At 42.5% G+C, this 534,080-nt stretch overlaps 48 protein-coding genes, 1 long non-coding RNA gene and 1 pseudogene across 75 annotated transcripts in view; 22 read left to right on the top strand and 28 right to left on the bottom strand.

The window, feature by feature from the left end:
- Window positions 1–26,976, bottom strand: part of LOC133123785 (rho guanine nucleotide exchange factor 6-like) — a 34,438-nt gene extending 7,462 nt beyond the window's left edge. For 3 of the 9 annotated variants that reach the window (XM_061234324.1, XM_061234321.1, XM_061234322.1), the window contains exons 1-17: window positions 26,465–26,958; window positions 21,934–22,008; window positions 17,920–18,040; window positions 16,848–17,052; window positions 16,212–16,282; window positions 15,058–15,152; window positions 13,893–13,988; window positions 12,880–13,002; window positions 10,389–10,527; window positions 10,010–10,069; window positions 7,213–7,359; window positions 5,588–5,674; window positions 4,918–4,999; window positions 4,089–4,204; window positions 3,312–3,485; window positions 1,918–1,938; window positions 352–445 (exon numbers count right to left, since the gene is read on the bottom strand). In XM_061234324.1, coding sequence (XP_061090308.1) covers window positions 352–445; window positions 1,918–1,938; window positions 3,312–3,485; window positions 4,089–4,204; window positions 4,918–4,999; window positions 5,588–5,674; window positions 7,213–7,359; window positions 10,010–10,069; window positions 10,389–10,527; window positions 12,880–13,002; window positions 13,893–13,988; window positions 15,058–15,152; window positions 16,212–16,282; window positions 16,848–17,049 — 1,507 coding nt within the window. In that variant the 5' untranslated portion in view covers window positions 17,050–17,052; window positions 17,920–18,040; window positions 21,934–22,008; window positions 26,465–26,958. Of the gene's footprint in view, window positions 1–351; window positions 446–1,917; window positions 1,939–3,311; window positions 3,486–4,088; window positions 4,205–4,917; window positions 5,000–5,587; window positions 5,675–7,212; window positions 7,360–10,009; window positions 10,070–10,388; window positions 10,528–12,879; window positions 13,003–13,892; window positions 13,989–15,057; window positions 15,153–16,211; window positions 16,283–16,847; window positions 17,053–17,919; window positions 18,041–21,933; window positions 22,009–26,464 lie in introns of all 9 variants that reach the window. The other 6 variants (XM_061234323.1, XM_061234325.1, XM_061234320.1 and 3 more) reach the window with 6 other exon arrangements.
- Window positions 26,977–29,062: 2,086 nt separating this feature from the next.
- On the top strand, window positions 29,063–46,324 carry nxf1a (nuclear RNA export factor 1a). 2 transcript variants are annotated; one of them, XM_061234409.1, is made up of 22 exons: window positions 29,063–29,140; window positions 30,430–30,486; window positions 31,235–31,454; window positions 31,566–31,722; window positions 32,578–32,661; window positions 32,769–32,873; window positions 33,220–33,300; window positions 34,419–34,488; window positions 34,869–34,957; window positions 35,827–35,934; window positions 36,336–36,445; window positions 40,853–40,889; window positions 41,976–42,044; window positions 42,150–42,205; window positions 42,588–42,695; window positions 43,056–43,114; window positions 43,552–43,667; window positions 43,826–43,868; window positions 44,066–44,138; window positions 44,478–44,660; window positions 44,849–44,909; window positions 45,960–46,324. In XM_061234409.1, the coding sequence occupies exons 1-22, from the start codon at window positions 29,077–29,079 to the stop codon at window positions 45,996–45,998; spliced, it is 1,989 nt and encodes a 662-aa protein (XP_061090393.1). In that variant the 5' UTR covers window positions 29,063–29,076; the 3' UTR covers window positions 45,999–46,324. The 2 variants fall into 2 exon arrangements, with proteins under 2 accessions (XP_061090393.1, XP_061090394.1); XM_061234410.1 differs by lacking the exons at window positions 29,063–29,140; window positions 30,430–30,486 and adding an exon at window positions 30,110–30,356.
- Window positions 46,325–46,807: 483 nt separating this feature from the next.
- Window positions 46,808–76,216, top strand: atg2a (autophagy related 2A). The gene is made up of 42 exons (XM_061234810.1): window positions 46,808–47,326; window positions 47,672–47,834; window positions 48,286–48,441; window positions 48,795–48,897; window positions 49,967–50,102; window positions 51,168–51,320; window positions 52,415–52,514; window positions 52,933–53,103; window positions 53,355–53,473; window positions 54,181–54,256; window positions 54,618–54,885; window positions 55,247–55,388; window positions 55,810–55,908; window positions 56,326–56,487; window positions 56,638–56,896; window positions 57,422–57,500; window positions 58,598–58,766; window positions 59,244–59,386; window positions 60,659–60,795; window positions 61,090–61,241; window positions 61,528–61,678; window positions 61,822–62,006; window positions 62,135–62,215; window positions 62,483–62,589; window positions 62,712–62,804; window positions 63,908–63,978; window positions 64,817–64,893; window positions 66,875–67,045; window positions 67,214–67,340; window positions 67,465–67,688; window positions 68,219–68,448; window positions 68,555–68,690; window positions 68,940–69,155; window positions 71,117–71,218; window positions 71,887–71,971; window positions 72,088–72,241; window positions 72,376–72,445; window positions 72,566–72,648; window positions 73,158–73,279; window positions 73,445–73,599; window positions 73,870–74,022; window positions 74,614–76,216. Exons 1-42 carry the CDS (start codon window positions 47,156–47,158, stop codon window positions 74,848–74,850), a joined length of 5,988 nt encoding a protein of 1,995 aa, XP_061090794.1. The 5' UTR covers window positions 46,808–47,155; the 3' UTR covers window positions 74,851–76,216.
- Window positions 76,217–77,516: 1,300 nt separating this feature from the next.
- prdx5 (peroxiredoxin 5) lies at window positions 77,517–81,582 on the bottom strand. Its single transcript, XM_061233666.1, has 6 exons — window positions 81,419–81,582; window positions 79,897–80,031; window positions 79,432–79,563; window positions 78,935–78,973; window positions 78,630–78,694; window positions 77,517–78,102 (listed from the first exon to the last, which is right to left on the bottom strand). The coding sequence occupies exons 1-6, from the start codon at window positions 81,428–81,430 to the stop codon at window positions 77,994–77,996; spliced, it is 492 nt and encodes a 163-aa protein (XP_061089650.1). The 5' UTR covers window positions 81,431–81,582; the 3' UTR covers window positions 77,517–77,993.
- Window positions 81,583–81,999: 417 nt separating this feature from the next.
- trmt112 (tRNA methyltransferase activator subunit 11-2) lies at window positions 82,000–84,935 on the top strand. Its single transcript, XM_061233667.1, has 4 exons — window positions 82,000–82,335; window positions 82,545–82,646; window positions 83,162–83,254; window positions 84,396–84,935. Exons 1-4 carry the CDS (start codon window positions 82,261–82,263, stop codon window positions 84,495–84,497), a joined length of 372 nt encoding a protein of 123 aa, XP_061089651.1. The 5' UTR covers window positions 82,000–82,260; the 3' UTR covers window positions 84,498–84,935.
- Window positions 84,936–85,590: 655 nt separating this feature from the next.
- On the bottom strand, window positions 85,591–106,234 carry LOC133123307 (estrogen-related receptor gamma-like). 6 transcript variants are annotated; one of them, XM_061233661.1, is made up of 9 exons: window positions 104,732–105,295; window positions 103,261–103,330; window positions 101,884–101,977; window positions 95,443–95,826; window positions 94,610–94,726; window positions 93,978–94,085; window positions 92,590–92,757; window positions 91,833–92,102; window positions 85,591–90,833 (listed from the first exon to the last, which is right to left on the bottom strand). In XM_061233661.1, the coding sequence occupies exons 4-9, from the start codon at window positions 95,819–95,821 to the stop codon at window positions 90,580–90,582; spliced, it is 1,296 nt and encodes a 431-aa protein (XP_061089645.1). In that variant the 5' UTR covers window positions 95,822–95,826; window positions 101,884–101,977; window positions 103,261–103,330; window positions 104,732–105,295; the 3' UTR covers window positions 85,591–90,579. The 6 variants fall into 6 exon arrangements, with proteins under 6 accessions (XP_061089645.1, XP_061089646.1, XP_061089648.1 ...); XM_061233662.1 differs by lacking the exon at window positions 104,732–105,295 and adding an exon at window positions 104,218–104,378; XM_061233664.1 differs by lacking the exon at window positions 104,732–105,295 and adding an exon at window positions 102,506–102,607 and having other exon boundaries at window positions 103,261–103,270.
- Window positions 106,235–108,732: 2,498 nt separating this feature from the next.
- On the top strand, window positions 108,733–116,848 carry tgfb5 (transforming growth factor, beta 5). The gene is made up of 7 exons (XM_061235500.1): window positions 108,733–110,394; window positions 110,967–111,130; window positions 111,254–111,386; window positions 112,853–112,963; window positions 113,506–113,683; window positions 113,997–114,150; window positions 115,698–116,848. The coding sequence occupies exons 1-7, from the start codon at window positions 110,022–110,024 to the stop codon at window positions 115,854–115,856; spliced, it is 1,272 nt and encodes a 423-aa protein (XP_061091484.1). The 5' UTR covers window positions 108,733–110,021; the 3' UTR covers window positions 115,857–116,848.
- A 5,064-nt stretch (window positions 116,849–121,912) lies between these two features.
- Window positions 121,913–124,651, bottom strand: LOC133123527 (hatching enzyme 1.2-like). The gene is made up of 8 exons (XM_061233996.1): window positions 124,583–124,651; window positions 124,460–124,478; window positions 124,243–124,305; window positions 123,867–124,007; window positions 122,710–122,827; window positions 122,436–122,614; window positions 122,160–122,241; window positions 121,913–122,051 (listed from the first exon to the last, which is right to left on the bottom strand). Exons 1-8 carry the CDS (start codon window positions 124,649–124,651, stop codon window positions 121,913–121,915), a joined length of 810 nt encoding a protein of 269 aa, XP_061089980.1.
- A 1,561-nt stretch (window positions 124,652–126,212) lies between these two features.
- Window positions 126,213–128,556, top strand: LOC133123723 (hatching enzyme 1.2-like). Its single transcript, XM_061234214.1, has 9 exons — window positions 126,213–126,281; window positions 126,386–126,422; window positions 126,559–126,621; window positions 126,796–126,936; window positions 127,270–127,387; window positions 127,494–127,672; window positions 127,828–127,909; window positions 127,998–128,122; window positions 128,437–128,556. Exons 1-9 carry the CDS (start codon window positions 126,213–126,215, stop codon window positions 128,457–128,459), a joined length of 837 nt encoding a protein of 278 aa, XP_061090198.1. The 3' UTR covers window positions 128,460–128,556.
- Window positions 128,557–136,324: 7,768 nt separating this feature from the next.
- LOC133123360 (hatching enzyme 1.2-like) lies at window positions 136,325–138,211 on the bottom strand. Of its 4 annotated transcripts, XM_061233766.1 has the most exons (8): window positions 138,143–138,211; window positions 138,032–138,050; window positions 137,827–137,889; window positions 137,445–137,585; window positions 137,093–137,210; window positions 136,809–136,987; window positions 136,565–136,646; window positions 136,325–136,463 (listed from the first exon to the last, which is right to left on the bottom strand). In XM_061233766.1, exons 1-8 carry the CDS (start codon window positions 138,209–138,211, stop codon window positions 136,325–136,327), a joined length of 810 nt encoding a protein of 269 aa, XP_061089750.1. The 4 variants fall into 4 exon arrangements, with proteins under 4 accessions (XP_061089750.1, XP_061089752.1, XP_061089751.1 ...); XM_061233768.1 differs by lacking the exon at window positions 138,032–138,050 and having other exon boundaries at window positions 137,827–137,875; XM_061233767.1 differs by lacking the exon at window positions 138,032–138,050 and having other exon boundaries at window positions 137,827–137,877; window positions 138,112–138,211.
- A 1,208-nt stretch (window positions 138,212–139,419) lies between these two features.
- Window positions 139,420–142,462, top strand: LOC133123528 (hatching enzyme 1.2-like; annotated as a pseudogene).
- A 3,301-nt stretch (window positions 142,463–145,763) lies between these two features.
- LOC133123529 (hatching enzyme 1.2-like) lies at window positions 145,764–148,042 on the bottom strand. Its single transcript, XM_061233998.1, has 8 exons — window positions 147,974–148,042; window positions 147,851–147,869; window positions 147,634–147,696; window positions 147,336–147,476; window positions 146,531–146,648; window positions 146,246–146,424; window positions 146,006–146,087; window positions 145,764–145,917 (listed from the first exon to the last, which is right to left on the bottom strand). Exons 1-8 carry the CDS (start codon window positions 148,040–148,042, stop codon window positions 145,764–145,766), a joined length of 825 nt encoding a protein of 274 aa, XP_061089982.1.
- A 1,510-nt stretch (window positions 148,043–149,552) lies between these two features.
- On the top strand, window positions 149,553–152,594 carry LOC133123530 (hatching enzyme 1.2-like). Its single transcript, XM_061233999.1, has 9 exons — window positions 149,553–149,621; window positions 149,714–149,732; window positions 149,875–149,937; window positions 150,143–150,283; window positions 150,508–150,624; window positions 150,731–150,910; window positions 151,060–151,141; window positions 151,236–151,375; window positions 152,512–152,594. Exons 1-9 carry the CDS (start codon window positions 149,553–149,555, stop codon window positions 152,592–152,594), a joined length of 894 nt encoding a protein of 297 aa, XP_061089983.1.
- Window positions 152,595–155,952: 3,358 nt separating this feature from the next.
- LOC133123728 (hatching enzyme 1.2-like) lies at window positions 155,953–157,643 on the bottom strand. The gene is made up of 8 exons (XM_061234222.1): window positions 157,575–157,643; window positions 157,434–157,470; window positions 157,235–157,297; window positions 156,937–157,077; window positions 156,678–156,795; window positions 156,393–156,571; window positions 156,153–156,234; window positions 155,953–156,064 (listed from the first exon to the last, which is right to left on the bottom strand). Exons 1-8 carry the CDS (start codon window positions 157,641–157,643, stop codon window positions 155,953–155,955), a joined length of 801 nt encoding a protein of 266 aa, XP_061090206.1.
- Window positions 157,644–159,132: 1,489 nt separating this feature from the next.
- On the top strand, window positions 159,133–162,182 carry LOC133123531 (hatching enzyme 1.2-like). Its single transcript, XM_061234000.1, has 9 exons — window positions 159,133–159,201; window positions 159,294–159,312; window positions 159,455–159,517; window positions 159,723–159,863; window positions 160,088–160,205; window positions 160,312–160,490; window positions 160,640–160,721; window positions 160,823–160,962; window positions 162,100–162,182. Exons 1-9 carry the CDS (start codon window positions 159,133–159,135, stop codon window positions 162,180–162,182), a joined length of 894 nt encoding a protein of 297 aa, XP_061089984.1.
- A 3,136-nt stretch (window positions 162,183–165,318) lies between these two features.
- On the bottom strand, window positions 165,319–167,213 carry LOC133123532 (hatching enzyme 1.2-like). Its single transcript, XM_061234001.1, has 8 exons — window positions 167,145–167,213; window positions 167,004–167,040; window positions 166,805–166,867; window positions 166,507–166,647; window positions 166,085–166,202; window positions 165,800–165,978; window positions 165,561–165,642; window positions 165,319–165,472 (listed from the first exon to the last, which is right to left on the bottom strand). The coding sequence occupies exons 1-8, from the start codon at window positions 167,211–167,213 to the stop codon at window positions 165,319–165,321; spliced, it is 843 nt and encodes a 280-aa protein (XP_061089985.1).
- A 1,507-nt stretch (window positions 167,214–168,720) lies between these two features.
- Window positions 168,721–171,770, top strand: LOC133123533 (hatching enzyme 1.2-like). The gene is made up of 9 exons (XM_061234002.1): window positions 168,721–168,789; window positions 168,882–168,900; window positions 169,043–169,105; window positions 169,303–169,443; window positions 169,668–169,785; window positions 169,892–170,070; window positions 170,220–170,301; window positions 170,403–170,542; window positions 171,688–171,770. The coding sequence occupies exons 1-9, from the start codon at window positions 168,721–168,723 to the stop codon at window positions 171,768–171,770; spliced, it is 894 nt and encodes a 297-aa protein (XP_061089986.1).
- Window positions 171,771–175,187: 3,417 nt separating this feature from the next.
- On the bottom strand, window positions 175,188–177,083 carry LOC133123534 (hatching enzyme 1.2-like). Its single transcript, XM_061234003.1, has 8 exons — window positions 177,015–177,083; window positions 176,874–176,910; window positions 176,675–176,737; window positions 176,377–176,517; window positions 175,955–176,072; window positions 175,670–175,848; window positions 175,430–175,511; window positions 175,188–175,341 (listed from the first exon to the last, which is right to left on the bottom strand). The coding sequence occupies exons 1-8, from the start codon at window positions 177,081–177,083 to the stop codon at window positions 175,188–175,190; spliced, it is 843 nt and encodes a 280-aa protein (XP_061089987.1).
- Window positions 177,084–178,590: 1,507 nt separating this feature from the next.
- On the top strand, window positions 178,591–181,640 carry LOC133123535 (hatching enzyme 1.2-like). The gene is made up of 9 exons (XM_061234004.1): window positions 178,591–178,659; window positions 178,752–178,770; window positions 178,913–178,975; window positions 179,173–179,313; window positions 179,538–179,655; window positions 179,762–179,940; window positions 180,090–180,171; window positions 180,273–180,412; window positions 181,558–181,640. The coding sequence occupies exons 1-9, from the start codon at window positions 178,591–178,593 to the stop codon at window positions 181,638–181,640; spliced, it is 894 nt and encodes a 297-aa protein (XP_061089988.1).
- A 3,417-nt stretch (window positions 181,641–185,057) lies between these two features.
- Window positions 185,058–186,953, bottom strand: LOC133123536 (hatching enzyme 1.2-like). The gene is made up of 8 exons (XM_061234006.1): window positions 186,885–186,953; window positions 186,744–186,780; window positions 186,545–186,607; window positions 186,247–186,387; window positions 185,825–185,942; window positions 185,540–185,718; window positions 185,300–185,381; window positions 185,058–185,211 (listed from the first exon to the last, which is right to left on the bottom strand). Exons 1-8 carry the CDS (start codon window positions 186,951–186,953, stop codon window positions 185,058–185,060), a joined length of 843 nt encoding a protein of 280 aa, XP_061089990.1.
- A 1,446-nt stretch (window positions 186,954–188,399) lies between these two features.
- Window positions 188,400–190,295, top strand: LOC133123537 (hatching enzyme 1.2-like). The gene is made up of 8 exons (XM_061234007.1): window positions 188,400–188,468; window positions 188,573–188,609; window positions 188,746–188,808; window positions 188,966–189,106; window positions 189,411–189,528; window positions 189,635–189,813; window positions 189,972–190,053; window positions 190,142–190,295. The coding sequence occupies exons 1-8, from the start codon at window positions 188,400–188,402 to the stop codon at window positions 190,293–190,295; spliced, it is 843 nt and encodes a 280-aa protein (XP_061089991.1).
- Window positions 190,296–193,700: 3,405 nt separating this feature from the next.
- LOC133123538 (hatching enzyme 1.2-like) lies at window positions 193,701–196,636 on the bottom strand. The gene is made up of 9 exons (XM_061234008.1): window positions 196,568–196,636; window positions 196,457–196,475; window positions 196,252–196,314; window positions 195,906–196,046; window positions 195,680–195,797; window positions 195,395–195,573; window positions 195,164–195,245; window positions 194,923–195,062; window positions 193,701–193,783 (listed from the first exon to the last, which is right to left on the bottom strand). Exons 1-9 carry the CDS (start codon window positions 196,634–196,636, stop codon window positions 193,701–193,703), a joined length of 894 nt encoding a protein of 297 aa, XP_061089992.1.
- A 1,745-nt stretch (window positions 196,637–198,381) lies between these two features.
- On the top strand, window positions 198,382–207,007 carry LOC133123703 (hatching enzyme 1.2-like). Its single transcript, XM_061234181.1, has 9 exons — window positions 198,382–198,450; window positions 198,555–198,573; window positions 198,706–198,768; window positions 205,231–205,371; window positions 205,732–205,849; window positions 205,956–206,134; window positions 206,329–206,410; window positions 206,515–206,639; window positions 206,920–207,007. Coding segments are annotated over exons 1-9 (798 nt in total). The 3' UTR covers window positions 206,922–207,007.
- A 1,340-nt stretch (window positions 207,008–208,347) lies between these two features.
- Window positions 208,348–217,395, bottom strand: LOC133124837 (potassium channel subfamily K member 4-like). Its single transcript, XM_061236366.1, has 8 exons — window positions 217,325–217,395; window positions 213,871–214,017; window positions 213,370–213,593; window positions 213,017–213,134; window positions 212,518–212,678; window positions 212,220–212,406; window positions 211,760–211,896; window positions 208,348–211,398 (listed from the first exon to the last, which is right to left on the bottom strand). The coding sequence occupies exons 3-8, from the start codon at window positions 213,556–213,558 to the stop codon at window positions 210,751–210,753; spliced, it is 1,440 nt and encodes a 479-aa protein (XP_061092350.1). The 5' UTR covers window positions 213,559–213,593; window positions 213,871–214,017; window positions 217,325–217,395; the 3' UTR covers window positions 208,348–210,750.
- Window positions 217,396–223,049: 5,654 nt separating this feature from the next.
- si:dkeyp-115e12.6 (centromere protein F) lies at window positions 223,050–250,917 on the bottom strand. The gene is made up of 16 exons (XM_061235226.1): window positions 250,724–250,917; window positions 247,776–248,021; window positions 246,288–246,484; window positions 245,037–245,137; window positions 244,258–244,322; window positions 243,890–244,160; window positions 239,740–239,942; window positions 239,442–239,567; window positions 238,553–238,681; window positions 235,688–235,810; window positions 234,611–234,746; window positions 229,995–232,912; window positions 229,324–229,689; window positions 227,975–229,190; window positions 227,189–227,330; window positions 223,050–225,570 (listed from the first exon to the last, which is right to left on the bottom strand). Exons 2-15 carry the CDS (start codon window positions 247,935–247,937, stop codon window positions 227,203–227,205), a joined length of 6,141 nt encoding a protein of 2,046 aa, XP_061091210.1. The 5' UTR covers window positions 247,938–248,021; window positions 250,724–250,917; the 3' UTR covers window positions 223,050–225,570; window positions 227,189–227,202.
- A 2,188-nt stretch (window positions 250,918–253,105) lies between these two features.
- Window positions 253,106–262,574, bottom strand: stx5a (syntaxin 5A). Its single transcript, XM_061236379.1, has 11 exons — window positions 262,469–262,574; window positions 260,389–260,626; window positions 260,025–260,095; window positions 259,378–259,433; window positions 259,159–259,229; window positions 258,755–258,871; window positions 258,459–258,515; window positions 257,376–257,457; window positions 257,053–257,153; window positions 256,445–256,566; window positions 253,106–256,307 (listed from the first exon to the last, which is right to left on the bottom strand). The coding sequence occupies exons 2-11, from the start codon at window positions 260,605–260,607 to the stop codon at window positions 256,148–256,150; spliced, it is 1,056 nt and encodes a 351-aa protein (XP_061092363.1). The 5' UTR covers window positions 260,608–260,626; window positions 262,469–262,574; the 3' UTR covers window positions 253,106–256,147.
- Window positions 262,575–264,556: 1,982 nt separating this feature from the next.
- On the bottom strand, window positions 264,557–290,192 carry vegfba (vascular endothelial growth factor Ba). 4 transcript variants are annotated; one of them, XR_009708337.1, is made up of 9 exons: window positions 288,923–290,192; window positions 278,329–278,371; window positions 277,501–277,697; window positions 274,506–274,579; window positions 274,077–274,109; window positions 273,169–273,252; window positions 271,597–271,743; window positions 267,775–269,564; window positions 264,557–267,267 (listed from the first exon to the last, which is right to left on the bottom strand). XR_009708337.1 is itself a non-coding variant. In XM_061236048.1 (8 exons), exons 1-8 carry the CDS (start codon window positions 288,998–289,000, stop codon window positions 269,543–269,545), a joined length of 678 nt encoding a protein of 225 aa, XP_061092032.1. In that variant the 5' UTR covers window positions 289,001–290,192; the 3' UTR covers window positions 264,557–269,542. The 4 variants fall into 4 exon arrangements, 3 of the variants coding, with proteins under 3 accessions (XP_061092032.1, XP_061092033.1, XP_061092034.1); XM_061236048.1 differs by having other exon boundaries at window positions 264,557–269,564; XM_061236049.1 differs by lacking the exon at window positions 273,169–273,252 and having other exon boundaries at window positions 264,557–269,564.
- A 129-nt stretch (window positions 290,193–290,321) lies between these two features.
- Window positions 290,322–301,104, bottom strand: dnajc4 (DnaJ (Hsp40) homolog, subfamily C, member 4). The gene is made up of 7 exons (XM_061236198.1): window positions 300,949–301,104; window positions 299,173–299,309; window positions 298,694–298,784; window positions 295,728–295,879; window positions 294,801–294,968; window positions 292,357–292,443; window positions 290,322–291,812 (listed from the first exon to the last, which is right to left on the bottom strand). Exons 2-7 carry the CDS (start codon window positions 299,262–299,264, stop codon window positions 291,713–291,715), a joined length of 690 nt encoding a protein of 229 aa, XP_061092182.1. The 5' UTR covers window positions 299,265–299,309; window positions 300,949–301,104; the 3' UTR covers window positions 290,322–291,712.
- A 525-nt stretch (window positions 301,105–301,629) lies between these two features.
- On the top strand, window positions 301,630–305,337 carry nudt22 (nudix (nucleoside diphosphate linked moiety X)-type motif 22). The gene is made up of 7 exons (XM_061235813.1): window positions 301,630–301,776; window positions 302,484–302,624; window positions 302,860–303,661; window positions 304,189–304,296; window positions 304,389–304,486; window positions 304,590–304,683; window positions 304,912–305,337. Exons 2-7 carry the CDS (start codon window positions 302,539–302,541, stop codon window positions 305,032–305,034), a joined length of 1,311 nt encoding a protein of 436 aa, XP_061091797.1. The 5' UTR covers window positions 301,630–301,776; window positions 302,484–302,538; the 3' UTR covers window positions 305,035–305,337.
- A 1,484-nt stretch (window positions 305,338–306,821) lies between these two features.
- Window positions 306,822–315,461, bottom strand: adssl (adenylosuccinate synthase, like). Its single transcript, XM_061234677.1, has 13 exons — window positions 315,194–315,461; window positions 313,967–314,069; window positions 313,429–313,497; window positions 313,257–313,307; window positions 312,490–312,556; window positions 311,952–312,059; window positions 311,501–311,582; window positions 310,722–310,848; window positions 310,266–310,420; window positions 309,792–309,916; window positions 309,567–309,664; window positions 309,319–309,468; window positions 306,822–307,650 (listed from the first exon to the last, which is right to left on the bottom strand). Exons 1-13 carry the CDS (start codon window positions 315,422–315,424, stop codon window positions 307,598–307,600), a joined length of 1,419 nt encoding a protein of 472 aa, XP_061090661.1. The 5' UTR covers window positions 315,425–315,461; the 3' UTR covers window positions 306,822–307,597.
- Window positions 315,462–316,749: 1,288 nt separating this feature from the next.
- On the bottom strand, window positions 316,750–327,756 carry si:ch211-107m4.1 (heterogeneous nuclear ribonucleoprotein U-like protein 2). Its single transcript, XM_061235445.1, has 14 exons — window positions 326,592–327,756; window positions 326,076–326,193; window positions 325,634–325,710; window positions 325,016–325,155; window positions 324,559–324,658; window positions 323,915–324,027; window positions 323,063–323,326; window positions 322,437–322,559; window positions 321,601–321,711; window positions 320,848–321,016; window positions 320,315–320,536; window positions 320,099–320,169; window positions 319,636–319,743; window positions 316,750–319,491 (listed from the first exon to the last, which is right to left on the bottom strand). The coding sequence occupies exons 1-14, from the start codon at window positions 327,619–327,621 to the stop codon at window positions 319,414–319,416; spliced, it is 2,724 nt and encodes a 907-aa protein (XP_061091429.1). The 5' UTR covers window positions 327,622–327,756; the 3' UTR covers window positions 316,750–319,413.
- Window positions 327,757–328,138: 382 nt separating this feature from the next.
- zgc:153018 (Transmembrane protein 179-like) lies at window positions 328,139–330,745 on the bottom strand. Its single transcript, XM_061235447.1, has 4 exons — window positions 330,222–330,745; window positions 330,002–330,139; window positions 329,809–329,887; window positions 328,139–329,532 (listed from the first exon to the last, which is right to left on the bottom strand). Exons 1-4 carry the CDS (start codon window positions 330,530–330,532, stop codon window positions 329,284–329,286), a joined length of 777 nt encoding a protein of 258 aa, XP_061091431.1. The 5' UTR covers window positions 330,533–330,745; the 3' UTR covers window positions 328,139–329,283.
- A 2,631-nt stretch (window positions 330,746–333,376) lies between these two features.
- On the top strand, window positions 333,377–337,104 carry ttc9c (tetratricopeptide repeat domain 9C). 2 transcript variants are annotated; one of them, XM_061236571.1, is made up of 4 exons: window positions 333,377–333,483; window positions 335,062–335,419; window positions 336,409–336,591; window positions 336,707–337,104. In XM_061236571.1, exons 2-4 carry the CDS (start codon window positions 335,119–335,121, stop codon window positions 336,853–336,855), a joined length of 633 nt encoding a protein of 210 aa, XP_061092555.1. In that variant the 5' UTR covers window positions 333,377–333,483; window positions 335,062–335,118; the 3' UTR covers window positions 336,856–337,104. The 2 variants fall into 2 exon arrangements, with proteins under 2 accessions (XP_061092555.1, XP_061092553.1); XM_061236569.1 differs by having other exon boundaries at window positions 333,383–333,521.
- A 555-nt stretch (window positions 337,105–337,659) lies between these two features.
- Window positions 337,660–351,928, bottom strand: si:ch211-168f7.5 (uncharacterized). Its single transcript, XM_061234010.1, has 4 exons — window positions 351,267–351,928; window positions 343,073–343,235; window positions 342,539–342,766; window positions 337,660–340,543 (listed from the first exon to the last, which is right to left on the bottom strand). Exons 1-4 carry the CDS (start codon window positions 351,495–351,497, stop codon window positions 338,088–338,090), a joined length of 3,078 nt encoding a protein of 1,025 aa, XP_061089994.1. The 5' UTR covers window positions 351,498–351,928; the 3' UTR covers window positions 337,660–338,087.
- A 2,292-nt stretch (window positions 351,929–354,220) lies between these two features.
- map1lc3cl (microtubule-associated protein 1 light chain 3 gamma, like) lies at window positions 354,221–356,507 on the top strand. The gene is made up of 4 exons (XM_061236230.1): window positions 354,221–354,381; window positions 354,823–354,878; window positions 355,203–355,309; window positions 356,077–356,507. Exons 1-4 carry the CDS (start codon window positions 354,324–354,326, stop codon window positions 356,261–356,263), a joined length of 408 nt encoding a protein of 135 aa, XP_061092214.1. The 5' UTR covers window positions 354,221–354,323; the 3' UTR covers window positions 356,264–356,507.
- Window positions 356,508–367,795: 11,288 nt separating this feature from the next.
- LOC133124456 (EH domain-containing protein 1-like) lies at window positions 367,796–389,616 on the bottom strand. Its single transcript, XM_061235679.1, has 5 exons — window positions 388,827–389,616; window positions 382,601–382,698; window positions 369,344–369,756; window positions 368,835–368,999; window positions 367,796–368,711 (listed from the first exon to the last, which is right to left on the bottom strand). Exons 1-5 carry the CDS (start codon window positions 389,225–389,227, stop codon window positions 368,187–368,189), a joined length of 1,602 nt encoding a protein of 533 aa, XP_061091663.1. The 5' UTR covers window positions 389,228–389,616; the 3' UTR covers window positions 367,796–368,186.
- A 9,874-nt stretch (window positions 389,617–399,490) lies between these two features.
- On the top strand, window positions 399,491–412,281 carry LOC133123250 (protein cornichon homolog 2-like). The gene is made up of 6 exons (XM_061233589.1): window positions 399,491–401,400; window positions 404,984–405,052; window positions 405,440–405,487; window positions 406,695–406,807; window positions 407,662–407,805; window positions 408,843–412,281. Exons 1-6 carry the CDS (start codon window positions 401,320–401,322, stop codon window positions 408,868–408,870), a joined length of 483 nt encoding a protein of 160 aa, XP_061089573.1. The 5' UTR covers window positions 399,491–401,319; the 3' UTR covers window positions 408,871–412,281.
- A 7,607-nt stretch (window positions 412,282–419,888) lies between these two features.
- Window positions 419,889–422,431, top strand: LOC133125108 (ubiquinol-cytochrome-c reductase complex assembly factor 3). The gene is made up of 2 exons (XM_061236836.1): window positions 419,889–420,055; window positions 421,432–422,431. Exons 1-2 carry the CDS (start codon window positions 419,939–419,941, stop codon window positions 421,555–421,557), a joined length of 243 nt encoding a protein of 80 aa, XP_061092820.1. The 5' UTR covers window positions 419,889–419,938; the 3' UTR covers window positions 421,558–422,431.
- A 154-nt stretch (window positions 422,432–422,585) lies between these two features.
- Window positions 422,586–427,894, bottom strand: ubxn1 (UBX domain protein 1). 3 transcript variants are annotated; one of them, XM_061236835.1, is made up of 10 exons: window positions 427,807–427,894; window positions 427,167–427,229; window positions 426,998–427,051; window positions 426,706–426,869; window positions 426,541–426,610; window positions 425,891–426,082; window positions 425,032–425,083; window positions 423,961–424,083; window positions 423,677–423,854; window positions 422,586–423,187 (listed from the first exon to the last, which is right to left on the bottom strand). In XM_061236835.1, the coding sequence occupies exons 2-10, from the start codon at window positions 427,223–427,225 to the stop codon at window positions 423,147–423,149; spliced, it is 933 nt and encodes a 310-aa protein (XP_061092819.1). In that variant the 5' UTR covers window positions 427,226–427,229; window positions 427,807–427,894; the 3' UTR covers window positions 422,586–423,146. The 3 variants fall into 3 exon arrangements, with proteins under 3 accessions (XP_061092819.1, XP_061092817.1, XP_061092818.1); XM_061236833.1 differs by having other exon boundaries at window positions 426,541–426,613; XM_061236834.1 differs by lacking the exon at window positions 427,807–427,894 and adding an exon at window positions 427,528–427,795 and having other exon boundaries at window positions 426,541–426,613.
- A 2,016-nt stretch (window positions 427,895–429,910) lies between these two features.
- On the bottom strand, window positions 429,911–434,395 carry LOC133124605 (uncharacterized). The gene is made up of 2 exons (XM_061235946.1): window positions 434,386–434,395; window positions 429,911–433,251 (listed from the first exon to the last, which is right to left on the bottom strand). Exon 2 carries the CDS (start codon window positions 433,248–433,250, stop codon window positions 431,265–431,267), a length of 1,986 nt encoding a protein of 661 aa, XP_061091930.1. The 5' UTR covers window position 433,251; window positions 434,386–434,395; the 3' UTR covers window positions 429,911–431,264.
- Window positions 434,396–435,738: 1,343 nt separating this feature from the next.
- mrpl49 (mitochondrial ribosomal protein L49) lies at window positions 435,739–437,783 on the top strand. Its single transcript, XM_061235803.1, has 4 exons — window positions 435,739–435,869; window positions 436,359–436,509; window positions 436,893–437,017; window positions 437,352–437,783. Exons 1-4 carry the CDS (start codon window positions 435,783–435,785, stop codon window positions 437,496–437,498), a joined length of 510 nt encoding a protein of 169 aa, XP_061091787.1. The 5' UTR covers window positions 435,739–435,782; the 3' UTR covers window positions 437,499–437,783.
- Window positions 437,784–438,375: 592 nt separating this feature from the next.
- On the bottom strand, window positions 438,376–447,982 carry si:ch211-114c17.1 (pre-mRNA-processing factor 39). The gene is made up of 14 exons (XM_061235802.1): window positions 447,892–447,982; window positions 445,996–446,330; window positions 445,693–445,818; window positions 445,351–445,469; window positions 444,775–444,942; window positions 443,782–443,962; window positions 443,535–443,639; window positions 443,099–443,323; window positions 442,362–442,488; window positions 441,563–441,834; window positions 440,894–441,078; window positions 440,658–440,732; window positions 440,370–440,547; window positions 438,376–439,912 (listed from the first exon to the last, which is right to left on the bottom strand). The coding sequence occupies exons 1-14, from the start codon at window positions 447,944–447,946 to the stop codon at window positions 439,844–439,846; spliced, it is 2,220 nt and encodes a 739-aa protein (XP_061091786.1). The 5' UTR covers window positions 447,947–447,982; the 3' UTR covers window positions 438,376–439,843.
- A 1,033-nt stretch (window positions 447,983–449,015) lies between these two features.
- Window positions 449,016–469,822, bottom strand: ganabb (glucosidase II alpha subunit b). Of its 2 annotated transcripts, XM_061233779.1 has the most exons (25): window positions 469,767–469,822; window positions 468,418–468,519; window positions 467,622–467,730; window positions 467,360–467,487; window positions 466,827–467,006; window positions 463,456–463,521; window positions 460,980–461,055; window positions 460,472–460,562; window positions 459,908–460,004; window positions 458,938–459,118; window positions 458,529–458,682; window positions 458,012–458,247; window positions 457,682–457,808; window positions 457,501–457,580; window positions 457,197–457,337; window positions 456,644–456,740; window positions 456,065–456,166; window positions 455,300–455,543; window positions 454,994–455,058; window positions 453,064–453,137; window positions 452,794–452,868; window positions 452,383–452,496; window positions 451,847–451,959; window positions 451,627–451,727; window positions 449,016–451,173 (listed from the first exon to the last, which is right to left on the bottom strand). In XM_061233779.1, the coding sequence occupies exons 1-25, from the start codon at window positions 469,784–469,786 to the stop codon at window positions 451,067–451,069; spliced, it is 2,880 nt and encodes a 959-aa protein (XP_061089763.1). In that variant the 5' UTR covers window positions 469,787–469,822; the 3' UTR covers window positions 449,016–451,066. The 2 variants fall into 2 exon arrangements, with proteins under 2 accessions (XP_061089763.1, XP_061089764.1); XM_061233780.1 differs by lacking the exon at window positions 463,456–463,521.
- Window positions 469,823–470,932: 1,110 nt separating this feature from the next.
- ints5 (integrator complex subunit 5) lies at window positions 470,933–475,269 on the bottom strand. Its single transcript, XM_061236175.1, has 2 exons — window positions 475,052–475,269; window positions 470,933–474,593 (listed from the first exon to the last, which is right to left on the bottom strand). Exons 1-2 carry the CDS (start codon window positions 475,120–475,122, stop codon window positions 471,590–471,592), a joined length of 3,075 nt encoding a protein of 1,024 aa, XP_061092159.1. The 5' UTR covers window positions 475,123–475,269; the 3' UTR covers window positions 470,933–471,589.
- Window positions 475,270–476,994: 1,725 nt separating this feature from the next.
- Window positions 476,995–482,370, top strand: LOC133124735 (phospholipase A and acyltransferase 3-like). Of its 2 annotated transcripts, none has more exons than XM_061236176.1 (5): window positions 476,995–477,201; window positions 478,044–478,133; window positions 478,933–479,041; window positions 479,945–480,213; window positions 481,349–482,370. In XM_061236176.1, exons 2-5 carry the CDS (start codon window positions 478,119–478,121, stop codon window positions 481,469–481,471), a joined length of 516 nt encoding a protein of 171 aa, XP_061092160.1. In that variant the 5' UTR covers window positions 476,995–477,201; window positions 478,044–478,118; the 3' UTR covers window positions 481,472–482,370. The 2 variants fall into 2 exon arrangements, with proteins under 2 accessions (XP_061092160.1, XP_061092161.1); XM_061236177.1 differs by lacking the exon at window positions 476,995–477,201 and adding an exon at window positions 477,601–477,758.
- Window positions 482,371–484,914: 2,544 nt separating this feature from the next.
- On the top strand, window positions 484,915–487,173 carry LOC133124630 (phospholipase A and acyltransferase 3-like). Its single transcript, XM_061235992.1, has 4 exons — window positions 484,915–485,050; window positions 485,787–485,895; window positions 486,067–486,335; window positions 486,774–487,173. Exons 1-4 carry the CDS (start codon window positions 485,036–485,038, stop codon window positions 486,891–486,893), a joined length of 513 nt encoding a protein of 170 aa, XP_061091976.1. The 5' UTR covers window positions 484,915–485,035; the 3' UTR covers window positions 486,894–487,173.
- A 1,285-nt stretch (window positions 487,174–488,458) lies between these two features.
- On the bottom strand, window positions 488,459–501,341 carry scyl1 (SCY1-like, kinase-like 1). Its single transcript, XM_061235427.1, has 18 exons — window positions 501,186–501,341; window positions 498,256–498,396; window positions 496,992–497,114; window positions 496,467–496,696; window positions 495,957–496,047; window positions 495,500–495,655; window positions 495,077–495,235; window positions 494,679–494,786; window positions 494,377–494,490; window positions 493,919–494,074; window positions 493,323–493,511; window positions 493,112–493,187; window positions 492,520–492,714; window positions 491,812–491,990; window positions 491,423–491,518; window positions 490,987–491,343; window positions 490,242–490,329; window positions 488,459–489,786 (listed from the first exon to the last, which is right to left on the bottom strand). Exons 1-18 carry the CDS (start codon window positions 501,291–501,293, stop codon window positions 489,662–489,664), a joined length of 2,691 nt encoding a protein of 896 aa, XP_061091411.1. The 5' UTR covers window positions 501,294–501,341; the 3' UTR covers window positions 488,459–489,661.
- An 11,689-nt stretch (window positions 501,342–513,030) lies between these two features.
- Window positions 513,031–517,641, top strand: LOC133125052 (uncharacterized). The gene is made up of 3 exons (XR_009708379.1): window positions 513,031–513,284; window positions 513,478–513,554; window positions 516,043–517,641. It is a non-coding gene; the product is annotated as an uncharacterized LOC133125052 (long non-coding RNA).
- On the bottom strand, window positions 514,775–523,905 carry zfpl1 (zinc finger protein-like 1). The gene is made up of 8 exons (XM_061236750.1): window positions 523,774–523,905; window positions 522,920–523,029; window positions 521,302–521,413; window positions 520,712–520,905; window positions 519,766–519,841; window positions 519,106–519,312; window positions 516,684–516,807; window positions 514,775–516,273 (listed from the first exon to the last, which is right to left on the bottom strand). Exons 2-8 carry the CDS (start codon window positions 523,019–523,021, stop codon window positions 516,090–516,092), a joined length of 999 nt encoding a protein of 332 aa, XP_061092734.1. The 5' UTR covers window positions 523,022–523,029; window positions 523,774–523,905; the 3' UTR covers window positions 514,775–516,089.
- A 223-nt stretch (window positions 523,906–524,128) lies between these two features.
- On the top strand, window positions 524,129–527,888 carry cdca5 (cell division cycle associated 5). Of its 2 annotated transcripts, none has more exons than XM_061236496.1 (6): window positions 524,129–524,448; window positions 524,696–524,787; window positions 525,323–525,388; window positions 525,498–525,542; window positions 526,109–526,618; window positions 527,640–527,888. In XM_061236496.1, the coding sequence occupies exons 1-6, from the start codon at window positions 524,388–524,390 to the stop codon at window positions 527,718–527,720; spliced, it is 855 nt and encodes a 284-aa protein (XP_061092480.1). In that variant the 5' UTR covers window positions 524,129–524,387; the 3' UTR covers window positions 527,721–527,888. The 2 variants fall into 2 exon arrangements, with proteins under 2 accessions (XP_061092480.1, XP_061092481.1); XM_061236497.1 differs by having other exon boundaries at window positions 525,326–525,388.
- Window positions 527,889–534,080: the final 6,192 nt, after the last annotated feature.

Here is a 534,080-nt window from a genome sequence, read left to right on the forward strand (position 1 = left end):
AACACTGCTGGCTTCAGATAATGCTTACAAGAAATAGTCTTAATTGAGGTATGCTCAATGATTAGCAAAAAAAAAATGAGGCTGAAAGAATCAATAGACTGAAAATGATTAATATAATCTTAAACAGTAGCATATCTTCGTTGACTACAGTACAGTACATTACAAGTTATTTGGCTGACGCTTTTATCCGAAGCGACTTCGAGTTGATTTAGACTAAGCAGGAGACAATCCTCCCATCCAGCTGTATGGATCTTATTGCGGCTACACCAGGGTTTGAACCGCCAACCTTATGGGTCCCAGTCATGTAGCTTAACCACCACGCTACAGGCCGTACTGCGGATTCTGGCTTACCTTTCCTCGGGAGGACCTCGTCATCTGATGGCTTTCTTTCCGTTTTTCGTTTTGGAAGGAATTTCTTCATTGGCCTGGGGCTTTTACTGGAGTCCTGGAGAAGTGAATCAATCAAATGTAGGGGAGAGAGGGAGAGAAGAAATGGAGAGTAAGAATGGTATCTGAAACCATCTTTCTGACATGAAAAGAAAAGCGTTTATCTGACCATATAGTACATTGAGAAAGCAAATGTAGGACATATGACCCAAAACCATCATCATTGCTTCACTGTCCTTTTCCTAATCATGGCGCACAATAAAATATGCAGACAAATATTAATCAAAACAATATATGCCCTACTCTAGCAACACTACAGAGAGCAATGGTGTCATAATACCTGATAGAGATTTCTCACCAACCAGCATTTACAGATGCACAATGAGATCTTTTTTTCTGTCTCTCTAAGAGCTAAAATGCAAAGTTAAATTTTACCTGACTGGAGACCTCAATTTGTCAGCGATGTTTAATAATTAGATTTTTATCTCCGCAGGAGAATGGGGCTTCCCCACTGGTGGAAGATATTATTCAAGACTTCTAAGGATGCCTTACATCAGTGCCAAACATAGTACATAATGGAAAGCAAGCCCTAAGATGAAAATGTATGACTATGATTATTATTATTATTATTACTAGTAGTAGTAGTAGTAGTAGTAGTAGTAGTAGTAGTAGTATGTATCCCCCAATTAGCACACTGAAATCCAGATCTCAGAGTGGCTGGCAGGCAGTACACAAACACATACAGATGCACACAGTACCAGCACAGCGATATATTAAGCTGCATAACTGCACACACAGACGCACAAGGACAGTTTGCCTCTTAAAACTGCACAATTACGCAACGGCCTTAGAAAAGGGCTTTCTTTCTCAATGACTCGATCAAACACTGCCAGCAGCCAACAGCCGTGTGTAGGGATTCAGACACCAGGATTAAGGCCCTCATTTTGTCCCATTTTAATAACAGCAATCTAAGGGGTGTGTGGGGATTTCACAGGGGGGTGGATGCATGTCAAATATGTCACATAGTTGAAAAATCAATCCTGCAATAAAAAATTTAGAGGCTTGCTCTAAAAGAACATGACCGCTATGTTATGAAAGGTTAGAAATGGCAAACCCAGGGGGTGATGAGGTCACTGGGATGAATATGCAGCAGACTGGCCAAAGTGAAAGCGCTGTCAATCTGAAATGATTGCGCTCAGTTATCAGTCATTGGGTTCAGGATTACGCATTAAATGAAAGGTTTAAAACAGAAAGTATTGTCAGATAGCCTCCTGTCATCTGAGTGAAGGAATGACTGGGACAGGAAGTCTGAGCTTACCGCACTGCAACTAGTGTCTTTATTTAGTGTGTGTAAGATGCAAGAGAAAGCACAAATAAGCACATTTGACAGGAAGTCAGCTTTCATCAGACAGTGTGTGTATGCGTGTGTGTGTGTGCGAGAGAGATGGAGAGAAAAAGAAGCGCAGGCCAGAGTCAAAGGAAGCCATTTATGCACAGGCAGGCCAGCACACAAGCAGGTCTAAACCTTACCTTCAGGATATAAGACATCCTCTACAAAGGCCAGTGTGGAGAGAAAGAGAAGACATGCATGAGAAAATAGGTAAACAGGTGATCAGGTGAAAAAGACTTAGTGGCAGAATGTAACAGTCATGACATCACCCTCAGTGCGTCCGTCTTTGTCCCTGTCTGGCGCACCGATACCACTGATACTCACACATAAGCAGTATTTCTTCCAGAAACAAAGTTTGGTATTTGCACCAAACTAAGTTTGTGAAGAAAAATAAATAAAATCCTTACCCACTTGCTGGGGTTGGTGTTGGGGGAACCAGCTTTTTAAAATTTGAAAAGAAAATTTTTTCACAGAATTATGAGATCAGATCTACAGCCGTTGCCACGGCAACATTTCCGTCGTAAAACTGAAGGCCAGCGGTGTGGGCTTACTTCACAGCGCAAGGTTTCCACGCGGTGGGAGAAGTGTGCAAGCCTGCATCTCAACCACTTCTGCAAGCTCGGAGACGAGCTGGGGCTGATTGCACATTCAGCCCCCGTATCGGGACTCCTTTGTGGATCGTAAGATCCGCTCCAGCGTGGAGAGGTTTTGAGTGCCGCTTATACTCGTTTAATGCGTAGACAGGTGCCTGTGAAAAGCATGCACACTAGCCTCATGGAACCAGTGATGGAGGGCACTTTGTTTGGCCAGCACAGATTTGTACGACGTTGCATGTTTTTTCTTGTTCCCCCGTCACTTGAAATCATCTTATTTGTCTTTCGAGTGGCAACCTAACATTAGAGGCAGTAATACAGGCTCTTTTGTGTTTGATGTTATTTTTGTAGTGTAGAGTAGATCCAAAAACACACAGAGCATGTTGCTTGCTTGCACATTACAGAATGCATGGCCCTTTCTCGAGATGGCAACGGCATCTTGGAACTAGTCAGACACAGGTTTCACACTCTATGGTGAATTCACATAAATGTACATTGTGAACCACATATAAGAGTACTTTGTCACTGTTAAGCACTTCAGAGCAGGGGTGTCCAATCCAGTTGATGCAGGGATTTGTTTTAGCCCAGCTCTTTGGACCCTCTGCTCCTGCAGCCAGCTGTGTAAGTAAAATGCTACATGTGAAGAGCTACGCCAGCCACATCCTTCACAGGAACCAGGGTAGCCACACCTTTACAGGAACCAGGGCGGCTACACCATCACAGTCAGCTCGCAAGCCCCCAGAGCTCCAAGCGTGGGCCGGCAGACAGACTCCAGGACCCTCGCAATGAGTCACAGCGAAAGGCCACTCTTCCTACACTGGCTGCCAAACAGGGCTGCCGGGACACGCTATGCCGCTGGGTTTTTCCACATTCCTCTTACCTATGGAACATGCCAACACCGACAAACACACCAAACAGAAACCTGGGGGAGGGTGTCCTACCTCCTTGTAGCCCAGCGCGGCAGAGGGCTTGAGGGGTGGGGCGGGGCGCAGGCAGCTCAGGGACCAGGGCTTGCTGGTTTTCGGGGGCTCAAGGGGTCCCCGGGTCGTGGCGGGGGTGCCGTACCCCTGATGGCTGGAGGTGCCCGCAGCACTCCCATGTTTGCCTTCAGCATTCTGAATTTAGATAAGCAGAGCAAACGTTCACAGAAGATGAGGTGAGACTATTCTGTGGATCAGATCTTTAGTGCTCTGAAGCAAGAATTAATATAAGTTATCAGATGGCAACCAAAAACCCATCACACGCTTTCGTCATTGGGTGACTGCAAAATACAAGTCTTCCACAGAACGAGAAGTATATATACTATATATACTGAATATTAGATTGCAACAGAAATAAAATGTGAAAAAGATAACACCTGAACCAAGATAAGGAGTGTGAGTGGTAATGTCGCACATTGAACTTCCGCCTGCACCAACCTCAGCTACACAACCCAGTCCAGACTGACTCTCGGGGACAGGCCCTGTGTTCAGAGAGCCTCTTTGTGCCAAAACTCATTTGGCATACCTGGGTCAGGGCTCTGTCGGTTTGCCTGACTCTCTAAACTCTAAACTCTCTGACCCTCTGTGTTCTGACCAAATCTGTGCTCGGACCAGACCTCTATGTTCAAACTGAATCCCTCTGCTTGGTCTTTCTCTATTGATTTGCGTAAATGCACACTGGCCCTCTTGGTTCCCCTGTAGTCAGACTGGCGGTGGGAACCTCCTCCAGGGCGTTACCTTGCTGATGCTGCCCCCTGGGCTGCCTCCTTTTGTTAGAGGGTGCAGATGATCCAGCCACTCCTGGAGCTCCTGCTGGGTGCTGCAGAACACCGTGGTGCGATCGACCATGCTACCTGCACACACAAAGCCCACACACTGACCAGATTAGACTCGTCACTGGCAGTGGCCATCCTCGGAAATGGCGAAGGTTAGGTGCAATGAACTTTCATGGATTAACATTGAAGGCACCACTTGTAGGCCTGGATTGAATCTAAATTCATGCGGACCTTCTGGCTCACAATTCAGTGCCAGGGTTGGCGTTTTTCTTTACAAACATTACATTACATTACATTATTGGCATTTGGCAGACGCTCTTATCCAGAGCGACGTACAACAAAGTGCATACCCATAACCAGGGCTAAATGCGCAGAAAGACCCTAGAGGGAAGTACAATTTCAATTGCTACCCGTACAACAAAGATAAGGGCCAGGGCCTATTTTATTTTATTTTATTATTATTATTTTTTTATGGCACTGCATGTTTAACTATCAATGCATGCATGCATTGACAAAATGACCTACTGACTGAATCCAAGCTTTAGTGCATACTTAGAACAGGCCAGATCAGGGGCGAGTACCACAAAGCAGGATTACTAAATCAGCTGGATAACTGCACTAACTTTACTCAGTGTAGTTATCCAGCTACCTCTGTAATCCTGCTTTTGGATTAGTGATACAGGCCCCAGCTAACCACTACCCCTGGTTTATACTTCCAGACCTGGAGGTCCAGGAAAGGTCAAGAGCAACATCTGAAAGCTGAGGTGCCCAGAGCCTAGGGCAGCACACACCTGAAATCTCGAAGGAGAAGAGCGCGTTGTCCGCATCCTCCACCTGCTTGCTCACAGTCATCCCTGCCAGAGGTAACCTTCCCTGCGTCGGGGAAAAATAACCACACTCAAACACACAATCAATCAAGCCAATGCAGTAATGCAGCACAGAGAGAAAACACACAAAAATAATTATGTGTCAGGATAGTTTCCGACATTTATAGTCTTATACGATCACACCCATAACTCGAAACTTAATGTAAAACGTACCATCTCATGGGTATGGGTAAGACTTCAGTCTAGTTTAATGATACCTCCTAGCAGCAAAGAATATTCTCCCAGCATATCCATATATAGAAATAATACATGATTCCCAACACAAATTCATTACAGGATGCAAGTTGAAACACCTGTCAGCACACCTGCAGCAGAAACAAAGAAACTCTAGGCGCTTACGCACCTGTAATGCATTAAAAGAGGGAGACCTGATGATCTCAAAGCGGATGGCACAGGACTGACTCAATTATACAAAGAGCAGGATGCTGACGGGTACTGTGCGTGTGGAAGAAGTGAATGCAAAACCACATGAAAAGATCTATCCATCCATCCATCCATCCATCCATCCATCCATCCATCCACCCATCCATCCATCCACCCATCAGTAGTTACCTCTGCCCTTCATGATTCTCACCTGGTAGATGAATCCACTCATGCGAGGACTGGCTGAGAGCATGAGCAGGACGCTGGGAAACAGCAGGAAGTAGCGCTCCTCTTTATCCTACACCACACACACACACACACACACATACACACACACACACACACATATACAGACACACACACACACACATATACATACATACACACACATACACACATATACACATACATACACACACACACACACACACACACATATACACATACACACACACATACACACACACATATACACATACATACACACACACACACACACACATACACACACATACACAGACACACACACATACATACACACATACCCACATATACACATACACACACACACACATATACACATACAGACACACACAGACATGCACATACACACACAACCACACACGCACATACATGCATACATACACACACACATACACACACACACATACATACACACACCCACACACACACATACATACACACACCCACACATACACACACATATACACACACATACACATACACACAAACACACACATACACATACATGCATACAAACACACACAGACACAAACACACACATGCATGCATACACACACATACATACACACACACACACACAACCACGCACGCACACAAATAAATGTAATACACATGTTCATTTAATATGATGACCCATAGACACAAGTTCAGATACACACATATATAGCCAGGGATACATTGGCAGCAACAGACAGACAGAGACACATACACACAAACACATAAACAGAAAGAGAGCACTGATAATGGTAACAAAATATTGTTGCTAATTTATATGATGATTTCTTATGTGAAATGGCACACCTTATTTCAACCAATCTGAAATTTTCCCCCTTGTGGTAGTGTTAGCTGCCAACAGTGGTTTGTCCTCATTGCCCTTCACAGAAAAGGCATATACAATCTAAAAGTGGGACATCGGTTGCATGCTACAGTTGGACCACCTTTCATTTCTTTCGACAGTGACTTCCCCTCAGTTGAAAAGATTTCAAATTCAATGAACACGTTGTCATAACACTGTGGAGGAAGGCTAAAAGTCTCCAGAGCACAGACTTTTTCCTGAAAGAAACTGGCACTGAAGGATACATAGAAGTGATGCTGAAATATTTACTCACTTACTCACTGGCCTGCTACCATTTCCAGACTGTTAAACAGAAAGAAAAAGGGGCTGGGGCTAACAAGCTGAGGGCAGCAGAATGACCGCATTGCACTTCTTATTTGACTGTAGGCCCAAACAGCCCCACCAATCCGCAAACGGCAAGCCGATTGCTCCTGAGCACTCTACACTCATAACCTTCCCTTGCTTTCTTACAGAACAGAAAATAAATCAAGCATCTTTGAATCCAGTTCATACCACGCTTGCAGCAAACTGCAATTTATCATTCTTCAATTTTCAGTCTTGTCAATACAAAGACAACTACAGTATAAAAAAACTCCAACAGCTATTTTAGAAGAGAGGTTACACTTGCAGTGATTGACATTGTTGTTGTCTCAGATGGCGATGTGCTTTCTCTGGATAAGAGTGTTAGCCGAATGTCTACTTTGTAAACAGGAAATCGCCTCGTGAACCCCTCTCACCTCACTGGCTGCACTCTGCGTGTGCACCTGGGACATGTAGGTCACGTGACCCAGAGACTTGATGCTCTCTCCTTCCCAGCCCCGCACTGGCTCCGACACGATCTGCAGCTCCAGGTTCTTACGCCTACGTACTTCCTGGCACTGAATCTGCGAGGGGGGAAAGAGAAGAAAGGGATGAGAGCATACAGCAGAGAGAGAGAGAGGGGGGGGGGAGAGAGTGTAGAGGGAGAGAAAAGGGAAGAAGGAGATTAAGAGATGAGAGAGAAGGAAAGAGAGGGGCAGAGCTTGTTGGCTGTACTGGTACCTCTGGTATCTCTACACTGGTTCTGCATGAAAGTGAACACACATTTGTTGGCTAAATGCTTTTAAGTCATCAAGGGTCCAATATATAAATGAGCCTCAATCCACTGAGTTGCTGTCAGATATGCAGTACATACTACAAGAATTGTTTCTGCAGAATATTTTCAACAGGAAAATGCATCAGGAGAAACATTTCTTGTAGTTTCTACTGAATATCTGGCAGCAGTATGATGGCTTGAGGCTGATTTGATACCTCGGACCCTTGATGACTTAAAGCCATTTAGCTAACAAATGTGTCCCATACTGTATCAGCATGATTGACAGCTGAATCTAGTCCCACCCCCAAATTCCATGTCAGGGCATGCAAAGGATATGCAACACAATACAAAGCATGACATTATGTTCATTTGTCTCAAACATTTAAATGGGGGACTACATATAAAAAGTGCTGTAATTACAACATTAAAGAATGCAACGTGTATAAAAATGTATAAAAATACCCTTTAATAAAAGCTCTGAGTCTGCGCCACATATGAATTGTTTGATTAATAAACAGAGAAAATAAAATATGAAAGCAGAAAAAGACAAGGTGACCCCAAACTTTTGAATGGTAGTGTATACATATGCACACTCACTGAGCACTATATTAGGTAGACCTGTACACTGGGTGTGTATTAGTACTACACCATACACCTCAGAAATTTTCATTATTACTAGAACCGCATCAGATAAAAAAATAAATAAAACAACGACAACAAATGTTCTAATAGTAAAACAAATGTTCAGCACAACACAGGATGCTGGGGAGGAAGTGACACATTGTACTGAAAACATACAAACAAACACCCGTGACTCAATGGGAAACAAGTAAAAAAAAGTTTTAATCCACAATATGAACACGCTGTGTAAAAAGTTTTTCACAAAAGGTGAGACACTAGTCAGGCTGGTCTACATAAACTATGGCTATGGCTCATCAGAATATAAGCAGTCATTTTCCTCCCTTTTAGAAGTCAAGCATCAAGTCCTCTAACCTACAGAGGCCACAAGAAAAAAGGCACAGAGAGTTCCCATGTCGCTAACACAAAAATGAAAAGACAAAAGCTAACCGAAGAACAGATAAACTTAGCGCATGTTCCATCTCGGTCAGAGGAGGAGGATATGTGGATGGCAGCAGCGTGACCTTTGGGGAAACCTGCAGGAATACTGAGTCACCACTCCCCTGCCTCCTCTGAGCAAACATGCCCAAACTGCTATGCTGCTTCTTCTTCTCTCTGCACGCCTACCCACCATATCTCAGTCTGTTACTATAAATATATACATGTAGGAACATATGGACCAACATTTAAAACCAGAATAAAAAGTTGTGAAAATGACAAGAATTCAATTCATTTAAAAGATATACGTACTGCAGATGCAACTGACGTTCTAAGGTAATTACTGGCACAAATATGTATATGGAAGTTAATTAAAATGTAATTACAATTTAGACAATGTCCACAAGCTCTGAAACCTTCAACATATTTCAGGAGATAATGATGGTTAAAAAGAGCAACAAATTCACAAGGATCGATGCAACTTCTATTACAAACACAGAAGGCAGCTACTCTGCTCATTCTGTTACGTTACATTACATTACATAATGTTATTTAGCTGATGCTTTTATCCAAAGTGACTTAAAGTTGATTAGACTAACCAGGGGAAACCCCCCCCGGACTGAGTTGGGGTTAAAGGCCTTGCTCAAGGGCCCAACAGCTGTGTGGATTTTATCATGGCTACACCAGGGATTTAACCGGCAACCTTGCAGGTCCCAGTCATAGCTGCCTGTTAATTTGCTATGCTATGGGAATTCATTTCATGACCACTGATGAAGCCAATGCAACAAGTAGGGCTCATCTCTTAAAGAAGTAGGACTCATCTCTCCAAACCAACGACAGGAAGTGGCCTTTAGTTCTACACAGAAATAAGACCACCAACTCTGTAACAAGTGCAATGAAATGGTGATCATAACAGTTTTTGATCTACCAACCACGTCAGATGGTTTACCTAGCGCACTAATTTAGTAATTGGGGCTTGCTATTGACATTTTTTGGCCAATAGTAAAAAAAGCATTTGGCTTGCTAGCTAACTGCTAAAATACAATGTATGTGTCAGTTTCCCACACAAATCTCTCCTTTTGATTGATTTCTTGAACATTACAGTTTTTTTGCTGGCTAATGCTACTGCATAAGTAATGCACACTATACCACTTCCTTGAATTTAGCTATATTTTTTGGGGATGCATAAATATGACAATATGTACATACCGTACATGATGATAATTTATAGTGGGCAGGTATTATCCATTGTGCAAATGTTACTGTGGCATAATCTACAGTGATGCACTCTTATGTCATGGCATCGCTGCGGTAGAGTATCTCTGTAGCATGTTCTGGCCATATGAATGAGACACGGAATAGCGCACAGGCCCTGAGGTCCAGGAGAAGGCAGCAAGACTCACCCCCAGGGTCTTAAATGACGTTGTGGCTTTCAGAATGTCGCTATAGTCTGGGTGGGCTTCCTGGAACAGGAAACATTTACAGTCATTCAGATCTTAATGAAATTTTACATCCGTTTATCATTCAACTCTCTTACAACCTACAGGGGTGTATTAGTTAACACAAAGGCAGAGGTCACCCATTCATCTATCTGTCACAGGTGCACAGGTGTCAAACCGCAGTCCCCCTTGGAATTCGGTTTGGCACCCCTGGGTCAAAGCATTACAAAATGGCAGCGGAGTGTGCGCAGAGAGGAATACGGCAGCGATGTGGTACAGGAGGAGTTGTAGGTTGTAAGGAGCAGTCGAGGGTAAACGTGATGGCACTGTCAGGGAGGCCCACCTCCACGTGTCTCTCCAGCTCCTGGAGCAGTGTGGGGTACTTGTCCAGCCGCAGGAAGGGCTTGCTGAGGCTGCTGGTCAGGGTCAGGACCCCCGGGGTGCCGGAGCCTTGGCTGTCCAAGAACTTGTCCAGCTCCTCCCTGGAACACAACAGTGCGCACATGCACACACAAACACACACACGCACACACACACACACACGCATACGCACACACACACGCACACACACATATACGCACATAAGCACACACACACATTGTCGGTGGCAATGAGAAGGTTTTTGGGCTGAATTCAAATACTCTCATTATATAAATGAATAAATAAATAAGTGAGTAAATAAATAAATAAATCCTCTGCCAGACATTCATCACTTCATAATCACCTTTTTAATTGACTTTTAAATGTCAATGACTGACTCCAAAAATGCTTTATGCAGTCATATGAATATCTATGATATTTAAACAGATATTTCACATTTTGATGATAAATTATTTTTATATCACATATTATTTATTCCTTGCACAACCTGTTAAATTCAAATGAGCCTTTTTGAGAAAGGAAAGGATGTCTTTGAACAGTTGCTCTTTGCTTATGTGTTGAACCACAGCTATAGATATCCTGTGAGATTGGGAGCGATTTCCTGTTTCACTCTCCACTGCTTGCCTTGTGCCTCTTTCGTTACCTGAACAAACAGCCAGCAGAGAAAATAGCTCAAACTTGCACTGAAGTAAGTTACACAGAGCACATTCCACAGACAAAGAGCTTTGAAAATAGCACCTTTCATTAAAAATGCAATCGTCCTGAAAATAGTGAGATCCGAAATCTACGTCCGTGTCAGTTTTTTTTTAGCAAATTATGTTTTTGTAAATCATGCCATTTACACTATCATTTCTTGGTACAAATCAGTAGGGGAATCCTTCATAAGGTCAGCATGAAATAGTGAAAAATGCAGGCCATAAACAGTTTTGGCTACATTGCTTATTGGGTCCAGCACATACAGAAACGGTAAGGCTGCCACCTAGTGGAACTATGATGGAAGCAGTAGTCTGGGTACACTACTACTCAATATCTGCTGTTGACTCAATATCAGTGGCACTCAACCCTGGTCCTGGAGAATAACAGCACCTGGCAGGTTTTGTCTTCAACTTAAAATTAGCACCATATCAATTGTTACCTTACCATTCGCCAGGATTCTGCCCACTTCATTCATTCATTCATTATCCTAACCCGCTTATCCTGAACACGGTCGCAGGGGGGCTGGAGCCTATCCCAGCATACATTGGGCAAAAGGTAGGAATACACCCTGGGCAGGTCGCTAGTCCATCGCAGGGACCACCAACCATGTGTGTCCCAATATTTTAGTAGGGCACACACACCATTCACTCACACAGTCATACCTATGGGCAATTTAGACTCTCCAATCAGCCTAACCTGCATGTCTTTGGAGGAAACTGGAGTACCAGGAGGAAACCCACGCAAACATGGGGAGAACATGCAAACTCTACACAGAGGGGCCCCGGCCGACCGGAATTTGAACCCAGGACCTCCTTGCTGTGAGGCGGATTCCGCCCACTTCTGGATTCTATTTAAGTGACATGATAAAATGATAAATAGCTAGGGTATATGCAATCAGGTGCTGCTGCTTTATCTACGTGCACCTGGCGGTCGAGCTGCACGTTCACGCCTGTTTTCCATTCTGGTTTCTCAGTGGTGGAATGACTTGCCTACCACTGTCAGGACAGCAGAATCTTTCCCCCTATTTCGACGCAGACTCAAAACCCACCTTTTCAAACTCTACCTTAGTCCTCCCTCCTGATTTCCCCCGCCCCTCCTTTGTTATCCCTATCCTTGTCTAACCCCCCCCCCCCCCCAACATTTAAAAAAAAAAAATTGCACTTATGATGACGACTATGTTTAGAACAGCATTCCATGCGTTTTTTCCTAGTTCTGGATGTGATGCTTTGACTTATGGTAGAACCTATGCACTTGTAAGTCGCTTTGGATTAAAAGCGTCTGCCAAATGACAAAAATGTCAAAAAAGTAAATTTGTCTTTAGCTGATGTAATTTATGTCATATTTCTGTCTACTGTGAATCATCCTTCATCCCTGTGCCACGACTCACCCACCATCGAGACCAAACTGTGCCAGAGCCCAGCCTGTGGGCATCAGCCACAGTTCACAAGAAGGTGTGCAGGAAGGATTGTGGCTGACCCCTCTAATACCGGACACAGACTGTTAGAAACACTTCTCTCTGGCAGGCGGCTGCGGTCCATCAGGACCAAAACCTCTCGCCACAAAAACAGTTTCTTCCCATCTGCAGCAGGCCACAAATCCTGCAGTCCCACCACATACTCCTAGACCTACATTATTAATGTTGGACTATGGGATTAAGTAAGACTGGATGAAATAAGGGAAGTATCTGGTGAATCTGTGTTGAATCTGTGTTGATTGTGATGAGACCTTGGTTCAGGGTTGATCTCCAGGAGACTCACCCGTGGTCAGTAAGCACACACACTGCAGAGGGATGGCTGGAGCAGTAGGACAGGTATAGCACCCGGATCTGACACAGCAGGTTTAGGTAACAGCCGCCCAGACGCTGCTGGCCCTCCGACATTCTGGGGGAGAGAGAGGGAGGGAGCGGGACAGGGAGAGGGAGAGGGAGAGGGAGAGGGAGAGAGCTTACATGAAATCATAGCATTTCCAGGCTTCATAGAAACAGTTTCCCTGTTTTCCAAAAGGGGGCGCTGCATGACCACAAAAGACTCAGAACTCTTGCCGCTTTTCTGATATGCCCACAGATCTAGACCTGAGGCGACCCAGTGATATTTTAATCTCCTACAGGCATACAACATGTTCACCAGTGCCTGGTATGATATGAGGTTCAGGCCCACACATGTAAAACTGCAGCAGGCATGTTTATCCTGTAATGCATGCCCAGGATTACTCCTCAACTTGTACACTGCATCTGCATACAAGCATACAACATCTTCCCCCATCTTTTTGCCATTCTCTCTCTAAATATGTTACAAAAAAGACATAAGCATAGCTTCATCTTCCACAGGCATTTCATGAATTTACAAAAAAAACCTAAGAGGCAGAAGCAGTTGGCCCCAACTCACTCGACCAAAAATATTCAGACATTGGCAGCACTTGAGCATAGAGACCAGCTGAAATGCATAACACCAAATCAGATAAAAATCTAATCGCACAAAACATGGCATTAATACCACATGATTGCCAAATCAAGAATGAACAAAACAAAAAAAACTGCTTGTTATTGAAGCAACAGTTTGCATCAACTAAACACCATATAAAAAACTTCCCTCAATGGATAACATTTCCAAAGAGGAACACTGTCTGAAATCAGAGAACACCCTCCTCTTCCAGACAATAACCCAAATGCCCCAAACATTGCAATTGGTATTGCAACTGTATTATAAAACCAGCATATTCATAAAAGAATGAAATGAAACAAAATACATGTTTTTTTTTTAAAGACACATACTTGGCACACTCTTCTAAAGCCACGCAGAGGCCCTGCTGAAACGTCAGGATGTCCTCCAGGTTCCCCATCAGGCTAGTGCTGTCTGCACTGGATAACCTGCTCAGTTACAATAAACACACATTTTAACAGGAAGGATTATCCAGTCATTTCAATGCACTGTCAATTTTCTACATTGCCTCCATTACAAACATGACAAGCGGGGATATATGGAAAATAGCTCATGGTAAATTCTACACAGATATCTGAATTTATTTATAAATAGTGCTGCTATGGAATAGCTTGTTAGGACATGCAATAAAGGCAATGACATGGGGAATTCAGGGTGTGCACAATGTTGAATACTTCTTAGTCTGAAGGTGTTAGGATTATTCTTTCCCTGTTCCATGGAATCAAATGTAGGACAATGAAAACACACTTATAACTGTTCTCGAGAGAATTTTAGGTTTATTTACAATGAGCAAGGGAGAGACAAACTCAGAATATTCAGGCCGTCTGTGCTGAGAATATCTCTGAGGAACACCCAGAGTTGAGGGTGTAGTATTTAACTACAGTCCGTGATCATACGTAAAACAAGGTGTTAAGGGTGTTGAAGTCCATGATCATACATTTCAAAGAGCTGAGAAGTGGCCACTCCATGAAGACACAGGCTGAGCCAGTTAGTAACGACGTGTGACATCCCTACTGCAGACACTACAGAGGCGCTTTGCAGACACATAATACACACGTATACATATTCACGGTCCCGATAAGAACTGGTGATAATAAAACCTGGGAACCTATCACAGGTAACTTGTTAGCTGACACGGGCCGAACATTCACGTGTTCTTATGACCATTTATGCAAATTAAGAAAGCAAGCAAATATTTAAACATGAAGAGACTTTAAAAACCTAAAAAGGTAAAGCTGATCTAACTCCTACCTGTGATTTCTCCTGCATTTCAGAGGAAGTGTGGGACCACAGCAGGCATGGACTCACAGACGGTCTTTCATCCAGTCACCCGATAGCTCATTTGGGCCATTCATTAGGGGTGGTAAATGACTGTGCTCTCGGTGTTTAGTAATTCATGAGCATCTGTGACAGCCTGCAGTGCTGTGGCTCTCCTGGGAGCAGGGTTTACTAGGTCAGCTCAGGTAGTGGTTGTGTTTATTCACCAGCCCGTCTCACCTGTCGCTGGCCTGCAGGGGGCGCAGGTAGCAGCTCAGCAGGGTCTGCAGCTCCTTCACAAACTCTCGCTCAAACTCCAGAATGTCCTGGACCACCTGAGACACGGGAGATGCCGGTTAGCATGTTAAAACACACCCCTCTATCACAGCACGAGGAGGCAGGGAGAACGCTGGAAAACTATCAAAGCAACGCATCATGAGCCTACCATGCACCTAGCAACAGGAGCCCACACGTAATCCAACCTGGATTCTATACTTTTTGAGTTTTGAGTAGAATGAATATTGAGCAATATAACTAACCAAGGGAAAATAAGATACGTGTTCATTTACAATTTTTTTCTTCTGTACTTTTCCAGGTGAAAAAGAAAATGAGAGTACCTGAATTGGGCACCAGCATACTCTCTTATAAATACTAAACTTTAAAGTGTTTATAACCATTGAAGATCGCTAAGCGCAGACTCCACCAAAACTAGAGCAGCAGGAAAGGAATGAATGACCCAACAGCCTGCATGCATCCCAGTGTGGCTGTGGGAAACGCAGACACAGACCCCAGTAGGGTTTTAATGACAGTGCACTGGAGCAGGCAGCCAATGGGCACTCAGGACAAAGAGGCGGCTTTCAGCACGGAGGCCTGAGAACAGCATCTGATCTTAGAAAAGGCTTCCGGAGAAAACCTTTCTCAATGAGAAACAACGGGAGCACAGCTTTCCTCTGACCGAAAAGGGAACACAATCAAAGACCTGCTTGTTGAATATTAAAAATAATGTAAATTACACACCTGGTAATCATTACACTCTCAAATGACAGCTAAAGCATAGATGTGGCATCTTGGTTTGCTAAAAATATAGATTTGCAGTTCTTTCATACACGCACGCACACACACATACATTTCTAGTACAACACTGCCAAATATCTTACAACATACACAATTGGCATAATCAACGAAAATCTAAATATTACAAATGTAATTTAAACCAAGTAAAGTGATTCCACCTTTGTTGTTCTATATGAATAAGGGGAGGTGAACGTGGATAAGGAGAATGATTCTGGGTTCAGAGGAGCAGTAAGAGAGGGTCTTTTCAGACACTGACATAAGAAGCCAAGAGCTCACACCCAGGGGGTCCTGGTTGTTAAAGGGGGCGAGGGGGCACTCACCACGCCGTAGTAGTTCTTTGTCAGCTGGGGCAGCTCAAACCCTTTCAGACCTCTGGGAGACATGGGTTTCTCTGGGGGACACAAACACAGACACACGGTTGGTGAGTGACAGGTGAATCGCAAAACTTCAGCCTGCATGCACAGAACCAGATGCCTTCAAAGCCTCCAGCCACCTGTTCTTCATTAATCACCACTTCAGAAACCCCCCACACCAAACTGCAGGTTCACATGCAGTCTGGAGAAAAGCGTTTGCACACCTGCCAGTCGCCCACAGGTGTTAGAAGAGGATATACACCCACGCGCAGTGTATCTTTTTCTCACTTCATCATTGTCATCTTTTGACTTGCCACACTGAAAATGTTTTGCTCACATTTTAGTTGGTAGAGCAGAGCTCTGACGGATGTGGCAATAAAAAAGTGAACTTTTCAAGGTTGACATGCAGTGCAGAGAGCCCCCATGACAACAGAAATGGAATTCGAAATAAAGCGACAGTAATAAATAAAGTTGCAATAATCAAACTGAAAACGGCAGTTAAACAGTTGGAATTCCCAAAAAGTATGTTCATGCTCATAACTAAGACTCTAGCACGGCAAGCAAAATAATGAAAGGAAGGGAGTGAGCGTTTTCCCCACTGACCAGAGGGCTTGACCTCTCGGACATAGTTGCTAGGGAACCAGCCGGTGCGGCCGCCAACGGTGCCTTCCCACCAGCCCCCATCCTCCTGCCGGGAGACGCAGATCAGGTCGCCCTTGCTGAAGGAAAGCTCATCCTCGTTGTTCTGCTTGAAGTTGAAGCGGGCCTTCACGATCAGCTGCCCACTGCCACCGTTCTCAGACATCTCCTGGGCAACGAGAAACAAGACGAGGGGGCGCAATTAAACAAACTAACCAGCTGACACCCCAGCATACTGCCCATGGACGATGGGGCATTCGGTAAATTTGTTCATCAGGCATCGCTCGAAAAATCCAACCCAAATGTCATGAGGCTTGTTATCAGGCTACAGTCATTCTGCATTTTAAAAGGAAAATGTATGATGCAACTTGCTTTTCTGCTATTTAAGACGCCACATTTAAGCAAACCAACTGACACCCTTGAGGCCTTGCTAGAAACTCAAAAGTGTGGACTGTTATGAGAGTATAGTAATGCAACTGTGTCTTGGAAAAAAAATAGTTTCAGATGCACTCAAACGTGGCCTATTTATCAGCTAATTAAGGCATAAGGGAGGCCTAAGGACCATGGCTGAATTGAAATGAAATGGTAACTAAACCAACCCTCTACACCTGGATCCCTGCTTTCCAAACGCAGTTGCTCTTTTCTTTGGACCTCAAACATTTCAAGCACTCACAGCAGCTAATATGCTTCTCTACCACATTTGGATCGCTTATATCATATGAATATGTTGTTAGAAAAGTATGTGTGTGTGTGTGTGTGTGTGTGTGTGTATGTGTGTGTGCACGTGTGCGTATGTGTATGCACATGTGTATATGTACACACTTAATGACCACTTTATTAACACCAGCTTGATACTGCAAATATGAAGTCAGTCAATCATGTGGCAGCAACTCAATGCATAAGAGCATGCAAACATAATCAAGTGGTTCAGTTATTGTTCATAGCAAGCATCAGAATGGGGAAGAAATTAGATCTAAGAGACTGTGTGTGTGTGTGTGTGTGCGCGCATATGTGCACGTGTGTGTTGCAGTCTTACCGCAATGTTGACTGCCTGTGCAGGGACCTGTTAGACTTGGACGAGGGCAAAGCGTGCACGGAGGAAGCCAGGCTGGGTGCAGAAGTGGTGGGCTGGTGGCATGACCCCCCAGAGACACAGTCTGCAGGGAGGAGCACAGCATGAACACCCATGCTTCACTCTTTAGACAAACACAGATAGAAGGGCTTCAGGCTGCTATGCTGCTAGCGCGGCTGTGGGAACATGCGTAGTGGTGTTTGGATAGCACACCATTCTGCACAGCCACTGGCCCATTGGGGGAAAGTGCACAGGTGTACTACAGCATGTCTGTGTCGCCTCATTCGGGGCAAAGCTCACACACCAGCAAAACTGTTATGCTAGATGTCTTACTCACTCTCAGGGGAGAGCATGATATTGATTCCATGATCAGTTCATGGACAAAAAAACCAGACTGACTCGTCTCGTATCCAGACTGACAAACAAAAATGCTTTTTTGCAAATGTTTGCCAAAAAAACTAAGATGGAAAACCCTCAGTAGATCCCATTAAATAGTTAGACGTGTTGACTGAAGGGATGTATCTTAAGAGAGTATGTCACATGATTTCTTGCACAACAATCAAATTCTCAGAACCCATTGTTTGGATGAGATATTGCAGCTGAGGTCCTGACTCCTTGTGGTCATTAAAGAGCTTGTTGAAATTATTGCAAGGACTGAGGGAGTTACTTGGTATCCTGGCAATATTGAAACCCGACATTCAAAAACTGGCTGCCTAATTATCTTCCATTTTACTTGTCGTATCACTTCCTCTCTTTCCACCACAGCTGAAGTGTGGTGAGATTTCTGGTGCAAGTGTGCAGCACTTCAACAACCCATTTGAGTGCTGCACACTGACAGTGGCTTAAGTGAGTTTCCTCCTTCATAAATAGCTGAACATTTTACAACAGCAAATTATTATTATTACTGAATTTAGAAATAGCTCGATTGGGTTCAGTGCATGGGCGGCACGGATGGTGCAGTGGGTAGCACTGCCGCCTCACAGCAAGGAGGTCCTGGGTTCGAATCCCCGTCGGCCGGGGCCTCTCTGTGTGGAGTTTGCATGTTCTCCCCGTGTCTGCGTGGGTTTCCTCCGGGTACTCCGGTTTCCTCCCACAGTCCAAAGACATGCAGGTTAGGCTGATTGGAGAGTCTAAATTGCCAATAGGTATGAGTGTGTGAGTGAATGGTGTGTGTGCCCTGCGATGGACTGGCGACCTGTCCAGGGTGTATTCCTGCCTTTCGCCCAATGTATGCTGGGATAGGCTCCAGCCCCCCTGCGACCCTGTTCAGGATAAGCGGGTTCAGATAATGGATGGGATGGATGGATGGGGTTCAGTGCATAACAGGGAGCTTCATGCCATTTCCACAGGGAAGGCTAATTTTCCAAAAAGGTTTTTCATGTGAGGTGGTTCAGGGAGAGACTGCTGCTATCACAGCAAGGTCTACAGCAAGGTCTGGAGCCAAAGCCAAAGCATAGAGCCACAACAAACGCAGCCAGGAGGAGGGAAGCACCTGGAGGCTCAGTGAACGCTGTGAATAAAACGCGTGTTTCATCCCACCATCCCAACTATGGCTGCCGCTTTTAGAGCTGTAGCCCATCTGAACAAAGTGGAGATACTGTGTCCTTCTGAATGCTACACTGCTTCCCAGAGTTTAATCCGTGCTCGGAGGCACAGCACATCTGTCAACTCAAATTTGACATGCCGCTTCTTCAGAACGGCACGCGATCCCAACAGCCGGCCCCCTCCTTTCACCCTACTGGAAAATGGTAAATGGTAAATGGCAGGCATTTATATAGCGCCTTTATCTAAAGCGCTGTACAATTGATGCTTCTCCATTCACCCGTTCATACACACACTCACACACCGACGGCGATTGGCTGCCATGCAAGGCCCCAACCAGCTCGTCAGGAGCATTTGGGGGTTAGGTGTCTTGCTCAGGGACACTTCGACACAGCCCGGGCGGGGGATCGAACCGGCAAACCCTCCGACTGCCAGACGACTGCTCTTAGGGCCTGAGCCATGTCGCCCCCTAGGGTGGAGAGTCTTGACTGTAGGCAAAGTGAAACCAAAATTCCCACCACAAATCCTATTTCATTTTAATTAATGCTCTACTGAGTCTGACAGGCAAATTACTAAACAAAACAAAAAATTCTAAGGTGTAACATTCAATTTATAGTCAAGTTAATACACCCTGTTCACCCAGAATAAAAAGGAGCCAGCCCTTGCTGTAAATGTAATCTTCAACTGTGACAGTCTTTCCACTCAGCTGGGATCATTGGTCACACCTTTCCATTATCTTCCCAGATTCAACCACTGAGGATGTAAGAGAACAGTGGCCCTGCTAAATATGTACATTTTTAGGACTATCTGGGCTACAGGATATCCTATGTACTGTATAGACATGAGAATTTAGGTACTGGGAGACAGTGGCGAGCGGATTGCAGCCGGTGCCTAATGCACCGGCGTCTCAGGCATTATGGTTCCCCCATCTTATTTTCCCATCACAGATGAGGCCTGCTGGCACCCAGGGTCAGGCAAGGCAACCAATCACCCAGCTACAGGTGGTAAGAGCCTGACAGCCAAGCAGCCCAGGGGACTGCTGTGAGCCACTCGTCATAATGGCAGCCTTTGCCTCCTGGAGCCTGCATGCTACCCAGATGGCAGGAAACCACTCTAGATCAATGGTCACCTTAGAAGCCCCAGAGTGCAGGACTCTGATGGAGAGATAAAATTGTTAGGTGATATGGCCTAGCCATATCTATACCAACAAACGCCAGACTACTCAAAAACTAAATGTCAGAGTTTTATATGGCTGAACATTTTACTAAAGCCTTGCTCAAAAATACACCAACAGCAGACCAGTAATCAGAGGCTATTTACATTTATTTTAGGCGCTAAAAAAGATGCAGTACCAAATGTATTGAACAAAGTCAACTAACCAAACATCTCCATTGTTTATGTTATGTCTACAGGGAAAACCCATGTTGGCAACAGCAAATAGTTCAACCAACTGAAATATGCACTTTAATGTTTACATTCTCATGTCTTTAAAGTCTTTGACAGCTTCATGATCAATTTTTTTTATTATTTCATCTTCATAATTTCCTAAATGACTACACATGACTACACACAAACTCATGTTTCATTACAGAGATTTAAAGGTATCCTTGGCACCATAGCGGATCACTGGGAAATCAACATCACAGCACATGCAAATTCAAAGCAAATGTGTAAAATCTCTGGATCTATTTTTGCGATAAATAAGGCTAAGCAAATAACTGCAAACTAAATAAGATAATCTATTAACAACACATAACAACACACACTGCCCTGTTCCTAGGGAACAATGCTCTACAGAAGGGGAACTGACCTGTAGCAAAGGCTCACACTTCCCCACAGCAGGAGACTAGAGGACCAGACCGTATTTTCAATGCTGCGATGGCTAAAATAATCTGCGTGGGTCGGTTGAGCACCATATAATTTCAATAGAAGCAGAAATTGTCAACAAGACGCAAAAACATTAAACAGACTGCATTCGGAAACTGGACTTCAGCAGCGGTGGATCAAGTGGTCAGACCCATGTGTCACCACGATCTCAAACAGTGGGTTGCTGTAACGTGACCCTCCTTACATTAAAGATGTATGCCTTGCTGAATGGCACAGTTGACAGTTTGCGATTTTCTTCATTGTTAATGTGTATCACAGAATATATTGACATACTGTATAAGTAAAGGAACCAAATTATTGGCCTCATTAGCCAGAGCAATTGCCACAACTTATATTCTTTTATAAAGTATCCAGGCATTCTTACTGAAACAATTCCGGTTATGTAACTTGCGTGACGGTAGTACAGCACTGATCCACCTGATAGTTGAACTTGCCATCTCTGAACTTGCCATCTCCAAGCCCAGCTTCTGACCCGGTTATGGGCTATGTTGCCACCTGAACAAACCTGAATGAAATTCTGAAAAAGCCAGATGGTGGGAGGGGTCTTACCTTCAGCAGCAACGTTTACAGTCCACAGGGTGCTCAGAAGTTCTCACCCGAATACAGCCTCTCAGGTTCGAAACCCTGTCAAAAACACAGACACTTCAAACACCAAACACCAATAAGACAGAAACAAAACAAGTAGGTCAAACAAATAAATAAATAAAAATCACATGAAAGCTCCTTTTCCACTGATCAGAAGCGACCAGAGGATGGATGGTGTCGGCATAAGCGTACGTGCTGTTAGTGTGTGACTGAATGAAACCTGACGCGGAGAGGAAAAAAGAGAAATAAGCCATCACGAAAGCAACCCACATTTTACTCATCCAGAAGCAAACCGTTCTTTCCCCACTTGTGCTAGCCCTGTGCATTTTGTTTGACTCAGACCATTATGCTCTTCCCTTCAGTGGGTAAGGTTACACACGTTTAAATAAAACATCTTAAATATAGAGTTTGGGGAGCTGTGCTTGTGGGTTTTCCTTCCTAAACCTCCTCGTACTGTTGGACAGCAGCAGCTGTTCCACTCAGGCCACAGCATATGCCTTCACCTCAGTGAAAGCTTGTCAAAACACATTTGTCCAGTTGGATTACCCCAGCACCACCTCAGCATCCATTTTAATACATGTATTATAATACATATTATGACAAGGGGACAACGCTTGATAGTTTTACTGTGCCACAGAATGCATCAATCTATTTATAGGCCCATGACATTTGCTTCCGTTGGCTTTGAACTATGAAACTTTATGCAGCTACACACAAGCAGAATGAGTAGCCTATGGGGTCTGAGAAGACAGCCATCCTGTTGTGCTCCTCTTCCTTGTCTGTTCTCTCCTTCTACAACGAAGAGAAAGCTCATGGGCCCCCTTGCCCAATTGCCGGTCTAACCAGGCCAGTGTGTGCATTTTGATGGCGGATAAAAATAGGCTCACATTAAACAGAGCTGACCAGCGCAAGGGCGAGGCCCTGCTCAAACTGAGGAGAAAATACTAATGACATGCTAGGAGGCAGCAGTGGTTCTTTTTCTCTCCCCCTCACTGATGTCATCTGCAGCCTGGCCACAAAGGGTCTAATTATGGACACCAAATATGGCATCAGAGTTAAAAGGGGAAGATGTCTCATCTGTACTGCAAGACCAAGAAACCCTTTCATTTGAAACTGCATTCCAGGCCAGCTGATGAATCCGCTTCCTTCAGTAATTGCTCATTCTTTAGCAGAGGAGATAATTAAGAGGACTGCTCCAAAGCCGGGGAGAAAGGGAAGGGGATATGGCTCATTGAAAATCCAAAGCCCCGGCAGTCTCAAGCTTGCCCTCTAAACAGGTGCCTTCTATATTGCCTGGGGCAGTAAAAGGAACCAATACACCACCCGTATAATTGTATGTTTGATGGAAAAAAACAACCTCTCCTTACCCATAACAAACCACAATTGAAAAACACACAGCACTGTGCATTGTGTGTTCACCTATCATGAATGTTAACTGTTGATTTTCAGAAATCAACTGTAATGCCTAAAGTCAATTGGACCTATATAATTTCCCTCAAGAGGAAAACAACCTTCTCTGTCATTATGCACCCTCCATATGAAATAATAATGAAGTGTATGCACCCTGGACAGGAATACTGGGGAGAAATAAGAGTGACTGACAGCACACAGTGCGAGGGGCAGCATGTGGTTGACTGACTGAGGTGTGTGTGTGTGCGTATGTGTGTCTGTGTGAGCGCGCTTGTGAGCCCTCACATCACAGTGACTACCACTTCAGGAATTGCAGTCTGCAAAAAAAACTAAAAACAAACAAACTGTAGCTTGGGGACCTTGTTCATGCAACTCATTAAAACAAGAAGGGGCAGTTAACAGGAAAAGGGGCGACTCATGTTCTTCATCAGAGGGAGGTCCTGTGTCAGTGAACAGCTCCTCAGCGGTGACCGGGGAGCAACTCCCTCCGCCCCAGGTGACCAAGCCTAATGCCTGCTTCTCAGGGCCATAAACAGGGCCACTTTGAAACAGGTGGGAACAGTGTCTGCTCTGCCACTGATTTTCCTCTACGTCTCCCAAGACAGCATAGGCGTGAGGATATCAGAAATCAACCGAGTGACGTCGGCAAGATCTTCTTTAACTCATCCTTTGTACGTGCTCTTTGAGCAAAAATCTGAATTTCTACCCATCATGAATAAAACAAAAGAAAGAAACCCTTGTCTCAGGTAGGATTTGAAATGACACTGTGCTATGAGTGACCCCAAGATGCGACCAATCTCTGCACTTCTCAAACTCTTTTTGGCCTCCCTCACCATTTTCCTCACTATCAGCAGAGACAATGTGCACTTGTGTCCTCTCGCTGGCATGTTTGTAACCATTTCATATGTTTTACGTTACCCTTACAATGCTCAGTGGTATATTTAACCATTTATGTATTTTTCTGTGCCGATTACCAGACTTGGGACAGTCAGTTACCATCCGTCTCTTCTGAATCGACAGTTCTTTGGCTTTTCCAATGGTGACAAATGACACAAGGATTTTGCATGCTTGTTACTGCATTTTATTAATGAAATTAACTAAATTAAGTAAAGTTTTATTGACTTTTACTTAGTTTGGTTGTCATTTACAATAATTGTTAGGGGTGCCATTACTTTTGACACCAACGGTTTTTAGAAAAAAATAAAAACATTGAAACTTATATTGAATGTATTGAAATAAATTATATAGTTTCCCATATGTATGAAGATAACATAGAGATTATTAGCTGTGTTGTCTATTACATATATGCAGCCTTTTCCTTCATGTCTAGGTGCCAATAATTCTTGAGCCAAATGTTTATACACATATACAGTGCCCTCCAAAATATGGTAATGGCAGAGTGAAATTAGGCAATTTGGCTAAATACTTAAGGCAAGGAATTTGAGGTCAAGAGATGAATATGAGACAAAAATTACAATCTGTTTTTATTTCATGAAATTTACAGGTTTATGTTTCCATGTTTTACCATTTTATAGAAACAGACATTTTTGTGTTGAGTCTCCCCATTTTCAGCTGTGTAAAATGAACTTAACAGATGACTGACAGGTGTTAACTGTTGCTCCAGTGTTTTCCTTTGCATGGATTGCACACACATAAAAGAACAGTGTGTTGGTTTTTGCCTTTGTTTTCATCTGTGGAGATTGCATTTGAAGTCAGAGGCACATACCAGCATGAAGATCAGATAACTATGGCTGAAAAGTAACTTAAATCTGTAAACTGAGATAACAGAAGGTGTCATTAACAAGGATAGAAGGACAGAAACTGGGTCTATCAAGTGCAGCAGTTTGGGAAGTCTTGAAAATTAAAGAAACTACTGGTGGAAATAAACACCATGCAAGAAGAAAACTACAACAAATGACAGGTGATCCATCCTAAGGGCTGTGAAGAAAACCCCTAAAACAATGGCCAGTGACATCACCAGCAGTCTCCAGAGTGCAGCGGTGAAAATAATATTCATAATATTATTACAAGCCACAAGTACACAGAAGGCTTTCATAGAAGAATTACGGAGGTGACGCTGCAAGATGCAAACCTCTCATGAGCAGCAATAATAAACCCTTACTAATGTGATGGAAAGCCGAAAGTTCAGCGAAAGGAAGAAACAGCACTGATCAAAAACATACCACCTCGACCATGAGGGGACAATATCATGGCTTGGGCATGTTTGAAACTGATTCACTTGTCTTTATTGATGATGTCACAGAGAATGACAGTGGGATGAATTAAGAAGTGTACAAACAGATTGTGTCTGGCTATGTTCAAAGAACGAATCTCCAACCTCATTGACTGGTGCTTCATCCTGCAGCAAGACAATGACCCCAAACACACTGCCTATGCAACCAAAGAAAATGAGAAATGAGAAAAAGTGTCCAGTCACCTGATTTATTCCAATCGAGCATGCATTTCCCTTGCCGAAGCGGATACTAAGAAAACCCTGAACCAACTGAAACCAGCTGCAGGAAAGGCCTGATTGTCTGCACTTTTGTCACTTTTTATCTCAAATGAGAGAAAGTATATAGCAAAAATAAAACATTTCACTCTACTGTCAGTACTGTACTTTTGGAGGGTATTGTGTGTGTGTGTGGTGTGTGTGTTCACTGAATGTATACATACATATACACACAGCCTATTTGTTCCTCTGAAAAGTTCATTTGCAAAGTGCAATGAGCATTTACGTCAAAAATTCCCAATACATTTCACCCAAATGATCGAGTCAAACATTCTACCAATTTGCACGTAACTAGCTGTATTGCCCATCGGGAATTCAAGGTTATATGATGTTAAACACACAGGGCATTTTTACAGCTGACAGCAGGTGCAGTCCATCCAACTTCATAAAGTTCTGCAGAATAGTAATTCTCGGAGAAACCTAGTTATGCAGGAGTGTATTACCTCTTCAGTCTTTGTTCGATGACATTTCTGTTCAAGTCAATAGTGGCAACTCGCACATTGGGTAACGAACACAGGAAACGACAAGAAGCGGTGCATACAAGTAGCGTAATGAAGTGACATAAAACGCACTCACCTCAATTCTCAGATTTATACACCCATTCAAGAACTCTTGTATGTTTGAAATACATTCGGCTTAGTTTCTCGTGTCCTGACAATACTAAAACATAGCCTAAAATAATTATACATTGAGATCACTATCTTTTAAATCTTGGAAACTAAAACGCAATCCCCAACGTTTGTGCCAGCAATGCAACATTGTAATCCATGGTCGCTGATTACCAAAATGTACTGTCTCATTCGTTTGGTTCAGTTTACAAACTAACTGTGTAGGCGACTTACTCCAGCTTCATACATACAATCGTATCCACTTACACAGGCGCTGACTGTCAGCCTGTCACACTGGGGTGGGAGGTAAAACGGAAGTCCCGTTGAACGCCTTGTCCTCTATATTGCTAAATGCTATGCTAGCGTATTTCACACTAAACGGAAACAGCGACAGTTTCATATAAGCAACCGAAGCATAAAATCGTTCAGTAACCACTAGATTTAAATGCTTAAAAGAATGAACAAATGACCGATGCAATACTGCCTTCAACCTCGGTTTTACGGGACGGCTGTGGTTGTTTTCGTTATAATAGCTTGACCATCATGTGCAGGGAAATGGTACGTATCAAATTAATTTAAATAAACGCACACATTTCTTGTGAAAATGATTGCCCAGGATGCCTTACAATTCAAAACATAGATGGTTTTGGGAAATCCCCCATTGACTCCCATTCATTTTTGTACATCTAGACATATCTGTGCTTCGAGTGCCCCCTCTTGGTGATTCTTGTAGCGGTAGCCACCTAATTCCATGGCGTCCCGTCTCCTTCATTATACAATTCTAAGTAGCATATCTTCCCTAAAGGGAAGTATCTTTGCTCCAAACCGCAGAACTGTACTATCACCAGACTATTCTCCACGCTTGACTAAGTGTGCTTGGGTACTTCGTTTTTAAGCAGTAATTGCTTTACAAAGCTGGATGTGGGCTTGCTAACTGCAGACAAATTAACCAAGCTTACTGACATTATATTATTCGCAATGACAATACCATCATGATGCCACAATATGAATAAAAGATAAAGTTACAACAGTACGATGATAATTATTTGGTGACACATTCACCTCCAGTAAACACAAATACCCACATGTAATCATATTCTGACATAACTGTGTTCTGAACAGCAAGTGTGGATAATGGAACATAGCTGATTATTTGTGGGCTCTGGAAATTATGACGATTATGATGGGGCTATTTCATCAATAGTCAACCTCAACTTTGATGATGAAGAAGCAGAAAAGCTGCCCCAATTTTATTCATGCCCCCTTGTTCTCTCCATTCCTCTACTTGTCTCCTCCCTTCCTTTCTTCAACATGCTTCCGGGTAGGAGGCTAGCGGTAGTGGGGTGGAGGAATCCGGGTAGGAGACTAGCGGTAGTGGGGTGGAGGAACGGAGATGAGGAATGGGCTGCCAGAAAATCTACCTATGACCAAGACCTAGCTTCCTAGCGCAGGCAACCAGCTTTTTCTGCCATGATTTCTAAAACATCAATGATCCACTGCCATATTTGACATTAGGTATGAGGTGCTTCTCCTTGTATGCATTCCATTTTGCCACCAAACATATTGATGGTGTGTATGGCCACAACGTAAAATTTTTTACCATAGCACTCTCTTCCAGTCATAATTACAATGACGTGGCTTCATGCCACCCTTCCAAGAAACAACCGATCTCTGCAGTTCTTAAACTGTGATCCTTGAGTTACTTATGGCCTCCCTCACCATCTTCCTTGCCATCCGTGGGGATAATATAATATGCACAGGCATCCTCTTCCTGGCAAGTTTGCAACCATTCCATATGTTTTACACCTTTTTGCCTTTACAATGCTGAGTGGTATGTTTAACTGTTTCTGTATTTGTTGTACCCATTACCTGACATGTGATGGTCAATTACCATCTGCGTCTTCTGAATTGACAGTTCTTTGGCTTTTCCCATGCTGATGGTTTGCATGCTTGTTACCTCGGTTTTTTTTTATAGTGAAACAGGAAGTGATGGAATGACACAAGACTGATATTAACTACATTAAAGTAAAATTGTTTTGCCAATTTCACTTTGTCTGATTTTATTTACAGTAATTGCTAGGGGTGGCAATAATTTCGCGTGTGATTACTAGCCTAAATAAAGAACATTTAAACACATAGTTATGTTTGAACATAAAATATTTATCATTATCCAGGTTGTTTATTATATGCAGCCTTTTTTCTCCATTTCTATTAAGGGAGCCCACTGTATACTATACATTTAAAAAATAGTTTATATCACACTGGATGTGCTATTGGATTCATGAGATTCAGGATTTGGGCATTTTATTTCATACGTCATCACACTGATCAAATATGTCATCTATACTTTTGGGTTATTGCTCTATTATAATATCACCAAAATGCCTCAATATAGGAAATAATTTGCAGGGCAGGATTTGCACAAACCTGGGTTGTAATCGGGAAAGGCGAGTTGATCACGTGCACATCCAACCGTTAGTTAGGCTTTTACTGGCCCCAGCCCCTAATTGTTATTAAGTACTCCTTTGTAGCGTCAATCTAATTATTTTTTTGAAGAAGAATCAATTATTGGTGACGAAGATGAAACCCTTCAGCAAGTGGTACCATAACTTTGCAGTGGTTGCACATATGCACCACGAACAAGGTAAAGATAAATCGTGTTGCTGGCTAATTACATCCTGAAATTGCCCCTGAAGTTGAATTCTGAAATCCTGAAGTTGAATTTTGGCTTCTTTTAGTTAGCTTGCCTTCGAATTATAATTTTACAAATGTCTTCAGATGTGTTAGCTAGTTAGCAATGGTTAAAACTACAGATAAATATATAATTTATATTTATAATATAAAATATGTTTGCGGCGTAGCTCTGAACATTTTTGCAACACAATCAGATTTGGCGGGGGGGGGGATCTTATTCGTTCGCTAGCCAATGCTAACTTAAAAGTTTTCATTAATTTAGCTATATTGGAAGTCGTATTTTTTCAAGCCAAACACTAACTCGGTAACACTAGTGGTACCTAATTAACCATGACCATATCGTGAACATTAGTTGGCTAGCAGTGCTGAAGCCATTAAATGAAAGCAAACTCCATTGTATCCATGTTAGGTATTGATAAGAATGTTCATTAGCTAACAAAGTTCATCTAATAATTTCGGTCAAATTGACCAACTTTAATAATTGCAACTAAGAGGTAGTTACTGCAAGTTTGACAACTTGGCATACTGTTTAGGTGGCATTCATTGGAAATGACGTTGCTGTTGACAACGTGAATACCACTGAGCTAAAATACTTGCTCATAGTAAAACATGTATTAACTAATGTTTATTATATTGTTTTACATGCAAATTTAAACTGTATAGTTTTGAGTAACGACATGAATAGTTTTTGGAACGTTGTTTGACGAGTGACCACGTTGCCAGCGTTAGATGTTGTTTTTCTGATCGCGGATGGAATACACCATTCTATTGGTCCAGACATCTCACACGTAAATCTGCACCAATCGGAGTAGAATGTTGTCTGTGGTCGTTGAGCGCGCAGCACTGCAACGGAAGTTGTAGCGCAGAAGCATGGCGATTGTCCTTTTCGTCCAATCGAATGGCGAGCTCATGGGCGAGATACGTCATTCTTGCACAGGCGCAGTACGACCTACACTAGTAACGCAGAGGCCGAGGTATACTTAGCATTAGCTACTTGGAGAATAAACAAGGTTGTTTTAATCGAATCAGATCAGTTAGCCCTTACTCTGTATATTTGATATATAAAGACGACGCCCCATCTGCTGGCGTCCGATTTCTGTTTTTTTAGGCTGGTGGTGTTTTTGTACATAATATGGCAACGGCAGACGATGCCCGCTACTACAACGGTGAGTGGCCCATGGGTTTTCCTTCCTTCTTGTTCCATCTAGCAGTGAAATGGAGTTTCCCCCCATCCCCCAGATCATGATGGCGTCGTCTTCAAAAGAGAGGTCAGGAGCGATGGCTGGTCGATTAGAGGTAACGGTTAAAACAAGTAAAACTAAACGCAGGAGAACCTCCACATGAGCGTCAGTGAAATCTCTTGTCGCAAAGTCGCCTTTATGCACCATATGCTTTTTCTGGACCACGCGTTTGGGACGGCTGCCAACGAAGTCCACACTGAAGTTAATTTAAAAAATTGTTTTTCAAGACACTGTATTGGGGATGTAAGCTATCTGTAATTTACACTCCCGACTGTAAATCCATGCAACTTTCTTTCGCTGATTATAGTGTCTACGTGTGCATAAATAGAAGTAATGAGGTAAAATATACTGATATAATGCTGATTTATAATCTATCAATATCTGTCTTTGATTTTGAACGGCTAATTTTCTTGTCATTCTATCCATTCTCTTGAGTCAATTTACAGGTTAATTTCAGATAGTCTTCAGGGACATGTACCTGAACTAGTACAGGAAATAATTTATAAAAGGATTTTAGTTACTTGGTTCATGTTTTATTATATGTGTGTGCAATTTCAACTTGAATTCATTACTATGCGCTGTTTTGTCACCTGAAAAATCCCATCACCTGTCGTTTGTGTCTGTTAGGCATTAGTAGTGTGGCCTAGTTTGATTTGGGGAATAATTCAGGAATGTAATGTCCGGTGCATGCTAATGTGATGCTTGTACCTCCTGAGTTAACCAGTTCTTAGTTGTTTTGAAGTGTTTGCCGTGTTCCCGGTTTTATTTATGTTGGGATAAAGGTGTTTCTCTCTGTCCTTCAGAGCATGATGATAGGGTTGGGGGGCCCCAATTTCGCAGCCGAAGAGGGCGGGGACCTTTCAGGGGCCGAATGTACAGCGACCAGTCGGCGCGGTCGCGGCATCGTGGGGGTCCAGGAGGCGGAGCTCCAGGTCCCAGGGCCCGTTTTGAAAATGACGATGAAGATGGAGATGTAGCGATGAATGACGGCAACTCACAAGATGGAAGTTCACAGCGCCGATTGTAAGTGGAGTAGTGCGTTGGCCGTTGATTTAGCTGTGCTTAGAATGTCATTTATGTTGGAACGATTGCTCCAATGCCATTCCGACAATTTGGTTCTGTGGTGTTCCATAGCAACCCGTATGGGCGGCAAAACCGCAGAGGTGACGGGCGGTTTGACCGGGACAGAAGAGGTGGAGGAGGGGGCCACAGAGGAGGAGGAGGAGGAGGAGGAGGAGGTGGAGGTGGTGGTGGTGGAGGAGCGGGCCGCAGAACCTGGTTCAAGATGACCGTAAGTGAACCCCACCCTGCACAGTTGTTTTACTTCAGTCAAAGAGCACATTGTCCATGCTGTGCTTTAACGTGTGTGGTTCAGTGGTCTCTTTGAAGGTCACCATTGGCCATGGGACAAAATTGGTCAGCTAACTAATATGTTTGGAAAAGGAAATGTTTGATCATCCAGTAGAAAAATCAAGACCTGTTTTCGCTCACATGGCATTTTTTTGTCAGGATTATGATGCAACTTTCTTTTCAGTGTGTAGAATGTAAATAGTCAAAAAAGGATCTCTAATGTGATTTTGATAGTTTACCTGCAAGATCTGTTGTCCAAAAAATGTGTCCAGTTTGACAGTTTGAGTCCCGTGTTATACATAATGTAACAATTTGATTTATTTTTCTGCTCATTATAGAAATTAGTTTGTATGTGGTTCAGTAACCCATGACTATGTATTCTCAGAAATGCCAAAAATACAGTGTACAATTAAACGCATCCCAATTTTACTAGCTGTGCAGCTATTTCGTTTCAGAAAATGCTAAACTAAAATGCTGGATAGCTTTTTATACACACCTAAACAGAGTTTTGTTTCATTACATTTTTCTGCGTTCATTCCTTTATTGATGGCTAGCATTTTGGCATGTTGATCACTGATTGAATTCAGCATTCACTCTTCCAAAGGCGTCATTTTGAAAACTTCAGTCTAAAAAACTTAATGAAGTACTCACTGAGTATATTTTAATGGAGGTAGGATCATAGCCAAATGGACATACCTCATGGGCTTATAATACACAAACATGCTGGCCTGCATCTCTCTTGTGAATAAGTGAACCCCGCATTCATTCTGCTTACCACCCACTCTCCTTCCTGCAGATTCCCCACGGGAAGAAATATGACAAGAAATGGCTGCTCACTGCTCTGCAAAACCTTTGCTCTGTGCCTTTCAATCCTATACAGGTGAGTTGGTACCAACGATTGCTGGAAGGCCAGTGCGCAACAGTTACACACAATGCACTATAATTTTACTGACTCCTCTGCCCGTCTCTCTCTCCTCTTTAACACAGTATCACATTGAGGGAAACAGGGCGCAGTTTTTCATTAATGACGCCTCCACAGCCAACGCTCTGACCAAGGTGTCGCGCAAGATCACAGACACTGAAGGCTACAAGGTACGGTTGGCTGTTGAAAGCCTCTAACATGGAAAGTGCTAATTGACTATTTGAGTACAATTTGAGAAAATGAGATGGGACCAGAGTACATTCATGTGAATATGAGTTATGATGCAATGGAATCTGAAGCAGTTTGTGTGGGTGGAGTTGGTGTAGGTCCGTGTGCACTATAGAGAAGTTTGCGCACTACTAGAAGGTGCATCTTTGGGAATCCGAAGAAATGTGTAATTGTCTTGAATGACTGCCTGTATTTTGGAGTGTGTGTATATGTGTATGGCTTTCCAGCTGGAAGTATTTCTCTCTGCTACTCTTGTGTTAAAATGCATCCACCTCCCTGACCATTCAGGTGACTGTCCTGATGAACCCCTGCGTCCCTCCCTCCTCCGTCCAGACAGACCTGAAGCCAGAGGACCTGGAACATCTTAAGGTGTGGCCAGATAGAGTTAACTGTGTAACAGAGTCAATGAACAAGAAAGACCAGCTCTGAGGCTGCTGAGTAGAGCAACCTGTTAAGGCACTCCGTTAGTGAACAGACAAGGGCATTTGTAGATATGCATTTCTCTCTCTCACACACACACACACACTTTATTATGCATTCCAAATTAGGCAGACGCATGAAAAAGGATTACAAATGGCAAGACTTATGGGTGCCATTACTAACACATATTTTTGGATCGTTCTTTATCATGTGATAATTTCCTTGGTGACCAGCTTCTCGGCTGTGTTGGAAGACAAGCGGCCGTAGCAACCCGTTAATTTAAGTGGTCAAACACAGGGGTCAAACTATGCCTAAATGAGGTGGCATCCATTAAAATTCTTATGGTGGCACCCTGTCGATAACGGTTTTCATATAAAGGTTGGGTGTTTGACATGTAACAGAAGAAAACAGATCTATGGCGGGAACTTCACTGCTGCAGCAACCCTCTGCATGCTCTCCATAAGACTGGATTGCACCTGCTGTTAAATTCCTACCTCTTACTAGTACTCAAGTACGCTCAAACCTGTTGGGATATAACCAGTTAGGATGTATAAGGTGCCACAACATTTATTAGCTGATTTTGTTAGAAAGTACCTCCTAGCTAGTTACTAAGCTAAGCTAGGAGGTAGCTTGGACTTTAAGCTTTCTCTGCACATTTTCTAGCTTGAATATGAGGAAGTTATATAATGGAATGCATTCAAATTAAATCAGTATCATCAGTAATCTGAACAAACTTGTATATATTAAGTTTTTAACCATATATGGATCTGTATCATTGCTGTATTTATATGCATGAGATAAAAAAATATATATTTCTGGCAAAAAAAAACATGCAGTTGTCCTCCAAGGTAGCAGATGAGTCAACGTCACATGACTTGTGGCGTGTATTAAGATGGATCCATCGCAGGGAAAGATGTAATGTGTATGGAGTGATAAAGAGCGGTTCATGGAGAAAATGCAGCTATTGGCCTGGAGGTCATGGTGACTGATAGTGTTTTCTTGGGTAACGTGTAGACATTGGATTGTTTCATATCTGAAATGGTTCTGAACGTCTCTCTCTCATCCAGCAATGCATGTCCAAACGATTTGATGGCTCACAGCAAGCGCTCGACCTGAACTGCATTCGAACAGACCCAGGTAATGCAGCCGCCATTTTTTTAAACGATAGCATGTTAAAATATTCATGCTTTTATTCTCTATATTCTATATATATACTCTATATTCTATATAATTGATAAAATGACACGCGTATCAGTGCTCTACATGTGCTTTCCAAAGAGCATGTGCTCCTAATTAGAAAGATTCAGGAGCGCACTAATGTACCCCATATAGGTATACGTCCTTATAAATTATTCTTCCAGTTGGCACGCTTCAATTTCCAGGAGCAAATTCTCAGAAAATGGGAGCACTCTAGTGCTCGGCTCACAGCAGTGTGCCGTAACATTGGTTTAATCCATTATCGAATTCAAATGCACATGACATCATGAGCTTAGCCCTCTGTCTCTGTCTGCTCCCAGACCTGGTCTCCCAGAACATCGAGGTGATTCTGAACAGGAAGAGCTGTATGCAGGCTGTCCTCAAAATCATTGAGGAGAATATCCCGGGGGTAAGCCATCGCACGACTCTCTTAACATGCTGCCAGTTAGGAAACGTGGCTCCTGCTTGCTTATCGGGAGAACATTTGTGAATTATGTGAAAAGTGAATTATTTTGAAGTGAATTTTTCTGAAGAATGAAACATTTATTTGACTAATAAATAATTTGGGCACTCGAAGTGTGGCTTGAATTAGGTAGTTTACCTCACATTTTCCCCGATTTTTATTTCTTGTATGCTTGGATTTTATTTTCATAAATCTGGTGAGGGAGAAGATATTACTGTAGAACTTGCCAACTCTGCTGGTTCCATTTGGCATGCGTTCAGTCGTCTTGTCTTGTGATGTCCCGACCAGATGCACGCATGGAGAACTTAATGTTCGGTAGGCCCTTAACCCCTGACGGGTGACCTGCGCGTCTTGTGATCTCCCATAACAGACTGATGCGACGCCAGCATTGTATTTGATCACATGACCGTTTTTCAAGACCCATGACAGTCGCCATGCATTGTGATTCCAAGGCATTTCTATGGATTTTCTATAGGGCAACTTAATCCATAATGGGTCAAATCATTAAGTCAGTTGTCCTTCTATTAAAGATGCTGGTCAACTATTCCTGTGCCGTGTCTCTGTTAATGGTCAAGTAAATGGCATTGCAGTGCAGCTTGAGTCTGCTGACATTGTGCAGATGCTGTCACTGAAATGGACTCTCGCATGTGCAACAGGAGATGTGCTGACGGGAAGGAAGGAAGGGGGAGGGATCAGCTTGTTTACTTACAGGAATTGACTCACCCGTCTTTAATGTGGTTTGGATAATATGCTAGTTTGCATTTTTTCCTACTTCATTCACACTTCCTTTCTGTCCCCCTTCCCCCATCTTTCAGCTGACTTGTCTAAACCTGAGCAACAACCGCCTTTATAAGCTAGAGGATTTGGCAGAGCTGGCCACTAAGGTGCCAAACCTGAAGACACTCAATCTCTCCAACAACGAGGTAAGAAGCGATCCCCTGACCCGAGTGTGTAATTTGAATGTGCCTTTCTGTGCCAGCAAAGCCCCTTCTAAATGGTAAGTGGTTGGCATTTATATGGCGCCTTTATCCAAAGCGCTTTACCCAAGCTGTACAGTTGCTGCTTCTCATTCATCCAACAGCGATTGGCTGCCATGCAAGGCACCGACAAGCTCGTCAGGAGCATTTGAGGGTGAGGTGTCTTGCTCGGGGGCACTTTGACACACCCAGGGCAGGATCGAACAGGCAACCCTCCCACTGCCAGATGACTGCTCTTACCTCCTGAGCCAATATCGCCCCCAAATATAACAAATTGTCACCTTTACGCAACACCTTGATTTTTCTCACATCAAATGAAAAACAACTGTTGCCCCCCTCTGTTGCAGCTGAAGGCTGAGCGGGAGCTGGACAAAGTGAAGGGCCTGAAGCTAGTGGAGCTGTGGCTGGACAGGAACCCACTGTGCGATCACTTCAAGGACCAGGCCACCTACATCAGGTTTGTCCATCGCTGACCTCACGGGGGAGGAGCAGAAGAAGAGAAGGGCTGCTTGGAGTATGCATGGGGGGAGGCAGGGAGGGGTTGGGGGGTGAGTCTCCCCTTACAGCGGCATTTCTTCGAAAGCCCACCTCTCGGAAGCCCCCCTTTTTAAGGCCCCCCGCGCCATCTTGGATACCCAGCAGTGGGGAACAGGAGTTCACAGGAGGCTGGACAACACGTAATGTCACGGGGCCTGCGGGGATGGGTTTTGGTCTCCGTCGGCTCAAAAGCCAACGTAGCACCCATGAAACATCATTTTATTTGTTGTTGCATTGTGTATCCATACTGAATTGGCATAGCGCCGCCCAATATTTCGGACAAGCTTGGTTTATGATTACCGACGGGTACACTTTTACAGGTGAAGTAAAGTAAAGGAGTCAACCCAGGGTTTGAGCTCAGGTAACTGGGAGGAAGTCCCATGATGACAAGAGGGATACTGTGGACGACACACTTCTGAATATATTTGAATACTAGGAAAAATAAAACCTTAGTGTGGAAGTGTTACTCTTAGGTTATTAATCTCACACCACCTGCGTGGGTGATTCCTACTGAAAACCAATTCTGTTGTGGGACAATTCTGGGTTTTAACTTAACCCTTTAAAGGCCAGATGCAAGTTTTTTAAAAATTTTTATACAATTTATAAAAAAAAAATATATATATATATTTTTTTTACCCTGCCAATTCTGAAGTGTGCAACCTTGACTTTAAGTAATGGGGGGGGGAAAAGGTTGCTGTAAAATTCTAAAACAGAGCAGTCTAAGCAAGACTATTTCGAGGGCAAAGTTTGTGCAGAATTATTTTAGTCACTTGGTACATCTGTCTGACGTGCATCAACTCCTTGGGCACAAACATTGTCACCTGATACATGTGTGTCTGTGTGTGCTTGTGTGTGTGCAAGTGAGAGAGAGGGGTGGGTGGGTAGAAAAGGGGGAAATTCAGCTTCGAGCCTCACCCATCTTCTCCGTTGCTCTTTCTTGAAAAGAGCATTTCTGTAAGTCCTGGGGCAAAGGAAATATAGGCTAGCTTTCACAGTGGCAGCATAGCCCTTTACATACATGCTGAGGAGTTATGATACATGGGAGAGACGCAGTGAAATTAAAGAAGGACTGTGAAATGAATACAGTTGTATTCCAAATTTCTTTTTATTTTTTAATAAAAATGTCCAGTTTAAGATGAAGGAATAGGGGGGGGATGCCATAGGGTGTTGCTGAATAAACTGCCTTCATGCCTTGTAAACAGGGCCAACAGAAATGACCATTAATAGACCCAATTATGGAAACATATCAAACACCATGGAGTATCCTCCATGCTACAGTGGTGCAAAAAGCAAAATTGTGTCATGACACTCTTGTTAGTGGTACCATTTGTTTTTGTATGGAAACCATTGTGACTGCTTAAATATATATATTTTTTCTTTCCTAGAGTATTTTCCTAGAGTATATTTTACCTACAAGTGTTTTGGTGTCTGTGTGTTGGTGTTTGGTTTGCGTTTTTTCTTTTTTCTTTTTTCCTTCTGCTGTGTTTTTGTAATTCTTCATTCTTTCCATTCTGTGCAGTGCAGAGGCCCTCAGTACCTCCTGTAGATACCCCAGTGTCCTACATTTTATGGGACAAAAAGCATTGATGTCTAGTCATTTTTCAGTATAATGTCTAACTTTTATATGAAGCTGTGAGGCCTATAATGGGGCAAGAGCCCCTCACCTTCTGGAAAAGTCTTTCAACAATTTAAAAGGCTGGCATTGGGAAAGTGACCTTCTGATATCAGATATCTTGAAAAGAAGAAAATTGGAAAGCGCACCCACACCCATACCCTGCTGCCTGTGTAGCAACGCTGATTGGTTCATGGCATCTTCTCCCTCCCCCCAATGTCCTCTTAAATTTTGGGCTCTGAAATTGGCCAGTGAGGAAGGCTGGTTAGCCAATGACGGGTAAGATCCCAACTTCATTTTCTGGGGCAACCTAAGGCAGGCACAGTCGCGCATCTGGCCACAACGTACCCGACGCACCAGGAAGACATTTGGAAGATGAGAATGACTGCTGCTTCTGAGAGCCCTGGGGTGGAGGGGGAGAGGGGAGGCCATTATCAAGAAGCTGCACCCACCCGCAAAGCGCAGAATCAACACGACACCAGTCAAACTGCACTGATACTGCACCTTAAAACTCTCCGTCACGGAGACCCAGTTCCTCTCTGAACTTGAGTGTTGAATGTCTTGGGATGAAGAGGTATCGGATTTGTTTAAAACGGGTGACGTCTAAAGTGATCCGCACACTCCTAACTTGTATAATACACTGGAATATGCGGAGAATCCATGCTTTCCATAGCCTTAGACAGGCAGTGAGCAGTTAAAGAAGGAACACCGTTCTTTTTAAAACTGTATAAAACTGACTTCCTGTTTTGTCCATCTAAAATTTCATGTTTAAAGTACATGCTGAGCTGCATTTAGTCAAAGATTCAAATGGGCGATAAAATATGCAATTAAAATTCCCTTGCTAGTTCAGTTAATATTGTCCAAAATCTTTGTACATTGCAGCTAACCCACCATTTTAAAGAGATGTGTGGGTCTAAAATGAGTACATCACTGGAGATGTAATCACACAGTGAAAGATGCTAAAAGAGTGTTGATCATAGTCAGGAGACCTGTTCACTCAGTAATTGATTTTGCTGATGATGACTGGCATCAATTAAGGCATTTTCTGTGATCTGGTTTTGGGGTTAAGTGCTTTGGTGGTACTGAGGTCGACTTCATTGCGCACACGCACCGCTCTTGTGTCTTCTGTGTAGACTTTTCCCTCGTTTGACGTCTTGCATTGATCTCAACCGGGACCTCTTTCCTTTCTAAAGACAAATGGTGAACTCTGCTGTAGACGGGCAGGACCTCATCTGTCAGTGCTGAGTTCTTTATGTACCTCCGCCAGGACCTTCTATTGTGTGCATGCTTTACCAATCAAAACCTCCCATTTTATTTGCATGGCTGTCATCTGTATCCGTGATAGTAGTGGCACCTTAATCCAAGAGGAGTGTTTTTGAAAGTGGTGTGTGTAAACATGTGCATGTGCTGGTTGAGTATTTAAATGGATGTCTAATTGGCATGTTGCTTAGTGACAGGGTCAGAGCCTGCCCCTCAGAGCAGTGGCTGCATGCAGTAGAGAAAAGGGCACTGTGGCTGTGGCCTGTAGAGAAAAGGGCACTGTGGCTGTGGCCTGTAGAGAAAAGGGCACTGTGGCTGTGGCCTGTAGAGAAAAGGGCACTGTGGCTGTGGCCTATAGAGAAAAGGCCACTGTGGTTGTGGCCAGTTCAACTGGACTGGCCTGTTTGCTTAATTTCCTCCTTTCTTCCTGTCATTTTATCTCCTCTCTTCTTCACGCTCCCTCCTGTCCTCTATCTGGTGTCACGCTGACAAACACCAACATAGAGATCCGTTCACCCTGCGTCAGTTAGCCTTCATCTGCAGGTTTTTGTCACTGTATTCTGAAAACATCCCATCTAAACTCATAATTATGTGAGCACCCCACTGTGTGTTACGCCTCCCAGGCCGTGTACAATGCGTCTCGTAAAATCACAGACTCCGAGCCGCCCCCATACATTTGTCATCCTGTTTAAAGTGGTGATTACCGTTTCTGTGTGCCTGTGTGCATGTGGACGTGTGTGGGATTGTGTGTATGTGCGCACGCACGCATCTCCCCCCCCCTCTGTCAGAAGCTGCGTGTTGCACTGTCAGTGTGTTTCTGCGTGTTGGGTGGGCAGGTGAGTAACACGATTGGGTAAGTAGAATTTTGGGGTGGGGGCGTGGGTGGGGGAGGGGTCTTTGGCACGTGGGGGGGTTGTGTGACGGAGAGTCTTTTGAGGACGATTTTTGATGGCATACAAATGATGACGCTTATTTAAATAAGTGTTTAGAAATTCCATGTCCTTGAATTCTGGTTCCTGTGTTGGAATCCCTTTTGAATTGCTTGTCACCTTGTAAAATGGTACTATTTCCACATCGTAATACTTTTTTGGTACAATCTGATGTTCATTTAAATCACTTTCTTGGGAAGAAATCTAAGCAATCCAAAATATGTGGTAGATGCCTCCAAGGTAAGTGAATCTACACAAAGCAGCCTTGTTAAGGGGGGAGTTTTTGGATATTTTAATCGATCGCTTTAATTATTATTATTATTATTATTATTTTTAAACATTAATTTGGCCTGGCCTTTTCAATTGAGGCCAGTGTTAAGTTAGACTCATTTTCATTTTGTTACGGCTGATCATGAGTGTGCATGAGTCAGAATGCGTTGGAGGGCCTCTCTCTGTCTGTGGCTTGGACCTGGTGGTGAAAGCCAGTAGTAACGCTGTCCTTTTGTCTTCTCTCCTTACTGGGCAGCGCTGTCAGAGAACGGTTCCCACGGTTACTCAAACTGGTGAGATAAGCCATCCTTCCTTGGTTGTGTTTTTTTTTTTACTTCCTCTGACTCCCATGATCCTCTCCTCTCCTCTCTTTATTTTATCTGTTTATCTATTTTTCCTTTTCTCCCATCATGTTTCAATCTCTTGTACTGAGATGGTTCAATTTGGCTGAACAGGTTTTGACAGTTTGCAGGTTAATTTCCATTCCAGTCAGTTCCCTTTAGGAGTAATTGATTTGCTGCAGCATCAGAAATTAACATGATGCAAACATTATTCTGTGGTTATTGGGGTAGTGAGAAGGCGATTATTGCTTTTCAAACAATACAAGCTGTGACTTAAATCCTAGCATGAATCTGTTTTGAATTGTAGTTATAATCTGGCTAATAGGGATTGTTCATATGAGAATGTATTATTTGAAGTTATCACTCAAGAATAACTTGGTCACTATACAAACACATCGGAGGTTAATTAGCGTTGTTTAAAATGCGTGAGAGGATTTTGCCCTGAGCTGGAATGAAACCGGAAAACCCTGGCAACTTTCCAGAACTGGATGTGGCTGCCTCTGCTATATACAGTTTGGCTGGATTTCCAAGCTGATCCTGGATCAGTGATTCACACGGGAGAACCTTGCATGACATGCAGTCAGTCTGGAACAGCTGAACTATACGGAGAGAGGCAGTTTAGAATGAAGATGCAATATTTGTCACCCCTCCCCTTTACCAGAGTGCTGTCCATGCTGGGCTTGGACATGTTGTTGTTGTTGGTGGAGACTGTTTTGCCCTCATTTAACACCTGTCAAAGGATATGAGTGTGAAGTTGATTTGTCAATCATTAAGCCGTCACAGGTTTTTATTGTCCCAGTGCAGACTGATGGCAGTTGGCATTACTGTTTTATCTGAAATTTGCATAGATGCAAAGAGTTGCTATTGAAATCCTACTGTCATTCCAAATATGTTAGGACGGGTTTACGTGATAAATAATAATGTTGCAACAACCAAGATGTTGGATTTATCCTCCTCCGTTTATATCGCCTTCTGTTCTTTCTTTTTGTTAAAGGCTCGTTTTCTCCTTTTTAAATGTTTGTTTCTCTCTGTTCCTAGGATGGCCATGACCTCCCTCCCCCCATAGGATTCGATGTGGAAGCGCCCACAACCCTGCCCCCCTGCAAGGTACCCGAGTCACACTCTGCCCCCTTTGAAACCTCCAGCCACTCTGGGTCCTAATGTGTGTAAACGGAGTCAGTGAAATGTGTATCGTTTCCTCTGCCGTTTCAGGGAAGTTACTTCGTTTCAGATGAAATCAAGAGCCTCATACTGCGGTTCCTACAACAGTGAGTTTTCTTTCTGTGTGTCTGTCTGTTCATCTGTCTGCACGACATTTTGTACACACCGCTGAAACATCTCCTGTAGTTAAAAGGCCCAAGATGGGGCTAAAACATTTTTTTGTGCTAGCCTTTAAAAATTATTGTGTCCAAGCCTTTGATTTGTTTTTTATTTCTTTTGGAAGTCAGAGTTGCTTCTTGGTTTAGGTGTCAGGTATTTGGGTTTCTGACAAGACCTGCTGTAATATATGCTGTAATAATATGACAGCCAGGCATTTCAGTCTGGGCAATATATTCTCTGACCTCCCTCCATCCTCCTGGGTGTTTATGTACGTATATACAGCGTAAGACTGAGTATTAATCTGACCCCCCCCCCCCCCCCCCCCTTTAGATACTACAGCGTTTATGACTCGGGCGACAGGCAGCCTCTGCTAGACGCCTACCATGACGGAGCTTCCTTCTCCCTCAGCATACCGTTCTCTGGGCAGAACCCCTCCAGGTACAGTCCTCTACCGGTTTTTGTACATTCTGTAACATGATCTGTTTTTACTGGTGTCTCTCTCCCTGTTACTGAACCTATAATGCCATTTCCCCCTGGTGTATATATCGTCTCTCGTATGTATCTCTCTGTCTGTTTACACTCTGTAACAGTGTTTACATTGACCTGACTCTTCCCGCGTGATGTGCGCTAACATTGATTCTTTGACCTGTTGCTAATTATTTCCTCCCCTCACTCTGTGGTACATGCTCTAATAGTCCAGCATGTTTATCCTTCACTGGTTTCTCCACAGCCTTTCCCTGTCTATCAATCGCCCGGCTCAAAGTCTCTTCTCGCGTCTCTCCCTCTCTGTTGTGACAGGTGCAGTCTAGGGGATTATCACAAGGACAGCCGTAACATCAAGAAGCTCAAAGATCCCAGTGAGTTGCAACACCATAGCGCCGTTGCTACAAATAGTGGCTGTTCAAAAAGCGGTTTTACTACATATCATATAAATGGCTCACTGCCGTACTCATATTTTCTGCTCTGAACAGTATGTCCTGTGCTGCTTTGTCTTCATTGTACGTAGGCCTGTAATAATTCAGAGTTTTAAGGTTGTTTGAAATGTGGGCTCCTGACTTGAGTCTGACTGGCTATCTGACTTGACTGGCCATTGTTAGCACATCCTAGGCTTACTGGACAACGGCAAGATTCTAATTTTGAAGGGGGAAAAATTAGCTAAACAAATGGTGAATGGATTGTTTGTCTCTCAAGTCTGTGCTAAAGCTAAAGGCTTTAGTAAATCAAGCCCTAAGTTTGCTGACACTTATGTAGGATTCTACTGTGGGCGTATGTAACGAGTGTCCTTCCTCTGCAGCCACGCGATTCCGCCTGTTGAAGCACACACGGTTGAACGTGGTGGCCTTCTTAAATGAGCTGCCCAAGACCCAGCACGACATTGCTTCCTTCAACATCGATGTCAACACATTCACTGTGAGTGCACATCTGTGCTTTCTGTCGACTTGCAATGAATATAGCTGTGTCTTGTTAAAATATTGACTTGCAATCATTGATCAAAGTTTGTTCAGTTGGGTCGTGACAAAGATTTTTTTTTTTTACCTTGGTTACCATCGCTGTCTTGTCTTTTCCAGAATACGTTACTGTCATTCACCGTCAGTGGAGTGTTCAAAGAAGGTGAGGAATTTTAGTTTGTTACAATTAGTCGGACTTGCGCTGAAAAAAATCTCGCAGCAGTTGGTTCAATTAGGCTATTGAACTGCTTAATGCAACAACAATGGACAGACACCACTTAGTTTATGCTTATATGGATAACACTGGTCAACTGTCTGTTGAACTGTATGCTGACCTGGCCTGGTTTTCTCTCCTTGCAGTGGACGGTAAATCCAGAGACTCGGTCCGAGCGTTTTCTCGGGTCTTTGTGTCAGTGCCAGCAGGGAATACTGGGTAAGTTTTATTATATTATTATATTATTTTTAAATGAACAACAGTACCTGTCCCAGGTGACAAATCATTGTCCCTGCCCGCCCATCCATTATGATGCACGTGGTTTCTCCCAGACAACCTCAATGCCCATAATCCCACAATGCAGGACATTCTTCCACTATAAAACTGGGTTTTATAGTTTTGGCTCCTAATCTTTTTATTAGTCTGTTGAGGCAGTTTTAGTCTTTTTCGTGTTCCGTGCATCTTGACTCAATATAGCTATCATGCCAGAGAGCCACACTCACCTACATGTGGACAGGATCTTGATAGAAATCTGAGGCGTTTCTTCCGTCTTGCCAGTCTGTGCATAGTGAACGACGAGCTGTTCGTGCGGAACGCCACCACGGAGGAGATTCGGCGAGCCTTCGCGGCCCCCGCCCCGACGCCCTCCAGCAGCCCCGTGCCCACGCTGTCTGCATCCCAGCAGGAAATGCTGTCCGCCTTCTCCCAGAAGTCCGGAATGAACCTGGAGTGGTCGCAAAAGTGAGTGGAAAGAAATGGGGTTCATGCTGATGGGTGCACAGCACGAATGTTTGTGCTAAGTTATAAATATTTCAATTTACACTGTATTACAGCTTGGTAGTTTTTAGTGGAAAGTGGACCATTTTTATGGCCTGATGTTTTTGTTTTTTTTAAATGCCATGGTTTTAAAAATCGATGTCTTGTTTCAGGTGTCTTCAGGACAATGAGTGGGATTTCAACAGAGCTGGTCAAATCTTCACACAGCTAAAGGTGACTCTTTAACCCTCCTGCAGGACTACAAACCACAGAATCCACCACGTTCCTTTGTTGTACGTCGCTCTGGATAAGAGCGTCTGCCAAATGCCAATAATGTAATGTAATGTAATGTAATCTCACACCTGACTTTTACGTCTTCTGTAAATGCAAGACGCACATTAAAACATGAGACCCACATAGTCAGTAGCTAGTTTTCCATAGTTGGTACAGGCCAGGGCATGCCAAGGCTTAAATGCAGGGTAGGAACAGGGATAAATATTTTATGCTGTAACCAAATGGACCTCAGGATCAGTAGATATTTAGATGTCTATATAGCTGAATGGCTTTCTAAGTAATAACATAACTAACTAGCTAGTGTTAGCTGTAGACTAAACTATGTACTAATCTCTAAAAATGACTTGATGCCAAAACACCTTTTTGCCACTTGTATGTGTTAATAAAATTAAACAGTGTTGAGCCCTTCTGCCCTTCTTTGATTGTGGACCCAATGTCACTTCTTTCCACAATGAGGAACTACTGTAGGTGTTCTTGCTATTGAGCTCAGTTCCTACAGGTCCCACAGACCAGAGACATTGGATAAAGGACTGCTGAATTATGGCATAGTTGTTTCAAAGCCATTCAAAAGGATTTAATTTATTTAATTACTGTACCCCTTTAAATGGTAGCCAGCTAGTTTAATGTCTATTATTACATTTTACCCATTATCTCCATTCTCTATTAATGTCTCCAGTCTGGCTTTTTTTGTTTGTTTTCCATTTGTGTCCAACCACAGCACCTACAACACATAGCATAGTTTTCCACATAGTCTGAGTCTGGTATGTCCTAATGGACAGCATGAAAAGAAAGCCAGACAGGCTGGATTTCTGTGACTTCGGCTTGACATTGACAATGTAAAAAGGATATTTGTGGCCCAGCGGTTGAAAACCATTGAGGTCTTATGAAGCCCTTGGCCTGCTTTGCCTGTAGAAAGACTCCTCCAGGCTGACTGTAATGGCATCCACCTCATGATATCTTTTCTCTCCCCTTCCTTCTCTCTCCTTCCAGGCCGTCGGAAAGATCCCTGATGTCGCCTTCTTGAAGTGAAGATCAAAGTTGAGAATGTTGTAAATTAGTGACCATACATTTGCTGTGAATAAATAAAATCAAAACAATTTGTTTTTATATGGATTTTTCCCCCCTTGTTTTTATTGTTTTTTTGTTTTTTTTGTCAAGATCATAAGCAACGGAAGATTCACTACAAGAATAGAACTTTCTTTGTCCTTAAAGTACTTAAAGTATTGCAATTTTGAATTTAAGACTTCTTGTCTTGTTGAATCTTGCTCTTTTGATTGTAGCTTTAATTTTGTACTGTGTTGTTTTTCGCACTAATAAATTGTGACAAGCTGTTGTAATTCAGCATCTATATTTCACATCGTCTCCGCAATCTATTTTGTTTGGAATTCAAAACTGTTTGTACTTACTATATAAATAACTTCAACGTGTGTGTTTTAGCTTATGTTGTGTTCGTTCATATTAAAATGAAAGGGCAAAATAGCTGGCAGTTTGCCATTTTGCTTCGGAAAGTTAAGAACTTCCTAGCTGGACTTTGAACCTGCAGCTATTAGTCACAGCGTGACTAACCTAACCTGACCTTGCTTCAGTAGGATTTCTCCTGTATAAATATGTAATGAGGAGATGCTGTGGTGGTGTAAGGTCCGCTGTGATAAAAAAAAAAAAAAAAAAAGTTTTTATCATCACTTCAATAAGACAACAAAGGATCAATCTGTTATTCCTTCTGCAAAGCGAAACTATTTTGACCTTCCTAAAATGGCTTCCTTTTACCCTCCCTTCCTTGTGCGACAATGATTGCGTCATGACGCAGCGCCGCCGTCCTGTTCCCTGAGTTCGCGTATGAAAACAATAAACAACTCGAGAACGAGAGCAGAACGGTTGAAGACCTGTCGCTTGGTTTCGACAAAAAATATATTTAAAAAAACAACCGAAGCGGTCAAAGAATAGAAGATATCGTTCTGTTGAGCGGAATTGGACTTGGTCTATCCCTGACACGAAACCTTTTCGAATTTATGTCAAGCTGGGAGAGTTGACGGTTTTTACCCCCTTCCGTAGCCCCCTCTATCCCCTTCCCTTTGGTCGTTCCTCACTTACACACGGTTGTTTGTTATGCGGTTACCGGAGAATCGCTTCATTTTTCGTCTTCCTCCGCCACCTCTTCACTCCCTTACCCCCATCTCTCTGGCCCCATGTCCCGCTGGCTCTTTCCTTGGTCTGGCTCAATCAAGAAGCGGGCCTGTCGGTACCTTCTGCAACACTACCTCGGCCACTTCCTCCAGGAACGACTGAGTTTGGAACAACTGAGTTTAGACTTGTACAACGGCAGCGGGGTCATCCGAGACATTAAACTCGATGTCTGGGTAAGGAAATCTGAAAATCTGGCTCATAACCGTAGGCTACATTATTTGTTTTCGGACAGTATGTAACGGTACAGTAGAGTACGTGTTTCGCAACTCTTTGGGTTGAATAACAACCCCCTGCTAACGTTAGCTACGTTAATGGAGATCATGGTAAACCAATGGAATGTGCATATGTTGACTAAGACATTGCCATGCTACAGAAGTGGCATCATTTGGTATTTTTATCAGAAGACTAGCATTTGATTAGATAGCATTTTCAGCTTTTTGTGATACTCCCAAATGCCCATTTAATCACCCTTATAACCAACGTCTACCTCCTGTCCTGTTTTGTATTGCTTCTTGCAGTCAGTGAATGAGCTGCTGGAGTCAGTTGGGGCTCCTCTAGAGATAGTGGATGGCTTTGTGCACAGCATCGAAGTGACCATCCCTTGGGCTGCACTCGTCAACGACCACTGTACCCTCGTCATCACTGGCCTACAGCTGACATGCAGGCCCAAGTACAGGACCAGTAAGTAATACAGTCCCAGCCATAGCCAGTAGTGGGGGTGTACCAGAGAAATGTGTTGGTGGGCCGAGAGGGGTGCACCAATCATGTCCTTAGTACCGAGGACACTCAGGACAGTGTGCTGTTGCCAGTGGTCTTAGGCTTTCAATAATCACAGTTGAGGGACAAGACACAAAGGTCCATAGGTCCAGTTACACATTCTAAACCAGGGAGTTCTAGTGCCAGTTGTCTTATGCTTTACCTGCATTAGAGGCACCTTCATAGAATTCCACTGCAGGTGAATTATAGACCAACATCAAACAAAGTATGGCATTCTTGTGAACATGAATTCTGACTACATCCCAAGGAGAAAGTAACTTCCTTAATTTCACTTGAATCTTCAATCCAAGTGCGGCTTAATTTCAGCGGCAGTTAATGACTGTGGTGGGTTAAAGGGGAACATGCGTGTGTGCAGGTGCAGGTGGGAGCTGGGACTCCCAGGGCCTGGCCTCATGCATGACCTCCAGCATGCAGCTGGCCCAGGAATGCCTGAAGGACCCCCCTGAGGCGTCCGAGGAGCCGCCCGCTCCTCTGGAGGGCTTGGAAATGTTTGCACAAACCATAGAGACTGGTGAGTAGCTTGTCACAAAAAATGGCATAAGGAGAATTGACACATTTATATAAAGTGGGGGGTAGTATGCCATGTATCCCTGTTCTTACATGTTATTAAAATGGCTTCCAGTGCTCTAGTGTATGAGTGTCTATGGATATCCACAGTAGACCAGTGATGAATGGCAAGTCTAGCTTAGATTTGTTCATGCCTCTCTTAAAAATTAAGCATTTTTTATGTCAGTGTTTATTCATCTTGAATGAGCCTTATTTGCACTTTGGATAAATGGCTCTCCTCTAAATCTCATTGTGTGGAATAGTCTACAGGTATACTCAGCATTTTTATTAAGGTCCCCTGTTCTTTGACTTGTGCAGTGCTCCGTCGAATCAAAGTTACCTTCCGGGACATCATTGTCCGAATTGAACACCAGCCCCTGGATGCTGATACTGGCATTGCCTTGGAGGTGCACATTAAACGGTAAGATGCTGTTTGATCTAATGGAGACCTGCTTGACCTCGCCCGGCCAAGATCCACACCCTGATGCACCTACTGTCAATGCCATCACATTCTGCCACTTTCCAATGATGGGTTAAAAGAGAGGTGTAGGGAAGTTCTGGATTGAGTTTTGACAGTGGCTTCATGATTTTGTTCAGGTATGGTTTCAGAGGCAAACTGGGCTTTTTTTTTTACTTGATTGTAAAAGTTCTTGTATAATATATTTTGTTTGAAATTTATGAACACTTCATATAATATTTGTTTTGTGTAATGTTGGTACATTAGTAGCAGTGTTCCTGGGTCTTATTATCTGTTTATTCACTTATTCTGGGCAACTGAAATACATTTCACTTGCTATGATGGTGGGCTGGGTCCTATAGTCCAGGCTTGAGGTCTCAAACTTTAGTCAAGGAGGGCAGCTCTTGTTGTGGGTCTGCTGGGTTTTGTGATCTCCTTACAATCAGCAGGTTGTGGACAGGAAGTTGGGAGTAGACTACCATGGACTCAACAGGACATGGCTTGATATTAACACCTGCTAAATGTGGGTCAAATTCGGCAGTGGTGTGTAACTGCTTCACTCCTACTAGCCACTTTAGTGGGTGAGATTTTTGTGGCATTTTCTTAAAAAAAAAAAAGAAATAGTCCCAGGAGCGCTGGGTGCACACTGTGCTCATCCCATTTGCCTGTCTACTTTGTCCTCTAGCTTCCTCAGCGGGAGAAGGCCAACTCATACGGCTATGCCACCGCATATAAAAGGCTTCAAAGTGTTTATTTGGTGATGCTTCCACACCAGTGGAGAGCACAGGTTCTGATTCTTAAGTTCTGATCTGAAAAAAGTGGTGAAAAGGCCCTGTGGCTGGTGTCTTTGGAAAACCGCTAGCCAAATGGTTAATGTCAATTCCTGATTCAAGAATTAGGCTGTTCTGGGTGTGGTACATGAGGCATGCACACCATAGACACATGGAGGGTGTACATATTCCAGACCTGATTGGGGAAAATCAGCCGAACGGAAATGACTCTGGGGACCCCGGCTCTGGTGTCTGTCTTCCAGGCTGGATTACTGTGACGAGGCGGTCCGAGACCCAAGCCAGACGGTGCCTGTGGACATTCACCAGCCCCCCGCCTTTCTGCACAAGATCCTCCAGCTCACCGCCGTCCAGCTGCTGTACGAGAGCACAGGTCCTCAGGTAACGTCCCCACACGCAGCCATGGGAACCACGCCCGCACGACTTAGTGGCAGGGTGGCATCGTGGTGGGGTGTTCTACTGACAGCTATGGGGTTGCTGGTTCGATTTGAGCCCCCGTTCGGCATATAGGGCTGCTGACCTGTATCTGGAGAGATGAAGTTGGGTCCCTAAATTAAAAAATGAACCCTGCCGGCCCTTAACCCGAAAACTGCTCCAGGGGCTTTATCCCTGTTCTGTCTCTCTCTCACCCAACACAACTGTTCTGATTGCCATTCCTCCCAGGGCACCCTTGCAAAAGAGAACATGTTCTCAATGGATCTTGCGTGGTTAAATAAAGGATGTAAAATAAAATAAAAACCCTTCGCGAGGTTGTGCCCACAGAGACCTCCTGCAGACCTGCTGCCCTTCCAACTGTCTGTTTTTACTCTTGGAATACCAGAGTAGTAGATATCCGCAGCCATATTTAAATCAGCTAAATCAGTCGCTCCATTGTGGAGCCTATTTAAAGAGCTTGCCTCCCTCACTTAAAGTGTCTGTAAACACAGAGATGTAGACCATGGGTTATCTCTTCCCTGGCAGCCTGCTGCTCTCAGGAACACGGTCACAAAGTTTTAACCAGTCACCTGGAAGCCATCTTGCTTTGCGATTTAAAGCAGCGAATGACGAGCAGCTGTTTTCACACTTTGGTCCATATCTATGAACTAATTGTTTTTATTGATGTTTCTTCATTGATTTTTCTCTTAATGTAAGGGCAAAATTAAATGTTTCACATTTAGATCTTTATAAAGCACTTTGCCAAGTGCTTTACAGAAACAAGCATAAAATCAATGATCTGTGATTGGCCACATTCTCCCTAAAAGTTGCAACTCACTATCATGTGCTTTAGATGCTCACCGTTAGCCATGATCAGTCAGTCCAGATCGGAAGTGGACCTCTCTCTCACTCTTGTGAGCACTGTACAGAGACGAGTCCCTCTGCAGGGAACAGGATACACCTTCCTTTCTTAAAGAAGTGTGACCTCCCTCGCAGTGCTCTCCTCTCTGACCAGTGAGCTGTTTTCTCCAGGATGGCCCCGGCAGCGACAGCGAAGGGACCCCCCCCGCGGACCCCTCTGCGGCCCCCGTGCCTCCCCAGCACCCCCCCCTGATTGGGAGCTGCTCTGGCTTCATGGAGACCACTGTGAAGATCAAGCAGAACGACGCCCTGCCCGGACCCAAGGTACACTACGCTCAGAAAGGGCCAGCAGCCACGGGCAGCAGGCCTGCTCTTGCCTGCTCTTGCCTGCTCCTCCACTGGAGTCCTGTTCATCTTCTTCTCCTTTTCTGGATTAACGTAGACTCACGGTGTTCTGAACAAAACATGGGGAGGAGGCCGCTTCATGCAGATGTTAACCGCTAACTGTTTAATCGGCAGTTTTTCTCTCCGAGACACTAAAACACGTTGAAAGGTGTGAATTCGACCATTGGACCTTATGGAGATAAGGACAAAAACTCCTACTTCCCTTTGTTCAGAATACCATAGTACCTCAGGGTGTTACAAACAACTATTCACAATGTTCTAAACAGTGCATCTGAAGTAAGGACACAACTGGTTATTTTCACTATATAACCCTGCCCACTTGCATTCTATCACTAGCCTCCCCACCCACAATGACACAGGGGAGCTCCACCACCTTGTCATCGTGTGCTGAGACAGATCATGTAGATATCTCGTACCAAGTTTTTATGGAAAGGGAATTAATTGTGACACCAGACTCCTTTCTCTCTCTCTCTCCCTCTTTCCCCTTCTCTCTCTTCCTCTCTCCCTCGCTCTTTCTCCCTCCCTCCCTCTCTCTCTCTCCCTCTCCCTCTCTTTCTCTCTCTCTCTCTCTCTCTCTCTCTCTCTCTCTCCCTCTCCCTCGCTCTTCCTCTCTCTCTCTCTCCCTCTCCCTCTCCCTCTCCCTCTCCCTCTCCCTCTCTTTCTCTTTCTCTTTCTCTTTCTCTTTCTCTTTCTCTCCCTCTCTCTCTCTCTCTCTCTCTCCCTCTCCCTCTCCCTCTCCCTCTCCCTCTCCCTCTCTCTCTCTCTTTCTCTTTCTCTTTCTCTTTCTCTTTCTCTCCCTCTCCCTCTCCCTCTCCCTCTCCCTCTCCCTCCCTCTCTCTCTCTCTCTCTCTCTCTCTCTCTCTCTTTCTCTTTCTCTTTCTCTTTCTCTTTCTCTCCCTCTCCCTCTCCCTCTCCCTCTCCCTCTCCCTCTCCCTCTCCCTCTCCCTCTCTCTCTCTCTCTCTCTCTCTCTCTCTCTCTCTCTCTCTCTCCCTCCCTCCCCTCTCTCTCTCAGTTGGAGCTGGATGGGAAGGTTGGCTGCCTTCACCTGCTGCTCTCTCCAGACCAGATCACTCGCCTTATGGACCTGCTATCAGCACTCAGCATCGACACGGGTACTGCGCTTCCCACCGCTCTGCTCCACAGCGCCCCCTGGGCTCTGTTCCCCGCTACTGACCACCCCCTGCTCTCGCATTTCCACAAGCTTGAACCTCGCTGTGTAGTGGGTGAAATCTGTGCGTGTGAACTCAGACTAATCATATGCCATGTCTCTCCCCCGCTCCTGATACCCCAATTCCTCCCTGCCCTGCCCCAAAATGACATCCTCCCTCTCTCTTTCCTCTGCTCTATTGGATCATTCCTCCTCTTCTGCCTGTCTGTCTCTCCCTAACTCCTCTGCCTCCCACTCCCCCTTTTCCTCTCTCTCCCTTCTCCTTCCCTCTGTCTCTCTTTTTCTCTCTCCCCCTCCTTCCCTCCCTCCTCTCTCTCACTCTCACTCTCTCTCCCCGCCTGTGCTCCTTGTCTGTGGCGCAGAGCCGGCCAGGGGGGAGAGGGGCCACAGTCGGCCCCTGGGTTCGGACGACCTGCGGCTGATCGAGGAGGACCTGAGCAAACAACTAGGCTCAGACCTGGCGGACAGGGAGGAGGAGGAGGAGGAGGAGGAGACGGAGGGGGAGCTCTTCCTCAGCGGCCTGGAGAACGGAGGTGAGCACTGATAGAGGAGAGAGGTTGAGGTAAAGAGGAGTGAGGGATGGAGGCCAGGAGAGGTGAGCTAAGTGCAGTAGTGTGTCACTCCCTGAGAAAAGCAAAGCAACCGTGGGAACTTTGTTAGTGTGTGGACTTCTCTTGAATTCAATCCGTCAGGCTTATTGACTTAGTTTTGTTGTTGAAGTACATCAGTGATTACTGTGTCCCTCAGCAGACTCTGATCCACTCTGTGCCCCTCTCTCTCTCAGAGATGTTCTACTCCATGGGCGCAGGGATGAGCAGCAGTATGATGTCAGGGCGCTCGGGCAGTGAGCTCTCAGACAGCATGGACTCCTCTCTGCACAGCCTGCACAGCCTGGGCCCTGGGGTGAGGGCGTGTGTGTGTGTGTGTGTGTGTGTGTCTGCATAGCCTGGGCCCTGGGGTGAGGGTGTGTGTGTGTGTCTGTGCCTGTGCCTGTGTGTGTGTCTGCATAGCCTGGGCCCTGGGGTGAGGGTGTGTGTGTGTCTGCATAGCCTGGGCCCTGGGGTGAGGGTGTGTGCGTGTGTCTCTGTCTGTGTGTGTCTGTGTCTGTCTGTCTGTCTGTCTGTCTGTGTGTGTGTGTGTGTGTGCGCGCGCACGCACACGTGTGTGTGTGTGTCTGTGTGTGTGTGTGTGCATGTATGTGCGTGTGCATGTGTGTGCGTGTGTGCGTGTGCATGTGTGTGCGTGTGCGCGTGTGCGTGTGCGCGTGTGTGTGTGTGCGCGTGTGTGCATGTGCGCGTGTGTGTTCTTCATTGTGTGTTCAGGTTTGTGTGTGTATGTGGGTGCGTGGTGTGTAAGCATGCTTGCTTCAGTGTACGTGTACAGTACATAGGGGTGTGTATGTGTGCGCAGTGCTGATCATGATGACTTTGCACTTGTCTGCCATCTTGTCTGTGTTTATGTGGGTGTGCATGGTCTGTCTGTGTGTGAGAATATGAATCTGTTTGCAGTCGTTCAGGACTAGTTTTGTGTGCTGCTCTCAGTACTGTGTGGGCTCATGTTGAGCTGTTACTGATGGGCTGTGTGTGTCCCGTCTCTCTCACTCTGTACAGTTGATGATGAACTGTCCCAGACGCTACCCTGTTCCAGGATCACTTTCCAGTCTTCCCCAGAGCACCAGGACCCCGGGTATCTGCTGTACACACACCGACCCACACACACACACACACACACAACACACATGCTCACACACACATACACACAGAAACACACACGCGCGCACACAGACACACATACACACACATGCTCTCACGCACTGAAATGGTCATGCACTCACGCATGCATACATGTGCACACACACTAACATACACACATACATACACACACATTAAACAAAATTTGTAACGCTCGCCTTAAATACAAATGTGTGATGCGAAATGATTTCGATCAGTTCTGTTTTCCCAGGAGATAATCTTTAAGCTGGTACTGTGGAGTCTCTTAAAGATGCAGAGCACTCAAAATGAAAGTGTTTTAAAATGGTCTTTTGAAGGTCGCTCTTCGCGCGGCCAGTCGGACCCCCTGAAGCCGGACGTGTTCCTTCGCCTCTCCCTGGGCGGGGTCACCCTCACGCTGCTGGAGCAGGATCCCGGCGGCGATGCCCCTGGGTCGCAGGGTCCCCCGGGGCAAGCCCCCCTGGCCGAGGTGTCGCGTGTCTTCTTCCACGAGCTGGCCTACTTCAAGGACGCCATGTTCAGTGGCAGAGACTTCACCCAGCTCAGAGGGAGCTTCGCCAAGGCCTGCCCCCACTCCCATCTCAGGTGCTCAACACTGCAGCCGCACTGAGGGGCAGTCTTTACTGCTGCTACGCTCCTCTACAGCAGCGGTCCTCACTCCTGGTCCTGGAGAGCCGCAGGGTGTGCAATCCACCTTAAACACTTAAATTAGCCTTAATATCAGCAATCAATTCAGACCCAAGAAGGCGAGGTGAGTTGTGTAATTAACTGCTTTTAATTGATCGAATAAGTGCTGAGCGACAGAAAAAGCCAGCACGCCCTGCGGCTCTCCAGGACCAGGAGTGAGGTCCACTGCTCTATAGTCACCGTAGTTAAACTCCAGTCTGGTCCCGTGTGTTACTCTCCTGTATCAGCAGCTCTTCCTCTCGCTCTGTTTCTCTGGCAGAATGACGGGAGCTGCGGTCCAGCTGTCCTATCAGATAAAGAGCGGGGGGCGCCGGGCGCGGGAGGTGACCTCTGACCTCTCCTTCAGCCAACTGGAGCTGCTCGAGTGTTTGTGGGGGTCAGGGACACCCCAGTACACTGAGGTAGGCGTCATTCGAAACACTGCGCTGATCAGCACAACACACTACATCAGAAACACTGCGCTGATCAGCACAACACACTACATCAGAAACACTGCGCTGATCAGCACAACACACCACATCTAAAACAGTGCTGTGATGTAGTGTAGTATCACAGAACAATATGTGCAAAACACATGAATCACATTACAACACAGTAATCTAAAACTGTAAAAGAGTGGACTGATCTGACGATGGGTAGTAGTCCTGAATATCACAGCATAATGCTGTATTCAGGAGAGGAGCAGGCTGGTATTCAGTGTTGTATCAGTGAGCCTGTATGTTTTGTTTTATCATACCACATTAAATAATTTACTTTCTCTCGTTCTCCCTTCTGCCCTCTCTCCCGCCTTTGTTTCATCTTTCTGTCTATCTTTGTCTGCAGTTGCTGCAGTTTCAGAACGCTGGCTCATTCACAATGGGAGCTGCAGTCAAGCCCTGCGCCCAGCTGCATTACAGCCTGACTGAGAGACAGCATCGAAAGGTGGGCTGTGTGTGGTAACTCTGAGCCTACCTGAGCTGTGTGTGTGTGTGTGTGTGTGTGAGAGAACCCTGAGCCTACCTGAGCTGTGTGTGTGTGTGTGTGTGTGTGTGTGTGTGTGTGTGTGTGTGTGTGTGTGTGTGTGTGTGTGTGTGTGTGTGTGTGTGTGTGTGTGTGTGAGAGAACCCTGAGCCTACCTGAGCTGTGTGTGTGAGAGGGAGAACCCTGAACCTACCTGAGCTGTGTGTGTGTGTGTGTGTGTGTGTGTGTGTGTGTGTGTGTGTGTGCGTGCATAGCCTGGGCCCTGGGGTGTGTGAGAGAGAGAGAGAGAGCACCCTAAGCCTACCTGAGCTGGGCGTGTGCGTGTGTGTGCGCGTGTGTGTGAGGGTGGTTTGTGACAGTGCCCCTGTGTGTTTACAGAGCAGTGTTAAGCAGCGCGTGATGCACAGGGACAGCACAGTGCGTGTGGAGCTGGGGGAGTTGAGCACAGAGGTGGACCTGGACGTTCTGAACCGCCTGGACCTGCTGACACAAGCCCTGAGCCACGGCCCGCCCCCCAGCGAGGGCCACGTCCAATCACAGGTCTCTATACCTCACACATCCACCCGCATGTCTCTATGCCTCATAGTTACACTTTACCTACAACCAGTAGAGCAGCTGAAACACCAGCTTTTTAACCATTACACCACATAAACAGTGCTCCTATTTCACTCTCATCTCTCTCTGCTCCAGGCGCAGCACTGTGAGCTCCGCTCCTCCCTCACGGTGCTCTCCCCACACGCGGTCCTGAAGCTCCGCTTCCCCATCCCGGACCTCCGCCCGCCGCCCCAGCGCCGCCCCCCTGACCAGCGGGCCGTCCGGAGCGAGACGCTCAGCCTGGAGCTCTCCCACCTGGAGCTGCACTCCCAGCAGGGCCCTGACCTCCAGCCCGAGGGGGCCGGGGACACCCACATGACCCAGCTGTTTGAAGCCTGCTTCAGTGACCTCCACGGTCCGAGCACCACTGCCCTGCGCCCTGCTCCCTACCTCCTGTTCTCTGCTCCCTACGTCCTGTTCTCTGCTCCCTACGTCCTGTTCTCTGTACCCTGCTCCATACTTCCTGTTCTCTGCAACCCTGCTCCATACTTCCTGTTCTCTGTGCCCAGCTCCATATTGTCTGTTCTCTGTGCCCTGCTCCATACTTTCTGTTCTCTGTGCCCTGCTCCATACTTCCTGTTCTCTGTGCCCTGCTCCATACTTCCTGTTCTCTGTGCCCTGCTCCATACTTCCTGTTTTCTACCCTCCACTTCTCCAGTGTAGTGCTGCAGTGCCGTAGTGTTCACTTGTTTGGCACCTGTCTGAGATTATTTTTCATTGCATTTTTACACATTAGTGCTGCTTCTTAGCCTTAGCACCTCTCAGACTGTCAGAGTCCAGGCTTTTTCCCCCTCAGTTTTACTGTCATTAGGTGGCCTGAGATATTGACATCAGGTGCCGTCTCCCTCTTCCTCACTGACTCTCTCTGTCTCTCTTTCAGGAGTTTATGAGGGCTGGGAGGGGGCATCTTTCCCCTGTATACGAGTCCTGAAGAACCCAGACTCCGACAGCATGCCCAGGTGTGTGCTGTGTGTGTGGCTATGTGTGTGCGTGTGTCTATGTGTGTCTATGTGTGTCTGTGTGTGTCTGTGTGTGTGTCTGTGTCTGTATCTGTGTGTGTTTCTGTGAGTACACTATTTTGAAGTGCATTTTATATGAGAATTACATTTCAAAGTTTAATTTAGGTCATCCCAACAGCTGAATGATGTACAGTAATATTCATTAGGTAGTTTGGCCATTTCAGTTGCTATGTGCTGTCACCAGTCCACCGGTATCTGGAGTTCTTTAGAAGATACACAACACTACTCTTCCAGCAGAAAGTCATTCAGCTCATGCCTTATTGATGGAAGGGGATATTTCCGTCTCAGGTGTTGTTCCAGAATATCACATAAATGCTTGATCGAGTTCAGATCTGGTGACGAGAAGGACACAACATATGGACACTGTCAGTGCCATATCCCTGCGTCTAATGGGTCTGTTCATCATGAAAGACAAGAAAGAAATACTTTAGAAGTCCACAACTGACTATAATCTTGTCTTCTGAGGGTGTGTGTACCCACTCCTTTATATAGCTTGATATTTACTGAAGCAGTTCAGATTCAGTACATTGCTCAAGCCTCAGTTCCCATTGTGCAACACTGCCTCAGAGATATGTCACCACATGCATATTTGAGGTGATATGGACGCTACTACCACAGTTATGGAATTATATTAGGTAGGGTGCCTCGTTCTTCTTATGAGGCATTACTCTGCCTGTGACATTCAGAAGGGAATTGTGTATGGCAGTTAGCTCCTCATGTTAAAGAATCACAGCTCTATATATAGTGGATAGATAACGTGGGCTACATTGACATAAAACTACCATTCATCTCTTTAAGGTGTAAGGGCACAAATATGAGATTAGAATGTTCTTAACTTAACATTCTGACGCTGATGTAACAATCACTGATGGTGATTGAAAGCAATGGAATCCTAGAACATTAACTTACAAACATTCCAAAAAGCGTGCTCTAGAAAGGGTTAAGTGTGCCCATGTTGGTATGGTGCTATGTAAATCTTCAGAGGTGTTTGGGCAGTTTTAGGGTGTAAAGGGCTGGTGCTCCGTGTCTCCCTGCAGGATCTCAGTGCGGGTGAGCGACGGCGGTGGGGGCGGGGACCGCCGGGCGGGGCCCAGGCTGGGATTGGACAGGGACCTGGGTTCCATGTCGTTGGAGAGCCCCTGTGAGCTGAGGGAACGGGAGAGTTCTCCCTTTTCCTCCAACCGCACCATGTTCGAGACCGAGGAGGTAGCCTGCGTTTCTGCATTCATTCACCTACCAGATCCATACAGAACACCGCACACCATAAGGCCAGGTGAACGAAAGAGCAGGAGATGAGCTCATCTAGGAAAGCAGAGATATGGGCCAGATTAAAAGATGGTCATGGTTTACATACTGCAAATTGAAATCATTAGAGTTCTTGGACATTGGCTTAGAATTTTGAAAAAAATAATAAAATCTTCAAATGGCTAATGAATGGAACAGTGGCATGAGAACAATGAACACAGACGTGTCATAAAGCCATGAAGCAGAGGAGACCAATGATTAAGCAGAACCTCTTTTCAAAAACCACGGCGTTAGATCCTGGCCCTAGAGCACGCCCATGGATTGTTACTGCCTTGGTAATAAACAAGTCATTTATGGTTGCATTCCTCCTCATATTTTCCTCTCTCTCCCTCTCTCTCACCCTCTCTCTCCTCCCTCTCGCTCCTCCCCTCCTCTCAGATGGTGATTCCAGCAGATCCTCTGGAGATGAGGGAGTTCCAGGCTCAGTGTGTGTCTCAGTGCCAGTGTGTGGTGGACATCACTCTGCCCCTGGCTGTCATACTGCTGCCCAGCAAGGAGGCCTACCAGAGTGTGTACAACAGGTACTGCGAGTGTTCATTTAGTGCTTTTTACGTTTTACTTATTTTAATTAATTAAACACAGTGCTGCATATTTCCAATTCCCTCTTCAATTATCTGTGAGCATAACCACATTCATGTGTGGACCCCACAGCCAACTCATTAGAATGTAGACAGCCTGTAGCGTAGTGGTTAAGGTAAATGACTGGGAGATGCAAGGTCGGTGGTTCTAATCCCGGTCTAGCCACAATAAAATCTGCACAGCTGTTGGGCCCTTGAGCAAGGCCCTTAATCCTGCATCGCTCCAGGGGAGGATTGTCTCCTGCTTAGTCTAATCAACTGTATGTCGCTCTGGATAAGAGCGTCTGCCAAATGCCATGTAATGTAATGTAGACATGCACGGTTCTGCTGTGAAACACCTGGTGTCATGACTGCGTGTTTTACCGTAGACTCTCATAGAGTGGAGTAGGAGGAAGACCTCTCATATGCAGCTTTGAAATGCAGTCTATAGGTGCCCTGATTGACTAATGGGAGGTCACTAGAGAGTGATGAAATATCGACCCCCTAACCAAATAAACCCCCCCCCCCATACCCTGGGTGACAGAATCGCAAATTGTTCATCGCCCTGTGGAGCTAGCGGCCCCAGTCAGCACTGGCTCAGGTCAAATTCCATCCTAAGCTGTCAGGCTCTTCAGTTAAGGCCCCATAGCATGGTGCCTTAACCGAATGTTTTAAGTGCTTTTTAGTGCGTATTGATCAGTGAGCACTTTACCGTGTTTTATGTTGTCTGCTGTTTTGCTGTGTGTGTCGCCATGGGACATGTTAAATGTATTGTACGGTGTAATTGATTGAAATGCTATCTATTTGTTAAGAGATGGGTGGCACTGGCATAGTTCCATACTGAATAGTTATTTTGTAGTCACAACCTACGAATATGCTACTCAGAAACATGTTCTGTAACCCTGCTTAATGTAGCCATGCCTATTGCTTATGGTGAAATTCAGAGCAACAGCCCACAGGAACTGTTAGAATGACATATTATACATGTGTGCAGCCCGCGCTAAGTGTTAGGAACTACATGATAGCTTAGAAGAGCGTGGTTACAAATGTCCTTTGTAAAATGTAAAAATAACAAAAAGCGTATTAGCAAATATATAACCTAAAAATGAACGCACTTGCTACAGTGAGGAGTAAGTGTTTTGGTTCATAAGAGTTTATGAGATGGCTGGGGATTGAGTCTGTGATTCACTTGGGTTGTGCGTTTGCACCTCAGTGTTTATGTGGCCCTCCTTCCAGAATCAATAATGACCTGTTGATGTGGGAGCCCCAGCCTGTGGCCCCTGCCCGCCCCCAGGGGCCCCACAGCCCCTCTCGTCGTCCGCCCTGGGTCCAGGACGACGACTTCCGGCTCTGCAAGTCGGCCTTCAGATTGGGTGCGTCGCTGCGACTGTGCTGCCCTGTGAGGCTTGTGCCTGTGTGATAGGGGTTAGAGGGTGTGATGGATGCGCATTGCTCAAATGATCACTGTGCTTCTCATTAGCGTAGCTTCTTGCTTTTATTATGATAAGGATGTTGATATTGGGGTCAAAGGGAAGTTGTGTAACCGTAACTCCCAAGGTGGGGGCTATGTGTCATTCATGGGAGTTATGCGTCACTCACACTTTTTAGAAAAAAATAAGAAAAAAAGTGATTTCTAGACCTGTTCTTGTTTTAATTTCTGTCCTCAGACTCTGACTCGGAGGAGGAGGAGCCCTATCACACAGCCAACGAATCAGGAAAGCAGCGTGGAGGAGAGCCACGCCCAGGCCTCACCCACAGTCTCCTGTCTTTGACCGTCCACCTGGGCAAGGGCCGTCTTCAGGCCATGGCCGACAGCAAGGTGAGGGGTGGAAACCAGCAGTGTGTGCGTGGGTGTGAGCGTGAGTGTGTGCATGAGCCTGAGTGTGTGCGGGTGTGAGCGTGAGTGTGTGCGGGTGTGAGTGTGTGCGCGAGCGTGAGTGTGTGCATGAGCGTGAGTGTGTGCGCGTGTGAGTGTGAGAGAGTGAGAGCGAGAGCGCGATTGAAGCATGAAACCCCTTTGACTGGCATGTCTGCATCTCTGTTAACTGCTCCATCTGTCCTCCTGTCCTCTCTCTGCCTCACCCCTGACACGGTGCCTTTTGCAGGGGGAGACGGGACAGAGGGTGGAACACTGTCATGGAGAAATAGTGCTGGATGTGGAAGGAGGGAAGATATTCAGTGTGACACAGTATCAGGGTAACCCCAACCTCAACTTCTTGTGTCTGGAGAGCAAGAAAGTGGAGCTTTATCACAGAGGTGAGACAAAAAGAATGAATTCAGCCGATTTCACTGTATTTCTCCAACATGGTAAATTTCCTTGTAGGAAAGAGTCAAATTGCATTTCTTATGATTATAATTGTTTGATTCCGTCTTCTTTTTTCACTCCGTCTTGTGTACAGCGGTGGTTCCTGATTCGGCCATTCCCACACGATTGGAGGTGCCCAGATTTGCTCCTCCCGAACACCTGGACCCTACCATTTATCCCACGGAGGTGGGGGTGAGCAGTGTTGGTGGTCGCGAGGATGGAGCCCAAATGCTTTCAACTGCCATCAAGATAACCCTGGACCTCCAGAAGAATGTGAAGGTTTGGCTAAATGTAGAATTGATAAAGGAAAAATGGTGTGGGAGTGGATGGGACGTATGTGTGCTGTACTTGTGTCTGTGCATATGTCTGTGACGGTCCTTAAAACGGCTCCCCCTCTCTGGTTTTAGGAGTTCCTGGTCGCTCTTCGTCTCCAGGGTGCTACCTTGCGACATCACATGGCATTGACCAATCACAGCTGGCATGAACAGGTACTGTGCCGTCCCCTGTCTGTGGATTTCACTGAACAGGGTTTTGGGCCACCATGTGTCGCCAATATATGTTGTATGTAGTTAAAACACCATAATCATCCTCTCAGATCTCTCACTATAGTTTCTAGGCATAGTTCTGAGTACATAGGGCTGGCATGCCAACATGCACTACAGGAATATGGTGGGAGGGGGTGAGGCTGTTTGTTGAATGTTTGCCAGCCAGTCGGTGATGGTAGTAATGTTAAACATGTTCTATATGGTTGACAGCTGGTGGATTTCCTGGATGTGATCGATGACCCTATCCTGGGCTACACACCTCCTGTGGTTATCACGGTCCTGCACACCCATCTGTCCACCTGTGCGGTCGACTACAGGTACCGCCACCCAGTGACACGCAGCCTAGTTAATGCAATTTCACTGGTGTTAAGGGAAGAAACCTTCTAAATGACTAGAATAACATCTGCTCCCTGTCTCCTCCTCTCCCTCTTCCTCTCAGGCCCCTTTATCTGCCTTTGCGAGTGCTGTTCACGGCAGAGTCCTTCTCTCTCTCCAGCAACATCATCGTGGACACCGCCACCTTCCACCTCAGGTACAGAAAAATGGCTGCCTCCTCACTCAGAGCTGTCTTTTTGCATTTCACGTTTCTGTGTGTTTGAGGGTCTCTGACCACCTTCAAGCACAGACTAAAGACACACCTCTTCAAGCCGCACCTCTCCCCACCCCTCCCCACCTCCCTGTAATCCTTAACTGTTTGGTAGTCTCATCTGACCAGAGAACCTTGTTCCAGTCATAATGTAAATGACGTTTGGCAAACTCCAAGCGCTTTCTTCTGTGTCTTGTGGTCAGAAAAGGCTTTCTTCTGGCAACCCTTCCAATGAGGCTGTGGTTATGGAGGTGGCGTCTGATGGTGCTTTTTGAAACCTGGAAAGATGCCACCAAGATGCCACCAAGATGCCACCAAGGCCTGCAATTGTTTCACTGTGATCCTTGGGGATTTTGCTGCTTCTCTCACCATTCTCCTCAGTATCCTGGGGGGCAAGATGCAGTTGCGTCCTCTACCCATGAGATTTTCGACAGTTCCATATCTTTTGAACTTTTTTATAATTGCTCTGACAGTGCTCAGTGGTATATTCAATCGTTTGTGAATTTTCTTGTAGCCATTACCACGTTTATGAAGGTCTACGACCATCTGCCTCTTTTGAACTGCCAATTCTTTTGTTTTCTTCATGGTGTTGGATGACAAAGGGATATTGCATGTGTGTTACCTCATTTTTATACCCTAGTGAAACAGGAAGTGATGTAATCACTCAATACAGTTCCTTAACACATAGATAAACTTAAATAAGTGGAATTTAATACCTGGTTTAATTTTGGTAGGTGTTATTTACAATAATCTTTAAGGGTGCCAATAATTGTGAAACGTTGATTTGGAGGAAATTGATTTTTAATGAAATCAGTAAATGATTTTTGTTGGTTCCACTGAAACATTAATATAGCACAGTATTTATCACATGTTGGTATTTCGAGTTTGTCTATAAATATATTGTTTAGAATTGTTTTGAGTATTGTTTGTTCATTTTCTGTCAGGGGTGCCAATAATTTTTGAGCCCATTCTGAAGGAAGCTTGTTGTGGTGCTGAATAGAAACAGAGCTGTGCGGAGGGGATTGAACCCGTCTGCGCTCCCGTTTCAGGTTCATCCTGGACGACTCTGCGCTGTATCTGTCGGACAAGTGCGAGAGCGACGTGGTGGACCTGAGACGAGGTAGGAACCTTCTTCTTTTAGGGCCCCCGGGGCCGCTGAACAACTCGGTGTGAATGTGAGAGTGTGTCTGTTTCACAGCACTCCGGTGAACACCATCCTTACTGGGAAGCTCTGGTAAAAACGAGAACTGAAAATGGCAAAAGAGAATGGCAAATTAGGAATATCTCTCGGTTGGTTCCAGTTTCCAAATCGCTTACTTTTTCCGTTTACAAATCGTTTATAAATCTGAGGCCAAACACAATGAATCAATGCACGGTGGGTACCTTGGTTCAAAAGTTTCTCCACAGCATTAAGTTGAATGTCAATACATCAATCAACAACCATGAGTCACTTCACTGTATGCTATGAAAAGCCAATGGCCTTTTGAAAAGGTAGCCAGACAGCCAGCAGTCCCATAGTGCATTGCTCTGTTGTGTTTATCAGTAAAGGGCAAAGCCTAACATACATGAAAACAATTATGACACAGAAACCAAATGGAAAAATATTATAAATATTTAGATGGAACCGGAAATATGTTTATGGTTTTTTCAGTGGGAAGATTATGTGTGTGTGGCTGAATTCTGACACTGTTTTCTCTCCGCATTATAGATTGTGTGTGTGTGGCTGAATTCTGACACTGTATTCTCTCCGCATTATAGATTGTGTGTGTGTGGCTGAATTCTGACACTGTATTCTCTCCGCATTATAGATTGTGTGTGTGTGGCTGAATTCTGACTCTGTATTCTCTCCGCATTATAGATTATATGTGTGTGGCTGAATTCTGACACTGTATTCTCTCCGCATTATAGATTGTGTGTGTGTGGCTGAATTCTGACTCTGTATTCTCTCCGCATTATAGATTATGTGTGTGTGGTGGACATTGATCTGTTGGAACTGGCCATCACCACCTGGAAAGGCAGTGACTCAGGAAAACTGGTGAGTCTCACTCACTGTCTCTGGATACTTGGCCACCATGAGCTGCTTTCTGTCACTCCTCTTTGACTTCTCTAGGGCTAACTCTCTTTACCTAACTCTCTCCATATATATAACACAGACCAGATCTAGCTCTGTTCAGATCACACTCTCTCCATATCTAACTCTCCTTATATAAGTCTCCTTGTATAACTCTGTCCTTGTATGACTATTTCCATATATGTAACTCTCCATATCTAACTCTCCTTGTATAACTCTGTCCTTGTATAACTCTTTCCATATCTAACTCTGTCGGTATCTAACTCTCGCCATATCTAACTCTCCTTATATAGCTCTCTCTGAATCTATTTCTCTGCATATCTAACTACAGTTGTGTTCAAAATAATAGCAGTGTTTTTAAAAACGTGAGTAAAGCTCAAAATCCTTATAATAGTTTTTATTTCGATGCATTGGAAACACTGCATATTATATCCTAAATCAAAACATGAAGAAAAATGTGTCAATATTTTAATTACTTTACAGAAAATGAAGAAAAATGAATATTGGGCTGTTCAAAAAAATAGCAGTGTCTGCATTTTTCTTTAAAAACTCAAATATTTACTGTATAAACTGAAAAATCTTCAGGATTTAGCATTCCTGTGAATCACTAAACTAATATCTAGTTGTATAACCACGGTTTCTGAGAACTGCTTCACATCTGTGTTGCATGGAATCGACCGACTTCTGGCACCTATGAACAGGTATTTCAGCCCAGGATGATTTGACAACATTCCACAATTCCTCTGCATTTCTTGGTTTTGCCTCATTTTGAACACAACTGTATCATTATATAACTCTCCATCTATCTAACACTTTCCATGTACAACACTCTCCATAACTAACTCTCCATCTAACTCTCTCCATATATGCCAGTGGCGGCCTGTAGCGTAATGGTTAAGATGCATGACCTCTGACACACAAGGTCGGTGGTTCGATCCCCGGTGGAGCCACAATAAGCTCCGCACAGCCGTTGGGCTCTTGAGCAAGGCCCTCAACCCTGCATCGCTCCAGGGGAGGATTGTCTCCTGCTTAGTCTAATCAACTGTACGTCGCTCTGGACTACTGCAATTCCCTCTTGGCTGGCCTCCCAGCGTCTGCCATCAGACCCCTCCAACTCATCCAGAATGCAGCAGCTCGTCTGGTCTTCAACCTTCCCAAATACTCACACGTCACCCCCCTGCTTACTTCCCTCCACTGGCTGCCTGTCATGGCTCGCATCAAATTCAAAACATTGGTGCTAGCCTTCCAAGTAGTTAAAGGGTCTTCCCCAGCTTATCTGCAAAAAATCATCAGACCCTACACCCCTGCCAGACCTCTTCGTTCAGCCTCCACAGGCCGCTTGGCACCTCCCCCTCTCAGAACCTCCACCTCACGCTCACGACTACTGTCTGTTCTGGCTCCACGGTGGTGGAACGAACTCCCCGTTGAGGTCAGAACTATAGAATCCCTCCCCACCTTCAAGCGCAAGCTGAAGACACACCTCTTCAAACAGCACCTCTCCCCATCCCTCCCTACCTCCCTGTGAACCTTAATTGTTGTCTCTGTGACTTGTGTATCAGTATTTTAGTTGGCTAGGTAAGCAGTGTTTGGATAGTTAACTTTGGTGACTTTTGCTCTGTTTGTTTGTTTGTTCAAAAAAAAAAAAAAAAAAAAAAAAAAAAAAAAAAAAAAAAAATGGCCCTTGTCCTTATCTTTGTTGTACAGGTAGCAGTTGAAATTGTACTTACCTCTAGGGTCTTTCAGCGAACTTATCCCTGGTTATGGGTATGCACTTTGTTGTACGTCGCTCTGGATAAGAGCGTCTGCCAAATGCCAATAATGTAAAAAATGTAAAAATAAGAGCATGTGCCAAATGCCAATAATGTAATGTAATGTAATATCTAAATCTCTCCATATCTAATTCTCGTTGAATCTATCTCTGTATCTCTCTGTCCCCACTGTGCAGACCCAGCCCCTGTTTGAGCTGCGCTGCTCCAACAACGTGGTGCACCTGCACACCTGTGCGGACTCTTGCGCTGCTCTGCTCAACCTGCTGCAGTACCTGGTCGCCCGCGGCGACCTGCACCCGCCCCCCAGGCAGAGCTCTCCCACCGAGATCGCCGGGCAGAAGCTTCCGGTGAGAAAACGTTTTAAACCGCTGTCACTTACGTACTTAGTATTCATGCTAATTCAGTGCTGCTGCGCTTTGCCATAAGGAAGAGCAGACTGTCAGTAACTGTCACGTTAATTTGAGTGAGCGGAGGAATAGCTGGTTCGGTTCTGATTGGCCCCCTTCCCCACCCAGCTGTCCGAAAGTCCCGCCTCCGTCCCGCCTAGCCTTCCTGCCGAGACGGCTGAGATCAACCAATACGATCTCACAGATGCCCTGATTGACACAGAGCGGATCCAACGGGATGAAGACACGGAGTCAGGTGAGGAGAGGCTGCAGCGAGAGAGAAAAAAATCTTAAGTCTCATAAGACTGAAAACAGTGGTTAAGACAGACATGTTTAGCAGTGTGTGTGGCTGATTGGCTGATCTGTGCCTGGATGTGCAGGCTGTGCCGGCTCAGTCCAGCGAGCCTCGCCCGTCTCAGTCTACCTGTTCCCCGGGGAGGCCCCCAAGCCCCGGCCTCCGGAGGAAGGGGAGGAGCTGGAGGAGGACACGCTGGTGTCAGCCGCACACGAGGCGCAGCCCGACCCGGGCTCCGAAGAGGAGTCAGAGGAGTCCACCGACAACGACGACTTCTGCATCCTCGAAGCTCCGGGCATAGGCATTCCTGTGAGCCTCAGTCTCCCTCTGCTTCCCTGGTTTTTACCTGTTTAAGAGCTGCTCTGTGCTACAGGAAGTTTCTATTCTAAAGGATTCTCCTTTAAACATGTTTGCTGGAGCCATTTTTGAGTTAAGGCAGAATGTTTGCTTTTACAGTAATATTATTGTTTAATGCCTTATTATTATTTGTTCCCATTTAAATATCGATTCCCCCCCTAATTTATGACCTAAAGCTTGTCATCTAGGATTCATTTAAGACGGCAGCACATACATGCAATGGGGGAGTGAAACCGTATATCAACCACATGCCCCGGAGACCACATTAGAGATATAAGGAAAGCCTTTTGTTTTCGAGTTTTAAAGGATGATTGAAGTCTCTCTAATTCCTTTTCTACGATCCTTCTTTATTCATGGGTGGTGCGTGTGCTGAAATGGATCTCCCACACAGATAGTGGCATGGGGAGGATGTAGGGAGCGGTGCTGTAGTGTGGTGTGGAGGTATTTTGGGCTGACGCTGCGCTCTCTGCCCCTCCCTCCAGCCCAGGGACGGTGAGCCGGTGGTGAAGGTGCTGTGCCCCGGGCCCATCGCGGTGAGGGACGGGCACTTCTCCCGCCCCCGGGGCAGTTCGGACCTGCTGCGCGCCCCCTCCCGCTTCCCCGTGCCCCAGAGCCGCGTGGTCCTCAGGGAGGTGTCCGTGGTCTGGCACCTCTACGGGGGCAAGGACTTCGGGGGCAGGCCCGTCTCCAGCCACGGACCGCACAGCCACAGGTAGGCAGGCTGGGGACATGCTGTCCCTCTGACACAGTGACGCACTAACAGCGCAGTTTGTTAATGATATTAATGGTCACGTTCTCTCCTCCCCTCCCTCTCTCAGGGGCCGCTCCGCTCCCCCAGGGGCCCGTGGCTCCCCCTCTCGCTCAGCGGCCCCGCCCCGGCCCCAGAACTCCTGGCGCTGGGCGGGAGGGAGCGGCCGGCAGCACAGCCTGCTCATGGAGATCCAGCTGACCAAGGTACAGTAGGACCACACCACAGCCATACCGTAGAGTATCTTAATCTTAAAAGTACACGCCTCACTGGAGGACCAGCTGACCAAGGTACTGTAGGACCACACCACACCACAGCCATACCGTAGAGTGTCCTACCCTTAAACTACACTATACTGCACTTCTGTGGGTGGATGGCTATTACTTTCAGTAGATGTGGATATGTGCACGTTCGTGTGACCGCCCTTAACGCGGCTGTTCCCGCTGCGTGTCCAGGTGAGTTTCCAGCACGAGTCGTACCCCCTGGCGGTGTCGGCGGCCGCGGCCGGCCAGGACGGCGAGGCGGGCGGGGTGGGGGAGCAGCCGCTCTTCCGCCAGGTGTTCATTGTGCAGGAGCTGGAGGTCCGGGACCGGCTGGCCTCCTCCCAGATCAACAAGTTCCTGTACCTGTACACCAGCGAGAGCATGCCGCGCAGAGCCCACTCCAACATGGTGAGAGAGCGGAGCGCTTACTGACCCTGCTGCCACACACAGCACCTCATAACCCTGCTGCCGCACACAGCACCTCATAACCCTGCTGCCACACACAGCACCTCATAACCCTGCTGCCACACACAGCACCTCATAACCCTGCTACCACACACAGCACCTCACAACCCTGCTGCCACACACAGCACCTCATAACCCTGCTGCCACACACAGCACCTCATAACCCTGCTGCCACACACAGCACCTCACAACCCCGCTGCCACACACAGCACCTCATAACCCTGCTGCCACACACAGCACCTCATAACCCTGCTGCCACACACAGCACCTCACAACCCTGCTGCCACACACAGCACCTCACAACCCTGCTGCCACACACAGCACCTCATAACCCTGCTGCCACACACAGCACCTCACAACCCTGCTGCCACACACAGCACCTCACAACCCTGCTGCCACACACAGCACCTCATAACCCTGCTGCCACACACAGCACCTCATAACCCCGCTGCCACACACAGCACCTCACAACCCTGCTGCCACACACAGCACCTCATAACCCTGCTGCCACACACGGCACCTCATAACCCTGCTGCCACACACGGCACCTCATAACCCTGCTGCCACACACGGCACCTCATAACCCTGCTGCCACACACAGCACCTCACAACCCTGCTGCCACACACAGCACCTCACAACCCTGCTGCCACACACGGCACCTCATAACCCTGCTGCCACACACAGCACCTCATAACCCTGCTGCCACACACAGCACCTCATAACCCTGCTGCCACACACAGCACCTCATAACCCCGCTGCCACACACAGCACCTCATAACCCCGCTGCCACACACAGCACCTCATAACCCCGCTGCCACACACAGCACCTCATAACCCCGCTGCCACACACAGCACCTCATAACCCCGCTGCCACACACAGCACCTCATAACCCTGCTGCCACAAACAGCACCTCATAACCCCGCTGCCACACACAGCACCTCATAACCCCGCTGCCACACACAGCACCTCATAACCCTGCTGCCACACAGCACCTCACAACCCTGCTGCCACACACAGCACCTCATAACCCTGCTGCCACACACAGCACCTCATAACCCTGCTGCCACACACAGCACCTCATAACCCTGCTGCCACACAGCACCTCACAACCCTGCTGCCACACACACCACCTCATAACCCCGCTGCCACACACAGCACCTCATAACCCTGCTGCCACACACAGCACCTCATAACCCTGCTGCTACACACAGCACCTCATAACCCTGCTGCCACACACAGCACCTCATAACCCTGCTGCCACACACAGCACCTCATAACCCTGCTGCCACACACAGCATCTCATAACCCTGCTGCCACACACAGCACCTCATAACCCTGCTGCCACAGACAGCACCTCATAACCCTGCTGCCACAGACAGCAGCTCATAACCCTGCTGCCACACACAGCACCTCATAACCCTGCTGCCACACACAGCACCTCATAACTCTGCTGCGACAACACATTTTCTGCTAACCAAACAGCAATGGAGAACAGACACACACACTGTGTTTCTCAATGTCTGTGTTCACATGGATCACGGATGACTGCAGAACAGCAATTTTAGGACAGTACAGATAAAATAAGGATGGCGTGATGGCTATTAAAATATACGTTGCTATGGTGATGTTCCTAGGTGATTGTCCTATAATAGAGGCAGTTTCCAACATGAATGTAGGGGCTTGTATCACGAAGCAGGATTACTGAGTTAGCTGGATAACTGTACTGAGTTAGTCCAGGAACAGCTCTCTGTCCTTCAGTCCATGTTCCAGAGTTGGGAGGCTTCTGGGTTTTACTCAGTGCAGTTATCTAGCTGCAGTTATCCATTAATGGTGCTTGATGATACAGGCCCAGGTCTGTATCTGTTTGTCTTGGTTATTTACGTGCTGGTGTGTGTCTCTCAGTTGACAGTGAAGGCTCTGCAGGTGTGTCCTGAGTCAGGCCTGGGGGGTCCAGAGTGCTGCCTGAGAGTCAGTCTTCTGCCCCTGAGACTGAACATCGACCAGGTACAACTGCACTACTACACAACTACAACACACACAACTACACACCACTGCCCCCCTGAGACTGAACATCGACCAGGTACAACTGCACTACTATACAACTACAACACACACAACTACACACCACCGCTCCCCTGAGACTGAACATCGACCAGGTACAACTGCACTACTATACAACTACAACACACACAACTACACACCACCGCTCCCCTGAGACTGAACATCGACCAGGTACAACTGCACTACTATACAACTACAACACACAACACACACCACTGCTCCCCTGAGACTCAACATCGATCAGGTACAACTGCACTTTAAATGTGCTGACTTTAGCTCTCATAATGAATTGCAGAGTCTTTGTCTTTGATGTCTGAGAGATTGATTGATACACTGGATGGGTTTTGTATCACAATGCCAAATTGGAAGACCAGTTTTGTTGAGCACTAAAGAGCTGTAAAATATATGTGTCAACATTTGCATATAATGAAATGGAGTTCCTATAACAATAAAATGCCGGTTGAAGGTCTGAGCCAATCTATACAACACCAGTACATCTGTAATGGAGCAGAATACTGGCACAATATGGCTGAACACTGGCACTCCATCTCGTCCCATGGTACAGTGAGTGATGGTCTCACCCTCTCTCTCCTCTCTCTGCTTTGTCCTAGGATGCCCTTTTCTTCCTCAAAGACTTTTTCAGCAGCCTGGCCAGTGGTGTCACCCCGTACCTGCCCGTGGACCCGGCAACTGAGGGTGAGCTTCACTGTAAAACTGCATTATAAAACAGCCTGTCATTTTCCCTTGGAGCTGTTCTCTGAGTGTCTCCTTCCACAGATACCCATATCCAACGGTCCCTCTCTGTCTTTTAGCGAAAGCCGATGTTTCCCAGAAGGCCTCTGGGGAGGTGGAATCTGGCTCCAGCTTAGGACCTGACCTCAGCGCTTCCATGGAAACCACTGTCAGTGAGCAGAGCTCCTCCTCTGCTGGCTCCGCCTCCTCCACCGAGCAGCCAATCTACTTCAGGTACCGCCAGCGTTAGGGCTCTGTGACTGTGTTTGAAGCAGCAGGCAGGCTGTCAGGCCTAACCAATAGAAAAGTATTTTCACATTCCCTGCCTATTTCCTCTCGGCACTACTCTTAAAGTTTTTTCTTTATAGGGAGTTTCGTTTCACCTCCGAAGTGCCCATCTGGCTGGATTATCATGGAAAGCACGTCGTCATTGAACAGGTCATTATAATGTCTGTTTATATGCCTAAATGAAAATTTGATTGTGTGTCTCGGTCTGTTCTGTAATGGCGTGTGTCTACATGTCTGATCATTAATCTGATTGGGTGTGTCTGTTCTTAGGGCACGTTTGCGGGGATCCTGATTGGTCTGGCCCAGCTCAACTGTTCTGAGCTGAAGCTGAAGAGACTGTGCTGCCGACACGGGTATCTCCTTCCCCATTCACCCCTCCATCAGGCTGCCTCAAGCTTTCTCCCACTCCCTCTCTCTCTCCCTCTCCCTCCCCCTCCCCCTCCCCCTCCCTCTCCCTCTCTCTCTCTCTCTCTCTCCCTCTCTCTCTCTCTCTCTCTCTCTCTCTCTCTCTCTCTCTCTTTCTCTCAATCACACTGCTCATGTGGTACACTTTCCATTATTCATTTAGCATAATTCATTAAAATTTGATAACTAGAACCCTGTGGACGACACACACAAACACTTATGCTGTTACAATCAAATTCCCTTGTCCTCAGAATATCGATAATAGTCAGCTAAATCTAGCCATGAAGTGACTGCTAACGCTACTGAAGGGGTTCGCATGCACGCACTAAAAAAGTGTGACATCATACACAACTGCTGTAAAACCTCATGAGCCACAAACCTGTTAACACACACTGAGAACTCACCCTGATATGAAAAGAAGACGGAAGTCTAAGTAATCTTTCTCTCTCCCGCTCAGATTATTGGGTGTGGACAAGGTCATCCAGTATGCCATCAACGAGTGGCTGACTGACATCAGGAAGAACCAGCTGCCGGGCATTCTGGGAGGAGTGGGCCCCATGCACTCTGTGGTGCAGCTCTGTGAGTCCAGGAAACTGCGTCTGTGATTTCAGATCTGTTTGGCCTTTTTCTAGTGGCTTCTCTTTCATAACCCCCCCCGTTCAGTGGGTCCCAAACGTTTCATCCACTGGGTTCCTTGGGATTCCCCCTCAACCATGCTCCCCCTCTTTCTCCCCTTTCCTCCAGTCCACGGCGTGAGGGACCTGTTCTGGATGCCCATCGAGCAGTACAGGCGAGACGGCCGCATTATCCGGGGCCTCCAGCGGGGGGCAGCGTCCTTCGGCACGTCCACGGCCTCCGCTGCCCTGGAGCTCAGCAACAGGCTGGTTCAGGCCATACAGGTGCTGACCCACACACCACATTCGCATGCAGTGTGCACTGAGGTGCACTGTACATCCTGCGGGAGCTCTAAGCAGACCATAATGCAGCCATGGACACCATGTGCGCATCTGAGTTGTAGTTATGTCTGTAATATCGCACTTAGCCCTGGTTATGGGTACGCACTTTGTTGTACGTCGCTCTGGATAAGAGCGTCTGCGAAATGCCAATAATGTAATGTAATGTAATATTTGAGAGACGCTTGCTGAATTACGTGTTCTCCGTGTCCGTAGGCCACGGCGGAGACGGTGTACGACATCCTGTCCCCGACGCCCCCCCTGACACGCTGCATCACCGAGGGCCGGGCCCCCTCCCGCCCCCGCCGGGCCCCCCAGCCCGCCGACCTCAGGGAGGGCGTGGCCAAGGCCTATGACACCGTGAGAGAGGTGTGTGTGTGCAGACAGACCGTGCCGGACATAACACTGAGGCCCTGCTCTACGCCTGTACACAGTACATGCTGTGTTTACTGTGGGTTCATATGCACAGGGGATATATACGGAGCCATTCCAGGTTAGGCACCTTAGTCAGGGCTGCCTGGGAATTGAACCTGCATCCTCTGCATTGTAAGGCAAGTTTGCTAAATATTATTATGCTGTCTCGCTGTGGAGGTTACAGCGAGTGGACATTTAATTAGTAGAAGGATATGCACACTAGTAGAAGGACGTTTCAATCCTGTCTGGATCTTCCTCAGGTTTATTTTATTTCCACATTATCTCAGCCTAGCAGCTTGGCTTAGGATGTGCGTGTGTTTTTTTTATACGCTACAGTGAGTGGGGCAGCCGTTCAAATATGACTCGATACTGAAATAGAATGTAAAAGATATCCTGGTAAGACCTGGTAAAACCGGTCAAATGCGTCCTGTTCTAAAAGGGACCTCCGTTACTCTGGTAAGCTGGAAGAGCTGGAATGGCGTTAGCGGGATGTGTTAGCTGCACCATGTTTACGGAGCGTTTCGGTTCTTCTGCCCCTCCTCGCAGGGTGTGATCGACACGGCCCAGACCCTGTGTGACGTGGCGTCTCGGGGGCACGAGCAGAAGGGCCTGCCGGGGGCGGTGGGCGGGGTGCTGCGGCAGATCCCCCCCACCGTGGTGCGCCCCCTCATCGTGGCCTCCGAGGCCACCTCCAACCTGCTGGGAGGCATGCGGAACCAGATAAAGCCAGACGCCCGCAAGGAGGACTTCTTAAAGTGGCGCACCGAGGACAGCCAGGAGTGAAAGTTTTGTGTTGGAGATGGATGGGGAGGAGGAGGTTGGCTGTGGGGGGATAAGGTGGAGCACACTAGGGGGGGAGTGTGGGTGGGTGCACAAATTCAAATGCAAAAAAAAAAGAGAAAAAGTCTAATCTAACTGCCACCGCCCATAGAAAACGCAGTGTTTTAAGTGGCTTTCAAAATGTGCCCTTGTTCTCTTCCGCATTCCGACCGTGAGAGAAGCCTCCCTTCGTATATATGAAATCATATCACTCTCATAACACACCCCAAGCCATTTCAGTGATTCTGTTGTTAAAGGACAAAGTGCAGGGCTTCTTCTCAGGCCTCCATTAGTGATGAGAAGGATGGGTAAACTCCCTGCCGTTCGTTCTCTCTGGGCAGCAAGCGAACAGTGCCCGAGACGAAGAACTGACTTTTTGTAGGATGGGGGGGGAAGGAATTCAGCGTGACACAGTAACGGTGGAAGGACTAGAGCGAAGTGACCTTGCTTTTCAATGTTAGCCGAGAGTAGGAACGATGTTTGTCAGTTTTACACTCACCCCAATATGCACCTGTGTACGTGTTGTGTCCTGTGCTGTGTAACCCTGCCTCCGACTTACCGCCGTTCGTGCCATAAGCTCCTTCAGTTTAACACCTCAGTGCTTATTCACTGCTTCCATTTTTCTCTTTCCACTCCTGTCCCTTCTTCCCTTTAAAAGACTTTCCATTTTTCAGCGTTTAACCCCCGTTCTGTCCATGTATCCCCTGCGCTCTGTCTGTAGGAGTCTCCTCAGCGCTGCTGTGGTATTAACATAACGCTGCTGCATCAGACGGGCTGCGGCCATGTTACGTGTCCTCCCTATACAAAATGGCCGCTCAGTACTTTCACTCCTGCTGTCCAGTTGATTTCTGTCCTTTGTACACTTCTCTCCAGTACCTGCTTTGCTTTACTTATTAGTTGCCTTCATGCATTTTTTTATTTGTTCTTTTTTTTATCTTGTAATTCTTATTACCGAGTATTACTATGACCGTTTTTGTTTTCTGCATTCTTCTGTATGGGGGGTATGTGTTCTTGGTGGAGGGTGAGGGAGGCATTGGGTTTACAGTTACAGCATTTTTATCCTTTGTTAAAAGAGCGTAAAGTGGAAGGGAAAGTGTGTGCCGGTGTGTGTGCGTGGGTGAGCATGCATGTTTTTAAGGTCGGTGTGTGCGCATGTTGTTTGAGTGCGACTGGTTGGTTGATTGTGTTTTTTGGCGCTTCAGAGTGTGTTTCTGTAATTACCATTATTACTATATCATATGCTGTAAGAACGAACTGTATAATACATAGACAATGAGTCAAAAAAATTAATACAAAAAAATAAAACTTGAAAAAATGTAAAAACCCTTAATATTGTGCTGCCATTTCGTGTTTTATGTCAGAACGTTTTGGGGCCAGTTTCGCAGACCGATTAAGCTTCATACTGGACTAAATTGAGTTTTCTATGGAGAATCTCCTTTACAAATTGAATTTAGTCTAGGACTAGGCACAACCTGTGTCTGTGTAGCTGGCCCATAGAGCAGAGGAACATGACATTTTTATTGGGGGGGATGGTGCTTCTGGAGTTTGCTGCTTTGGCCTGGACTAGGGAGACGCTTGTTACAAGGGGAAGAGTCGTGATTAGTTCATACATGAATCTGCAGTTTAATATGGGGCTGTATGAACCCCTTCATTCAGTGACTGCCCGATGCAAAGGGGCTGTGCCTCACATTACTTCTCTGTGTTACAACAATATCTCTTTTTGTGATTATTACAGACTGACAACAAATGTGTGTGCAGAAGGAAAGTAAAAATAAAATAAATAAATAACAAGACTAGATGCCTCTGTGATCAGGACCTTATTACTTGAAAATTCTATATATCTCTGGGGCTAATGGGGAATCCTTAGGTTGAATCCACAGCCTTTTTATAAGCAGCCCAGCTGGCCCTGGTAGGGATGAAGCATTCCCTGCCCTCACTGGCCCTCTGTGGGCTTAAACATACATTTTACATGGAGCAAAACCCCCTCACGTACCACTCGGACACTGGTCTGAGATCAGCTTGCCCATTACTCCTCACACAAAACCTCTGAGTGTAACTGCTCTAGGATCCTCTCGGTATAGATATGTGGTTGAAGTGAAACTGGCTCATTTCCCGATGTTGTTATTCTGATTACGGTTTGCTATATCCATATTTCCCATGATAAATATTTTTAGGATGGTGTTGTCCATGCTACTCCATTGATTATACACTACTGTTTTCACAATGTCTCTTTGAAACTTAAAACTATGAAAAACCATTTTCAAAAAAGTATTAGAAACTTAATAGAAAAGTCCCCACTGCAGAACAAGAAAATAACCTTTTAATAACACTACCTCAAAACCTAGTCTATATCCTCCCATCCTGTTATTAATTTTAATCCATATTTATCCTTTCTATATTTTAAGGACAGCCTTTAGTTCCCTTTTTTGTATTCATCAAGTCAACGTCAATGTCATTTTCATCCATTTTCACATTTTAAATGTTCTTTGATAGCTTTTTATGGGAGCTGGAAGGTACTAGATAAGGAAATGCTATAAAAGCTCATTTCATTTTTCTATGGAAGCTCATAACATCCACCCACCTGATAGCATAAACATTTAAAATCTGCAAGACAGAGATACAGTAAACAGTTTACTGCAGTAATTTTATTGACCTTTAAGTATAACAGCATAATTCCATTCCAGCCCAGTTTATTCATATTTCTCAAAAAACAATTTCAGTTCTGCAATCACATTCTGCGTTCTGCTATGAGACTGTGTACCCTAATTATACTAGAACAATAATACTCTGATCTAAAACTGTGAATGCTTAGTTTAGGACGTAGCCAAACCTGGTCCAGAAGAGTACAAAAGGATGATTTAACCGTGATTTAATTACTTAAATTCCCTGCAGTGCGTAATCATCTCACCATTACAAAACTGCAGACATGTCCTTATGCAATCTTGTGGCCAAAATTCCTTCCTGTGATGAAGGGTGATATTTCACACAGTAATAAAAATTGGTGACCACATTAATGTCTCGTGCTGGGACCAGGATTGGTCAAGTGTAACAGGCGGGTGGGGCTCTGATATGAACAGGTTCTGGAGTGTAAAGCAGACTGAACTGGTTTAGACCAGCTCAGACATAATGCTGGAGGCCAGGCTGCAGGTCAGGCCAGTTCCGTCCGGTTCTACATTGATCTTTTTCACCACACCATCCTCCACCACCATTGCATACCTGAAAGCAAAAGGACAGAAACGCCTGATTCTCTATGTAACAGTTGGATATTTACATAGAATAAAAGGATACAAACAGGGATATTCCATCCGCATTGGTCCTGTTAAACTGCCAATCAAGTTACATGACAAGTTAGTCCATCCAGCTCGACGGTTGCAAGGCAAAGTGGCCTGTTAACTTGAGTAAACACATGGCTATTGATATCTAATTCAAAAAGGTACTGTTCAGTGAAAATAAATAACACTCTGCCCCATATCTTAGATATTTAGGTTTGGTGTGTTACTGTTGACTCGTATGGCGGCTACAGATTACCAGTTATATCGGATCTCAGATAAGTATACTTGGCATAAGGAGTGCAAAGACTTCAGTGCTGCTCCCTCGTCAGGTGGCAATGCAACAGCACAGCATAAATGCACAGCATATATGGTGATTCCAAATGTGAGAACATTTGACAGGAATACCATATTCAACATATACTGGCCTCCTGTTTCATAGCAGGGGACTAAACGATGCAGTAATGTCCTTACCTCTTGGACCTTTGGTTGCCCAGCACTTGCACGATCTTATCATTGTCTAGTAACAGATCAACTGCCTGAGAGACAAATAGTCATGGTTATGTACTACCTCAGAATAGCATACAAAAGACAATTATGGAAAAAATAGGACAGCTAACAATTCAAATTTGTAAATGTAATATTTATATAAGGGTTAGAATACCAAGGAAACAATATTACCTCATTATACAATACTACATTAGTACAAATAATCTGGTTTAATACTTTAGAAATCCATAACAGCATTCATATTTTAGTATTAATAACAGGTTTCTGACCTTAGTGAAAGCTCCAGTAGGATCAGCCAGCATCCGCACCTATGATTAAACACACAGAAAGGTATTAAAAATTCAACTTGTAAATTTAGTCTCCAAATCTTCCACCGAATATGTATTATCAATAGAGCTATTTAATTCTTTTAATTTACAAATGGTTACTTAGCCATGCGTGCAAAACTAATCTTAGCCATATGGAGTTTACAAAAGTGCTAAAAAGGTTTTCTAACATGAGGATGCATTGCTGTAAATGTGTACATTGTGCTGCACCTCTGACTGAGGGGTGATCATTCTGCCCCCCCCCCCCCCTTTCCTTCAGTCATGAGTACGTTTTTAGACCAGCAGTCAGAGATGCAGAAATACCAACATTCCTCTGCCATTCCCCAGTGCTGTTGCAGCCACATTGTCTGTTGAAAGGCTGAATTGGCCCTGATCACAGGCACCTCCCCACAGTGACCCACCTCCTTGCCACAGTGACCCACCTCCCCACGGTTACCCACCTTGCCCCCTGCGCCGTGCTCCTTGCCCCAGGCAGCCATCACGAAGGCATCGTTGACGGCGATGCAGGCCACCTCCTCCACCCCCTTGCTCCTCAGCTCCACCGCCTGCTCCACAAACCCGGGCAGGTGTGTCTGAGGGGGAGGGTGTGGGGGGGGGAACAGGGGGGCACAGCAGGACATGTCCAAGGGAGGGAGAGAGAGAGGGAGTGGAAGGGAGAAGGGATGAACAAGGGAGAAAGTGTTCTACGGGTCTGTGCCGTTAATTGTATTACTCTCAGGTACAGGTAGCTATGGGCTGTGCTAAAGACAGGCCTGATGTAGGCAGAATATGATCAGTGCTTTATAGCTGGTACAACAGCACTACTAATTACAGAATGTCACTGGTACCAGAGTGTTCTGTATGCTGATGGTGAATTATCAGTGAATCAGCTTTTTATTACGTTTTAATTAATTGCCCCATAGTACCTTGGAGCACCCAGGGGTGAAGGCTCCGGGCACAGCAAAAAGAACCCCCTTCTTCCCCTTGAACAGCTGGTCCATGGACACCTTGTTCCCTGGGTCGCCCTCCTGCACCTCCACAGCGGGCAAAGATTCTCCAATCTGAGGGAAAGCCAGGAGAGCACTGATCACACAATATGTCACGATGAGAAAATACATGTACTGTTGTAAATATAAATGGGTAGTAAGAGACTGGGTAGGGAGGTATCTTCACTAAAGAAAGGGGTCTAGAAAGCAAGGCCTTTGATATACTGAAGGGCTAACATGGCAGCATCATCTGAAGACTATTTTACAATGAAAACCTGAACTGTATGCATTGATATGTTAAAACAATCCATTGTGTCAATATAGTAAATGTGAAAATACCCTCAATTGTCAGCTGTGTTATAAAATAAATTTTGAAACCCATATACACTCCATATGGACAAACAGGCAAATAATTCACAAAAACACATAAAAGGTACATACATTGGCACACACCACAATGCCCACACTTCCACCAACAGAAATTCACACAATGGCACTGGGCAATCCATGAATAGGCACATCCCTCATCTATAACAAAGGCACTGACAGCAGTTAGGTAAGTCAGCACTCTGTCATCCAACGCAGCATCAAGGACAACCAGTATGCCCAGACGCGCACAATGACACAGCACATAGTTACGATTATGTGATAATCTACAGCACCACTAATGTGAACGCTTGCGCGATAATGGCGCCTGTGATTGTCGCGGTTCCATTCTTAGCGCGACATCAATGTGTGACCATATTGAGCAGGGGTCTCCAATCTTATCCTAAAAGGGCCGGCGTGGGTGCAGGTTTTTGTTTTAACCCAGCAGTAACACACCTGATTATACTAATGAACTAATCGTGGTCTTTAATCAAGACCTAGATGAGTAGAATCAGCTGTCTTAGTCCTGTGCTAAAACAACAACCTGCACACACACCGGCCCTTTCTGGATAAGATTGGAGACCCCTGATATTGAGTGACAAAACACATTGCATTTAGAATCAACCCCGCAATCGTATTAATTGTAACCATTTTTAAAGTGTGTGTTGACTGAATCGATATTAAAACTAATAGCATAAATATTTATTCAGTATCACAAACTTCCACAAGTAGAATGAAACATTGAAATTATTTATTTGTGTAGGCTATGCCTCTACGGCTTCATATAGGTGCGCGACATTACAATGCAGCGACATAAAAAAATATTTTGCGAGACAGCAAAAGGTATAAGCATTGCCAGTTCCAGATACTCCCAATAAATATATGACGTCTGAAGAATTACGTTTGCACCTAAAGTAACAAAAACGCATGGTAGCGCATATTAGAGGCCTAACTGTCGCCTGAGTTTATTGATAAAGCAATGCCCGTATGGGGGAAAAATCCGAAGTGGTCATAAAGTGCCTATGACCGGTGCAAAATACACGCTGTGAAGTGTTCAGATTTTTCATTAAATGTCTCGCATAGAGCAAAGTCTTACCTTGATGGGCATATTGACGAGAAGTGTAGCGAGTACGTAGGATAGCACGCGCAGGTCTGAGACTGGGAATAATAATGGATATTAGGGAACCAGACTTGTCTTTTCTGTCGTCATGCGTTACCAAACGGGGGTGTGTCCATTTGCACTAAAATGATTACCAGTCACTCGCTTTGTGCAGAAAGTTCGTTCGCTCTACATTTCAAGAAAATTTGTTTGCTATCTTTTACACAAAGTTAGATTTTAAACTGCATTCAGTAATTAATATTTACTATTTGTTATTTACCGTCTTTCATTATAAGCTACGGAGAAACGTTTTATTTTAAAAGGAGTCTTTACAAACATGTCCACATTTCTGTACGGGGACACGAGACCAGTGTGATATAACTATTGCGATATAACCATATTACGGTGACTATTTTCAGAAATGTTTTTGAGCGTGCCTGCCGTAACTAATTGTAAGGGGAGCAGGGCGCATGACTCCATGCGTGTGATATGTTAGACAATTAAAATCTATATAGCTTACACGATTTAAAACCGTTTCTAAAATAAAAATAATTTATTAATAAAATATTGAAAACAGAGTAAACCGTTAACTCCCACGTAAAAAACAATAGGGTCAGTGTAATATGCCCGGAACGTTGTGTAGATGAATCGTACTACTCTGCGGAGACACTTCCAGTTGCACTCGAGTATCCCACGTGAGTGAGTGAGCGAGCGAGCGAGCATCTTTGATCATTGGGCCAGGACGAATACAGTTAAAACGTTTGTTTTGACATATTAGAGCAATTGGATAACTTTAAAGCGGTTATACCCTTTTCTACTTATTTATACTAGCAGCAAGTATGAAATTACTTACTCATAACATGTTGACATCGCACGTAAAGGGGGTTATTAAAGGCTACCCTCTCCTCATCAAGGTAAGACTTGCAGGAACTATAGCATCATGTCAGGTCTTCTGCATCTTTCAGTGTTCAATCTAGCGGAGTAGTTTGCTGTTACGTACTAAGCCACGCTTCCTTGGATTGTTGTTCGTTTTATTACTAAGTACCTCATAACGGTCTTACTGGTTTACTTTATTGCTTCTTACTAAGTTTCTTTATTTCTCCCTGTTGACGACTGTGCAAAGGCGACGGAGGTGAAAGTGAACGAAGTCGAGTTCAAGCCAGAGTTTGTCAGCCGAATGATTCCAAAACTGGAGTGGAAAGCGTTAGTACAAGCGGCCGAGGGGGTTAGTCACGCTTCCAAACCTTGGATTAGTAGTCATTTTAAAATAGAAACGGCCTAATGATGTACAAGTACCAAACACCAAAACACCATCAGCTAGCTATCTGGTACAAATCATCATGGAACACATTGACACACATATACGTTCGGAAATACTCGTAAATTGTGTGTGGCTACAAGTAAGACCTACTGTTAAAAGAACGTGTATGTACGTGATTGCCATAATTCATTGCCTTCATTTTATAACGAGGGTAGTCTGCATCAAAGAGTACTATCACTATGTGATTGAGGGACTTTAATGATGACTTGTATTCATGAACCAAATATGTGCTTAAAAAAGGTTCAAACATATCTGTGGTTAAGTAGATATTAAAACAGTAATCCACAGTAATCATTAACTATTGAAAAGTACCTGAACAATTAAGGCTGGTTCTCATTCACTGGAAATACTGAGCTTTCTAGTTCATTTTTGTATATATATAATTTTCTTCTTTAAATTCTGCTTATACCTATCCCCAGCTGGGTCAACTGAATGATCTGCCCAACGAACTTGTTCCTGATTATGAGAAGAATGAGGAGTTTTTGCGCAAAGTCCATCATGTGCTAATGGAGGTACAAGTCCCTTGTGTTGCTACAGTGGTTCCTCGCTGTTTCCATTCTGCCGTATTGTGTTAATTATGACACACACAGAAATTGGAATACACCTGTCATTTTTAATTTCCTTTTTCTAAAACACGGAGTGTAGCATGCCCCCCCCAGCCATAAGGTACATTTCAGTCTGTATGCATTTGTACTGTGAAATGTTGTTGTTGTTGTTGTTGTTGTTGTTGTTGTTGTTGTTTTGGCTCTGTACTCCAGAACACTGGATTTAAATGAAACCATCAATACAAGGTTAAAATGCAGATTGTCAACTAATCTTGTGTTAACTGTGTTGGAATTGCAGCCCTTTTTATACGCAGTCATGCACATAGTTCATGCACAATAAAGCTAACAATAGGCCTAGAGTTGAGTTTTGTGTGGCATTTTGCTATGGTTCAGTATTACAACAGTAAAAAACACTGTTGCAAACGACAGCCCTGTTTAAAAAAAACACAAAGCTTGTCTTGGGGATGGAACAGAACCTCAGTGTGCAAGATTCACATTTCCTATTTGGCTTAAAGATGTGAAATGGCGCCCCCATTGCCTATGTCCAAATAATGTATTGCATCACAATATGGACCATAATCAGGATTAAGAATACCTTGATTTTGTCCATGAAGGAATTCCATAAGATGACCTGGTCCACATATTAACATTATATCACTATGCTTTATTTGTGAATGTGTCATCATGAGTGTAGAATTATGCCCACGTGACTTTTCATTGTAAATTTTCTTTTTCAGAATTGTAAATTCATATACCCCATTCATATTTGGGAAAATAATTGACTAATTTTGCAGAAAATTAGATTTAACTGATGCTATGTCCCTGGGATGTGAATACATGACATTTATTCTTCAGTGAGCATTGAAATTACTGGCACAAATTGACCAGATACATTATCCTCCAGTAGATGTAACATGTATAAATACAAACTTTTTACTCAGAGGGTAATTATGGGAGAGAAAAAAACAGCATACAGGATAGAGTCTGACGATCAATCCACGTTTTTGCCTCGAACACAATGGGTTATTATGTGGGTTTTCTTGTGGATAGCCTTGTAATCATTATTTACTTGCGGAAGTGTCACCTGTTTCTCCTTCTTTTCCCACAGGTGGAGGTGTTGGAGGGCTGCCTGCAGTGCCCAGAGTCGGGGAGAGAGTTTCCCATCTCCCGGGGGGTACCCAACATGCTACTGAATGAGGATGAATCCTAGAAATTGAATCCGCTTTCATTTTTCTAATGCACAAACCTGTATATACCCAAATATTGGATTCAGATAGTTTCTTAGATGGTTACCCCTTTGTTGATTACAGCAGTTGTACTTCCACACATGTATACAACACACTGACAAAATACTTCATACTATGTCTACAAGAATTACTGTCGCATACATATTTGGTCTTTTAATATTTATACTTGATCTCATATTTTCTTTCCCAAAACACGCAACTAATTCCTGAAAATCCTAGCTGTTTACCTTTTCCTATGTGATGCTTATAGCTTTCTAACTTCGGGCTCCTGTCCGAAGTTTAGAAAATGAAACCATTGTTTCATATAGTGAGTAAAAGGTGCACGTTCAAGTTGAAATGTAACTCCAGCTGCTAAATGCTTTCTGAAAATGGGATAAATAAAATACAGTTCCAGATAGAAAGCCACTTGCTTGTGTCTCTGAACTTGACACCCATTGGAAGGACCAGCCTGAACTAACGTTGGAGAGCATACGTGATTAATGCATTTAGTCCTTCGGAGAAGAGGGGGAAAAAAGCCATACTTCATTTTGCAAAGGCCTTTGCTAATCTTTTGTGGCTAAATCTCTAGCTTGAGGGGTATCAACACAAGATTGCATAGCAATGTTTGTCATTTATTCTTAAATTGATGAATATTCTAACCATATTTAATTTATCTGTTGAGAATTGGGCTGGTGAGTCCTTATGTATGAAACCCTCAGTCTGTTCCCAGCCGTGTGCACACCGTCACCACTGCAAGGCAAAGTCCAGTCGTTAAGTCTGAACTGTCTTCGTTGGCAAGAACTGAACCCGATACAAGTGTAACCCAAGCTTTAGCTTCAGGCCTTGTCTGACCGTACGTGCGTGTTTCAGCAGTGACATGGGACAATACCGTTTCAGGTTTAAATTTGGTTAAAATGGAAGGAGAAGTGCAACTGAAACAAGTGGGCTTTTGGTGCAGTTTTGATTTTGGTCGAACATTTGAAATTAGAACTAAAAGATTTGCAGTTGGGTCCAAGCCCCACTGATGCCATCTATTATCCATCTGTAGTTCTATAAACAAGTACTTTTACAGTTGGGTAAAGGCAAGTATGACATTTATTTGTATAGTTTTTGAATGTGGCAAGGGAAAACAAGAGACACACAATGTGATATTTTATTATAAAACACAGAACAGTAATGGGTCAAAAGAAATTCTATTTTTTAAAGTCCTACAGTTATTCTGAATTGAGCAGCAATTGGTTCTAACAGTACTGTAAGAACCAATTGAGCCAACTGACAGTGCACAGACAGACACACAAAAACACACAAAATAGGTGTCAATAACAATACACACTGAAATAATCATCCTCAGTATGTTAAATTATAATGAAAATAGAATTTTAAATATCTTTTAAATACATTTGCTGAAATATAATTCTCTCATCAATCACCATTCTATATTATTAGTTATTCAAATATTAATGTTGAATTTACATTACATGGCTATACGGTATGTTTTTTTTTTTTTTAAATATAAACATGGTTTTGGTTATTGCTCATATTGCTCATTAACACCCACACAGTGTAAAAACAATGACAAATAAACTCTTGCCACCTTATATCCCTTATAAATTATGTGCTGGTTATCATATCCTCAAATTCAGGCAAAATGCCAGTCTTGACAGGTAACGTTTAGAACACCAAATAAAACCACCAAAAATGTTAGCAATTGATATAAAATGTTAAACTGCATTTAACGATAGACAGGACCCATTATGTAAATTCCTTTCTCACTGTGTCACCGTACAAGTTGTTCACTGCACCAATATTGAATTGCATTTGTATTGCCAATGAAAAACCACATTGTATCAGACTTTCTTTCTAAAACTAACTGATTACATTCTCTCAAGCCATTACAGAAATATACAAAGGCCAGTGTCCAGTGTATTCCAGCATAGCCCGATGCACTACAGTACTGCAGTCTTATTAAGCAGACCACTTACAACCCTTACTACTAACTAATACAGCAAAGCACTGTCCTGTCCTGTACTGGTCATTCCTACATTCAGTACCTGATAACTGCTACACTTCATGAAAAGCACAACCTCTACATGTGCTCACTGATGCAGAATAGATGCAGAATAGAAATGGGTAAAAAATAACTAAGAATAAGTATTGTAGATCCCTGGCTCAGCTCATTTTAAAAAACAGTAGTACGACAATATCATTTATACCTTTGAGTATTAGTTTTAAAACCATGAAAAATACAAGATGAACAATGAAGAAACAGTATTTTGACTTTACATTCACACCATTATCACAGATTACAGGATTTCACTTACTGAACCTGAGGACTGGCCTAACAGGAAACAAGCAACATGAATAAACGACATAGAACGAACAACCTGACTTCTCAGGTATGAATCGAAAGAGTTCAGGCATCTACATCAGAATGTGATCTTATGTTTGACACTTTGAACATTTTCCCCATCAACCAGACAAAACCTATGAGATAAATATTGTTGGATTGTGGTTGTTTTTTTTTGTTTCTTTTAATGTTCTTAAATACATTTGGAAATTGACACGCAATACATCATGGGAAGGGGGGCAAGTTTTCTGGTTACTGTACACCTAGTCATTGTAATCATCACAGTTCCTTGTTTTCTGTGTTAAACTTCATGGCCCGATTGAAAGTTAAGACCTCAGTGGACTATTGAATGACGATCCTAACAGGCACTTGCTTTATTGGTCTAAAACCTCAAGGTATAGACATGTGCCCTCGTTTGTTCCAATTCCCCAATTATGGTGGCAAACCAAGGAGTGCTTCATGAAGCAAAATCTATAAAGAAGGCTTTTGTATTTGCACAAGTAGAAACTGTCCAATTTCTCTAAAAATTGGGTCTCTTCAGCTCTGGTCCTTATGGGCAGGTTTCATTGCACTTGAGCCATAATTAAATCCGTAAGTCATTTTAATGAAGCCAGTTGAGCCCTCTTCTCTGCTCTTGCTTGAAAGAGATGCATGAAAACATTGACTTAAGCCCTTGAGCAATGGAGGTGAATGGCCCCCTTCATAGATCAAGTCTATGTGTGTTCAGTTTCTGAAGCCTCCAATTTAGGATTTCAACAGAGTGATGCATATTACTGCAAAAAAGGTAACACTTAAAACAAGACATAACAAATACAAAATGAAGAGGTTCAGTCCAATGAGACCTACCAGCAAATGGGTTGGTACAGGAACTTCCTGTCCTTTTGCCAAGTTTGCAACAAGAACCCACTAAACCCGGGGAAGGCAGCCCTGGTCCTGGAGCTCCAGTGATATTTCTGGTTTTTGTTCCATCTGAGCTCGCCCTCAAGAGGATTGATGGATAATTAAAAGTCTGAGCCTGAATATTCTGAAAGGTGAAATGGGAGTGACTCCGTCACTTGGTCTCCTGAATTAATCAAACGTGATTAATTACAACTAATTGAAATCAATTAATTGATCTAGTTATAGGTTTGGATGGAGCAAAAACCAGGACAGTCTCTGGCACTCGAGGACCAGGGATGCCTGCCCCTGCACTAAACCAAGGAAAAAATTCCCCAGTTACCCGAAATGTACCTGGTGCTTGACCAAGACTTTCAGATCACTGCTCCAACTGCCGCAATCTCTCCATGTCTGTCATCAGACACAGACTTCAAAGCTAATACTCCTCTTAGATTTAAGAAAGTGGTTTGAATTGTATACATTAGTCTGAATTACCTATTCTATCTTCATTTTCAAGTGCAACCAAAACTCTTCAGAGTATGTTTAAACTTATTTCCGCATTTCCTTCATGGTGAGTCTAAAGCGAATGCCCACGCCTTACGACACCACAATATTCTTGAATCATCTCAAGAATCATTTTCGGGCACCAAATTAAACGCCCATTTTCCTTCTTCAGTTACCCAATGTTTTACCAGTGAGTATAATTTATATACTTCTGAGAAATGTACACTGGGAAACTCAAAAATGAGATTTGTAATGTGCCAGATAATATTACAATACATGGCCCACAATGAACATTATATATAGATTATATATAAATTATATCCCAGTGTCTTTCTAATTGAAAATGAAGTTTTGCATATATGGACCAAAGATTTGGTTTAACATGAAATCCAGACACACCACTCATTCTGATGGTAACGTAAAACATAACAAGCTGACATCTTGTTATTAGCTCTCCTTTAATCTGGGCCTTGCATGTGCTCACTGGCCTGGGAATTGCGGTCTTCTGGTCATTTCCATCATTTCCCACTGCAATCACCCACTAATGCAGACCACAGAATAAATTGAAGAAAACCCACTGTCACAACTTGTCCAACATAAACTTGTACAAAAGATTTAATTTCCAGAATTCCCTTTGGTCTCTCTGCAATGCAACAAAATCCAAAAGTATTACACATTTGCAAGAGAATCATCCAATTAATATTAATTAGATGAGCTCATTGTGTTGCTTAAGGGAAAAATATATATTCTTCATTGCAATACACTGCTCCTCCAGCCCAGAGTGTGAGTATGCATGGTTGTTCATTGTCATTGCTATTTCAGCAGCGTTCACTATTCTGCATAAATATTGCTTTTTATCTTGAAGGCAAAGAAACTTCAAAGTGTCCTCAATGCAAACTTGCATTGCTTGCGAAGAGTACGTCCAAGTGCATGTCTGTCATGTCAGTCTGTGTTCATATCTTATACATACGCCTTTTGTATTATTTCATTATTTAAACTGGCCAGGAAATAAAACTGATACCTACAGAAAAAAAAGAAAAAAAAACAACTTCATGACTTCCCCTCAGGAGTAGCAGAATTACAAGTGAACTCTTCAAACTGGACCATCCATTCCGTGTCCATGTGTCGTACAGTAGTTTCCTAGAGCTCTGGTTGCTTTTAAACTCCGCAATAGAAGACACGTTCCACATCGGTCATCTTCTCATTTTCATTTTCTTTCTTCCATATGGCTTCTGAGCAGGCTTGGGTTCGGGGAGGGGGGGGGGGGGTACGCTTAGCTGGCCTCTCTATTGTTCACAGGTCGGTTAAGGTTCATTGTTCTCCTCTCGGCCATGGCCACTTGGGCCTCTTTCCCTACACCCACTCTTTGGCATACTGCAGCGTGCACACGTGCTTTAACAGCTTCCGTTTGAGGCGACGTCCCGTCTCCCATAGCCAGAGTTCATTTGAATTCTCTTGGATAAAGAGGAGAATAGAGGTGTCGGCCTTATAGGTTTTACGGCTCCAAAATGATTCAGTGGAGGTGCCAGGGAAGCGTAGTCAAGGAGCAGGGAAGCTCATCAATCTCTTCCACCGAGCCTTCCTTGCAAACACTGCAACTACTGCACAAAAAAATCCCCACTTCCAATGTCGGTTATCCATTTGCGGAAATAACTTAAAAATGGATTGACGATTCCTAAAGAATATATATATATATATTTTTTTTTTTTATCTTTCGACAAATCCAACCGCATTTCCATATTTGGTATTAGATTATTCCTAAATACCCTCCACATACTACTCTATTAATTAGGTTATACAACAGATTTGTTAGCAGAAACACCAAAGTTATTAAATAGTACAATTATGTTGTATGGCACACTCACACTTTGGATATTTTTGGTTTGAACCCAACAAGTAAAAAATACCTTGAGAACCTAACACAGACTAAAGTACATAAAAACTCATTCCTAGCCCAACTGCATTCATCACACAGAAAACCTGGCCTTAATTTCATAATACCAACGGGCCTCTTTTTTTAATGTGGGAAAGTTAAATATTTCCACCCATGTGATGCATGATGAAGCACCCGTGTCTCCCATCTTGTCCTGTAGCCCTCTGGTCTGTTTAGTGAATGCACAGACGTCCTCTCTCTGTTCTCATTTCCTGAGCCGAGGGCCATCATCAAGTTTCTCACCACACATCTCCAGCTTCTCTCAAATCCTCTCAAAAGTTATTTGGTTCGGTCCTAATCGCCATCGTGGGGAAATAAACCCAGACCATCTCTCTCATACTCTCCCCACCTGAATGGACACACCCGCCCTCCCCTTCCCCCCCTCTCTCTGCTTCTCCTCCCCTTCCTAGGGCGAGTCCATCATGGCCTCCAGCATCTCCAGGAAGAGCTTGTGCATGGGCACGCCCCCGCGGGTCTTGATGCCGTAGAAGGTGGAGAGGGCGCGGCTGGCCGTCTGCCTGAGGAGGGGCAGGGTGAGGAGGAGCTGCCCCGTGCGCTGGGGGTCCTCCGGCCTCCTCTGGCCCTCCAGCTCCAGCAGGGCCTGGTGGAGGATGTCCCGCAGCCTCTGGATGGCCTCCACGTCCTCAATGTAGACCGAATCTGGGAGAGGAGGAGGGCAAGAGGTCAGACTGAAGGAGAGGAGAGGTCTGATGGGACGCCATCTCAAGCTGGGTGTTTACTCATTATTTCCAAGTTTAAGTTTAAGTTAATCTTCTATTGAGCCTGTGGTGTAATTTGAGATAATATGCTTTAAATAATTGTCACTTTATGCCTCATGGGCATGATGGCCAATGCGGAGAGACAAGATGAAGCTAGAGTAAAAATATACTTCATTGAACCCTGTGGGGTCTGTCCTCTGCATTTGATCCATCCTAGTTACTTAGGAGCAGTGGGCAGCCACAGTGCAGCACCCAGGGACCAACTCCATTTGCGAGGCCAGCGCCTCGGTGAAGGACAACAGCAGTAGGAGGCTTGACCCAATCTAACATGCATGTCTTTCAGTGAGGGAGGAAACAAGAGTACCCAAAGGGAACCCACGCGAACTCGGGAAAGAACATGCAAACTGGATCCAGCTGGCCAGGACTCAAACCCAGAACCTCCCACTGTGCCACCGTACTGTTCACCTTCCTGTCCTGTACAGCTGAAGTGGAGTAAAACAGCTGGGAGGGGTGTCTGCCTGCGCAGTGCCTGGAACGAACCTGCACTGCGCATGAAGACGGCGTTGGTGTTGGCGTTCGTCCTGGGCCCTGTGGCACGATGTGTGCCAGTCCCCATAGCCGAAATGCCGTTCCACCTCATAAAGCCAAATTTGTCCCCATAAAGTTGAGCGCCAGACACAGCACGATGCCATTTATATTTCTTTACGTGGCTTAAGTGGTGCGTGAACCCACAGCCTTTAAGAGAACTCATACCGATGTGAATGCCAAAATCCTCTCTGAACGGAAAAAAATCTCCCAGTCACCTGAAATGTACCTGGTGCTTGTCCAAAAACTCTTGCCTGAGACAACCATTTATGGACCACAAGCAATTGATTAGGGACAGCAGCTTAGTTGCAGGTAAGTTATCGTGAGGTGTAGACGCTAGGTGCCGATCAGTCACCTGAGTTGGTGAGAGCGATGGCCTTCAGCATGACGAACTCCTCGCGGTCCAGCTGCAAGGCCCGGTACCGACGGGCCAGCTGGCTGATGGCCGCGTTGAGCTCGGTCAGCCCAGCCAGACGGGACAGCTCCTCGTCCAGGACAAAGTCCTCGGCAAAGACGATCTCATCCTCGCAGCCCAGGGAACGGAAAGCCACACCGAGCACCAGGACCTCCAGCCACACCGACTGCAGCACGGACATCTGGTCTGCCAGCGACAGGGACAGGAAGCCTGCGGGGGGAGATGGGGGGGGTTACACACAAGTTTCCATCGAAATTTCTGAAGAGGGCGCAAGAACATTTCATAATCAAAAGACAGGCAGATCTGGGGGAGGGTCTCTGGACCAGCAGCCCATTTTTGGGCTTTCTGGAGTGGAAGTACCTTTGCTTCCATCAACCTTTTTTGCATCTCTCTATCGATACGCCAACTTTTCCCCCTCAGCTAAGCGTGAAAACCTTGTTTGTGAAATTTTGGTGGTGCCTTTTTTTTCTCGAATTTCAAGCATTTGCACTGCGGATTTCTTATGCGCGGATTCAAATTTACAATAAAAATGGTTGGCAGGAAACCCCACCAGTGTTGACTGACTGGTGTGCTTCATAAAGGATGATAAGCACAAAGCCCCTCATTTCCTTCCCCTCCTATGCCCAGTGTCCCCTCTGCACATCATGGCTCCTTCCCTTTCTGCACAGCGCTTCTCGTCTCCTTTTGTCCGGCTCACCGGGGATGTGCTTGGCCCAGCCGATGATGACGACGAGCTCGCGGTCGGCCAGGTCGCAGAGCGTGGTGAGGGTGCGCAGGGCGGTGTCGGGCTGCAGGGGGTCCGGCATGGCGAACAGCTTCTCCGGCTCTGCCATCAGCAGGCGGGACATGATGACGTTGGAGGAGCCTGAGCAGCAGACGGGCAGGGATGGGAACATTTTTCAGTCACCGGTAATTTAGTAAGCGGGGCTGGTAATTACGGCACTGGACTTTCAGATCCATGGATTACTGGTTGAATCAATCCCAGAAAAGATTTCTGTGCTGAAAAGTCGATGAAATGCCGTTGAGGCATTCAGATGAAAACCCGGCTACATATGGTTGAAAAGTGAAAGCTTACTAGCCGACTAGGACGTAGACAGGCTATATCTGGGTAAAACCTCAGCCATATTGGGGTTAACCTAGTTTATGTCAGAACAACAGCATCTGTCCCATACCTTTCAACAAATGTTTTGCAAGTAGTTTGCACTGGAAAATGCAACAATATAGCATTAAATAAATAAGATAAATATGGATGATATGAGTTTCTTGACACCACTTCCAATAACTTTCCGTGTAGCAGTGTGTGTGAATACAAAAGGTGCATCATACTTAATAAATAAAGTCAACTGAAATTAATGCTTTAAAGGCACTTTTAGCTTAACATTAATCTTTATATGATATGACTAGACAGAATATCAAACAGCCATGGTGTCACTGCCAGCCTAACCTTAGACTTGCCCTTGAAGATAAATGACACCGGTGTATCTATTTCAGCCAGTATTTTGTTGCTTTAGGCCACATCCTGTGTCCAGTTAACCAGTTTGTGGACTTGCTGGATGCCTACTCCAGAGTCAAACTGCACTGCTTCAGTCAAACTGCACTGCTTCAGTCAATCTGCACTGCTTCAGTCAAACTGCACTGCTTCAGTCAAACTGCACTGCTTCAGTCAAACTGCACTGCTTTAGTCAAACTGCACTGCTTCAGTCAATCTGCACTGCTTCAAACTGCACTGCTTCAGTCAATATGAATTTCTTCAAACTGTACTGCTTCAGTCAATCTGCACTGCTTCAGTCAAACTGCAGAGCTTCAGTCAAACTGCACTGCTTTAGTCAAACTGCACTGCTTTAGTCAAACTGCACTGCTTCAGTCAATCTGCACTGCTTCAGTCAATATGCACTGCTTCAAACTGCTATGCTTCAGTCAATCTGCACTGCTTCAGCCAAACTGCACTGCTTCAGTCAAACTGCACTGCTTCAGCCAAACTGCACTGCTTCAGTCAATCTGCACTGCTTTAGTCAAACTGCACTGCTTCAGTCAAACTGCACTGCTTCAGTCAAACTGCACTGCTTCACTCCACACCTCTCTCACCTTCCTTCTTCTGTGGCCCAGAAGGCGAGCTCTGGTATGTAGCATTCTCCACCTCCGGTCGCCGTTTATACTTCTGCCTCCCACCTCTCACGCGGTCCAGACGTACCCCTGCGGAGGATGAATATGACAAATGGGAAAAGGGCCCATATGACAGGCTTCCAGAGACAGTGGATTGTACTGTATATTCAGGATATCATGGGTGTTTTTGGTATATGGGCACACAGTGAAGAAAATGCCTTTGAAAAACTGAAGCTGCAGCACAGGGCGACATTGGCTCAGGAGGGAAGAGCAGTCGTTTGGTAGTTGGAGGGTTGCCGGTCCCTGAGCAACACACCTAACCCCCACTTGCTCCTGATGAGCTGGTTGGTGCCTTGCATGTGCGAGTGTGTGTGTGTGTGTGTGTGTGTGTGTGTGTGAATGGGTGAATGTGAAGCATCAACTGTACAGCACTTTGGATAAAGGCGCTATATAAATGCCAACAATTTACCATTTAACTAACAGCAATTGCAAGGCTAAGGATATGAGCATGCTAATAGAATCTTTGGCTGTGAAGTCTAAGGATGCAGACTGCAGTCACGCTGAAGATCTGTCTTCTTTAAATCAGCACCGGGGACCGGTGAGCAGACCCTCACCCTCTTTCAGCATGCCTACTTTCAGGCACTTGGTGAAGCGGCAGGCCTGGCATGCCTTCCTGCGCCTCTTGGTGATCTCACACTCGTTGGAAGCCGGGCAGCTGTACTCAATGTTACCTGAGAGAGGCAGAGAAGGAGGGAGAAAGGACAGTGTCAATTACTGAGTGAAAAGGCAGGTCATTGTTCAGCTTTCCTCTGCCACACCGTTTCCAGATCCTATTATAGGACATTATATAGTGTCTCTTGTCATTCTACCACTACATAAAAACCATTAGGGGACTGTCACCATTAATGAGACTAATCATATCATCCAACAACAGTTGCCTACCTCTATTATTATAAGACAGACAGGTGCACACATACCCACACACAGACAGGCACAACTTCCAAACTTACACACTGCCACACTCAATCACTCGCAGTTACACTTGCTCTCACACACACTCACGCATTCACACGCACTCACACGCACTCACACGCTCTCACTCACACGCTCTCACTCACACGCTCTCACTCACACGCTCTCACACTCACACGCTCTCACACTCACACGCTCTCACACTCACACGCTCTCACACTCACACGCTCTCACACTCACACGCTCTCACACTCACACGCTCTCACACTCACACTCACACTCTCACACACTCACACACACTCACACACACTCACACACACTCTCTCACTCACACACTCACACACACACTCACTCACTCACACACACTCTCACACTCACACACGCTCTCACTCTCACACTCACACACACTCACACACACTCACACACTCACACACACACACACACACACACACACACACACACACACGCTGCTCACCCTGGATGGTCCTCTTGAAGAAGGCTTTGCAGGCCTCGCAGGAGGCCACCCCGTAGTGGTACCCCGAGGCCACGTCCCCACAGACCAGGCACAGGCGTTTGGGGAGGGTGCTCAGGGCGTACTTGCAGCGCCCGCCTCCGCTCCCCGCGGAGCCCTCCTCCACGCCGTCCACGGCCTCGTCTTTGAAGTGGCAGCGCAGCGGCGGCGGGTACAGGGGCGGGGAGTAGCGCCCGGCGCCCCCGCTCCTGACTCCCCCTCCTCCGCTTTGGGAGGAGTCCGAGGAGGCCCCCCCGGGGCTGGCCAGGCCCCCGTCTCCCCCAGCCGGGCTGCTGGGCTCCGCCTTGATGTGCAGTTCTGAGCGCCGCTCCCTGGAGGACATGGTCACTGCAGAGGGGAGGCACAAGATGGCGGCAGGGGAGGGAGTAGAGGGCGGAGGTGTGCAAAATGCAGAAAAGAAAAGATGGTATTGTGATTATGGCTTTAGGCTGTCAACATTCACACAGCACAAATGCCCAATGGGCGACTACAGATGCGAGATGTGGGAATTCCGGGGTCGATGTCCTAAAGCAATATTTGACTGCCCCTGTTGACTGATAACGATACTTTCCCACTTCTAAATGTGACCTCACTCATGGATGAAGTCAATCAGCACAGATGCCAACTAATGAAAAGTCACACAATTCAGTTGTAAGATTGATTAAATTCATAAAAATCCAACTTGCTTTCTTCATTATTAGACAAGAGTGCAAGAGTCTAGAGGGCCACTGAATTCCAGCTTTCCTTGGTAGTTTGGCTGGTAGTTTGGCCTCAGTGTGAGGAAATAAGGCCAGCTCAGTATGCAGCCACCTGCCCTAGACTGTGCGTCAGGGGGTGAACGGGCTGTAGGCACAGTACTTCCCTCAGAGCGGTCACCTGCAACTGGGGGAACGATAATCAGTGTGCAATCCTGCTTTTCACTCTCACTAATACTCCAACCTTTCTTTACCCCCGTCCTCCTGCACAGCAGGTGGAGAAACTGTACTGCAGCATACTGTACTGTACTGTACACTGCACTGTTTCTCCCTGCTTAGAAGCCAAAGCAGTCTGTGTGACCTGGTCTGGAGAGTACTGGTAACAATAATGACTGTTCACTTTCAACAGGAAACAGTGACCTTTCAAAATGCTTACTCAATCAATGTAAGCAGGAAATATGCAGGAAATAGTAGGTATTACATGAATCTGAATGCGGGTACGGTATATATACTGAAGACACTGACCAGTCTGTTTGATCATAAAACAATCAAAGCACTGGATTAGGCAACAACTGCCTGACCTGAACATGCATTTTGAAAACATTATTATTGCACTGTAGCCTTTATAAAAACAACTGGTATAGCCCTCAAAGGAGGCCATTAGAAAACAAACTGCTCTCTACTGAATTGTTCATTGGAAATTAAATTCTCTGTATAGGAAAACATCCGTTTAGTTTACCTGTACATGACAGCTTAACACCCAAGTGAAATGCAAACGCTTTGTGAACTTAAAGCTGGACATCTTTAGATGATTACTGTTTTCTGAAAATGGGGTTTTCAGGAAATGGTGTGGCTTTTACTCCTGGCGATTCCATAAAGATTAGTATCTGGCATTAGCAAAGATGAAAAACTGTTACGTATCAAAATCTGTATGGTTTTGTACTAAAAAAACTCAGCAAATACAATTATTCCATTAAAGTACAAAAAACATAAATCAACTATCATAAAACTCAATAAACTATAAGAGGATAATTGCAAGAGCTACTGCTCACCATAATGCCAAATTAAGAATAATGAGCAACATAAAAAATGCTTTCATGTGAAGTTTACTATCACGAAACTATCACTCAATAATGTTGGGGGGAAAAAAAGTACATTTAAAAAATAGGAATCAAAACACAGCCTATGAACACTGACCAAGTATACAACCATTCATCCACATATAGAAAATGCAGTATGGTCTGATAGCAAGGCGACTTTAAAGCTGAAAGCTCAATCTCATTAAGTAAGGAACCAAAAGCCCCAGTCTGACTTCCTACCTTTTGCCTGTTCATGTCTGCCATTAGCCAACCGCAATACACCAGTCCCCTCTTCATGCACTATGTGATTTGCTAAGCCCTAATCTGCTCACCAAAACCATGATTAACAGAACTCCTGCAACGATCCCAAAATGTCAAGTGGTAAGTACATATTTCACATTAAACTGCAATTAAGCGGAAAGTTAAGAATACAAAATGAGCGCGCAGATCAGCTTAAATACTATAATCAGGCACTCTGCACACCTGGTCAATATGAACTTCACAAAAATAGGAAAACCAGTATCTTCTGAATGGAATAACCTCACTGCCAGAACGGACGAGATACAGTTTAATAGAGGAAAAAGCTGAACGCAGTTTTCACACGAGAGCGGATTGCAAAGGCAGGTGGAGAGGAAGTGGGGAGGGAGTTAAGCACTGCACTCTAACCTCAGCGACAGAGTGGATAATCCCCAAGCACCCACCACCCACACTGGATTAGGATCATTAATCCGGGAGCAAATGGGCTAGCTGACAATCCTTTAATTAAACAATCGTCCGGCATCTGGACCCTGTCTGGCATCATGGCATGGCATGCTTACCGTGGTCTGCCAGCGGCTCGTGAAAACGCTTTGACTGAATTTGTGTGTAATGTTTGCAATTATCACAAATTGAGTGGACATGCAAAACAAAATTGCTTTCTGGGCCCACAAGCACACACACACACAGACACACACAGACGCACACACACAGAGTATCCTTAAGTGTCTTTCGTGTTAAGGTACAGTCTGAAAGCCAGATGTTGGTAACGTGTTAGCTGATCCTACCACAAAATTTGTGGCATCATTCTTTCCCCACTTCCCTGCCTTCCTCCTTGAGCCCAAAAACATGAGATCTCAAAAAGATCCTTTCCCTTCATCAACCACGTCACTCAAGCATCTGCTGCTCTCACACATTCTCTCAAATTAATGCATACAGTATATCCACCATGAAATGCAGATACAACAAATAGCCTATAAAACCACAAACCACTATCATCAGGACCATCACAGCATTTTCAAGGATAAAATATCCAAACTAACTAAATGCTTGTTGTCCATTATTCAAACATTCTCTTTAAAGACCAAGCCATTATGAATGGAAGATCATCTGGGGTCGTGCTACCTTTCAAATACTTGACAGCTGAGACCAAGTCTCACAACTGAAGTTCAAAGGCGATCCCCTGTATCTTTCAAAGTAGCGTATTAGCAGACAGAGTACTTTCTCAGCTCAGTAAATTCAAAACTGTGTCTTTTGTTTGACTGTAGTGTCACAGAACCACTATTAACCTACTGACCCGATATACCCCACTTAGGCCTATTATTGTTTCTTTACTAATAACAATACATCATAGGTTTCCCCTTGCTTTGTAAAATACAGCTAGTCCTCCATTCTGGTGTAGCATTTCAGAGCTCTCCCATTGTGTCAGAATGCGCCAGGAAAGTATTGTTGCTAGCAACCTATTATACGCCTGTACTGTACTACTGTCAGATCAAAAAGTGCACATTTGGACAAAATTCACTTCAATGGCCATTCAACTAGTAAACACAGTAATGGAACCAGCTCAGTATTGTTTCACTCTTTTCCCTTTTTTTTTGTTTAGTATATATTCATCATTCTTTATGCCACAGTATTTCCTAGTCACTTTCGAACAAATGTAATCCTGACAGGACAATAATATGAAACCGCACACCTGAATCTTAAATCTGATCAGGCTCAACACCCATGCATGCACTCTTACAATTCCCTCACAAGCAATAATTCAGTGGAAATTTATCATCTGACAACCATTATTAAATATAATGAAAAAAAAAACACACAATGAAAACGATGCAATATTTTGTGAAGACCCATTGACAAGGGTTTGAAAGCCCTGAAGAACTAATGTGACGATATCATTTTGTGAAAAGCTTTGCGCAATCAGCCAAGTTGGGCATCGGGAAAAAACGAGGATCTTTTCTGACCTTGACTTGACCTTGGATAAGCTTTCTTTGAGGGAGGGATGAAGAGGGATGTCATGTATCCGATTTCATCACAATCCACGTGTAACTGGCCAAATTACAGACTGTAAATCCAACAACCCATAAGGAGCTTTTGTCTACTTGACCTTCAGGGTTGACCTTAAAGGTTTTTAGGGAAACAACATTTGTGTTCGATTTAATGAAAATTCCAGCATAACTTGCCATGTCTGGGATCAGGAACAACTTTTTCAGTAGAACCAGAAAACCGCATAATGAAAACCTTTTCTACCACTAAAAGATATTTAGTCCCTCAGTCCAGTGCTGGGTCAATGACCCCTGGCCTTGTCACAAGCTCAGCCTTCGTTCATTGAATTTTCATTTTTGAACAGAACAGAGGATTTCCAAATGGTCAGACATAAAATGGATCCAGTTCTAGGAAGTTTCAAAAAAAAGATACTACATTTTCCCAATCCCAATATGCAGTTACAATAATACCATCCCCAAGAAGAATAAAACAAACCCTACTTGGAAGGGAGGAAACAGGCAGTAAAGCTGTATACCTATATTATGTATACAGACTTAACCATCCAATTCAAAATGTAATAAAATAATCAATACATGAAAAGCGCATTCTGGTAAGCTAACATTAAATAGACAATGCTAAACTGTTTTAAGATATAAGCAGGAAACACAAATTCATTGATTAGCAAAGTTTGTGAGGGCATGATACACAAATCCTCTTCGACATTGAATACATTTTTACACATATTGACGACAAGGTTATGATTTACCCTTGCTCCACTCTCACCCCCCACAACCCCCACACCCCCCCTTGCTTCCTGCCTTGCTGTTCACCACTAATGTTGCAATGTGTGTCAGAGTGCTGTGTGTCTTAGTGCTCTCCAGCCACATACTGTTCTTATCCCCTTACATAACCAATCAACTTTTGCAGTTCTACCAGCCTGAATACAACCCCCCCCCCCCCCCCCCAACTGTCATTATTTGAATGTGGCAGTTGAGACCCTTTTTCAGAAAGCGGGACCATTAATGTTCATAGCTGCTGCTTAGGCAATTTGTTAGCTTCCTTAATAAGCCATTATGGATGGCTTTTTACAACTGTCCCATTTGCCTCTGCACACTTAGTGTAGTGTCTGCACACTTTTAGTTTTCATGAACGAAGGCTAGCTTGCAAATTTTGGAAATATGAAATATTGATAAGCATTATGGACATTGTTTTACAGTAATAATTCACTTAGACTGTATTCTCTAAACTGAACAGAACAGACTGTATTATGTAAATATAGTAGTGGTTACGACCGAGAGGCGTGCCGACAGCCGAGATTTATTTTATTCCTTCATGCCGGCTCTTTGTGCCCGGGCAACAGCTTGCCGCACACTGCTAAAATAAAGGCACACGGAGCCGCCAGAACGCTGTGTACCAAAAGAGGACTCCACATTGCTTCTGGACAGGTGTTTATTATTCCATTATTCAATTGATAGGACTTTATGTGAAAGTAGTAAACAATTATTAATAACAATAACTACTTCTGGACATCACTCCACATGCCTTTGTAAAAAGGACACAACACCTTGTCAATCAAATACTCATCCAGCCATAATCCATTAATAATTTGGCCTTCAGGCCATAGTATTTATATCAACATGATGAAGTTATAACTTTCAAAAAAGCATTTCCTCCTAATCATAAAGCATCTACTGTACCACATGTTAGTGGTAGTGAGTAGTGATGTTTGTGCATAGTACTGTAAAACTATTAGAATTAGGATTCCAAGTTGAAGAAACTCCATAGAAAAAGTTTTAATGTCAAAATGTATTTTGTTACCAGAACTTTTAATTCATATGTGTGTTCATCTCAGTATTGCAGGCACCGTTTTATAGACTGTTATCACATTTCATGCACAGAATACAAGAATTTATATATGCTGATGATTTGTCTCTGAATGTCAACTTTTGGAGGAAAACAAAAACATTTAGCAACATAAAAAGGCACAGGACAAAGTTACCTGAATGAAAGCAGGACGGTGGCTAAACAAGCCATATTTCCAGCATTGCACATTCACATATGGTTCATTTAGTTTACCACCCTGATGTAAAATTAGTTGCATCTTTTTATTTGCCTCATTCCAAGTAATTTAGCACACAGTTTTTAGGAACTGTGTTTTGGCAGATGTAAAGCGTATATGCTTTGTGTTTATGATTTTATGAACTTGCCAGTTTTTAGGTTGACAACTTTTTTGTTGTGATAAGCAACACAGGCCATAAAAGGTGAGCTGTCATAAAACACCTCGGAGAATAAATGTGTTGTAACAGAGTGACAAACTAAGAAAAACCCATCTTCAGCTACATGCATTAAAACTCCAAGACGATTCCAAATATACAAAGTCTGTACGCTACCTGTGTGTTCTGGTGTCTCTCGCTAGTCTTCTTGTTCCTCTCTTTCTTTAAACGTGTTCTCACAGTCTTTCAGCAGTTTGCTCCATCAGGAAACCTAGCACACACAACTGATGGTTTCAGATTTACAGTGAAGGGGGAAACGCAAACACACACACACACACACACACACACACACACACACACACACACACACACACACAAGATCACCTCAAATGAGACAATGTTAGAGAGGTCAGAGAGAAAGGCTGTAAGGTCTAGCGCCAGCCCTATCTATACATATGATAAATCCCTAATCTACAACCCTGTCAATGCAATCTCATTCAATGCAATCTCAACGCAAACAACCCAACAAACACACCCACAAAAGTAAAAGAAGAGGCTTTAGCCATTGACTAGAAAAATAAATAAAATTGCACTTCTGCTTAAGAATTTGTACAAATACCTACATACAATAGATAAACAAATAGACACACACAAATAGGCAGACACAAACACAAGGCCAGATATTTTAAGCAGGGCTCACAGGCAATCACTATGGAGTCACAGCTGCTGAATGTTCATGCGGGCATTTTAGTCCAGATCTCCAAACCTTCACACAGTTAAATCCCCATGGCTTTCCTACCTTTCCTCACTGGTATTCAATGTCTCTATGGAGTACGGTCATGTCTCTCCCTATCTGTCGGTTCCTTCCTTTATCTCAAATGACACCATTTGCTAAAAAGTGCTGACAGGAGGGAAACAAATTATTCCTCTATTTCTTTGTCTTTCCCACATACAAAGTATCAAGCTTATCTGTCCCTCTCTCTCACACACACAAGCAGTTTTAACACAAGCACATGCCCACAACGTATGCTCTCTCTGCATGAGTGACGCCCTCCAAAGGTCAAAGTCAAAAGAGAGCTTGAAGGGCAAACGCACAGCAGCTACAATACCCCTCCCCTTTGTGTGGGTATATCGCGCTTCGTCCCATTTCCCCACTGCAGTGACTCGCAGCTGAATGACTGCACAAACTGAGTGACTGACCACACTGACTGACTGACTGACCACACTAACTGACTGACTGACCACACTAACTAGGCTTCAGTTAGCCAATGATTAGACAGCGGTGATGAGAGCAGGCAAAAAGAGGATAATGATAGAATGAGATAATAAAATAAAACAACAAGATTTAATTAGATATGTGGATATGAATTTGGGCAGAATATGTACAGTATGTAAAATATGTAGGGTACTAATGTATTACTACATTTAATGAAGCATGCCTGCATATATTACATTAAAACAAATACGAATGAGTAAAATGAAGAGGAAAAACTTAATGTTTTGCTTTTAAGGTTAAGTAAGTATACATCTACTATATACAATCTTGTTTCCTACTTGTTTCAAGATTTGGATTCAGTAGGCTGAATTCAAAGGTGGCCATTGTTTTCTTGCCTTCCACCAGGGTCTGAAAGAGGTAATGTTTGAGGTCAAAATAATGCCCAAATCTCTTGTTTATTTACGTTTATATTTATCTGTTATCTGCCCAACGGTTTTTTCCACCAAATCTACATCCTGGAGGGTGGGAAAAAGTTAAGCAAACACAACAACCATGATCATACAATACGAAATATGTAATTAAGTCACTGAACAACAATTTGTTGCACCTATATTTTTGCTTTTCTCAATTAAAACAATTTAGGCTTGTTTTAATAAACCTAACTAAAATATTGGTGTAACAAATTTAAGTAAAATTTGTGGTTTACTTAATCAAGTACTTTTTCAGTGAAAAAAAAAGCCCTTTTTCTAAGGACAGCCCAAAACCTAGATTTCAGCGCCTTTGAAGGGAAACTGTATCCAAACACTAGACCCAACATGTATGCTGGATACAAAGTGGCCAAACGGATGAACTCTAACCTGTTCTAAAGGCTAATAGCAAAACTGGATTACGAGTTCTTAGGGAAAGGTTTCCCAACCGTAGTCCTATAAGGCAGTAGTCCAGCATGGTGCAATAACATTTGAATACAGCCCCACTCTAAATAAGGATCTCTTTATATATACAGTAAATATGTTTATTACAGCTAACACTAAGAAACTATACCCGGCACTATAAGCTATACACGTAACACAAGTGTATTAAAGTACGCTCATGCATAAACATTCGGGAAAAACAGTCCGCGATAAACTGATGTCAGATGAAAAAGAACATGAGCAGACAGAAGGAAAGCTACGTAATTGCTGCCAGCTCCGCACCACTCGATAAGTGGCAACTATAACACTCAGTAACGAGGTGCACTGATTTCGACAGGTTTGAAACAGGTGACAGCTAGTCATGCACGTAGCCTACAGTCTTACCTATTATGTCAATCTAAGATAGCATCTAGTGAGGAAACTAGTATGTCGCTAGTGAGCACTGATCATCTAGCTACTCAAAACATTAGCAAGCTAGTATTGTTGAGCTTGCTCATTGGTAACCTACATTTTAGTTAACATTTAGCTATCTCTAGTATACCAACAATGCATATGCTAGCTTGACTTAACACTAATGTCACGTTCTACGTTCGCAGTAGAGCTGACAAGTGGCAATGTAAGCTTTTTTCGACTGTCCTAGCTATAACAACAGCAGCGCGCACGTTAGCTCGCTAGCCAGTTGCTCAATTATTCCTAAACATCAACCTTGAGCTTTCCCCCCTCCCCCTTTCTTTTTTTCTCTCTCACTCTCACTCTCTCTCTCTCCCTCTCTCACACACACACACGTACGTACGTAACGTTACAGCTAAGTTAACTAAATGTAGTTAGCTAACATAACGTTAACAACAACAAAGCACATGCCAGCGTCTAACATTACTCTTCGTTTTTCAACACTTACCAGTCTTTGCAGAATCATCATCGTCCGAGACGAAGCGCCCGAGAGTCTTAGCTTCTGAGATTTCAAACGCACGTCGTCACCAAAGCAAGACTAGCCATCCACCAATATTATGTCCACTAGCTAGCTACCAACGATACTCTTCATGTTCGTTAAGCGAGTCAATGCACGTTAAGGCGTGAGAAGGTTACCGGTACTTGGTATGCTAATTTACCATAGCTATGTTGCTTGAAAACTACTACTGAATTACTATCACTAATAGTAACTAGGCACATGCAAATCTACAACATAATAATCAATTCGAGCGAATGCAACGTTTAAAATTCAAAATTATTTTTTCTGTCTGGCTAGCAGGCTCGTTTCTCGTCTTCCGTTATAACCACTACAGTTCAGCAAGATAGCTACATCCCTGGCCGCACTTTCCCCTCCCTCTTGTTTTGCGTCTACAGGTTTTGTTACGTCCTAACGCCTCCTCCCAACCAACTTTCTCGACCTTAAAGCCGCCATGGTGGGGGGAAAAAAACTTGCCAGTCGGTTCAGTGCAGGCTCTGGACAGATCTATTAACTGTTACAGTTTGTGGATGTGTCAATCGTGTTTGGTATTCGCGAATAGTATTTAATTCAGTGTCCTGCGCAGGCACGCATGCTGAAATTAAGACGCTGTTGTGGTCACATTGCATTTTGTTTCTCAGTGTTAACTTATTTTGTTACTGCTCACTAATAACCAATTCTGCAGTTCGGGTATAGGCTGAAACAAAGTAAGTGCATGGGCTTCAATTGCAATATTGCCAACTGTATGTAATTTGAAATCAATCAATGAATTTGCCCTCCGGAAATTAAATGTTACAATACACTAACAGTAGCTACACTGTACCGAAACTTTAAAAAAAGTATATATAATTAAGAAATTAAATTGTTCCAGTAACGAACAGTGGAATCTTCGTATAAATATAAAAAAAAGAAGTTGGATCTTCAAATTACCTTGAGAAATGGCCTGATGTATTTTTGCTCATTTCTATCTCCAACCAATCAGCTAGCCTATGGTAGGGTAGTTGTAGGATACACCGCTGTAAATTACACTTGGCTGTAGATGGCTTGGGGAATACAGCGTCTTGCGTAACTCTCAATCCATTAAATCTCATGTCACTTACCGATGTCACCGAGGGGGAGAAGTGAATTAGCACGAGGAAAGGAATCTCGACCTATGGTGTAAACACTTAGACAATAGGTTCAGAGCCGCCTAGAACATTGGGACAGTTTCATATTTGTTCATTTGTTGATAAGACGGAACTAGCCACCACTCGGATATAGTAGGGAAACAACCTACCAGAAAAACACCTAGGCTATAGTCTGTTCTTTTGGACCATAAGTCAAGGTTGTTTTCGTTTGGAACAAATTACAGAGGAAACCCATATTCCGCTTTAGTTAAACTGCACTGTCAATAATTCCACACTGAACAATAATGAACGAGGATGGTGTTTTGGATGTGAAAGCACAAGCCATTCAGTATAGCGGGAAGGGAAGAAGATGCGATCTGCCGTCAATCGATGTAGTAGCCTATAGCAAGCTTCCGCGGAGCAGTCGGCTAAACGCGTGCGATGTCATTGAGAGCCCTTGACTCAAGGTCACACCGAAAGCCGCAGTGCATGCAACTAGTCCGTGTTGCATTGCGCGTTCTTCTGCCCACAATAGCCAAGAGAGACATGTTTAGTCATTTGTTCTTTGAGACTGTGGGACTGGGAGTGAGGGTATATGATTAGGTACAATATGCATCTAGAACCTTAAGGTAGTATATTCCCAGAGAGCACAACACATTTTTGCAACTTAGTTTTGCAGTGATTCTGTTTAAGCTTGTGATTTGCTCGGGGTCAAAAACAATGCTGCACATTTCTTTTTTACCACCCCAAACCACAGCTTGCAGCTACACTGAAGGTCCATATCCCACATAACCATTTAAAAAGAGATGATGAGAGAGTAAGTACAGGATTGCAGCAGTGTCACATTGCTGGTGCATTTGTGTTTTGTTCACACACACACACACACACACACACACACACACACACACACACACGTACGCACACAAATATAAATCTAGAACAGAATTTCATTTGTCAGCTTGTTTCATCATCCATTAAGTTAATTAATTAAGTCTTTTAACAAAACAATAACATATAGAAATAATCGAAAGCAGAAAATGAGAATGTTGTATAACATGGAAAATGTGCATTTTCCCTTACAAATAGCATTCTTGATAGGCTTCTGGTCAGCAATTCACATTAATTCAGTACTTAATTAGATTAATAATTTATTGATACAATCGTACATTCGGGGACTAACTCCGACATTTTCCATGGTAGTACTTCTACTCCCTCTCGTGGTCATTAGGTTATACGGCTTGGGGAAGATATGCGCAAATCTGGCGTCAGTGACGTCAGTTATAATCTGTCCTCGAGCACAAGGTCACAGTCTCGCCCAAGGGACATTCAGATACACAGCTCAATAGAACTAATTAGGGAACACGTTGAAAATAAATAAATACATAACAATATATTAATAATTTGCAAAAATAAATATGAAACATCAGCAGGACTTGTCTTTTGAATGTTCATTTTGTACATGCGTACATGAGTAGCTATGTGTGTATAAATATAACTAAGTGCACAAATACAGTAGGCTCAAAAAATACAGTAGGCTAAAAAAAAAACCAAAAAACCAACAAAACAGTTTCAAACGTTTGCAGAAATGAGCAATAATGATTATAAACTCAGAAATACAAAGTAGTTCTTATTTTCAAACCTATTTTATGTCTGTGCGCTTGCGGGCGGTCTCGTGCTTGTGTTAAAAACTGAACGCAGTGAGATGACGTGGCGGCCCTGTCTATATTTAGATTAAATTAACTCCAAAGGAAAAATGGGTTAGAAAAAAACTTGGTTATTTATAACCAAGAAAGAAAAGTTTGCAATACCACAACCAACCACCAGAGCGGAGTAATGCATTCTACATTTATGCGCCACCCAATGGCACAAATTGTCAATTATCTGCAAAATCGAGTTGAAACAAGAAAAATTATTCACGATTAAATAAATACTTTCATAATTATTTGTACAAAGAAATTCATCCCTTTAAGTGTTTCTGTGGGGGAAACCGCATCTCTTTTGCACGTCCAGACTCTTTCGCCCTCTCCCTAGTACTTAAAGCAACACTTTAATTTTTGTGCAATTACAGCATTGCAACCGAAACCATAATAATGTCATAATGGGAAAGGGAGAGAGCTGCAATAAACTCTCTTTGAAAGATTAACGACCCAGTAGTAGTGAGCTGTAATTAGCAATGACACTATAAAGAGAGTGAACAGGAGAATAGGGTGGAAAAAACTGGCAAGAGAAAATGATAAAAGAGTTGTAAAAAAGTACGGGATTTAAAAGGCTAGAATGAACATGTCACAGTGAAAGAGAGGGTATGAACAAAATTAACTCCACAGAATACAACTAAAACAGACATGTAAACAATTGCTCCAGGAAGATCAACTTCAATAGAACTAAAAGTGTTTTTATTTATGTATTTATTCTGTACAATACATGTTATGTCAGTAGACTGACTGCTCAACAATTATTTAGTGTGCTGACCTTGTGTTTTTACACACTCGGGCGCGCGCACACATGCACACAGTACCTTTCATCTTATGGAATGTGTGCTGGATGTTTAAATACATTTTAAGGTAGATGGGGTGCGAGACATGCTGAAAAGTCTTCAACAGCGTCTGTAGGGTTATGATTCATAAATCATAAATATTTTGCCATGTGATAAGATATATAGATAGATATTTTGTCATATAACCATGTGCGACGAGAGAGAGAGAGAGAGAGAGAGAGATAGAAAGAGAGAGAGAGATCATTATTTGTGTTATTTAAATATTTGAATGATGGATACACCCACACACTCGGCACAGTATCTCTCTCCCACTCTCTCTCCCTCCCTCTCTCTCTACCACTTTTCAAGCTACTGCAAACTGTGCTCACGCGGATCTGGAACTCTTTCTCCAAATTTGAACTATGCCAAAATTAAAATATTACTGACTTCAGATTGGACGCAGCTTTCATGCGGCGAAAAAGTCTGATGAGAAAAAGAGGATTTTTTCACATTTTGTTTAATCTACCTATGGGGATTATATTCAACCTCGACTGAATACAATTCGTCCGCTTTTTGTTCCTTTCTTTCTGCAAATCTCAGAAGCGTTTCCCCCCGCGGTAAAGTACTTTCTCAGCACAGTTGAGTATTTCTTTCGTTCTACATATCTGTGTGTAGCCTATGCTGTCACATATCGCTACAACCATCTTATTTAACTATTATTAATAATATCTTAGAGCCTACCGCCTGAAGTTACTTTTTAAATAGCCAACTTCACGGTCATATAGCCTATTATGTAACTTCATTGTACAGTTCTGCGTCTAATTTAACCAAAACGGACCGTAACTTCCGTCATTGAAATGTTTCTCGCTAAACACTAGATCAAAGAAACAATATGGAAAAAATAATAATTCATTCTGTTGCGATGATGAGGGCCTTTGTCATAAATCTCCTTCATATGCAACAGTAAAATAATTAGATAGAAACAGATCCAGCCAATGCAATAATTTGCTTTTGTTTTAATGTGAGCGCTGAATGGTATTGGCAAGCTGGTACCACAAACCCGTTGTTCTTATTGTAACGCTATGTATGTAACAGGGTAGATTTATGCACACACGAGTTTTATTATCCGAGGTTTACTTACTTATGACCATTCTGACTGTTATACAAACCAACGGTAAGCTAAATAATGATACAACATATACAGTTGGCGAGCTTTATTTAAAACGCGTAAACCTTTTTGGAAGTGCATCATAACTAAGAAACCAGAACACAACGTACGTCTTAAACACATGTTTGAAATAAGTGCTTAAAGTAGGTTTTCAATGCAGTAGCCTAATTCCCCTATCTTGTGTAGCCTATTGGACGTAACGTGACTCAAGACAAAGAGCTGCAGCTCAGTGGCCCTTGATAGTGCTCCTAAATTAAAACAAAACTATTCGGATTATAAGTAGTCCAAATATCGCATATTAATTCCTCCAGGGAAACCGAGTGAGAAGACTGGGCAGGACATCAGGCCAGGTCAGTCAAGATAGTGTTTTTATTGTATATTTTCTTCAAATTTTGACAGAAAACCGCAAACAATAGAAGAGCGTCGTTTTACTTCTTAATCACACAGTCAACTGCCACAGCCAATCATTTGAAAATCTTAATAAGTAAAAGGAAAATGGTCGCGACGAAACCTCAGACAGTGTGGTTCACGCACCTGGCCGTGCTCCTGCTCGAGCTGGCTGGCACCGTGCAAGGTTTTTCCACGTGCCAGTCTTTCGACTTGGACGATTACAAGTCTAAGCGAATAGAGGCGGTGAGGGGACAGATTCTCAGCAAGCTCCGCATTAGGGGGATACCCGAACCGGACACCAGCCCGCCACCCGAAGACGTGCCCCTTGAGGTAATGCTGCTCTACAACAGTACCCGGGAGCTGCTGAAGGAGCGTGCGCAACAGGCCGAATCAGCCTGCGAACGTGAAAGCAGCGAGGAGGATTACTATGCTAAGGAAGTACAACGTGTGGACATGCAACCACCTATTATTGACACGAGTGAGTCAAAGTCGTAAGACGGATTTATTTTGTTCCTCCAATGTACATTACTTGTCAGAAAAACTGTTCAGGGAGCATTCAATAGCACGGTGGAAATGGAATATTCTGCTCCCCACCCCACTTGATAAAAGAAATCAACCATCCACGCAATAATAATCCAGTGGTTGTTCATGGCGTACTTTTGTCATACTTTTTGTCTTAGGTCATCCCGCAAACTGTTTACAATTTTTAGGTGCTGCTTTAAGTACATTTATGCAACTGATTTTGAAGGCAGAATGTAGCATCATTGAACAAACTAACTGCAGTTCAAATGTTATCGCTCGCGAATGGCTGCATGGCAACACACCTCCACATATTGTACAGTAATTGTCCTGGCCTTCTAAATGATATGTGTCAGCATGCAGGAAGAATAATATCAACCACTTTCCAATGTACGATTGCGATTGAATGCTCCCAGCACCATCACCATTGCTTGTTGCCAATGTTGAGCATATTTGTAATTAAAAGATTAGAGAAAGACTTCATTTGATGCCCTCTTTCTCACTTTTGTACCACCTCTCTCTCATATACAGATGTGATTAACAGTGGCCCCCCTAGCCCATATTTTCGGATATTGGGGTTTGATGTCACTCAGGTGGAAAGGAACTCTAGTACTCTTGTCAAGGCAGAGTTCAGGATCCACCGTGTACCAAACCCCGGTGCCCAAGCTTTAGAACAGAGGATAGAGATATACCAGGTACAAAACTTGCATTCATGCACAAAACAACTTTGACTGTGTTTCTTTATTTTAGCATGCACAAAGCTCGATATGTCAGGTGTGAATAACATTTGTGTCATTGTCTCTGTCTCTCTATGCAAGCTTTTGAAGTCCCGTGATGCCGCTGCCCCTTCTCAGCGCTACATTGACTCCCGAACTGTACGTCCACGTGCCAAGGGGGCATGGCTGTCAGTCGATATCACTGACACAGTCAAGGAATGGCTGACACACAGAGGTGAGGAACTGAGATTTTTGGTTACGGGGACAATGGGCTTTATGCAAGAACATTTTCGTATTCTTATCAGAAATGTATCTTGTTTTTTCCATACGAAGGGCTCGCACGAGTATGCCAAGTCAGATTCAACAAACGCGTCTAACTTCAGAAAACTGTCCTGAATGAAGATGTCCATTATGATACAGTATATTCTGTTCTAACGACTGCAGTTCATTGTTTTTTGGCAAAACATAATAATATGGCGGACTGTTGATAAACCTTCTCCTATTCCTCCTAAACAGTCCAGCAAAATATGTTTCTGAAAACATTTCAGGCAAGAAATAAGCAGTGCAGTTGCTGAATCTTCATTCATTTGATCTGCAAAGCCTAGTTTGAAAGTTTGATCTGAGGTTCTGCGCTGCAAGCCTCTGCATAGGAAATGAATGGAATGAGGTGTTCCATGTTCGTACGACAGGTTCCGGCACACACGTAAATGTTGTTCCTACCTAGAAAAAAGTTATCTTAAATCGTTCATACAAGCAACTTACGAACAAATCTGTATGTATGCAAAGACAGACATACATACAGATTTGTTCGTAAGTTGTTTGTATGAACGATTTAAGATAACTTTTTTCTAGGTAGGTGCAGAACCTCAGATCAAACTTTCAAACTAGGCTTTGGTTCTTGCATGAGGCCCATTGATCAGACACTTCTGCTTGTGTGCAAAATGACATTGCATTTTTAAAAAGTGTCAATCTGTAATTTTTTTCATTAAAAAAAACAAAAAAACATATTTGATAGCTTCTAACAATGGTATTTCTGTAGCAATATCGATTCAATGTGTTTGCATTTTTAATTGCTCCACTATATGCTGCTTTCCACTGGTTGTGTCAGGTGAGACATGCCCTCCACATATTCTAATTTGATGATGCACGCACAGGAACTTGCAATGCTGAATGCGAAAGAGCAAGTGCCTAAAACCCCAAAAGCATCTTAAAAATGAGATGAAACTCCTTACCCAGACAGCTTCACAGGAACTAGCCTGAAATAAGAGACGGTGGAGCGCACTGGGCTCTGGAGACGTCGTTTGATGTCGAAACGTCAGTCTCACATTAAACTGTGAAGTTTTCTGTGTAAAGAGTCTCATCTAATCTATCTCTCGTGGTTGTAGATCCACCCTATTGGATCCTCCTTCTTTAGCTAGCTTGTAGCGCATTGGGTATTTCCCTTTCTGCATCTTAAAAATTAGCATAATAATTTTTTGGATAATTAGAATAATGTTGCTCAATATTAGTGTCTTACTGTGTTACACAACTTTGAAGTTGTCTTCTATTGTCTCTAGGCAGTCTTCTTTCCCCAAAATATGCTATAGTTGGATTATCTAAGGACAATACGAACAGGACAGCGCACATGCTCAAGCACACGTCACTGAAACTCGCTCCCTTTATTTTCAGCCCTTGCTCATTCATGCACTCTCTACTCCTCAGATAGAAACCTGGGGCTGAAGCTAAGTGTCCACTGTCCGTGCTGCACCTTTGTCCCGTCCACCAACAACATAGTGCCCAACAAGACAGAGGAGCTGGAGGCCCGCTTTGCAGGTCGGTATGCAGTCAGTGTGGAGGTTATTGTCACCCTCACACTGAAGTTAAGGAGTGTCACAGGCCACTTGACCATTTTAAAAGGAAGACTCATGCCTTATGTCACATGAAGATTCTGCATGCCTTGTGTATACCATAGACTATAATAGCACTTATATATAGTTATTGTTGTACTCAGGGGTATTCTAGCTGCCAACAGTGGTATGCTAGTTGGTAAGTTGATGTATTCTTAAAGGGTTCAAATTGTATCTATGTGGTCACGCTTGGGCTCAGCGCCGTCCTTTCCTCTAGGGTCCTCATCGCACTTGTCCCTGTGTTCGATTTGCACTTCATTGTACATCGGTCTGGATAAGAGCATCTGCTAAATGCCTGTAATGTAATGTAATGCATTCTGGGTGGGTGGGTGACACAGTGCAAATGCACTTGCTGTCATGGGGGAAATTTTTTTTTGGGGGTATATCCCAGTCTGAAACAGTTGTAATGGTAGTGTGCCGGAGTGTGACCGCTGTGTAACTGGTTTATTCCGGTTCCCTCTCTGACAGGTATTGACGATGATTTAGTCAAGCAGATAAAGAGGCCAGGGGCTGTCAAAGGTCAGATAGAGTTTAGCACCAAGACCCCCCACCTTATTCTCACTCTGCTGCCGAGCGACAGGCTGGAGAACCCGGGCAAGAAGAACCGCAAGAAGAGAGCGGCAGCTGACAACCCCACCTGCTCCCGGTACAGTAATGTTACTGTGTGTACATGGAACATATTCTGTCAGGATATGTGTCCTTTTAGTAATCATTGCTGGAATGACTTTTCACCAAAATGCCTTTAAGCTTTTAAAGCAAGTGAGTTCTCAAACACTGACTTAGAATTTAGAAAAATAAAATCCAAAAGGCCTACTCTTCAAAGGGTTCATTGTGTATGTATTTTAGGGCAGGCTTCTGAGTCATAGAGTCACTCAAGGGATATCTCTAAGGGATATCTCAGTATGCTTTTATATGGGCTGGCAAGTATGTCTCTGTGACTGTTTGTCTCTTCCATTTAGTAATGCTGATCAGGGTTGCTGTCTCCGATCCTTGTACATTGATTTCCGTCGTGACCTGAACTGGAAGTGGATTCATGAGCCCAAAGGCTACAAGGCTAATTTCTGTGCTGGAACCTGCCCCTACTTGTGGAGTGCAGACAGCCATTACAACATGGTTAGTATTTCTCCACTCATGCCAGACCTGGATTGGGTTAGGTACTTACTTAGATAGCATTTGGCATTGAAATATGTACTGTATGATCTATAATTATATTTCATAATGTTTTTCTTGGCAAAGACAAAAAGTTGGTGCAAGATACATTAGTATACTTTTTTGTAGGCCATCAAGATGGCCTGATATTCTTTCACATGTGCATTTAAGTTGATGCACATTTAAAGGCTTCTTCTCTTACGTCAACATGGGGTACATGTCTTGAATTTGTTTTATTATTCAGTTTCTCCATGCCACAGGATATAAATTCAGCTGAATTTTAAACATGTGGCTGGATCGTTTTTTCAATGATCAAACTTGTTCTTTCTTTACTCCACCGTATTTATACTGTCTAAATCTTTTTTTAATTTTTTATAAATGTACCATGTGAACTATACAGAATAGAGGTGAAACAGGAATTCTGTTTATTATTGAACAGGACAAGACATAGCATTACATCTACCAGTAGCAGTAGTAAAAGACAGAAAAAACTGAACAACCAAATAAACATTGGCTATTATCATTCCTATTAGCTATGTGCTCTCCTCTCAGTATAGAATTGGTAAAGCAGCAATGAATTTAACTGATATGGTATTCCTCTGGCAGCTAAATCCTCATCCATTGTGCTTCTGGCTGTATAATTTAACTAAACTAGTCATTTGGCCTTTTTAACTAGTAGCTTGGCCTGTTTATCTGCAAGCTGGTGCTTTGGTAGCCTTTACGTCTTCCGGATCTGTTTTAATTCTGTTTTTATTTCTCCTTGATTTAGGTTTTGTAACACTTTGAGCTAGACAGCTCACTTTTTTATCACTCTTGTGTTATTATCTCATGCTTTTCACGGGGCCTTGCTTAGACTGCCCTGTCTCTTTCTGCAGGTCAGTGAATCACTAGACCAAGGGTGTTATTCTACACTCTGCTTTTTCTGCTTTAATTTGCTCGAAAACATTTAAAAGACCCCTTGAAAGATGACCCTTATGAAACTACACAGTTACGCTTAATTGTGTATGAAACAATTCATTGTGAATTAACTAACAACTAACAATAACATTATTATTAGCTTCTATTGACCATGCCTCAGTTGTAACACAGTTTTTACTGCATTAAGTAGTATTTAAGTGCTCCTCAACTTCTGGTACTTTTTTGTAAAGAACCATATAAATAGATTTCAGTTCAAATGACCAACCATTCTCAGGCATTCTCTTCATGACTGGTCCTAGTAATATTTTGTAAAATGATACAGATTTATTTATTATTCTTCCATTTTCCACTGGGTTAGATGCATTTTGTTATAGGTCAGGGAGTCCATCATATTTGAACTCTCACAGCCTGAGACCGATCAATCACATGAATGCCGGCCAGTATCCATCACTCTGAGATGAAACGACAGTCTGTGAAAAATGTATCCCGCATGTGGATGTGAGCGCTACGACCGTGCACGTTATAACTTAGTTTTTCTAGACGGCGTCTTTAACAGCCTGCCTCTCCCTCTGCCCCCCACGTCCTCCCTGCAGATTCTGCCCCTCTACAACAAGCTGAACCCCGAGGCCTCCGCTTCCCCGTGCTGCGTGCCCCAGGACCTGGAGCCCCTCACCATCGTGTACTTCATGGGTCGCACCCCCCGCGTCGAGCAGCTCTCCAACATGGTGGTGAAGTCCTGCAAGTGCCGCTGACGCAGGGGCGGGCCGCGTGGAGGACTTGGGTGGGGGCGTGTGTGTGTGCGGTGACGGCGGTGAGGCTGAGGGAGGCACTGAGTGAGGTAAGCGCAGGGAGAGGGTGAGGCGGTGGCGTACCAACACGCTGCAGCACTGGCTGGCTGGCATTGTGGCAGAGACGGCCACTCCATGAATCAAAGCTGCTGCTGCTGCTGCTGGCAGATGGAACGGGGAATGAGAGAGAGAGATAGAGAGAGAGAGAGAGAGAGATATGGAGCTTCAGCTGGGAGGGTTTCTCTGTCTCGCACCTTACTTTTTTTTTTTTCTGTTCCTCACGTACGTTGACAACATAAGATATTTACAAGTTTAACTGGCTACAATGCTCAAGAAAGTGCTCTACAGTCCTCTTTTTTTCAAAACGTTTAACTTTAACTGTACTGTAGTACCTGGTCAATTTGAGATCAGTATTCTTGCAATAATCCTGTAGTACTGTAGCATAAACCAGATTTGGTTCCTGTATGATGTGGTCATGGTTATAATAAGCAACAATTTCAGTATTGTTATCGAAATCACAAATAATTGTTTTCTTCTGCAATGAGTATTTCCTGGTTAATCAGTCATACCAAGGCATGGAGCATTGCTGAAAATTGTTTTTTGGCTAAAAGTTAAGAACGGAAGCACAAAAAAAAGTAAATCCATTCCCAGAACTATTCACCTTGCTTCTCCAAACAAATTCAACCAAATTACGTTGTTTAGTCCCTGCTCTGAAAAAGAATTCAGGAACGGTGCAGACTACACCACAGTAATAACTTGCCATGTAAATAAACTGCTCACCGCTGCATTGTAGACAGTACCTTCTTAAAATGGATTTACAACTCTATGAAACGGTGAAGGGGGAATTTTCCTGCCAGACAGAAGGGGACAGCGTGTTCATCTTCCTGAATATTGTATACACTCTCTGAAACTGTAAATAGTGTAGCCAGTCAAAATAAAGTGGTATTTATGTTCAACACGTGTCATTTTCTATATTATACATCAGTGTGTGAGTAGTGGTAGCGGTGGCTGGTGGGGGGGGGGGGTGTGTGGAGGGGGTAGCTTTACCCAGGCCCAGAAATATGAACTACATGTTTTTATAAATAAAGTTTTGAGAATTTGGAAATTCTGCCGGTTTCTATCCTGAAGTATTTGGAGTTACATAATGTTGCTATGGACTGAACTGAGAATAAGCGGACTGTAGACCCGGCCAGTGAGCGGGCTCAGCTCTTAATGGTTTGAGGTTAGATGGCCAAAGAGGCAGAGAAGAAACGACAGTAAAGTAAAAATAAATACAGAAAGAATGGCCCAGCCAATGTGGTGATTCAGACTGAACCAGCACAAAAGAAAGGAAAAAAGTGCCAAAGTAAGTTTGCCTGTGAAGCAAAATTATATTAACATTATTATTTTAATAAGGTTTATTTATATAAAAGAAGGGACAGTGCACATTAGTAAACATAATGTCAAATGTTCCAGATTTAGCTATAGGGATCATTTCTATCTGTAGGTTGGGAAGGTTGATGGAAAAACACAAAAGGAACATTAGTTATATTATATAATTTAATTTAAATATATTATATAAATACTGACTATACTAAATCATACAAATTCTAAGACATTTGAGTTGGAGAAATGAATGCATGTCACTGATGAGAATTTTATGTCAACGGATCAAAAGGTCCTATAAATAAGACAACTGAGGTAGATAATTACTCTGAATTAGGGATAAATACAAGTTTTTTAAACAAGAATGTATCTGGACATTATCTCTTATGTCTGCGGCGAGAAAACTCTTACCACTTGATAAAGTATAATTTTAAAAAGTTGTTACCCACATTGAAATTCAGGTTCCACCATTGCAAAGATCTTAGGCCTCTTTTACCCCAACTGGAAGCCCGGGGCAGTAGAGACGGGTGGATGCAAGAGCGTGGCCTAAAGGCAGGGCTCTGCCAGCTCGCTGTGGTCGGGGTTCGAAGATTTTCGGCGTAAACAGGATGTGAGCGATTCCCAGACACCGACCGCTCACGGAAAGCCAGATTTATACGTTTGGGTAGTAGGGTTTGTGGTGTGGAGAGAGAGAAAGAAAGAAAGAGAAAGAGTTAGTGAGTCAGACAACATTGTGGGTTAGTTGCCATTTATGGATGTCAGAATGTTTACGTATGTATCCGTACAGTATCAACGACAGTGTGCTGTAGTCTAGGAGGTGTATGTGTGACTCTGCATGCCTGCTAACCATAAGGTTTCAGTTATTTTAGTCCAATCACGTTATTTAATGCACCCAATGCCCTCAGCATATCCATCGCTTGTAAATGTATATTTTGCACGCTCATACGGCCCTGTTTGTGACAGGACCAACTTCTATCGCAGCCATATTTCTTATTTTGGAATGGAACGAATGCATAGCTCGGATTCATCCTCCATAATCACTACATCATGCCACTTGCGTTTTGAGTGCCTGCGTTTTACCCGTCTTTCAGTGCGCACTCAGGCGCAGCTACCGTGTGTGAGCGTATTTGTGTCTACTTTGTGAATGCACCTCTCTACCAAAATGTTTATTTTCCTGTGATGTTGTGTCTGGCTTCGCCTTGGGTCAGGTGAAAGAGAAACAGAGAGTGGGTTCTTGTGCGTGACTAACAGAGGAGAATTCATGCTGGCCAATGCCCCCCTTCACTCTGTCGCCCTGTGAAAACAACCTGACTGTTTACAAGACAGGAAGGTGGGAAGGTGAGATGGGAGAGATTTGGGAGGGGCGAAGGCAGGGGGAACGTGCCATGCTGATGAGCTGTCCATGCTGGAGCCTGTATAGACTCAGGCCAGGCTTTGTGCTCTGTTTGAACGGAGTGGTGTGTATTTGGGCGGTGGGGTTTGATTGGTGTACTCTACTGTACCTTGCACCTGTACCTGTATTAACTACATTGTCCCAGTTAATATCTAGACATGGTGTCTAATGCTGAAGGAGCAAAAGGCCTTGTCATCGGCAGAAGAAACCAGAAACACGGGTATGTGTTAGTATTTGGTAAGGGTGTGGAGGGTGGGGCAATACTTCACCTGAGAACATTGTTTTTGCACTGAGTATAGGGAATGAGAGTAGCAAGGAATATGCCGTGTAATTAGTGTTTCTGCTGTATTATAGGTGCCTTTACCATTTTAGGTGCCTATACCTGGCAACAAATACCCACAGACCTGTGTGGAAGAGAACAAAGAGTCAGTTAGAAATAGGTTTGGAGATATTTGAGGATAGACAACAAATTCTGGCAGGCTGAGCTAGATAGAAGATGCCAGAAAAGTGAGTAGATGAGGATGAATCGATTGCAACCTGACTACGGAACACCGTCACTCTACCCCCAAACAGAGGCAGGACAAAGTGCTGCTACAATGTACTTAATGTATATTTGTGTATATTCAAAATTTTCTGCAAAATCTGTGCTGAAATTGTCTGCTCCATTGACTGATGGTCTAGTAGTGTTATTTTCATTCTATTGTAGCTGTTTTGCTTCTTTTTGTTTTTTATTGTTAATGTGATAATTTGCATTTGGCCGTGCACTGGTTCTGCCTCGTTTTTGGACGTTACCCGGGAGCTCCTCTGGGCTTGCACGAAGGTTTCCCCCTGTCTTCTGTGAAGGAAATGTATTGCATCCAGGTCTCTGATGGCATTCAGTTTAAGCGAATACAAGTTAAGTGAAAGAATGTATGTTACTGTTTAAAAAGAAAAATAGTTAATGTATGGGGAAAACAAAAACCTAGTCATTATGCAAAGGTATAAATATCTACCAGGACCTTCAGTGCCACATGGCATAATAAATTTACTCTCGCTATCTTCAAAATTACTATTATCTCGAGTAATGAGTAGCCATCTAGAATAAATACATGTTATCTTGATTATTAAGGGATGCCAAATCCCTGGGTTGACTAACCCTGTTTTATTGTTTCATGTCTTTGCATCTTTAAAGATAATGAAGAAGCCCTGAGTCAGAGGTTGGGTTTAGAGTAGCATAGCACTATAAAAATATAGTAATGCTCTCTCTTACACAGAACTTGATATAACTGAAAATACAAGTACATTTTAAAGGAATCTATGGTAGTTGTGGGTTTATAAAAAGCCAATATGTATTTTCAAGTCAGCAACATGAATAATATTATATAATTGCTAATATACAGTATTTCTCTGTTGCCACTAGTAAACATTACATGAATCAGATGAAATCACACTCAATGGCCTCTTTATTATGTACAGCTCAATGCCAGCTTGTTGAAGGCACACTATGCAGAATTTATTTCCTTGCTTCCCACCTCTGTTTACACAAACAAAAAGACATCTATCTTTGATAAAATGTTGTGTTTAGTAATAATGCAGACATTTTTTAAATGATTCAGTTCAAATGGCATGTCCATTGTTCTTCCCTCTTTTTGCAGGGTCTCCTCCACATATTTTACACAAAGGGGAAATTGTATCTGACATTTGTGTGTAATTAAAGTCAAAAATATATATATACTTTCTTGTGGTTCCTGACAAGAAAAGAATGTGTCTTGTGCTTACTTCAAAAGCAAATGACCATGACAATGTATCAAATTGTATTTTTAATCTTCTTCAGGAAAAGTTATTCTCTGTGTAGGGGTTTGCATGCCATCCCTGTGTTCACGTCAGTCTCCCACGGGTACTCTGATTTCCTCCCACATCAATAGGCATGCTTGTGTGGTTAGGTACAGCCTACTCTTATCATCCTTGACCAAGGCACTGGCCTCACAACTTGAGTTAGTCCCTGGGCACTGCCCAGTGGCTGCCCACTGCTCCTATATATCTAGGACACACTACCCACGGAGTTCACTAAAATATCTGTATCTTATTTTATGATGTCATCTCTCCCACAATGGACATCATGCCCTTGTGGCCTAGAGTGGCAATACCTTTTGTATTTAAAGCATATTATTATCAGAAGTTTATAAAGATTCATAATAAGCAGATTAAATGTTGAAAAAAGGAAATTAATGTTAGGCCTGGACTTTTTCTATTTCATACACAGCAGCATTAAGTATCTCATTTGAACTCGCATATGTGTTGTACTTCAATTCTATTTGCTTCACTAATTACACCATTGCTAACTCTATATGAGCCATAAAGCAACAAATCACAAATCCCCAAAATGAATAACATTGTCAGGCTCGTGTTACAAGAGCTATGGAGAAAATTCGTATTTTGTACATTTTACATATTTCAATTAGTTTTAAATATTTTAAATTAGTGCTGTAGTGTTTGAGTCTAATGTATTTGAGTTTTTCTGCTAGCTGAGCTTCTGTAGCTCAAAAATGTAGCATTTTACCAAACTATTAACATTCATAACTTCTCTATCATCCATCAATGTTTTTGAATGTAGATATGAGTTGTAGAAATGTTCTGACACACAGTGCCTGTTCTCTTTGATAGAGTATTCTGTACATACAGTACCTTTAAGCAAACCAGTATTGTTATTGACTTTTTACTGGTTTCTTTTCTTTCTTTTGAATTCATATTCATCTGTAATTGATATTCTGTTGTTCTTTTGCCTTGTTTTTTAAAATCTTGTTTTCTTTTGCTGAAGCTTATTGTGTGCAGTATAAAAAAGTATTTTAGTTCTGAAAGGTTGTGTAAATCCATGAATTACTCATTTGATTTATTTTGAATAAGGTTTAAACATTTAGTAACATTCAGTTGGTACATTCAGACATTAGCATGCAAATTCATATTGTAACAATACCTTTGATAAACAGAACAAACAAGATTTGTAGGCAAGAATGTTCTGCATTTCTTCTGGCAAGAATATTGTGTTTGATGATTTCATATTCTGCTCCAGTAGTATTTCTCTTCTGCAACACAAGAGATATTTTCCTATGTAAATACAGAATTATCATAACTCCTGTCAAACATAAGCAAAGACAAAATTGTTAATTTTGTACTTTACAAAAATCTCATGATGGAGGATAAGTCACATTTGCTAAATGAACAGATCTGTGAAAAAGGTAAACAAATGATCAGTAAATATAATTATTAAGAGCTGAGTGAAACTCTATCTGTACTCACAGCAGCTGTACAGCTTCTTAATCTTCTGAATGTCTCCCTCGGACAGATTTGACCTCTGTCCAATAGACTGGTTTGGGTTTGGCACTGGAGTTATAGTGTCCAGTCCGTTGGTTGAGAAAGCAGTTCTAGAGGAGTGGAAGAAAATAAATGGTCCATGTTAAATTAAATTAAACTAAAATTAAACAAATTCATAGCTTAGTAGATACAGTCATAATGAGAATATATCTCCTTACCTTCCATAATGCATGATAGAAGTGTATTCATATGGAGTATTCAGATTTTCAGTATCTTGTTTCTGAAAGTTGAAGATGGTGCCTGTTAAAAAAAAAAGAAGGTGTTAGCTGTTCATTAGAAAGATGAAGTATCTTGTCCTTTCTCTTTTAAAGTGAGTGTAGAAATAATCTTTACAGCACCTTTCCAATCTAATTTCCTGTATTATCAAATTGCAAGACACTGCTTGAGTGGATAAGAGCGATATTAAGTCTTGAATTAGACAGGCAGTTCCTTACGTGGTGGAACATTCTCCCAGTTGATCTTGACGTATTGGTCCCGGTCGCTCCTTGTGTGCTCATGATAGAAGCCCAGTGCATGGTTCAGCTCATGCTGAATGATACCGTGGTAAACACAACCATACTTGGCCAGAGACAGTACCTGCTTGCCACCAGTTCTCCCAAGATAGGAATAACAGCTGAAAGGAAATAGAAGTTCAGTTTTAGCCAAGCCCACCAAAATCTGAGAGGTTTATCTTGCCATTGATCCTGTCATTAGAGAAACTGATCTCACCCATCTCTGCTCTCAATACTGATGAAATCTCTCTGAAATGACCGGGGAACAAAGCGAATGCAGGTTTCTGTGTTGAAGGTCTTTATGGCATTTTCAATCCTCTTCTTGTGATAATATGCTGTAAACAACCAGAAAACAAGCAAAAGGTATATAGGGGAGAGTGGGGCATATTGTTACACTTTTCACTTTCTTACATTTCTTGAGTGCAGTACATCACAATGGAAAAAATGTCATACCAAATGAAAGAATGAAGACTCCGACACATATTTTGTATTAATTCCATCATGAATTTCAGTAAAGGGTGTGCACTTGTGACAAGTTGTCACACTACAGTATATGGGGTAAGTTGCATTTTTCATTGTCACATTGTATTTTTCAACAAATAAGAACACAACCAAGACATTGTGAATTTTGTTGTTTAAAATTGAAAATCAAATATGCCATCAAGGGCGGCACGGATGGTGCAGTGGGTAGCACTGCCGCCTCACAGCAAGGAGGTCCTGGGTTCGAATCACTGTCGGCCAGGGCCTCTCTGTGCGGAGTTTGCATGTTCTCCCCGTGTCTGCGTGGGTTTCCTCCGGGTACTCCGGTTTTCTCCCACAGTCCAAAAACATGCAGGTTAGGCTGATTGGAGAGTCTAAATTGCCCATAGGTATGAGTGTGTGAGTGAATGTTGTGTGTGCCCTGCGATGGACTGGCGACCTGTCCAGGGTGTATTCCTGCCTTTCGCCCAATGTATGCTGGGATAGGCTCCAGCCCCCCTGCGACCCTGTTCAGGATAAGCGGGTTAAGATAATGGATGGATGGATGGATATGCCATCAAATCAAAGTACCAGCTGGGCCGAATCAGGGAGGTGCTTTGCCCCCTCCAAGCACAATTACTGGTTCTCCCGTTATTGTCAGCAGTGAACCTCTGCGAATATCAACAATCCCCAAGACAAACAACTGCAGAACATCCCCCTGTACCCCCCATCCTCGCCAATCATTTCTATGAGGAACAACAATGGAACGCAAACATCTATTATTACTGGCTCACTGACTATGTTGGATTTCCATTTCCCCCAAATAATTCAGTAATGTAAATGATCACAACCCTTTCAGTATTAGCACCATGGGTTACTTATAGTATGGACAAATATAAATGTTCCTTCACTTACTGAATTGATTGCTCATAGTGTAAGGCACTTCAACAAGTCCGTTTGAGGATTTCCTCCATAAACATCGGTTATTCCGACACTTTATGGCATTTCTGGTGTTTGATACAACCAGGTCTCCCTCCATCAGCATCTCACTGGATCCTTTAAAGTCAAAACATAGTCATTCAGAGGGTCATGGAATTTATGCAAAGAATGAAATGTTGCTTCTTGAGAATCCTTGAACATTGAACAAATTTGACATTTCATATTGTGACTTCTCATTCATGGCTGTGGAACCTTTAGCAGCCCTCTTAAATTGTACAGTAATGGCTTAATATTTTACTTGTGATTCTTGCACTTTGTCAGAGAATAATAAAATACAAACTATATCACTAACCATTGTTGGACTGTAGAATTGTTTTAGTGATATCCACATCTTCAGGATCCTCTATTTGGATAGCTTTGAAAATGAAGAATTGAAAACATTCTTTTAAATCCTGACCTCATTGTGGCAGATTAATTCTTGCAGAAAACAAAACATCAAAACATCAAAAACATCAGGTACAGAATTATGTACTTAGCTATTAATTACTCACAAGTTAGTGAAGAGTCACTCCCTTCCCTGTCAAGATCCTAAAGGAGAAAGGGAGGCAGACACTGGGTTAATAAAAATGAAGACATATTTGAGGTAAGGGTTGAGTGAAACTTTCCACTGTGTTGAGTGGAGCGTCTCTTACCACGAGGTGATGTGCCTGTGAGAGGCTCAGCAGCAGAGCTAGGATGGTGGAGATGAGTCTGTGGTCCATCTTCTGTCAGCGTTTGGAGATCCTCAGGATGGTTCCCTCACGATGAGTTGGTGTCTGAGGTCTGTCAGACCCTGTCTTTTATACTACAGTATGTAGGTGTGCCTGTAAGGGGATCAGGGATTACTGTCAATTCACTACACCCAAAATGAGCTTTTAAAATGGAGTGAACTAATTTAATTCCAACAAAAATCTTAAACCAAAACTAAACAGGTTATTTACTTTTCATTGTTAATCTGGGCAGATTAACGTTGCCCATCCCTCTCCTCTAAAGCACAGATACTTTCTGTGCATTCTTCTTTTTTCTGCCCTGTAATTTAATTATACAACAGTGGAGCATCGTCTATCTACCTTTAGTCTGTTGATGAAATACATTCAATGTCAAACATTTACAGTTTTAATCAAATAAAAAGATAAAAGAGTAAAAAGATGCAGTGAAAAGAAAAATATCTCTCTTTTTTCAAAACTGTGAAAATCGTTCCCAGATCTATACAGTCTAAAGAAGTACACTACCTATAAAGAAAATGGGCAAGTATAAGTCAGAATAATATTGAAATATGTTATACATTAGAATAAATAAATAAAAAATAAAAAAAGACTGTATGATGACTGTTCTGTTATTTTGGCAAATCTTTTCACAATTTTTCAATCTGAGACAAATTTGAGGTAATTAAAGGTAATTAAATAAATGTATACATTTTTATACATTTATTATAAATGCAAGACCAGCATCAAGAACTCCACTTTGTTGGGGCGAACACTGCGCCTCAGCTGTGATAGCAACACACTATTCCACTGCCTGTCATGAGTTATTGCTTAAATATACTGTAAAATAGATTTTTTGCATGTCTGTACAAGAGACATGTTCATCATTTTGGTGCTTTGGTGAACAGAGAAAGTATGAATAATGAAGAACAGAGGCTTTGCTCAATGTTTCAAAAACATACATCCATTTTATTTATCACTACCTGACAACATTCGGGACATTTTCAAACTGCACTTCTCTAGACGCGACTATCTGATGCACATGGTACTTTACAACCACAGTTCAATGAGTGAAATATTAGATTGAAGTCTGTGAATTGAAGAATGTTCAACTGTGTACAGACTATGTCATGTATTGCTAAAGATGAACACAATGTGACAACTGAATTCCAGACTAAACTACTGTATGACGGTACTCATATGTAGAATTGGTTAGACATTTAAAAGCTAAAATGGCATACAGGAGCATAATACGCACATGTAACCTACAGTACACAAGTCCTGTGTGTTTTGAGGGAGAGAATTGGTTTTCATTGATCTTCCCATCTTACTACAGTAAACACATTGATCCATAAAAATGACAAGTTTCTTGGTGGAAGTTAGTTTTTCTTGGTGGAAGTTAGTTAAAATGGAAGCTCCATTTTAAAAGCTCATTTTGGGTGTAGTGAATTGACAGTAATCCCTGATCCCCTTACAGGCACACCTACATACTGTAGTATAAAAGACAGGGTCTGACAGACCTCAGACACCAACTCATCGTGAGGGAACCATCCTGAGGATCTCCAAACGCTGACAGAAGATGGACCACAGACTCATCTCCACCATCCTAGCTCTGCTGCTGAGCCTCTCACAGGCACATCACCTCGTGGTAAGAGATGCTCCACTCAACACAGTGGAAAGTTTCACTCAACTCTTACCTCAAATATGTCTTCATTTTTATTAACCCAGTGTCTGCCTCCCTTTCTTCTTTAGGATCTTGACAGGGAAGGGAGTGACTCTCCACTAACTTGTGAGTAATTAATAGCTAAGTACATAATTCTGTACCTGATGTTTTTGATGTTTTGATGTTTTGTTTTCTGCAAGAATTAATCTGCCACAATGAGGTCAGGATTTAAAAGAATGTTTTCAATTCTGCATTTTCAAAGCTATCCAAACAGAGGATCCTGAAGATGTGGATATCACTACAAACATTCTACAGTCCAACAATGGTTAGTGTTATATGTTTTATTTCACTATTTTGTGGCAAAGCATGTGAATCACAACTAAATTGTTATGCCATTTATGCCAGTCTGCCACAATTTGAAAATGCTGCCATAACTATGAATGAAAAGTCAGAATATGAAATTTCCATTTTGCTAATGTTTCATGTTTTGACTTCAAAGGATCCAGTGAGATGCTGATGGAGGGAGACCTGGTTGTATCAAACACCAGAAATGCCATAAAGTGTCGGAATAACCGATGTTTATGGAAGAAATCCTCAAATGGACTTGTTGAAGTGCCTTACACTATGAGCAATCGATTCTGTAAGTAAAGGAACATTTTTATTTTTACATTTTGTAAGTGCAGCCTGGTGCTACTACTGAAAGAATAATATTTTTCATTACTGAATTACGATCTTGTTTATAAATAAACAATAAATTATTCTTATAATTATGTTTTTACTTTGATGCATAAGTATTTATATATGATATGATTATATATGTGATAATTTATTTCAAAGCATTTAAATCAAACCGTTGCCATTTAGTGAAGTCAGAGCTCAGCTCCAGTTATCATTATTCATATTAATGGTTTCTTTGAGTATATGACTCAATATATAATGTATATGCTTGTTTTTGGATGCTTCTGCATTACAGCATGTTATCAGAAGAAGAGGATTGAAAATGCCATGAAGACCTTCAACACAGAAACCTGCATTCGCTTTGTTCCCCAGTCATATCAGACAGACTTCATCAGTATTGAGAGCAGAGATGGGTGAGATCAGTAACACTAATGACAGGATCAATGGCAAGATACACTTCTCAGATTTAATTATGGTGGGCTTGGCTAAGACTGAGAGCGACATTCTTTTTCCTTTCAGCTGTTATTCCTATCTTGGAAGATCTGGTGGCAAGCAGGTAGTGTCTCTGGCCAGGTATGGTTGTGTTTACCACGGTATCATTCAGCATGAGCTGAACCATGCACTGGGCTTCTATCATGAGCACACAAGGAGCGACCGGGACCAATACGTCAAGATCAACTGGGAGAATGTAGCACCACGTAAGGAACCGCCTGTCATTTTTTAACCAATTAGATATTGCCAGGAATTACATTGTTATGCTGCAAATCATATTCATTTTCACTTTTAAATTGACAAAATACTGTATATTAAAGTCTCTAAAAAACAGTTCACAATTTATTTTTTCATTTAACAGGGACCATCTTCAACTTTCAGAAACAAAATACTAATAATCTGAATACGCCATATGAATACACTTCTATCATGCATTATGGAAGGTAAGGAAAGGAGATATATTCTCATTATGACTGCATCTGGTCTGCAATGAATTTGAAATTTAACAGTGCTTTTCTTCCATTTCTCTAGAACTGCATTCTCAACCAACAAACTGGACACTATAACTCCTATACCTGACCCAAACAAATCTATTGGACAGAGGTCAAATCTGTCCAAGGGGGACATTCTCAGGATCAATAAGTTGTACAGCTGCAGTGAGTACAGATATTTCAATAAGCTCTGAAGAATATTTACTGACAATTCTTTCTGAACCATCATTTTCTCAGATTTCAATGATTCTCAAATGTTCATAAAAATAGAAAAAACTAAATTACTCTGACACCACTGATAGATCCCTGTCCATGAGGTGATTCATTTATCTGAACAATGATATGTTATTCTATATTAAATACATCTATCAGAGATTAGATATGATTAATATCACATTACAGTATTTCATAGTTTAATCTGACAGATTGCATGATGCCTTGAAAAAGAGAAAATAATTCTTCTCATACTGTATTTCCAGATTTTACAGAAAAGGAATGCTAGAAGATAAAACATCCCAGATCCTAGGAGCAGAATCAATCAATCAAGATATCAATCAAGATATTCCAGTCAGATGAAATGCAGAACAATCCCTTTTGTGATGATCCCTCCACAAGTTTGAGTGTTACTACAAGCTACTTTAAACTAATTTGCCGCAGAAAGATCAGTAACTCTGCCCAAGAGCAGGTGCATTCAACCCAAATTTCACATTTGTATTAATTTGAATATTATAAAATGTATTTTATTGATATGTATCAGAGTTCTGTTCATCCAAGCTATTGTGATGAAGTGAAGTTACCTGTAACTGTTTGAATGTACCGGCTGAATGTATCTAAATGATTAAACTTTACACAGATTAAATTACCTTTGTCATTCATTTTTCTATCATGATTTATAATCTTTACCCCGTTCAAAAAATAGAAGACATTTGTTGCTTTTAAAGTGTCTGTAAACTTCCAGTTCACATCCAAGCAAGACAACAGCAACAGAAAATCAGCGATGCATGTGCATTTCTTAAAAGAAAAGAATTAAAGACGGGTGATGATTAACAAGACTGCATATCGTAAGAGCAAAAGTAATTTCATTTATTGATAATGGCTGCACATGATAAAAGTTTGAACCTAAAATGATGACCTACTCTATGAGGCAAGATAAACTTTCATGTGTTCCACATACTTTATAGTGATGTCATAATTGTCATGTTATCTGTAACCAATGATATCATGTCCTCAGTAAGGATTCTTATTTAGGCCAAATAATATTGTATGCTTAATTTCTGATCCCACACAAGCTTAAAATTGAGGTAAAGTCTCTAATTCAGTTTAGGGTTAGGATTCAGGTTGATTAATCAAATGTGGAGCCACCAATTTGCGCAAATCATATTAACATGAATCCTGCTAAAAATATGCTTAGATTGGATCCAGCCCCAACCATCAGTTCATAGCACAGCACATAGCACAGTAAGGAAACTCCTATTTGATCATAGTGCATATAAGTTCAGTGGATCAGACAGGCTTTTCAGATACAGCACAGAAATAAAACAAGCCCATGTCCAGAAGCGGCCAGAGAGTTTTAAGAATGACAAATACAATAGATAAGCAGAAGTGAATGCAGGCACAGGTTGCCATGATATCATAGTAATGTCTATTCTACAGTATTTACCCATTGAAAATCCTGCATAGTATGTCTAATAAAAGAAAACATTGGAGAGTAAATGTACTGAAATCAAGTACGCATGTCATTTTCCCATATGTTACAACATAATACATTCTGTAGATTATTTTATTCATTATCTGTACGCATTTTCATTAAGGGTGCCAATAATTCTGGAGCTGACTATTTAAAATCCCATATCAAGGGCAATGTCTCCAGTTCCATGTTTTCCTTAATATTTTCATAAAGAGAAAAGCTTTGCAAAAATCACCCTTGGCGCATGAGAAAGGGCCAACCTTGAGGACCAAGTTGAGACGGGTGCGTGGGGGTTGGACCCAAAATGCACGACTTAGATAAGATAAAGTCCCGTCAGGGCTTTATTCGGGACGAATCCCAGGAGCGTAGTCAAAACAAGCAATGTCCATACACGTAGATCCAGCCAAACAAATATTAAACAAAAAACAGCACGGTGCCGAGGGAAGAGGCAAACTCGTAGTCGGTAAACGTGCAGGGAGGTCCGGTAGCAGGAGAGCTGTCAGCGGGGCAGATGTACAGGCGGACGGCAGGCAGAGTAGTAGTCGAGGGCGATGCGGAAGTCGAAACCATAAAACAATAAGCGACGCAAAAGTACAAAGACGGTAGGCGAGGACGTGGTCAAAAACAAACAATGGTCAACGAAACAGAAATCAATAACGATGGTCGGCAAAACAGGCTTGGCTCTTAACGTGACTCAATCAGAAAATAATGCTCAAGCGCTGCGTAGTAAAACTAGAGGCAGACAATTTCGCGAAGAACAGTTGCGCGACTGGGCTATAAATGCGGGTGTAGACAGGTGTAGACAATTAGTTAGAGCGTAGCAAGGAAATGGAAAACAGGTGCGATGGATGACAAGTTTAACAAGGAGATTAGTAATCGTTAGTAATAAACCTATCCTGCCCTAGCATTAGTAAATTAGTAAATGACATGCACGAGAAACGTAAGGTAACATGAACACATGATTAGTTTTGTTAGTTTCTACCCAATCCTGATCTAGCGTTAGTCGTTTTAGTAAATAGACAAATGGAAACAATTAGGGAGTGAATGACAGAAGGAGCGAGAGAAAAGGCGGAACGCAAGGTTTGCGGAAAGACATGTAAAAGTGTATGCATAAACAACGACCAGTTAACGTAACAATAAACATAAATCAAAACATAATACAAAACGAAACTAAGACGATAACCATTCAACATAACAAGGTAATATAATCGTAACGAAACATAACTAGACATGACGAGAAAATAAATCGTAACAAGAAATAAACTAAACAACATGACGAACCTAGACTAACATAATACATGATAAGACACTACGTGACTAAGACAACATGAATAAACATAAAACATGGCGAGACAGACCTGAAACTTGACACAAGTGTGGCAGCTGGTTGTGAAAAAAATGACAACGATAAGGATGAAGCTGACCAAGAATAGATTAATCAATAAAAAGATACATATTAAGTTTTCTGCGCTAGAATCAAAGATTGGACTAATTCCATTAAACTTGCATTTAAGAAGAAAAAAAACCCTTATTTCTTAAAACAAAAATAAAACACAATTGCACTTTTGGATTTGTATTTCTTTTCCTTTAATAAGGATTTCCACATGTATGTTAAAGGTCAACTTCTCATCCAGCCATATACCAAGATATTCATAGGAAGAGATTTTTTTTCCCCGACAGAGAAAACGTCAAAACTTTACTACAGTAGTTTTTTGTGCATTCAAAACTAACTTCAACTGAAGGAATGTTAAAAAAAAAAACTCTGAGGTCACTAACAGCTTGATTGAAGGAGGTAGCAAAGGTGTAGATGACTATGTCATCTGTATATGACCAGATCTGGATTGATTCCCCTCCGAAATTATTTACTAGAAAAACTGAAAATGAAAGGGGTCCTAAAATTAAGCCCTGCGGAACACCTGCAGTTATCTCTAAAAACTCAGTCTTGTGGTTCTCATCATAAACACTTTGGGTCTCATTCATGAAACGTTAGTAAATCTATGTTCAGATTTGCACATAAATGTCCACGCTACTAAAAACCTACTCCGGATTCATGAACGCCGCGGGAAACTCAGATCTCATCGTAAACTCGTGTGTATGATCATGAATGCCAATCCATCGTAAAGTGAAAGCGCGCTCCCGGTAATCAGCAATTAGCATAAATCCCCTCCCATGAATAGACAATGATTACCATATAAGGAGGTGTAGACGCACCCAGTCGACCTGTCAGTCATCATGGGGTGACATGGCTCAGGCAGTAAGAGCAGTCGTCTGGCAGTCGGAGGGTTGCCGGTTCGATCCCCCGCCCGGGCTGTGTTGAAGTGTCCCTGAGCAAGACACCTAACCCCCAAATGCTCCTGAGGAGCTGGTCGGCGCCTTGCATGGCAGCCAATCGCCGTCGGTGTGTGAGTGTGTGTATGAATGGGTGAATGAGAAGCATCAATTGTACAGCGCTTTGGATAAAGGCGCTATATAAATGCCAGCCATTTACCATGGCGCAAACAAAGAAAGAGAAAGAAAAAAAACTTTTCCGAAGCGGAGATCGAAATCATTTTGGGTGGTGGAGTCAAGAAAAAATCGTTTCTTTTCTTCTATCAGTAGTGGTGTTGTGACAGGGACAGGCAAAGCGAAGGCCTGGAAGGAGGTGACAGATGCTGTTAATGTTGCCTCTGTAGACAATAGAGCCATATCCGAGGTGAAACGTAAATGGTTTGACATGAAACTGGAGGCAAATAAACGTATAAGCGCACACAAAAAACATGCATCAGCCACAGGAGGAGGAGGCTCACAGGCACAAATACCACCTGCTGGCGAGCGCATCACTGGCATTATTGGGGAGACCTCTCTGTCAGGAATTATACCTGACGGAGACACCGACATGCCTCCACTGGAGACAACATCAAACCCAGATGGTAAGGTGATAATTGTTGTATCATAATACATTCTGAAAACCATCACTGATAGCTTAGTGGTTAGTATAGTTTAACCTAGGTCGTACAGTCCCACCAAACAAACAGAACATTTGTGGGGGTTTCTCTTCGGATTGAATGAAGTGGAAACGGGAAACCAGTAATGTTATATTGTGCGTAATGGTGCGTAATGGATATCAGTGTCGGAATGTAGAGCTATTTAACATTCATTTCAAGAAAGGATATGGATAACATATAGCCCACTGCAGTTTTGTATGCATCGTCTTCAAATTATTTGAATCTTAATAGCCTAAAGCTCTGTTTTATACTGTACAGCTCCAAATAAGTCAGTCTGCAGCCAACGTAAATCAAACATTTTTCAAATAAGATTTATTAAAGGTTTCTTTCAAATGAAAAAAGAGCCACACATAAAACGAAAAAAAACAAACGTTGTTTCATATTTCTAGCTGGCGAGTGCAATTGTATAGGCAGGCTATATTCTTACCAATGAGCCAGCCGTTCCTCACAGCTCCATCCTCCAAACCTCAACTGCACTATTACGCAGGATAAATGCATCATGCGTCCCACCAGGCCACCGTGCCACAACGTTTAACAGCACACACTTTGCATCACAGATCAGTTGCACATTAACGGAATGAAAGTTTTTCCGGTTTATGTAAGCAAATGCATCACCAGATGGAGCCTTGATGCGCACGTGTGTGCAGTCTATGGCACCGATGACACCTGGCAATTGCACTGAATCCCTGCATCACTTCTACCTGCCGTTGTGCGTCATAGGGAAATTTGATGTACTCTGGCACTAGTTTTAAAATACCATTGAGCACAGCAGGGAGGATGCGGCTCATAGTTGGTTGCGAAATGCCGGACCTGTCACCTATCTCGCGCTGGAAGGTCCCTGTGGCTAGAAAACCAAGCACAGATACAAGCACAGATTTCTACATGTTGAATGATAATTTAAAAAAATAAAAATAAAATAAAAAGAATAAAAAAAAATATATATATATATATATATTTTTTTATTATTATTTTTTTTTATCATTCAACATGTAGAAAGATTGTGTAATCTACTGAGTCGATTTACACAGATAATTCACAATCATGAACCTAATCTGGATCTTAAACCTGCTAATTGCCAACTAATTTAACTAAATGTGTTATATTTTTAATTGTTTGTCATGTTCATATCACATGTTTCAAAGGCATCTGCGTATTGTTTACATAACAGAGCGCAATATGAAGTAAAATGTAAATTTCCATTTCCATTAGTGACAAGCATTATTTATGTGCATTCTTCAATTTGCACAAGCACTACGCGTGGTCAACAGCAGGTGTAGATTTTGTTAGTAGCTACGAAAAGATCGGAGCTACTAAAATATTGATGAATGCCAAAAACCCGTAAATTTCCCTCTACTCACATTTTACACACAAATTCGTTCTGCTCCCGTTTCATGAATGAGACCCTTTGTGTTCTGTCAGATATATGTATAGTTTTTGAACCAGCCTAATGCACCCTCACTAAGACCATAGCAGGGTTGTCTTTGTCAAAGTAATCCATAATCCAAGAAACAAAAGCCTTGGAAAGGTTAACTAATAATGCTGCACTGTGTAGCTTCTTATCAAGGGAGTTTAGGATTCCATTAATTACAAACATGGCTGCTATATTAGTATTGTTCCCTGACCTCAAGATTGACTGTGTGTAATGTTCCTGATTTTTGTCTGTTTGTTTATTGTTATTCTTGTCATTTATGATTATTGCATATATGGTTTATTGTTGTCCATTTCAGTTCATTGCATCCGTCATCCCCTGTTATATGTGTTTCTGTATGTTTATGAGCCATAGTCACTCCCCTGTCTGCGTGCTGCACTATTCGGGTGGTTTCGAACATTTCCGGGTTTCAATGATTCCTTCTCAGCCTCGCATTTTCTTACTTCCTGCTTTCTCACTAATTCGTGTTGGATAGCACTAATCTTACTAATAACAACTCACATAGATATTGTACAGTACTAATTATATTAACACACTAACTCCCTGTCTAACTAATTAACTAACAGTCACTTATTTTGGGTAATTTAGATTTAAGCACGTAACTAACTTACTAGCGTTATCTCCCATTTCAATTCTGCTCTATTACTCCGCCTTTCTATTCTATTACTGATTACTTGCTTTGATTTGGCGAAATGTTCGCACCTGCCTCTCGCTATCACTATGTCGCCTAACTCTATGCAAATGTACACTCCCTAATCCGGAGCCGTATGTCTTTCATGTGTGTCGATGTGCATCCAGTCCGCGTTTTCGTTTTCCCCCTTGTTATTGTATCACCTGTTGTCAATTTGTTAGCCCATCTCACTCCCGTGCCCCGCCTAGTTTGTCACCTCCCCTCATGTATTTAAACCCCAGTCTCTGCCTTGTTCCTTGTCTGAACGTTGATCAGAATTCAGAGCTGAGTTCCCAATATGCCTGTTGATTTGCAATTCCTGAAAGACACCCTTTGCCTGATTTTCATGTTTGCCGAGTGCCTTTGATTTGTTTGCTGTATATTACCTAATGATTAAAAGAATTTGGCCAGGACAGACAACTTAGAAATGGTGAGATAATTGTTAAAACAACCTCCCTTATGTAACGGATGGACATAATCAGACTCCATACTTGGAGTTGGAGGGAAGGCTCAGACTAGTAATAGAGGCAATTGGTGCAGCTATAAAATCTGCAGCTGCCATTTAAAGGTAAGGATCTAAATTGTCAGGGTCCAGCAGGCCTTTTACAATAAATGTTTTTTGGGCCTAACTGCTGAGGCTGGATCCAATCTAAACAAATTCACTGGGGCATTTGTAGCAGGATTTATGTTTATACGAGTTGATGAATCAACCATGCCCTGAAACATCACTCTAATCCTATCTCTAATTATAACCCTTACCTCTCTTTTTAGCAAGATAGTCTTGTGTGGGATTAGAAATTAAGCAAATAGTATTTTGGCCAAGATAAAAATCCTCCCTGAGCACATGATATCATTGGTTACTGATAAATTAAAATGATGGCATCACTATAAAGCATGTGGAACACATGAAACTGTGTTATGAGCTGACATTATCAATAAATTCAATGATTTTTGCAGTCTTGTTAAGTATCTTCTGTCTTTAATTATATCCTTTTATGAAATTCAAATGCATCACTGATTTTCTGTTGATATCTTCCCTTGTGGTTTCTTACAAGTGAACTGGAACATTAAAGATACATTAAAAGCAAAACATCACCAAATGATAAATCATCTTGACAGAAAAATGAATGACGAAGGAATTTTAATCTGTGTAAAGTTTAATCATGCAGTACAGGAATATTCAGCCAGTACATTGACACAGTTACCAAAAACTTAACTTTATTACAATAGCTCTGATGAGAAGAAAATAAATTATACATATGATTGATATGCATTTCATCCAACTAATATTTTCATTGATGATGATATTCTGCTTCAACCTTCCAGCTCATTTTCTCATCAAGTAAGTCACTTCTGCAAAGTAAAAGTTATTTTGTTGAGAGAGAGTAGCTGATCTGTCTGTGGTGAATGAGTTTATTGTAGTTTACAGTAACACTCAGACTTATGGAGGGTACATCATAAAAGAGGAGAGGGAAAATAACATTTGAATAAATGTGTGGAAAGGATGGGTAAAAAAAAAGGTAATGGAAAATGTGAAAAATGTAGTTTTTCAGAGATTATTGAAACTTATTATATATGATTAATGATTAATTTTCAATTATTGGTACTCACAACAGCTGTACAGCTTATTGATCCTCTGAATGTCCCCCATGGACAGCCGTGGCCTCTGTCCAATAGATTGGTTTGGGTTCGGTATGGGAGTTATAGTGTCCTTTCCATTGGATGAGAAAGCAGTTCTGGAGAAATGGAAGAAAAATAAAATGGTCTCTGTTAATAAAAGTTTGCATTGATCTCTATTTGGTTGCAGTCAAAATGTGACTATACCCCTTTTCCTTACCTTCCATAATGCATGATAGAAGTGTAGTCATATGGAGTGTTCAGATTATTAGTGTCTTGTGTCTGAAAGTTGTAGATGGTGTCTGAAAGAAAAAGACAGTTAAAGAAACAAATACTTTGTTAGCCTCTATTGAAAAGTGTAGAAATAATGTTTCCCATAGCAATCTCATTTCATGCTATATTAAATTGAAAGCAACTGCTTGGGTGGATAAACACTGTCTAAAATATGACAGGCTCTTCCTTACGTGGTGCTATATTCTCCCAGTTGATCTTGACGTATTGGTCCCGGTCGCTCCTTGTGTGCTCGTGATAGAAGCCCAGTGCATGGTTCAGTTCATGCTGAATGATACCGTGGTAAACACAACCATACTTGTCCAGGGACAGTACCTGCTTGCTACCAGTTCTTCCAAGATGGGAATAACAACTGAAAGGAAAAATAAGGTCACCATTTCATTGTTAATCGAGCCTACCAACATCAAATCGAGTAGATTTGCAATTGATCCTGCATTAGTATAAAATCTGAGCTCACCCGTCTTTGCTCTCGATGCTGATGAAGTCTCTTTGAAATGTTCGGGGAACAAAGCGAATGCAGGTTTCTGTGTTGAAGGTCTCCATGGCATTTTCAATCTTCCTCTTTTGATAATATGCTGCAATGCAGAATCATCCAAAATCAAGAATGAGCAACATTTTCAACTGAAGTACAATATTTAAAGTACATTTTTTGTGAAAGCATTCCAACAATATTGCATTTATAAAGTATGTTTTATTAAGCAAATTTCATCTCTTTTTCCTCAAATAATAATGGACAATGTCATTGCCATTCAGTCTTAACACCAGGGTGAACAAGCAGTATGTATGAATACAGATTCTCCTTCACTTACAGAATTCATTGCCCACAATGTAAGGCACTTCAACAAGTCCATTTGAGGATTTCCTCCATAAACATTGGTTATTCCAGCAGTTTAGAGCATTCCTGGTGTTTGATACGACCAGGTCTCCCTCCATCAGCATCTCACTGGACCCTTTTAAAGACAGCACACAGTCATTCAGAGGATCAAGCCATTTACACAAACAACTCAACATTTATTGTGAATTTATTGTGAAAATTTCATGACATGGACATTCCACTTTCTGACTTTTCTTTCCTTGGTTTTTGCGGAACCCCATGCGACATACTGTATTGACATTTCAGAAATACAATCATGACAAGAAAAGTTGTATTTATGCATGGTCACGTGTTAATAAAGAAAATATTACACCAACCATTGTTGGACTGTAGAATCCTTTCAGTGATGTCCAAATCATCAGGATCCTCTATTTGGATTTCTTCAAAGGAGAAGATTTCAAAATATTATTTTTAAATAGACCTCACACTTGAATATTGTTACAGAAATAAATGAAATCCAAAGCAGCAGGTACTGAAGTGTTTTACAGCAAAGGAATTAACCACAAAGCAATGGAGACTCGCCTTCATCACTTCCGAGATCCTAAAGAAGACAGAGGGGCAGACAGACACTGGGTTAATACAACTGAACACACATTTGAAACTTTCCACTGTGTTGAGTGGAGCATCTCTTACCACGAGGTGATGTGCCTGTGAGAGGCTCAGCAGCAGAGCTAGGATGGTGGAGATGAGTCTGTGGTCCATCTTCTGTCAGCGTTTGGAGATCCTCAGGATGGTTCCCTCACGATGAGTTGGTGTCTGAGGTCTGTCAGGCCCTGTGTTTTATACAACTACAGTTTGTAGGTGTGCCTGTAAGGTGATCTGGGATTACTGTCAATTCTCAACACCCAAAACAAGCTTTTAAATGCAGTGTGCAAACTTCTGGCAAGAAATTTGTCATTTTTATGGATCAATTTGTTTACTGTAGTAAGTTGGGAAGATCAATGGAAACCAATTCTCTCCCAAAAAACACACAGGACATTTCTAACCTATATTACATATAGGTTAGAAATGCTTATTATTCTCCTTTTTAGCTTTTAAATGTCTAATCCATTCCACATATGAGTACCGTCATACAGCAGTTTAGCACTTGTCACATGGAGTTCATCTTTAGCAATACATGTTATAGTCTGTACCCAGCTGAACATTCTTCATTTTACAGACAATAAGAAGTCTTCAATCTAATATTTTACTAAATTAATTGTGGTTGTAAAGTAAATTAATCTGTCAAAAAGCATGCACATCGGATAGTCGAGTCTAGAGAAGTGCAGTTTGAACGTGTCCCCAATATTTTCAGGTAGTGATAAATAAAAAATGGATGTACGTATTTATTGTAATGTTAATACAGCTGAGGGATGTCGTTCTCCCGACAAAGCGGAGTTCTTGATGCACATCTTGCTTTTATAATAAATATATAAAAATATATACATTTACTTAATTACATTTACTATATTTGTGCCCGGTTGAAAAATAGTAAAAAAAAAAAAAATTGTTTTACTCTTTTATCTTTTTATTTTATTAAAACTGTTAATGTTTGACATTGAATGTATTTCAATCAACATACTAAAGATAGATAGACGATCTGCACTGTTTTATCATGAAATTAAAGGGCAGAAAAAAAGAGGGATGCACAGTCATCTGTGCTTTAGAGGAGAGGGATGGGCAACGTTAATCTGCCCAGATTAACAATGAAAAGTAAATAACCTGTTTAGTTTTGGCTTAAATTTATTGTTGGAATTCAATTAGTTCACTCCCTTCTAAAAGCTCATTTCGGGTGTATGAATTTACGATAATCCCTAATCCCCTTACAGACACACCTACAAACTGTAGTATAAAAGACAGGGCCTGACAGACCTCAGACACCAACTCATCGTGAGGGAACCATCCTGAGGATCTCCAAACGCTGACAGAAGATGGACCACAGACTCATCTCCACCATCCTAGCTCTGCTGCTGAGCCTCTCACAGGCACATCACCTCGTGGTAAGAGATGCTCCACTCAACACAGTGGAAAGTTTCAAATGTGTGTTCAGTTGTATTAACCCAGTGTCTGTCTGCCCCTCTGTCTTCTTTAGGATCTTGAAAGTGATGAAGATGAGTTTCCATTGCTTTGTGGTTAGTTCCTTTGCTGTAAAACACTTCAGTACCTGATGCTTTGGATTTCATTTATTTCTGAAGCAATTTTCAAGCGTGAGATCAATATTAAAATAATATTTTGAAATCTTCTCCTTTGAAGAAATCCAAATAGAGGATCCTGATGATTTGGACATCACTGAAAGGATTCTACAGTCCAACAATGGTTGGTATAATCATTTCTTTATTAACTTGTGACAATGCACAAAAACTGACACCGTCAATATAACTTCCCTTTCATTATTTCATTTCTAAAATATCAATATGTTGTGAATGGTTCCGCAAATATAAATTTTTCAGCATTCACTTGTTGTGCCAGTTGTTTGTGTAAATGGCATGATCCTCTGAATGACTGTGTGCTGTCTTTAAAGGGTCCAGTGAGATGCTGATGGAGGGAGACCTGGTCTTATCAAACACCAGGAATGCTGTAAACTGCTGGAATAACCAATGTTTATGGAGGAAATCCTCAAACGGACTTGTTGAAGTGCCTTACACTGTGGGCGATGAATTCTGTAAGTGAAGGAGAATCTGTATTCATACATACTGTTGGTTCATCCTGGTGCTAATATTGAAGGGCAATGACATTGTCCATTATTATTTGAGGAAAAGGAGATGAAATTTGTTTAATAAAACATACTTTATGAATGCATAAAATGTTTAAGTACTTTAAATATTGTACTTCAGTTGAAAATTTACATTCTGCTCATTCATGATTTTGGATGATTCTGCATTGCAGCATATTATCAAAAGAGGAAGATTGAAAATGCCATGGAGACCTTCAACACAAAAACCTGCATTCGCTTTGTTCCCCGGTCATTTCAAAGAGACTTCATCAGTGTCGAGAGCAAAGACGGATGAGCTCAGATTTTATACGAATGCAGGATCAATTGCAAATCTACTCAGATTTGATTTTGGTAGGCTCGATTAACTATGAAATGGTGACCTTATCTTTCCTTTCAGTTGTTATTCCCATCTTGGAAGAACTGGTAGCAAGCAGGTACTGTCTCTGGACAAGTATGGTTGTGTTTACCACGGTATCATTCAGCATGAACTGAACCATGCACTGGGCTTCTATCATGAGCACACAAGGAGCGACCGGGACCAATACGTCAAGATCAACTGGGAGAATGTTCCACCACGTAAGGAACTGCCTGTCATATGTTGGACAGTTTTTATCCACCAAGCATGCTTTCAATTTAATATAGCATGAAATGAGATTGCTATGGGAAACATTATTTCTACACTTTTCAATAGAGGCTAACACAGTGTTTGTTTCTTTTTCTTTCAGACACCATCTACAACTTTCAGACACAAGACACTAATAATCTGAACACTCCATATGACTACACTTCTATCATGCATTATGGAAGGTGAGGAAAAGGGGTATAGTCACATTTTGACTGCAACCAGATAGAGATCAATGTGAACTTTTATTAACAGAGACCATTCCTTCCATTTCTCCAGAACTGCTTTCTCATCCAATGGAAAGGACACTATAACTCCCATACCAAACCCAAACCAATCTATTGGACAGGGGCCACGGCTGTCCATGGGGGACATTCAGAGGATCAATAAGCTGTACAGCTGTTGTGAGTACCGATCAAGTTTCAATAATCTTCAAATTTTGCATGATCTTTATTTCACCCATCCTTTCCACGCATTTATTCAAATGTTCTTTTCCCCCTCCCCTTTAGTGATGTTCCCTCCACAAGTTTCAGTGTTACTGTAAACTACAATAAACTCATTCACCACAGACAGATCAGTAACTCTGCCCAAGAGCAGGAGCATTCATCCCAACAACCATATTTTATTCAATATAGAATTAGGTGGGACATATAGTACTATTTAATATAGAAATGTAATATTTTAAAAAGTCATTTATTGATATATCAGAAATTACATATGATATTTTAACAATACATTTAATGTTTGACAATCATTTCTTGAAATAAGAAAATATCTCTTTTACTTTGCAGAAGTGACTTACTTGATGAGAAAATGAGTTGGAAGGGTGAAGCAGAATATGAAGCCATCAATGAAAATATTACAGTCAGATGAAATGCATATCATTCATATGCATAATTTGCCTTTCTTTTGGCAGAGGTATCGTAAAAAAAGGGAAGTTCTTTGTAACTGTCTGCATGTACTGGCTGAATGTTCCTGTACTACGTGATTAAACTTTACACAGATTAAATTACCTTTGTCATTCATTTTTCTATCAATATGGTTTTTCATTTTTCAGAAGAAGAGATGTTTTGCTTTTCAAGTATCATTAAGGTTCCAGTTCACTTCCAAGAAAACACATCAAGAGATGTGAAAGAAAGACATCAAGAGAAAATCAGTGATGCATCAGAATTTCATAAAAGGAAAGAATTAAAAACAGAAGATGCTTCACAAGATTGTAAAAATCATTTAATTTATTGATGTCTACTCACTACACAGTTTAAGATAACAAGATTTCATATGTTCCACATGCTTTATAGTGATGTCATCATTGTCATTTTATCAGTAACCAATGATATCATGTCCTCAGTAATAATACTATTAGTTTAATGTCTAATCTCACACACGACTGTCTTGCTCAGAAATAATAGCCTTAAAATTGAGGTAAGGGTTATAATTAGGGTTATGGTTAGAGTTAGGCTTAGGGGTAAGGTTGATTCATCAAATGTGAAGCCATTGATTTGCTGAAGTCATATTGACATAAATCCTGCTAAAAATGTGCCTGTGAATCTGTTTAGATTTGATCCTCAACAGTCAGGCCCTGAAATACATTGATGAGAAACAGTCTGCTGGCCTTGAAAATGTAGACCCTTACCATTAAATGGCAGCTGCAGATTTTATAGCTACATTGCCTCTAATTGCCTCTAATTTTAATCTGAGCCTTGCCTCCAACTCCATTCCCAAAGCATTGAAGTCTGATTATGTTTGTCCGTTACATTCATTAGTTAATATACAGCTCGAAGCAACAGAAAATAATATTCTGAGTGAATGACTGTCAGGGGACAATATTATTATAGCAGCCATGTTTGTAATGACATCATAATCCCTTGATAAGAACCTATACTGTGCGCCATCATTTGTTCATTGTTTCAAGGCTTTTGTTACTTGGATCATGGATCACATTGACAAAGACAACACTGTGTTGGCCTTAGTGAGGGTGCATTAGGCTGGTATACATATATCAGACACACATATATATGAGGTGGCCTGTAGCCAAGTGGTTAAGGTCCATGACTGGGACCCGCAAGGTCAGTGGTTTGATCTTCAGTGTAGCCAAGATAAGATCTGCACCGTCGTTGGACCTTTGAGCAAGGCCCTTAACTCTGCATTGCACCAGGGAAGGATTGTCTCCTGCTTAGCGTAAATCAGCTGTAAGTTGCTATGGATAAAAGCATCAGCCAAAGGACATGAAGTCAGTTTACTACAGTAAGTGTTACTATAAGGCTAAAATACACGGTGAGATTGACTGGATTTTTGGTTTTTGCTTTCTGTGGTGTCTCTGGCAATTTGGGGTCACACACCACAAACATTTCTTAGTCAGTCTGTACCCACACTTCAGGATGTGGCTGTGATTTTCGAGCCCCTGGTGGGAACAGTGATAATGTTTAACGTGACCTCTGAACCCTAAGAAACAGTTATAATGTTCAATGTGACCTCTGAATCCCAGTTTATGCTGACAACCACACTACTCATTTTTTAGAGATAACTACAGGTGTTCCACAAGGCTTCATTTTAGGACCCATTTCATTTTCTGTCTCCTAGTAAATGACATAGGGAGGGGAATCTATCCAGCAAAGATCCGCTCATATACAGATGACAGAGTCATCTATGCAGTTGCTACCTCCCTCAATCAAGCTGTTAGTTACCTCAATGTTTTTCTCTTAGAACCACATTCCTTCATTTTTGAATGCAAAAAAAAAAGCACAACGTTTTGATATTTTCTCTGTTGGGTGAAACAAAGCTCTTCCTATAAAAATGTTGGTATATGGCTGGATGAGACGTTGGCCTGTAATATACTTGTGGAAACCTTATTAAAGGGGAAAACAAATCCAAATCCAAGAGTCCAACTGTGTTTTATTTCTGTTTTAAGAAATGCTTTTTTTTCTTTCTTTTTTTCTTAAATGCAAGTTAAATGGAATTAGTTCAATATAGGTTTCTTGTTGAAATAGACCATGCTGTATTTTAAATGCTGAATCACATACTCATCATTTTACTCTTTATGAGTTATGTGATTGGACCTCATTGAAGCAGTGCAGGGAACTTGTATCAGTGCAGGGAATATGTATCTTTTATTGATGAATCTATTCTTTGCCAGCTTCATCCTTATCTTTGTCATTTTTCTTAACCAGCTGCCACACTTGTTCCTCAAGGTTGGCACTCTCTCATGTGCCAAGGGTTACGTCAGATTTTTGAATATTTAAATAGCTCCAGAATTATTGGCACCCTTAATAAAAATATGTAGAGATAATGAATAAAGAATGCATTTAATAAACAACACACAAAATAATCTGCAGAATATGTTATGTTGTAACATATGGGAAAACGAAGTACGTACTTCATTTCAGTACATTTACTCTCATCATTCAATATTTTTTATTAAATGCGTACAATGCAGGATTTTCAACTGTAAAATATTACAAGACAGACATTACTATGATAGCCTGACAGCCCGTGTCTGTGTTCACTTCTGCCCAACACCTTGCTTGTCTACTTGTATTTGTTTTTCTAAAAACTGCTCTGGCCACTTCTGGACATGGGCGTGTTTTATTTCTGTGCTGTATCTGAAAAGCATGTCTAATCCACTGAATTTATATGCACTATGATCAAATAGAAGGAGCTCCCCTACTGTGCTATGGTTTATGCATGCTTTTTTATTGAATAGATTGAATTCATTTTACAGTCAATGCTTTATCAGAGCTGACTGTTGGTGCTGGATCCAATCTAAGTATATTTGTAGCAGGATTCATGTTAAAATGATACAAGCAAATGTGTGGATACACATTTGATAAATCAACCAGACCCCTAACCCGAAACCTAATCATAGGCCTTACCTCAATTTTTAAACTGGTGTGGGATCAGACATTGAGTCAGACATTAGACCTAAATAAGAATCCTTCCTGAGGACATGATATCATTGGTTACAGATAACATGACAATTAAGACATCACTATAAAACATGTGAAACACATGAAACTTTGTTATATTGCCTCATAGAGTAGGTCATCATTTTAGGTTCAAACTGTTATCATGTGCAGACATTATCAATAAATTAAATTACTTTTGCACTTATGATATGCAGTCTTGTTAATCATTGTCTGTCTTTAAATCTTTCCTTTTAAGAAATGCATGTCTTGCTTGGATGTTAAATGGAAGCTTACAGACACTTTAAAAGCAAAACTGTTTCCACTGTTTGAACAGGGGAGAAAAATTATAAATCATGTTGCTAGAAAAAGGAATGACAGAGGTAAAGTTTAATCATTTAGATACATTCAGCCAGCACATTCAAACAGTTACAGGGAACTTCACTTCATCACAATAGCTTGGATGAACAGAACTCTGATACATATCAATAAAATACATTTAATAATCTTCAAATTAATACAAATATGAAATTTGGGTTGAATGCACCTGCTCTTGGGCAGAGTTACTGATCTGTATGAGGCGAATGAGTTTAAAGTAGCTTGTAGTAATATTCAAACTTGTGGAGGGGACATCACAAAAAGGATTGTTCTGCATTTCATCTGACTGGAATGTCTTGATTGATATCTTGATTGATTGATTCTGCTCCTAGGGTCTGGGATGTTTTGTCTTCAAGCATTTCTTTTCTGGAAAATACAGTATAAGAAGAATTTTTTCTTTTTCTACGCATCATGCAATCTGTCAGATTAAACTATGAAATACTGATATTGTGTGTAAATAATGTGATATTAATCATATCTAATCTCTGATGCATGCATTTAATATAGAATAACATATCATTGTTCAGATAAATGAATCACCTCATAGACAGGGATCTATCAGTGATGTCAGAGTAATTTAGTTTTTTCTATTTTTATGAACATTTGAGAATCATTGAAATCTGAGAAAATGATGGTTCAGAAAGAATTGTCAGTAAATGTTCTTCAGGGCTTATTGAAATATCTGTACTCACTGCAGCTGTACAACTTATTGATCCGGAAAATGTCCCCCCTGGACAGATTTGACCTCTGTCCAATAGATTTGTTTGGGTCCGGTATAGGAGTTATAGTGTCCTGTCTGTTGGTTGAGAATGCAGTTCTAGAGAAATGGAATAAAAGCACTGTTTAATTTCCAATTCATTGCAGACCAGATACAGTCATAATGAGAATATATCTCCTTCCCTTACCTTCCATAATGCATGATAGAAGTGTATTCATATGGAGTATTCAGATTATTAGTATTTTGTTTCTTAAAGTTGAAGATGGTGCCTGTTAAATGAAAAAAAATAAGTTATTAACTGTTTTTTAGAGACTTTACTATACAGTACATTGTCAATTTAAAAGTGAAAAGGAATATAATTTTCACCGTAACAATGTAATTTCCAGCAATAGCTAATTGGTTGAAAATATTTCAGACAGTTCCTTACGTGGTGCTACATTCTCCCAGTTGATCTTGACGTATTGGTCCCGGTCGCTCCTTGTGTGCTCATGATAGAAGCCCAGTGCATGGTTCAGCTCATGCTGAATGATACCGTGGTAAACACAACCATACTTGGCCAGAGACAGTACCTGCTTGCCACCAGTTCTCCCAAGATAGGAATAACAGCTGAAAGGAAATAGAAGGTCTCTCTCAGTCTTAGCCAAGCCCACCAAAATCAAATCTGAGAAGTGTATCTTGCCATTGATCCTGTCATTAGAGAAACTGATCTCACCCATCTCTACTCTTAATACTGATGAAGTCTCTCTGATGTGACCGGGGAACAAAGCGAATGCAGGTTTCTGTGTTGAAGGTCTTCATTGCATTTTCAATCCTCTTCTTCTGATAACGTGCTGTAATGAAGAAGCATCCAAAAACAAGCACAAGTCATATACTCATAGAAACCATTAATATGAATAATGATAACTGGAGCTGAGCTCTGACAATGGCAATGGTTGGATTTAAATGTATGTTTTCAAATAAATTATCATACCGCATATATATTTAATATAAATACTTATGCATCAAAGTAAACAAAATTTAAAACCATGATTTCTTTTTTATTTATAAACAAGATCATAATTCAGTCATGAGGCGGCACGGATGGTGCAGTGGGTAGCACTGCCGCCTCACAGCAAGGAGGTCCTGGGTTCGAATCCCCGTCGGCCGAGGCCTCTCTGTGCGGAGTTTGCATGTTCTCCCCGTGTCTGCGTGGGTTTCCTCCGGGTACTCTGGTTTCCTCCCACAGTCCAAAGACATGCAGGTTAGGCTGATTGGAGAGTCTAAATTGCCCGTAGGTGTGAGTGTGTGAGTGAATGGTGCGTGTGCCCTGCGATGGACTGGCGACCTGTCCAGGGTGTATTCCTGCCTTTCGCCCAATGTATGCTGGGATAGGCTCCAGCCCCCCTGTGACCCTGATCAGGATAAGCGGGTTCAGATAATGGATGGATGGATAATTCAGTCATGACAATATTATTCTTTCAGTAGCAGCACCAGACTGCACTTACAAAATGTAAAAATAAAAATGTTCCTTCACTTACAGAATCGACTGCTCATAGTGTAAGGCACTTCAACAAGTCCATTTGAGGATTTCCTCCATAAACATCGGTTATTCCGACACTTAATGGCATTTCTGGTGTTTGATACAACCAGGTCTCCCTCCATCAGCATCTCACTGGATCCTTTGAAGTCAAAACATGAAACATTAGCAAAATGGAAATTTCATATTCTGACTTTTCAATTTTCGAATTGTAGCAGACTGGCATGAATGGCATAACAATTGAATTGTGATTCAGATGCTTTGCCACATAATAGTGAAATAAAACATATAAAACTAACCATTGTTGGACTGTAGAATGTTTGTAGTGATATCCACATCTTCAGGGTCCTCTATTTGGATAGCTTTGAAAATTAAGAATTGAAAACATTATTTTAAATCCTGACCTCATCCTGGCAGATTTGTTCTTGCAGAAATAAATACTACATGAAATCAAAAACATCAGATAGAGAATGATGTACTCAGCTAGTAATTACTCACAAGTTAGTGAAGAGTCACTCCCTTCCCTGTCAAGATCCTAAAGAAGAAAGGGAGGCAGACACTGGGTTAATAAAAATGAAGACATATTTGAGGTAAGAGTTGAGTGAAACTTTCCACTGTGTTGAGTGGAGCATCTCTTACCACGAGGTGATGAGCCTGTGAGAGGCTCAGCAGCAGAGCTAGGATGGTGGAGATGAGTCTGTGGTCCATCTTCTGTCAGCGTTTGGAGATCCTCAGGATGGTTCCCTCACGATGAGTTGGAGGTCTGTCAGGCCCTGTGTTTTATACAATGACAGTTTGTAGGTGCGCCTGTAAGGGGATCAGGGATTATTGTAAATTCATACACCCGAAATGAGCTTTCAAAATGGAGTGAACTAATTTAATTCCAACAAAAATCTTAAACCAAAATTAAACAGGTTATTTACTTTACGTTGTTAATCTGGGTAGATTAACGTTGCCCATCCCTCTCCTCTAAAGCACAGATGCTGACTGTGCATCCCTCTTTTTTTCTGCCCTTTAATTTCATGATAAAACAGTGCAGCATCGTCTATCTATCTTTACTATGTTGATTGAAATACATTCAATGTCAAACATTTACAGTTTTAATAAAATATAAAGATAAAAGAGTAAATAGATGCAGTGAAAAGAAAAATATCTCTCTTCTGTCAAGACTGTGAAGATCGTTCCCAGATCTATACAGTATAAAGAAGTACACTACCTATAAAGAAAATGGGCAAGTAGAAGTCAGAATAATATAGAAATATGTAATACATTAAAATAAAATTAAAAATTTTAAAAAGACTTTCTGATGACTGTTCTATTACTTTGGCTATTTTCTTTCGCTATTTCTCAATCTGAGACAAATTTTCTTGACATTGTAAAGGTAATTAAATAAATGTATACATTTTTATACATTCCATTTAAAGGCAAGACACACATCAAGAACTTGGCTTTGTCAGGCCGAACAATGCCCCTTAGCTGTGATAACATCACACTATACCACTCCACTGTCTGTCATGAGTAATTGCTTAAATATACTGTTGCATGGCTGTATGAGTGATATTTTCATCATTTTGGAGCTTTGGTGAACAGAGAGAGTACTAATAATGGAGAACAGAGGCTTTGCTCAAAGTTTCCAAAATGTACATCCATTTTATTTATCACTACCTGACAACATTTGTGACACTGCACTTCTCTGGACTCGACTATTCGATGCGCATGACACTTTACAACCACAGTTCAATTAGTGAAATATTAGATTGAAGTCTGTGAACTGAAGAATGTTCAGCTGTGTACAGACTATATCATGTATTGCTACAGATGAACACAATGTGACAACTGAATTCCAGACTAAACTACTGTATGACGGTACTCATATGTAGAATTGGTCAGACATTTAAAAGCTAAAATGGCATACGGGAGCATAATAAGCACTTCTAACCTGCATTACACAAGTCCTGTGTGTTTTGAGGGAGAGAATTGGTTTTCATTGATCTTCCCAACGTACTACAGTAAACAAATTGATCCAAGTTTCTTGGTGGAAGTTAGTTTTGCACAAAGCTTTTAAAAGCTCATTTTGGGTGTAGTGAATTGACAGTAATCCCTGATCCCCTTACAGGCACACCTACAAACTGTAGTATAAAAGACAGGGTCTGACAGACCTCAGACACCAACTCATCGTGAGGGAACCATCCTGAGGATCTCCAAACGCTGACAGAAGATGGACCACAGACTCATCTCCACCATCCTAGCTCTGCTGCTGAGCCTCTCACAGGCACATCACCTCGTGGTAAGAGATGCTCCACTCAACACAGTGGAAAGTTTCAAATGTGTGTTCAGTTGTATTAACCCAGTGTCTGTCTGCCCCTCTGTCTTCTTTAGGATCTTGAAAGTGATGAAGGTGAGTTTCCATTGCTTTGTGGTTAGTTCCTTTGCTGTAAAACACTTCAGTACCTGATGCTTTGGATTTCATTTATTTCTGAAGCAATTTTCAAGCGTGAGATCAATATTAAAATAATATTTTGAAATCTTCTCCTTTGAAGAAATCCAAATAGAGGATCCTGATGATTTGGACATCACTGAAAGGATTCTACAGTCCAACAATGGTTGGTATAATCATTTCTTTATTAACTTGTGACAATGCACAAAAACTGACACCGTCAATATAACTTCCCTTTCATTATTTCATTTCTAAAATATCAATATGTTGTGAATGGTTCCGCAAATATAAATTTTTCAGCATTCACTTGTTGTGCCAGTTGTTTGTGTAAATGGCATGATCCTCTGAATGACTGTGTGCTGTCTTTAAAGGGTCCAGTGAGATGCTGATGGAGGGAGACCTGGTCTTATCAAACACCAGGAATGCTGTAAACTGCTGGAATAACCAATGTTTATGGAGGAAATCCTCAAACGGACTTGTTGAAGTGCCTTACACTGTGGGCGATGAATTCTGTAAGTGAAGGAGAATCTGTATTCATACATACTGTTGGTTCATCCTGGTGCTAATATTGAAGGGCAATGACATTGTCCATTATTATTTGAGGAAAAGGAGATGAAATTTGTTTAATAAAACATACTTTATGAATGCATAAAATGTTTAAGTACTTTAAATATTGTACTTCAGTTGAAAATTTACATTCTGCTCATTCATGATTTTGGATGATTCTGCATTGCAGCATATTATCAAAAGAGGAAGATTGAAAATGCCATGGAGACCTTCAACACAAAAACCTGCATTCGCTTTGTTCCCCGGTCATTTCAAAGAGACTTCATCAGTGTCGAGAGCAAAGACGGATGAGCTCAGATTTTATACGAATGCAGGATCAATTGCAAATCTACTCAGATTTGATTTTGGTAGGCTCGATTAACTATGAAATGGTGACCTTATCTTTCCTTTCAGTTGTTATTCCCATCTTGGAAGAACTGGTAGCAAGCAGGTACTGTCTCTGGACAAGTATGGTTGTGTTTACCACGGTATCATTCAGCATGAACTGAACCATGCACTGGGCTTCTATCATGAGCACACAAGGAGCGACCGGGACCAATACGTCAAGATCAACTGGGAGAATGTTCCACCACGTAAGGAACTGCCTGTCATATGTTGGACAGTTTTTATCCACCAAGCATGCTTTCAATTTAATATAGCATGAAATGAGATTGCTATGGGAAACATTATTTCTACACTTTTCAATAGAGGCTAACACAGTGTTTGTTTCTTTTTCTTTCAGACACCATCTACAACTTTCAGACACAAGACACTAATAATCTGAACACTCCATATGACTACACTTCTATCATGCATTATGGAAGGTGAGGAAAAGGGGTATAGTCACATTTTGACTGCAACCAGATAGAGATCAATGTGAACTTTTATTAACAGAGACCATTCCTTCCATTTCTCCAGAACTGCTTTCTCATCCAATGGAAAGGACACTATAACTCCCATACCAAACCCAAACCAATCTATTGGACAGGGGCCACGGCTGTCCATGGGGGACATTCAGAGGATCAATAAGCTGTACAGCTGTTGTGAGTACCGATCAAGTTTCAATAATCTTCAAATTTTGCATGATCTTTATTTCACCCATCCTTTCCACGCATTTATTCAAATGTTCTTTTCCCCCTCCCCTTTAGTGATGTTCCCTCCACAAGTTTCAGTGTTACTGTAAACTACAATAAACTCATTCACCACAGACAGATCAGTAACTCTGCCCAAGAGCAGGAGCATTCATCCCAACAACCATATTTTATTCAATATAGAATTAGGTGGGACATATAGTACTATTTAATATAGAAATGTAATATTTTAAAAAGTCATTTATTGATATATCAGAAATTACATATGATATTTTAACAATACATTTAATGTTTGACAATCATTTCTTGAAATAAGAAAATATCTCTTTTACTTTGCAGAAGTGACTTACTTGATGAGAAAATGAGTTGGAAGGGTGAAGCAGAATATGAAGCCATCAATGAAAATATTACAGTCAGATGAAATGCATATCATTCATATGCATAATTTGCCTTTCTTTTGGCAGCGGTATCGTAAAAAAGGGAAGTTCTTTGTAACTGTCTGCATGTACTGGCTGAATGTTCCTGTACTACGTGATTAAACTTTACACAGATTAAATTACCTTTGTCATTCATTTTTCTATCAATATGGTTTTTCATTTTTCAGAAGAAGAGATGTTTTGCTTTTCAAGTATCATTAAGGTTCCAGTTCACTTCCAAGAAAACACATCAAGAGATGTGAAAGAAAGACATCAAGAGAAAATCAGTGATGCATCAGAATTTCATAAAAGGAAAGAATTAAAGACAGAAGATGCTTCACAAGATTGTAAAAATCATTTAATTTATTGATGTCTACTCACTACACAGTTTAAGATAACAAGATTTCATATGTTCCACATGCTTTATAGTGATGTCATCATTGTCATTTTATCAGTAACCAATGATATCATGTCCTCAGTAATAATACTATTAGTTTAATGTCTAATCTCACACACGACTGTCTTGCTCAGAAATAATAGCCTTAAAATTGAGGTAAGGGTTATAATTAGGGTTATGGTTAGAGTTAGGCTTAGGGGTAAGGTTGATTCATCAAATGTGGAGCCATTGATTTGCTGAAGTCATATTGACATAAATCCTGCTAAAAATGTGCCTGTGAATCTGTTTAGATTTGATCCTCAACAGTCAGGCCCTGAAATACATTGATGAGAAACAGTCTGCTGGCCTTGAAAATGTAGACCCTTACCATTAAATGGCAGCTGCAGATTTTATAGCTACATTGCCTCTAATTGCCTCTAATTTTAATCTGAGCCTTGCCTCCAACTCCATTCCCAAAGCATTGAAGTCTGATTATGTTTGTCCGTTACATTCATTAGTTAATATACAGCTCGAAGCAACAGAAAATACTATTCTGAGTGAATGACTGTCAGGGGACAATATTATTATAGCAGCCATGTTTGTAATGACATCATAATCCCTTGATAAGAACCTATACTGTGCGCCATCATTTGTTCATTGTTTCAAGGCTTTTGTTACTTGGATCATGGATCACATTGACAAAGACAACACTGTGTTGGCCTTAGTGAGGGTGCATTAGGCTGGTATACATATATCAGACACACATATATATGAGGTGACCTGTAGCCAAGTGGTTAAGGTCCATGACTGGGACCCGCAAGGTCAGTGGTTTGATCTTCAGTGTAGCCAAGATAAGATCTGCACCGTCGTTGGACCTTTGAGCAAGGCCCTTAACTCTGCATTGCACCAGGGAAGGATTGTCTCCTGCTTAGCGTAAATCAGCTGTAAGTTGCTATGCATAAAAGCATCAGCCAAAGGACATGAAGTCAGTTCACTACACTAAGTGTTACTATAAGGCTAAAATACACGGTGAGACTGACTGGATTTTTGGTTTTTGCTTTCTGTGGTGTCTCTGGCAATTTGGGGTCACACACCACAAACATTTCTTAGTCAGGGAGTCTGTACCCACACTTCAGGATGTGGCTGTGATTTTCGAGCCCCTGGTGGGAACAGTGATAATGTTTAACGTGACCTCTGAACCCTAAGAAACAGTTATAATGTTCAATGTGACCTCTGAATCCCAGTTTATGTTGACAACCACACTACTCAATTTTTAGAGATAACTACAGGTGTTCCACAAGGCTTCATTTTAGGACCCATTTCATTTTCTGTCTACTAGTAAATGACATAGGGAGGGGAATCTATCCAGCAAAGATCCGCTCATATACAGATGACAGAGTCATCTATGCAGTTGCTACCTCCCTCAATCAAGCTGTTAGTTACCTCAATGTTTTTCTCTTAGAACCACATTCTTCCATTTTTGAATGCAAAAAAAAAGCACAAAGTTTTGATATTTTCTCTGTTGGGTGAAACAAAACTCTTCCTATAAAAATGTTGGTATATGGCTGGATGAGAAGTTGGCCTGTAATATACTTGTGGAAACCTTATTAAAGGGGAAAACAAATCCAAATCCAAGAGTCCAACTGTGTTTTATTTCTGTTTTAAGAAATGCTTTTTTTTTTTCTTTTTTTCTTAAATGCAAGTTTAATGGAATTAGTTCGATATAGGTTTCTTGTTGGAATAGACCATGCTTTATTTTAAATGCTGAATCACATACGCATCATTTTACTCTTTATGAGTTATGTGATTGGACCTCATTGAAGCAGTGCAGGGAACTTGTATCAGTGCAGGGAATATGTATCTTTTATTGATGAATCTATTCTTTGCCAGCTTCATCCTTATCTTTGTCATTTTTCTTAACCAGCTGCCACACTTGTTCCTCAAGGTTGGCACTCTCTCATGTGCCAAGGGTTACGTCAGATTTTTGAATATTTAAATAGCTCCAGAATTATTGGCACCCTTAATAAAAATATGTAGAGATAATGAATAAAGAATGCATTTAATAAACAACACACAAAATAATCTGCAGAATATGTTATGTTGTAACATATGGGAAAACGAAGTACGTACTTCATTTCAGTACATTTACTCTCATCATTCAATATTTTTTATTAAATGCGTACAATGCAGGATTTTCAACTGTAAAATATTATAAGACAGACATTACTATGATAGCCTGACAGCCCGTGTCTGTGTTCACTTCTGCCCAACACCTTGCTTGTCTACTTGTATTTGTTTTTCTAAAAACTGCTCTGGCCACTTCTGGACATGGGCGTGTTTTATTTCTGTGCTGTATCTGAAAAGCATGTCTAATCCACTGAATTTATATGCACTATGATCAAATAGAAGGAGCTCCCCTACTGTGCTATGGTTTATGCATGCTTTTTTATTGAATAGATTGAATTCATTTTACAGTCAATGCTTTTTCAGAGCTGACTGTTGGTGCTGGATCCAATCTAAGTATATTTGTAGCAGGATTCATGTTAAAATGATACAAGCAAATGTGTGGATACACATTTGATAAATCAACCAGACCCCTAACCCGAAACCTAATCATAGGCCTTACCTCAATTTTTAAACTGGTGTGGGATCAGACATTGAGTCAGACATTAGACCTAAATAAGAATCCTTCCTGAGGACATGATATCATTGGTTACAGATAACATGACAATTAAGACATCACTATAAAACATGTGAAACACATGAAACTTTGTTATATTGCCTCATAGTAGGTCATCATTTTAGGTTCAAACTGTTATGATGTGCAGACATTATCAATAAATTAAATTACTTTTGCACTTATGATATGCAGTCTTGTTAATCATTGTCTGTCTTTAAATCTTTCCTTTTAAGAAATGCATGTCTTGCTTGGATGTTAAATGGAAGCTTACAGACACTTTAAAAGCAAAACTGTTTCCACTGTTTGAACAGGGGAGAAAAATTATAAATCATGTTGCTAGAAAAAGGAATGACAGAGGTAATTTTATCTCTGTAAAGTTTAATCATTTAGATACATTCAGCCAGCACATTCAAACAGTTACAGGGAACTTCACTTCATCACAATAGCTTGGATGAACAGAACTCTGATACATATCAATAAAATACATTTAATAATCTTCAAATTAATACAAATATGAAATTTGGGTTGAATGCACCTGCTCTTGGGCAGAGTTACTGATCCTTCTGCGGCAAATTAATTTAAAGTAGCTTGTAGTAATATTCAAACTTGTGGAGGAGACATCACAAAAAGGATTGTTCTGCATTTCATCTGACTGGAATGTCTTGATTGATATCTTGATTGATTGATTCTGCTCCTAGGGTCTGGGATGTTTTGTCTTCAAGCATTTCTTTTCTGGAAAATACAGTATAAGAAGAATTTTTTCTTTTTCTATGCATCATGCAATCTGTCAGATTAAACTGTGAAATACTGATATTGTGTGTAAATAATGTGATATTAATCATATCTAATCTCTGATGCATGCATTTAATATAGAATAACATATCATTGTTCAGATAAATGAATCACCTCATAGACAGGGATCTATCAGTGGTGTCAGAGTAATTTAGTTTTTTCTATTTTTATGAACATTTGAGAATCATTGAAATCTGAGAAAATGATGGTTCAGAAAGAATTGTCAGTAAATGTTCTTCAGGGCTTATTGAAATATCTGTACTCACTGCAGCTGTACAACTTATTGATCCGGAAAATGTCCCCCCTTGGACAGATTTGACCTCTGTCCAATAGATTTGTTTGGGTCCGGTATAGGAGTTATAGTGTCCTGTCTGTTGGTTGAGAATGCAGTTCTAGAGAAATGGAATAAAAGCACTGTTTAATTTCCAATTCATTGCAGACCAGATACAGTCATAATGAGAATATATCTCCTTCCCTTACCTTCCATAATGCATGATAGAAGTGTATTCATATGGAGTATTCAGATTATTAGTATTTTGTTTCTTAAAGTTGAAGATGGTGCCTGTTAAATAAAAAAAATAAGTTATTAACTGTTTTTTTAGAGACTTTACTATACAGTACATTGTCAATTTAAAAGTGAAAAGGAATATAATTTTCACCGTAACAATGTAATTTCCAGCAATAGCTAATTGGTTGAAAATATTTCAGACAGTTCCTTACGTGGTGCTACATTCTCCCAGTTGATCTTGACGTATTGGTCCCGGTCGCTCCTTGTGTGCTCATGATAGAAGCCCAGTGCATGGTTCAGCTCATGCTGAATGATACCGTGGTAAACACAACCATACTTGGCCAGAGACAGTACCTGCTTGCCACCAGTTCTCCCAAGATAGGAATAACAGCTGAAAGGAATTAGAAGGTCTCTCTCAGTCTTAGCCAAGCCCACCAAAATCAAATCTGAGAAGTGTATATTGCCATTGATCCTGTCATTAGAGAAACTGATCTCACCCATCTCTACTCTTAATACTGATGAAGTCTCTCTGATGTGACCGGGGAACAAAGCGAATGCAGGTTTCTGTGTTGAAGGTCTTCATTGCATTTTCAATCCTCTTCTTCTGATAACGTGCTGTAATGAAGAAGCATCCAAAAACAAGCACAAGTCATATACTCATAGAAACCATTAATATGAATAATGATAACTGGAGCTGAGCTCTGACAATGGCAATGGTTGGATTTAAATGTAAAATAAAAATGTTCCTTCACTTACAGAATCGACTGCTCATAGTGTAAGGCACTTCAACAAGTCCATTTGAGGATTTCCTCCATAAACATCGGTTATTCCGACACTTAATGGCATTTCTGGTGTTTGATACAACCAGGTCTCCCTCCATCAGCATCTCACTGGATCCTTTGAAGTCAAAACATGAAACATTAGCAAAATGGAAATTTCATATTCTGACTTTTCAATTTTCGAATTGTAGCAGACTGGCATGAATGGCATAACAATTGAATTGTGATTCAGATGCTTTGCCACATAATAGTGAAATAAAACATATAAAACTAACCATTGTTGGACTGTAGAATGTTTGTAGTGATATCCACATCTTCAGGATCCTCTATTTGGATAGCTTTGAAAATTAAGAATTGAAAACATTATTTTAAATCCTGACCTCATCCTGGCAGATTTGTTCTTGCAGAAATAAATACTACATGAAATCAAAAACATCAGATAGAGAATGATGTACTCAGCTAGTAATTACTCACAAGTTAGTGGAGAGTCACTCCCTTCCCTGTCAAGATCCTAAAGAAGAAAGGGAGGCAGACACTGGGTTAATAAAAATGAAGACATATTTGAGGTAAGAGTTGAGTGAAACTTTCCACTGTGTTGAGTGGAGCATCTCTTACCACGAGGTGATGAGCCTGTGAGAGGCTCAGCAGCAGAGCTAGGATGGTGGAGATGAGTCTGTGGTCCATCTTCTGTCAGCGTTTGGAGATCCTCAGGATGGTTCCCTCACGATGAGTTAGAGGTCTGTCATGCCCTGTGTTTTATACAATGACAGTTTGTAGGTGCGCCTGTAAGGGGATCAGGGATTATTGTAAATTCATACACCCGAAATGAGCTTTTAAAATGGAGTGAACTAATTTAATTCCAACCAAAATCTTAAACCAAAACTAAACAGGTTATTTACTTTACGTTGTTAATCTGGATAGATTAACGTTGCCCATCCCTCTCCTCTAAAGCACAGATGCTGACTGTGCATCCCTCTTTTTTTCTGCCCTTTAATTTCATGATAAAACAGTGCAGCATCGTCTATCTATCTTTAGTATGTTGATTGAAATACATTCAATGTCACACATTTACAGTTTTAATAAAATATTAAGATAAAAGAGTAAAAAGATGCAGTGAAAAGAAAAATATCTCTCTTCTGTCAAGACTGTGAAGATCGTTCCCAGATCTATACAGTATAAAGAAGTACACTACCTATAAAGAAAATGGGCAAGTAGTAGTCAGAATAATATAGAAATATGTAATACATTAAAATAAAATTTAAAATTTAAAAAAGACTTTCTGATGACTGTTCTATTACTTTGGCTATTTTCTTTGGCTATTTCAAATTTTCTTGACATTGTAAAGGTAATTAAATAAATGTATACATTTTTATACATTTCATTTAAAGGCAAGACACACATCAAGAACTCGGCTTTGTCAGGCCGAACAATGCCCCTTAGCTGTGATAACATCACACTATACCACTCCACTGTCTGTCATGAGTAATTGCTTAAATATACTGTTGCATGGCTGTATGAGTGATATTTTCATCATTTTGGAGCTTTGGTGAACAGAGAGAGTACTAATAATGGAGAACAGAGGCTTTGCTCAAAGTTTCCAAAATGTACATCCATTTTATTTATCACTACCTGACAACATTTGTGACACTGCACTTCTCTGGACTCGACTATTCGATGCGCATGACACTTTACAACCACAGTTCAATTAGTGAAATATTAGATTGAAGTCTGTGAACTGAAGAATGTTCAGCTGTGTACAGACTATATCATGTATTGCTACAGATGAACGCAATGTGACAACTGAATTCCAGACTAAACTACTGTATGACGGTACTCATATGTAGAATTGTTCAGACATTTAAAAGCTAAAATGGCATACGGGAGCATAATAAGCACTTCTAACCTGCATTACACAAGTCGTGTGTTTTGAGGGAGAGAATTGGTTTTCATTGATCTTCCCAACGTACTACAGTAAACAAATTGATCCAAGTTTCTTGGTGGAAGTTAGTTTTGCACAAAGCTTTTAAAAGCTCATTTTGGGTGTAGTGAATTGACAGTAATCCCTGATCCCCTTACAGGCACACCTACAAACTGTAATATAAAAGACAGGGTCTGACAGACACCAACTCATCGTGAGGGAACCATCCTGAGGATCTCCAAACGCTGACAGAAGATGGACCACAGACTCATCTCCACCATCCTAGCTCTGCTGCTGAGCCTCTCACAGGCACATCACCTCGTGGTAAGAGATGCTCCACTCAACACAGTGGAAAGTTTCAAATGTGTGTTCAGTTGTATTAACCCAGTGTCTGTCTGCCCCTCTGTCTTCTTTAGGATCTTGAAAGTGATGAAGGTGAGTTTCCATTGCTTTGTGGTTAATTCCTTTGCTGTAAAACACTTCAGTACCTGATGCTTTGGATTTCATTTATTTCTGAAGCAATTTTCAAGCGTGAGATCAATATTAAAATAATATTTTGAAATCTTCTCCTTTGAAGAAATCCAAATAGAGGATCCTGATGATTTGGACATCACTGAAAGGATTCTACAGTCCAACAATGGTTGGTATAATCATTTCTTTATTAACTTGTGACAATGCACAAAAACTGACACCGTCAATATAACTTTCCTTTCATTATTTCATTTCTAAAATATCAATATGTTGTGAATGGTTCCGCAAATATAAATTTTTCAGCATTCACTTGTTGTGTCAGTTGTTTGTGTAAATGGCATGATCCTCTGAATGACTGTGTGCTGTCTTTAAAGGGTCCAGTGAGATGCTGATGGAGGGAGACCTGGTCTTATCAAACACCAGGAATGCTGTAAACTGCTGGAATAACCAATGTTTATGGAGGAAATCCTCAAACGGACTTGTTGAAGTGCCTTACACTGTGGGCGATGAATTCTGTAAGTGAAGGAGAATCTGTATTCATACATACTGTTGGTTCATCCTGGTGCTAATATTGAAGGGCAATGACATTGTCCACTATTATTTGAGGAAAAGGAGATGAAATTTGTTTAATAAAACATACTTTATGAATGCATAAAATGTTTAAGTACTTTAAATATTGTACTTCAGTTGAAAATTTACATTCTGCTCATTCTTGATTTTGGATGATTCTGCATTGCAGCATATTATCAAAAGAGGAAGATTGAAAATGCCATGGAGACCTTCAACACAGAAACCTGCATTCGCTTTGTTCCCCGGTCATTTCAAAGAGACTTCATCAGTGTCGAGAGCAAAGACGGGTGAGCTCAGATTTTATACGAATGCAGGATCAATTGCAAATCTACTCAGATTTGATTTTGGTAGGCTCGATTAACAATGAAATGGTGACCTTATCTTTCCTTTCAGTTGTTATTCCCATCTTGGAAGAACTGGTAGCAAGCAGGTACTGTCTCTGGACAAGTATGGTTGTGTTTACCACGGTATCATTCAGCATGAGCTGAACCATGCACTGGGCTTCTATCATGAGCACACAAGGAGCGACCGGGACCAATACGTCAAGATCAACTGGGAGAATGTTCCACCACGTAAGGAACTGCCTGTCATATGTTGGACAGTTTTTATCCACCAAGCATGCTTTCAATTTAATATAGCATGAAATGAGATTGCTATGGGAAACATTATTTCTACACTTTTCAATAGAGGCTAACAAAGTATATGTTTCTTTTTCTTTCAGACACCATCTACAACTTTCAGACACAAGACACTAATAATCTGAACACTCCATATGACTACACTTCTATCATGCATTATGGAAGGTAAGGAAAAGGGGTATAGTCACATTTTGACTGCAACCAGATAGAGATCAATGTGAACTTTTATTAACAGAGACCATTTTATTTTTCTTCCATTTCTCCAGAACTGCTTTCTCATCCAATGGAAAGGACACTATAACTCCCATACCGAACCCAAACCAATCTATTGGACAGGGGCCACGGCTGTCCATGGGGGACATTCAGAGGATCAATAAGCTGTACAGCTGTTGTGAGTACCGATCAAGTTTCAATAATCTTCAAATTTTGCATGATCTTTATTTCACCCATCCTTTCCACGCATTTATTCAAATGTTCTTTTCCCCCTCCCCTTTAGTGATGTTCCCTCCACAAGTTTCAGTGTTACTGTAAACTACAATAAACTCATTCACCACAGACAGATCAGTAACTCTGCCCAAGAGCAGGAGCATTCATCCCAACAACCATATTTTATTCAATATAGAATTAGGTGGGACATATAGTACTATTTAATATAGAAATGTAATATTTTAAAAAGTCATTTATTGATATATCAGAAATTACATATGATATTTTAACAATACATTTAATGTTTGACAATCATTTCTTGAAATAAGAAAATATCTCTTTTACTTTGCAGAAGTGACTTACTTGATGAGAAAATGAGCTGGAAGGGTGAAGCAGAATATGAAGCCATCAATGAAAATATTACAGTCAGATGAAATGCATATCATTCATATGCATAATTTGCCTTTCTTTTGGCAGAGGTATCGTAAAAAAAGGGAAGTTCTTTGGAACTGTCTGCATGTACTGGCTGAATGTTCCTGTACTACGTGATTAAACTTTACACAGATTAAATTACCTTTGTCATTCATTTTTCTATCAATATGGTTTTTCATTTTTCAGAAGAAGAGATGTTTTGCTTTTCAAGTATCATTAAGGTTCCAGTTCACTTCCAAGAAAACACATCAAGAGATGTGAAAGAAAGACATCAAGAGAAAATCAGTGATGCATCAGAATTTCATAAAAGGAAAGAATTAAAGACAGAAGATGCTTCACAAGATTGTAAAAATCATTTAATTTATTGATGTCTACTCACTACACAGTTTAAGATAACAAGATTTCATATGTTCCACATGCTTTATAGTGATGTCATCATTGTCATTTTATCAGTAACCAATGATATCATGTCCTCAGTAATAATACTATTAGTTTAATGTCTAATCTCACACACGACTGTCTTGCTCAGAAATAATAGCCTTAAAATTGAGGTAAGGGTTATAATTAGGGTTATGGTTAGAGTTAGGCTTAGGGGTAAGGTTGATTCATCAAATGTGGAGCCATTGATTTGCTGAAGTCATATTGACATAAATCCTGCTAAAAATGTGCCTGTGAATCTGTTTAGATTTGATCCTCAACAGTCAGGCCCTGAAACACATTGATGAGAAACAGTCTGCTGGCCTTGAAAATGTAGACCCTTACCATTAAATGGCAGCTGCAGATTTTATAGCTACATTGCCTCTAATTGCCTCTAATTTTAATCTGAGCCTTGCCTCCAACTCCATTCCCAAAGCATTGAAGTCTGATTATGTTTGTCCGTTACATTCATTAGTTAATATACAGCTCGAAGCAACAGAAAATAATATTCTGAGTGAATGACTGTCAGGGGACAATATTATTATAGCAGCCATGTTTGTAATGACATCATAATCCCTTGATAAGGACCTATACTGTGCGCCATCATTTGTTCATTGTTTCAAGGCTTTTGTTACTTGGATCATGGATCACATTGACAAAGACAACACTGTGTTGGCCTTAGTGAGGGTGCATTAGGCTGGTATACATATATCAGACACACATATATATGAGGTGACCTGTAGCCAAGTGGTTAAGGTCCATGACTGGGACCTGCAAGGTCAGTGGTTTGATCTTCAGTGTAGCCAAGATAAGATCTGCACCGTCGTTGGACCTTTGAGCAAGGCCCTTAACTCTGCATTGCACCAGGGAAGGATTGTCTCCTGCTTAGCGTAAATCAGCTGTAAGTTGCTATGGATAAAAGCATCAGCCAAAGGACATGAAGTCAGTTTACTACAGTAAGTGTTACTATAAGGCTAAAATACACGGTGAGACTGACTGGATTTTTGGTTTTTGCTTTCTGTGGTGTCTCTGGCAATTTGGGTTCACACACCACAAACATTTCTTAGTCAGGGAGTCTGTACCCACACTTCAGGATGTGGCTGTGATTTTCGAGCCCCTGGTGGGAACAGTGATAATGTTTAACGTGACCTCTGAACCCTAAGAAACAGTTATAATGTTCAATGTGACCTCTGAATCCCAGTTTATGCTGACAACCACACTACTCAATTTTTAGAGATAACTACAGGTGTTCCACAAGGCTTCATTTTAGGACCCATTTCATTTTCTGTCTCCTAGTAAATGACATAGGGAGGGGAATCTATCCAGCAAAGATCCGCTCATATACAGATGACACAGTCATCTATGCAGTTGCTACCTCCCTCAATCAAGCTGTTAGTTACCTCAATGTTTTTCTCTTAGAACCACATTCCTCCATTTTTGAATGCAAAAAAAAAGCACAAAGTTTTGATATTTTCTCTGTTGGGTGAAACAAAACTCTTCCTATAAAAATGTTGGTATATGGCTGGATGAGAAGTTGGCCTGTAATATACTTGTGGAAACCTTATTAAAGGGGAAAACAAATCCAAATCCAAGAGTCCAACTGTGTTTTATTTCTGTTTTAAGAAATGCTTTTTTTTCTTCTTTTTTTCTTAAATGCAAGTTTAATGGAATTAGTTCAATATAGGTTTCTTGTTGGAATAGACCATGCTTTATTTTAAATGCTGAATCACATACTCATCATTTTACTCTTTATGAGTTATGTGATTGGACCTCATTGAAGCAGTGCAGGGAACTTAATATGTATCTTTTATTGATGAATCTATTCTTTGCCAGCTTCATCCTTATCTTTGTCATTTTTCATAACCAGCTGCCACACTTGTTCCTCAAGGTTGGCACTCTCTCATGTGCCAAGGGTTACGTCAGATTTTTGCAAAGCTTTTCTCTTAATGCACCATGAGCTTGGACAAATATTAAAGAAAACATGAAGCCGGAGACATTGTCCTTGATTTGGCATTTTAAATACAGTCAGCTCCAGAATTATTGGCACCCTTAATAAAAATATGTAGAGATAATGAATAAAGAATGCATTTAATAAACAACACACAAAATAATCTGCAGAATATGTTATGTTGTAACATATGGGAAAACGAAGTACGTACTTAATTTCAGTACATTTACTCTCATCGTTCAATATTTTTTATTAAATGCGTACAATGCAGGATTTTCAACTGTAAAATATTATAAGACAGACATTACTATGATAGCCTGACAGCCCGTGTCTGTGTTCACTTCTGCCCAACACCTTGCTTGTCTACTTGTATTTGTTTTTCTAAAAACTGCTCTGGCCACTTCTGGACATGGGCGTGTTTTATTTCTGTGCTGTATCTGAAAAGCATGTCTAATCCACTGAATTTATATGCACTATGAATATTGAATAGATTGAATTCATTTTACAGTCAATGCTTTTTCAGAGCTGACTGTTGGTGCTGGATCCAATCTAAGTATATTTGTAGCAGGATTCATGTTAAAATGATACAAGCAAATGTGTGGATACACATTTGATAAATCAACCAGACCCCTAACCCGAAACCTAATCATAGGCCTTACCTCAATTTTTAAACTGGTGTGGGATCAGACATTGAGTCAGACATTAGGCCTAAATAAGAATCCTTCCTGAGGACATGATATCATTGGTTACAGATAACATGACAATTAAGACATCACTATAAAACATGTGAAACACATGAAACTTTGTTATATTGCCTCATAGAGTAGGTCATCATTTAAGGTTCAAACTGTTATGATGTGCAGACATTATCAATAAATTAAATGACAAAGGTAATTTTATCTCTGTAAAGTTTAATCATTTAGATACATTCAGCCAGCACATTCAAACAGTTACAGGGAACTTCACTTCATCACAATAGCTTGGATGAACAGAACTCTGATACATATCAATAAAATACATTTAATAATCTTCAAATTAATACAAATATGAAATTTGGGTTGAATGCACCTGCTCTTGGGCAAATTAGTTTAAAGTAGCTTGTAGTAATATTCAAACTTGTGGAGGAGACATCACAAAAAGGATTGTTCTGCATTTCATCTGACTGGAATGTCTTGATTGATATCTTGATTGATTGATTCTGCTCCTAGGGTCTGGGATGTTTTGTCTTCAAGCATTTCTTTTCTGGAAAATACAGTATAAGAAGAATTTTTTCTTTTTCTACGCATCATGCAATCTGTCAGATTAAACTATGAAATACTGATATTGTGTGTAAATAATGTGATATTAATCATATCTAATCTCTGATAGATGTATTTAATATAGAATAACATATCATTGTTCAGATAAATGAATCACCTCATGGACAGGGATCTATCAGTGGTGTCAGAGTAATTTAGTTTTTTCTATTTTTATGAACATTTGAGAATCATTGAAATCTGAGAAAATGATGGTTCAGAAAGAATTGTCAGTAAATGTTCTTCAGAGCTTATTGAAATATCTGTACTCACTGCAGCTGTACAACTTATTGATCCGGAAAATGTCCCCCCTGGACAGATTTGACCTCTGTCCAATAGATTTGTTTGGGTCAGGTATAGGAGTTATAGTGTCCTGTCTGTTGGTTGAGAATGCAGTTCTAGAGAAATGGAATAAAAGCACTATTTAATTTCCAATTCATTGCAGACCAGATACAGTCATAATGAGAATATATCTCCTTCCCTTACCTTCCATAATGCATGATAGAAGTGTATTCATATGGAGTATTCAGATTATTAGTATTTTGTTTCTGAAAGTTGAAGATGGTGCCTGTTAAATAAAAAAAATAAGTTGTTAACTGTTTTTTAGAGACTTTACTATACAGTACATTGTCAATTTAAAAGTGAAAAGGAATATAATTTTCACGGTCACAATGTCATTTCCAACAATATCTAATTGGTTGAAAATATTACAGGCGGTTCCTTACGTGGTGCTACATTCTCCCAGTTGATCTTGACGTATTGGTCCCGGTCGCTCCTTGTGTGCTCATGATAGAAGCCCAGTGCATGGTTCAACTCATGCTGAATGATACCGTGGTAAACACAACCATACTTGGCCAGAGACAGTACCTGCTTGCCACCAGTTCTCCCAAGATAGGAATAACAGCTGAAAGGAAATAGAAGGTCTCTCTCAGTCTTAGCCAAGCCCACCAAAATCAAATCTGAGATGTGTATCTTGCCATTGATCCTGTCATTAGAGAAACTGAGCTCACCCATCTCTGCTCTCAATACTGATGAATTCTCTTTGATGTGACCGGGGAACAAAGCGAATGCAGGTTTCTGTGTTGAAGGTCTTCATTGCATTTTCAATCCTCTTCTTCTGATAACGTGCTGTAATGAAGAAGCATCCAAAAACAAGCACAAGTCATATACTCATACAAACCATTAATATGAATAATGATAACTGGAGCTGAGCTCTGACAATGGCAATGGTTGGATTTAAATGTATGTTTTCAAATAAATTATCATACCGCATATATAAATACTTATGCATCAAAGTAAACAAAATTTAAAACCATGATTTCTTTTTTATTTATAAACAAGATCATAATTCAGTCATGACAATATTATTCTTTCAGTAGCAGCACCAGACTGCACTTACAAAATGTAAAAATAAAAATGTTCCTTCACTTACAGAATCGACTGCTCATAGTGTAAGGCACTTCAACAAGTCCATTTGAGGATTTCCTCCATAAACATCGGTTATTCCGACACTTAATGGCATTTCTGGTGTTTGATACAACCAGGTCTCCCTCCATCAGCATCTCACTGGATCCTTTGAAGTCAAAACATGAAACATTAGCAAAATGGAAATTTCATATTCTGACTTTTCAATTTTCGAATTGTAGCAGACTGGCATGAATGGCATAACAATTGAATTGTGATTCAGATGCTTTGCCACATAATAGTGAAATAAAACATATAAAACTAACCATTGTTGGACTGTAGAATGTTTGTAGTGATATCCACATCTTCAGGGTCCTCTATTTGGATAGCTTTGAAAATTAAGAATTGAAAACATTATTTTAAATCCTGACCTCATCCTGGCAGATTTGTTCTTGCAGAAATAAATACTACATGAAATCAAAAACATCAGATAGAGAATGATGTACTCAGCTAGTAATTACTCACAAGTTAGTGGAGAGTCACTCCCTTCCCTGTCAAGATCCTAAAGAAGAAAGGGAGGCAGACACTGGGTTAATAAAAATGAAGACATATTTGAGGTAAGAGTTGAGTGAAACTTTCCACTGTGTTGAGTGGAGCATCTCTTACCACGAGGTGATGAGCCTGTGAGAGGCTCAGCAGCAGAGCTAGGATGGTGGAGATGAGTCTGTGGTCCATCTTCTGTCAGCGTTTGGAGATCCTCAGGATGGTTCCCTCACGATGAGTTGGAGGTCTGTCAGGCCCTGTGTTTTATACAATGACAGTTTGTAGGTGCGCCTGTAAGGGGATCAGGGATTATTGTAAATTCATACACCCGAAATGAGCTTTCAAAATGGAGTGAACTAATTTAATTCCAACAAAAATCTTAAACCAAAATTAAACAGGTTATTTACTTTACGTTGTTAATCTGGGTAGATTAACGTTGCCCATCCCTCTCCTCTAAAGCACAGATGCTGACTGTGCATCCCTCTTTTTTTCTGCCCTTTAATTTCATGATAAAACAGTGCAGCATCGTCTATCTATCTTTAGTATGTTGATTGAAATACATTCAATGTCAAACATTTACAGTTTTAATAAAATATAAAGATAAAAGAGTAAATAGATGCAGTGAAAAGAAAAATATCTCTCTTCTGTCAAGACTGTGAAGATCGTTCCCAGATCTATACAGTATAAAGAAGTACACTACCTATAAAGAAAATGGGCAAGTAGAAGTCAAAATAATATAGAAATATGTAATACATTAAAATAAAATTTAAAATTTAAAAAAGACTTTCTGATGACTGTTCTATTACTTTGGCTATTTTCTTTCGCTATTTCTCAATCTGAGACAAATTTTCTTGACATTGTAAAGGTAATTAAATAAATGTATACATTTTTATACATTTCATTTAAAGGCAAGACACACATCAAGAACTTGGCTTTGTCAGGCCGAACAATGCCCCTTAGCTGTGATAACATCACACTATACCACTCCACTGTCTGTCATGAGTAATTGCTTAAATATACTGTTGCATGGCTGTATGAGTGATATTTTCATCATTTTGGAGCTTTGGTGAACAGAGAGAGTACTAATAATGGAGAACAGAGGCTTTGCTCAAAGTTTCCAAAATGTACATCCATTTTATTTATCACTACCTGACAACATTTGTGACACTGCACTTCTCTGGACTCGACTATTCGATGCGCATGACACTTTACAACCACAGTTCAATTAGTGAAATATTAGATTGAAGTCTGTGAACTGAAGAATGTTCAGCTGTGTACAGACTATATCATGTATTGCTACAGATGAACACAATGTGACAACTGAATTCCAGACTAAACTACTGTATGACGGTACTCATATGTAGAATTGGTCAGACATTTAAAAGCTAAAATGGCATACGGGAGCATAATAAGCACTAACCTGCATTACACAAGTCCTGTGTGTTTTGAGGGAGAGAATTGGTTTTCATTGATCTTCCCAACGTACTACAGTAAACAAATTGATCCAAGTTTCTTGGTGGAAGTTAGTTTTGCACAAAGCTTTTAAAAGCTCATTTTGGGTGTAGTGAATTGACAGTAATCCCTGATCCCCTTACAGGCACACCTACAAACTGTAGTATAAAAGACAGGGTCTGACAGACCTCAGACACCAACTCATCGTGAGGGAACCATCCTGAGGATCTCCAAACGCTGACAGAAGATGGACCACAGACTCATCTCCACCATCCTAGCTCTGCTGCTGAGCCTCTCACAGGCACATCACCTCGTGGTAAGAGATGCTCCACTCAACACAGTGGAAAGTTTCAAATGTGTGTTCAGTTGTATTAACCCAGTGTCTGTCTGCCCCTCTGTCTTCTTTAGGATCTTGAAAGTGATGAAGGTGAGTTTCCATTGCTTTGTGGTTAGTTCCTTTGCTGTAAAACACTTCAGTACCTGATGCTTTGGATTTCATTTATTTCTGAAGCTATTTTCAAGCGTGAGATCAATATTAAAATAATATTTTGAAATCTTCTCCTTTGAAGAAATCCAAATAGAGGATCCTGATGATTTGGACATCACTGAAAGGATTCTACAGTCCAACAATGGTTGGTATAATCATTTCTTTATTAACTTGTGACAATGCACAAAAACTCAATATAACTTTCCTTTCATTATTTCATTTCTAAAATATCAATATGTTGTGAATGGTTCCGCAAATATAAATTTTTCAGCATTCACTTGTTGTGCCAGTTGTTTGTGTAAATGGCATGATCCTCTGAATGACTGTGTGCTGTCTTTAAAGGGTCCAGTGAGATGCTGATGGAGGGAGACCTGGTCTTATCAAACACCAGGAATGCTGTAAACTGCTGGAATAACCAATGTTTATGGAGGAAATCCTCAAACGGACTTGTTGAAGTGCCTTACACTGTGGGCGATGAATTCTGTAAGTGAAGGAGAATCTGTATTCATACATACTGTTGGTTCATCCTGGTGCTAATATTGAAGGGCAATGACATTGTCCATTATTATTTGAGGAAAAGGAGATGAAATTTGTTTAATAAAACATACTTTATGAATGCATAAAATGTTTAAGTACTTTAAATATTGTACTTCAGTTGAAAATTTACATTCTGCTCATTCTTGATTTTGGATGATTCTGCATTGCAGCATATTATCAAAAGAGGAAGATTGAAAATGCCATGGAGACCTTCAACACAGAAACCTGCATTCGCTTTGTTCCCCGGTCATTTCAAAGAGACTTCATCAGTGTCGAGAGCAAAGACGGGTGAGCTCAGATTTTATACGAATGCAGGATCAATTGCAAATCTACTCAGATTTGATTTTGGTAGGCTCGATTAACAATGAAATGGTGACCTTATCTTTCCTTTCAGTTGTTATTCCCATCTGGGAAGAACTGGTAGCAAGCAGGTACTGTCTCTGGACAAGTATGGTTGTGTTTACCACGGTATCATTCAGCATGAGCTGAACCATGCACTGGGCTTCTATCATGAGCACACAAGGAGCGACCGGGACCAATACGTCAAGATCAACTGGGAGAATGTTCCACCACGTAAGGAACTGCCTGTCATATGTTGGACAGTTTTTATCCACCAAGCATGCTTTCAATTTAATATAGCATGAAATGAGATTGCTCTGGGAAACATTATTTCTACACTTTTCAATAGAGGCTAACACAGTATTTGTTTCTTTTTCTTTCAGACACCATCTACAACTTTCAGACACAAGACACTAATAATCTGAACACTCCATATGACTACACTTCTATCATGCATTATGGAAGGTAAGGAAAAGGGGTATAGTCACATTTTGACTGCAACCAGATAGAGATCAATGTGAACTTTTATTAACAGAGACCATTTTATTTTTCTTCCATTTCTCCAGAACTGCTTTCTCATCCAATGGAAAGGACACTATAACTCCCATACCGAACCCAAACCAATCTATTGGACAGGGGCCACGGCTGTCCATGGGGGACATTCAGAGGATCAATAAGCTGTACAGCTGTTGTGAGTACCGATCAAGTTTCAATAATCTTCAAATTTTGCATGATCTTTATTTCACCCATCCTTTCCACGCATTTATTCAAATGTTCTTTTCCGCCCCCCCTTTAGTGATGTTCCCTCCACAAGTTTCAGTGTTACTGTAAACTACAATAAACTCATTCACCACAGACAGATCAGTAACTCTGCCCAAGAGCAGGAGCATTCATCCCAACAACCATATTTTATTCAATATAGAATTAGGTGGGACATATAGTACTATTTAATATAGAAATGTAATATTTTAAAAAGTCATTTATTGATATATCAGAAATTACATATGATATTTTAACAATACATTTAATGTTTGACAATCATTTCTTGAAATAAGAAAATATCTCTTTTACTTTGCAGAAGTGACTTACTTGATGAGAAAATGAGCTGGAAGGGTGAAGCAGAATATGAAGCCATCAATGAAAATATTACAGTCAGATGAAATGCATATCATTCATATGCATAATTTGCCTTTCTTTTGGCAGAGGTATCGTAAAAAAAGGGAAGTTCTTTGTAACTGTCTGCATGTACTGGCTGAATGTTCCTGTACTACGTGATTAAACTTTACACAGATTAAATTACCTTTGTCATTCATTTTTCTATCAATATGGTTTTTCATTTGACCCTGTTCAAGAAGAAGAGATGTTTTGCTTTTCAAGTATCATTAAGGTTCCAGTTCACTTCCAAGAAAACACATCAAGAGATGTGAAAGAAAGACATCAAGAGAAAATCAGGGATGCATCAGAATTTCATAAAAGGAAAGAATTAAAGACAGAAGATCCTTCACAAGATTGTAAAAATCATTTAATTTATTGATGTCTACTCACTACACAGTTTAAGATAACAAGATTTCATATGTTCCACATGCTTTATAGTGATGTCATCATTGTCATTTTATCAGTAACCAATGATATCATGTCCTCAGTAATAATACTATTAGTTTAATGTCTAATCTCACACACGACTGTCTTGCTCAGAAATAATAGCCTTAAAATTGAGGTAAGGGTTATAATTAGGGTTATGGTTAGAGTTAGGCTTAGGGGTAAGGTTGATTCATCAAATGTGGAGCCATTGATTTGCTGAAGTCATATTGACATAAATCCTGCTAAAAATGTGCCTGTGAATCTGTTTAGATTTGATCCTCAACAGTCAGGCCCTGAAACACATTGATGAGAAACAGTCTGCTGGCCTTGAAAATGTAGACCCTTACCATTAAATGGCAGCTGCAGATTTTATAGCTACATTGCCTCTAATTGCCTCTAATTTTAATCTGAGCCTTGCCTCCAACTCCATTCCCAAAGCATTGAAGTCTGATTATGATTGTCCGTTACATTCATTAGTTAATATACAGCTCGAAGCAACAGAAAATAATATTCTGAGTGAATGACTGTCAGGGGACAATATTATTATAGCAGCCATGTTTGTAATGACATCATAATCCCTTGATAAGAACCTATACTGTGCGCCATCATTTGTTCATTGTTTCAAGGCTTTTGTTACTTGGATCATGGATCACATTGACAAAGACAACACTGTGTTGGCCTTAGTGAGGGTGCATTAGGCTGGTATACATATATCAGACACACATATATATGAGGTGACCTGTAGCCAAGTGGTTAAGGTCCATGACTGGGACCTGCAAGGTCAGTGGTTTGATCTTCAGTGTAGCCAAGATAAGATCTGCACCGTCGTTGGACCTTTGAGCAAGGCCCTTAACTCTGCATTGCACCAGGGAAGGATTGTCTCCTGCTTAGCGTAAATCAGCTGTAAGTTGCTATGGATAAAAGCATCAGCCAAAGGACATGAAGTCAGTTTACTACAGTAAGTGTTACTATAAGGCTAAAATACACGGTGAGACTGACTGGATTTTTGGTTTTTGCTTTCTGTGGTGTCTCTGGCAATTTGGGGTCACACACCACAAACATTTCTTAGTCAGGGAGTCTGTACCCACACTTCAGGATGTGGCTGTGATTTTCGAGCCCCTGGTGGGAACAGTGATAATGTTTAACGTGACCTCTGAACCCTAAGAAACAGTTATAATGTTCAATGTGACCTCTGAATCCCAGTTTATGTTGACAACCACACTACTCAATTTTTAGAGATAACTACAGGTGTTCCACAAGGCTTCATTTTAGGACCCATTTCATTTTCTGTCTCCTAGTAAATGACATAGGGAGGGGAATCTATCCAGCAAAGATCCGCTCATATACAGATGACAGAGTCATCTATGCAGTTGCTACCTCCCTCAATCAAGCTGTTAGTTACCTCAATGTTTTTCTCTTAGAACCACATTCCTCCATTTTTGAATGCAAAAAAAAAGCACAAAGTTTTGATATTTTCTCTGTTGGGTGAAACAAAACTCTTCCTATAAAAATGTTGGTATATGGCTGGATGAGAAGTTGGCCTGTAATATACTTGTGGAAACCTTATTAAAGGGGAAAACAAATCCAAATCCAAGAGTCCAACTGTGTTTTATTTCTGTTTTAAGAAATGCTTTTTTTTTTTCTTTTTTTCTTAAATGCAAGTTTAATGGAATTAGTTCGATATAGGTTTCTTGTTGGAATAGACCATGCTTTATTTTAAATGCTGAATCACATACGCATCATTTTACTCTTTATGAGTTATGTGATTGGACCTCATTGAAGCAGTGCAGGGAACTTGTATCAGTGCAGGGAATATGTATCTTTTATTGATGAATCTATTCTTTGCCAGCTTCATCCTTATCTTTGTCATTTTTCTTAACCAGCTGCCACACTTGTTCCTCAAGGTTGGCACTCTCTCATGTGCCAAGGGTTACGTCAGATTTTTGCAAAGCTTTTCTCTTAATGCACCATGAGCTTGGACAAATATTAAAGAAAACATGAAGCCGGAGACATTGTCTTTGATTTGGCATTTTAAATATTTTAAATATTTAAATAGCTCCAGAATTATTGGCACCCTTAATAAAAATATGTAGAGATAATGAATAAAGAATGCATTTAATAAACAACACACAAAATAATCTGCAGAATATGTTATGTTGTAACATATGGGAAAACGAAGTACGTACTTCATTTCAGTACATTTACTCTCATCATTCAATATTTTTTATTAAATGCGTACAATGCAGGATTTTCAACTGTAAAATATTACAAGACAGACATTACTATGATAGCCTGACAGCCCGTGTCTGTGTTCACTTCTGCCCAACACCTTGCTTGTCTACTTGTATTTGTTTTTCTAAAAACTGCTCTGGCCACTTCTGGACATGGGCGTGTTTTATTTCTGTGCTGTATCTGAAAAGCATGTCTAATCCACTGAACTTATATGCACTATGATCAAATAGAAGGAGCTCCCCTACTGTGCTATGGTTTATGCATGCTTTTTTATTGAATAGATTGAATTCATTTTACAGTCAATGCTTTTTCAGAGCTGACTGTTGGTGCTGGATCCAATCTAAGTATATTTGTAGCAGGATTCATGTTAAAATGATACAAGCAAATGTGTGGATACACATTTGATAAATCAACCAGACCCCTAACCCGAAACCTAATCATAGGCCTTACCTCAATTTTTAAACTGGTGTGGGATCAGACATTGAGTCAGACATTAGACCTAAATAAGAATCCTTCCTGAGGACATGATATCATTGGTTACAGATAACATGACAATTAAGACATCACTATAAAACATGTGAAACACATGAAACTTTGTTATATTGCCTCATAGTAGAGTAGGTCATCATTTTAGGTTCAAACTGTTATGATGTGCAGACATTATCAATAAATTAAATTACTTTTGCACTTATGATATGCAGTCTTGTTAATCATTGTCTGTCTTTAAATCTTTCCTTTTAAGAAATGCATGTCTTGCTTGGATGTAAAATGGAAGCTTACAGACACTTTAAAAGCAAAACTGTTTCCACTGTTTGAACAGGGGAGAAAAATTATAAATCATGTTGCTAGAAAAAGGAATGACAGAGGTAATTTTATCTCTGTAAAGTTTAATCATTTAGATACATTCAGCCAGCACATTCAAACAGTTACAGGGAACTTCACTTCATCACAATAGCTTGGATGAACAGAACTCTGATACATATCAATAAAATACATTTAATAATCTTCAAATTAATACAAATATGAAATTTGGGTTGAATGCACCTGCTCTTGGGCAGAGTTACTGATCTGTATGAGGCGAATGAGTTTAAAGTAGCTTGTAGTAATATTCAAACTTGTGGAGGAGACATCACAAAAAGGATTGTTCTGCATTTCATCTGACTGGAATGTCTTGATTGATATCTTGATTGATTGATTCTGCTCCTAGGGTCTGGGATGTTTTGTCTTCAAGCATTTCTTTTCTGGAAAATACAGTATAAGAAGAATTTTTTCTTTTTCTACGCATCATGCAATCTGTCAGATTAAACTATGAAATACTGATATTGTGTGTAAACAATGTGATATTAATCATATCTAATCTCTGATGCATGCATTTAATATAGAATAACATATCATTGTTCAGATAAATGAATCACCTCATAGACAGGGATCTATCAGTGGTGTCAGAGTAATTTAGTTTTTTCTATTTTTATGAACATTTGAGAATCATTGAAATCTGAGAAAATGATGGTTCAGAAAGAATTGTCAGTAAATGTTCTTCAGGGCTTATTGAAATATCTGTACTCACTGCAGCTGTACAACTTATTGATCCGGAAAATGTCCCCCCTGGACAGATTTGACCTCTGTCCAATAGATTTGTTTGGGTCAGGTATAGGAGTTATAGTGTCCTGTCTGTTGGTTGAGAATGCAGTTCTAGAGAAATGGAATAAAAGCACTGTTTAATTTCCAATTCATTGCAGACCAGATACAGTCATAATGAGAATATATCTCCTTCCCTTACCTTCCATAATGCATGATAGAAGTGTATTCATATGGAGTATTCAGATTATTAGTATTTTGTTTCTTAAAGTTGAAGATGGTGCCTGTTAAATAAAAAAAATAAGTTATTAACTGTTTTTTTAGAGACTTTACTATACAGTACATTGTCAATTTAAAAGTGAAAAGGAATATAATTTTCACCGTAACAATGTAATTTCCAGCAATAGCTAATTGGTTGAAAATATTTCAGACGGTTCCTTACGTGGTGCTACATTCTCCCAGTTGATCTTGACGTATTGGTCCCGGTCGCTCCTTGTGTGCTCATGATAGAAGCCCAGTGCATGGTTCAGCTCATGCTGAATGATACCGTGGTAAACACAACCATACTTGGCCAGAGACAGTACCTGCTTGCCACCAGTTCTCCCAAGATAGGAATAACAGCTGAAAGGAAATAGAAGGTCTCTCTCAGTCTTAGCCAAGCCCACCAAAATCAAATCTGAGAAGTGTATCTTGCCATTGATCCTGTCATTAGAGAAACTGATCTCACCCATCTCTACTCTTAATACTGATGAAGTCTCTCTGATGTGACCGGGGAACAAAGCGAATGCAGGTTTCTGTGTTGAAGGTCTTCATTGCATTTTCAATCCTCTTCTTCTGATAACGTGCTGTAGTGCAGAAGCATCCAAAAACAAGCACAAGTCATATACTCATAGAAACCATTAATATGAATAATGATAACTGGAGCTGAGCTCTGACAATGGCAATGGTTGGATTTAAATGTATGTTTTCAAATAAATTATCATACCGCATATATAAATACTTATGCATCAAAGTAAACAAAATTTAAAACCATGATTTCTTTTTTATTTATAAACAAGATCATAATTCAGTCATGACAATATTATTCTTTCAGTAGCAGCACCAGACTGCACTTACAAAATGTAAAAATAAAAATGTTCCTTCACTTACAGAATCGACTGCTCATAGTGTAAGGCACTTCAACAAGTCCATTTGAGGATTTCCTCCATAAACATCGGTTATTCCGACACTTAATGGCATTTCTGGTGTTTGATACAACCAGGTCTCCCTCCATCAGCATCTCACTGGATCCTTTGAAGTCAAAACATGAAACATTAGCAAAATGGAAATTTCATATTCTGACTTTTCAATTTTCGAATTGTAGCAGACTGGCATGAATGGCATAACAATTGAATTGTGATTCAGATGCTTTGCCACATAATAGTGAAATAAAACATATAAAACTAACCATTGTTGGACTGTAGAATGTTTGTAGTGATATCCACATCTTCAGGGTCCTCTATTTGGATAGCTTTGAAAATTAAGAATTGAAAACATTATTTTAAATCCTGACCTCATCCTGGCAGATTTGTTCTTGCAGAAATAAATACTACATGAAATCAAAAACATCAGATAGAGAATGATGTACTCAGCTAGTAATTACTCACAAGTTAGTGGAGAGTCACTCCCTTCCCTGTCAAGATCCTAAAGAAGAAAGGGAGGCAGACACTGGGTTAATAAAAATGAAGACATATTTGAGGTAAGAGTTGAGTGAAACTTTCCACTGTGTTGAGTGGAGCATCTCTTACCACGAGGTGATGAGCCTGTGAGAGGCTCAGCAGCAGAGCTAGGATGGTGGAGATGAGTCTGTGGTCCATCTTCTGTCAGCGTTTGGAGATCCTCAGGATGGTTCCCTCACGATGAGTTGGAGGTCTGTCAGGCCCTGTGTTTTATACAATGACAGTTTGTAGGTGCGCCTGTAAGGGGATCAGGGATTATTGTAAATTCATACACCCGAAATGAGCTTTCAAAATGGAGTGAACTAATTTAATTCCAACAAAAATCTTAAACCAAAATTAAACAGGTTATTTACTTTACGTTGTTAATCTGGGTAGATTAACGTTGCCCATCCCTCTCCTCTAAAGCACAGATGCTGACTGTGCATCCCTCTTTTTTTCTGCCCTTTAATTTCATGATAAAACAGTGCAGCATCGTCTATCTATCTTTAGTATGTTGATTGAAATACATTCAATGTCAAACATTTACAGTTTTAATAAAATATAAAGATAAAAGAGTAAATAGATGCAGTGAAAAGAAAAATATCTCTCTTCTGTCAAGACTGTGAAGATCGTTCCCAGATCTATACAGTATAAAGAAGTACACTACCTATAAAGAAAATGGGCAAGTAGAAGTCAAAATAATATAGAAATATGTAATACATTAAAATAAAATTTAAAATTTAAAAAAGACTTTCTGATGACTGTTCTATTACTTTGGCTATTTTCTTTCGCTATTTCTCAATCTGAGACAAATTTTCTTGACATTGTAAAGGTAATTAAATAAATGTATACATTTTTATACATTTCATTTAAAGGCAAGACACACATCAAGAACTTGGCTTTGTCAGGCCGAACAATGCCCCTTAGCTGTGATAACATCACACTATACCACTCCACTGTCTGTCATGAGTAATTGCTTAAATATACTGTTGCATGGCTGTATGAGTGATATTTTCATCATTTTGGAGCTTTGGTGAACAGAGAGAGTACTAATAATGGAGAACAGAGGCTTTGCTCAAAGTTTCCAAAATGTACATCCATTTTATTTATCACTACCTGACAACATTTGTGACACTGCACTTCTCTGGACTCGACTATTCGATGCGCATGACACTTTACAACCACAGTTCAATTAGTGAAATATTAGATTGAAGTCTGTGAACTGAAGAATGTTCAGCTGTGTACAGACTATATCATGTATTGCTACAGATGAACACAATGTGACAACTGAATTCCAGACTAAACTACTGTATGACGGTACTCATATGTAGAATTGGTCAGACATTTAAAAGCTAAAATGGCATACGGGAGCATAATAAGCACTAACCTGCATTACACAAGTCCTGTGTGTTTTGAGGGAGAGAATTGGTTTTCATTGATCTTCCCAACGTACTACAGTAAACAAATTGATCCAAGTTTCTTGGTGGAAGTTAGTTTTGCACAAAGCTTTTAAAAGCTCATTTTGGGTGTAGTGAATTGACAGTAATCCCTGATCCCCTTACAGGCACACCTACAAACTGTAGTATAAAAGACAGGGTCTGACAGACCTCAGACACCAACTCATCGTGAGGGAACCATCCTGAGGATCTCCAAACGCTGACAGAAGATGGACCACAGACTCATCTCCACCATCCTAGCTCTGCTGCTGAGCCTCTCACAGGCACATCACCTCGTGGTAAGAGATGCTCCACTCAACACAGTGGAAAGTTTCAAATGTGTGTTCAGTTGTATTAACCCAGTGTCTGTCTGCCCCTCTGTCTTCTTTAGGATCTTGAAAGTGATGAAGGTGAGTTTCCATTGCTTTGTGGTTAGTTCCTTTGCTGTAAAACACTTCAGTACCTGATGCTTTGGATTTCATTTATTTCTGAAGCAATTTTCAAGCGTGAGATCAATATTAAAATAATATTTTGAAATCTTCTCCTTTGAAGAAATCCAAATAGAGGATCCTGATGATTTGGACATCACTGAAAGGATTCTACAGTCCAACAATGGTTGGTATAATCATTTCTTTATTAACTTGTGACAATGCACAAAAACTCAATATAACTTTCCTTTCATTATTTCATTTCTAAAATATCAATATGTTGTGAATGGTTCCGCAAATATAAATTTTTCAGCATTCACTTGTTGTGCCAGTTGTTTGTGTAAATGGCATGATCCTCTGAATGACTGTGTGCTGTCTTTAAAGGGTCCAGTGAGATGCTGATGGAGGGAGACCTGGTCTTATCAAACACCAGGAATGCTGTAAACTGCTGGAATAACCAATGTTTATGGAGGAAATCCTCAAACGGACTTGTTGAAGTGCCTTACACTGTGGGCGATGAATTCTGTAAGTGAAGGAGAATCTGTATTCATACATACTGTTGGTTCATCCTGGTGCTAATATTGAAGGGCAATGACATTGTCCATTATTATTTGAGGAAAAGGAGATGAAATTTGTTTAATAAAACATACTTTATGAATGCATAAAATGTTTAAGTACTTTAAATATTGTACTTCAGTTGAAAATTTACATTCTGCTCATTCTTGATTTTGGATGATTCTGAATTGCAGCATATTATCAAAAGAGGAAGATTGAAAATGCCATGGAGACCTTCAACACAGAAACCTGCATTCGCTTTGTTCCCCGGTCATTTCAAAGAGACTTCATCAGTGTCGAGAGCAAAGACGGGTGAGCTCAGATTTTATACGAATGCAGGATCAATTGCAAATCTACTCAGATTTGATTTTGGTAGGCTCGATTAACAATGAAATGGTGACCTTATCTTTCCTTTCAGTTGTTATTCCCATCTTGGAAGAACTGGTAGCAAGCAGGTACTGTCTCTGGACAAGTATGGTTGTGTTTACCACGGTATCATTCAGCATGAGCTGAACCATGCACTGGGCTTCTATCATGAGCACACAAGGAGCGACCGGGACCAATACGTCAAGATCAACTGGGAGAATGTTCCACCACGTAAGGAACTGCCTGTCATATGTTGGACAGTTTTTATCCACCAAGCATGCTTTCAATTTAATATAGCATGAAATGAGATTGCTATGGGAAACATTATTTCTACACTTTTCAATAGAGGCTAACACAGTATTTGTTTCTTTTTCTTTCAGACACCATCTACAACTTTCAGACACAAGACACTAATAATCTGAACACTCCATATGACTACACTTCTATCATGCATTATGGAAGGTAAGGAAAAGGGGTATAGTCACATTTTGACTGCAACCAGATAGAGATCAATGTGAACTTTTATTAACAGAGACCATTTTATTTTTCTTCCATTTCTCCAGAACTGCTTTCTCATCCAATGGAAAGGACACTATAACTCCCATACCGAACCCAAACCAATCTATTGGACAGGGGCCACGGCTGTCCATGGGGGACATTCAGAGGATCAATAAGCTGTACAGCTGTTGTGAGTACCGATCAAGTTTCAATAATCTTCAAATTTTGCATGATCTTTATTTCACCCATCCTTTCCACGCATTTATTCAAATGTTCTTTTCCCCCTCCCCTTTAGTGATGTTCCCTCCACAAGTTTCAGTGTTACTGTAAACTACAATAAACTCATTCACCACAGACAGATCAGTAACTCTGCCCAAGAGCAGTAGCATTCATCCCAACAACCATATTTTATTCAATATAGAATTAGGTGGGACATATAGTACTATTTAATATAGAAATGTAATATTTTAAAAAGTCATTTATTGATATATCAGAAATTACATATGATATTTTAACAATACATTTAATGTTTGACAATCATTTCTTGAAATAAGAAAATATCTCTTTTACTTTGCAGAAGTGACTTACTTGATGAGAAAATGAGCTGGAAGGGTGAAGCAGAATATGAAGCCATCAATGAAAATATTACAGTCAGATGAAATGCATATCATTCATATGCATAATTTGCCTTTCTTTTGGCAGAGGTATCGTAAAAAAAGGGAAGTTCTTTGTAACTGTCTGCATGTACTGGCTGAATGTTCCTGTACTACGTGATTAAACTTTACACAGATTAAATTACCTTTGTCATTCATTTTTCTATCAATATGGTTTTTCATTTGACCCTGTTCAAGAAGAAGAGATGTTTTGCTTTTCAAGTATCATTAAGGTTCCAGTTCACTTCCAAGAAAACACATCAAGAGATCTGAAAGAAAGACATCAAGAGAAAATCAGGGATGCATCAGAATTTCATAAAAGGAAAGAATTAAAAACAGAAGATCCTTCACAAGATTGTAAAAATCATTTAATTTATTGATGTCTACTCACTACACAGTTTAAGATAACAAGATTTCATATGTTCCACATGCTTTATAGTGATGTCATCATTGTCATTTTATCAGTAACCAATGATATCATGTCCTCAGTAATAATACTATTAGTTTAATGTCTAATCTCACACACGACTGTCTTGCTCAGAAATAATAGCCTTAAAATTGAGGTAAGGGTTATAATTAGGGTTATGGTTAGAGTTAGGCTTAGGGGTAAGGTTGATTCATCAAATGTGGAGCCATTGATTTGCTGAAGTCATATTGACATAAATCCTGCTAAAAATGTGCCTGTGAATCTGTTTAGATTTGATCCTCAACAGTCAGGCCCTGAAACACATTGATGAGAAACAGTCTGCTGGCCTTGAAAATGTAGACCCTTACCATTAAATGGCAGCTGCAGATTTTATAGCTACATTGCCTCTAATTGCCTCTAATTTTAATCTGAGCCTTGCCTCCAACTCCATTCCCAAAGCATTGAAGTCTGATTATGTTTGTCCGTTACATTCATTAGTTAATATACAGCTCGAAGCAACAGAAAATAATATTCTGAGTGAATGACTGTCAGGGGACAATATTATTATAGCAGCCATGTTTGTAATGACATCATAATCCCTTGATAAGAACCTATACTGTGCGCCATCATTTGTTCATTGTTTCAAGGCTTTTGTTACTTGGATCATGGATCACATTGACAAAGACAACACTGTGTTGGCCTTAGTGAGGGTGCATTAGGCTGGTATACATATATCAGACACACATATATATGAGGTGACCTGTAGCCAAGTGGTTAAGGTCCATGACTGGGACCTGCAAGGTCAGTGGTTTGATCTTCAGTGTAGCAAAGATAAGATCTGCACCGTCGTTGGACCTTTGAGCAAGGCCCTTAACTCTGCATTGCACCAGGGAAGGATTGTCTCCTGCTTAGCGTAAATCAGCTGTAAGTTGCTATGGATAAAAGCATCAGCCAAAGGACATGAAGTCAGTTTACTACAGTAAGTGTTACTATAAGGCTAAAATACACGGTGAGACTGACTGGATTTTTGGTTTTTGCTTTCTGTGGTGTCTCTGGCAATTTGGGGTCACACACCACAAACATTTCTTAGTCAGGGAGTCTGTACCCACACTTCAGGATGTGGCTGTGATTTTCGAGCCCCTGGTGGGAACAGTGATAATGTTTAACGTGACCTCTGAACCCTAAGAAACAGTTATAATGTTCAATGTGACCTCTGAATCCCAGTTTATGTTGACAACCACACTACTCAATTTTTAGAGATAACTACAGGTGTTCCACAAGGCTTCATTTTAGGACCCATTTCATTTTCTGTCTCCTAGTAAATGACATAGGGAGGGGAATCTATCCAGCAAAGATCCGCTCATATACAGATGACAGAGTCATCTATGCAGTTGCTACCTCCCTCAATCAAGCTGTTAGTTACCTCAATGTTTTTCTCTTAGAACCACATTCCTCCATTTTTGAATGCAAAAAAAAAGCACAAAGTTTTGATATTTTCTCTGTTGGGTGAAACAAAACTCTTCCTATAAAAATGTTGGTATATGGCTGGATGAGAAGTTGGCCTGTAATATACTTGTGGAAACCTTATTAAAGGGGAAAACAAATCCAAATCCAAGAGTCCAACTGTGTTTTATTTCTGTTTTAAGAAATGCTTTTTTTCTTTCTTTTTTTCTTAAATGCAAGTTTAATGGAATTAGTTCGATATAGGTTTCTTGTTGGAATAGACCATGCTTTATTTTAAATGCTGAATCACATACGCATCATTTTACTCTTTATGAGTTATGTGATTGGACCTCATTGAAGCAGTGCAGGGAACTTGTATCAGTGCAGGGAATATGTATCTTTTATTGATGAATCTATTCTTTGCCAGCTTCATCCTTATCTTTGTCATTTTTCTTAACCAGCTGCCACACTTGTTCCTCAAGGTTGGCACTCTCTCATGTGCCAAGGGTTACGTCAGATTTTTGCAAAGCTTTTCTCTTAATGCACCATGAGCTTGGACAAATATTAAAGAAAACATGAAGCCGGAGACATTGTCTTTGATTTGGCATTTTAAATATTTTAAATATTTAAATAGCTCCAGAATTATTGGCACCCTTAATAAAAATATGTAGAGATAATGAATAAAGAATGCATTTAATAAACAACACACAAAATAATCTGCAGAATATGTTATGTTGTAACATATGGGAAAACGAAGTACGTACTTAATTTCAGTACATTTACTCTCATCGTTCAATATTTTTTATTAAATGCGTACAATGCAGGATTTTCAACTGTAAAATATTATAAGACAGACATTACTATGATAGCCTGACAGCCCGTGTCTGTGTTCACTTCTGCCCAACACCTTGCTTGTCTACTTGTATTTGTTTTTCTAAAAACTGCTCTGGCCACTTCTGGACATGGGCGTGTTTTATTTCTGTGCTGTATCTGAAAAGCATGTCTAATCCACTGAACTTATATGCACTATGATCAAATAGAAGGAGCTCCCCTACTGTGCTATGGTTTATGCATGCTTTTTTATTGAATAGATTGAATTCATTTTACAGTCAATGCTTTTTCAGAGCTGACTGTTGGTGCTGGATCCAATCTAAGTATATTTGTAGCAGGATTCATGTTAAAATGATACAAGCAAATGTGTGGATACACATTTGATAAATCAACCAGACCCCTAACCCGAAACCTAATCATAGGCCTTACCTCAATTTTTAAACTGGTGTGGGATCAGACATTGAGTCAGACATTAGACCTAAATAAGAATCCTTCCTGAGGACATGATATCATTGGTTACAGATAACATGACAATTAAGACATCACTATAAAACATGTGAAACACATGAAACTTTGTTATATTGCCTCATAGTAGAGTAGGTCATCATTTTAGGTTCAAACTGTTATGATGTGCAGACATTATCAATAAATTAAATTACTTTTGCACTTATGATATGCAGTCTTGTTAATCATTGTCTGTCTTTAAATCTTTCCTTTTAAGAAATGCATGTCTTGCTTGGATGTAAAATGGAAGCTTACAGACACTTTAAAAGCAAAACTGTTTCCACTGTTTGAACAGGGGAGAAAAATTATAAATCATGTTGCTAGAAAAAGGAATGACAGAGGTAATTTTATCTCTGTAAAGTTTAATCATTTAGATACATTCAGCCAGCACATTCAAACAGTTACAGGGAACTTCACTTCATCACAATAGCTTGGATGAACAGAACTCTGATACATATCAATAAAATACATTTAATAATCTTCAAATTAATACAAATATGAAATTTGGGTTGAATGCACCTGCTCTTGGGCAGAGTTACTGATCTGTATGAGGCGAATGAGTTTAAAGTAGCTTGTAGTAATATTCAAACTTGTGGAGGAGACATCACAAAAAGGATTGTTCTGCATTTCATCTGACTGGAATGTCTTGATTGATATCTTGATTGATTGATTCTGCTCCTAGGGTCTGGGATGTTTTGTCTTCAAGCATTTCTTTTCTGGAAAATACAGTATAAGAAGAATTTTTTCTTTTTCTACGCATCATGCAATCTGTCAGATTAAACTATGAAATACTGATATTGTGTGTAAATAATGTGATATTAATCATATCTAATCTCTGATGCATGCATTTAATATAGAATAACATATCATTGTTCAGATAAATGAATCACCTCATAGACAGGGATCTATCAGTGGTGTCAGAGTAATTTAGTTTTTTCTATTTTTATGAACATTTGAGAATCATTGAAATCTGAGAAAATGATGGTTCAGAAAGAATTGTCAGTAAATGTTCTTCAGGGCTTATTGAAATATCTGTACTCACTGCAGCTGTACAACTTATTGATCCGGAAAATGTCCCCCCTGGACAGATTTGACCTCTGTCCAATAGATTTGTTTGGGTCAGGTATAGGAGTTATAGTGTCCTGTCTGTTGGTTGAGAATGCAGTTCTAGAGAAATGGAATAAAAGCACTGTTTAATTTCCAATTCATTGCAGACCAGATACAGTCATAATGAGAATATATCTCCTTCCCTTACCTTCCATAATGCATGATAGAAGTGTATTCATATGGAGTATTCAGATTATTAGTATTTTGTTTCTTAAAGTTGAAGATGGTGCCTGTTAAATAAAAAAAATAAGTTGTTAACTGTTTTTTTAGAGACTTTACTATACAGTACATTGTCAATTTAAAAGTGAAAAGGAATATAATTTTCACCGTAACAATGTAATTTCCAGCAATAGCTAATTGGTTGAAAATATTTCAGACAGTTCCTTACGTGGTGCTACATTCTCCCAGTTGATCTTGACGTATTGGTCCCGGTCGCTCCTTGTGTGCTCATGATAGAAGCCCAGGGCATGGTTCAGCTCATGCTGAATGATACCGTGGTAAACACAACCATACTTGGCCAGAGACAGTACCTGCTTGCCACCAGTTCTCCCAAGATAGGAATAACAGCTGAAAGGAAATAGAAGGTCTCTCTCAGTCTTAGCCAAGCCCACCAAAATCAAATCTGAGAAGTGTATCTTGCCATTGATCCTGTCATTAGAGAAACTGATCTCACCCATCTCTACTCTTAATACTGATGAAGTCTCTCTGATGTGACCGGGGAACAAAGCGAATGCAGGTTTCTGTGTTGAAGGTCTTCATTGCATTTTCAATCCTCTTCTTCTGATAACGTGCTGTAGTGCAGAAGCATCCAAAAACAAGCACAAGTCATATACTCATAGAAACCATTAATATGAATAATGATAACTGGAGCTGAGCTCTGACAATGGCAATGGTTGGATTTAAATGTATGTTTTCAAATAAATTATCAGACCGCATATATAAATACTTATGCATCAAAGTAAACAAAATTTAAAACCACGATTTCTTTTTTATTTATAAACAAGATCATAATTCAGTCATGACAATATTATTCTTTCAGTAGCAGCACCAGACTGCACTTACAAAATGTAAAAATAAAAATGTTCCTTCACTTACAGAATCGACTGCTCATAGTGTAAGGCACTTCAACAAGTCCATTTGAGGATTTCCTCCATAAACATCGGTTATTCCGACACTTAATGGCATTTCTGGTGTTTGATACAACCAGGTCTCCCTCCATCAGCATCTCACTGGATCCTTTGAAGTCAAAACATGAAACATTAGCAAAATGGAAATTTCATATTCTGACTTTTCAATTTTCGAATTGTAGCAGACTGGCATGAATGGCATAACAATTGAATTGTGATTCAGATGCTTTGCCACATAATAGTGAAATAAAACATATAAAACTAACCATTGTTGGACTGTAGAATGTTTGTAGTGATATCCACATCTTCAGGGTCCTCTATTTGGATAGCTTTGAAAATTAAGAATTGAAAACATTATTTTAAATCCTGACCTCATCCTGGCAGATTTGTTCTTGCAGAAATAAATACTACATGAAATCAAAAACATCAGATAGAGAATGATGTACTCAGCTAGTAATTACTCACAAGTTAGTGGAGAGTCACTCCCTTCCCTGTCAAGATCCTAAAGAAGAAAGGGAGGCAGACACTGGGTTAATAAAAATGAAGACATATTTGAGGTAAGAGTTGAGTGAAACTTTCCACTGTGTTGAGTGGAGCATCTCTTACCACGAGGTGATGAGCCTGTGAGAGGCTCAGCAGCAGAGCTAGGATGGTGGAGATGAGTCTGTGGTCCATCTTCTGTCAGCGTTTGGAGATCCTCAGGATGGTTCCCTCACGATGAGTTGGAGGTCTGTCAGGCCCTGTGTTTTATACAATGACAGTTTGTATGTGTGCCTGTAAGGGGATCAGGGATTATTGTAAAGTCAAACACCCGAAATGAGCTTTTAAAATGGAGTGAACTAATTTAATTCCAACAAAAATCTTAAATCAAAACTAAACAGGTTATTTACTTTACGTTGTTAATCTGGGTAGATTAACGTTGCCCATCCCTCTCCTCTAAAGCACAGATGACTGTGCATCCCTCTTTTTTTCTGCCCTTTAATTTCGTGATAAAACAGTGCAGCATTTACAGTTTTAATAAAATAAAAAGATAAAAGAGTAAAATGATGCAGTGAAAAGAAAAATATCTTTCTTCTGTCAAGACTGTGAAGATCGTTCCCAGATCTATACAGTATAAAGAAGTACACTACCTATAAAGAAAATGGGCAAGTAGAAGAAATAGAAATATGTAATACATTAAAATAAAAAAAATGATTAAAAAAGACTTTCTGATATTCTATTACTTTGGCTACTTTGGCTATTTTTGGCTTTGGCTATTTTCTCAATCTGAGACAAATTTTAGATAATTAAAGGTAATTAAATAAATGTATACAGTTTTATACATTTCATTTAAAAGCAAGACACACATCAAGAACTCTGCTTTGTCAGGCCGAACAATGCCCCTTAGCTGTGATAACATCACACTATACCACTCCACTGTCTGTCATGAGTAATTGTTTAAATATACTGTTGCATGGCTGTATGAGTGATATTTTCATCATTTTGGAGCTTTGGTGAACAGAGAAAGTACTAATAATGGAGAACAGAGGCTTTGCTCAAAGTTTCAAAAACGTACATCCATTTTATTTTATTTACCTGACAACATTTGTGTCATTGCACTTCTCTGGACTCGACTATTCGATGCGCATGACACTTTACAACCACAGTTCAATCAGTGAAATATTAGATTGAAGTCTGTGAACTGAAGAATGTTCAGCTGTGTACAGGCTATATCATGTATTGCTAAAGAATTCCAGACTAAACTACTGTATGACGGTACTCATATGTAGAATTGGTCAGAAATTTAAAAGCTAAAATTCCATACACGAGCATAATAAGCACTTCTAACCTGCATTACACAAGTCCTGTGTGTTTTGAGGGAGAGAATTGGTTTTCATTGATCTTCCCAATGTACTACAGGAAACAAATTGATCCATAAAAATGACAAGTTTCTTGGTGGAAGTTAGTTTTGCACAAAGCTTTTAAAAGCTCATTTTGGGTGTAGTGAATTGACAGTAATCCCTGATCCCCTTACAGGCACACCTACAAACTGTCATTGTATAAAACACAGGGCCTGACAGACCTCAGACACCAACTCATCGTGAGGGAACCATCCTGAGGATCTCCAAACGCTGACAGAAGATGGACCACAGACTCATCTCCACCATCCTAGCTCTGCTGCTGAGCCTCTCACAGGCTCATCACCTCGTGGTAAGAGATGCTCCACTCAACACAGTGGAAAGTTTCACTCAACTCTTACCTCAAATATGTCTTCATTTTTATTAACCCAGTGTCTGCCTCCCTTTCTTCTTTAGGATCTTGACAGGGAAGGGAGTGACTCTCCACTAACTTGTGAGTAATTACTAGCTGAGTACATCATTCTCTATCTGATGTTTTTGATTTCATGTAGTATTTATTTCTGCAAGAACAAATCTGCCAGGATGAGGTCAGGATTTAAAATAATGTTTTCAATTCTTAATTTTCAAAGCTATCCAAATAGAGGACCCTGAAGATGTGGATATCACTACAAACATTCTACAGTCCAACAATGGTTAGTTTTATATGTTTTATTTCACTATTATGTGGCAAAGCATCTGAATCACAATTCAATTGTTATGCCATTCATGCCAGTCTGCTACAATTCGAAAATTGAAAAGTCAGAATATGAAATTTCCATTTTGCTAATGTTTCATGTTTTGACTTCAAAGGATCCAGTGAGATGCTGATGGAGGGAGACCTGGTTGTATCAAACACCAGAAATGCCATTAAGTGTCGGAATAACCGATGTTTATGGAGGAAATCCTCAAATGGACTTGTTGAAGTGCCTTACACTATGAGCAGTCGATTCTGTAAGTGAAGGAACATTTTTATTTTTACATTTTGTAAGTGCAGTCTGGTGCTGCTACTGAAAGAATAATATTGTCATGACTGAATTATGATCTTGTTTATAAATAAAAAAGAAATCGTGGTTTTAAATTTTGTTTACTTTGATGCATAAGTATTTATATATGCGGTCTGATAATTTATTTGAAAACATACATTTAAATCCAACCATTGCCATTGTCAGAGCTCAGCTCCAGTTATCATTATTCATATTAATGGTTTCTATGAGTATATGACTTGTGCTTGTTTTTGGATGCTTCTGCACTACAGCACGTTATCAGAAGAAGAGGATTGAAAATGCAATGAAGACCTTCAACACAGAAACCTGCATTCGCTTTGTTCCCCGGTCACATCAGAGAGACTTCATCAGTATTAAGAGTAGAGATGGGTGAGATCAGTTTCTCTAATGACAGGATCAATGGCAAGATACACTTCTCAGATTTGATTTTGGTGGGCTTGGCTAAGACTGAGAGAGACCTTCTATTTCCTTTCAGCTGTTATTCCTATCTTGGGAGAACTGGTGGCAAGCAGGTACTGTCTCTGGCCAAGTATGGTTGTGTTTACCACGGTATCATTCAGCATGAGCTGAACCATGCCCTGGGCTTCTATCATGAGCACACAAGGAGCGACCGGGACCAATACGTCAAGATCAACTGGGAGAATGTAGCACCACGTAAGGAACTGTCTGAAATATTTTCAACCAATTAGCTATTGCTGGAAATTACATTGTTACGGTGAAAATTATATTCCTTTTCACTTTTAAATTGACAATGTACTGTATAGTAAAGTCTCTAAAAAAACAGTTAATAACTTATTTTTTTTATTTAACAGGCACCATCTTCAACTTTAAGAAACAAAATACTAATAATCTGAATACTCCATATGAATACACTTCTATCATGCATTATGGAAGGTAAGGGAAGGAGATATATTCTCATTATGACTGTATCTGGTCTGCAATGAATTGGAAATTAAACAGTGCTTTTATTCCATTTCTCTAGAACTGCATTCTCAACCAACAGACAGGACACTATAACTCCTATACCTGACCCAAACAAATCTATTGGACAGAGGTCAAATCTGTCCAGGGGGGACATTTTCCGGATCAATAAGTTGTACAGCTGCAGTGAGTACAGATATTTCAATAAGCTCTGAAGAACATTTACTGACAATTCTTTCTGAACCATCATTTTCTCAGATTTCAATGATTCTCAAATGTTCATAAAAATAGAAAAAACTAAATTACTCTGACACCACTGATAGATCCCTGTCTATGAGGTGATTCATTTATCTGAACAATGATATGTTATTCTATATTAAATGCATGCATCAGAGATTAGATATGATTAATATCACATTATTTACACACAATATCAGTATTTCATAGTTTAATCTGACAGATTGCATGATGCGTAGAAAAAGAAAAAATTCTTCTTATACTGTATTTTCCAGAAAAGAAATGCTTGAAGACAAAACATCCCAGACCCTAGGAGCAGAATCAATCAATCAAGATATCAATCAAGACATTCCAGTCAGATGAAATGCAGAACAATCCTTTTTGTGATGTCTCCTCCACAAGTTTGAATATTACTACAAGCTACTTTAAACTCATTCGCCTCATACAGATCAGTAACTCTGCCCAAGAGCAGGTGCATTCAACCCAAATTTCATATTTGTATTAATTTGAAGATTATTAAATGTATTTTATTGATATGTATCAGAGTTCTGTTCATCCAAGCTATTGTGATGAAGTGAAGTTCCCTGTAACTGTTTGAATGTGCTGGCTGAATGTATCTAAATGATTAAACTTTACAGAGATAAAATTACCTCTGTCATTCCTTTTTCTAGCAACATGATTTATAATTTTTCTCCCCTGTTCAAACAGTGGAAACAGTTTTGCTTTTAAAGTGTCTGTAAGCTTCCATTTTACATCCAAGCAAGACATGCATTTCTTAAAAGGAAAGATTTAAAGACAGACAATGATTAACAAGACTGCATATCATAAGTGCAAAAGTAATTTAATTTATTGATAATGTCTGCACATCATAACAGTTTGAACCTAAAATGATGACCTACTCTACTATGAGGCAATATAACAAAGTTTCATGTGTTTCACATGTTTTATAGTGATGTCTTAATTGTCATGTTATCTGTAACCAATGATATCATGTCCTCAGGAAGGATTCTTATTTAGGTCTAATGTCTGACTCAATGTCTGATCCCACACCAGTTTAAAAATTGAGGTAAGGCCTATGATTAGGTTTCGGGTTAGGGGTCTGGTTGATTTATCAAATGTGTATCCACACATTTGCTTGTATCATTTTAACATGAATCCTGCTACAAATATACTTAGATTGGATCCAGCACCAACAGTCAGCTCTGAAAAAGCATTGACTGTAAAATGAATTCAATCTATTCAATAAAAAAGCATGCATAAACCATAGCACAGTAGGGGAGCTCCTTCTATTTGATCATAGTGCATATAAGTTCAGTGGATTAGACATGCTTTTCAGATACAGCACAGAAATAAAACACGCCCATGTCCAGAAGTGGCCAGAGCAGTTTTTAGAAAAACAAATACAAGTAGACAAGCAAGGTGTTGGGCAGAAGTGAACACAGACACGGGCTGTCAGGCTATCATAGTAATGTCTGTCTTATAATATTTTACAGTTGAAAATCCTGCATTGTACGCATTTAATAAAAAATATTGAACGATGAGAGTAAATGTACTGAAATTAAGTACGTACTTCGTTTTCCCATATGTTACAACATAACATATTCTGCAGATTATTTTGTGTGTTGTTTATTAAATGCATTCTTTATTCATTATCTCTACATATTTTTATTAAGGGTGCCAATAATTCTGGAGCTGACTGTATTTAAAATGCCAAATCAAGGACAATGTCTCCGGCTTCATGTTTTCTTTATTATTTGTCCAAGCTCATGGTGCATTAAGAGAAAAGCTTTGCAAAAATCTGACGTAACCCTTGGCACATGAGAGAGTGCCAACCTTGAGGAACAAGTGTGGCAGCTGGTTATGAAAAATGACAAAGATAAGGATGAAGCTGGCAAAGAATAGATTCATCAATAAAAGATACATATTCCCTGCACTGATACAAGTTCCCTGCACTGCTTCAATGAGGTCCAATCACATAACTCATAAAGAGTAAAATGATGAGTATGTGATTCAGCATTTAAAATAAAGCATGGTCTATTCCAACAAGAAACCTATATTGAACTAATTCCATTAAACTTGCATTTAAGAAAAAAAGAAAAAAAAAAAGCATTTCTTAAAACAGAAATAAAACACAGTTGGACTCTTGGATTTGGATTTGTTTTCCCCTTTAATAAGGTTTCCACAAGTATATTACAGGCCAACTTCTCATCCAGCCATATACCAACATTTTTATAGGAAGAGTTTTGTTTCACCCAACAGAGAAAATATCAAAACTTTGTGCTTTTTTTTGCATTCAAAAATGGAGGAATGTGGTTCTAAGAGAAAAACATTGAGGTAACTAACAGCTTGATTGAGGGAGGTAGCAACTGCATAGATGACTCTGTCATCTGTATATGAGCGGATCTTTGCTGGATAGATTCCCCTCCCTATGTCATTTTCTAGGAGACAGAAAATGAAATGGGTCCTAAAATGAAGCCTTGTGGAACACCTGTAGTTATCTCTAAAAATTGAGTAGTGTGGTTGTCAGCATAAACTGGGATTCAGAGGTCACATTGAACATTATAACTGTTTCTTAGGGTTCAGAGGTCACGTTAAACATTATCACTGTTCCCACCAGGGGCTCGAAAATCACAGCCACATCCTGAAGTGTGGGTACAGACTCCCTGACTAAGAAATGTTTGTGGTGTGTGACCCCAAACTGCCAGAGACACCACAGAAAGCAAAAACCAAAAATCCAGTCAGTCTCACCGTGTATTTTAGCCTTATAGTAACACTTACTGTAGTAAACTGACTTCATGTCCTTTGGCTGATGCTTTTATCCATAGCAACTTACAGCTGATTTACGCTAAGCAGGAGACAATCCTCCCCTGGTGCAATGCAGAGTTAAGGGCCTTGCTCAAAGGTCCAACGACGGTGCAGATCTTATCTTGGCTACACTGAAGATCAAACCACTGACCTTGCGGGTCCCAGTCATGGACCTTAACCACTTGGCTACAGGCCACCTCATATATATGTGTGTCTGATATATGTATACCAGCCTAATGCACCCTCACTAAGGCCAACACAGTGTTGTCTTTGTCAATGTGATCCATGATCCAAGTAACAAAAGCCTTGAAACAATGAACAAATGATGGTGCACAGTATAGGTTCTTATCAAGGGATTATGATGTCATTACAAACATGGCTGCTACAATAATATTGTCTCCTGACAGTCATTCACTCAGAATATTATTTTCTGTTGCTTCGAGCTGTATATTAACTAATGAATGTAACGGACAAACATAATCAGACTTCAATGCTTTGGGAATGGAGTTGGAGGCAAGGCTCAGATTAAAATTAGAGGCAATTAGAGGCAATGTAGCTATAAAATCTGCAGCTGCCATTTAAAGGTAAGGGTCTACATTTTCAAGGCCAGCAGACTGTTTCTCATCAATGTGTTTCAGGGCCTGACTGTTGAGGATCAAATCTAAACAGATTCACAGGCACATTTTTAGCAGGATTTATGTCAATATGACTTCAGCAAATCAATGGCTCCACATTTGATGAATCAACCTTACCCCTAAGCCTAACTCTAACCATAACCCTAATTATAACCCTTACCTCAATTTTAAGGCTATTATTTCTGAGCAAGACAGTCGTGTGTGAGATTAGACATTAAACTAATAGTATTATTACTGAGGACATGATATCATTGGTTACTGATAAAATGACAATGATGACATCACTATAAAGCATGTGGAACATATGAAATCGTTATCTTAAACTGTGTAGCGAGTAGACATCAATAAATTAAATGATTTTTACAATCTTGTGAAGCATCTTCTGTTTTTAATTCTTTCCTTTTATGAAATTCTGATGCATCCCTGATTTTCTCTTGATGTCTTTCTTTCACATCTCTTGATGTGTTTTCTTGGAAGTGAACTGGAACCTTAATGATACTTGAAAAGCAAAACATCTCTTCTTCTTGAACAGGGTCATTTGAAAAACCATATTGATAGAAAAATGAATGACAAAGGTAATTTAATCTGTGTAAAGTTTAATCACATAGTACAGGAACATTCAGCCAGTACATGCAGACAGTTACAAAGAACCTTTTTTTATGATACCTCTGCCAAAAGAAAGGCAAATTATGCATATGAATGATATGCATTTCATCTGACTGTAATATTTTCATTGATGGCTTCATATTCTGCTTCACCCTTCCAGCTCATTTTCTCATCAAGTAAGTCACTTCTGCAAAGTAAAAGAGATATTTTCTTATTTCAAGAAATGATTGTCAAACATTAAATGTATTGTTAAAATATCATATGTAATTTCTGATATATCAATAAATGACTTTTTAAAATATTACATTTCTATATTAAATAGTACTATATGTCCCACCTAATTCTATATTGAATAAAATATGGTTGTTGGGATGAATGCTCCTGCTCTTGGGCAGAGTTACTGATCTGTCTGTGATGAATGAGTTTATTGTAGTTTACAGTAACACTGAAACTTGTGGAGGGAACATCACTAAAGGGGAGGGGGAAAAGAACATTTGAATAAATGCGTGGAAAGGATGGGTGAAATAAAGATCATGCAAAATTTGAAGATTATTGAAACTTGATCGGTACTCACAACAGCTGTACAGCTTATTGATCCTCTGAATGTCCCCCATGGACAGCCGTGGCCCCTGTCCAATAGATTGGTTTGGGTTCGGTATGGGAGTTATAGTGTCCTTTCCATTGGATGAGAAAGCAGTTCTGGAGAAATGGAAGAAAAATAAAATGGTCTCTGTTAATAAAAGTTCACATTGATCTCTATCTGGTTGCAGTCAAAATGTGACTATACCCCTTTTCCTTACCTTCCATAATGCATGATAGAAGTGTAGTCATATGGAGTGTTCAGATTATTAGTGTCTTGTGTCTGAAAGTTGTAGATGGTGTCTGAAAGAAAAAGAAACAAATACTTTGTTAGCCTCTATTGAAAAGTGTAGAAATAATGTTTCCCATAGCAATCTCATTTCATGCTATATTAAATTGAAAGCATGCTTGGTGGATAAAAACTGTCCAACATATGACAGGCAGTTCCTTACGTGGTGGAACATTCTCCCAGTTGATCTTGACGTATTGGTCCCGGTCGCTCCTTGTGTGCTCATGATAGAAGCCCAGTGCATGGTTCAGCTCATGCTGAATGATACCGTGGTAAACACAACCATACTTGTCCAGAGACAGTACCTGCTTGTTACCAGTTCTTCCAAGATGGGAATAACAACTGAAAGGAAAGATAAGGTCACCATTTCATTGTTAATCGAGCCTACCAAAATCAAATCTGAGTAGATTTGCAATTGATCCTGCATTCGTATAAAATCTGAGCTCACCCGTCTTTGCTCTCGACACTGATGAAGTCTCTTTGAAATGACCGGGGAACAAAGCGAATGCAGGTTTCTTTGTTGAAGGTCTTCATGGCATTTTCAATCTTCCTCTTTTGATAATATGCTGCAATGCAGAATCATCCAAAATCAAGAATGAGCAGAATGTAAATTTTCAATATTAGCACCAGGATGAACCAACAGTATGTATGAATACAGATTCTCCTTCACTTACAGAATTCATCGCCCACAGTGTAAGGCACTTCAACAAGTCCGTTTGAGGATTTCCTCCATAAACATTGGTTATTCCAGCAGTTTACAGCATTCCTGGTGTTTGATAAGACCAGGTCTCCCTCCATCAGCATCTCACTGGACCCTTTAAAGACAGCACACAGTCATTCAGAGGATCATGCCATTTACACAAACAACTGACACAACAAGTGAATGCTGAAAAATTTATATTTGCGGAACCATTCACAACATATTGATATTTTAGAGATGAAATAATGAAAGGAAAGTTATATTGACAGTGTCAGTTTTTGTGCATTGTCACAAGTTAATAAAGAAATGATTATACCAACCATTGTTGGACTGTAGAATCCTTTCAGTGATGTCCAAATCATCAGGATCCTCTATTTGGATTTCTTCAAAGGAGAAGATTTCAAAATATTATTTTAATATTGATCTCACGCTTGAAAATTGCTTCAGAAATAAATGAAATCCAAAGCATCAGGTACTGAAGTGTTTTACAGCAAAGGAATTAACCACAAAGCAATGGAAGCTCACCTTCATCACTTCCAAGATCCTAAAGAAGACAGAGGGGCAGACAGACACTGGGTTAATACAACTGAACACACATTTGAAACTTTCCACTGTGTTGAGTGGAGCATCTCTTACCACGAGGTGATGTGCCTGTGAGAGGCTCAGCAGCAGAGCTAGGATGGTGGAGATGAGTCTGTGGTCCATCTTCTGTCAGCGTTTGGAGATCCTCAGGATGGTTCCTTCACGATGAGTTGGTGTCTGAGGTCTGTCAGGCCCTGTCTTTTATACTACAGTTTGTAGGTGTGCCTGTAAGGGGATCAGGGATTATCAGCAATTCCCACCACCCAAAACAAGCTTTTAGAAGTTTTCATTGTGACTTGTAATTAATTTGGATTATTTTGTTTATAGAGTTAATCTGGGAAGACCAACGAAAACCAATCATTTCCCACAAAGCATACAGATCTTGTGTAAAGTACATTTGAAATGTGCTTCTCCATATTTAGGTTTGGTATTTGTGGGCAGGTCATCACTTTGTTTTAATTTTCAGACATCTTTAGCACTGTGCATAATTGTAAGGCACATCAAAAAAAATCTATAAATTACTTTACTAACTTTCAAAAATAAGGAATTTAACTGTTTTCAACATCAAAACATGCACTATAAAGAGCAATGAACAGTTTGGAACAAATTCCAAATTAAATCAATATTTGTAGTGACCACCTTTCGCCTTTTGAACTGCATCAAATCTCTACGCTGTCCTGCAGTTTTATAATAAAATCAACTGGTAGGTTGTACCAAACATATTGGAGAACTTGTCACAGTTCTTCTACAGTCTTTGGCTTTCTCACTTGCTTCTGGCTATCCAGGGAATCCCAGACAGCCTCGATCAAGTGAAATTGAGGAAAATGTATCTTATTAAATTTGATGCTACAAATTTCCACAGCTACTTCACACGGGTGCTTTTAATGATTTAATTGATTATATGTCGTGGTGAATATTTTCACTTTACTTTTATTAATTTTATAAAAACTCAAAAGCACATCTGCTGATAAACATGTCCTACAAAATGAGATCATATGGTTTTAAAATGGTGTAATTCTGTGCATTCTTAATGAACAAACTAGTAACGAGTAACTTGTAACTTTTACATAAAGCAATCAGAAAGAGCCAGTTACAGTACATCATATGGAAGTTGGTTTTCATGTACAACTAATGTATGAAACTATGGTACAGCCTGTTCCACAAAGCAGGAAGACTGAGTAAACCGGATAACTGCACTGAGTAAAATCTGGACCTCTCCCCCAAATCTGGAACATGAAATAAAAGTTTGGAAATAGCTTTTACTTTGTGCAGCTATCCGGCTAACTCAGTAATCCTGCTTTGTGGAACAGGCCACAGTTCTGTCCACTTCCATTTGATTATATTTGTATGGTATTTTTCACAATAGATTAATAGACTATCTGAAAACACTTAACCGACATTCAAGGTCCCAGGCCTCATTTAGGACAACAATGACAAGGAAAAGCTCCCATGAGGCAAGTGTAAGAAATTGGAGGAAATCTTGTGTGGATCCCCATCCATTCCTGGCAGATGTTGGGCAGCCTAATTACAAGAGAGATTTAGGTTAACCACACCATTAGCATTAATGTCATCAGCACAGGTCAAGACACTTATAAACAAGTTGTATGTTTTGTTGGAGACAATGGGCTTGCACTGACCCTCCCAGATTAACACTGTAAATAAACTCACCTGCAATTTAAGTGAAATGTGAAATGTGTTGTGTAAACTTACTTTACAAGCTTACTGTGGGTGTGGATAAATACAAACGTGCCTTGATCCCCTCATCGACAAACCTTTGGATGGCTCTATAAAAGACAGGGCCTGACAGACCTCAGACACCAACTCATCGTGAGGGAACCATCCTGAGGATCTCCAAACGCTGACAGAAGATGGACCACAGACTCATCTCCACCATCCTAGCTCTGCTGCTGAGCCTCTCACAGGCACATCACCTCGTGGTAAGAGACGCTCCACTCAACACAGTGGAAAGTTTCACTCAACTCTTACCTCAAATATGTCTTCATTTTTATTAACCCAGTGTCTGCCTCCCTTTCTTCTTTAGGATCTCGGGAGTGAAGATGGTGAGACTATATTACTTTGTGACTTATTAACCTGTTCTAATGCTTTTGGTATCTTGTGGCATTTCTTTCTGTAACAATATAAATGCAACTGTGAGGTCAATATACAGTGTGTTGAAATCTTCTCCTTTTAAGAAATCCAAATAGAGGATCCCGATGATGTGGACATCACTGCCAGAATTCTGCTGTCCAACAATGGTTAGTGTAATATTTTTCTTGTGTTACCTTGTGACAGTGTATTGGTATGACAAGGGAAGTTTTTTCTGATATAATTATGTCTTGTAAAGATACACATCAAATATTGTCATGGTGGGAGGTAATACCCGTGGTGATCGCCAGAGGGCCTAGGATAATTGGTAACACCTGTTCCTCGTTTGCGTTTGCCTCCCAGCAGAGTATTTAAGGCCAGTTCTGACTGGTCTTCAGTGCTTCTGTGTTACCGTTCGCCCTAGCACAAAGCTGGTAAATGCACAAGGTAGACTCTGTGTTTATTCGAGTCAGGTTCTGTGCAGGTGTGTGTATCGAAGCAATACTATTTAAAGAACGAAAAGAACAAAGGTAAGGAAGGCGCTCGGTTTAGTTGTTGGGTTCACCGACGCCTTCCCTAAGGGTTTTCATTTTTGTTTTGGGCTCGTGTGAGCCGGCGGTAGAGGGACGTTGTCCCCGGTAAATGTATTTTGGTTTGTGTTTATTCCTGAGCTGCGCCTCATGGTTTTTGTTTAGCCTACGCTGTTTTTGGCTAGGTTGTATTTTTATTTCATTGCCCCTGATTGGGCACTCTCTGTGCTCGTTATTCGGCACAGTTCCTGGTCGGTACACTCGCCCTGTTCTCAAAGGGTCGTTTTATTTTCTTCAGTCATTTTGGGCTCCTTTTCTGTTTTCCCAATTAAGAATCGCCTTCGGGTTTGTTTTTGTTCTCCCCCCTGTTACGGGAGTTATTCTTATTTTTTGTCCCACTTATCCCTGTACTCTGCCCCTGGGATCTAGGAGGGGTATTATTTAGGCGCACTTGGTCCTCCGCTCCAACCCCACCCTTATAGAACACAGAAGCCATCTTGGAGAGACCAGCGACTAGTTCAGGGATGAATGTGGGAGATTCCCCACTGGAGGCGGTGGTAGCCGCCCAGCAGGCTGCTCTAGGCAGGCAGGAACAGGCGCTGCAGGTGTTGCAGGCACAGCAGGCGGCCACCACCGAGCAGCAAACTATCGTGTTTCAGCGCCAGGATGAGATCCTGGCCAGGTTAGGTAGGCAGCAGGATGTGCTGTTGGAGCTCGCCGATAGTTTTCGACAGTTAATGAACGAGTTCCGCTCAGCACAGGGACAAGCACCATCCCCTGACCCACCTCACCCACCCACTACCCCCCCACTTGCGATACCCCCTTACCAGCCTCTTACACCATTGGTCAGGGAGCCTAAGTTACAGCTGCCATTGCGGTACGGGGGGGAGGCGGGTAAATGCAAGGGGTTCCTATCCCAGTGCTTGATATTTTTTAAAGCGCAGCCCTCACGGTTTTCGACCAATGACGCCTGTGTGGCTTTTATTCTGTCTTTATTGACTGACAAGGCTCTGGCCTGGGCAGATCCGCTGATCCGGGCACAATCCCCCGTAATGAATAACTCCCAGCTCCTCATACAAGAGATGACACGGGTTTTTGATCATGATGTCACGGGCAAGGAGGCGGCGGCCCGACTTACTTGGATGAGGCAGGGAGCTCAGAGTGTCGCCGAATTTTCTGTGGCATTTCAGGCTCTGGCAGGGGAGACGGGGTGGGCGGACGAACCGCTAATTACTCTATTTACGGGAGCCTTGTCAGATCCCGTCAGGGACGCGCTGGCCACATTAGAGCCACCAAGGGATTTAGGGTCGCTCATTTCTACCGCAATCCGGATTGATAACCGGGTCCGGGAGCGAGAGAGGGAGAGAGCCGGCAGAACTGGCGGGGTAAAGTGGCCGGTTTCACCTTCCCTAGACAGAGGTAAAGTGGCAGAGGGGAGACAGGGGGCACACAGGGTAGAGGAGCCCATGCAGCTGGACAGTACCACGCTGACGTGCACTAAGAGGCGACCTGGGAGAGTAGGGCTGTGTTTTTTCTGCAAGCGGCCAGGGCATATGGTAAAAAACTGTCCCGTTCTGAAGGTAAAAGCTCAGTCCCACTAGCGGAGCGAAAGTCGCTAGTGGGACCGACCAAAGGGATTAGCTTTCGCACTACTATCCCTGTCGAATTGACATGGAGAGGGGTCGTGGTTAAAGCAGAGGCATTCATCGATTCGGGGGCGGTGGACAACTTTATTGACCGTCAGTGGGCTGAACGGGAAAAACTGCCAGTTCGGTCAATGCCACAGCCCCAATCTATCACGGCCCTCGACGGCCGCCCTTTGGGGTCCGGGGTAGTCCGTCACAAGACAGAACGGGTCACTATGCGGATCCCGGTTCGGGGCCACCAGGAGCGCATATATTTTTACTTGGTGGAGTCCCCGGCTTACCCGGTAGTCTTAGGTCATGTCTGGCTTGTAAAGCATCAGCCACGTATCAACTGGGGTAACCGGAGTAATCCGGTGTCTTGCTGGGGTTCACAATGTGTGACTCACTCCAACCTGATGCATATGTCCTCGACTCCTCCCAGGGAGACTGACATAGGGTCCGAGTGGGACGAGGAGGAGTCCGGGGAGCCTCGGGACCCTAATATCGGTGGGCCGGAGGAGGAGCAGGGGGGGGGGGCTTGAGTGGGACTCGGTCTATGATTGGGAACGTCCTATTGACGAATGTCAGGACAGTGATGGTATAGACTGGGACACCCAAAGCCTTTCCCAAACGGCAGGCAGTGAGTATGGGGGTCGGATGGTAGGGGCTGTTGAATTCCCGCTGCCAAATAATGTCCCGAGGGAATATAGCTGGCTAGCAGAGGTGTTCAGCAAACAACGGGCGACCACGTTACCCCCACACCGAGCGTACGATTGTGCGATTGACCTGTATCCGGGTACTACCCCACCTCGGGGCTCACTCTATTCGCTATCTGTGCCAGAGAGTAGAGCCATGAAGGAGTACATTCGCGATGCTTTAGCCAGCGGGTTCATAAGGCCATCCTCATCACCAGCGGGGGCAGGGTTCTTTTTTGTCAAAAAGAAAGAGGGGGGCTTAAGACCCTGCATCGACTATAGAGGACTGAACGCTATCACTGTAAAAAATAGATACCCCATCCCGCTTATGAACTCTGCATTCGAGCGTCTACAAACGGCATCTGTATTTACCAAATTGGACCTCCGGAATGCGTACAATTTGGTGCGCATAAAAGAGGGCGATGAGTGGAAGACTGCTTTTAACACTCACTCCGGACACTACGAATACTTAGTTATGCCGTTTGGCCTCACCAACGCCCCTGCTGTGTTTCAGGCGCTTGTCAACGATGTGCTCAGGGAGATGTTAGAAAAGTTTGTCTTCGTCTATCTGGACGATATTCTGATATTTTCCGCCACTCTCTCTGAGCACATCCATCACGTAAAGCTGGTATTGACACGCCTGTTAAAGGCTCGTCTGTTTGTTAAGGCAGAGAAGTGCGTGTTTCACGCAAATTCCGTTTCTTTTTTGGGGTTTATTGTGTCGCCAGGTAAGACGGAGATGGATCCGCAAAAGATTAATGCCGTTAAGAACTGGCCCACTCCAGAGTCTATTAAGCAGGTGCAGAGGTTTCTGGGGTTCGCCAACTTTTATCGGCGATTCATTCGAAATTTTAGCACTGTGGTCGCTCCCATTACCGTGCTCACGAAGAAGAGTGCACCCGCACGCTTTGTGTGGACCCCTCGGGCGGAAGCAGCGTTTGTGGAGTTAAAGAGCAGGTTCTGTTCAGAGCCCATTCTTATAACTCCAAACCCGTCGCTGCCCTTCATTGTAGAGGTGGATGCCTCTGAGCTGGGGGTGGGGGCTATTCTCTCACAGCGGTCGCCGAAAGATCAAAAGGTTCACCCTTGTGCGTATTTCTCTCGGTCTCTGTCCCAGGCTGAGAGGAACTACGACGTAGGGGACAGAGAATTACTAGCGGTGAAATTGGCCTTGGAGGAGTGGCGTCACTGGCTGGAAGGGGCGGAACATCCTTTTACTGTGTGGACGGACCACAAGAATTTAGAATACCTCCAAACTGCCAAGACACGCAATTCGCGCCAGGCGCGCTGGGCGTTGTTCTTTGCGCGTTTCTCTTTCACGGTGACGTACCGGCCAGGGTCCAAAAACGCGAAACCAGACGCCCTTTCACGTGTCTTTGACAAGACTGACAGAGAACGCACTCCTGAGCCAATTCTCTCTGGGGCGCGAATCGTGGCACCTGTTATTTGGGAGATTGAGGCAGCAGTGCAGAAGGCATTACGCCATGAGCCAGACCCGGGGGGGGGGGCCGTCTCATTGCCTCTTTGTACCGGCTAGGGTCCGCTCTCAAGTGCTACAGTGGGGACATGCCTCCCGGCTGGCGGGGCATCCAGGGGCACACCGCACTAAGGACTTTCTGTCCCGACGGTTCTGGTGGCCCGGCATGGAGAGGGACGTACGGGATTTTGTGGCCGCCTGTCCGGTCTGCGCTCGCAGCAAGAACTCCCACCAGGCTCCCGCAGGCCTGTTGCGACCGTTACCCACCCCAGGAAGACCGTGGAGCTGTATCGCTCTAGATTTTATCACGGGGTTACCGCCCTCCGAGTGCAAGACGGTCATTCTGGTGGTGGTTGACCGGTTCTCTAAGGCAGCGCATTTTGTGGCGCTGCCCAAGCTACCATCAGCTGCGGAGACTGCACGATTGGTAATGGACCACGTATTTAGGATACACGGTCTTCCCCAGGACGTGGTGTCTGACCGTGGACCGCAGTTTGTGTCCCGTTTCTGGCGTACGTTCTGCTCCCTGGTAGGCGCCTCGGTGAGCCTCTCATCGGGGTTTCACCCGGAGACCAACGGGCAGACGGAACGTACCAACCAGACTCTGGAGAACACGCTCCGGTGTCTAGCCGCGGCCAACCCCACGTCCTGGAGTCGCCAACTCACGTGGGCAGAGTACGCACATAACACCTTGCGCAACGCCTCCACGGGGCTCTCGCCTTTCGAGGCACAATTTGGGTACGCTCCACCGCTGTTCCCGGAACTGGAGCGGGGGGTGGAGGTGCCTTCCGCGGAGGCCTTCGTTCGGAGGTGCCGGGCCACCTGGAGTAAGGTTCGTGCTGCGCTCTTACGGGCCACCGCCACCCAAAAGAGACTGGCCGATAGGCGCCGTCGGGCGGCGCCGTCCTACAGGGTGGGGCAGCGAGTGTGGCTGTCCACTCGTGATTTGCCTTTGCGGGTCGAATCCCGCAAGCTTGCCCCTCGCTACGTGGGCCCATTTAAAATTATAAGGAAAATCAACCCGGTCACAGTACGCCTCCAGTTACCCCGGTCCATGAGAATTCATCCCACCTTTCATGTCTCTCGCCTGAAACCGGTGCTCACTAGTGCGCTGGCTCCGGCGGAGGTTTCCCCACCACCTCCACGGCTCATCGACGGGGGCCCGGTCTACACCGTGCGCCGCATCTTGGCGGAGCGCCGCATAGGCAGAGGCAGGCAGTACCTCATTGACTGGGAGGGTTTTGGCCCGGAGGAGCGCTGTTGGGTACCTTCAAGGGACATCTTGGACCCGGAACTTATTCGGGAGTTCCACAGACGGGGGGCTGAAGGAGCGTCTGGGGCCACTCCTTAGTAGGGGGGTCCTGTCATGGTGGGAGGTAATACCCGTGGTGATCGCCAGAGGGCCTAGGATAATTGGTAACACCTGTTCCTCGTTTGCACCAGGGGAATTGCCTCCCAGCAGAGTATTTAAGGCCAGTTCTGACTGGTCTTCAGTGCTTCTGTGTTACCGTTCGCCCTAGCACAAAGCCGGTAAATGCACAAGGTAGACTCTGTGTTTATTCGAGTCAGGTTCTGTGCAGGTGTGTGTATCGAAGCAATACTATTTAAAGAACGAAAAGAACAAAGGTAAGGAAGGCGCTCGGTTTAGTTGTTGGGTTCACCGACGCCTTCCCTAAGGGTTTTCATTTTTGTTTTGGGCTCGTGTGAGCCGGCGGTAGAGGGACGTTGTCCCCGGTAAATGTATTTTGGTTTGTGTTTATTCCTGAGCTGCGCCTCATGGTTTTTGTTTAGCCTACGCTGTTTTTGGCTAGGTTGTATTTTTATTTCATTGCCCCTGATTGGGCACTCTCTGTGCTCGTTATTCGGCACAGTTCCTGGTCGGTACACTCGCCCTGTTCTCAAAGGGTCGTTTTATTTTCTTCAGCCATTTTGGGCTCCTTTTCTGTTTTCCCAATTAAGAATCGCCTTCGGGTTTGTTTTTGTTCTCCCCCCTGTTACGGGAGTTATTCTTATTTTTTGTCCCACTTATCCCTGTACTCTGCCCCTGGGATCTAGGAGGGGTATTATTTAGGCGCACTTGGTCCTCCGCTCCAACCCCACCCTTATAAATATAAAAACAAGACAGAGACAATGCAGAAGAATCACAACATTGGGAATCCCTAGCTGTTTTGGAAATTATTGTAGTTCTGCAATTTCAGAATGTTCTAGAAGATACTAACCAGGAATTACATTTGAGTAAAATTTTATGAAGTTATCCAGCATTCCTTTATGATTTTCTACAATCATTTGATTGTGCTGTCTGCAGGGTCCAGTGAGATGCTGATGGAGGGAGACCTGGTTGTATCAAACACCAGGAATGCCATTAAATGTCGGAATAACCAATGTTTATGGAGGAAATCCTCAGATGGACTTGTTGAAGTACCTTATACGATGAGCAATCAATTCAGTAAGTGAAGGAACATTTATTTATTTATGTGTAAGTACACCCTGGTGCTAATACTGAAAGAGTTATTATATTTTGCATGATTGAACTTCTCCAAGTACTGTCAATCAGTCATGCAAAATATAATAACCCTTTATATTATTCAAGGAGTCAGAAATAATATGCTGTACAACATTGTTTAAAAATCTTGAAAAATCGATTATAAAATCTTGTAAATAGTCCTTCATTGATAATTCATTTCAAAGTTTAGATTTTGCTCATGCATGTATAGTAAAAATAAGACATTTAGCACTTTAAATATTGTACTGAAATTAAAAGTTAACATTTTGCTCATGCTTGTTTTTGGATGCTTCTGCATTACAGCACATTATCACAAGAAGAGGATTGAAAATGCAATGAAGACCTTCAACACAGAAACCTGCATTCGCTTTGTTCCCCGGTCATATCAGAGAGACTTCATCAGTATTGAGAGCAGAGATGGGTGAGCTCAGTTTCTCTAATGACAGGATCAATGGCAAGATACACATCTCAGATTTGATTTTGGTGGGCTTGGCTAAGACTGAGAGAGACCTTCTATTTCCTTTCAGCTGTTATTCCTATCTTGGGAGAACTGGTGGCAAGCAGGTACTGTCTCTGGCCAAGTATGGTTGTGTATACCACGGTATCATTCAGCATGAGCTGAACCATGCACTGGGCTTCTATCATGAGCACACAAGGAGCGACCGGGACCAATACGTCAAGATCAACTGGGAGAATGTTCCACCACGTAAGGAACTGCCTGTCTAATTCAAGACTTTATATGGCTCTTATCCACTCAAGCAGTGTCTTGCAATTTGATATTACGGGAAATTAGATTGGAAAGGTGCTGTAAAGATTATTTCTACACTCACTTTAAAAGAGAAAGGACAAGCTACTTAATATTTTTAATGAATAGCTAACACCATATTTTTTCTTTAACAGGCACCATCTTCAACTTTCAGAAACAAGATACTGAAAATCTGAATACTCCATATGAATATACTTCTATCATGCATTATGGAAGGTAAGGAGATTCTCATTATGACTGTATCTACTAAGCAATTAATTTGTTTAATTTTAGTTTAATTTAATTTAACATGGACCATTTCTTTTCTTCCACTTCTCTAGAACTGCTTTCTCAACCAACGGACTGGACACTATAACTCCCGTGCCAAACCCAAACCAGTCTATTGGACAGAGGTCAAATCTGTCCGAGGGGGACATTCAGAAGATTAAGAAGCTGTACAGCTGCTGTGAGTACAGATAAAGTTTCCTTAAACTCTGAAGGATATATTCTGAAACTACAATAATGGCCACACTAAGGGAGTAATAAACTGCAATAAACGTATACACTGTGCACGCAGACTGAAAAGTCTGGGTAGCGGAGTTTACATACACATCAAGCATTGCAATCAGTGAAGTTTATCTTAGATTTGAATTTTTTTTTTTTTTTTTTTCATATTTGGCTTTTTGAATCTGCCATGTTATATGTCATACCTTGACAAAATAATATATCTATCTTATATTTTGCAGAGAATGAATATATGAATTTTGAAGGTGATGGACTCGTCGACTGGAATATGATATATCCAATCAACAATATTCTTGTGAAATATCCTGCAGAATAATCATGGCTGCATATCATATTGTACTGATCATCAAAGTTATTGTAATGATTTGAATGAATCTGTTATTGTTTAAATGTACTGGGCTAATTAATGTTTATTATTTTTATTAAATCTTACATGTATTAAAATACATTGGTTGTCATTCCTTTTGATGGAACCATTATGAGCACAGGAGTCAGTGATAGGCAATGGGACAGAAACCAATACTACACTTGGCCTCTTCCACATGGCTTGTCTGCATCATTAAACCTGAGTATATCTTGGGCTTGGGTGTGGTGGGAGTCTCCTGCTTCAGAGAGCTGCTCTCTAGCTACCCTCCCTGGTTGAGTTGGTGCCTGCAGTGTGCCTGCTAAAGCCTTCCTCCAACTCATGTCTGTGCAAGCTTGGCTTGTGGTCTGCAATGTGGAAAAAAGCAGCTGGTGACATCAAGTGCTTCAGAAGCATCAATAAGACATCAAGTGTATTCTCCAGCATCGGCTGCAAGGATTTCAGCTTTAGAGTGACTGATCCCTGGTGTAAAATCCAACTACAACCAGCTTGAAATTACCAGCTACCAACTGTTTCATAACATAGCTTGAGCTGGTCAAACTATGTTTAGAATATGGAGCTGATCTGAACTGGTCATCCAGCTATCACATGTTATTTGGCTGATGCTTTTATCCAAAGTGTCTTACAGTTCTAGTAAGCAGGAGATAATCCTCCCTGGAACATTGTGGGGTAAGGGCCTTGCTCTAGGGCCCAACAGCTGTGAGGATGTTTATCTCCTGACCAGCGGGTCCCAGTCATGTACCTTAACCGCTACACTACAGGCTGCCCTACATTGAGCTGTTTCTTTCAGCAGGGATATGATTAAGCATTCCTATGAAAATGGGGGGACAGCATAAGAAAAGACATTTTCATGAATGTTCCCTTTGCCATTATACAAAAAAATCTATATAAAAATGCATCTGGCCAGCATTGTCAGTGGTAAATCACATGTTGGTCACAAACAGCTGGAGGCCATTGTGCCTGTTTATTACAGTTTTGGAATGCTGAGGAGAAACTGTCAGCCAAATCGCTACCAAGCTAGCTTGAATTCCCAGAAAATGTTAAAAAATGAATGGTAACGTGGATTCAATGGGCACATGGATGGCAATTTAAAGCAAGTAAAATCTACAGCACCTACAATCATGGGTTGACAAAAAAGATATTGACACTTACACCACACAATATCCTGCCAATTGTGTTTATTATCTTTCAGAGGACTTGTCTTCAAGTGTATTTTTTAAAGCTTACTAAAATAGCTGACATATGATTTGTTTTTGGTACAGCAGGGAAACCCTTAAAATCGGCTCAATGGCCATGCCCTTATAATAACAAGAGTAGAATAAGCATGTGGGTCAGTCATGGTACCATTAGATAAAAGTGATATCAATGAAGTAATAATAAGTTTGCCTTATCATTACCTGAGCTGAGTTACCTGAGCAGACAGTTCTCGCCAACCTTAATAACGATGAAGGTTTAAGACATACTGTACATTTAAGAACCATTCAAACAGGGACAACTGAACCTTCTTTTTCCTGTACTTTCTGTTCTGGGCCAATCCATATAAATGATCTACTGTACATACAGTATATTATTGTTGGGCCCCTGATTGACAGTAGAGGTTGTGGAAGGATGATGTAACATAGCATCACATAACATAAGGTAATGGCGATTGTGTAGTGTTGTGCTCGCTAAGAAAGCCACGAGTAGTAAAAAGCATGAACCTGTCGTAGTTATCGAATGCCCACAAGTATAGTGCGACCAGATAACACAACACTTTCTGTCCGTCTTATTTAGGCTAAACAACCTTGTCAAGCGGACCATCCAATACAGATATATACCATATTCCTGGTCGTCCAATGAGGCACACTTCAGTCATCCAGTTTAATAAAAAATAAAAAAACATGAATGAGAAGATGGAGGCACAACCTATTTAAGTACAGAGGAGGGGAACTAGCCCTCCACTAATCTGTTTGCTCACTGGAAGCATGACATAAGGAAATAGCCACTTATGCCAGTGCCCTAAACCAATTTTCTCTTGTCTTCAGTGTTAATTAGGGGAATTACTGTCCAAATAATTGGATAAGTATGCATAAAGATGCAGGAGTAAGCACAATGACCTGTTTTACAAGGTAATCGTATTTAGTGGCAATGCTAGGTGCCTGCCAACAATGTTAACTAGATGTAAATTTAAAGGGCAGAAAAGCATGACAATCGCTCTAATCAAGACTGTGCCAGTGGGACCTGTGCCAGGTGTTCCATATAATTGTTTATAAAGTTTAGAGAGTGGGTCCAGCCAGCAGGGTCTCACCTCGACAATTCTTATTACGATCATATTTCCTAAGTGTTTCTGAGATTTATAATCCATTTTGGCTTTGTGTAGGGACAGTTGTTTTTCTTTTTAAGTATATTCACCCTCGATACAAAGGAGAAATGAGACATGGAGTTTGTTCTCTCTGGAGTGGACGTCTTATCGCTGAAGTGGAACCAGCAAAGGCCTGTTTCAGAGCATGTTTTTAAATATCAGTCCTCTTGCTTTTCCAGTGCGTCGACAGTGAAAAGGCACTGAAAGGCAGCAATCCCTGTGCACTGACACCACATCATGTGCTTCAAGAAATCAATATAATTATTATGCCAAAAATAGAGTTGGCTAGACGATGTTGGATGTACTCACCTGAAAAAACATGATTTACATGTATAATATCATAACTGAAAACATTACATGACAAATCAACTTCAAAACAACTAGTGTTTGTCAATGGGGATTTCAGAGCTGATCATAAGCTTGCATTACATTTGGTGAATAATAGCAGTGGTAGTGCCATGACTATTGTAGCCGTTAATCCATAGACAATGTCTAAAAGACCTTGCTATTACTCTAGATTCACTTGGCCAGAAAGTTAACGAGAATAAAATATAAAAAAAACCTGAGTCTTTAGTCAAAACCCCATTTTTAAAAGCTGCAACATAGCAACTTAACTGCTTGTTTAGACACCGGAAAAATTAAACCTTTGCATTAATGTTTGTAGCTTGCATTCATTTACCCCCTTGGTATATGTTCCAAGTTCAGTATTGTTTTCTATACCATTTAACAGGCTAAATACAAAACGTTTCATAATTTAAAAAAAACCTTCATAGAGATATTGCAACCTGAGGTCTGGAGCTCCTGTGGTGTATTTACACCCTTAAGTCCAGAAGGGGGCGCCATTATCTCACACTGGCAGGCAGTCAGGGTCAGTTGGAGGGGAAAGCAGGTCTTAGGGAGACACTTTGCTCCAAGGTACTGCCGAAATACACCTTGGGGGTATCAGAACAGGAAAAGACCTGTTCTACTTGCTTGCTACACCACCCTGCAGGCTCAGTTTTCACTGCAGGGCCAGAGCAGTTCAAGACTTCTTCATTTACAACTAAGTCAAATTTCATCACCATGGAGGAGAGGGAGGCAGGCAGATGAACCACGCAGAACATCTCCAACCCTGAAGGTCTGAGGTTGGCCCTGAGGAATTGAAATCCAACTTTTGCTCAAGTGGAAAATTGAAAAACTTGGGTCACAAATCTTTTCCTGATGTCAGATTTGACCCAGTCTTTCTCAAAGTCTGTGAGTCTGTCGTAAGGTTGAGCACAAAAGAAGGCTTAACTGCCCTTCTGGAATCTGGTACCAATGCCTGCTGATGCCTTTTGGGCTTCAGACTAAAAGGTGGAGGTGGCAATATTAGTTCCCTTCTGGGGTCTCAGGAGGGGGTGGTGGGGGGTCAGAGGGCGGGTGGATGTCCCCATTCAGCTCATTTCTCTCCATATCCAAACAGAGGGGGGTTCTGGAGTTTTTCTGGGGAAGTTTTTTGGAGCGCTTCCTCTTGGGCTTCCGTGGAGGAATGGAATTGGTACGATTGCGGTCGAGCAGGAGGTCCGTTTTTAACCTGTCACTCCGCGCATCTGAGGACTCGTCGATGTAGGCCAAATGTTCCCCGAAATAGTCCAGAGGTTGGCAGTTGATGGAGCCTGGGAGGCCCTCGGGGGCCTCTTCTCCTCCCGGGCTCTTCTTGGGCCACCCACTGCGTGCCCTCTCCGTGTCGGACGCCTCAGAGCCAGACCCGCTCTCGTCCGAGTAGTGCGAATTGAAGGAGGATCCGGACTCCGACACGCCGTTGGGAGGGTGGCCATTCTCCCCGAGCGCCGCCCCTCCGACCTCCGCCGTGCCCTGCCCCGGCCTGTGGGGGCGACTGCGAGGCCCCCGGTGCCGTTTCCGCCGGCGACGGTGGAAGTGATCGTTGAGGTCGAGGCGGTTGGGGATGCGGAAGTCCACTGACATGTTCTGGATGTTTTGGGTCCAGTCGGTGGCATGGGCTCTGAGACCCTCCATCTTGCAGGGATGGGAAGACAAGAGAGAAGAGTGGGAGAGAGGAGAGGTAAAAAGGAAGAAAGCAGATAATGGAAAAGGAGGAAGAAGGAAGAGTGAGAAGACATTATGGTGGGAGAGAGACCAAGGAGAAAATAGGAGCATCGTACTGATCGAGACTCAATGTACAAAACTACCTCAGAGTTAGGCAATTTAATTTCCTTAATGTCACATTCCATCATCTCTGACCTCACCCCTCACTCCTCCATCTCACTATCCTTACCCCACACTCCCTCCATCTCTCTGTCCTCACCCCACACTCCCTCCATCTCTCTGACCTCACCCCACACTCCTCCATCTCTCTGACCTCACCCCTCATTCTCACCTCAGCGCGGGTCCTTTTGGACAGCACCCGTAGCCATTTACCGATCATAGTGAGGACGGACGCGAAATAAGCCAAGCCGACCAGGATCCAGAACCACACCAAAGGCTTGTACACCGCGTCGTCCTCTGCTTGATCACCTGATGAAGGGATGGAGGGAACAAGAGCAGGGCAGAAACACAGGAAGCATGCAAGGTTTTTAGACAGTATTTTTTTTTTTTAAGATATTTTTTAGGCCTTTTTCAGTTTTATTGGACAGTATATAGTATAGAGAGACAGGAAGAATGGGAGCGAGAGAGAGGGGAAGACATGCAACAAATGTCGGACGGTCAGATTCGAACCGCCGACGTCGCGGCTCGCAATGTGCATGCGGTCAGTGCTCTACAGGCTGCGCCACCGAGACACCCTAGACAGTATTTTTTTAACAGTGAACCTCTGGTTGTGCAGGACAAAAATCTGTTACCTGCCACGTAGTCTCCAAAGCCAACAGTCGTGAGGGTGATGACCACAAAGTAGGTAGCTTCTAGCAGGGTCCACTTCTCCATTTCTTTAAACACCACCGTTGGCACGGCGATAAAGAGCAGGCAGCCCAGCAGGATGGAGAGCACTGCTGAGATGACTCCGACTAGAGTGGGACTGACTCTCCTCTTCTGAGAGTCAGAGAGAGAGAGTCAGGAGGAAAGAAAACAGTTGTGTTTAACCAGAACTGAGCTCTCTGAGATGTGTGCTTGTGACATTGCAGCAGGAGAGTAGCCTCTCACCAGGAAGAGGGTCTCCAACTTGCAGACAGCCTTCCTCAGCCCGGTGCCCAGGTGGTCCCCCACTCCCGCAAGCAGGATCCCAAACATAGGGATCCCCACCAGGGCATAGAAGATGCAGAACAGCTGGCCCCCATCTGTCTTTGGGGAAATGTTCCCAAAACCTGAGTCAGCAGAGTGTATATTAATTAATTTATTGTAGTTTCCATTGTTTTGCTCCAGAATGACAACAACAACAAAATTACTGCTACTATTATTATAACTACTACTAGATCTAATAATGATCATCATTATTACTTGGAATATTATTGTTGTTTTACAACAGGCCAAATTAGTGGTCAATTTCAATTATATCTGTTCTGTGTTCCCTGAAAGCTGATGTGAATGAAATGGATCAGAAGGCAAATCATAGAAAGAACAATGAAGAATATTAGGGTATTACTGAGGGAAATGAAGTGCTATGATTGTATTATGGTGACAAGATGGAGCCTTAAGAACACACCAATAGTCGTAATAATGGTACCACAGAAGAAGAATGCACTGGCCAGCTCCCATTTACTATTGATGTCAGAGGAATTGCTGGTAGGGTTCACACCAGCTCCCATAGCCTTTTCCACCTCCTGGAGGGAGGTGGGGAGGGAGATGGGGGGTAAAACAGAGGGACAGAAGGGAAAATGTTAAATGGGAGACAGAGAGAAAGATGAGGAACTAAGAGGGTCTGATAAACAAATACACGCAGTGAGCACTTTATTAGGTATTTATTAGACTTATGACCTGAGTACACAGTGTATCTGTGTACTGAAGAGAGTACTTCACCTGTGTCCAGAGGACTGCATCTGATTAGGGGTTGTGTACCTGTAAGAAGAGATGCAGGTGGTCGGGGCTCACACAGGAATGGTTCTCCAGGAAGTCGAGGCGAGTTCTGTGCAGCTGGAGGTGCTGGCTCTTTTCCCAGGGAGCCTCCAGGCTCCGGAAGACCAGGGCGCCCAGGATCAGGTACAGCAGCACCCCTGTCAGGATGGCCAGAAGGGTGGAGCAATGCATGGCCTCGCCCCTGCTTCAGGCCCAACCTGACAGTCCTACAAAGTAGACCACTGTGTCACCAAACCGACAGAACTGTACACCCAAAATACACACCTCAGCTTGATCCTAACCCTAAGCAAAGACCGCAACCTGATCACAACTACAATTACAGACCCCAAACTAACCTGGGGTGAGCCCCCTGAAATCACTGTTTAACTTGTCAAGTAATAGATTCCTATTTAGGCCCGTAAGGCTTAATTTGGTGAGAGGAACATAAATTAGAATTCTGCAACATGTGACTCTCTAAAGCCCCTTCTTTAATGGTCTACATGCCTGCGCCCTCTGGTCTGTGCCCGCTCCTCTTCCTCCAAGGGCTGGAGCTCCGTGCCGCTCCCTCTCCCTCTGTCCCTGCAGCTCAGATGGGAGTCTGGAGCTGCCGCTACAGGCCCGGGAAAGAAGGCATGGGGACAGCTGGAGTCCCTGACAGGGTCGAGGGATGGGGAAGCGCAATCGTTTAATACACTGAGACCAAGTACCATGAAAAAGTTCTGACAATAATCACAAAAAGATATATTCACATTCTCCAAAGAGGGAAGCCAATGTTGCCTCAAACTTTTTTATGGCAAGTTCTGCATGTGTCATTGGAAACTACTGATTGCGCAAGGCCCCAATTACAATGCCATCCAAAAAGGTCTTAAGCGCACTCTTAATTTGACTGCTTGAGTTGTACCCTATAGCATATATACGTGAGGGTATCACAGGCAACAGTCAACCCAAGAGCACATCACACTAGAAGACAGTTGGTAGCTCTAATTATATAATTATTGTGTATTTATTCACAATGACATTTATTGCTAATATACAGATGTCAAGGCATTCCCTAGTAAGCACTGGTGCCAGACAAAGGAAAAATCACAAAAAGTATCTGGCAACTGTTTATTGTTCCATATGTGAATTTCATAATTTCACCCAAAAAAAGATCAACCTGACTCAAACATTGCGGTTTTGGTGAAGTTCATTCACTTTGCATGTATGGTGTATTTGTCCTTGTTACGACATTTAGATATGCCTTTGACATACACTTCACATTGGTTGTCCAACTTATATTTTGTACAATACCTGTGAAAAATGTGCAATACCTTGTAAATCTAGGAAATTATTGTGTGTGTGTGTGTGTGTGTGTGTGTGTGTGTGTGTGTGTGTGTGTGTGTGTGTGTGCATGTGCATGAGGGTGTATGTGTGTGCATTCATAGGTATGCAGTTGTGTCACTTAAGTCAATTGGCACAGAACAGAAATGCTGAACCATCACATACCAACAAAAATTGCAGTGGTGTTGCTTACCACTGTTACTGTAAGGAATCATAATCATGCAAGGAAGGTATATATATTGGTCTTAAGTGGGGACAGACCACAGAGAAGGGAGGGGGGCAGCTTTGTGATCACAGACTTGAAGGCATAGGCCCAGAACCAATCTAAATAAATATTGTGGGCTTTGTCCTTAGAGCTGAGAACTTAAATTAAGCAAGTGATTTTGTACACAAAACTATACCGATAGTTGTATCACTGATATTTATGAGAATAAGAAATGGGGGGGGGGGGGGAATCCAGTGCAGTCCATGAGTATTTGGACTGTAGTACAATTTATGTTATTTTGGCTCTGTACTCCAGCACATTGGATTTGAAATGAAACAATAAATGTGAGGTTAAAGTGCAGACTGTCACCTCTAATCTGAGGGTATTTAGATCCATATCAGGTGATCCGTGTCGTCCTTAGTGCAGGTACTGTATAAAAACACTTTCAGTATCAGTGTCTTGATTCTAGGCTTTTGATTGCCTTAGGAGTTTGCTATAAGTGTGCATAAACTTTGGGACCAGAGCTGTGTCAATGAAAGTCAAGGAAGCAAATATGAGGCAAAAAAATCTGAATAAGTGCACAAGTGTATGTGTGGGATCATTACCTTTCTGTGGAATAAAGCACCGTCAAATGAGTTTAGAGGCATTTGATTGAACTTGATTGAAGATGAGATGTTTCTGTACACCTCAGAATTCATTGTGTTGAATCAGCTGTTAAATTATCAATGAAGGCAAATGAGCCAGCACCAAACATGCCAAAACTAACACCCCCTGATACATCCTGCCTCTGCCTCTTTGAAGAGTGTGATCTGTTAGACAGGTGTTTGGTTTTTTTTCCTTATGGTGAGAATTATTTGGTCATCAACTGCAGAGGTCTTTATTGACCTACCAGTGCCTTTGCAATTTCTTCTTAATGATGTTCCGAACAGTTGATTTTGGTAAGCATATTGTTTGTCCTACGTCTCTGACTGTTTTTTATTATTTCTCAGCCACATAATGGCTTCTGTCACTGTCATTGGCACAACTCTGGTCCTCATGTTGACAAACGGCAAGACTAGATATTGAAATCTTTCTTATACCTCCACCAAGTGATTGAATACACCTGATGAATCAGAAACAGCCGAGAATCCAGCTGTCCAATAACTTTTGGTCCCATAAAGGGGACTACTATACATTGTATAAAAATGGATGTCATTTCTACATGGATCACCCAACATGGATGTAATATTCATTGCTTAATTATAAATTCAATGTGTTGGATTACAGAGATAAAATAATAAATAATAAAATAAATTGTACCACTACTCAAATACTTTTACAGTACATTAATGGCATTTGGCAGACACTCTTATCCAGAGTGACATACAACAAAGTGCAAAGTGCATACCCATACCAGGGATAAGTGCGCTGAAAGACCCTAGAGGGAAGTACAATTTCAACTGCTACCTGCGCAACAAAGATAAGGACCAGGGCCTATTTGATCATCAGATTTTTTTACTCACGGACTGCACTGTAAGGCATTACAGTGTGCACTGCTTTTGTATGTAGCCCCTGCTGAACACAGAGCACGCATGCACACGATCTCCCTCCCTAGCCTTCTGCCCGAGACTGCTGCTCGGCTTCAGCAGGAGTGTTTGGGTAGAAGAGATTTATGGCACAAACATTATATCCAGGACTTCTCATATGTTTGCACGTAGTACAACGCCCTCGCACATGCAGTAGACCTCATGAAATCTCAACACCTTGTGAATGCCCCTGGTGAATCATTTTAAAGACAGACAAGCAAGCAAAAGAAAGCCCACTTTACACCGATAATCTACTACTACTTTCAAAATTACCCTTCAGGCCATCTTGAAATGAATAAACTATTAAGAACAGAGCGCTCAAAATGTACTATTTAAAATGAATACATGCTTGAGGCAGCTGATGTGGTAAAGATCTATATGAAGAGCTTGAATTGCAGCTGAAAATTTGCTCCTTAATATACCAGGAAGAAAGCATGCTTCTCCCCAATTCCATACTGTTGACTCTCCTGACCAGCTCAACTCCACTGAGTTGTTTCCATAAAATTATCTTTCACAGTTCTGTGCACCCCCACTATTGCACATCCTTCAAGGAGCAGCAGCACTGTGCTTTCACAAACAATTCATTATTTAAGCAGGTTCCCTTCCCACAGAGGTCTGTACCTTAAAAATATTATATCAAAAACAATTCATGGCTTACGGTTTAATTAAAGCAATTCCATTTCTTGAAGCACAAAAAGCACATGTAGACACACACCCATAGATACACAACTTCACAGCCTGACAACACTCGGATGAGTAAACACTTTATGCATATAATGCATATAAACCTAACCTCTGTCATCCATATAACCGAGAGCTAGGATATCCATCAGCTGAACCCAGTGTAGCGCTCAGTCTTGCTCCTTACCTCAGCACTAATGATCCTGTGATCCCCGGGTGTCGGTTTATAGTTTGTATGTGTCCTCTTCGCGTGCGGACGGTAGCTTAGAAGTGTGCCAGCGTGTGTGTGCGCGCGTGTGTAAGGAGCTGTTGCAGAGTGCCGAGTAAGAAATTAAAAGACACATCATCAACCTGACTCTCCCAATGGGGGGTGAGAGAGAGGGAGAGGTGGAGAGAGGGATGGAGGGAGGGGTCAATGCAGACACACTCTTGGCTCTGCAGAGCTGTGGCTATCCTGTCTTTACTCAGTCGTCTCATTTTCTTGCATTGGTTCTTCTTTCGACTGCTTTTCTCTGCGGCAGGGCTAGTGTCTCCCAACACGTTTCATGCAAACCCACTTATATCTCAGCCTGTGCTTATTAGCCATAAGTTCAGTGAGTCAATCCCTCCAATATGATTTAGGTCTTGTGGCACATCAAGTAGAACCAGCAGCTGAAGGGATGTAAACAGATCTATTTAAACAGGATCTGAAACTCCAGTCAATGTATGAAGATAGTTTGGGTCTATTCTACTGTATCATCAGTGTGTAAGACCAACAGCATAGAGAGTAGAGAGAGCAGTGAAAGAGAGAGAGAGAGAGGGGGGGGGGAGAGAGAGATCGTAAGTGATACAGAGAGAATGAGAGATCACCTCATTTAAACCCACTGATAAACAGTATGTAGCTCCCACATAAACATGCATTCCTCTTAAACCTGCATTTGCCTGGTGCTGCAAAGGTGCAAAAATAAAAAAGCATTCACACATGGTCAAGAGATTGATTGATTGTGTTTCAGAATAGGGAAGAAATGTGATCCAAGTGACTTTGACAGTGGAATGACTGTTGGTGCTGTGATTAACGCACAATAGAGTTGCACAGTTTATAGAGAATGGTGCGAAACACAAAAACATCTGGCGTTGTTAATGAGAGAGGTCAGAGGAGAATGGGCAGACTGGTTCAAGTTGACAGAAAGGCGACAGTAACTAAAAAAACCAACAACAACAACAACAGCGTCATGAAGAAGAGATCCTCTGAGCACACAACATGTTGAACCTTGAAGTGGATGGGCTACAGTAGAAGACCAATAAGTCTAAAAAGTAAATCTAATGAATACCTAAAAAAGTGGTCACTGAGTGTATATTATGCATACAATTACAAGTGAATACATGCCAAAAAGTCCTTAACTATATATTTTCACTCTTATTTATTATATCCTCATGCTGCCAGTTGATCCATGGTATTTAATGTTAATGTTATTTAATGTTTCAAGTCTTGAATTAATATATAAATTGCAAAATAAAATCCCTGAATAAATTTACTGTCTAGATTTTTAAATATATCAATTAGTATTTTTTATTTCCTTTTTCTGACGTGGCAAAGAATAGGAATCAATCAAAAATGTTCTGCACAGCACACACCACTTACTATTGGCCTACTACGTCAGAGAAAAATAGCATTTGTATTAAACATCTGTATGTGTGTGTGCTTATATCAGTACGATATTGGTATCTACAAACACACTTTATTGATTTGATCATCTAGTGTACAACTCACCAGGTGCATCATTGCATGGATTATAAATAATAAATAGGCTTGATTTTTATGTACAACAATCTCTGGGGTGGTTAAGGCATGAAATAAAAGCTTTATGGGTAAGGCATGTATTAAACCAGCACTACTCAACTACATGCAGGTCTTTGCTGCCATGCACTATACTCATCACCTGATTTCACTAATTATTTTACCTACTTGTTTCAGAGAATAAGCGAATGATTAAATCAGGTGGTGTAGCACATGGTAGCAGCAAATACCTGCAGACACTGCAGCCCGCAGGGAGTGGCGCTGTATTAAACATCGCTTGTCTGGGTTTAATGAGCACTACCTGATAAGAGGAATTGAATGAGGAAAGCACAGTATCTCCACATGACTTTCTGCATAACAAAAGTTCAGACGCAAACATCCAGTGCAACCGGTGAACATTTTCACAGGAAATTATAGTGAGGGGAACTATGGTAAGGTGAACACAAACACGGAAGGAACGAAGTTCATAGAGTACGCCATGGAAGTACCAAAACAAAGTGAGCGAACAGCTTGAGAGCGAATTACTGCACCGTCTGTGCTTTGGCATCTCTCCTCTCGGAGTGTGCGCGCGCGTTCCAGTCTCTATTTACTGTGCATAAGCCTGGATACCTGTCACCGTGTGTGTGGGGCCGTTATGTTGATATTCAGCTGCCGACTCTGCAACGGTCACATTACTCCCGCAGGGCCGGTGCCAGCTGCCCCTCCGTCCCCTGCTCGCGCAGGCTCAAAACCGCCGGTCAGACCCGACCCTTATCACAGTCCTCCCCCATAAACCCCCGCAAACGCTGCTGTGTGTGCACACGGAGGAGGATGCTGTTACATTCGCAGGGTATCCCATTAAAGATATTGAACCTCCAGGCATGCTTATAAACCTCTAAACATTACCCCATTTCCCCTCTCTCTGCCCCTGTCCCAGTCCCTGACCCCCTATCCCTCTGCTACATGCCCAGTGGAAAAGTGCCAGGCTATTTTAGTGCCTAGGCCTGAAATTAAAGATACATCACACTTTAAAGAAGTGTACCGACATGCCTGCTTTATTGCTGTTGCACTGTATACATGTAGCATTGTAGTATCAACTACAGATCAGGTTTCAGTTTAATTCCAGAAAATGACAGTGTATTTCCAGGTGATGTATATGAAATTGAGATAGTTTACGGTTCGTTAAGTATTTGGGAGCGCGTGGGCAGTCCTCCAAGCAACACTGACCAAACTCCAACTTCCCAAACTTCTGACTTTAAACTTTCCCGTTCTTCCCCTCCTTATCACCTACCCACACCCACCCCCTCCCCTCTCCTCTCCCCTCCCGCTTACCCCTCTCTCTCTCGCGCTCTAAATCCAGACTTCCCTCCCTCATCTCTCTGACTCATGCTGTGGAATGAGTTTATTTCACCAGTGTTTAAATTGAACATTAAAAAGGTACATGGCAGTCCAGAGGGTGGAAAGTCTGCGCTGTCTCACTGTGTCTCCATGCCTACCTCTCTTCCTACCCTCTTCGCGCTCGATCACGCTCTCCACTGAACCTTGTCCTTTGATTTTCATGTCCCTGAATGCCAGTCTCTCCCCTTCACTCTCTGCTGCCTGTAATCCATGGCCTTTCACCACTCCTTTCTGTCATAATTCAGCTTTCCCTTCTCCAGTGCTTCATTGTTTAAGATCCGAAAAACACAATAAGCCATACAGCCCATATCAGGTTCTGAAAATGTGAGTGCCAAACTGACAAGAGACTGGCCTTGGAGGAAGGGTATGGTTTCTGTCACTTTGATAAACCATGCTACATCGCACACTAATGAGTACTCTAAGCTCACTCCTCTGGTTAATGGCATCAAAGAAATTGCCAGTGCCGTAGCTACACCTGCACAGTCCTCCTCTGCAGTATATTAACTGGGAACCGGCGTATTAAAAAGACAGCAGGCTGCAATCTAATGTATCAGGGGACACGGTTGCCAGTTTACTGCCTGATGGAGGTTTAAGTGATAGAACGGGCCTCCAGAATATAAAAGAGAATGGGAGTGAGAGGTAAATCTGCACAGTCAGTGTCTGAGAGATGTCACATGGCCTTAATTGTTTAAATATTGCAGATATGAATCAAGACTGTACCCACGAGCACTTACCTCAGCAGATCTTCAGAGTGGTCTCTGCTATGTCCAGGAGGGAGGGCTTCCAGACTGCTGAGAGACAGTGTCCGGTCTCACAAATATGATCATTCCAAATTGGGAATTACATCTTATTGGATATACAGTTGTGTTCAAATAAATTGCAGAGCGTTAAAAAAAGTGAATATTTTTTTAATAGCTTTTAGTTCCATATTTCAAATGTAGTGGAAACATTATACATTCAATTCCAAATCAAAGCTTTAACAAATTGTATCAAGTCTGCATTATTACTTTACAGGAAGCAAAGAAAAGGAATATTAATCTGTTGAAAGAAATAGCAGTGTTGACATTTTTCTCTTCAAACTGAAACATTAACGTATAAACTGAAGACATTTTTCAAGATTCAACTTCACTTTAAATTACTGAATGAATATTTATTTGCATAACCCTTGTTTTTGATAACTGCTGCGCATCTGTGTTGCATCGAGTCAACCAACTTCTGGCACCAAGAAACAGGTATTTCAGCCCAGGATAAACCAACTACATTTTTGGGTTTTGTTTCAGAAACTGCATTTTTAATATCACCCCACACGTTTTCAATGGGGTTGAGGTCGGGGGATTGAGCTGGCCACGCCATTACCTCAATCCTTTTTGTCTGGAACCAAGATGTTCCTTTCTTGATTGTGTGCTTGGGGTCATTGTCTTGTTGAAACACCCATTTCAAGGCATTTCCTCTTCGACATACAGCAGCATAATGGCCCCTTCAGTAAATTAACACACTAAATAAGATGTGCCACTCAAAGCACATCAAATAGAAACTAATTTAACAAAAATATAAATTCAAATTCTCACATTCTTACCAATAATGGCATCTAATGCAACCCTTTGTCAAACTAAAAAAAATCTTTAATTTTACATAATCTTAGTAATGCCTACTTTCCCCATTCGTACTCTGGTTATATCACCGACTGTCAGTTGGTAATGAATGCCAGACTCCATTCATAACACTTTCCTTCTCTTCCTTAGTTACCCTCTAATACTGCGTGATGAAAGTGACCACAGTAAGACAAAGACAGAGGAGAGTGGAGAGAGAAGACGTATACACCTGGGCTTAGGCAGCTGTGAGGATATCACCCATACGGTTTAAACAGGAAGCAAGCGCAATAACCCAGGGAAGAGGGAATCAGATAGCGTATGCGGGACAATGCACAGGATAATGTTTCATATTAATGTTTCACCAAGACCCATTTGCCCTGTAAGGCTTCCTTCCAGAATTTTACAATATGATTGAGGAAGGGTATCAATTCATAACTCCATGTCTGCAGATGACGTTCCATTCATTTGTTGAGACACATCATAACCAATTAATTTTTTAGCAATTGGGCTCAAATAAACCCCCCCCCAAAAAACAGAAAATACACTCTTCAAGGGCCATCTACGGTTTACAGTGCTTCTACAGTACGATCTGCCTAATCAAATCAAAAAGAAAATTCTTACACTACATTTCCCTTTGTTATGGCAAAGTGTGGAGATATTGCTGAAGACATATTGCACACCACTTCAATATAAATCGGAGGGGCATGTGACAATGACAGTATGTTCTCAATAAAAAAGCCCTTGCTTGGCATTGTGGCAAGTAGTGTGAAGACTGCTTGCCATATTCCACAATACAAACACAAGAGACTTACAGTAAGAGCCAAAATGGAAAAGCTGGCAGAGCATCAACTACACACAAACATGATTATCATAAAATGAACAACCTGTAAATCTCAGAGGAATATACTGAAATATTTGTATAATATCCCTAAAAACAAAGAATAAATCCGTTACCGATTTCATGGAAAGACAAAGCATCTTTCATCACACTGCAGCCTAGTGGCTAAAGTACATGACTGGGACCCAGAGGGTTTTTGGTTCAAGCCCTGGTGTAACCCTTGAGCAAGACCCTTAACCCCGCATTGCTCCAGGGGGGACCGTCCCCCACGGAGTCTAATCAACTGTAAGTCGCTTTGGATAAAACAAATGATTAAGAGAGACATTGCTTTATTCACAGACATTTTTATTCAAAACTTGGGACCACAACAGAAATACAAGTACAAATCATCAAAACAAAATCTCACTACAAAATCACAGCTTTAACTACAGTGCGACAAGTGTGTCCTGTTTCTTGGGTAAAATGCTGTGGGTGTGTGCGTGTGCACACAGGTCAGTTCAGTGAGTGTACACAGCCTGTGTCTTGTAAAACACTTGCTGTGCATTTCAAGACATTCATTTGAACTTAACTTGGAGTTAGTGCACAAAGAACGACAACTATATGTACAGTGTACTCTCTGGTTCTGCTTGGCTTCTGAGGTGCCCATATCCTTCACAGAGGACTGCACATCATTTGGCATACCATAGTAGTGATAGTTCAGCCAAAATCGATGGCCTTCGATTGCCTTCCTCAAGAGTTCCTAAAGTCAGAAACAATGAGCGTTGGTGCCATGCATGGAACTGCATTACTGCCAATAACAAACCAGGTTGCTCAGGCATGTGGTTCATTGGAAGTTGAGCATGCGTGCTGAAATCTTCACTGGTATTATGGCAGCAATTTTAGGCCGGTTAGGCAGTTCAGTTTTATCTCATTTGAGAGAAGTCCGCTTTCACTTTTCCAAGTTACTTTTAAAGTACCATGTGATATAACTTAACCTCGATGTTTAATTCCAAAATGAACCACAAGGCTCAGTGACTGCAGAGACTGTAGGTTGGTAATTCTACCATGGAATATGGAACATGCTACCCACAAATAGCCAGGCTCCCCTTGTTCTCAGACATCAATGCTAATGATGCTAGCCACTAGTGCATGGAAGCAGCAAATTCATATTGAGAAATATTTACATTGATATTAGGGTGAACTATCACTTCTTTTTTTTAAACGGCTTTTGTAAAGTTGTAGTAATATCCCAAAAAAATCTGAATCCGCTACAGATCTGCACTTAATCTGTGCTGAGACCTCAAAGTGTGAAAACCATTTATATAATATTGAAAAAAAAAAAACCAGCCTAATCATGCAGGAGTTTCAAATGAAGGCAATGTTATAACCGCAACAGCATATACAGCATGTGCACACATGTAATATTCATACACAGAAGTATGCACCTATATCCTCTCGCATATATTAGCATCTTGTATTAATGTGATCTATATTAAGAAGCACACTTGTCCCCAAAATCCAAAATATTTAAAATACAACTTGAGAAATATATTAAACTATAAACAAATATACAATTTTCTTTAAGAAAAGGCAAAGTCAAAACATTAAAACAATACAATATTTCTAAAGTTTCAGTGAATATACATTCATACAATTGTTTATGGCCGAGTACATCTGTAAGCACCCTTCCTTATGCGAGTGAGTGTTTTTAAGCTGTGAATGCAAGACAGGACAGGCTAACAGACCAGGCTGAAACAGCTGATCACCATAAATGGAGAGGAAAGACTGTCGCGGGTTATTGTGAGTGCAGGCAGACCCACACAGCAAACGTACGCACACACGCACACACACGCACACAGCCCGACAGAAAGCCACACTCAGTCCAATACACTGCAAACTGGCTGGTATTAACAGGGTATTCAATAGCTTAAGAAAAATAAATTATTTCTAAAGATGCTCGCACGTACATATATACAGTAAATCAGGGCCTCCCTGTAGTGCACATTTCGTAAATGAGAGTGACGAGCTCGTTCTGCGGTTTTATAAAGTGAAGTGACTTCAGCTTACATTTATAACCATGAGGAGTATAACTAACTCAATCATCTCAGTGGAAAATACCCTAAAATGAGAACTAATATCACTTGAAACATTATCACTTTTATCACTAATATCAAGTTATATTATACTTGTCTCTCTCAGTCAGAGCCCAAAATGGTTTGATCAGACACACCAAGCACACAGTAGGCAGTGGGCACATGTCCTTTGTAAGGAAAGCTAAAATGCCGGCTATAGCCATTTTTATCCTCAGACAACCATTCAAGAGGTATACCGTCGAGCCTATGGGAATATAGTGCCGGAATATTCCGTTTTATTCAGCAGAACTATTCCGTTACAGAATCCCAAACTGACAAGCTCACTTGAACAAAGTTTTACCACCAACCAAGCGTCCAAGTTAAACCAAGCGTCTAAACTTCCCTCTATGGTGAGTGGAGCTTAAGGCTTCATAACAAACTCACCTCAAGCAAAGCATTATTATTTACTGCAGTCAGTTAGGTGTCTTATATTACCCAAGGAAGAATTTTACTTGACACAGTTAAATCTATGTTTTTATGTTATTGCAGCACAGACAGTTACTGTGATGAATCTACCCCAGGTTTGGGAGCTGCCGGCTGTGGTTTCAGCGCAGCTCCCCAATCAGACCAGAGGAAAAGCAGCCCGTTTCCATTCCCATAAATGAGTATCTGAGGGAGAATGGCAAGCAGCTGGGACCTGGCTGAGCTCTTAACTGGATCTGACTCGCTCCATTTCAGCGTGTGTAGTGCAGCAGGTCTTCAGCAGGCCTGCACTGGAGTCTGTGGTCCTGTACAACCCTGCGTGCACAAAGTTTGCATTAGGCCAAGGGGAGGATCACATCTTTTCATTTCTGGGGATGTGTACTAAAGCAAACAAACAAACGTAGGCTATAGAGACCGCACAGTGGACAACAAATTGGACAACAAATTGCCTGACACACTGACATACAGAATTGAGGGTTGTTGCACAAATCCTCACAAAAGACATTTGTAGAAACAGTTACCATTATTTGTGAAAAACAAATACTTTACATTATTGGCATTTGGCAGACGCTCTTATCCAGAGCGACGTACAACAAAGTGCATACCCATAACCAGGGATAAGGTCGCTGAAAGACCCTAGAGGGAAGTACAATTTCAACTGCCTACTTTAAACCCAAGTGTAGCTTATTGTATTTTCTATAGTGTCCCTTACAGATGGAAGGAAAACTCACATGAGTGGCGGGCGCAGTGAACTCTCCCAAACACACACCCCTCCAACAGAATCACACAGCGCTCAAACACTAGTCAGTAAGTGCGAGAACTATTAACTGAAGTGTTATGACTGTACATCAAACCAGGGAGAAGGACGACAACAACAGCTCCATTTTGAAGAGAAATGTGCGAACATGACAGGGTTTCCCATGTTTGGAAAAGCATGTCAGTGGATATGGTGAGTGTGTATACATATCTGGGGGACAGAAAGGCTGTAGCATTGTGAACACTGGGAATACACTGAGCCTCAATGAGGTGAAATCTTCCCCTCCGAATGTTTTATGACCGGCTTCAGTTAAATGGGGAATAGACCTACTCCACGTCTTATGATTCTGTTTGTGATCCAGAATACCCATACCCGCCACATGACAAGTGTTCAATATGGTTTGGTCCAATAATAATTTTACAATTGCAAATTTACTCAGTTCAATTCAAAGTTGAGGTAGCAGTAGTACACCGAACATTGGAACAACATTCCGGTCCTCGCTTCAGTTTACACAAATCCAATTGATATACAAATTAAAATAATGATAATTCTACCATAATCACTTTATTTTAAGTTAAAATAAAAATAATAATTTCGTAAGCTTTTCTGTGGCATCTGCTGTGATGCGTTTTGGGGAATCAAAGGCATTAGCAACATACCTGCACACAGTAAGCATTCACTTCAGTTTATTTAATTAAACAGAACTGTCCTTCCCTAGTCCCACAGACCCTGCCTGTGTCAGTGTACAAATCCCAGAGAATAATAATGCACAATCTTGTTCCGAATGCTCTTCTCACATATTTCAGTGAGGTAAATTACAAATGATTAACCTGTTACTCGGTTACAAATGTCAGAGGATATGCTACATTCAGTGTAGACATCTGCTATCATGGCCATTTTGTGTGAACTAACCTTGATCATTCTAATACACATCACCCCTCAACAAACCTTGATGCCGGCTACATTACCAAGACATGCAGCACTTTCAACATGAAGATGACAATGTCAGAGATTTTGGTATGACTTGCACACAATCCAAATGGGGATGGCCAAAGAGCTGGCTCCAGTCATATGCTTTAGTAACATGTATGTGCATGTAGCGCTTGCGTGTGTGTTCACTCTCTATGCAGAACGTATGAGTGAGAATGTACAGAGGTGTTTAGATTCCCGCCGTACCTGTGGGTGAGGGGTCAGGGGTCAGGCTCCTCCTGCTCCTCCTCGGGCTGTTCCCGCAGGGGCAGGGGCAGCGCATCGGTCCCCAGCAGGCCCCTCCTCAGGACATAGGGACAGGCAGGGCCACTGGGAATATCAGCGAAACCTGGGCGGGGGGGAAGACTGGTTTTCATTACCTTAAGCTTGGCTCCTACACACGCCTGTACAGCACGCAGATGTAGGACTGTATAGAACACCCACCCAAACACAACACTTTACTCTGATACAGTATAAACAAATCCTGAATGTCTTCAGCCACACACAGCTGGGCTACAATGACGCATGGCACATTCACCCCTAGAAACAGCATTCACGGCTAACCTTATAGACCACGGTAGATTCACGTGTCACTTAAAGGTACAATAGGTAATTTCAGACTTCAAGAGAGGAATTGCTGCAGCAAACACGCTCAAACCACAACACTGTTTATCCCACCCCTTCTCTATGAACACACTGACATTGAAATGCCATTGGCTGTGGCAATTAAAACCAATTTTCAACCAATGAGCTTGAATTATTGTACAGCCATACGATGTTTTGGTACAGAGTGCCGGCCCGTCAACTGCATATTTTAAAACCTGAATTTAAGGACTACAAACACAGGCAGAAGGTGAGTCAACACGTCAGTGAGCCTTTTTCAATGATAGGAAGGCATTTACAATGGCCTTGTAACAATGTTTTAACACAAAAATCCTACCTATTGTACCTTTAAGAGCTTGTTTGTTTAACAGCGCCTGCATATATACCCACCCTTCATGACCACCTCGGGCAGGCCGTAGGGCTCGTACTCCGTGTCGTCGTAGGCGGCCGACATTCGGCTGCGGTTCCGGCGGATCCGCTCTGCCAGACGGGCCGGGTCAGACGGGATGAAGAACGACCCGGTAAACAGAAGACTGGGTCCCCCCTCCGGCATCGGCGTGGGCGATAGGGGCGGCGATTCTGAATTCTGCTCTTCGTTGCTGGTGTCCAGGTCTTCGTCCTGCATCTCCACAGGCTCGGTCTGGGTACTCGAGTGCTGGATCCCCCCGCCGCCAGCAGGGGGCGCGGGACCGGCCGGTCCCATCCCCCCGCTGTCACTGTCTGTCTGAGTGGCTGTGGTCCGAAGCTCTTTACACACACCGCCCTCGCGGCCCCCTCCGGCCCTCAGCCCACTGGAAGCCAGGCTCTCGCTCTCCACGTCGGTCTGAGTTTGAAAGTCTCTGGTGACCACCTTTGGCCAGCAGGGGGCACTGTGCTCAGGTTCGTTCCCGCTCTCTACCCCAGGGCACACAAGCTTTGTGGTGCTGTCTTGCAACTGCCTGTGGGATGTTGTTAGTGTGTTCCCTTCTGTAGTTTCAGGCTCCATGCAAAGGGCATCTTTAGTCAAGCCATGCTTATTATCAGTTTCAGTGTTAGTCTGTACACAGTTCTTCTGAGAGTTTTCGGTTCTGAAAAAACTCTTTGTAGTTTGTAATTCCTTTCCTTTTTCTTCCAGAACGGAGCTGCCGCTATCTCTATGCGCCTTCCCTGAATCTGTAGTGAAATCATTAGTGTTGACAGTGCACAGAGTCGGTTGATGGGGACTCTCAAGCCGCTGAGTTCCTTTAACAGGCTCTATTTTTTCACTAACTGCACCTGCATTTTCTATGACAGTTGCATGAGTCTCTCTGTGATCAAATGCTTTGGCCTGACTGTCTTCAGGGGAAGCTGCTTCAATATGGGCCTCTGAAATTCTGCAGCCTGCTGCTTTGGTCTTGCTGTCAAAATAGTTTGCACCATTTTCCTGATCATCTCTGTGAGTGTGCTCTGTTGTTTTGGTCTGGTTGCTTGTGTGAGTTACCTTAGAGCTGTCATCACCTTCCACAGTGACCGGTCTTGGGTGACTAACATCATGACTGTTCGTCCTGGTTTTGGTCCCTATATCCACATCCCTGTGAACCATTGCTTTGGTCTTGAGGTCTGTTATAACATTAGTATCAGTTGGCACCTGAAAAAGCATACAGAATAAGCACAACATTATTGCTCAAAGTCTCAAAAGTCTAATACCAAAAAGTTTCAATACATGTAAAGATAAAAGATCACACCAATGAATTTTCAGCAAAAAAAAATCTCTGCCTTACCTGGATAGTCACAGGCAGTTTCTCTGCATTCCCGAGTGACTCCTGGGTCCTCTCAACTGGGGGATCTTCACCGTCAACTCCTTCAGATGGTGCAGGCGATTTTTCAGAGAGATCTTGCCCTCCAAACTCCAACACCCGCACTTCCCCTACCATGTGCCTGGACCCTATCAGCTCTTCCCCTTTGCAGGTTAGGAGCAGCTGGTCTTCACGCACCACTGCGATTGAGCCTTGGCGAGGGTGAATGGCGGTCTCCTCCATCAGCAGTGGGGAGATGGGCTCTCCGGTGACCCTCCAGACTTCGAGCTCCTCCGCCTGCCTCACGTTCTCCTCTCGCAGGCTGGAGACCTGGGTCTGGAGTTCCGCCAACTGGAACAGAAACAAGATGACACCTAAATGAATGCATTTTAAACACCTTTAAAACATCCAGCCTTTCCAATTACAATGTCTATAACCAAAATGTAATGCAAGTATCAGTTTAACTAATAAACCCAATTACTATTCCCAGAAAACACATGGAGAATTAAAAATGCACAGACTCTATAAAGGAGCATCTAACTCTTAATTGAACATGCACAACGCAACTGTAGAAAATCCTTGCTTAACATATTTTAAGTAATGAGATATTAAGAATAAATTGGGCAAAGTATGAACCAATTTCAGTGTCAACGGACCTGCTTCTGAAGAGCTGTGATCTCAGATGGAGAGAACCGGTTTTGCTCCATTCCAGTTTTGTCTGTGTAATTTGCCTGCTGGGGAGTATCGTCCATTTCCCCAGATTTCAGACTACGCGATTCAGCCTGGATTTGTTCCTGCATGTCTTTTCCTCGTTCCAGATTCAGTCCATCATTGCTGCGAGAGCTGGTGAGCTCCTGGGCAGGTGGCATGTTTAGCAACAACTGCGAAGCCTTATCACTTTGACTGCCCTCTTCACTTACAACCACCCTCTCTACGCCAGTGGACCCTTCATCAGCTAAATTTGCACCTTGAGTCAGTCTACTGCCACCATCACCCAACTCAGAATTAGAACCTCTATTACGTCCGCTATCAGAAATGGCCTTGTCTATCTCGCCTTGTCTATCTGGAGGACACACAGCAAGAGCCCAGGACCTCAAAGCCTGATTTTCAGCTTGCAGCTTGATAATGGTGTTTCGGTTATGTTGCACATCTATATCGGACTCTGCATCTTTGCTGCTCTCACTGTGTGCATCAAGTGTCTTTTGGCCTGTCGACACTGTTCGCTGCCTACTCCCTTCCAACAAGGAGGGGGTTTCAACCATTAATGTCAGTTCTTCATTTTTTAATGTCAGTTCTTCCCTTTGTTCCGTCTGGAAGTCTTGATTCCCAAAAGCTTCCACTCTTCCCTTTGCTACCTCGGTATGGGCGCCCAAATCTCCTGAAACAATCACATTCTGTTGGCTATCATAAAAAGGGCCCTGTTTGACTTCTGAATCCAGAGGTCGCTTTTCCAGATTCTTTGACAACTCAGCTTGAGATAACAGGGACTGAAGCTCTTCATTCTTTGCTCTCGTTTTTCTTAGATCTTCTTTGGCAGCCTCTAACTCACCCACTAGTCTCTGAGTGGCGCCATCTCCAATGAGTGCACTTTGGTCCACGTTGACACAATTCGATCCATTTACAGTTGCAGCTGCAGCGAGTTTAGATTGCAGTTCTTCATTCTCAGCCTTCAAGTCACGTAATTCTGCCTGCAAGTCCTTCACAGAGCCGTCATTGTTGATACTCTGTGACACCTGCTCAGTTGGAGAGATGCTCGAAAGAGAGCTCTGTCCAGAATCATGGAGCGAGTTTCTCTCGGCTGTTTGCTCAGCTTCAATGTCTGGTATCGCGCCTTTACCCGGTGTCGAAGGCGTCTGAAAGGCCATCTGCTCGGGCCCCGTCTCCTCTGGTTTCCCAAAGCCCTCACACTCCTGCTTCAGCTTCAGCTTCTCTGCTTTCATTTCGGCGATTTCCCCGTGACAGCCCTGCAGTTCATCCTCCAGCCTCTGAAGGGTGCTGTCCCTGACCTGCAGCTCCCCCAGAAGGTCCTTTATGTTGCTGCTCTGGTTCTCGAAGGCGAGGGTCAGCTGCTTAGTCTGGTTAGTCACTTGGTTCTGCAGGACCTCCAGCTTGGCCTGGGTCTGCTTAGCCCTTCCCGCCTCCCTGTCCTTCTCCCCCCGCAGTTTCACACAAGCGCCCCTCAGCCGTTCAACTTCCAAGACCAGCTGGACCACCTCATCTGAATCCAGCAGCTTCTCTGACATCTGTGACCCATCTACAGTAGGCTTCCCCGGATAAGGTCCTCTGATCTCTACAGGATGTTTGGAGGATTTTGCTCCCTCCTCGGTGATCAGGTCAATTTCTTCCTTTTTCGGGGTCTCGGCTCCCGCAGAGTCCGACAGAGAGATGCTTTCAGTTGGCGATGGAATGAAATTATCATCTTGCATGGCGACAGCATTGTTGTTGTTGGAGTTCAATTCCAGTATCAGAGGTGTTAAGGGCTTATCAGTCTCCTCGTTCCCATTTTCCCCTTCCCATTTCGAATTCCGCAACTCCTCCACTTCCGACTGAAGTTCTGCAACCTTCTCCGTCAGAGCTCTCCGGCACTCCTCGTCTTTCAACCTCTCCCTCTCCCCGTCTTCTTTTTCCCTCTCCTTATCCTCCTGCTCTTTCCGGAGCTCCGACTCCAGCGCCGCTAGGTCTGCCCTCAGCTTGTCCATCGCAGTCCTCGCCTCTTCGTCTCCTCTGTTCTTCTCGGTCTGTTCTTCCCGACGCTCGCCCTCCAGGGCATCCAGGGAGTCCCTCAGCCTGCCGCTCTCCTTCCTCTCCTCCTCCAGCTGTTTCTCCAGCCGGCCTCCTTCCTCTTTGAGCTCCTGGGTCTTCTGGCGGAGCTGCTCCACCTGGGAGGAGTTCTTTCGGCTCAGCTGCTTCAGCTTGGTCCTGGCCTCTGTCTCCGCCCTCCTCTGGGCCTCCAGGTCCTCCAGCCTCTGCTCCAGTTCCCGCTTGGCCTCCTTCAGGTCATCACGCAGGGCTACATTTTCACTCTTCAGATCCTGCAGGGATGGGGCACTGTGCTGGCCTTTGGGACCAGATGAATCCTGACTCTGGACACCTACACCCTCTGGCTGGGTATCGCCATCACTGCTGTTGTGACCTTGCTTTTCATCTTTGGTCGAGACCTTGACGTCCCTTTGCACAGTCTCTCCTTGGTCAGTCCCTGCATCCACCTGTTCTTTAGTGGAGGCACCGTCGTCATGGACACAAGTTTTGTCGCTCTTCTCTTCCTCCGCTTCTCGGGTTATGGAGCCTCTCCGATCAGCCTCTTTTCTTGCCCTCCCTCCTTCACCTTTTGGTTTCTCTGGTGCTTGGGACCCAAACTCCCCTATGAAATCAGAGTCTATGCCCTCCCCTGGTTCCCTGTCTGTGGGGTACTTGGCCCTCTGATCTTGCTCCTCTTCCCTCGGTTTTTCGGTCCTGTTAACCTTCTTCTTCGGCACGTGTGAGGGGCGATGGGGGGTCACAGGTGAGGAGAAGCTATCCCCGACAGGGATACATCGAGTGGGAACTGTCGGTGCAGCAGGAACGGCGAGCTTAGCTGCAGGTGGGAAATGGAGTGAAAGGAAGAAATGAGTGGACAGATTAAAACTATTCACATGTGTTTAATAGAGGAAAATATCTCTAATATATTGGCCTGTAACTTCCGACTCGGGAATTCTCAGAAATGCCGCGCAGCAAAATCACGGAATGCTGCGATTCAGAGCTGCGGCAACTCCAGTACGTTCACCATTTGCCCATTTTCATCCAGTGCAAGTTCCAGAATAAACAACATTTGCAAGCGAGGCAGTGAAAAGTAACAAAAAACAGACAGACAGAAGACTGTCATTACAAACACATACATTAAAAATTGCATTGATCAAAGCAAAAGAACAAAGGGAATTAAAGATTGATGGGTTCCATTTTGTAATGGCTATATCAACATCTTCTGCTACAACGAATACTGCACATGGAAAGCTATACACCTATAATAATATAAACATATATATATATATGTATAAACAGAACATATAGTCCTAAAATTTGATGGTGCAGAGGAAAGACTGAGGAAGGCTGAATCACAGGATTAATAACGTGCTTTCAGACTCTCTTTGCTGACTGCCCACATTATTAAACAAACAGAAGGCCGACAGTGGTAAGTACTATGAATTATTTATACCTGCGTCTGGTCATACTTACAGTCCTCTACTTACAATGCTACCTCAGTCTGACAAGTATTATGGGTATTCAGAAGAATGTTGTACATTTCAGAAAACTAGGTTATAGAAATGTGTGGTTATTACCTACTTGCTTGTGTGATTAAACCAAAAAAATAAAGGGTTTAAATAAAGCAGGCCACTGTTGCTAGGGGAAATACAGAGTCAAATCAGTCAAAAAATTACATACAATTACATATCGGAACAGAATATTTTATCCCACAACAGTGTTTTTCCATTTACTTTCAATCATATAAATCTTTTCACACAACTTATCACTTCACTGCCATTTAGCAGACACTCTTAAGCAGAGCAACTTACAGTGCAAACACAAGCGATCAGGGACCGAAGTACAGTAGTTTGACAGAGGGAGAACGTATGGTTACAAAACAGCAAAGCAAGAGCTATACGTAAAAACTTTTAAAAAGTGATTAACAGCTCAGTTTGTTTGTTCTTGTCAAACAGTCTAAAGAACACTTATGTGGAGCTCAAACCATTTCTAAACCTTTTAACCATCTATTGGCCAATGATTCCCTTGCTGTTCTAAAGAATATCAAAGGCACTTCCTCAAACAACAATGAGGAGTGCTTTTAGCATGAATGCATTTCCCAAACCATTACAGCAATGCATTCCGTCAATAGGGGGCAGCAGAAAGACAGCAGAGAGAAATTGGCCAAAAGAAAGGCAGTCAAAGGGAATACCAAAAGTATTAGTCAGTTTGCCTTAGAGCAGAAAACGTGTGTGCATTTATGTATGTGTGATAGACAGACATGTCTTACAAGCTGCTGTTTGACAATCACAAGCAGGTAAACAGAATTGCTTCCCTAACAGAAGCTACTGCACGAAACAAAGCCGGAACAATGCATTCAGGATTTTTTCTGAGGGTTGGGGGAAATCAGAGAATGGATGTCAGATTAGCTTGCTTTCTCAGGCATTAAAGAAACTAAGAGAAAATGATACCAACATACGAGTATAGTATGTGACACATCACAAAGAGTTTGCTATGAGTCAGCCACAGATCTGCGACGTCACAGACCACTTACCCTGCAGCTCTGCCAGCAGCCTCAGAGCCTCGGCCAGCTCCTGGGCCAGCCTCTTCACCTCCTGCTCCAGACCCTTCACCCGCTGGCCGCTGTGCTCCAGACTCAGCCCCAGATTGTCCCTCTCCCGCAGCGCCTCCTGCAGGACGGAGCGAGCATCGCACGTGTTAGACACCGGGGTTGATATTTAAGAAAGTGAGAAAGCAATACACCCCTCTGCTCTGACTTCACTGAATTTCTTAATCGGCAATAGCCAATGTTTCATACTGAAACGACTACTTATCTAGCGGTGTTTCTGAGCCAGCAAAAAGTGGGCGATACTGTGCCATTCTCATGCCCTTGCTCTTCAGGAACAGCAGGCTGTGGACCTGATAACATTAATCATGACTGAAAAAAAGAACTGCCTCTCCAGCCCTGTTGCCAGCTGCTTATCTTTAACTGGAATGGCACAGAAAGGTGCAGACAGGGTGAGAGGGAGGGGCCAGAGTTCCGTTAATTACTTTCTGGTGAAATCGCAAACGAGCATGAAGGCTACGTATGTCAAAGTTCAGCTAGGGCATTTCACACAAAGCTAGCCCGTCTAATAGCATGATTGCCAAGTCAACCCTGGGGTCAGCAAAACAAGCCTTCAACCCACCAGCAAGCTCTGGATTGGCTGCAAGATGCAGATTTCTATCACAAGCCCTAAACTCTGTAGAGTGCACAGCTGTGTGCCAATAGTGAACATGTACGCTGGAAGAGGAATGGAATGTGCCTTCCAACGACTAGCTTATTCTGGATTAAATGGAAAATGGTAAATGTCTGCAATTATATAGCGCCTTTATCCAAAACAATCGATGCTTCTCAATCACCCATTCAAACACACACTCGCACATGCAAGGCACGAACAAGCTCGTCATGGGGTAATTGGGGGTTAGGTATCTAGCTCAGGGACACTTCGACACACCCAGGGCGGGATCGGACCGGCAACCGTCTGACTGCTCTTATCAATTTTGTACCATTAGCTTGTCTTAACTCGCTGCAGAATGTAGCTTCTTAATATCAGCCAGACCAGGACGACAAGAAAATGCAGCTTCACACCGTCAGCTTGCCCTGGATCTGGGCCTCTCTCTTCTGGCACTCCTGCAACTCCTTTTCAGTCCACTGCAGTTTGCCCCGCACGCTGTCCAGATCTTTCTCCAGAGCCTGCTTCTGCAGCAGCACCTGCAGGCAGGGCAGAGCGGCGTGTGACAGGAGAAACAGCAGGGTGGAGAGAGAGAGAGAGAGAGAGAGTGAAGTGTGGGTAAGAGAGGAGGGAGAGGACATAAGACAGGACATGAGAGAAAGTCATGAAAATGGGCAGATGGAGAGAATGTGGGGGTAGAGAAATGGAGAGAGAACGGATAAACAGGGAGAATATGAGTGAGAGGACGGCAGTAAGGCAGGAGGGAGGTTGAAATTGGGAGGGGTATTGAAGAAGGAACAGTGAAGAGAGGGATTGAAGGGGAGAGAGGGACAATGGTGGGGTAGAACAGAGATTTAATCAATTATTATTGTTATTATTTCTTTTATTTTTTTATGCAAGAATCCATCACATTTCAAAATATACAAACTCATGCAGCATGCCGTGCAACTGCAATGGCAGTTCATGCCCACATCAATGACGAAAGGTTAAAATGCAAATTCAGAAGGCAAGGCAAACAATCTGTAGTCTGCAACCAAAACCACAATCCCAGGTCACTGAGGTCAATCACAATCCGTACTTCACAAATGGAAACTACTGTACCTCCACACTACTATGACTGTCTGGGACACCACAACCCAAACTAGCACCTGTGTCCCCTGTTTTAAGCCTACCTTCGTTACATTTGCTCAGTATTCCAGCAAGGTGACCTTTCAACTCATGGTTAAATAATAATCTAATCTGGTTCATTCTTTACATTCTTTGTCGTATTTGAAATAATAGCAAAGGCATGAGCACGTAATGGCGGGGGCAGTGGTCCTAGTGCAGAATTTAAAGAATTTCACTGACAGTATGAAGTGGAATAATTTAAGTAGAGAATGCGAACGTGATCTAAGCAACAAGTATTCACAGCATTCAATTTACCTTATTACTTGGCAAAAATTAGCATTAGCAATTTTTCTGTCAAAGTGCCAACCTTGCTGTGTTATTTTAGTAGCCTCCAAACTGTGCCTCCTCCTCTTAAAATGGATGCTGTACATGTTGCCATTTAACCCACAAATGTAGCACATTTATATGTAATAAAAGGCAGAGGTCCAAAAACAGATCCTTGGGGGACTGGACAAAACAGGCCTGAACAAATGCAATACCTCCTCCAGTACAGCAAAACCTCCCACTGGTTGAACAGTCCATATTGACAATGCCCTAATTCTAATAGTAGAATTACCAGTAGTAATACATGACACAAATATTATTGCCAAGAAATACTTCCATGTCCTATATTAAATTGCAATCAGACATTCCATTTCTAAATCAAACAATCATCTTCATAATGATAAAATTATCAAATGAAATGACACTATGCATGCCTGTGTGTGTATGGCTGGTGGATAGCCACTGGTGACCATCTACTTCACGTTAAGCAATTCCATCATGGAATCCAGTTACACATGTAGCTACACAGGTGGAGTAAGCAGACTATGATGACAGCTCTCAGGCACCCTGAAGACACATGAAGCTAACATGGCTAATGTGCCAGAAGTGCGTGTGGAATTTCTCAGAGCAGCGGGGACATTTTGTTTCCCCCCCCCTCCCCCTAATTGACCTCCCCTTCCTCCCATTGGCCATCTGCCTCAGTATGTCACACTAACTCCCCACGGCTTGCCTTTAGCCAATCACTGGCTTTCACCCCGCCCCTCTTCCTCACTCCCCCCACCCCCCCCCATCCACTCATCCCTCCCTGGAAGAGAAGGCCAGGGCACATGAGACAGGGAGGAGCGTGAGTGTCTGATTACAGGAGAAAGGGAAAAAACAAAAGAGGCAAAACACAGAGATTATCACACTGACCTTCAGGGCTCAAATCTCCATTGTAAAAAAATTTGGATGGGGGGAAAAAAAAGAGAGAGAGAGTGGGGGAGGGAGAGAGCAGGAAAGTGACATTAGTTACCGGCCTGTAGGTGAGAATAAAACAGAGGGGGAGAAAGGGAGAGAAAGAGAGTGAAAAAGAGGGGATACACAGCCAAGCAAGAAGATTGCTACAGAAGGTCTCAAACACTGAGAGCTGGGTAGGAAGGCCACTCACACTGAAATGCTTCCCACTGACAACCACAGTTTAGAGTTCTGACAGAGGGGCCGTCTCAGAGCTAGCAGCACCACTGAATGAATGTTGGAATACTAGTGAATTTAAACACTGGTGTCTACGGAGGGCAGCTCACAGTCAATGTACATCCCACCTTATAGCACTTTTTTTATTTTTTTATTTTTTATTTATTTTAATGGCCGACAGCAGGCCCTCAGGGTGAAGCTCATTGATTCTATCTGCTCAAATGGCCAGGGATCGCCTACAGTACCCCTGTCGAAAACTCAGACTTTAACCCATTATGGACTAAGGCGCCCTACAGAAATACTATTGAAAGGTTGAGGAATCACAATGCATTTCAACGGTCGTGACTTGAAAAACGGTCATATGATCAAATACAACGCTGGCGTCGCATTCGCCTGTTAAGAGAGATGTAATATGCAGGTCACATCCGCCCATAAGGGGATAAAGTACTAACTAATCCATCAGCTTCAAATCGACTCAATGTGTAATTGTAATTAAATTGAAAAAGGTTAAATCATACAGTAAAACTGAATACTCCCTGGGGCAAATTAAATTGAAAGTTAGAAGTACCGATCTCTTTAGTGTACGCCCGTCTGTACTTCCCGCGGCTGTACTGACCGTGTGTACTGTCTGTACTGTGTGTGTGTCCGTACGGCCTGTGCCTGAGAGGCGGGGTGGATACCTTGTCACACTGAGCCTGCAGAGTGTTGTGCAGGGTGCGGGCCATCTGCAGCTCCTGGTTCAGCCTGCCGCTCTCCTGCTGGTGCTGCTTCTCCCTGGCCTGGCTCTCCTTCTGCAGCTCCAACAGCTCCTACAACCCAGAGCAGAGTTACCGCACAACCGCCGGAACTCCACCAGCTCCTACAACCCAGAGCAGGAGGTGCGACCACACAACCTCTGCAACAGAAGATTCTCACATAAACATACACAGGCTGGGCGGATTTGGTTCATCATAAGGGTGGATGATATACTGTACTGAAAAATGCTTAATTCACAGTTCATAGCCACCACATGATTCATTATCCCAAATGGCTGCCTTCATAATATATCGCCCACTGAAATTTTGTTGAGCTATTAAGTTGAAGCCTCCATGGTTTCACCTTCACCATGCACTTATTATTCATTCTGGATTAAAGCAGTGTACACGACAGGAGGAAGTGTACAGGAGGCTGTGTAGAACTGGCAATGCCAGGACAAATAAAATATTCAAGCCAATGTACAGTTGCAAAAGCAAAGTTCCTTTGGGGCAAATTACCACTTTAATTATCAATAAAGTTTAACAATATATGTTGCTGGAGAAAACTCTCCCACACACTCACACACACTCACACACACTCACACACACTCACACACACACACACACACACACACACACACACACACACACACACACACACACACTCTCACACACACACTCTCACACACACACACACACACACACACACACACACACACACACACACACACACACACACACACACACACACACACACACACACACACACACACACACACACACACACACACACACACACACACACACACACACACACACACACACACTCCCTCACTCTCTGGTGCTCTCTCTCCAGGTCCTTCCAGCGCTGCTCCGCACTGCGGCGGCTGCTCTCTGCGTTCTGCCTCTGGCAGCTCAGCTCCTCCTGCAGCTGCTTCACCCGCTGCTCTGCAGCCTGCGCCTGCGCAGCCAGCCAATCACAGCACAGGACAGCAGCCAGTCAATACCACACAATGCAGACTAACATACAGGCACAATCTAACTCTGGGGTTACAGCAGGACTAACGCAAAAATGATTTACATCACATCCTGTACCACTGGAGCTCCATGCCTATGGACCCCCCCAAGCTCACCCTGTCCTTCTCCTTCTCCACGTGGCTGTTGGCCCGGACCACTTCCTCTTTGGCCCGACTCAGGGTCTGCTCCCGGGCCGCCAGCTCCCCCCGCGCCTCCCCTAACCGGGCCTCCGTCTCCCGGTGCCGGTCCGAAGCCGAGCGGACCTCCTGCTCCAGAGACTGAACCCATGTCTGGAGCTCCGCGATCTTGGACCGTTGGACTTGAGGTAGAGGAAGTGAAAAAGAAAGGGAAAGGGAGTGAACAACAAGAGAATGAAAGCTCTGTACATAACATAACAACGATGAGAACAGGCCATTCAGCCCAAAAATGTTTGCCATTTTCCTACCACTAACAGTAACAATGCATTTGGTTCTTTTTCTATTTCCATTTGTATGAAGTATGGTGATAGTGTTATCCGATCAAAAGTAAATGTATATAAAATTATTTGTATAGGATATATTTTTGCATTCTTAAGTGAACTGTGTTCTAAAGGTGAGACAAGGAAACAATACAGAATTCTATCACATCTGGGTATGTGTACTATAGCATCTAATCATACCTGCTCACAATACTATTACTAATATTCTGGAACCTGCATCCTGTGCATGTGTGTGACATCAGTCTGGACTGGACTGCACCAATGTTTCACATCCACATTAAGTGCAAATTTTTTTTTAATTTTATAAACCATTCATGCAGAATTTATCACAGACTGGGAATATGGCTCTGTAGCCAATAAGTATTGATCAGAAAATGTGCACAACGTGGAACATGGCCATTAAAAGCACCGCCTTAGGGGCAGCACAACACAGAAGATCACACAGTGATTCTGTGTCACCAACACAACCGCAGCCCAATAACACTCTTTGTTGGGCACAGCAGTGAACAGATTCCAGGACTGGGTGGACACCAGGGAAATGACATTCAATATAGGCAAATACAAGTTCTTCATGTGAGAAATACACTCATGCACAACAGACTGAAAATGACTTGCATTTTGTCAAGTTCTCCAATCATATCCGGATCTAGGCATTGTGCTGTAGCAGTGAAATACATTTTTAAACGGTCACCAAGAGGCCTCCATTTTGTCTTCATCGGACCACATTTAGAGCACTGTGCGCCATTCTGGGCACCACACAAGAAAGATACAAAATCACAAAGAAAGGCATCTACACAGGTTCCAGTTATGAAAGTTAAAAGGAAATACTAAAGACACTTAAATCTACAGTCTAAGCCAAGGCATACGACTGAAGAGACAAAGCTATAAAAGATTTCTCGGGTTGACTCCCTTCAGCAGATGAAAGAAGGTAAGGCTGGAAATGAGATAAAGGGAAATTCTTCACTAACAAAAGGAAGGTTTTATTTTTTACAGAGCTTGCCAGGTCACATAATAAGGGCAGAAACCTTCAGGGTGATCCAGTCCTGGTGCCGTGTTGGACACTGTAGACTTCAGGTAAATAACGAGCCTGTTCTCATAGTTATGCATGTTTATATTCTCATAGATTTATGCTCCATGATCTGCACGTCCAGAAACACGACACAAAGTAGATGGAGGTTTATTCTAAATACTGAACAGTACACATATATAAACTTTTGTTTAAAAAATATAATAGTAATAATAATAATAATAATAAGGATATGAGGTACGGAGTAACTTTTACATGTAAATTCAGCTATAATATGAAAAACCTGTCAGACAGTCAGAGCCCAAGAGAGACTGAATTATCTTGCATGTGTATCTTTATAATATCCCATCCTCTGAAAAGGTTAGGGAGTCACTGTACATACATAGATTTTTTTCATGGGAAAGGATGTTTAATAGAAACTAATTTTGAATAGCTCTAAACCAATATTTGTCAGGATATTTAGTGGTTTAAAGACGCCCAGTTATTGTCACACAATAAAGCCCCTTTTAGAACAGAGCAGAAAAGAAATTGGACCTACAGTGATAACTGATTACATAAGGATAATTGCGTTTATTATGAATGAGAGCCCTGCTGCTGCTAAAATGAAGACGGCCATTGAACAGTCAGAGCAGTGAGTCACACAGCCTGGGCTGACTGAGAGGCATGTGACGCTGATGTCACGCACAGGGCAGCTGTACACCAAACCAGCACCGGGGATCACAGTAATAACGTCCATTTAAAAACCTAAACATCGCCCTTCTCATCGCTGAGGTCAGCCAAATGACAGCTCTTTATGCTTTCCCGAAACGGACTACCCCTCATCACCGCCTTCGGGCTACATGACTGCCAGACTTGTGGGTTTACAGTAGTCTCTCTTTCTCTGTGCTCCTGCAGTCCCTCCCAGCCCGCGGAACACAGGACACATAAGTGTAACAATGGCGTTTTACTGGAACTGTGACTGACTGAACCGGCTGGAACACAATGGCTGGCTCTCAGCTCCCCGGCACTGTTCAAACGCTGCCTTTTCATACTCTTGACATCCTGCCATGACCTTCTCCTCTACAGGTAGTCAGTGCTGCCGCTGTACTGCCACTGTAAACCCAAGCATTTAGTCCAGTTGGGTACTACAGGAAGGGGAGCTGAAAAAGCAAGACTAAAGATCAGTGCTGGTTCGAGTCTCACAGACAGACTAGTTCTCACATGCAGAGCAGGAGCGTGTGTGTGTGTGTGTGTGTGTGTGTGTGTGTGTGTGTGTGTGTGTGTGTGTGTGTGTGTGTGTGTGTGTGTGTGTGTGTGTGTGTGTGTGTGTGTGTGTGTGTGTGTGTGTGTGTGCACGCGTGTGTGTGTGTGTGAGTATACGAGTGTGTGGGTTGGATTTGCTGCTGATCCAAGCTGATCTGCAAGGGGGCCAGTCTGCTGCACGGCAACGATGAGCACAGGAAGTTCCCATGGCGACTCTCTCGGGGGGGCAGTCAGCCAAACACGGGAAATGGAACACTCACGCCAGAACTCGACAAACAAGAGGAGAAACTCCGTATGAGGGCTGCTCCCAAAACGCAGAGAGAACCGCTGCCCAGAGACATTGCCCTTTCCACTAGAGCCTCTCCAGGCCTGGGTAACAGACACTGCCCTTTCCACTAGAACCTCTCCAGGCCTGGGTAACAGACACTGCCCTGCCCAAAAGAGCCTCTCCAGGCCTGGGTAACAGACACTGCCCTTTCCACTAGACCCTCTCCAGGCCTGGGTAATAGATACTGCCCTGCCCAACAGAGCCTCTCCAGGCCTGGGTAATAGACACTGCCCTGCCCAACAGAACCTGGATAACATACACTGCTCTGCCCAACAGAACCTGGATAACAGACACTGCTCTGCCCAACAGAACCTGTCCTGGCCTGGATGACCGTTGGCATTTTATACAATTTATATAATTAGCCCTGGCATTTTATCTGCCAGTGAGCAACAGTCTCAACATGGAGCACACTGATAACGAGAGGAAAGACAGATACCACAATATCACAGTGTCAAAATATCACAATATTATTGAAATGCGGAGCGAAATACAAACAGGGGACAACGACAGCGTTTATTTTTCTTTGCATCGACTAAAACAAACATCCACATTTTCCAGTGAGTCATACACCAAGAGCCCCTCCCCGTCTGTCCCAGGCCCACAGCTAAAGCACTGTAATAATATCAGTGCTGCGGTTTGGGAAACCTCACTCGGAATGTACACCAGGACAAAAAGTCTTTGTGGGGTGTCAGGAGAGAGAACCGCAGTCTGCAAACATCTGCACGTGGCAGGGAGAGACGTCAGAGCACGCCCGTGTGAAAGGCTCAGCCAGGTATGATCTAACATGGCCTCAGGTGAGACAGAGCAGGGGTAATGGAAAAATTACAGAAAAATGATGATAGGAGGAAATTTAAAACCTGAGAAAATGAAGATGCGGGCTGAGAAAAGCACAGAGTGAGACCGAAATGAAGAGATAAAATCACAGATAAGAGCAAACGCCACAGCACTGCGGTGGAACCGGTTTTACATATCAATACTGTAGCGTGCATAAGAGCCCATTCATAACGGTCTGTGTGCATTTTTTATGAGGAATGCTAAAGTGTGTGTGCATATATAATTACATGCAACATATCATTTCATATAGACCAAAATGTAATCGTAGAGCAGCTCTCAATTGTCAATTTACAAAGAAAGTATGTTTTTACTTTTATGGAGGACGCATTGGCAATGCTAAGAGCACGTCCCACTCACTGTCATTCTCCCTCCTGACGTCCCCATCCTTCCCAGCATCCTCGGGGCCGCTGCGCTCAATGACACCACCGCTGGGCGCGGTCACGGACGCGGGCCTTCCCCGGGGGCCGGACGAGGCCTCCTCTCTCTCCCACGGAAACACGGCGGAGGCGGCGGAGGAGGAGGGGGGGGGCTTGGGCTGGCGGTTCCGGCGGGCGGAGGGCGGGGTGCTCTGTTGCCAGGGGAACGGGGAAGGCGCGGGTTTGGGGCTGTTTTCGGCGAACTGCAGCTGCTGCGGGAGCGTGAGGACAGACAGGTGTTCAGGTGCGGCACAGCGTGCGCGGGGGGGGGGGGGGGGCACAGGGGTGACTGGACAGGTCTCAACTTACCCTGACATGCAGGGCTTTGAGGTCGCTGTCGCCTCCCGACGAGTCCTTCTGCTCCCACCGGGACCCTGGGGAGTGGAGAGACGAGAACACACCAGTGAACACAACAGCAGACATTTCTCATTGTCTACACTACGGGTTCGCATGTTGGATTCAGCGTGTTGCCAAAATCGACTGGGAAGGAGGGGGGGGGGGGGCTGAGTTAGCTGTATTTTTAAAGAAATTTTTTAGGCCTTTTTCAGCTTTATTGGACAGTATATAGTATAGAGAGACAGGAAGAATGGGAGCGAGAGAGAGGGGAAGACATGCGACAAATGTCGGACGGTCAGATTCGAACCCGCCGACGTCGCGGCTCGCAATGAGCATGCGGTCAGTGCTCTACAGGCTGCGCCACCGAGACACCCCTGAGCTGTATTTTTGAACAGAGTTGAGGACGGGTTAAGGCTGCACTCCCAGAGAGAGCGAGAGCGAGAGAGAGAGAGAGAGAGAGAGAGAGAGAGAGAGAGAGAGAGAGAGAGAGAGAGAGAGAGAGAGAGAGAGAGAGAGAGAGAGAGAGAGAGAGAGAGAGAGAGAGAGGAGGAAGTCGGGTGCAGAAAACAGAGAGAAGGAGAAGACAGAGAGGTGGGTGGAGACACAGAGATACACAGCTATGCTACACCATATAAAATAACATGCATAACCAGCTCAGAGAGTTGGAGATAGGGGCAGAAGAGTTGAGATACTGAGAGCGAGGCAGGGAGGTGATTTGGGAGATGGGGACAGAAGAGGAGGGACAGGGTTACCACTGTTCTCCCTGGAGGACGGGTTCCAGCAGGGGGTGGAGAACAGCACCGCGTCGCCGGAGCTGTTGGCATTCTGCAGCTTCTCAAGCTCCGCCTCCAGCCTTCAGAAGAGAGAGACACAGCCAATCACATCCCACGGCTCCTCTTTCACGCAACGCTGCGTGTTCCACAGAGGAAACCAAATACTTTCAGTACACTCTTTAACACGGTATATTATGTATCCACTGGATTTCGAAGATTGTGTCACTTCATTTTGCGGCACAGTGCATGTCTGCAGATCATTGGAAGTGGTGCCGTCAAGTTTGTCCAGTTAATCATTAACGTGATATGACTTTAAACTGACAGGGAAACCTACAAACATCCTTACTTCATTCTACCACACATCCTGTGGACTGTGGCTGTCTACTCGCTATCTATCCTTCAGCCACTCTCTCGCACAGAAGCCAGTACAACGACAGATAACCAGCTGTACACATTTCCGCTTGTGACCTTCCTGGGATTAAAAACAGGAGGAACTGGAAGAGTCAGACAGCCAATCACTGCTGATTGTCATGACAAATGGCCAGCCTTTCCACTGAATACACTTTGCAGTGGCAGCCCACCACAGCAACGCACTTGTGTAGTTTACATTTTTTAATGATAATCTGTCCTGGTAGACTGCACTGCACACACGCACACGCACGCACGCACACACAGACAGACAGACAGAGACACACGGACACAGACAGGGACACAGACAGGGACACAGACAGGGACACAGACAGGGACACAGACAGGGACACAGACAGAGACAGAGACACACACAGAGACACACACAGAGACACACACAGAGACACACACAGAGACACACCACTGTGGGTAAGTAGAGTGCTCTACACACACCACTCTCTCAAAACCTCAGCAGCAATGATTCAGGAGGGGAGATTATGGCTACCTAACACTTCACTCCTCCCAGTCTAAAGCTATTACTAGCACTGCTGGAAACAGTCCTAAGACAGACACACTCTTCCGGGCCTTTTTCAGTATGGAAAATGCACTCATTCTTTTCACCCCACAGTTCTCCCCATCAATCCCGCGTTGTCACCTGTGACTCTCTCACGCTCTGCCCATCTCACCCTCTCTTTCTTCCTTAGGCGACATACATCCCCAGTCAATCCCAGACATTTTACAGTCGTGCCCAGCCACGGGCGTGATGTGTGAAAGGACAGATGTAAAGAGCTGTGCGTATGTCACTGAGACGTTCCTCCTCACCGTTTGACCTCTTGCGTGAGCGTTTGCGACAGCGTCCGGGCCGAGTCCAGCTGCCCCTCCAGGCTGCACACCTGGGCCTGTTTCACCTGCAGGTCCTGTGACAGGCGATTCCGCTCCCGCACTCCCACCAGCACCTCCTCCTGGGAGCTCTGCAGGTCCCTGCGCACCCCGGCCAGCTCCACGCGCACCTCCTCAAACTGTTTCAAAACGCACTTTTAAATTCCACGGATTTATCGGAGCAAAAAAATAAAAATTACATAACATTACTGCCATTTGGCAGACGCTCTTATCCAGAGGGACATACAGTTGATTAGACTAAGCAGGGGACAACCCTCCCCTGGAGCAATGCAGGGTTAAGGATCTTGTGTGGCTACACCGGGGAATCAAACCACCGACCTTGTGGGTCCCAGTCATGTGCCTTAGCCACTACGCTACAGGCCGCTTTCATCAGAATGAAATACACAACGGTACAAATACGAATAGAAACGTATACAAAATATGCAAAACATTGATGCAAATACATATGCACAGTGTGCAAATATAATTATTACTTAGCCACTGTCCCCAAAGATAAGGCACACTATGTTTAGCTGCCAGTTTTTCATCTCTTAATGGGCCATTTTGAAATGGGAGCTTTAAAATTTGAATTAGGTAATATAGTATTATGCAATGCGTGGAGTGTGTCAGTTTCAAAATAACACATCAATGCTTTTGTGTCAGCGTGTACGTGTATGAGCGAGTGTGTTTTTCTGTACTGTGTGATTGTGTGTGTCCGTGCCTTTACAGGTCAATTCACTGTCAGATATATATAAATGGTAGGCGCCATACCTTATCTCACACTGGGAGGAGCTCTAAAAAACAATAAGGACTTACAAAGCAATGACAAAAATCTATGGCGAAGGTTTTGTTCAGCTACATGTGGAGAAAAATCTATGATTTAAACACGATTGAAACATTCAAGCTAAAGCCAAGATATTCAGACTTAAGGGCTTTCCCTTCATAACAGTAATAAAGATCTATTCTTTACAGGGTTTCGAAGTAAAAGATCATGAAACATAAAATAAAAAAGGAAAAAGTTTAATAATATTGCCTAGGGCAACCTATTGCCCCAAATATATTCCTCAGGGAGCAGGACAAATTGCCTGCACAGACTCCTGGACACTGTGTAACATGCAGTGATCGCTTTGGTCGTTTGCATATACTGCCCTCATACCCACCATGAAATGATATCTCAGCCATTTTCATTGACTTTGAATTGAACTTTAGACTGTGAGTACCTGCCGTTTCTACTTATAAAGGGCAGTCTCTGCAGGTTGTATGCGTGTGTGTGCGTGTGTGTGTGTGCGTGACAGCAAGTGTGTGTCTGTGAAACTTCTGTTTCTGCTTGCAGAGGGCAGGGAGTACTAGAGTGTGTGTGTGTGTGTGCATGTTTACGTGTGTGTGCATAAGTGTGTCTGAGATGGTGTGTGTGTGTGCGAGTTTGTGTACCTTCTGTTTCTGCTTGCAGAGGGCAGCCTCAGTGCTGTCCAGCTGCAGTTGTCTCTGCTGTTTCTCCCTCTGCAGCCGGTCCTGCTGGGCCTGCAGCTCCCGCACCTTCTGCAGGGCTGTGCCCGACAGCCCCGCGGCCCAATCATCCACCGTCCAGCTCATCCCCGCAGCCCCGGCGCACACACACACACACACACACACGGCCTCCGAAACCCAGGACACGTCACAACCAGGCCATGGGCTGAGCTGCAAGGCAACGGGTCAATGTGAGATCACAGACACTGAGATTTCCCAACCATAGGAAAATCTGTGCTCTGGCACTATGCCAGGCAACACACTGTGTGTGTGTGTGTGTGTGTGTATGTGTGTGTGTGTGTGTGTGTGTGTGTGTGTGTGTGCCCACATGGAAACAGGGTGAAACACCAGAGCGGTCCTTTCGCTCCCAGGACAGAGCGCTGACAGCTGGGGGAAACCCTGCTGCCAAAACAGCACACGTCGCAGGGCTGCCATGGCAACACACAGTTCAAATAACAAGCGCTGCTCTCAAAGCTCGCTACAAACACCAGCAGCAGACAGAGGCGTTCAATAGATCCACCGTTACGCAATAAGACCGAAGCGAGGCTCAGAGCGCCTGCAATCTGCCCGGGACAGAAGAATGCAAATTGGGAGGCCAAACGTCACACAGTGACAAGCTCAGCGGGGCACGAACCCGGGCCGACAGAGAATGGCGGAACAAGGCGGGAAATGAGGAATGAGGACAATCAGGGTTAAGAATCAAGCGCCTGCATCAAAAAAGCAATCAAGTCAGTCCACATTAAGGCATGCACCCGAGGCTAAGTAATGGAAACCAGGCGGCGCGGGGGGGGGGACAGGCGTGTGCACAGACTCACAGGAACACAAGTAACACACTCAAACTTAAAGCAGAGATGTGCAACCAGCAAAAGCATGGCCTGTGCAGTGAATGGGCCAGAGGCAGGACACTTCACAACTGAGAGCCCTTCACGGTATCGTCGCTCAACCCCGCTGAATATATTTGCAACTAAATAAGTAGCTTGCCAACAGCAGCTGGCGAAAAATAAAGCACTCCTCTTCGTGTACATCATCACATCTCTTTCTCTGAATTGTCTATGGGCCAAAGACCAAAATGGCTCCCATCGCCGATTTAAAACTGCTGTACAGAAACACCTAGAAAAGCCATTGTTTATGATTCAAGCAAACAAGCTGTAGTCGCACAGCTGTTTTCCCAGTGCAGTCATACGTACTTTAAATAGTTAAAATATCAGGTTAATACATACAAGGGACCAGGAAAAGGGTTTGAGACCTGAAATATTAAAAGCAGGGTAAAAAGCAGTAGTTACCATTGTTTTTGAGAGAGAGCAAGCCCATTTTGCACTTCCAAATCAGACTTAAAAGGTTCAGGAGAATTGATGGTTCTTATAAGCTTCACATGCCATCCATAGGACTTGGGGGGGGGGGGGGGGGGGCATATTGTAAACTTACAGAACAAGAGGCAATATAGCGTGAAGTTAATATTGTCCTTAGAACACTAGCAACAGTGTGAGGAGACCAGTATGTTCTTTGGTCAGCAATGCTAAGTTTAGTTTAGTTTCAGTACCACTGACATACTGTAAGGTTGTTTCTACAATTATTTTAGATGGTATTTTAATGGTTACTGATGTGCTTTGATCCCGAACGGAACCACGCAGTTGTGCAATCTGTTTGTCCTACAATGATTTCGTAGAGGCATCACATCAATTTAGAGACACATTCGGTTGGGAGTTAAATTGCGTAATGGTGAAAAAAAATCTAAATACACTGGGAAGAAGAGCCCAGCACGCACACACCCGCAAATTAAATGTCGTTCATCTTTATTACTATTACCATACTATAGGTCCATACAGATGGTCACAATCTGAGTGTCACCATTTTACAAATACACAAACCTGCGGCAACTCCTGATTTATCCATATTACATCAAACAATTAAAAGATGTGGTTGTGTTTTCCATAAGAACTTTTTGGTGGAAAGATTCTTACTCGGACTCTACCTCCTGTTTTCCCAAACCAGTCTCTGGGTCAACAAGAGCCCGGAAGCCACAGAGCATCCCAGGGAGCGCATTGGAGTGTAGGCGGGATTTTGATGTCGTTAGTAAGGATCTGCCTTTGTCCAAATCCTTCTGGATATGCAAATGTTACTAGCTACATCGGATTATCAAAAACATACTTGCCGTCTTCATAATTATTTCAATACATTAACGTTTATTAGTAGCATATAATTTCAACAACCGTAGCTCCGATATTATATGTGATGACACGGAGAAGTGCGCTAGATCTCAAAGTTTGCTAATTATCTAGCTAGCTATGTGGGAAAACTTTTTAGGCAGTTTGGCGTGTTGCTCATAAAACAAAGGTGCTTGTTTTAATGTTACGGTTAAAGAACATCTACCTGTAGCTAGTTAGCGAACATAACAAATAGAATTGGGCCCCCTTGTCACTCAGGTAGCTAGCATTGTTGCCAATAAATTACGTTTCCGAGTTAAGGTCCGCTAACCTTAAAACAATCGAGATGTTAACTAGCTAGTAAACAAATAAAATAAATTCCCAAGCGTTACAAGACGACATGTCCACGTCATTAGCTAACTTGGCTAATAATCTAGTAATTTAGTTAGACTACTAAACAGTTAGTAAATTAAATGATAACCAAACCTAATACTGGTAACGTCACGTAAGTATGTGTTTGTATATGCTATTCATTAATATAACGTTAGCTATCTAAATGATTTGTGAACTCCCCCATTGGTGGTTAGCACAAATGTATAACCAGGATGTAGCTAGCCAACTGGAATTTTGACGAACAGCAGCAACGATAACGATGTAGCCTAATTTAGCGTAGTTAAGTTTAGTTAGCGAATTAGCTTTTTTTTTGTTCAAAAAGGTAAATTAACTTACCCGGCTTTGAGACACTTTTCGAAGCTGATTATGGTTTCAAATAAATCCTAATACACTGATGGAGTTTGCAGTTCAATTGTTGATACTAAAACAGCAAACAAACAATATCACAAAATGTATGATTTTCTTCCGTAGGGCATGTACTCGGTAGACTGTTCACAAGCTCAAACTCGTGCCGCCTGTTGCCCTGTCACTCAGCTGCTAACTGCTCGCAAACTCCAGAGACACGAGGCGGAGGTCGGTGACGTGTGATGGAAATTAAATAAAAGAGGGAAAAACCTGAGAAAAGTATCCATCTACGACGCCATCTTGTGGTCATGTGTTGGAGGGGCAGGGCATTTTGTACTTCTTGTTGTTTTGGTATACAAGGAAACGTGCACATGGGAAGGACCAATTTCTATATGTTTTGACTATCTGACTGTATTGATTAGCAGCCAATGTGTCTCATGCCATATACTGTACTCGACTAACAACCATGATCAGATGTACACATTTCCTTGTATCGGTGCAAAACTGACATTGAACTGTTTCTATTTCAGAAACAATGAGAGCATGAACAGACATGCTAAACAAGAGTAGCTATCTACGGTTACACTCAGAATAAACATATTTTATTTTATTATTCTCAGAATATTAGGTTGATTACTTTAATTACCGTTGAATGACATACTATTATCATTTGTAAGGCCAACGTGCTTGCCCTGCATATTGACTTCAGCATTTTAATTTATTTTACTCAATCTAGACCAGGGGTGTCAAACTGAACTCCCAGGGGGCCGCAGTGTCTGCAGGTTTTTGTGGTTGCCTTTCAATCAGCTGTCAGTTAAGGCCTTGGGAACAAGGTGTGTGGATTCCTTAGCCAATTAAAGACTTAAATGAACCACAGGTGCCGGGAACAACCCGAAAACCAGCAGACACCACAGCCCTCCAGGACTGGAGTTTGACACCTGTGATCTAGACCATGATGCTGAGCCATGTTTAATGTTTTTAAGAGTTTGGTACTCTTAATCTATAAAATCTTTAAAAATAAAATCGAAATCAACTGGTTACCCATGTGATATTAAGTTTAAACATTGTTATACGTCTAATTATCATGTACAGCTTATTTTGCTTTATACTTATAAATTTTTGTCTTCTAGTAATTCATAGTGAAAAATCTTGACTGTACTGAACATGTCCATGTGGCTTATGTTTTAGTAATACAGCAATGTTGATTGTCAAGGTCGACTTAATCCCAACCTGATAATATGCTACTATATCCACACTGTACATTTTAATGGTCTCAGATTCACGTTCACTATGAGTCTTCCACAAAGAAATGTTGAACCAGTGTCACTCATATAAAGCCTCTTGCTCAAAAGCCCTTGTTGTGACATTCCTCCTCCCTCACAGAAAGAGTCAACTGCTTTCTTCTCACCTATCCTCAGAATGTTGCTAAAATGACAAGGCCGCTTCGCAGATTCACACTAAAAGATTCCAGGTCCATTCAGCAGTGCCATAATAAAATGTGTTAAGTTGCACAGTATACACCTCATAGCATCTCCCTTTTTCACCTGCTCTCTCTCTCTCCCTCAGAAAGATGGTGACCGGCTTTGACCCTGAAGCCCATGAGGTACCGCTCGTTGCCATGTAACTGCCGGGGGGAGGAGGGGGGGGGGGCTTTGGGGAGGAGCACATGAGGGGCCAGCCACTGGGAGCGAGAGCCTCTCTGTCATCACCTTCTGCTCCAAGCGCCACAGCAAAGGAGGGTAAATGACAGGGGAACTGTTAAAGGGGAATGACAGAGGAAGGGCCATGGAAACCAATACATACGCAATGGTGCAACCATGCAAACACACCACACGCAGAGAAGCATGGTCTAGTCCTCTCAGCCGACTCATATGCAGAGGATGAAGACGGGTGGAAACTATAATACCATAAAATATGACTTTACATAGATTGATATTGAAAGATGGCTAAATGTGGTGGGGGCCTAACCAGTTGGCATGACATATTGAACATTTTAACAATATGTGCAACAGAATCACAACAAATAGAAAGGAACACGTCGGTGTCATTTCTTGTTTTCTTATAGGTAATTTTATTTGAATATTAGCCACAAGCATAACTATTGTTTTCCCATGTTATTGTTCATGCTGGCTGAGTAGGAGTATAATTTAAAGGCAGGTAAACATAGATGTCAGGGGACCTCATACACATGATTGGCAAAGTAAATTTAATGTGAATGGTCGGGAATGTTTTACTAAAATATGTTATGGATGTTAACAGCTATAAATTACTGTAAAATTGAAAACTGCTATTCTGAACAAAACCAAATGTTTAAAATGTGCTGAAGAGGGGGTGTGGCAGCTAATGTATACACAGAAAGGCACACTGTAGACGTTCTTGTTGCATTTTGAGTTTACTTTTTAATATTCACTTCTCAATACATTATTTGCAATTTATACAATAGAAGCATTGGGCTAAAAAGTCAGAAACAGGAGAGCTAAAATAAAGTGTCATTACAGACACCTTCCTGTAGGTTTACGGCATTCTCTTATTCACATTAGTTCTCGAGAGAGAGAGAGAGAGAGGAAGAGACCTTTGTGCAGAGAGAGAAAAAATCTAATTAAATTGAGTGATTGACAGCAAAGTAGGGCAAGATGGATAACAGGCAGAGGAAAGCAAGTCCAGAGAATGGAGGAAAAGTGTGAAGATGACCTTAAACAGGTTTGGAAATATACTACGCAAGTGCTTTCAGAAAATGTGCTGCTCTTTAGAAAATGAGGATATCAAGCCACAAAAGGCAGTCTCTGGCTCTCTCTCTCTCTCGCTTTCTTGGCCACACTCACTGTCCCTAGCTAGTCCTGTTTTGGCAAACAAAAGGAAAAAGAATTGTATACAATTTTAAACATTTCACAACTTTATCTATATTTACAGTTTTTCGGTTTAACATTAGATGCAGCTGGCAGCACATATACTGAAACTGAAAAGGTCTCTCACACTCCTCTCCATCCCAGATACAGCAGTCACTAAAGTAGCCCCTCCCACCTTTTCAGTCCATTTGAGAAGGCAGGTCTATCCACTCCATTATATTTACAGTTACTTTATGGGGGAAAATCACAAGTAAAATAAAATGATCCATTCAGTCAAGTCTGTCTTAACATTTAATAAAACACAGGTGTGTGCATATGAAACTTTCTGAAATGGTTTTCAGGTGGAGGAACACTTTAGAACTGTCTTTTCACCAAGAGGCTGCAAAGACACTGCAGTTATTGCACAGAACTATTAGTAATGCAGAGGATACATATGGAGATAGTCGCTCACAGTCACTCCCATCGTACAATTTCAGACAACGGTTACTGTAAGAGCAGTTGGGAATCTACCAACAGAGAGAAAGAGGGAGTACAGAAAAGCTTCATGCCATTGAAGAGTAAGAATCAGCTTCCCCCCACCCAAGGAGGTCATAGAAAGGGTCATCTGGCACCAGGGGCAAAACCATAAATAACAGCTCTGCAGTCACCCCGATAAACAGGAACACAGGACCAGCATAAAACATGACTTTCATTCCTTTCAGCTCTGGCCTGCTGGAGGTTGTATAATAGTTGATAAGCTGAGTGACTTGCACAATGCTCTACATACAATGGTGCCCCCTGGACTACTCTGGGCGAAGAACCAAGGCAGCAGAGGTATGGCTGGGATGTGAGATCAAGTGTCACTGGTGTATCGGGGGATACAACTAGGATCACAGAACTGGGAGTACTGCAATCATGTTGTGGTTTATTAAGGCTACGACTGTCAAGTATTAGTGCCAGAGGTTCCCCTTCTCTCTCTCTCTCTCTCTCCTCCTCTTTCATTCTCTCCCCAATCTCACTCTTCTTTTACAAAGCAGGAATGTTTCTAAAATAAAAATAATAAAATAAAGATTAAATAAAAATCTACAGTAACCATGCTGCCATGGTTTCAATGTCTGGGGTCTTCAACAGTCTTTTACCCTCACAAAACCGTGTCGCTTAAAAACTCAGCTCTCGGAAAAGCGATACAAAAGAATTCAAAACCGAACAATGGCAAAAAAAGAAACAAGTCAAAGTTGGTTTCATTTCGTTCAGATCAAATGGAGAATGAAAATCAATAGGGGGAGTCCAGAAAAAAAATTGCGTGGCGATAGATATATATTGTATAACACTATCAACAGGGTAAACTCTGCACAAGATGGCAGCACTCCACAATGGGAACAACTCCTCAGAAAGGGCCCAAGACAAAACTAGAGTTAAACATACAGGCTTTGTCTTCCACGTCATTCAGCACACAACCACATTACCTGCCCGGGAAATAATTATGCACTGGGAGATGTTGTTGCATTGCTGCACACAACAGGTGTTTATAAAGCCAATGTAAATATTTTCTCTTTACACAATTCCTCAATTGTCTCTAATGTCTCAAAGGAACCAATATTTACACCAAGAAATCCTTCATTTTAATCACAGCCCAGGAAAGCACTGGTCTTTATCACCGGATGGTATCATCATTGTTAACATTTCAAAATGAGCTTGCATGCTGAAGATTGACCCTCAACAAGAGCCAATTAACTCATGGATCTTTCACCATATTTTACCCCCTGAGAAGAGCACTAAAGGGAAAAACAGTACTGGTTTTAAGTAGTTTGGAAAGTAGCTCAAATAATTGCAATCTTATTCTGTAATCATTATTATTAAAGTCCTTTGTGTGTCAAATGAAACTACAACACTGTATCAAATAATGTTTAAATGTATATAACTCACTTATTTTCTGACATAACTGGCGGCATACAAAGGTCTTGAAAAGTCAGTGAGAATACCAGTCACCAGACAGGCATATAAAGCCTACCGTTATGCAACTTGGGTCCCAGAAATTGTAATTTATGCAATATTTACCTTCACCACCTCTCAACAGAGAGAATGAGATATGGAGACAGAGTTCTCAGTCACACTCTCAGCACGTGCACACAAGACACACGCATGCCCACGTTAACACAAACACTAACATAGGTTAACACGCTATCCCACTCTTAACGCACACATACATGCATGGATGTGCCAAAATGCACACACATATACACATACACGCGCACGCACTCACACAAACATAGGCTAACACGCTATCCCACACCAACACACACACGGCCATACATGCCAACACGCACATGCTCTCTCACTCACTCACAAACACACACACACACACACACACACACACACACACACACACACACACACACACACACACACACACACACACACACACACACACACACACACACACACACACACACACACACACACACACACACCAGATTCACTCCCACACGACTCCTCCCTTAGCCCTCCCCTGTACACCGTACGCTCTTCTGTAATTTTATGTGGTCCCCCTCCTCAGTCTCCGGTCTCCTTCCTCTGCCTCCTCTTGCGCTCAGGCCAGGAAGACCACAAAGACGATGAAGAAGACGACGAGGATGAGGAAGATCTTCACCAGCAGCCAGCGGTGAGAGGAGACGGACTGGAAGTACTTGAGGATCTCCGCATGGGCAGCCTCCACGTTCAGCTGCGTGTCCTCCACGTTGGCGTCGATCCTAGGGAGCGGGGAGGAGAGGGGAGGCTCAAAGGGGGAACAGAGGACTCTATACAGGGCGAAACAGACACCCTTATCCATGCAAACTGACAGGACAATCTTACTTACAACACCCAAGCTGCATCCCCCCCAGCTCACCTCTGAACAGTCTCCTCCTGCTCCTTCACCATGTGAGCCAGCTGCTGGAAAATGGAGCCCAGCTCCACGATGGTGGACTCGATGTTCTGCATGGTGTCGGCGCGGCTCTGGATGTAGGAGTCCTGAGGAAGCATGCAAGAAAACGTCTTTTTAAAAAATGTATTTGCAGAAACAAAGCTTTTCAACTTGCTTACTTTAACAACAAACAGAAGTCATAGCCAGGTCTAGAGAACTACAAAGTCTCTGTATAGCCGTGGCTGGTAATGGATGAATTGCAGAAACAATAAATAATTAATCAAAGGTTTACATGACTGGCTAGGCTCGATTCTGAGAATAAAATTCACAGCATCAGCGACACATTGAGCGCGTTGACACTTTTCTTGCGCATATATGTTGTGTCATCATATAATCCATAATGTTGGCTTATTGGTTGATACCGATTGGTCCGCCTTAAGTTATCAGCCAATAACGACATGCCCCCAATATAAACTCACATCCCGAGTTACTACTATACCACCATTTGTGGCACTTCTGCTAACACAATGAGTGACACCACCATTTTGGAAAAGGTCTTTGTGCGAAATGCAGAGCATCAGCAGGATAATCACCTGTTCATCTATGAGCTGCAGCTGCTGACTGGAGCGGGAGTCCATGTCTATGGAGACATCAGCCGACCTCCGAGACTCGTCCTGCATCAGGACTGAGCTCTCTAAGGAACACACAAGCGTGAAACAATCAGTTCTATTACAGAAACACAACAGGGACAAAGGAGGTGAGAAAAGAAGATGTAAAAGTATTGGTTGTATCCCTCTGACTGATGATCAAAACTTGTCCACGTTGGCAGAGACAAAACCACATTAGAGTTATTTAACTACTTCTCATAATGTAGAGGGACAGGGGCAGAGGGAGGGGAGGCAGAAGACCGGCTTACTGAAGTTGTTGGCGTGAAGAGGGGAGGTGGACACTGGGGCTTGAGAAAACTGCTCCCTCCGACTGCGCTGCTGCTTCAGGTTCTGCAGAGAGAAAAACGCAGACACTGTGTCACCTACACACTCCCAACAAGCCCAGCTCACCATAGATCCCAAACCACTGTCACCTACACACTCCCAACAAGCCCAGCTACCACAGACCCCAAACCACTGTCACCTACACACTCCCAACAAGCCCAGCTCACCACAGACCCCGAACCACTGTCACCTACACACTCCCAACAAGCCCAGCTCACCACAGACCCCGAACCACTGTCATCTACACACTCCCAATAAGCCCAGCTACCACAGACCCCGAACCACTGTCACCTACACACTCCCAATAAGCCCAGCTACCACAGAACCTGAACCACTGTCACCTACACACTCCCAATAAGCCCAGCTACCACAGAACCTGAACCACTGTCAGCTACACACTCTCAACTAGCCCAGCTCACCATAGACCCCATACCACTGTCATCTACAGACCGATGCCAGACTGCCAACAAGCCTCCAGCTCACCATAGACCTGGACCACTGACATCTACAGACCGATGCCAGACTGCCAACAAGCCTCCAGCTCACCATAGACCTGGACCACTGACATCTACAGACCGATGCCAGACTGCCAACAAGCCTCCAGCTCACCATAGACCTGGACCACTGACATCTACAGACCGATGCCAGACTGCCAACAAGCCTCCAGCTCACCATAGACCTGGACCACTGTCATCTACAGACCGATGCCAGACTGCCAACAAGCCTCCAGCGCACCATAGACCCCGAACCACTGTCATCTACAGACCAAGGGCTCACTCACAACAAGCCTCCAGCTCACCATAGACCTGGACCACTGACAGAGTATACGGTACTACAAAGAGAACCACTTGGGCAAGGCTTGGTACGAGGGTTAAATAGTGCATTATACAAAACTATGTCAGAAAATTGGCAGGGAAAATTGTTAGTTAGGCAAGCATTAATTCACTTTAGGCAGTTTCGTATGAGAAGCAGAGATTGATTTCCATGACTGCTCCTTTGAGTCTTACCTCTGTTCTCACTTCAAGCACTGATTTGAAGTCGTTTGACATTGACGCCAGTTTAGACTAAAAGAGAAGGGAGAACACAAGGCAAGTTTAGACTTCCAACTCTAATAAATGGAATAAATAAGTTAAAAATAAGATCAAATCCTGAAAATAACAAAGCGATAGACAAATGCAAATGAGCACAGTCAGCACATCAAGGGAAGCAAATTCAATCACACTTTAAATAGTATTTTCATGAAGCATGACAAATGTCCGCATTAGAAGAGTTTGTAGTTATTGTAGATGCGGCCAATACAGACCTGCAGGGAGACAACGATGGTGTTGGAATGTGTCTGGACATGCCGGCCATTTTGATTGCTACGTGAACGCACCAGGTCCTGCAGCTGTGCTATCTGTTTATTCAGACTGTTCATGTCCTGTGGAAAAAATGTGACATTTGTATATTAGGGGGGTAGAGAGATGAAACCAAAATAACAGACTAGGCCTTTTTAGATAGGCTTGTAGTCAAAGCTACATTTTTACCATTACTGGCCTGTGTCTGACCAGCTACACTGGTTTCTTTCACCAAGAAATGAACCAATGAAATAAGTTACAACACATTTATAGAGCTGGCCTGTATCCATTCACAGCCAAAATAACATATCATTTTGTCTGTGCAAAAAAAACACAATTACACACAGGGAACATAGCAATAGTCTTTCACCTGCTTGATAATGTACGTCAATTCTTCAATCTCCACAGCCTTGTCATCAAACAAGGATTTCCTTTTGGCAACTGTACATGAAGAGGAAAGCGAAAACATTTAAAGAGTTGAAAAACTTCCATACACATTTGTTCATTGGCCTTGCAACATGATTTTTCATGTTAACAACAACAATTTCCAATATGTCATTCACAGCAATAGCAGCCAATGAATCCTTACGTATTGTGAGCTTTTCCAGTTTGGCAAAAGTGTTGCTCAGGTCTTTTCCGATCCTCCTGTGTATGAAAAATGAAAGTGAAAATGAAAATGAAAAATGAGAGGTTTCTCCCTGAAGTACCCGTCAGGATTCCCCTAAATGTCTGCATGAAGGATGACTAACTATCAAAAGCTCAGTTTCACAGGGGGCATAGTCATCAGCATAAACATGTGGAAAAGAGGAAATAAATAACACCTTTTAATTCTCCTATGAAATTACAACATTACAGCCAATAGGGTATCAGCGGAAACAGCAATGCTCTCGCTTTCATACATACATTTGATCCTTTCAAATAATCATGAAAGCAGACGTATCTAAGTTAAATTATGTTAAAAGTTAAAATGAGAAAATAGTCTAACAAAACACACTCTCCTTGGGCCATGTAAACTGAGAAATTTGCTCATGAGCCACATTGACGGAATTCTTCCAGCATTTAATTCAAGTAGTACACACTGTAACCATAATAACAACATTAGAGCCATTTAGCAGACTTTATAAAGAGCGACTAGAGAATAAATCGAGCTCAGAATAAACATAGTGAGTAATGAAGCATAGGAACAGCATGCAAATGACAGCGAGCAAAACTTATTAACAGAATGTAGTGACTGACTTTGCCATGAGTGTGAAATCGCTGCGCTGTCGAAGTGCGTTGAGGGCTGGTTTATTGGTCTGTATCCCATTCTGCACAGCATGAAGGAGAGAGAAATGAACACAGAAAGATTACCAAGTGATTCACGCCAACGCACCCCCATCTCACAGAACGTCAAAGAATAATTTACTTCGGGAAACAAATTCCATGTTTTTTTTTGTCAAAACTACCTACAAACTGGACCGGCTACAACCGGTCTGCAAGCACTCAGAGACGTATGCTAATGAGGCAGAATTGTTGGATTTTCCTGTTTAAGCCGGCCACAAGCCCGCAGCGTGAAAAGCACACACAGAGGATGTGCGATACGGAGCGTCCGCTTCCCCACCTGTCTTCCCTGTAGAGACTTGCAAGCCGACAGGAACTCTTGTGTGCGGTCCCGGCACGACATGGCGCTGTTGTCCACTGGCGGTGGAGCGATGGGGGGCGGGGGGGCTACGACGAGGGGCGCTTCTGGCAGTTGGATCAGCTGTGACTGGGTCTGAGAAGGCCCAATGTACACCCCCTGCTGACTGCTTCTAGGACCGTGGCGGCGGCGCGTGTTCATGGAGACTCCAACACATCACCTGTGAGGGGGTGGGGGGGGGGGGTGTTATACAGTGTACCGTACATACCTGAGAGGTACATATCAGTTAGCATGCAAGAACTGCCTGCAGCTGTATCATAGCTCCTTCCTTCAAGAATTAGACCGGACACAGAAAGGTCTACAGAAACCTACATCAAATTATTCCGCACATCCTTTGCCACACATCTCAAACTACACGTCTGTCTTCGCACAGCACTCAATAATGGAATGAGCTGCCACAAGCACAGAAATGGTGATTGTTAATGTTGCCCTTACAAATATGCCCAATTGCTTGAAATCAAGCAAACACAGTGGTTTAAGAATGTCACTTTTGCTGATTATTCTTTGTATACGCCATTCAATTTAACAAGGCTTAATAACTTGCTGATAACATAGTACCAAGCAGGTATGGTTTCGTTGAATAAACTGAAAGTAAAACTATTCTTGAAGTCCTGTTTTTATTTTATTTTATATGAGCAAATTGTTTTCTATTACTCATTCCCACCATCAAGCTTTGCCAAATTCAAAACATTGTTAGCACACTGAAGCACTTGAAATTAAGATGCCAAACTGGGGAACCATTAAGCTAATACGTTACAATTATCAGTTTGCACGTTTGGACAAATAAGACTATATATCAGTAGTGCACATACGTTAATCAATTAACTATTCATTCATAGCTTTGTCTTAATCCAGTTGATAAACTTCATAAATATCGTGTAACGTTAACCCCAGAAACTCACAGACTTCAGAAACGAGTTGGCTCGCTTCGGGCAATTCAGCAAAAAGGCTATACAATTAAAAATACAAAAATTAACGATTTCCCAGTCTAAAGCATGCGGCCATCAATATCTTTGCCCCACATCCCTCCGTCACAATGTACCAACCATAGGTACAAACAAAAATAAACGCTGCTCCAACTAGCCACGATCCATAGCTAGCAAACCAGTGGTTACAGCTGTTGAACACGTAAGCCAGCTGGTTAACCAGCAGAATAGCTAGCCTAGCACTAGCAAATATCAGATAACGTCAACTTTGACACTTTAACAGCTGCTATAGATCAACCTTCAATATAGCATCATATCCTAAACTAAATTAACGCATAGCATTGTGTGTACACAAGACTCGTGTTCAAAACAGTTTAAAGGCCAATCTATAAACTTAGCGACTAAGCTAGCTACAGCTATTGCGCTAGTTCACTACGATAAACTCACAAAAAGCACAACCTAACCCCCATTTCGTTGACCCGCCTCTTCACTGATCCATTTGGCTGACAAATTTACATTTCCCTGCCCTTCCTAAATCGTATAACAATTGTATTGGTCAACACCACTCCATAGCTATATCGAAGTCTTTTCCCTCACGTTACTGGTCAAAATCTACATCAATCGGGCAGTTACCGGCCTAGTTCCATGATCTGATTCGATGAGATACATGTCAATCACATCATCAGGAACCCTATTCTAACTTCTCATTGGCTGTATGACACATCAACAGCAATCAGTTCCCCTCCCGTTGAAGCTTGAAATCGTATTTCAAGCACAACTTAAATAATACAACATATAACACCGTAAATAGAATAACACGGGCAGCCTTTCAAGTATAATTTCGACCGAGTCGCATATAAACAGTATAATTATATACAACGTACCATAAATGAGCAAACGAATGTATTGGTACGAATTTACTGATAGCTAATGCTAAGTAGCTAGCTAGCGTTCAACCAATTGCTAAGCTTAAACAAGACACCATTAAAGGATCGAATAGGCTTCACAACTGGACCCTTTTATCCGGTACCTGTCAATCACAAATTAATTTCTGATGGATTTTTCTCCGTTCTCACCGGTAAATCCGTGTCTCTTTCTTTCAGTCTTCCTCAGAGCCTCTCGTAGCTGTATGTTTGAGGTTTCGATCCGGGTCAGTCACCGGATTGCTGACGTAAGCGCCACGTCTACCACTTCGCTTTCTCTCGTGCGTAGTCATATCGTGATGTAGTCACTACACGATAACGCAGAGGTGAGGAAGTGCGACACAATATTAGAAAAGTAATTCAGCGCCAGTGTTTTTGTGATTGGAGTATTTATTAGAACACGAGAGACGATGCACTGCAATAATTATGTGGCTTGTCTCTGCTTTTAACTTTTACCTGCAGAACAGCCTAACTTTCTTCGATGCATACTTCGAAATCCCGTATCAATTGCTGCCACCAGATAGCGCAATTTCTTATATACATTAATTTGCTACTGTTGTTCTGAATGAGTAATTCTCAGAAGTTGGCGATATTGTGAAAACATTGCCAAAACGCATAGGCTAAAAAAACAACTATAAAGGTTTTTTTGTAGGCTATGTTAAATTAACAACTCTAATAATCAATCAATATTCGTTGCGGGATTAATTGCTTCAATTGGTACTGACCCCTCTATCAATTCAATTCAATTACATATTTGACAAATAATGCCACAAAATGCCAGATGAAAGAAATAAATAGTAGCCAATATTACAAAGATTCAGTCCTAACAAGGGGGAGATAACTGAAACTAAAATAGAGATAATGTACTGAACCAGCTTTCTGTGATTTCCTGATACCTGCCTAGCAGTACCTGCATCCCCTAGCCCAACAAGAGCTGGCATGCTTGGATGGGAGCAGCATACTCTCCCAACCCCTTCTTCTCTGAAATGCAGAAGTTTCTTCATCCGACCCCTCTTAGGTTCTCCATGTCCTTCAGCTGGATACTAGATGTGCAGACGGAGAACCCAACTGGCACATTACCAAAGCTCATAACCCTACAATTTAATAAGCACTACACATCAATTAGCACTGATTTTGTAAAGATTATCTGTCCCCAATCCTGTGAAAATAGAAATAAAATATAAAAAACAAAAACAAAAGGATGCCATTTTCATGATATACTGTATAATGTTCCGTTTAGTTTTTGCTTCTTTCTAATTCAGAAAACACCATACAATGTTTATTGTCCACCTGGCCTGTAATACCTGTCTATTGTCATTTCCCACACACATGAACGCAGCACTCTTCCTCCCTCTCTCTTTTTGTGAGATATGATCAGATACGTACACATTCATGCTGCCAAATGCCAAATACATACACAGCTGCTACAACAAAAGGCTGAGGGGGAAAAAAAACATGCCTGGAGTTTTTATCATCAGAAAAACATGACACTTCACACAGATAGTGGAAACAAACACAGGACAGTGTTTATAAATGGAAATGAAAAGAACGGGGGAACGAGATGGCTGGGGAGGAAGATACAGACAGATGAATGGGGATAAGGGGGACAGAAAACAATTGAGGTATTCAAATGGGGAACTATCTCTACCTGCCCAGACCTCACGATTCATTACATGATTGGGAACATAATGTTTAGCAACGTATCCAGAAAATAATTCGAAAAAGCTTATGTATGTATAAATTATCATGTTCTAAGATTAATAACCCAACCCTCTCTGCCTCTGATTCGCTTCCTCTCTGTTTCTCTGTCCCCGATCCCTAGTCTTGTACAGGCCGCTATATTTAGCACTGGCAAAATGCCCCGAATTCACAACAGACAGGTAGGATGGTATCAGCTTGGCACACACTCTTGCATTAATTCTTTGGTACTGAAACACACACAGGCACACTCAAGTGTTTCTGAGACATTGACTCAGCATTATAAAGGCAAGCTAGAGGGGGAGAGGGACAATATTATTTTTCATTTCATTACTGCTCATCCTTTACTCCCAGGAAGCTTGCCTAATTATCGCATTGTTTGTCTTTCATTACAACTAAAATTGCTGTGGAGCGAGGGATGGGGAGGGAGGGAGAGGGGAAAAGGCAGGGGGATGAAATGTGAGAGATGGAAGGAGTGGTGCAGAGAGAGATTAGGACAAGGACACAGACAATGCAGGGTAGAAACAACCCTCGTGACAACCATTTTCAAAAATAATCCATTTCCTTTAATAACATATTGAACCTTGTATCATTTTCTACTATTAACATCACTGTTACTCATGTATCAACACCAATAATATTCTTGGTCACATTCACATTTAAATGATTAATAATACCATCATAATGTAACATAACTGACAAACACAATTTGTACACTTGCACAGACATCAAATAGGGCACAGATGGTGTAGCAGCAATAATATTAATCATATCATCATTATATGCATACATACACTGAATATATAGATTGGAGTTGGGGGTTGATTGAAACTGAGCATGACAATCTAAGACCTTTTCTATTCAACACTTCTAAATCTGAGGTGGTAATAAGACTGACATTATATAGAACTTTTAAATTACCTAAGTTCACTGGATAATACACAAGTCATTAGGTGCTAGAGTTATTCTACGCTAAATTGTGTTTTTTTTTTGTGTGTGTGTGAGGGAAGCAGAGAGCAAGCAGTATGTTCATATCACCAAGCTGGCACGACAGTTCTGTGTTGTTTCTGCTCAGTACAAATCTCCTGTTACTAACAAGCCGACAAACTCCATACAGACAGTGCCTCTGAGTGCCTGCTGTACATTGGGCATATTTGTGGAGACAGAAAGTCAGTGTCAACACATTCTTTCAAAGGCATTCAACTGCAGTGTGTAAATTCCACCTTGGTACATATTGTACTTGTCCCAAATATTGCATGTGGATTTACACACTTATTTTTTATAGAGATCAGCCAGGACAATGGACAGAATACCTGTTACAATACGTCTTGTGCAATGTCCCGTTAGTGAGGCTTTCATTTGTGTGATGTGAGTGAAATTAACTTTTAAAAAAAATGTTACAAATGTCTAAGTAAGCAAAAATGAATACTCATGTGGAGGAGTCAAACGAGATAAATAACAATAAATATAAACATTTTATCCACCCCAACACTGGTATTAAAACACACATTTATTCGGTTGTCAGCAGTGCCTCATTTTGTTTCCCGCTGTTACCCCCCTCCAAACCCAGCAAAAGTTAAGGCTTGGACCTGCCCACACTAGAGGGCTGTGGATGCGAGTCACAGACGGGGGCCCCGTGATTGCTGCCCTAAAATCCAGCTCTAAAACCCAGTTGCCTAAATGGTTCCGGAATGGGATTAGAACTTTTGCCAGATGAATAAATTATGACATAGGAAGAGAAAGTGGGTTACACTGCAAGCCTCCTGATCTCTGTGTATTCTGGCAATGTAGAGACGGGGTGGGGGTGATAGAGAGTCACGAAACGGGGAGTGGGGGGGGCGGGGATGTTGCGTTGGTAAAGAGCGGGAAGAGGAGGCGATGGGAGAAGAAAGCAGAAGCTATTAAAACGAAAAGCCTGGGACAGCTTAAGAGGGAGACACAGCTGCTAATGAGAGGTCACTGGGGTTGTACTGGAGAATCTCTAAATAGGAGATCAATGAAAAAAGACAGAAAGAAGGGGACAAAGAAAGGATTACGGCTAATTATAGTGCGGTTATAAGGAAACACATCCAAGTACTGAAACAGAGATTCGAGGACACCTCTTACATTTCATCTGTCAGGGGGAGGATAAAATGTGATAAAACTCATCTCCACATAGATAGAAATCCTAGTTTATAGCACCACTGGTGAAACTCCCAGAGCTTGGGTAACATTTACATTTTAAAGAAAAAATCTCTAGCCCCATTTCTATACATGTACAATGCATACATTACTCCTCCATTTAGTTAGTGGAGGATATGATCTCTACAGCCTGAAGCTGACAATGTTGTCTATGAGGGCAGTGCTCGTTAGGACACTGGACTTTGGACACGAACAATGTGGACTAGAATCCCAGGTCAGTCACTATCCTGGAGCAAGATATTGTTTCTCTATTGCTCCAGTAAAAGGCTGCTGTATAAATGAATTACAGGGGGGTTTAAGTATTGAAAGTTGTCCTAGGTTAGGTATTCCACTAGGCAGTAAATATAGCATGTTGTAAGGCATAATAACAGTTTGTTGGAGATGGTGATGTTCTGTTCATAAACAAAATTTGTCTGAATGTATCCTGTATCCAAATTTGGCAGATGCCTTTTTGCAAAGCAGCTTACAAAGGTGTATTCTTTATGAGAGAGAGAGAGAGAGAGAGAGAGAGAGAGAGAGAGAGACCAATCTCTATAATGCACTCTACAATCAGCCATGCATACTCTTTTAAATAGGTGTTTGTGGGTCAGAGTGGTCATCTGAGTGATGTTTCCACAAAGAAACTTTGAGAGTTACTACCCCAAATTATCAGTTAAAGAATGCAATCTTAGATTTCTACTATAGTCATGAGCTGTATAACAGCACAAGTTCTTATCTTTATAGTTGCTTATCAGAGACTGGTAGCTGACTCTACTGTCCCTCACAAACATAAGGATCAAAGGAAACAAGTCATATTATATGGCCTGCACTGGGCCATGCATGTAATGCCCTATAGGGCAACTTTAAAATGATATTTCATAGTATTTTACCATCTTGTGTTGTTATTACTCACTTTCCCTCCCAGACACATATTGGGCACATTTCTTTACAATGATTCTTCCTCAGTTAGCCTTTTTTAGATGATAATCTAAGGCACAGTACTCACAATTTAAACTTTGGCCATCTTGAAGATTGTTTTTTTTTTAACACTGATTAATTCTGTTGAAAAGTCACAGCACCTAAAAAGCAAATACCTGTAAAAATAAGGAAGTGTTATCTGAGTGTGTAAGATAGAACAAGGAGTGGGCACTGAAAGGGAATGGTTACTTAATGTACAGGGCCAGTTCTGGACATTTCTTTCTATCTCTGATAAAATAAAAAAGGGGGCCAAGTTTCATACAGAACTGCTTTCCCTTGCTTCTAAACCATGGGCTTTAAATTCAACTCAGAAATGCAGGCAGATTCTCTGGATGCCTTTTGTGTACATGGTCAGCCACCCAGAGAGCTTCTTAAAGGAGACGGATTAATGACAAACAAAAAACAAATAACACACACACGCACACACACACACACACATGCACACAAATATTCAATATAAAAAAAAAAACAAAGCTTGTTTAAGTTTAAACGCAACATAAAAATGACATTAAAAAAATATGTAATCACCCAAACTCATATCTCTTGCAAATATATATTCATATAAATTTAAATATATTTTCCTTTTTTCAGTCATAATTACATCAAGAAAAGCTTATGGTTACCTGTGTGTTGTCTTTCTTTATGTCACAGTGTTTCCAAGATATCCTGAAAGTACATCTTTCATTTGAATATTAAGAGAGAAATGTGTCTGTGTATTAAAGTGCCAAACTTTTTTTAACAGATGTCAATGGTCCCTAGAAAGATGGGGAATAGAACATTATGTGTTTGTGCATATCACTGAGAGTAAAGTGAATAAATGTTTGTGTGTGTGTGTGTGTGTGTGTGCGTGCATGTGTGTGTGTGTGTGAGTGTGTGTGTGTGTGTGTGTGTGCGTGTGTGTGTGTGTATGTCAGTGGGAAACAGCCAGGCCTCCTCGTTATTGGCATTCCCCTCACTGCTTAGCTGAAGTTAAAAGCTCTTTCATTGCCACAAGGAAAGAGAAAAGACTAAGCAAACTCAAACAACAGACCCCAAATGAGAGATTCATTGATGGAGTTTGTGCCCATTTGATGGACTCATATGCAGAGACAATGAATGAGAGGCAGCACACACAGGTTTGTACAGATATCAATGTGAGGACCACACAGACTCCCATTGAAATTTGTTCACCTGAAACTAAAGACCCAGTGAAAATGAATCTAATGGTAAATTCTGCACATGCCTGTGACTATATAAGAGAGCGAGAAAGAGAGAAAAAGAGAGAGAGAGTATGTGTGGGTGTGTGTGTGTGTGTGTGAGTGTGTGAGTCTTGATACTGATATACTACAGGCACATGTTAATCTAAAAATGAGAATATTGAATAAAGAACAGTTTGGGGCACCCTGGAAATATTTCTCAACTGTGTTGAACATAAAACAGGTCTACACACACACTTGTGAAAATATTCGGAAGAGCTCCTCTCACCTTTGTCACTGCCCTGCCCCCAATACGTCCACATACTGACCTAGTGCTTCACCCTCCAAACTCTGCTGTGGGCCCAGGGCAGCGGACCGCTCTGGTACTGATGGAATGCCACGTGGTCAGATGGACATGTGACTTAGCTTTTAATGCCCGAATTAGGAGGAGGAATCTTTACCCTTCTGACATTTGTCTGGGCGCACTCCAGAGTCTATCACAGCATCATCACCGTGTCATTTACTGTAATCGTTTTAGTACTGATAACTCCTTCCAGTTAGGCTCAACGGTTGTGTCACATGCTCATCTGACTTCACGATGCGTTTGGAAACCTTGTTCATGCAACGGCAGCAGATATCGGAGTGGAACCTGGCAACGGTGAATCAGGAAAGCTGCAGATATGGCCTGATATTGAATCTGCTCCATTTCCAATGACTGAGTTGGGCAATTTGTGGCAGACAGTGCACGGTACCTTAAAGGGACCGCAGCGCACCGCAAGGCGGAACGGGAAACGGACGGCTCTTCCGGGGAAATACACGGCGTGACACGAGTCCCTCCACATATTCCTCTATGTTTGCAGTCTACTGGCACAGTCCTGTGGCTCCGCTCTCCAGAATACGTTTATTGCATCTCTTTTGATCCTTCCACTTACTCATGGCGAAAGATCCTCTCAGTTGCTTATGGCATCACGCCTGACACAGCCCAGTTTAGCAGCAAAATGCTCCAAAGCTTTGTGATGAGTAGATAATATACACATATATATTTATGTCAGACTACTTGTTGATGATGTTTTGGGAGTTGAGGGGGCTAAAGGGATGTGAGTGTTCTGGTTTGGCCACACCGACCCATCAGTCCCCTCCCTCATCACTAAATCTCCGCTCTGTCACAAAACCATCGTCTTATCACGTTGGCACGAGGCAGAGTGAGTCCAGCCCATCAGCGCCGTATCGCCTCACATCTGAAACAGAAGAGGACAGGAGAGGCGGGAGTGAGAACAGTTCCATAATAACATTTTGAGTTACAGGTCTCTGATCAGTGCTCATAGGGTATGCTCTGTAGACTGAGTCACCCATTATTTACAACATGCTGGTCAGTAGAGAAAGTGGGAAATCAGAAAAGAGGAGGGTAACTTGGAATGCACCTCAAATTCATTCTTCCCTAGTCACATCCAGATTGAATCTATCCACCCTGACAACGGTTTTACGTAACTGTCTGAACAGACCATGGCTGGACGTCATACAGTAATTCCGGGTGGGACACTGCAGTGTATGTTATTGAGCATCATATTTCAAGCTTTTCTGTTAATATCCAATTCCGATTAAATTCATTGGAGGCTCTACACTCTAAATAGTGGTGCAGTCTAAATACAGTCCTGTCCTGATTTCCACTGTTTTTGCATATTTTTCATGCTGGAATGGTTTCAGATCTTTAGAGAAGTAATAGTAGACAAAGGGAACTCGAATAAACACAATTATTTTTTTATTGATTTAAAGAAAAAAAGTTATGTGTGGCTTGGAGGAATTTTGGCAGGCCAGCCACTCCTGGGAATGTTCACCACTGTTCCAATTGTTTGCCATTTTGTGATACTTTGATGGTGTTTGATAATTTGTTTCATTAAAGAAATGTAATGGTAATTTAAAAAATATGTTTTGTGTTTACCCATGTTCCCTATTTTAATATTACATTTTGTCTAAAGATCTGAAACTATTCAGTCTGAAAAATACAAAATAAAGGAAATCTGGAAGGGAGCATTGACTTTTTCATGGCACTGTATATAGCCATAAGCGGAGACCAGGGAATTCTTGGGCTTTGCCTGCAAGACGTCTGTACAACCAAGGCTTAAATTGCAGGGTTACAGGAAAATCCAGCCCAGAAATTCAAATGGGATATGCTTTCACGCTATACATCAAATACTTATGTGCACAATTACCCACGCCAAACTGTGTCCTATAAGCCTTGAACCTGACCCTCCTCCAGTCAATAATGAAAGCTATGCATTTAAATACTGGATACATATAATAAAAAGGTATCAAGTTCAGAATTTCGATCAGACTTCCCCTTTAAATTATTACACAGGTGCGGTTTCAGCTGAATTCCTACTCTTAAAATTCTAGACAATAAAGCTGTCTGAACAGTCAGCTGCAAATAGAAAGCTGTTTTCACCTCTACTCTTTGGACTATCACAGATTGGTTACAAATTGTTTAAATGAGCACCATGAGAGACCACCTTATTAGGCAGACCTGTACACCAATCGTGTGGCATTAACTCAATGCATAGAAGTATGTACACATGGTCAAGAGGTTCAGTTGTTGTTCAGACCAAACATTAAAATGGGGAAGAAATGTGATCTATGTGTCATTAGCGATGGAATGATTGTTGGTGTCAGACCAGGTCGTTTGAGTATCTCCAGAGATTTTCACGCACACCAGTCTCTAGAGTCTATCAGAGAATGGTATGAAAAACAAAAAAACATCCAGAGAGCGGCAGTTCCGTTTGTGGAAATACCTTGTTAATGAGAGAGGTCAGAGCAGAATGGCCAGACCAGTTCAGGCTGACAGGAATGCAACAACTCAAACTCAAATAACCATTACTGTGGTATGCAGAAGAGCATCTCTGAACACACAACATGTTGAACCTTGAAGTGGATGGGCTACTGCAGCAGAAGAACACTGAGTCTAAAACATATTACATTAATGGCATTTGGCAGATGCTCTTATCCAGAGCGACGTACAGTTGATTAGACTAAGCAGGAGACAATCCTCTCCTGGAGCTACGCAGGGTTAAGGCCCAACAGCTGTGCGGATCTTATTGTGGCTACACCGGGGATCGAACCACCGACCTTGTGGGTCCCAGTCATGTACCTTAACACTACGCTACAGGCCGCCCCACAAACATTTTAAGTTTATTCCTACTGGATGTGTTGCTTATTTTAACATCGTCTAAGCATCTAATGTCTACAGGTGTGCCGATGGAGGCAGTCTTATCGAACCTGCAGCTTTGCTGGTTGAGGTGTCTCCCTCTCTGTCTGCAGCTGTCCTGGCTCTGAGTGCAGCGGCAGTGGCACGACTGTTGGTCGAGCACCCTCCTTCGCCCGGGACAGGGCGGGCACTGTGGTCCAGGGGTGGCTGGAGGAAGGCTATGTCAGGACAGAGGGACACACACACACACAACTTACTGCCAGAACGGGGGGGGGGGGGGTTTACAGCCCTGCTGAAACTCCAGTTCACCAGTTTTCGCTTTTCTTCCCCAATTTGGAAGTTAATTAAATCAAGGTCTGTGAGCGAAAAGCACAGTTGAATGACTAAATTGAGTGGAAAAAATCAATCATTGTATGTGCAGAAAAGCCTGCACTCAGAGTAAGAGACAGAGAGAACTTTTCAACCAAATTAGCCCAATTTCACACCTGACACAATTTCAATTGGGGGGAGCGACAAGTGATGGATGGGGCTGAGCAACAAGGCCTCTGAAAAAGAGTCACTTCTGTTCATGTAAGGAAAGAAAACTACCCACTTCAGACTATAAACTGGAAACGGCTGAATTCTCGAAACAAAATAAGCCAGACCATAGCACAAACATATGCATGATTCCATGAACACACACAAACACACACACACAAGGACACATACACATTCCACACTGTTTGGAATCCAGTTGTATTACCAAACATAACAACAAATTATAATGACTTAAAAAAATATTCATATCTTAAAAATCAATAAGAAATGGCATGAAGTCATTGCAACATCACAACGCAACTGTGAGACTGTTACATGTTAGATGGGCAAGCAATGCAGTGCAAATGCAGTCAGTGTCACGGACACTGAGGCCAAGACATGCAGGATTAGGGTTCAAGTTAATTAGGTAAGACAAAGGCTGACTTTCAAGCATTACTTCTACTTCAGCAATGTGAAACTGATGTATACATATACACTCACCGAGCACTAGGTATTTATTAGACTTCTTTTTTTAGACTTCTACTGCTGTAGCCTATCCACTTAAGTGTTATGATGTATTGGGTGTTCATAGATGCTCTTCTGGATACCACTGTTGTAATGTGTGGGTATTTGTGTCACAGTCACCTTCCTGTCAGCTTTGACCATTCTGGCCATTCTCCTCTGACGTCTCTCATTAACAAGGCGATTCTGTCTGCAGAACTGCTGCTCTCTGGATTTTCTTTTGTTTTTTGCACCATTCTTTGCAAACTCTAGAGAATTGTGTGTGTGAAAATCCCAGGAGATCAGTTTCTGAGATATTCAAACCACCCTGTCTGCCACCAACAATCATTCCATGGTCAAAGTCACTTAGATCACATTTTCTCTCCATTCTGATGGTTGATGTGAACATTAACTGAAGCTCCTGACCCATATCTACATGATTGTAAGCATTGTACTGCTGCCACACAATTGGCTGATTAGATATTCGCATTAATAAGTAGACATAATAAAGTAATCATAATGTTCCTAATAAAGGGCTTGGTGAGTGTATATTTTACCCCAGACAAAATTGGGATGGAAAGTGTGCAGCCCTTGCCTTACTAAGGTATTTTCAAAAATCACCGTACGATGGTTTGATTTTTCCGCTTTTCTTTCGTTTGGATTTGCCTCTCCCCTTCTGTCTCCCTTTCCTCACTGGGCTTTGTTCCTGCCTTCAAGACAGAGACACTCCCTCAACGGCCATTCCTCTCCTCCACAGCCTTTCATCAGAGCCGCTTGTTTCATGGGCCAGCACTGTTTCGTCTAGAAGTGAAATCTTCCATATCGAAAACACTGCTGTTATCAAGCAGAGGTTGGAGAAAGTCAAAACTACAGGCTTTTAAGTCCTACCTCAGCCCATTAACGGAAATCTCCTAAAGGAGCAGGAGGAGGCCCCTCCAAGTAAAGCTGAATAGCCCACAATTTCTCCACAATAAATTTTGTTGCTGTTGTAAATAATTGAACCTATCCGTGTTGCAAACGGCTTAATTTTTTTTTAAGGTGCTGCCCAAGACAGGCAATTCCCAAGCTTTCAACTGTACATTTAAATCAAAGAAGAAGTCACAACACTATTTAAAATAAATTATTTTATTGGAGCACTTTCAAGACAAAAAACAGCTGTTATTTTGTGGAAATTTATGAAACACATAGCTGTCCCTGGCTCAGAATAAGGCCTGATAACTTGTGACCGCACAAAACATACGTCCAAATTTAAGTTGGCTCAGGCCTACACCTAGATGTGAAACAAAACTCTCAGAAAATCTAAAATAGAAGTTGTCCTTCATGGGCTGAGAGTTCTTCACTGGAAATGCAGAGAGCCTTGCAGTGCAGCACTCTAATCTCTCTTTCTCAGCACACCCTGTGAGCACAAGAGGAAGCCCATGTCTCCATGGAATCAATGGTGCGTGAAGAGAGAATCGTCTCGTGGGAGATCGGTAGGAAAATAACCACCCCACACACATACAGTCAGGCGGCACAAAACAGACAGGGCGCTTACCTTACAGGCACTAGCTGAACGTCTTTTTTTGGTCTGCATGGGGAGAGGAGGAGAGAGCGAGAGAAAGAGAGAGTGAGAGAGAGAGAGCATGAGAGAAAGAATGAGAGCTCACAGAGAGGGATGGAAAAATGCCATGTCAAAAATGACATCAGCTATGATGTTCTGACATGCCCCGTCACATAAACACGTCAGGTATTATAGATCATCGTTGCTTACTTTAATACCTTAAAGGACCCATGGATGAAGACAACATTATAATGACAGGGGTAACAGTGGGACAATATTTCAATAGTAAACATATGTTCGGGAAAAACAGCTGAGGATAAGTGTATAATAATGGACTTTCACTGTTTCTAACAATTAACAGGGACAGCTTCATGTGCATGTGTATGCATGGACTGTTTTGTGTAATGATGTGTGTTTGCTCACCTGCACTCACACTGGCTGTGCTCAGTGAATGGCATCTGCACCAGCTCGTGCTTCAGGTAGGTCGTCTTCATCAGCTATGGGGAACAGACACGGGCACCAGTGGCTGTTATAGTGCCATGTCACAGCCCATAAATCATTGGAAGCCCGGCACTCACTGGTGTTCGCATTGGGCAGTTTTAACCGTGATTCAGCAAACCGACTTTGCACAGCAGGTGCTAGTGTGTGAGAGGAGATAAGACCACTACACTTCCTCTCGCCCTCCCTCTTTCCCTACTGCTTCAAAAAGAGAGAATGTGTGTGTGTGTGTGTGTGAGTGTGTGTGAGTGTGTGCATCCTCAGGGCGCTGTGATGTGCTCTAGTGCAGCAGAAGGTAGTCAGGGGGAAGGTGAATGGCTTCTTCACACCTGCTTGCAACCCTCTCGTTTTCAGCTCACGATAGAGTGTTACAGTGATGATGTATTTTTGTAGGCCAACCCGACAGTTTTTCTACCATGGGCTCCCTTGGCAGATTTCCCATGCTGTTTCCCATAGGGATTTGGATTTCTGTCGAATATAAAGTCTGTGGTTAACATACGCTTAAGAGAGTTTCATGTTTTGTTCTATGAGTTAAACTGCATCTGTTAATGTCTCAACCATATACTTCAATGCTGTTATATGCTTTAAAAAGCAAGTTCCTTACCAGTTGCTACATTGAAACAACAACAACGCTCATATTTCACCGGCCACTACTCAGGTTTCATACCAGCCTGGTTGCAGGCCACATTACTGTTGTAGCTTCAGTATAGCAACTTAACTTTTGTAAGCAGAGAATAGCTTCAAAACTCATTGTTTTTAAATGAAATGTAAATTGACAAAAATGTGAAACTCTTTTAAGCGTATGTTAACGACAGAGATCAAAATCCCTACGGGAACAGAGTGTGATAAATCTGTCAAGGGAACCCATGGCTCAAAAATGCGTAGTCGCTTCTTGGTTTTATTTATCTATTGCTGACTAGCCCTTGTGGTGATCTGTAAAGTAGCCTTGCCTTGCTCTTGCCAGTAAATGGTAAATGGTTGGCATTTATATAGCGCCTTTATCCAAAGCGCTGTACAATTGATGCTTCTCATTCACCCATTCATACACACACTCACACACCGACAGCGATTGGCTGCCATGCAAGGTGCCGACCAGCGCACCATGTCGCCCCACGCCCATGCCAGTACATAGCCTCTCCTTCACCAAGACTCCTGCCAGGCCCCCCAGTGGCCACACATGGTAAGTAGGTGCCCACACGGCCCCTGGATGCCGTGGCAGGGGATCTTGCAGCTGCAGTGCTCCCTAGAGGTATGACGTGTGGGCCCACATGTTGTGGACAGTCCATGGAATCAGCCAACCACTGTCCCACTGCCTTGTGGGTAAGTCTGGGAAGACAAAGGCTAGGAACACCATAGAGTTCTGGCAGCCTCCTACAGCTGTGAGGTGATAGTCATCCTGGACACCGGACCACACCTCCCTACAGTGAAGAAGTGGTGGACCAAGCACATCCGCTTGATTACATTATTGGCATTTTGGCAGTCACTCTGGATAAGAGCGTCTGCCAAAATGCCAATAATGTAATCCGCTTCTTCCGGGGATATGTCTAGAAAAGGCGACCTAGACATTGCCAACCCTAATCCTTCTGGATAGGCTACCGCATCTATGGGGACATTCTGCCCTGGTGGTCAAAAACAAACCAACAAGGCTGGCCTATCATGACAGAGCTTAAGCGATATAACATTGATACTGTTGCTCTCAGCAAAGACTTCTGAGTAAGGTTCACTCAGGGGAGAAAGGAGGAGGCTACAACTTTTTCTTGAAGAGATACCCCCAAGAAAGACAACACCTACATAGTGTGGGCTTTGTCATAAAGAACTGCCTCCTGCCAAATGCCAAATGATGGTGTAAAGACCATCCATGGCCCAAGACCCTGCCCTCTCTGGACTGATGGGCTCAGCAAGGACCAAGGAATGCTGGACAGGAACCCAAACCCCTTTGGAGGAGGGTCTAGTGTGAGGCAGGGCTGCATCAATCCTCTTCATAATCTTCCTCCTGAGCATTACACTCTTGCACAAGGACCTCACACAAGTGTGCATCTCCACACTTCTCTACGACTGTGAAACATGGACACTCTACCAGCGTCGCTTCAACGTGGCGGCCTGTAGCGTAGTGGTTAGGGTAAATGCCTGGGACACGCAAGGTCCAATCCCGGTGTAGCCACAATAAGATCCGCACAGCCGTTGGGCCCTTGAGCAAGGCCCTTAACCCTGTATTGCTCCAGGGGAGGATTGTCTCCTGCTTAGTCTAATAAACTGTACGTCGCTCTGGATAAGAGCGTCTGCCAAATCGCAATAACGTAACGTAATGTAGTGCAAATCCTTTCACATAAGTTATTATTTTCACACAGCATGTGACCTGGTAGGACCATGCGCTGCACTCAGAGCTCCGACAGAAGACCAACTGTTCATGCACAGGTGAGGTGAACCGTGTGTGACCATGCTATTGTGGATTGCTACACCGCAAACTTTGCCATTGAGGGGCAGGTACGGTGGCATAGCACGTGTCCTCCTGCCTTTGCCCTTGACGAAGGGCACTGGTCTCAGAACTGAAGTCGGTCCCCAGGTGCTACACTGTTGCTGATTACTACTCCTACATGACTAGGATGGGTCAAATACAGAGGACAAATTACCCCACAGGGTTCAATAAATATATCTTATCCTATCAAGGAGTGCAGGTATCTGAGGGGAAAAACATCGCCTGGCAAAGAAACAGAGACGGAAGATGCCCATGACTCCACCAAATGCGTCAGGACTTAATTTGTCTTAAACTGGACTTACACTGTATGGGGCAGACAGTTTGCTTCCCAGCCATCAAACAACTTCATGACTTTACAGCCACCAACGGACCCACGCAACAACGGACACGATGGGTCTCCCCTAAGTAGGTAAAGCAAGCGAGCGTTTTTCCGGGTGCACGTACCTCCACGGTGAGCGTGTAGGATTGTGAGGGCACGCACTCCAGGGCTTCATCGGAGCAGCAGCCCCCGCAGCGGCGAAGGGCAACGCAGGAGGGCAGGAAGAGGTGCTGGGTCTCCCTGGGGAACTCCCTCCACACCTCCACCAGGGTCTCCCTCGGCTGGCACCCACTCATACTGTACACCTCCAGCCATTTCAGCACTGGAAGAGAGAGGCATGACATCACTTACTCCCACAGTCGCGCACCACTGAGAGTCAGTCAATGCGTATATATCCATGCATCACTGACTCACTCACACACCACTCACTCACTCACTCACTCAAGTGAACGAAAGACTGAGAAATATGAATTAAGGATGGAGGGAGAGAATAAACAGTTTTTGATGCTACAATTGGCCTTTTATGTGTGTTTCTGTTAATAGGCTGTGAAAATGGCATCCCATCTGGATTAAACCTTCAGATACAGTTTTAGCTGTGACTGGGATGCAATATTTCACAAATCTAGAAATCCATAGCCATTAGGTGCAAACAGGTAGCATAAAGCATGTTGAGTACCAGATGCCATCTCCCTCCGTCTCCCTCCCTGACCAGTGTAATGCTGTAGATCAGATTTCTGGTCCTGTAGTGGTTCCTGTAATCCTTTTGTCCTACAGCCTAATCCAGAATCCAACAGAAACAGCACTCTCCTGCCACATGTACACATGCAAACTCGCCTCAAAATGTACACACATGCAAACACATACATACTTTCCCACTGCTTACAAAACACAGGCACTTCACATTCCAACTACTCAGCAAATGCACGCAGCAGTGCCGACACTGAGACCGGTACCTTCTCTGGATCTGTGATTTTCGGCAGGCTGCCAGTGAGCCAGCTGGAAGACAAGAGGACAGAGAGAAGAATGTCAAGTTGAGAGAAGGGAGGGAGAGAGGCGAAAAAACACAATTCATACTGACAACATCAGTGTGATGAACAAAATGGAAGATATCGGTGTGGGCTGCAGGGCCATGACCATGCAGCTAATTGACAGGTTTATGAGAAAAAGAACCCCATTAACATGGTACACTGCTGCCCTGAATCAATTGTGGAAATTATACAGCTGCAATAGACGGTGTTCATAAAAGACAGAAATCTATTTCTCAGAGGACCAGGATATAAATCAGATTCACCCATCTGAGGGGCTGTTATGGAAACGGTAATGAGCAGATGAGCTTGTCTGGAGCAACTGATAGAGAATCACTTGGGAGAAGAAAAGCAAAGGAAACAGATAGATCAAGGGTACAAGGGTACACTGCATTCAAATGTCTTTCTAAAATAAAGTGACGATAAATCTGAACAATCATAATGAACAATCTCAATAGCATTCACCAGAGCAGGGTGAGAGGCAGGAATATGGATGGAAGCAGAAAGAATAATGACAGAAAAGAGGATCGATGACAAAGCAAGTTTTACTTTAAATGAGGGCAGTTATATTTATATCCCTGGGGAAGCTGTTCAGCACAAGTCCAGTTTCCTTGGAAAAATGGAATTGCAAAAGATGGTTATCTATGAAAATACTGCATCAGTTGCATCCCTGTACATTTGAAAAAAATAGGGATGGGCCATCCTTTTCTCCTGTTAATGCTTCAATATACACTCGGTGAGCACTTTATTAGGTATTTATTAGACTTATTGGTCTTCTGCTACTGTAGCCTATCCACTTAGAGGTTTGACACGTTCAGAGATGCTCTTCAGCATATCACTGTTGTAATGTGTGGTTATTTGCGTTACTGTCACCTTCCTGTCACCTTCCTTCGACCAATCTGGCCCTTCTCCTCTGACAATGGATGTATTTTCTCTGCAAACTCTAGAGACTGTTGAGCATGAAAATCACAGGAGATCAGCAGTTTCTGAGATACGCAAACCACCCTGTCTGGCACCAACAACAATTCCACAGTCAAAGTCACTTAGATCACATTTCTTCCCCGTTCTGACATTTGGTCTGAGCAACAGCTGAACCTCTTGACCATATCTGCATGCTTTTAGTTGCTGCCACATGGTTGGCTGATGAAATATTTGCATTAACAAGCTGGTGTACAGGTCTACCTCATAAAGTGCTCACTGAGAGTCTACGAAGGGGGGCATAACCTTATCTTAACCATAATGCATGCACATACTGACTCTGTCATGCTTTCACCAGTGTGCACACGCGCGCACACACACACGCATGCGCACACACATGGTTAAGTCCTGTCTTTGGCACAAGGCCACTACCAAGAGAATGTAGACTTTGCCCCTTTCTCTTCTCTCCTTTCATTTCTGGCTATGCCCAGTTTGTTTGTGAGCAAATGCATGTGTGGCTCTCTGAGAGAAAAGTCTCACAATCTCTGAGTGTGATCTGCGTGTACACACTAGACTATCTGCCTGTAGATTTGTGTATGCTTGTATGTGGTATCTGTGTATTTGATGAGGAGAAAGTCAACATGTCTTTTCTACATGTTAAAATCTGTAAGTCATTCCACATAAGGCTGGCAGCTAAATACGTTTCAAATGAGACACAGAAATGTATTATGAATGAATCATTTATCAAATTCAGACCGCAATATCTGTGTACAGCGTATAATCTAGGTTCTCTTTGTTAGGCTGCATGCCATTTCAGTTTATCTCTCGTGTTCCAAACTGTATGGCACTTCCCCCAGTTAGTAGCACCACCCTCTCCCTCGCTATCGATTACTACAGAGACCACATCTCTTCCTGGAAAATGACAAAAAAACAACAACGACTCGAACAGCTACACAGGCCAAAAAATTGGGCTGAAGCCTGATACCCCCCTTTCTATTTCAGTGTGCCTTTAGATTGCTTCTGTATCTTTCACTTTCATTTGTTTCTCTTCCTGTGTGTTGTACATCGAAGAAAAATTGCGGTGGGAAGACACTGGTTCACTTGGAACGCTCACTTGATCTGGCCCATGTTTTTACAAAGGGCAAAAACATCTTTCATATTTGTGCAAGTTGCCACTTCAGCAAATAGATGCTCATGTCTTCGCAAATAGGAGTTAAATCATCATGACAGTAGTCAAGTTTTAAGTAGGTTTTCATACACAGTCGCGTGTGTACGTGCAAGTACGCCTGTAGAATCTATGCTTCTAAATGTATTACCACGCTCTCAAACTGACTGCCCAACACTACCCGGACACTGCTATACACAGACAATAAAGTTGCTGGACTTACATCCAACCGCCAGATATGAGGTGCTCAGCTCATAAAGAAGTCACATGCTGGGCATTTGCATATGAAACAGACTAGTCTTCACCTTGGCCCTCGTCTGATAAAATCTGTCGGAATGCACTCCACGCCGCCATCCCCTCCACCACGGACGCACACATCTACACAAACACACAGGTATGCAAGGGACCCTCATCAGGCGTACTCGGACACGGACGGGTGCACAAACACACAGGAAAGACAGACGACAGCTCGCTCAGACTGAGCGAAGGAACATAACGTTAATCACAGCTGCACAGAAATCGAGGAGGAACCGCGACCCAGGTCAACCGCAATGCAGCAACGGGAGGGACGAGGGCTCCTTGGGTTCGTACAAATGAATGATTACAGTCAAACAGACCATGACCCAAACTCCTAATACACCACACAGGGCCACAGATGAGAAAGTGCATCTGGGATCGTATCAAAACTTCATACTGAGATTCAATGGTCACAATAAGTAATTTATTGGTTACAGTTGGTTATTTCCTATCCGAAAAAGACCTCATGGACTCTGAATTAGTCCAGCTGAACTGCACCATACAGATTAAAATCACATTATGATCACGCTACGCTCTACCACACCAGCGCAGGGGGTGAGTAGTGTTCAGGTATAGGTTTGCACCTGCCTGACACAGAGTGTATGAATCTGCCCGTGGTCTGCACACACCCGTTCTCCATGCGGCTCAAGCCCTCCTCGTGTGTGAGCACAGATGCGTAGGGCACAAAGGTTACCCAGTCCATGTCAATGTGGGAGGGCGGGTGCACATGTGAGTGTGCTGAGAGCCAGCTCGGTCAGTAACACTAGGACAGCTCACTGTGTTGCAATGTGAGTGAAGAGTCAGCCACCCCACCCCTCCCACCCCCACAGCACTGGGGCCATTGTGCAACTTGTAACACCCCCCCATGCCCAATTCGGCAACCCTAACCGGAACACCAAAGCGCTACACTCCCATCATTCATTGTTAAAAAACCTTGATTAGGTACACCTATCTAGTACCGCATAGGACGCCCATTCGCTTCCAGCCTAGTCCACCCCCCCAAGGGACACAGAAGGGACACAGAAGCCTCTCGGGACAACCAAACCTGAGCGGAATGGACTTCCTTCTTTACTATTTTCGTGTCTTTTAATTCACCTTAGTTTCTTTATTGTTGAAATTGATTTTGTTAAGTTTTGTAAGGTCCTTTTGGAATATTTTGTAACCACTCTTTCTTTAAGTTTGTTTTCATTCTTCTGATGTCTTTGTTTCATTAGTTTAAGTTCTTGATTAAATGATTATTTTGTGTTAATTAGTGTGTTTTAAAAAAAAAAAAAAAGAAGAAAAAGAATTTTAAAATGTAAAGAAATGTAAGAAAACCAATAAAACCACATTCGCTTCCAGCCTGAATTATTTGAGGCATGAATTCAATAAGTTACTGGAATACATTCTTTAGCAATTTCAGTCCATGATGACTCAATACCATCATGCAGTTCCAGCGGATATTTCTGCCACAAATTCATGCTGCACAATTCAAGTAAAATACAATACAATACAATACAATAACTCTTATATAGTGCTCTTTATGCATACATCCCAGGGCGCTTAACAATCAAGTATAATAAATAAACAGGCTAAGAAGTCCAAACTAAGAGGAATAGCACAGGAAAACAAGTAAGACTTAAGACACGATTTAAAAAAGCCAATTGTAGCTGCACCTCTAATATGGCATGAGATAGAATTCCAGAGGCACGGTGCAGAGCAGCTAAAAGCTCTTCCCTCAACTGTTTTTAATTGACAAAGAGGAACCACTAAAAGTTCAGCCAGTTCAGTAAGATGTGTTGACTACCGAGTTAATGTCGGTATTAGACAGCTCAAGATCCATTATATTTCCCAGATTTTTAAAATAGTTTCTAATGGCTTAAAATGACCATCGAATTAGCGTCTAAACATGGGAACTTTCAGAATGTGCCTGGACTCAACCGGAAATCCTTTTTAGGGTTCAGTTTAAGGCGGGGTGTTGTCATCTATGGTTTTGTGGGAAGTAAGCAGTGTATTTGTGTGTCATCAGCGTAATAATAAAATCCAAGGTTGATAACGACAGAAAGTTGGAGCATATACAGGCCGAACAACAGAGGCCCAAGCACAGACCCCTGTGGGACACCATGCCTCACATCACCCCTTTCAGAGCATGAATCACCCAAGCAAACAGTGTGTTGGTGGTTTGACAAGTAGGAGGAAAAGCACACATGGGCAGTGCTTCCAATCCAATATTCATTGTCAGCACTTCACCACTAACCTGTTTCTGAGGTGCTGAAAGCCTGGAACTGCCACATCTGATCTGGCACAACGAATCATACCACAGTCAATGTCACTTAGATCACACATCTTGCCCATTCTAATGCTTAGTCGAACAAAAATCGAAACCTCTTGCAGCCTCATGATTTGCTGTTTGAAGGAGCAGGCAATTTGCATTAACAAACAGTTGTGCCTCCAACCTAATAAAGTAGCTGGTGAGTGTATATTATGAGCCAACAGTTGGAATCCACGACTGTCTACTCCATTAATACCAACTGTACTAGGATGTACTGTACTATAAAACTAGCCATAGACTGTGCATATGCTACATACAGTATAAGATATAACATCAACAGTCACTTCAGGCTGCATTGAACTTGATTTCCATGTTTCAACATAACATTGGAAGTCAACCATGTTAACCGCTCAAGAACCCCCAAACCTGACCAAATTTAAATTACCAACCAGCCTGACACACGACAAGTCCCCACTGATGTAGCTGGAGGGCAAGGAGACGAACAATGGACAATTATTGTTCACAACGTCTTAATGGACATAATCAGAATCATTACCATCAGTACTCTGTTGCTGTATACATGTGTACACTATTTTCACCATTATTACTGTCTAAACATTGCAGGCATCTAGCCATCCTGATGTCAGTCTGAATTAAACTGAGCTGAATCACTGGTTCTAAACGCACACAGTGCATTACAGAAACACAGAGGCACACACCATCAAACCAGAGTTCATTACCGAGGACTGTGTGCATCTGCACGGACGTCACTCAGTCAGCTGTGCTCATAGGCACGTATACACAACGTCTCTTTAATTATCTCTAATGAATGATAGCCCAGATGCTAGGGTGGGGATGGTGCCAGGCCAGGAGCTGTTGGACTCTAAACCCTAGAGGGTTTGACACATTACTAGGACGTGACTAACTAACAAAACCTTCATAGTGATCCAAAAAACAGCAATATATCTATAAAGCAGTACACATATAAACTCATGTCTGTCAACTGCCAGATAGACAAATCATTTGTATGTTTTAGGCTACAATGGATACTTTTTGGTTAGCGTTGAAGACATGGTTATTTAAAAAAAAAAGATAAGGAGTTAATAAATGTATTTTTACTGTCACAAATTAGGACACAATTTATTTGCTTTGAAACAAATGTGAGTTTGCGTTAATGACACAACTGATTCCCTGACAGGCCATTGTTTTTTGTGGTGCGAGCCAACACATGGTAAGTTATTAGGGATGAATGATAGTGGTCAGTTGTATGAAAATGGTGGTCAGTGGTCAGTGGTCAGTTGTATGAAAATGCTGGTCTGGACCATAGACTGTATAAAGTATATGGACAAAGTGACTGTGATGTCACCCATTGACTGTACGTGGGCTTCTGAAAAGCATTTGGAAACTGTGTGCAAGTTCGACGATTATATGGTGATGAATTTGGGGCCAGGACCGTGTGGTGCACTAAGCACATGAGAGACAGTGATGCACAATGTCTCACAGTAACAAAAACTGTCCCTATTTCACCAACAAAATATTCATATATTGTCCAAATGACACAATAACTTAACAATTTGTTGAAGAAAAACATTACGTACTGTATTGGCACCATTGGTTCTGGGAACCCTATCAGTTAATGCTTTGTAACTCCTCCTTGGGAAACTATAACACTGTGTAAATGCTTCCTGTAACCAGCTAAGAGTCTTTATATTCTTGCTTTTGGAATTTTTCCCCATTCGTCCTGGCAGAACACCTCTAGTTCAGAAATATTCACCAAGTCAGGGGACTGTGGTGGCCATTCCAAGACCTTCATCTGTCTTTCCTGGTGGTAGTTCATGGTCGATTTCGAGGTATGCCCTGGTGCTCTGAAGCCCTAACAAGTAAATCACCTGAGTCTGGGCCTAAGTAATCATCTTTTTAAAATGTAACAAAGAATAATCCAAAAGGATTCCCAGACTTTTGCACAGGGCCCTTTTCTTTTGGCTATAATTTATAAACAGTAAAAAAATGAAGATTAAAAGCAATCTTGCTTTATAATTTGCAGGAAGGTCTCATGTTTAACTACTATGCCATTTAGAGTTCAGGTTTGCTTTCGATCACATACAGATACATTGGAACAGACATTTAAACCAGGGGTGCCCAAATTTTTGCACCCCACTGTAAAAATGCCTGCCACTGTATGACCACTGTCTATCACTCCAACAAAACCACATGCTATCCAGCAAATTAGATGGCTAAGAAATAGGCTAAGAAATGGTCACAGGACCAGATGGCTGCAAGAATACCAGGTGTTCAAACCAACCTGATCAGCACATATGCTGTTATATAAATGGGACGGTCCTGAAAAAATGCAAGCAGCCCAGATAACCCAAGACTTGTGGGAGGACATATATGGGCAGTAAAGACTTTTCAACAAAGTGTTATTTGGACACGGTTTGTCTGACAACATGCAACCCTTCACAGAACTATAGTGGCATTTTCATCAGAGAAACATAAATAACCAGAGATTTCCAGAGATCTTCAGCTCAGTCTTAAGCAAAATATTTTCATTTTATGAAGAATTCCTGAGCATAACTTGTCACTGTGATAATAATCCTTCATGTAATTTGTCACACAAATTCTTTCAATATCTATTTAAATACACAATTTTATGCAGCTCTGTCATAGCTTGAAGGTGGAAACAAGCAAGCAACTGCTCAAAGAAGGTTCAGGGCATTGGGACAACTACCTAAGTAAAATGATGTCCTAAACTTTGACCATTGTCAGCGAGCTAGCTCTTTTTCTATGAAAAGAAAATGTGCTTCACATCATCTATCCCAGAAAACTGTCTTGGCTTTCATGACACTCTAAAATTTAAAATATACTTTTACAAACTGACATTAACTGGAGCAGTCATTTATAGCTCCTGTGTGACTCAGCCGGTAATAGTGCTCACCAGAAGCACAAGCTGAGCCCTATAGCCTCGGCGTCATTAATACCGGTGTCTAAGCTACGTCATTAGCTGACTGAGAACGAAAGACTGCAGCAGCAGAACACAATTGAGTTCATCCCACTGGGGCTGGCTGAACATAATTCGTTTTGGGTTCCTTGGGTTACCACTGCATAAATGCCCCCCAGATGCTCCCTGGGCCACTTCTCATGACCAGCAGTCACCAGTGAGTGATGTACCTCTCCTTAGTTAGGAACCAGCTCTCGAGCAGCACAGCAGGTGGGAGTCGTTGGTAAAGGTACCAGACCTGGGTCAAATACGTAATCCGTTTTGATTTAGGATTTTTCTTTTTTTATTTGCTTTACTGAGCTTGTCGGTGTATTAGAACCTATTAAATACTCTCAAATAGTGCAAACCCCCGCCTTCTGGTCCTCCTGGTTGGCTCAATTGCACCAGGCAAGATCAATCGAACACAGAAAAGTATTTGAATCCAAAAACAATTACACATTTCAGCCAGGTCTGGATGGTACAAGAGGAGTGTCTAAACTTCAGCTTTGGCCTGCTCTTTGATTATCAGCAGTTAATATGACTACCTCAGCTCAATGACAACGAAGACAAATGTTCAGGTCGCCAACCACACTTCAGCAAAGACATGCATTGCCATTTGTTACTTGTTAGGAGGAATTTTATTCCTTATCTCAAAATGTAATAGTCACTGTATTGTGCAACTTCATTACGGCCATATAACCAATTATAAATATAACAAAAACACCTTCTGTCCTCATGCAACCTTCTTTCATGAGTTAAAAGTTGTGAAAAGCCACATGCTGATTTATTGGCAAACTAGACAGTAGTGGAAGCTATGTCTGACATTTATCTGAAGAATTAAATGTGAAATTAAGGATTATAAATCATTCTGTATAAAATAGTATCCTGTCAATCATTATTTAAAACTGACAGTTATTGGCAACATATACACTCACTGAGCACTTCATTATGAACACCTGTACACCTACTTATTCATGTGATCTTATCAGCCAATTATGTGGCAGCAGTGCAATGCATAAAATCATGCAGATATGGGTTAGGGGCTTCAGTTAATGTTCACATCAACCATCAGTATGAGGAAAAATGTGATCTAAGTGACTTTGACCGTGGAATGATTGTTAGTACCAGACAGGGTGCTTTGAATATCTCAGAAACTGCTGATCTCCTGAGATTTTCATGCCGAACAGTCTCTAGAGTTCACTGAGAATGTGTGAAAAACTAAAAACATCCAGTGAGCAGCAGTTCTGCAGGAAAAAAAGCCTTGTAAATGAGAGAGGTCAGCGGAGAAGGGCCAAACTGGTCAAAGCTGACAGTAAGGTGACAGTAAGGCAAATAACCACACATTACAACAGTGGTATGCAGAAGAACATTTCTGAACACAAAACGCTTCAAACCTCTTAAGTAGATAGCAGCAGAAGACCAATAAGTCTAAAAAATGAGTCTAATAAATACATTAGTGCTGACAGCGTTTGAACCAATTTGAACATGCAATATTCATATATTAGTATATAAGGACATCCAGCTGTCTATTTCACAGAGCTCTTATAATGAGACAATGTGTATTAACAGATAATAAAAAGAGGTAGTGAAAGAAATACAAAATGGGGGTGGGGGGCATGTGGGCAGTTTACATATATATAACAGTTTCCTGTTAAAGCGAAATGAGAATGACGTTTTGGGGAGCATGCAGAATGTGGCACCTGATGTAGAGGAGAGTCCAGTCTCTGTACTGACCTCCATGCCAGCCATCACAATAACACAGTCATTACCATGAGAACATTAGAGCTCCCCTAGGTCCCACTGGCTCATTACGCAAGACAACCCACCGCTGCTACAAATAATTAGAGGGAAGGAGAGAGATGTGCTCAGATACAATAAATGGCACTCAAATCTGGAGCCGCACATCATTTTTGTAATGCAGACACACACACAGCAGCTGTGCACAACTACAGGGCCAGATGCAAGGGCAGATAGAGGTGTGACTATAAGTGCTACACTGGGTAGTCATCGGACATGTGTCTGGAGTATTATGGGACTCTGGACATGTGGTTTGTAGTTTCCTAGGTAGGTAAGGAGTCTGTTAGGACAACCAAAATAACAGAACCAGTGTACAAATACAGCGATCATTTTAAGAAATGGGTGCACACATGGGCAATACAGCCTATAGATAGCCCATGCTCCTGTCACCTAATAATTCAAGTTATAAATCATGAACAAAATTCTTGGATAGACAAAAAAGGTTTCAATAGTTGAAAACAATAAAATCTCCTGGGTCACAGATGTAAAATCACCCGTCTGAACTCTGTTGATTCGAGCAGGTTTTCATACAATGCCAAGGGGATAATCCACGACAAAACAGAACTACATGTTCTTGAAAGAACGGCGGTAGACGTAAATAAAATGTGCAACTTGGTATGTGAATTTAGCGACTGTCTGGTGAGAGATAATGCTTTTAGCTATCACTGTGTAGTCACGTACACCATCGGCTCCGCTCAGTATTTGATACTAAGTACATGCCAGTTACTTGCAACAGTCGCATGGTGGCCATACATTTAACATGGTAATAAATGCGTATAAGCTGAACACTATATGGCACACCAGTTTAGAATGGAAGAAACACGTTTACGATGACAAATGTCAGTGACCGCAAGGGTAAATAAACATGAAACTCGTAAATGTTCGGAGCCATTAACACACTATGTACCGTGACATTCATTTCACAAAAGGACAGTGTTTTACGATGAAGCAGTAAATTGTTCCAGAAGTTGCCAATATAAGCACAGAACCAAATCAGTATTGCAACGACCGTTACGAGTCCTGGCAATGTCTTGCATTTGGAGGAGATATATATATATATAAATATAATATAATATAATATATATATATATATAATATATAATATAATGTCACATACCTTGGCATAAGACGTGGGCATTCTGGTAACCAGGACGAACTGAAACATTCCTAGAATAACTTGAAGCTTAATCCCCATTGTTAAGGTTCCAAAAGGGACACAAAGTGAAAAGCTCTCTGTATATTAACTTCTTTTTTGAATTTTCTTTTCTTCTTTTCCCCCTTCTTTGTATTTATTAACAACAATTTATTATGTTTAAGTCCATAATATCCATCGCCGGTATTGATTAGCCGAAACCAAGGTACAGGTCAAAATTTCGAAACCACACAGTGCAACCACAGCTCCTGTCATTCCACATCGCACACGAAAATAATATTAATAGGCTACTGAAATCTATCCAAATTAGGCTACACTTAATTCACAAGTTCAGTTAAGCAGGTTTGAAGCACACTGCTTCTTGCATTAATTGAGCTAATAAAAAGTCTACTGTAGCCTAATGTAACAATGAAAAGGTAAGGATAGACTTCAGTCTAAAGGGTTATAAAGACTATATCCTATAGCTGTATCTTACAGGCTGTTCTACTGTAGCATATTCTATTTACACTTAGCTAGCGAAGAAAAAACAGTTCGGGGTCTATGTGGACCAGATTTTAACAGAAGCGAATGTTAGCTCGCTAGCTCTGCGTGAAAATGACCGAGAAGGCGTCAAAGGTCCTTGAACAGACAGCGGGAGTGAGGTGTATTTTGTCAATAGAGGTCCATTCAAAATCCGTGGGAATAGTTCCGAATGTTGTAGCTTATCCTCAAATGCTTGAAACTGTACATTTTCCCTTTCTCCGATTGACCGGTTCCGGTTTTGAATCCACTCCAAACGGATAGCACGTTTAATAATTGGTCGGGAATTTAGACCGTTTATTCTTGCCTTACACTGGAGCAATTCAATTCTTCTTCTTTTAATAACAAAAACTTGACCCTTGTCAAAGTACAGGTTGACATTTTCACATTTCAAGTGACGACGAATAAAAAATATTTCTTCATGTATTCTGCCCCTTTTCACGTGTTCCTTGCCCTTGAGAACAAAATAAAACCCTACGCAACTCTAGATCCACGTAACCGTTGCGTTGTCAACTTTTATTTTTTTGCAGGGGACAGGCTCGCACATATGAACTGTTACAGGTGTAACATTCCCAATCCGTCAGTCACCAGTCAATCATTTACTCTTACTACCTCTCCCTCTCCGTCTTTACTTAATTAGCTAGCTGATTTAGAAAGGGGAGGTGGTAGAATGGGGCGGTTAATACCTCTCCCTAAAATTGTGCTAGTTCACACAGTCGCTTTTCTCTCCTTCCAGTCACCCCCCCCCCCCCCCCCCCCCAGGTTACCGACATAGCGTCTCTCCTCCCACCGTTTAAAGAGGTAAACACTTACACATAACACACCTCTAAAACAACAAATCGGACCTGGTGATTGGACAGTATTTATTTGAAAGTGTAACACAGATGAGTGAAATAGTTACACTAACACTTAAAATGTTGCAACAAGTATCACAACCCTTGTCCCCTTCTTCAACATAATTGAAAACATACAGACATACAGATCCGTATTAAACACTACTATTTAAAAACAATATTGCAAAATTGTAATCTGGCAACTGTACAAATTCCAGTGTGATGAGGTAACAAGTTTAGGTAAGGTCAAGTTAACAGTTTTCAGTGTCCATGAGAGGCCTTCTTGGAGCTCAAAACAGGGGAAAGCCAGTAAATCCATACTTTTTAAATTCTCAAGTAGGGATTCAGAATTAGATGTAATAGTGGGGCTTAAGACAAGTATAATAAACCATGCTAGGTCAAATGAGGATATGAACTCAAAGATACTTATTTTCTCAGTTTCCCCCTTCCATACAGATGCTGTAAAATGGAAAAAATCAAAAAGTGACAAAGTGCACTGCATTTGGCTAAAAGGTGTAAGGTACAATTGAACAGATCAGTCTCCTGTACTCCTGTACAATAGATACGGTCACTTCACTCATAAATTAAATTAAATTCAATGAAAACAATAAAATGGGGGGGGGGGGGGGGGGTACAGGTATGCATTACATTATTGGCATTTGGCAGGCACTCTTATCCAGAGCAACGTACAGTTGATTAGACTAAGCAGGAGACAATCCTCCCCTGCTCTTTAAAGCAGGGCTAGTTCACTTCTATGCTGGACCACAGTGAGATATGCAGTCTGCAGCGCATAGCTTCATCGAAACAGTAAGATCAAATAAATGACCCAATATCCTGAATCAGATCAGCCCTTGTTGTGTACCTGAGTGTGAATTACCTCAATAAAGACATTTTGAAAAACAGCTGGTTGGTTCCGATTTTCCTTCCAATTAAAAGAAAGCTAATACCTAGACAAAATATAAACCAAAATCAATTATATTCCCACGAAGGACTGCTTTTAACATTTTTATTAAAAAAAAAAAACCTTTTCTTTTACCATCACAAGAGTAAGAAAAATCGACCACTCAGCACACACGATTTCTCCATTACTCCTACGAGACACGTTTTTGCCCATAATACAGTTCAGTTTATTTCAGAGACATCTTATTTACAAGATCTCTTTACGGGATCAATCAGTCTCGCTGCATTTCCCGCGCCAGCATCTGTTCCTTTCTCTACTATATAATAGGGCAACAAAACCTAATTTTCTCACCCTCAATCGCTCTCACTCAACCATTTCACACAAAGTCTAAATTATGGATAGTTGAGCCCATCCTACCCATGTCCCTCCCACCCAGTACTCTTCCTTCACGGTCCTCCTCCTACTCCACATAATCACCACCGTCTGCCTCGGCCTCTGCCTCTACTTGTCATCATCCGCACCACTGCGCACTTTATACTTTTCAAGAAATTCAGCATGCTTCTGCCTGAGAATCTCTGTCTGCCTTTTGAAACCATTTGCCCTGTAAATCACAGAAGAAAAACACAAAATGACCAACAAAAATATATTTCATATGAGCCAGTGAGATGGAATAAATATACTTTCAAACAGTTAACATGGTTTCACTGCCAGTATGGCACAGAAAGGTACATCTGGTTCATTTTACATTAAAAATAATTCTATATTATATTCAATAGATTGAGGATATATATTGCTATATTTATATTTAAGACAACTGAAAGTACAACAAACATCAGAAACCACATTCAGATTACAGATCAACCATGGGTAATAGTATTGGACTGAAAGAATGTATGTGTATAGCCTTTATAATTTTACACATAGCCAATACATCAGAACAAATATTAAATGGCAAACATTGTGCGGGAGTGCAATGGGAGATAAAACGGTGTATGTTTGTTAGTATGTCTACTCACAATGCTTGGCTTGACTTCAAATCCACAAATCCTATATCTGCCTGAATGCGTGTATGTGTATTAGTTACATTTGCCCAGGTGGTGCTTGTATTTACACAGTACATCGGTATATGTCTCGATGTGCCTCACCTGGCTCTTTCTTTAGAGTCATTGTAAATCTCTGTGATCGCTCTGTCCTTCTCATCCATGAAGCTATTGTGGATTTCCTCAAGTTTCCTGCACACAAGATAGGAATCACAAACAAAAAATAAACATAAGTTCAAGTTCACCATTTTATGCACGCACGCATAAGTACACACACACACACACACACACACACACACACACACACACACACACACACACACACACACACACACACACACACACACACACACACACACACACACACACACACACACACACACACACACACACACACACACACACACGAGAATGCCCAAATGACAAAGTGTTAGTCTGGATGGGAAGCAAAGTCAAAAAGTCAAGAAGTCAGTATGTCTTCTCTATTTCCCAAAACACATTCATTCGCCCCTTAATCATAATGTTCCCATCACTGACAGCAAATGGACTGAGTGCTTCCATTTATTTTCTCCCATATAACTGCAATGCTGCCAAATCCCTGCTTTCACATGCTGGATACAATCCATATCAATCAACTCCCCAGTTTATTTAGTGGCTGGTAATAAAAACTAGGCATGCCTGAAAGAAAATCTATAAATATTTTATAATTACTATACTGACATTTATGTTTAGTTTTTAGCGAGCCCTTCCGAGATATGGGTTTCTATTAGCCCCACTATTGTATCTGAAATGAAGGGTTGTATGTCAATCCTCTTGGTAATAAACAACACAGAGTCAAACATGAACAAATTTTGATCAAGCTATAAATCTCATGCATGCAAAAGGGCACACATGCAGACAAGCAAACTCAAATGCAAAAGCAAACACACACTTTTTATGAGCAACAGAAAGCAAAGTACTTTAATGTAATTTGCACACTCATACAAGATAACACATTTAATAATCTGGTCCCAAAACAACAATCTTATCTTACTTATTATATTATTCCATCGCTTGAAATAAGTTTTTTTTATCATTTGCTTCTTCTCTTGAAATAACTGAAAACAGCAGGTGAAAACATACACTCAGTCTAGATAAATAACGCCAATACAGCCACACAATGTGTAAAAACAGCCATTATCTAACAATAATAGCCCAGCCTGCCTCGACCGTTCAGGCCTGTCTGCTGACACCTGCATGTATACGTCAGAAGGGCATCCTGGTGCCAGAGTACAACACCAGGAGTACAGAAGATAAAATTTACAGTTTGTTGCTAGGACAAAAATTCACACACTTGGCATCTGTGTGGCAAGTTGTCATTGCGTTGTAGACAACCTTGGTGAATGAATATTTGGGTGGATTCAGGAATAGCGTGAGAACAGCTAAAATGTGTAAAAATATAGGATAATCCAGTGGTAAATGGTCAGAGGTAGAAAACACCTTCAGTAACCTTAGCATTAAATGGAAGATTACACTCAAGCTGTTTCAAATGCCTTTTTGATTATTAATCAAGCAATTAAGTACCTGAATAACAAATATAAATGAATATAGCAGTTTTTCTATACTATATCAGTTCTCTTTGTGTCATAAAATTGTGAAACATTGAAATATATGTTGGGGTGGCTGGTGTGATAGAAAAGGGGGGGATGTAAAGCATTAGATACCTTAATGCCTTACAAAATCTGTGCTGTTTCATGAGCTTTTAAGCTGCAAAATGTTTGAATGACATTCACATCATTATAAATGTGGATAGGAAAATGCTGCACAAGTTTATGATGCAAAGGAACAATCATGAAATCTTAAAATAAACTGGTGATCACTTTACCTTTTGGTCTTAGTTATTGAGCGAATCAATTGTTTGACTGCTAATCAGGCAAAGTAAAATGAAACTGGTTGAAAGTAATCATACATTAAAAGGTAAGGTTACTGAAGGTCTAATTCTAGAGTTCACGGTATGCATGGAAACGGAAAGACAACAAAGACATCTCACAAGCTTTGTTGAACTGTCATTGCTCGTTGTCTGCATTAATATGTACTGTACATTGATGTGCGTGCACATATGAATGGATCACTGCCAACATGCATTACAGTTGGCGACTTTCAAGCCAATTCTCTACAGCCTGGCATGAAACTTGATTCATGTATTTATTTACTTTATAAGCCTGGCACCAGCGTGGGGTGCGCACCGTAATTTGGAATGTCCAATCATCTGAAACCTGAGCCGTGTTCATGCAGGAACCCGATTGCCAGGTTGGGAGAGAGCCATCATCTCCTTCCGCTTTGACATTCAGTCCGCGGGCACCCAATCCACCAGCAGGGGTCCCTAGAGAGCAATAAACCGTGGACATCTACCCACCTGTTCCCCCCCCCCATACCCTGGGCAACACAATCGCCAATTGTGTATTGCCCTATGGGCGGCAGTTGGTACTGGTACAGTCTGGTGTTTATTCGAGACATGGGGCTCATACATGTGCATACTAGTTTAGGTATACTAGGTAACTTCATTTTACCTGAAGCCAAAGTAGTGAACAGCCAAGCTTGCTAGCATAGCTACTAGGCAGTAGCCAACCAGATGCATGTTCAGTTTCTTCTTTTTCTTCAGCTGCTCAGTGCTGTACTCCTGTGGTGTGGCATATCGAAACTGTTCCCAGTACCGCATGTTTTCAGAAGACTTTGTGCTGGAATAGAGAAAGTGACAAAGCAGACAGCCCACCGGTAGAAGAGTTGCATTTCAGAGAGAGCAATGCAGAGAGGTGCTTATATGGTCAGGAGTGAAACTGTTGCAAAGTTAAACTCAAGCAAAAAAAAAAAAGAAGGTAAATCATTGGGTGTAATCTGAAAAGGTGCTTGCAGCCACAACGTAGTGTGCACATACTGTACTGTGCGAAATTGTCAGGCACCCTAGATGTTTTTTTATATAATATATTTTGTCGTAGATGTTTTTTTTCTACGTTAGTGTCAGTCGAAAAGAGCAAATTTGACATTTTCCAAAAGATAGATCTTGTATTTCATGAAATAAAGTAAGATATTAATTAGTGGACTACTTTTCAGACAAAAACTCAATTGGTGCTGTCTGAGATTACCTGGAGAGCCAGAAAGAAGGGAGACAGCAAAGAGTGCAGAACAACTGTGCCTCCAAAATGCTTGAAACAACCTACCAGCCAAAGTTCTTATAAAACTTCAGGACAGTGAACCTAAGAAAATGTATGCAGTTTTAAAGGTGAAGGGTGGTCACACCAAATAACTGATTTGATTCAGTTTTTAACTATTTGCTCTTTATAATACATTTTCATTTAGAACCTTTCATGTCATTATCTTTGAAAGCATCCTAGCTGTAATAGTTTAATAGTTTACAGGTGCCTAAGACTTTTGCACAGTGCTGTATAAAAGCAAAGACGGTTCATAATTATATCACCCCTGTCTCCCCCCCCGCTCACCTGAAGGTCTGCCTGCTGCTGGGGGCTGGCTGACGGAGACACTGGTCATACTCCTTCCTCAGGGCCTCTCGGCTCAGAACCCTGTAGGCCTCGCTCAGGGCCACAAACTGGCTGTGCAGGCCCGGGTTGCTCAGGTCACTGTCAGGATGGAGCTGCAGACAAACAGGGCAGCTGGTGAGATTCAATTCAATTCAATTGTATTTGCATAGCGCTTTTCACAGAACACTGTCACAAAGATGCTTTACAGAGTAACAGAAGTAAATCAGCCCCCCCAAAAAACATATGAGGTAAACTACTTGCTTATGGGGAGAAAAACCCTCACACAGTGGCGGGGAAAAAATCCCCGATGGGAAGAAATATCGGGAGGAACCCGGCTATAGGGGTGTGCCCATCCTCCGCTGGAGTTGAGATGGTAACATTTGATGTATTAAACTAGCAAGTAACCTAGAAAGACAAAACCTGTGATTTCATTATGCCCATGGATGATCATCAACAGTTTACAACAGGGTAATACTAAAAAGAGCCAATAGAAAGATAGGCAGAACTGATGAGAAAGCTAGGGAAAGAATGTGAAAATAGCACAAACAATAGAATGGTTACAGATAAATGTGCAAGAAGTGTCTGTCAATCAAATATCAATCATGTGATATTGCAGACTTCCACCGGAACACATTCACAGTACTTCCACTATATATTATTACATTCAATGTTGAGAATCGAGAGAGCGTGCAACAGTGGTCCAAATGTCTGGAGATCTGAGCTACTTTCCCAAATAAACCCACACATCATTAATCATAAGGCTATCAAATGGAAGTCAGTAGGAGTAATTACAAAACAGTTAAATAAATGATATTCTCTTATATTTACCTTCAGGTCTTATCTTAATGGTTCATCGGTTATGCAAACACCGAAATGTGCGCAGCATTTGTTGTAAACACTATGAATAAAAGCAGTAAAACACGACTACATTTCATGTACATAAAGCAACTGAAGGATAAAGAGAAAAATAAATACTGCCACAAGTAGAGACTTTGTGAATAGACATTCTGGTAGAGTGCCAGCCAGACACAGGTCGTGAGACATAGAGGTAGAAGGACAAGCAGAGAGTAAAATGTACTGATAAGGTAGCTCAGAGTAGTGAGTCACTGCTGGGGAAAAAAGGCTGTGCAATATGTCTGTCAAACCTTCAAACAACAACTCTCCTGCACCCTCTCCTTCAACCCCCTGCTCTCCCCATCTGCTGTTCTTCCTAAGGGCTTTATCTCAAAGGCTCCATCGACTCCATCCTTATGGGACAGGTCGCCCCTATCCCGCACCCCTCTGCCCTGCCTCAGACACACTCCAGTGCACACACTCGTCTTCTTCTGAGACACACATCCCTGTTTCCTGACACCACGCACATACTGACATGCAGCGTGCACAAGTACGTAGCTATTTGTCTTGGCCTGTCCGGACAATATGTTGCAACACATGAAAACTCAAGGCTCTCACTGGCTTACAATCACACATGCACACAGAAAGAACCATACATAGTGGTTAAGGTACATGACTGGGACCTGCAAGGTCGGTGCAGCCACAATAAGATCCGCACAGCCGTTGGGCCCTTGAGCAAGGCCCTTAATCCTGCACAGCTCCAGGGGACGATTGTCGCCTGCTTAATCTAATCAACTATAAGTCGCTCTGGATAAGAGCGTCTGCCAAATGCCATTAATGTAATGCAATATACAGTATTCAAATGAAAATTTATACATTTGGCAATACTGTACAAGAGCACCCTCTTGTGGATAAAAAGACACCCCAGCAACCACATTTTTCACAATGTTATAGTTTTTACTGATCTTTTCCTGTAAATACTGGTCCCTGACAATTTGGTAACCTCATTGTCTCTTGTAATATTTCTCAATTTCCTACTATCAAAATATTTCATCAAAAAAAGTTACATCAAACGCATGATGGATAACAAAATAACAGTATGTTATAAAGACCTTGTTACCAGCAGATTCAACAGAAAGCCTAGCTAATTTTCAGGAAGAGGGGTCATGCTTGCTAAACAATGATAATATTATCCTTCCAATGTACCCCAGGCCAAAGCTATAGAGACAGTAAACCAAGAAACAAACAAAAAACATCAACAGCCATGGCTAACTTCTTATCAAGCAGCTAGAAAAAACAAGCTGGCTGAAATGCAGCCAGATGAACCCTGGAAATATAATTAAAAAAGGGGAAGTAAGTAAGTACAAGGATTTAAAACGACAAATGTATTGTGGATTTAAAAACCAAATTTGAATTAAATGTGATCATGTGAAACACTGTGTAACACACTTTGGCAAATCCAGTCCAGGTTTTCTACTAAAAATCTGGCATTCGGATACCAGATTTATGCTTTCTTTTGACATTCCCTTTCCTTGCTTGAAGAGGGAATCCCCAAAATTCCTGGCTGAAATAAGGCAGTTACACCAAGCGGTATTTGGTTTCAACTGAATAAATGGAATGGAGCAATCACATTCCCTCACTCCCTCATAAAAAATGCAAGCTTCCTGCAAGAAGGAAATCCTACAATGCAATGTTCCACATGAAGGAGAGGATAGGGCCATTCACTTCCATTTTGGTTTGTTCCTCATCTATTCTCCCTTGCAGAGCACCCGTTTCACTTGTTGCACATCACAAATTTATATGGCTTACTTGAGGTAAGACAGCAAAGGAAGGGAATGTGTTAAACTGGAGCCGAATGCAACCCCTAAACCTCCGGGTACATACAAAAACAGCACAGCACAATTTCTCACAGACCTTTACAATTGTGTCTGCATGTTCATGCATGTGCCCTGCGATGGACTGGTGGCCTGTCCAGGGCATATTCATGCCTCTCCCCCAATGCATGCTGGTATAGGCTCCAGCACCCACCATGACCCTGGAATAAGCAGGTCAGATAATGGATGGATACTCTTTTGGTTTGCTAAGAACTGTACCTTTTTAGATTTGTTGAAAAACGCATTCTTAATTTCTTCCATGGAAGCATCCGGCTTTACTCCCAAGAGCTCATAGTAGTTCCCACCAGATCTGCAAACAAATAAACAAATGAGTCCAAAAAAGTACACTATACACATTTCACAATCAAATGCCTCTCATAAAACACCCTTACTATTTCCTTATCAAAATTAGTAATGTTACCCATGTTTGCTCTTTGGGGATATGGCATTACAGTTCAATAGCCAGCACACCTGATCTGCTTTTATTGCTTTCTACATTCACTATTATTCAATGAGCAGCACTGGGTGAAAATAGACGTGTTTTGCTGCGTTGCTCAGCATCATGGTGGGGTTTCCATGACGCTGCAAAGTATCTACAGTTACCAAGGTGATTTCAACCAAAGGAAATATACAAATGCTGCATGTCCAGCCTCATGTATGAAATCCAACTTTTTCCAAAATCTCGGACAACCGTGTACCTGTATACAGTACTGAGAGAGCGCAAGCAAAGTCCACTTCTATAGCACCACAGGCATCTCTGACAGAGACGCATGTGTGCCTTTAACAGCATGATGGGATATGGAGGCACCTCCACCCAGGTTACAGGATCCTGGGCCTAAACAGAGCAGAGATCCACATGAGAATTAACCAGTAACATTTTCTAGGTTTTTATATGCAATTTGCACAAGAGAGTATTAAAGAAGCACAATGAAAGTATTAAATATGTCCGTTCTTTAGTTTTGGAGAAGTAAGCGTTTTAAAATGTATTGTCCTATTTTCAACCGGTTGAGAATGTTCTCCTCGTAGTGTCACAAAAGGATAACCACTCCCCTTATCCCTCCCCTATAACTCGTGACCCACAGTTTGTGCCACTGGTCCAAATGAAATGCTGTCATTTGGGTGAGATGTTTAACAAGGTCCTGAGACACTGTGGTGATCCAATAGCTATACATATTGGCTCAACTGTCCTATATGTAAGAATATAGTTTTGGTGGTTCCATTTTTTAAACTGCCTGTACAGCAAATATCCAAGTGTGATTTTCTAAAACATACACCGATCTATTAACAAAAGCTCATAACCAAAGCACAGCAAAGAATAGACTGCTATGCAAATACAATAATTTATATTTTGCTTACACTTTAAAAATAAGAGCACACCATTATTTGCAAAGCCTAGCATAACATAAAATGTGCCATTGCATTCATAAATGATACAGGCTACACTTTATAGCTAAATTATGCATAAGTCAGCATAATTGTCAGTTTCATTAGTGACATGATGTACTGGCACAACACATGTATATAAATTCACTACTTAATGTTGTAATCATTTATTGTAAAATAAAATAGGCAATATAATGACACAGATGTCATTTCAGCATATATTTTGTAAAATTGTTTACATTCAAGACTGAATTTACTTAAATAGTGTATCAAATGGGAATTGGGAAACAACTAAAAACTAAATTAATTGTATTATATTTATTATATTTTGGTCCAGTCAAATAGCACTGGCATGTCCCATTTACAAGATGTGTGCTTAAAGGATCACTTTGAGTCAAGTACAGTCAAGGCTGTACACAAGTTTTAAAAATTGAGCTCACATATTGTTTACCACAGATGGGAAGAGCGAATGGTTATATTGAAAATGTTATGTTCGGGCACACCAACACACCAGCTCCATATTTACTTTTTCAACATGTTATGTCCCGTTTTAAACCATTGTGCACAAGAACTAAACATGCTAAATGTACAACATGCATGCAACATAAGGCTTGTCTCAAGTAATTATACTGCATTGCAAAATCATTGCAAACTGCGATATGTATACAAAGCAATAGCTATAAGAAAGTTGATGGTTCTAGTTTATATTACGAGTGATACCAAGTTTATTCGCGTGCAAATTATAGATAGCTAACGTAGCTAGAATGCTAAATAAAAAATATCAAATATCGGCAATCATTTTCATGTTTAGTTCAGCCAGCGACTCTCCCAAAGAAAAATTATGCGAGTCGTACAGCAAGCTTGCCTGGAGCATTCGGTAAAACACGGAAGAAACCAGGCGCAAAGGGGGGCAGGACCAAGGCAGGAAATTGCCCGGCTGTAGGACGAATACCGTCATTTCAACAGGCCGAGTCACCTTAATACCCAAACAAATTTGCAGGCTTCCTGAGACATCATTACAAAATTCAGCTATCCGATATTTTAAAGTTACAAATATGTTGTAGTGACGAGATTAAATACACAATACTCACTCGTTTCTAAGCAACGTATGGTTGTTGCATAAGTGTGCCACTAAGAGAGAACTATTACACAGCTGCACATTCTCCGTTCAGCGTTTAACCCATTGATTACAAGACAGCTGCTGAGTGCGCTGGTTTTTCGCGCGATGAAGATGTATACAAAGCGGCTAGACATTCCTAATGACTTTTTAGGTGCAGTCCCACAGATCAGCATAGCTTATTGTCTGCATTCTTCATCGAAAGCATTGGGGGTTTTTTTTGTTTTTTTATTTACACTTGGGTATTTCCTTTGAGATTATATTGAAATAGATTGTATTATAAATGTAGACTTGGCTATGTTGTGTTGGACACGCGATCAAGTGCATGTCATTGCTAAATAAATTATAATGGTGGTGTCATTTTCTGGTTATTTTATTTAAATGATCTTGTCTTTTCAGTAATTGTTGCTGACTAGCCTAGCCCCAACACACATTGAAATATAAAACGTGGTAGCTGCAGAACTCTTCAAATTGAAACCCTGAACTACTTTCCTTTCGTTATGAGAAAAGTTGTTAAGCGGCCCAAAACTGGACGACATAGGGGTAGCTCATTCATTTTTTAAATACTTCATATAAAACGGTGACGAGATGCACGTATCTTTCACTTATGAATCGGTTATGTGCTTTAGAAAGCAAGTTGCTGAGAAAGAGGTACGAAACCAAGGAAACTGTCATCGCTCTAACACTACTTGGGATGACCAATGGGAATGCGTATTCGTATTACTTCCGTCTTCCGCGTTAGGACATAAACACTGCCAACACTCCTGTCAAGACGAGGAAGCAAAGGCTGAAGATGCTTTAGGTAGGTCTTCGGTGCAGTCATTTTGATTTCCGGTGTGTTTTAGCCATTTAACCACCAGCTAGCCTACGTAAAGTTCTCGGAAGCCAGGCTGAGCATACCCTGACCCACACTTTATCAAAGTCTGATACTATGAAGTGATTTTATTAAATCCATGGTAGACTATGCTTAAGCTAGCGACAGGGACGCTCAAATATTCGTCTTAGTTACTAAAATGACTTCAAAACACGAACTTACGCTATACTTGATCTTTAGCACTGTTGCCCACGTCTGCACACCACTGTAAAGTGTTTATTCATTTGTAATTATACAATGATTGACATTATAGTGACAATGTGTTTCATTGTGTCTAAAATGGGTTGTGTTAGCTGTACTCCTTCATTGGTAGCAATTGGACGGTCGGTATTACACCTTACATTTTATCCTTTCTACATCGTCGTTCTTGAATAAACATTGTTTGAAATGATGACAACATCACTGTTGTACTGTATGTGCACACCTTGTCTTTTGTAAAAAAAAATTAGTTGTAACTGTGAGCTTGAATAGCAGTGTTTAAAATGGCCAAATCAAAAGAAAAATCTGAACCGAGAACTTTATAAATGTTATTTGTTTTGAAATCAGTAATTTGCCGGTCTTTCTATTTCCACCTTGTTAGTTTTCTAAATCTTTAAACCCTTTAAATCAATTGCGATCTGTTTTGGCATGTGCAGAACAGAGGGCACTGAGGAGGAGGACACGTATGAGACGGTGGGGACTGCCTGCTCGATGGATCCTGAGGCATCTGTACTGCTGCACTGTTCGCCCTGGAAGGGCCTGAGGGAAGCACAGGTGGCAGTGGAGCTTTCAGCCAGGTAAAGCCTCCACAGCCACAACCCTGAGATGTAGCAGGTTGAGTTCACCATTCGCGATCTTCTTCGCAATGTCTAAATACGAAAGATGTTAGAAGTGCACATGTGGCATCTCCACCACGCAGTACAAACAACAGTCATGTTATGTTTTATCCCATCTTGTGGCCATTCCACAAGCCGTCTTCAGGATCTTACTGTCTTGTAAATGGAGGCACTTCTCTCCCGTTGTAAATTTTAGGTATAACCGTAAGAAAGTGGCAGAGGTTGAAGAACACATTGAGGAAGTGTGGAAAGAGAGGGTGACCCAGGAACCCTGGCTCTTCAATGGAGCGAAGTTCAGACTGTTCTCTGCTCGACTCACGCCTCATACCTCCTGCAATGATGTACATGGGGCAGGAGATGCACACCACGAGGGGTTTAGAGCAAAGCAAGAAAACAGGACGGGGATGGGTGAGAGGGGTATAGTGATCCCTTGTCCCACTGAAGAAGGCAGGGAATTGGAATGGGGGAGAGGTGACATGAGAGAACGGAGTGAGGCAACTAAACACACTGAGGAGGAGAAAAATAACACAGAGAGAGTCAGTGAGAATGGCAGAATGTTGGAGGAAGACAGAAGTGCACAAGAAATAAAATGTACTCAGAAAGACTCAGGGTCACGTATACACACAGAGAAGTGTACTCTACAGACACACCCAAAAAACAAAGAAACGAGCAATGCAAACTGCCAGAGGGACAATTTGGTGACATGTCCACAGGCACAGAGAGGAATAGAGAGAGCTAAAAACCCTCACCTAATCCTGCAGCTCGGCCTTACCTTTTACAAAGACTTCCTGGGCACCAACTGGTCCCGGAGGGTGGGGGCACTAATGAGGCGTGGAGAGGCCGAGTTTGGGGACCCGCACGCCCTCCTGGCCCAGCCACTGGGGGTGGGGGGTGTGCTGCGGACTGCGGATGGCCTGGTGGTGTTAATCAGGAGGAGCCAGAAGGTGGCAGAGGCGTCAGGCCTACTTGATATACCCGGAGGTCACCCTGAACCCAAGGTGCGTAAAAGAGAGTAAAATGGCGACATATGGAAGACAGGGGCTGTGGAATGCAGTATTGATTAACTGCGCCAACTGCACATTTAACATTTAGATGACACGATTGAATGAAAAGTGGTATTTAGTAATTATTAACATCCGTCCAGCATGAGCTGTAAATGTGGTACAAGGGCAAGGTATGTGTCTGATAGGATGGTAATTATGGTATAATTATTAATTATGTCATGTAACCATAAACCATGAGGGTACACCCATATCTCATAATATTATGTTAAGGACACAGTTCAAAGCTGTTGATATGAAACAACTGAGAAAAATAAATCCATTCCATCATTATTTTTTGTTTGGATCAATCCACAGAATGCCTCAATGGACAGCCTCAGTGTATAGCTATTACAAAGACCCTGCGAGAATGTACATGGCGATAAGTAGTCTGAGTAAAAGATTTGTGCACTTCTGGAACTGAAGAGTGTTGTAAAGGGCTTCCTGTGCCTTAGACTCTTGTCTAACGCGTTCCGTCCTCTCAGGCTGTGTGTCAGGGGATTCGCGAGGACAGCATCCAGGTGGACCAGCTAGCTGAAAGCGCTGTGATCAGGGAGCTCTTCTCCTCTGTTTGCACTGAGATCAGGGATGAGGTAGGGTCCTCTCCCCAGAATTTGTGTGCACAAAACATCGCACATGCACCCGTCTTAACACCCTGCCTGGACATTTCTCCCACCACCTGCAGGTGAACATTCCCCTCAGCTCCCTCAGTGAGCCGGTGCTGTTGGGAATCGCTCTCAATCACACCAGCGCAGGCCGACCCAGCGCCGAGTTCTACATCAGGTACTGGCCTTGTGGAACCCCATCACCTCACAAACGTGCAAGCTGCTTAATATTAGTCTGTGTGAGTGCTGTAAAGCATGCCTAATTCAGTTCTTTCATCCAGTTGCTCTCTGACCTCTGAAGAAGTGAAGGAGTTCTATTGGCAGGGAGGCCCAGAGGCCCACGAATCTACTGACATTGTTTTTCTGAGCGAAGAGGTAAGGAGGGGAGATCATATGCCACTTACTTTTTATTTATTATTTATTTTATTTTCAAGTTTACAAATGTTTAAATGACAAGCACATTGTTTTAGCTAAACTTGATTTTTGCTGAATGGTAATCAGAAGAGCAGAAATGATGACATTTTCCAGGAAGGAAGAAAATTATGGCATGCAAATGTTTCATAAATAAATGTGCGTGTGTGCATGCGTGCGCTTGCTCTGAAGGAGATGATGCGACTGGATGAGGGTGCCCCCCTGTGGAAGGAGCTATGCCCCTCTGCAAAAGGAGCAGTGATGCTATACCGGCTCGTGCTGCCAGACAGACTGAATGAGTCCACTGACAAGTGAACAAATGGATTTTACTGATCAAATAATTTCTCAAAATATAGAGGCATTAGTATTTTCTGTCAAAGGTTTTGCATTTAAACATAAGCACAAGAAAGTGGTGGCTCAGTAAAAGGGATATACTTAATAGCCACTTATGGAAGTAGCCCAAGTAGCCCAAGTAGCCAAAAAAGAAACAGCTTCTAACATACAGTATAAAATTGTTATAAAACATCAATTCCAGTGTATTCAGTACATTTTGAAAATATTTTAAAAATTTTATGTTCTACATAATATATTGATTTTAATAAAACTATTTTTATCAAACATTTCTGGTGTGATTAAGATATAGGCAAACAAGTATGATACATGGGGAAAATACACTTACAATTTGGCCTAATCCCACGTAACTTCAGGTAAACGTATTTGGCAATCTTACAAAATACAGCATCAACACAGAGACACCCATCAGGTGTACAGGGACCTCTGGAGCGGTTACATTATTACATTATTGGCATTTGGCTGACGCTCTTATCCAGAGCGATGTACAGTTGATTAGACCAAGCAGGAGACAATCCTCCCCTGGAGCAATGCGGGGTTAAGGGCCTTGCTCAAGGGCCCAATGGCTGTGCGGCCTTGCATGTCCCAGACATTTACCTTAACCACTACGCTACAGGCCGCCCCTTAGTGGTCCAATACAAACAGTATGATTTGTAGTGATTATCATGAGTGTTGTGCTGTTTGGAGAGCATCTCTACATACCCAAACTCTTTGAAGTTGAGGAGATAAACTAATGTTGACCTCAAATAATGCCATGACATGTTAAACCATGCAGACTACATTTAAGGAAATGGCTTGTGCATTTAACTAGGTGAAGATTTTCTATACTCGAGTGCATTCTAGGCTTCATGCCTGTGTTCCTGGGATAAATGGCCGCCTTGCATTCTCATGGGCCGTTTCAACTTTGTTGCGCCGCTTGGAACTTCAGCTGTATAATATGGTTCAGGGGTGTCAAACTCCATTCCTGGCAGGCCACTGCTCGCTGGTTTTCAGTGCATCTCTGCACAAGAGTACATATGCCTTATTCCCAAGGCCTACATTGGCAGCTGGATGAAAGGAAACTACAAAGCTGCACACATTGCAAACCTCCTGGGCTTGTGTTTCACATCACTGTTCCAATGGGTCAGGATTTCAAGAATACTTTATTGCCTTATAGGGCATGTTGTAATCTATTTGCAGGGATATGGACAGATAATGAATTATGAATTATGTCCATAAAAAAAACAGGAAGGTAAGAATAGACATGCTAAAATCCATCCACTGTGTTCATCTACAAAAAAAAGTTGGCTCTTCAGAAATGCAGGCCGGCTCCCAACGTTCACCTCAAAAGAGCCGACTCATTTGCGAACGATCCGTCACTGCTTCACAGTTCGTAAAAACTGGTCCCACTGGTTAGCTAGAATGTGAGGAGTTCCATGATAGAATGCAATAAAGGTATGCTGACAACTGATTAGAACAAACTTGTATACATTCCTATTTTTTCTGTTGCGAGATCTTAGAAATGTACCTCACACTTTTGACAAAATACTACATTTTACAAATACAAACATTCCTTAATTTACTGAAGACAATGCATTAATCGACTATATTGCGTGAAAGGCCATGGTTTGGTTTGCCGTGGCTAATGCGCTGATGATCACCTCCATCCTCCTGACTTTGACGTGAGGAAGACAAACGGAGAAGAGCGGTCAATGGCAACACCCATGAAATGAAAACAGCCATGTATGACACACAGCCAACAGGAAGTAACATTTTAGTTTTAAATACATTTATTAGCAGCCAGTGACAGTTTAAAGAGAATGTGAATTAGATTTTGGTTGAATATTCAAGACCACATGATGAGGAATGCCATTGTGAGCCTCACAATACTGTGCAGCAAGCTGTGGAGTGCTGGATTCCTGGGCACGTTTACACATTCAATCAAGGCCATGAGTGCAAGTCTGTGTCAAATACATGCTTCATATTCATAGCCAATCCCTCGAAGGGAAAAGAAATCTAAATCAACTTACTCCTCCATCCATTCAAAAGTCCTCCACTGAGGTGTTCCCCAAGGTAAACTGAAATGCCAGTGTGCTTTAAATTCAAAATTCACTCTAAGCCAATGTAAGAGAGATTGTATTTTCAAGATGTATAAAAGTTCAAGTAGCAACTTGAAATGTACAAAAAATGTCCTAGTTTAGAAAAAATAAAATAAATCTACCGCTACCATATCAGTGAAGAAAGTGAAATGTTATGTCATACTCCTTAAAAATATGCCTAGAAAAACATAATGGAATGATATATGACTGAAATGAGATCTAGATTATAGTTCTGCATAAAAAATAAAAATAAATCAAGGATTCTAAGGATGTTGTCCCCGCTATTACTCTTAACCCTAAATAAAGCAACTTAGATGATTTGAATAATGTGACAGACTGGCACAATTATAGCACTGTCAGCACCAATCCACCAGACATTATGGTCGAATTCTTGAAATGGCTTTCCAAGAACACACTAGGACACTTGGACCCAGAACTCCCTTGGTTGATCAAAACAACTTGATCATGCTCTCACGAGACTTTCCCACTCCGACCCATTTCACTGAGAGAGAGAGAGAGAGAGAGAGAGAGAGAGAGAGAGAGAGAGAAAGAAAGAGAGAGAGAGAGATAATTAAATCACTTATTCCAAAAGGGTCTGACATTTCAGTTGTGTTACTGTATATTCTGTCTGCAGGCAATGATATCATAAAAGAAAAAGAAAATCTGTACTTAATATACACTACCGGTCAAAAGTTTTAGAACACCCCAATTTTTCCAGTTTTTTATTGAAATTCAAGCCGTTCAAGTCCAATGAATAGCTTGAAATGGTACAAAGGTAAGTAGTGAACTGCTAAAGGTTAAAAAAAAAAAAAGGTAAGGTTACCCAAAACAGAAAAATAATATACATTTCAGAATTATACAAAAAGGCCTTTTTCAGGGAACAAGAAATGGGTTAACAACTTAAAGCTGTTCTGCAGCAATGGAGGTTGATCAAGCCTTGAAAGTTGGTGCTACCAATTCCTACAGGTGTTCCAACTTTTCTTGATTACTTACAACCCCCTCTGTCTGCATAAAAGTAGTGTTGGAACACACTACGGTACCATACCCTTGTGAGCATCATTTGAACAGTATTGTACTGCAGAAAGTAGTGTGTTACTATAAAAATGGCAAGAAAAAGGCAATTAGCAATGGAAGAGAGACAGACCATCATGACACTTAAAAATGTAGGGCTTTCCTACAGAGAAATTGCGAAGAAAGTCAAGGTGTCAGGGAGTACAGTTTCCTTCACCATCAAAAGGCACTCAGAAACTGGGAGAAACTCTGACAGGAAGAGGTCTGGCAGACCCAAAGCCACAACAGAATCAGAAGACAAGTTTCTGAGAGTCAACAGCTCGCCAATGGACTACTGAAGACTGGAAGAAGGTGTTATGGACTGATGAATCAAAGTTTGAAATCTTCAGTTCATCACGCAGGATTTTTGTACGCCGTCGAGTAGGCGAAAGGATGGTTCTCTCAGTGTGTGACATCAACTGTCAAACATGGAGGAGGAAGCGTGATGGTCTGGGGCTGTTTTTCTGGATCCATGGTCAGTGACTTGTACAGAGTGAGAGGCACCCTGAACCAAAACGGCTACCACAGCATTCTGCAGCGCCATGCAGTACCCTCTGGTATGCGCCTAGTTGGTCAGGGGTTCATCCTACAGCAACCAAAACATACGTCCAAGCTATGTCAGAACTACTTCAGGAAAAAAGAACAAGATGGCCAGCACAGTCTCCAGACTTAAACCCCATCGAGCTGGTTTGGGATGAACTGGACAGAAGAGTGAAAGCAAAGCAACCTAAGTGCCACACATTTATGGGAACTTCTGCAAAAGAGTTGGGAAGAACTTTCTGCAGAATATTTGATTTCCATTGTAGAAAGAATGCCACGAGTGTGTTCAGCTGTTATATCTGCCAAAGGTGGCTACTTTGATGAGTCAAAAGTTTAGAATACATTTTGGTTTATAAATTGATTCCATGATTTATTTTTTTAACCTCAATTGTTTATTTGTTCTATGCTTTCATTTCAGAGTACAATGAGACATTAAACTGCATAATTTTCTATAAAAAACTGGAAAAATTGTGGATGTTCTAAAACTTTTGACCGGTAGTGTACCTATATCATTGTAGTCAGTGGATTTAATCCAACAGTAAATTAGCCTATACAACAGAATCAACAGTTCTGAACTCACCAGGCACTTGCAGGAAGTCCTCAATGAAGCGGATGTATCTCTGTGCCTGTATGGGGAGCTCCCCAAAACTGCGCACTCCCTCTGTGCTGCAGCACCAGCCCGGCAGGGTCTCGTACTGCACCAAGACCCGCGTCAGCACATCCATGTTCGCTGCAGAGGGGATTACAGACGGACAACGTCCAGATTTAGGTACAAAAGACACCACGTGACGGGCAGCTGGGTAACTCGCTCTTTCACAATGAGCTCACCAGGGAAGCTCGGGAGGGGCTGTCCGTCAACTGTATAAGCCACGCCCACCTTGATCTCTGGTAACGTATCCAGGATGTCCAGCTTAGTCAGGGCAAGTCTGAGGAAGATCAGAATTGAAAAATACAAACACGTTAGCTTTATTATTACTGCACCATGTTCTGTGAGAATGACAATTTGTATATGCATTTGAAAGACTATACAAACGGTGCGGGAAAAACCCTTACGCCGTAAAGCCGTTGATCATATGGGCATAACGGACTAGAACCAGGTCCAGCCATCCACAACGCCGGCGTCGGCCCGTGGTCACCCCAAACTCCCTGCCCCGGGACTGCAGCAACGACCCAACGTCCTGGTACACAAAGAACAATGATTATATTCCAATAGTTACAATGACAAATACTCTGGTAGAACAAAAATATACAGGTAACGTTCATATTTTATTACACAAACAGTACAAACAAAAGAAATGAATAACCTGCGCAGTCGGATTAAATATGCAGCATAAATGATTCTTAAATTATTGCTGTATGCAACACTCAGTTACGCATTGGAAATAAACCCTTCTTTGACACCACCTGTACATACTGTAGAAGTTATAAAAAGCAAACTAACAACTGTAAAAAAAAAATATATTTGGAATATATATGGAATATTTTACACAAGGATGAAGAGAAAAGCAGTGAAAACAGTCCACTCACGTTGTCCTGTTCGGTGGGGAAAGCCCCGACCCCCACTCGAGTGGTATAGGCCTTGACCACACCGTACACCCTCCCCACATGCAACGGAGGGACGCCCAGGCCAGTGCACACACCACCCACTGTGCAGTTTGACGAAGTCACGAAGGGGTAGGTCCCTGAGAAGAACAACGGCCAAGGGTTCAATGTGCTTTACTTATCCCATGTACGACACAGTGATTTCAATGTAATTACTTATCCCATGTACAACACAGTGATTTCAATGCACTTTACCTATCCCATGTACGACAGTGATTTCAATGCGCTTTACTTATCCCATGTACGACACAGTGATTTCAATGCGCTTTACTTATCCCATGTACGACACAGTGATTTCAATGCGCTTTACTTATCCCATGTACGACACAGTGATTTCAATGCACTTTAAATGCTTGTGTTTAGGTCAAGTGTCAATCTCACCAAAGTCTATGTCCAGCAAGGCAGCGTTGGCCCCCTCCACCAGAATCTTCTTGCTCGGTCCAGTGAGAGCCTTGTGCATGAAGTACACACCATCGGTCACCAGGGGGCGCAGCCTCTCTTTAAAGCCCTTAAAGACAGAGGCGAGGAATATTCAAAACGGGGTGAGCGCTCTGAAACATTAAAAGTTAAAAGGAAACTTTTTAGGAAGTGTAGAAGTTATGGGGCCGCTGGGTGGCTCATTCGGTTAAGGCACTGTCTGTTCTATAGTATGGCCCCACGGTCAGGTATTTCATCTGCACAATTTAGGGAACTTCACTCATGAAAGTATTATGACACGTCGTTCTGTGCAGAACAAATGAACACCGCATCATTTTCTGTTTAATGGTCACGTAATCATATCTTCCGAATATCACCAGTTCCCTTCGGTAACAAATGTCTTAATAAACAGGAACACATTACCGATCTGTTTGGAAATGGGTAAATTGGGCTCATCCTGGCATAGACTGCTAAAGCATTTTAACCGAAGACGTGCTTGCTAAACATCAACGGCTAAAGCCAATGACCTGTGCAATGTGCAATACAGATTACATTCTTCCAGGGAAAATAAAGTTATTCAGCACTATTATCACAATTAAATGCATTTGAGTTGCAAATTACTAGGCCTAACAGCTTACAGAAACGGCTGATTGCAAATTGATTCTCAGCAACTTGACCATCTAACACAAGTACCCCTTTTGACCTGTGGGATAGCAAGGGCTAATAGTTCATTCATTACTCACCTTGAGTTGTTCCAGCTCTGCGTCCACGTCGATGTTGAGGGCGGGGTACATCGTCTGAAAATGCTCCGCAAGAACACGAAACCTGTGGGAGGGAAAAATGTAATTATTCAAAAAAATGAAATAACCAATTACAGATGATCAGTGTGTCGAAACGTTAGCATGACAATACTTTATGGTCCAATTCGAAGTTCAAATACTGACAAAAATATACAGCTATGTGAATAATTATATGGTTCAAAATTTCTGTATGACCTGTACTTAACCTAATCTGGTGGTGAAGAAAATATTTTCTGTGAATGCTTAATGCCAGAATACACCACAACGTAACCTGCATTCCTAAACCGATACATCACTCGCACACTCGCACACTCGCACACTCGCACACTCGCACACACGCACACACGCACACACGCACACACGCACACACGCACACACGCACACACACACTTACTTCTCCTGGAAGACAGAGAAGTCTGACACCAGGTCACAGACTCGGAGGCCATTGCGGGCAGCCTTTGAGGAGTACGCCGGGCCAATGCCTTTCTTGGTTGTACCCAGACTGAAAGACAGGAGAGGAAGAAAGCAATCAATGCAAACAGTAGCCTAGTGGTGGTTCAAGCCAGTGTAGCCACAGTAAAATCTGCACAACTGTTGGACCCTTGAGCAAAGCTCTTAACCCCTAGGGAGGATGGTCTCACTTTGGATAGACGCATCAGCTAAATAACAAATTATTAACTAGAGTAGGTACCCACCCTTGCAAGAAATCTAATAATCCAGTTGAGCTACTGCACACATATTACAAGTGAAGGTCACGGAAAAAAGGCACAAAGCTATCTCACACACAGCATGTAAGCACAGTCTGGGAGGCAGAGATAAGAGCTGGTTGATTTGTTTGTGCACTACAAAGGTAAATCCATGACATACGGGTAGGTCTCAAGGTTGTATGAGGTGAGGAAACCGATTAAAATGGAGGAAGGACCAAAACTCACTTCTTCCCAGCCTGCTGCTGCCTCTGCTGCTCCTGAATCCCATCTACAGCCTGATGGAAGTTAAATACTGAAAGAGAGAATGGCACACGTTGTACAGACAAGCTACCCAGGAAGACATGACAATACGTGAATTTCATTTTGCATTGGGGCTGCACGATATACATAGAATCATTGAATATTGAATTAATCGCAGTATGAATAACCGCCGCCATGGGGCATATAGGCTCTCATTTTTCCTGTTAATGGCCAACAACCAAACACAAGAGGCCATGTGAAATGCTTCTGGGAAAAAACATCACAATATCTGTGCTGATAAGCCAGCCAATCAACAGCAAGTTCATGTAGTTTCCATGTGATTGAAAAAAACAAATCCCATCATCACGACCACTCTGCTGATTGGCTGTCTATCAACATGCAGCAGATAGTGATGTTTATTCCTAGAAGCCTTTTTCATGACCTCTGATGGTCATTTACTCCCGCATCAGGTATGATTACAGAAAAAGACAAAAGATTGCCTATACTCCCCATGGCGGCAGTTATTGTTATTACGCTTATAAGAACCACCACCTGATACACTGTGCAGCGCAGCTTTGCATATCATGCTAAATAAATCATGAAGCCTTACTTTGCATATGCAAAAACATTTTAAAATAAAAATAAACAGCAGCTATACATTTGTCTAATCATAACAATAATAAAAAAATGTATCACACACAAAACACAAACATTTAGGGGTGTGAATACTAACACAATCAACAAATACTTACCAATGTGCGCACGATCAGAAATCTTCAGTCTGTCCTCCCACCCCTGAAGTCCTGCATTACAAAAAACAGGCAGGGACAAAACAGACGAACGTCACCTTAAGCTGCAAATGACTGATTGTTAATTACTGGCAGAATTTTATTTCTCTTTCTTTTCCCATTCATCACATCTCACCTTTCCCCTTCTGCGAGTTCTTCTCCGCCTCCTGAAACAGGCCAGGCAGGTGAATCACGACTCCGTTACCTGAGGGGGAAGTCAGGGAGGGCCAGCGTTATAAAGGCGGCGAGACATTCCCGACTGTGAAACAGAGAGAGCCATCAAAACAGGGAGGCCAATCAGACAGCCCAGGAATTCAGAATCCACAAGCAGGATGGCAAGCGAGAGGCCAGTATGGACTGAGTACACCAATGCATTACATAACCAGCCCATTACTTAACTATGTATATAACAACATGCAAATCTACAACAAATCTAACCTTCTTTCAGAGGGTTTTCAAACAAGCTTTTTAGGACATTTCTCAGACCACCAATCATAATTAAGAACACATGGGAAACCAGACACCAGGTTTTCAAATCCAACAGTGCACCACCCGATACTCAACTCTAAATCACACTCAAAACTACAAAAATGCTCTCCGTAGCGTGAAATAGGTGGTGCAGTCTGCTTGCATGTAAAGGGGGCACAGTGAGCGTATGGTGAAGAGGACCGCACCGATGAAGGAGACAGCGTTTTTGTTCAGCACTCCGCTGGGAAGCAGGTGGAAGTCGTATTCCACGGAGTCCACCACCACGGTGTGTCCCGCATTGTTACCGCCCTGAAGACAAGACACAAAAGGGAACAGGTTGGTTAACTTACCTTAAATTACTTATTTAGCTGACGCTTTTATCCACAGCGATTTACAGTGGATTAGACTAGGCAGGGGATAGTACCCCTGGAGGAATGTAGGGTTGAGGTCCTTGCTCAAGGGCCCAACACCTACACAGATCTTATCGCGGCTAGACTGAGGCTTGCACCACCAGCCTGTGGGGATAACCAAATACTTGGCCATTCATGTACTAAATGTGCCCCAATTAAATATACTGTACAGGTCTGTCTGGTGATAACTCTGTAAGGTGCATTTCGTGTTAAAAAGGGATTATTTACCCTTTTCAGCCACGTTATGTCAGAACTAGCTGCCCCCTGCATAAAGACCTAAGTCCCATGTCCACATGATGCATATTGTGCGACATTGGAAACTGTATACATGTAGGTACCGATTACATCAGACCGGGGTGAATCAACAGGGCCTATTAGGTTGCGCAACACATGCGTTCGCTAATCATTTGCTTTGCATTTTAATTCTTCATCAACTACCAAATTGTTCGTTTAGAAGCCATATGTCCACACTTTCTTTCACCGACTAGGAACCAAATGATTGTTAAACGTTAGTTTGATCAGTTGTTTTTTTTGCAGGCATTTCTTATAATGTGTCTGGAGAGGAGGGAAAACAATTATTCTAAACATGAAAGTGCCTGCTAAGAAAACTGAACAGATTGTTACAAATTTTGGTCGCAGACAGCAGAGAACAATGTGGAGCTAACCGAAGTTTGGTAAATTAATCTATCCTTACCTGATCAAGTTACAATATACACTATGCAATTTTGAGTCGATGGCCAGGCTAGAAAGCTGAATATAAAATGTTAGCTAGTTAGTACCATGAAGGCCACATTGTTTAAGTGCGCATGTTAGCCCGCAGTGTCATGAGCTAACTTAGCTAGGTTAGAGAGCAGTGTAGCCAGTTGCAGTCTAACGTCGTTATCTAATCCTTAAATGTGAAGAAAGCTCGCCATCGTCCTTACTCGGTTGCAAGCACAAACAGTCACTTATGACAGAATGACAGCGTTGTAATGTTATCTACGCAAAACAAGACCATATATTACATAAACTTTGCGTCCTTACCTGACACCTGCAGACAATGTCCGCGTCCATGGCCAAGAGGTCCACCACTTTCCCCTTTCCCTCATCTCCCCACTGAGCACCGAGTACGACCGTCACTTTATTGTGAGGCTCCGGCTTCGTTACCCGAGACAGGGACAGGTCTTCTCCACTTTCCCGAGGTCGCTTGGCGGACGGTTCGCCGTTCAAGGACGCAGTTTCCCCGCCATTAGACGCTAAGCTATCCGCTGCCATGCCGCTTTAGTGCGTGTGTGTAATGACAGTCCGGAAGATGAAAATAGCGGGAGACCGGAAAGCGGAAGTGACTTCATATAAAAAGCAACGTTTACATGTAAACATCATGTAAACGGAGTCCAGTGCATATAATTAGAATTTATGGAAATCGTTGTTTTTTTTCCATTTTTTTATTTTAATTTTATTTTGTTACTGTATCTTGGGGAAAAAACACGCTAAGGCTTGAAATCTAGTAACGTTTATACTCCCGGTTGAGCAACAGTCGACAACTGTTCATGTGAAATTGGTGACTTGTCGCTGTGTTTCAATCTTCCAGTCTTGACAGCACCTTTTTTATTTATAGTTTATCTGCCTTTATTTTGCCAGGAGTAATTCCCATTTTTTACAAGGGACTCCTAGCCAAGATAGCAGCACAAAAACAAATTACATTAAACAGAAACATACATCTAATAATAATTAACAGTGATCATTTCGTCAGCCAGCATCGCGGGCATTCAGTGAGCAAGTAGTCCTTGATCCTGTTTTTCTAATCTTCCATGCTTATAAAATCATCTAGTGTACGCTTATGTTGTAGCTCACATCAAGAAGAGGGTGCAAAGACGTTTTTTCCTCAAAAAAGGTTAAATGAATGTTAGCCTATACATGATTTCTCCCTGTGACCTAAGGTTGAAACGTCTTCGAGTCAGCAGAGAACATAAATAAGGAGTAAGTTCTGGAATGTTAGCCTTCTTGAAAAATGTTATATTTATCACACTATTAATACTCATAGCTTACACTGCTGAAAATAAATATTTGTATCTATTATGAAACCTATCCTGTCCTGAATGCAACATTAGGAAAGACACCAATGTGGATTTTCTGTGTACACAACCTAAAAACGTATACAGAACTAGTGCTCGGTTGAGAGAGTTTAAATATAATTAATTAATAATTCCAAGTTGGTCAAGAAAATGTAAAAGTATCAAGAAGTCATTTTATTATGCTACCAGCTCAGCTGGGGAACTGCTGTTATACCACTGCCATTTACCAAAATCGTTCACGTCAATGTCTAGCTCTATGAATGGACTGTATGCATAAGGTTTCATCTGCAAATCTCTGGATACAAGTATCTGCGAAAAGTCCAAAAACTAAATGCACAATATGTGGTCATATTATAGCCAATCAAAGGAACATACTGAACATGTATTGATAAAACTATTTATATATTAATATTAATATTAATATTAATATTAATAGGATAGGCACAAAACATGTTAAGTAAAACAATACAAATACCAAACTTGTATTAGGGAAAACAGCAAGAAGAGAACAAAAGGAGTAAAAGATTCTTCAGTAAAATGCTTTGCTTTATTGGCCTCAAACTATCTTCCATGCTTAAACAAAATAAAATCAATATTCATTTAGATGTTTTCTTTGCAATGACAACCTTAGTGATATTTTTTCCATTCCAAAATAAAATGTGAATCATCTGAATACAAGATGATATTTCAAATATTTTCTCAATATAATCATTCTCCAAAGGCCTGGAAAACAGCAGCTATACTAATGATACACTCTTGTACAAAAATCCTATAGGGCTATTTTAATAGTCAGAACCATCAGAAGCCAAGTAAAACGATAGAAATGTACTTTTTTCAAAAGGTTAGAATGGCTTTAAAAAAAATTAAAATAAAAAAGCATTATTTGGATGGATAAATAAAACAGTGCAAAAATAATAGAGGACTTTGCCCATATGTGGCTCTGCATAGAAATGGATTAATTACTCAACTAATATAGAATGGTGGTAACAACATTATAATGACAATTCTTACCAAATTCTAAAATCTTTTTTTTAAAATTAGGATGTATATTTTTGTTTAGGGGCTGCTTTCCCCCATTTGGTATTATTTTATTTTATTCAGTGAGCTAGACAAAAGTATGTTTTTCAAGTAAGGCTGGGTGTTCTGAATAATATCCCCTGCCCCCCCCCCGCTCCCCAGGAAGAACAAGAGAGCATCCACAATAACAGCAATACATGCAACTAAAGCATGTTTTAGCTTTAAGGTTCAACTGCATTCTAGGACTCCACACTATCATTTGTAAAAACACCCTTTTGTGCATTCATGTCAACTTTTTCAAAAAAGTGCAATTTTAAAATAACAATATATGCAACTTTATACATACAAAATGTTCAACAATGTTATTTTGGGAAACAATTTCAATGATCAAACAAGCCCTGATTAAACAAACATGTCACATAGTGCAAAATTAAGCTGCTCTCCAACTTCAATAAATTGTATTAATACGACAAGCAATTAAAAAAAAAAAAATAGCACAACTGTAATAAACTTCAACATTCAATTGTACATTTAACTCCAGCTAAATCTGGAGTAAACTTCTTGAACAGTCAGTCCAAGGGGATCTCTCACCCGCATGCCTTGTCGAGCACAGTTATTTCAATGCTTTTTCTTTTTGCCAGAACAGTGTTTGATGGATAAAAAGTGTATTACATCATATTGTCTAAGTAATATTTACATTTAAACACTAACCTTCAGTTATACATGTATTTTTGGCTTCCTGCAAACCTTCAGTCAATTCTTAATGGTCAACAGAAAAGGCTTGATCAAACATCCAGGATCCTGGATTATAAACAACTGCTAAATTCTTTATATGAAGCTTCATTTTGTAACTGATAAATATAAAAGTGAAAGTTTCAGCTACAAAATCCCTGAAAAGTCAAGACAGAGGGGTCATTTAACAAAGGCTGAGAGACCCCCTTAACTGACAATTCCTGAATCATTCTAACTTAAGTTCAATGGCAAAGTAATATGATTTATCCTGGTGAAAATGAACAGTAGGCTGCCTTACTATTGTAATGATATCGCATAGTAATAATGTTCATGGGTTATCGATTGAATGACAAAGGCAAGAGAAATGGCAACAACAACAAAAAAAGTGAGAATTGACAGTGTACACCCACACACCAAATTAATGTACAGAACCATGAATCTCTAGGCCAAAGCTTGAGCCAATAAAGGAAAACTACACGCATGAAAAAACTTGAAAGAAACCACTACGGATTAGTACACAAAGCAACTGATTTAGATGGATTAGATATTTGAAGCAAAAGGATTTGCTTTGAACAAAAGTAATATTTGAAGTTTACTAAATATAAAACACGGCTGGCCCGAACGGGCCACCTGCACACAGAGAGCTTCTCAAAACCTTTTCCCTGAATAAATTCAACTAGTTTCTTTTTAACTGGCCCGAAATAGGAATCAACTAATAAGAAAAGACTGAAATGTAAGACGTTTGAGTGTGTGTGTGTGTGTGTGTGTGTGTGTGTGTGTGTATGTATGCGTGTGCACATTTACAGTACTCACTCCTTGAGATCCACAATCAGGGAACCAGGTTATAAAGAGTACTAGCAAAAATGCATAAAATGGGAGCCAGAATGTAAAAGCAAATATAAAAAGGAAGCACTGTATGACGTAGGAGATTTACAGTGATTTATGATATAGAAAATCTATTTACACTGTATAAAATGTCCAGTAAAATTAGGCGTTTTCAAACATTAAGACTGCATAAATGTAATTAGTCTCATTTCTAACAAAAAAAATGTATTAGCTCTTGATTGTTGCAGGAACATATTCCGAAATTATGGCCATTAATCTCCTCAGAAATGTAAACCTTTGCATTCTTTAAGTTTACAAAATATAAAAAGGTTTTTAACATTACCAATCGCTAACCACCCCCCAATTACCATTATTTTAAAATAGCACTCTCCATTTTCTAGTGAGTGGTAGTTTTTTCCTATTGAGAAAAAAGAATAAAACAAACCAAAAAAACCCAAAATATAATGAAAAACAATAGAAAAGATTGAATAAAATATTAAAATCCCCAAGATTCAGAATAGAAATGGACACTTAGCCTTTTCTTTCTGACGGATTAAAAAAAGTAAGAACAGAAATTATTTTAGCTGCACTGTTAAGAGATAATTCTTTTTTGGTTTATCGATACCCACGGTAGCTGCCGTAACCATAGTTCCTGTTGCCATAGTGACCCTGGTCTTGGAAAGAGCGATTCCACTGAGGAGAAGAGAGTGAGAAGAGAATAAGTAACATATAACATGTGATAAACAGTTTCAGAATATAGGATTAAATGTGACACAGTCCACACTTTACTACATTAGCCTTTTCTACACACATAATATACAGTACCAATTTTCTCACCTCTCCAGTGTATTGCTGGTAGTAATCTCTGTACCGCTGCGGGTCATAGTTGCGGCCATAAAACGGGTCATATTCCATGCGGTACTGACTGTAGAATGGCCGGTATTCCTATCCCGGAAGAAAGCAACGGTTACAATCTAGTCATTTAGCAGATGCTTTTAGCCGAAGGGACTTAAAATTGGCATTATTTTAGATAAATGTAAATTGTTCGGTCCTGTCCTCAAAAAGGTGTATTCTTGCCATAGCTCATTGAGTAAGATAGTTAAAATGCAGGTTGTAACAGAACACATATGGCCTCAAGACAGCAGACAAACACACCTGTCCAGTAACTGCAGGCTAAAAGCTTCAATCCTATAAGCAAACTCACTCACAGTAGCCTTGTGATTTCAGCTCAGACATCTGTAATATTAGTTATACCCAAAAGTCATATTCATTTTTTGTCATAAATGAGCCTCAGTCTCACCTCTCTGCGTGGTGGTCCCCAATATGGCTGATGGCCATATCCTCGCTGGCTATATCCTCCTCTGGGCCCTCCTGCACCAACACACACAAACGAGGCAATAATCAATAAACACAAATACAGTTTAATCGAATTTGAGCCAAAATTTAGTAAGGAAACGCATGTCTTAAAATTTTGTAAGTGGGACAATACAATGATGGGACCACCCCTCCCTCTCACCATATCCCCAGTCTGGCTGGTTGCGGCGCGGCTGGCTGGGGCCGCTCGGTGGGGGCCTGTTCTTGCGGTTGCTGCGGTGTCTCTTGCGTTTGGGCTGGCTGGGGAGCAGGCGACGGGCCTCCTCCTTGTACCCGCTCAGCAGTTTCTCGGTCTCCTCGCGGGACATCTCCGGGAACAGCACCTCCTCCAGATAATCGCCCTGCTGCGGCAGAGTGAAGCTCACTGCGGCCACCAGGGTGGAAGGAACAGACGGGGGGGGGGGACGTTAATGCAGGCTAGCAGCAATGGCCCAACTCCTGCTACTCTTCCTCCAGGGTCCTCACCGCACTTGTCCCTGGGTTTGATTTGCACTTTGTTGTACGTCACTCGGGATAAGAGTGTCTGCTAAATGACTTATGTTATGTTATGTTATGCTTTGGCTTCTTTCCTACACTCCACTCCTTCTCAGAAACCCAGACTGACCTCCTTACTTCTCTCTCATTACTCCCAGCAGTAGCCCCCCCTCCTCCTCCTCCTCCTCCTCCTCCTCTCACCCTTCACTTTGAGGAGGCACGTGTCCGGCACCTCCTCGCCCTCCTGCTGCTGGTGAGCTACCAGGCGGCGCTTCCACTCCTCGTCAGCGGGACAGACGACCACCGCCCTGCGCTGGAACCCGCCGAAGTGCAGCAGCTTTCGCCGCTGTGCTGAGGTGTACACGTTCGTCTGAGAGAGAGAGAGGGTTATGTCAGAGCGTTTCAAATCAAAAGCTCACCTTAAAATGACAGAAAATGTGGATTCTTCACTTTCTCACAGACAGAGTAGAACTGTGTCACAAACGAGCGGGAGGCAAAGAGCGTTAAAGGGAAGAACACTAGTGTGCCACCGGGGTAGTTCACCGGGGGTCAGGGCTCTACAGTGCTCCCATTTTAGAAGCATCTACTCCTGAAAACAAAATGTGTGCCAACTGAAAAATAATTTAGGAGCACCTCTATCAACTGAGATGCAGTGGTGTGCTCTTAAATTTTCAACTTTCCAACGGGCGCATGTGCTCATTGGAAAAAAAACTATGTTGGTGTAGAGTCCTGGGTGCACGGTGCAAAACATGTTGAATTCCACCACAGCTGAACAGGTGTGTGACATAACGCTTTTAGTGCGTAATGGGATAATGGTGTGCCGTGGAATTTTTCAATTATAAGAAGTGTGCAGTCTCAGGAAAAAGGCTGGAAAAACACTGATCTACAGCATCATTGCTCTCCCACATCCTCACCCCATCCCTTTTCCTCTCCCTCTCCCTCTCCCTCTCCTACCTGATCCAGGATGTAGTTTCGTCGCCTGCGTGCTGCCACCTTGATCAGCTGACTGACGCACTGAGTGGCCTGCTGAATCACCTGGTCCTTCTCCTCAGACTCCGGAGCATTCTGTGCAAATGCAACAGCTCAGCGTCAATACACAAAACACACATAATATACACACGCATACACACATTATATACACACGCATATACACATACACACATAATATACACACGCATACACACATAATATACACACGCATATACACATACACACATAATATACACACGCATATACACATACACACATAATATACACACGCATATACACATTATATACACACGCATATACACATACACACATAATATACACACGCATACACACATAATATACACACGCATATACACATTATATACACACGCATATACACATACACACATAATATACACACGCATACACACATAATATACACACGCATATACACATACACACATAATATACACAGGCTGAGGCCTGACACACATGCCTGTCACTACTTTATGTTCTCTCTACTCTACTGACATAGATGTGGATGTGTGCCATGAGTCTCTACGTCAGAGCTACTGTAGGTGTAGCGATCATCCTATTCTGGCTATCACTGAACACAGTACATATGATACAAAGCTAATGAAAAAGCCACGGTTAAACGTGCTTATTTGGCCACACAGTGCAATTCCACAGGTTTGAGCTACTGTGAAATGAGCCATAATCCTACTCTGGCTATCAGTGTCTGAAAAGGCTGAAAAGGCTATGGGACTGAATAAACTGGCTCAGTTGACCCTGAGAGTGGGACAGAATGCACAGTATCTCACCTTCATGCAGCGGAGGATGGTGTGTGTGCTCAGGATGTTGTAGCGCTTCTCTGGGTTCTGGGTCATGTGCGCCTGGGCCCAGTGAGACTTCCCAGCACCAGGCATGCCTACCATCATCAACACCTGCCAGCAGGAAACGTGTGTAGAGAGAGGAGGAAGGGAGGGGGAGAGAAAGGTTAACACAATTAATCACAGCACACTGGAAAAAAAAACAAAAAAACATGAAGCCTCATGATTTATGTAGCTACATTTACCTTCGCTTATTTAGTTTATCTAGCGTGACATACACATTAGTTAGTACATAGAGTAAGGCTCAAAGTAAAATCTGCATATATAGAAAATATATTGTAACGGACAAAAACAAAGCATCACTGCAAAAAATAATGTAATAAGCGTTCATATGCTTAAGTACCACCTAGTAAATAAGGGTCTGAAGATCAGCAAACACTTAACAGCACTAGGAATGAGACAAGGGCAAAGACCAAAATCACACAAAGCCAACCTGCTTCTTTGGATCACAAAAACGAAATGCCTGAAATGTCATTATAACAGAGACAATATTTTTGGCCCCTCTGCCCTTAATGGAATGACAGACAGTGAAAGGTATCATTGGTTTGCTTTCTCACTTCACACTGCTGCTTGGAGACTGGGGGCAGCGGGGCCCGGACCCGAAGCTCAGGGGCTAGGGCCGGGAACGGGGTGTGTCCCGGGGGCCCGGGGAACCACGGCGACCCCGCGGGGTCCATGTTGAGGGCCACGCTGACGTTCCTGCAGAGCACGTGCGGGTGCAGGGCCCGGCCGGCCAGGAGGGCCAGGCTCACGGAGAACGCCGAGCCGACCGGGGAGCCGTTCTTCCAGAAGGAGAGCTCCACCTCGCCGTCAGAGGAGGACTGCGAGAGAGAGGGATTTACAGTGACCTTTCAGGGACCGCCACTTTTCCACACGTCCTGGGAACTGGTTTTTAACTGAATGAGCTATCAACCGATCTTAAGATCCTAACTGAATCTGTTAACGGCTCACCCCTCACCCGGGAAATTATTTGACACAGAGACTGTCGTGCAAATCAGTATTTCTCCAAATACACAGCATACTGTAGCTCCTGGCTCTTGGCACTGTTGTCATCCCAATACTTATGTAGTAATGTGCGACGGTCTCTTTGCCATCATCGATTTATTATCACATGCTGACAGCAAAGTGCTAACAGTAAGAGGGGAGCTTGAGAAAGCAGATGTGGAGGAGTGCCACTAGCAGACAATGAGAAGGATGATGGTGGGACCAGAGTGAGGCAGGGAAGATAGACAATCAGTAAGCTGGAGTGAAGGCAGATGTAATGGAGTGAGGGGAAATAAGGAACAGATGGAAGCAAATGACAAGAAAGAGCTGAGAAGAGGAAAATGAACACAGACATTATTTACAAATTAAGAGCTTCTGCGCTTCATCCACTGGGCTTCATCACCACCCCACCACATACAACTTACAGCATAACAGCCGATGACATCATCCACAGAAAAGGACTCCCCAAACTCCTCTTCCTTGCCACCGGTCACCTTTTTGCCCCGCCCGTCATAACCATAAGACAACTCCACCTCACCTGAGAGGGAGAAGGGATAATTAGGGGACATGCACCAAATTTATTATACAGAGGTCACCATTTCTTACACAGAAAAGGGCCAAAATGCAAAGCAAAAAAAAAGTTCTATAAACCCAAATATCTTTTTTTAAAGATCACAGCAGGCACAACAAAATAATGACAATTGGTTTCACTGAGCCAATCATCTTTCAGTGTCTGACATTAGTGCTGTTTGTTGATATTATTTACAGAGCCATTGTGCATGAAAGCCATAGTTTGAATAAAAAGTAGAAAACAATATCACACTCTTGCCATCTTGCTCAACATGAGTGAATTAAAACAGAAATTGCTCAGAAATCATTACTCAAATGTTACATCTCCCTAATCCCACTATTTTATCCCACTTCTATTCCAAGTGTAATAACATTGACATACAGATTTATTTATTACAGTGTTATTATTGCAATTTGGCATATTAGGGTAAAAAAAGTTATTTTTATCAGAATGCAAGTGAACGAGGCATTTTGAGAGAACCGGCTGCTTAGCTCTCACCGAGCTGGAAGCTGGAATTGTCGAGAGACCAGCCAACTCTTAAAACGTGAGTGCCGGGATCTTCTGCGTTTAAGTGAGCTGCTGGTAGCTTCTTCACAAGCTGATGAAAACACACACGGGGACAGAGCATGAGATGTTACAAGAGCAAACCACAGAAAAATCCCTTCTGCAAAACCCCCAAAAAAGGAGCCCTAAAATTGACTTTCAGGAAAGTAACTTCTGGACTTAAATACTACGTGGTCTCAACAGGTTGCCAAGAAAGTCATGATCTCATACAATGTAGGTGTGGTGGTAGGCTGCTCTCAACCCTACATTACCACAAATATAAGAACTGCCTGATACACAAGAACACTGACATTATAGCAGCACTGAGAAATCACATTCACACTCAAACTCATGTTTTTATAAGATATGATTAAGTCACTCATTTTGTCCCAGAGTGAATGGGAGCCCCCACCTTAGCCTCAAAGCCCACGCTTCCCTGATTGAATCCATGGGTTAGGCGGCATCCCGACCACAAGAGGGGGAACTTCTCTGAAAACATTGGCTGGCCACTGTACCCATCCTGCCCGACCTCGAAGTGCAAGTCACAGTTATCTGCAGAGAAAGAATAGGTATGAATTTGCTAGAGGTTTAAAAGCAAAAACAACAACAAATGTGTGAAATTAGTTGGCAGAAACATAATTCATCACCCTTTAAAAGTTTTTGCCAGTTAAGAGTGATACGAGACTGGATTTTACCATCTAATTTGTATCGTCGTGAAAAATTGAAGTCACATCTATATCTGGATCTTGAATTCCAATATTCTTGGATATCTATATGCATATATGTAGTATACAAAATCTAGCACCTTTTTGTTTTTCAGAATCAAGTCATTCTAGATAAGAAATTCTGAGACTACAGGTAGAATTAAAAATAACACTTCTGACCGGGTTAAAAGTTGAGCCGTCAGAGCACACCAGGATTGGTTGACCCATCTGCATTTACCATGAGAAACACTGAACCAAGTGAAGACGTTTCACATTGGCCCATTATAGCACGGGTTCATTTATACACCAGCTCTGATGAAACTCACATGAATCCAACTGCACCAACCCAGAATCCAGCTCCCTTTCCTCCTCTGCCTCTGGTTCGGGCTCCGGCGACTTCGCCCTGTAGGGACAGAGAACGTTATGGTCCACGTCACGCCGGACAGAAGCAAAGGCTCGGCTTATGTTCCTGGATTTGAGAAGGCTCTGGATGTTTTACCCAAACAATGCTCTGAAATGTGCCACATTGAGCCAGGGCAACCCACTGGCGTTTCTGCTGGATTAAGAGATCTCCCAAGAAAATCTTTGCTCGAAAAACTCATAGAAAGCACAACTCCTTTATGGCACAGAGTGAATGGGTTTTTAATGAATGCCAAAGGGAACAGGGAAAGGCTAAGGGGGACAAACTGAAGTGAAAGAAAGTGGTGTGAACACTCTATAGAAAGCCCATTTCAGCGAGTGGGTGTTATAAAGTTGCATGCTTGGTACCGGTTGTAGTTGATCTCCTCCTTGAATTCGTAGTAGCCCCTGGCTCTTTCTGCACGTGGCCTCTTCACCCCCCTGCGCTCTCCCTCACTCTTTCCCTCTGCTACAGCTCCCGTGGACACTGAAGTAAGGAAGAGGTAGCAAGTAAGCACGAGATTCAATGGCTCATATAACGTTCCAGTTATCTAAAGTATTGACTATTCAAAGATAACAACGCTAGTGGCTACGCATGTCAAATGACTAAAATCCATCCTCAATTTGAATTTTGCTGATTGATTTAATCCTGTAGAAAAGGCACAAATAAAGAGTAGCCCAATTCGCACACACCGCACAAACGAAAGTGAAAGGACAGCAGCGATGGACATGCCTCAGTGTATGAATGTTCATGTACTTCTATCAGTGAGAGAAAGGGCAATATATTTTCAGCACAGCACAGCCATGGCATTTATCAAAATACAACACAAGCATTCAAAACCTAGACAGGATGAAAACAAAAGCCAGATTCTCCGAAGTACTCACTGGGCTCACTTTCCTTCTCTTGTTCAGATCCCGTCTCCTCGTCGCTGCCTCTTTCAGCCACCATCGACCAGTCCGGTTCTGCTCCGTTGTCATTTGCTGACCCGGCTTGACTTTGCTTGCCCGTGCTTCCGTTCAAGTCGTCTTTTTTGATCTCCAGTTTTCCTTGGGGTGCAATGATTGAGGCGCTTGTAGTTGATTTGGGCCCTTGCTTACTAGTAACGGTGATCAAAGTCTGCTCTTTAGCTTCGGACTGCGGAAGGGTGCTCTTGGTCGGTGCGACGGACACTCCAGTGTCTGGTCTTGGAACGTGGTCGTTAGGACATTCAGCTAAATGCTGCAGAGACCCTTCGGTGTTCTTTTCTTGCATTTGCGGTTTTTCTAGCCCGAACTTTGCTTCCACCAAAGTACTCCCTGAAAACGACACCGATTCGGGTTTTCTCGAAACCTCTTTTACAGGGGAAAGCGATGATGCATCTACTGACAATACGGGTTTTGCTGGCGCTGAAGATTCTCTATCAGCCGGCTTGGATAGACAAGTTGATGTTTCTATCAAAACTGGTGCAACATTCGTTTTCTCCTGTGTCAACAGTGGCAATGTCGGATGTTCGGTTGCTAATTCTGCTGCTGGTGATGGTGCCCTGGGAGAGATCGCTTGTTCAGTTTCACCTGAACCAGCGATGGCTGTCTCGCATACCTCGGTTACCTCTTTTCTGTCAACTTCGGCGTCCTCTTCACGAGTAAGTTTCTCTGGTCCGGCTGGTGACTGACTATCCGTTCGTGCCACAATTTCCCCTGCCGGCGTGGAGAGTTCCAGAACGTTGTCATCCTGTTGCTGTCGCACCTCGTCTTCTCCAACAGGGCCATCTTCATCCCCGACCTCGACTGACAACGCAGCCTGGGATTCGGCCTCAATGGCAGACATTAGGCGCTGTACAAGGTCGGCCTTAAGTCCTTTCGTGTCCAGGCCTCGTTGCTGGAGCTCGGCCCGCAATTCGGCCACTTTCAACTTTTTTACCTCGACCAAATTCATCTTCAGCGGAATATGTGCCCTTTCTTTTTCAGATTTATCTAGTACCTGTTTTAAATGTTACAAGTACAGTAGTCCGTTATACTTCGTAAATTATACACGTCGCCGGATAATGGTATACGGTAAACTAAGAGTATTGTTCCATTTCCTGATTGGTTTAGAACTCAATCACCCCGCCCAAAACATTCAAACCGTAACTACTATTGGTGTAAATTGAGAAACTCCACCCTTCCACACAGACTGTATTTTAACTGGTCAGCCCTTTGCACCGATATTTTTTAAACGAACAAGTGGGACTTTTAAACATTTAAATATATATTTCCGTCAACATAATATGTAAAATCTTTGATGTCAACGCTTTATATCAATATCTGAACCGCAGACGAAAAAGTCAAAATATGTCAAAAATCTGAAAAGATAATACTCTTAAAGTATAACAATACTACTAAAAAAGAAACGCACGTAATCAAACTATAAATAGGGTGCAGCCTTCCACACAGATAAGCTCTTCACCACTGTCTGGTTTTTACAAATACATGTTTATTACATTGCTTAGAAAGATGTAAACGTGTAATTTCATAAAATGTTAATAAATAGCAAGTATAAAACACCATCAACAATGAACAATAACAACACTAGTTTAACAACAGTTAAAACTATCAAGTTCAGAGATCTCCCATTACCTCCAGTTTTTTTCCTCTGCTGTCTGTGCATCACCACAGCCAAATATGCTCTGGGTTTTCAAACATTATAACCTGTTTTGAAATATTCAACTTTGCCGTAGAAGGGAAAGTAGGGTTCAAGCTTTATGCAATGAACCCACAGAGCAATAGGCATTTCGATTGTTTCACTGTTCCCCTTATACATTTCAAATTGTTATATTGCAATTTAAAGTATGTTTGAGATTTTTTTTTCTCAACATCACAGACGTGATGTTTTTATTTGTTGCCCATTTAAGCAGCTGCATCAACACAGACAGCATCATTAAAAACCTTCACAAGTGCGAGAGTGTGACCCTAACTAGTGCCTGAGGACTGACATTTCATATGTTTGTGAAAGCATGCCTATACCCGTACTACTAAATGATGTATGTCTGAACTAGTCCATTTTTTCACAAGGTTCACAAGGTTATTCCAGCCATCTTTTCAGTTTGATTACATGTTTGTATCTTTGAAGAACATATCTAGTAATTAACTAGTTACATGTATTACAATACAAACAAAGTGATTATAATGTGTGTGGATGCATTTTTTGTTGCAGATTCGGCACAATGTTAAAATGTATTTTTTAAATATATCGGAATCATTGTTCTTTTGTGTGCACTATGCTCAAAATGTCTGAAAACAAACACGAGGCACAAGCTGGAAGATTGTTGGATTCAGTAAAATGTGCTATAAAATATTTTACTGGTATTCTGCATTTATCTTTGTTGAACTTATAGCCTACTGACCACAAGCACAATGGCTTGTAAAATATAAATTTAATAATTACCATGCAGTCAACCAAGTTTAGCTTCTGATTGCACTGAAATAGTATGCAGTGGACGACACATATGCAACAAAAGTACTTCAAATGTTCCAAAGATCCCCGTTGTGTGAGGTTTTCTGAAGTTGGGTCAGTGGTGTATGGGTAAGTAGTGCATTTCTGAGGTAAAAAGAGTGAGTGTTATATGAAGACACTGGGTGCCTCCTGTGTGTATGGGGGTGGTTGTGCATGTGGATGTGGCTGTGGATGTGGATGTGGCTGTGGCTGTGGACGTGGAGGGGAGTGATCCAGAGGGGGATGTCCCAGGAGCAGCTCCTTCTCCCTGGACAGGCATGGGCCTCTGATCTGCTGGCTATGAGAGTGGTACAGGCGCAGGAAGGACAGGATGGAGTGGGTGAACCACAGGAACGTGACACACCAGAGGGAAGCCTGAAGGCAAGGGGGAGAAGCTTCAGTCACACATGGGTAGATGACCACTTAAAGCTGCAGACTGGGAATGCAGTAATAACTACTACTCAACTACTGCAAAAAATATTTCTTGCTATGATATTGTACAGAAAAAAGAAAGTATTCTGAGAAGTAACAAAACAGCATACATATGTAACTAAGCTCAAGACTATAAGACTTGCCCACTCAAACCCATTTCACACAGAGAGAAATTGAGAAGGAAAGGGAGGGAGCTCGCTGCCTAAATAGTATACTTACTTGTGCACAGGTGAGTTCAGTATAGAAAGAAGAGGTGTCAACATCCAAGTACATGGGCACAGACTGGGCCTCTCCACAGCTGGTGAGTGGAAGAGAAACATATAAGTCAACATAATGTGTGCCTGTGTAATACAAAACGGTTTGGGACCCTAGAATCAGAGCCACTTTTCTTCGACTTTCTGCTCATTGTTACCTGTAAGGACGCCTGTTGTGGTCGGTGACGGTGTGACACCAGGAGAGCAGCCCCAGACTGAGGGTGACGCTTGCCCCGCCGGACAGAAACAGCACACACAGGCTCAGTAGTAGGGTAAGGAAGGCCGAGAACAGGGTGCTAACAAAAAGAGTACGCTCGATCACTACTGGTAATACAACAATGACAGTAGTGCACATTATTATCAGTTGTATATACTCACTCGTCGTGCCGTCGATGGAGGTAAAAAAGGCTTCGCCAGCCCTGCGCCGCGCCGTACAGCACCGTGAATACCCCAACAAATGTGGCGAACTGGCAGGCAGCGGGAGGCCCCCACTCCTGTACAACCAACCGAGAGCTTTCCCCTATAGCAGTTCGATTCTCCATTCTCCAGAATCCTTGAGTGAATAGCGCGCATCGCCCTTTGAAGTCGGACCCGTTTAGAGCCAGCGGCACCACCACCATCAGACCGGCGAGGACTGAAAGGGTGTAGGCTGTGCAATGAGCCAACAAGAGTCGCCGATCCAGTTCCATTACTGCCACCGAAATAAGTCAAATGTATTAGCTATAAAATAAGCAACGCTGTCCAATAGGGCACTCTGTCGGGGATTTACGATATGAGCAATTAAATATGTATTGAGGTATTCTGTATCATATTTCCCAACGCAACAACAGGGATATTTAAAGGTAGGCTATGCTGTCTCCGTTACACAAGACCCGCTATGCTGTAAAAGTATGGTGACTGACTGCCACAGATTTTGCTGTGACGCACCCACACATGACACGCACGTAGCAAGCTAGCCTTAAATGTTCTAGATTAATCGATGAATCAATTCTTGTTCTTCTGTAGCTTTTCCTCTCAACAACGTAGCAATGTCCCGACAGGCTAAGTTGGACATATATTTTTTTATAATGTATTCCAATACTCTTTCTTCGTAAGGGGACATTTATTAACATATATTCAGCTATGAAGGGCGGGGTTTCTGGAAAACATGCGAGACAAAGACAGATAAAGACAAGCCCTTGCTTCCAGTCCTACATCAAATGTTGGTCAGTAGGGCTGCCGTAGGTTGCGTAACTATTTTATCAGAATTATCACACGCTGCCAAAAAAAACCCCCAAAAAACCTTGCTGCATTATGTAAACATGTAAACTAAACTATTTCCCTCATTCTGGGGTTCTTCTAATTATTTATTAATTAGCCAATTGGCCGATTGGCTACAGTTTTAAAGGGATTTTGAAAGAATTTTAACGATTGAAAGACATTTGATTTAAAACCTTATTTAGCCTGTCACGACAACATTGACAAAGTGCGTGTAAATCTTTCTGTTTTCCACAGGCAAGACTTGTTGGCCTGGTAACTAATTTACAACCGTAACGTATGGTCATGTACATCCACAACATTATGAAGCTTTATTTAGGGTCAATTCTCCATCTTGTCTCAATCCTGTCAACTGAGCTGTAGGAAGGATGTTTCACAAAAACAAAAATAGCTAGAAACATATCACACTGTTTCAAGCAAATACATTTTCAGTTCCATTTTAAGATCTGAAAAAAATTGGCTCCCTCCCCTTAAGTTCCCCCACTTATTCTGGCAGTGTCCATGTACAAATACAAACTTTAAACTTTGGCAAGACATTTCCTATTACATAATAGAAAATATCTAAGATAATTATACTTTATATTGGACAGATACACTGTTTGGAATCCACGACTATGATAGCAATAAATCAAATATTTTTTTCTTGATAAATATTATTGGAATATTTGCAAAACTACACATTAATAAACATAAATTCTCTCATGGGAATTATTTAATGTATTTTTACATTAAATACATTATTTAATATATTTTGAAATTAGTTTGAGCACAATTCACTCTTCTGACAATTTAAAAGTTGTTACAATCTTGAATATTTTTATTCAATATAATTTGTTATACCCCCTGCGACCCTGTTCAGGATAAGCGGGTTCAGATAATGGATGGATGGATGGAATATAATTTCTTTCATTTTTTCAAGCCAATTCCCCTGGTTCTTAAAGGAATACACCATCATTTTGGGAAATATACCTTTTCCCAACTTACCCAGACTTAGACCAGATGTTCGATTTCATTTTCATTTTTGTGCATTCACTGGCTCGGTTTCCATGTTAGCATAACGTGTTAGCTTAGCATAAAGACTTGAAGTCTATAGGAGTCTATAGCCTATAGTACCTCCTTCAAAGTGAAGAAATGCACCTTGAGCGCAGTGATCTGCACACCTTCTTAAGGTAAAGCTAGATCCGGCACAAACTTTGTTCACTGTGCTCAACCAGCAGAAGATGGAAGGATAGATGGGTGTTCAGTGGTTATAGTAACTTCTCTGAAAACAACATCTCTCCCCGCACTTGTATACACCTTGTGTAATTAAGACAGCTTCGGAGTTGCTGTATGGTGTATTTATTCAATTTAAAGGAGGTAGGCTACTGACTCCTATAGGCTTCAAGCCTTATGCTAAGCTAAACATTATTCTAACAAGGAAACTGAGCCAGTGAATGCACAAAAATGAAAATAAAATCGAACATTAAGTCAACAAGTCTGGGTAAGTTGAAAAAAAGGTATATTTCCTAAAATGTTGTCATTTTCTTAGCTATGTGTCGGAATTTAGTTTTTTGTGCTTTTGTTAAAAATCACAATTTAAAAAATGTAGGGAACCAAATGTAATTGGACAACACAAACTGGAAAAAAAAGTAATATTCAAGATTTCATAGCAAGTCCTTTGGAAATTCAACATTTTGGTCAGATACAGCATCAGTATATTTGGCACTGAAACAGAGATGCATAAAAGGAGATACGTGTCATGGTTTTTTAATGTACGTTTTTGCAAACTGTAAGCTGGCCATTCTATTCTTGAGGCTTGCCAGGGGTTTGCCTTTTTTGCTGAACCCTCTGTCATGCTCGTGTAGTCTTCTGTTGATGGTCATCTTACTGTACTGTATATCCTGGAGAATGTTCTTGATCAGTTGAACAGTTGGTCTAGTCTTCACCATTCAAAGAATTCTTCTGTCATCCACTACTCGTCCTTTGATTCTTCTGTCATCCACTACACGTTCTTTGTATTGCTTCTCAACAATATACCATACAGTATGCTTAATATTTTGGCTACCCTGCTGAAAAAAAAAAAAGCTCAAGCTATGTTTTGAAACAGCTGGTAGCTGGTTCACCAGTTCCATACTATGTTTTGAATGGCCAATGCTGGATTTTACACCAGGGTATGTCTCTGATTGACTTATTCCGTTAAATCTTTCCGTTACACTACCCCCAATATGGATGTAAAAACCCTCAAATTGTAATGTTACGAGATAAAATACTGGCAAATGCTTGTTTGTGATGTGCATGTGATGTGTTGGGCCATAATCCACCAGCTTCCGGGTCATGTCAGGGGGGAGACGGAAGCAGCGTGCTGAACGAGTGAGCGTAGGAAGGCTTTTTGAACTGACAGGAGGTAACGATTCATCAGCTATTTGAAAGATGGACGAAAAGGTATCTAATGATAGTTAAACTGTGTCCTCTTGCATGCGGAGAACAATGAGCTAGTTCACTTAGACTGTGGCTTGCAAGCTTGTATGACAGTGTTTGCAAGCTAATGGGGTTTCAATGATCTTGCTAGCTCAATAATCTCACTTAAATTATCTACCACAGCTCGCTGGATAGGTTGGTAGATAGTTAGCAACCCATCTAAATTCACTGTGATTTTCTATATTTACTCATAACGCTCCAGTTCCCAAGAAAATAATTGGGGTGGAAATGTGCCTTGCTATAAATTGCTAGCTTGGATAGCTTACTGCCTCTACTCGGATTTAGCATTGGTTGTTAGATTATCTAGCTCGATAGCTAGCTAATTCGTGCTTTTAGATCTTTTAACGGCATGCTTCCCTTCCATTTGGATGTGTCTATTTTGTTGTCTGTTGTAAATTCGACAAATTGCTCCATGGTTATGTTTTCCCACTTTGCTACCTTTGTAGGTCTGATTGTCTGTTTAATATTGTTGAAATATATATAGCTAATCAGAAGTTGTCGTAATATCTCCATCCTATAGTAAAACGGGCATGTATTTACCTAACCAAATTAGCTGGGAATGTTTGTGATGCAGGAAAACACATTCTCAGCTTGTCACCAGAGATAATTTAAGAGATAATTTAATAGATACAACTCTGCTGTCATTGTTGTAACGCTAACGAACCTAACTGCCATTACTTATTCTTTCATTTGTAGTCGCATGAGTAGCTAGCTAGGAAAAGTAGATGCTTTCATTGTTGCCACCCTAGCGCCTTTGAAACTAGGTAGAATGACGACATTTCCCGACGAGTGCAGCGAATTTCCATAATATGTAGCCTACGTTATGTAATACCATGTTATGAAAAGTTACAATTTCTACTTCTGCCACTATTGCAACAAACTCACTGGTCACGAGCGATATCGCAAAAAATGTGGCTGCTGTGATTTCAATTTTGGCAGGATTCAGAATCTTATGTTGGCACCGTACATAACTTGAAATATCACATTCTTGTCATGATTTTTGTTGTTGTAGTTGTTGTTGTTGTTGTTGTTGTTGTTGTTATAACAATGAATATGAGGTTCTGAGACTGTCAACTTAAATTTCAGGATGGTTACATCCATTTCGGGTGATCCATGTACGAATTAGCCGTTTTTATACATAGTCTAGTCATAGAATAGGTCTACACTGTAGTTCTGTGATATAGGCCTAAAGCATCACAATTTAGCCATGCTTCCATGCTCTAGTGTGGTAAATGGCTACTGTATTGAACCCTGAACCCTGTGTTGAAGGATGTTACTCAACCATTTTATTGAGGTGGGGTCCTCCTCACACACAGGGTTCTCATGAGGCGTTGAGATGCATTTAAAAAAACCTCTTAGGAATCCCTGTACTAATCAAAATAGCATTTTGTTTTTAAACATTTTTGCTTTCATATATGAGGGCATACGCCAAGGGGAAATGCCAATGAATGTCACAATCAGTTTAAAAAGGAATACACTGAAACGATTTAATATCTGACAACAGAAGCTACTGGAGTCTGCAGCCAGGACGGAGAAGACGGCAGAAGAAAGCGCCGAGTCAATGGCAAGTTGCTCCGGCTTGGCTGCAGCAGAGCTCGGAGCTGTGGGTGGTGTAGAGTCAAAGGTGGACACTCTGCTTCAGGATGCCGTGCGGCTGAAGACCGAGGGGAACGCACGCTACCGGGAGAAGCGCATCCGCGCTGCCATTGGACAGTACCACCGCGCGCTGCTTGTACTGCGTGGTCTGGACTGTGACGTGACCGCAGCGATCCAGGGCTTTGGCCCCCAGCTTCCGACTTTGACCCCCAAGCAAGAACAGCTGCTGAGGAACACACAAGTGGATTGCTATAATAACTTAGCAGGTAGCTGATTTCTGCATTGAATGACATGAATGGTCTCATTAGAGGAGTTTCAGTGGTGCGCTACCAAATCCGGTGAGGTATTCGGTTCATGGAATTTCACGGGCTTGATTTACCCCCAAATCTGATATGTGCAGCAGGTTATCAGCCTTATGGAATTCATTTGTGGTTATAATCAATTTATTCTTAATCCTAATTGTGGACTTTCCATTTCCAATTGTGTGGTTTTCCATTACTATAATTTACAATAGCAAACTCTGGTGGCCAAAGACTGTAGTACATTAATGGAGACTATTATAAAATGAAATTGATCATTTCAACATAAAGGATTTGTCTTTGTAATCTTACATAAAGAATAAGATTCCTAATCCCCATTTGTCCCAGAGATATAGACATCTGAAAATGATGCCTCGGTAAAATCTTGGATGATCATTGATAATTTATTTCTCTATCTATTTGGTATCTGGAGCTCCAGCTTCAGTTGTATAAGTAAGAAAAAGATAAGTTAGAATATGTTTGAAATTTCTTTTTACATTTTAAATGAAGGGACTGAGGAACATGTCCGACAGCCTCGTTCATTTCCTGTGGAATTAAGTGCGTGTGAATCAACCTGACATATCTTTCCACCACCTGGATGTGATGGCGCTGCAGGGTCATTACCCCCAATCCATCACTGTAATATCTGAGTATAACACAAGGAGGCAGTGGGTGGCACTTGAGTGTCATCTGATTGTATGAGAGGATACGCGTCACTTCTTACGAGTCACCAGATTTGACCGTGGATGCATTCAGGTGGTAGAGCATCTCAGCATTAGACAATGGAAGATTGAGTCAGGCAGTTTGAGACTGAGGTGACTGACTGGCAAAGTGCTTCATAGATTTCAATAGTGTCTGTCGTGCACACTTAATCACTGATGCCATTTTTTCAGAGAAACTATTTTTGGTGCATTTGGTGCCTTACGTAATACCGCCCTCTGCTTCCTCTGTCTCAGCCTGTCTGCTCCAGCGGGAGTGCGTCGACTATGCCCGGGTCCAGGAATACAGTCTGCGGGTGCTTCAGCGACGGGCTGGTGACGTTAAGGCGCTGTACAGAGCAGGAGTGGCCGCATTGGAGCTGGGAGATGCACAAACCGCCCGACACTACCTCGGTCAGGCCAGCAGAGGGCAGCCTAACGGTAATCCACGCATAATGCTTTTGGAAACCTAACGGTAAACCACGCATAGAAACCTTCCACACCACTCAGTACGGTTATGTCGTTAATCCCCATCCTTTCTCCTTCCCTTTTTCAGATCCGAACGTGAGGCGGTACTTGCTGCGAGCAGAAGAAAGACTAAGTAGCGACTACCAGAGAGAAAAAGCATTATATAAGGGCATGTTTGGCAAACAGAAGGATGAAGCAGGGGGTGGAGGGGTAGAGAGTGAGGTGACTCAGAATTAAGTGTAGTGCAAAAAGTCTGACTTAAACACCACAAATGCTGAAGGAAATCATGTGATCGTGCAAAGAACAGAACGACAGAAAAGTGAAGACTGAAAACATTTGTCTTCTTGTCTATTCGAGTATGGCCTGTGAAAGACTTGTGATCTCAGCTTGTCTTTATTTGTTCATTTTGTGCATTTCACCTGTCCACCCAGAAGCAGGGTTTAAATCTTTTCTTAAAACTGAATAAATATTTTTGAACATACCATTTTCCACTTGCTTTTGCCCTATGCTGTATGGTTTTGTTCAGGCTTCCAATGAAAAGGGATGTTCTTGTCTGTATTGCATTACACATCTGTTAGTTGTGAATTTACTTTTTATAGTCTCCAAAATCCCATCAAAAACTGAACTGAAGAGGAGGGTCCATACGCACAAACCCAAGGATATCAAATGATTGATTCGACATGGATGGAATGGACAAAAATCCCTCCAAATGTGATCTCTAACCTTATCACAAATTTCAGGAGAAGCCTCAATGCTGTCATCTTTGACAGGGGGTGTAAGACTGATGCACTGATATTTGTTTGAGCTGTGAATAAATTATACACACCTGTTTGTGTTCTCTTTAGCAAGGTTATATGACATTAATGCACCCCCACGTGACGCATCTTGGCCAATAACTGCCATATTTGCCCTAGGTGGTCAGTTATTTTTTCTGTGCCGTGATATAAAACCATGTAATGACCACCTCATCGTGGATTATTCCTTCCATAATTCCGTGAAGTTCATTATTGTAAGCCATTTCAAATCATAACGATGCACATGTAGAAACTTCCATAGCTTTTTATTTAAATTTTATTTCAGAAACAACAGCCCTGAATCAATCTGAATATCTTTTTCTCATTGTTACATCTTCGCTTTATTTCAAAATATAATCATTATTGAATGTCTGTACCTAGTGGATAAATAAACAGCAAAGATACAGAAAGGCACACAGACACATCCCAACTGAGACACAATGCACACATACACACCCACCCACAGGATCACATGCAGAAGCAGACATAGGCCACAGCATTAACAAAAAAAAAAAACTAAACATCCCACTAGAAACTCAGTTGGTTATCTCCAGGCTGCAACAAAATGTATCAACGCTGAATAAGTATAGATAACAGAAATCTTCAGAGAGAAATACTATTGACATGCAATATTTTAAATGCTTTTCTTGTGCTCAGGGTGCTTGAGGCACAACCTCATTTTCTCAGACTCTGGGTTTTGAAGCCGAAAGGTTTCACCGAGCCGAAGACCCTCCTCCCGAGATCTCGGAAGGAGCGAGAGCGTGTCATGCGCGCCGGCGGAGGTGGAGGAGAGAGGGATGGGGAAGAGAGAGGGGAGAGGGAGAGACAGCTACCTTCTGGACTCTGAGAGCGGGAGAGGTGGAACAGGCTGGCGGTGGAGGACAGGCGCTCGTCCTCGCCCCCGCCGCCGAAAGCTCTGGCCCGCTCCAGACTGAGGCCCTGCGAGCTGTACTCCACCCCAGCCCGGGCGATCTCCAGGGACGACACCCACTGCTGTCGCCTTTCCTTGGAGCTCTGCTTGTGGAACCGCCGGTCCAACACTCCCTGGGACTCGCTGCGGAACAGCCCCCCTGCTGGCCGGAGACCAGAACTGCGGCTGCTCCAACCTCTCCCCTTGTGTTTTGAGGGGTTCTCTGGCGCCCCCTCTTCCTCAGTCTTTCCTTTCTTGTCACTGTTGCACGATTTGTCTGATGAGGTTTTCTGCCTCCCTCCGTCTCTCTTGCTGCTTACCCCCCTCTCCTTCTCTTTTCCCCCGAACAGCCCCTCTAACCTCTTCCGAAAACTCGTGCCTCTTTTCGTGGTGCTGCCGAGATCACCCTCCGTCTCCTCCTCCCACCTGTTACAGCTCTCTCTCCCAGCAAAGCTGCTTACCGTCGAGGCCCTAACAAGCTCCCGGGAGACATGCTTGCCCTGATATAATCGTTCGCCTTCTGCTCTCCTCCACCCCCTTCCCCCGGACTCCCAGCCCGCCCCCGGCTCCTGCCTGAGCGACCCTCCCCTCGGCCGCCAGTCGCCCTCCAGCGGGGATCTGTGCACGCGGAAGCGGGGGAGGGAGGACTGGGAGGGAGAGTCGCGGTGGAAGACCGAGAGTGGCGCAGGCATAAACGGAGAGCGTGACTGCGAGGGAGACGGGGAGTGGGCGGCGGGATGAGCCGAGTGCGCGGAGAGCTGGGAGCCGGAGGGGGAGCCGGGCGGAGACGGCGTCTGAAGGTGAGAGAGGGGATGGGGGAGAGGATGAGCCAGCGCGGAGGGGTGGCAGTCGAAGCGGGCCGTCGGCGTGGACTGTCTGGCCGCGTGGACGGTCTGGCCGTGGGCAACGGGTGTGGAGAGGCCATCTGAGAAGGAAGCAGGGCAGGGAGGGGGCAGGTGGAGGTCCGTGTAAATTGCCGAGTGGGTCTGGAGCGAGGCGTTTGAGTGGGAGACGGGCTGATCGGACTCCGGTAACTGGGAGTGGGAGTATGGGGAGGGGCTAGTGGCTGGTGTCCCGTCTGGATAAGCCTCAGCGATTTCACCCCTCTCTGACTCACTTCTGAAACAGTCTTCATCCAGCTCCACCCCTTCTTCCAGAAGCCCCACCACCACCGACCGAGGGAGCCCCGAAACCCGAGATATCTCGCAGATCTTGGCTGAATTCTCACTGATCCTGGGAGAGCCTTCACAGACCTTAGGCGGATTTTCCTCCAGCTCTTGCGACAGGCCGCTCCAGTCCATGGACCGAGAGAAGGTCTGTGGACTGAAGCCTGTCCCTTTTATCTCCAGTGACCCACGGTGACTGACCGTCTGCAGGCAGGTCGAGATCCGTTTCCTGCCTCTCCAGGTCGACGGCGTGGAGGAAGTGGTCGAAGTGGCAGCAGTGAGGGGGGGAGTATGGGCAGGGGTGTCATTTTCCAGGTAGTTGTATGATCCCATCACTTCCTTCACATTGTTAGAGTCCAAACTTAAGTTTGAATTCAAATTTGGATTCAAATTCAAATTCAGATTTAAATGAAAACTTAAATTCAAGTTCTCCCCATTCAAGGATGACAGGTTTCCCAAATTGATGGAGTTCCTGCAGCTGCCGCCCCCCTTTCCGTTGCTGCTTGCACCGACACTCCCAGAGTTCCCGAAGAAAGATTTGCGCTGGGTCACGGTCATGGTTGAGGATGTACTATGGCTGTCAAAAGAAGTCAGTGACTGGCTTGACCCGCGTGCGGGACCAGAGCTCCACTTCCGAGAACCAGGTCTGGAACTTAAGTCTGTGGTGGACCTGGAATGGTACTGGAGGACCAGCTTTGAAATGTACTGATCGAGCTGAAAGAGGTTTGGCGGGGCCTGCTGTTGGGTCAGCACGGAGGCTTCGGTTTTCGGCTCGCCTTGCCGATTTACCTCCGAGGAGGGGGGTGGGTTTGGGTTGGCAGGTGCAGGGTCTTGAGATGAAGTGAACAGAGGGCTTTGGAGAGCCACTGCATGAAGTGGACTGGGATAGGGGTACACCTCTTTTGTCTTGCGGGACACCAAGTCTGAGCAGAATTTGGGGTCCAGCTGAAGTCGAGCCTGATTTGATGCATTCTGGCAGAATGAGCCCAGCTGTGAATGTCCTACGCCAGAGCAAAGGTCAGACAAGAATATGAGGCCACTGACTTCAAGGTCCCCTGTAAAAGGAAAGAAAATGTTGATATGTAATGCTCAGGATGACTGAACCAAAGAAAAACTCACCCAAAAAAACCCCCAGTGATTGTCACACATTTACTTCAAAGTCAATCCACATGCTTAGAAGCTTCACTTGTGATAAGTATATGATTAACTGAGATGAATGATGTACCACGTTTGAGTGATTATTTCATAACAGGTTTGCTAAGAAACTATAGTGGCCTTGGGTGCTGGAAGGAGGGAACTACCAGCTACAAAAGAAATGAGGAATTTCTATAGGCCCTAATGATAACTAACATTCCCAGCAATGATAAATGGGAAGATAAAAAGCTTGTCTGTTTGGTTTTTATCAGTGTTGGCAGAAGCAGCATAAGTATGAGGAGCTGTTAATAACTCTTTAAGGAACTGAAGGTCAAGCAAGCCTGTCTCATTACCTTTCAGGAATTTGTGCCACCATCTTGGCATATGAGTATATTTTCTAGTGATCTTGGTGTTGTTCCAGCACTTAGTGCAGCACATATGGAGTTCTATTTCACCCGAGACTTGCATTGTAATGTACCTCTCTATCTATTCAAGTAGTAGTTTTGAGCACTCCACAATGCACCATTGGCAGCTGTAGACTGGACGCATGCTGCTTTTGATTTATTAGCATTTATCTGAAGACAACACGAGTATACCAGATTTAGTTGGTAAATATACATACATTTCGCTGTGCTAACTCTTTTGTTTCACCTATGCTTTGGGACAGCTATGTCCTACGGCTACTGAAATTATTCCATTGGCCTCTAAAGCCTTGGAAATTTTGTGTTGCATTAAAGTATGCGGTCAGAACCTTGAGTAGACTTGCTTATTCATAGCCTTAGTGAGCATCATTTACCAGTGTCACTATAAAAAATCTGTAATGTGCTATCTTGAGGTTTTTTTTTCTGCTTCCCTGCAATTTCCAGGAGTCTTTTTTCCCAAAGTCTAGATTCTTTTTTTTTTTTTTTCTTTGTGGAAAATGTCCATTGCAAAGTACTTTGTGACAACCGCTTTGAAAATGGCACAACAAAATGGTTGATTTGGAGTGCCTTTTAACTATTCATAAGAGTTAAGCATTTGTCAACAGACAAATGCAACAGGCATGTGTGCTTGCATCTTGAAACAATTACACGGTTTCTGTTTTGCAAGCTTTTTAAGTTACACCGTAGATCTACATATACATCCCTTCCCTGGCTATTGTGATTGCACGGCCATATTTTTGTAATTAATCTACAGTACTTATCTCTGTGGGATGCAGGAGTAAAGTACAACTCTCTCTGTCTGCACTTACTGTCCAAAATACCAATATTGTGCTACAATTACAATTTTGGCAATTTTCTTTTGTGCTCTTCCAATTTGTGCACACCACCTATATTTGACTGCTGCACCATACAGGAACCCCTGAAAAAGCCTCACTACTAAAACACTACTTTCATTTCACTGCAGATGTCTAAATATGCAATTATGTCAGCAATGAATGAAATCTGCAAATGAAGAATGTAGGGACACTGAAGGCTGTAACCTTTACATACAAATATTTATCAGATCATCATACAAGTTGCTGGGTTGCAACAAAAGTGTACCAAAGTATAAAAAATGATTGGGAGAGTGGTTTCCAATTATATTTAAAATCGAGGATTACAGAACTATTAGATATAGAATTACTATGAGATCTGTCCATTTCATTTTGACTTCTCAGACTTTTTCAGGAGTGTAAATGTTTTTCTGATTTTGACGAATTGTACAGGAATTATTACTATTTCAAAATATATCTGTTCATAAATGTAAGAAAAAAATAAAAATAAAATAAAAACTGTCATTAGTGGAACATGACTTGCTTGTCATTTACCATTCCCTCATGTATGCCTGTCAGAGACCAAATGGAATTCAACATTTATTTATGTTGCTCTGGGTAAGCTTACCCATTAATCGAACAAAAACCGTTGTATTTAACCATAACAGCAGTTACTCCCCACCTGCCGAGACCGGTCTCCTCTCTCCCTTCTCTTCCGTCGCGCCCTGGTTTGGCTGCTGTCTGCACTCCCGGCACTGGGAGGCGCTGTGATCTGCAGAGAGAGGCCGGCAGTCCACGGGCCCCCAGCTGCTCCTGACCCCTCCGGCCCCCCCGAGTGCCCCCTGAGCCCCCTCGCTGCAAACGGAGCAGCAGGAGTCAGACAAGGAGCTCCCGCTGACAGAATAGAAACCTGGGAGTAGAAAAGAGAGGGAGGGAGAAGGGGGTGACAGGGAGAAAGAAACACAAAAGAAAGGGGGAGACAAAGAGAGTGAGCCGAGTGAAGGAGACGACGGGGCGAGGGAAGAGTTAATGTTTACAGAGTGTTTCGCAGTGCAGCCCGGAGAAGCATGCGTCAGCTGGAATGCATGCGTGGCAATGTGTGGGAGCCTGTCGCCAGGCACCCAGATTCTCAGCGTGCTGGAGACACACCACAATCCCAGAGGTCACGCCAGACGCCACAGTACAACCCCCAGGGCCCCCGCCCTGGAACACGTACCTGAACTGGGCCTGGAATCGCAGTCCAGCTGAGCGGCAATGGAGAGGTCCGGGGTAGGGGGGGACAGCGGGTCGGATGGAATGTCCCAGGACAAAGTGGACCAACGGGAGTCAATACCGTCCCCAAAACCGCTGAAGCAGGGCATCCCTGACTCAGGCTGAGCCTGACAAGAGAACACAAATAAACTCAAATTAGTTTTTTTTATTGATCAATCTTTTGGTGACTCAAAAATGCAACACACTAGAAATACAATTGAATATAAAATGACCCAATTATCCCATAATTCAGCGACTCCAACAAACAACTCCCACATTCGCCCACCCCCAACCCCACCCCCAATCCCCAACCCCCAAACCCTCAATCAACAGGATGCCAGACCAATTCCTTTCAGGCCAGCTCAGCCTTCAATTATGGCAAGTGCTGAGAGACAATACAGGTGATTCATGCTGGTTTAATGAAAGGGGAAGGGTCTTTAAAGCAGAAAGAGGGAAAACAGACAAAACACAAAGGATCAGGAGAAACAGGGAGGGAGGAAAAAAAGAAAAGGGGACTTTGACCAGGCTTATCTATGCTCCACCTGTTTGCCTTCCTTCTTTCTCCCTCTCTTTCTCTGACAGATGGAAGATGCGGAGAGTGGGGGAGAAGAGAAAGAGAGAGAGAGAGCGGGGGAGGGGGCTGCCTGGTTAGAGCCACCGCAGGGAGAACACAAGTCAAAGACCCCCTACTCCAGAAAATAACTACCGCCTCCTCTTCATAGCAACCTCTCTTTCTCTCTCACATCGCCCACACAGCACATCGTCAGGAGAGAAGCACTGAGCTCACACTGAACTGAGCACTGAATACATGCACACAATCCTACGCTCACACTGAACTGAGCACTGAATACATGCACACAATCCTACGCTCACACTGAACTGAGCACTGAATACATGCACACAATCCTACGCTCACACTGAACTGAGCACTGAATACATGCACACAATCCTACAATCTCACACTGAACTGAGCACTGAATACATGCACACAATCCTACGAGCTCACACTGAACTGAGCACTGAATACATGCACACAATCCTACAATCTCACACTGAACTGAGCACTGAATACATGCACACAATCCTACAAGCTCATGCACACAATCCTACGAGCTCACACTTAACTGAGCACTGAATACATGCACACAATCCTACGTGGTCACAATGCCTTCTCTGATACACAAAAACACTCCTCACATGAATATATAAACCCTATTGCAAGAATTTCAAACCTGCAGAAACCTTCTCACATACAGTACACAGAAACATACACACAATCAATCGCCATGCCTGCCCATATAGAGCTTGCACATTATTGACAGTACTCAGAATTGCAATGAAAATAATTACATGTCAGCCATTTGCATTTACATTTTCTATGTGCTTTTGCACTTGGGTGTATTCCCTTTTCATGTTCTCAACACCCATGACCACAAACTGTGGGATGAAAATGAGATTATAGCAACATGTTGGTGTAGGGCGTGCAGTGAAAACTGAATGCTAACAGGCATCCCAATTAAACTGTGCATGTCTGCAAATGCCCTTCGGCAAATAAATGTCCAAACACAACATATCACCCAGCATTAAAATATCCAGGCGGGTGAAAAAATGTTTAATGGTGTAAAGTAATTAGGGACCTTTAGTCCATGCCATCTTAGTTATTTCTGAGTTACTGGGAGGGCAGATTAAACCAGGTCTCTAAGACTTTACTGCCTTCATAGCTGCTAAAAAGTATTCTTCAACAAAGATCCATCCTGAACTTCCTTTAAACCAATTTTGGACTAACTGCTATAAATATATTGGCGCATTAGAATAAACAGCAAGCTCAAATAAAGCCAAGCCGTCAACAATACAGGCATGAGCAGGGATTTCCAGGATCCAGACCAAAGGATCATCTGCTCTAAGAATATGCCAATTCATCACAATGGAAGGTATCCATCTCTGTTAGCACATCATAAATCATTTTAACAACTTTTTTCAAGAATATAATATGAGAAGCTAAAAGTGTATGCAGGTAGTAGTGATATTTTGTGTGGAATGTGAGAGGTTTCACATAGTAGACATACCGGGAAACAAGTTGCATGCTTTCTAGGTGAACTTAGTGTTTACGGCCTTACATATTGCTGTTTTCAGTGTGTGATGTGTGTTGCTGTGCATAGACAGGTGCCAGGTGTATGGTTGAGTGTGTGAATGTTTTTGTGTTTGCTTAACAAATAAAATCTGTTTATCACAAAAATGATAACAATGATTACAATAACTGATAGAATTAGCTGGTGAAAGGAGTGTCTTGACCAAAAGGATGTGATAATATCCAACACACTTTCAACATATTTTGTGTAAAAGTTACTACTTTTTTGCTACAAATATATAATTTATTTGTTACAGAGGGAGACTTTTAACATAGACTGTGTTGAGAGCAACACAAAATCTGTTGTCCATAACTGGACATGGAGGTGCGTTAAAGAATGACACTTGATGTGTTATTTATAATGCATCTGCCTTGAGAGTGTAGGTTTGTATTCTCTTATCAGTTACCATGGTGAGGCAGCCCTGGTTAGCATTAATGCCGTGTCCTGAAAACACAAGGACTCCACGCTCCATGCTAATGCTCATGATATTCATCAATTGGTCCCAGCTGGAATGGCGGTAGTACAGTCATCTCTCTCAACTGTAAGGGCTGGGTTTCTTAATTATAAGAAGGTCTATATTTGGAAGTCCTAGTAACACACAACTAAGCTCACAGGCTTGAAAAACGATCCATAGGATTAGCTGTAGGGACAACTGAAAGGTGATTGAGAGTCTAACTTATAGCATTTGATATCGTTGGTTGCACCAAATATCGTGATTTACTACATACTACAAAACACTACAAAAAATATTTATAGTAGTAATTTTCACTGGAGTTAATACCTTTTTCTATTAATACATATTGTTACTCGGTCTTCCTTTTCATCATCATCATCATCTTTTAATTCAAACAGTAAAACACAATAACAAATAAATTATATTATGTAACCAATTATACAGAGTTAAAGACATTTAGCCAAGGCCTAATCACAGTGCTATTGTTGCGGTTTGTATGTGACAGATGAGTCAACGCTTTGGGTTGGATTTAGATTCTATTAAATCTACAACCATAAGCAGTAAGCAACATACAGCCACACTGCATACATGAACGCAAGCCTTTCATGCAACGCACACATGCACATTAATCTGTTAAGTAGAACAGATCAAAGCCAAATACTGTCGGTAAATAATTACAGACAATTCATTTCCAACATCTAGCATGTGTTTGCTTCCTATTTGAGGGCGTTTTTAAGGGAATGCACCTCTGTCTGTCCGTCTGTCTATCATTAATTCATTATTAATTCATTCATTCACTCACTCATTCACTAATTTATTTAAAAAGACTAGACAGGCCCACCCACCCTTGAGTATTTTTTTTTGCTTTATTCAGACAAGAAAAAAGCAGATAACAGGATAACAGATGGAGGAGGGGATTTAACTTTTTTCCTAAATAATTGCGATGCAGTTTCAAGTATGCTAGAGTAGAAATATCTAGTGTAATGCCTGATTGATATTGTAGCAGCCATAAGCGGGACCCTACCAGTGAACTCTCCGTGGAGTGCAAAGGTCTTTGACACCTTTTGATGAATGCGATATTTTAATGACCATCATTATCTCACACATCTACCTCTCTGCAGCCCACATCATAGAACCCACATAATTTCAATATCAAACATTTAGCCACCAGCACAGAGAAGCAGACATTTTCTTACACTGACTGGGAGTCGCAGCACAGCAGAGGAGCGATGGAATAAAAGTGACAGCTGAACAGAGATATACGCAGAAAGATCGACGGAGCACCAGGATAGAGAAATGGATGGACTATATATCTTCCCTCAGCTGTCACTTTTATTTGGCTTTTGTAGCCTAAATGCTAATCTTCCGGGAATGAGAGTCATTTAGTGCCCCTAAAGTTTTTCCCCCTCTGTCAGGTTTTACACTGACAGACACACACACAGTAATATGTGTAGGTGGAGGAACAGCAGGTTTACCATTAAAATAATTCTGGGAAACAATGAGTCATTCAGACTGCAGTGTAAAGGCCAGCTGCTCCACTCAAATACACTGAGAGAGAGAGAGGAGCTCAAACGCACTGAGAGAGAGAGGAGCTCAAACACACTGAGAGAGAGAGGAGCTCAAACGCACTGAGAGAAAGGAGCTCAAACACACTGAGAGAGAGAGAGAAGGAGCTCAAACGCACTGAGAGAGAGAGGAGCTCAAATGCACTGAGGGAGAGAGGAGCTCAAACGCACTGAGAGAGAGAGGAGCTCAAACGCACTGAGAGAGAGGAGCTCAAACGCACTGAGAGAGAGAGGAGCTCAAACGCACTGAGAGAGAGGAGCTCAAACGCACTGAGAGAGAGCAGGAGCTCAAATGCACTCAGAGAGGAGCTCAAATGCACTGAGAGAGAGAGAGAGAGAGAGAAGGAGCTCAAACACAGAGAGAGAGAGGAGCTCAAACGCACTGAGAGAGAGGAGCTCAAACGCACTGAGAGAGAGGAGCTCAAACGCACTGAGAGAGAGAGGAGCTCAAACGCACTGAGAGAGAGGAGCTCAAACGCACTGAGAGAGAGAGGAGCTCAAATGCACTGAGAGAGAGAGGAGCTCAAACGCACTGAGAGGAGCTCAAACACACTGAGAAAGAGAGGAGCTCAAATGTACTGAGAGAGAGAGGAGCTCAAATGCACTGAGAGGAGCTCAAATGCGCTGAGAGAGAGAAGGAGCTCAAACACACTGAGAGAGAGAGGAGCTCAAACGCACTGAGAGAAAGGAGCTCAAACGCACTGAGGGAGAGAAGGAGCTCAAACACACTGAGAGAGAGAGGAGCTCAAACACACTGAGAGAAAGGAGCTCAAACGCACTGAGAGAGAGAGGAGCTCAAACACACTGAGAGAGAGAGGAGCTCAAACGCACTGAGAGAGAGAGGAGCTCAAACGCACTGAGAGAGAGAGGAGCTCAAACACACTGAGAGAGAGCAGGAGCTCAAATGCACTGAGAGAGAGGAGCTCAAATGCACTGAGAGAGAGGAGCTCAAATGCACTGAGAGAGAGAGGAGCTCAAACGTACTGAGAGAGAGGAGCTCAAACGCACTGAGAGAGAGAGGAGCTCAAACGCACTGAGAGAGAGGAGCTCAAACGCACTGAGAGAGAGAGGAGCTCAAACGCACTGAGAGAGAGAGGAGCTCAAACGCACTGAGAGGAGCTCAAACACACTGAGAGAGAGAGGAGCTCAAATGCACTGAGAGGAGCTCAAATGCGCTGAGAGAGAGAGAGAAGGAGCTCAAACATACTGAGAGAGAGAGGAGCTCAAACGCACTGAGAGAAAGGAGCTCAAACGCACTGAGGGAGGGAAGGAGCTCAAACACACTGAGAGAGAGAGGAGCTCAAACGCACTGAGAGAGAGAGGAGCTCAAACACACTGAGAGAAAGGAGCTCAAATACACAGAGAGAGCAGGAGCTCTGAACGAGCACATTGTTTGACTGCACTTTTCTCGTGGCTGAATTATTGCGTTTACCCACACAATTTAATCATCTTTGCATTTGATGAAATCCACCATCAGAAGCCATCAGTCTTTGCAAATTAAATTCATTCAATGCAATTACTTTTTTTGGTGGTTTAATTATGGGTCTTAATTATGCAATACAGACAATTAAAGCGAATACATGAAATGCATTTTCCCATCAAATAGCCTATATTATAAATATTACCTGAATGGTAGTTACAAATACATTTGCAGCATTGCAATTATAATGAAATTGTTCAGGAATGAATACAAATCAGAAATCCAGACACAGAATCACAAAAATAATCTCCACAATACGACACAAGGTTTCTGACTCAAGACGATGTCGTAGATGCCAAAATGCCATTCTTCCCACATCACTGACAGAACGCTTGAAAAGAACCAGCCCTCCATGTTTAATGAGTGACTCACTATTTAAGTTAGCTGAGCGAATACTTCTTTCACACAGTAGATCACGTAGTACCTCACACTGCACCAAATGCCAATTTTCAAATGGCTTGTAGAGTGTCAACCAATCAAGAAGATATTCCCACAGAACATTCCCATTAGACCACCCTGAACACTGGAGTGGGCAGCGGTGGAGGTGACATCATTAACACACGGACACGGCTTTTCCGTTCATTGTGTAACAGGAAAGAATGCAAATTGCAGTAACGTCAGAGGAAAGGTGGCCCAGCAGACCACTGCATAGGCATTAATGTTCTCTGATATACAGAATGCTTCCCAGATACACACAGGAGGACAGGACACCATTATCCAGGACTCCGTTCACTTCCCTTCTCAATATCACTGCGCTCTAATTATATTGTTTGCTTGTTTATTCAGAATATCAAGTTTCCACCGGTCTGGTTGCTCTGGAGCATATTCGCCTGTATGACTTGAAGGGCATTTCAGTAATGCGTGATAAAAAAAATATGCACCCACTGAAGTTGTTTTTTTAAAATAAATTTCAGAAAAGTAATGGGTTACAAAATAAATAATGTCACGTCTTCCGGGTATGTATGCAGGCAAAAAGAGCACTTGCATCACACAGCTTCCGAGCATGAATACATCATATAGGCCTACATTCAGGAATAGATTAGCATTGCTTTATGAGGGCTAGCCCCTGGTTTGTGGGGCTGACATGCATTTGTCGCACTGGCTGTCTGACCTGAAGCAATTAATTTCACGACAGAAAGCGGTGTCGGACAACTGTGCCCGCAATTAACATGGTTTATAGGTCTCTCTGCACCACTTCCAACTGGAGTGTGATAAAAAGGAAAGACATTTTGATCCTGTAAAACAAGAGATTAGTCACACGTGGTGCTTAAAGGCACAGGTGGAAATGCACACCATGTACTACATGGCCAGGGGGCAGAACAGGGTGGTGGGCTTGTGCCTTTGGTTTAAAAGAAACACTATACTGGGTTACATCCTCAATTTCAACTGAAAACAGTTTACTGACCTCCACATTAATAGGTAGACCAAAAAAAAATAAAAAAATAAAACAACAACCCAGTCCTGATCAGGGATCATTCGGGATCCAAAGAATATGAGACAAGTCATTGTGTTGTCCAAGCCTTTGATCCCTTGATCACTCATCATTAGACCTGACTGACAGCAAACAATGACCACATTCATCCTTTTTCTCAAGGATGTGGAGACGTCAAGGAAACCGCAGCACCGCTGCTCTCCAGAAAAAAAAAAGGCTTTATAAATCCTTCTGCAAGCAGTGCTGATTAAATGTACACCACTAGTTCCTCCATAGCACAATTGTGTCAGTGCTCCCTGTCAATCTTCTCCACGTTCATTCACAAATCACAGCATTACCCATCCCGAACCCCACTGCTAAAATGTACCCTCTTCACACTAATCACACTCTGGCACACACTCTCTGAAATATGTGCCATTCTAACAAAATCATAATAAATTGTATGGCTACACGCACAACAGCAATTACAATCAGTCAGAGCCGCGGGGTCATGATTGAGAAGGTCAGATCCATATGGCTGCATCATATAGTATCACCTACAGCTCCAGCCATGCTGTACATAGTGTTCAATATCTTAAAGTCTACCGTGCTCCAAGATTACAAAGTATGCACGCCTACTGTATGCTGATCTTCAATTCAATCACATTCCCATCACCTTGCTAAAAACCAATTGTGAAAAGATCTCTGTATGTTTAGCATGTTCTCTGTTTAAAGGCACAGCGATTCAGGAGGGGATTGGGGAGGTTTGCCTGCCTCAGTACAACGTGTCCAGATAGTGTGCTGCTGATAACACCGAACAGTCAAATCCACAACCGTGTGATACAATAACATTGCCTGACCTTGTCCGAGCGAACATGCCGTTGTGTGAGTGGGTGTTTTGCCTAAGTAATATAGTCTAATATTAGACAGCGAATATTATCTATGTGTACGTAAGGGCATGTAGCCTAGCACGGAGTCCTTATTAGACCTGTGCTATTTGTTAGTTCCACAATGAACAATGAAATGTAATATACACCGTAGCCCATATCTATTCAATGCGTAGCCTACTTAGCACGGTGACATAGGTAGGCTATTAGGTACCCAAACCATCCCCACTGACCTGTTGCCTGCGGGACCTTGCAGTGCCGTCGGCGGAAATCCACTCACTGTTTCCCCGCTGCTGTTCAGTGCCATCTCTTCGACCCAGCGCTCCCTCAACCATTTCCAGGTGTCGGAACCTCAGTAGGTCCAATTCCAGTATTCCAGCCAGACTTGCTTTCAGACGCTCTCCAAAGCGAACCCGTTCGCTTCCGGACCAAAGCGAGTTCATACAACCACGGCGACCGGCCATTATTAAGCAATACTCGGGTGTCGACACACTACAGTCCGGTGAACGGGGGGAAACGCAGAAAATGAATCGAATAGTCTACAGCATCAATCAATGCAGCACACATCGTCCCTTCGCCATGGCAATGCCGAATATGCAGATAGCTTCATAAATATAGGGTACATTTCTGTCTCTGCCGCAAAAGACACTAACGTAACCGTGGAATTAGAACCACGAGCTAGAGATAGCTAACTTTACAACAAGCTAATCAGTCGATTTATTGTAACAGGAAAGCAGTAATTAGTCTAATCTTTACTGCATCTAGTTTCTTCCTTATCCCATCGGTTCTCAGTCGATACTTGCATATTCAATAATTGTGGGAAGGCTTTAATTCCCCCTTTGGAACCAGCTCTCAGGACGCTGGTCTCCGTGAGATCTGTCAGTCCTAGTAACAAAGCAGGCGACAACGTTACACATTTAGGAAAAAAGTGTTCATGGGAGGAGCAGTAATTCCAACCCGCTGTCTATTGGCCAGGAAAGTTTTCGAAAAAAACGCATTGCACACCAAATCGTTTTAGGCACAAACTTAAGATAGCCTATTCGACAACGCAATAAACGATAAGTAGCCTAGATAGCATAACTACTGTGCAAGCATGACATGAACATGAAAGGGACAAATAAATGAATTTGAACACACCACGTTTGGACAACGAATAACGCTGCAAAATCCATATGCCTTCTCAACACCCGCCTTCAAATGCATTACTCCGCTCACCGTCACTCGCATGGATCCGTTATCCGCGCCATTACTCATTTGTATTATTAGTGCAACGATTAGCCTATGTCACAATTGTAATTTCATGTGACACCAAGTGAATCAACCAGTCTAGCAGAATCAAAATAACGGTGAGAGCATTTTTATTTCTCTTAACTCGTATTTATATTAAGCAATAGTAAGCTATAGGCCTATGTAATTAAAGTGTGAATGGTCCAACAGCGAAGATTTCCCTCAAATTGTAGCCTGGTTGCAACAGACAGACTAAATGATACCATGTCGATGGTCAGCGATATAGAGTGAATCGGGCCATAACATTCATCATTCATGAACAACGTTGAGCTGGGTTACATATTTTACAGGCAATTGGCCAATGACATTTTCATGATGAATAAAAGATGGTTTGACTATAATCCCACCATCTGCTGTTATTTCATTGCATGGTTGCAAAATATGCTTAATAAATTATTCAAATGTTTTATTAATGTATGTCTCCTATTTTCAGATTTGCACAGGATAACGCCTACGCTGTGCAATACAGTATCAACATCGGGCAATTTGTTTTCTAACAATGGATTTCACGATTATGGTTATGTGAGGGGAGAAACTTCATAGGCTACTGTCACTGCAGCAACCGTTCACCAGTCAAACAAAAATGTCGAAATGCTTCCATCTAGTGGTGTGGTTTAGGTACTGTCGCAAAAATAATCAAGGATTACACCTGCCATTTTAACCCACCAGGTTGCGCTGTATAACAGCAGGAATTCATAATATCCCCATTCCAAATCTTTGTTTACTGAACTAGCTCTGTTCTATTCTGTCCAACAGTTTTAGGAAGATTAGTCTAATGAGGCTACTGTTTCTTCTACCCAGTAATTTGCCAAATGAGTAGCTCTGTTAAGGCTTGTAGCATTCGAAATAAATAAAAGTTGGGTATTGTGCAGTTTCTATAACAAGAAATGAAAAGTCAAATGCAAAGATACACAGAGCAGACCCAAAACAACACAATCAAATCTATTATGTCCAGAACCATCTAAGACCCTGCCTCCTATTATTATTATTATTATTATTATTATTATTATTATTATTATTATTATTATTATTGCTATTATAAGAAGTCAAAGAAGAAGGAACATGGAATACTGATGTTTTGCTAATGATTTATAACCATGCTTATTAAGCCTTTAAAATAAATGTTAATGAATGGGTGATTGAAAATGTAGTGATAGAAAATTGCCGTTTTTCCAGTCTTTCTTGGAGACTGCAGCAGTGTAATTGATTGTAATAAATTGATTAATTAAGTGTTTCTGTAAAGGGAGACCATCTGCAGTGGGGGAAAACGCCACAGTTGTATAAGTTTTTCAGCCATTCTTGCATTACTCAAATTTACCACTGATTGTCAAGCATTCAGACGAATTAGCTGGAGTGTAATTAGCTACACATCACATGCATAAAGACACAATGTAACATTATTTTTCACTGCTTTTAGCAAACACCTCTGATTGTTGTTGGTATTTTGCTGTTTTAAACAAGAAGAAGAAGAACAAGAATGATAATAATAATGATAATAATAATAATAATAATACTAACAATAATAATAATAATAATAATAATAACAACAACAACCAACAACCATGCCTATATCCATCTTAAACATAGGCTACAGTATGTCGTCTATTTGCTGCCCCTTCGTTCTGGCTGTCATCCATAGTGTTGTTTTCTTTCTTAATGAACAGTAAAGGAACAACGCTAATGTGCCGATGTCCTTCGATTGATGGACTAACTAGTACGTGTGAAGCTGAAAAGACGAAGCGCTGACCACCAATAAGTGAGCGCTGTATAGCCATCCGTGTTATCTGTCACGGCCGAGGATCGTTTTTGCAAGTTGGCGACTTTATGTCCCTCAGACCCGCCCCCTACCTCTTGCTGGTATAAATCTCCGCGCCGCGAGACGCAGAGTGGGGCTTGTGCAAACTTCCACCCAAGGGGACGACCAGTCAGCCTGGGCGAGACCGCCGCGACGCTAACCGCGCAGTCAGTCGCATCGACCATCGGACACCCCGTCGCACAGAAACATGCCTCCCTTCGAGAAATCACAAGAACTGAAACCCTTCAAGCAGAGGAAGTGCCTGGGTAGGCCTATGTGTTCTGTCTGAACGAGTGTGCACTTGGGTGAATTATAAGAATTAGAATTACATTTGAGAAGAGATATGGACAGTTTTATTTATGTCTCGTGTCAATTGTCATTGTCATTGTAATTAGGCATACAAATGTTGTTGTTTTAGCAGAGGTGGAAATCCAGGTTCAGAAAGTAAAAGCCCCCCCAGCATTTTGCTACAATCACGTGGATCTGGCAATTAGCACATTTCTTCAAGGAGGAGGTAGAAATAATACGTGAAATCAGCTGGGAGTTCATTGATGGACAAAACCCATAGCAGGATTTTTACTTTCTGACCCCTGGACTTGTGTTTTACCGATAATTGCTATCATGTTTTTGCAATCATTTAGATCATTATCCATCCACAACTATAACTTAAGATGCTGACTATTTTTTTGCTTCTCTTGCTATTCTAGCTACCAGAAAGAATGAAGTCTGCAGTATTCGTTCAAAATTCCCGAACAAAATACCGGTCAGTCTTTTTTACTTTCTTTAATCATACACCAGCTTTCAAGCTAATAGAGTCTGGTTTTATGCTTTTAGACCTAGAAGTGTGAAAGTGTCTGAAACGGTGTCCACATCAATGACAGATACTGACAATAGAGTAAAGACACTTGACCCCTACAGCAGAAGATGAGTACTGTCAGAATATGATTACCAAAATAAATATGGACAGTCAACCAAATGTAGTCAAGCCTTGTAAATAAGATTTGACTGGAAAATTAAACATTTTTGAACTGCAGTGTCTGATATGTTTAGGAAAATAATATTGACAATGTGTGTGGCGAATGCTCAGGTAATTGTGGAGCGATACATTCGAGAGAAACACCTTCCTCTGCTAGACAAGACCAAGTTTCTTGTCCCCTTCGAGCTCACCATGGGACAGTTTCTCGCTTTGCTCAGGTGAGTTCACTACTCATTACATTACATTACATTACATGGCATTTAGCAGACGCTCTTATCCAGAGCGAAGTGCAAATCAAACACAAGTATAAGTATACTCAGGCCATGTCAACTGTGTTTGTGAGAGTGTGTGTTTCTGTATGTCAGTCACATGTTCTCTGCCTGCTTATCACACTGACACAAGACTTCTCACATCCGTGTGTGTGTTTATGCCTATCACTCCCTTTTCCCCCTGCATTTCAATATGAGTCTTCCTTGGGTTTGCATTTATCAGGGCTTCTTCTCCCGAGTTCTCTCTTGTCTAACTGTTTAGACTCTATGCCAAGCTCCTACATACTCTGCAGTCATTTCTCATCCTCACCATCTCATTCACTCTTCCCTTTTCACTTCAGTAGCCCATTTTTTTGATTTTGTTGTCTTTACTCTCTCTCTCTCTCCGTCTCTCTGTCTCTGTCTCTCTCTCGCTCTGTCTGTGTCAATATTAACTGTCTTCTCCACAACAACAATATAAACAAAAACTAGGACTCATTGGCATTTCTCAGTCAACAAGAAGGCCTCCTCCCCTCCTCCCTCATTCTGTCCTGTTTCTCTCCCCAGGAGACTCACTCTGCCCTGTTTCTCTCCCTCACCCAGGAGCCTCACTCTGCCCTGTTTCTCTCCCCAGGAGCCTCACTCTGTCCTGTTTCTCTCCCCAGGAGCCTCACTCTGTCCTGTTTCTCTCCCTCACCCAGGAGCCTCACTCTGTCCTGTTTCTCTCCCTCACCCAGGAGTAAGATAGACCTGGAGGCTACCCAGGCTTTGTACCTCCTGGTGTCAGAACGAAGCATGTCCTGCATGGCAGCCAGCATGGGGGAGGTGTACTCCCAGTACCGAGACCCTGACGGCTTTCTGTACCTGACCTACGCCTCCCAGGACATGTTTGGAGGGGAGACAGGGACGAGCCCTTCCTGCTGACGACTGGAAGTCACCGATCAACACTTTGTCCAAGAACCACAGACTCATGACAAGTCAAGACTCAAGTCAAGAGGAATAGTAACCGACAATTTTCTTTTCGGATTAATTTTCCCAAATTCCTTCCTGTCTGTTGACTGCAGTCAACCATGACTGCAATGGCAATAGACAGGTGGCATTATAAACGGGTAATTACATAAGAAATTCAACCCCTCCTATTTATTTATTGACGTTATTTATTGCAAAAGTCATCGAGTGAAAGAGAATCTGTATCATTTAATTAAATTAATTTGAAGTGTCTAATTCAAGGAAAGACATGAAATTGAACTACTGCTTTCACTCAAAATCCAAAGATGCGTCCATGTGATACAGAATCATGTCAAAGAAAAGCTGAAAAACTAAACTCTATGACAATGATGTCACTTCCTCTTTGGGGTTTTCCCTTTACCTCATTGTGATATCATATCCCTTGTTGATGTTATGGCTAAGGAAAGATACTGGTCCTAAGTAGTCCTGAGGTGCTGTGGAGTGCAGCTCAAACTGTCCATAGGAGCTGCTTAAACTGAGGGAGAGAGGAAGCATATTTAAAATCAGGCGGTCTCCAGGCTGGACCATGGTTGGACACGCTAAAAGTGTTAACACAAAATCTTATTTCCTCTCTCTTCTGTGTCCCAGTTACTCTCTCTCCCTCGGTTTCTTTTTCTTTCCATTCCACGTATTGAAATCCAGGGCTGCTGGTCAGTTATTTTTACATTGTGCCCATGCACTGTAACTGTGTAACCACCCAGCCAAATGATTCTGATGCCTAACTTCAAATTCTGAACAACTTCAAATAAACAGAGTTTGGTCCTTTTAATTACTTGTCGGTTTATTCATTTATGTATTGTTTTAAAAACTTTGGCCATCCAATTGACATCAGGTCACAGTGGAGATGGGGACAGTCACATATGCCCATCTGTGTCAGTGCTGGTTTCAGTTATAACACATAAACATGGCCTGTGGTATGAATTACTCCAATGTTTCAAAGGGCTGTTTGAGAAGCACAGTAAGCTCACATGGGGTCAGAAAGTACACACAAATTGAACTTTTTATCACAAGTAATTAGTGATGAGAAAGAACAGATAATTGTAAAATGTAATAAATACATTTATACAATCAGGGCATACATAATATGGTTCATAGCAATAAGGGTATTCAAGGACAGTAGATTTTAATTTGGGACTGAACCCTAGCCAAGGTAGCAGAATGTTGGCAAATACGAGGCCTTCAGGCTAAAAGCAGAATATTTATAATGTTCTGCTCTGTTGTACTAAATTACACAAGTAAAAATAAATATTGGGGACAAAGTATACATTTAGCCTGACATGTAGTCTCATGATATGAAGCTGCTAGCCAACTGGGTACCCCAATGAGGGTCTCAAGCATCTGTTGATGACTACAAGCTACCTCTCTCCAGTGCCACTTTGAACACAAATGTAATTCCAGTGGAGAATGCTCTACAACGTGAAAGGGGCAATTCAACAGTGACCGACGTTACAACTGCTGGATATGTGGGTGGTAAAGCCCAATACAGCTACATAGGAGAGACTGATAAGAGCTATTGACACCTGAGGGTTATAAAAGCATATGTCAGTCTCTTATATATCTGTATTGGGCTTTACCACCCAAATATCCAGCAGATGTAACGTCAGTCACCGAAGGTATAATCTGTCCCAATCAGGAGAGACAGGTTTTGTTATGCTATCAAGGCTTAATCTTTAGTCCTCTTTACACTCTCAAAAGCTCTTCCTCTCGTCCTGTACATTGCATTTGTGATTTCATACTGTGCGGATGTAATGGCTGATTCACGGCTTGCAGTAATTTTAGGAGCCTGTGTTCACACACACCTTGGTGTGTGCCCTCTCCCCTCTCCACTGAGTCACACACTGCCCTCTGACCCTTGGTCCATGAGAAACTCACCCACAGCACACCCTGCCTTTGTGACGGCGTATGACTTAGAGACCCAGCGATTACATGAGACATTTTAAAGGCAGCAGCTAAAATAAACGTTATTTATTCTCTCAACAAAGTTTCAACACTGCTTTCTGATTAGGAGTCTGATTAGCCTTCTGGTTATTAGTTATGTTACCTGGGACGGTCATGTGTTTGTGAACTGTGATTGACAGTATACTGCCTCTGAAGCAAATGGGGCAGCACAACCTAATTTATTTTGGGTGGATCTTTGAGGCGATTGGACATAACAGGGCTTGAGTGGGTCTCTGAGTGGAAAGATATCCCCCTAAATGAGGCATTCTCTCTGTGAGTGATGCTGTGGCCAATTATGCACTTCCCTACATGATTCATGAGTCATGAGTCATAGCCTACAAGTCTCATGAGTCATAGCTGTCAGGATTCGATTTGAATGGCTGTGGAGCGGCTCGCTGTACCAAGAGCAAGTGCCTTAGCTGGATGTGCCACATGGGAACAGACAGAACAGAAATGGCTTGATTGTATCTTCATAATTTCACCCTTTCATGAGGTCTGCTATAGCCTGGATTCAACTGATTCAGTTGATAGATCAATTTGATTCATTGGATGAGTGGCTACACTAAGAAAAAGCTACTCAGTGGAGATTTGCTATTTGATTTGTGGAGATTTTTCTGGAATTTTTCAAATTCCGCCTCCATGTTCATTAGTATTCTTCCAAATAAAAACATTTCCATAAAAAAGCAAATACTGGCATATTAACTGTATTGCTGAGAATATACACTCACTGACTACTCACTGACAAAAACGTGCTGTTAATGAGAGAGATCAGAGGAGAAGGGTCAGACTGGTCAAAGCTGACAGGAAGGTGACAGTAGCACAAGTAACCACACATTACAACAGTGGTATTCAAAAGAGCATCTCTGAACACACAAAATGGATAGGCTACATCAGCAGAAGACCAATAAATCAAAAAAATAAGTTTCATAAATACCTAATAAAGTGCTTACTGAGTGTAGGCCTGCATACTGCAACATCCTTGGTGCTTAATCAGCTGTACCACTGTGACTTTACAGCATGTACACAATGGGGCAGATTCTGCGAACAGGTGTATTACTGGAGGGATGGTTACAGCTAAATGAGGTCAGGGAGAAGTGTGAGGAACATTGCTATCAGCAAGAAAACAAAGTGCATAAGATTCAACAGAACACAGATTAAACGACCTGTAGTGTAGTGGTTACGGTACGTGACTGGGACCCGCAAGGTCGGTGGTTTGATCCCCGGTGTAGCCACAATAAAATCCGCACAGCTGTTGGGCCCTTGAGCAAGGCCCTTAACCCTGCATTGCTCCAGGGGAGGATTGTCTCCTGTTTAGTCTAATCAACTCTGGGTAAGAGTGTCTGCCAATGCTATAAATGTAATGTCAAAAAAAGGCACGGAGAGACTTGTATAATTACGTTTTTGTTTAGATTTCTTGTCAGTAGAGTGCAAAATACATTATTTCCAGAAATTACTCCTCAGGCAAGTTAGTGCAACAAATACATTCATAAGTCATGAACATTTGCATTTTCAGTGACCACGATTTGATTGTAGGAATTTGGTCCTTCGTAAAGTAAAACTCCAAAGTTCAGGTCAATAACAATTTATTAATGTAACAAGAATAGTCTTTACAGTATGAAACACACTGGGTAAAAAGGAAGGCAGTTCAATTACAACACAGTGTCTACAGGCACTAGCTTTGTACCTCTTTCCCAAGGCAAAATGTAGCAATGATATGGCAGGTTACCAAATGGTCATTGTTACTTCTATGCATGTCTGCTCCCTTCTGACAGCACTCTTTGTGCTCCTGCATCACTGGCACTGTCCACATAAACACTCATGCATGCTGAGGCTGATTACTACAAACAAGTGGCCATTGTCACCTCGGGGTATATCTCTGGTTCCGGTAGGACATCAACCACCCCCCTTTGAGCAAGACTCAGTCAGTCTGTCCCAGTTCAAATCAACCTCTGGGCATACTGCGACAGATTCGATCAACTAGAATTCCGTACATAGTCCACAATTACAAAATGGAGTAATTAAGCTTGCTTAATTATGTTACAGTCTTCTTTTCTTGTACAATCTTAGGAATTACCATCAATCTAAAATACAGTGCATCCGGAAAGTATTCAGAGCGCTTCACTTTTCCCACATTTTATGTTACAGCCTTATTCCAAAATGGAATAAATTCATTTTTTCCTCAAAATTCTACACACAACACCCCATAATGACAACATGAAAGAAGTATTTTTTATTTTTTATTTTTTTATTTATTAAAAATAAAAAACTAAGAAATCACATGTACATAAGTATTCACAATACTTTGTTGATGCACAATTACAGCCTCAAGTCTTTTTGAATATGATGCCACAAGCTTGGCACACCTATCTTTGGGCAGTTTCACCCATTCCTCTTTGCAGCACCTCTCAAGCTCCATCAGGTTGGATGGGGAGCGTCGGTGCACAGCCATTTTCAGATCTCTCCAGAGATGTTCAATTGGATTAAAGTCTGGGCTCTGGCTGGGCCACTCAAGGACATTCACAGAGTTGTCCTGAAGCCACTCCTTTGATATCTTGGCTGTGTGCTTAGGGTCGTTGTCCTGCTGAAAGATGAACCGTCGCCCCAGTCTGAGGTCAAGAGCGCTCTGGAGCTGGTTTTCATCCAAGATGTCTCTGTACATTGCTGCATTCATCTTTCCCTCAATCCTGACTAGTCTCCCAGTTCCTGCCGCTGAAAAACATCCCCACAGCATGATGCTGCCACCACCATGCTTCACTGTAGGGATGGTATTGGCCAGGTGATGAGCGGTGCCTGGTTTCCTCCAAACATGACGCCTGGCATTCACGCCAAAGAGTTCAATCTTTGTCTCATCAGACCAGAGAATTTTGTTTCTCATGGTCTGAGAGTACTTCAGGTGCCTTTTGGCAAACTCCAGGTGGGCTGCCATGTGCCTTTTACTAAGGAGTGGCTTCCGTCTGGCCACTCTACCATACAGGCCTGATTGGTGGATTGCTGCAGAGATGGTTGTCCTTCCTCCACAGAGGAATGCTGGAGCTCTGACAGAGTGACCATCGGGTTCTTGGTCACCTCCCTGACTAAGGCCCTTCTCCCCCGATTGCTCAGTTTAGACGGGCGGCCAGCTCTAGGAAGAGACCCGGTGGTCCCATTTACGGATGATGGAGGCCACTGTGCTCATTGGGATGTTCAAAGCAGCAGAAATATTTCAGTACCCTTCCCCAGATTTGAGCCTCGAGAATATCCTGTCTCGGCGGTCTACAGACAATTCCTTTGACTTCATGCTTGGTTTGTGCTCCGACATGCACTGTCAACTGTGGGACCTTATATAGACAGGTGTGTGCCTTTCCAAATCATGTCCAATCAACTGAATTTACCACAGGTGGACAGGATGCACCTGAGCTCAATTTTGAGCTTCATGGCAAAGGCTGTGAATACTTATGTACATGTGATTTCTTAGTTTTTTATTTTTAATAAATTTGCAAAAATTTCAAAAGACCTTCTTTCATGTTGTCATTATGGGGTGTTGTGTGTAGAATTTTGAGGAAAAAAAAGAATTTATTCCATTTTGGAATAAGGCTTGTAACATAACAAAATGTGGGAAAAGTGAAGCGCTGTGAATACTTTCCGGATGTACTTGGATTGCAATTGGAAACACATTGTGATGCCTCTAAGCACGTTTTCAATGTTCATTCCAGATAAAAGTTAATTAATTCATACTGATTTCAGCTAATCTCCTATTCTCCTATTTCTCAGCCTGATTATGTTTACTAACGGAACAGATGCTTCCGGTAATGGATCAATTTTGGTCTTCAACAGGTTCCTGTTTGATTACACTTGTCCATAATGCTCAATTTCTGAGTAGCCAGAAAATTCAAACAATTAAACAATAAATAAACATTAAATAAACAATAATAATTTAAGGGGATCCCACTGGGCTGAGGTGCATGGGAATGCGACGTCCAACAAAATCAATTAAACCTTCTCAATGGACATTGTGACATTTCCCCCAAATTATGGTTCAGTGACATTGTTTATGTAGTTCCATGTGCATTTAGTGATTATATTTTTTATTTTAAGAGTGCTGTACGTTTTTGCCCTGAGAGGGTGCTTGAAATAATGTAAGCAAACAAATAAAACAAGCCTCAAGGCTAACCAATCATACACAGGCTCCTGCCGGGAACGGCCCCCAGGCGACTGCCCAAAATCAGACCTTGCGTCTCACTGTCAGATGTGGCACCGTCTTATGCATTGCTCTGTTATATAACCCCACAGCCGAAGCCGCAGCCTGGGTCAGTGTGTCAGGCGGACGGGCCCGGGGAGGAGTGCGGTCTGGAGGGGCATTCAAGGGTGGCCGAGAGGGGGTATAGATAGGAGGAGACATGCGCCTCCTCTCACTTCACACCTGGCCGACCATTCTGGCACCAGCGTACTGTGTTCTAGAACTGGAAGAGCTCCATTTTGAAATAGGGCTACGAGGGCCAGTGTGGGGGGGGGGGGGGTTTGGCTGTCAGGGTAAACGAAAGAGCCTTTGTCAAGCGGACAAACAACACAGCGAACATGCAGGGCAAAGTTATTTATGTCCATGGGGCTGATTTTGCAACGGCGCTAATTCAGAGTGAGCCCGACTGAATTAGCAAGAGAGTGATAAGAAGCTTTCCTAAACAGGCCCTGTGAAATTACTAATGAATGCTGAGCAAGATGTTTTTCTGACTGTATGGCCCACCTACTACATGACCATGGTTATACAGATGGTACAGCTTGACATTCCATTTTCTAAAGTCGGCATTCACAAACAAAAAAAAGTAATTACCCAGGTTTTGGGCAGAAGAAAAGATTAACTTATCGAACACTAATTTCATATGAGAGGATTTTCATATTCATTATTTTACTATTCAATACTGCCCAGTACTGCTCATTTTAATCTCAATGACAGACTGTTTCTCATTTTCTTCATACAAATATCTGTATTTCTTCCCAGTACCGCAGGAAGAAATATAACGTACTGTTGTCTGAAAAGCCATGAATTCCATAAATATACAGTGCAGTCCATAAGTATTTCTGTTCTTTTAGCTCTCTCCTCACATACTCCACCACGCTCAATATGTACCATATTAACCATATTAAGCAAACTTACAAAAGGAATTACATCCCTTTTCATACAAAGTCCCCCCATTTTAAGAGACCAAAAGTAATTAGACATCTCAGCTGTTTCTGATTAGTCAGGTTTATTGAAATGCTTCCTTATTGCAGGTATATGAAAGCTTTGAGTATCTAGTTGTGATTCTACGATGTTGACTACTTTTGGAATCTGTTATTGAGGTGGCCAATATGAGGGCCAGAGTTGCACCAACGAAAGTCAGTGCACATGTGGCAGCCATACATGCCCAAATTATCACACCTTCACCATGTTTCATAGATGAGGGGAAGTTCCTGTTATCCTCAACTTTACTCTTGCCATCACTCTGATACAGATGAGTAACAGTAACAGTAACCTGACCATCCTGTTTTTAAAGTTAACTAATGGTTTGCACCCTGCGGTGTAGCTTGTGTATATGGGTTTGTGAAGTCTTATGCAGAGAGCTGTCACCGATACACCCAATCCTGCTTCCTGAAGAGTGTTTCTGATCTGTCAGACAGGTATTTGGAGGTTTTTCCTCATTACGGGGAGGATTCTTAGGTTTTCCTGGGCCGGCCAGCCCCTTTGCAATTACTGAGCTCATCAGGGCTGACTCTCTGCTTAATGATGCAAAAAGTTGTATTGTCCACGTACTGTATACTTTGAATGGTCCACAGTCAAGTGATAATTTCCTATGATAATGAAACAAATGGGTTTATTGGGGTGGGATCGTATATATTTCAATACAGGATCCCACCAAGGGGATTGCGTAAGAGTACTAGACAAGATAATTAAAACGCAGGCAAACTCAGTGTTTATAATTATTGTTTCCCTAATGATTTGAAGTGTATGGCACGTTGCATCATGTATAATGACACTGTTTTTCCAATGAGAAAATTAGCCAGTGGTCTTACTCACCAGATTCATTCCCACAGAAAGCAAAAGTTCTCTAAGCTTTAGCAAGGCTGACATCTGCTGGTGAAAATCATGATTGCAACCCTGGAACCCTGCTGCACCCTGATTAGATCTGCATTTAAAGGGCTTTTGCCAACAGCTCACTATTATTCTGTAAACATTATTCGGCATATGGCTGTTTCATACTGCAGCTATTGCACCAGAGGACTGGATCCAGAGCAGTTGCAGTTGGGGTTACAGCCGGGGGGAACACAGCCGAAATCCCCCTTCCCCCCAGAGAAGTACCTTGGCCCAAATGCCCCACTTTTGTCGTTTTAATCACCAGAACTTAATGATGTGCTTGTTCATACCCAGTATGACAAATTCCCTTCAAGAGGCAAATGTACATTTGTGTAATTAATGCATAAAATGTGACAGCAAAGAACATCACAAACATTTTTCAGTGATTTTCACTTCACTCCATGACTGGCTGTTAATATGGCAGGATTTGCTGAAACTCGAACAGCCGGTTTAACAGGAGAGAAGGTGAATACAGATCAGGAGATCCTGAAAGATGGCGAAAGATATTGTGAAAAAGGTTTTTTTCTTTTTATTCTACTGCTTGCTAAGGAAAACATATTTCGGCTGCCACAGAAACATAACACAATAAAATCAGAGTAACCTTGTACACGTCAACATAAATATTTAATTGTGGTAGAATGAGCAATACATCACGGCACACCGAATAACATCAACACTGTTCTGTACTGGTCATGCCCGGCCTGAAACCATGCTCAGACATGCGTGTGAAATACTGAGAGAAGAGAGGACTGAAGGGACACAGCTCAGTCATCCGAGACTGCCCATCATATGACCGCAGTTCTTGGCAGAGGCGGGAAGAACGGTTCAGTTCACCATGTCGACTCATCTGTGAGTCATTCCTTTTGTTTGTAGTCCAACTGGTCTCCAACTAGGGTGTCTCAGTCAATGAGTGGACTACAGCCAAACACATTTTGTACAGACTAAATGCTGTCCAGGGCCCTGCGTCACGAAGCAAGATTACGCAGCTGGCTGGATAACTGCACTGAGTGAAACCCGGAACCATCTCAAATCAGGAACATGGGCTGAATTAAGAAGAGCTGTTCCGGGTTTTACTCTGTGGAGTCATCCAGCTAACCCCATAATGCTGCTTCAAGGTGCAAGCACCAGGTTAGCACATTCACAGTTTGTCAACAAACAAACCAGGCGACATTAAATATAATTTAATGATACCCCTGCCAAAACTTCTAAGCTTTAAAAGAACCATCAACACGCCTGAGGTGATAGAAAACGGCATAGGAAAAGTGAGCGTGTGACTCTCAACAGACATGAGCAGTAACTGTCTGTGCAGTATGGCATCTGAGATGAGGGATGAAGAAGAGGGGGTGCATTAAACAAAATCAGACAGCATATGAATACCACTCACAATCCAAATGTTATCTTTTGTCGTGAATTTTATTTAAAAATAAAGACAAAAAACAATATACATATGCACAGTATTTATAGAGGATGAGTGTAAAGCTATTGACATTGAGGCACTATTTTTTCTTCTTTAAATACAGGACTTGCTGCCGGAACTGAACAGTGATGCAGCCTCAGACTACTGGTTCCAAGACCTGCACCCGCCAAACTTACTGAGCTCAGAACCCTTCGCACTGTATAACATCCAGCTTTCACGTAAACAAGCGCCTTGGTACCCTTCTGAAAATAACCGAAAATAACCCAAGTAATCTTCCTCATTAGTGGTTTGCAATATTCACGAAGGATGAGAACTTGTCCGCAGGTTATAGCACCAAATAGGCACACCAACACCACAAATACCTCATCAGCCACTCTGGTACAACACACCCTAATACTACTGTACAGAGGATGCAGATTTCAGATTTAAAGCAGTTGGATCCATGTTAAGATTCGCCAGCAGCAGCTGGCCATTATAAAAATAAATCGAAGCTGCAAAGTGTTAAACTAACAGGCAGAAAATGCAGGTAAAGGCTTACTATTGCAGATGTTATAAAATAGCCAATCGCTTAGATAACCCCAAACTGCTTCATCACATCAGCCTTTCTGACCACCTAACATTTCCAATTTCTGGAAGTACAGTGGAAGACAACGTGTACACAGATGCGTATTTGTACTTCTCAGAACAAAAAAAAAGATAAACTCACTAATAAATGTGTACTCAGAACTAACTTTTAAATAATATCAACAGTGACCTTTAGTTTCTTTTTTCCTGCAGAACTTGAAAAAAATACATCATAAGAGGACCTAGTGAGTGCTGCACCCTTGTGATAGGCCAATTCATCTTTCATTTCATACAGGAAATGTAACCGATTAAATGCACAGAAAACGGCCATTTTACTTGCATCAAACTTTTTTTTTTTTTTTTTTTTTTTTATCAGTTCATTAGTCAGACAACAGACTGCTTAAAGTAGATATTTTTCTCTCTGAACACACTTAATAATGCGGACCCCTCAAGACAAGAGCAGCATGCCTGTAAAAATATACCAACACGTCTTTCAACTCTGTGGTTTTATTCACAGCAACTCCAGCGGCTATAAGCCATTTGTTCCATCACACCGGTTTGGAGCCTTGTACCTGGAATTCACTCGTCGCTCTGTTTTGGCTCCCCTGCAGGTCGCAGGTCTAACTGCGACCACACCTCGCTGGAAGAAGGACCCGAGCATTCCACACAGCTCCCACCACCTCCCGCTGCCGCTCTGCAACGCTGATCTCAGATCAGTGGCCAGCAAAATGATGCATCTGCTCCCTTACAGCAGGGTCCAACCCTGCTCCTGGAGCTCTACCGTCCAGTAGGTTTTCATTTCAACCCTAATTTGGCACACCTGACTCTACCAATTAGCAGCTCAATGAGATCTCTAGGAGGTGTGCTTTGTTAGGGTTGGAGTGCAATCCGGACAGGATGGTAGATCTCCAGGAACAGGGTTGGGCAACTCTGCCTTAGAGAATATCTTCTCTGACTGCAGTTTATGTTGGGAGTGAAACCCTGGAATGAGTCCAAGAATCAGGAATGAGATCAATGATGTTCAATTCGAGACACCATAGAGGAATACAAGTAAATAGGTCTAGAATGAACTGGAACAAGAGCACATTTCTGTGTGCCAAGCCAGTACATTCCGTACGTTAGCAATGTCCATCACAAGTCTCTCACCCAAACCCTTAATCTGAACTGTTGTTCAGCAGCAGAGTAACTAGTGAGTGAGTTAAATCATTGACTGTTTGTGGCTGGGTGAGCGCCATACAATGAGTGCAGGGGCTTCCCATCTCACTGCATACAATTACAGCAAGGAAGATAAAATACAAAACAAAGAAATAGAAAAAGGTAAATGGTCACATAATAATACAGGTAAAACCATTCTAGTGAAGAATAACTTATAAAGCTTAGGTATCATTTTCATTTTATGGAGTGTGTTATTTATCTATATATTTTTAACCACCCCCCCCGCCCCCCTCCCCAAATGTTTTCCCCCTTACAAAGGCCTTCTATCTTGTAACAATCCAAATCACAGGGCCAACTGACACCAGGGTTAAGAAAACAGGGGTAAGACTGATATTCCTAAGCATCGGTGCCAAAGCAGAACCAAGAAGCTCCATTTGCCCACAAAGCAAGTCTATTTCCATCCAAATTTATTATCCTGGTTGACACATACCTACCCTGCTCGACCTGAAATACTCTTTCCGAGCCCACTTACACAGCAACATCCCGCACCCCCCCCCACCTCCCATCCCCACAAATACAGAAATCTTCACCCCATTAAGAACCCCAGCCCCACTCTCCCAGCGCCCCACTACTCTAGCCGCCACGGACACCTCCGCTCCCCTCTCAGGCCTCGGCCTTCACTCCAGGCCCCGCTTGGAGGGGGGCACCAAGTGGCCAGGCAGCTCGCCGGGCAGCTCGTGACCTTCCAGCTTGACCTTGATCAAGTGGTTGGCCAGGGCGAACTCGTCATCGTCCAGGAAACCGTCCTTGTCCACGTCGGCCAGCTTCCAGATCTTTCCCAGCACCGTGTTGGGGAGCTTGGACTTCACCATCTCCTTCTTGGCCATGGCGCCGGACACCTTGCCGTTGACGGGCGAGAGGGTGTAGAAGATCTCATCGTAGGAGGGCTTGTCGCGGCCCACCACCCACTCCAGCTCGTCGATGCCCTCGCCCGCGCCCTCCCCGTAGCCGTGGCCGAAGGGGCCGTTCATGGTGCCCTCGAAGGCTCCGCCGTGGACCGACTGGCTGGGCATGGCAGCCTCCTCCTGGCGGACCATGACCATCAGCTTGGCGATGTCGTTGGCCAACATGTCCTCCACCGCCTCCAGCAGCTTCGGCTTCATCGACTGGAATTTGGTGAAGTCCTGCTCCGCCAAGGCCTCCTGCAGGGGGGGTGGAGCAGGTTTGGGGGGAGACGGGGGGTTTAGTGTGATTGCACTTCATTGTTTAGCAGAATGTAGAAGACCGCAAGACAAGTGAACTAAGGATGCTTGGTTTGTACTTACCTGCATCCTCTTCAGATCAGGGAAATCCCCAGGGGAAATCTGGTGCTCTTTCTCAATCTTCAGGTAGATGTCTTTCAAGTTCGCAATCAGCTCCTTCTTCTTGTTCTCCTTCCCAAACACGCTGGGCATTTCCTTCTTCAGAGAGCTGATGATGTAGGCATGTACCTAGAGAGGCATGGAATATTCTGGTCAGGTCTGAGCCATTTCGTCAAACCTATGCTAGTTAGCTTCAATCCAAACCATCAGCAGACTGACATCATACGGCAAATGTTTTAGTTGCTTTAGATTCTGTCGACTAGAAACTTGGACAACAACTTAATTGGATTTTGGACTGCACAGTAGTATACACGTAAACCTAAAATATTCCTTTCCCGTGTAGATCTCATACTTCCTTTTCTCCAGACCTGCAGGCAAGCAGCTGCCCTGTACGAAACCCGAATTTCACAAAAGTATCTGATCTCAACAGACTCGGCGACAAACCGCTCCGCAGCACTTGTTCAGGGCCTCACCTTGGACAGTCGAGCGCGCTTGATGAGGTCGTTGAGCTTGCGGAGGGCGGCGTTGCGGGGCAGGCCCTGGATGTCCCGGAACAGGTCCTGCTCCTCCGCCTCGAAAAGCTTGCGGTTGTCGGGCATCAGGAGCGGCTGGGCCCAGAAGGAGCCGATGTAGACCCGCACTACCTCGGGCGTGTTGATGATCTTCCCCAGCGACCACATGAGGGCGCCGTACACCCTCATCAGCTGCTGGGTGCCGATCTGGTCGGCCTTGTTCAGCACCACGCGCATCTTGTCCTCGTGATTCTTCAGGGCCTTGATGACCTCGGAGAACTCGTCCGAGATGTCCAGCTTGTGGGCGTCGAAGAGCAGGATGATGCGGTCCACTCTCTCGGCGAACCACTCCAGCACAGCAGCAAAATCATAGCCTGGGAGGAGGCGGCAGGGAAAGGTTTTGTTAAATCCACAATGCAGAAACCCCTTTTTTTTTTTTAAGGCTGTGGCCATGTGTTATAATGGTGAAAAGAGATTCTGACTGAACCAGAATGGCTGAACTGCTAAAATATCAACAAGGTCTATCTTTTCCAGCTAAATTCCCTTCATAATCCAGATTGACTGGACTAGGGACACACTACAATGGGGTCAGTCTTTGAGTGTCCTCAAAGTATTTGTGCTATGGAAGAGTCCAGGGACAGTTGCAGAAAACAGCATTTGAGAATAGGAGGACCAGTGTTCGTAAAAAAGGTGTCCCTGACCACTCTAATGCTATTGTATACAAGTTATATCACTGTTAAATTATATTAGGGAGAATGCTTTTCTTTTTTGTATATGAAGCTTTCACAAACTGAGCCATCTAAATAAGAAACATTACTTAGATCAACCATGTACAGTATTTAGGTTTGGGGGGGGGGGGGCATGAATCCATATTTTTGTGGTTTTAGGGGCTCAATCTTAGCCTCTCCATTTTCCCCATTTCCTGTTTTCTTCTGTAAAGCATTTTTGTGCCAGTGTTCTTTATAAAATAACCAAACAAAAATGCAATTGAATTAAAAATAGACACTGTTCAAATATTGTAATCTATACAAGTTGTAGCCAGCAAGTCCCTGGGAGTGTGGTCCATCCAGCACAATGAAAAAATATGTATTTGAACTACACTACAGTACCTTATACACTGAAATGCACATTAATGGATTTATGTGTACAGCACTTGTATCACTTGTTAACACAATCTAGGGCATTGTTTACACGACTACATTGTTATGATGAGGGTCCCAGCACTACATAGAAGATAAGGGGCAAATATTTAGGGAGCCTGTCATGTTGTGTATGCAAGTTGAGTGATGAAGTTATACTGTATTGTGCAAGTTTAGCAATGATGTTCTACTCTATTGTGCAGGCCAGTTAAGCTTGCTCACTGTATGCCTGCACTTCAAGCAGATTCATTTCATACAGCACATTAGGCTTGTGCCGTAATGCACAGCCCAGAGTACAATGTCATGTTCGGCCATCTTATGTCACGAAATTCTCCGTGGCTATGGGCCTGATTTAGTGAGACCTTTAACATGACCAGTAACATGACTAATGATTTACCATGGTACATTTTATGGACCAATGATTGTTGGTGTGACTAGTTTTGTGTGTGAAAGAAGGTCCTGTGTGCATTATGCAGCCAGGAAACAGGAAGCGATCCAGATGTCACTATGCAGGTTCAAATACTAACACTCCTACACAAGTTCTCCCGGTCAATCAGTTTGTTCTCAGAGAAACGCTGGAACTTTTCATGCAAAGTTCCAACAAATAAAGAAAGGCGCTACAACTGCAGGCAGAGCTGCAGACATTCAAACGGGGGCTGGCGCAGGGATGCTATGGGTATGAGCAGTGGAGTGAGTCACAGTGATTCTGAAAGGTGACACTGACGAAACTGAAACAGCTGACAAACTGTTTTTTTTTTTTTCTTACCGTTACCATATCATCTTTATTCACTGGCTTACAACATATTAATCTCCAGATACATACCGAGTATGAGAATTTTATTGGTATGCATAATCGAGTTATACCAGCAAAAACTACTTACATTTACCAAATAATATTAAATGCCGGCTGAGCAATTTAAATAATAATGCAAAAGGTTATCTGTGGAAAGCACAACATGACAAAAGAAGTACTGTACAAGAGAAGTGTCTTTGAGAGTAGTCAGTAATATCTTACAAGCGATTTCTGTCAGTGTGATTTGAACTGCAGACCCGGAGACAGCTGAATGGCGCAGATGACAGTTTGCATATTCGAGGTGTGTGAAAGGTATGAAAACTGCCTGACAGAGGAGTCATAAAAACAACCTCTTTCACAGTCCTAGACAATCGAGTTTGACTGGCCCTGGAGAAAACTGACATTTTGAATATTTAAAAATGTGGAACATGCCTGGAGTCCCATGCCACAAGGCCCAGCTGTTTACAGCTTATCCTGAGGAGGAAGGGTCACTGCTGACTGCACCCGGCAGCCCCACAGGGGCGGCGCATAGCTGGCTTAGTGTTGCTCAGGGATACGGGAGGGATACAGACGGTAGGGATATAGCATTGCCCGCCGCTCCAGCGACTCCTGCTGGCTGTCAGGGTGGCTTGCTCTCTGCGCACACGTGAATGGGTCCCCTCCGCCCCTGATCCGTGTGAGCGCGGTGTGTGGCTGCTTTGTGAAAAGAAGCAGCTGGCCGGCAGCTGTGCGTTTCGGAGGAGAACCACGGAATGCAATCACTCCCCCGAGCCGACAGCAGGGGGCGCACATGAGCACGCTTCTGCATAGTTGTTGAATTGGACATTCCAAATTTGTGTGGGATTGCAGATACCGTATTTTAATTGAAATAAATAAAACCGATCAATGTCCACACTGACTCATCCAGAACATTCTCTATGTGCCTCACTACTTTTGCAAAGTGTGTTTAGGACAGAGCATGCTGTCGCCGTTCTGCTTTTAGTATGACAATTCTGCATGAAACCCCAGCCCCTGGACCACACACTTTCGCATGCAGAAGCTACCGCTTCTCTCAGCCTCCCTGTCTGCTTTTTCCGTTCCCCCTCTCTGCTCTGAAAGCCAGGGTCCCTTTTGGCGATGAGGCGCCAACGGCTGGCAGCAGAGCTGACGAATTCAACCCTGAACGCCAAACAGGAAAACCCTCAGGAGCATGAATCACACTGCCGCTGCAGAGGGCCCATGTGGATGCTCCTCGCTCCGGCTCTCTCTGGCTCTCTCTCCCTCCCTCCCTCCCTCCCTCCATCTCTCCCTGGAGGTCTGACCAGGGAGCAGGTGAGAGGTGAGAGGTGAGGGTCGGGGTCGGGTCTGGCTGCCCAAGAAGAGGTAACAAGCAGACACTCTTGCAGGTTCCACACTGCCCCCTTGAATGAGACCAAAACCCTGATTTCCTGATGAGGCGACACGTGAATTATTATTGCGTTTCACGACTGTAGGTCCTCTGTTAAGATGGGAGTGATAAGAAGAACTAGACGGAAATCGAACCACGGCGCATACAAACATGCTTATTACACGGCTTTGCTGAATTCCCGATTCTGATTGGTCTACTTATTGGTACTTTGAGCCGTACGTTCAGTGACACTCCAGCCCAGTGGTGGGGACAGACTCAAGATTCTGTGGCTGTGATTACCACGGGAAATGCATTCACATCCCAGGATTTCAATTAGTCAACAAATAATTACATTTTCTGTAGTGTTATGTGGCATTTCCTTAAGAAATGGATTTCCTTTAGATTTTTTAATTAATAAGAGACAGGCGAGTAAAACCACTACATTTGTAATTGATGAAAGTGTGGACACTGGGTCCTTCACATAAAACATGTGGAACATTAATGAGTTCTGACACAGAACAAATGACAGCCAGCCAAGCCTGCATTAAATTGAAATGCGTTCCAGGAAAAGAAAAAAAGAAAAAAAGAAAAAAAAAAGAGAAAGAAGAAAAGGAAACTAAGAACTAAAACACATGCTTTCAATAAACTTCACCGATGTAGAGACTGTCTGTAAAAAAAACAAATAAAGGTATGAGAACCACTTCCTTCAGACCACAACTAAACAGAACTGAAACTGAATAAAGTCTAGTCACACTTCAAATTTATGAAAAACAACCTTCAAGGCTCAACGGACAAGTTTTCTCCAAGCAGCGGTCAGCTCCTCACACGTCACAATGACTTTTTCACCGGGGGTCAAATTTAACTTCAACTCCCCGCACAAACAAAAATTATATTGTTCCTACTCTGCATATTCCTTAGCTTCAAAATTACAGCAGTAACTGCAAACCTGCACAATCAACACTTCTAAAAGAAAAGCTCAAAATCCCTCAAATATGCACTTTCCAGAGCATTTGCAGAACTGTAGATTTGGCTTAAAAAATGCAGAATGCTGCCATTGACACTTTTACTCAGCCAAAAGTGAGTAAAACACGTGCTCTGTAATGAATGGCCGTTTCGGTTAGGGCAGCCTATAGCCTAGTGGCTAAGGTACATCAATCCCCAGTGTAGCCACAATAAGATCCACACAGCTATTGTGCCCTTGAGCAAGGCCCTTAACCCCACATTGCTTGATTGTCCTCTGCTTAGTCTAATCAACCATAAATCGGTTTGGATAAATAACTCAGTCAGCTAAATAACAAATTATTATATATTATATAATATAATATAATATAATATATGATAATAATACATATATATATATATATATATTATATTATAATTATAATAATTATAAAGTAATTGACTGCTAATGAATCTCCTGTCATCCCTCCAGTGGGCTCCAGTTTTGAATGAGGAAAACAATTCCTGAGATCCAATTTACACATTAAGGATTCAATTCGACCACAACTTCCCCCTTTGAAATGCCTCCCTGGTAATTGCACTTTTAAAGCATTTAAAGCACTGCAAAAAAATATACAGACTAAAAGTATTTTAACACTGGTAGCAAAAAAGGGGAAGGAATACTTGTGGCTGGTTGGCTGACTTAATTGCTGAAGTAACGAGTTCTGTAAATAAATCAGAAGTGAAAATAAATGTTAATGTTATGGTTAGACGGGGTGAAGCTCAGTCTGGTGGAAGGCCTGATGGGAATTCAGTGGGGAGCGCAGAAGGTATTTCTGAATGTTTTTTTCCATCGACACCCTCGTTTTCCCTCTCCTCCTGTGCTCCCTTCCTTTCAGCGGTTTCTGAATGGAAATATCCCCACTGGCACTCCGAGATCTCCCCACATGCAGCACACAGGGAGAGCAGTGTGTGTGTGTGTGTGTGTGTGTGTGGGTGTGTGGGTGTATATATATGTGTGTACGTGTTTGTGTGAGTGTGTGTGTGTGTGCAACAGCGTCTCTGAGCTTGTGTGTGTGCGTGCTTATGCGCATGCGCAGGTATGTGTGTGTGTACGTGTGTATGCAGGTCAATGTGTGGAATAGCTTGCCAGTACATGTAGTGCAGGCAGAAACACTGGGGGTTTTCAAGACCAGACTTGCTACAGTACCATTTAGCCTTCAGGCTAAACACTAGATACACTTAGGGGTAGGAAAAGGCGAGCATTGCTGGGCTGAATGGCATGTTCTTGCCGTTACCTTATGTTACGTTATGTTAGATAAGTCCCGATACAGAGATAAATCATTTGCATCATATATCATTAACAGCAATCCTCTGCATGGTTTGCATTGTGATTGGTGTTGTCAGTAAGGCGTGGTTTGCATTGTAAGTGGAGTGGTCAGTATTGCATTGTAAGTGGTGTGGTCAGTACTGCATTGTAAGTGGTGTGGTCAGTATTGCATTGTAAGTGGTGTGGTCAGTATTATATTGTAAGTGGTGTGGTCAGTATTGCATTGTAAGTAATGTGGTCAGTATTGCATTGTAAGTAGTGTGGTCAGTATTATATTGTAAGTGGTGTGGTCAGTATTGCATTGTAATTGGTGTTGTCAGTAAGGTGTGGTTTGCATTGTAAGTGGTGTGGTCAGTACTGCATTGTAAGTGGTGTGGTCAGTATTGCATTGTAAGTGGTGGGGTCAGTATTGCATTGTAAGTAGTGTGGTCAGTATTGCATTGTAATTGGTGTTGTCAGTAAGGTGTGGTTTGCATTGTAAGTGGTGGGGTCAGTATTGCATTGTAAGTGGTGTGGGCAGTATTGCATTGTAAGTGGTGTGGTCAGTAAGGTGTGGTTTGCATTGTAAGTAGTGTGGACAGTATTGCATTGTAAGGTGTGGTCAGTATTGCATTGTAATTGGTGTTGTCACTAAGGTGTGGTTTGCATTGTAAGTGGTGTGGTCAGTTGTCTGACAGGGCGCTGCCACGTGGAGCAGCTGTAGTCTAGGAGCCGGAAGTCACACAGCTCTGCGAACGCGAGATTAGCAAACCGATACCACAAATGGGGACGGCGCGAAGACAGACGGGCCCGACTGCACAGCTGTGGCAGGAAGTACTCGAGATTCTCCCAAGTAACTGCCAGACCCTGTGCACATAAGCCAACAAGACATTTTATCATGTATGCAGCTCAATATTTGGAGAAGCTTACAAAGTAAACAAATGATGTCCAGCGTTGGAGCCCACTCCAAACCAACGCGCACACACCTGCACACGCACACGGACACACGCAAGCACCTTTTGATGCATTCTCATGACAAGTTGCGCTTTTTGCCGAGGGTTTGACTGCTGAGCGTAGAGATGCAGCAGACAGATGAGAAAGCTGAGGCTGTCACACACAGAATTGTGGGATATGTCAAGCATGCGCGAACTACAGAGTCTGGTCACCACATAACTCGTAGAGCAGTGGAGTGAATGCAACAGGAAGACGGGTATGGGGATGGAAATCCCCCAGGCACACGTAGCAACGGCAGAGTAACAAATACATGAACCTCGCAAGTGAATCTTTCAGCCACATTTCGTCAACAGAGCAGAGGACAGACCATACAGACCATGAGTCATAAGCAATTTAATGCCATTATTGAGGACTTAAAAAAAAATGAGAAGTTTGACTTAAGCATTCAAACTATGTAAAGTATGGAAGTTCATTGAATACAGAATTAAGCTGCTAGAAACTTCTCAAGAGAGGATATTGAAACAGTGTCACAAAACAACCATGTAAACCAGAAAGATCATCTTAAAATTACAATGAAAATTTCTGCTCCGAATAAGCACAACGTACATATTTTGTCAGGGGCAGAACTACACGCAAGTCTTGCTACACGTGTGACCATGTTTTCAGGGTGGTTTCACACAGAGTACACCGAGCTGAAGTCAGTATGGTGACCATCGCACATATGGCCAAGTTCAATAAATATTTACCCTACTCCATAAACAGGAGCACAGTTCACTACTGAACGGATGTCATAAAACCAGCCCATCTGCAGATTTAAAGAAAGAACTTGTCCGTCGGGAGATGGTGTGGCGTAGTACATAGGGAAACCATGGCAGTGTTGGAAAGTGCACACTTACTACTTACTATTTGCACTACATTTCAATGAAAATCAGGCCAGTTTAGTATTTGTAGTATGCTAGTATGCGGTTTCAAACACAGCCCAACTCTCAATTTACATTACATTATTGGCATTTGGCAGATGCTCTTATCCAGAGCGACGTACAGACTAAGCGGGAGACAATCCTCCCCTGGAGCAATGCAGGGTTAAGGTCCAACGGCTGTGCGGATCTTATTGTGGCTACACCGGGATTAGAACCACCGACCTTGCGTGTCCCAGTCATGTACCTTAACCACTACGCTACAGGCCGCCCTCAATCCACACACCATTCCAGCCGAGTGTGGCAGGGGGGTGCAATCCAAAGTACATTGTCCCACAATCCCTTCTCCACCACCCCTCTCTGCGCTCCCCTTATCTGAATAGACTGACAAAACACAAAAACAAAGCCAAGCACAAGCTTTGCCACACGAAAAGATCCCCATACTTGTGTCAGTAAAGGTCACTCCATTGTGTTGCTCTCCTACAGGAAATGTCCCCTTCCCACAATAGCACATCAAAACACTACACCCCTCTTCAGCCCGCACTGGAGCGCACAAGAGAGGAACCACCACGGAAAACATCCAAGGAGCGGCTCACTCAGACCCACTGCACAACGGATAATGAACAGTGGCAGTATTCTGAATGGGCATTGTCTTCAGAGCATCCGTGTACACACGTACTGTATCATAAGTATATTTAGATGCATCAGTGACGGTGGAGATTCTGGGACTACCCCCACAAATGTTTTTAAATGTTTTGAGTATCTACCCCCGCAGTCACCAGCTCCGATGTCTTGATTCCTGTGGCTAGAGTGGAAACGCTGTGATCGAGGAGGGTTCCCTATCCAATGGTTGGAAGTCAGGAAAGACGACCGCAGGCATGTTAAAAAACTGCTCCTGAAGTCTTTCCTACCACAGCTCCTTGAAGCAGCACAATAGCCAGACAAATAATGGCTAGGCTCAGGCTGTGGAGGGGAACATCACATCACATTTGAGGCAGTGACACCAAACCCCCCCCGGACACGGACAGAGAAGTCCCTGAGAAACCGTACGGCTTTGTGAAGAAGACATACCCCACTTAATGTGGTCCGCACATTTCAAGGGCACGTTTCTAAATGACAAGCACGAAAGCAGGCTTGCACTTTAGATAGAGAAGCAGCGGCATTTAGAATGATGGATTTACCCCAGATGAGAGTGTAATGGGTAGCGTAACAGGGCAATGTAATGATAGTGTTATGGTAGTGTAATAGTGTAATGTAATGGTAGATTAATAGTATATTGTAATGATAGTGTAACAGCAGTGTAACAGTGTAATGTAATGGTAGTTTAATAGCATATTGTAATGATAGTGTAATAGCAGTGTAACAGTGTAATGTAATGGTAGTTTAATAGCATATTGTAATGATAGTGTAATAGCAGTGTAATAGTGCAATGTAATGACAGTGCAATGTGTTAGGGCAATGAAAAGCTGAGGCGCTTCTGAGTCAGTAACACCAGCAGGATGGCCAAAGGCCTGTGTGGGAGGCACCCTGCACGGCTCTGTGCTTCTCAACAGTCATCCCTCTGGGACCATTCCCAGTCTCACATCCCACAATGCACCGCGGGCACAGGAATCTTATCTATGCAGCTTCAGGAGATGCGTAGTGCAGATTCTGGAGACTTGTGTGGAAAAAACCGACAAGAATAGAAAGAGGAGGGTTTCACAGAAGGAACAGGGAATCCATCCGGTGGACACAGTTCAGCTGCTCTCACTGCCACGTAGACAGAAATGTGGTCCCCATGAAGCCTGTGTTTGTGTGTGTGTGTGTGTGTGTGTGTGTGTGTGTGCGTGTGCGTGTGCGTGTGCGTGTGTACGTGACTTTATGTGAGTTTGATATGAGAGTGAGAGTGAGAGAGAGAGAGAGAGTTTGTGTGTGTGTGTGTGTGTGTGTGTGTGTGTGTGTGTGTGGTGCTAGTGCGTGACATTGTGTGTTTTGGACGCAAGCCATATGGCATGGGGACAATGGGGAAGCACAATTATGTGACCCAGTGTGGACTTCCTGTGTGTGATGATGACACTGTGTGTGTGTGATGAAACTACCTCTTATTTCCCATGTCAAAGGACTCATTCTTACACTGCGTTACTGCCAACTTCTGCATGAGAGTTCCGATTAACTGGTCCGGGGTTATTATGAGGCATGAAAACGAGAAATAGGAAAATATTCACAACCACATCCAATAAGAACACTGAACCATCAGCTGGTTAGCGGGCAGGTGTATTAAATATTGGTGAGACTGTCTGGTCTACAATTGGGCAAAAGTGGTTTTCCCACACAAGGTTAAGAGCTTTTACACTTCCACAGCTGTGTCCCCACTGTTTTCACCCTCACCGTTCCTACTGGTCAAGAGAAGATCCATTTCCAATCATTTATCTTTCCTCATGGATGTGATTAGTAATTAGCAATGGTAGAGTGAGGGCTCATTAACTCCATAATGCCTCGTCCCAAGAACCACCATTTGCAGACCTGTATGACCCAAATGAATGACTGCTCTGTGTAGAAAAACACAATTATTTGTATCACAGTGACTGCCCTACCCATTTCGGGGTCAATGAAGCAACACTCTCCCATAACTAAAAGTCTGCCCCCTTGATATGTAAAAATGGTGTGCTGAGCCCCAGGGCTACTGTGAACACAGAAAAGAGAAATACCGAACCCATTATGGACGAAGACTATAGAAAACCCGTAGAAAGGCCTATGAACCACAATGCTTTTCAACAGTCATGTGTCTTGAAAAAATGGTCATATGAGCAAATACGATGCTGGTGTCACATCCGTGTGTTAAGGCGGATGTAATGCGCAGTGTGCATCAGTGTGTCTCCTACATTTACAAATGCTTAAAATACTCACATAGGCGCACAGTTTAGATTCCAGCGTGGTCAGCATCCTCCGACACAGTACCATGAAGAACAGCACGGCAAATCCACAGTGATACACGGCATGCTGACGTCCAGTTTAACAATAGACCATTCGGACGGCCGGCTAACACCCACCCACCGGCATGAAGAACACTTCTGCAGCCAGAGGGCTCCAATTAGAAAGTGCAATGCGGGCGATATGCAGCTGAGGCTGAGCGTGACCTGTGGTATGCGGCGCACTACTACAGCCCAGTGCGGCGCAGCCCAGCGTCAGCGTGTTAAAACACATCACAGCAGGTCCTGCAGAGGGCGCTACGGCCGGCAGCACGCGGAGCTCCAGGATCGCCATCCGCTGCAGCGTCCTCCAACTCATCGCAAGAACAGAAAACCAGAAACGTGTTGTTTTCCAGCTGCGCACACTTCTCTATTCTATTAATCACTTTATGTGTCCCTCCCCCCACCAGGTCACATGCTCCCCTCCCCAGACCCGCCCCCCCCCCCCCCCCCCCCCCCAGCTCGGGCAGGAGGGGTAAAGGTCACAGTCACAAGCATCGCTTAAAAGTGTAAAAACCAGCCCTGTGAAACCTTTACAGACAGCCAATTAGAACAGAAGTGGACAGAGAAGCACATAGACGGAAGAATTAAAGCATCCACTCGTGTCAAATAAGAGCACTCGAAAAATGGCACGGCCATTTGAAATGCCAAGCGCCTGTTCTGAGTGTATTGTTCTCCAAGCGCACTCAGAGATTACTGAGGCATACGAGGCATTCCGCTTCTACCAGTCTCCCAGCGAGGTGGACGGGCTAATTCATTCTGCATCATATTCCTTCCTTCTGAGCAGGAAGCACTCTAGTCCACTCTCTACATGTAGGTGATGAGTTGTATTTGAAATGCACCAACAAAATGTCTCTCAAAGAAGACGTAATGCTAACAGTAAACATATCTTTGTCCAATATATCCGGTCACGACCGATATATTAAAACATTTTTTAAAGTTAAAGGTCTTTTGAAACAAACACAGAGCACTGGATCAGCTAAGATGGAACCCAACAATATCAGCCTGGCCTATTCAACCGAAAAGCATAAGAACAATTAGGCTGCTATTCCTGTGTTGCCCCATTTTTAGACAAATTAGCTCTCAGAAATGACGTTATTCAAAACGGCAGATTTTCATGTTGGGAAGAGTGGTTCAACAGAGAGCGTGTAAAAACAGTCCTAAACCGTCTGAAACTATGTGGGGTGACAGCGCTGAGAGAATAGAGAAGAATGGAGCAGCCTGGTTTGCATTGTTCTGCCCCCCCTCCACCACCCCTCTCTTTTTGTCTCTCTGTGTGTTCCTTCCCTCCTCCCCCTCTCGGTAACGCCTGCCCCCCCCTCCCAGCGGGGTCTGCTTCCCGGCCGTGTGGCCTTCTCTTTGTCAGCGCGGTTATCTCCTGGTGCTGCTCTCACCCGCAGCTCATGCACAGACACACTCGAGGACAGCACAGGCTCTGACTCACACATCCAGGACTGCACAGGCTCTGACTCACACATCCAGGACTGCACAGGCTCTGACTCACACATCCAGGACAGCACAGGCTCTGACTCACACATCCAGGACTGCACAGGCTCTGACTCACACATCCAGGACAGCACAGGCTCTGACTCACACATCCAGGACAGCACAGGCTCTGACTCACACATCCAGGACTGCACAGGCTCTGACTCACACATCCAGGACTGCACAGGCTCTGACTCACACATCCAGGACTGCACAGGCTCTGACTCACACATCCAGGACTGCACAGGCTCTGACTCACACATCCAGGACAGCACAGGCTCTGACTCACACATCCAGGACTGCACAGGCTCTGACTCACACATCCAGGACAGCACAGGCTCTGACTCACACATCCAGGACAGCACAGGCTCTGACTCACACATCCAGGACTGCACAGGCTCTGACTCACACATCCAGGACTGCACAGGCTCTGACTCACACATCCAGGACTGCACAGGCTCTGACTCACACATCCAGGACTGCACAGGCTCTGACTCACACATCCAGGACTGCACAGGCTCTGACTCACACATCCAGGACTGCACAGGCTCTGACTCACACATCCAGGACTGCACAGGCTCTGACTCAACATCCAGGACTGCACAGGCTCTGACTCACACATCCATTTTCAGACTTACACAGGACTGCACCCAGACACATTCAGCTCAGGCCTCACACACTGCCGACACCCAGGAAATAAACACATACTCACTCACACACTCACACACTCACACACTCACACACTCACACACTCACACACTCACACACTCACACACTCACACACACACACACACACACACACACACACACACACACACACACACACTCCCCCTGCTGACACAGTCAAAAAAATACACAAAAAACCCCAAGTGAGCGGGCAGGGGCCCCAGCAAGGAGAAAAGCTAAAAATACGTTCCTCTCCAGTGCCCTGGTATTAAGCAGCGGTTCACGGTAAGCCATACAGACTGAACTTTATTCTTCAGTGCAGGACCAGCTCTGGCCCGAGGCTGAAACCTGGCTGCACTGCGAGGTGAATTTACGATGCGCGGCTTTATCTTGGAAAACTACAAGGACAGAGAGCAGAAGCAGACTCCTCCGCAGAGACCCGCTCCCTCCCACAGTCTCCGTTGACATCCCCACAAGCAGAGCCCGTGAACGGGCCTGCCTCCATTCACTCACGCCCCATTCCGCTAGATCTCCGTTTACTTTGAGAACACCACCAGGGCTGAAGAGGAGACGGAAAGAGGGAAGGACAGAGGGAAGGATAGAGGGAGGGGGGTGGGGAGGAGGGGGCAGCCTGTTTAGTGTAGTGTAGTGTAGTGTAGTGTAATGGATGAGAACTGCAGAAGGAGAGGGGAGACAGCACACCTCTGCTGATGCGCTGCTTCTCTCCAGACAGGATTCCTGGGGTGTCGATGATGCTGATGCTCTCCAGCACGGGGTTGGACATCTGAGCGCACATGAACCTGCAGGAGACGGAGAGACACGCACGCTTTTCAGTCTTTATTTAGCTCCACATTTACAACGTACATTACCAGGGCCAAAATATATTTCAATCTGATGTCCTTCACTTGAGTAGCAGAAAGTATACCAGTAGTATCTATCAAACAATATGCAGAATACACCTTTGCCTTTCAATTGCTCCAGCAAGAAAGATTATGGGTATTGGAAACATCTTCTTCTCCATACACAGTGTCTGCCTATAATGGAGGAGACTGAGAAATGTTCTGCCATTCACTTTGCTCTTCATTTAGCCTGATTAATCACACACACTACACACTACACACTACACACTACACACTACACACTACACACTACACACTACACACTACACACAACACACAACACACAACACACAGGGCAGATGAGCAGGAGATACACACTAGGCAGACAAACTGCCATTTACTCTTAGCTGAGACAGATAACTTAACTGCACCCAGGAAGATGAATCACAGTGAAAATAACATCACCGTGGTGATTAACCAGAGGGCAGCTTTACATTACAGCAGCAGCAACTCCTCAGGAAAAAATGAGGCACGATGATGCGCATAATGACAACGGGTTTTGACAAAAACAAGCACGTAATCCCACGCCCACACGCAGGCAGGCAGCACAACCTGAACGCTCTGTTCTGACTCCGCTGAGTAACACTGTTGGTGAGCTGTATGAGGCAGTCTGATGTGCTCAGACAAACAGTCAGGTTTTTTCAGTTTCTGCGGTTTGCTACCAACACATTGGCACAAACACATACAGCCTATGCAGCTAGAGCTCTAGGGGCTCCAATTTTAGGAGCTGAACATGTACCATTTAAGAGCACACCTGCTAAATGGGATCCTATTTTTCAACTAAGGAACACATCTCTTGGGAAAATGTGAGCATAGAGCCCCTGAAATGTTATATTTAATACTGGTACAGGACTCACTCAAGCAAAACTCATATTGTAAATAAAATATAAAACTTCAAAACTGTATTTAAAATGCAACACCAGCAATATAAATAGAACTAACATAAACATTTAGTAAAACAACAAGCAAGGCATTGAAAACACTACTCCAACACATATCCACCAACGTGTTTATTAAAATCGAAAGTAAAACTATTTGTATGACCTTCAACGTATGCACACAATACGATGTAGATAAAATAAGATAAAATACTTTCGCTTTCATGAGAGTGTGTGCCAGCACACAACCCCAAAGCAAGTCAAACGCCAAGTCAAAGTCCAATGGGACGCACAGGGGACTGACAGTGGGAAGACGGCCGACAAAGACAGCGATTGTTCACTTCTCCTTTCACTCCTCCTTGTTCATGTGAGGGTGCGAGTCAGTTTCCGTACCGCTCCTCTCCTCTGCCCCGCTGATCTCTGCTCCTCTCGTCCCATCCCATCCCGTTCCTCTCCTCTCACCCCGCTCCTCTCTGCTCCTCTCCTACCGCCCCGCTCCTCTCCCCTCACCCCGCTCCTCTCCTCTGCCCCACTCCTCTCTGCTCCTCTCCTCCCATCCCATCCCGCTCCTCTCCTCTCACCCCGCTCCTCTCCTCTGCCCCGCTGATCTCTGCTCCTCTCGTCCCATCCCATCCCATCCCGTTCCTCTCCTCTCACCCCGCTCCTCTCTGCTCCTCTCCTACCGCCCCGCTCCTCTCCCCTCACCCCGCTCCTCTCCTCTGCCCCACTCCTCTCTGCTCCTCTCCTCCCATCCCATCCCGCTCCTCTCCTCTCACCCCGCTCCTCTCCTCTCCTACCGCCCCGCTCCTCTCCTCTCCTCTCCTCCCACTCACCCCGCTCCTCTCCTCTCCTCTCACCCCGCTCCTCTCCTCTCCTCTCACCCCGCTCCTCTCCTCTCACCCCGCTCCTCTCCGCTCCTCTCCCCCCGCTCCTCTCCTCTCCTCCCGCTCGTCTCTGTTCCTCTCCTCTGCCCCACTCCTCTCTGCTCCTCTCCTCCCATCCCGCTCCTCTCTGCTCCTCTCGCCCGGCTCCTCTCCTCTCCTCCCGCTCGTCTCTGTTCCTCTCCTCCGCCCCACTCCTCTCTGCTCCTCTTCTCTCCTCTCCTCCCATCCCGCTCCTCTCCTCCCATCCCGCTCCTCTCTGCTCCTCTCCTCCCGCTCCTCTCCCGTGCCGCTCCTCAGCCCTAGGCCAGTGGACTCAAACCCCAACCAGAGAGTCCACAACTCAGCTGCCCTCACAGCAAGCAATGCCTTTAACCTCAACTACCCGAGTCGGATATACAAATGGGCAAAATGTAGAATCCAAGCCAGTAGTTAATGTTACTGGAATGTTTTATCAATGCCATAACAGTGTCATGACATGGCAGCAACATTGTGGGAATGTTTCTGCTAGCGGGGATGTAAGCAGGTCCTTCCAGACAGGGACTTCTGTTAACAAAGGAACATGGTGTGCACAGCTTGATGCATACTGATTACATACAATGTCAGCATAAGCATACAGCACTTCTGAGTCTGGGTCTTGATGTAAACGCACTGTAGCCAGTTTATTTCTGCTACACCTGAGGCACAGTTTGTCTCTCGTCCATGTGAGCTTTACTCACATGGTAAATGCACCTTTCCAGAGGCTTCTCTGGCACTCCCCTATCTGACCAACAGCATACTTCAGCGGCGTCGTCATGACAAAATCATCGCAGTGCCTTCTCCATTATCCTCCTGCCGTCTCTCCACACAGAGAGAGCACCCATAACATTCTGCAAATATTCACTCCTCGTCACGGTTCTCGCACTACCCCGTAAATAATCCAGCCAACTTGAACACCAGATTCTCTCTCCCGGACCCGGTCTCTGGCACTCGTCAGCTCTCCCTTCCTCTCCCCCGCCCTGATCTGGAGCTCCGTCTGCGTCAGAGGACGAAGACGCCAGTAAGACTCGCCTCACACACAAGCACACTCATCCCGTATACACTTCACACGAACGGTGTGAAATATGAAGCCTTGCCTCGGTGTCAGACAATCGATAACAGGAGACTGTCGTATCTCCACTGTGTATCGCACCTGCGTGTACAAGCAATGCACTGCTCTTACATAACTCCTCCAACAGCACTGAACACAGGCTGGAGGCATAATAATGCGAGTAAATAAAAACTAAACCTCCAGATATTTTGGAGTGTGTGTGTGTGTGTCCACCAGTTCATCTCCGGGTTACTGGAAGTCTAAACACGCTGAGTCAGTTCCCGATTAACATAATAACCACAGAATAGGTGCATTATCACTGACCCTGCTTTTCCTCTCTGCTCAAGCGAGCAAAGCTGACTGTGAAACAATGGGATTGACAAAATCCTCTAACAACTAGGTTATTTCACATATTGCTTCATATTTATCAATACCCTTATCATCCTAGGAATGACAGGAGCATGATGATCCACTTTATTCTTCATACTAGGATATCCTAACAGTCTTTCTGTAAACCTGGAATATAAGACCTGCTCATAACAAGTTAGTGATATATCTGACAGTACTGACTATGAAGATTTACATTTTCTAAAGAAGAAAAACTAAAGTTGTTCTCTTTAACAAACTGGATCCAAGTTTCTACATGTAATCTTACATCAGCCTTGAAATACTCCGTCGTAATGCAACATATGGCAAAGAAGGAACTACGTTAATCTGGGCCAGGAACCATCCCCCAAATAGAATTGAGAACACTACTCAGCACATATATCGCCGCGTCAGTGCAGTGTGAACTTTATCTTCAATTTGTGTTACAAACATCCTCTTCCAGATCAAGGCAGTTCTCACAATAGAGGGGCACCAGGGCGGGGAATCGTTCTTATAACTGCCACGGGATGTTTATACTTTGAGGCCAAATACACCCTTGATCCAAGTCCATTTCTGGAAGCAATTCAGAAGACGGAACCCCCGCACAGCAGCCTGTAGCCCAGTGGCTAAGGTACCTGACTTGGACCCGGAAGGTTGGTGGTTCAAGCTCAAGTGTAGCCATGATGAGATCCTCACCGCTGTTTGGAACTTGAGCAAGGCCTTTAACCCCGCTTTACTGTAAATCGTTTTGGATAAAAGCGTCAGCTAAATAACAAATCATTGCTATAGCTCTCAGTCACTCTTCACAACCCAGGCAAGCTTCCGCCCCTGAAGGCCGGAGCACTGGCCGCTTCCCCACCCCTCCGTTGCTAAGTGACAGGAAGCCGACTCATCCTCCTCTCCACGTGTGAATCACTGAGCGGTGAGAAGGCACCCCAGCCCTGGAGGAGTTCCTCACCCCGCTGAACCGTCTGACCGCAGCCCGAGGTTCCTTTAAGGCACAGCTGCCCAAATCCTGTTCCTCAAGGTCGGCTGGCCTTTCAGCCCTCAGCTGGTGAACCTGATTCGACTAATTTACAGCTTAAGGAGCTCTCTAGCCGTTGAATGAGAAGTGCTGTGTTGGGGTTGGAGTTAAAACCTACCAGGACGGTAGATCTCCAGGAACAGGGCTGGACAGCCCTGCTTTAAGGGCTCCTTCAGCTCCACTACATTATATGAATGAATCTATAGTCATAGGAAATCATGGGTATGTGGTGAGGTATGGCCTGATGAAAGCACCAATAAGCCCTGAAGTTGGAATGAAATTCCAGACACAAACAGCCCCCTGGATGGGAATTCACAGGCGGTTTGGCTTTGAAGTCCACCTCCCTCCCTTCCTCCCTTCCTCTCCACCTTCACAGGCTACTACACCAGCAAATGAACCAGATTCCACCCCTAAAGCCTTTGATCTACCGATGGAAACGCCCCAGCAGCCAATGACAACTGACAAGCCGCTTCAACCCAGAGCCAGGCCATTTAGAAAAACAGGCAAATACCCAACAGGAACACCGATTATTCACAGAACAATGTCGGAGCAATGCCGTAAATGGAAAATAACGAAGAACTATGATTACATGGAAGAAAAACAAACACCACTTAATGACTAAAGTTACCTGCATTTCTTGTTTGGTAGAGTTATAACCTCAACTACAGTATTGCTGTTCTCACCATACAAAAGACAAAGCTTCCATTGAGATTCAACTAAAGAATTCTTAGAATTTAATAAATGATGCTCTATAACAAAAAAAACATTATAAAATGACAGGGCTTCAAAAGATGCGCATGAGTCAACAATGGGGCCCACGAGTGAATTACAGCATTGTTTGAGGCTGAATTGAGTTCATACCTTAGCCTTGTTTACCATGGAATACCTAAAGTAGGCCCAGACATATAAACACAAAACAGGGTCTTAGTAGAGTTAAGAGACAATGGAGTTTCGATGTGGTCACTGATTACAGAATATAGATTTGTTGGTGAAAGTGATGTTGCAGGGTATAAAGACTAAAGAATTCCAATGGTTGCATAAGAGCGTTAAGGAATTCCCCAAACAGATGACAATCAGGTCTTATTCTGATAATCATCTGAGTCAAGACTAAAACATTCCTTACAGGACTAGGATCCAAAATAAATCTCGTTCACTTCATAATCATATCAAACTGAAAGAATAATCGGCGCACTTCAGTCAGTAATTCATCATTGTGAATATTGATGATAAACAGAGCCGCAGATTATACAGAAGACCTAATCTAGTTTTATTGCGTTATTGTTTTACTGCGTTGAGGATTTCCGTCTTGATAAAAAAAGAAATACCTTAATAACACTGTGACAGGCTGCATCCTGTAATAGAGACTCTGAGCTAAACATTTATGCTTTGTAGAGATCTTAGGAAATATTCAGCCAATGGTACTATTCTGACTGTCAATCGTACAGATCAGCACATCACAACTTCTCCCTAAACTCACAGCTACACTCCAAGCTGTTAAATACGCATAATAGCCAGTGATGTTATCCGAAAAGAATAGGTCTATACCATTGTAAGCTTAAAAGGTAGGGTTGGGCAGGAATAGTATAGACAAATAATATGCTAGGCTACCATCATCATCATTTCGGTTCAGCATTAGTTTCAGAAGTTGTTCTTATATTTAGCTAGCCTGTTGTACAATTAAACCACCAATATCAAAATGAATGACACCCTAGCAAATGTCGATATTCAAATGCACGTACTTGCAACATTCTACTTTTAACTAACTAGGGGTCACGTTAGAGGTGCTGACGGCGAGTGGAAGAGTGTATCACCTGTTAAGGAATGCGTTTCCAAAAGCGTTGAGTTTGCGGAAAGGTTTCTTGGGGTCAACTACCAGTGCATTGCCTGGTATCACCCCTTCTTGGTCGCCGTGCATTACTGCTATGAAAGAGTCTGTGGTCGGTTCTGGGCCTATTCGCATGCCAGGAAAGTCTTGTTCCATTAGGTGTCGGATAAAAGTAGTCTTCCCAGTCGAGTACTGCCCAACTAAGAGTACCATGGGCTTGTTGTCGAAGTCGGCATCTTCTAAAGCAGGCGAGTGAAACTCGTGGAAGCGATAAGTGTCTTCCAGGGGAAACAGTTTGGTCTGGTAGAGTCGCCGCAACCCGTCCGAAACGGTTTGAAATAATTCAGGGTCTTTTTTCTTCCCATTCTTGTTGCTCCAACTGAACATTGTGCCTGATCTACCCAGCAAGTCGCGTATCTTGAAGAAAATATGGTTGTTATCAAAATAATGTTGTATCGTTAGCTAGAAGGATGTAAATTGCCGTCCGTCCCGAACAGCAGAATGGATGAAGTTTGAGCTAGCCTAGTAACTTAGCTTAAAGGTTCCGAACGTCCCACCCACCACTAGCTAGCAACACGCTAGCGACAATTTGCTTCTCGTAAAGTTAGATACCTAAGAATATAAATGTATCTAGTTATCCTTTTTTTATATGTATACCCGCGGATTTTCCTCTTATTCTTTTAAAGGAATGTTTTTTTATTTTATTTTATTAAATCAATGGCTTAACTTTCCCCCTTCATCCACGGTGTCGCACCCTACTGCCAGCTGGCTCTACCTCGAGCACAGTGTGGAAAGTCTGAAATTTCAACAGGAAGTTGTATAGAAATTCAGAATAAAAGTCCCACAGTAAACGGAATGTTCTACTCTTTTCGTGTAGCGTGACAGTAGGCTAGGCATCATCATCATCAACTACTTGAAAATGAATAAATCACAGAGGAAGACTTTATACTTTACATCGCATTTAATTGATTACGCTGTATAATTGGGGACGCGAACTGGCTTTGTCGAACAAGTGCAGGTCATCTGGAATGCTCTAGTAATGCCTTCAAATTAGCAATGAGACAAAGTTGGTTGGTTGTCGGGATGAGCAAGCCCTACTAATAAATTATTGTTTGGGATAGCATGGGCAATGAACTTATCTACATGTTTATTTTTAATATGGAGTATGTTACCCATAACATTTTAATGCTTTTATGCACTGAGTTGCTGCCACAGGATTTGCTGATAAAGCTGTTGTACAGGTTGACCAAATAAAGTGCTAACTGAGTGTCTGTATAGAATGAATATGTGTATAATGAATAATTTGGACAGACATGTTTGTCCAAGTACACTAATGTTTTAAAACTAGATACAATATAATCACAATGTTTCTTTGTACATCAGTTGCCTGTCCCCATTGTCAGCATTGGTAATTGGTGGTTCATGTAGTCTTCAAGTAGTTTCCAATTTTTATGACAAAGAGTCCATTTTATGGTAGGACAATTGTCACAGTTCTTTGGCATTATTAGGGGAATATCTTTTTTTCTCAACTTGCATGATGAATTGCCCTTTGACAACCATAGGAATCTCACAGTATGTACTGTGGATAGATAGCTGCTGCTTTGTGGAATGAGAATTCTTGCTGTCAAACAGATGTGTCCTCTGCAGAAAAACTGGATCTGATGGCTCTTCATCTATTTGCTAATTTTGTCTAATGTCAATTACACATCTGGATAGCAGCTGTACTTTAAGACAAAGGGGAAATATTTGACTCTGACGCATATTATCTCACCGACTCTTCTATGAGTGCTGTCAAGAGAAAGAATATTAAGAGAGAATTAAATAGATGACGCTGAGGAAGAGGATAGACTTGGTTTGACATCTACTGTCATGATGGATGTTTCAGAGCTGATCGTTTTTTTTGTGGGAAAAAAAAGAAACGATTTAGTGCACATATTCAGCTTCATCAGGAAATCGCATGGGCCATGTTGTGAATTGACATTCTAGTGGAGTGAGATTAGAATAATCTGGTCAAATTTCACGGGCAATACACATGTGCAGTCATGTGCTCTCACTGCCCTTCATCCACTTTCACTCTCACTTGCTCCTTACCAAGTTCTGTCCTGTAAAACCCACAATCTATCACAAATAAAGGAAACATCGCAGATACTGGACAAATAGATCACATTGCTCAAGCCACAGTCTTGTAACATCTTTGTGAACCTTATGAAAACATTATGACACTGTGAAAAGGAACTTCCCTTTAGGCCTAAAGTTTCCATAGCGTGTCCTGTGCTCCTGAATTTCTTGTTTCTGCCTTTGTGGTGTGGTTAACACCTGCAGGCATGACACTCATATCCTTGTTATTTGTTATACATTTTTATATTTGAAAACAATTGTCTAATTGACAGTTGCTCTGTCTGTACAGTGCTTATTGCTTGGTTCATATTTGTATGTTACTGATACTGACCTCAGTATTGCCTAAGGTGGCCCTGGACCCGGTGCAGTTTTCCCCAAGCAAGACCTTGATTAAGCAAAAAAGGTTAAGTCATGAGAGAGGGTGCATGAAGGGGAATCAGGGCATCGTGCTAAAATGAAAATGAAAGCTGTGAGAAAACTGGGTAATTCAATAGGTGCTCTCTCCTACGCTCTTCCCGGAAAGCATGTGTATTCTTGTATGTTGTTGCAATAACAGAGAGGCAGGTCTGAGTAGTCATGTGACTTGGGGCAGGGTGCTGGGTGAAAAAGAGTGAGACAGATCAAGATTGGATTTCTGTACAGTGTCTTGCAGAAGTATTCAGCGAGACACCGATTTTACATTTTGCTGCCCCTGAGCTTGCAATCATATTTTGTAGAAGAATGAATGGATATTTCTGATTGACACAACCTACTCAACATTGTTAAAATAGAATATTCAATCCAGGAAATTACCCTGTATTACAGTGTCATGAAGGAGGCATGTTATGTTTCTAGTTCTGTCTGTTAGTTTATTTGTTTATTTCTTGTTATTCATCATTTTTCATTATCGTATCTGGTTTTCTGTTTACCATTCATTACTGTTTATTACATTTTGTCATCCCCTGTTATGTCTGTGTCAGGATGTTTTCGTGCCATAGTCACTCCCTGTCTGCGTGCTGCACTATTCGGGTGATTTCAGTAGTTTCCAGATTTCCGACATAGATATTGATATTGATATAGATAAAGATATTGTACAGTACTAATCATATTAATACACTTTCTGTCTAACTAATAAACTGACTTACTTATTACTTATTTACTTATTGACTTTATTACTTATCACTTATTTAGATTTAGACACGTAACTAACGTACTAACAATTATCTCCCTTTTCTAGTCTGCTCTGTAACTCTCTGTAACGCTCTGTAACGCTATCACTACGTCTCCTAACTCTATGCAAATGTCTGCTCCCTAATATATTACTTGTTAGTCGATGTGCATCCAGTCCGCATTTTCGTTTCCCCCTTGTTATTGTATCATTACCCTATTATGCTTTCCACCTGTTGTCCGTTTGTTTAGCCCACCTCACTCCCGTGTCCTGCCTTCTGAACCTGGCTGGCTTTCTGTAAATTCTTCAGCCATTTTGGCTCTTCCTCTCTTTTGTCTATATCATGCAGTGCAGTGGCCTACATAAGGCTGCAACCGGAAGGCTGCAAGTTCATATGTCAAGTAGGCCCTTGGTACAACTGTTTTACCACTGAGCAATGGGACATAATCTGAATTACTTCAGTAAGTGTGTACTTCCTTAAATGGATGATGGCCTTTCTGTTTTAACAGAAATTAATAACAAACAAAAAGACAATATAAATATATGTTGCACAAATATACAGTACTGTGCAAAAGTCTTAGGCACCTGTATAACATTCTGTACATATAAGACAAAAACGTCTCTGTAAAATTAAATCTTTTGGAAAATGAATATTTGGAAATCTCAAATGTGTTCTTTTATACTAACACACACAACAAAATAAACATATATAATAAAGTCTATGGTGCCTAAGACTTCTGCACAGTACTGTTTGCTAAAGAGAAAGTAAGTGCAAAATGCAGTATATGCAGTATATGAGAGTTGCCCTGAGCAAAGAGATTTCCCAAGTGTGACACAATGGGTATTGTTACCTATGAATTTATATTATATGATTTCCAAGGCCACTGTTTCTCCTGAAACATGACTTGATGCAGTGCTGAGATGTATATTTTATTTGCCAGCAGGGGCAGTGTTGCAATTTTTCTGAACAGTCCTCCGATTGAATTACTGGAACAGCCACTGTACTTCCATCTTCATAGGACACAGATTTAATCGCTTTTAAAGAGAAGAGGAATGACTCATATCCCACAATAATTTTTTGTTCACATAATATAACAATGCTTTCCACAAAACCTGCAACTGCCACCACATCAGCAACATGCAGAATAGGTATTAGACAATTGATATATCACATCATATGGCTACATTACAACCAGAGGCAGCTGGTATAATTTTTACATCACCTAGGTGCTCAATGCTGGCAAAGTAGTTAGCAATTGTTAATGTCATTGTGTTAGACTGCAGTCAACATGAAGTCAGGATTCAAACTTGGTAATGATCATATAGAATACACATTTGGGCAGTTGAATATTGGATGCCTGCAAATTATCATAATGATTATTATTACCCCAAATTCTCTTAAAAACGGCATATAATGTAATTTTGAAGAATATTATATTTTCAAGGCTATTATGTCTTCAACCGTCCTTTCATTGCCAGTGTCAACACTCTGACTGTTGACAGTTACACACATGTTGATGTTTCATTTTAAATGGAACATGAGCAGACCTCATATTATGGGATAATACAGGCACGTGTCACCATATTCATCACAAGAGATAATGTTGACCATGCCATTGGGGCAGAGTGGCTACAAGCACAAGAGTGAGAGAAGAGGAAGAATAAGGAGACCAGAAAGAGAAAAATAAAGAGTAACTGCAAAATAAAGAGTACTGGAGTGGTTAATCTCAGTAAATAATGCACTTTCTTAAATATCAATGAGACCAGTAACCCGGCCCCTCCAACTCAATATATTATTCACATAAAGACAAACAGTTTGGTAACCCAAAGCAAAGACTATAAATCACTTGTTGACTGTTATCCACCTGTTTCACAGGAGGCAATTTCACTGGGGAAGATAAATCTTCCTGTTGTTTCAAAAGCCGTGGATAAGTAATTTCCTTGAGTGACCCCACCTCTGTCAGTTCAGCCAAAGGCACCAATGTCATGTCCAGAATGTTCTGATGGGAGTCTAGGGCCTTTCCATCAGCCACAGGAGATTAATACTATTGTTTAACAAACTGAAGGGTACACTTGCTGCCATTAGCAGGGAGAGTGGGGGTGCTGTTTTTTTTTTTTTTTTTATTTAGTTCTAAGCTGCTATTAAGCCATGCACCATGAAATGACACAAGAAAAGCCCAGGCTGGGCTAAAGTACCACAGGGGCAAAGAACTTACATGGACTTGGAAGGACTTTACAAGTTCTTTTTTTTTTTTTTGGTATGGTAGGTTATAATAGGGGCTTTGGTAGGATTTATATTCTGTGATAGCAATCCAGGCGGACTGCCATACTGAAATGGATTTTTAGTTGACAGGGAGACATCCAATCTTTTCATACACGCAGGTCCTGAGCTGTGCTTGTGTAACACTCCACAAAGTTTGAACAGTCTGTCAAAAGCATACCAGTAATGCAGGAGATACTTTTGGGGATTTGGATTGTTCATCTGTTATGTTCTTGTCTTCTTGTCTTATTAAATAAGAGATTATAGTTAGGAAAATGTCGATGGTTAACTGGATTTGTGTGCTTAATAGGGCTAATTATTTCTGTTTGGGGGATGGGGAGTGTGTATTTTGTATTCAAATTTCCAGGAGCTCAGCATTTTGCTGCTGTTTTCAGAGCTCTTTCTTCTGAGGCTATAATTAGACCAGGTGTGCTAGGTGTGGTCCCGCCTTCTCAGTCTTAAATAGTTGAGTGAGGACTTTTACACATTTTCCCCTTTGTGTCATTCGATGAATGACCAAGGATCATGGTGCTCTAGTTTCCTGAATCTTTATTTTATGTTTTTTCTTTGTGCCATATTTCAGTTGATACGTGAGTCATATATGGGGTTATGTCCTTTCCCTCTTGTCACCTCTTATTTCTGCATCTATGGAAGTTTAAAGGACCTACCTCTTAAAAACTAGCTACCATCCTCTATTTTAACAGCCATCATAATAAGTCATTCTGACATGACTGCCGGGATTCTGATGAACGCTGGACTGCATACCCTGAAAAGAGACAGAAATAGAACACATTTTATGCTTTTGTCCTTTCTGGTATTCTAGATTCCATATCCAACACCAGCGGAATTGTCTATTGGAAAACGTGTTACAAGCTCATACAGTAGTATGCAAAAACCCCTGGTCAAAAAGCCTTTTTACAATTGACATCCAAGTGAACAGAAGCGAACCTGACCTCACATTTGACACATTTCTTCAAATTCTGAAGCAAGATTACTTCTCATTTTCATTTTTTACAGTTTCAAAATAAAAAAATAAATAAAAAGGGCCTGTGCAAAGGTTTCAGAGCCCTGTCAGTTAGTAACTGTAACTCCTCCTCAGGCAACTATAACAGCTTCTAAAGGCTTCCTGTAGCCAGCTAAGAGTCTTTCAATTCTCGCTTTTGGAATTTTTACCCATTCTTCCTGGCAGAAGACCTTTAGCTCGGAAGTATTCTTCGGCCTCCTTACATGTATGGCATGCTCGAACTCTCTCCACAGATTTTCAATTTGGAATGGCCACCAAGTCTGGGGACTGGAGTCCTGGAGGTACTTCATGGTTGATTTCAAGGTATGCTTTGAATCATTGTCTTGCTGGAATACCAAAACTCTCTTTAACTTCAATATCTGGACTAATCTTTCAACATCAGCCTCTAGAATTTCTTGATATTTGGTGGAATCCATTCTTCCTTCCAGTGGCACAGTGTGTTTCTCCTAGTTTCCACAGAACCCCAAAGCATAATGGGATCCACCTCCATGCTTCTCAGTTGGCAAGGTGTTCTTCTCTTCAAGGGCTTCACCAAAGTCTTCAGGCTTCTCAATGTTTTGTTTGGATACTTTAGACTCTTTTGTGTTGAGGTCATTCTTTCTGGCAACTTTGCTACTTTTTTTTGCAGTTCTTTTGCAGTGGTGTGTGGGTTCTTCTGAGCCTTTCTCACCAGGTCTTGGGCCATTCTATTCTCTCTGAAAAATGTGCCGTCTTTAGTTTAACCCTTGTGTTGTCTAAAGGGTCAAAAATGACCCGCCACTATGTTTAACAGCAGAGAAAACCCCATACATTATCTACATACAGTTTTTTCCAACTTGAAATTTGATGACAAAGTGACAGGTTGTTTCTTCATGCAAAATAGATTTTAAATTAAACTTTAATAGATGAAGATGCTTTATTTTAGGGATTTAATGAGGCGGAGGTGGCCTGTAGCGTAGTGGTTAAGGTAAATGATTGGGACATGCAAGGTCAATGGTTCTCATCCCGGTGTAGCCCCAATAAGATCTGCACAGCTGTTGGGCCCTTAAACCTGCATTGCTCCAGGGGAGGATCATTTCAGGACTACACAAGGGTTAATGTTGTTCTTTTGCATTCATGTAAATGCCTGTGATCTGACTGAGAGTGTGTGTAGTTGTCTTCCTATACACAAGGTAGTGTTCAAAACCTTACACGTAACATTTTTTTCTTTTTTGTAGTTGTTTTTATATGGCATCCATTTATACAACTGGCTATATCACGTATATTGAAGCAATTCAGGTTAAGTACATTTATCAAGGGTACAAAGATAGTGTCCTACCTGGGAATCAAACCTGCAATGTTTTAAACATTAACTGATGCAAATCTGTGTCCTTCAAACTGATTCAACAGACATCCTCCTTAATCTAAATTTCTGAACATTGCTACACAGAAAACAGCAACAAGAGAAATGTCTGGGCTCAAATCCAAATCTGGGAGCAGCAGCCAATCGACATGTGGTCTAACACAAAGGAGATTGAGAGACAGGATTAGGTAAAGAGGAAACACCCACACAGCTTGCTGTCCATCTATTCTACATGGAGGGACACCAGAGAGTGTCAGTGCATACCGGCTCCTACAGCTCAAAGATTACAGTGAACCTGTGGCTGAGCAAACAAAATTACCAACGAACATAAAGTCCCAAAACCTCGCTTGTCAGGCTCATAGCATTACAATTTCCCAAGCCTCTTATTGTATTCTGAATCTGCACCTCTATTCAAAGGGTGATTGAAAATGCAACACTGGCTACAACTGGTAGAATAAATCAGGTTTCAGGAGAATGTCACAAAATGTAGCTTTCCTTTTAGGATTCCCTAGAGTAGGGGTGCTTTTTTTTTCCAAAAAGAACTGGGTGTGGGTTTTTCTTTTAGCCCAGTACTAAGGCACTTGATTCTACTTAGCAAGGTCTTGATTGAAGACCGTCATTAGTTAATTAGTTGAGGCAGGTGTTAAAGTTCTGGGGTAGAACAAAAACCTGCACATACAATGACCCCTTTCAAATAAAAATAGAGTTATTGTTATTGTTATCATTATAGTCCACCTTCATTTCACTCACCTTTTTTATTGATATATGCATCAGGTAAATGCTGCTTGCCAGCTACTTGCGCAAACCCTGGGGATATTTGTTAATGTCTTGGAATACAATGTTGAAATGAAAGAGCTTGCAGGTGGAAAAAGTGTGCTAAATGTTCTTAGAAATGTACTTAAACATATAATGTATGCAAATGTTTTAATTAAGCTAAAGAATAAAAGATTGTACGCTACTGTTTGTAATACTGATTGTATTTGGCTGTATATGTGACGCAGCCGTTATTATCTGGATCACATGTTTAAGCGGGGATGGAAACACTTAAAACAAATCCATCCATCAGGAGGCACTCATGGACCATAAATGATACTGATTTGATTTCAGACAAACCAGACCACTTCCACCAGTGCCTTTTCCCTTACACAGTTCTGAATAAAAACAATCAGTTTTTATGTAGCACTACATTTTGATTGCAAAGTTGTCTCATCCCAGTTGCAAAATATCATAATATCTTCATAAACATAAAAGGTAAGCCTAGAAGCAAGGACAGGAACAAAGTGAGTGCTGCATCAGCTCCAAGTGAATGCTGATCCAGGATCAGTCTTGTCAAAGGTGATCCTCTCCTTAATTATTCTGTATACAAAAATGATTGAGGTCGTTGCATTCCAAGAAAGCTGGGTCTTATGAAAAAATGTTTCTGTCTGAAAATAGTCACTTGCTCTCCAGCTCATGATTATAGACTCAGTGAGCACTTTCTTAGGTAGACCTGTTCACCAGCTTCTTATTGAAAATATTTAATCAGCCAATCATGTGGCAGCAACTAAATGCATAAAAGCGTGCAGATGTGGTCAACAGGTTCAGCTGTTTTCCAGACCAAATGTCAGAATGGAGAGAAATATGATTTAAGGGACTTTGACCGTGGAATGATTGTTGGTGCCAGACAGGGTGGTTTGAGTATCACAGAAATTGCTGACCTCCTGGGATTTTCACGCACAGCAGTCTCTAGAGTTTGCAGAGAATGGTGTGAAAAACAAAAACCTTCCAGTGAGGGGCAGTTCTGCGGGCATAGTGTGAAGACAGATTGAAAGTGAAAGCATTTGAGAATACTCAATGTGATCTTAATCTTGTGAATGAAGCATCTGTGCTAATATATGAGGAGATTAGTCCTTTCCTCCCTAAAAGCAAACACTTTACAACGTCTCAGTTTGGTGCCAATAATTACTGCTGAGGCCACACAAACTGTTTTGCTACTATAAGATGAGCTATGATGTTTTATTTGGCATAATTTCAGGCCTGTGGCAATAGACCTCAGCAGGGGGTTAGAGTCTGACAAAGAATTATATAGAATGACAGTAAACAGTGTGTGTGTGTGTGTGAGAGAGAGAGAGAGAGAGAGAGGGAGAGAGAGAAAGAACATGCATGTGTGTGTGAGCATGCACATGTATGTGCGTGCTTGCGTGTGTGTGTGAGAGAGAGAGCAAACATGTATGTGGTAAGCATGCATGTGTGTGTTTGTGTGTGAGAGAGAGAGAAAATGAGTGAGAGGTAGAGAGGTGTAGAGAGAGTTAAGAGAGTGAAAAAAGAGAGTGGGAAAATGAAAGAGATAAACGAGGGAAGGAGAGAATGAAACAGACAGAGAGACAGAGTGGTAGGGAGGGAGAGAATTAAGTGAGAGTGACAGGAGAAAGAGAAAAAAGGGAGGGAGTGAGAGAATGAAAGCGAGAGAGGGAGAGAGAGAGAGAGAGAGAGGGAGGGAGGGAGGGAGGCAGAGTAGGAAAGCTACTCTAGTTAGGCTCTGACTCTCACACAGACAGCCAGGCAGAAGAGAACCAGCGTCCTTTCATCTCTATCTGAATGACGGAGGAATACCACCACAGAGAGAGAAAGGGGGAACAAAAGGAGAGAGAGATGAAAACAAACTAGGGAAACCAATGGAAGAAAGATAAACCGCGGAGATTCCCCCAGCCCCCCCCCCCCTCCCCTTCGTCCATCTCTAGGGAACGAGGGAATACAGCCATCGGATAAAGTAAAGCGAAAGGAATAGGGTGCGTGAAAGAGAGCGGCACAGGGACTATTGAATGTACTAGGACACTGTTTGGAATATAACAAAGCAGTACCTGAGCTGACAGTGAGGGACGGAGAAACGACCAGACAGAGGAGGAGAATAAACATTTCTAGGTCTGCCTTTTGTCTTAAAGCACTATATTTTTTGGGGGGGAAGAAGGGAGAAAGCGGGAAGAGAAGGTCAGGAAAGAGGGAGAAATAGGGAATGGGGGCGAAAGAGAAGGAGAGGAACTGATTGACAAAGATATTTCTAAAGGATGGCGCTGGATATCTTTTGATAGAAATTAATAGAACAATTCAAATTAATAATAATAATTTTAAAAAAACAACAACATCAAAAAAGCTTTCATTGCTTCCAACTCCAGTCTTGCTCAGCCTTCTCACTCATAGTTATATGCTGACAGGCAACGGAATGGAGGGTCTTGCTGGAAGCAGCCCTCACAGAATGAAAAAGAGAATGATTTTATAATGACATTGAATGCAGTTGACAGTAACACGAGAAAAGGGGTTGTCAACTGGGACAGACAAAGCCAGACTATACCACAGGACACAGGTATACTCATAAGAGATACTGATTTAATTCATAACAATCCATCATTCATTATCATCATCTCCATCATCACCATAACCATCACCATCTTTATGTACTGGGCTGTGCATTGAAATACATGTTTGTAGAGAATATGTTTGATAATGTACTGTATTATTGATTTTTAAGCATCACTGTAACCTGTAGCCATTCCACATCATAACATTGTCATCCTGAGAAAATAATTTGACAGTAATCGAACAAAACTGGATTCAGGCTTCACATAATCAGTAAATGATGAACATAATTGTTCCTTCATGAGTTCTTCTGTCATAATTTTATACATATTTTACAAGAAGCTTCAGTCATTCTTCTTCACCATTGCCTGTGACCATGTTGCTGCTATATTTATAAATGTATTTGTACCCAAATAATATAATGACAGTTAATGTTAAATATATCAAACAAGGTTGCTGCTCTTTTTAACCTCTTTTCATTGTAAGCCAAAAAATGTCTTATGTTTGTTGGATTAATTACAGTCTTTTTTTTACATTCCATTGAAAATTATTATGAATTGACAGTCATTAGTAATGTAATTTAAAATGTAATTGCATGCATTTAAAAAGCTAAAATGTAATTAAAAGCCAAGGACAGAATTTGGACAGCACTGGCACCTCATTACTTGCCGCTCTTATTTCCTGTTATCAGGAAGACAGACACTGTTGCTGTGTTAGTGTGCCAGTAAGTCAGAGTGTTGGTGCCAACAGGGTGTGGACAGGTTGTGTAACTTACCGTGCACATTTCAGAGCGGTGAAAGGCAGGACTCAGAGAAAGAGACGGAGTTGGAAGGATAAAAGTTGAATGCACTGCCGAGAGTACGCAGGAGAACACACAGATCAACAGATCAGTTGAAGTGGGATAGACACCGGAGAGTTGCAGAAACACACAGGCACGCACACACACACACACACACGCACAGACAAACCAAGAAAAGCAAAGGAAGACAATGTGCAACAAATAAAAAATAAAAAAACAGAACAAAGAAAAAAGCTAAGGAAAGGAGTGAAGTCTCACTCATCCACCTCGCAGTCCCGTCACTGGTCACTACTGGTCACTCGTCTCTTCTACAAAACTGAAGAAGAAGAGCCCGAGGAGGACAGAGGAGGTGAAGGGGGGCGAGGGAGGTTTTCACGGAGCCGAGAGGCACTTTCACAGACACGGAGAGAGGAGGAGAGCTGTGGTGGCACCCCTCCTCTCGGCCCATCATCAACTGCGAGGCTGGCTGGCACAGCCATGGCGTTCACCTTCGCCGCCTTCTGCTACATGCTCACTCTGGTGCTGTGCGCCTCCCTCATCTTCTTCATCATCTGGCACGTGAGTCGCTATTTCTGCCCCGGATAAAAACACCATCACACTCGCCACTTTCCCGTTTTCACACACACACACACACACGCGCAGACATACACACACACACACACACGCGCGCGCGTGCGCGCACGCAGACACACACACACACACACACGGGTGCCTGCACACACACACACACACACACACAAACGCACACACGCACGTACTCACACACAGGTGCCTGTACGCACACATTTGCATCCGCATGCATGCACACACACAAAAAACGCGCACACACATGCATGCATGCACACATACACACACGCACACACACATGCACACACACACACACACACATACACACATATGCGGGGTGCAACAGCTGACGGGGAACTGACAGCACTGAGCTTTTACACACACTGACTGAACTGACTACTTCAATATGAATGTATACAAGATTGAAGGCAATAAGAACATGAAATATATATTTTACCCATTTTTATAACAAAACCTTTCATCACAAGGAAATTATTGGACAGATGTTGTTGTCTCAAAAAGCCGGAATTTTGGAACTCAAGTGCAGTGGTGACTGAAATGTCACAGAAACAACAAATACCGTCCATCATCTAGTGACCATCCTGATAACAAGCTGAACCAGAGTCCTGATATGAAACTGAACAATATCAAGCTGTCTTCAGGGTGTCAGCTTGACTAATATACAAAAAAAAAAAGATGACAGACAAAGGACTAGCTTGCACAGTCTAACATCAGATTATGTAACGTCAGATTCTCATAGGTTCAGTCTCTGGCAAAGTCAAACCAATGGAACTGATTTAAATTAACTGACTAGGATAAAGATCTTGTGACGGACATGGTTTCCCTGGGGTTTGGGGTGGGGGGGGGGGGGGGGGGGTTGTCACTGTCGGTGCAGATATTGGGATAAGCACAGACTGCATGAGCTGTCTAGCTTCTGACACAGCTCCCCATGATGGAGCCTACCTTCAGCAAACTGAACGATAAGTGAGTGAGCATCCACACATTTCCAGACTGGTTACAGACACACTCTCACTGACAGAGCAGTGTGTTTCATCTTCCGCGGATTGACGCTGCAGACGGGCTGTGCTGTTGGCATCTGTTTGTGTTACAACGTGTAAATTTGCGCGTGACATTTAAGAGTTCCATCTACACATAACCAATGGATATATTGTATGTGTATAGCTGCTCAGCACTTAAACATAACAATGATCATTGAACAGCTGTGCATGCTCATATCATATCATACATAGGTGTGAATTAAACTATTGAACTATTCATCTACACTTTTGTGACAATAAAATACACTTAATTGTGTAACCATTGGGCAGCTGTTCGAGACCACACCAGCTTTACATTACATTAGATGTATTTAGCAGGCACTCTTATCTAAAGCAACTTACAATATAGTTGAGAAGTGAATTCTCCTGAAAAATACGAGCAGTACCAGTACCAGACCTGGCCATCAGCATTCACAGACCAGGAGTAAAGATGTAGTATCTCCCTGGTGTAAAATCCAGCTTGACCAGACTGAAAATTGAGCTGGTTAAGCTGGTCATATGCTGGTCAACCAGCACAGCCAAGCTGGTCATAAAGCTGGTTTAGCTGGGTATGAGCTGGTCAACCAGCTACCAGCTGTTTCAAAACATAGCTAGAGCTGGTCAAACCATGCCAAGCTGGGAGCTGGTCTGTACTGGTTAACCAGCTACCAGATGTTTAAAACTCTATCTTGAGCTGGGGGGTTTTTTCCAGCTGGGCAATAGAGCATTGTGCACATTAATGACACTAACAATGAAACAATTTGCATTCTAACAGATTATATCTGGGTGCCTGTACCTGATGTGTTCAGTATTCATGGGACACTGAGTATATCAGGCATACAGTAGGCACCCAGGGAAGACAAAGCAGGGATAAGTATTCAATGTTTGCTAAGTGGGGGCAGAGCTGGCCATAACAATCAGTTATTCTCTCAGATTTGATGCTAATCGTGTGAAATTGAGCACAGTTACTGTCAGTCATCTTCACCTATGAACATCATTTTTATAATCCAGGCATGTCTGTAAATGTGATTACTGCTGTGATTATTTAGATGGGGAAATCATCTTGACTGGTATTCCAACTGTAAGACAGGAGTGGCATAGATATTAGAAAAGTATCGAAAAAAGATATTCATATGTGTCAAAACAAAAAGCTGTCAAACTCATGAATATCCCATTTAAATGTAATATTATGATGATAAATCAATAGTTTCAAGGTCAGTCAAATTAAAAATGGATCACATGTTGCTTGATTAATATCGATCGATGTTGTGAATTTGTTATTCAGAAGCAATAAATAAACATGAGAACAATAAGAATACAACAACAATAACAATTTTTTTTTATAACAGTATTATGCAAATTACAGTAATTCTGGGAATTGCACAGAGATATGTATGTGTGTGTGTGTGTGTGTGTGTGTGTGTGTGTGTGCGTGCGCGCATGCATATGTGCACTAGTGTATGTATGTGTGCATGTATATGTGTATTGCATCACTGAACCATGAACAAGCACTGTACAGTACATCAAAGTGTCTGCTGGAGTGATATTGTATGAGTCAGTCCATATGTATGTGTGACTGTGTGTCTGCATCCGTTTCAGTAACAAACGGTGTGATTGAAAATGCTTATCAGAACATAATTGTGCTTCCACACCGCCCTCCATCTGCCCAGCGCTCTCTCTCGCTCTCTGTATCTCTGAAGCATTCACCCAGTGGGATTGGTTGTTCACTTCAGTAGTAACCATGGCACCCGCTTAAGTGCTCATCCAGTCACTATGGCAACTGAATCTGTTTACAACAAAGAGGAGAGAGATGAAGGGAGAGAAAGTGTAAGATGTGGAAAGACAGGGAGAATTTACAGTATATGATTGTATGAAACGTACACTTCTGTTTGGAGAATGCATTTTTCTGTTTAATAACAGATGCATCACACATGGGCTGCATTGTTGTTTGGCTCAAGGACTCATGCCAACAATGATGGAGGGTAAAGATGGAAATATGCAGGAATGCCGAGGAGGGGAGGGGAGGTGAGGGGGCAGTGAGAGAGGGAGACTGGCAAAAGTGGTACGAAATATGCACAGAGATGGCGTCGGAAAGCGGAACAGACAGACAGAAATGTGCAGAAGGAATAGAGTGGCATGCAGTGAGTGAGACAGGAGAAAGAAAAGTGGAGCCATAGGAAGCGTATGGTGAATGTCTTGGAAAGGGACAATGCACACTCTGCAGTCAGCGTGGAATCCAGTTCTGGAAAATGGTGTGAAACAGACATGACTGCATTCATCCTCTTCTTTGCTCTTCCCCAAGCATGTTTAATTTATTTTATTGTGTATAAGTGTTTTTAAATCATTTGTTTATTTGACAGGGACAATGCACATTAGCAACATTTTGTTTATGTGCCAGAGCCGGGCAGAGGGACTGCAGTTCCTGGGCTCTGTGCACGCTGTGTGTCTCTCCCCCTCTCCCTTTTCCCCGGGCCTGTCCTCTGCGGCCGTGTGCCAGCCTCTCCGGTAACGTTTCACAAATCTCTCTCTTCCCATAGATCATTGCATTTGATGATCTTCGCCAAGACTTCAAAAATCCCATTGACCAGTGCAACCCAACTAGAGCAGTAAGGCCATCCATGTTCAGACACTTACACATGGTCATGAAACCATATTACTGCACTTTTCACTGTTTGCCCACTGTCGTGTAACATATAAGAGTTATTTTCTTAGATTTAAAAATGTATTGTATACACACACATTATGCTATAAAATGTAACAATACATGCTTTAATGTAATGTTGAATAAAGCAGTAATTTCCTAATATGTGAGTAATTTCCGAATTTATTTCTAAAATAAATTCCGTAGATCTTTATTGGTAATGTAACGTCGTTCTATCTTTATATTTATACATTAAACAATAATTCTGCAGTTTTCTCTTTGAATAATGAATGGAATTATTCAATATCTCCAATCTTTCTTTACTACTGTTTTTTATTGTTTTTATCTTTAGAGGGAAAGAATACGGAATATTGAAAGAATCTGTAACTTACTGCGAACTGTGAGTATATGAGTCTGTCTGTATCATCAATACTGGCTGTTATAATGGGTGGCGGTATAGTATAATGGTCTGGAACTGGGCTCATAATGCAAAGGTTGTGGGTTCAGATCCCAGTTGGGGATGTTGCAGTTGTACCCTTGAGCAAAGTGCTTAACCTGAATTATTCCAGTGACAGCTGTATAAATGGCTCTTATGTAAAAAAGTTATAAGTGACATTTTCTCCAGATAAGAGCATCTGCTAAATGCTTATATGCAATGTCTGTCATAAGGGAATGAGTGTTCTCAATAGTCACAGCCCTGAGTGAAGTTATGTGGGAAGAGACTCCATTAAGACACGTTAATGGCAATCTAATAAGATTTGCAATGCAAAAAAAATGAACAGTTCTAATGACAAAGAACATTTGTCAGAATTGGTGGAGGTGGAGTGAGAGAAAAGAAAAAGAAAGTACGGCTGAATTATAGAAACAGGAGGAAATGAGAGTTGACAACTGTCTTCCATGTGTTTCACTTTTGAAAAAACTGTGACAGATTGATTCACATTCATTCCGTTCCTGCACCTGCTTTCACTCCCCCCCCCCCCCCCCCCCCAGCACCCCTCTCCGACAACCTTTCACCCCTCCTGTCAAAAGGGATTCAGTCGTTTGCACCACCAAAGTGCTTAGATTAATCCTTGGAAATTGAAATGCAAGGAGTGTGTTAGAATTGAATAAGCATTCCAGAACAGGCAGATCTGTATGTTCCGTCTGCTGCTCTGGTTGGCTCAGGCTAGGCAGTGGGAAAGAGCATGGAAGAGGAGCAAAGAATGGATTTAGAATGGGGGTAGCGTGGAAAATTGGCACTGACAATAAAAGTACATTCAGGAAAGAACTATTAATTATAATTTAGCCAAAGCAACTTACAGTTGACTAGACTAAGCAGGGGACAATCCCCACTGGAGCAATGCTGGATTAAGGGCCTTGCTCAGGGGCGGAACAGCTGATCTTATCGTGGTTACACTGGGGTTTGGACCAACAACCTTCCAGATCCCGGTCATGTATCTTAGCCACTACGTAAATGTAGTGTATTCAAATTTGTACATACATTTGGAGAGATTCAATCTGTCAATGCATATGTGTGCATACAATGTACCGTGACTGTACTGTAGGCGTGTGTGTGTGTGTGTGTGTGTGTGTGCATACAATAACTGTACTACTTGTACTGCCCCCAGCTGGTGGTCCCAGAGTACTGCATCCATGGGCTGTTCTGCCTGATGTTCATGTGTGCTGCGGAATGGGTCACCCTGGGACTCAACATTCCCCTGCTTTTATACCACCTGTGGAGGTACTGAACACGAATCCGTTAGCCTTGCATCTTAACACTCGCCTACTATTGAGCCCACATTGAAATGTGCTAGCAGTGGTAACTGCAGTAGAGGCGCTCTGTGGTATTTCTGAACATGTTGCACTGAACACTACTCTTTGGTCTTTATTTGTTAGTCTTTCCCAAAGAGGCTAATGTCCTCTGGCTCTTCCCAATGTGAAGTCCCTCTGTGTTGGTATTAATGTCAATTTTGGAATTTCTGGCTGACATTCTATCTCACAATCAGTGGAAGCAATGATGTAATCAGTTCTTCATTTATTTAAGTGCCTGAGGTAAACATCACTATTAATCTTAATCTTTAAAATCAACCATGAGACTCATAATAAACCCCCACCATGGTAGTAATGTAGGTTATAATCAAAATTTGGGCCAATTTTCCAGTAATATTTGGATGTGACACAGCCTTCCCAATACCTTTGTGGATACCCCAGCTTAAAGTGTGACAAATGAATTATCCTGTACAACCCCATAATTATCTATCGAAGATGCAACTTTGCATGAAGCTGGCCTTGGTTCATCTCATGTCCCTGAAAAACAACCTAATCTAAATTATGGCCAGAAGAAATGTGTAAAAATTAAACTTTAACAGCAGCATACAGTATCTGCTGACACATATAACCTTTAATGACTTAATGTTGAGTCTTGCACCTTTGCGAGCATCCCCTTGCTCTATACCCGTCACCCACACTACTCATAAACCCACTTCACATTTTGCCGCCTCTTAATTCTGCAATTTCCTTTTACATCATTTGTATGACTAAATGTCTTAGATATTTGCAGAGGTACCCACCTCTTTCTCTGGATTTCTCACTCAGATACTTTCACCGACCGGCCGACGGTTCCGAGGTGATGTATGATCCCGTCAGCATCATGAACGCAGACATCCTCAGTTACTGCCAAAAAGAGTCCTGGTGCAAGCTGGGCTTCTATTTGCTTTCTTTCTTCTATTATCTCTACAGGTGAGTAAGATGTCCGCCTGTCCGTCTGCCTGTCTGTCTGTCCGTCCGTTTATTCATCGGTATAATAATGTAGATCTACTATTTAAAATGATAATTTCATAATTATTGAGTTGTCTACGTGGCACCCTTGTCCCAAGTGACGTATGATATTACATAAAGCAACAATAAACGTTTTTAAAGAATATATAAATATTGTAAATAGCTAAATCAATTGCTCCACTGTCTGTCATAATCATAGAATTGCATGAATGCCATTAAAAGCTAGATGAGTCCTTGCATTTAGATTTTTACATAATGGCTTCCCACAGACACCAATAAACAGGAGTCCCTGTGCTTCAATAACCATGCGACGATTCTCCATATGAGAAAACTAGGAAAGAGATTTAAAATGGCAGATTGACAAAAGCATCCAAATAGATATCAATTATTTGGAACATGATTATTGTACATAATCCAAAATGAAGTCTGGGTTTGAAATATAGTCTGTTTCTACACTTGTGCCGGAAATATTATTGAAGGGAATGCTTTGTGACTACTGTTCCTCAAGTAGACGCTGATGGACAGATTGCAGAGTGAATAGACTGGTGCAGATAAGTGAGAATACCTCAGGTGCCAGAAGCAAGGAAACATCTTCATTATCAAATGAATGCAGTTTGTTGGCCCGTGGCAGAGAAGTGTCACTTCTATTCAGAGTTAAGGCCGTGCAGCTTAGTTAGACTTTTTTCTAGTTTCATCAGGTAGCACCCATTGGCCTGGCCCAAAGCAAAGCAGATGCAAAAGGCTCGCCTCCTTCTAGCAAGTAAAACTGTCATTTAAAAACATACAGTATATATACCACATACCTTACTTATTATTGAGTAATTACTCAGTATTGAGGTTATTGCCAAATAACCGTATTTTCATTTAGCAAAAGGACATTGTCAATATGTTGTGAATAGCATATATAAATGCATGCATCTATGGAGGCTGTTCAGTTCTCTTTTCTTATTCTTGATCCTTTCTCTCTGACCCCTCTCTCTGTACTTGATCCTTTTCAGCATGGTCTACACTTTGGTGAGCTTCTAAGACCAGAGGACAGCAAAAGAGCAAGAAGGACGTGACTCTTCATCCTTGTCCCCCATCGCTCTGTCACAGGATGATCCTTGCTTCTTTTTACGCTCTTCTTGTTGTTGGGAATTCACATAAAGACAAGCTGGGGAAAACATTTCTTTTTTTCTACTGAGAACCATTAGAGAGGGACGGAACACTGCCATGCTCATCAACGCTGCCACTGGGAGAAGACAAGAGGAAGAGAGAGAGGACAAGAGAAATGGGGAGAAGACAAGAGAAAGAGAGAGAAGACAAGAGAAAGAGAGAGAAGACAAAAGGAAGGGAGAGAAGACAAGAGGAAGAGAGAGAAGACAAAAGGAAGGGAGAGAAGACAAGAGGAAGGGGGAGAAGACAAGAGAAAGGGAGAGAGGAGAAGAGAAAGGGAGAGAAGACAAGAGAAAGGTAGAGAAGAGACAGAAGAGACGGTGAAGACCTGAGGTGAAGGGGACAGTTAAGAAGAACCGAGACCACATCAGATGAGAAAAAGGAGAATAACAGATGGGAGTTGCTTTGTACACAAACATAATCCCAATTGCATTTACCATTATTATTGAATGACAGAAATATATGTTTTTATCTTGCATTCTCATCTAATAATCAATTTCAAAATGATCCCTTTTCATCAGAGAGAAAAATCCTGGCAGGACAGGGCAAATATTCTGGGCAGGGGAGGGTCTGTCTCTTGCATAGGAGACAGAAACAACCTGCTGAAGAACACATGCCCCTTGGGACCATTGTTCCACATACTACCTGCTGTGATCTGTGCAGGTTTCCACAACATGGTCATACGATTACATTACCTGACATGGGAGCTTGTGTTTGTGTATCAGCACCGTATTACTATCGATACAGAGCCAGGGTTTGTACAACCACAGTCCCTGAAGATCTACAATTTGCATTCCAAATGGACTCTTCTTAGTTACCGACTTGAATGTATTGGCCAAGCCTTGGGATTAGCCTTTAAACCTTGTCCTAGCTCTAGAAAACCTTCAGCTATAAGAAGACACAGGAAAGCATGCCGGATTGAAACAGGGCACATTAGTGCGGTGATTAATGTTGTGATGAGCGAAGCAGTCTCTGCGAACCTATTCACGGGATGAGCAGCCATCTGCTGAAATGTTTGGTTCCTCTGAACCAAACAAAATACTTGGCTAACCACAACAAAACACTAACAGGATCGGATAGATAAATGATGGCACGTGCGCATTAAGTGATACAGTACATTTTTTAAAAATCACGCTTGTTGTTTAACACAACAATCTGTGCATATATCTTGGCCTATATATTAGAATAGCACAGAAGAAGAAAACAATACAATTTAAAATGGTAGACCACTATACTGGTTTCTGTACTTTGTGTAGAGATTATAAACAGCTGCACATCAGTGTATCCATATGAAAGAACTAATATAATGTAATTAAATGATTATGTGATCATTCACCTAGATGTTTGTGATGACACAAATACACATTTAGGGTGATAACAGATCTGTTCAACAAAATGAAATCACTGAAGACCAGTGCTTTCAATGATAAACTTAAGACTTATGACCTCAACAGGAAATTAATTTTAACTGTGCAAATACACAGTCATATATATTATATGCCTGTCAACAGTACTAGTTTACTGTTGATGGGGTCATTCTTTGTAATGGATCTTTGTAATACACAGGGTTGTTTACAATGATAATATGCTGGACCAACATACTCCAGTCAATGTCAAGGACCCATGTCTACAAACCTCAATATGCTGTAGTCTATGAGGAATACTACATTAATATTTTGGGCGGAAAAAACCTACTGTTGGCACCGCTCTGGATTTCCCACTACGGAAAAGAAGACCTGGATACTGATTGCACGGAAGGCTTCAGCCTCCGTCTGGTAACAGCTTCAGGAATGTAAACATGGCCTCGAAATGTCTTTTAACACGGGGGATCAGTTAGGAAAAGGCTTAAGAAATAATGTAAGAGCAGGTGCAATGCACAGCTCAGTCCGTATAATACCTTCTTTGAGCAATTCTACAAGAATGAGCTGCACATAAGCTGGAAGCAAGAGTCCAGGCATACTGTGATGAGGACCTGCAGGTCGTGCACATGAACAATAGATATTGACAGCTAAAATGAGCATAGTTTTGCCAGGAACGGAAGCATATACACAAAGATTGTGCTGTATCAATAATTTGAATGAAGGGTGTGTATGTGTCTAACAATTAAATCGTCAACTGTTTACAGAACAGACTGGACTGGAAAATGTTTCTACATGGACAGGAGTACATTCCTGCCCTGCGAAAATGTACCTCTTTGTGTCAAATCCATGTGTTCACAAGTCTGTTCACATGTACGTATATATATTTAAACAATGGTTTGATTTAGGGGGAGATTGAATCAAAGTACAAAGTGGTTTGGCCTTCTATATTATATTTAAGGCAGGGCCGTTTTTTTACACTCAAATGAAAACTGAACAACCACTGTGTACATATTTGTTGTATCAAACACCAAATGTTCAGCATTTTTGTGACCATCAACTGAATACATTTGATTTTATGAAAGTATTATCTATTATTCAATTGCTTACAAATCGTTTATGCGTGATGAACTATTATTACTGTTTCTTCTGGATTATTTATCTGTATCCATATCCATGCACACATTGTTGCACACTAAATACCCTTAAATGTGTAATAACAATCACAGTGACAATACTCAAGTTCCACAGGCTTGACACACAGGTCCATCCCATCTGAACTTTGATTTAATCACCCCTAATTGGGTGCCGGAGAGCTGACTGCACACTGTGTGAAAACCACTGTAGCTGATTTGAGAAAGGAAATGTTTGAGTGCTAATCAGGATCAAGCAGGCTGGTTTTCCTCCAGTACTAATAAGGGAATCATGGTAATGACAAACATGTCAATCTGACTCGCCTGCCATTTTACTGCCAACCAAAATGTCTCCTGTTCTTGTGAAGAGAAATAACATGGTGTGTTGGTGTGTTTTGTTACTAACCCCTGTTACTTAACCCCTCTCTCTTCTCCCCTGACCCATCGTTCCCCTGAACAACACGAACCAATCAAGGACAATCCTCAAAGCACAAAATGGGGGAAATGGGCAGAGGGGGAGAGGCAGGGGGAGTGAGGCACCACATTATGTTATTTTGCTAAACTATAATGCAAACGGACAAAAATATATATATTTAAAGTGAAGAACAACTATTTGTAACCATATTTTATATCTCATAACCCAATGTGTGCTCCCATTGTTGTGATCACTCTAGTTTGTACTTGAACTGAGAGGATATTTGCAGTCCAATAGAATGTCATATGATATATTAAAGAATGCTATTCTACATACTGTAGGCCTTCATATTCTAATAAAACAGCCAAATATGTGACATTGTCCTGCGATACTGGTGTATTATGTGAGTATGCCTTTGGGAAATGTTAAAGTCAACATACTGTTAGAGGTTGCCTTCTCTGAATAATGTACATTTATAACAATTACAGGGATTGTAACAATATAGTTTTGACTGAATTAAGATGAGGGCATTTTCAGAGGGAGACTGAAACAGTGTAAGGCATCACAATTTATCATTTGCAATAATGCTTCTGCAATCTGGTAACTCCTGAGGCCATTTCATAACTGAACCGCACCAAACTGAGAGAAAGGCAGAGAGATATGGCACAGAGCTTCTGAAAATGGAGAGAAATGTAGGAGAGACGGAGGTAGGAGAGACACACACAATTAAATAAATGCAATCCATTATCCCAACGGGAGGCTTGGGGGGGCGGGGGGGGGGGGGGGGGGGTTGAATGGGGGTGGATAGATTTTATAATAACTGAACACTAATGATGGGGGGAGGCGGGAGAGAGATATAAAGGTGGGTGAAAGAAGGGAATGGGGAAGACAGAGAGAAATACAGCCATAGTAACAGGAAAAAGTGAGAAACTGAGAGACTCGGAGAATCGTGAAACAAATAGACGGAGCAATAGTGAAGGCAGGGAGAGACAGATGGGCACAGAACGTGGGCTATCAGAATGTATACACGTACGAGGGGGGCAAGAGAATGTGAGGTGAAAGAGGACGGCACAGAGAGACTGCTACTGAGAGATAACGGGGGATGGTAGAAGCAGAGAGAGAGAGAGAGAGGTAGAGAGGTGGAAAGGTATACACACTAGGACACAGACTGGTTTTCATTCCCCGTGGTCACCATGGTAACTGAATGGTGTCGGCTTCCTATTCATGCAGCACTTGCTTTCCTCTTTCAAAAAAAAAAAAAATCTAATCCAAAACATTTTTCCAGTCATTTAAAGCATTAGCACTAAAATGGAAAACTGGCCAGTTCATTTAAAAGAGTATATCTCTTCCTGGTCGTAGCATAAACAGCATGAACATTACATTAATTCAAACCATAACTGTTTTGTTCACGCAATCACACAGACAGAGTAGAGAGAGCAAATACTAACATGCATTGATAGCACACCGATATATTAGAGGCACAAATGCTGGTGCTTGCATATACAAATACACATTTCCACATTTACCAGCCCCCTTCCAGCTTTTCAAAACTCTGTATTATAGCAGCCAGAATTGACTGTCCCCATAATCTCCACTTGTATTTTTCCTCCTCTCACTCGCTTTCTACATTCTACCCCCTCCGAAAACTCTCCCCACACCCCCTTCCTTCTAAAGCTCCACTGCCTTTGACTCTCCTCCCTTACTCTTTCACTCTCTCCATCTCCACATGGAGGTGTTACCATGGAAACTGCTTAAAATTGATACATTTCTGCCAGAAGTAAAAGACTGACATACAGACACACACAGACACACACGCACACACACCACAAACACACACATGCACATGCACACACAGACACACACACACACACACACACACACACACACAGGCACAGACATGTATGCACACACACTCGCACGCACAAACAAACATTTTCTTCTCAAATGGCTTTTTAAGAACTACTGCCTCACAATAATCACATTTTCACCCGAATTAATTCAAATGTGTTGCTCAAACAGTCTCCAGGCTTGTTAAAAACACAGTTTCTTTTGGGGAAGATTTTTATCCTGGTAAAACAATGTTGATAAAATACAAATACACAATTTAACAGCTCTCCTTTTTTAGCCTTTTAGATGTAGCAAAATGGATCCCTTTAAATAATTTAGTGGATGAAAATGTGCCGGTTTCATGAGTGCTTATGACACACATTGCTTACTGTAGACAATAGTGAATTAAGCCAGTGCTTTCATTACAGGCTAAAACATGAGATTTTTGGTTTTCATTTGATTTGATTACTTAAGAATTTCACACCTCTGTTCTCTCTCACCAAGGATGCTTCCAATAAGAAGTGATATAACACATGATAATGTACCACCTGTCAGTCATATCAAGTGAAAGCAGTGAATACACTTCCCATATCAAATACTTAGACCACATAATTCCACATAAATGGAGCCAGACAGGGCTGTTGAGTGGCCTGTCTTGTTAAAGCACTGGTTCATAGTGTAGCAACAGTCTGGAATAGAATCCTAACTGTTGACTCCTGAATTGTATCCTGTACTAGCCTGTGACTGTGGTGAGCAGCCCTGAAGGGGGTGCTGAATCCCCCCCCCCCCCCCCCCCGTGAGCAAGGGCTATATCTGGCAGTATTTTCCATGCCTTGCTGGAAAAAGAGTGATTCCTCCGTTCAATCAAGTGCTTGCAAGTCAGCCCACAGTACACCTGAGGCAGCTGCACATAAAGTCAGCACCTCCACAACAAGGACTGTGCGGAGCAGCAGGGGAGCTGCAAAGTGAAAAGCTGTACTGGCTTTTCTGTGCCCTTCCAAGCTGATGGAGGACACTGCCGTAATGGGGATGGAGTGGCAAATTTGATTCTCACCCGGCTGTCCAAATTGGGAGAATGCAACAAAAAAGTGAAATAAATATGTTTCAATAACTTATAAAAGTAGATGCAGAGAAAGGGTTCAACACGGAAGCTCAACACTTCTAAAGTGGCAGTGAATGAGACCCTGTCCATGTATGGTGCACACAACCTTTCATACATACAGTAAATACACACTCAAACACACAACCATTCATACATACAGGACATACACACTCACACTTACACACTCAAACACACAATCTTTCATACATACAGTACATACACACTCAAACACACAACCATTCATACATACAGTAAATACACACTCAAACACACAACCTTTCATACATACAGTACATACACACTCAAACACACAACCTTTCATACATACAGGACATACACACTCACACTTACACACTCAAACACACAATCTTTCATACATACAGTACATACACACTCAAACACACAACCATTCATACATACAGTAAATACACACTCAAACACACAACCTTTCATACATACAGTAAATACAAACTCAAACACACAACCTTTCATACATACAGGACATACACACTCACACTTACACACTCTAACACACAATCTTTCATACATACAGGACATACACACTCACACTTACACACTCTAACACACAACCATGAATGCAGGAACACACTGGTGAGGCACAGACAGGCCTGCCGGTGTGACGGCAGGAGAGGGGGTGTGGAGGGAATGCAGTTCAGGGCAGTTTCAGACACTGGGGTGCACTTCATATTAAAATGCAGGTAATCACTGCAAAAAAATGAACAGGTAATCTCTGCACAGAATATGACACTTACAGGACCCTTCAGACTGAGTGACCATGCACCCGGTCTGGCACCAACAGTCATTCCGCAGTCAAAGTCACTTAGATCACATTTCTTCCCCATTCTAACATTTGGTCTGAGAAACAGCTGGACCTCTTGACCATGTCTGCATGTTTTTATATATTTAGTTGCTGCCACATGATCGGCTGATTCAATATTTGCATTACCCATACATATAAATATAATATACGAAATACACATGTCCAAAAATGTCTTGAATTTTAAAATGAATTCATGGCGGAAGAGTAAACTCAAGGAACAGGGAGGAAAGGAGAGGAAAGGTAAGACATTGGACACACCTGAATTAAACATAGGGAGGTGTTATATACATATTACATAAAACATGAACACTGATAAGAGAGATGCATGGAATGTGGAAAAGAGAGAGAAATTTGGAGGTCAGAAAGATAGATGAGGAGAAACTGGTAGAGAGGGGAAGGAGATAAGACACACGGATAATAAAGTGGGAAGGGACATTGCATAGGCTGAAAAACAATACTTGCAAACATTGTTGATAATTTTTCATATGACTCGTACGCTACACCTGACATGGCTGCAAACAGAGCATGCATAACTGAGCTGCTTGGAAGACGTCCTCAGGAATTACTGAGCAGAACCTTATTGGTATGGGTTTATTTCTTTATATATTTTTGGGCCCAATTAGGATTCCACCAAAGCCACATATTGTCCTTATATGCAAAACATTAATTTAAACATTTTAATACAAGGAACAAGGAACAAATAATTTGAAAATGTAAATACAAGAAAAAAAATTTTACGGAAAAATAACTAATAATTCTATGTTAACCACTTTCACTCAATAGATCCAAAAAGCAATGATCAACGTCAAATAATCACAATGCAGCAACTAATATTTTTAAGATAGGCAACTGCATTTTACTTACAGTTGTGATAAGACATACAATGCACACAGTGGTCAAAATAACCAAGAGAACAAAAATATGTATTGAAGATTGATTATACGCTCCAAAAGGCTGATTGTGTTATCAAAAAGGGATGTAGTTTAATTCGAGGTTTTAATCATAATAGTAACAATAATATAAGTGTATATAATAGCAACAACAACAACAATAATAATAATAATAATGACAATAACAATAACAACAACAACAACAACAATAATAATAATAATAATAATAATAATATACAATATTACATGTTTGGCAGTTCAGAAGATAACGGATAAAACAGAATAATGCACTGTTCCATGAGACTGTCTGCTGTGCTGTGGGGAGGTTCAGAATGTTCTCCAGACAGTGGACATACAGTGAGAGTCAGCGGGCACTGTGCAACTGAACACTCAATTCAGCCGACGAAACGGAAAGACATTCAATTTACCGTGTGCACATTTTGTCATCAATTCTTTTTATTGATAACTCACAATTACCGTATATACACAAGCAAAATAATCAGTAATCTGGAGAACAAGAAAAACAAAAAGGGAGAGTTAGGAGGGGCGGGCACTGCCAGCCACACAGCAGGCAGAAGAGGGGCAGCCATGTTAGGTGCCAGACTAATTAATGGGAATTAGCTCATTAAGCAGTTAATTAAGTCAGAGGTTGGAGAGAGAAAGACTGCTAATTTTGCACACTGACAGTGACAGACAGGAACAGAACAGAGGGGGAAAGAGGAGGTGAAGACAGGGAGAAGAGGCAAAGAACAGAGAAAAGAAAAAGAAGGTAACGGGAAAAAATGACAGATAAGGAAGATAATATATAAGCTTTAAAGAAGACAATGCCTCTCTAAAAACTAAAAAGGGCACTCCAATTTTCCAGCTGTACTTTAATATTTCACATCAAATATTCAGCAATATGTGGCGATGCCATGCTTTGACACTGGGAACATAGAACATTGCATGAATCCAAGTGAAAAAAAAAAAAAATCCCTTCTTAGCATGCATCTTTACTTCCGAGCAAAACCCATGCACTGACACAGTGCATTAAAAGTCGACAGTTGCAGATAACTACAAAAAGCACAGATGCACAGTGATGCACACTCTGATTGCAGGGCACTTTCAGGAAACAGTGTTGTCATGGCAACAGAATGGAGTGTTACAGTAGCAATCAGGGAGAGAGGATGGCGGGGGGGTGGGGGTGGGGGGGGGGGGTCATTATTGACTAAGCTATCAACAAAGAAGAATTTAGAGACTGCAGAACAGAAAAGGCAGCTGTGTCTTGCTACATATGTTTGAGCACTTTATGATTTTTTATATAGTATGAACACATGAGAATAATGTTTGACTAAATCCTTTCATTTCACGACACGGCTTCCCAATTAACACAATCCCAGAGTGCGCTGTTGTGTGATACTCAGTGAACTCAATATATATTTACATATAGTTCAATTTTTCTTAGTACATAACCAAGAGGACAGTTGCCATTACAGAGGGGTGTGACGACTTAAAACTGCTGGAGATGGACTTACAAGAAAGCCTTGTAGATCAGTGGTGCTTAGGGCTACATTTAAAGTGTAATCATTAGTAATGGTGGGACGAGCCAAGAAGCAAAGTGATGATGATATTATTATTTATTATTGCTGTCATTAATCAATTGCAGGAGACAGTAAGAGAACAACAAAAAAGTAACTGCTATGACCAGCCATATCATTTTGAACAACTGAATGGATGATTTGGGCAAAGATGCAGGTGGGGACTAGATAAAAGCGGAAAGGTATAGAGATAAACTTTGTATTTGTTTTCATCTCAGTTATAGAATTGCCGTTTTCGTTTAGCTTTAACTGACCTTGAAATGCCACTTTTATCAAATAAACATATGAAAACAAGATATAAAAACAAGATATGAAAACAAGATATGACAACAGTCAATTCTTTCCATTTATTAAAACCACGCACACTTTTTAAACAACCATTCATATTTCATTATATGTTCAAATATATTTTATTCTATGACTATGTTTGCTCTGATAGTTCATATTAATATACACTGCAGTCTGAGGATTCTCAACCTGTAGTTGTAACAAACACTTCATGGCACATTCAGTTAAAACAATACTTTGCTGTTGGGAAACTGCGTCAGTGATCTGCCTCTTTGACACTGATGAATGCATCCACACTATCAGCACTTATCTACACTCAATACACCCACACACTGTGACTCACATGTATAGAGACACATACAGTCTCTCTCCATCTCTCTCCCCTTCTCTCTCTCTCTCTCTCTCTCTCTCTCTCTCACACGCACACACACACACACTTGCATGGACACTGAACAGCAAGTGCATATAAATAATATTAATACGAATCAAGCACATAATGTACACCACCTGTGCAGGAAAAAGCACAGACCAGCATAGGTTCCCAGCTGGTTAATCCTGCTTTATTGTTGGTCCAAGCTGGGCAGAGGTAATTTTATGCTGGTCAAGCTGGTACCCCAATGTAGTCAAAATGATAACTAAACCAGTTAAACTGGTAGTGAGCCTGGTAAAGTGATGCTCATGTTGGTAGACCAATTTTGTCATGCTAGTTCCAGCAATGTGATCACAACACAAATAGACAGAGCAGGAGACAGGGAGTGATATAAATGTCTCATTTGAGGGCACATTCAATTTGCCACATTCAAAGTACAATAACTGTCACAATTTAAGTTGCATTATGATAATTTACAAAGAGTGGAATAAATGTCGATTGTGATAGGCCTGCCTAAACCATGCAACACTGTGTTACTTTAAACACGTCGCGTGGGTGACACCCACTGGACAGAATTCAATGTTGCAGTTAGCCTCCATTAAAGTTTATGGTTAGTTTTATGAATCTGGGGGTTGGGCACTGGTTTTGGTAAACTGAATGCAGATATGTCAACATATAAATAGGCCATAATATGACTAATAAAATTAATTTAAGCAGTATTCTATTCGTATAACATATTTAAGTCTGTTTTGAAAATGGTTATTTCAGAAGTGAGAAATACACCAAAATCGTATTGTAAAAGACGAATCCTGGAGTATATCGCGCATCGTACACGGCACACTTCAAGCAGTTCGTAGAAGTAACTGTTGGCCGATTAATTTATGCCACACAAAAAAACTAAGAAAAAAAGATTGTATAACCGAATGCGTCCCAGAATGCAACGCGGGGTTTGGCTTTGTACTGTTATGCGCTGATCCAGAGTCAGCTTTGCCAAGCCTAAACCAACTATTTTGAAGAGCGGCGATAATTTTGAAACTGATCTTGAATCAGCATTCGGGTCTATCCGCACCATTAAGTAACTAAGAAACACATCTCCAGTAAGGTAAAACCAAAATACTAATCCGGGGACAGTGGCAGAATGAGCAGTATCAAGCTATTCCTCACCGTTATAACCCTGTCTGGAGCCGTCGGCATAGGTTACGGAATGTGGTCAATTATATCGCCTGGAGAAGAAAGACGGAAGGAGCTTCTCAAGGTAGCAAGTGAACGTTAGATAGTTACTAGCTAGCTCTACACCTGCCTAAGTTATAAAACAACGAGCCGACTGTCAACATTGGCTACATACTTGCAGAGTGGTTAGCTGTCATCATTAATTTCTCATATTAAGCCGCCTTTTCATTTTTGTGACTTCGTAATGAGTGACGCGGTCTGAGATGTGCCGGTTGGTTTGCATATTAGTCAGCAAACTAACTGTATATTAATAAGCAGGTTTTTCTTTTCTAATTTCCGTTGATACGGTTTCTGGAGTAGGCTATGTAACATTCCAATGAGCTGATTAAAAATTCCTTATTGCCACCTCGAATCTTTCATCAGTAATCCCCCTGATAAGCAAAATGTCGAACCTTAACTTGACGTCCCGCCGGGTGTAGAGCCTATCTGAAACATCTCTGGCAACTTGGCATAGCAAATCGTGTTCGTCTCTCAACAGTTGGTCAGCATTATTGATATATTTATTTATCCTTACCCCTCGGCATTCTGCGTATTTTCACTTATGAAATGTGTGTACTCCTGGAGAATGATTATAGGAGATAACCCGTTTACTTTGCAAATATGTGTGAATTGCTTCTTTATTCTAGGGTGGGGGATTGAGTCGAGATTCTGTAAAGTTTGCAGAGATGTGTTGCTGACAGCCAATTTCTGTGCAATTCTTGTTACTACACAGTTCACCATATTTGTTAATTTTGCAAGTGTGACAAATTAATCTGAAATTCAATGGCATGTTGGGTTGCCTGGTTTCCCAGATATGAATGTGGACAGCGGTACTAATACTGCAGTGTACATTTGTGAACTCGCATGGAACTTGCATCCTTTTGGAGACACAAGGCTGTAAGTGAAAACTGTTCCGCCTGGGGATGCCTATATATGAATATAAGTATGGCAGAACCACCATCAGCCCCTCTGAGATGGGAGATGTCAAGGGAGTCAGAGCATGGCATGTGTCCGAGATGGTCATCTCTTGAATAAAGAGATATTGATGTTGTCGTAGTAGACTGGAAATAGATGGCAGTAAATTAAGAATCAGGTCATAAAGAAACGGCTCTGATTCTATAATACAATTATAATATAATACTTAAATCTGCAGGCATATCCCTGATATCCTCAACTCATTGCACAGTAGGATATTTAAAACCGCGTGCAAACAGACCTCTCCTTCAGTCTGTTCTAGTTTTCATGCATTATGCAGCTTGCAAGTGTGTAGCAGTCAAGAACTAGAGGGAAGAAATAACAAAGGAGTATACAAGATGTCTGTCACTCAAAGGAGTGAGCTAGATTGGGGAGGAAAATGTGGAAGACTTGTTAATAGTAATCAGCAGGTTCTAATTCTGCTCATGTTGGTGCTCTGGCCATCAGAATCTGCCCGAATCGAACCCTGTGCGAATGGAAGAGACTCGGAGGAGGAACGCTTTGATGCTTCAGGTGCTGAAGGAGGCAGCGGAAACCAATGACAACGTCCTTGCTCGATATTCCCAGAAATAAGGAATTTAGAAATGCCAACAAGACAAGACATGCAAGTAACATGTTCATATGGCTGAAGGACAAGACTGATGAATCCATAGATGCTGGTAAAACAAGGTATCTCCACATACATACAGTTCTTATGAACTGTATACCCAACTTTCCTGTTTTCACCTGTGGTAATTTCCGTATGTACATAAATCCTAGTGATTATAAAGGGCTGGACTGAGAGCCTTTATACCTTTTTTCCTTGGGCAATATTCTTTCCTGTATACCTCTAAGAAGCAGTGTAAATTAAAAAACGTATGTTGTGTGTAACCGTCATCAGTGTGCACTTTAAATGCATATACCTCAAATTTGACATTTGTTGAGTATTCACCTTAAACAAGTGGAAAAAATGTTAGCTTCAGGCAGTTTTTATGGTCCCATTCTTCCAAATGTGGAAAATTGTCCTCTGGTATTAGTATGTGTGGTTTTTATTCAAGCTCTTTACCCCCCGCCCCACTACAATGAGGCAGTGAAGATAAGTCAGGACATTAGCATTCAGCTAGTCTTCATAGCCAGAAGGAAAACCAAGCATATTGCTATGAATACCCAGTGTGTTCATTTTACAGGTGGTGAGCTCTAGATGCAGTATTAGTACAATAAGAACACTAGCTTGAATGTAGAAGTAATCGTGTCCTTCAGGACCTGGGGCAGGTCTGGAAAAGAGGGGGATTGTGGGGATGGCAGACCAGCCAACGGGGGAAACGGAGGGAGACATGGCAACCCACTACACTTTTCCTGGTTAAGACCCGTAGGTCACCTCCACCAACCCCATGCAAACAAGATTGCACAACTGCACCCCCACCAGTGTCAGATCCATGTGTACCAATAAACAATACCAGGTGATAAATTGCAGTTGGGTGTGCTTCTTCGAAAAGGACTCCACAGAGTATTTTCATTTATGTCATAATAAATGCATTAATTTGTAATTAATTTATTAAGATGATTGTGCTGGGCTTGGCTGGATAGTGTGCGCATGAAGGGGGCTGTCTATGGAGTCGGCATTATTGGAACAGTTTTTAATATTCAACAGAGCAAATAAGCAAAACCTAATTGTGAATTCTGTGCATGTTTTAGCCTCCCTGGCCTGTTTTTCCACACGACTGCTCCATCTCCTCCCAAGAGGATGTCTGCATTTCCCACACGGTCAAATCTTAAGCAGTAACAGACTTCATCGGACTGTTATTCACCAAGTCATTTCAAAGCAAGTAGTGGATTATTACTGAATACAATAGTGTTTTGCTCATTAAATATTTAACAAAATGTGACTGTAGCCAATGTTATGTCTAATCTGCTGTCGTGGCATATATTGTACGAGCCTGAGAAATGTGAAACCACATAATTCAACCGCTTTCTGAATAGGTGAATGACATTCCATGAATGAATCAACGTGTTTTAACAATTGGCACTGATTAAGATAGGTGTAGTTCCACTAGAAAGGATTTATCCAAATGAAAATGCCTTAAGTCCATTGTGTTGTGCTCCTGTTTCACACTCTCTCCAAAGAGCGAGGACACCCACTTCCTAGAAGGGTGAGGGAGAGCTCAGAGTTTTTTCAGTCCATCTCATTTCTTGGCAACAACAAGGACAGCAGATGGCACCAGACCTACAGAAAAAAACAGCAGTTAGAGAAAGGAGTTGTTTCTGCTGTGTTTAATTGTACAAGGTAACCAAATGTGCAAAACCAGGCGTCTCTCACTCACTCACACACACACACACACACACACACACACACACACACACACACACACACACACACACAAAGTAACTGTCTGATTTCTCTGTTTTTGTCATGGACAGCAGTCTTGATTTGCAAGTGGCAGTACAGTTTTATTTTTTCAAATAGCCAAATTCAGCAAATAAATAGTAATTGTGTATTAAAATCATGTTTATGCTCGTAGCCTGCAATGGTTAACCTTTTTTAAAAATGTTATTTTATCTTCAAAATTCAAAGTCAGTGCTTTAGAACCCCCTTGCTTTCAATTAGCAGTTGCTCAGAGCATTATAATTCACATATTTGTGATCTTAGTCCTTAAAGGGTCAATAGTAAGTCAGTTGTGTTCTATTTCAGTGGATTGTATTCCAGATGTCATACCCAGTTCACGCAGGGGTTTTTCCATGTCCAGGTCGGTGTAGACACGACGTGGGTAAGGCGACAGCAGGGTGAAGTCCTGTCCTTCCACCCCGTTCATCTGCACGTACACCCGCACTGCGGCTAGCGGCTCCTGAGCCTTGAACACAGCCGTCAGCGCTGAGCCATCCAGCAGGCGCACCTGGGGGGGGGGGGGGGGGGGGGGGGGGGTGAGGCCAGAGAGGTCACACAGGGAGCTTTCCAAACAGATCCACCATCCGCAGCGGTGCATACACACGCACACACACCTGTATTCGGCACTCATCGTAGTCCTTCTTCGCTGGTGGGGGTCCCTGACTGCCAGGAGGAGAAGAGGGGACAGCTTCAGCTGGGGGTGAGGAAGGAACAGCCGCTGATGAGCCACCTCCAAACTGAGAAAACCGGAAACAAGAGCACAGTGGAAGAGTTTTCACTGAAAAGCACTTAGACAAAGAACTACAAATACCTTTCTCTCACATCCAGAACTACGGATTCTGAAGTATGCCATATCAGAGCAAAGTCTGAAATTCATGGTTGAGATATTAAAGGGTGTTTTGTTCTATGACACCCGTTAGCCAGACTCAGCCATGAATTTCCAAGCGTTATGTGCTTGAATAAAATAAGTTGCAAACAAGTTGCTATATCAGCTTGCATTCCATCAATGTCACCATCACTTAAGTTTCATACTTGTCTGCCTGCAGAGACTCGGGTCTGTTATGATGTAAATAAGTAGTTCTTGATGAAACTGCTCAAACTATGCTCTCTGGATGTTCATGAGTAGCCAGGTCATTTTATTTGGAGAGAGAAATTCAGGCGTCTTGCTGAAATTGACTAAATTATATATTTTTTCATTATAAGCTGTGCAAGTCACTCATTCACCAAATTATGAACACCAATGCAATGCAAAAAAGTAATGCAATTCTGTCACGTTTCCCTAAAGCATTGAAAAAAGTTCAAATATAAAGTTTTGTTATGCAATTTACTTCTGGGACTTCCACAAGCACCTCTTAAATAAAGTCCCAATACATCAGGAAGTGAACCCGAGACAGTCCATGGATACCAGGAGTGCATGTAAACGTAACAAAATCCTTGCACAGCAAAGGAGTAGCTGAACTGAAACTACCCCCTGCAGGCCACTCAGACACCAGGCCAAAGAATGGATGCAACAAAATGGATGAGCCAGTAAGCAGTGATAAATGCTGTGCTTTGTGCAGGGCATCAGGGCATCAGGGCATGAGGTGCATCATTCCCATGACAGCACCGATAGGATGCATCATTCCCATGACGGCACTGAAGACCTCTTCCAAGCTGAAGATGAATGGAAGGGAGAAGAAAAGTACCTTCTGCGCTCTCTCCTCTCTGTCCCGTGCAATTTTCTCTCGAACCCGTTGCCTGGACCACAGAGCAGAAGGCTAGTCAGTAACACAGGAATGTTACGCAACTGGGATGTTACACAACTGAATTCAAATGCAGTTCTCCAGAGCATTAGCCCAGCAACCACATTCACATTCAGATAAGAGGAGTGGCCAGAAAGCTTATTATGAGACCCATCATGACAGTGCAGTTTATCCAAAAGGAATGGCCTGCACTGGTGGAAATATAATTTAAGATGTTTAGAAAATCATGTCTAAATATGCTCTGCTCTTTCATGTTAAAAATAATGTGTTTGTGGCATGGAATTCAATTCATAGAGTACATTATGCAGGTATTCCTAATAAATAATAGACATTTGATAAAAGGCATTGTTTGAGAATGTACATTTGGTGAGTTCAATTAGCACACGAAAATTCAGTTTATACTTATCACTTACATAGTTGAGCAGACCAAATTTGTAATATGAACAAACGCTAAACAATAAAAAATGAAGTTCAAAAGAAAAGTGCTTTCGATACTTTGAATAAATCATCACACTCCATAACAGCCAAACTCAATTTTATGTGTATGTCAATACGAAGGGGTCAAAAACAAACACTGTTGATTTGTTTTGGTTTTGCACCCAATGCTCGGTCATTCAAACACTTGCTGCAGCGGCAGTTACAGCACTGGAGGTAAAAGATCACATTACATTACATTACATTACAAAGATCACATTAAGTCTGAATCTGTCACTGTACCAAAGATCTATTCAGAAGAGAACTGTGGATCTGAGTATGAAAGTTACAGTGTGGGAATTTCAACGGCGGATGGGACGGGTCTCACTTGGCCATCCTGTCCTCCATCTTTTCCCTCCTGCGCTGTTCTGCCAGCTTCTTCATTTCATCATCTTGCATCTTCTGCTTGACCTGTAGCAGCTCCTGGCCCTGCTTCCGCCTCTGCTTCTCCCTCTCTACCTCCTCCTGACGCTCCCTCTCTCTCCTCTCCTCCTGCTTTATCTTCATCAGTTCTTCCAGCCTGCGGGACACAACGTATTCCCTCTCTATTCCAGAAATTTCACTGGAGACTCCTTTTCTCTAGCTCTTGAGTGGGTGAAGTTACATTTGTGTTCGAAATTATAGACATTTATAGAAAATATACATTTATTGTTACAGGAAAAGATCTGGTAAGTAATTTCCAAAGGGAACATGCACCTTCCATTACAAACAGAATTAAAGTTTTTACACATGAAAAACACTATTTGGCACAAATAGTTAACCGTAATTGCTTGCAGGTCTGTGTACAACCTCTTGGATTCCACGGCAAAGTTCATTAGGAAAAGTAAGCCCATAAACAGTTAAGAAATATAAAGACTGTCTTCACTTTGTCAGGGTTCATTTTTGTCTTCTAAAGCACAGCATAAGCCAGAATTAAATACATTTCCTTCTGCCAACCATTACATTTTCATTTTGCTCTTACTCTGTTTTTTCACTGACCTTTTAATCTGTGCCTGTTTTTCCTCCTCTGTCATTGGTCTCTTGCCCTCCTGTTTCATTTCTCCCTCTTCTGCTGGAGGATCAAGAGAAAGGACAGTGCAGCCAATACACAAATGACTTGAATCCATTAAAAATACATTTTGCGTAAGCCTTTTGAACCCTCACCTGTGGTGAGGTCGGGGTCTGGGCCTGGGTCCGGGCCTGGGTCCGGGCCTGGGCCCGGGCCTGGCTCAGATGGACTATGTTCGCTGTCAGTTGATCCGAGAACATTTCCTTCTGGAGGCACATAGGGCTCGTCAATATCTGGGTCACCTTCATGTTCCATTAGCCTACAGACAGGGAGAGAAGGCAGGACATTTGGAAGGGGGAGGGGGGGGGAGGGTGAATAATAATAAAAAAATAATGTGGACACATGGCGTAACTCACGAAACTGTCTAAGACAGATGGAGTGCCTTACCAATCCATGGCTCTCTCTATACCCTGGTTCCCAGTGTGTGCCAGAGCCTTCTCCCTGTCAGATTCCAATCCAGACATCAATGCAAAATACAAAGTGGAATATATCTGACCACAAGTGATATAATAAAGTTTGGACAAAATTCTCCAAAAAACGAGGAAGCAACACTTACGCTCTGTTTCTGTCAAAGCCCATTTCCAGTAGGCTGTCTAGAGTCGTGCACTCCGCCATCTCTCTGGAAGGGACAATGTTGGGAAATTAGAAGCAAGCTAAATATTACAATAAACATAAATTACAAACTAAGCAAGTGAAAACATTATTTCTCATTTGTGTTAATTCATAAAACTCCAGGATTTATCAAATAGGTAGCTACCGAGGTATCTAGCTAACATTAGCAAGCTAGCTATCTCTACAACATCGCAACAGTTAACAGCCAGCTGCCAAGCAACTAATCTAATTTATTGCGCTGATAGTGTTCGTTAGCCAGCAGGTTTCTCACTTAGCATGTCATGTCAGTTTCTGTTGGCACCTACCTTTATATTTATTAAAGGAAATGTACTCAATATAGCTAGCTAGGTAGCGCACTATGCTCAAGCTAACGCTACGAACCTAAGTTAGCTAGCTAACATTTAGCTTATAGCTAGCATCTGCATTGTCTTTTGGTACGGATATGTAAATGACTAAAAAGTAAAACTGTTAACTTATTACAATTACAAATTAATAAAATAACTCTACGTATGAACTATAATAGTGCTTGCGTTAAGAGATGTTTAGCTAGCCAGGTATCTGTTCAAATTCATTTGCTTACTCACATTTTGAATCAACACCACAGTTTTCCTGTCTGCAAGCACACTGACTACGGATGCCCAATGAGTTCAAAAAAGGCCCATACATAACATTCTGTTACAGCACCGTAGACAACTTGAATTCTATTACTCGAAATATCCAGTCTCAAGGAAAAAAAACGGGGGAAAAAATTGTTCTGAATTAAAATTACCAGTCTAGATTTAAATACATTAACACTCGCCCGGAGCAACACAAATACATTTATATGTTTATAATGTATATTCATGTTTTCTATAATTTCTTTTTAAATTAATTTTAATAGATTTTACCTTAACCAATTGTGTTCTGTGTTGTTGCAGTCTAACCCAACCTATCAAGTGGAGTCAACATTGGTGGGTCTTCTTTGATATCAAGGGAATGTATATTTATTATTGTATTATTATATATTTAGTATGACTATTGGTATGCCATTATTGCTTCATAGGGACATGCCAGTATGAGTCAAATCCAAACAGTATGCTTCCTTCCTGACATTCTCTTCCCTTGCTTCAAGGGGGAATCCCCAAAATGGCAGGATGAAATACAGAGGTCAAGCAAGGTTCAGTTCAGAATTATGAAAGTGGAGAGAGCAATTACAGTATATTCCCTGGCTTGTGTTTTTAAGTGAGGTTTAAGAAATCTTCACTAGTGTTTTATAAGACCACCTGGTGTGTTTTCCACTGTAGATAAGCTTGTTATGATTGTTATGAATTATTCACGAACATTCTAAAGTCAACCGACTGAAAAAGAAAACATCTGCTCACAGAACTGATTTGACTATAGGGTAGCACTTCCTATATACACTCACAGAGCACCTGTACACCTACTAATTTATGTGATTATCTAATCAGCCAATTGTGTGGCAGCAGTAACATGCATAAAATCATGCAGATATGGGTCAGGAGCCTCAGTTAATGTTCACATCAACCATCCGAATGGGATGTGATCTACGAGACTTTGAACGTGGGATGATCGTTGGTGCCAGACAGGATGGTTCAAGTAGCTGAGAAACATCCAGTGAGCAGCAGTTCTGCGGGAAGAAAGGCCTTTTTAATGAGAGGTTAGAGGAGAATGGCCAGACTGGCCAAAGCTGACAGGAAGGTGACAATAATGCGAATAACCATGGATTACACCAGCAGTATGCATAAGAGCATCTCTGAACACATCAAACCTCTAAGTCAGTGGTTCTTAACCTGATTGGAGGTACTGAACTCGGCAAGCGTCATCAGTGCATTCACCAAACCCTTCGTAATTGGAAAAATAAAATATATACCTATGTTTTGAAGAAATCATACCAAACCCAGGTTAAGAACCACTGCTGTAAGTGGATGGGCAACAGCAGCAGAAGACTTAAGTCCAAAAAAAAAGTCTAATAAATACCTAATAAAGTGCTCATTGAGTGTACAGAGGTTGTGAGGGCTGTTCTGGTTTGGTGAGTTCATCTATCCTTCCCGTTAAGTTTGCTTGTTGCACGTCACAAATGTAGTCGGGAATGACCTCCCCTGAGGGAAGACAGCAAGGGACAAGGAAAGTGAAATCAAACCCAGCCATCAATGCTCATTCCTTCTCTTTCTCTTACAGCTCATTGCAGACTAACATCTCAATGTGTGGGGCTCTGCTGCATGAGGAAGCAGTCATAGGGCATTTATCACATCTGTGGTTGAGTTCTCAATCTTAAAATATGAGTAAACTGTAAACTGCTCAAATCGGTCTGTGACGCACACTTAGTTGCACGTCGCTCTGGATAAGAGCGTCTGCTAAATGCTTTGTAATGCAAATGTTAAAAAATATGACTGTGATGCAACACCACAGTAGTGTCTGATTAGAAAATGGCAAGGATAAGAGCTATAGTATCATTAATCTCCTATTTGCACAATATATTGTACGCTCCATATTATTCGGTTAGGTCCCAGTCATGTACCTTTGAATTTCGGCTTAAACTATCAAACATCATATATAGCCAGTTAGCTGAACTATCATCACAACTCCTATACTCATATTATTATATGCATCATGGTGCACCATTGTCAGCAGCAATGCTTCTGGTCAGCACAAGATACTGGTACACTAGGTGCCAAAATAAATGACAGCTTGTTTATTAATAAAATATATTTATTTAGGTAATCGATTTTTATTGTTTTTCTCACCATTAATTTCCTGGATACACTTGAACAGGTTGCCAGTACAGTGGAACACAACACATATTACCATTCCGTTTGGTGCATAGAAGACAGCTGAAACCAGAATTCTCTATAGCTAGTCACAGCAGGACAGTCAGGTGTTCAGAACAAACCAATTACAGTATGTATCCTGTAAATGGCAGACATACAACACACTTTTTACAATAGTAAAAATCCTATAATCGTCAAACAATAAATTCACTTCAAATCAAATTAAGAAAACTCCTACGTTTATGTATAAAATTAATTTCCAATCAATCACACATATGCCCACCATATCCTTTTATCCTTTGAAAATATAAAAAATTGGATTTTTGACATTCATGAAAGCAATCTGAATTGATTTTTGGAGAAAGGAGAAATTCAGTCAAAAACAAGAATGCTGATGGTAACACAAGTATCTAGACTATGATATGTGAAATACTCTACTTACAAGAGAACGCTCCTAAGATTTTGACAAACTAAACCTGATGATGTACGTGAAGAACTCTGTCCCCGTTTCATATATTTACATTAAAATGGATGCTCTTAGCCGGTTGTCATTACCTTTTCAGAATTAATCATGTACAAATACACAGATACATGTAATTTAACATGTCAATACGTTTCTTTATCTTTAAAGAATGTATGCTGCCATTGTATTAATGTATCTTGCCTCAGTGTTGTTGTCTATGATGTTTAAAAGATGTGGGTGAAATGAATGATGGGGACCGTACATGTTATAATGCCAAATCAGAAGAACATTTTGTATAAAATGACAATTTTAGGAAGGTGTTCTTCATAATGTACAAAAGCAATGAAACTGTATTTGTTAAGTTTTTGAGTGCCACCACAAAAAAACATTCCCTGCATACAGATTGCTATTTTGCACGTGAATTGTTCCTTTAGGGTACAGAAATATGTAACTGCTGTTTTTGGAACTTGAATGGCCTTTACAGAACTAGATGCAATTGCCTGTGTTGTTCAATCAAACGATCCAATTAATTTGACTTAAAAGTAAATGCAAACATAAGCTGAAAAACTCAGTTTGGTGAGTTACTGTACTTTCAGGGAACTCACCAAGCTCTCGGTGAAAAACATTTTTCTTCTTAATTGTTAATCAGCGATAATGAAATGTGCCGATTGGTTCACAGCCCCACTTTCAAAATGAACAGAAAAATGTGTACATTTTGAGTGACCTTTCAGTTTCCTTTAAGACAAAGAATTGATGGAAAATAATCAGTAGTAGTAATTAGTGTGAAAAACCCACAGATTGCAAGAATGGTCTATATACCAAATTGCTTATTCAGCCGCACAAACAGAATGTCTTCTAGGTCATTATCCTTCATTCTCGCCCTTTGAGAAAGCATGTATTTCAGCCCTGAGAACGCCCGCTCCATGCTGACTTGCGTCACCGGAAAGGGAATCACGCTGACAGCAAGCTTGTACAAGTCTGAACTGACCTGGGACGTATTAATCCAGTATCTAAATATATTCTCTTCCCTCTTTATCCGGGCTTCGTTGGAATACGCACTCAGCGTAGACATCATCACAGTTTTGCATTTCGTGCCCTCGTCGCCATTTTCCCTCTCCCTGGCTCTCAGCATCTCCTCTATCTCATCATCAGAATCATTGCCGCTGAACTCCACATCCGCGGGAGAAAAGGGCGAGTGCTGCTTGTTCTGCGAGAGGGCCTGGATCATCCCCCACGCCTTACAGAGGCGGCCCTTGGCCTGCTCGGCCTGGCCGTCCGTGAGGAGCACTTTGTACCGCGGATCGAGGAACACGGCTGCCAGGAACGGCTCGTTCTCGAACAGCACGTGCTGCCGCCGGTTCAGGCATTCCACCAGCAGCGTCGCGAACGGCCCGCCGATTTTGTCCGTCTCGATTTTACACTTGAGCCACGCACCGAAGAAGTCTCCCGCGGTCAGCTGCTCGGACTGGAAGAGCCTCGCGGTCGCTTTGGCGGGTTTGAGAGCGTAAACGAGCAGCAACGTCTCCTCCCACTCCGACTCTTCCAGGTGCAGCTCCTCGATGCTGGGAGCCATGTCCTGACAGAAGGTCTTCAGTTCCCACAGCCGCTCCAGCATGTCGTGGGTGGAAACCCAAGCGGAAGGGCGGTCCACGATCGCCGCCCTCTGACCCAGCCTCCTCAGAAACCCGGAGACGTTGGCCGTCTGCAGCTTCTCGCTCAAGCGCCTGGCCTTGGAAACGAGGCCGGAGATGGTCCTGTCCTGCAGCGCATCGTCCACCGCCAAGTGGAACACATGGGCCGAGCACCTCTCGCCTCTCAGGATCGGACCCCCGCTGCCGACACTATGGATTTCCCCCGTCACATTCCCAGACGTCTCATAGATGTCTAAGGTGAGCTGACCCTCTCCGTCCCCCCATGCTAATGGGGCCTTCCCTTCTGTAGCATGCTTCTCTTTGTCATGCTGGTCTTCCACCTCCACCGAATCTTCTCCAACGTATCTGCTGTCCCCCTTCTGAAGCAGCGACTGTGCATCTGGGATTGTTACTCCATCGTCAACTGTGATGGAGTACACCTGCTTTATATCAATGCTGTAAGTCTTTAAAACGTCACGCACCACTGAAGAAATGTAACTGGCTGTGTGACTCTCATGCAGCTCCTTAACTGCCAGTGTTCGCAGTACGATGCGCTCTCCCTCAGTAAACTGGACGTTGATACCAAGGACAGACCTGTCTCTGTAGCTGGCAGCGTCTACTTTCAACATCAAAAGTTTTCCCTTCAGCCAGTTTACAAGATTTTCACGTTCTCTTTCGGCAACATCAGAAACCATGTCACGGATGCTATCGCTGTCTATTCTGACAGATTTGCCCATTATATCAAGCACGGGTTCTAGAATTTTTCTAAACCCGGTGTCATCCATCAAGGAGAACGGTCTGCCATTGAGAGTAACAAGTTCAACACAGGCATCCATTATGGAATCGGGTCTGATGCAGAACTGCTCAGCCCTGGGTTTCTTCACGACTACACTGTCTTGGAAAAACTCTATTGTCCTTTCACTATCCACTTCTGAAAAGGGTCTCTTTGATGAAGAAGAGGATGGCAATGAAAGATCCTCCATGTCGATGGATGAGAGCAGTCTCGCAAACGCAGATGGGTGTATCCGCTGGACATGCCGCTGTAAGTTGCCAGCATGGTTTCCTGCGATCTCGCCGGTGCAGCCATCGATTTGGCAGCGCGACTTGTTGGCGACGGGGTCGTAGTGAAAATACAGTCGCACTGGATTCTCCTGGTGACGCCCCATACTACACAAAAGACAAGATTCACACACATGAGCCAAGACTTCATAGCTAAATTCATTATTTCTGAATATAACAACATCATTCTTTCCAACCACTACACAGATAAAATAGTAATGTGTATTAATTGCTTTGAGGATAGAAAGCGAATTCCTTTAGTTTGCTTATTTACTCACAGTTAAACAGCTAGGTTTATTATTTTGTCTTAAAAAGTTATTTGTGGCTTAATCTCCAGATTACTTTAAAAATACAGAAAATGACAATCCTTTTTCATCAGGCCTATATCCATACTGTCAGCCTCATAGGATATAGGCATAAAAAGGGTGATTAAGATGCTCATACATTCATCCCCAAAGGAAGAGATCTTTATTACACTATTCAGAACATCTATCTAGGTGACATTATTTTTAAAGCAGGGTGTGAAAATGGGTAAAGCCTCTTGTCAGTGATAAACCCTAATTTCTTATTAAAGAAATTAGGGTTTATCACAAAAAGTGTTTCCAATGTTTAGATTTCCAAACAGATTCGATTATTCCTGTGTCCCCAGTGACGATAACCTCTTTATGGCTTTAGTTTGTTGTACAATAATAGTTTTTTCATTTGTATGGCCTCACAAAATAAAAGGACTTCCAAAGAAAATGTAATGGATAATTTGTGTGAATATTACAAGTAGGGAAATTCGATACATGCACTTTATTGCAGGGACTTAGAGCAGCACTAATAGGAATACTATTACGCATGAACAAAAATGCATGCAAAACGTTTTCTCCATTACAAAAAGACGTATGTTCCCTTGTTTATGGTTGATATTCATGAACACTGACTGATTGGCGATAATAATTGGTGTTTGGACTGTTTGCAATACTTGACAACAATTCGATTTTAAAAAATTCCCAACAGGTTATCGAAAGAAAAATTCAACGAAATGGCTAGCGTTAGCTGGTCAAAACAAATGCTACTTGTACAACAGCAACAGACACTAACTTATAGCCTAGTTTTGGTAACAAGTTGTAAGAAAGCAATAAGCACATCGCTATTAGTCTCTCACTAAAATAACTTAGCAAACTCAAACTGAACACACGATCTAGCTAACGATTACAATGCAAGTTAGTAAATCTAAATGAGATACAATCCCGATACCTCGTCGATGAACACAGTAACACTGCCGTACATTACGAGCTTCGTAGCTAGTTCGCTACTGCACGAATTTACTTTCGACGGTTACTAAAGTCTAAGTTAACCTATTTTTAAGATGGATAAGATATTACAATTAACTGACTAACCAATCTCACATTTTCAGACATATTTTAAGACATTCTTAGATTCTACATTTTACAGGAAGTTGTTCGTCAGGAAACAATTTAGCTAGCTAAAGTGGGCTTCCAAATGATCATCTGCGAGACAACACAGTTAGCTACCGTTAGCATAGCATAGCGTTTATTGTTGATGTGCGAGACTGTTATTAGCATAGCACGTGGTTGTTTTCCAATATGCAGGAAACTAAAAATGATGCAACTTATTGTTGTCCCTTCATTTTGGCGGTAATATCGCTCCACTGGCATTTACTGTACTCACCTGCAAATTGATTGTGCAAAAAGAAGGGTCGAAGTCGAAGAGATTTTTGGCCTGCTACACTACAGTGTCGTCATCGTGCGCTTGCGTACAAGTTACCGAACTTCTTTCCACGCATCCCGGCCTCAGGGTTCTCATCATCCTTGTGTGTTACATTTTTCAATCGATTTCGACATAGTCCAAGCATGGTCTGCACAAAGTTCACTGGAGAACTCAAAAAGAGAGAACTTTACCAACACAGACAATTACTACCCCATAGACCAATTATATTATATTATATATTATATTATATTTAAAAAGACTTGAAAAACACACGACTAATTTCTGAGATTCTTATTTTAATCCATTCTGTGGTTCATTATATAGATCAAACCTCATGTACGACTAACAAAACACGTAATTTGGAAAAAGATACTCATATGTGGACGAGTGAAAGTGATAGAAAAAATCATGTTATAGGCCTGCTATTTTACATGAACTACTTGTCAGGTTTTGTTTTATGAACTAAAAATGTTTCTAATGTTTAGATTTCCAAACAGATTCGACGATTCTTGTGTCTTCAGTGTTGATAACCTCTTTATGTCTTTAGTTTGCTGTACAATAATTGTTTTTTTCATTTGTAGGGATTTTGAGCAACTTATCTTTTGAGTGAAAGGCTTTCATATCATCTGCAGAGTAACCTATTACATTATTATATTTTTTGTACATTGAAGTGGATCTAACACCATTTACTTAAGTTGGAAAAGTTTTTGAATTCATATTCAGTGGAATGGAGTGAAAGTTGCGTTATCTATCCGCACAAAGAAAATTACCCTTGGACTCCGAAGGCACAGTCGACAATATCTTCTTCATCCTCCTAAACAATAGGCGGCGGTAAATACTAAATGGGTGGCTAAATTGTCTATAGCTACGTATGTAGCTTGTGGTATCCACAGCGCTGGCGGAGGTCACAGGAAAAAAACAACATGGCGACCTGCATAATAAACATGTCCAGAGCGGTATGTAGAGGATTAAGATCATGCCCTTTAACGCGTCCAGGAATCCGGTTACGGGTGAGTAAGAAATGCAATGGAAACGGCGGGGGATCTAGAATTATTGGACAGCAATACATCTCTTTAGATTAACGTATTAGCTAGCTAGCATCAGGACCAGTCACCAAACTTGTGCGAGCTCAGGCTAGCTATCTGGCTGTGCTACCGGCAACTGTCTATTGCGGTAATGCGTTATTAGCATAACTTGGCTATGTTATTTTAAATGAAGAGTGTATGGTCTGTAATGGCACTAAACAGCATGCGTCTTCTATTGTTACTTAGCTGTGGTCCTGACACCCGTAGAATGGCAGACTTGCCTCCTTCAGTCTACTAAGCGAGTCTATGACAGGGACGACACGGGGAGAGTAGAAAGTAAAAGAAGCGCATGTAACATAGCTAGTGTTTTTCCACACATTGAAAACCAGCAGATATTGCGGTCCTCCATGACTCGGGATTGACACCCCGGGTTTATAAAAACTGTTGCTAACAGACATTCATCCCTTATGTCAGATGATGAGTGCTACAGCAGGGGAGAGAAACAATACTATAGTGGAGTCGACAGAGGAATACAAATACGTGGAAAGATTAATCCCGCCGACTAAAATCCCCACCCCACCTAAACATGACGGCCCCGCCCCATCTGGCTGGACTCCTCCACCAGGTAGGATTGTTGCAATAAACTTCCTGCAAACGCAGGTGTCATTACATGTGGGTCTGTGTACGGGCAAGGCCTGGACTTTACACGAGGATATCTGATCTGGAAAACTTATTAGAGCACCTGATGCTGGTTGTGAGTTCAGTTACTTCTCAGGACCAGATAAAACATGTATCAGACTGTAACAATCAATGTGTGCTGATTTTGCATCATGTTTGCATTACTGTCTGTAATGGTGTCTTCCAAGTATATGGGTACATATTGAGTCCTGGCATTAAATATTGAAAAATAGAACTATGTCACTGATACCTAAACTATGAATGAACGCACCAAATTAATGCCATCCCTCCTTTTGCCTCTTCCCTTCCATTTAACCTTATCAACAACAGAAGTGCCTCCCGATCTTCCTTACATGATACGTCGCTCGCGCATGCACAACGTCCCCGTCTACAAAGACATCACCCATGGCAACCGGATGATGACTCTTGTGCGCAAGGTTGAAGGCGACATCTGGGTGAGTGCACCGTCTATGATGCCATGTACTCTCTTAATGCTTCGCTCAAGTAAAGTATCATTAGCCACTGGTTTGCATGGTTTCATTAGCCACTATACAGTTCAAAGTGCCAGACTCGAGCTCACTACTGGACACTTTTGGAAAATGTTCATCAGATTATTTTCCTCCTCATGGAGTGGCCTCTGCCGACTCTGATCATTACAGCCTCACCTCTAATTTGTAAGCGACTGAGTTTATTACAAGTAATTTCTCATTTTCATGTCATTTATTTGATCTTTCTTATTGAATTACATGCTAGTTTGTAAGCAGTGTTTTTCTGTCCTTGATTGTCCAGGCTTTGGAAACGGATGTGAAGGAGCACTTGCACAAGCTGACAGGCAGAGTCCCGCCCACACAGGTCAACGAAGTAACCATGAGCATAAGGGTCAAAGGTGACTTTGACAAGGAGCTGAAGCAGTGGCTGATTGAAAAGGGCTTCTGAGCAGTGTCAGATGACCGCTTCCTAGCTCTAGATCTGACTTGCACCAATAAGAAGGCAGAAGCCAACAGACTGCAGTATCCTGTTCTACCACTTGCCAGTCAACCAAATGTTTTTTTGTTTTTTTTCTCCATGAGTTTCTGTTGTTGCACACAGAAAATCGTTTAATTTAGTGCATACAATATTCCCAGCTGGGCACTTGGGATTCAACAAATCACCAGGTATGGTGCAGCCTGTAGCTAAATTTTACACCAGTGGATTCAAATAAAGGACTGAAGATGTGTTGAACAGGTGTGGCATTGTTTTGATCCCTACACAGTAAAGGATATGACAAAATTAAGTATTAGGTTTCTGTAGTAGGTGGCCTCAGTCCTCCATATTGTAAGAAATACTCACCACTTAGCCCATCTGCATACATAATTTCATGAGTCAGCCATGCACTGATGAAAAGTTTAGGCCAAAACATCCACAACTATTAATCAATACATAAATATTTAGACTCTTCTTTCTTTTCAGACCATATAGTCTGAGAGATCTGGGTCTTGTACAACTGGGGGTTACTACGCATCAACATGCAGTACCCACTTGACTAGATGTGTGTGTACCATCAGGAACATCAGGACCAACTATTCTTGGTTCTGGCCATGTCTTTCTGTACCCAGATGTAACATTTAGTAAACCCCACTTGATTAAAACATATCTGGACTGAATGAGAACAGTCAGATTATTATAATAGTGAAAAACCATAACTATATTGTTTAAAAGATGCCAGCACGTTTATACATACATACACCCAGAAACGTTCTGAATCGTATCAGACTACCAAAGCAAGTACCTATGCTTTATTGTTCAACAACAAAATGAAATGACAGAAAATGGATTATGGTACACCAACTGTTTTATTTTGTATAAAAATATGCAAGCAACATTGGAAGTTAAAATGTTCATCATTAGATTAAAACGAACATTGACACTTGTATGCTGTACAGACTGTGCAAATGTCTGAGTGAATTGTTTGGGTCTCAGATGTGGCAGTAAAAATGGAATGGATTATCAAAGAAAACTTTGTTTGCTTGAGTGACTTCCAAGGTAACAATTTAGAGCAGAGTATAGAATATACATGTTCATTTAAACCATACTCCTGCGGCAGTACTGCATGGTCCTGGTTTGAATCTTGCTGGTCAGATTTGAATAGATTTTTTTTTTTTTCATTTCAAATTTCAAATTTCACTGACAATAAAAATAATCAACTTATTTCAGAGGTCAATTTCTCATGCCAAGCTGTAACACATGTAAAATCTCCCAACTCAGAACAGTGTACAGTCAAATACGGTTTGAGAAGCATCCGCACGGCTATTGATATGTAATGCAAAACAAAAGAAAAAAAATGGTGGAAGGGGATCTTTGGAAGTCACCAATATAACCCTGGGTATTCGTTAATTCTCTTACCAAGAACACGCCATATTCAAATCATAAAAAATTAACATTTATATACACAAAAAATATCTATGCTAAATTGGAATGTTCTAGTGTCAAAATGGAACACTAAAATGCATGATAAAACCTCTCATCTTGAAAAACACCTCCAGGCTGTGCTCATGAATATGGATGAGAAGCAGCAGAAACCAGACATTACCAGTAATTCTGAGCAATCCTCTGAAGCCTGCACGAATGAAGGGAAATGCATTTCATGCTTGAAGCTCCACTGGTGCACCATTAGGCCAGCAGCCTTCAATCACTCCACACATAACCAATTAGATCCACTGGGTAAAGGCAGTAAAACATGCCTGACTGTCTCTCACTACATCTAACTACATTTTTCAAGGTGCCAAAGAGTGAGGAGGAAAAGTTAAGTGACAAACTTTATGAAATGGAAACTACTTTATAGACGTCTGGATAATGAATAATTACACTTTTGCTTAAAGACTGAAAAAAAAAAAACATCAAAATTGCCATAGAATTAGGCCAGTTCAGTTAAAAACACCAAATGCATTAAATGACAATGCAGCCTTGCATATTGGGGTGAGTTTGAGAGTTAACTATCTGAAATCACATTGGTGACTAAAAGTGGTTCCTCTCAGTCTTTTTCTGTAAAACACATTCTCAGCCTAAGAGGGCACAAGTCGTTTGTTGAATAGATCTTGAGCAATTTCTACATACAATAAAAATGCCTACCCCATCCATAGTACCAACTGTTGGTCAGATTTTTATAATCATGTTTTACCGACTGTTAACATGCTGAAAATATATCTTGGATGTGTGGGCCAAGAATGCTAAACAGCACCCACAGCATCCACAACAAAACTGCTCGCAATGTCTGCAGTCTTTTTCCGTCAACAGTGACTCCCCTAGCTGGGAGGATAGTACTGATTGTAGTTCCATGGATTCTGATAGCCATAGCCTCCATACTGCTGTTGCTGCAAGAGAGAGGAGAGCTAAGGTTATGAGGGAATTGCATGGGGAGACGGAACATTTAATTTCTTGCCATACAGTTCCTTAACATGTCCCACTGCGAAAGAACTTCATTCATGAAGTTGAATTCTTGATGAATTCTTTGATTACATTAATGGCATTTGGCAGACGCTCTTATCCAGAGGAATGTACATTTGATTAGAATAAGCAGGAGGCAATCCCCTGGAGCAATGCAGGGTTAAGGGCCTTGCTCAAGGGCCTAACGGCCGTGCGGATCTTATTGCGGCTACACTGGGGATCGAACCACCGACCTTGGGGGTCCCAGTCATGTACCTTAGCCACTACGCTACAGGTCGCCCTTTCCATGGTTCAATGCATCAAAATGAAGGTTTTTAAATTCTGGTGTCGTATGCAGCTTTGAAGGGGGGGGGTTAAATTTGTAGTTAAGTGTAAGACAGTTACCTGATACCAGCCTCCATAGCCATATGCGGAATGAGAGCCACTCATGTCTCCACCCATCATGGGGGGAGGGGGTGTTGTCATGGGAACCGGAGGTGCGACTGGAGGTGTGGCCATGGAGGGTGTAGACATGGCAGAGTTGTCCTCCATTTTGCTGATTTTCTCAGGCTCCTCACTACTCCTGGGAGAAGAGGAAGCACAGTGCACATACATGAAGTGCCTTGGTTACGCTGGAGTGGGGACAACCCCTGACCCCTGCAAGCCGACCGCGTGTCAGGTCTGATTTCATACCCGTTCTCAGCACTCCTCTTCTTATTGCCAGTTTCCTTCAGCAGCTTCTGGTGCTCATCGTACACTGTTAACACACTGAGAGAGAGAGAGAGAGAGAGAGAGAGAGAGAAGATGAGGTAGGGGAAAAAAGTGAGAAAGTGAGATGGAACACAACAGCCAGACAACAGACGGTCGCGCCAGTGCAAAGTATATTACCGAGCCCTGAGACGTCAGGAATAAAAGCGGCCCCTGCTCACCTCTGCACCGAGGAGCCAAAGTCCTCAGCGAACTGGAGCCCCCGCTGTGAGAACAGCAGTTTGGTACGAGGAGACAGGGGGGCGCTGAGGGCCCGGCTCACACACTGCTGCACCCCCGTCCCGCTGCCCCGCACGTCCGCTGCCACCTCCAGCTCCAGCAGGTTCAGGTGCAGCTTGCTGTTGTCCTGGAGACGCATGTCCAGGGGTGGACACACGTGATGGGAAAGAAATTGAAAAAAGGAAATTATACATTCAGGGACAAATTGAAGATGAAGACAACACATACGGTCACAGTCCATTTTTGATTGAAAACCATTACAGCTGGTCAATCTCTAATGGATTTAAAAAAATGTTTTTTACCTCATGCTATCAGGGGGCTCAGGGCATTTCCTTTTTCCCCTTCTATTGCTCTGTGCCGCGTCTTCGTGAAATTGAATCGAATTTAGGCTTTAGTTTATCAATTGAAAATTTTTATTTGATCTTATGATCTTATCTTTCTATTATTGCGTCTATTTTTATGGTATCTATTTTCACTGCACTAAAGCACTTTGTGCTGTATGCTCGAAAATCTCTATACTAATAAAGTTATTATAATGTTCCCCAACACCCATCCTCCAGCCCTCAGCCCTCCCCGCCCTGATGCCCTTCCTGTCCTGACGCCCTCCTCACCGGGCAGAGCTCGATGGCCTCCAGTAGCACGGTCTTGGCCTTGGCTGCGTTCTTGCCCAGCTTCAGCAGCAGACGGGCCAGCTTGATGGAGTAGAAGGCGTGGAGGGAGGGCGAGTCCTTGCTCTGCTGCACCGCCTCCCGGAGCAGGGCCTCTGCCTGGTCCAATCGGCCGGTGCGCCTCTCCAGCCCCGCCCTCCGCAGGCGCACCATGGCCAGCCCTGGCATAGTCTGCTCCAGGTTTTCCAGCACACGGCCAGCTTCAGTGATGTTGCCTGGGTCCAGGGAGGGAGGGAGGGAGAGGATTAGAGAGACTGATGATGAAATGACAGATAGGGATGAAGAGACCACGGCTATGAAGAGGAAATCCTGAAATTTCTGCATGTTTATTCATGCACATGAGGAAATGTAGAGGGTTCCCAGGTGCAGAATGCAAGGACATCTGTAAATGCAAGGACAACTTTCAAAGCACAAGGAAATGAACTGCAAGTGCATAGTAAGCTCAGTGTTGGTGCGTAGTTATGGCTGTGCTGGTGTGTAGTTATGGGTGCAGGTGTGTAGTTGTGGCTGTGCTGGTGTGTAGTTATGGCTGGGCTGGTGTGTAGTTATGGGTGCAGGTGTGTAGTTGTGGCTGTGCTGGTGTGTAGTTGTGGCTGTGCTAATGGGTAGTTATTGGTTGTGCTGGTGCGTAGTCATGGCTTTATTAGTGTGTAGATATGGTTGGGCTGGTGTGTAGTCTTGCTCAATGCTGGTACGTAGTCATGTTCGGTGCCTAAGTGGGAATAGTCCATTTCTCTCTTACCATGCCTCTCCTCAAAGGTGGCCCACTGTAGGTGCATACTGTGCTTGTGCGACAGGTGGATCTCACAGGCCCGACGGTACACACTGCGTGCTTCCTCCACGCTGTGCTGCTCCAGGTACTGCACATACTACAAAACGCACACGCGCACACACACACACACACACACACACACACACACACACCTGCCTGTCAGTACTGTCAGACACTGGGCTTACTTCAGCACAAAGCTCAGGAGATTACAGCAGCGCCCACGAACACCCAAAGCGAATGTCAATCGAGCACTCCACCGGAAATCACACTAGTCAGCCATTTTGTGTCTGAACGTCACTTTCCTTCAGTGGCACCTTGCAGCTGGCAGAGGTGGTTGCAGCTACAGGAACAGGAAGCTTCAGCATCGAGCTTGGCCCCCCCGCTCTTCACAGGCAGCGCGCGTGCAACACGTTCCACGCTCGTCTGTGCACCAGCCTCGCTCCACTGAGACAGCGCCCCCACTGGCAGGGAGGCCCCTCAGTACAAGCCATAAGAGCTGAAAACCCAGCCTTTCCTTAATGCTGCTGATCTTCTCTCTTTCTCAACACAGGGCATACTTCATACATCATTCATTTACAGACTAAACAATACACAATTACATGGGGACGGTGTTTTGTTTCAGTCAGATGTGTCGTCATGTCAGTGAGTGTAATAAATCGTAGTCTTTTTTTGCAGACACTGATCTGAGATCGTCCTTCTCCTCTCACCTTAGTCCAGAACTCTTCGTACAGGGCGCAGGCGATCAGGCACCGCTCAAAGAGCACCAGCACCCTCTTGCGGCTGCCTCTGCTCACGCTCGCCCCCTCCTGGTCTTCCGCTGCCCCCTCCTGAACCTCCAGGGCGGCCTCACCCATCTCCCAGTCCAGGTACGAATGCCAGGCCTTCAGCTGGGCCCGGTCCAAGGGCTTCACATGGAAATAAGGCCTTTTTATCTACGGAGGAATTCAGAGGAGGGGGGTATACAGGAGAAGGGGGGAGGGGAGGAAAAGGAAAGAGGGGATTTTATTGTTATAAAAGATGGGACTCAAGTACACTGATTAAAATCACCCTGCTTAGGCTCGGTAGCTGAAGAAAATATAGTAGCTATGAAATGCTTCGCCACTAGTTAGCACATGCTTTGATACAGAGTCCCTGAAAACTCACAGCTTCCTCAAAGTTCCACCTCTTCCCGACTTCCATCTCAGTCTGCTGGTACACCTTCTGTCTGCTGGCCAACAGGAGCTCCTGCATCTTCTGCACCTGTTCCTCCTGATTGGACAGAAATGTCTTTTCAGAGTTCGGCCTAGCTAGCCGAGGTACACTGGTACAAAGCTTTGCTTCGACTGGTTTTCAAGTCATTTCTGAAGGAAGACCTGAGCAGTGAAATGTGAAAAGCCCTGCCCCGCCGTACCGTATACTGGTGCCCAGAGGCAGCGTCACTGGGGCAGTCCTCCCCCGGGGGCCTCTCCTCCTCCCCCTCCGCGGGTGTGGTCCCTTCCCCCTGGCTCTGCTGAAGTTCTAAATGCAGCCGCTTAAATTCCTCAGTGGACAGGATGTCCCGTGGGTGGTGGGCTGACAGAAAAGCCTTAAACCTGATGACAGATGGGGGAGGATGACACGGCCAAAAATGTAAAAAATGTAAAAGCCAACAGCTACATTTAATAATAATAATACATTTTATTTATAGAGTGCCTTTAAAGTTACTCAAAGATGCTGTACATAAGAGTGATACAAAGATTAAAATACATCCATCCATCCATCCATTATCTTAACCCGCTTATCCTGAACAGGGTCGCAGGGGGGCTGGAGCCTATCCCAGCATACATTGGGCGAAAGGCAGGAATACACCCTGGACAGGTCGCCAGTCCATCGCAGGGCACACACACCATTCACTCACACACTCATACCTACGGGCAATTTAGACTCTCCAATCAGCCTAACCTGCATGTCTTTGGACTGTGGGAGGAAACCGGAGTACCCGGAGGAAACCCACGCAGACACGGGGAGAACATGCAAACTCCGCACAGAGAGGCCCCGGCCGACGGGGATTCGAACCCAGGACCTCCTTGCTGTGAGGCGGCAGTGCTACCCACTGCACCATCCGTGCCGCCGATTAAAATACAATTAAATAAAAATTATAATCATAAAATAATAATAATTATAATCAAAGAATAAACAGAGACATTAAATCAGGCATGTCATTTGTGTTGTAAACACAGTGTGTTTGCATTAATCATCAGGTAAAAATGGTTCTGTACTGTTGATTTTAAGACCCCCACTAAACCCCAGCAGTCGCCTTTCACGCTTGCCACTCGTGAGCACGCTGCGTCTGGCAGGTGGTGCGGCAGCATTGACGGCCAGCCCAGTGCGCACAGCAGTGTGTGACAGGTCAGCGCGACCTCACCTCTCAAAGTGCCCCGCGTACAGCTGGGTGGGGGTCCTCAGCACTTTCTCATAGACCGCAGTCACGGCCCGCAGGTCGCCCTGCTCCCTCTCCCACTCTGTATACATCTCCCACAGCCGGTCTGAGTGGAACTCCATGCCAGCGGCCAGCACGGCGGACTCGAAGGCACTGCAGACGCAGGGGAGGGAGGGAGGAGGGGGGGGGGGGGGGGAGAGAGAGAGAGAGCGAGAGCGAGAGAGAGAGCGCACAGGTCAGCACAATTCAGCACAGCATTTCAAAGCACTCTCACTTCCGCCTGCAGACCTGTGAATAGGACTATTGTGTAGACCAAAGGAAGTATGGAGTCTAAGAAGGGGGCAGGGGCACGTTAGAAAGGCAGCTCTGCGGGAGAGATGTTTCTCAATATTTCGAGATGCCTGTTTATTGCTAACAGTTAAATTATATACCTTGATGTACTGTAAACGAACCGGTCGGAAGACCACCAAGCGGTATCAAAGTGCACAATGTAAAAGTGCAGCATGGATATGTAGAATGATTTATAATTTTTGTATCTGCCAATCTGCTACTGGTGCCTACCTGCGAATGCGCTGTGTGGATTCTGGTAAGTTCATGTTGAGTGTGTCCTGCAGCAGGGTGATGTAGTGGATCCACAGGTCCAGGCTCAGAGGGATCGCCTTCAGACCTCGCACACACACCTGGACCACACACATCCTTAGCAATGCTAACCTACCAATACGGCAGGTTGACGCAATAATGCACATCAACACCCAGACGATCATAGGCATTTGCAGAAACTCACAAATACAGGGTCCATGGTCAGACACAATTCACCACACAATTCCAACTCAAGATATGCAAACATACATTGAGAAAAATAAGGTAAACCTGACAAACACATCCTACGCAGTTGGAGCCTACCTCCTGCGCTCTGTTGGTGTTTCCCGCACGCCTCTCGAGGTCTGCATATTTCTTCCAGTAGCCGTAACACAGCGGGTACCTCGTCAGGAACGCTCCGAGTGCCCGGCGGGAGGCGGTCATGTGACCCTGCGGTTAACAGTGCGGGAGACATTGCTGAACCTGCGCACTGCAAGAGTTTACAGAACTGTGCTGAAACAAAATTAATGTTCTGCTAGGGGTGGTTTTCGTTAAATGACAACACCCTCCTCCGCCTTAACCAAGCAGACAAACGTGCATGCCTCGGTACCACTGGTCTGTCCTTACCTCTTGTTCACAGTACTGCAGAAGTTCAGTCCAGCTAGAGAATTCCTGCGGATTGTCATGGGCCACCCTCCATAGTCTCTCGAAATCAACCGGCAGCTCCCCGTCTTCATCTTCGTCTCCTTCCTCCAGGGGCACCGCGTATGGGGCTGTGGTGCCACTGCCCCCATTCTCCTCAGACGTCTCCGGCACTGCCGCCGGAACTTCAGCCATAGGTTCTGGAGCCTCAGCCATGGGCTGAGGAATTATGGCCACATGTTCTGGAACTTCTGCAAAGGGCTCTGGAATTTCATCCGAAGGTTCCAGAGTCTCGGGGAGGGGCTCAGCTGCAAGAGTTTCTGATTGAAACCATATCAACACAAATCAACTGTCACTCTTACACAAAAATATTTGATCTCATGATCAATGACATTGAATTGACATGAATTTATTTTCAGAGCAATTACAATTTTCTGGAGACGGTGTTGGCATTAGACCCTGACATTTTTTTTTTTTTTTGCAAATCTGATTTCAAGACTATAATCACTCATTTCTGTTACCAGTCATTTTGGGGTGAACATGTGAAAACAGAGCTGGAGAAGACCTATAAAATGACATAAGAAAGATTTATCTATGACCTACATTAATGGATATAAGGTAAGTCAAAGTCATGGGATCATGCTAAATAGTGCAAAATATGTTCGCCCATATCTCCCAGATTAACAATCCAAGACGTTATTTTCAGTCCAGGGGTTTCTTATAAGGCCAAATCAGCATACAAAAAAAATCCTTGATGATGTAGTCCAAACGTGTGTTGAGTGGATATGGAATGCCCCAATTATTGCAATAACACCTAAGGACGACTGCTTTCCATGTTCCAACCAAGTGCAAACTACAAGGAAAACCCTTTAACTCTAAATGTGCGCTCTCATTTCTGTCATTTACCTAACAAATTACTTGGCACATGATATTTATATTACATGCGAGTGTATACCAAAACAGGCTATAGCTGTTCCTTAGCTACTCTCCACTGTTCAAACGAAACTAAAATGATTATAAACTTAACCAATAAAGTGGCATTGTATTCTACGGCAGTTTACAATTTGAGATTCATTTATTAAATTGTATTATTATTATTGCTTTGCTTTTAATGCTAGTAATTAGATGCATAAAACTCCTCTTGAGATTTGTAACGGGTTGAGTGGACAGTATGAGTGCGTTTATACGCAGTTAAAAAAAAGAAAAAAAAAGTCCTGAATCCTAAATTAGCGGATTTAAATGTATAACAAAGGGAAAATATCCACTGCACTTCGACAGCAACGTGGGCAAAAAGTTTATCACTGTGAATGTGAACTGACCCACACCAATTTTGCCTTGTGCAGCAGCGCAATATTACATGCAACGAAAGAGATAGCGATGAAAATGCAATCTCGTCATCTGGCATAGCAGGTGTACGCATTAGGTAACATAAGATAAGGAACTATCCAGCTATACTGTCCTACAGCTGGTTGCTGATATTGTTTGACGCTTAACTTTTTTTGGATGAGGAAGAAGCCGGTGTGCTCGTAAATTAATTTAGCTACATATTGATTCGAAGTTCAAGATGTCCTGTTGGGTAATAATCAATTTAATGTTTAACACCAAGTTTAATTCAAGAATCTAGTGCTAGCCAGGTAGTAAATATAGATTTCGTTAGACAGGCAAGATAGCTAGCTCATCGTTACACCAGTGTTTTCAACCTGCTTTTGCTAGCTAGCTAACTTTGCTAGCTAACATTAGCCCGATGACTGTCCTACTGCTGACTATGGGGCTACATAACTAGTTACATTTCTAAAACAAGTATAACAATCTAGCCCTGTTATGAAAATAATGTATGCACAAGCCTTTATAAATCGCAAAAGGTTATTTTATCGTGCCAACCTAGCTCAGAGTCCACATCCCCGTTGCTGCTCATGTCCGAACCCTCTGCCGCCATGGTTGCAGAAACTACGTCACTACTCAGCGACGAATGTCATGGCAACTAACGGGGGGCGGGGGGTCTACTAATTCTGAATTATATTTACGGTCATTTACAGAAAAACGTTCGACAATCGCGTTTTTTTTTTCTTCATACGTCCGTTTGAAACTATAGGTTGAATTAAATTATGCACACTACAATATTTGTGATGTATATGAATTGTTTTCTCATTAGCTAATTTACCATGGTGGCCAGCACATACCTTCCACGTTTATACCTTACCTATACTTTTATGTTTGATAGTGGTTGATTGATTGTATATTTTCCAAGAGCTAGCAAACCGTATCAGTAGGAATCTATGGTTGGGGGTCTAGGGCAGCTGGTCTTGTCCCATTTGTGGGTACAAATCACCCAGATGTCCTCCGGTCACCAATGTATTTGCACAACCAATTGTGATTTTAACTGGTTTTGATCCGGGGGGGACCCCGACCCATGCTCCAAGGCATTACCAGTAAGCTACCAGTTCATCATGGATATGCCGGTCAGCTCTCTTGTAGTGCTACATGGGAATTGTAGGATGTATATGACCTTGGCTCAAAGCAGAATAGATTGGAGGGTGGCATACAGAAAACCAGCGCTACTCAACTCCATTTCCTGCCTTCAGGCATTTGCTCCTACCATGCATTACACCACCTGATTTCACAGAGTAGCACACAGTTGAAGCAAATACTTTTCAACCATGTGCCTGCAGGTGTTGAGTTGGTTCATTGGAACCAGAATAAACAACTTCCATCAACACTCTTGGGAAAGTTGTGGTTATGGGGTTAATTTTGTTGCCTCAACAAAATTGTGCATTACATTACATTACATTACTGGCATTTGGCAGACGCTCTTATCCAGAGCAAGACGTACAGTTGATTAGACTAAGCAGGAGAAAATCCTCCACTGGAGCAATGTAGGATTAAGGGCCTTGCTCAAGGGCCCAACAGCTGTGCAGATCTTATTGTGGCTAAAATGCCCCATGTTTATGTTTTGTGCGAAACATAATTAGTATAAATGGAAAAACACAACAAAAAAACACAGTAAGTGGGAATGTACAGTCATTTATTGTCAAACCTTCCACATGTCATTTATATTTGATAAAGTCTCATCCCACTCCTAATGTTCTTTGTACAATTTGGTCAAGATAATTTTTTTTTTTCTTTTTTCTTTTATACACTTTCAGTCAATAGACTTCTCGAAAAGTCATGACACTAAAACATACATCGTTTTAGATGATATCATTAAAAAGGTAGCATTGGCTCACCTATCTCCACCAATCTTCATCCTGTAATTATAGATTTAGGAAAAATTTCCAAGTTTTTTTGCAAGTCTTAATTGTCTGAAAATAAGTGGAGAACAAAAAAAAAATCTGTTTCGTCACAATGGGGGTCATGATTGGTCATGCAATTCATATTCACCCGGCTGGAAAGAGTTGCAACAACCACAGTGTGCCCTGGGAGGACTGAACAATCACCCCAAGTCCCACATGTACACTGTTAATTTGCTGAAATACTAATGGTCACACTGACCACAACTGTCAACTACAATTTACACCAGAAGACACCAGTTTTTGGGAGCGGCAGTAAGAACCATGTTATATGGATATAGAATGTTATAACCCCATCCCACTCGCACAGTATTTAGGATCATGTTTTTCATAAACTTGGGACAAACTTCAACTCTGATCTGCAAAAAGACATTCTATCTGTGCTGTACATTGGAAAGTTTGCTTCAAGTGCATTTGGAAATCAAGTACATAAAAAAAACAAAAACAAAAACATTGTTCACTGGAAGAGATGTCACAATGTCTGATGTCCCCCTCCAGTCAGTGGTTCTGTCCCCCGGATACTTCCACCATACCAACTGAGCTTTGTTCCAACTTCAACAATTAAGCAATAGGTTTACCATAGCAGACACAATCACGACACTTTCTGTGATGGAGCTTTCATTTTGTTATACATGAAATGTCAACTTTTGTTTTTACTCATGAAATGCAAAAAATATTTTAAAGGCCAGATTGAGAAATTGGCTGAACAAGTTTCATAGTTTAAGCGGAAACAAAACCCAGCTGATAGTCGGTCTCCAGAATCAGGGCATCAGAACTCATTCACAAAAATTCAACCCTATCCAAGGCTGGATCAATTTTAAAAATCAACTACTTTCCTGGGTTCTAAACCTCTTTCTATCCTATCGACATTTGAGTGTTTTTTTCAGTTTTTTTTTTCAGATATGAACGGAATCTGTCACTAAAGTAATTTGTAAACTGGACTTATTGAGGATGGTATGAAGATACATTTGATTTTCGTTTGCATTCCCAGGATTATGTCCCCCTTTCAGCACTTTTCATGCTTTCAAGCAGACATGGGGGAATGAAAAAAGGAATGAGATTTCAATCTCATGTTGCTGTAGGGCTTTGTAAATCACTATGAAGTGTGTGTATACGTGTGTGTGTGTGTGTGTGTGTGTGTGTGTGTGCGTCTAAATCAGGACCTCACAAATGTATTCATATTTCTGATTCCTGAAACAGTCTTGAGAAAAGCAAAAAGGAAAATAAATCAGTAATCATAATCTTCAAACCTGGAGCAAATGTTGCCAAAATTAAAATAGAGAATCTATGATTACATCCCTCAAGTAAATGGCTGCCAACAGCTTGCAATGAATGGAGGGAGGGGAGGGAAACGGGTATGGACCCTGCTCATCTCTCTCAGGCCTACTCCCCTCACACCCCCCCCCCACTCCAAAGCAGTCTTCTCTTAAAGCCCACCCTCTGAGTTGATTGCAATGGCTGTAACTTAGAACTCAAGTCAGTCAGTGTGTGTGTGTGTGTGTGTGTGTGTGCATGCATGTTTCTGTACTTGCCTGTCTGATGAATACTAAAGTCCTGTGCGTTTGTGTGTCCATGTCTGATAAGTGCTTCAACCTGGCATGTGTGTATCCGAAAAAGTGCTTTCGTCCTGTTCCTGTCAAGCGTGTGTGTGTGTGTGTGTGTGTGTGTTTTACAGGGGTGCACTCTTGTCTTGGTCGATCTGTGTGTTCACCCTTCTGCTTCTAATCACCAGGTTTGCCAGTACTGTGCTTGCCTGCACATCACCAGCATTACCGTAGCTGCACTACCCAGTCAGCACCAGCGTTCATTCCTGGTTTACGAAGGGTGAGTACTGACATGGCAGCGTTAAACTCAAATTCCAAGGCAGATTCACCATCTGCAGAGAGAACATAAAACGGCTGGTAAGTACACTATACACAGTTTTTCCACGGGATTTTACTTCAACTGAAATCAAGCAATTTATTGTTTTCTATCAAAGTACATTTTACTACTAAATTGTATTTTGATATAAATTTTTCCAGTAACTATGGCTCCACAAAGTGCTTTACAATTAATACCTCGCATTCATCGAGTAACACACACACACCAACGGCGAAAGGCAGCCATGCAAGGCGCCAACCAGCTCATCCAGGGGAACTAGGGGTTAGGATTCACGGTCTTGCTCAAGAACACTGACACTTTTTGTTTTTAACCCAAAGGGCCAGGGATGGGCAACTCTCCAACTGCCAGACAACCACTTAACCTTGTGAGCTAAGTACGAGAAGCTGAGGGATAACAGAGCCACAGACAAAAGAAGTGGAAAGAAGGCGGGAGAAGATGTGTGACTCACCTGCTGTTTTTAGGGTTACAGCACCCGGCTTGTGGGCCCCCAGGAACACCACCTTCTCGATCCAGGAAGTGGTGGAAAACTGGGCGTCCGGGGCCAGGTTGCTGGAGGGGAGGGAGGAACACTCATACCTGAGTTTGGAGGCTTGGAATAGGGAGGCCATATCGACACTAGAGAAGAACAACGGAAACTGAACAGGAAGACAATGCGGGCGCTAACGCACCTGGAAGTGAGGACGTTGTTGGCAAAAGTCAGGCGTCTGTGGATGAACTGCCTCTCCTTCTCATAGTTGAAGGTGTGCCCATCATCAATGTAAAGTTCACCTTCTGCCGTTTTCTAAAGTAGGGGGGACAACGAAATGGCAGCCTCACATAATTGCAGTCATATAGTACATTTTCCACTAGTCCATGCATGAGGAACACAAGGATAACGATTCTTAAAATGGTCCAGTGCAAGTAAATTCAGAGGGTCGGGACAGTCGATCAGGTAAAATTTATTAGAGCAGTAACTGATAAACAATTGATGCTGCTAAAGCCACAAATGTTTTGGCCTAGTTATGATTAGGAACCATTGACCCACTATGTTAATGGGCATGCGTACCAGTTATCTGCATTAGTGTAGCTTAACCAGTTTTGTGTTTGCCCCCGTCTCCTTTTAGTCCCTTGCATCTTGTTCTGACCTAGTGGCTGAGGTGCCTACTGTGGGACTAAGGTGCGTTCTGTGGGACTAAGGTGCCTTCTGTGGGACTAAGGAGCGTACCTGGGAGTTGAGGGCCACGTAGAAGGTGTAAGGATCAGACTCCATGCAGGAGGAGGATCTTCGGGGTCGGTCCTTCCTGGGGATGATGGAGCCTGCTCGCTGGAACACTGGGATCTGTCAGGGAGGGGGATGATAAGAGAAGAGGCTCAGTCTTTACACTGGGATCTGTCAGGGAAGGGGATGATCAGAGAAGAGGCTCAGTCTTTACACTGGGATCTGTTGCACACGTCAACAGACTGAACGTCCAACTTCATATATACAGCATATGCTGAACTACAGTTGTAACAATATAACTGCTAATCAGTTGAATGAAATACGAGAACCAAGAATGAACATGGTTTTTGTCTCTTAAATGACAACTTTAAACACACAAACACACACACACACAAGCATGTTTGGAACATCTCTTACGGAGCTCATGGTGACAGGGATGTAGAGGTTCTGGCCACCATTGTGTTTCTGGAATGTGTGCACATCATACCAAGCCTGGAGATATCACAGGGGGGGAGGAACGTTAAAGAAAGAAATCCAAGTTTGACTCAATAAACCATGAAAAGAATCACAACAGAACAGGTAATACTACAGAGCAAAAGGCCAATAATGAGAGACTGGGCACAAGCAGAGACACAAATGAAGGGAAGAACGCAAACGCAGGAGGCATCCTTGCACCCCCGTGCTTACCTCACTGCCAGGCAGATAGGCCGTGACACCTCGCGCCCCCTCCTCAGTAACAGGGTGGACCAGCAAATCTTTCCCTGCAATGAGAGTGAGGCATGTTACCCAGTGACGAAGCCTGCCCTCGTCTACCAGCGCTCGCACTGAACCCGTGCTTCCATCAGTCGCCTGGCGGGTGGGGCCAGAGGTCGTCAGTGCCACCTGGGAGCAGTGGAGCCTGGTGTTCCCAGGCGTTAAAAGCACACCATCCCCAGGCATAACATTACATTAAGGCCCGGACACACCAAACCGACGGTCGGCCGCGGAGCGCCGACAAAGATCGCCTCGCGTCGATACGCGGCGTTAATGTTGGCTGTGCCGAACACACCGCAACGACGGTCCGCCGCCGGCCGAGTTGCACGTACGTTCTGCGCCTGCGTGAGAGGTAATAACTCTCCACACCAGCAGGTGGCGGTAGTCTGTATTTGTCTTTCAAAAAATGGAAACCGGAAGACCGGGGAATGCGTTTGCATTGCGTTGGACCTAGAAGCAGCCATTGTCTCGCTCACAACAAACAGTTTGCAGCAATTTCCTTGTTCTCTCGCTATTTAGTAATACTAATCGAAAATGATGTCTGGTAGTGATAGTAACTTTGGAATGGCACTGGCTTTTTGTCTGTGTCCTCTTGACTTCCTCGTTTGCTTGCTTTCGTCGCTTCCGTTTCTCTTCTCGTGCACTGATTCGCTAGCTGGACAGCCAATCAGAGAGCTCTCTCATATCGACGGCTCCAGGGGCTCCGACGCCAAAACACGCCGACGGAGTGTCGGCGTGCGGGACACACCGGAAAGACTCGGCCGACAGGGCGCCACCGACGTCCGACGGCCGACCGTCGGTTTGGTGCGTCCGGGCCTTAACATTACATTATTGGCATTTGGCAGACGATCTTATCCAGAGCGACGTACATCTAAGTGCAAAGCGCATACCCATAACCAGAGATAAGTGCACTGTACAAGTTCAAGTACAAGTTCAATTGCATCAGCAAGGCTCGCTACCCATCGATATTTAGTTTTTTGTGCGATATCTGCCTTTTGTTTTCCTCCTCCTAACCTGGCACACCCTGCACTTCGGCCATTACAGGCCTTCCATGCCTGACGGTATTCTTGTTTTATTGTGGTTCGGTTTAATTTATGTTTCCATAATGTTTTGGTGCATCTGCCGTCTTTGTCATGACCTTACGAGCCAGGTTGTGCCAAACCAAAACTGTTAACATTTAAAATGTTAGGCATACTACGCAGGATTTTTACCTTGAAAATATAATAAAATAGCCATGCTCAGTCATATCTGTGATGCATTGGCACTCCCCATCACATTTGCTGAAGTCGAGCTCCTCTGCCTGTATTTCTTGTGCTAGGGTGTTTTAGGGACGTTTCCTTCGTGTCGGGGGGAGGGGGGGGAAGTGGTCAGAGAGCCTGAGGGCTAGGACCAGGTTTCAGCAGTGTTCGTAGCTAGCTATGGCGGAGGTGCAAGAGCACGAATACAGTGAAGTGAAACGGCTAGCTCGTTCAAAAACCAGTGTCAACTTCGCAATTGCATTTCCTCAGCAGGGATTCAAAATTAAACAATAAAAATATATTCAATACGAAAGTATTTTATATTATATATTTCAATACGTTATACATAAAATACAAAAATGGAGGCTAGTGGGCAGGGTTCACAACAGAAGAGATTTGTTTGATGGTAAACACAGGCCACAGCAAGATGAAAAATCCTGTATAGAAGTAATGTCCCTTCAAATGGTAAAGCATGTTACCAAACGCTGCGTTCGTAACCTATTTCATGACTAACCTAACTGGATTTACTGTATCCAAAAAACAGATTAAGTATGCGTCAGGAATACTCATTTAAATTTTGCCCAGAGGCTTTTTTCTGGGGTTCTTCGCCTCCCTTTCCGACTCACCTAGCAGGAATTCATCATCAATCGCAAACGTGGCCACATCTTCAGGATACTCTACCCACAGAGGTCTGCCACAAAGAAAGGGCAAAATGAGGATGGATATAACGACACGTAATTGAACGCACAGCAAAACACAGCATTATTCCTCCAACCTAGACACTACATGACATTCAGATACATGGAGAAAAAAAAAAAAAAAGGATCCAGGCATATTCATGCGGTTAACAGAAAATTGACTGAAGAGTTTAAACACAGGCCATAATTCCCTAGGGGATGATGAGCAGTCAAACGCGAGAGCCCCCTGCCCACCTCATGACGGGATGGCCGGTGCGGTAGGCGTGGTAGAACAGCTGGTACCAGTAGGGCAGCAGGGTGTAGCGCTGGCGCACCACCTCGCGGATCAGCGCCGTGTTCTCAGGGCCGAACAGCCAGGGCTCGCGCCGGGGGGTGTCCAGGTGGGCGTGCGCCCGGAAGAAGGGCTGGTACGCCCCCGTCTGGTACCAGCGCACTAGCAGCTCCTGGCTAGGGGTCTTGAAGAAGCCGCCCACATCAGCTGGACGTAAAAAATAAGGGTTGTGGTTAGCGGAAATGACAACTGCCCCTGCAGCTCCGTACTGGGAAAATGCTCAATAATCATACAACAATGGGCTATATATGTAGACAAATTATTTGAATAAAAGCATGAAAGTGATCGTGCCTGTGTTCATGCAGGTAAAAGGGAGTCTTCACATGCACACGCAAAAAACTATTAGTGGAAAAAAAAAGCAGCTCTTCTATTTCAGTAAACTGCAAAGGGCCAAAATTAAAAACATATTGAGCAGACCAGAAGAGTGCAATTTTATCTGCAAAGGGCTAGAGCAGGTTTTTGTTTTAGCTCCATTAGACCGTTGTGAGTTGAATAGTTAGAACGGGTGTCGCAGTGGTGGGCCAAACAAAAACCCTGCCCCTTCTTGCGTAAAATCTGGACCCCCCTGAAGCAGGCTCTTAACGTCAGCCGTAACACAGCGTCTGGGCGACAGTGGATGCTAAACCCGGCCGTGCCGGCCGTTTGAGTGCGCTGACGGAGGGTCTCACCTCCACACAGCGAGATGCCCACCAGGCCCAGGCTCAGACACATGGGGATGGAGATCTTCAGGTGGTCCCACTCCGCGGCGTTGTCCCCGGTCCACACAGCACCTGAACACATCGGGAAGGAGGCCGTTCAAACGACGCGCGAAAAGCAAACACGCTCACGGTCAGAAAACGGAGAAAAGTGCTTGAGCAACATCGCTGGAAGCAAAACGATCCTACATCTATGGACACAGAATATGAGAACTATGTGGAGGTGAGTGAAAAGGAAACAAAAGATCAGCTTAAGCACAAAATATAAAAATATATTCTGTCAAGCGGCAGAAATGTGAAGACAATCTCTTAGTTGTGAAACAGATCTTTCCAAGTCCTGTCCCACACACTGATAATATCTATGCAACATAAAATCATATATACACAACATAAAAAATGAAAAAGCATTGAAGTGTTCAACTGCTTAAACGTTAAGCCGTTAAAACACCTGTAATGAGATTTGCTCAGCTAAAAAATTCTGCAGGGTAATTTGTGAATGTATATGAAACGGGTTCCGTGGGGTGGAGGTTAGGAAGTTGGAGCTGAACTCACCGTAGCGCTGAGACCCAGCGAAGAAGGCTCTGGTGAGGACGAAGGGCCTCTCCACTCCCCCGGAGCGCTGGATCAGCCCCTCCGCAGTGGCCATTTGCTGAGGGCGGAGAAGGAGGGATGAAGCAAAGGGAATTAGTGGCTCTGCTACTAGGCTACGGCTACACACTCCCATCCCTAGTTGCCTTCTCATTTACTTACTGTATTAATTCTCTGACCCATGATGGTCACATCACCCCAGTTCTTATGTGCTCCTCATCCTCCTTTTTCCTCCCTCTCATCCCACCTTTCACCCTCTCCCTCCTCATTACATGACATTATTGGCATTTGGCAGATGCTCTTATCCAGAGCGACGTACAACAAAGTGCATACCCATAACCAGGGCTAAGTGCGCTGAAAGACCCTAGAGGGAAGAACAATTTCAATTGCTACCCGTACAACAAAGATAAGGACCAGGGCCTATTTTTTTTCATTTTTTTTTTAATCAACAAATAAACAACAAAGCAAAAGTGACCAAACTTAACTATCCAAACTTATATCCTCATCCCTCGCTCACCACATAGAAGCCGTAGAGGTTGTGGACGTCCCTGTGCTCCCAGTTTCCGTGGACGGCGTCTTTATGCATGGTGACCTCCGGCCCGTTGAACACGGAGGGCTCGTTCATGTCATTCCAGGTGTAGAGGTTCTCCATGGAGCCCTGAGGGGAGGAGTGGAGAGAAACTCACTGGGAGTCCACATTCACTGAATACAACTCAGAGTAAGGAGAAGTGCTGTGAACAAGGGATACTGGTACCATGTCAAATAATGGGGTGGTGGGGGGGGGGGGGGGCAGTGGTAGGGAGACTAACTGAACTCCTCACCTCGTACTGATCATAGGCAAACATGCTGGCCCACCAGGCTCGCATCTCTGGATTGGTGAAGTCTGGGTAGCCAGCACTTCCTGAGAGAACCAGGGGAAGGGAGTGGGTCAGCATCAAAATGTTTTCCGACAACGACCGAATTTCCGAGATGGCTAAGGGCAGTCTGAAGAGCACCTCTTACCTGGCCAGCACCAACCCTCGTAGTCCCCACCATCTTTGTTCTTGATGTAAAAGTTCTTGGAGCGAATCTCGTTGTGGATCTTATAGCCGCTGTCTACCTTGATGTGGGGGTCCACGATAGCGACCATCTATTGCACAGAGAGGGAGGAAGGCAGGTGCGAGGGGTTGGTGCTTGTGCATAGGCAACAGTTACAGAGGAAGCAGGAACAAAATTAGAGTCCGCCTATGCGTGGAGGCATTAAATACCAGTTTGTGAACGACTGCCGTTAACACACCCATCAATCATAAATGCAAATACAGAAATCAAGTCCGGGCATGTTCAAGCGCTCACCTTGCGTCTCTTATCCATGAGGTTCTGCAGCATCTCACGAGGCTGGGAGAACTTGTTGGGGTCCCAGGTGAAGTAGCGCTTGCCATCAGTGTGCTCGATGTCCAGCCAGATGAAGTCATAGGGGATGTCGTGGTCATCGAAACCCTGGTCCACCCCGCGAACGTCGTCCTGGTCATTGTAATTCCAGCGACACTGGTGATAGGCTAGAGCTGCCAGTGGAGGGAAGGACTGAGTGCCTAGACACCAGAGAAGGAGAGGAAGAGAGGGGGAAAAAGTCAAAAGCATTGCTTCTTCTGTGCATTCTGTGACCTATGCGGACACGTCATCAAGAGAGATGGGTCAATCCCCGATGTAGCCACAATAAGATCCGCAGAGCCGTTGGGCCCCTGAGCAAGGCCCTTAACTCCATATTGCTCCAGGGGGATTGTCCCCCCTGCGTAGTCTAATGAACTGTCGCCTTGGATAAAAGAGTCAGCAGTGAAGTAATGAGACCAGAAAGTGCGGTGTGACGGGTTACCTGTGAGAGAGGCGTACTGGGAGAATACGTCAGTGGGCTTGGGCCCCAGCATAATGAAGACGTCGATGATGCCGCTCTCTGAAATCCAGCGCACGTCTGTCTGGGGCGTCTCGCTGGCGCCCTGAACGTAGTCCAACATCTTCCCAAACACCGTCTGCCAATGGGCGCGAGGGAGACGGGGTTATGAAAAGTTCAACCTGATGTAGCACACTGGCAGGACAGCACACACCAACTAAACACTCAAATCCTGTTCCACTTATTAGGGCTCATTGTAATTAAGTCAGCCTAAAACAAAACTGACATTAATTTGAAGAGGAAAAAGTGTTCAGGACAGGTTGTACAAGGAGCCAGATCAATTCCCTAACAGTCAACCAGAAAAGAGAGGCAGAGCTTGTCCAAAATGACACACCTTCCCAGCAGTGTTGGAGCTGATGTCCACCCACGTTTCCGCAGCGTTGAGCCAGAAGATGCCCATGGTTCTCTGAGCATTGTGGGATAGGAGCACAGGAACAGCACCATAGAGGGCCATGGGGTTGAAGAGCTCATACTGGAACACATCCAGGTTGTATAGTCTGTAGGGGTCTCCTCCACTGTGTCACAGAAAAAGCAAACAGTCAGCACAGTGTCCCTGATACTCAGAATTACCCACGCTAACAATACCGTCTGTTTGAATTCAATCCTCCTGCTGTGAAAGTCAAACTGAAAAATTCCCTACAGTTTAATTCCTTGTCAAACATTCATTTTCCTTCAAGCTAAAATCTATGAAAAAGCAGAATGAATTCCAACCTCCAGCTCAACATTTACTGTGGCCATGAATGTTACTCGATTGCGTTATAAAAGGCTTTTACTTCAGCTGGTAACTGTATGACATGCTGTGAAATGAGTGATATGAGTACGAACCATTCTATTGTCATCTTACGAGGAATTATTACTATGGCTCAGTAAGAGGTTGACACCTTAGACTTTGAATAAAGTTCCTATCAAAGTAATAACCTTGGGTGAGGGCCCATAAAACCTGGACCTCTCAATCATTTCAAAGTCTGGTAACAGTCTGGTTCCTTTGCTACAGATCCGTCTTTGCTGAACAGTGCAATAGTTCACACTCGGACAAACGAGACTGTCAAGGAAGAATGTGCAGATCCAAACCATGTTTATGAATAAGAGAGCAGCCATTATTAAATGGGAATAATTCATGAATATATTTCGATATAATGAGTTGCTGTTCACATTTGCCATCACCCATCATATGACAGTCAATGAGGAACAGGTAAACAAAGCTTAAGAATCACAGTAGCAGCAGGAGCACTCAGAATTTGGTTATAATCTTGAATGTTAGCAAGGCTAGTCAGTTGTGCTCATTTGAGCGGTGCTGGACTCACTCTGTGGTTTTGAGTTTGAGGTTATCAGCATGTTCCGGAATGCCGTATACGTGTTCCACTCCAGGCAGGGAGAAATCCAGGCTGATGGAGGAGGGGCCTGTGAACCGGGAAGAAACCATGGGAACGGCAGACAGAGAACCGTGGGGCATGGGCAAGAGTCGGATCAGGGATCGACTCTGAACATTTATGACGTGTGCTTGTAAGAATCTGAGAGCTACAGTACATTAAATCAGTAACCTCTCACAAAATAGAAATGGAAAATAAGTGAAAATAAATTAAAACATTATTTGTTGTTCAAAGCCTACTTAGGTCTTTTCTCTGTTTGAACTAAATAAGTAACTCGACAATACGAGACATTATACAACACTACATGGGTTAGAATATATGCGAAGCAACGGCCCAGAGCGGATCACTTAAATACTGGACCCTTACGCATTTACAGGAACTCCCCAAGCATTGCATTATGACATCAGATCCAGACCTATAATCAACAAAGAGCCCAGACACGAAGCAGTGACTGTCTGGTGCGCACACAGGAAGAGGTAGAGGGAACGGGCGCTGTACCGTTGGGTTTATTGTCAGTATGCGATTTGAATGTCTCTTCCCACTCCCCCGGCTGCTCCTCGTCCTCCTTATCGCTCTCTCCATCCGCTGCCTGGGGGAGAGGGGGCGTGAAAATAAAGGGTGGAGGAGAACAGGAACAAAGGAAGAATGGATAGGAAGAGACACGTAGGCAGGGAGAATGAGGGGAATGAGACAATGGGAGAGGAAGGGGTGGGAGGGGAAATCTGTATTCGGTAGCACTATCAGGTTTCTTGGTTGCAACTGCCTTGCATCTCTTCCAAGGTCCCTAGCAATGTTTCAGGTCATGGTCAGTGGTCAAATGTTGCCTGGTTAAGAGGCCTTTCAATTTGACAGAAAAAAACACTGATGTAATTTGAGGAAAATCCATGGGCCTTACGTCAGTTGTATATTTTTATTTGTGCCCTGTACTTCAGTGTGTGTACTACACGACGAACAGGTCAGACACCTCAGTGGAGTTTAGACCAGAACAGAAATCAGACCTACACACCTTCTCCTCTACATGCTGGTCTGCTGTGTCAGAGTCCTCTGTCCTCTCTGCTCCCGCTGGGTCTGTCTGACTGTTACTGTACACGCGCGCACACACACACGCAGGCGTGCACACCGGCAAACACACACACCCAGGCGTGCACAGAGGCAAATACACACACACACACACACACACACACACACACACACACACACACACACACAAAATGGTGCACGCATGCAAACGCACACAGGCACACAAGCACCAATATAAACAAAGAGACAAAAAAAACACAGACATGTTAATATTCTGACAAAAATAAACAAACTAGAAACCATATTAAGGAGCCATATTCTCAGAAAACCCTACCACTTTCAATAACAATTGCCCAAGACAATTTTACATGAGAAATGTATGGAATCTTCCGCACAAAAGTATTGCAACATCCATTAAAACTAGTCATTAACAGTTAAGATCGTAGCATCCCAGTGCAAAAAACTGCTACACAAGTGTTATGAATTAAACCCAAAGCAATTAACAAGCAAGACGAGCCATTGGGTAATCACTGCAGATTGGGAAGCAAGCATACAAATCGGTCTTAAAACATGGAACCCACCTAAAGCATGCCCATAGGCCAAAATGGATAGGAAAGGCTGACAGACACAGGCATGTGTGATCAAATTTTACCCCAGCCCCACATACACACAATCTTATGAGAATTTAATTATTATTATTATTATTTTTTTGTGAATCATATTTATTTTAAGCATTTCATTATTAATCTCGTGAGAAATCAAATATCAAAGCGCCACAGTGAAACATTTTCCAACAAGACAAATTAATTTGAGGAATCTCATGACATGCATGGTATAAACATGCATCTGAAATGATGAACTACAAATAAAACCAAACCCCATCATCTTATAATAAACTGGAGGAGGAGGACCAACATTTACTACTGCTGCTAATTCCACAATTTAAGTCCTGCACTCCCTGCGACACCGATCATAGTTTCAAAGGAAATACACAGGATGCACAATGAACCAGAATACTACAATATTCTCAGCAACACTGGTCTCCATAGTAACCTAGACTGTGAAGTGTTTTGTGCACTGCAGTGCATTGAAATGCTACCTAGTGGAGCCATCACCAGCACCACCTCTGGTCTTTCATGCTCATCCGTTTCTCGATAATGGAGGTATAAAATTCCAACCTTTGATCCATCCACCGTGCATTAAAAAAATCAGTGCACTTAAATGCCCTACAAGCCATAATAATGACACCCGCCATTTTAAAGGCACAGAGGGCTGTATTGTGAAAAGCATTGCTCCAAGAGTTTCAATTACTGATAAACCTAAGACAACTTTGTGCCAATGCTGAGTGAATATCCAAGCCCTGACAATCCAATCAATTCTACAGATTTGACCATTTCAAAGGCTTATTAGAAGAGGTAAATGCTCTACCTTATACAGCGCAGGAGCTGTGCATTATAAAACAGACTAAGAACATTGCAGTGCACAAAACATGGGTCACAATTATGTGAATAGTCCAAAACACCATCACCATCGCCTCACTGGCTGTAGTTTATGTTCTTTACTACACAAAAGAGAGAGACAAACCCGGAAAAGGTTATGGCACTGAACAAACTCAAAGATATTATATTATGCAACTACATCAGGGAATTCATACTCTGTGAAGGTGATGACACTAAAACATGCAGCTTGCTGGCATTTGAAATATTTTTCCGAGATGTGGATGCTAACTTTCCTGATCTCCAATTTTTCTTCCCATTATTATCACTCAATTTACTGAACAAAGATTTTTTTTTGGCTGTCGTTAAAACGAAGAGATACAAAAAAGCCACAACTTGGGCTACACTAAAGCTTGTCAAGTTGCTGCTAATTAAAGGGTAGGTTCATATCTCAGGTTAGCCTAGTTTGTGTATGATGATGGTTATTTTAGTTACCAAAGACCAACTGGCTTTAAATGGCTGTTGCAGGACATTAAGGGGTTTGTGATCCAACACAAAAAACTGAAACTTTGGCCAGTCAAGATATTTTCCAGTAAAGAAACAGAAATATAAAAAATAAAAATAAAAAACCTAGGAAAGTGAACCATCCATTGAAGAACAAACCAGGAAAATGACTGCTCAAAATCACTACATGTAGCTCAGTCACCGCTTGTGAGCCATCTAAATGCCTATGATCACCATTTATCTTGGTCTAAGAATAATCTGAAACAAGCTACATTCAGTGACCATCACAAGTCAAAATAACCGCCTGCACCACAGCTTGCGGATGGCTGTGAAAGACTTTGAGCTCTGCTGAACACTTGTTACTTGCAAGGCATTTCCACTTCAAATGTAAACAGTCATGTGAAATTTGAGCCAATTGTAAGCGTTTGGTCTATATTAACCCAATGCTGTTGGCATGCCGATTAAAAAAATAACATTCATACCACATACACACAACCAATAAATGAAGCTTAGTAAATTTACCTAGAGAAAACGTTCTTGATTTTATCCCACATGCTACCGACTGTGCTACTTATCTTATCGGAGAGACTGGAGGGTGAGGGGGAGAAGGAGTGAGAGGAAAAGGGAAGAAGATACAGACAAAAAAAAAGAAAAAAGGGGGAAAAAAAGATGAGTTTTCCAGTTGATGCAGTTCATAAAATGGTGAACACCCTGAGCTATGCTTTTGTTTCAGAAATTGCCGTCCAAGGGGAAAAAACCATGTTTTGCATTTAAGAATTCAAATAAACATTGAATTGAATTATACACCCTTGCAGTGACATCCCATTTCCACATTTTGAAACAGAATGGCCTACCCAGTCCAGCAGATCCCAAATTAAGTTGGTTTAAAAGTTCAGTTATTTGTCAGCCATTTTAGATTTGGCATTGCCATATTTCAGCACAACCTGGCAAACTAACACCTCTATTCCGGAAAGCTCCAGAGTGCAACTTCATACTTTTGTTTTACACACAGGCACAGCACCTTTACCAATTTTTATCAAATCTGTTACCGTTAAGGGCACTGAAACACAACCAGGCTGCAGGCCGTCAGGGCAAATGCCATTTTCTAAAAGCAGGAAAACGTCACCAGAGGAACATGTTGTGACACAGGCGGCGTTACCGTGGACCACTTTTTCCAGATCAGCTTAATCTTGGTGCTGTATGCCATACCTCACATTTGTATTCATTTAAACATGGGGACCAATGGGAAGGACCAACAGACACACAGGTATTGGGCTTCATTCACAAAGCGTTAGCGTCAACCTGAGGCCGGAATAACACTTCACTCAATAGAACAGTACAGTACAGGAGCAACTGACCGGTGCGATCCATTCTGCACACGCCATGACTCATACTGTTAACTCTGGGAGGTGCTCATGGGAGCATGAAGTCAGATTTTACTGATAAAAAATATATACATTCTTCTATGGAATAGCTTTATGAATGTAGCCTTATGGTACAGAAAATGAATGAGGAGGGAAAAACCAAAAGGAGAGAAGGAAGAAACGACAGCACAGTTCAGTTTGAGACCAGCACGTGAGTGCTGACTCTTACAAATCGGGCCTAATGACTCCTCAAAGCCCACCACAGCCCTCTGAACGGGCTACTGCCAATCAGAGAGAGCCATATCTCACTCCAAATACCAGGGCTATGGCATGCAACTTACTGAAGTGCAGGTGAACACCAACTCTGCAGAAACCTGAGGAGCCAAAGCAAGTTTTTGCCAAGGGATTCAAAGAATCAATGGCAAGTTTAATTAATAAGCTCCCATTATTCAGAAAGGGTGAAATTTGAGTCACTCCAGTACTCAAGGGCTTTAAGCCATAAGTATTTACAATTTTCCACACACTCCAAAAGTGTTAGGCTTGTTGGCTCCACAGGGAAGTGGTGTTGTATATCTTGACATAACCGAACACTTAGTGCAGGAACGGCCTTAACTGGTATCAAGCAGAAAGATGCATGCACAGCCTGGCAGTCCTGACGGATGAGCTGGGCTTTCCCAAACCTGTTCTCTACAGCACCTGATCTATTACTACCGACTGCTACTTCTGACACAACGACAGACCCACTCACACCACTCGGGGCAGACAGCAGCAGGAGGAAGCAATGAGAAGGCAGGACGAACGTCAATGAAGGCGATTGAATAAAAGGAACGCAGTACCTACCGAAAGGGGAAAGCACAGCTAGCTAAAGCTTCTAATCCACCCCTTCGCTATATCAACACACATCTACTGACAACTAATGCAGCTAAAGCTATTCATTACAAGACAAATTGCTAAGTCATGGACAGATCAGCAGTGCGACCCCCCCACCCCCCTTTCAAAAACACCCAATAAGAGGCTAGTTTCACATTCCGAGTTGCAGAAAGTCCTGTAAATGCATGATGCAGTTCCCAGACCTATGTGGTACATTGGCGCCCCAGGCTGACTGGCCACATGCAGAATGCTGGTTTTTTTAAACTGGAGAAACACACTTCAATGAGTGCCTATGCAACGAAGACAACACAGTGCTGGGAGCTGCTGGTCGTTGTGCTTCTGCATGGGAATGTGCACCATTGCCCACAATGCTACTATGGACCACAGAATGGCATGTTTTTTTATTTTTTTTATATAGACATATTGTTTCTATGTGCATCGCTCTGCATCTGATCCAATACAAACTGTGCAACTTTACATAAGTGTGATACAGCATTGCACCGTTCACTGTGCAAGCCCACACTGATTTACATTACAGCGCTATACTGTATATTACCATTCACTGTGCAAGCTCACACAACTGTACAGCATTCATGCTGTACTGCACAGTTCAATTTATGAGCTCACAGTGCATTACATGACAGTGCTATACTGTATTGTACTGTTCATTGTGCAAGTGTATACTGATTTACATTATAACAGTGCTGTACTGTTCACTGTGTAAGCTTACACTGATTTACAATAGAACAATGCTGTATTGTATTATACTGTTCACTGTATAAGTGTACGCTGCTTTACAATAGAACAGTGCTGTATTGTATTATACTGTTCACTGTATAAGCTTACATTGCTTTACATTAGAACAATGCTGTACTGTTTACGGTGTAAGCTCACACTACATTAGAACAGTGTTGAACCTGTATTGTACTGTTCACTGTGAGATCACACAGCTTTATACTAGAAAAGTGCTTTATTGTATTGTACTCTTCAAGCTCACAGTGCTTTACATACAACAGTGCTGTTCTGTTCACTGTGAGCTCAGTGCTTTACATTAGAACAGTGCTGTGCTGTTCACTGTGAGCTCAGTGCTTTACATTAGAACAGTGCTGTGCTGTTCACAGTGCTTTACATTAGAACAGTGCTGTACTGTTCACTGTGAGCTCACAGTGCTTTACATTAGAACAGTGCTGTGCTGTTCACTGTGAGCTCACAGTGCTTTACATTAGAACAGTGCTGTGCTGTTCACTGTGAGCTCACAGTGCTTTACATTAGAACAGTGCTGTGCTGTTCACTGTGAGCTCACAGTGCTTTACATTAGAACAGTGCTGTGCTGTTCACTGTGAGCTCACAGTGCTTTACATTAGAACAGTGCTGTGCTGTTCACTGTGACCTCACAGTGCTTTACATTAGAACAGTGCTGTGCTGTTCACTGTGAGCTCACAGTTCTTTACATTAGAACAGTGCTGTGCTGTTCACTGTGAGCTCACAGTGCTTTACATTAGAACAGTGCTGTGCTGTTCACTGTGAGCTCAGTGCTTTACATTAGAACAGTGCTGTGCTGTTCACTGTGAGCTCACAGTGCTTTACATTAGAACAGTGCTGTACTGTTCACTGTGAGCTCACAGTGCTTTACATTAGAACAGAGCTGGGCACACTCACGTGTCCTTGCGCAGACGCAGGTGCTCAAAGGCCAGCAGGCCACGGGAGTTGAGGGACAGCAGGACCTGCGGGCCCTCCATGATGTCCAGACGGAAGGGCCGGGCGCTGACGATCAGCCGGCGCGTCTCCACCCCCAGGGAGAGCACCACGCCGTTCTCGTCCTGGGAGAGCACCGAAAGACTGGCAGCACGAGAGAGTGAGAGAAAGGGGAAAGAAATGGCAGAGACGGAGAGATTCACGTGTTACCGTTTAGCCAATCCAGTCATCACGCCGCCATTTTATGCACATTCTTATTTCTACCTTTGTAATGTCTACCTTGAGCCATATTTCACAATAATTTACATTATGGTGGTGTGCAGAGCATCGCCTGGAGCTAGGCATGCTGGGAACTCAAGTGAGCAACTCAATGATAACTGAGAAGCAGAGTCATCCCAAACGCTGCCTGTGAACCTCTCCAGTTGCCAACTTGACCACTAATATGTAATAGAGGTATGTCAACCACTATACAGCCCCTCCCGCACTGCCACACTCACGGCTCAGTAGGAGGGTCGGTGATGAGAACGTCCGGCACCTCGTAGCGAGGCTTGAGGGGTTTCAGCTCGTTGATCTTCACCCGGGTCATGTTGCCCTGCAGACGGTACAGCTCCAGCAGCAAGCGTACCTGCGCAGGGGAAGGGAGGGCCAGGACGCCGCGTCGGTTAGCATGGAGCGAGGACCGTGACAGGCGCTCGGCAGCAGTGTTCAGTCACAGGAAATCGAGAGGAACGGTGCCAATAGTTTAGTGCGCAGGCAAACCTTATTGTTGTCGTTGATGAGCTGTAGGGTCAGGCGGGAGTTACTGAGCTCCAAAGTCTCCAGCAGGGCTCTGTATGAGGACTGGCCTGGCTTCACCGCCCTCTGACGCCTACACAAACATAAACCTTCATAAGACACTGTAGAAATGCGTGCTGCACACATACACACAAATGGTACTTCCGGTTCCGTAAAGTGAAAACTCAAACCACTACACACAGAATGCAACGGACAATGGAGAAAATCCACCTTTGTTTCAGCTCTTGCACACAAACCATTTTCTTTAAAAAGAACATTGTAGGATATGCTTGGGAATATTTCAAAACCTTATGTCCAATGGTCTGTAGGGTGGCACATAAGGACCTTACTTGCCAGTTCAGGGACATGCCACATTGTCAGGGCAGTGGGCAGGGCTGAAGGGTAGGTCCACACTGTCACCCACGGGATGGTGGGTTTTAATCAGAAGATATTCCCTGCCTTAAATGCATAAACTAATCTTCTGGTATGTCAGGGGTCTGCTCTTGGCAAGTGTGTGTGCGTGCCTTCTGAATAGTACTCCTCAGTTTTATTAATAAATTGCAGTTAAGCTGCCAATGAGTGTGCATATTTTTCAATGGTAGCATACTTATACACTTAGCCTTCCAGGTAAACTGTGTCACTTATTTTCATTCTGAAATGTGACAGATGTCATAAAAACCTGATCAATCGTACATCCGAATACAAATGCGAGGCACTTAGACAAACAGTCATAATTAAATAGCCAGTGTAGGCGAAAGGGGCCTTACGGTTCTTTACTCACTTGCAGAAAGCGCTCTGGTCGCAGGTTTTGAAGTTTCCGCGATCCACAGCCTGCGTACTGCTGAGGCACAACGAAACACAGGCCAGAAAGAGCAGCCCCATTCTGATGGCATTGAAGACACAGGTAGGAGGCAGGTGTGAGTGGTGGAGGTTCACGGACCACATACATCAGACAGTGGGTTTATCCTAGCACATACGCTTCATGAAAAAACATTTATATATAATACATATTTTTAAAAGTTACAAAACTAGAGTTTTGTACAATAAACTGGGCGTGTCGGGTTTCTTAGCGGTCAACGCGTTCTCCATTTCTCCACTTTGAAATCATGTGAACACCAGCCAACGGAAGCCACATCTTGTTTAGCCCGGGGAAAACACCGGCGGTGACGCAACATGGCGCAACATCAGCCTGATCATGGCAACTATCTTAGCTACCCAATGTTTATGAACTATTAATAATCCGTTTTTAGGCAAGCGCCTTTTAACAGATGATAAACATCAGAATATCGTTGTCTGTGCCTGCCAAAATGGCATGTTAAACCTAACCTTAGATCTAAGATATACTAGTGTTTAGCTTTAGGGGAAAGACAACTAGCCAATTCCTATACATAAGCGTATTAATGTTAACTATACAACGTATCGATGGCTTGTATCAATTTACTAAAATGGGGCCAACAATATTGATTAGCTAGCTAACCTATATACTCGCTACCGTCAACCCTTTGAAGTCACCATCGTCAATGACAGAAATACATCTTCATCGTTTAGCTAACCAACTAATTTACTGAACTTGAAGGTGGAATGAACTCCACACTATCCGTAGTCTAGCTAGGTAGTTGTGCAATATACATGCTTGCTAGCCATTTGCTCATATTATACCATTATAACAGTGGTAGCTAGCCTACTAACGTTAAACTGGTAATCCATCTAACTGTTACACTAATTTGCCTAATACTGAAACGCATGTTAGCTAGCTTTATCCAAATACGAACAAACTGCTTTCATTATTGAGGAATACTTAAAAAAGCAACATTGTTCAATATGAATATAAAGTACGGATTAAATCAGTTAGCACCTGCTAGCTGGCTAACACACCCGGATATTATATAGCTAGCTAACGTCAGCCAACATTACTTGGGGTAGCGATAGCGAACATCACCGCTAGCGAACGGTAATGTTAATTAGTTCATTCAAAAATGTTCGCACCCCAATTCTATTCTTGAACATGTTACATAACTGTCCAGACTTATAGTTAGGGAATAGTATGCAGTTCAATTTAATATATTAGAGTGGGAGCGAACAAAGAGTCTTATTTTTTATTTTTCGGAATCCCACAAAGATTTATTTTACCTCTCCGAGAAAGCAGCCATCTTGCTTTAGCTCTGACCTTTAGCCCACCCCCCTACTTCCTTTTTGTGTGCACGGACACGTCAGCCTCATGTGATTGGCTACTTTCAAGGCAGAGACTCATCACTATTCATAGAGTGATTCTGGGCCCAACTCGATCGTAGAGAAAAGAGGTTTACAGACAGCCAGAAATATACTCTACATTCACCCAGCCCCACAAATGATCAACATCTCTTTGTCACTCATTCACAAGTATGCGATTATTGTTTTATGTTATGTCATTTATATCAAAAACATTTTAAAAAAGAATGGGCTTTGTTTCATTCATTATCCCACAGCTCGACCTTGTCAATAGCCATGGAGCCACCCTGCAGGCCAGTGTGTATAAATAAACCACAAGGGAAATTTCAAGAGAACATTTTGTAAAATGCATGCTTTGAAGCAGTGCCCCCTGTGATTTTGCCTTTGATTGTGCCCCAGATGAGTTGAAGAGGATGAGATTTATGTAATCAGGAAACCAAGAAGCCATTTACCTTGTTGCAATAAGTGCATCTTAGGTATCTTATGTAATAATCACTGTGAGTCAGGAACTCTTCGTCTCATTCAAAGGGCAGTGTCTCCATCGTTGAATTTGGGCTTCACCCTACTGACCCATCACCTGAACTTCCTGAGGGCCCTTAACCCCACATTGCGCCAGGAGGAATTGTCCCCTGCTTAGTCGAATCAACTGTAAATCGCTTTGGATTAAAGCATCAGCGAAATAACCAAATTATTATTTTAAAAAAAATGTTAAAGATTTTTTTTTAGGCCTTTTTCAGCTTTATCGGACAGTATATAGTATAGAGAGACAAGAAGAATGGGAGCGAGAGAGAGGGGAAGACATGCGACAAATGTCGGACGGTCGGATTCGAACCGCCGACGTCGCGGCTCGCAATGAGCATGCAGTCAGTGCGCTACAGGCTGCGCCACCGAGACACCCAAATTGTCATTAAAATTTACTTCAAGTAGCAATCTATGTTTCTCTGGTCAAAGTATGCACCAAGCCAAATTGCACTTAACTCCAACCATCACAAAGCTACAGGGTGGATTGCTGCCAAACTTTTGTGAAACAGATTTTACTTTCAAAGACAGGGAATCCTTACATATTTGTGGAGTCATTCTCAAACAACTGCCTTTGGGATTTGCTTTAATGATATGAAGAAACTGGTTGAAATTCAACAAAATAAACAAATTGATACACACTAATGTACAACTACTAACAGAAACTCGGAAAGGTTTAATAAGCATCCCCATATAAAGTGTGTGAAAAGGAAAAAAAACAAACCAAAATTCTTCCCTGAAACTGCAGAAATTTGCAACAAATTAGTAACAACATTATGATCATCTGACATCAGGGCATACAGCTCAGAATCTTCTTCAGTAGCAGAGCTCTGTAACAGCAATGACTTTAGCAAAAAATAACACAGTTGTTAAATGCAACATGAGGTTGGTATGAGGAAATTAAAATGAAGTTTCATGAAATACAATGAAATCTAGCTTTGCTCTAGATTTTTTTTCTATTTCCCCGTGGATTTTAGTCCTGTGTACAAGACCTGTTTATAATGCAAAAAAACAAAAAACGAAACTATCCACCAAAAGGGAAATTTACTCAGGATTTTACGTATAAGAGCAAAAGGAGGCAAAAAACCCCCCCCCTAAACTGTAAAACTGCACAGTACCACCCCCTTTCCAACTAATCTACTCAGTATTACCAAAGCTCCCCAATTTCTTGAATACCCCCCCCACCGGCCCTCCCATCCCAGTCCCTGCACTTGCGTCTTCTGATTTCAGAGCTGGAACCGCCAGCTCAGATGTCCCAGGCGGTCAATGTTCTTGTGCAAGACACTGTAGATGGGAGCAAGGTAGCGCGACAGATCGCCATCCCTGGAAAAGTCCCGGTAGAACAGCCCCTTTTCGGCGCTGAAGGTGAACTTCTGCGGCATGGGGCTGTTCCCCCGCATGTACTCCCATACTGCCAGCAGCAGCAGTCTGACCTCAAATGGTGTAAGATGGGGGAATATCTCATGCACGTTGCTCAGCACAGGGGGCAAGAGCTGTCCCTCCCCCATACAGGACACCAAGAGGCAGGAGGCCTGGAGGTGCCATGGTGAGTCCAGGGCAGCCGCTTCCCTTGAGGACTCCCAGTGGGCCAGCAAGGTGGCCAGCAGCCCCCGCAGAACTGCTGAGCAATAGCACAGGGCAGGGCGGCCAGCTGCCACCACACCCAAGAGGTGGAAGAGGATAGGGTTGGCTTCGAAGCAGCGGCGAATGTGAATATCTCGCTCCACCGTGGTACGGGCGTGCTCCTCCGGTGGCCAGGCCAGCTCCCCGTTTGCCACGTCTGGGCAGACGCTCTCCACCAGTGCCACAGCAATCACCTTTGCAGCTTCAGCATTGATGGGCGCAGGTTCTTCAAAAAGCATGTCCGACTGGTGGTACCGGGCACCGCTGCTGCCAGCTGCACCGTTGCTGCTGTTGGTGCTGCTGCCACTTGAGCTGCAGCACCGAACGACAACAGCAGACAGGGTCTGTTGATTCTCAGTGACCTGGTCTGGCGCCGGTTGAGATGAGGTGTGGGGTGGTTTCAGCCCTTTCCCAATCACTCCAGCGTGAAACACAGACCACACACTTCCTGCAAAGTTGACCGTGGTGCCAAACTTGCAGTTGATGTCCAGTAGAGAGGCTCCTAAGTCTGGGGTAAGGGAAGTGGATTCACAGGCTTCTTCCTGGCCTCCAAATAAATCGGCATTTCCCCTGTGCAAGGCGCCCTCCACCAGCTGCTGCAGCACAGATTTTAGGGTGAGGGGGGAGAAGGCAGCCAGGCGGGACAGGAGGCGGATCGAGCAGCTAACCGCTTCCCTTCCACCTCCTCCAGCTTTCCCATTCCCTTCGTCTCTCAGCCGGAGAGCCAGGAAGAAGTGTGCGACTGCAGCTCGGGAGATCACGAGCAGCTGTGCCGGAGAGGCAGCTCGAGGCAGCTGACTACAGGACAGGAGGCGAGCAGCAGCCTGGGACACTGCCGAGTCTCCATGGAGAAGCAGGGGGCAAAAGTCATGGAGGTGGTTAGAGACAGCTGCCCCGACTTCAACAGCCATAGAGGACTGAGCTGTGCTCGTGCCTCCGGCACTCCCTCCCTTGCCCTCTTCCTCCTGACTCTGCACAGTTGAAGCGAGATTGTTCAGGAGCTGTCCCAGCTCCTTGCTTCCCAGGTTCTGGGTGTGGATTTGGGCCACGCAAGACATCACGGCAGCTGGTAGAAGCCCAGGCAGAGAGGTGGACAGCGGAGTGTGCAGCTGGGAGGCCAAAGCCAGCTCCTCTGGGGTTTGGGCCAGAGTCAGAAGTTGGCACAGAGCCTCAGTGGCTACACTCGCACCCCCGTACACAGAGAGCAGGCACAGCAGCTGGTGCAGCCAAAGATGGCGTTTGCGCTCGAGCCTCAAGGTCTCAATGCACAGCTCTCTCACATGTCCCCGCAGTTCTTCCAGGAAGGGGATCATACGGGGCGGGAAAGATGAATTGGTGGGGGAGGAAGAAGAGAGAGGGTAGCCATCATCACTTTCGGTTCGGTTGTAAACCAGCTTGTGCAGGTGAAGCAGGAGCAGTTGAAGCAGGCGGTCGCATGCCTCCCTCACCCCCTCGTGCGGGGCGGGCGTGAGACCTGACGTGATGACCGAGGCTGGCGTGGCAGTGTCCACCAGGAAGCGCAGCACACGGGGCCCGCCAGCAGGGCTCTGGCTGATCAGGTGCACAGCCAGGCCTAGCATGTTGTCCAGCTCCTCACGCGGCAGGCCCTGGAACTGGGCTTGGAGCTGCAGCAGGACAGGCGGCCTCAGGGACTCCACTAACTCAGCCGACACGGCACCCAGCAGGGTTGGAGACAGAGCCGCCAGCTGCAGAAGGAAGGGCACAGTGGCCCGGCGCAGCTGTAGCGGGCTGTCCCTCAGCCCAACGGTTGACGCAGGCTGGGCAGGGCACAGACTCTCCTGGAACATCCGCAGAAGCTCCTTTTTTATGCTGTCCGAGTGGCGAGACGCTAGATGTCCCAGGATCCCGACCACTGAACCAATTTTGGGAACCCGGTTGCTCTTCTCTGCCAATGGGGGTGTTTGCTGGTTGGGCATTTCAGGAGAGGCGGCCCCCTGATACCCATGGGTGCAGAAGTCCTTGAGGCCACAGGCCAGTACGCGGCTGATTATGGTCCCAGGGAAGGAGGATCCAATATGGGCAACAACCCAGTCAAAGTGTGGGGAGTGCTGCACTGAAGTGTCCAGCAGTGCATCCACACAGGCATCGGGGCACCAGGCCAACATGGCTGCCAGACACTGGGAGTAGCTCTCCATGAGGGAACGGGTGGCTGTGCATGACATCCACAGCTGCAGCAGTTCATTGAGACTTGACGAGTGGGGGGCACCACGCCGGCCTGCGTGTTTGCTGCTCAGCTGCCCTAAGAGGTCTACAGCCCAGGCCGAAACTAGTGGCGCCCATGCTTTAGGATTGAGACGGACAAACTCAGACAAAACGGTGTGGATTTCCTGTATCACGTCCTCCAAGCCAGAACTGCCACTGCTGCCGACTCCATTGTCACCTTCTCCCTCCAGGTCTTGCAAGAAGGTGATCACATATTCGTCATATACCCCTCTAAGGTGCTCCAGCGCTGCTCCTCGGCAGGCTGGCACAGTACGAAGGAGACGCACAGCACAACGGGCATGGTCGCGGATGCTTAGTTTACGACCCTGCGTCTGATCAACCCCACTGATGAACGCCTTTATTTCAAGGGCTAATTCCTGTGGACTGAGCGGGAAAAAATGAAAGAGGATAAGGAGGGTGTGCGGCAGAGAAATGGAAAACAGAGAACGTAGAATTACACGAGTGACACAATGATTAATATGTCAGGGCTGAGTACTCCAATCATAACTTAACATGTTACTTTCGTAAAAATGGCTAGCTAGCTAGCGTAGTACAAAAATGATTGGTGTGAAGTACAAAAAGCAAAGAATAAGTCCTAGTAAAAAACGAATGGAGGCGTAACGTTTCAAAAGCCTCATTGTTAGTAGCTAATTATCCAGTTAGCAATAAACAAATAGCTAAACATTGAAATTGTTCACAATTGAATGTCCTGAAAACAGAACACCATATGTTTCACTATTCAGCATTTGAACACACCCCATTTTAATCAGTCTAATTTGTGGCAAATCAAACTGTATAATGAAAAGGTGGCTAGCTAACTAACTACTTAGCATACTTAGTACCTGATGGAGTTATGTGAAGGTTGGGGTGACTGCATCGCTGTCAGCGGAGCCCCGTCAAACACAGCAGACATCGTTCAATTTTACGCTTACGAATAGCACATTAAAACGAATCAGCAAGTAAATAACTGTAGTTACAACTAACTACATATGACAAGTTAGCACAAAACTCTTTGGCATTTCTTCCAAAAAATTGTATGTAAAACGATTCAAACCCTTAAAATAGTGAGCTAGTTACTACAATACGCACACCGTAGAACGATTGCCAACGGAGGTGCCACAATTAAATCTCTCCCCCTGAGAAACACACTCTAGCTCTAAAAGGTTCCCAAACGAATTCGTAATTAATTCAGTCTTTGTACCGTAAATGCTGAAGTTCGTCATAAAATACTGTTATTGACTGTGCGTGCCATTAGGTAGTTGGTGTTCTTATATACAACTTGTTATAAGTAATAGGCGCTACAATTACAGTAGAATGTTACATACAACTGAACTGGTTAAATTTACCTGTAGGGACAAAATTACAAAGCCATCAGAGCCCTTCTCTGTTGGAACCACTGAACTCTATGATACACTCTATGTTACATTCTATGGTTGGAACCAAGCACTTTGTAGTGTAATGAGTGGTTTGTACATTGCAACCCAACAATGACAATCTTATCTGTAAAGTTCTTGACAGATCATTCTTGATTAAACTATCTGGTGCACCCATAGACACCAGAATCAGAAGTACACAAGTCTTGTAGGGAAGAATACATTTCCTACTTCAGTGTTTTTGGATGGTCACCTAACACTCCAATCATACTAAATAATCAAGGGGGGTTAGGAAGCCCATACTGAATGATCAAGGGGGTTCACTGTCTGCTTTGCTGACAATGACCTTTTGGTTTCCTTGATCACATCACATGCATACAAAATAATGTGTATTTGTCTGCCTGTCACCCAGTCAGGAACAGGTACCTGCATTTTACTTCAGGAGGTTTGGGGCATAAAATCTCATTCCTTTCTAACATGATTTTGTAATTGCACTGCCTTGCTTTCACCCGGTATGCTTCGTACTGTAATTAAAGACTATTTTTTACTGTATTAATAAATTGTTGTTAACCTGAATATCAGACTACAAGTTTTACTTCACAAAGGACCAAATTCCTACAGTCTGTACTGGGAATTTCACTTACATATAGGTGCGTACAGGGACAATTTGTTTTTTTTTTAAAGAAATTGTTTTTTTGCTACCTCATTTTATTGTAAATGTTGCAATGCAATATAGCATGGTAAACACAATGTGAAATTGGGACTTTTATTTTTGGCAATTATAGCTATATGTGACTTAAAATGGTACATAATCCCTATAAACATGAAAACCACCTAATTAAGAAAAAAAAATAAGCTTGCTTACATTTATCTTTAGTGTAATCACTCCCGTTGGACAGAAACTCATCCTATTATCGGGCCGGTTTTTAGGATGGTCTTTTTTCAATGACACGAACCAATATTATACACCTACTTATTCATGCAATTATCTAATCAGCCAATCGTGTGGCAGCAGTGCAATGCATACAATCATGCAGATACAGACAGAATGTCACCACTGTTGTTATGTGTGGTTATTTCCGTTCCATCTCATTTACAACGCATTTCTGCCCGCAGAACTGCTACTCTCTAGATGTTTTTTTTTTTTTGCTTTTCACACCATTCTCTGCAATTCTAGAGACTGTTGTACTTGAAAATTCCAGGAGATCAACAGTTTCTGAGATACCCAAACCACCCTGTCTGGCATCAACACAGGTCTACCTAATAAAGTGCTCACCGAGTGTGTATTATGTTATATATTTTATTTGTTATTGTCTAAAAATAGCTAATGATAAAAGGTATGGAGGGATGTGAAGTCGTCTACGGACAGTACTGACGCATCCACGCGAAACACCAGAGCCATAACTGTGAAAACAGCCTCTGTACGCCATAGCAGCTAGACACATTATTGATTGTTCTCGGTGTGGTCAGGTGACTCTTCTCAGCTGCTTGACAGTCGATCTCCTGCTCGCTGTCATAACTGGCCAATTTATCTAACGTTAGTTGGGATAACTGCTTTTCACGCAGATAAAAGTGATGTGATGGAACTTAATGTGTGAGCACCGAGAAATCAGTACATGGTAAGTATTAATTCCAGTCATTATTTTAGAACGTGGTGTTAAATACGAAAATATTTGAAACGTGAGTAGAGCGCAATGTCGAGCCAACTGGCTCGGGATAGCCTACGGATAATGTTAGCCTAGCTAGTTGTTTTGTTTTTTATTATTCTTGCTATGATTGCGACGGTTCAGTATGGGACATTTTTCAGTATTTAACCGATTTACCTGCTTTTAAGACAACTGTCATTATCGTTGTGGCCAGATGAGCCGACATGTCTGGCCACAAAAATAAACGCTGTCATAGCAAACATGTAAGTTAAGCAAGCCATGTGATGACGCTCGTTTGATTGTTGACATGTAACGTTAGGCCGTCTTAATCCGGAGTATCAGGAATCACAGCTACCACTTCAAAACGTGTTTTTGAGATTTAGTTGTTGCTAATCACATCAGTGCATTGAATGTTTTGTTACGGCAAGGCAAGACATGGCTCCCGCTTGCTTGCTGGCAGTAACTTAATCAGATATTCCTGTCAAACGGAACGCGTGGACTCATTGTTGTTTTCATTCAGTGGATTCGAGGTAATACGTGTGTATTGTAGGGCCTAATTCAAAAAACAGAATTTTTATTATTTCGCATACAAATTGTCTTAGTCAAGTCTTATTATTATTATTAATTATTATTATTATTGTGGTTGTAAGACTCCAAAGAGTCAAGCCAGTATGAACACTTGCAGGGTGATAACCTAGCTCTGTAACTTAGTTATTTACTTGGTGTTGCCACAAGTGTAAGCATATTTGGCTTCTCTCAGGCACTGGTTTCACAGTCAGTTCAGACTTCCATGCAGCCTTATACTTTTTTCACAGGGAGAACAGAGGCTGCAGGTCAGACAGTGAACACATCCACAGCTAATTATCTGGACTGAAGAAGAGAGGGTTATTATGGCTCCCACTTTGGTAAGTAAATGAGCAGAATTTTATAAAAACAGAGACGTAGGCCAAACCAAAATTGATTATTCGTAATCTTTTTGACCTATTTGTGTTCAATATATTCATTGTCATTTTATACAATCTGCTTGTGGTTTCGGAGACAAAAAATGGCAAAAAAGGTTGATCATCATCAAACTGAAACTTATAACAAATCAAAATGAAGTTCATGTTAAGTCTTTAAGAGGTTAAAGTAATCAATTTCATCCTGATACCAATATTGTGTATCAGGATGAAACAGTAAATGGTATTTAACCACCAAGGAATTTACTAATCAGACTAGTCAGTTTGTTCAGGGACTGCCTTTGTTTGGTTTTATGGGCATTCAGGATTATACACAAATCTTTGTAGCCAAATCTGCTGTACCCAATGTCAAAGTATGTTTATACATCTTTACTCATCTGTGATCTTTAGCAAGCATGGAACAGAAAGAGCATTTTTACAACATTATATTACTGGGCTCCAGAAACATGCATCAGGATGGTTTAGTCCAGTTTTGTTCTTATTCTTTGAGCAGGGCATTTAATCAAGGGCTATTTAACATTTATGCCTCATTTACTGAAAATCATCAAGCAATCTTGTGTGTGAAAGAAACAAATCACAAAACTAGGAACTAAGGGAGGAGCTAAACCTTTGCCGGGCAAATGGTCAAATGTGACAGTATTCCCCTTTTTGATCCGTAAATGATGTAAATGATGACATCAGTGGTTCAGATACAAGTACAATGTTTGGTTTTGGTGTATTAAGAGTGATTCCTTCTATTTCTCAGTTTGATGAGAAACCAGAGCTTGGGGATTTGATCGAGATCTTTCGAGGGACCTATCAGCACTGGGCAGTGTACATCGGAGATGGTTTCGTCATCCATCTTGCCCCCCCAAGTAAGACTTCCACTTATGGATTCTACAGTACTGTGCAAAAGTCTTAGGCACCCCTTTCCAAACATTAATTTTGGAAATTAATTTTCTCTACAAAAAGTTTTATTTTACTGAGAAAATGTTGTATTTCATTACCTTTTCAAACTCTACCTTAGTCCTCCCTCCTGATTTCCCCTGCCCCTCCTTTCTGATATCCCTATCCTTGTCTAACCCCCCCCCCCCCCAAAAAAAATAAAAAAATAAAAAAATAAAAAATAAAAAAATAAAAAAAATTCTGATGACAACTATGTTTAGAACAGCATTTCCTGTGTATTTTGCTAGTTTCTGGATGTGATGCTCTGACTTATGGTAGAACCTATGCACTTGTAAGTCGCTTTGGATTAAAAGCGTCTGCCAAATGACTAAAATGTAAATGTAAATGTAAATAAACTCACATATGAAGTAAAAGACCACATGTCAAATAAAAACTTGATCCAGACTGTCTGGGAATACCTCCAGAGCCAGAAACAAGTGAGACAGCCAAAGTCTGTAGAAGACCTGTGGAAAGTTCTCCAATATGTTTGGAACAACCTACCACTGCAGGACAGTGTACCTAAGAGAATTGATGCACTTTTAAAGGTGAAGGGTGGTCACCACAAATATCGATTTAGTTCATTTCAACTGTTTACTGCTCTTTATAAGACATTTTTCTATATTTAGAAACTCTTCACTTCATGGAATTTTCTTACATGTGCCCAAGACATTTGCACAGAACTGTAGGTTGGGACGTTTCAGGATGGGGTGCTATGGAAGGACCACTACAAGGCAATGCACAGGGAGCTGTCTGTGTGCCTGTGTCTCTACAGTCCATAGCTCTGAGACTACTTTATCCATCTCCTCCCTTTCTCATCTCTTTCCCCTCCTTAGCTGAGAGCGCACAAGCTGGTGCCTACAGCATGATGTCAGTCCTGTGTGACAAGGCCAAGGTGAAGAAGGAGGAGCTGTGGGAGGTGGTGGGGACAGATGAGTACCGTATCAACAACCTGCTTGATTCCAAATACAAACCCAAGAGCCCTGGTGCCATAGTGAGGGATGCCCAGGAATGGGTGGGACAGGAGCTGCCATACTGTGTCTTTCGAGGGAACTGTGAGCATTTTGCCACAGAACTGAGATATGGGAAAGCTGAGTCAAGACAGGTATGCATGGATCCGTGTATGTTGCTCCAGCCACATTGTCATCTTGCAATTCTCAATGCTTGCCACATTTATAGCTCAGTTGTTCTACAATGAAACTACACTCAGTGACCACTTTGTTAGGTGGACCTGTACACCAGCTTGTTAATGTAAATATTTAATCAACCAATCATGTAGTAGCAACTAAATGCATAAAGGCATGCAGACGTGCTCAAGAAGCTCAGCTGTTTTTCAGACCAAATGTAAGAAGGGTAGAAATGTGATCTAAGTGACTTTGACCATGGAATGAAATTGAAATTGCTGGTCTCCTGGGATTTTCACACATAACAGTCTCTAGAGACACATACAAGGCTTTGAACACCCTTGCACCCCCCTATCTCTCTGACCTTCTTCACGACTACACTCCAACTCGCACTCTCCGCTCCTCCTCAGCTGGCCTCCTGTCTGTCCCCACCACCTTACTCTCTACTATGGGTGCTCGAGCATTCAGCTCTACAGCACCCAGGCTCTGGAACTCTCTACCCATACACATCCACCAGTTCATTGTAAATTATTTTTAATTGCATATATTGTATCATGTTTTCTTTTTTGTTGATGATTTTAAATGGGATATTTTGTATCATGTTTTTACCATGTTTATTTTGTATTTTGCACAATGTAAGGTGACCTTGGGTGTCCAGAAAGGCGCCACTTCAAATAAAATGTATTATTATTATTATTATTATTATTATTATTAGAGAGAAAACGGTGTGAAAAACAAAAAAGAGCCAGTGAGCAGCAGTTCTACAGGCAAAAATATGTTGTTAATGAGAGACATCAGAGGAGAGGGGCCAGACTAGTCGAAGCTAACAGGAGGGTGACAGCAAGACAAATAACCATGCATTACAACAGTAGTATGCAGAAGAGCATCTCTGGACACACAACACATCAATCTTCGTGGATAGGCTAGACCAGCATAAGACTTAATACGTCTAAAAAATATGTGGAATAAGTACCTAATAAAGTGCTCATGGAGTGTACATTCAATATAAGGAAGAATGTGAATAATGGAATTTTGACAGCATTTTAAAAAATTGAAGAAAACTGTAGAAAAATATTTTCCATAGGTGCCTAACTGTGGGTCTGGTTTGTTGTGCAGGTGCGCAATGCCTTGGAGGTAGGAGTTGGAGTGGGGATGGCTGCTATGATTGGTGTGGGAGTCCTTGCTGCTGCTGCTGCCATCTTTGGAGGTGGGAGCAAAGAGAAGAAGAACAACCAGTGAGCTGAGAGAGCTCACAGAAATGCACAACTACCCTGCCTTAATTGAATTCTGCTTGTGTTGCCATACACCGACCTTTACAACCAACTCCAGGAATGGTCTCCTGCACACTCCTCAGATTGCTTCAGATGTTCTATTTTATGAAGCAAATAGCAGGCAGCTAAAACAAGAAAATACATTATTTGAATGACATTAAATGCGTGGTTTTCACAGTTGCTCACAGAACTTACCTCTGCACATGTGATTCAGTCTGTTGGTACAGAGTCCTGTTGATAACCTCACTAAAACAAACAAAAAAATGATTATTCTGTAATCTTGTATTTGTGATTAGTTTTTATATGTAATATTAAATATGCTGATCTCAGCAGTGGCTAGGGAACTTGATGTGCAACCCAATAATGGTAGGTTAAAATTCCAGTTTTGTGTATCACTGGTGTGCTCTTGTGCAGATTAATTAACTGGAATTACTAACTGATTAAGCACTTTCAGGACAGTCCTGTTGAAGCTTCAGATATTGAGTATCAAGCAAAGATCTATAATCCCCTGAGATCTAAAAACTCAATGCGAAAGTATGATACTATAACCTGTAAAAAACGAATTCAGATGCGTATTAAATGCTATTATATTTTCATTAACGTTATTATAAAGGCTTCCCTAATATTTTTAATATTGGATATTCATGAAATTTTACAACTGACACTCGCTGTTTAAGCAATATAAGATAAAAATAGATTTTTTTATTTACTGCATTAAAATGGTTACAATTCAATAAAGAAAACCAGCTAAAATAACATGTATTAACAGTCTTCTGTCAATCTAATGTCTTTTAATAGTTTGTACTGTATTTGTAGTATTGTTATGATGTTAAGATTAAAAGATTAATAAAGAGTGGATTAAATTAACATGTTTTAGCATTCATTTTCAAAATAACCAGTGCTTTCTGTGACCCCTTTTAGAGAACATGAAATCAGAATGTTTGTAAACAAATATCGCGGAACGAAGTAGAACCAAAATCGACTGAACCAGAGCTGTGTATAAACAGTTAGCTAGATAACTATGACGAAATCGTGTTTTGTTTTGGACTGTAATGCCGATTCTGAAAAGGGAGGATAACCCAGATCCTACAGTCCGTTTACAGGGCGGTCTCAGTTTTGACAGGTGCTTGGCACAGTCAATGACAGCTGACACAGAGACGCCCGACATAAGATCAACATCTGATTGTATTGCTTATGTCATTCACAAATGTTGTTGGCAGCTAACTTTAGCTAATAGACACCAGACGCTTATCGGCGGACGTATAGAGAAACATTGGGATGATAACTTTGCAAACATGAGTTAAATCCCACCTTGCCTGTTGTAAAACTAGTTAGCTAGTCAATGTGAAATGAGGATTTATATCCAGTATAGTTGCCATAGAAGGTACCATAAAAAACAGAACCAACCATTTCAGCATCAGAATATTCTGTGGTATTGTACCTTTGGATTGATGTTCCCAGATCCTCAAGTGTCAGTATCTAGATTAGTTTTAGTGGTAACGTTACATACGGTTTTCAATAACGCTAGATAGCGCGTTTGCACTGGTTTTATTCATGTTAATGATGTTGGCTAGCTAACGTTCGCTACAACGTTAGACCACATCGTATAAATCATATAAATAAAAAAGTCGTTCAGTTTTCACAAATTATTTTCATATTCCAACATATTCCAGAGGCGTTATCCACCCGTCAGTACGTTACTTTAGTCTTTGGGCCAAACCCCAAAATTGGACGATTTGGTACCATCTGGGTGGGCAAATTCTAGATGTGACACCCCAACTCGCACTCTCCGCTCCTCCTCAGCTGGCCTCCTGTCTATCCCCACCACCTGACTCTCTACTATGGGTGCTCAAGCATTCAGCTCTACAGCACCCAGGCTCTGGAACTCTCTACCCATACACATCCACCAGTTCATTGTAAATTATTTTTAATTGCATATATTGTATCATGTTTTCTTTTTTGTTGATGATTTTAAATGGGATATTTTGTATCATGTTTTTACCATGTTTATTTTGTATTTTGCACAATGTAAGGTGACCTTGAGTGTCCAGAAAGGCGCCACTTCAAATAAAATGTATTATTATTATTATTATTAGAGAGAAAACGGTGTGAAAAACAAAAAAGAGCCAGTGAGCAGCAGTTCTACAGGCAAAAATATGTTGTTAATGAGAGACATCAGAGGAGAGGGGCCAGACTAGTCGAAGCTAACAGGAAGGTGACAGCAAGACAAATAACCATGCATTACAACAGTAGTATGCAGAAGATACTACAAGGTCAGAATGACCAGCTTATATACATCTTCCTCAGCCCTACATTGGTTGGACTGAACCATTATCCCAGGTACAGGGTAGGCTATACAAGAGGAGGTATCATAAATGTTCTTAAGATGTAAATGAAAAATATATTTTCAAACATTCAAACATCGACTCGGGGTTGAGTTGTTCAGGAGTTGTTCAGGAGACTCAGGCGCATAACAATAACCACAGGCTCATGTCTCTAGCACCCCCACAGCCCGACCTACAAGCGAATCATGCGAAGGGGAGCAAAATATGGCAGGGGACTTTTTTTGGCAAAACTCCGGTTTTGAACAAAAGCAGTCCATACCTTTAGGAGGTGATAACCACTAATAAGCTGCCAAACCAAAAGGTCTATCATATCAAAACATAATCTAGGGATGTATAGGACTAAAAAAATCACATCTAGAATTTGCCCACCCAGATGGTACTGAAAAATGGTTTGGCCCAAGGACTACTTAGAGTAAAAACTCTCAGCATGGTGTTTTTGGGAAGGGGGGCAGGGCCAGTTATAGAGACAGGACAGACAGCATTCCACATGATTAAAGCGGAGCAGGCTACTTCAGTCACGTGGACAATGCAAGTTTGCAAGTTTTACAAACTGTTTTGCCTGGGTCTCAATGCTAATAATCAAAACTAGTTACCCCACAAGACAGTAGTGTTGGATATCCCTGTCTCCCTCCAGTCAGCAGCCAACACATGCACCAAGAGAAACAATTCTAAGCGCTGGGGTCAATCCAGTGTGGCCCCTCCTTCGTGGTTAGGTGAGCTCCTGTTTTTCTGCAAGATCGTGATCATATATGAAACAAATGGTTCTGATTCTCTTACCTTACTGGTATTCATGCCCTATGACACATATTTGCTTGCGTTGCTACAGTTCAGTGGAAATTTCCACTGATAGACAGCACATTAGTAGAAGTGGGCACATATTAATGCTTTGCACAAATTACACAGTTAATGCCATATGAGCTATATTTCGTGAGCCAATTAAAATTTTACGATACCCATATCAATGCCGATTTTGAAGCAATTCTTATTTCTCTGCTGAGTGCAATATACGTCATTCACATATCTTGTGTTTGCCGCACGTCATTCACATATCTTGTGTTTGCCGCGGATACACACCCAAAGACAAAAGTGAAACGAAATTTCCCTGCAGCCATGTAAAAGGGAGAACAGGTGCTGTAAGTCACCGAACACATTAACAGCTGAAAAACTTGACTGAAGATAGGATTATCATGGCTCCAACTTTGGTAAGTAAATGAGTGGATTAAAAACAAAAAAACAGAAGTAGGCCAAACCAAAGTTGATAATTCATTCTTTGCTAGATTTAGAAGTGTTTCATGATTTTATGCAATTTGATTGTGCTCTTGGAGACATGACAAATGACGCTCTCAGCATCAAAATGAGATTTGTAGCAAATCAAAACTATGTCCATATTCAGTCTTCAAGAGGCTAAAGGAAATAACACCAATACTTTACTATGTATGAAGATTTAACTAAATGTACTCGATTTCCCCACCAATGAATTTACTAATCTAACTAGTCATTTTGTTCAGGGGCATTTGTTTTTGTTTCAATGGTATTCAGGATTACACATGAAAATCTTTGTTGTTGAAACCAAATCTGCTGTACCCTATATCAAAGTACAAGCTGAGGCATATTTACTCATCTATGATCTTTAGCTAACATTGAACAATTAGCATTTTCCAGAGCTGTATGACTGGGCTCCAGTAAAATGAATCAGGCTTTGTTCTTATTCTTTGAGTATGGTGTTTAAGCACGCATTACTTCACATCTATGCTTCACTTACTTAAAATATTCAAGCAATATTGTGGGAAAAGCAAAATTACAGGGGAGCAATTGAAAATAACCTTTGCTTGGAAAATGGTGAACACAATTCACAAAATGCCACAATATTAAACTGACCTACAGAAAGCACATTGTTTTGTTTTGGTGTATTAAGAGTGATTGCTGCTGTTTCCTCAGTTTGATAAGAAGCCAGAGCCTGGGGATTTGATTGAGATCTTTCGAGGGGGCTATCAACACTGGGCAGTGTACATCGGAGATGGTTTCGTCATCCACCTTGCCCCCCCATGTAAGAATGCTACTGGATTCTAGGTTGGGAACTTGGGAGGTTGGGATGTTTCAGAACAGGGTGCTATGGAAGGACCACTACAAGCCAATACACAGGGAGCTGTCTGTGCCTGTACAGTCCATGGGTCTGATACTCCTTTATCTCTGCCTTCTCTCTCTCGCCACTCCCTAGCTGAGATAGCACATGCAGGCGCCAACAGCATGATGTCAGTCCTGTGTGACAAGGCCAAGGTGAAGAAGGAGGAGCTGTATAAGGTGGTGGAGAGAAATGAATACCGTATCAACAACCTGCTTGATTCCAAATACGAACCCAAGAGCCCTGGTGCCATAGTGAGGGATGCTGAGAGACGGGTGGGACAGGAGCTGCCATACTCTTTCATTCAAAGGAACTGTGAGCATTTTGCCACAGAACTGAGATATGGGAAACCTGAGTCACGACAGGTATGCCCATACATGTGTATGTTGCTCCAGCCACATTGTACATCCTACAATTCTCAACACTTTGCACATTCCTAGCTCACAAAATCAGTGGTACTGTAACCAAAATATACTCAAATCACCTCGTCAGGCACCAGCAATCACTCCACAGTCAAAGTCACTTAGGTAACATTTCTTACCCATTCTGAACTCCCAACCATGTTTGCACTTTTATATGTTGAGTTTCTGTCACATGATTAGCTGATTAGATATTTGCATTAACAAGCTGGTGTACAGGTCTACCTAATTAAGTGGTCACTGAGTGTATATTTGGTATAAGAAAATTAACAGGAATAATTTCAACTGGAACTTAACCTTAGTTGCGTTTTTAAAAATGTAATCAAACTGAAGAAAAATATTCACTATTTTTCAGTCCATTGGTACCTATCTGTGTTTTTGCAGGTATGCCAAGCCAGAGATGTAATGCTAGCAGCAGGGGCAGCTGCTGCAGTTGGTATTGGAGTCTTTGCTATTGCTTCCTACTTTATGGGTGGCAGCAAAGAGAAGAAGGACCACCAATGAGCCAGCTCACAGAAATGCACAACCACCCAGCCTTAATTTAGGTAATTCTGCCATACACCAATTCCAGGAATGACCTGGTTCTGTTGATAAACCCTCAAAAAAATTATTGATAACTCATATTTGTTATTCGTTTTATAAGTTATATTATATGTAATATTAAATATGAACTCAGTACTGCCTGCGGAACTGTCAAATATATTATAATAGTTCGTACTATACTTGTAGTATTGTCATGATGTTAATGTTTAATTAATGATGAATAAAGCGTGGATTAACTCGACATGTTGTAGCACTCATTTTCAAACTAGTGCTTTCTGTGACGCCTTTTACAGCAGGAAAATCTCTGCTGAATGAGGCCCTGACATAGTTTTCAGTTTCATGTAGATCGACACGTGAAGACACACGTGATCAGACACATCTCCAGAGAATTTCATGTTAAAAGAAAGTGAAACTGAGTGGGTTAAAACTTTCACAGAGCCGTATAGCATTTTCACAGGGAGAACAGAAGCTGCAAGTCAGAGAGGGAACACATTCACAGCTGCATATTGTGACAAATAATTATGGCTTCCAGTTTAGTAGGACAAACTGAACTTGATTATTCATAATCTTTTAGACCTCGTGTTTAAAAGGGAGTAATAATTTTAGGCAGTGCCTTTGGAGATGTGACAAATGAACGGTCTCAGCATCAAAATGAAATTTGCAACAAATTAAAAGTAAGTCCATATTCAGTATTTAAGAGGTTGAAGTAAATAACACCAACTTTACTATGTATGAAGGTGCAACTAAATGTACTGCATTTCCCCACAAATTAATTTACTAATTTAACTAGTCAGTTCAGAGGCTACATTGGCTTTTCTTTAACTGGCATGCAGGATTACACATGAAAATCTTTGTTAAAGTAACCAAATCTGTGTACCCTGTATAAAAGTACATCTGTGATATTAGGGGGGGAAAAAAAAATCCTATTATTGGGCTCCAGGAACATCGAGACGGTTTAAACCAGTTGTCCTCTCTGAGCAGGGCACTTAAGCATGCGTTACTTTACATCTACAGCTGTGTTCAAGAAAATAGCAGTACAAAATTGCACTTTATTCACTTTAATGCTATTTATTTGAACTGTATGCTTAGCCGTCTTCACCTTGCTACTCTACTCTCGACATTAATTTTTCCCAGTCTTTCTTATTGTGGAGTCATGAATACTAGAGGCATGGGAACTTTTGTAAATGCTAAATGGAAATCCATTTATCCAAAGCGCTTTACAATCTCATTCACCCATACCAACGGCGATAGGCTGCCATGCAAGGTAACAATCAGCTCGTGACCCATATCAATTGTGACATGGGTGTTTAATAACGTGTTTTGTGTTTACTCAGTTTCCATTTGTCTAAAGATCTGACCCATTCAGTGTGACAAATGCAACTGAGGAAACCAGGAAGTGGGGCAAATACAGCACTGTGGCACACCTGCAGGCATCTCCTGTGCCTAGCTCACCAGTGACGCATCAGCAACATGTAACACGATAAACCGAACGCTGACGTGTTGGAACAAAAGAAACAGCCTTCCGATTGTGTTATATTTCTTTATGTACATATGTGCATAACAATTTTGTACTCATTTAAAACAATGCGCTAAACTCTGCTCCATTCCTGATAGTCCCCTGCTTTAAAAACTCCCTTATACGCAATACACTCAATGTAAAATGCCAAAGAATCATCCCTCTTTATAATTTGATTCAAGAGAATACAACAGTGTCACTGTAAAGGCACAGTCCAATACTTCAGCTTTGAGTTCGATTCACTCACTCACTCACACGCGGGCCTGCTTCCACCTCTCCACATTCAAATTCGTAGAGTAAACCACCCGCCTCGCGCAGCTGGATTAACTACAGATACCAACATTATGCATATAGACATCCAGAGATCTACATACCCACACACAGTCATGCACACAGTTCTGTGTTCCTCTTGGGCTAAGCGGTGACCGCAGCATTGTAGCAGGTTGGCGTCCGTGTCATCGTAGCACACTCAAGTCCCCCACAGATGCAGCTCCACCCTAACAGCATCCCATCCATTGCAACACTCCCAGTATAAGACATACAGTAAAAGTCACTGAAGCAGCACTTTGCGTGAACTGTAGCCGCTGCTGACATGAGGCTAATGTTCTCCAACATGCATGGCACTCCGAGTGTATGTGCACTGAAATGTACATACATTATACACAATATATGTTCATAGAAATTTTTCATTTTAATCCTTGTTGTCTCTCACAGACATATATACCTATTTACACTTTACAACCATAATATGTATGTATAAAAATAACATAAAAGGAAACTCTAACGCATGACTGCTTTCATACTTCAAGTTGGGGCGACTGCTCTCCGCTCTTGGTCGCCCTCAGGAAATTGGCGTAAACCTCCTTCCATCGCTCTAAATGAAAAGATCAGGCCCAAAGCATCCCCCCCTCTCTCTGTCACTGGGAATGTTTCCATTATACTACATTACACTGCATTCCTGGCAAATCAAATGTATGGAACCAACACCATCTGAATTTTATATGAAATAAATCCGTTTCTCCAAGTCTGGACCACGGTTTCCCCCACATCCACCCTTCCAAGAGTTTGCTCTAGTACCTCTAATGGAAACATAGCCACCGATGGAATGCAGGGCCACGGACACGTGTGTCCAATGTCATTTTCTCACTCAATCTGGGGGATTTGGGGGGGGACGTGAACCCTTGCTCCCCCCCGCACCCCGCTGCCGCCCCGCTCAGTCCAGCTTGCGGGCGCCCAGTTTAAGAGGACCCTTCGCCGCCTTGCGTTCGGCGCGCTTGGCCTCCAGCTCCTTCCGCCGCTCCTCGCGCTTCTTCTTGGCCAGCTCCGCCTTGCTCAGGCCTGCGGAGGGAAACGCACGTTACTGCCACAGCGTAGGCTTGTGTGTGTGTGCGACAGGGCCCTGCTGAGGGGCGAGCGCTCTGCTGATTAACATGCGGATGAGCCAGAGGCTATGCCCAACAATACAGGCCACGCCGTCCTACGGGAGAGCAAACGCCTATCGGGGAGGCATATCTGTCATCGCCGGTAAGTGATGACTGTGAGCCTGTGGATTTTTAGCCGGTGCAGCAGTAATCCATGGAATGTTGGCAGACTTCCCGTCACCCTAGCACTGGTGGGATGTGGAATGTGCCACTGTGGGAGATTCCACATCGAGGTTAACCGATACCATACTGTGGCGGGACAAATGGCTTCCCTTTTTACGTTTTTTTTGTAAGGAAAATAAATCTCTAGTTTGAGCTCAATGTTTGGGGACCGGAGGAGTCGAGACATATGGACCCTTGATCAGTACTTACCCTGATCACCGTCCAGGGACTCCCAGTTTTCGTCTGTTCCCCAGTCCCCTGACGGGTCTGCACCCCAGCCATCCTCACTTTTCTGAGGCTGCATCCCCGTGTGTGGGAACACAAGAGACACATTTATACCAAGATTCAATATAGTCCTATGCTTATGCATGTAAAACCATGCTTATGCATAACCTGCACAACAACGTTCAGTGATTTCAATCCATTGCTTAACTGTGGATATAACAACAATGGAACATTTGTTAAAAAACTGTACACTGTGGCTGTACACTAGATTGAAACATTTTGGTTTAAATCCAGGTTTCTACTGACCCACCCTAAATTCTAAGGCAATCTTGTAATTTAACCTCTTCCACATATATTGTGTTTAAATGTACCTCAATAAGATCACTCATCAAATGTGTTTAGTTGCTTTTGATTATGGTGGTTATTCTGGCTTTGGAAACAATGTTGCTGTGAATAATTCCAGGAACTTGGAAACTAGAATAAAGCTTGGTATAATAAAATTTTATGTGTATAAAATGTGACACCATAAAATACTGCCCAGCGAATGACTATTACACCGACTAAATCCCCCGATTCCACTCGACTCCCAAAAACGATTTTCCATTGCATCCGTATTTGCCATCTTGCCAGTTTGCAATAGAAACAAGTTGTCTAAAGGCACAGCTCCCCAAATCTAAGGTGGAAAAGTAGCTTTTGATTCAATCCCCACAGCTACCCGCACCGCGCTCACCGTGGCAGCAGATGGCGCTCTCTGCGACATGCCAGAGAAGAAGTCGCTCTGTGAGCCTCTGGCGCCGGCAGTGTCCCAGTTGTACTCGCTGGTCAGGCGTGTCCCCTCTGGCAGAGTGGCGGACGTAGCGGGGTGGCTGTTCGCGGCAGGCGTTGCCGTCTCGTTCTGGTTAGGAGACAAACCTTCCCCGATCTCGCCGTCCTCCTCCCAGTCGTTACCCCAGCCCTCGTCGCCGGGAGAGCTCTGACCCTGCCCGTCAGCTTCCTTCTCATTGGACCAGCTGTCATCTGCATCCCAACCAGAGCTGCTCCAATCAGAGCTCTGCTTCTTCACCGCCTCAGAGGTAGTCCGGCCCACCTATGAGTTGAGCAGATTTTGATCAGCATTTTCTTTACCGTTCAATACCATTTTTAAAGTAAAAGCTTAACTGACGCACCCTTTTATCATTTGGCTTCTTTTTGACTGACGACACCGCTGACCAATCAGAGGAATTCCAGTCATCGGGCTCAGCCTGTGCTTTGGAATGTTCATGCTGCTTAATAAAAAACAGAGCTGATCTTGAAATCGTCACTTGTACCTGAATTACGTCTACCTGTTACCACAGGCAACCCATCTCTCTCCTGACCACTCACACTCAGCAGCCATTCCTCAACACACTCACCACTTTTCCTGGACATGGTTGTAATTAGGGTTATCGTTTGTTACAATACCCGAGAAGAGGTCCTTCTTAAACCGCATCAGAACGGGAGTTAAAAGGCCAAGAGTAAACAGTTCCTATTGATATTAAACGATAAAAACACGTATCTAAGATGACCAATGAATCACCTCCAAACTCCCCCAGTCCTCGTCATCCCAGCGATCTTCTGGAGTATCTTCCACTTCCGCTTCCGCTTCCTCTTCCTCTTCCTCTTCCTCTTCCGTTTTGGAAGCATTCGATTTGCTGCGAAGGGCCGAAGGGGCGGGGTTTGAACTTGCTACATGAGTCTTTGTGGCGGGGCCTGAGTCTGAAGAGGGAAAATGGGCAGGTCACCCGTTATCCAGCCTTCATTTACACAGACAGACTAAAAAAGGAAAAAATGCAGCCAAGCGGAGGCCAAATTTGCAATAAACCGGTCAGACCTCTCACACAACAGTTTTGCTTTGCATGACTTTTCATATTTTCTTAAATGCATTGCAGGTAAAATTACCAAAGGTGACTTTAGGGCTGCAGTTATGAAATTCACACAAAACCAGGCACGGAATCGTGAAGGGGGGAAACAATCTGGGGATCATTACTAAAAGGGAAAACAGCAGTGGTTTCAAAGTACAAGCCAATTAAGTTTTCCATTTTTTAGCAATATCAGCACAACATTGTGAGGCTGAGTTAAAAAAATGACATCAAATCAGCACATTAACATATGCTAATAGCTTGGCTCTGGACTGAAAGTCCAGAATGAAGACAAAAGGCAGACATATTTTTGAGAGTTTCCAGTGACCACGAGCACCCCGCCAAACAGTGCAGGCAGGTACACAGTTTTGAGCAGACGGGCTCACCTGCGGTGTCACTCTGAGCCGAGGCGTTTTCAGCAGCGGGTGGAGCGTTTTCGGGGGCCCCTGACTCCGGGCCCCCGGGGGCCGTGCGGATCAGCTTGGAGGTGAGGGAGGACACGCCCGTGACGGCCCACCCAGCCCAGCTGGCCGCTGCCGCCGCTGTCCCGGGGGACTGAGCTGATGACGTCACGTCCTTCTCTGCATTACAGCCAGGGAAGAGTTCAGTCACGAAAACAATGCTCACGGTCTGCTTAGTGAGAGGAGCCAAGGAAGCCATGCCTACAGCCATACATATACATTTCAGTTCAAACCAACAGACATTACAGCACTACCAAAGCACTCAGAACATAATAACACATGCACTTCACTTTCATTACTGCATGCATAGAACAAAATATATGTATCTTTCCACATGAATTTGTCATTACGTCATGCACTGTCATGGTGTATAGTGTACACTGAACACCACCTTTTACAGTACTTTGTATCACCACTGCTCAACATTTCAGATGTAAAACTATTTCCATGGAAATATAGGAAATATCATGCATATGTAGACATAAATATCCTCAGGCACACAGAATGAAATCTGTACCTATCTCAGCCAGCTTAGAGGGGTCTTCGGACACCGTCTCCAGCTTCGTCAGGAAGCTCTTGATGGCTTTGAATGCCTGAATGGGAGGAGACAAAAACCCGGATTGACGCGCCTGGAGTCCAGTACATAATCACAATCACTGATATTACTCAGGGTAATATTGAACACGCTCGGAGGGTTTTAACGGTGCGAACGAGCTGCGTGTGCTGACCTGGTCCCTCACGCTCCGGTCCGGGTCCACAGTCAGGGTGCAGAGGGTGGGCAGCACGCGGGCCGAGCTCTCCGCTATGCTGTAGTAGTTGTGCGTGGCGGCGAAGCCCAGGACCCCGGCGGCTCGAGAGGCAGGGAAGGGATCCTTTGTGGCCCGGGAGAACGCCGAGATCAGCACGCGCTGCCGCGTCTGTGCGCGGGAGAGGGAGGGGAAAAAGGGAGAGAGAGCGAGACAGAGAGAGAAGAGGGGGGGAGAGTAAGAGTCAGAGAGAGATAGAGAGAGAGAAGGATTGGAGACCATACAGGGAGGAGAGGGACAGAAAATTTAATGAATTAGAACATGGGGGGAGTAATGAAATGGAATGTGTAAAGACAGTGAAGTAAACGTCACATATGTACAAGAAGACATAGAAAGAGATGGAAGAGGAAGGTAAGAGGAGGACCAGGTTCCAGGCCAATTTCGAAAACTTCGAAAAAATATCTTCGAACATATCTTGATGCTCCTTGACTCGGCACTACTACGTGGAGCACCTGGTAGTGCGTGTCTGAAGGTGACTCGTCTGTTCTGACTGTGCTGTGTGGGGGGGGGGCCCTTACCCCAGCATTGAGGTAGGGGGCGATCTTGCCCAGGCAGACGGTGGTATTGCACCGGATGGGACCCTGGTCGTCTCTGGCCTGCAGTCGAGCAAAGTGGCGCATCAGCTCCTGGTTCAGGCTGGTCTCGTTCAGCTTGGGAGCCAACAGGAGCATGGACTGGAAAACAGAGGAACGGTGGTTAACACAGGGATAAACAGGGATGAACAAGTTTGCCCCGTTATCTGCATTTCAGCGCTCACCAATGCCAAGCATGAGTTTATAGACAAGCGACTGTGTACAATGTAGCAAAAACCTGATCACAATCCAACTAGCTAATAACAGTTGGCTATTATTAAGTGCTAAACATGTGCCAATTGTGAGGTTTAAGAAAATCTCAACATAAATCAATGTATCGGTGTAAATATAATATGTGAAGAGGGTGTGTGTGTGTGTGTGTGTGTGTGTGTGTGTGTCTGTACCTTCACAGTCTGCTCCCGTATGGCAGGGTTGGTGTCCGTGAAGCCATGAACAACATGCGGGAATATCTGGGAGTTGACGGCAGCTTCATTCAGATACTGGATAAACTGCTCCATCTGAGCGAGACAGAAGGAAAGGAACGGGAGGGTGTGAGATAGCGAGGGGGACATTGAGATAGCAAAGGCCCTTTTCACGGCCACTCTTCCCCTGTTTGGACGGAGAACGGCACCGAGTCGCCGTGGTAATCCGTCCCAGGCGATAACGGGGTCTGCGGAAAGCGCTAGAACACGCACGGGAGTCTGACCTGCTGGAGCAGCCGTATCCGCATGGCGCGGTCTGTGGAGGAGAACATCTTGACGATAACCGGGATGATCTTCTGCTGGTACTCCTCAGCGCTCAGGAACTTACCCACCTGGAATCACAGGAATCACACCGAGAGGCAATCAGAAACAGTGAAGACAGAGCAAAGAAACACACACAGAATGTTCCAGAAGCTCACACCCTTCATTTACATTTCAGTGATTTAACAGACACCCTCATCCAGAGTCACTGACCCAACTTTTATGTTTCATTAGAGTATCCATTTATATAGCTGGATGCACAGTATACAGACACGATTCAGTTTGCTCAAGCATACAAGGACAGAGCCCTATCTGGAGATTGAACCTGCCACCTTAGGGTGACACCTGGTGGCAGACTGACCTTGAACAGAGGGGTGAGGACCACAGCGCCTGCATTGCCAAATTCAAAGGCAGTGAGCAGCTGGGGCAGCACCTTGTGCCTGCAGAAATCCTCAGGGAAGGAGTCCAGGTTTTCACTCAGGTCCTGGAAGAACTGCTGCTTCTCTGCAGGATCTTTGATCTGGTACAATACACACACAGACACACACACACACACAGACGTGCGCATAGACACACATACACACACACACACACAGACGTACATAGACATGCAGAGACACACACACAGGCACACAGGCGTACACACACACAGGTGTGCATAGACACACAAACCCAGACATAGCACGGTTACTTGCAGCACAGCAGATTACTTCTCAGGTACTAGTGTGCTGCTGCTTGACGTAGATCTGACACACTGTAGAGCGCAGTGACAGAGTGCAGCTACCTGGATCTCCTCCAGGAAAAGGTTGCTCTCCACAAAGCTGTTGCTGAGGAAACCGCCCGAGGCGCGGCAGTTCTGCAGGAACCGAGCCGGGCTGGGCCGGGCCTTGGGGTTCGCACCCACCAGCTCACAGTAATGTGGGACCAGCTGCTTGGGAATCTGGGTTCAGGGACACAAATCAAAACCAAATCAAATCTCACAAATCAAAGCCTACAAAATGAGTGACATAGCAACATTTCCTATGGTATATCGCTCATTATAATACAAACAAATACGTCATAAACTCTCCGAGAGTCAACTCAAAGCTTCACCGAGCTTGAATTTGGCACAAATTGGAACTGAACTCCTCTTGGACACACTCCCCCGTTAGTGGAGCACAGTTCCAGGGTAGAGCTGAGGCTCTGACCATATTCACCAGGCAGGTCTCTACAGAGGAGAATCTCGCTCCTGTAAAAGTTACCTTGCCCAGGGAGCGCAGGGAGGAGGCGCGAGGGAGGGGTCCGTTGAACACCTCCCAGATGAGGCAGCCAAGTCTCCACACATCCGCGGACCTGTGAAAGACACCGCCAACTGTAACCTTCTACGCCCAAGATATACCTAAACATCATTTCTATACCAACCGACTTAACAATGACAATAAATATTGACCATATAAACCCTGATAAATGTACTATGCAAACCCAGCTATAAAATAGTGAACACACAGAAGTCAGTATTTAAACAGGATATGCATAAATGAACAAACTAAAGTCAGTATTTAAACAGGAATTGAATTTGATACCGTGCGTCAGAGAACAAACTGAAGTCTATATTTAAATAGGAGCCCTACCTACTGAAAAACAGCAGATATGTTGAACTATATTACAACTATATTACAATTATTATAACTATATTATGTTATTTGACAGACGCTTTTATCCAAAGCGACTGATTTAGACTAAGCAGGAGACCGGAATAAGCCCTCTCTCACCACTTCTCCCCCGCCGTCTTCCCGCTGCTGCCGATGCTCTCTGGGGGGTCGTATTTCTCCATGTCTGGGCTGACCCTCTTCTGCGGCGGTGAGGATGAGGGGTCCGCCATTGAGGTCACATGATCCAGCCCCCCAAGCTTCCACTCCCCCGCCCGGTCCACAAACACTGACCACACGCCCAGGTTGTTGTGCAGAAGGTGGCAATCGTTGACCAGGAAGCTCAGGGCTTTCTGAAGGATGAGCGAGACAGGGAGGACAAGGGCACAGGAGGGGCAGAAGAGTGGAAGACAGAATCGTCAGGGGTTGCAAAACGTAATGGATGACAGCTGAGGCTAATGAGGAATAAATATAATTAACAATGTTTATTTGTATAGCATATTTTCATACAATGAACTGCAACAAATAGCGGTTTTCATCGAACCTGTTCCTGTTCACCGACACTCCTTCAGTGATAAAAACAGCAACAAATGTTAAATTAAGACTTTATATCAACTTAAGTCTCCGTCTTTGCCTCCTTTTACTCACCAGGATCTGGTGCAGGCCCCAGGACACCTCCAGCTCTCCAGACCCGCCTCGCTCTGCCTGCACTTTCAGGTGGGCAGCAAGAGGAGTCACCGGCTCCGTGACCAGATACAAGCACTTCTCTGTCTGCAGTCCCCAAACACAGAGGAAGCATTCTCAGCACAAAGCAATGAACAAAATAATACATTTAAGATTCAGCACTTCATACAAATACACTCAGTGAGCACTTTATTCGACTATTAGACTTTATTTAGACTTCTACTCCTGTAGCCTATCCACTTAGAGTTATGATGCGTTGTGTGTTCGGAGATGCTCTTCAGCATACCACTGTTGTAATGCGTGGTTATTTGTGTTACTGTCACCTTCCTGTCAGCTTTGACCAGGCTGGCCATTCTCCTCTGACGTCTCTCATTAACAAGGCGTTTCCGTCTGCAGAACTGTTGCTCAGTGGATTCTTTTTGTGTTTTGCACCATTCTTTGCAAACTCTAGAGACTAGTGTGTGTGAAAATCCCAGGAGGTCAGCAGTTTCTGAGATACTCAAACCACTCTGGCACCAACAATCATTCCATGGTCAAAGTCACTTTGATCAAATCTTTCCCCCATCCATTCTGGATGATGTGAACATTAACTGAAGCTTCTGACCCGTATCTACATGACTGTATGAACTGCACTGCTGCCACACAACTGGCTGATTAGATAATCGCATGAATAAGTAGGTGTACTAAAGTAAAAATGTTCCTAATAAAGTGCTCAGTGAGTGTATATTACTAGTGTTTCTAGAATTGGTCATCTCACACTAGGGTGATTACTGCGGAGGTGCTAACTGGTCGTCTCTCTGAACACTCACCTCAACCTGCATGAGAAAATGCATGGGGGAGAAATGCAGCGAACAGTAAGACATTGGGTTTGGGGTTACGTCACAGGACAGGGCTATTGCTCTGCAAACTCTTCCTGCTCTTTCCTGAACTCAGTTCCATGTGGTGTTCTCTTAAAACAGAATTGAAGGTCATTGAAACTACAGCACAGTCAAAATCTGGAAAATACGCAAAGAATTAACGGCTAAATCATATTAACAAAATCCCTGGGCAAACTCATTATATTGCCGCAAATTCTGTCTACCTACATGACTGTCACACATCCTGTAAGGTCAAAATAGGACATTCATTACACATTTATATTTATTTTATAAAAAGGGCTCTCTTAGGCTGACCCAAGAAACGTCCTGTTACCAAATACAGGACATGCAAGTAAGAACCCATCGCTCACCTCCAGTCCATCCACATAGCACAGGATGTTGGGGTGCCTCAGGGTCTTCATGCGCTTGAAAGCCGCCTTGGCCAGCAGTGTCTGGTCCTCCACCCCTGCTGGCACCTCAAACACGAACACTGACACAGGCTCGCCCGTGGTCTACAGAGCGGAGAGGGGTCCGTTAAGTTACAGCTACATTTCCAAAACGGCATCTCAACTGTCATAAGAATGCCATTTGCGATTTTAAAACAAACCAAAAACTAACGTGAACACAAAGTTTTTATGACTAAAAAGGGAACCTGGAAATGCTGATAGTGTGGTTCTGAGTGTGTGAAGAGAAGACTACTTCCTACAGCCTATCTACCAACAGACAATTATCAGACATTCCAGGAAAACTATTCTGTGAAAAAACAGGTGTCATTAATTGTCCTTTATTAAGGAAGAAGGGAAGCAAATGTTTTACACATTCTTATAAAACATATTTCTTTCTGAATTGCTAAGTAAAATGGGCCATTCCAAACATTTTTTGGAGGAACAATGCAAATTATAGGATGCTCAGCTAAAATGATCTCAAATGCTTTAAAATGGCAACAAAAACCTGAAACACACGGAAGAAAACGAGCAACTACTGTTAAAATGGATCGAAGAATAGTCAGAGTGGCAAAGACTCAGCCATTCATCAGCTCCAGAAAGCTCAAAGATGATCTGCCATTACCTGTAACTGCTGTTACAGTCAGAAGACGTTTAATCGAAGCTAAGCTACCAGCAAGATGCCCCCGTAAAGCACCATTGTTGAAAAAATGGCATGTGCAGAATCGGTTCAAATTTGCCAAGGAACACATCGATTGGCCCAAAGAGAAATTGCGTAACATTCGGTGGTCTGATGAGAGTAAAATTGTTATTTTCGGGTCTTGTGGTTGTCCACAGTACGTCAGACGACCCCCGGGTACTGAATTCAAGCCACAGTACACTGTGAAGACAGTGAAGCATGGTAGCGCAAAAATCATGGTATGGGGATGTTTTTCATACTAAGGTGTTGGGTTCGTATACCAGGGATCATGGATCAGTTTGAATACATCAAAATACTTGGAAGAGATTATGTTGCCATATGCCGAAGAGGAAATGCCCCTGAAATGGGTGTTTCAACAAGACAACAACCCCAAACATGAGTAAGCAAGCAACATCATGGTTCCACACAAAAAGGATTGAGGTAATGGAGAGGCCATTAATCCCCCAACCTCAACCCCATTGAAAACGTGTGCTGCGACATTAAAAATGCAGTTTCCGAAGCAAAACCCAAAAATTCACAGGAACTGTGGAATGTAGTTTGTCCTATCCTGAAATACCTGTTTCTAGGTTGGTTGGTTGATTGGATGCAATGCAGATGCGCAGCAGTTAAATCTTGAAAAATGACTTCAGTTTTTACAGTAAGTGTTTGAGTTTGAAGAGAAAAATGTTGACATTTTTTTGAACAGATTAATATTCCTTTGCTTCCTGTAAAAGAATAATGCACACTTGATACAATTTGTTAATGCTTTGATTTGGAATTGAATGTCTAATGATTCCACTACATTATGGAACTAAAAGCTTTTCTTTTTTACACACTGCTATTTATTTGAGCACAACTGTAAGAAAGGAATGAGATTTAATGCAAAGGGGTGATTCATTATAAAATCCGTCTTTGGTTTTATGCAGTTGCATTGCGCTCAAAAGTTTAATTTCCCCTTGGGGACACAAAAGATAACCAGCTATCATCAAGCAGTTGGCACCACATAACTGGCATCCTAACCAAATAGTATTACATATGTGGAAAATGGGTGCTTCTTGCTCTCATCAACTTACTTGAAGCTCATCCATCTGGCTCTCATACATTTTTCCAAATGTGTATTGAACAAAAATTATAGATATGTTTTTGTTACACAATTAAAAAGAAAATTATACAATTATGCAGTTGTTAGAATTACAATTGGCTGTTGTCAGCCAGACAAAGCAGCATTCCTACTCATGAACGATTAGTCTTAAGCTATGCAGTTAGCTGGCATCGAAATTCTAAATCCATACCTTAGCTTAAGCACCAACTAGTAAGTATCGTGGTTTATTAGCTGAAAGCTGGTTAGCTGGTTAAATGTCATTTAACATCCGCAGTGGAACCAAACAGTTCCGGAGTAACATTAGCTAATATGAGGAATAGGTCGGTGTTATGTCCTATAAAACTAGAAAAATGACCATTCAGACCAAGTTGTTTAGTGCAAGTTAATGGTTTTGTGGGCTAGCGTACACAGGATTGCATTTGCACCATAACGAAGACATGGTTCCTAAGTCTGACATCTTTCCTTAACAGCCAAATCAGCTAATGTTTGCTACTTTAGCTAGCTAACGTTAACGTCTCCTCCCTAGAAAGTGAAAATGTACATTTCCTGATATATGTTGCCTGTAACAAAATATTACAACACTTGTGATGCATTTAGCTAGCTAATTTACGACATATCCGACGATTTTTACTATTTAGACTAAATAAAACACTCTGAAAAACAGCATGTTTGTTACAACGGTTAGCTTGCACTTCAGCATCCCTGACAAGGTAGCTAGCCTAACAGAGTTATCTAGCGACGTGGCGAGGAGGACGTGTCTAGCTATGCCGGATAGGGTAACGTTAACTTCACGTTGCCATATTCAGGTGAAATAAATCGAAAATTACCTCTCAAGATCACTTGGTATCTACATTAATGGTTAGTGTTGTTGTCACTGGGATTTCGCTTGCAGCGTTTTAATGACAACTAATGCTTCGACAGAACCTAAGAGGCTAAAAACACCAGTTGTAATCTGGGGACTCGCACTCAGTTGTGCTTTGTAACGGACACCGAGGACTCAGGTAAGGCCTAATTTAGCCGGCTACCGAAATTACCGTTAGTGTAATAATTACTCATGTAATTCGTGTCAAGTCTTACCTTTCGCTTGCCTTTATGGAGGGTCCATATTCCAGACGGCTCCTGGGTCTCTGGTAATATTTCATAATTGAAGTCTTTGATTGGATCCCTTGCGAAAAACGACCACATATTGCCTCTTTGCCAGCCCGCATCAAAACATGCAGCAACAAAGGAAAGCGCTCACGCAGTTGACGCAGTCGCCGCTGGGGGAGCACGGGGTTATAAACAGCAGCGTTGTAACCGCACTGAGCCAGTAGAGGGTGTCCACATCATATTTCTTACATTGTGAAATACATGGAGGAAAAGAGGTAAGGGTACTAACTTAATGTTAGAACTGGAGATTAATTTAACTTGAATTTTAACATCACGATGAGATGAGAAAGGATGAACATGATCTAGAACATAACGTCGAAGGTCCCCAAGTGCTAGCTTTAAGAATGTGTTGCTTTTTAGGTTAGTGCAGTTACTGTATAAAAGTGTTTGCCGTAGGTCACGCATGGTTCATACTTCACCCTCTACAAACATTTACTTGCTTAAATTATTTGTTTTAGAGAGTAATGATATCTTTCACACTACTATATTTTCATGTGCATATCTATAAGGCCATCCCTTAATTTTTGGACTGTTCCCCCCAGAGATGAGTAGAGGGAGATCAAGAGTAGTAAAGGTAATTATATAAGCAAGCTGATGGCCTGTTTCCTTCCTTTGTGCAATATGTGCCTAGTGATCTTTGACCCTGGGTGTGGTATGTATGGCTCTTTGATGACTTTCAGGGATGTAACTAATATCCTTTTGACACTGCAGGGCCCATGACCAGTTGCACAGAACATTCAAGAATACTGGCTCAGTGGAAAGCCTCACAATCAATCGCACACATTTCAAGTCGGCTTTAGGGTAGATGGCTTTAGGGTTTAAGCTTTATGGAAAATTTGAATGAGCCTAAATCCATCAGTGGGTGATATTCACATAGACATTAGGAGGCACAAAATCTATACATAATATGGATTTATTCCACAGAAAATAGCTGAATTATTTTATTTCTTGAAACTTGGATGCATATTTTGAACAGTTATCTTCTAGGACCAATAATTTCCTTCTGAAGGCACGGTTTCCAGGCAAATCTTCTGGTACAGTATATACAATTTACCATTCCCACTTCACTTCTGCAGTCTTGACAGCTTATTTTACACCGCATGCAGCACATTGCTGTACGGATGCTGTGCAGCAACAGCAAGTAGCCAAATGCAAGATGCAGATGCAGCGCATGCAGACACATTCATTATTTTATGCGTCTGGTCTATTTTTGCTGCCTGCTGCAGCACAAAATGAAGTGTTTAAACATACAAATTCACTGTAAAATGCCGTGTACACATGATCAGATTTATTTTTTATAATTACGTGACAGTGTATTCCCTAGATGGCGCAGTTTAAAACAAGCTTTTCCATATTTTTTTCTGGCAGAAAATAAACTGTATTAAAAATATCTCATTTATCTTTGCAGAGGAGCTGGTTGAATTTCAAAATATACAACAGAAACTGTTGAGATAAAAAGAGGCATATGGCAGTAAGCATACATCCATTATCTAGTGATACACAATACCCTGGGATTAAAACCAGGGACCTTCCTGCTATGAGGTGATAATGCTAACCACTGAACCACTGTGCTGTTCTAACAGTCAGCAATGATATATGTTTTTCTAATATTATTTCTTATGTTAATATTTTACCTGTACATTCTTTCTGTACATTACCTGTACATTAAAAGTACAAAATGAAAAACAGTTGTATAAATTGTGTGTGGCTTTCAGATTATCATTGAAAGGCTGTTTTTCAAAATTGTATTTTACTATAAATTTGAAAGCCTCCACACACTGAGCCAACTACAGGTGACTGGAAAGTCAGCTCAGAAAATCCAACCAGCTTTTTGGTTGAATATGATGTTAAAGTGCAGACAGTCACCTTTAATTTCAGACCATTTACATCCATACTGGGTAATCTATGTAGGAATTACATCCCTTTTTATGCACAGTCCCTCCATTTTCAGGGACCAAAAGTAATTGGACAGTTGGCTTCTCAGTTATTTCTGATTAGTCGGGTGTATGTAATCACTTCCTAAGTGCAGGTAAAGCTTTCAGTATCTAGTCTTGATTCTAGGCTTTTGTTTGCCTTTGAAGTCTGTTATTGCATTTGTCAACATGAGGAATAGAGTTGTAATAAGTCATATATACATCGTATATAGACCGCCATATATACATAATTTAATTAAAAATCAACAAGAGTAGAGCCGAAAGAGCATAAATGAAACCGCTGTCCACTAACAGACTGCACTGTAAATTACCTTGGAAATTTAAGCAAACACTAAACTCATTCTGTCAAAACTGTATTTTGCCCTCTAAACTGCCCTCTGAGCTTAGTTTTTACAAATATGTCCTGGTTTTACTAATGGTAATTTGTCATAATTTGTTATTTAGCTGTGCCAAGTCAAAAGTGACTTGCTGTTGATTAGGCAAAGCAGGGAACAATACCCCTTGGAGCAATGCATAGTTAAGAGCTTTGCTCAAGGGCCCAACAGCTGTGCAGATCTTATTGTGGCTACACCGGGGCTCAGGTCATGAGGAATGTTCTCAATTTTTACCATTATATATATATATAGGATATATATATTAATAACTTGACCATTTTTGTGGAAATTACATTTTTGAGCGCAACACTGCTACTATACAGTCACCACTTTATTGGCAGACGTGCTGACGTTTCAGCACTAGGCTTTCACCAGTGAAATTACATTGCCAGAAAATACAAGATAAGCAAAATTATACAGTACAAACTGGCAAGCCATGATAGGCTACAAGGGCAGCTAGCTAGTTGCATCGTCTCATATCCTCAGTTTTCTCCATTTTTACCATTTAACTGTAGCTCATAGAATTAGCTGTAGCTCGGAGTTCTCATCCAGGGCTCCCTGCAGTCACGAATGGCACATTCATGCAACTAATTATACAACCAAGTGTCAAGCTGGGACCTTTACATTACCTGCATTTTTTTTTTTTTTTAAAGCATGCTAGCTGGACAACATTGACCATTTGCTGCAGACTACTAGTTTGCATACATTTTAATCAAATAACTTATACAACTGATTTTTTAAATATACATTTTATTTATTCAAGGGTACAACATATTTGAATGTTTTCCTTGCAGATGAACTACAAAAAAAATAAGCCATGATTCCATCAACCAGATTAAAAATCCATCAAGACTTGGACCAGCAAAATTATACAGTACTTGTTGCAAACTGCCAAGGCATGATAGGCTACAAGGGCAGCTAGTTACTTTTAATTTATTATTCTCAATTTCTTTTCAATTTGCATCATCTTGTATGCTCCTAGCCATATAAGATACAAATGTAACCTGCAATCATATTAGAGCATATTGGATTTGATGGCTTATTCGCTTTTAGCATTGAACATCAGTCCTGCCCTGGTTGGAGGAAGCAGATAAGCTGGGGGCCATCTTCTCTGCAGCAACTTCAAAAGTTCAGTGGTCAGGATGGTCATCTCCCGGTCTTCAGGGTGCAGTAAGGACGATGTGCGAGGGCGCCCTCCTCGTCTCGAATCTCCGGTCTTGTCAGCTTCTTTCATTTGCCCAATTGTTCACTACTGTCATTTAAGTTTGTAATTTTATTTAGTATGTTTCTCTTTCTAGTAGTACCTAAAAAGCTAATAAAATAATTATCAGATGTCCTTACTCCAGGCATTTATTCTCCTGGACCTGCCCATTGGCAGACAACCCCATCAATAAAGTCGAACATTCTACACTGGTAAAGGAAATCCCAGAAGGCAATCGGCAAAATCAGTAGCTGACCAGCTGATTTTTGAGAACATCCATCCATCCATTATCTGAACCCGCTTATCCTGAACAGGGTCGCAGGGGGGCTGAAGCCTATCCCAGCATACATTGGGCGAAAGGCAGGAATACACCCTGGACGGGTCGCCAGTCCATCACAGGGCACACACACCATTCACTCACACACTCATACCTACGGGCAATTTAGACTCTCCAATCAGCCTAACATGCATGTCTTTGGACTGTGGGAGGAAACCGGAGTACCCGGAGGAAACCCACGCAAACACGGGGAGAACATGCAAACTCTGCACAGAGAGGCCCTGGCCGACGGGGATTCGAACCCAGGACCTCCTTGTTGTGAGGCGGCAGTGCTACCCACTGCACCATCCGTGCCGCCAATTTTTGAGAACATTACATACATTTTTTTTAAAGGCAAATTAAAATCTCATGAATCATTAAAATGTTCATGTTTACACTTGATTTCAGGACCAAACTCAATGATCTTCCTGTTGCATGTTCTATGGATCCCTTAAGTGGTGGTAGAACAGAACCAATACATTATTAAATGTGACTTGACATTTATTAGCACCTGAAACTTAAGTACAGTAGTTTTGTGCACATTATCATTAATCCCAAGAAATTCAGTGCAATATTGAAGTCATCCAAGTTACTAGCACAGGCTGCAGTCCATCCCTCCCAGTTACGTTTTAAAAGCAAAGACACCGCAGGGAATTGAACCCCATCCCGGAGACCAGGAGTGCCACCACCGGAGTCTTTTGCTTTTTTTTCTAAATTACTAAGGAGAAAAAGCAAAACCTGGAGGAACAAGACCAAAAGTTTTGTTCTCCCAGGAAAAGAAAAACCCTTCCATACGACGGTTTCCGAAATTTGCTCCGCCCTACTGTCGATTCTTCCCGCACGCAGACCCTGAAACTAGAGGACAAAGGGTTGCCTTTCCCCTCCCCACACCCCCAGGAAATCTCCCAATATACCAGTAGAAATGCTACCTTGTTTGCTTTGCTCAACAGTAGTTACACAAAATGCAAATGTTGAAATGATCAGAAACATGTTACCATCAGCAGACTACATAGCTCAGACATAAAATGCTTCAAATTGAGAAAAACGAGATTGTTACTGCTGAAATTTCATTCCACGCAGACTTCAAACTAGGCTCACTTTGAATCACAGAATCTTCAAAAAGGGTGCTGGAAGATAAACCATATGAAGAATTTAACACTCCCCCCCCCACCCCACACTTATGAAAATACACCTTATTTCCAGTTACATCTTTTATCCCAAAATGCTACTTGCAGGGAACCATAACCAGGCCGGATATACCAGGGCTCTAATCACTCCCAATAAGGGATTATAGAAGTAAAATTTCCGATACACACTTACAGCCACCATCCTTGACCATGTTCCTCCAGTTTATGGTAGGTGTCAAAAGGAAGCCTTACAGGGCATGAAGTTAAGTATCTGAAATGCAAATGGAGAAAAAGGAAGAAAAAAAAAAAAGGAAAAAAAAAAAAGCCCCGGAGACCGAAACTGCCTTCCCCATGGTTGTCCGCCATCTATGCGAAGGAAATACTTGACGCAATTGGATGGTTTGCCTTTAACCTGTTAAAACGACCAAGAAACGGAACACAGCACCGAGCCCCTTCCAGCAGGAATCAAGACGCGCTCTAGGTTGAAGTTTCCTGGAGTCAGTCGTGACGATTCATTTTAAGAGTTTCTGCAAAGAAATGAGAAAAAGTTGTCCCAAACAACCCCGCCCCCCACCCCAATCTCCAATCGATACCCACTACTGTACTTTCAGGAAGCTTACATTGCCATTTGCCAATTTAAGTTATGTTTAGTCACTGAAGGTCTACAGATCAACATGTGCAAATCTCAGGTGCATGCTTGCATCAAGGAAAGCTAACACAAAGTTATGGGTAAATTGAGGAAACAGAAGTTACTTAACTTAGCCCAAAGCAACTGCAGAGAGAGCTTAATTAGCAAGACAAGCTTGTGCTTTTCATCTGAAATCAACTTGAAAGATCTCCCACCGATTCATCACGCTGTTAGCAGATCCATACTCCAGCCAATCTTGCATTCAAGACAATTTGCTACATGGGAAATTCCTGTTTGGGGAACCAAAGAATGGAAAACACACACACACACAGAAAAAGAACGTCCTCGAAGTTTCAAGCTCAAGCGCACAGGAGTGAGGGGGTCAACGGAAAAGGTCTTCATTCAGGGGACATTCACTTGCCATTAGCTCCCAGGCAGATTTGCACATAGATGCAGGGGCGACCAAAGTGGGCAACAGCCGAAATGATCTGAAACACAAACAACCCCCCCCAACCCTCCCTGCCCCCAACATTCTCCCAACGCACACATTTAACTAAAACGATGTTTCATGTGGTGTATCAGAAACATGTTAGATGTGTTAAATTAGATGCAAAGCAACACTGACGATACAGAAGCGAGTGAGAATGCAAATGCTAATGCGTTGCATGTGGAAACGAGTTTCCCTTATTGATGGATGTTAAGGACTGAGCAGCTCACCTCAAGGTAACAGGAAAACAACGCTTGAAATTTTAAAATATTGACCTTTATAGGCCTTCCAGTTTGCCATCGATAGGACCGCCGATTTAGAAATCGATTCTTACTAGCACTTTGGACGAGGAAACTTCACGGGGGACTTCACGCAATCTGTAGTGGTTGTGTTGACGCAAATTACGACTCTGCGAAGAAAGAAATTCTAGAATACACAACACCCCACCCCCCCCCACCACAATAACCAACATCCCTACTACAAGCCTCACCATTAACCAGCATCACAGTTGCAATGCCAACAATTTAGTCGAAACTGCACATTTGCACAGCTTCCCTTGGCTACCCATCAGATTTTAGCGGTCGCACAGTTGCACGACTGCAAACTTCACTAAAACTGCACATTTGCACAGCAGACATTCAACTACACTGCACCTACACATTTGCACAAGTGCTGGTAACCAAGTCAACTTCATAGCAAGGACTGTCAACTTCCACTGATTGAACATTTTCTGAGAAAATGGTTAAACCGTCCTGCCTGACAAGACCCTGAAGTGGAAAGGGCTGCAGGTTCCTGTGGTCACACTTCACTGGCAGATGGCCTTCTCCAAAGTTGCAAGATTCTGGAAGATTGAGAGCAAACAGAATCCACCCCCCCCCTCCCATACAAATTAATACCCCACCCCCACAGATCAAGTGTCATACGCTGCAGAACTTTTACTCAAAATTACCTCAAGATTTTATCGGAGATCAAAATTTTTAACTTGACTTTAGGTTCCCATGTCGAATCCTCCCATTGGCTTGTCCGTTTCAAGACTCTAAAGACTTCGTTTTGAAGGGAGAGAAATTGCACAACGTCCACACACACCAGCATGTTCTCCACTGTAAAGCTCATTATTGGGGCTCCTTGCATTACGGTTGCCAGTAAGGCCAAACATTCTTCACATCTTGTTTCTGTTAAATCTTTCAAACAGGATTCTTTCTCCTGGGACTTCAAATGACATCTACATGGCAAATGGGACTTATCTGCCTCCAATTCCACCTTCAAACAGCTGCTACCAAGCCCAGGACAGTGTGCTACAAAGCTCCGCCATTTAAAAGCGTACCTGAAAAATTTAAGCAGAAAAACGACCCCCCCCATCCCAAAAAAACAATGCATACCAAAACCACTCACAACAGGCTATGCATTTATTTATATGTTCAATGTAGGTTTTAATTTGACATTATGGCGAGAATTCTCCATAGCACAGTAACATAGTACAGCTCATTTACAGGTGAAAAGAAATTGAGGGAAACATTCCCTTTAAATGTACAGTACAATATCCATGCATATTATGGGTAATTAGTCAAAGATTTAATACCTTTTGGGGGTCTTGAATCTCAAAATTGGAGGGACTTACATAAACCATAGTTAACCTTTACACACAGCGAACTAGTTGACCCGCTTCAGTTGGTCCTGAAAATTAATCGCCTGCCACACGGAAAACTGCAAAAGGCAAAGAGGGGAAACAAACCTTCCCCCACCCCACAGATTGATCCCACCCAAAACCACTGGTTCACGATATTTCAGAACAATCCATTTCAAAACTGAGGTCCACAAAATACAGACTAACAATACGCAACTCAAGAACAATACATTTCAGACAATGCTTTTGTTACTTGCCGTACGAATGCGAATGGAAAAACGCTCCTATGCTCCCAGCTGTTCTCCACTGAAGGGTGGTAGATTTAATGCTGGATCTGCGGTGGCTTTTCTTAGGGGGCGGATTATTTTTAAGATCTGGAAGAGTCTTTCAGAAGTAAGTACCCCCCAGCCCCACCACCCACTTTTCCCAAATCCCAGTATCACTTCGATTTGAACCTTTACCGCTTCATGTTGCGGCCGACAACGTCGATTATCTCGATATACTTATTGCTTCAAATGCCAGACTTCTGGACGTTTGCGTGTCATTACGCCACACCTTTTCACTTGAACGAGAACGCATACGGATGCCTGCCAGATGACGTGGGACCCTCGGGTGGTTCCTTCCCAGTCATTTCTACTCATACCCTTCCACTCGGCTTATTTTTAAACTTGCTTTACGTGAGGAGCTGAAAGAGTCTAGGAAAAGATTCAGGTTAGCCTCCCCCACCCCCCTCCCCCCGGACACGACATTTGACGCAGCACAATACCAAATAGGTCTTATAACAGAGTATGCGGTGGAATTTCAAAATTACATGGATGCCAGTCAAACGGCAGTTGACAATACAACGTCCTCTTGAAAAGTAACCGACAATGCATTAAATGCAGACTTCACCTGTTGCCATCGTGAACAGTCATTTTATGGAGACGGATTCAACCCGATTTGCACAGGATCACACTATAGAAGGATGTTAAAGTGCTGAGGTGCCAAACAAGCCAGAGGTACTCCTCCATCAGCGATATCTTTGGTAGTTGCCTAAAACTGAGGAACCTGTGGAAAGAAGAACTCAAAACCCCCATTTTCCCCCTCCCCTCTGCCACATATCTCTTAAAGCATACTAGTACAGCACAAATGCGAATCTCCTCATTTAAAATTGACTAAGCAAGGAACAGTTGCTCCTCGTCATTTTAGTATGTACAAGTCTGTGCCAATAAATTTAGTTATTCCCTCCCAAATACCTCTACCTCATGCACAATATACTGCTTGCCTTTACCAGCTCACTTGGCTGCTCTGCTGCCAAAGTAGGTGACGTGGTACAGGGGGACACAGGATGGCCTCAGATCCGACAATCGCCAGTGCTGACCACTGCAGAGGAAGGGACCTATGGAATAATGGGATGCGCTCCAGCCTGAAGACTACATCTGAACACAGGGGAAGAGATGTCCGACAAGACGATCCGCCCTCTGAGACGCAACCAGTGCCGGGAAGATGAGTCCATAACCAGCGCAGGGAAGACGACGACATTTAGCCCCGGGTGAACTACCAACGGATTCATCACGGCAGAGACCACACTTGGTGAATGACAACGGGTGCATGGTGGTGACGGAATCGGATACTTATTAAACACACCTCTCCTGTAAAAAAAGAAACAAAAGACTACGCAAGCAAGTGTTTTCCGAAAGACCGTTTGGTTTTTGTCTTAACTAGATTTTACACTGGACGTTACAGCAATACCTCAACCTGACATACAAACCAAACACCTCTCCTGCGATCGTGTAGCTAGGTGACAGGATCTCAGCTGCGCCACTTGCCCTCTGACTTCCCCCTCTGTGCAACTGCCAGGAACCCGCTTGCTGGCTTGGGACTACCATGGGACACCACCCGCAGACGCCTCCGCTTTGCTGACGCTACCCGTTGCCCTCTGGCCTGCTGTCCTCTGGATTACATTGGTGCTGCTCCTCCTGATCCTGCCCGCTTTCCCCTCTGATCCCGACATGCTCCTTCCCTGGGTCGCAAACCTCTACAAAGTCCAGCCTTCCACACGAACACATTCAACTCAGTCCTGCCTTGGTTTATTTTTTAAAACATAAAAAAAAAAAAAAAAAAATCTTCTGTCTTCACCATTATGCATCGAGTCCATAAAAAATGGCTAGGCTGTAAACACTAGCCCCTTCAGTTTAATATCTTCCTTAGAACACACCCTAGTTTTGCCAGCTGTAGTTAAATCTTCAGAGATGCACTTTATTGCAACCGCTAGGGGGCAACAACTCAGCTACTACCAAAATGCACAACTTCGTCTTCACTGCTCGTCACATTCATTCTTAACCGATCTAATGGATCACGTTCACTGGTAATATGCTTCAAGCTCTAGGCTTCACTTGCGTTATTGGTCCTCTTGCTTAGACAAAGCTACTTCAATCCGTTCTCATCCAATCTACCATCTAAGTTACAACTTCTTCAAAACAATTTCAGACTTCTTCAAATGCATTAGAACAGAAAAAAAAAAAAAAAAAAATTCAACATTCAAACTGGATTTGACGTGCCATTGCGGCTGCTCATTTGAAATGGTATCGATTTCTTTCACTGATCGAAATTCTTTGAGTTTTAAACGAACTTTCCTAAGGTAGCATGTGAAATTGAGTGTCATTAAAATGACGTTCAATTTGCACTACGAAATTGGCTCCCTCATACACGCAATGTAGCTAGAATAGCTTGCAGACCATATAACCCGTGGCGACAACGTAATGCCACACCCTTTTTAGAGGTCGGTACTCAGCGCCATCTTGCTTATGCTATTATGCCAACAGCCTCCCTGAACTGCGTAGACACAATTGAGCGTTTTCATCTAATTAAATTGACATGGATATATACTATGTAATACGAAACTTAAAATATGTCATAGCGTACATTTTTCGCCGACAATGACCCAAAAAATTAAAGGACAGAGATTTCATCTTTCAACTAAGTTAACGTTGTATAACCCTACGCTGAATATCTTAACGTTACAGTAAGTTAAGTCAACAGCGTTAACTCGGTTAGATGCTGAATCACGAACATTTATAACTGGTAAGTTAACTTAAATTCGTCAGCTAAGCATGGTGTCAGCTCTAAATTATCGTATTTATAACGTTACGGTTAAAAACGTCTTACCACGATGGTTCGAATTCGTTGCTTTTCGAAAAAAAACAAAAAACGAACTTAGTAACATTACTTGGATTGATATTAACTAAATTACACTCGTTTTCGACACCGCGGTGATAAGTTATAGGCTGAATACTTTCCATGCTGCATAACTACTATACTTTTATCAATTTAAAACGCAACAACTACTCTGACGAACGAAACAAAAATATATATATCATTTCAGTACAATAGCTACCCGTTCTGAGCCAGCGCGAGAAGTGCTGCAGTGCAGTTGTTCAGAGAAATATATAGCTGGTGTGAAGCTGTCTATCCACTGCCCTTAATGCGTCCGCAAAGAGAAGTAGTTCCTTAATTAAAAAAGGGCCGAAAATAGTTTCTGTTCAAAGAAACAAATGAACAGGTCGTCGTTTCTTGTTTCCATGCGTCAACATTTTATTTTATATAATTATTTGATTTATTTATATCGTTTGTTCCAATGAATTGAAACTGGGCCAAGACATATATTTTCTTTAATAATGAATACTTTCTAATATCGTACTACGTCAATGTTATCTACAAACACATTTTGCTCAGTTTGTGAATGATCTGTTTGGTCAACGGCAAAGACGTTTGAATGAAACAGAGAACAATGGTAGACACTAAATGGGAGCTAATGGCATATTGGGTTTTGATAGTATTTAAAGTCATTATAGGAATAACCCTTTTTCTTGTGAGTGGAAATACCTTATCTAGACCTTTGATTTAATAATAGCAAATATAAAAGCTATACAATGACAACATGTTGCGGTCCTGCAACATAATGCGGCCAGAGAGAACTGCTTTTCTATTGGTTTTCTACAACATTCGATGACCATTTTGAAACGTTTCAAAAAATAACAAGTGACGTCACATTCACTGTGTCATGGCTTGCGGATTGATATGTACTTACAAGTGGGAAGGCTTTGTCAAACCGGTCGAAACTGGTTTGGGTCGGCCACTTTTCCCGGATCTCCTTTTGAGTTGGTGCATTGCTGAACTGTGCGTCACGACAACACTTAACTTTCTGGGTCAATGTTAGTGAAATAAATATATATGCTTCAGTTGGTGGATTGATTAATCTAGTTTATTGCGTTAAACTTTTAAGTGAAATAAAACCACTTGGCCTATATAATAATTAGAAGCAGCGATGTTGATGTATATTGCAGTCGTTTGAATAGTGAGTAAAATATGAATACAAAAGTAAACCGAACAATAACGAAAATGAAATTATTATAAGATAACATTTGTCGCGTTATAAGTGTTATAAATAGGGAAATTACCACAGCGTGCGTCAAACGAGGGGATCTGAGCGTTAGCTAAACAACCCATTCAGCCATTTTGAGGCTAGATGTGTTTGTTGATGTTCACAGGCACCACCTAAAATGGATCCACTTTTCGTGAGGGGATAGACTGAAGTTGCTTGAAGGCCGTCCAACTAGCTATATACGTAAGATACGCTTCACTCATGTATTATCTTTACTTCCAAGTATGTCACACGTACCGTCCTGTTATTGTAGCTATGTAACATACAAATGTGATTCAATAAAGGTTTTATATTAAATGTCAGGTGTAGCCTAATTTATGCCAGACAAGCCACTCGCTTTAAGCACATTCACTGAACTAAGGTGAAGTAACTCATGAAAATGTGTTTATTAAAATGTGTTATACCGTCACTATTTATTTGAAGCTAGGATCCATTTCATGGTCTTACTGCAGTGCACCTTCAAGCTAGCCAGTCAGTATGACTAATGACATTTCTCATTGTGGTCTACAACGGCGTGAAACATGTTTGTACTAGTGGTCACAGATCTGTATTTAGCTAGTTCTGTGCACGTAGTGCTCATATCAAATCGTAGAAAATCTCTCATCCATGTTTTTGGTGTATTGCGTCACGTTTGACGACGTGCAGACTTGCATAGCCAGTGAGGTAAACGCAAATTCGTTTGTCATTGCCCCGTGCTTATTACCAATTTGCCAAGGGGAGACACCAATGGAAAGGCTGAAAAACTTAACTGTACGCTCTATGGGCCGATTACAATTATTTTCCAGTACATAGTACGTTTTAAGTGAACGAAACTATGAACACAGCAGTCATTTCATAATAATAATAATAATAATAATAATAATAGTAACAATTGGATCATTATTGCTTACCACGATTTGATTGTTTTGTTCTCACTTGTTCTCATAGCTACCTCCCCTCCCCCATTGATTTTTTTTTGCCAATTTCCAGCTTAAACCAGCCTAAAGTGGTCAAGCTGGTTTACAGACCAGCTATGTAAAAACACATCTTAAACCAGTATAGAATTGCTGGTGCTCTTATCTGTTTTGTTTTTTTTCCAGCAGGGTTGACTTGATTGACAATTATGACAAAATAGTGAATAAAACCAGAGCTGGAATGAAGGGAAATTTTACAATAACTGGGTTATGATTGGGTAAATCCTAAAAAAAACTAGTAGGCCCTAAAATAACCAGTGAGATTCTGTCTTCGTACTCAGCCCCAGAGTGTTTTTGAACTTTATTTTTGGGTGGGGTGGGATTCATTGTAAAAGACACATCAGCTGCTGGTCAATACTGAAGAGTAAAGATATCTGAAGAGTTGAGGGAAAAAAAAACGAAAAAAAAAAAACTTAGGACAGCCAACAAGAAATTCCAAAATACAACAAATGAAGATTCATCTTTATAGGGTAAAGTAAATGATCTCACAATGAATATATGAGAAAATATGCTTGATCAGCCTGTCAATCCACTATGTACACAAAATAAATGCACACTTAATTTTAGGGGAAATAACAAATACATTAATTGATTCATTCACATACCAGGCAATAAAAGAGACCAACAACCTATTCCATTTCCTATTATTGACCAATTGCTTAGGAATACACTTGTTTTGATCACACATCTAAAATCCTTAATAAGGATATTTGCCAAGATGTCAGCATCCAAAATGAAGTCATACAGTTCCACAACAGAAATATTAAACAAAATAAAAGCAAACGGACAAATTGAACAAAAGGTCTGATTAGTGTCATAGATGTTGAAACCGAATAAACAGCTCAGTTCATAGGTATGCCTGTCGGTCTGTATCCATGTACATATACATGTTTTATATATAGTAAAATATACCCTGCCTTGTTGCAATATATTATGATTATTTTCTCTACTTTCTCCTGACCAATTCATTTTCATATCAATCGCACAGCTTTTTACTGTTCTGAGCATATATTCATTATTTAAACATTTTCTAGACTGTATTCTCTACAGAAGTATTAAACATTTTGAAATGCAGTAATGCCGAAGTCAGATCAACCCATTTATTACAGTAACAGTGGATATCCAGTATATGGGGTTATGTATATAACAACCGGTGTGTACAACCAGGAGCCAATTTGAGCAAGAAAATTTGTTTTGTGAGTACACAATCCTTTACACACACACATATACAAATCAAAATGCCCCACACTAAGCACACAAACCGATGTACCCACTTCCTGATGATGAACCAGTGCTAAAATTAACTGGAATGCAGAAACAGAGGATTCAGCCAGGCTATGTGAACCTATGAGAGGTTGTGCCCTTGAGCATAAAACAGAAAGGCATTTAGGTAAACAGGGTCAAGGGACAGCCTGTCCTGCTGGTAAGGGGGTTGCCTCCATGACCACAGAATTAGCCAACGGAGACTAATAGGCAGTCATTTGGATGTACTAATAAGCAAGTGTATTAAAACAGAATGTTAAATACAACACTTTACAAAATATACCATTTTGGCTTCTTGTACTGCCGTGGAGAGGGAGAAAAGGGGGTTTCTGGGGCAAAACAAAAGAGGGGTAATGTGCTCCCTCAATGTCCAAGAGTGGAGTTATATCTCTGCTCCCCTTGGTCCCAGTCATAACCTTTGTATCATCAATGTGTGTTTCTGTCATGTATTTCAGCTTGTTTTCTCGGTTACCCGCCCTGGGGTTGTACACAGAGGGGCCTTTTAGTTCCCCACGCGGATGTGCGGATTGAGCAGGGGGTCCAGGTTTGGGTCTGAGTCCGCCGACACTCGTCCCAGCTTCGCCATGATGATAATCAGGGTGAAGAATCCCAGAACTCCCAGCAGGAGAACAAGGAGAACTCGCTGCTTCAGTGTTAGAGCTGTCCGCTTTGAGCCCGACCGGTTTCTGTGGGGAGGGGATGGTGGATAGTAAGCATAAGGAAATCCAACGTCTAAAGTAATTGGAAACAACAAATGAACTGAGCAATATTAAGGAATATTCCAGATATGAACAGTTTTGTGACAGCTTTTAATTCTGTCACTCACTGTATGTATTTCAACTGTAAGGGACATCTTTCAGAATGTTTCTCCCCTGGGTTATCCATAAAATATTAGGATAATCTTTGAAAACAACATATACAATTGTATTACATTATTCTAAAAATGCATGACATTTTTTTTGGTTTAGAATATAGGTCTGAATGCTGTTAAGAGTGATCCACAGAACAGAAACCAGGAGATGAGGTTAGAGAACACCGAGCTATGGGAAACAAGTGTGTACAGGTACAGACGGAAGACGAGCTGGAGAAAACTGACTTGAGTATCTGTGCAAACCAGCTGAGCGCTGGCCGGCGCCGGTACTTGTCGTCATCGAAGTCGATCTGCGTGACGGAGGAGTGTCCCGATTCTCTGGTGTCGTAGACCTTCCTGGGAGAGGAGGCTGAGAGAGAAATGGGGGGGGGAGAGTTAAGTCCCGATTACACACAAATTCAATGTAACGTCAAACCAAAACTTCAACATTCTAAAATGGGACTGGCTTGGAAAATATAAAAAGAGAAGAGAGAATAAAAAAAAAAAACGTGGTAACAATGTACAATAAAACACAAAGTGCACAGTATTTTAGTTTTCTAAAATAATACATTTAAACAAAATTGTTTTACAGGCACTCCAGTAGCTGTTTTGACTCATGAAGTGCTTAGTGGCCTTGGTGAGCCACATACTCTGGTCTTATGTTACTTAAGGCGCCGCTGGTCAGACATTTTATCTAATCAGAGACATGTATACACTGGATATAAATAGAAAGCATCCCCCAACTCATTCACTATATGGATCAAAAATTGACTGGTTTAATTTTGAGTGTTAACACCCAGAGACAGAAACCGGAAACAAAACGGGTGGGGAGTTTAATTTGGTAATGCAAAAGTGTAATAACCGACTGGCTGTCTTAACTAAATAATTTAGGTCAGGAAACTAAAACGGTTAATTTGCTGCAATAATTAAACAAAGTTTCTAACTGAAAGACAGACAGGCATACAGAATAAGTTCCTGGAAGCCAGTTGCGAGACATAGAAATAACCCTTTGTTCTCTTCATTAGTGCCAAAGGACTGTTTGGTGTTGCTGATCCCTGCCCCCACAAAGCAGCGTCTCAAATGATCCTCTGGCCAGGCTGCCGGACTATCTGACAAGATAATTGCATTCCTGGGTGGGTCTGCCGAACGTCAATAGGCAAATGGCTGACCGGGCACAAGATGATTGGGTTTTACGCCAACCAGATGGTTTGTGAAAAACAGTTGTTTGCGGGGGATGGGGACGGGGGATGGGGGTGTGGTGCCGAGGGTGAGAGTGCAAACAGCAGGGTGTCTCACAGGAGGGTGAATGAGGGGAAATGCATCCCCCGGCTCAAAGCAGACAAGAAGTACAATAAGCACATTCCCTACAGTCCAAGCAGGGAAAGCTAAATCCCCCACTTTACGCCTCTTTCAAGAACAACAGTGTTGTTACCATCGCATATTTGTAATGCAAAATTCAAGGAAGAGGACTATCAAGGACCGTTTTTCTAAATCAATCAGAGTTCATTATGAAGCACATCATTTTAATCAACCTTTCTTTTTTGTTTCAATTTCAAGACCAATTCAAGTCAAAGCTTACGCAAATGCTTGATAATACCATCATATGATACAAGAATCTTGTCTGGGCTGAACATGTTTTGGAAAACAGTACATTCACACTTTGTAACTATATACAAACTCAAGGCCATTACATGGGTGGGAGTAGTTAAAACTATTGCCATTTGTCATAGCAAATACCTTGCGTAAAGAAAAGCATAAAACTCACTGGTAGAAATTATATGTGGCTGTAGATAGCTAGAGAAAATAAAATGACCATGTTATCATAAACGCATTCTATAAATGCAGTCCATTTACCATTTATCGAGTAGTGAAACTGCTTTTAAACCAAAACTATTTTCCTCTATGTGGTTCCACAATTAATTTTCTTTAAAAAAAATGCTTTTATTAATTGTTATTAATGACTTAAATTAATAAAGTAGTTGAAAATAACAATTTAAAAAATATTGTGATTGCCTGTTTCTTCGTGTGGATGGCTTTTTAAGTTTGCCTCATCTGCCACCTAGTGGATATGGATTAACTAGACAAGCTGACCACGCATGGTAGTGAACTACATAGCTAAAATCCTCTCTCTGTAGATACACTGTGATTACATCGCCCATGAAGCATTTATGGGCAAATATGCATTGATCATATAGGATTACCTTTGGCCTCCATAAATTTCAGAGAACGTTGTCAGGTATGTGTAGTTGGCAGGCCCCTAGGCAATGAAACAAGGATAATCCTTCATAATGATACCATCGACCTGTGGGTGATTATGTACTGCTCTGTGGGGTTGCTGGCCCAACTTGGCAATGGCAGGATTTAATGCCACACAGTGGCTCGCATCATTTTCACCAGAAGCCAGTGTTAAAGCAGGACCAACAGCACATTTTTGGTTGACCGTTGCAGTAGCTTTTCACTCTTGTCCATAAGCTGATCAGTATGTAAGAGTGGTCAGTAATACCTGTGTGAATGGTGATGGAGTGGTCAGTTATACCTGTGTGGATGGTGATGGAGTGGTCAGTTATACCGGTGTGGATGGTGATGGAGTGGTCAGTTATACCTGTGTGGATGGTGATAGAGTGGTCAGTAATACCTGTGTGGATGGTGATAGAGTGGTCAGTAATACCTGTGTGGATGGTGATGGACTCGTTGGCCACGGCCATGGGAATGCTCACACTGACCACAGGGTGAGTCTGGGCCACTAGACCCCCGTTGTCCTGGGTAACCCCAAAATCCAGCTCAGCGGGAGGTGGAGGGGGTCCCGGGTCAGGATTGTAGGACTGGGTGGGATGAGCGTCAACTGCCTGCAGTGGAGGAGCTGGAGGCCGGATGGCTGGAATGAGGGGAGAGAGAGAGCGAGAGATGTAACACTGTAATAAAGAAAACTCATACTCAATAATTCTGGACACAATGAGTAGTGATCATTTCACGTTACTGAGATCTAAACACAATGTAAACAATTGTAGCTTACTCCCACCCTTATCCTGTGTTTTGTGAATACTACAAGACAAATAAAATCGTACAACTTTCTAAAGAGATATACTGTATGAAACATGACACTTACGCTGACATTAAGAGAGTGAATTAAGACTGCAAGGAATTTGTGCTGTGAAGTATGTTTTAGTATACCTGCATCATCTTATCCCCTGATCTTGACTCATCAGCATGCTTTTACTGACATTTTGTAGTCAGACTGGAACAGCACAGCTTACCCGTGAAAAATATAACCTAGAATATCCTAAAATGGATGCCATATCCACAACAATCTCACAATGGTTATACTTACATTCAAACGAGGTCCAGCTGTTGTAGTCAGTGACATCTTGTGATGAGTCTTCTTCATCCTCGACTGTTTCCTCAATCTTATGTATGAAATTAAAATCACACAGATCACATTGGGAAGAACAGGTGCCAAATGAACTAGGGTATATCAACATTTCCACTCAAACCAGAATTCTATGTTCCATGACACATTTAAAGGACAAGCAGAAGATGCAAGGGCCTTTTTGGTACAATGGCCAGAGCTACTTTGGGCTACTGCAAGGGATATCAGACTCCTTCCTGCCCATAAAGCCTCCTATGTACACTATCTTTTGTTATACAAAATAAACACCACCCTATTTTTACTCAATAAAAGCTCACAATACCATCAGGACATCGTAAGAAGTCACAACTTTGATAATGAATGCATTTCATCCAAATTGTATTCTTATCCAATAATAAAAAATTAAAAAAAAAAAATCCTGTCACCTTTCACTGCTCTTTCCCCTTATGCATTTTGACAGTGTTTTGCCTTCACCAGTGTCTGTCTCAGACTATTGGTTTTGTGTTTTTGAGTGCTAGTTTATTGCAATATTTGTCCTGTGGTCTTGATAGTGTTTGTGTGCCCACATTTCAATTATTCTTTTTTTTTTTATTGGACAGTATATAGTATAGAGAGACAGGAAGAATGGGAGCGAGAGAGGGGAAGACATGCGACAAATGTCGGACGGTCGGATTCGAACCGCCGACGTCGCGGCTCGCAATGAGCATGCGGTCAGGGCTCTACAGGCTGCGCCATCGAGACACCCACATTTCAATTATTCTTGAATTATCCAGAAAGGTTTCTTTTTTTTCTCGTTCTGTACAGATGAAAACTTAATAATTAGTCACCAGTTGTGTAACTAGCCCTGTGTCTGTGCTTCCAGGCCCTGACCATAATGCATAGGTTTAGGTTTGAGGCTGCTGCTCACCAGCGGCAGGCCCAGGCCTGCTCTGGCCCAGTTAACAGAGGAGAGGTGCTCCCGGAGCACGTCGGCCACAGGGCTGGCGAGGTTGGAGGGGGGGAACACAGGGCCCTGGCAGGAGGGGCACTGATAGCCAGCGGGGGCGGTGTGAAGGGGCAGGCGGGTGGCCAGATCATTCAAACAGGACCAGTGGAAAACATCTTTCATTTGAAGGGGAAAAGGGAAGAGAAATGCATTGCTGTGTAGATGCACATAACCTTTTCACTCATTTACATTTTCATGGATCATCGTACTGTACATCATTAACTCCTCATAAAAATTCCACCTACATGTATCAATTTATAATTGATTTATTTATAATAACACACTCTTCTGAGGAATGTATTAACATCAGGATCACAAGGGATTGTCTGTTCACAGTAAGTTAATAGTGTAATCAAAATTAATGCTCACACCAGCCTGAACTGGGAAAGGTTAATAATTAGATCTGAATTTGATCCGTATTTCCAGTTTCATCAGTACACAAGTGCAACTACTCCAGTCATTTTACTTCCAATGCATGTGTCAGTTCAAAGAGATAGAGCACTCATCCTTACCATAGCACACCAGTCTCACAGTGTCCTGGGCTGCGAGTGGGGTGCTGCAGAGCTGACAGTTAGGGTTGTAATCGCTGTCCTGGAGCCACTGAAGGTAAGACTGCACAATGCACTGTGAGCAGGAAAGAGAAGGAGACACTGGAGGGGATGCTAGAGAGCAACAAACATGGACGCTAGAGAGCACCGAGGGGTTCCCAAACACGGTCCTGGAGTTCCCCTGTGCGGTTTTCGTTGCAACGACAATTGTAATCCAGGAATTTTAACAAGCTGTTCATTTTTCATGTGTAGGGGGACTACCTGCATACCATAAATGATAAAATTGTGCGATATTGCAAACAATGCATGTACATTTTGCAGAAATGCATATAAAGTGCAAAATTATTTTTAACTGATCAAATAAAAGACTGATGTGAATCAGTAGGCTCCTAATTGGTGAATATGTTGACACCTGGCCACCAAACCTAGCCATTTGGAAGATAAAGAAGAATTCAAAGGCAAACCTGCACTGTGTTTATACATTAAAGGAAATAAATTACAAATTAAAATAAATACATTTTCAACTACCTAATTATGAACCTATTAGTTAACCGCCGTCTTATTTGTACAATAAGCACAATATGAATGTGGTCATTTTATTCTTCCTGCCATTGCAAAGCTATTTCCGGCATAGTGTGGTTTAAAAGTACAATAGGTAAGATTTTGTGTTAAAACATTGTAAATACCTTCCTATCATTGAAAAAGGCTCACTGACAGTGTTATTGACTCACCCCCTGCCTGTGTTTATAGTCCTTAAATTTGGGTTTCAATCTATGCAGTTGACTGGCCAGCAATCTGTATCAAAACATTACAGATTGCCGGCCTGTCAATACAATAATTCAAGCTCATTGGTTAAAAATAGGTTCTAATAGCCACAGCCAATGGCATTTCAATGTCAGCGTGTTCACAGAGAAGGGGTGGGATAAACAGTATTGTCATTTGAGCGTGTTTGTTGCTGCAATTCCTCTCTTGACCGTTAGAAGTCTGAAATTACCCATTGTACTTTTAAGGTAAATAATACATCTTAAGATGAAAAGCACCTACGGTAATGAACAAATATTAACATCTTATAAAAAATGATTTGATGGCTATTGGGGTTGGAACAAAAACTAGCATACACAGGGGTACTCCAGGACCGAGTTTGGGAGCCACTACTCTAACTGTCACGACCATCCCATACTCTGGGTGACACAACTGCACAACTTGCCAACTGCACATTTGTTCTTGTATTATTTACTCTTAAAGTGACTGTAAAGGTAAATGGGATTATTATGATATGTATTAAGCATCAGCAAAATTTTAGAAAGCAAATACATTGCAATATCGACTTATCAGCCTAAACATTTTATCTATTCATATTTAAATGTATTACCATAAGATACATCCATATGTGATAATTTATGGTTATTTCAAATATTTATAGCTGCTGTATGGTTACTTTAAACAAGGACCCAGTGACTGATGTTGTTTGCTTATTTTAAATACATAATACACAAAGTACAGGATAAGGAATTTCCATTGTACTTACTACAAATCAAACTTTTGAGTCACAGAAAGTATTCCCTACCCATTCCACACATACCTTGCTGTGGTTGGAGACCAGGCAATGTTCACACACATTGACTCGGTGCTCAAAGCAGAAAAGGTTCGTCACTTTTCTCTTTGGGCATTTGCACAGACCCATGGTCTGATCTGGGAAATGAATACACACAATTTATGAGAAACATTAGCACTCATGCAAAGTGACCACTGTGGCACACAGATTAAGAAAGAAACACACACTCACCTATGACAATAAGATTTAACACATCTTAAAGTCACATGACTGTGATATCTCAATACCGCAACCACCAAAAATGTAGGGCAGTATGTGTAAACACTCATTATTTTAATTTAAGTTAAGCCAAATGTAATTGGTCAATTTAAACTAGGCCTACTTCAGACAGTGTGTCGTCACTACGTGCGCTTCCATTTGTAGCATCGATTCCCAATTACAAAAATATAAACGCCGGTCTTGAACTGACAAATTAATGACTGCTTTTCCTACTAAATTACAGAATAATGTGACACTCTAGTTGACTATTCAAACGTCATATAGTTAGGCAGCTAGCTATCTAAGATAGCAATGCTTTATGTCAGATAGGTAGTCAGCTAGCAAACGAGCGCATACCAGCGTGGAAAACCATTCTGAATACAATATGTGGTCTTCGTGTACAATTGTTGCAAAAAATCCTAACAGTGTTGGTTATATGTTTAGTAGTGAGACAGCTAACAGACTGGCAAACCTAGCTGTGTCAGCTAACATTAGTTATCTTGAGCAAGTCTGATGTACAGCTGGGGAGGGTGCTCTTGAGTGACATGATTTGCAAGCTCATAGCTGTAAAGTGTAAAGTCAGCTTGCGTTCACTATGAAAGATAATACGTAACGTTATTTACCTAAATTGAAGACGTTGACAGTGGACCCAGAGCCTTTCAGATGAACAGGTTTTGTAGTTGAATACTTTGAAATATGTGTCGTATTGTGCTGAAGTCCGCTGTTGTTGACTTCCCTACTTGCCACGTCTCTTCCGGGACAGTCGCACAATGATGACGAACGCCGCTCGCTATTTTTTCACTATACGTTATTCACTAATGCATATATATTTTTACCATTTTCATTTCTCCAATTGTATATCTAATAATTATTCTGACACATAGCATTTTAATCTCTTATTTTACAGGCAATAATTTAAGACAGCAGCTAACTGGCTAACTCTTCCGGAACTTCCTGTTAGTTCTCGGCGGGCGAATTGAAAAAAATAATAGTGGCCTCTTGGTTTTTTAGCTAGCGCGGCGTGCAGAAACGATATAACTTTTTACTTTATTAAATGTATACAATAAACACAAAATATTGATGCATATGACAGAGCAGCGTTGACATTGACTTATTTGAGTGATTTGCGCCTTGTCAGATTCCCTATTTTATTGTTAGCTAGGTAGCCTATCTTTTTTTATTTAGCTAGCTTTTACGTTGAATAGCAAGATTTTTTTTAGAAGTTAAGATAATCAAGATGAGCGACCGGACTACACGACCATCGTTGGTGGAGCAGGGGAATGATAACGATAATCCAAGTATGCATTGGCGAACAGCTAGACTAAATTGGCTTGATACTGATTTTTCTAAACTAGCTAGCCTTATGTAATGTCACAAGTCGTTGATCGTAATGTTAGCTCATTGTCAAGCATAGCGCAACTTAAACGCACACTTTGAAATATGGTTAGCTGCGTGCCCAGAGAGCTAACGTTAAAGCTTGGCTAGCTAAATACGATCAAAATATTTTATAAATGAAAATGTGTGTGGTCTTGTCTTGCTGTTCAGATTATGACAGCCCACATCAACGAAGGCGATCGACGAGATTATCCAATACGGTCAGCAGTCAAAACACGATGGAGGTCAACAATGAAAATGTGGTGAGTATGCTGTTTATCTAACGTATCGTCAGATTGCTGCTCGTTTGACAATGTTTGACAGTATTTGCCTTTTAGGTAGTGGCTAGTTTGTTATTGCAGGAAGCAGAATCTGTCAATTTGCAAAAATAATTTAGCTAGCTTGGGCTGAATGTCTGCTTACTTGTTAGACGAGCCAGCGAACGTAACTTTTAATTTTCATAAGAAATTTTACCGGTTCAGATAATGTGATGCAGGCAACATGGTTATGCCGTCTGGATGCACGCAAATGGTTAAGTTAGACCTGATTCTGTATAGTTTATTATGGTTGTGGAAAGATTATACGCCTATTGACAAGGATATCTGAGCACAAAGCATTTGGGCCCCACTAGCACTCATGTAACGTACTTGTATGGCAATAAAGTGAGCTTTATAACTGTAAATCCTCACTGAATTGACTTGATGTGCACTGCATTTAAATGAATAAAGTCACTACTTGGCTTTGATTTGTGTGCGTTAATCTCTGCTGTTAATTCCTGTCTGTCCGTGAACCTACCAGCAGAGCGTTCTCCCTGTTGTGAAGCGTAACATTACCGTGAGGAAGATCGTTCCGAGGAAGACTCAGGTCAGCCCCAGCTACTGTTTCTTCAGATTCTGGTGGGGGGGAAGGGAGACTAGTATGACCAATGAAGAGTAATATGAATTCCCTGTGTTGCATTCTTTCTTTCACACAGATGCCTGCAACAACTCCTGTCCCATCAGTACGCCGTAGTCCTCGAGTAAGTGTCTTCTGGCCCAAATTCATTTAGAGTTTTTATTCATCCATCAAGTTCTGTTCGTACTATACCAAGGGTTCCCAAACGTTTTTCTGATGCAATCACATGAATGTTCGCAAATCTGTCTATGCAACCCCAACACCCCAAAATTGTCAGGCGACCCCATCCTCAAATTGGGGTTGCGAGCGAGTGTGGGAATTAAGCCTTTAAATCCTTCACTGCAAGTTTTCCTCAACCATCCTTAACCTTTCAAAGGCCCTATATATTACATTGCAGAGATAGGTACTGCAGTGCATGGGAATGGAGATTGCCAAGGAAATGGGTATGGAATGTGTTCAAAATAGAGGAAGAAATATGAAAAGTCATATCTGTTATGTACCTGGTTCTTTATTCTTTCCAGTTTTGGTGATTCAAAGGGCATCTCTTTTTAGGATTTTGCTTTTCTCTAAGTTGAATTTTATCAGGGGAAAAAAAACCCATATAAGGACCTCAACTTATAAGGTCCTTATCAACAATAATAAACATGCAAATTATTTTAATCAATAATCAAACATTTGTGTCTTCCCTAGGTTTCAGCTGAGTGCAACAAGGAGAATGCCACTAGGTTGTCGGGACCCAAGTGGGAGCGATCGAGAATATCCACCTCCACACCTGCTGCCGCCCCTCTGCCGAAACCCGCCATCCTCTCCCCGATCCTGGCTTCCGCCGACCCTCCTCCTGAGCAGCCCCAGGACCCCGCGGGCCTGGAGTGGTCTCAGAAAGTGCGCCGCTCCTACAGTCGGCTGAGTGCCGGCGACCACTCTTTCGCGGGCTCTCCGGTCCACACGCCGTCCTCCCCCACGCCCTGCCGGCGGGAGACTCTCTTCGGCTTCGAGCAGCTCCAGACCCCGCCGGTGGCGGCCAGGAGGGCCAGGAAGTCCGGGGTGCGCACGGACACCTCGCTGTCTGTGTGCGGGGGCTCGTTCTCGCTGCAGGAGGGGAACGGCAGCGTGGCCGACTCGCCCGAGTGTGACCCGAACATCCCGGGCGTGGCGCTGGTGAAGGAGAAGAGGAGGAGGAAGAAGGTGCAGCAGATAAAGGTGAGTGTTGAGAGGGTACAGGGAGGTGCGGGTGGGGTAGCCCCGCGGAAAACCCAGGTGAGCAACACCTGGCACTCGTACCTATCACATTCATTGGATGCCTTTGCCTTCAGCATTTATGGAAAAGAGAAAAGAGAGGTTATGGCTGCTGTGGTAACTAAATGCCCAGCTAAATATCAGAACATACAGACCGAAACTGTACCAATCCCGTCATTACATTACATTACATTGTTGGCATTTGGCAGACGCTCTTATCCAGAGCGACGTACAACAAAGTACCCATAACCAGGGATAAGTGTGCTGAAAGACCCTAGAGGGAAGTACAATTTCAATTGCTACCCGTACAACAAAAGATAAGGACCTATCTGCAGGTCCTTGTCATCAAACAAGGATTTCCTTTTGGCAACTACATGAAGAGGAAAGCGAAAACATTTAAAGAGTTAAAAAACTTCCATACACATTTGTTCATTGGCCCTGCAACATGATTTTTCATGTTAACAACAACAATTTCCAATATGTCATTAACAGCAATAGCAGCCAATGAATCCTTACGTATTGTGAGCTTTTCCAGTTTGGCAAAAGTGTTGCTCAGGTCTTTTCCGATCCTACTGTATGAAAAATGAAAGTGAAAATGAAAAATGAGAGGTTTCTCCCTGAAGTACCCGTCAGGACTCCCCTAAATGTCTGCATGAAGGATGACTAACTATCAAAAGCTCAGTTTCACAGGGGGCATAGTCATCAGCATAAACATGTGGAAAAGAGGAAATAAATAACACCTTTTAATTCTCCTATGAAATTACAACATTACAGCCAATAGGGTATCAGCCGAAACAGCAAAGCTCTTGCTTTCATACATACATTTGATCCTTTCAAATAATCACGAAGGCAGACATATTTAAGTTAAATTATGTTAAAAGTTAAAATGCAATTAACTGGCAAAGTATCTCAAAGCCAGAAATAACCACTAAAGTTACTTCAGCACTGTGGCAGACCTTTCACCTATCTCCTCCTCCCCCCCCAGATGTCAGAGTTTGACTTACTAGCTGCACAAATGAATGCAGAATTTGTCGAGGCAGAGAGCTTTGACTTGGTGGTGGAGTGATGTGTGAGAAGGGGGAAGACGACCAGCCCAACTGTGTGCAGACGACACGTCACAGACTGGCTTAAGGGAAGGATTGGGAAGAAGAAGAACTTTGGGGGACTGCAGCAGATCCTATTCTATTTGGAATTCATACATTAATTATAAATGGAATATCTGTTTTATGGATGTTTTTTTATGGCTGTCAGACATTTAAGTTACAGCTTCATATTTAGATTCAAGTTTTGAAATTCAGATCCAAACTCTGTTTAATGCAGTGAGAAATTACAATAGCATCGCTGTCCTATTAATAGCCAACTGCTGCTTGGGGGATTTGTTGCTCCCTATTGTAGATAAGGTTATATAATTTCTAAAGGAAATGTGCTGTGTACAGTAGCATAGATTTTCTCTGTCTTCATTTTATTTGTTTTAACTATTGTAACTCTTTGTTCATTGAATATTTGACCAAGTTTTACTATAAATATTTTAGTTGAGTTTGGTATTTGCATTCTGCTTCAGTCTGATTTGAATTCTCAGATCTAACTGCAAAACCTAAGAAATAAAAGGCTGAACTATAGGAAACCATACTAAAGGTCTCTGTATTATGTTCATGATGCAAGTAAAATTTATCAAACAAGTAATGTAACAGAGTTTGTGTCTGTGTGTTCAATATTGGTAGTTTTGGATGATCCAATTGACAGTATATTTTATCTATCTGCAACTTTATGTATGTGCGTCTGATCGGAAAGTAGTGCTATACTGTGTGAGTCTTCCTCCACCAGCGTGTCCCTCCACAATTTCAAACCTTTTCCCCTCAGGACCCTTGCTATCCTTGCTTGTAAGGAAAAACACTGGTTATAACGAAATGTTTAGATTTATTTAGGAATAAATGACCCAACTGATGCTGTACTTCCCTCATTCGCTGCAGATGTGTTTATATCAGGTAATACAAACAGATATTTGGATTAAGTCTTCTTCTCTTCCCTTGTGAAGGCACTGTACCATCCGCAATATTGATTCAAATGATTCAAACATTTCTTCCAGTGACAGAAGATATGCCTTCCATTTCTGCTTTCAGTCGTATGAAGCATGGTGGGGAAGCAATGGAATGCACCCAAAGTGCAATTCATCCAAAATGCACAAATTAAGGAGCTGTTCTGAAATGAGTATTTCCAGTAAACAGGGAAGGACTAATATGGTAATATGGTAATATGCTTTAAGCCTGCTTGTTACTTTACTTTTTTTTAAACAAAGGAGCGGTTTTACTCTTTGTCCACTAGAGGGTGTACTCTACTCAGTACAGTGCCCTATGCTGACAGCAGTGCTGGTCATGCAGAACACTGCAGCATTGTCCTCAGAAGGCCACAGGCTGAAATCCTGCCTGTAGACCATACTGAATTGGCACATTCTGTGTGCCCTAGAGTCAACTGGGATGATATGGAAATGGGAGCTGTATCGAATCTATATTTTCAGTAAAGTGTCATATGTATGGCAGCCTCTATCTCTTCGCCGAGTCAGTCAGCATGTCTACCCACATTAAAAAAATCCCTACAGTTCTTGTGGCTTTCGCAATGCATGCCAAACTTAGCATGCATTGTTATTTTATTTATTCAGCTCTGGTTTGGTCACACTGGCACTCATTTTTGATATCAGAAGCAACGGTTGTGGCTGGGTTTAAAATTTCTGGATCTGAAGACCGTATGAAGAGAACCGGGCATTCAGCTCATCTGGGCTTATCACGTGCCTGTATTCAATAACAGTTGCATCAAATCAGCCTGGAAGGTTCTAGGTTATCTTATACAAAACCGAACAAGTTATGTATCGTCAAAAGAAACCTGTTTCCACCTGTGCTCCGTGGTTGCATAGACAAAAACTTTTCCACCTTGTTCATACATTTTTATTTAAATGCAGCTGCTTCTGGGTTCATCAGTATAGTGAAGTGAATGGGGTCCTTAGACGTTTTATATCACATGGTTTGGATTATGCAACATGTTAACCCTGCCACTGGACACAACCTCCACAGTGGATTTCATGGTTATTCTGGGAAGTAGTTACTAGGTGTTCCATATTCTTTCATTATATTTAGCATGTTGTTATTGATTGTGGGCAGTGCTCTTTTATACCACTGACATTTGATTGGGAGTGTAGGTCCCCAGGGCGCTAGGATAATGACCAAGTTCACACTAATGGAAAAGTTTGTTTTTGTTTGCCAGAATAGATGGCAATTATTATATTTGAGAAAACAAAAAAAGTGATATTGGCAGCTGCCACAAAAGAGTATTTAAAAATACGTATCATATGCTGCTAACAACCATTCTGTATGGCAATATGCATTTTGATACTGAGAATGGTGAGAAGGGTACAGAAGATAAAGTTCATTCTCAGTGTACATTTAGGAGACATTTTCTCCATTGGAATTCAATACAATAATTAATGACTCTATTTCCAATAACCATTTCAGTGACACTGACATAATAAGGCCAGCTATGTAGAAGCAAACCACTTGGGGGAATATAGACAAAGTCAATAAGTTGCAGATGGGAGTAACATTTTTTAATGGATACTGTCACTGTTGCCCAATGGGACATTAAAGAGGAAAAACATTTTGAGTTTCTGTAATGCTAACTATATATAACGTCGTAACAAAATCTTTATAAATACATTAATAGATAATCAACATCTGATGAAATGTACCATTGTTTGCGCACTATTGCTGGGGGGCTTTGAGCACACAGGAAATTCATTGGCAATCACGTATCACGCTCCGGTGCTGATGCGTATAGAACATAATTACGTCAAGTGAATATTGAGGGAGGGGTTCAGGGATAAATTTGAATGATTTTCCCCAGTCTTATTTTTCCACTGGGTCTTTTGAGCGAATAGACATGTAGGCTAACTCCCGCAATGAAAGGAAAATAAAAAATAAAAAAAATCTGGTATACTTTAATATAGTACTTTTTATGTTGCTGCAGATCCTGGATCCTGAAACATGAAAAAGGTACGTTTATTTTTCTACTGATCTTATCATTTTAGCCTAATCCCTTGAAAGTACAATTTAAGATACAATCCATGAATATCCTTAACAGTTATGCATATAATTAAATAACTCGCCACAAATAAGTGAAAATATTTAGACACTTTATGCAAGCTTTAGGTCAAATACTTACAGGATCGTATTTTTATAAAGCAGCTCACTGTTTTCTCTCTAGGCAGTGGCTTCAGTGGATAGCCAAAGCACCCTTTCCAAGCCACGGCGTCCAAAAAAAAACGCATGCACCGATCGCAGCCCGGTTCGTGGAACAGGAACTAGACACAGGTCAGAGTATGAGAGGAAAGAGGGCGACTCTTTCTGGGACGCTACGCCCGCTTCTCGACGTAGTCAAGGGGATCCCCGAGCAGGAATCGACAACCTACCATTAGGAAAGCGACAAGTGATGCATAAGTTTTTCACCCCAGTTCATAATCCCTGTCATGAAGAAACCGAGGCTAGGGAGCACCAAAGTTATGTCCCTCACCACTCCCACCACCAGGACAGCGAAGGTCAAGGGTAAGTGCTTCTCCTGAAATAATATGTGAATATTTGACTATTTAGGTGATGAAACTGGGGTGGTTTGCTCTGCACAGAACCTTACATTAACCCTTGTGTTGTCTTAAGGGTCAAAAATGACCAGCCGAGAAAAAACCCTAAATTATATATTTTCAACTTGAAATTTGATGACAAAGTTTGTGATGAGTGACAGGTTGTTTCTTCATGTAAAATAGGGCTTTATTTTAGGGGTTTAGTGTAGGTGGGTAATTTCTTACCCTTAGGACAAGGGGTGTATACAGAATGTTAAGAACTTTGTTTATTTAGGCAAGTGGAAGGTGACATTTTGTACTTGTTTTAATTTCTTGACTCATTCACCAGTTATAGCACGCCAGGGAGCAGCAGTGGGAGTGCGAGTCAGGGCCATCGGCAGCATCACGGGCACCGCGCCCCAGAACACCCAGACCATCCCCAGGATCTCACACACGGCCACAGCTCTCCGCACCGCAGACGCTGCTCGGACGTGTCTCCACGCAGCCACTCGCACGACCCTGACCCGGCTGCCTCCTCCTCCCGATCCCATTCCTGCATCTCCTCGTCCTCCTCCTGGTCATCCGAGGCCAGCATTGACAAGGAGGCATTCGTGGACGGCAGGCCAGGGCCCCGGCACTCCAAATCGTGCAGCAGCATTCCCGTCGGGGGGCAGGGATTTTGGGATGAGGGAGAGCGAGCCGATGTGGAGGGACATGAGAACAGGCACCCGGACCATCAGCGCCGCCGAGACGATTGTGTGCACAAGCTCCACCGCAGCCACAGCAAGAGTGACGAGGGGCTTCCCCATGCAAACAGCGGTGAGGATGCCGGGTCCCGGCAGCTGGATCATAGCCCTCTCTACAAGTCAGCTAGCCTCGGACGAAGCCTGGCCTTCAATGACTACACCGAGATCCTTCTGGATTCAGCGGAGCCTAAGAAGGCTCCGTCCTCCGCCCAGCTCCCCAGCAAAGGCATCCTGAAGAACAAGCAAGGGCAGGGGGGAGCGGCGGGTGGGGTTCATAATGTCCGCAAGACTAAGTCCTTGGAGGTGCTGTCTACCCATGTCGAGGTTACTGCAGGGGGGCTGAGAGGTGGAAGAGGTGGGGTGGGAATGTCTAAGATGGAGGACGTAGATGTGGAAAAAAGGAAGGAGGCCATCCGGCAGAATTTTGTACAGGAGAAGCTCCAGTTCTCAGCCTTCCTGAACGAGATCACCCGGCAGGTCATCAGCCCCTCGCGTCTTAACACTCTGGGTGTCTCTGGTGCCTCGCAAAAATCTCCCAGGAGAGAGAAAAGAGCAGAAGGGAAGAGGCAGGAGGGAGGACGGGTGCACAGGCAGCAGAAAGACCGCGCGGGCACCCCAGAGTCGGTCGTGTCCAGTAGCCATTCCCACTCCAGCAAGGTCTCCCACTCTAGCAAGCGTCATCATCGCCACCACGAGCCCATAGATGGGAGTTCTCAGAAACAACACCGCACACCAGGAGGCCAGACCGATGCAAGCGGCAATAGCCCTGAACACTGTCCTCCACTAGGGCATGGGCAGGGCCACAGAGGGGAGAAACAACACCCGGGAGGGTACAACCTCCTGCTGACTGACGGCACCACCACCAGCCCGGAATTGAGCCCATATGTGGTGAGACGCCACCACACCCACGCAGATCCCCATCCTGACCCCCTCCCTCACCGCCAGAAACACCATCAAGCTCGTCCTGAGAAATACCATCACCACCATGCTCACTACAGCCCATCTCCACAATCTCCCTCTGCCCCCAAAACCATCCACACCAGCCACAAGGACACCATCCACTCTGAAGTCCCTGGACAGGAATCAGATTCGTCCCAAAATAAGGATACTGCCTTGACCACCTGTACCAGTGTGGAAAACAGTGATAAGAACGAACAGATATGCTACAAGAATGCGGCGATGCAACACAAGGTGAGAAATCACTGGATATCCGCTACGGCACAAATTAAGAACTGATGCTGATTTTATTCATTTTTGCAACCAAACGGCAGTGTGTCCCTTGTTATGGTGGCAGATATTTGTTCACAGAAATGAAGTGGTTTACAGTCAGTTTGTGCGTAGTCCGATGCCTCAATATTTGATCATTAAAAAGGTGTATTTATATTTGTATTTTCATGATAAATGTAATATCATAAATCATTTTTGTATGATAAGCACACTGATCCAAACATTTTATAGTATTTTTTAGAATTATTTCAGTTGATTCATTTTTCCAAATTAATTTATGGCATTTTATTTCACATACTGTATAAGAGCTGAATATTTACTGAATCAATTCAAGTTAACTACTTGATATGTACACAGTGAAATGTGTTACTCAGCGCGTACACCGTACATATGGTCCCTATGGGACTCATATAATTGCTTAGAGTTGAATTAACACTGGATATTTTACTGTGTGTCCAATGTGGTAAAATTATTTTCAAATTATCTTTTATTATTTCCATTGAACATGATTTTGCTGAATTAATTGCTTTTTCACAGGCATGTGTATTGAAGTCTAACAACCAACCTCTCTTGCTCTTGTTCTTTCGCAGGATACTGTGGCTGATGTTAAACGAGCCCAGTAAGTTCCTTGTTGACATCTTCTTATGTATTAATATGCTTCTGGAACCGCAACCTTCCTATGGTGTACTATTGTGGTTTGCTTGACAATTAAAATCCAGGAAAAGCTGTAGGTGTCCAGAATATTTAGCTCTATAATTCTTCTGTAACTGCGTGTCTGTTTCTTATTCTCACATTCAAATGTAAAATTGTTGGCATGACATCAGTAGGCATGGTGTTATCAAAGCTGTATTAC

This window comes from Conger conger, chromosome 3 (genome assembly GCF_963514075.1).
Source record: "Conger conger chromosome 3, fConCon1.1, whole genome shotgun sequence".
NCBI lineage: Eukaryota > Metazoa > Chordata > Actinopteri > Anguilliformes > Congridae > Conger > Conger conger.

Coding starts and splice junctions, on each gene's coding strand:
- LOC133123530 (XM_061233999.1), top strand. CDS start 149,553: ATGGACCACAGACTCATCTCCACCATCCTAGCTCTGCTGCTGAGCCTC. Junction 149,938..150,142: donor GATTCTACAGTCCAACAATG/GTTGGTATAATC, acceptor CTGTCTTTAAAG/GGTCCAGTGAGATGCTGATG. Junction 150,284..150,507: donor CACTGTGGGCGATGAATTCT/GTAAGTGAAGGA, acceptor TCTGCATTGCAG/CATATTATCAAAAGAGGAAG.
- LOC133124605 (XM_061235946.1), bottom strand. CDS start 433,250: ATGGGGCGTCACCAGGAGAATCCAGTGCGACTGTATTTTCACTACGAC.
- LOC133123536 (XM_061234006.1), bottom strand. CDS start 186,953: ATGGACCACAGACTCATCTCCACCATCCTAGCTCTGCTGCTGAGCCTC. Junction 186,608..186,743: donor GAGTGACTCTCCACTAACTT/GTGAGTAATTAC, acceptor TAATTTTCAAAG/CTATCCAAATAGAGGACCCT. Junction 186,388..186,544: donor CATTCTACAGTCCAACAATG/GTTAGTTTTATA, acceptor TTGACTTCAAAG/GATCCAGTGAGATGCTGATG.
- LOC133125108 (XM_061236836.1), top strand. CDS start 419,939: ATGAGCAGTATCAAGCTATTCCTCACCGTTATAACCCTGTCTGGAGCC. Junction 420,056..421,431: donor GACGGAAGGAGCTTCTCAAG/GTAGCAAGTGAA, acceptor TCTGGCCATCAG/AATCTGCCCGAATCGAACCC.
- LOC133124837 (XM_061236366.1), bottom strand. CDS start 213,558: ATGCATTGCTCCACCCTTCTGGCCATCCTGACAGGGGTGCTGCTGTAC. Junction 212,679..213,016: donor TACCATTATTACGACTATTG/GTGTGTTCTTAA, acceptor CTGCTGACTCAG/GTTTTGGGAACATTTCCCCA. Junction 211,399..211,759: donor CCAAAAGGACCCGCGCTGAG/GTGAGAATGAGG, acceptor CATCCCTGCAAG/ATGGAGGGTCTCAGAGCCCA.
- LOC133124456 (XM_061235679.1), bottom strand. CDS start 389,227: ATGTTCAGTTGGAGCAACAAGAATGGGAAGAAAAAAGACCCTGAATTA. Junction 369,757..382,600: donor GAAGCAGCGCATCAGCAGAG/GTGTGCTGTCTC, acceptor GCCTCCTCCCAG/GCTATGATTTTGCTGCTGTG. Junction 369,000..369,343: donor AGCGCGCTCGACTGTCCAAG/GTGAGGCCCTGA, acceptor ATGCCTCTCTAG/GTACATGCCTACATCATCAG.
- ubxn1 (XM_061236833.1), bottom strand. CDS start 427,225: ATGGCGGAGTGCACGACTCTAGACAGCCTACTGGAAATGGGCTTTGAC. Junction 423,855..423,960: donor ACGATGAGTGCCGAATACAG/GTGTGTGTGCGT, acceptor CCCCCCCCCCAG/GTGCGCCTGCTGGATGGCTC. Junction 423,188..423,676: donor AAAACCCCTGCGTGAACTGG/GTATGACATCTG, acceptor TTTTTTCTGTAG/GTCTGGTGCCATCTGCTGTC.
- si:ch211-107m4.1 (XM_061235445.1), bottom strand. CDS start 327,621: ATGAATTTGGTCGAGGTAAAAAAGTTGAAAGTGGCCGAATTGCGGGCC. Junction 325,156..325,633: donor GTTGGTGCAGTTGGATTCAT/GTGAGTTTCATC, acceptor CTTTCTCTGCAG/ATAACTGTGACTTGCACTTC. Junction 322,560..323,062: donor TCTCCAAGCAGCAGTGTGAA/GTGAGAAAGCAA, acceptor TCCTGCTGGCAG/GTGTTGATGATGGTAGGCAT.
- atg2a (XM_061234810.1), top strand. CDS start 47,156: ATGTCCCGCTGGCTCTTTCCTTGGTCTGGCTCAATCAAGAAGCGGGCC. Junction 50,103..51,167: donor ACGAGAGCACAGGTCCTCAG/GTAACGTCCCCA, acceptor TGTTTTCTCCAG/GATGGCCCCGGCAGCGACAG. Junction 72,446..72,565: donor AGCACGTCGTCATTGAACAG/GTCATTATAATG, acceptor GTCTGTTCTTAG/GGCACGTTTGCGGGGATCCT.
- si:dkeyp-115e12.6 (XM_061235226.1), bottom strand. CDS start 247,937: ATGAGCTGGACGGTGGATGATTGGGCCGCGGGGCTGTCGGGCACAGCC. Junction 246,485..247,775: donor TCTGCAAGCAGAAACAGAAG/GTACACAAACTC, acceptor GTTTTGAAACAG/TTTGAGGAGGTGCGCGTGGA. Junction 244,323..245,036: donor GTCCTCCAGGGAGAACAGTG/GTAACCCTGTCC, acceptor TCCACTCCCCAG/GGTCCCGGTGGGAGCAGAAG.
- LOC133123703 (XM_061234181.1), top strand. CDS start 198,382: ATGGACCACAGACTCATCTCCACCATCCTAGCTCTGCTGCTGAGCCTC. Junction 205,850..205,955: donor AGTATTGAGAGCAGAGATGG/GTGAGCTCAGTT, acceptor ATTTCCTTTCAG/CTGTTATTCCTATCTTGGGA. Junction 206,411..206,514: donor TCTATCATGCATTATGGAAG/GTAAGGAGATTC, acceptor CCACTTCTCTAG/AACTGCTTTCTCAACCAACG.
- si:ch211-168f7.5 (XM_061234010.1), bottom strand. CDS start 351,497: ATGGCCGGTCGCCGTGGTTGTATGAACTCGCTTTGGTCCGGAAGCGAA. Junction 342,767..343,072: donor CGATTCCAGGCCCAGTTCAG/GTACGTGTTCCA, acceptor TTCTACTCCCAG/GTTTCTATTCTGTCAGCGGG. Junction 340,544..342,538: donor GAGGAGACCGGTCTCGGCAG/GTGGGGAGTAAC, acceptor TTCCTTTTACAG/GGGACCTTGAAGTCAGTGGC.
- LOC133123723 (XM_061234214.1), top strand. CDS start 126,213: ATGGACCACAGACTCATCTCCACCATCCTAGCTCTGCTGCTGAGCCTC. Junction 127,388..127,493: donor AGTATTGAGAGCAGAGATGG/GTGAGATCAGTA, acceptor TTTTCCTTTCAG/CTGTTATTCCTATCTTGGAA. Junction 128,123..128,436: donor CAATAAGTTGTACAGCTGCA/GTGAGTACAGAT, acceptor CTGTATTTCCAG/ATTTTACAGAAAAGGAATGC.
- LOC133123307 (XM_061233665.1), bottom strand. CDS start 95,821: ATGTCCTCCAGGGAGCGGCGCTCAGAACTGCACATCAAGGCGGAGCCC. Junction 94,727..95,442: donor CTTCAAGAGGACCATCCAGG/GTGAGCAGCGTG, acceptor TGCCTCTCTCAG/GTAACATTGAGTACAGCTGC. Junction 92,103..92,589: donor CTGGGCCAAGCACATCCCCG/GTGAGCCGGACA, acceptor CTCCCCCCGCAG/GCTTCCTGTCCCTGTCGCTG.
- trmt112 (XM_061233667.1), top strand. CDS start 82,261: ATGAAATTACTTACTCATAACATGTTGACATCGCACGTAAAGGGGGTT. Junction 82,336..82,544: donor GCTACCCTCTCCTCATCAAG/GTAAGACTTGCA, acceptor GACTGTGCAAAG/GCGACGGAGGTGAAAGTGAA. Junction 82,647..83,161: donor TAGTACAAGCGGCCGAGGGG/GTTAGTCACGCT, acceptor ACCTATCCCCAG/CTGGGTCAACTGAATGATCT.
- LOC133123534 (XM_061234003.1), bottom strand. CDS start 177,083: ATGGACCACAGACTCATCTCCACCATCCTAGCTCTGCTGCTGAGCCTC. Junction 176,073..176,376: donor CACTATGAGCAGTCGATTCT/GTAAGTGAAGGA, acceptor TCTGCACTACAG/CACGTTATCAGAAGAAGAGG. Junction 175,512..175,669: donor CTGGGAGAATGTAGCACCAC/GTAAGGAACCGT, acceptor TTTATTTAACAG/GCACCATCTTCAACTTTAAG.
- ttc9c (XM_061236569.1), top strand. Junction 335,420..336,408: donor TTGCTATAATAACTTAGCAG/GTAGCTGATTTC, acceptor CCTCTGTCTCAG/CCTGTCTGCTCCAGCGGGAG. Junction 336,592..336,706: donor CAGCAGAGGGCAGCCTAACG/GTAATCCACGCA, acceptor TCCCTTTTTCAG/ATCCGAACGTGAGGCGGTAC.
- LOC133123250 (XM_061233589.1), top strand. CDS start 401,320: ATGGCGTTCACCTTCGCCGCCTTCTGCTACATGCTCACTCTGGTGCTG. Junction 405,053..405,439: donor AGTGCAACCCAACTAGAGCA/GTAAGGCCATCC, acceptor TTTTATCTTTAG/AGGGAAAGAATACGGAATAT. Junction 407,806..408,842: donor TTCTTCTATTATCTCTACAG/GTGAGTAAGATG, acceptor GATCCTTTTCAG/CATGGTCTACACTTTGGTGA.
- LOC133123529 (XM_061233998.1), bottom strand. CDS start 148,042: ATGGACCACAGACTCATCTCCACCATCCTAGCTCTGCTGCTGAGCCTC. Junction 146,425..146,530: donor AGTATTAAGAGTAGAGATGG/GTGAGATCAGTT, acceptor ATTTCCTTTCAG/CTGTTATTCCTATCTTGGGA. Junction 146,088..146,245: donor CTGGGAGAATGTAGCACCAC/GTAAGGAACTGT, acceptor TTCATTTAACAG/GCACCATCTTCAACTTTAAG.
- LOC133123532 (XM_061234001.1), bottom strand. CDS start 167,213: ATGGACCACAGACTCATCTCCACCATCCTAGCTCTGCTGCTGAGCCTC. Junction 165,643..165,799: donor CTGGGAGAATGTAGCACCAC/GTAAGGAACCGC, acceptor TTTATTTAACAG/GCACCATCTTCAACTTTCAG. Junction 165,473..165,560: donor TCTATCATGCATTATGGAAG/GTAAGGGAAGGA, acceptor CCATTTCTCTAG/AACTGCATTCTCAACCAACA.
- LOC133124630 (XM_061235992.1), top strand. Junction 485,896..486,066: donor CATCCACCTTGCCCCCCCAT/GTAAGAATGCTA, acceptor GCCACTCCCTAG/CTGAGATAGCACATGCAGGC. Junction 486,336..486,773: donor GGAAACCTGAGTCACGACAG/GTATGCCCATAC, acceptor GTGTTTTTGCAG/GTATGCCAAGCCAGAGATGT.
- LOC133123535 (XM_061234004.1), top strand. CDS start 178,591: ATGGACCACAGACTCATCTCCACCATCCTAGCTCTGCTGCTGAGCCTC. Junction 179,314..179,537: donor CACTGTGGGCGATGAATTCT/GTAAGTGAAGGA, acceptor TCTGAATTGCAG/CATATTATCAAAAGAGGAAG. Junction 179,656..179,761: donor AGTGTCGAGAGCAAAGACGG/GTGAGCTCAGAT, acceptor CTTTCCTTTCAG/TTGTTATTCCCATCTTGGAA.
- LOC133123538 (XM_061234008.1), bottom strand. CDS start 196,636: ATGGACCACAGACTCATCTCCACCATCCTAGCTCTGCTGCTGAGCCTC. Junction 195,574..195,679: donor AGTGTCGAGAGCAAAGACGG/GTGAGCTCAGAT, acceptor CTTTCCTTTCAG/TTGTTATTCCCATCTTGGAA. Junction 195,246..195,394: donor CTGGGAGAATGTTCCACCAC/GTAAGGAACTGC, acceptor TTTTTCTTTCAG/ACACCATCTACAACTTTCAG.
- adssl (XM_061234677.1), bottom strand. CDS start 315,424: ATGGCAGCGGATAGCTTAGCGTCTAATGGCGGGGAAACTGCGTCCTTG. Junction 313,308..313,428: donor GAACTCGCAGAAGGGGAAAG/GTGAGATGTGAT, acceptor TTTGTAATGCAG/GACTTCAGGGGTGGGAGGAC. Junction 310,421..310,721: donor CTTGCTGGACATAGACTTTG/GTGAGATTGACA, acceptor TGTTCTTCTCAG/GGACCTACCCCTTCGTGACT.
- ganabb (XM_061233779.1), bottom strand. CDS start 469,786: ATGGCTGCTTTCTCGGAGAG. Junction 468,520..469,766: donor ATGGCTGCTTTCTCGGAGAG/GTAAAATAAATC, acceptor CAATGCCATCAG/AATGGGGCTGCTCTTTCTGG. Junction 467,488..467,621: donor TCATCAACGACAACAATAAG/GTTTGCCTGCGC, acceptor TCCCCTGCGCAG/GTACGCTTGCTGCTGGAGCT.
- mrpl49 (XM_061235803.1), top strand. CDS start 435,783: ATGGCGACCTGCATAATAAACATGTCCAGAGCGGTATGTAGAGGATTA. Junction 435,870..436,358: donor GTCCAGGAATCCGGTTACGG/GTGAGTAAGAAA, acceptor CCCTTATGTCAG/ATGATGAGTGCTACAGCAGG. Junction 437,018..437,351: donor AGGTTGAAGGCGACATCTGG/GTGAGTGCACCG, acceptor TTGATTGTCCAG/GCTTTGGAAACGGATGTGAA.
- LOC133124735 (XM_061236176.1), top strand. Junction 479,042..479,944: donor CATCCATCTTGCCCCCCCAA/GTAAGACTTCCA, acceptor TCCCCTCCTTAG/CTGAGAGCGCACAAGCTGGT. Junction 480,214..481,348: donor GGAAAGCTGAGTCAAGACAG/GTATGCATGGAT, acceptor TTTGTTGTGCAG/GTGCGCAATGCCTTGGAGGT.
- LOC133123527 (XM_061233996.1), bottom strand. CDS start 124,651: ATGGACCACAGACTCATCTCCACCATCCTAGCTCTGCTGCTGAGCCTC. Junction 122,828..123,866: donor CACTATGAGCAATCAATTCA/GTAAGTGAAGGA, acceptor GGTTGTTTACAG/CATATTATCACAAGAAGAGG. Junction 122,052..122,159: donor TCTATCATGCATTATGGAAG/GTAAGGAGATAT, acceptor CCACTCCTCTAG/AACTGCTTTCTCAACCAACG.
- tgfb5 (XM_061235500.1), top strand. CDS start 110,022: ATGGTCGCGACGAAACCTCAGACAGTGTGGTTCACGCACCTGGCCGTG. Junction 110,395..110,966: donor ACCACCTATTATTGACACGA/GTGAGTCAAAGT, acceptor TCTCATATACAG/ATGTGATTAACAGTGGCCCC. Junction 113,684..113,996: donor GACAACCCCACCTGCTCCCG/GTACAGTAATGT, acceptor TCTTCCATTTAG/TAATGCTGATCAGGGTTGCT.
- ints5 (XM_061236175.1), bottom strand. CDS start 475,122: ATGTCTGCTGTGTTTGACGGGGCTCCGCTGACAGCGATGCAGTCACCC. Junction 474,594..475,051: donor CCTTCACATAACTCCATCAG/GTACTAAGTATG, acceptor TTTCCCGCTCAG/TCCACAGGAATTAGCCCTTG.
- si:ch211-114c17.1 (XM_061235802.1), bottom strand. CDS start 447,946: ATGGCGGCAGAGGGTTCGGACATGAGCAGCAACGGGGATGTGGACTCT. Junction 444,943..445,350: donor TCCACACAGCGCATTCGCAG/GTAGGCACCAGT, acceptor CTGCGTCTGCAG/TGCCTTCGAGTCCGCCGTGC. Junction 443,324..443,534: donor GGTGGAACTTTGAGGAAGCT/GTGAGTTTTCAG, acceptor ATTCCTCCGTAG/ATAAAAAGGCCTTATTTCCA.
- LOC133123360 (XM_061233765.1), bottom strand. CDS start 138,211: ATGGACCACAGACTCATCTCCACCATCCTAGCTCTGCTGCTGAGCCTC. Junction 137,586..137,826: donor GATTCTACAGTCCAACAATG/GTTGGTGTAATA, acceptor TGTCTTTAAAAG/GGTCCAGTGAGATGCTGATG. Junction 137,211..137,444: donor CATTGTGGGCAATGAATTCT/GTAAGTGAAGGA, acceptor TCTGCATTGCAG/CATATTATCAAAAGAGGAAG.
- nxf1a (XM_061234409.1), top strand. CDS start 29,077: ATGAAACCCTTCAGCAAGTGGTACCATAACTTTGCAGTGGTTGCACAT. Junction 30,487..31,234: donor CGATGGCTGGTCGATTAGAG/GTAACGGTTAAA, acceptor TCTGTCCTTCAG/AGCATGATGATAGGGTTGGG. Junction 34,958..35,826: donor TTGAGGAGAATATCCCGGGG/GTAAGCCATCGC, acceptor CCCATCTTTCAG/CTGACTTGTCTAAACCTGAG.
- dnajc4 (XM_061236198.1), bottom strand. CDS start 299,264: ATGCTGTTAAAGGCACACATGCGTCTCTGTCAGAGATGCCTGTGGTGC. Junction 294,969..295,727: donor AGCAGCAGGCAGACCTTCAG/GTGAGCGGGGGG, acceptor TCTCTATTCCAG/CACAAAGTCTTCTGAAAACA. Junction 292,444..294,800: donor GTTCACTACTTTGGCTTCAG/GTAAAATGAAGT, acceptor TCTTGTGTGCAG/GAAACTTGAGGAAATCCACA.
- cdca5 (XM_061236496.1), top strand. CDS start 524,388: ATGAGCGACCGGACTACACGACCATCGTTGGTGGAGCAGGGGAATGAT. Junction 525,543..526,108: donor CAGTACGCCGTAGTCCTCGA/GTAAGTGTCTTC, acceptor TGTCTTCCCTAG/GTTTCAGCTGAGTGCAACAA. Junction 526,619..527,639: donor AGAAGGTGCAGCAGATAAAG/GTGAGTGTTGAG, acceptor CTCCCCCCCCAG/ATGTCAGAGTTTGACTTACT.
- zfpl1 (XM_061236750.1), bottom strand. CDS start 523,021: ATGGGTCTGTGCAAATGCCCAAAGAGAAAAGTGACGAACCTTTTCTGC. Junction 521,414..522,919: donor TGGTCTCCAACCACAGCAAG/GTATGTGTGGAA, acceptor TCCTGCTCACAG/TGCATTGTGCAGTCTTACCT. Junction 520,906..521,301: donor TGTGAGACTGGTGTGCTATG/GTAAGGATGAGT, acceptor TTCAAATGAAAG/ATGTTTTCCACTGGTCCTGT.
- LOC133123728 (XM_061234222.1), bottom strand. CDS start 157,643: ATGGACCACAGACTCATCTCCACCATCCTAGCTCTGCTGCTGAGCCTC. Junction 156,796..156,936: donor CACTATGAGCAGTCGATTCT/GTAAGTGAAGGA, acceptor TCTTCATTACAG/CACGTTATCAGAAGAAGAGG. Junction 156,065..156,152: donor TCTATCATGCATTATGGAAG/GTAAGGGAAGGA, acceptor CCATTTCTCTAG/AACTGCATTCTCAACCAACA.
- scyl1 (XM_061235427.1), bottom strand. CDS start 501,293: ATGTGGTCGTTTTTCGCAAGGGATCCAATCAAAGACTTCAATTATGAA. Junction 494,075..494,376: donor TACGGGAGCAGACTGTGAAG/GTACAGACACAC, acceptor TCTGTTTTCCAG/TCCATGCTCCTGTTGGCTCC. Junction 490,330..490,986: donor GAGCGCCATCTGCTGCCACG/GTGAGCGCGGTG, acceptor ACGGGGATGCAG/CCTCAGAAAAGTGAGGATGG.
- vegfba (XM_061236048.1), bottom strand. CDS start 289,000: ATGGGGATTAAGCTTCAAGTTATTCTAGGAATGTTTCAGTTCGTCCTG. Junction 278,372..288,922: donor TGCCCACGTCTTATGCCAAG/GTATGTGACATT, acceptor CTTGTCTTCCAG/CTGGCTCACTGGCAGCCTGC. Junction 274,110..274,505: donor CACAGCCAGTGTGAGTGCAG/GTGAGCAAACAC, acceptor CTCCCCATGCAG/ACCAAAAAAAGACGTTCAGC.
- nudt22 (XM_061235813.1), top strand. CDS start 302,539: ATGGATCCTGAGGCATCTGTACTGCTGCACTGTTCGCCCTGGAAGGGC. Junction 302,625..302,859: donor GCAGTGGAGCTTTCAGCCAG/GTAAAGCCTCCA, acceptor TGTAAATTTTAG/GTATAACCGTAAGAAAGTGG. Junction 304,487..304,589: donor AGCGCCGAGTTCTACATCAG/GTACTGGCCTTG, acceptor TCTTTCATCCAG/TTGCTCTCTGACCTCTGAAG.
- stx5a (XM_061236379.1), bottom strand. CDS start 260,607: ATGAACACGCGCCGCCGCCACGGTCCTAGAAGCAGTCAGCAGGGGGTG. Junction 259,230..259,377: donor ACTGGAAAAGCTCACAATAC/GTAAGGATTCAT, acceptor CTTCATGTACAG/TTGCCAAAAGGAAATCCTTG. Junction 258,516..258,754: donor CCATCGTTGTCTCCCTGCAG/GTCTGTATTGGC, acceptor CTTCTCTTTTAG/TCTAAACTGGCGTCAATGTC.
- LOC133123533 (XM_061234002.1), top strand. CDS start 168,721: ATGGACCACAGACTCATCTCCACCATCCTAGCTCTGCTGCTGAGCCTC. Junction 169,106..169,302: donor GATTCTACAGTCCAACAATG/GTTGGTATAATC, acceptor CTGTCTTTAAAG/GGTCCAGTGAGATGCTGATG. Junction 170,543..171,687: donor CTGTTGTGAGTACCGATCAA/GTTTCAATAATC, acceptor GAATCTGTTTAG/ATTTGATCCTCAACAGTCAG.
- prdx5 (XM_061233666.1), bottom strand. Junction 78,974..79,431: donor AGCACGGCGCAGGGGGCAAG/GTGGGTAACCGT, acceptor GTTTAATCATAG/GTGCGGATGCTGGCTGATCC. Junction 78,103..78,629: donor GGCAACCAAAGGTCCAAGAG/GTAAGGACATTA, acceptor TTTTGCTTTCAG/GTATGCAATGGTGGTGGAGG.
- LOC133123531 (XM_061234000.1), top strand. CDS start 159,133: ATGGACCACAGACTCATCTCCACCATCCTAGCTCTGCTGCTGAGCCTC. Junction 160,206..160,311: donor AGTGTCGAGAGCAAAGACGG/GTGAGCTCAGAT, acceptor CTTTCCTTTCAG/TTGTTATTCCCATCTTGGAA. Junction 160,491..160,639: donor CTGGGAGAATGTTCCACCAC/GTAAGGAACTGC, acceptor TTTTTCTTTCAG/ACACCATCTACAACTTTCAG.
- map1lc3cl (XM_061236230.1), top strand. CDS start 354,324: ATGCCTCCCTTCGAGAAATCACAAGAACTGAAACCCTTCAAGCAGAGG. Junction 354,879..355,202: donor AATTCCCGAACAAAATACCG/GTCAGTCTTTTT, acceptor GCGAATGCTCAG/GTAATTGTGGAGCGATACAT. Junction 355,310..356,076: donor CAGTTTCTCGCTTTGCTCAG/GTGAGTTCACTA, acceptor TCCCTCACCCAG/GAGTAAGATAGACCTGGAGG.
- LOC133123537 (XM_061234007.1), top strand. CDS start 188,400: ATGGACCACAGACTCATCTCCACCATCCTAGCTCTGCTGCTGAGCCTC. Junction 188,469..188,572: donor CACAGGCTCATCACCTCGTG/GTAAGAGATGCT, acceptor TTTCTTCTTTAG/GATCTTGACAGGGAAGGGAG. Junction 188,610..188,745: donor GAGTGACTCTCCACTAACTT/GTGAGTAATTAC, acceptor TAATTTTCAAAG/CTATCCAAATAGAGGACCCT.
- zgc:153018 (XM_061235447.1), bottom strand. CDS start 330,532: ATGGAACTGGATCGGCGACTCTTGTTGGCTCATTGCACAGCCTACACC. Junction 329,888..330,001: donor CACAACAGGCGTCCTTACAG/GTAACAATGAGC, acceptor TCCACTCACCAG/CTGTGGAGAGGCCCAGTCTG. Junction 329,533..329,808: donor CTGAACTCACCTGTGCACAA/GTAAGTATACTA, acceptor CCTTGCCTTCAG/GCTTCCCTCTGGTGTGTCAC.